Raw genomic sequence first — 496,674 nt, 5'->3', positions numbered from 1 at the left:
ACAGATATCCAACAGGCATGTGAAGAGATGCTCAACATTGCAAATCAAAATCACAATGAGATGTCACCTCACATCTGTCAGAATGGCTATCATCAGAAAGTCTACAAATAACAAATGTTGGAGAGGATGTGGAGAAAAGGGAACCCTTATACACTGTTGGTGGGAATGTAAATTTGTTGCAGCCACTGTGGAAAAATAGTAGGGGGGGTTCCTCAAAAAACTTAGAACTACCATATGATCCAGCAATTTCACTCCTGGGTATATATCTGAAGAAAATGAAAACACTAATTTGAAAAGATATATGCACCCCAATGTTCATAGAAGCATTATTTACAACAGCCAAGAAATGGATGCAACCTAAGTATCCATCAACAGGTGAATGGGTAAAGAAGATGTGAGATAGATAGATAGATAGATAGATGATAGATAGATAGATAGATGATAGATAGATAGATAGATATAGATAGATAGAGAGAGATAGATAGATAGATAGAGATGTACACCCCAATACAATGGAATACTACTCAGCCATAAGAAAGAATGAAAATTTGCCATTTGCAACAACATGGATGGAACTGGAGGGTATTATGCTTAGTGAAATAAGTCAGATAGAAAAAGACAAATACTGTATATATTTTATATGTGGAATCTAAAAAATAAAACTAATGAATATAACAAAAAAGAAACAGACTCTCAGATATAGAGAACAAACTAGTGGCTGCTAGTAGGGAGAGGGAAGGGCAAGACGGGACAGGGGATTAAGAGGTATAAACTACCACGTAGTTTAATAAATAAACTACAAGGATACATTGTATAGTACAGGGAATGTAGCCAATTTTTTTTTTTTTTTTGCAGTACACGGGCCTCTCCCGTTGCGGAGCACAGGCAACAGACGCGCAGGATCAGCGGCCATGGCTTACGGACCTAGCCGCTCCGCGGCATGTGGGATCTTCCCGGCTTCCCGGACCGGAGCACGAACCTATGTCCCCTGCATCGGCAGGTAGACTCTCAACCACTGTGCCACCAGGGAAGCCCTGTAGCCAATATTTTATAATATATAAACTATGAATGGAGTGTAATCTATAAAAATTTTGAATCACTATGTTATACTCTTGAAACTAACAAAATATTATAAATCACCTCTACCTCAATAAAAAAAATAAAATTTAAACTGTTATTTTCCTAACAGTTATTTGAAAAAAATAATTTAAAAATGGGCAAAGCACCTGAAGACATTTTTTTCAAGGGAAACATACAGATGGCCAACAAACACATTAAAAGATCCTTGACATCCAGAATGGCTGTCATCAAAAAATCTGCAAACAATAAATGCTGGAGAGGGTGTGGAGAAAAGGGAACCCTCCTACACAGATGCTGGGAGTGTAAATTGGTGTAGCCACTATGGAAAACAGTATGGAGGTTCCTCAAAAAACTAAAAATATAGTTGCCATATGATCCAGCAATCCCACTCCTCAGCATATATCCCAAGAAAACTATAAAACTATAATTCAAAAATATACATGCCTCCCAATGTTCATTGCAACACTATTTACAATAGCCAAGACATGGAAACAACCTAAATATCCATAGACAGATGAATGGATAAAGATGTGATACATATATACAATGGAATACTACTCAGTCATAAAAAAGAATGAAATAATGCCATTTGCAGCAACATAAATGGACCTAGAGATTATCATACTAAATGAAGTAAGTCAAGAGAAAGACAAATGCCATATGATATCACTTATATGTAGCACCTAAAATATGACACAAATAAACTTATCTATGAAAAGGAAACAGACTCACAGACATAGAGAACAGATTTCTGGTTGCCAGAGGGGTGGGAGGGTGAAGAAGGGGTGGATTGGGAGTTTGGGATTCACAGATGCAAGCTACTATATAAAGAATGGATGAACAACAAGGTGCTACTGTATAGCACAGGGAATTCAGTATCCTGTGATAAATTATAATGGAAAAGAATATGAAAAAGAATATATATATACATATATATATACATATATGTATGTATAACTGAATCACTTTGATGCACAGTAGAAATTAACACATTGTAAATCAACTATACTTTAATAAAATAAATTTTTTAAAAAGATGATTGACATCACTAATCATCCTGGAAATGCAAATCAAAACCACATGTTATCTCCTCAAACATGCCATAATGGCTATTATAAAGTAGATAACAAACAGCAAGCATTGGAAAAATGTGGGGAAAAAATGGAACACTTGTGCACTATTAATGGGACTGTACATTGTGCAGCCACTCTGGAAAATAGTATTGAGATTCCTCAAAAAAATTAAAAATAGAGCTACCATACAATCTAGCCATTTCACTCCTGGGTATTTAGCTGAAGAAAATGAGAACACTAATTAGAAAAGATGTATGTACACCTATGTTCTTTGCAGCATTACTTACAATAGCCAAGATATGAAAACAAACTTAGCGCCCATCAATAGATGGATCTATATAGAAGACGTGATATATACATACAATGGAATATTACCAGCCATAAAAAAGAATGAAATCTCACCATTTGTGACAGCATAGATGGACCTGGAGCATATTATGCTAAGTGAAATAAGTCAGACAGAGAAAGACAAATAATGTATGATTTCATTTGTATGTGGAATCTAAAAAACAAATGTAACAAAACAACAGAGAAGAAACACATGATTGCCAGAAGGGAAGTGGGTGCAGGGAGGAGAGAAACAAGTGATGGAGATTAACAGGTAGAAAATTCCAGGTGCAAAATATGAGTCACATGTATGAAATATACAGATGGGGAAGATTCAATAAGTATGTAATATCTTTGTATGGTGACCTATTGTAATTTGAATTATCATGATGATCATCTTGAAATATATAGAAATATTAAATCATTATGTTATGTAACAGGAAACAAACTCATAGAAAAGAGATCAGCTTTATGGCTACCAGAGACTGAGGTTGCGGGGAGACGGACTTGGATGAAGGCAGTTAAAAGGTACAAACCTCCAACTGTAAGATAAAAAAAGTACCAGGGATGTAACATACAGCATGATAAATATAATTAACACTGTTTTATGTTACATATGGAAGTTAAGAGAGTAAATCCAAAGAGCTTTCATCACACAGAAATTTTTTTCTATTTCTTTAATTTTGTATCTGCATGAGATGATGGATGTTCACTAAACTTATTGTGTTAATCATTTCATGAGGTCTATAAATCATATCATATGCTGTACTCCTTAAACTTATGTAGTGCTGTATGCCAGTTATATCTCCATAAAACTGGAAGAAAAGAAAAAGAAATTCATGTCATTCTCAAATTGTCCCCTAATATATCATATGGGAACAAATTTGCCTTCTCAAAACAATTGTTGTAGTAAAACCGACTCTATTTTCCTCCAGACAGAAGGGTCTTTTTATTTTCATAATGGTGTCTTTTGAAAAACAAACGTTTTAAGTTTTAATAAAATCTAATTTATCTTTTTCGAAAAATCATGGTCACAAATTCTCTTCTGTGTTTATTTCTAGAAGTTTTATATTTTAATTTCTTACATTTACGTTTATAATTCATTGCCAGCTAAATTTTTTGGTATAAGGTAATGTTGTAAGAGTTTTGTTGTTGTTGTTGTTTGTATATAGATAGACATTCAATTGGTCCAGTAGCATTTTTTCAAAAGACAATTTTCCCCTGTTGAATTGACTTTACAACCTTGTCAAAAATTACTTGACCAAGAGGCTTCCCTGGTGGCGCAGTGTGTAAGAATCTGCCTACAAATGCAGCGGACATGGGTCGAGCCCTGGCCTGGAAAGATCCCACATGACACGGAGCAACAGAGCATGTGCGCCACAACTATTGAGCCTGCGCTCTAGAGCACGTGTGCCACAACTAGTGAGCCTGTGTGCCTAGAGCCTGTGCTCCACAACAAGAGAAGCCACTGCAATGAGAAGCCCGTGCACTGCAACAAAGAGTAGGCACAGCTTGCCGCAACCAGAGAAAGCCCACATACAGCAACAAAGACACAATGCAGCCAAAAATTAAAATAAAATTAAAATAAATGAAACAAAAATTAATTGACCGAAATCACCTTGAGGGGGCACCTTCAATATGGTGGAGGAGTAAGACGTGGAGATCACGTTCCTCCCCACAAATACATCAGAAATACATCTACATGTGGAACAACTCTACAAAACACCTACTGAATGCTGGCAGAAGACCTCAGACTTCTCAAAAGGCAAGAAACTCCCCACATACCTGGGTAGGGCAAAAGAAAAAAGGAAAAACAGGGACAAAAGAATAGGGATGGGACTGCACATCGGGGAGGGAGCTGTGAAGGAGGAAAACTTTCCACACACTAGGAAGCCCCTTCACTGGTGGAAATGGGGGGTGGGCGGGGGGAAAGCTTTGGAGCCACCTTGGAGAGCATATCAACAGGGGTGCAGAGGGCAAAGTGGAGAGATTCCTGCACAGAGGATCAGTGCCAACCAGCACTCACCAGCCTGAGACGCTTATCTGCTCACCTGCCAGTGTGGGTTGGGGCTGGGAACTGAGGCTCAGGCTTCGGAGGTCAGATCTCAGGGAGAGGACTGGGGTTGGCTGCATGAACACAGCCTGAAGGGGGCTAGTGCACCACAGCTAGCTGGGAGGGAGTCCAGGAAAAAGTCTGGACCTGCCTAAGAAGCAACAGACCATAATTCAGGGTGTGCGACGAGAGGGGATTCAGAGCACTGCCTAAACGAGCTCCAGAGACAGGCGCGAGCCGCGGCTATCAGCGCAGACACCAGAGACGGGCATGAAACACTAAGGCTGCTGTTGCAGCCACGAAGAAGCCTGTGTACAAGCACAGGTCATTATCCACACCGCCCCTACCAGGAGTCTGTGCAGCCCGCCACTGCCAGGATCCCGTGATCCAGGGACAACTTCCCCAGGAGAACACACAGCGCACCTAAGGCTGTTTCAACATCACACCAGCCTCTGCTGCCTGTAGCCTCACCCTGCATTCCGTACCCCTCCCTCCCCCCAGCTTGAGTGACCCAGAGACCCTTAATAAGCTGTTACATTAACCCCAACCTGTCTGGATGGGAACAGACGACCTCAGGAGACCTACACACAGAGGCAGGGCCAAATACAAAGCTGAACCCCAGGAGCTGTGTGAACAAAGAAGAGAAAGGGAAATTTCTCCCAGCAGCCTCAGTAGCAGTGGATTGAATCTCCACAATCAACTTGATGTATGCTGCATCTCTGAAATACCTGAATAGACAATGAATCCTCCCAAAATTGAGGCGGTGGACTTTGCGAGCAACTGTAGACTTGGGGTTTGCTTTCTGCATCTAATTTGTTTCTGGTTTTATGTTTATCATACTTTAGTATTTAGAGCTTATTATCATTGGTAGATTTGTTTATTGATCTGGTTGCTCTCTTCCTTTTTTTATTTTATATATATATATATTTTCTATTTTCTCCTTTTTCTCTTTTTGTGAGTGTGTATGTGCATGCTTCTTTGTGTGATTTTGTCTATATAGCTTTTCCTTTCCCATTTGTCCTATGATTCTGACTGTCTGGTTTTTGTTTTTGTTTTTATTATAGTTTTTAGTGCTTGTTATCATTGGAGGATTTGTTTCTTTGTTTGGTTGCTCTCTTCTTTCGTTCATCTGTTTTTTTATTACTTTTTTATTTTTAGTAATTTTTTTTCAATTTTAATAACTTTATTTTATATATTTTTTTCTTTCTTTTTCTCTCTTTTCTTCTGAGCTGCTTGGCTGACAGGGTCTTGGTGCTCTGGCCAGGTGTCAGGCCTGAGCAGCTGAGGTAGGAGAGCAGAGTTCAGCACATTGGTCCACTGGAGACCTCCCGGCCCCATGTAATATCAAACAGCAAAAGCTATCCCAGCGATCTCCATCTCAACATTAAGACCCAGCTCCAATCAATGACCACAAGCTACAGTGCTGGATACCCTATGGCAAACAACTAGCAAGACAGGAACACAAACCCACCCATTAGCAGAGAGGCTGCCTAAAATCATAGTAAGTTCACAGACACCCCAAAACTCACCACTGGATGTGGTCAGGCCCACCAGAAAGACAAGATCCAGCCTCATCTACCAGAACACAGGCACTAGTCCCTTCCACCAGGAAGCCTACACAAGCCACGCAACCAACCTTACCCACTGGAGCAGACACGAAAAACAATGGGAATTACAAACCTGCAGCCAGGAAAATGGAGACCCCAAACACAGTAAGTTAAGCAACACAAGAAGACAGAGAAATATGCAGCAGATGAAGGAGCAAGTAAAAACCCACCAGACCAAACAAATGAAGAGGAAATAGGCAGTCTACCTGAAAAAGAATTTAGAGTAATGATAGAAAAGATGCTACAAATTTTGGAAATACAATGAAAAAAATACAAGAAACATTTAACAAGCACCTAGAAGAACTAAAGAGCAAGCAAACAATGACGAACAACACAATAAATGAAATAAAAAATCTCTAGAAGGAATCAATAGCAGAATAACTGAGACAGAAGAACAGATAAGTGACCTGGAAGATAAAATAGTGGAAATAACTACCGCAGAGCAGAATAAAGAAAAAAGAATGAAAAGAATTGAGGACAATTTCAGAGACCTCTGGGACCACATTAAACACACCAACATTCAAATTATAGGGGTCCCAGAGAAGAAGAGGAAAAAAAACAGAACTGAGAAAATATTTGAAGAGATTATACTTGAAAACTTCCCTAATATGGGTAAGGAAATAATCAAGTCCAGGAAAGCAATGAGTCCCATACAGGATAAATCCAAGGAGAAACACTCCAAGAAACATATTAATCAAACTATCAAAAATTAAATACAAAGAAAAAAAATTAAGAAGCAGCAAGGAAAAAGCAACAAATAACATACAAAAGAGTCCCCATAAGGTTAACAGGTGATCTTTCAGCAGAAATTCTGCAAGCAAGAAAGGAGTGGCAGGACATATGTAAAGTAATGAAAGGGAAAAACCTACAACCAAGATTACTGTAACCAGCAAGGATCTCATTCAGATTCGATGGAGAAATTAAAACATTTACAGATAAGCAAAAGCTAAGAGAATTCCGCACCACCACCAGCTCTACAACAACTCCTAAAGGAACTTCTCTAGGCAGGAAACACAAGAGAAGGAAAAGACTTACAATAACAAACTCAAAACAATTCAGAAAATGGTAATAGGAACATACATATCAGTAACTACCTTAAATGTAAATGGATTAAATGCTCCAAGAAAAGACATAAATTGCCTGAATGGATACAAAAACAAGACCTGTATATATGCTGTCTACAAGAGACCCACTTCAGACCTAGGGACGTGTACAGATTGAAAGTGAGGGGATGGAAAAAGATATTCCATGCAAGTGGAAATCAAAAGAAAGCTGGAGTAGCAATTCTCATAACAGACAAAATAGACTTTAAAATAAAGACTATTAGAAGAGACAAAGAAGGACATTACATAATGATCAAGGGATCAAGCCCAGAAGAAGTTATAACAATTGTAAATATTTATGCACCCAACATAGGAGCACCTCAATACATAAGGCAAATGCTAACAGCCATAAAAGGGGAGATCAACAGTAACACAATCATAGTAGGGGACTTTAACACCGCACTTTCACCAATGGACAGATCACCCAAAATAAAAATAAATAAGGAAACACAACCTTTACATGATACATTAAACAAGATGGACTTAATTGATATTTATAGGACATTCCATCCAAAACCAGCAGATTACCCTTTCTTCTCAAGTGCTCGTGGAACACTCTCCAGGATAGAACATATCTTGGTCACAAACCAAGCTTTGGTAAATTTAAGAATACTGAAATCATAGCAAGTATCTTTTCCGACCACAACTCTATGAAGCTAGATAACAACTACAGGAAAATATTTGTAAAAAATATAAACACATGGAGGCTACACAATACAATACTTAATAACCAAGAGATCACTGAAGAAATCAAAAAGGAAATAAAAAAAATACCTAGAAACAAATGACAATGAAAACACAGTGACCCAAAACCTGTGGGATGCAACAAAAGCAGTTCTAAGACAGAACTTTATGGCAATACAATCCTATCTCAAGACACAAGAAACATCTCAACTAAACAACCTAACATTATACCTAAAACAATTACAGAAAGAACAAACAAAAACCCGAAGTTAGCAGAAAGAAAGAAATCATAAAAATCAGATCAGAAGTAAATGAAGAGGAAATGAAGGAAATGATAGCAAGGATCAATAAAACTAAAAGCTGGTTCTTTGAGAAGATAAACAAAATTGATAAACCATTAACCAGACTCATCAAGAAAAAGAGGGATAAGACTCAAATCAACAGAATTGAAAATGAAACAGAGAAGTAACAACTGACCATGAAGATATAAAAAGGATAATGAGAGATTACTGCAAGCAACTACATGCCAATAAAATGGACAACCTGGAAGAAATGGAAAAATTCTTAGAAAAGCATAACCTTCCAAGACTGAACCATGAAGAAACAGAAAATATGAACAGACCAATCACAAGCACTGAAATTGAAACTGTGATTAAAAATCTTCCAACAAACAAAAGCCCAGGACCAGATGGCTTCAGAGGTGAATTCTATCAAACATTTAGAGAAGAGCTAACACTTATCCTTCTCAAACTCTTCCAAAATATAGCAGAGGGAGGAACACTCCCAAACTCATTCTACGAGACCACCATCACCCTGATACCAAAACCAGGCAAAGATGAAAGAAAGAAAACTACAGGACAATATCACTGATGAACATACATGCAAAAATCCACAACAAAATACTAGCAAACAGAATCCAACAGCATATTAAAAGGATCATACAACATAATCAAGTGGGGTTTATCCCAGGAATACAAGGATTCTTCAGTATACGCAAATCAATCAATGTGATACACCATATTAACAAACTGAAGAATAAAACCAGTATGATCATCTCAATAGATGCAGAAAAAGCTTTTGACGAAATTCAACACCCATTTATGATAACAACCTCCAGAAAGTGCATAGAGGGACTTACCTCAACATAATAAAGAACATATATGACAAAGCCACAGCCCACATCATCTTCAATGGTGAAAAACTGAAACCATTTCCACTAACATCAGGAACAAGACAAGTTTGCCCACTCTCACCACTATTATTCAGCATTGTTTTGGAAGTTTTAGCCACAGAAATCAAAGATGAAAAAGAAATAAAAGTTATCCAGGGCTTCCCTGGTGGGGCAGTGGTTGAGAGTCTGCCTGCCGATGCAGGGGACACAGGTTTGTGCCCTGGTCCGGGAAGATCCCACATGCTGCGGAGCGGCTGGGCCTGTGATCCATGCCTGCTGAGCCTGCGCATCTGGAGCCTATGCTCCAAAACTGGAGAGGCCACAACAGTGAGAGGCCTGCATACTGCAAAAAAAAAAAAAAAAAGAAAGGAATCCAAATAGGAAATGAAGAAGAGTAAAGTTGTCACTGTTTGCAGATGACATGATACTATACATAGAGAATCCTATAGATGATACCAGAAAAATACTAGAGCTAATCAATGAATTTGGTAAAGTAGCAAGATACAAAATTAATGCACAGTAATCTCTTGCATTCCTATACACTAATGATGAAAAATCTGAAAGAGAAATTAAGGAAACACTCCAATTTACCACTGCAACAAAAAGAATAACATACCAAGGAATAAACTTACCTAAGGAGACAAAGACCTGTATACAGAAAACTATAAGACACTGAAGAAAGAAACTAAAGATGATACAAACAGATGGAGAGATATACCATGTTCTTGGATTGGAATAAGCAACATTGTGAAAATGACTCTACTACTCAAAGCAAACTACAGATTCAATACAATCCCTATGAAACTACTAATGGCATTTTTCACAGAACTAGAACAAAAAAATTCACAACTTGTATGGAAACCCAAAAAACCCCGAATAGCCAAAGCAATCTTGACAAAGAAAAATGGAGCCAGAGGAATCAGGCTCCCTGACTTCAGATTATACTATAAAACTACAGTAATCAAGACAGTATGCTGCTGGCAGAAAAACAGAAATATAGATCAATGGAACAGGATAGAAAGCCCAGAGATAAACCCACGCACATATGGTCACATTATCTTTGATAAAGGAGGCAAGAATAGAGAAAAGACAGCCTCTTCAATAAGTGGTGCTGGGAAAACTGGACAGCTACATGTAAAAGAATGAAATTAGAACACTCCCTAACACCATACACAAAAATAAACTCAAAATAGACTAAAGATCTAAATGTAAGACCAGACACTATAAAACTCATAGAGGAAAACATAGGCGGAACACTCCATGACAGAAATTACAGCAAGACCCTTTTTGATCCACCTCCTAAAGAAATGGAAATAAAAACAAAAATAAGCAAATGGGACCTAACGAAACTTATAAGCTTTTGCATAGCAAAGGAAACCATATACAAGGTGAAAAGACAACCCTCAGAATGGGAGAAAATATTTGCAAATGAAGCAACTGACAAAGGATTAATCTCCAAAATATACAAGCAGCTTATGCAGCTCAATATCAAAAAAACAAACAACCCATTCCAAAATTGGGCAGAGCCCTAAATAGACATTTCTCCAAAGAAGATATACAGATTGCCAACAAACACGTGAAAGAATGCTCAACATCACTAATCATTAGAGAATTGCAAATCAAAACTACAATGAGATATCACCTCACACCAGTCAGAATGGCCATCATCAAAAAAATCTACAAACAATAAATGCTGGAGAGGGTGTGGAGAAAAGGGAACACTCTTGCACTGTTGGTGGGAATGTAATTTGATACAGTCACTCTGGAGAACAGTACGGAATTTCCTTAAAAAACTAAAAATAGAACTACCATATGACCCAGCAATCCCACTACTGGGCATATACCCTTAGAAAACCATCATTCAAAAAGAGTCATGTACCACAATGTTCATTGCAGCTCTATTTACAATAGCCAGGACATGGAAGCAACCTAAGTGTCCATCGATGGATAAATGGATAAGAAGATGTGGCACATATATACAATGGAATATTACTCAGCCATAAAAAGAAACGAAATTGAGTTTTTTGTAGCGAGGTGGATGGACCTAGAGACTGTCATACAGAGTGAAGTAAGTCAGAATGAGAAAGACAAATACCATATTCTAACACATATATATAGAATCTAAAAAAGAAAAAAAGGTTCTGAAAAACCTAGGGGCAGGACAGGAATAAAGATGCAGACATTGAGAATGGACTTGAGGACATGGGGAGGGGAAGGGTCAGCTTGGACGAAGTGAGAGAGTGGCATGGACATATATACACTACCAAATGTAAAATAGATAGCTCGTGGGAAGCAGCTGCATAGCACAGGGAGATCAGCTTGGTGCTTTGTTTCCACCTAGAGGGGTGAGATACGGAGGGTTGGAGGGAGACACAAGAGGGAGGAGATATAGGGATGTAAGTATATGTATAGCTGATTCACTTTGTTATACAGCAGAAACTAACACACAATTGTTAAACAATTATACTCCTATAACGATGTTAAAAAAAATTGACCATGAAGTGTGGGTTTGAACTCTTTATTTAATTCCATTGATCTATGTATCTTTTCTTATATAAATAATACATTGTCTTGATTAATGTAGTGTTCTAGCAAGTTTTGAAAAATTCAGATAGTGTTACTACTTGTTTTTTAAACAATGAATTTGGCTTTATATGTATTTCCGTATAAATTTTGGCCTGAGCTTGTCAATTTTCATGAAAGAAATTGTAGGTGGATTTTGATACAGATAGTGTTGAATCAATATGGTAATTTGGGGGAATTGACATCTTCATAATATTGAGTTTTACAATCAGTGAATATATTATAGCTCTCCATTTAGTTAGGTTTTCTTTAATTTCTTATACCAAGCTTTTGCATAGACCACAGGTTCATGAACAAAATAAATGTTTTTAGCCACTATTTTTGAGGTGTTTGTTTTTGAATAATTGATCAATGAAACACATTTTAGTACCTGGAAGTGAGGTACTGCCATAATAGAAACTGAAAATGTGGCTTTGGTAGTGAGTGGCAGTCTGAAGATGGAAGGACCTTGAGAATATTCTTAAAGTCTAATGGCCCTTGAAGAAACTTCTGGTGGCTTGTCAGTGAGAGCTGAAAGGAAATTGAGGATAATGTTACTGAAAATTGGAAGAATGGGTACATTATGTGGCCCTATGACCTGAAGTAATGTGGGAAATAGAATGAAGTAGAAGTGGAAAATTGAGATTTCAAAGGAGAGTGTTGAAGATGCCACCCAGCTTCTTCTAGCTGCCTATAAGTAAAATGCAAGATGAGAGTGTTAAGAAAGATCCTTATATATAATGGATCCAGGACTTCCTGGAATTAAAAATAAAGCTGTTTTTCGTTTCAGTTTCTTCAGATGGCAAATGATGCTGAAATTATGAAAAGACTTTTGGACAAAAATCATTCCAAGACACAGTCAGGAAAATAAGGAACAAATATGATATCAAGGGTGTTGTTACAATACAACTCTTTGCAAAGACCTCAGAAAAATTCGAGATGGTATCTAAAACAGATGAATATCTCTAAGGAGTTTAAAAGGCATGTATTGCAAATTGTTTCTGTTCAACAATAGGGCTTTTAAGAATACCAAGATCTTTTCGTGAAAGCAGCCAAGGATATAGAAATTCTTATCATGGTGAATTTTGTGCGTTTGACTCTTGTCTGATGGGATGAACCGCACTGCTATTTAAAAGAAATCCACGAAGTTTTAAGAGAAGTGTACTTGCAAAAACACTACCAGGTTTGACTAAAAGGGACAGAGATAGTACAAAGTGAAAAGAAGCCTTTGGACTTTTGAAGTTTCCACTGGCAGGAAGCAAGCTGATAAAACTATGTAATCTGCAAACATCAGAATTTTTTTTTATTTATGGAAAAGGATGACTAAGAGGGTGGAACCATAAACTCAGAGAGTAGAACTTAGACGAATAGAGATGTTATGCTGCATTCCCAGGCCTGTTGCATGGAATCAGTATGTCCCTGGCTGGTATTCAGAATTGTGTATGAACTAGTGACTGCTTCTTGCCGTTTTTTACCTCCCTTTCAATGGAATAGTCTACAATGATTATCTCATGCCTCTTTCACTGTGGTATGTTGGTGTGCAGAACACCTATAACTCGTCCTTTTAGTTCACCAGGTCTACAGATTGAGAATAGCTATAGCTGAGGAGCTGCACTTGATAAATAACATCTGAACAGTTTGATACACACTTGGATGAGATTCTGGACTTTGAACCTATGCATGATGCCATAATAGATGAGACTTTTGCACAGGTGGTGCTGTCTTGGGAAGTAGAGAGTGTATTTTGCATGCAGAAGGAATATAATTTGAGGCAAAGGTATGCTTGCAATTTCTTTGACTCTCCTTTCACAAAAAGTGGAGTCTAATTGTCCTTCCCTTGATATGTGTGAGCCTTAGTGACTTGCATCCAGCAAATAGAATGAGGCATAAGTGATGTTGCAGGACTCCCAAGACTATGTCATAAAAAGTGATATTTCCAGCTAGTGCTCTCTCTTTCCATCTTTCAGGACACATGCCTTAGTTGCCCTGAGCTGCCATTTAAGAAGTCTGGCTACCATGAAACCTCCATGCTGGAGAGACCACATGGAATGACCATATGGAGATACAGTAAAATGCACGAGGAGCCCAGTTTTCCCAGCCCCAGCCTTTCCAGTCTTCTCAGCCCAGGCACCAGATTGTGTGAGTAAATGAGCTAGACCCCTGCTTTCAAGAAGCCACAGACAAAGATGTGTAGAAATAAGCTGTCCTTGCTAGCCCTGCTCAGATTGAATATTTATGATATTTATGATCCAAATGTGTTGTTTTAAGCCAGTAAATGTTTTGAGGTGATTTGTTACACAACATTAGATTACTGGAGCAGTTCGTGTTTACATCATATTATTCTCACTCATTACATTTACTGTTGAGAGGGAGAACACTGTTTTGCACTTTTTTTTTTTTTTTTTTTTTTTTTTTTTTGCAGTACGCGGGCCTCTCACTGTCATGGCCTCTCCTGTTGCGGAGCACAGGCTCCGGACGCACAGGCTCAGCGGCCATGGCTCACAGGCCCAGCCGCTCTGCGGCATGTGGGCTCTTCCCGGGCTGGGGCACGAACCTGTGTCCCCTGCATCGGCAGGGTTAGTGTATATAACCCAAAATAGTTCTCTTCATACAGTGGCCACTCAGTAAATCCAGTTGGTGTTCTTAAATGGATTGGAGCACAACACAGACATCATGCACTTGGCTCCTTTAAAGCAGCTTCATTCTAACAGTATAGTTGTATCACTTCATGTTTCCCTTTTGAGTCTTTGTTCTTGTTTATTTGTTTACCTTAGTTACTTTCTGATTTTGGCTCTAGTTCATAACTCTAATATCTATTTTACTTCATCCTTACTTTGACTCCTTAACCTAACTTTTGCCTCATGGCCTGATGTTGACAATAACTCTTAAAATATATTGAGCTATATGTAAGTTTTACAGGTGAAGAGCCACTGTATCCCTTAGAAAAGTGCCTAGCACATAGTAGCAAGCAGTAATCATGTGTTGATTGACCTTAACTGTGTGAAAGATACTGAAAAATAATATATACACTACCTTTTTTAATCCTTGCAACAGCATTATGAGGATTATTGTCTTCATTCTATAAATAAGGAAGTTTAAGTTAAAATTGGTGATTTTTCCAAGGTACTATAGTCGAGTGGAGACAGAATTCAAATCAAAGATCTATCTGACTTGAAAGCCTTTGTTCTTTATGACTGTGCTTTACCTTGTTTTGTTGTTTACATAGGTTTCTTGTAGTTGACCTTGGCATTATTTATTAACTTCACCCATGACATTTGTTTGATTTGCTATTTAGCCACCACTTTCCAGAACTGATGTCTTATTTGCCCTTGATTTTTATGTTGCTACATTATATCCTGTGACTTGTTTTGGGGTCCATGGAAAGACTCTACTATTAAAATGTAACTATACACATACAATTCAGAATTTAAAAGATTTACTTCAGTAATACAGAGAATAACGGTGTGTTGTCTTCAAGTAAAATGTATCTAACATACACTGGAGCTATTGAACATTTTCCATGCTTGAAAAAATTAAGACCTACAAGGATGGATGGACTTTAAGCAATTTTGAGTTTATTTTTTTGTATGGTGTTACACAATATTCTAATTTTATTCTTTTTTTAAAAACAACTTTGAGGGCTTCCCTGGTGGCGCAGTGGTTGAGAGTCTGTCTGTCGATGCAGGGGACACGGGTTCGTGCCCCGGTCCGGGAAGATCCCACATGCCGCGGAGCTGCTGGGCCCGTGGGTCATGGCCGCGGAGCCTGCGCATCCGGAGCCTGTGCTCCGCAACGGGAGTGGCCACAACAGTGAGAGGCCCGAGTACCGCAAAAAAACAAAAAACAAAAATAAACATCTTTGAGTATAGTTGATTTACAATATTGTATTAGTTTCTCCTTTATAACAAAGTGAGTCAGTTATATGTATACATATATCCCCATATCCCCTACCTCTTGCATCTTCCTCCCACCCTCCCTATCCCAACCCTCTAGGTGGTCACAAAGCACCGAGCTGATCTCCCTGTGCCGTGCAGCTTCTTCCCACTAGCTATCTATTTTACATTTGGTAGTGTATGTATGTCAATGCTACTCTCTCACTTCACTCCAGCTTCCCCTTCCCCTTACCCGTATCCTCAAGTCCATTCTCTACATCTGCATCTTTATTCCTGTCCTGCCCCTAGGTTCATCAGAACTATATATTTTTTTAGATTCCATATATATTTGTTAGCATTCAGTATTTGTTTTTCTCCTTCTGACTTACTTCGCTCTATGACAGACTCTAGGTCCACCCACCTCACTACAAATAACTCAATGTCATTTCTTTTTATAGCAGAGTAATATTCCATTGTATATATTTGCCACATCTGCTTTATCCATTCATCTGTTGATGGACACTTAGGTTGCTTCCACGTCCTGGCTATTGCAAATAGTGCTGCAATGAACATTGTGGTATATGACTCTTTTTGAATTATGGTTTTCTCAGGGTATATGACCAGTAGTGGGATTGCTGGGTCATATGGTAATTCTATTTTTAGTTTTTTAAGGAAATTCCATACTATTCTCCATAGTGGCTGTATCAATTTACATTCCCACCAACAGTGCAAGAGGGTTCCCTCTAATTTGATTCTTTTACATGTAGCTATCCAATTTTCTCAGCAGCACTTTTTGCAGAGACTGTCTTTTCTCCATTGTGTATTCTTTCCTCATTTGTCATAGATTAGGTGAACATTGGTGGGTGGGTTTATCTCTGGACATTCTATCCTTTTCCTTTGATCTATATATCTGTTTTTGTGCCAGTACCATAATGTTCTGATGACTGTAGCTTTGTAGTATAGTCTGAAGTCAGGGAGTCTGATTCCTCCAGCTCCATTTTTTCTTTCTCAAGATTGCTTTTGCTATTTGGGATCTTTTGTGCTTCCATGCAAATTGTAAAACTGTTTGCTCTAATTCTGTGAAAAAGGCCATTGGTAATTTGATAAGAACTGCATTGAATCTGTAGATTACTTTGGGCAGTATAGTCATTTTGACAATATTTATTCATCCAATCCAAACACATGGTATATCTCTCCATCTGTTTGTGACATCTTTGATTTCTTTCATCAGTATCTTATAGTTTTCTGAGTACAGGTCTTTGACCTCCTTAGGTAGGTTTATTCCTAGGTATTTTATTCTTTCTGATGTGATGGTAAATGGGATTGTTTCCTTAATTTCTCTTTCTGATCTTTCATTGTTACTGTATAGGAATGCAAAAGACTTCAAGACCTAATTGTAAGACTGGATACTATAAAACCCTTAGAGGAAAACATAAGAAGAACATTCTCTGACATAAATCTCAGCAAGATCTTTTTTGATCCACCTCTGAGAGTAATGAAAATAAAAAAAAAATAAAATAATGGGATTAAACTTAAAGTTTAAATTAAATTAATTAATTAGTTTAAATTAATTAAACTAATTAAACTTAAAATCTTTTGCACAGCAAAGGAAACCATAAACAAAATGAAAAGACAACCCACAGAATGAGAGAAATTATTCGCAAATGAAGCAACTGACAAAGGATTTATCTCCAAAGTATACAAACAACCCATGCAGCTCAATACTAAAAAAAAAAAAACAACCCTATCAAAAAGTGGGCAGAAGAACTAAATAGACATTTCTCCAAAGAAGACATACAGATGGGCAAGAGGTACATGAAAAGATGCTCAACATCACTAATTATTAGAGAAATGCAAATCAAAACTCCAGTGAGGTATCACCTCACACTGGTCAGAATGGCCATCATCAAAAAATCTGCAAACAATAAATGCTGGAGATGGTGTGGAGAAAAGGGAACCCTCCTATACTGTTGATGGGAATGGAAATTTGTACAGCTACTATGGAGAACAGTATGGAGGTTCCCCAAAAAAACTAAAAATAGAGCTACAATATGATCCAGCAATCCCACCCCTGGGCATATATCTGGTGAAAATCATAATTCAAAAAGATACATGCACCCCAATATTTATTGCCACACTATTTACAATAGCCAATAGCAACCTAATGTCCATAGATAGAGGAATAGATAAAGAAGATATGGTACATATATTCAACGGAATATTACTCAGTCATGTTCAATGGACTATTACTCAATCATTAAAAAAGAATGAAATAATGCCATTTGCAGTGACATGGATAGATCTAGAGATTGTCATACTGAGTGAAGTAAGTCAGACAGAGAAAGACAAATATCATATGATATTGCTTAAATGTGGAATGTAAAAAAAGGGTACAAATGAATTTATTTACAAAACAGAAATACAGTCAGAGATGTAGAAAACAAACTTATGGTTACCAAGGGGGAAATGGGGAAGGGATAAATTGGGAGATTGTAATTGACATATACACACTACTATGTATTAAATTGATAACTAATAAGAACCTACTGTATAACACAGGGAACTCTACAATGACTTATATGGGAAAAGAATCTAAAAAAGAGTGGATATATGTATATGTGTAACTGATTCACTTTGATGTACAGCAGAAACTAATACAACATTTTACTCAACTATACTCCAATAAAATTAATTTTTAAAAAAAGAATGAATAGAGAAGAGTTATAGCAATTCTTTCTGATGTTAAATTTTACAGTTTTAGAGTTAAGATACTTTAAGTCTTGTTGATATGCCAGTAAATGATTTTTATTTAAAATTTCTTTTATTAAGGTGAAATCACTTGCTCACATTAAAACTCTATTCTTTTCTCTTGCATGTTGCCATAATAGTTAATTCTTTGACCTGCTATTGGCCATTTGGTTCTCAGACAAATTATTTGGTTCTCAATAATACTTCTGGTGTCACTGAACATGTATGTGAACAGTATTTTCCACTCATCAGTTGTTTTAAGGACTTTTATTGATATGTTAGTTATGAGTTAGAGAGAAGGTAAATGTATAAAATTTGAGAGTATTTAAGAAGGTAGATCAAAAAAGAAGTGACGGGCTTCCCCGGTGGCGCAGTGGTTGAGAGTCCGCCTGCCAATGCAGGGGACATGTGTTCGTGCCCCGGTCCGGGAAGATCCCACATGCCGCGGAGTGGCTGGGCCCGTGAGCCATGGCCGCTGAGCCTGCACATCTGGAGCCTGTGCTCCGCAACCGTAGAGGCCACAACAGTGAGAGGTCCGTGTACCGCAAAAAAAAAAAAAAAAAAAAAAAGAAGTGCCGTTTGAAAAAACAAAGTACAATGAATCCAAAAATATTCTTTTCCTATCATAACATAATTATACTGAAACTTCATTACATTTCTTATTAGTCAATTCTAATCTATCTTTAATAATTGATAATAGGGAAATACTTCATTTTACATAAGATGAGATCCAAGTGTTATTATTTTCCTGAGCTGCTTTTACTTGAAAATAAGTTCATCTGACTTTACAGAAAGTGACCCCCACAAAAAAAATAAGTGACATATCCTAAATTATTTCATAAGATCTCTGAGTAATGATTTATTTGTTCAATACCCATGAAGGTGATATATTTTAATATATGTCTTTTTTTGATGTTTTAATTATTTATTGCCAGTTAGGTGCCCATGTTATTTATATTAGTGTTGACCAGATTCCACTGAGCCTTAAAAGTAACTAAATATTAATTATTAATAATGAGTTATGGCAATTATATTTCTATAGACCATACACTGAAGATGATGTATCACTGTAAATAAGAAAACTTTTCAAAGACAGAAGATGATAGCCAGACCTGGAATTTCAATAAATGTTCTTAGTTTTTATTTTTTTCCTATTTATTTATTTATTTATTCTGTTTTGTAAACATATGTTCATTTGTATCATTTCTTTTTAGATTCTGCATATATGTGATATCATACATTTCTCTTTATCTGTCTGACTTACTTCATTCAGTGACAATCTCTAAGTCTGTCCATGTTGCTGCAAGTAGCAGGATTTCATTCTTTTTATGGCTGAGTAATATTCCATTGTATATATGTACCACATCTTTATCCATTTCTCTGTTGATGGACATTTAGGTTGTTTCCATGTCTTGGCTATTGTAAACAATGAATACAATGAAAAATATGGTGCATTTACCCTTTGGACCATGTTTTTCTCCAGATATATGCCCAGGAGTGGGATTGCAGGGTCATATGTTAGCTCTATTTTTAGTTTTTTAAGGAACCTCTGTTCTCCATAGTGGCTGTACCAATTTTCATTCCCACCAACAGTGTAGGAGGGTTCCCTTCTCTCCACACCCTCTCCAGCATTTATTCTTTGTGGATTTTTTGCTGTTAGCCATTTTGACTGGTGTGAGGTGATATCTCATTGCAGTTTTGATCTGCATTTCTCTAATCATTAGTGATATTGAACACATTTTCATTGGCCATCCATATGTCTTCCTTGGAAAAATGTCTGTTTAGGTCTTCTGCCCATATTTTGATTGGGTTGTTTATTTTGATGATATTAAGCCACATGAGCTGTTTGTAAATTTTGGAGTCTAATCCCTTGTCGGTCACATCATTTGCAGATATTTTCTCCCAGTCTGTAGGTGGTCTTGTCATCCTATTTATGGTTTTCTTTGCTGTGAGAAAGCTTTTGAGTTTAATTAGGTCCCATTTGTTTATTTTTGTTTTTATTTCCATTATTCTGGGAGACAGATCAGAAAAGATATTGCTGCAATTTATGTCAGAGAGTGTTCTGCCTATGTTTTCCTCTAGGAGTTTTATAGTGTCTGATCTCACATTTAGGTCTTTAACCCATTTTTAGCTTGCTTTTTTGTATGGTGTTAGAGAATGATCTAATTTCATTTTTTGCATGTAGCTGTCCAGTTTCCCCAGCATCATTTTTTGAAGAGACTGTGTTTTCACCGTTGTATAGTCTTGTCTCCTTTGTCGTAGATTAACTGACCATAGGTGTGTGGGTTTATTTCTGGGCTTTCTATCCTGTTCCATTGATCTATAGTTCTATTTTTGTGCCAGTACCATACTGTTTTGATGAATATAGCTTTGTAGTATAGTCTACAGCCAGGGAGCCTGATTCCTCCAGCTCCATTTCTCTTTCTCAAGATTGCTTTGGCTACTCAGGGTCTTTGGTGTTCCCATACAAATTTTAAGATTTTTTCATCTAGTTCTATGAAAAATGCCATTGGTAATTTGATATGGATTGGATTGAATCTATAGATTGCCTTGGGTAGCATAGTCATTTTGACAATATTTATTCTTCCAATCCAAGAGCATGTATATATTTCCATCTGTTTGTGTCTTCAATTTCTTTAATCAGTGCCTTATATTTTTTGGAGTACAGGTTTTTTGTCTCCTTAGGCAGGTTTATTCGTAGGTATTTTGTTCTTTTTGATGCCATGGTAAATGGGGTTGTTTCTTGAACTTCTCTTTCTGATCTTTCATTGTCAGTGTATAGCAATGCAACAGATTTCTGTGTATTAATTTTGTATCCTTCAATTTTACCAAATTCATTGATGAGCTCTAGTAGTTTTCTGGTAGCGTCTTTAGGATCTTCTATGTATAGTATCATGTCATCTGCAAAAGTGACAGTTTTACTTCTTGTTTTCCAATTTGGGTTCCTTTTATTTCTTTTTCTTCTCTGATTGCCATGGCTAGGACTTCCAAAACTTTGTTGAATAAAAGTGGTGAGCATGGGCATCCTTGTCTTGTTCCTGATCTTAGAGGAAATGCTTTCATCTTTTCACTGTTGAGTATAATGCTAGCTGTTGGTTTGTTGAACATGGCCTTTATTATGTTGTGGTAGGTTCACTCTATGCCCACTTTCTGGAAAGTTTTTATCATAAATGGGTGTCAAATTTGTCAAAAGATTTTTCTGCATCTATTGAGATGTTCATATGGTTTTTATTCTTCAATTTGTTGATGTGGTGTATCACTCTGATTGATTTACCGATATTGAAAAATCCTTGCATCCCTGGGATAAATCCCACTTGATCATGTTGTATGATCCTTTTAATGTATTGTTGGATTTGAATTGCTACTATTTTGTTGAGGATTTTTGTATCTATGTTCATCAGTGATATTGACCTGTAATTTTCTCTTTTAGTGGTATCTTTTTCTGGTTCTTTATCAGGATGACAGTGACCCCATAGAATGAGTTTGGAAGTTTTCCTTCCTTTGAAATTTTTTGGAACACTTTCAGCAGGTTAAGTGTTACCTCTTCTCTAAATGTTTGATAGAATTCACCTGTGAAGCCATCAGGTCCTTGACTTTTGTTTGCTGGGATTTTTTTTTTTTTTTTTTTTTTTGCAGTATGCGGGCCTGTCACTGTTGTGGCCTCTCCCGTTGCAGAGCACAGGCTTCGGAAGCACAGGCTCAGCAGCCATGGCTCATGGGCCTAGCCACTCCATGGCATGTGGGATCTTCCTGGACCAGGGCACGAACCCATGTTCCCTGCATTGGCAGGTGGGCTCTCAACCACTGTGCCACCAGAGAAGCTCTATTTTTAATTTTTTGGAGGAATCTTTATACTGTTTTCCTTAGTGGCTGCATGAACTTACATTCCCACCAACAGTTTGCAAGTGTTTCCTTTTCTCCACATCCTTGCCAACACTTACTATCTTTTTGATAATAGCCATTTTGACAGGTGTGAGGAGATATTTCATCACAGTTTTGGTTTCATTTCCCTGATGACTAGTGAAGCTGAGCATCTTTTCATGTGCCTGTTGACCATTTATATGTCTTCTTTTGACAAAGTTCTATTCAGGTGCTCTGCCCATTTTTAATTGGATTTTTTTTTTTATGTGGAGTTGCATAAGTTCCTTATATACTTTGAATGTTTACCCCTTATCAGATATATGATTTGCAAATATCTTCTCCCATTCAGTAGGCAGCCTTTTCATTTTGTTGATGCTTATTCTTCACTGTGTAAAAGCTTGTTAGTTTGATACAATCCCATTTTTAGTTTTCACTTTTGCCTTTGCCTGTGGAATCAGATTCAAAAAAATATCACTCAAATCAATGTCAAGGAGGTTACTGCCTATGTTTTCAAGGAAATTTATGGTCCCAGGTCTTACATTCAAGTCTTTAATCCATTTTGAGTTAATTTTTTATATGGTGTAAAATAATTGTCCAGCTTTATTCTTTTGCATGTAGCTGTCCACTTTTCTCAACATCATTGTTGAAGAGACAACAAATCTCTTTTCCCTGTTGCATATTCTTGCTTCCTTTGTCATAGATTAGTTGACCATGTAAGAATAGGTTTATTTCTGAGCTCTCTATTCTGCTCTATTGATCTCTATTTTTGTGCCAGTACCATACTGTTTTGATCACTATATTTGTGGTATATTTTGAAATCAGGGAACATTATTCCTCTGGATTTGTTCTTATTTCTCAATTTGCTTTGGCTACTTGGGGTCTTTGGTGTTTCTATATATATTTTAGGATTTTCTTTAGTTCTGTGAAAAATATCATTGGTATTTTGATAAGGGTTATATTGAATCCATAGATTTCTTTGGGTAGTAGAGGCATTTGAAAATATTAATTTTTCCAATCCAAGAACATGGTTTATGTTTTTATTTATTTGTGTCTTCTTCAATTTTCTTCATCAATGTCTTATAGTTTTCATAGTACAAATTTTTCACCTCCTTAGTTAAATTTATTCCTAGGTATTTTATTCTTTTTGATGTGATTGCAAATGGAATTGTTTTCTTAGATTTTCTTTCTGAAAGTGTATTATTAGTGTATAGAAAAGTAATAACATGTTAATTTTGTGTCTTTTATCTTTACTGAATTTATTTATTTTTTCTAATAGCTTTTTGATGGAGTCTTTAGAGTTTCTTATGTATAGTATCATGTCATCTGCAAATAGTGACAATTTTACTTCTTCCTTTCCAATTGGTGCCATTTATTATTTTTTTCTTGCCTAATTGCTGTGGCTAGAATCTTTTTTTTCTTTCTTTCTTCTTTTTTGTTTTTGCTGCAAGCATATGTCTTTTTTGTTTGTTTATTTGTTTGTTTGGGGTGCTGTTTGTCCTTATTTTTAACCTTGCCAGGGAATCCAGCAATACAGATTTTAATTGTCTGGCACAGTCACTGACCAGAGCAATTTTCTCTGGGCTCAAAAAATCTGGGTGACATTTTGAGCAAATTTACTATCACTTTTCTTTTAGGGTAAAAAATATTCTTTCTACCCATCATTACATGGTGTTGTCCTGGGAACTCCATCAAAGCACAGACTCACTAATCAAGTTTCTTTGCATAGGATTAAGATGGAAATGTTAATTTTTAAAAACTACAATCCATGTTTTCTTAAAATCTGTTGTCATTATTCCATAGGAGGAGTGGGGAATCCAATGTTACATGGAGATCATTGATCCCAGGGTGTGCAGACAGGGAGATAGCACGCAGGCTTGTTATAGTTGTTTGGTTTGGAGTTTTCTTGTTCTTGCAGATCTGATCCTTCTTTATCCTCTTGGTGCCTAGGGTTGGGGCTGGGGTAGGAGGGGGAAGTGAGCAGTCCTCTGACTGAGGGAGGAGATGGAGTGGAGGCCTTTGTTTTAAGACCATGGTTCTGATTATGTGGTTAGAATTTCAAATCCTGTGTTGAATGAAAGTGGTGAGAGTGGGCATCTTGTCTTTTTCCTGATTTTAGAGGAAAAGCTTTCAGCTTTTCACCATTGAGTGTGATAGCTGTGTGTTTGTCATAAATGGCATTTATTATGTTGATAATATGTTGATAATACTTTGATACAACCACTATGTTGAGAATTTTTATCATAAATGGATATGAAACTTTTTCAAACGATTTTTATGCACCTATTGAAAGGATTATATGATTTTTGTCCTTTATTTTGTTAATGTGGTGTATACATTGGTTGATGTGCAGATGTTGAACCATCCTTGCAGCTCTGGAATAAATCCTACTTGTTCATGGTATATGATCCTTTTAATGCATTGTTGAATTCAGTTTGCTAATATTTTGTTGAGGAGTTTTGCATCTGTACTTATCAGGCATATTGGCCTGTAATTTTTTTTAATGTGTGTGGTGTCTTCGGTTTTGGTATCAGGGTGATGCTGGCTTTGTAAAATGAATTTGAAAGCATTCTCTCTTACTGTTTTTTTGAATAGTTTGAGAAGGATAGGAATTAAATCTCCTTTGAATATTTGGTAGAATTCACCAGTGAAGCTGTCTAATCCTAGATATTTGTTTGTTGAGAATTTTTTGATTACTGATTCAATCTCATTACTAGTAATTTGTCTATTCAGATTTTCTATTTCATCATGATTCATGGAATTGGAAGATTGTATATTTCTAGGAACTTAAATATTTCTTCCTGGTTGTCCAATTTGTTGGTGTATAATTGTTCATAGGAGTCTCTTATAATCATTTATATTTCTGTGGTATGTTATAATGTCTCCTCTTTTATTTCCAATTTTATTTATTTGGCCCATCTCCCTTTTTTCTTGCTGAGTCTGGCTAAATGTTTGTCAGTTTTGTTTATTGTTTTAAAAAACAGCTCTTAGTTTCATTGATATTTTCTAAGTTTTTAGTCTCTATTTCATTTATTTCCACTCATCTTTATTATTTCCTTCCTTCTACTAATTTTGGGTTTTGTTTCTTCTTCTTTTTCTAGTTCCTTTAAGTATAAGATTAGATTGTTTGAATTTTTTATTGTCTTTTGAGGTGGGCTTGTAATGCTATAATCTCCCTTCTTAGAACTGATTTTGGTGCATTCCATAGACTTTGGAATGTTGTGTTTCCATTTTCATTTGTCTCCAGGTAATTTTTGATTCTCAATTTGATTTCTTCAGTTACCAATTTGTTGTTCAGTAGCATGTTGTTTAGTCTCTTTGTGTTTGTGTTTTTCCTTGTGTTTTACAAGTTTTCTTCTTGTAATTGATTTGTACTTTCATATCACTAAGGTTGGAAAAGATGCTTGCTATGATTTCAATGTTCTTAAATTTATTGAGACTTGTTTTATGACCTAACATGTGATCTATCCTGGATAATGTTCCATGTGCACATGGAAAAAAAATGTGTATTTTTATGCTTTCAGATGGAATGTTCTCTATATAGCTATTAAATTCATCTGCTCTTAATGTGTTGTTTAAGACTAGTGTTTTCTTATTGACTTTTTGTCTGGAAGACCTATCCATTGATGTAAATGGAGTATTAAAGTCCCCTATTATTGCTGTGAATTTCTCCCTTTATGTGTGTTAATATCTGCTTTATATATATTTAGGCGCTCTTATGTTGGGTGCATAAATATGTACAAATGTTATTTCTTCTTGTTGGACTGATTCTTTATCATTATGTTATGCTGTTCTCTGTCATTGTTAGAGTCTTTATTTTAAGGCCTATTTTGCCCAATAAGCCTAGTATTTTGCCTAGTACTGTTACCCCAGCTTTTTTTTGGTTTCCATTTTCATGGAATATCTTTTTCCATCCTTTCCGTTTCAGTCTTTGTGTGTCTTTATCTGTAGTGAGTCTCTTATAGGCAGCATATATATGGGTCTTATTTTTTTTATCCATTTAGCTACGCTTTGTCTTTTGATTGGAGCATTTAGTCAATTTACATTGAAAATAACTGTTGTTAGGTATGTACTTATTGCCATTTTATTCCTTGTTTTCTGATTATTTTTGTAGCTCTTCTGTGTTTCTTTCTTCTCTTGTTCTCTTCCCTTGTGGTTTGATGACTTACTTTAGTGCTTTGTTTAGATTTCTTACCTATTATTTTTTTGTGTGTATCTGTTACAGGTTTTTGGTTTATAGTTACCATGAGATGTGTGTGTGTGTATATATATATATATATATATATATATATATATATATATATGTTTGTAGTTACCATGAGATGTGTATATATATATGTGTATATATATATGAGAGAGAGAGAGAGAGCAGTCTATTTTGACAGTTGTTAGAACACATTTCAAAAGCGCTATATTTTTACTCTTCTCTTCCACATTTTGTTTCCATTGTCTTATTTTACAACTTTAATTTTGTGCATTTCTTAACTAATTATTGTAGTTAAAGTTGATTTAACTAATTTTGGTTTTTGACCTTCATACTAGTTTTATAACTTGTTGATCCACTACCTTTAGTTTGTTTGCCTTTACTATTGAGGATTTTTTCTTGCATATATTTTTTAATTTCTAGTTATAACCTTCTGTTTCAGCTTAGAGAAGTCCCTTTAACATTTCTGGTAAGGCTGGTTTAGTGGTGATGAACTCTTTTAGGTTTTGCTTGTCTGGGAAATTCTAATCTCTTCTTCAACTCTGTATGACAACCTAGATGTGTAGAGTATTCTTGATTGGAGTTCTTTTCCTTTCTGTCTTTTGTCCTGCAAAGTTTCTGCTGACAAATCAGCTAATAGTCTTATGGTGGTTCCCTTGTACATAACTGGTTGTTTTTCTCTTGCTGCTTTTAGATTTTTCCTTTATCTTTAATTTTCAATATTTTAATTATGTTTCTTGGTGTGGATCTCATTGGGTTCATTTTGTTTAAAGCTCTCTTTGCTTCCTGGACCTGGATCTCTTTTTTCTTTCCCAGGTTAGGGAAGTTTTCAGCCAGAATTTCTTCAAATGTTTTCTGCCAATTTTATTTCCTATGGTGAATTCCTATGGCAGATTTCCTATGGTGAAAGTGGAATTAGGAATTAGAATATGTGTGAATTATATTGCTTTCCAAAATGTTTGTATCAAATTAATAGGAGATAGGTATTCATTTTCACTAAAACAATGTAATTTTTAATGTCCTTTTTTGTTTGCATGTTAGTTTTGTTTTGATTTGTGGGGGGCACTTCACCAAGCAAAAGTGAAAATATTAAGGTTTTATTTAGTTTGTATCTTGGGTTCACTTGCAAGGATAACTTGTGGTTAGAAATATGAATTGCCAGATGGAATCAGTGAGACCCTTATTTTGCTGTAGAAGTAATATAGTGAAAAAGAAAGAAAGTGAGATTTGGAGTTGAAACAACTATATCTGCTAACAAAATACAATTTTCTTGTTTTTTTAAGAAGGTTATTTTTTCTCTTTTCAAAATTTTGTTTTTTTGCTTCCCCCAAACTAAGGGATAATATTTAAAATCCAGCTATTCAATGATATTTTTATAATAAAATTAAAGCCATGTAAAAAGAAATCTGATTTGTGTTGTCTGAATGAACTAAAAAATTTAATGTAACATGAGTAGTTGTTTCATGAAAAAAAGTGCTCCTTTACATTCTTAAACATTTTAATTTATAGAAAGCATTTCAAGTTCTTTCAAAATTCATTTCTATAGTTCTCCCTGGAAAGTTATTTGTCTCATGCATTTAGAATTTTCATTAGATTTACATCTCTCTTATTCTATCATTCCAACTGGACTTTGAGCTTCTCATGGGTCACATCCTTCCCTTTATAAGAATACCTTACATAGGACCTACTATAATCCTGGGGACATACAGGCATTTCAATAGAATTCAATCGGCCTGATCATCACCTTATTGGGGAATATGATTAGAATGTTATATCTCCATTTTGCTGAGGAGAATCAGTATTACTGGGGACAGAAGAATTTTATCACATGATTCATTTCATAGTGCTTGGGGTATGGAGTGATGGTAGAGTGACAGTGTTTTCTGATCTGTGCTTAGCTGGATGCTCTTTTATAAAAGGCCACTCTCTCAGGTTCCTTTCCACAGTTAGACATCTTTTTTTTTTGAGAGAGAGGAAGAGGTCATGTAACTGCCAGTTATACCTATGCTATGTTTATTAAGTGTGTTGATATATGAGCTCCAACATCTAGCAATTTGAGGCCTTCCCTGTTGACACCTTCAGGTTATCTGAGATTCCTGATTAAACCTCAAAAATAAGGTAATATATTATTTTTGTTTTCTGAGGTTACAGCTGTCTTGGAGCTCAGGGACTTCCCTGCTTGTGACAACCTCTGAAAAGGCTTCAGTGTCTTCTGGTCACTTGCCCAGTAGTTCCTCCTGGTATGAAAAAGGTCCCTTAAAGTGTATAAAAAGGTATTGTGTCTACCTCAGCTGGAGTAATCCTAATTGTATATTATAGAGCCGAGGAAGCTTATTAGTTTCTGGTCTGGCATGTAAGGAGCTTGTGAGTTATACCACCCTAAAAACAAATAAAAAACTGAACAAACTGAAAATCAACAACTCTTCCATATGAGAAGTGAGGTCACAGGGCAAATTGCTGCCCCCTAAACTGGAGACAGGAGGACACAGAGAATCACAACTTACTTAAGCAAAAAGTCAAGAGCAGAAACCTCTATGGGAAGCAGTGTCAAGGTGAGAAAACTAAATTGTAATTGATGGAAGATCAGTGTGGAAGTGTGAGAGTTAAAAATTCCAGGATGTCACAGTCATACTGAGGCTTCCATACACTTTTTTGAGCTTTACTTCTAAGAGCTCTACCAGGTTCTGACAGTGGAGATTGGGGAAAAATCTCTCAGGCTTCTGGCAGGAGGAAGAAAAAGGAAGCATTTTGAAATAGGCCAGAGCATTCTGTTCTTAACAAGGTCAAGAGAAACTCAGTTACTACAGCCTAACCTACTGGAGCTTTATCAGAATCTAATTGACCTGGAGGAAGAGAAATACCCATCTTTAGTTCCCTATAGTCATCTTGTTCCACCTTAGGGAAAAAAAACAAAAAACAAATGAGAACTTGTGAAGTTCATAGGTCAGGGGCACAGGCTCACTAAAATACTGAGACTTAATCACAGGACTATAGAACACTTCTCCTCCACCCACACCCTATATCTGTATCACTAAAGGCCTATTTATTGGAGTTCCTTTTATCCAGTATGTCAAGTCCAGCTTTCAAGAAAAAATTACAAGGCATACTAAAAGGCAAAAAACACAGTTTGAAGAGACAGAACAGCATCAGAATCAGATTCAGATATGCCAATGATGTTGAAATTATAAAACTGAGAATTTGTTGTAACTATGATTAATTTGCTAAAGACTCTAATGGAAAAAGTAGACAATATGCAAGAGCAGAGGGGTAATGTAAGCATAGAGGTGAGAGTTCTAAGAAAGAATCTATTCTTTCAATAAAAGAAACACTAAAGATCAAAAACATTTTGACAGAAATGAAGACTGACTTTGATGGGTTCATTAATAGACTGGAAACAGCTCAGAAAAGAATCCCTGAACTTGAGAATATGTCAACAGGAACTTTCAAAACTAAAATCAAAGAGAAAAAATGACTTAAAAAATTGAACAGAATATCCAAGAATTGTGGGACAATTCCAAAAGGTGTAACATACATGTAATGGAAATATCAGAAGGAGAAGAAAGAAATAGAAGAAATATTTGAAGCAATAATGACTGAGAATTTCCTCAAATTTATGTCGGATACAGATCAATGATCTAGGAAGCTCAGATAAATGTCAAAAAACCTACACTTAGGCATGTCATATTCAAACTGCAGAAAATCAAAAATAAAGAAAAAAATCTTGAAGGAAGCCAGAGAAAAAAAACACCTTACTTATGGAGGAGAAATATTAAAATTACATTTGATTTCTCAGAAACCAGGTAAGTAAGAAGAGAGTGGAGTGAAATATTTAAAATGTTGAGAGAAAAAAAAAAAAAAAAAAAAACACCAACCTTGAATTCTGGATCCTGTAAAATTATCCTTCAAAAGTGAAGAAGAAATAGATCTTCTCAGATGAAAATTGAGAGAATTTGTTGCCATAAAACCTGACTTGCAAGAAATGTTAAAAGAAGTTCTTCAGAGAGAAAGAAAATGGGCTTCCCTGGTGGCACAGTGGTTGAGAATCCGCCTGCCGATGCAGGGGATGCGGGTTTGTGCCCTGGGCCGGGAGGATCCCATGTGCTGTGGAGTGGCTGGGCCTGTGAGCTGTGGCCGCTGGGCCTGCGCATCCGGAGCCTGTGCTCCACAACAGGAGAGGCCACAGCAGTGAGAGGCCTGCATACCACAAAAAAAAAAAAAGAAAAAAAAAAGAAAATGATGTAGGTCAGAAACCTGGCAACAACAAAAAGAATGAGTGAAGGTAAATTAAAAACTTTTATTTCTTATTCATAATTGATTGAACAAATAGTTTATTCAAAATAATAACAACACAGCATTCAATGTATAACTTATGTACAAGTGAAATGAATGAGAGCAGAAATAAAAGGAAAAGAAATGAGAAATTAGGAATATTTTGTTATTATATGGTACTTATTCCACCCGTGAAGGAGTACAGTGTTATTTGAAATGGACTTATATTAGTTGCACATGCATATTACAAACTCTAGGGCAACCACTTTAAAAAAGTGAGGAAAAAATTATAATTGATACGCTAAGAACAAAGAGGAATGGGATCATATAATATGTTCAATTAAAACCACAAAGGGCAGAAAAAGTAGAAAAAATAGGAACACAGAACAAAGGCAACAAATAGAAAAGAGTTACAAATATGATAGATATTACATCACTTTAAATGTCAATGGTCTAAATACTCCAATTAAAAAGTGGATTGTTGGGCTTCCCTGGTGGGTCAGTGGTTGAGGGTCCGCCTGCCGATGCAGGGGACACAGGTTCATGCCCCGGTCTGGGAAGATCCCACATGCTGCAGAGTGGCTAGGCCCGTGAGCCATGGCCACTGAGCCTGCGCGTCCGGAGCCTGTGCTCCACAATGGGAGAGGCCACAACAGTGAGAGGCCCGCGTACCGCAAAAAAAAAAAAAAAAAGTAAAGGGATGGAGAAAGAAATACCAAGCTAACACTAATTAAAAGAAGCTGGAGTAGCTATATTCATTTCAGACAGAGAACAGTTTAGAGCAATGAAACTTATTAGGATTCTGAGGGTTAATTCATAAATGTAAATTTGGGCATGTTTTCAGAAACTACTGATCATTTTTGACTTCAACTAAATCCTAATCCTTTCACATTTGACTCTAAATTATACTGTCAGTTTTATCCAGTAGTTATGTTTTAGTTCCTAAATCCATAACCAGAGACCCTGCAGGAAGAAAATAGTACAAAAATTTTCAGGTAGAGGCAGGTATCAATTTTTCCATGATAAAACTCATTGTAAAAAACAACAACAACAATAAAGGGAAGTGGTTAAAAGTGACAGAAACTGACCTGGGTCTAAATTCAAACTCTGCAAGTTATGCTACTGAACATATTACGTTACTTCCTGTGACTCAATTATTTCCTCATTCATAAAATTGTGGTAATAACAGTCTTTTTTGTATAGGGTTTTTGTGAGGATAGAATAAAATGATGTATACAAAGTATCTGTCATATGAGTTGTTGTCTATAAAGAAAACATAGAAACAGATTAATTTATTATAAAACATGCAAATTCCACCCCAAGCTTGCTATCCTAATACTTAATAATTTTGTTATTATAAACAGATTTCCCCTTCTTTTAACAAGAATCATAAAAAACAAAATTTATCATCCAAATGTGTTTATGTGAAAACACATGCATTCATATACCACATGGAATTTGCTGTTTGATTAAAACAGCTTTCCTATACAGAGATTCATTTTCAAACCATGCTTGTTGATATTGGCCTGGTGCCATGGTGTCATTTTCATCATTTTTTACCCAGAAAAAGCTTCCACTGTTCCTTTGTGGACCACAGGAGCACCTGTGATGCATGCATCCATTTATTCTTCAAATATTTATTGAGCACATATTATATGCTAGGCATTGTATGAGGTGCTGGAGAGTCAGTGGTTAAATAATACAAGTTCCCTGCTCTCATGCAGTTATATTCTAGTGGGAGAAACAGACAAGAAATAAGAAAAATAATTCTCAAATAGTGATAAACACTCGGAAGAAAATAAAACAAGGTTGCCTGATAATGTCATGGCGAGGAAGGGAGTAATTAAGTTGTATAATCAAGGTAGGCCTCAGAGATGATTTTGAGCTGATATTTGAATAACAAAAAAGAATTAGACGCACAAATAGGGTGATGAGCATACCAGGCAAAGGTAAAACCATGTGCAACACCCCTGAAGTGTTAGTGACTTAGCTTTATGAATTCCTAAGTAACTTGAAGATAAATCCGCTCAATTAGTTCAATATTCAGTAGATGAGCTTATTACCATTTGAAAGAAAGTGATGATTTCAAAATTCTAATGCAATGGTTCTCACACAATCATGTGCTTAAGAATCACCTGGAGAGTTTGTTAAATTAGTTTCCTGATCTAAAATAGCTGAACTCGTAAAAACAGAGAGTAGAATAGTGGTTACTAGAGGCTGGGGGTTAGAGGAATTGGGGAGATGATTAAGGGTACAAACTTGGAATTAGTGGACAAATAAGGCCTGATGAGCTTTATAGACAATATTGTATTATAAACTTCAAAGCTGCTAAGAGACTAGATCTTAATTGTTCTCACCACAAAAATGTTATATGATATGATAGAAGTATTAGCTAACTCTATGGTGGTGCTTCTACTGCAATATATAAATGTATCAAATCAATACATTGTATGCCTTAAACTTACACAGTGTTATATATGTCAATTATATTTAAAAAAAAGTTTCCTGGGCTACAATTCCAGAGATTCTGATTCAGTAGGTCGGGTAAAGTCCACAGATTTGCATTTGTAATAAACTCACAGGTGATGCTAGCGCTACTAGTATGGGGACAACACTTTGAGAAACACTGCTCTATCAGATCTGTCTTGTGAGTTTAATATCTATTTGATAAAAGTAAAGCATGCCAACATTTTCTTTCATGTAAAAAATTTACTTACCATGCATGGTGATCATCTGAAATTAAGTTTTGTAAGTGTAGTGGAAAAGTGCATGAAATACTGGAGGTAAAAAATACCTGGTAAAAAATACCTGGTAAAAAATTCAAAATGTTTCATGTTGAATTCATAGCATCTATAATAATATGAGCTTAATTTCAATATAGTCTATTGGTAAAAGGGTTAATGTCAGTTGTCATTCAGAGAGGATTTCAAAATTATTTTTTAAATGCTGAAAAGAATTTAAATGATAATTAACTGAGGGTTTTTTTTAAATTATTTTTTTCATGGCTGGGAGATCACATAAATAGAAATTATATATTACATCCTGTTAATCAGGAGAAAATGAGAAGGTTGTGTTCTTATCTGCTGTGCCATTCAGGAGAATACTAATGGAAAAGAGGTGGAGAAAGGAAGAAGGGTATCAGGATAGTCAGCAAGATCAGCTCAAACCGTTCTGGTCAGCAGAGAGTCTGGCTGTTGTACTCACACAGCCCGCATGACGTGTCAAAGAAACCCATGTGCTCCTGTCCCTATGCACATCATGACCTTAGCATCAGGGATAGCATATGGACGATGATACTAAGAACAGCAAACAGTTATCCAGCACTTACTATTTGCCATTCCTCTAAGTGCTTTACACGACTAACCAATGTTACCCCTCCCTGCCGCAACACTTACATGAGGTAGATAGTAACATCTCCATTTTATATATAAGAAGGTGAGGCAAAGAGTAACTCAGTGATTTAGGTTACCAAGCAGTAAGTGGAAACGCTGGGATCCAAACCTAGATAATTTGTATCAGTCTGACCTCTTAAATAATGTACTATACAGATCTTCCTCATTCTGATGGGGTTACATCCTGACAAACCAATCCTAAATTGAAAATACACTTAATACTAACCTACTGAAATCATAGCTTAGCCCAGCCTACCTCAAATGTGCTCAGAATACTTACATTAACCTGCAGTTGGGCAAAATCATTTAATGCAAAGCCTGTATTACAATAAAATGTTGAGTATCTCATGTAATTTATTGAATACTGTTTTGAAAGTGAAAACAGAATGGTTGTGTGGGTATAGGATGGTTATAAGCATATCAGTTGTTTACCCTGGTGACAGCGTGCCTGACTGGGAGCTGTGGCTGCTGCCCTGCCCAGCATCACAAGAGAGACTATCATACCACATGTGGCTAGCCTAGGAAAAGATAAAAATTAAAAATTCGAAGTACAGCTTCTATTAAATATGAATCACTTTCACATTATCTTATAGTTGAAAAATTAAGTTGTACCACTTTAAGTTGGAAACCATTTGTATACTGCTTCATATTTGGAAAAGAATCCCCAAATTAAAGGTTTTCAAGATTTGTGTCTATAGTCCAGGTTAAAATGAGGTATCTGATTCTTTTTCTTCACACCCTTTAAGTTATAATACAGCAATAACATGATGTCTATTTTTTAATATTTCTGCCTGGATCTGACAAGAAGACATTCCAAATGAGGACCAAGAGAGAAAGAGTGTGGTGTAGTCACTGCAGAGAAAAATTTTGTACACACTTCCTAGTGTGTGATCTTGGGCAAATCACCAAAATGTTCTGAATTTAAGTTTTAGTATCCACAAAAGGATGACAACATTTACCCCACAAGATTAGACAATTAAATGAAGACTTTTCTGACCACTGATACAGATATGAACTGCACTATTCAGGTATTCAGATGAGTGGACACTCTATACATAACTTATGGGATTTTCAAGGGTCATTTTGACTGTAGGATTTTTGCCTTACCTGCTGACATCAGAATCCTTGCTTAAGATGCAACTCCATTGTAAGCCTTTGAGTGAAAGTGGATCTAGTGTCTTCAGAAGATCTCCTCAGACTAGTTCTATAGTTGGGCTCAGGATAGTACACCCTAACTATGGAGATAAGTCTGATTGGCTGCCCAGATCAAACAATAATATAATGCTTACTAATAAAAGCTACAGTTGGGGCAGAATGGCAATGAAGAGCAGCAGAATTCCAAAAGAACTGTCAACTGGTCATCCAGCAGATATTTTGTTTTCATTTACAAAGCAACAACCATAAACAATTTTTGTCAATCTGACACAATGGTTCATGTCAACATCTGGTTCTGACAACAATAAGAAACAATATTTCAAGGATTTCTGAGTACTTCATTTCAAAGTTTTATATTTACTATTTAGAATAACTCCTTGCAATAATTTTTAGGTATTATAAAATAGTTTAAAGGTAGTTAAGTTTAACCATGGTCAAAAAGAGGTAAAATATCATTAAAATGAGTAGCATTGCATAAATATATAGAGGTAGGTAAACTTTGTAGATGCTTTTACTTTGTAACCTAGATCCTAAAATCCAGGGAAAAGAATTGGATAAAATACAAAACTACAAGGGAGACAAATGAGTAGTGAATTGTCTTAACTTTTATTTGACTATTTTCATTTACAGTTCTGGCACTGACACTTTTTTTAAAAAAAGATTTAAATTTTATGTAAAGATTGAACTTCAATAAAATAACTTAAAAAACATTTACATATACATCACTAAATCTCCATAAAATATACAATACTTTTGATACAACTATAGGCTACAATGACTTTGAAGGAAATGATACATATTCATAATTTTTAAGAGATATCCCATGTGTCATATGTAGGAATAAATATATGGGATTTGCTAAGACATGTGGAGTATTAAACACTATATAACATGCATTCTCAGAAATTAAAATATACTTTTGAAAACATATTTTAAAAGCATAAACCTGTGTTTTCATTTAATCTAGATGTACATTAGAGCTTTTAAATAGAAATTTGAACATTTATTACAAATAAAAGATACTATAACATCAAGTGAGATATAGTCCAAAAGCTGCTAGGAACCAGTTTGGACATGTAGAATATAAATTTCAACTTTGGCTAGAGATAAGTATCATTTTTTTAACCTTCAAATGAGACGAAATAATGTTAAATTTGCTAAAATTTTAAAACTTGACAAAATATTGGTGGATTTAATTTTTAGTACTTGTAAGCTATATTTCTTTTTCCCATTTATATAGATATGATAAAATTAAGTGCATGGACTTAACTGTCTAAAATCAAAACATGAATATTACTGCTAAATGAAGGTAGATATTTAACATTCCATAGACCAAATCACTCAAGTGCAACAGACTGTGTTTTATACATACAAAGTAAAGATTTATAAGAATTACATTGTTTTACACTCACAAGCAAATTATGAGATAAAATTCTTTCATGTACTTCTGAACATCATTAACACTTACAAAATACCTCTCTGATGATTATTGGCACATGAAAATCTCCTTCTCTAAGAGATGATGTTTAAGAAAGTTGGTAGCAGTAAGCTGTTTGGCATTTTAAAATGATTGCTATTTCTAGAAAATAGCAGCAATATTGCTCACCCAGAAGAACTGAAAACTGATACATTGCTACAACCTGAATCACTTCATCAAATTAGCTTAACATTACTGTACATGAGGCTAAGAAAACAGATAGAAAGTGACAGAAAACAGGATGTTAAAACTAATGCAGAGAACAGTTCTGAGTCTCTTAACAGGCAGAAGCTACATATGAGCTGTAAATTTTACCCACAATTCAATACATTTTGGTATAAAGCACATATTATGAATTCTCTGCTTCCAGCATGGTATGTCATTCTTTTATTCGTAGTTACTGAAAATGTCTGAATTTGGCAACTTAAAACATGATACAACAACTGTATAAATGTCAGTTGTTAGGTACTTAGTATAATTTGAGATATTATAACTAAGAGAATAGTAAAAGAATCTGATTATAACAAAACATCTTATTTATTGTTCTTAATTACTGTGCTGATGAAATAAAGTCAAAACAATTTTCCCACTCCCCTTACTGTATTACAGTATTTATAAAATATATTAGTGTCATTAAACTAATGAGACTAGTGAGACTTTCTTAGATAACATGTGAAGAGTATTTTCTAGAATATTCTCCCCCCAAGATCTATGGATTATTATAGTACATTTCAGTTTTACTTTCTGATATAAAAGGAAAAGGATAAGTTGTCAACTTATATTTTTCCTATTAATTCTTCCTCTATATAACTGATTTTGAAATTATAGTAAACAATTTCTAAATTCTCTGCTTTAACAGATTTCCTATTTTAGAGTAAATAACTTAAGAAATAATATTTAGACTCTTTTATATTAAAATGGTTCAGTGGTAAAATAAAAATATGAAAAGCACTTGATAGCATTACTCTCATAGCATTTTCCATCTGGGAACTAACTACTGCATATGACTGGGAACAAAATTTCAAATGGAAATATTACCCTTTAAACCTAGTCTTAATTTAGATCTTTTACATATACATTAAACATCATGTTTTGGGCAATTATTGACTAAGGTGAAACAATCAAAATTATAAGAAATTTTATATTTAAGAAAAATATTAATACCAAATCTTTAAAATCTGACATCACATTTAGCCCTATGTGTTCAGACGCAGATGAAACGTTACATTCTCTTAAGTCTAGTGCAGATCTCACCAGCCATCCAGCTAAGCCTCAGTAGGGGTTATGACTGTCTTCCGTATATTCTCCTAAATCACAATATACCTCTATTAAATTTGCAGCATGTTTAGAAGGAAACATATAATTTCAGCTAAAAGCATGATGCTTAATGTGTTTTAATATGGTAGGTCAAATCATACCATATATAAATTGTCCTACAAAATATATATTTGATGATATTTCAAATGGAATGTTTTCAAGTTGATAGCGGTAGCCAAAGATGCTTGATAACTTAAAAGGTGCATAATACTAAAAAACCTGCAAAATTCAAACATTAAATTTTTAATATACTATAAATGTTCACTGAATCTAAAAATAATACCCTAATTGTATAAGGTTCCTTTTCAAGTAGTTATTAAAAAATTATAAATAATTCTTATACTGTGCCTCTCTTATACTTCAAAGATATGGAATATTATCTTTATCACTATATAAATAACAAGTAGTCCCTTATAGAAGGAATTGAGGAGAATAGAGGAAAAGAACTGTGGCTATTTTTCCCTGTTATTATGTGCATTTATGGATATAAAGTTGAAAACACCATTTGCTTATGTCAAGGAGAACAGGCTATGTTCTGCTTTAGGAAATAATGAGCCCAGGTGCTCCTTTAATAAAGTTACTGTGCATTCAGCTCAGCTGAGTATAAGCATATAGTTAAGGCTATGTATACAATAAAGAGAAGAATTGAGGCAATTATTTGGATAAATCAGGAAAACAAACTTCTAAAGAGATCATTTTATGGGTCTAAATACTTTTTCTCCACATTATATTCTGATATATTTTACCACACAATAGTTCATTTTCCGCTTCACTCTACCTGTGTGAAATATACAGATAATAAATTTCTTATGGGATAAGAAATATTGATAGAATAATAACTTTCTCTATCAAAGCACATCTGCTTTTCTGGGGAAAATCAAAATCAATATCCCCTTAGAAATCAATTGCCAAAGTGCCTAATTCAAGGAAAGAAGCTCTCTAATTTTTTTTAGTTACATGAAATTATCAAAGGGAGAAAACTCTTTTTCGGCTGAAGGATTTTTAGGTTTAAAGAATGAACCTCCTTGGCTACATTCTCAGCTGTGATCACTGTGATAAGAACAAGCAAGAGAGACCAAACCATCTTGGAGACTGGCAGAAACATACTGAATTTACAGAGAGCCACTTTTTCACTCCAAAGAGTACCTTATTAGATATTTAGGGCTATTTTAAAATGCATCAAATGTATGCACTCTTAACTGACCACAGAAGAGTCATTCGTATTTCCACTGGAACTAGCAAGTAATTTTGTGAGTGAGTTTGTACATACTATATAGTTCTTAACATACGAGTGAAAATTGGAGTTCACTGATGAATGAGCATAAAAACCAATGAACACTTTGAAAAGATATTGTAGAAATGTAGTAAGTCAACATCTCTTAAAGGCATATTACATGAGAACCATTAATCTGTTCCAGTAGAAAATCCCAATTTTTAGACAAGGAGGAAAAAAATCCAAGCCAAGCATGAGACAAAGGAAAAACCCACAGACAAATCTATGTATCTTTTAATATAGAATGTCAGGTAAAATGAGAAAGGGTGTGCAAAATAAAAATCAGTTTATGCTCTCAGAATTTAAAGGAAAAAAAAAGACGAGTACCGTAAGTAACAAAATGTGACAATTCCCTTAGGAAGAGTTAATAAAAAGTTAAGAAAAATAAAAGTCCCACTACTTAATTAAACAAACATCAGTAACAGCAGGATTATTTCTGCCACTGATTTTCTTCCTTCCTTTCTTGTTTCAGAAATTATTTGATTAAAAGAAGGGGAAAATTAGTCTGCTAGAAGTTATTTATATCACACAAATGAAGGCACAAATACTAGGACTCCAGAGTGGATGAGTGAAGGCATGGTGAATATCTGGTGATTTTGGCATGAACAAAAACTGACCCTGAAACACAGTTGAAGATCTAGTGCTATTTTGTGTTTACAGTTGCACACCTAAGTGACTAACTCAGGGTTAAAAATCTTTAAGGTCCATAAAAATCTTTTCTTTCTTACTTTCTAGCAATAAAATATACTTATCAAAACTTGCTAGCTAATCTGTGCAAATGTATACTTCTCACTGATGCAAAAAATATGTAGGAAAATAAACCCTAAAAGCCCTGCTTTTCATAATGTTCAAATGATCCTATACAGAGTCAGCTTCTGAAGAACTTTCCAGATATGAATTGGAGAGACAAACCAAAATGTGGGATCCAAAGGATATAAGGACAGCTGTGCCCCTGTAGGACGCACTTTTGAATTTGTTGATGAAAGCTTAAATGGAGTTTACTTTCTAATAGCTGATCACAGGTAAGCTCCGTGTCCTTAGGAGAATTTAGGGCCAACAGGCCATACTTTGACAGAAAATACCCTTGGACCATAATTTAGAATCCTCTGCTGTAAGTATATCACACATATATGATTTGGCTAGATTAGCACTGACTCAATTGCCACTAATAATTATATATAGTCTTAGGAAAAAAGGATTATCACGGAAATCACTGGGTATAATATTCATTTTAAACTATCTCAGGAAGGAATTATACACATTTGCTCAAAAACTATTAGTTTAAAATCTCTGTAGATTTTTTTTTACATCTCTGCTTGTGAAAAAAAATGTCATTGTGATTGTATCTTCCTTGGAATCAAATATTCTAGAATATAAAGTCATTCAAAACTAGACTGTGGAAAGAACCAGATTAAAAGCAGGGCAGTGAGGTCACCAATTGCTGTTCTTCTCTCCCAAGTTTGTTTAAATTACTAAATATATCAGCAGCTGACAATTATTCCACATCAGAAGCGTCATTGTCAGAAAGATGATAGTTACTTCCCTTCACCCGAATATATTCAATATATCTCCCTTCATCAGAATCTGAAGCACCACATGTACATAGCCTGTTGTCAAAGAGTGATTCAATTTCCTCTAATTTTTTCCCTTTGGTCTCAGGAAGACAGCCGTAGATGAAAAGGAGACCCACAGCAGCGAATCCAGCATAGAGGAAGAAGGCTCCTGCAATGGGAAATAATATATATGTATAGGTTTACATTGGAAACGTACTTGATTTTAATGGGTCAATCATGCATGACTGTGGTCTGAGCTGGAACCAAAAAATTGCTTCCAGCCTCGTTTATTCTAATTGTTCTAATGCTGTGAATATAATGCAATTTGTCTTTCTAAACTCAAGTCGTGTAATCACACTCAAGAAGAATGACAGACCAGGCTCAGATATAACTTCTGCTTTGAAGTCTTTCCTCACTTCCCTGGTTAGAGTTAATTGTGTTTTCACAAAACTCTGCTGAGGCAAAGTGGTATATAACAACCAAGAAGTATTATAATTAGGTAAATATATTTGTCTGTCTTGTCTACTAGACTTGAGGCACTTTGAGGGAGAAATTTCCTTCTCATTTGTCTTGTATTTCCAGAACCACATTCAATGACGATATTGCTGAATTCATGGGTCAATGCCCAAAGTCTGGAAGTCAACTTTGAGTTTTCTCTTACTCTCCCACCCAATACCCACTCTGTTAGAAAATCCTGTTGGATCTACCTTCAATCACAATCCAAAGATGACCACCTCTCACCATTCCTGGATATCTCTGGTCTTAAAAGACAAATGGCTGGAGAAAGGATATCAGATTGGGAGTTGGAAGATCTGGCTTAAGTCTTGCTATGTGGCTTCTAGACAGTCATTTAACCTCCTCCCTGGACCTCAGTTTCCTCATTAAGTAAAATCATTTCTCAGCTCCTATTTAAATTTATGGTTTAAATTATAATTCTGTTAAGTTTTACAACCCAAATCAGGACTGGTATAGGAAAGATGGTTATGAGACGCTTGAGGAGGAGACCAGAAAAAGTGGTCTCCTCAATGACAGAGTCTATGGCTTGTCTTTGGGTTCCTAGTACAGTGCAGACACATTGGAGTGTTTAGAGAATGAATGTTCTCTTGTTGACTGCCAGATGGAACTCACTGGGTAGCAGATCTGAAATAAAGGGCTATACTAGACGTCATGAAGACATATTTGAAAGTCAAGCTATAAGCTAAATAGTACAGCAATTAAAGAACTGAATAGTATTTCTCAGTTCTGCTGAATCATTACAGAATGTAGAAAAACATTACTAAAACTACTTTCTTAAAGTAGTTTTTATGCCTATAAAGTAGTTTAGTAGGCCTATAAGTAACCATTTCAGAAATGGTTCAGAAACAGAAACATTTCTTGGGAAGACTCAAGGAAAACTAGAGAGGAAAAATGCTGCTGAATTGGCCACTCCAAAGAATCTGCTCTTTGGAATGAGGAGCCATGAGAAAATAAAAGGGAAACAGAGGTAAACTATGAGACATTAGGAAAAATATGAAAGGGTTGACTAAACCAAGACATAATTTGTTAGATTAAATCATCAGAAGCTACATAATTCTTAAGGAGTGGGACCTGCATAAATCAAATACTTTCTTTAATAAAAGTACAATTCCATTTACAAATATAAATAAATAAAATTACTTCATTTCAGTTTGGTTTACATTAAACACTTACTACAAGTTTATATATTTTTATGTCTTATACTTGATAATCAGAAAATAATAATAGGTCATCTGGAATGAATAGCTGAGTGTTATAGTGAGAGAAAGGCACCATGTCTCTGTAGACAGTGTAGGTCTGAAAGTCACAAAGTGATGCAGGCTGAATCCTTGAGCAGTTTCTTGAATTGTCTTGACCTTGTTTCCTGATCTGACAGGGAAAATAAATTCTGCCTGGCTAAACTGCAAAGAATAGAAAAAATGTATGCTACATTCCTATTAGAATTTTGGATGTTAGTTGCTCAAAAGAGTGATAGACAGCATTATTAAGTTTTACTAAATGACTAGGGAAGAATAGTTGCTAGTAAGATCAGCATGCCTAATAAATTGGTAATGTTTTCATCTAAAGGGTGATACTGACAAGCTAGCTCTTGGAGAATGTGGAATTTTGAGAAAAAAATGATAGGAGATGAAATCCTGTGTTCTGAATACAGATAAGCAAAATTGTGAACATAAGAAGAGAAACGGAATCTTCTGTGGGGAGGGGCAAAGAAAGGATGGCAATCATGTTGATAATACAGAAAAAAAATAAGTGCAGAGGGTAAAACATTTTAGACCAAATCAGGACGCTAAACTCTAAAATGTCTAACAGAGTAAATATAGTCTATAGTCTGGCTTTATAAAATATAATGTTGAGAAATAGCCATCATCTTTCACAATTTAGGTACAGTGGCATGATTAGAAGTAACAAATCAAACCTGTTAGCACTAAATTCATACAGTCAAAAACAATTAGATGGATTACAAATATTCTTAAAGGCCATGAAGTTTCTTGTGTGTGAACCAGATTCCCAAAGCCAAATTAAGGAAATTCTATTCCTTTTATAAAAATCTGAGTAACCTAAAGAAGGCAAATGCCAAAATTGCGTATATGGGCTTCACTGGTGAGACCTGTGGTTAAGCCACAGAGGCAAGGTGTAGGCAGGCCTGGGAGGCTGTGACCTGCTCCATGTAATGGGCAAGACAATTATGTAACTCACTTTCTTAATTATGCCCCCTTGGAATGAAAATGAAAAAAATGTAACAAGTCTGTCAGGATTGTTAAAGAGTGCAGATATTCCTCAGCTTTATTCTAAAGGAAATAAATCTTATTAGAATCCTATATTAAGTTTCAGATTAAAACAAATATTTAATTGAATCATATAAAATGAGGAATTAAAGACCATGTTTGATTGAATTTCAGTACTTCAACACAGGAACTTTAATAATAATGCTCATCAAGGGATCTATTTAGTCACATGTGTTATAAATAAAGTGATATACTGGTGACATTTTAATGATAACTTTTAGTAATAAACATTACTGAATGGGGTCCAAGGCAGACCTTTCTAGGCAGTATAGTTTAGGAAGGAATCAAAACCTGAGGTCTTCAGAATGGCCGTCATCAAAAAGTCTACAAAGAATAAATGCTGGAGAGGGTGTGGAGAAAAGGGAACCCTCCTGTACTGTTGGTGGGAATGTAAATTGATACAGCCACTATGGAGAACAGTATGGAGGTTCCTTAAAAAACTAAAAATAGAATGACCACACGACCCAGCAATCCCACTACTGGGCATATACCCTGAGAAAACCATAATTCAAAAAACATCATGTACCACAATGTGCATTGCAGCACTATTTACAATAGCCAGGACATGGAAGCAACCTAAGTGTCCATCGACAGATGAATGGATAAAGAAGATGTGGCACATATATACAGTGGAATATTACTCAGCCATAAAAGGAAACGAAACTGAGTTATTTGTAGTGAGGTGGATGGACCTACAGTCTGTCAAACAGTTTAGTAAGTCAGAAAGAAAAAAACAAATACTGCATGCTAATACATATATATGGAATCTAAAAAAAAAAAAGGTTCTGAAGAACCTAGGGGCAGGACAGGAATAAAGACGCAGACATAGAGAATGGACTTGAGGACATGGGGAGGGGGAAGGGTAAGCTGGGACGAAGTGAGAGAGTGGCATGGACATATATACACTACCAAATGTAGAATGGATGGCTGGTGGGAAGCAGCTGCATAGCACAGGGAGATCAGCTCGGTGCTTTGTGATCACCTACAGGGTTGGGATAGGGAGAATGGGAGGGAGACGTGAGAGGGAGGGGATATGGGGATATGTGTATACATACGGCTGATTCACTTTGTTATACAGCAGAAGCTAACACACCATTGTAGAGCAATTATACTCCAATAAAGATGTTGGAAAACAAAAATAACTTGAGGTCTTATGAAACAATAAGAAAGGAAGTAAAAGAAGACATGAATATTTCCAGAGAAATACATCATTATGGTGCATATTTGTTAAATCAGGAATATAAACATATACCTTACATAAATCAGTAACCTATAGATTAAAATATAGAGCAATAAATAGGGAAAATCTAACCTGAGCTGAGATACTGTTCCACTAGTGAGGACCTAATGGACAGTGTGCTGACCTGATAGAAGCTTGGCTTAATGCAAAGCAAAAAGCTTCTTCCAAGGAGATATTTCTGAAAGAAGCCTGGCTATGCCATATTTAAATTTTGCTTCTGTTGCCTCATGTTTTTCTGACAGAATTTATTCAAGGAAGAGGTGCTTTGCTATCAAAAGTCTTACCACATAGACTTTTATTATCTGGTCTATGACTTTCTATTAAAAAATGCTTTCTGAAGATATTAGTCTATATTTAGGTCTTCATATATTTAAGTGTTCTCAAGAATCAGAAAATATGGATAAATATTGTGTTCATATTTATGCTGTTAGGAAGATAAGCTTACAAATTTATGTAAAACATTTTAATTGCCAAATGGGATAAGGTTGAATATACTAAATATATATCCAGTTTAAAATGCCAGCGCATTCCCTTTCCAAGAAAATAAATATTTCTAAATGTCCCTAATGGTGATCAGCAGAGAGAGGAGTTTTATAAAGATAAAAAAAGCATTAGATAAATAGTTTTAAATAAAAGCAAATATCAATTCAGCATGTTCAGAAGACAGGAGGAATAGACTTTTATAATGTTTCCTCATATTCACCATTCATCTAAAAGTTCATCCGTGTAATTATTCATTTGACAAATACTTCTGAGCGCTTATTAAGTGAATAGGATGCCCTGGAGGGCACTGGGAATATAATGGTGAACAAAGCGTAATCCTGGCCTAAGCTCAAGGGATTTATGGTCCAGTAGTGAGGGGTGGGGTAGGGGAGCTGACAAATAAACCTGTTCTTACAAAAAGGAATTATAATTAGCCAGAACATCGGATGGGGTGAGATGAGGTGATAGGGGAGGGGATCAGAGAATGGACTAAGCAATAGGCATTCAATATACAATCACAGAGGCTCATGAGAAGATTAGAATGAAAACCTCCTATTTCATCATTTAGAATCCAATCACAGCTATAAACTCATACAGTGAAGAAATCCTCTTGCTAAAAAGCCAAAATCATTTCATTTTAGCAAAGATAAACTTGAAGTAGCTTCCCAAAGTTTTTTCCTAACTCAGTCACTTCTCAAGATTGTTTTCTTCGAGGTACGGTCTCCACACATTTTCACTTGAACACTTCTGCCACATTTATAGTTTTGGCAGTGGTAAGCGCTGGCCTCAGTGGATCCTGAAATGCTTTGGCCTGAACAGCACAGATGACAGAGCGGAAGGCATAACTCATAGCACAGCATTTGGGGGAGCTACTTTAACCCTAATTCCACTCTTGGATACCACTCCATCCCTGTTATGAGACATCTTCAAGCATTAGCCCTAGACTCCTGCAGTTTTCTACCATTCTCTGTTTATGTTTTTTCATTAAACTAAAGGCCTTGCTGTGAAGATTTCCAACTGGGGAGATAGCTGGGAGATGTCTGGGTCTGAAGTGTAGGCGGGTGGGTGAAGGCTATAAGCAATACTGCTTAGGAAAGGAGAGTTCCTCTTATCTTTTCCCAGAAACATTGCCAAGGACTGTGGGGAATAAGAAAGCCATATAGAGAATTTATAATAGCAAAAATATAACCATCTAATCTTTCAATCACAAATGATAGCATATCTAAAAATAGAGTAGGAAAATAAAAATGAAACTATAGCTGGAAAAAATATTCTCTTACCATAGTATGTAAGATACTCTGCTGTGTGTAAAAATGTCAATGAAACCAGAACATTGAAAATCCAATTTATTCCAGATGAACATGCATTTCCTGTACTTCTTGCCCAAAGGGGATATATTTCAGAATTCACAGTCCAAGGCATTGGTCCCATTCCTGAGAAATACAAAATGAATTTCAGTAAATGTAGTAAGTAATTTAAAAGCGTTTTTCTCCTCTAAATAGAGACAGTTTAATTAACATAACAATAATAACAACAAAGCCTTTGTTTACCAGGTGCGAAGAAAACAAGATATAAAATAAGGCCCAGAAGTGCAGTCCAGGAGTATGGAGTAGGGCAGAAATTGTAAGCCCAAAATACTTCTTCTGTTTTGAATTTGGTTTCATTTTCACACCTGAAAAATAATGCAATATAAATATAAACTTAGGGTTTTAGGGTATAGTTGCAGAAATTCAGTGTGATCATCTAGAAGGTATTTGGAAGTTCCTTAATCTCATTAAGGAAAAGAATCCAACATGTTTCTCTTGAAAAAAAATTTAAGATTTAAATAGGAGGATTAGATATGTAAGCTGACATAAAACTTTTTAGAGCTGAATATAATTCAAGAACAACACATTGTGCATTCAACTCAACAGCAAAAAAACAATCTGAGTGAAAAATGGGCAGAGGATCTGAATAGACACTTTTTGAAATAAGACATACAGATGGCCAACAAGTACATGAAAAGGTGCACAACATCACTATTCATCAGGTAAATGCAAATCAAAACCACAATGAGATATCGTCTAACATCTGTTAGAATGACTATCATCAAAAAGACAAGAAATAGGGCTTCCCTGGTGGCGCAGTGGTTGAGAGTCCGCCTGCCAATGCAGGGGACATGGGTTCGTGCACCGGTCCGGGAAGATCCCACATGCCGTGGAGCAGCTAGGCCCGTGAGCCATGGCCGCTGAGCCTGCGCGTCCGGAGCCTGTGCTCCGCAACGGGAGAGGCCACAACAGTGAGAGGCCCGCGTACTGCAAAAAAAAAAAAAAAAAAAAAAAAAAAAAGACAAGAAATAAAAAGTGTTGGTGAGGATAAGGAGAGAAGGGAACCCTCGTGCATTGTTGGTGTGAATGTAAATTGGTGCAGCCACTATGGAAAACAGTGTGGAGATTCTTCAAAAACTTAAAAATAGAACTACCATACGATCCAGCAATTCTACTTCTGGGTATTTATCAGAAGTAAACAAAAACACTAACTTGAAAAAATATCTGCACTCCCATGTTCACTGCAGCATTATTTTCAATAGCTGAGACATGGAAACAACCTAAGTATCCATCAATGAATGAATGGATAAAGCAAAATGTGGTGTATATATATAGTATATACATATATATAGTATTCAGCCATTAAAAGATGGAAATCTTGCCATTTGAGACAACATGGATGGACCTTGAGGGCATTATGCTTAGTGAAATAAATCAGAAGAAAGACAAATACCATATGATCTCACTTATATGTGTAATCTTAAAAAAAACAAAAATAAAAAAGAGCTCATAGATACAGAGAACAGATTGGTGGTTGCCAGGGGTGAGGGGTAATGTGAGGTGAAAATGGGTCAAAAGGTACAAATTTCCAGTTATATAATAAATGAGTCATGAGGATGTAATATATGGCATGGTAGCTATAGTTAATAATACTGTATTGCATAAGAGAGTAGATCTTAAAAGTTATCATAAGAAAAAAACGTAAATATGTGTGGTGACGGATGTTAACTAGACTTATTGTGTTGATTTCCCAATATATTCAAATATTGAATTATTGTGTTGTACACCTGAAACGAATATAATGTCGTATATGTAAAATATACCTAAAAAAAATGCGTTTCATACCCATTTCGTATGTCAGACATGATTTCCAGTTAGTCCTTGAAGGCTGCAGCAACAGTTTAAAACCACTGAGAGTAAGTAGGTTGTGGTAGAAAGCTTTAGATTTTGCAGTTAGGACAAAATTCAAATTCCAGAACCAGACTTTTTTCATTTGTTAAATGGGGTATAATGCCTAACAGGTAATTTTAGGGATTAGAAGGGTCACCTGGAAAGGGGTGATAGGGGAATCTGGGCAGGGAGCAATGCTTATTTCTTATTCAAACTAACCCTTTACTTTCCTGCTGTGTGTACTTGCTTCTCTATCAGTCACTCCCTGCTGACTTTGCTTCCTAGTTCTACTAGGAAGCAAAGTCTATTGTTCTAGACTGATTCTCAAGTTGAACTTCCAATTCTTTACCTTAATTGAAATTTGAATTGCACCTGAAGACACGATCAGCCTGAAAAAGTTTCTTATCCTTTACTGTCATTTTTTACGCTATTGTTTTCTCTCTACCAACCTCTATTTTTGAACCTTGACATCTAAGCCCTGTCCTTATTGCTGTGTTTATGACCTCCATCATAACACCCCATCTGACTTGATGCCTGGTCAGTCATCTTCTCCATCCCTCTCATCCTCTGCCACATTCATTTATGTCTACTTCTGGCCTGTCTGATACCTTGGCTTCATAGTTCCTTATTTAACCTCTGAAACTGAGGAAAGGGCATTATAATTAGCTTGATTTGGGACTATTTTACTTCAAAATTTTACTGTTTTACTTCTCAAACTTAGAGCATTCCGTTTCTGATTACAAGCACTTTATTTCTTCATTTCTGGTAGCTTGTTCCACACCCAAATTACAATCTTTAGATTCTACACTTCTCTCAGTATTCATTCACATCACTGCTTAGACCATGATGCCAATACTGTCTTCGCTGACCTCTAGAATCCATCTTTCATTCCTCCATGCTTGCCTGTCATTCTCACAGTTTCAGTTCCCAACCCTCTGCGGGACCATTAACTTCCTTTAATAACAGCTTTTCAGAAGCTGGGCAAAATTATGAAACCATGCTGCTGAATTCTATTAAAAGTTCATGCTATTTCTTCTCAGTTGGGTTCCTAATTATGCTTATTTTTATCCTTTATTGTCTTCTCTACTGAATTTTCTGCTTATTTCAGAGTAGACATTGAATAAACTTTTTGTCAACTGCTGCCTCAATTAATTAAAATATTTCTTACTATCCTCTAGTTATGAACTCTTTCCCTCTCTTTCTGGGTGTGAAGAACTTGCCTCCATCTTTAAGACAATTGAGGACTTTCAATTTGAATACGCTCAATTTTTCTCTACTGGACCTCTACTTTTCTATATTTTATTTCAGATTCTTCTCCTACCTAGAATGGTAACATGTCCCTTTCTAAGGTCTGCCCTTCCTATTAATGGGCCTACATCTCATTCTCCTGCTGTCTCCTCTGGGGTCATGTTCCATCAGTAGTCAATTCTCTTTATGCTATCTTTAGTTTGTTCCTACTTGAGCCTACTCTTCTGTTTACAACACAAAAAATTACTCCTATTAAAATCTTTCATCCCTCTCATATTACTACTACTAGCTCATCTGAAATTACAAAGAGTTTATACTAGTGAGCTCTATATCCTTACTATGCACTCTTTCCTACACAAGCCCATTTCCCCACCTACTCAGACACTTTCTTGATTCTTATTCAGTCCCTGTTTTTTTCCGAATCTGCTCACCCCAGAATCGATGACCTCCTAATCCCCAAATGCACTTATCTTGCCTTAATTCTGAGGCTCTTTGATTACCCTGTGGTGGTTGATACTGCTGAAATCCTTCCTTCTCTTTCTCCTTTGCTTTCATATCTATATATCCATCTCAACTCTCTGATACATATGTCTTCATTGCTTTTTAAAATGCCTCTTCCTCCCCTCAGCCTCTAAACATAGGTGTTCTCTAAGGTTCTGGTTTGGAGCTTATACCCTCTCCCTTAATCATCTCATCTAATTTTAGGGACTTTTGATCTCCACATGGATGCTCCCTGCCTTGACCTTTTCCTCAAGCTCCATTTAATAGAATTTATATATCTGCTGAATATCCATATCTAGATTTCCTGCTATGGCTACAATGGAACGCATTGTCTACTCCAGGAGGCAGAGTGAGGCTGTTCTGAGTTCAACTCATGACTCTACCACTTATAAGCTCACTCATTCAAAAATTTATATAATGAACACTTTTTTATGGTCAGACATGAGAGATAGAGCTATGAACAAAATAACCCTTTGCACTTATGGAAATGATGGTTTAGTGGGCACAGGCACAGTTCTGTTTTCTGATCTGTAAAATAGGGGAAAGGACTATTTTCATAGGCTGTTGGCAACATTAAATGTGATTATGCGTACTGAGTGCTTAGCACACTGCCTGGCATGTAGTGTATGCACAATAAATAGTTACTTTAATCGTGCTTCTCACGACGTTTCTCTTAGTTGAAATGGAGTTGAAATCTTGGAGTTATCTTCAATATCTTCTTATCCATCTCTCTTTAAATTCTCTATACTTTTAGGTCCAAGTAAAGAAGGGTGGCCACGACTATGAGCTCTGGGACTGCCATCCTACTTTCAAATCTAGGTTAGGACACCCAGATTTGAAGCTCATATGTATGTGATCTAGGCACTTAACTTTTAAAAGCCTGTATCTCACCTGTGAAATAAGGATTTTCCTGGCACCTACGTCAAAGAGATATTTTGAGGCATATATGAGTTAATGTATGCAAAGAATTTCAAAAGAAATCATAGTTATATTTCCTAGACGTAATTTCTTGAATCTAACTCTTCCTCTCTATGTGCATTCATACCACCCTAATTCAGACTCTTGAGGGTTTGTTTCACCAACTGTATCTGTCTGTGGCAGACTCTAGAGTAGACACTCTATGACCCATTTTTCCTGATGTTCACACTCTTGGATTATCCTCTCCCCTTAAGTGTGGGGGTGACCTTTGACTTGTTGGTTACAAACCAACAGAATGTGGCAAAAGTGACAGGACACATGTGATTAAAATTACAGTGCTATTTAGCTGAAGTCTCTCACTCCCTTGCTGGCTTTCAAAAAGCAAGCTGCCACGTTACGGAATGCCAGTGTTGGAATGCTCATGGCAAGAACTGAGAGAAGTCTTTAGGAGCTGAGGGTAGCCTTTGTGACAGCTAGCAAGAAACTGAGTCCTTGATACAAAAGTTACTGAATTCTGCTAACAAAAGCTAATCCTTTCCTAGTTGAGCCTCAGATGAAATCACAGCCCCAGTCAACACTTTGATTGTAGCCTTGTGAGACCCTAAGCAGAGGACATACCTAAGCTGTGCCTAGACTCCTGACCCACAGAAACTGATATCATAAATGTTGGCTGTTTTAAGCTGCTAAGTTTGTGGTAACATTGTTATGCAGCAATAGAAAACAAATACAGTTTCTGAATTATTTTTCCTGCTTCTAGCATTGCTTTCTTCAAACTACTACCCCATCAAGTTGAGCTCTTTAGAGCATTGTTCTTGCCACCTCATTGCTCAAAAGCCCTCATCCTCCTTATTCCAAATGTCTATGAAACGGGGCCTGCAAAATTTGGCTGTAGCCTACCTTATCCGGTACTGTTGTATACAATCTCTTTCTCCAACTAAACTAGACTACTTATTTTCTGAACCTACCTTCCAGACCCAGCATCTTCTACTCATGCCATTTCCTCTAACTGAAAGCAAATTCTCACTCCTGATCTCCACTATCAAAATCTACCTCAGCCCTCAAGGCTAGTACAGATGCCACCCATTCACTTGTCTGAAATATTCTCTCCCTCCTCTCAAGCCTTTTCATTTTCCTCATCTGTATTGTTATCACATAGTGCTCTGTATTATGCTCTCTGAATATACTCCCTCTTCTACTGTCCTGAGCTCTCATCCCAGACAGCATAGCACAAAGGTTAAGGACACAGGGTCTAGAGTCAGGCTGCATGGTTTTGAATCTCAGTTCTGCCACTTATCCACTGTTTAACTTCGGGCAAGGTACTTAACCTCTTTGTACCTTGGTTTTCTAATCCGTAAAATGAGAGTCTCTAATAATAGACTTGTTACAAAGATTAATTGCTCAGCACAAAGAAAGCAAGTTATCTAGGTGTTTGCCAAAGAATAGTCATTTTTGTGTCTCCCTTCTAAAAATCTCAACCTCTAGTCCATAATAGTACTCTGTATAGAGAAATATGCTCATTGAATGATGAATGAAGCATACATTTGTTTAATGCTGCATTAAACAGCATTAGAAATCCCCTGATCAATAATCCTCCACCTTCACTTCCCACTAGTCAAATAGTCTTTTGGGTTGTGGACATCTTAAAATGAGAAAATATGATAGAAAGTGGGAGAGGGGAGGGGAATGATGGGAGAAAGGGATGGAGGGGGAAGAAAGGGAAGAGACAGGCTGCTGTGGAGGGAAATGCTTGCAAATAATCAAATCACTAAAATTCACTGAAAAATTCTATTTACTATTTACACTGATTATTATCAAAGTTCCTTGCATGATCGCTTGCTGGAACAATGGAAAGCAGGATATTTTCTGGTAGACTCTGTGCTTGCTGTGATGTAGCTTTTAACCATCTGGACACACATATTTATATGCATAAAAGGCTAACTCCTCTTCATCCTCATGCTGATTTTAGGAAAGCACTGCAGGCATGGACCTGGCAGAGTTACATACCCAGCAATACGTAGATAGCTATTGACTAAGAATGTGACATCATACATGACCTTCAAAATATAAATGCTAGGAATTCCAACTAAAAAATAAAAAATGTATATTCCAAGTGCTATTGCAAAATACCCTAATGTCTTCCTGGCTCAGTGACTGCTGGTGGAAGAACACAATGCTCTGGGGAAAGAACAAAAATACTCTGACATCAGTGTGTGGGTTGGGATAAGAAAAAGTCATACTAGAGCACATCCTAGAGCAAAACCAGAAAATAATTACAATAATGGCAGCGGTGCAGATAGTGCTGCAGTGGACAAAGCAGAAGAATCATATGCAAGCAGGCAAAATAGGTCTCATTTTGGCAGAGTGAGAGAACTACTTTTTACTAGCAGACTAGACTAACACCTGATATGTAGACCAAAAAAATGATTAGTTCCCTGTTCCAGCCATGGAGCCCACAGTGCTTCCCTTAATAATGCATCTAGAAATTAACAGCCTTCTTTGAAGGTAGAACAATCCTCCCTTGCCTACTCAACACCCACCCCAAAATCAGTTCATACGTAGAGCTATTTCTGCCTATTTTTTGGTGTTACTTTTCCATCAGATCTCTAAAGAGTTTTGAACCAAATAAATAACCAAAGGAACTAAGTGGTGCAATTGCTCTTGCCACAATTAACCATAAGGAACTTATTATTTGCTTCCTACAGAGGATATGCTTTTTGTTTTGTTCCTTTATTTACTATGATGAAATTATTTAAGTGCTTCAGGTTCATGTATGGGGGATGGGTGAAAATACAACTTGTATTTATAGCACAAAACTTCTAATTTTATCTATCCAATCCTAATCATTGAGAAACCTACAGAACTTTGCCACCTTCCCAAAAGAGTTTACAAAAGACCTGGGGTTTTGGAGAAGGGAAGGGACAGCTTACTACGATTTGTGTGACACATCTACCATTCTTCTACTGGGTTTACTGCACATGCTTTACTCATCAACTCATTACGTAGAAGTGTGAGTGAAGCATGATTTCATCTCCAATTCCTGATGCTGGACTGTGGTTTCTTTGAACAAGATCATTAAGCTATCACCTCAAAACACAATGGATACTGCTAAGGGTTAAATTTAATAGTTCTTTATCCATAGGAATTTATGATCTGATTACACATTTATAGTCTGATGCTGGTGGTAGAGAGGTACCTAGAAAAAGGATAGAGTATCTCCCCAGGAAAGGACAGCTTCACTTTTGTCTGAGGAGAAATAAAGAAACACAACACCAATCAATCAGAGGACTAGGATGATATAAATTTAGAAATAACCCTAGCCATGAGAAATTTCAAATCAGCAAAGCGACCAGAAAAAGTTACTCTTACAAACCTGAATCATTACTACTCAGAGAGTGTAATTTCTGTTCACTAGTATAATTCCTGTATAATAAACTAACATGTTTATGTCATAATTATGACATAATTACGTCATAATTATGTCAATTATGACAATAAACTTATGTCAAGCATAAGTTGAACTGCAACATAGCATTTAAACTCTAACGTATCTGTAGTTGAATAATTTTAGGAAAGTATGGCTCCCGAGCTTGCAGTATGCAGACCATGATGAACATCTTGGCCTTGGATAATTTTCTATTGTCAAACCTTTTCCCCTGTTTTCATGTTTTACGTTTTTCCTGCAGAGGACTGTCACATAAAGGCAAGTTGAGAAAAAAATCACCTCTTATCTTTTGTTAATTACTATTATTTTCTGGTAAAAATAAAACCTTTAGAATTATTGAGATGATTAAACATGGACATCGGTAAATTTCAAAAGCACTAGAAGTTTGGAACTAAAAGCCATTTTTATTGAATAATAAAGAATTAATAAAGTTTTATTTATATATAAATCACTGTATATAAACCATTTACCAGTATGTTGGCTAGCTTATACGTCCTAAATATGTGAAAAAGATGGACAGAATATGAGTGGGCAAGCAAATGAAAATAATGATAATACTTAAAGCTGATGAAGATACAGTGGTATTGGTATATCTCTAATTCTGGTAAGAATTTAAGTTAGTATAACTTCCTCTTGGGATGAAATCTGGCAGTTTTATGTAAGAATATTCACACCCAAATATTCCTGGCCCAAAGTTTCGTTCCTAAAATTTATCCTTAGAAAATGATCTATATGGAAAAATATTATATGCTGATATACTTTCACTGTACTTTTATTTATCACAAGCATAACACAGTTAAATAATTAGAAAAATTGCAGATATACTACAATGGAGGGTAGTTAAGTCAATTAAGGTACCATAACTGAATAGAATAAAGAAGCTATTAAAATAATAATTATAAAGTAAGCTGGGCCAAGCCACAAAGGATGGTCTGGGTTTGAAGATTGGTCAAAATGTCTTAGATTTAACTTCAGTTACTTTCATTTTGGTATCAAACTGGCAAACAAACAGTACAATGGATGCACAATTAAGGACCCAAGTAAGAGGACATGGTCCCCTGTTGCCTTTCTGGCCCCTCCCAGACTTGTCTCTGAAGTTCTGTGCTCAGTGTAGAGTAAAGAATCTGCCAAGTCAGAGAAGCCCTGAACTCTGCCTTGGAGAGAGCTCATATTAGCATTCAGGGTTCAACCCCATTTCTGTGTAAGAAAATTTTTCCACTGTATTGCTTAATAAGAAAATACTTCGTTCTTTTTCTTACTGCATCATCACACCTACAGCCAGCCTGGTCGTGGTCTACTTTGTAAAGATTACCTGGGAACATGGAAAATGCCATGAAGTTGGCAGTATAGGGGATATCAAACTCAAAGTATTATCTAGGATATAGGTTATATGGGTAAGAGTAAATGGAAACATGGAAAATTGGGGGGAAAGTAAATCTATTAAGATGATGATTGTTTTCACTTTTGAATTTATAGTTCTGACAGTGTCGCTCTGACAAGGTGGGAAAACCTTTAGTGACTCATAGACAACTAATCCTGGGATTCTTCTTCCATTTTTTTCACTCTAAAATTTTTCCCATAGTAAAGGCAGACATTAAAGTTATTAGCTATTCTTCTGCTTTGACTGGCACTGAAAGGAAGGGAAATCTTGCCTTTGAATTACATACCTTCTCCATCACGCTGTTACCCAAAAGGGTTCAAAAGCTTTGGTTTGCATATTTATATGCCATAGTCATCACTATACTGCTTCCCTTCTCAGGAGTCTCACAGGGCCTGCCTCTATCCACATCTTGGGGGTCTGCCATGTGCAAATGGTAATGTTCTGTCCCACAAACTGCCTGCCTAGCTCTAACTATGTTTGACACCAAGGCTGTCAATAGCCTTGGCATAGGGTGGATGCTTTATACCAGAGAATGTTGAGAAACGATTTATATTCTCTCTCAGTAAGTCAGAATACGAAATGTCTGAAGAGGATAGAGCAATACAGAAGTGGAAAGACTCAGAGAGAGAATAGGCAGAGGTCATAAGAAGGGTCATGTAGCTGATAGCCATGGGGGACGTGCAGAAGAGACAGGCCAAGAGCAGACAGCTACCAGTCTGATGATTAGTATTCTAGATATCCATGAAGCAGGGCTGGGTAGAAGTTGAGACTTTTTTCTTTCTCATTACCCCCCTTACTTTTCTATGCAATTTTACCATAAAACTTCCATTAACTGAGGAAATCAAGTGTGTCTCTGTTCCTCTCAACATGAGAAGTTCTAACAAGATAAAGGCTAAGTTCTATAATAGAGTACTGATCCTGATTCTAAATCTATAAAATTCCACAGGTCCTCAAAAGAGTGTACAGAGTGTATCACAATGGCCATACAGATCCATTCCTGCAACAAGGTTTTTTCAAACATCACAACATGGGCTTCCCTGGTGGCACAGTGGTTGAGAGTCTGCCTGCCGATGCAGGGGACAGGGGTTCGTGCCTGCGCGTCCGGAGCCTGTGCTCCGCAACGGGAGAGGCCACAACAGTGAGAGGCCCACGTACCGCAAAAAAAAAAAAAAAAAAAAAAAAAAAAAATCACAACATTTCCCCACGTAGTCACTGTGAGAGGTGCTACACTTATTCCAATTATGCTGTATTATATTGCTCACATTTTTCTAGAATTCCTTTGGGAATCATATTCAGAATCTGCTTCTTTATCAGTCAAGAAAATCAACCTTTTTTTTTTTTTTCTTTTAGTTTCTACTTCAGGCTCTCTTCCTTTCCTTTCCTTCCCTCTTTCTTTTATTTCTTGCCATCGTGAGGCAATCATGAAGAATTCTGAAGTACTGGGTGGAAAGAAGAGACTGAACCAATGGAGTGGAGGTAGGGAAACAGTGTAATGGAAGTAACAGCAACAAACACAGAGAAAAAGTGCATTTGTGTGTTATGGGCTCTAGAACAGTGAGAAATGGGAGGGATGATACTAAATGGGGTTTGCTGAAGGCACACTTCTCCAGTCATCAGTATATAAGCTGACAGCCACTTGCTGTGATATCTTAAATGATGTTCATTACGTGGCACAATGTATACATTCATCAAATAAATGAATGAAGAAAAGGCTTAATGTGTTCAATAGAGTTATTCTACTGGTTACTACTGATTTAATAATTTAATAACAATTTAATAATCTTTTAATAATTAAAAACAAATTTTCAAATAAAAAATACTAAAGCAAGTAAAATTAGTAATACAATTTATATATTATATATATATATATAAAGGGTTAGGATTGGTCCTCGTGATTGTGCTGTGACAAGGATCTCAGAATGGGGAGTTATACCACCCCTCTCAAGTTTCAATCAGAGACTTGAGGTTTTTCCACACTGAAGGGTTCTCCCTCCTACCTGACTTCTTTTACTGCCCTTGTTTTACTTGGGGACCTTTCTCCAGTGAGGACACAGCACCTCTATCTTCCTTCTTCCTTCCCCGGGCTTCATAGGCCAGTACTTAGTACAACACTTTACACATAAGCAACGCTCAATTAATGTTTGTTAAATAAAACAATAAAAATAATTTAATCAGTTCCCATTAAGCTGGTCTTTGATCATCTGACACTAATTTCTTATATTGTAATTTAATTTCACCAATTAAATTACAATACTATTTTACAATTATATTGTAAGCATTAGAGAAGACAGATATATTTGTCATTAAAATTTTTTAAATTCTAAGAAGGTTATTGCTACTTACTTAAAAGAGTTATTGCCTGTGGTAGTACATGCTTCCATACCATAGGCATTGCAAAATCCATCTGTATCATTTCAAACCATACCAAGACTTTGATCTAATTTTCTTTCCACTGCAAGAATGCTTGCACAGGATCCCTCACTTGTTTTTATTTGCAGGTGCATGGGAATGAATGTAGCTGATATTGCTGTAGGCTATCTTGATACAAACAATGGTGTAATTTGTTCTTGGATTCTTTTCAATCCATGCTACAGCTGCCTTCCATCAAGTGTGAGTTCTATGGCTTCTTTATTAAAATTGTGCTCCCAACAAAAATGTCCTTGAATAACTGTAAATCTTCACTTGATGAAACTGACTAATATTTGTATAAAGTATTACACTATACAATACACCTTAATATACATTAACTCATTTAATTCTCATAATAATCCAAAGCAATAGCACCATTCTTCCCATTTTGCATATGCTACAAGCCTTTTTAAAATACAGTGATTCTTCCCAAGATTACACAACAGAGGTAACAAACATTTGAAATTCAGTGTTCTCTGTTTCCTTCACCTTCAACATAATCATGCCACCAGTTAACGTATATACGAAAACCTCTCTCTCGGGGTACTTTACTTTTTGTGGAGTTTAAATGGAAAAAGAATTGAGATGAAAACTCTACTTGAAATCTCCCCTAAGTCAGTGTTCTTCCTTATCGGGAGTAAAGGCAGTCATTTAAACCTCTATCTAAAATGAGTAGAATAAAATGCGTCCTAAAGAGCATTAGGAATTAAAATAAGCAGCATCATGACAAACCTGGGCCTCTGTGTCTTGTACATTCTCTTTTGACTCAGCATCCATTTTTTCTTCAAAGCACAAAACAATAATTAGAACAAAAAGAATGCTTATATAAGCTGGACACTAAAATATATAACAATCTCAATAACTGGCTAACTCATTTGAGGACAACACTACAAATGTATGACAAGGAAAACAGTCATTCTAATACTATAAGATGGCAGTATAGCAGTCTTTAAATAATACATATTCTAAAACACAAAGCTACCTAATGACTTTATCTGATACAGTTATAAGGAATTTAAAAAGTTTTCCCAGAAGTTTCTTGGAGGATGATGAAAATACATATGGAATGTCTCAGCAATTACTTTAAAAGAAATAGTGCCATTAGTTGACATAAAAATTTTGTAAATAATGAGATGGAAAGTCAATATAATAAAACCATAAGACAGTTTCACATTATTTTATCTCAAATTACTGCTAAAGTGAAAATGTAATAGCTTAACAAATTAAGCATTATAACTGCAATTGCCTGTTTTCTCACTTCCTGATTTGTAATAGAAACTTCTGAAATACCTTTTATCAGCAATGAAACAGAACTATAAAACAGAAAAGATGCATCTCAATTGTTCTAAGCAAAGGATGGTTTTTCTACCATTTCGGTGAATACAGCTAAACAGGTCCATTGAAATCCACATCCTTCCTTCTGATCTGTTCCTGGCACTGGAGCAAAGCAAACTGTGTCATACTCACCATCACACTCATCCTCCTAAAAACAGCTGTGGCTTCACGCTGGGGGAGGCCCCTGCACCAGCCTTAACTGGCACCTCCTCCACTTCACTACCATCAATCACCCCTGTGCCTCCAACCCCAGCCCAGAGGCAGGTTCACAGTTGGGGCTCATTAAATATTTGTTAAATGAATTACTTTATTTCCAAAGCAATTTTATGTTAAGGATAGAATAGATTAGCAATGTAATGTATCTTTTATTCTTTGTGTGAATTTTCATATATTTTGATAATCTATAGCAGGTATTTAAAGCTACATAAATTTTAACTCCAAGTAATTACTCATTTGATTAATTTATCATTTCAACAAATAAATGTCTGTGTGTTCTAGGCATGAGAATAAGCATTAGAATAGATGAAATTAAATATTAAATCATTCTATCATTCAACAATCATTTACTACAAGCTAAGTGCCAACTGAAATTATTAGATACACAGCCAAAAAGAAATTGTCAGGTGAAGTGAGATGGGAGTTTTTATATTTCCCAATACACACACACATACCATAAAAGAAATATTTGTGGAAATCTGTGGTATTTTTCCTTACAGAGAGAGAAAAGGGTATGGTAGCAATGGACAAAAGTGGAGGGTGGGCTTGGGTAGGACTCTGACGTATCTTGAAGGAGGGGACTTAGGCACATTTGCCTGTATTTGTAGGGTTGTTTAGGCGATCATCTCTAATGTCTGGTAATGAGGACTATTCTGGGCAAGTGAATAAGCAATGGACAATCTGAGATTATGGGTGTTGCATGAACATGTGAACTGGGAATTACTCAATGTTTGGGTTCTATCTTGGATCCTAGATAAACTTGTACTCTGTGGGGTTAGGGTAACCATGGTCATGGAATTATGCCTAGAAATAAGGCCAAGGTCTTAGCAGATACAGACAAATTTTAGGGTGAAAAGCATATACTCAAACTTAAGGAAGGCTTGCTATGCTTTTATTACAAAGTAAAAGGTAGTCTTCTGTTGAGAAAACCTTGAATTTACCTTGGGAGAAGTTTTCCCAGAAGGACCCTTGGAGCTAGTAATATGTCTCAAAGTTCCTTCACTTAAGGGAAAGGAGGTCCCAAAGCATCTGAAGTACATTCTCAGCAGATACTGGTATATACAGAAAGAACACAAAATTCAGAGGTGGGTCCTCAGGGATGGTTAGATCAGTCTGGCTGCCCTAAACATAGAAAACCCAGTGTCACAAAATTTAGGAGTTGGGTAAACTTCAGACAAAGAATGTTAAATATGGGCTCAACCCTGGTGAGTGGATCATTTTTGCACTATCTTTACCCTATGTGGAGTGTGGAGTGTGGGAGATAGCTCAAGGGCCTCTCTCTCCTATAACAGGTAAAAGTCTATTCTCCCTGGAAAGTGAGTGTGACTTAAATTTAAGATTGCAGTAAATGGGCTACTTTGAGCTCCTTTTTGTCCCACTTGTCTTTGTTCTTGGTTGGCTTAGTACCTATAACAGCAGGAACATTTTTATGAGTCAAATCATAGCTACAATTAAATTTTCTGTAAATGTGTTTTCTTTTAAAAAAGTTAAAATTAGGGCCCTGTAATGTAGTAAAATAATGTAATCAACCTAGATGTTAAGATAAACCTCTGATCCATAGACCAGGAATGACTCAATCTGGTTAAAAGCTACAGAGGAAATGAAGATGGATTTGGGTATGTGGCCAGTTTTATACAGAGGTTAACAGAACAAACTTTGCAATAGAGCAGACCAGGGTTTGAATTCTAGCTCTACTACTCACTAGCTAGCTTCCACCAATGACATTAAGCAAGTTATTTAACCTACCTGAGGCTTGCTACCTTTCTTTAAAAATGCTTAGCATGTAATGAAATTATTATTATGAAAATAACAGTAATTATTCTTGCTATTAATAAAATGCATGTATTCAGCAGGCCTGGGGTCCAAAGACAAAAAAGAATATTTTTTCCTTCTATAAAGTTCTATACATTACAATACTCCCTTGTGGATATGATGTGCTTCCTAAAGGAGAAGGAAGTAACATCATCTGGATTCCTAGGACATTATTTTTTCCTTCAGCTCATTTTATTTGTTTATGCCAGTCACAAGCTTTGTGTTAATCTTTTAATAAATTGTTATACTTCCTTAGCTTTCTCTTTTGTTCTTATTGAAACAAGTTTTCCCTTCATTCAATCATGAATGAACTTATTGGTATTTCTATACAGTAATGTAAGCATTGTCTTTCAGACCATTATGATAAATTTTAGGATGAAAATGAATAAATAGCAAGGGTAAGAGACAAGAGAAGGTGGCCTCTGAATAAATAGATGAATCATGATGCAAAGTGAATGGAAAGAGTTGAGAGACTTAGCTCATATTTCTTCTTTGTCTAAAAATATAAAAGGGAGAATTCACCAAGTTTATTGATGATAAACTGATATTTGCTAGCCATGAATCGACCAAGAGAGGAGAGGTATTGTTACTCACTAAATGTACAATACAAGTTTACTGGTACCAAGATAATATGTGCTACTGTTATATGTGATAGGGTTCATTCATCATAGAAATTTGACTGAAGTATGAGAATATATCCTAAGAACAATTACATAGTAATCAAAATAATATTCTATTACGTACTTGCTGAAGTATATAAAAAAAGTATTCCACTTCTAGGAGACTTATGTATATTCAAATGAACTAATCATAACTTTCTATATGTGCAAAAGAATTAGAAAGCATCTAGAATGTTCCTAAAAATACTCAAGCTTGCCTGTTAGGTCTGTAGTGATATAATGCTGCTTACGTTTTTGATAAGCACAATTAGCAGAATGCTGACCTCTATGAGAAAGTAGCTCAACAATCAAAGCTGCCCTGCAACCTGAATGTCCAAACTTCTATTTGAATTACTCATCTACATGTATCCTTTCATCATTAAATAAATATTTTGGTGTGCTTCCTTAGAGTTCTTTTCCCACACATATTTAAAAATCTAGTTTTTGTGTGTGTGTGTGTGCAAATAAAATTAGGTTCGTGATATAGTTGTTTTATAGCCTGTCTTAATTTATTAAAATTTATCATACATACAAGGAACTTCTTATAAGATATTTATGTATACTCTAAAGAACATTAAAAAGATAATCACTGATATACTCAACAACCAGGTTAAGAACTACATCATTATCACACTTCAGAAGCTGTCTGTGGGCCACTTTCTGATTGTATCCTCTCCCTTGACCCACAGATAATCACTATCATTAATTCTGTGATAATTATGCTGTCTCTCTATTATGATCCTATTTATACACTCATTCCTAAAACATAAGTTGCTTGGTTGTGCCTGATTTTGATTTAATATAATGGGATTATATGCTTTCTCTTATGACTTGCTTCATTCTTTAATATTATGCTTTTGAGATTTGTCCATGGTGATTCCTTTAGCTTATAGCTGATTTTCAGTGCTCTATAGTATATAGTTGTATGAATATACCAGTTTATCCATTCAATTGTTTTTTTTTCCTGTTTTAAAAAGTGGCATATAATGCTGCTATGAACATATTTTTAAACTGTGTCCTGGTGCATGTGTCTAAGGGTTTCTCTATTAAACACAGGGAAGTAGAATTGTGGGATGATAGGTATATACCAAGTCAACTTCATAGATAACACATATTGTGTCCTAAGGAGTTGTACCAGTTTAGATTCTCCCCAGCAGTAGACAAGGGATAGCTCTGCATGGAACCTAAACATTTTTTTTTTTTTTAAAACATCCGCTAATCTGATAGATGAAATGGTAATCCATTATAGTTTTAATTTGCATTTCCTTAATTAAGAGCTTAGAAGTGTTATAATTATGTGAATATATTTGTCTGTCTTGTCTACTGGACTGGAGGCACTTTGAGGGAGAAATTTCCTTTTCGTTTATCTTGTATTTTCAGAACCACATTCAATGTGATATATATATATATAAAAAACAAATCTAATACCTGAAACCTCTGCAGGCAATTACTGCTGTCATGTGTTTCTTTGATTCCCATTCATGGTGCCTAGTACCCTTGGATGTTTTGTGATTTGCTCTGTGAACTGCTTGCTTTCCTTGGAATTTTATCTATGGGAATGATTTGAGGATTTTATTGAGGTTGATATTTCCAGATAGGATTTACATTTGCTTCTGCTAGACCTGCAGGAGCTGCTGTAAAACCAGGACCACTTTAGGTTAAGTCCTCAGCTAGAGGTTTTACAGACACAGGGAGCATGAAGCCACACATAAGGACTGACTTCTGGTTTTAAATTCTTGGGGTGGAGTGGTTTCCCCTTCTATCCACCTGAGGGCTGAGAAAGGAAAGTTTCCTTGTTGTACTTTCTGCAAGAGAACATTTTTTTTTTCTTTTATAAGTTTTATCGAAGTATAATTCATATGCCATAAAATTAATCATTTTCCAGTATATACTTCAATGATTTTTAAGTATATTCACAGAGTTGTGCCACCATCATCACTATCTAATTTTGGAACATTTTCATCACCCCCAAAAAACCCCCATCCTCGTTAGCAGTCTCCCCAGTCCTTCTTCCTTCAAGCCACTGACAACCATAATTCTACTTTCTGTCTCTAGATTTGCCCATTATGGACATTTCATGGAATCGTATAGTATGTGGCCTTTTATCTTTTATACCTGTCTTCTTTCACTTAATGTTTTCAAGGTTATACATGGAAACTCATATTTCATTTCCTCTCAAATGCAGGGTATAGCCCTTGACATCCTAACTTTACCTCAGTGTGACCAAGTTACTAAGTTTTTTTTTTTTTTTTTTTTTTGCGGTACGCGGACTCTCACTGTTGTGGCCTCTCCCGTTGCTCCGGAAGCGCAGGCTCAGCAGCCATGGCTCACGGGCCCAGCCGCTCCGCGGAATGTGGGATCTTCCCGGAGCGGGGCACGAACCCGTGTCCCCTGCATCGGCAGGCGTACTCTCAACCACTGGCGCCACCAGGGAGGCCCCAAGTTACTAAGTTTTAGCCATTGGAATGTGAGCAGAAATAATGTATGTGAATTCTAGGTCATTTTCTTAAAAGAAAGCTGCTTGCTCTCCCTTTCTTTTTCCCCATTCCCATGGGCTGGCGCAAAGTGATGGTGATGGTGAGTTGGCTGAAACTATGTAGAAGGTATTATTCCTCAGAGAGAAAGAGCGTGGAGACCTAGGTCCCTGATCATGTTTTGGTGCACAGTCACAAGGTTTAGTGTCTCTGGAATATTGAAATTGACTGAAATAAACCTTATTTAGATAGATCTTTTGGTTACAACAGTTTAACCTGTATACTAAATAACATAATTAGAATGTAGCATCGTTTATTTTATCATTTGCTAACTGGATATTATTCCAGTATTTTTAACAATAATAATTCTGCCATGAACATATATGTCCTTAACTTCCTCTCCAATTATTTCCTTATAACACATTTCTAGAAGTAGGGTTGCTAATCATAGGTTGAGGACATAATTAAGTCGATAGGTATTCACAAATTTCCATTTAGAAAGATGATTTGTTTTATCCTTGACAGTGCAGTAGAGTGCTTTTTGATCATTTTTTAAAACTTAAAAAAAAAAACAACCTAAAAAGTGCTATTTGATAACGTGCTTAGGGTAAATAATAGTAACTAATGAACAGTGAAAACTATTCATTTTATTATTTGTATAAGTTCTGATGCTAAGAAAATAACACACATCTCTTCAAGGGATGTAAAGTAAGCATGTGATCATCCCTAAGCCCTTCAACTGGGAAACAATGGTAAAAATTGTATTATGTTTGCAATATAATTATCTTTAAGTACATTAAAAAATGCTAACATTTTCAGCGTACACTGAACTTATTTTGGATTTCTGACTTGCATCTCCTGACCTGTAATTATAATGTTATTTTCCCATTTCAGCTCAATATTTTCTCATTTATGTTGTGGTTCTGTAGCAGAAAATGTTTTTCTGTTTTCATAAACAATAGTAATATGGAAAAAATATGTAAGTGGTGATTTGACACAAAATGAGGAACTAATCCAATAACCCATCTCCTCTTAGCTAAATATTTCAATCCGTTTCACATACATGAGGACAGTTGCCTAATTTTTGTTGTCTTGTACTGGCAGCTTTTATGCTGTGAGAATGATAAACATAAATCAGATAATTTAATCATAGTCCCAGATACAAGTGTGCTCTAAAATAAAAAAGTTAATGGATACATGTTACATGCCAGTTATGGTAAACACAGACATACATAGATATAGACTGAAAAGCATACATTCTGCCCATATGAATATAAAAGCTATTGTTTTGATTAAAATCTACTTCACACATGATTTTATTTGGAGTTACGGGAAACAGCCTGCAAGACGTCCCCCAGTGATCCCACTTCCTGGTACTCATGCCCTTGTGTAGTTCCCACTGAATACGGTTATCTGTGTAAGTAATATTGTGGAATGATAGAGTATGATTCCTGAAGCTAGTTCATGAAAGATATTGTGACTCCTGCCTGACTGTCTCTTGGATCATTTGTTCTGGGAAAGCCAGATGCCATGTCACGGGAACACTCAATCAGCTGGACGGGGAGCTACACATGAAAAGAAACTAAGGCATGACTAACAACAACCAGCATTAACTTGCCAGGCACATAAGTGAATCGCTTTGGAAGTGTATCCTTTAGCTTTAGTTAAGACTTCAGATGAGAGCAGTCTATGAGCAACACTGAGCTAGAATTTCTCAGCTAGGCTATTTCTGGACTGCTGGCCCATAGAAACTATATGGCAATAAATGTTTATTGTTTGATGCCACTAAATTTGGGGTTTATATTACATAGAAATATTACTAATATAGGGGCTTTTGAATATAAAATGATCAATTAACCTGAATAAGAAATTGAAAGGCAAAAGGAGAAATCTTAATAGTAAATTAAAATCTATATTCCCAAGTAACTTTTATTTTTCAACATCTTTATTGGAGTATAATTGGAGTATAATTACAATGGTGTGTTAGTTTCTGCTTTATAACAAAGTGAATCAGCTATACATATACATACATCCCCATATCTCTTCCCTCTTGCGTCTCCCTCCCTCCCACCCTCCCTATCCCACCCCTCTAGGTGGTCACAAAGCACAGAGCTGAACTCCCTGGGCTATACAGCTGCTTCCCACTAGCTATCGATTTTAGATTTGGTAGTGTATATATGTCCATGCCACTCCCTCAGTTTGTCCCAGCTTTCCCTTCCCCCTCCCCATGTCCTCAAGTCCATTCTCTAGTAGGTCTGCGTCTTTATTCCCGTCTTGCCCCTAGGTTCTTCATAACCATTTTTTTTTGATTCTATATATATGTGTTAGCATATGGTATTGGTTTTTCTCTTTCTGACTTACTTCACTCTGTATGACAGACTCTAGGTCCATCCACCTCACTACAAATAACTCAATTTCGTTTCTTTTTATGGCTGAGTAATACTCCATTGTATATATGTGCCACATCTTTTTTTTTTTTTGCAGTACGCGGGCCTCTCACTGCTGTGGCCTCTCCCGTTGCGGAGCACAGGCTCCAGACGTGCAGGCCCAGCGGCCATGGCCCATGGGCCCAGCCGCTCCATGGCACGCGGGATCCTCCCGGACCGGGGCACGAACCCGCGTCCCCTGCATCGGCAGGCGGACTCCCAACCACTGTGCCACCAGGGAAGCCCGTGTAACACATCTTCTTTATCCCTTCATCTGTTGATGGACACTTAGGTTGTTTCATGTCCTGGCTATTGTAAATAGAGCTGCAATGAACATTGTGGTACATGACTCTTTTTGAATTATGGTTTTCTCAGGGTGTATGCCCAGTAGTGGGATTGCTGGGTCATATGGTAGTTCTATTTGTAGTTTTTTAAGGAACTTCCATACTGTTCTCCATAGTGGCTGTATCAATTTACATTCCCACCAACAGTGCAAGAGGGTTCCCTTTTCTCCACACCCTGTCTAGCATTTATTGTTTGTAGATTTTTTGATGATGGCCATTCTGACTGGTATGAGGTGATATCTCATTGTAGTTTTGATTTGCAATTCTCTAATGATTAGTGATGTTGAGCATTCTTTCATGTGTTTGTTGGCAATCTGTATATCTTCTTCGGAGAAATGTCTATTTAGGTTTTCTGCCCATTTTTGGATTGGGTTGTTTGTTTCTTTGATATTGAGCTGCATGAGCTGCTTGTAAATTTTGGAGATTAATCCTTAGTCAGTTGCTTCATTTGCAAATAGTTTCTCCCATTCTGAGGGTTGTCTTTTGGTCTTCTTTATGGTTTCCTTTGCTGTGCAAAAGCTTTTCATTTTCATTAGGTTCCATTTGTTCATTTCTGTTTTTATTTCCATTTCCCTAGGAGGTGGGTCAAAAAGGATCTTGCTGTGATTTATGTCATAGAGTGTTCTGCCTATGTTTTCCTCTAAGAGTTTTTATAGTGTCTGGCCTTACATTTAGGTCTTTAATCCATTTTGAGTTTATTCCATTGTATGTTCTTGCCTCCTTTATCAACAATTAGGTGACCATATGTGCGTGGGTTTATTTCTGGGCTTTCCATCCTGTTCCATTGATCCATATTTCTATTTTTGTGCCAGTACCATACTGTCTTGATTACTGTATCTTTGTAGTATAGTCTGAAGTCATGGAGCCTGATTCCTCCAGCTCTGTTTTTCTTTCTCAATATTGCTTTGGCTATTGGGGAATATTGTGTTTCCATACAGATTGTGAAACTTTTTGTACTGGTTCTGTGAAAAATGCCAGTGGTAGTTTGATAGGGATTGCATTGAATCTGTAGATTGCCTTGGGTAGTAGAGTCATTTTCACAATGTTGATTCTTCCAATCAAGAACATGGTATATCTCTCCATCTATTTGTATCATCTTTAATTTCTTTCATGAGTGTCTTATAGTTTTCTGCATACAGGTCTTTTATCTCCTAACATAGGTTTATTCCTAGGTATTTTATTCTTTTTGTTGCAATGGTAAATGGGAGTGTTTCCTTAATTTCATTTGCAGATTTTTCATCATTAGTCTATAGGAATGCAGGAGATTTCTGTGCATTAATTTTGTATCCTGCTACTTTACCAAATCCACTGATTAGTCCTAGTAGTTTTCTGGTAGCATCTGTAGGATTCTCTATGTATAGTATCATGTCATCTGCAAACAGTGACAGCTTTACTTCTTCTTTTCCAATTTGGATTCCTTTTATTTCTTTTTCTTCTCTGATTGAGGTGGCTAAAACTTCCAAAACAATGTTGAATAACAGTGGTGAGAGTGGGTAACCTTGTCTTGTTCCTGATGTTAGTGGAAATGGTTTCAGTTTTTCAACATTGAGGACGATGTTGGCTGTGGGTTTGTCATATATGGCCTTTACTATGTTGCGGAAAGTTCCCTCTATGCCCTTTCTCGAGGGTTTTTATCATAAATGAGTGCTGAATTTTGTCGAAAGCTTTTTCTGCATCTATTGAGATGATCATATGGTTTTTCTACTTCAATTTGTTAATATGGTGTATCACACTGATTGATTTGTGTATACTGAAGAATCTTTGCATTCCTGGGATAAATCCCAATTGATCCTGGTGTATGATCCTTTTAATGTGCTGTTGGATTCTGTTTGCTAGTATTTTATTGAGGATTTTTGCATCTATGTTTATCAGTGATATTGGCCTGTAGTTTTCTGTTTTGGTGACATCTCTGTCTGGTTTTGGTATCAGGGTGATGGTGGCCTCGTAGAATGAGTTTGGGAGTGTTCCTCCCTCTGCTATACTTTGGAAGAGTTTGAGAAGGATAGGTGTTAGCTCTTCTCTAAATGTTTGATAGAATTCGCCTGTGAAGTTATCTAGTCCTGGGCTTTTGTTTGTTGGAAGAATTTAAATCACAGATTCAAGTTCAGTGCTTGTGATTGGTCTGTTTATATTTTCTATTTCTTCCTGGTTCAGTCTCAGAAAGTTGTGCTTTTCTAAGAATTTGTCCGTTTCTTCAAAGTTGTCCAATTTATTGGCATATAGTTGCTTGTAGCAATCTCTCATGATCCTTTGTATTTCTGCAGTGTCAGTTGTTACTTCTCCTTTTTCATTTCTAATTCTATTGATTTGAGTCTTCTCCCTTTTTTTCTTGATGGGTCTGGCTAATGGTTTATCAATTTTGTTTATCTTCTCAAAGAACCAGCTTTTAGTTTTATTGATCTTTGCTATTGTTTCCTTCATTTCTTTTTCATTTATTTGTGATCTGATCTTTATGATTTCTTTCCTTCTGCTAACTTTGGTGGTTTTTTTGTTCTTCTTTCTCTAATTGCTTTAGGTGTAAGGTTAGGTTGTTTATTTGAGATGTTTCTTGTTTCTTGAGGTCTGATTGTATTGCTATAAACTTCCCTCTTAGACCTGCTTTTGCTGCATCCCATAGGTTTTGGGTGGTCGTGTTTTCATTGTCATTTGTTTCTAGGTATTTTTTGATTTCCTCATTGATTTCTTCAGTGTTCTCTTGGTTATTTAGTAGCATATGGTTTAGCCCCCATGTGTTTGTATTTTTTTTTTTTTTTTTTTTGCGGTACGCAGGCCCCTCACTGCTGTGGCCTCTCCTGTTGCGGAGACGCGCAGGCTCAGTGGCCATGGCCCACAGGTCCAGACGCTCCATGGGACATGGGATCCTACCGGACTGGGGCACGAACCCGTGTCCCCTGCATCAGCAGGCGGACTCCCAACCACTGCGCCACCAGGGAAGCCCGTGTTTTAATTTTTTACAGAGTTTTTACTGTAATTGATATCTGGTCTCATGGCGTTGTGGTCGGAAAAGATACTTTATACGATTTCAATTTTCTTAAATTTACCAAGCCTTGATTTGTGACCCAAGATATGATCTATCCTGGAGAATGCTCCATGTACAGTTGAGAAGAAAGTGTATTCTGTTGTTTTTGGATGGAATGTCCAATAAATATCAATTAATTTCATCTTATTTAATGTATCATTTAAAGCTTTTGTTTCGTTTTTGATTTTAATTTTGGATGATCTGTCCATTGGTGAAAGTGAAGTGTTAAAGTCCTCTACTATGATTGTGGTACTGTCGATTTCCCCTTTTATGGCTGTTAGCATTTGCCTTATGTATTGCGGTGCTCCTATGCTGGGTGCAGAAATATTTACAATTGTCATATCTTCTTCTTGGATTGATCCCTTGATCATTATGTAGTGTCCTTCTTTGCCTCTTGTGATAGTCTTTATTTTAAAGTCTATTTTACCTGATATGAGAATTGCTACTTCAGTTTTCTTTTGATTTCCATTTGCATGGAATATCTTTTTCCATCCCCTCACTTTCAGTCTGTATGTGTCCCTAGGTCTGAAGTGGGTCTGCTGTAGACAAAAACAGTCTTGTTTTTGTATCTATTCAGCCAGTCTATGTCTTTTGGTTGGAGCATGTAATCCATTTACAATTAAGGTAATTATCAATATGTATGTTCCTATTACGATTTTCTTAATTGTTTTGGGTTTGTTATTTTAAGTCTTTTCTTCTCTTGTGTTTCCTGGCTAGAGAAGTTCCTTTAGCATTTGTTGTAAAGGTGGTTTGGTGGTGCTGAATTCTCTTAGCTTTTGCTTGTCTGTAAAGGTTTTAATTCCTCTGTCGAATCTAAATGAGATCCTTGCTGGGTAGAGTAATGTTGGTTGTAGGTTTTTCCCTTTCATCACTTTAAATATGTCCTGTCACTCCCTTCTTGCTTGCAGATTTTCTGCTGAAAGATCAGCTGTTAATCTTATGGGGATTCCCTTGTATGTTATTTGTTGTTTTTCCCTTGCTGCATTTAATATTTTTTCTTTGTATTTAACTTTTCATAGTTTGATTATTAGGTGTCTTGGTGTGTTTCTCCTTGGATTTATCCTGTATGGGACTCTCTGTGCTTCCTGGACTTGTTAACTATTTCCTTTCTCATATTAGTGAAGTTTTCAACTATAATCTCTTCAAATATTTTCTCAGTCCATTTTTTTTTCTTCTTCTTCTTCTGGGACCCTTATAATTAGAATGTTGTTGTGTTTAATGTTGTCCCAGAGGTCTCTGAGAGTGTCCTCAATTCTTTTCATTCTTTTTTGTTTATTCTGCTATGCAGTAGTTATTTCCACTATTTTATTTTCCAGGTCACTTATCCGTTCTTCTGCCTCAGTTATTCTGCTATTGATTCCTTCTAGAGAATTTTTAACTTCATTTATTGTGTTGTTCATCATTGTTTGCTTGCTCTTTAGTTCTTCTAGGTCCTTGTTAAACATTTCTTGTATATTCTCCATTCTATTTCCAAGATTTTGGATCATCTTTACTATCATTACTCTGAATTCTTTTTCAGGTAGACTGCCTATTTCCTCTTCATTTGTTAGGTCTGGTGGGTTTTTACCTTGCTCCTTCATCTGCTGTGTGTTTCTCTGTCTTATCATTTTGCTTAACTTACTGTGTTTGGGGTCTCCTTTTTGCAGGCTGCATGTTCATAGTTTCCATTGTTTCTCGTGTCTGCCCCCAGTGGGTAAGGTTGGTTCAGTGGGTTGTGTAGGCTTCCTGGTGGATTGGACTAGTGCCTGTGTTCTGGTGGATGAGGCTGGATCTTGTCTTTCTGGTGGGCAGGTCCGCATCTGGTGGTGTGTTTTGGGGTCTCTATGACCTTATTATGATTTTAGGCAGCCTGCTAATAGGTGGGATTGTATTCCTGTCTTGCTAGTTGTTTGGTATAGGGTGTCCAGCACTGTATATCTTGCTGGTCATTGAGTGGAGCTGGGTCTTGGTGTTGAGATGGAGATCTCTGGGAGATTTTCACTGTTTGATATTACGTGGAGCTGGGAGGTCTCTGGTGGACCAATGTCCTGAACTTGGCTCTCCCACCTCAGAGGCACAGGCCTGACACCCAGCCAAAGCACCAAGACCCTGTCATCCACACGGCTCAGAACAAAAGGGAGAAAAAAAGAAAGAAAGAAAGGAAGAAAAAAAAAACAGTTATTAAAATAAAAAATAATTACTAAAAATAAAAAAAAATTAAAACGTAATTAAAAAAAAGAAAAAAAGGAAGAAGAGAGCAACCAAACCAAGAAATAAATCCACCAATGATAACAAGTGCTAAAAACTACACTAAAAAAAAAAAACCCCAAAAAACCACCAAAAAATGGACAGACAGAACCCTAGGACAAATGGTAAAAGTAAAGTTATACAGACAAAATCACACACAGGAGCATACACATACACACTCAGAAAGAGAGAAAAAGGAAAAAAAAAAATATTCTTTATCCCAAAGTCCACCGCCTCAATTTGGGATGATTTGTTGTGTATTCAGGTATTCCACAGATGTAGGTTACATCAAGTTGATTGTGGAGATTTAATCTGCTGCTCCTGGGGCTGCTGGGAGAGATTTCCCTTTCTCTTCTTTGTTCTCACAGCTCCTGGGGTTCAGCTTTGGATTTGGTCCAGCCTTTGAGTGTAGGTCACCTGAGGGCGTCTGTTCTTTGCTCAGACAGGACGGGGTTAAAGGAGCAGCTGATTAGGCTCACTGAGGCCGGGGGGAGGGAGGGGTACGGAATGTGGGGCGAGCCTCCAGTGGCAGAGGCTGGCGTGATGTTGCACCAGCCTGAGGCACGCTGTGTGTTCTCCCGGGGAAGTTGTCCCTGGATCACGGGACCCTGGCAGTGGCAGGCTGCACAGGCTCCCTGGAAAGGAGGTGTGGAGAGTGACTGTGTTTGCACACAGGCTTCTTGGTGGATGCAGCAGCAGCCTTAGCGTTTCATGCCTATCTCTGGTGTCCACACTGATAGCTGCAGCTCACACCCGTCTCTGCAGCTCGTTTAGGTGGTGCTCTGAATCCCCTCTCCTCGTGCACCCCGAAACAATGGTCTTTTGCCTCTTAGGCAGGTCCAGACTTTTCCCGGATTCCCTTGCAGCTAGCTGTGGTGCACTAGCCCCCTTCAGGCTGTGTTCACGCAGCCAACCTCAGTCATCTCCCTGGGATCTGACCTCCAAAGCCGGAGCCTCAGCTCCCAGCCCCGCCCATCCCGGCGGGTGAGCAGACGAGCCTCTCGGGCTGGTGAGTGCTGGTCAGCGCTGATCCTCTGTGCGGGCATCTCTCCGCTTTGCCCTCCGTACCCCTGTTTCTGTGCTCTCCTCCGTAGCTCCAAAGCTTCCCCCTCGCCACCCGCTGTCTCCGCCAGTGAAGGGGCTTCCTAGTGTGTGGAAACTTTTCCTCCTTCACAGCTCCCTCCCACTGGTGCAGGTCCCATCCCTATTCTTTGGTCTCTGTTTTTTCTTTCTTCTTTTGCCCTACCCAGGTATGTGGGGAGTTTCTTGCCTTTTGGGAGGTCTGAGGTCTTCTGCCAGCGTTCAGTAGGTGTTCTGTAGGAGTTGTTCCACATGTAGATGTATTTCTGATGTATTTGTGGGGAGGAAGGTGATCTCCACTTCTTACTCTTCCACCATCTTGAAGTTCTCCCCAAGTAACTTTTAATTCATCAAAAATTTACAAGATACTATTATGAATAAGAGCCCTTTAACTTTGTCTAACTGTAGAGCCAGTGCTTCACTCCGAAATAGGCCAGCTAGCCTGTGTTCAGCCTCTTTGCAAGGTACATGAATATGCCTCCCAGGAATATCCCAGGCTAGTGCTAAGGCAGAGGAGAGACTTACGGGACACATCAGCTCCATTCAAGGTTTTCCTAAGTTTTTAGAACATTTCCCATGACACCTTTGTATAAACATAAAAATCTCTCACACCACTTTATACTAAATGAAGTTCAAAATACTTTATAAATGGTCCCCAAAATAAATCGAGGTAATGAAACAAAGGTACTGCCTCTCTTCAAACTATATGCAATCTCATCACACTTATCCCCCATTCCCACCTCAGGAAAGGTACAACCATCTGGAAAATCAGTGTTGTACTTTAATTTTGAACATTAGCACCCCAAGGTACACTTTTACAGGGACATACACAGAGTAATCTCAAGATTACAGTAAAAATAAGTTTCATTTCCATGGCCACTGGCTGAGTAAAGCAAATAAAGGAAACAAATATGACAGCTCAAAACAAAAATCTGAAATATAGCTAGTAGGTGGGTCAAAAAAGACTGGAAAAATCAAGGCTACAGATTGGTCTGTACAACTAATAGCAATTCAAAAGGTGGAGACTGGATATCAGTGAAATGCAGCAACTGAATGAATTTTGAAGGCCAATTATAAAAAAACATGCACAGAGACAAAGAGGAATAATGCCTTCCCATTACTAAAGTCTGACAATTGAGGAGGATTTGCTGAATCATGAGTTCACATTACCCAGAAAGAAACTTGGTAGACCTTTCAGTTCACTGGTCCAGAGAGAATCAAATTTATAACAGTATAATTTGTAACCTGTCAGAATCCTTAGAGTAAGAATTTGTTCCCGATCTGCATTGAAGCAGCTGTTACATACAAAATATGTAATGAAGATAGATCAGCTTTTTCTTCAATTCCATGAAAAACAGATACTTGTTGAGAAAACTTATACACAATACTTATCGTGTATTTAGCTGGAACTATTCCAACCTTCTTAGTACATGGAGAAATCAGGGCAACTCTAAAACTGCCGCTGAGCTTCCCACACCAGTCATACATCTTCAAACCCTTGGCATTTTTGCAGAGAGGTAATAGATACTGACATGTTCTGAATAAGAACTGTAAACAAAAGAAAAATTTGTGGCTAAATTCCCTTCTGAAAATATTGATATTATAAATGGGAATGCAAGTTATGCCAAGTAAGATTTTGCAGACTTATTTCCCAGAGGGGGCTCTGTGGGTAGCAGAGTCATAAACAGAGAAGTTCCCTCAGAGATGATGACAATCTACCTGAGAGGGCTGAACTTCTGGCTAGCCTGATTCCCACTGGCACAAAGGTAGGATTCAAAATTGGTAGTATTCCATTACAAGATTATTTAAAAAGTCAGGTAGTTGATTCCATAACTGACTCCCATCCCTCCCCAATATCTTCTTTTGTCTTTAGTTGGAGATGTTATTTAAGTGAGGGGCTGGACCATTTTAGGGAGTTACTCAGTTTTCCTGGGTATCTTCCATGTTACAAGGAGGTATACATGTTATTAAATTTTTTTTTTTTTTAAAGTCAGGTAGTTGAATAAAAAGACGACTAGAATAGGAAAATTCACTGAAGGTACTAGTGCTGAGAGAAAAAAGATTTAATTGGGAGTCAGCTGACTTATTCTCTTGTCCCAGCTTGGCCATTAATTAGTTGGCTTTGTGAGTCTTAGCAAATCATTTAAAATGTCTGAGATTCAGTTTCCTAATCTATATAATGAAAGAACTAGACTAGGATCTAGGACTTACTAGTTTGTGGAAAATCAATATTGTGCTGAGGAAAATTCTCAGGCTGCTTGGACCCCATTAGGAAAGGAGACTGTAACTAGATAGTAATGTCTGCCAGGGCAAGACATGGTGAAGGAATGGCTGGAGAAGGGCACAGTTGCTACCCTTGGACTCAATCATCTTTAAGGGCACTTGCAACTATAACTTTCTATCATTTATTCATTGAACATAACTAACCAGAAAACCCATGATAGGTTATTTCAAGAGCTTAGTAATAACAGAAGGAAAATCCTTTATTGTTAAATGTTGTTAATTTGCAGAGGTGATAATGACTATATTAAAGAAATTCATGTTCAGTTAAAAAAGAAAAGTAAACTTAATGGTAGGTACTAGGTGGCATAGATAAAAATCCAAGATCATGACCAGAACATGCTTATGCATTTCATAGGCATGAAGCAATATTATACCTATCACAGGTATAATATCCAGCACTTCATTAAAATGCCTTGTACTTTGCCTGTTACCTCACTGTAAAACTCTAAATACCTAGAGCAGCACTTTAAAAAAACACTGTAGGCTTTACCACCTAAATTTGAAAAGAAAATTGATTAAAACAAGAGCTGTCAATTTACTGTCACATTTTTTTTTTCGGTATGCGGGCCTCTCACTGTTGTGGCTTCTCCCGTTGCGGAGCACAGACTCTGGACACGCAGGCTCAGCGGCCACGGCTCACGGGGCCAGCCACTCCGTGGCACATGGGATCTTCCCGGACCGGGGCACGAACCCGCGTCCCCTGCCTTGGCAGGCGGACTCTCAAACACTGTGCCACCAGGGAAGCCCTACTGTCACATTTTTAATCCATGGTTTTTCTGCTGTTATTGGAGAGATCATTAATCTATTTCTCAATTATGAATTAACAAAAGCTTAATTAAAATGTGCATTTATCCAACAACAAACTAGAAAATATTTTAAGTGATTTTAGTCTAGTAATTTACACATTCATAAAAATATTTTAAAGTACATTCTGATAAAGTTGTAAAATCCTAAGTATAGGAAACCACAGAAGTTAATGAATTCAAATTCATTTCCTCTTGTAAGGCTTGGTACTAAGTTATCTGACCATAGTGAATTGACTGTCCTTGGATCAAAAAAAAACATGATGAAATCTAGCAGTAAGAGAATATGCTAATGATAAATTTCAATATCACTGACATTTTCAAGACAATAAAACCTGCTTAAGTCTATATGATAGTTTTGAGCTTTACTTGAACTCTGAAAAGAATAAAATAAAATTGCTATTCAAAAAACATAAGTAAAATTTGCTTTCACAAGTTCTTGGGAACCTTGGTAACATTAACCTCTCTTTTTTTTTTGTAATAAACAACACACCATAAATCATTTCGTATTAGATGAACAAAAACATAAATCATTTAAGGTCTCTCTTTTTCTTGGGTCCTAGAATCCATCTTCAAGCATCTGAATGGGAAGAATATTTTTCTTGCTTCTAAGCTAATCTTTTAAAATTCTGATCGTGGGTTTACTTTTATATCTATCAAATACATATGTTGTTTGAGATTTTCTGGCTTTAGGGATAGCGTAAGTCATTCTGGAATATCTCTGCCCTTAAAGTAGATTGCTTTTGTAACACTGAAAATAATGGACTAAGTTATTCACTCATAAAAGAAAATATTTATGGAACCAGGCACCATTCTAGGTGCTACAGCAGTGAACAATATGGAAGTCCCTGTTTGCATAGATTTTATATTCTAGCAGTTGGAGATAGGCAATATATAAGTAAGCAAATAATTTCATATAATGGTAATTGTCATGAAGAAAGAAATACCAGAGTGAAAAACATAGAGAAAAACTAAGTGGAAATGGGCATTCGATTGGCTAGTCAGGGAAAGTGGGGCCAGCTTCTTCAGTGTGTGACATGTGTGATTGCACAGGCCCATGCTTAGGAGAGCTGGTTTAATGCTCTGCTGTCACTGTCTTGAAGTTTTTAATAAAGGATCTTAAATTTTCATTTTACACTGAGCCTCACATGTCCCTGGTCTTGCAGAGAAGTGAGACCTGAAGAGCAAGAAAGAGTTAGATCTCTGTGATAATGTTGGAGGGACATTCTATGAGAGGGAACAGCAACAAAACCTTGACGTGTTTGAGAAACAGAAGACTAAGAAGACTGATGCATGGAACTGAGAGAAATGCAGTGGCAGCAGGTAGGCCAGAGAAGTAGGTAAGGGCCAGTTCATATAGGGTCTTGTAGGAGATTGGATTTTATCTAGTACAAGGATCGTGTACTTGATAAAATTGTGTAAGAAGGAAATTTCACTCAGTGGCAGAGGGACACAAGAAAGCTTGTCCATATACACATATTTATATATGTTTATATCTACAAGCCAAATTTCACATCAGATTGAAATTTCTTGGTATAAACTGAATGACTTAGGAATGCCCAATTAGATAAATTTACATAAAAATATGTACTAGGACAGTAAAGCCCACTAAAAGGGCAACTCAACCAGTATGGGGTAATCTAAGATAATTACATTTGAAAAGAAGTCTCAATGTAGGTATCTTCCATGGGCCCTCTGGGATACTAAAATGACAGAAATGTCTAAATTTGTTTGTAATAGTGTTCAGAAAAGAGGAGTAACATACAGCTACCCCCAACTGAAATATAGGGCACAGGGCAGCCACTCTAGGGGTCCTTTTAAGGGACCAACCTGCAGGTTGGTAACAGTCCTGCACAGTACCTAACAAAAGCAAATGGAAAAAATTTCTGGAAGAACAATCTCAATACAAAGGATTGTCAAGATAAAACCATGTTGAAAATAAACTTATGCTACAATTATACAGAACACGTAAGGAAAAAAATCTACTGTGATCAATTGCTAGTAGATAACAATAAATCACAGATTCACAGCTGCAAAAAACTTTAAACTGTAAAACTCATCTACAAGCAAAAGTAAATAATTAAATGATTAAAAGAAGATATCTAAGATATAAATAAAACACCATAAAATATTCAGATTTGAAAAAGAATCAAATATAATTTAAAATATATAGTCATTGGAAAGAAATCCTTCAATAGATGTGCTAATCATCAGATTAGACACCAGTGAGGAAAATTAGAGAACTGGATGGTCTGAGAAAATGTCCCAGAACATGGAACTAAAAATGACATGAAATAAGAGACAGAGAAGGCAGAACGTGAAGGCCAACATGCATCTCACTGGAATTCCAGAAGGACAGAAGAGAGAGAATTTGGGGAGAGGGACAATATTTTGAGATATAATGCTGGGAATTTTTCGTAAGTGATGAGAAACAAGACTCTTCATATTCAGAAAGAACAATGATCATTTAGCAGGATAAGTAAAATTAAATTCACATCAAGGTACATTATTTGAACTACAGAATACTAAAGACAAGCAACAGGGCTTAAAGCATCCAAAGAAAGCAAAGAATACTTAAAAATGAATTATAACTACCCTGGCAGCTGGCTATTCAGAAGACTAAGAAATGACATTTTCAAAGTATTGTGAGGAAAAAACCCCTAAATCTAGATTTCTATGTCCAGGTTATTATCAATAAAGAGTGATGCAAAAATAAGTAAAATTTCAGACAACTATTGGTAGAGTTGTCTCTCAATACTCTTGCAGAAAAGGCTTCTAAAGGATATAGTAGAAAGAAGAAATATATATATATATATTTCTTCTTACATATATTCATATATTTATGAATATAAGTTTAGCAAAAACAGAAGGAAAAAAATATAGAACAAGAAATTATGAGGGGGTGGCCAATATGGTAGAGAAGGAAAACCCTGAAATAATCTCCTCTCATGGACACACCAAAATTACAGCTACTTACAGAGCAATCATCTATGAGAATGACCTAGAGACTACCAGGAAAGATTTTCCACAACTAAAAACATAAAGAAGGAACCACAATGAGATGGGTAGTAGGGGCAAAGATGGGGTATAATCAGGACTCCCAGGTGGGTGACCCACAAATGGGAGGAATATCACAATCATAGAGATGCTCCTCAGAGAGTCATGGGTCTGAGCCCCACATTGGGTTCCTTAGCCTGGGGGTCCTGCACCAGGAAGTCAAACTCCCAGAAGGTCTGGCTCTAAAAGCCAGTGGGGCTTATGTTCAGAAAAGCTTCAGGAGTACAAGACAGAGACTCCATTATTAAAGGCGTGTGCAAAAATCTCACATGCTCTGACTCCCAGCACAGAGGGGTCTGCGTCAGGTCCACCTGATGATCTTGGAGAACCACACAGAGAGGCAGGAGGCAACTGGGACTTCCCTTGGGGAAGGAGATGCTGGAGTCAGCCATTTTGGAGAGCTTATTCTACTGAGATACCACTGGCACTGGCAAGTGCTATTTTTGAATCTTCCCTCTAGCCTATTAGTGCTGGGGACCTGGCCCAATGTCAGCACCAGCACTGAGGTGCTGATGCAGAAAGCCTGGCAGGGACCTGGCCCAATATAAGAGCAGAACTGTAGTCACCACATGAGCCAACCAGGCAGGGCTGGTTCCCAGCCTCCTACATGCCCACAGTAGTCATGCCCCTCACCCCACAACAGGAGAGCACATACAACCCCCTTATAAGGTACCCTAGGAGCATATAGTTGCATAGAGGGGACTGTGCTGCTGGGCCACATAGGAGGTGTCCTATATAAGATCACTTCTCCAAGATTGGGAAATGTAATGACCTGCCTAACACATAGAAATAAACAGAGAACTGACCAAAATGAGGAGACAGAGAAATACATTCCAAATGAAGGAACAAGAAATAACCTCAGAAAATGAACTACACAAAACGGAGATAGGCAATCTACCCAATAAAGAGTTCAAGGTAATGATCATAAAGAAGCTCAATGAACCTGGGAGAAGAATGGATGAACACAGTGAGAATTTCAACAGAGTTATGAAATATGAAGAAGAACCAATCAGCTGAAGAATGCAATAACAAATTAAAAGTACACTAGAAGGAATCATCAGTAGATTAGATATTAGAGAAACAGATAAGTGATCTAGAAGACAGAGTAATGGAAATCATCCAAACTGAACAGAAAAAAAAAAGAATTAAAAAAAATGAAGATAAGTTTAAGAGACCTTGGAGACAATAACTGCTATACCTGAATTTATATTTTAGGGATCCCATAGGAGAGATAGGAGAAGAGAGGGAGAAAGAAGCAGAGAAACTATCTGAAGAAAGAACAGCTGAAAATTTCCCTAACCTGGCAAGGAAACAGACATCCAGGTCCTGGAAGTAAAGACAGTCCCAAACAAGATCAACCCAAAGAGGTCAATACCAAGACATGTTGAATAAAATGGCAAAAATTAAAGATAGAGAGAGAACCTTAGGAAAGCAGCAAGAGAAAAGTAACTAGTTAAGTTGAAGGAAACTCCCAAAAGACTACCAGCTGACTTTATAGCAGAAACTTTGAAGCCAGAAGAGTGGCAAGATATACTCAAAGTAATGAAAGGAAAAAAACCTCTGAAAAGAATACTCTATCTGGCTAAGTTATCATTCAGACTTGAAGAAGAGATAAAGAGTTTTACAGACAGGAAAAAGTTAAAACAATTCAGTACCACTGAACCAGCTTTACAAGAAATGTTAAGGAGACTTCTCTAAGTGGAAAAGAAAAGGCCACAACTAGAAATATAAAAATTATAAAAGGAAAAATCTCATTGCCAAAAGAAAACATACAGTAAAGGTAGCAAATCAAAAACTCATAAAGCTAGAAGGGGCTTCCCTGCTGGTGCAGTGGTTAAGAATCTGCTGCCAATGCAGGGGACATGGGTTCAAGCCCTGGTCCAGGAAGATCCTACATGCCATGGAGTAACTAAGCCCACGAGCCACAACTACTGAGCCCGTGTGCCACAACTATTGAAGCTTGTGTACTTAGAGCCCGTGCTCTACAACAAGAGAAGCCACCGCAATGAGAAGCCCGTGCACCACAGCAAAGAGTAGCCCCTGCTTGCCGCAACTAGAGAAAGACCACGCACAGCAATGAAGACCCAATGCAGCCAAAAATAAATAAATAAAATAAATTTATTAAAAAAACTCATAAAGCTAGAAGAAATGTTAAAATCATCTATATCCACAATGAAAGGTTGAGATACACAAGATAAAAAGATGTAAAATATGATGTCAAAAATACATTGGGGGGTAGTAAAAATGTAAGGTGGTTAGAATGTGTTTGAATTTAAGAGCTTATCAACTTAAAATAATAATATATTTATGTGTATACGTGTATATTTGTGTATTACATACATACAGTTATATATAGTTATATATGAACTTCATGGTAATAACAAACCAAAAACCTATAATAGGTACACACACAAAAAAGAGAAAGGAATTCAAGCACAACACTCAAGACAGTCATCAAATTACAAAGGAAGAGAGCAGAAGCAAAAGGAGCCCCCAAAAATAAATAAATAAAACTACAAAACAACCAGAAAAAATTAACAAAAGAGCAATAAGTACATACCAAACAATAACTACTTTAAATTTAAATGCACAATATGCTCCAATCCAAAGATATAGACTGGCTGAATGGATACAAAAACAAGACTCGCATATTTGCTGATTACAAGAGACTGACTTCAGATCTAAAGGTACACAGAAAGTGAAATTGAAAGGATGGAAAAAGATATTCCATGAAAATGGAAATCAAAAGAAAGCTGGGGTATCAATACTTGTATCAGACAAAACAGACTTTAAAACAAAGACTCTAACAAGAGACAAAGAAGGGTGTTACATAATGATAAAGGGATCAATCCAATAAGAAAATATGACAATTACAAATATATATTCACCCAATGTAGGAGCACCTAAATACATAAAGCAAACAGAAACAAACATAAAGGGGGAAATTGACAGTAAGACAATAATAGTTGGGGGGACTAACATGCCACATATATCAATGGAAAGATGATCCAGACAGAAAATCAATAAAGAAATACTGGCAGTAAACAGCACATTAGACCAGATGAATTTAATAGATATATAGAAAACATTCCATGTAAAACAGGCAGAATACACATTTTTAAAAAAGTGCACAAGGAACATTCTTCAGGATAGATGACATGCTAGGCCACAAAACAAGTCTCAAAATTTAAGAATATTAAAAAAAAGAATATTAAAATTACATTAAATATATTTTCTGACCACAAATGTATTGACTATAAATCAACTAAAAGAAAATAAACTACAAAAACCAAACATATGGAGTCTAAATAATACGCTACTAAACAACGAATGGATCACTGACAAAATCAAATAGTAAATTAAAAAATATCTAGAGACAAATAAAAATGGATAACAATCCAAACTATATCATATGCAGCAAAAGCAGTTCTAAGCTTATAGTGATAAAAGTCTACCTCAGAAAATAAGAAAAATCACAACTAAACAATCTAATCTTACACCTAAAGGGACTAGAAGAAGAAAAATGAAAAATCCAACGTTAGTAGAAAGAAAGAAATAATAAAGATCAGAGCAGAAATAAAATAGAGACTAGAAAAACAATAGAAAAGATCAATGAAACCAAGAGACAGTCTCTAGGAAAGATAAACAAAACTGGGAAAAATTTAGCCAGACACATCAATAAAAAAAGAGAGAGGGCTCAGATCAATAAAATCATAAATGAAATAGGAGGAATTACAATCAACATTCACAGAAATACAAAGGATCATAAAAGGTTACTATGAACAATTATATGCCAATGAAATGGACAACCTAGAGGAAATGGATAAATTCCTAGAAGTCTACAATCCCCCAAGATTGACTCAGGAAGAAATAGAAAATATGAACAGACTAATTACCAGCAAAGAAATTGCATCAGTAATCAAAAAACGCCCAAAAAACAAAAGTCCAGGCCTTATGACTTCAGAGGTGAATTCTACAAAACACTCAAAGAAGAGTTAACACCTATCCTTCTTAAACTATTCCAAAAAAGTGAAGAGGAAGGAACAGTTCTGAACTCATTGTAGAAGGCCAGCATCATCTTGATAGCAAAAGCAGACAAAGAGACTACCAAAAAAAAAAAAAAAACACTGATGAAAATAGTTGTCAAAATCTTCAACAAAATATTAGCAAACCTAATTCAACAATACATTAAAAGGATCATACACCATGATTAAGCGGGATTAATCCTAGGGATGCAAGGATGGTTCAATATTTACAAATCCATCAATGTGAAATCCCACATTAGCAAAAAGAAGAATAAAAATCATATGATTGGGCTTCCCTGGTGGCGCAGTGGTTGAGAGTCTGCCTGCCCATGCAGAGGAGACGGGTTCGTGCCCCGGTCCGGGAAGATCCCACATGCCGCAGAGCAGCTGGGCCCGTGAGCCATGGCCGCTGAGCCTGCGCATCTGGAGCCTGTGCTCCACAACGGGAGGGGCCACAACAGTGAGAGGCCCACGTACCACACACACACACACAAAATCATATGATCATCTCAATAGATGCAAAAAAAGCTTTTGGCAAAATTCAAAATCTATTTATGATACAAACTGTCAACAAAGTGGGTATAGAGGGATCTTACCTCAATATAATAAAGGCCATATATGACAAACTGACAGGCAACTTCATATTCAACAGTGAAAAGCTGAAAGCATTTCCTCTAAGATCAAAGAGATGATAAGCATGCCCATTCTGGCCACTTTTATTCAACATAGTATTGGAAATCCTAGCCACAGCAATCAGACAAGAATACAAAATAAAAGGAATCCAAATGAGAAGGGGAGAAGTAAAACTGTCATTGTTCACAGATGACATGATACACTACATGGAAAATCCAAAAGATGCTACCAAAAACTATTAGAACAAATAAGTGAATTCAGTAATGTTGTAGGATACAAAGTTAATACTTGTACTCTGAAAACGATATGACATTAATGAAAGAAACTGCAGATGAAACAAACAAATGGAAAGACATATCATGCTCATGGATTGGAAGAATAATATTGTTAAAATGTTGCTACTACCCCAGGCAACCTACAGATTCAATGCAATGCCTATGAAAATACCAAATGCATTTTTTTTTAACAAAACTGAACAAATAATTCTAAAGTTTTTATGGAAACACAAAGACTCAATAGCCAAAGAATAAAGCTGGAGGTATCATGCTCCCTGATTTCAAACTATACTAAAAAGCTGTAGTCATCAAAACAGTGTGGTACTAGCACAGAAACAGACACATAGATCAAAGGAACAGAAATGACAGCATAGAAATAAACCCACACATATATGGTCAATTAATCTACAACAAAGAATGTAAGATTATACAATGGGGAAAAGTCACTCTTCAATAAATGGTGTTGAGAAAACTGGACATCTACATGCAAAAGAATCAAACTGAATTACTTTCTCACACAATGTACAAAAATAAACTCAAATGGATAAAAGACTTGAAATTAGGAACTGAAACCATTAAACTCCTAGATGAACACATAGGCAGTGGGCTCTCTGACATCAGACTTAGGAATATTTTATTTTGGATCTGTCTCCTCAGGCAAGAGAAACAAAAGCAAAAATACATAAATGGGACTATATCCAAATAAAAAGCTTTTGCACAGTGAAGGAAACTATCAACTAAATAAAAAAGCCATCTACAGAATGGGAGGAGATATATGCAAATGATACACTTGATAAGAGGTTAATAACCAAAATATCTAAAGAATTCATACAACTCAACATCAAAAAAACAAACCATGCAATTAAAATATGGACAAATGACCTGCATAGACATTTTTCCAAAGAAGACATACAGATGGGCAGCAGGCATACAAAAAGATACTCAACATCACTAATCATCAGGGAAATGCAAATGAAAACCACAATGAGATATCATTTCACACCTGTCAGAAAGACTATTATTAAAAAGGCCATAAATAACAAGTATTGGCAAGGATTTAGAGAAAAGGGAACCCTCATGCACTGTTGGTGGGAATGTAAATTAGTGCAGCCACTGTGGAAAACACTATGGAGGTTCCTCAAAAGATTCAAAATAGAACTACCATATGATCCATGAATTTCATTTCTGGGTGTTCACCCAAAGAAAACAAAAATAGTAATTCAAAAAGATAAATGTACCCCAATGTTCACTGTAGCATTATTTACAACAGCTTAGATATGGAAGCAACCTAAGTGCCCACAGATAGATGAATGGACAAAACAGATGTTATACACACACACACACACACACGCACATGTGTGTGCACACACATACAATGAAATATTACTCAGCCATAAAAAATTGAAATCTTGCCTTTTGTGACAACATGGATGGACCTGGAAGGTATTATGCTAAGTGAAATAAGTCAGACAGAGAAAGACAAATACCATGTGATCTCACTTATATGTGTGATCTAAAAACAAAAACAGACAAAGAAAACAAAATGAAAACAGACTCATAGGTACAGAAAACAAACAGGTAGTTGTCAGAAGGGAAGCAGATAGGGGGTGTTGGGAAAAATAGGTGAAGGGAATTAAGAGGTACAAACCGCCAGTTAGAAAATAAATAAGCCATGGGGATGTAATATAAAGCATAAGGAATATGGTCAATACTATTGTAATAACTTTGTATGGGGACAGATGACTACTAGACTTATGGTGATCATTTCATAATGCATGCAAATGTCAAATCATTACATTAGGTACACCTGAAACTAATATAAAATTGTACATCAACTATATTTCAATAAAAAAGAAAGAAATTATAACAGAAAACTGGTTTTCATGTGGATAAATGTAAACAAGCAGTGATTTGATAAAAAGGCATTGGTTAGAATGGTGGGAAAAAAATACTATGTTTGCTATTCAGAAGACATACTTAAATATATGGATGCAGATAGTTGAAATAATAATGAAGAAAAAGATATAACAAACAAAATTAACAAAAAGAAAACTGGTGAAACTATACAATAATAGACATAATGGATTTTGAGGCAAAAATAGTTATCAGGCATAAATGATTAATAATAATAAAAGGTTCATTTCATCAGAAAAACATAATAGTTCTCATCTTGTAAACACCTGATTAAAGATACTTCAAGCTATGTAGAGCAACACTAGGATTTCAAATAAAACTGACAACTTCACAATCATGAGGATAGAATTGAATATTCATTCTCGAAAACTCCTAGGTTAATAATAATTATTATCTGTCAAAACCAATTTACTTATCATTCTCATGTTATAAACATATACTTGCTTTAGTATTCCCTGTTTCCTCTGCTCTTAGGTTGTTCTGCCACTTTTGCTAATGCAGTGTAACATAAAGGGGACACAGACTGGTTAATTAATTAATTTACTCAACAAATATTTACTGCTTGACTCCTAGGCTCCAGGCATTTTTCTAGTCTGTGGTGTCAGAAAAGGTCTCTACTCTCATGGAGCTTACATTCTAGGTGGGCACACAGAAAACAAACAGATAAACATAAAAATATTTTTGTATTTACATGTTAAGTATAAACATAGTATTATAAATACTAAAAAGGGAAACAAAACAGAGTGAGAAGTACAAGGAGTAGGGCAGGGGTAGTTTGCTATTTTTATAGGGCTCTCAGTTAAGGGCTCTAATGTAAGGTAATGATTGAGCTGAGATGGAAGAGAGCACTCCCTGTAGGTATCTGAAGACAGGCAAGTGTGAAACCCGAAGATGGAAGCCTGCTCAGTATCTGCAAGAACAGAGGCTGCAGCAAAGTGAGCAAGGAAGACTGCATTGGGAGGCCAGGTCAGAGAAGCATGTGTTCATGTGCTCAGAGTGTGTAGGACTTTGTAGGGGTGGTTTTTATTCCAAGTGACACGGGAAGCCATGAGAGAGTTCTGAACAGAACAGTAGTGTGAACTGGCTTCCAGTTTAAAGGGTCACTGTGGCAGTTTTGTGGAGAACATAGTACAGGGGAGGCCATGCGGGAGCCAGGGCTATCGCAGGCAGATGAGTTAGGAGGCTCCTGAAGTAATCCAGGGGAGAGAGGACAGTAGCTGGAAACAAGGGTACAAGAAGTGGAAGGGATGGGAAGAAGTAGGATTCTGGGTCTATTGTGAAGAGGGCCCACAGGATAAATGATGAGTCTTTTCTAGGCAGCAGCAGCCACCCACATTATACTCTTTCTTTCAGGTTCTTAATGCCTCTGATTTGTTTTTCTTTTCACAGTCCTAACCCCCACAGGCTATTGGCCTGAAAAATCTGTATTGAAAAACTGATCTATTGCAACATGTGTAAAAGAAAAAAAAAAAAGCTTTGAAGAAGTTGTAAATACTGGTAAGAGCTCTCATTAAAAAATCTGTTCTTTGAAAAACGCTATTGGTATTTTGATAGGGATTGCAATGAATCTGAGATTGCCTTGGGTAGGTAGTATGGTCATTTTAACAATATTAATTCTTCTAATTCATGAATCCAGTATACCTTTCCATCTGTTTGTGTCATCTTCAATTTCTTTCATCAGTGTCCTAGTAGGTTTTGAGTACAATAGGTCTTTTACCTCCTTAGGTAAGTCTATTCTTAGATTAAGTTTATTCTTTTTGATGCAATGGTAAATGATATTGTTTCCTTAAATTCTCTTTCTGATAGCTCATTGTTATTGTATAGCAATGCAACAGATTTCTGTATACTGATCTTGTATCCTGCAACTTTACCAAATTCACTGATGAGCTCTAGTAGTTTTTTGGTATCATCGTTAGGATTTTCTGTGTATAGTATCATGTCACCTGCAAAAAGTGACAGTTTTACTTCTCCCTTTGTAACCTGGATTCCTTTTATTTTTCTTGTCTGACCACTGTTGGCTAAAACTTCTAATACTATGTTGAATAAAAGCAGCAAAAGTGGGCATCCTTGTCTTGCTTCTGATCTTAGAGGAAATGCTTTCAGCTTTTCAACACTGAGTGTCATGTTTGCCATTGGCTTATCATATATGGCCTTTATTATGTTGAATTATGTTCCCTCTATACCCACTTTCTGGAGACTTCTTATCATAAATGGATGTTGAATTTTGTCAAAAGCTTTATCTGCATCTATTGAGATGATCATATGGTTTTTATTCTCCAAATTGTTAATGTGATGTATCACACTGACTGATTTGTGGATACTGAACCATCCTTGCATCCATGAGATAAATCTTACTTGATCACGGTGTATATTTTTAATGTATTGTTGGATTCAGTTTGCTAATATTTTGTTGAGGATTTTTATATCTACGTTCATCAGTGATATTGGCCTGTAATCTTTTTGTATGTGTTTGATATCTTTCTCTGGTTTTGGTATCGGGGTGATTCTTGCCTCTTAGAATGCATTTAGAAGCATTCCTTCCTCTGCCATATTTTGGTATAGTCTGAGAAGGACAGATGTTAATTCTCCTCTAAATGTTTGGTAGAATTCACCAGTGAAGCCATTTGGTCCTGGACTTTCATTTGTTGGGAGTTTTTATTACTGGTCAATTTCAGTACTGGTAATGAGTCTGTTCATATTTTCTATTTCTTCTTGGTTCAGTCTCAGGAGACTGTACATTTCTAGGAATTTGTCCATTTCTTATAGGTTATCCATTTTATTGGCATATAGTTGTTTGTAGTAATGAATTTGTATGGAAACACAAAACACCTTAAATAGTGAAAACCATCTTGAGAAAAAAGAACAGAGCTAGAGGTGTCACCCTCCCTGACTTCAGACTATACTACAGAACTATAGTAATCTAAATAGTATGGTACCAGCAGAAAAACAGACACATAGATCCTTAGAACATAACAGAGAGCTCAGAAATAAACCCACACACTTATGGCCAGTTAATCTATGACAAAGGAGGCAAGAATATACAATGGAGAAAGGACAGTCTCTTCAGTAAGTGGTGCTGGGAAAACTGGAAAGCTACACGTAAAAGAATGAGATTAGAACACTTCCTCACACCATATACAAAAGTAAATTAAAAATGGATTAAAAACCTAAATGTAAGACCAGAAACCATAAAAATTGTAGAAGAAAACATAGGTAAAACACTTTGACATAAATCACAGTAGTATTCTTTTGGATTTGTCCCCTAAGGCAAAGGAAACAAAAGCAAAAATAAACAAATGGGACCTAATTAAACTTAAAAGCTTTTGCATAGCACTAGAAACCACTGACAAAATGTAAAGACAACGTACTGAATGCGAGCATATATTTGCAAATGATATGAGTGATAAGGGGTTAACATCCAAAAATACAAATAGTTCAAATAACTCAATATCAAAAAACCAAACAATCTGATTAAAAAATTGGCTAGAAGACCTGAACAGACCTTTTTCCAAAGAAGACATACAGATGGCCTACAGGCCCATGAAAAGGTGCTTAACATCACTAATCATCAGGGAAATACAAATAAAAAACACGAGATATCACCTCACACCTGTCAGAATGGCTATCATCAAAAAGACCAAAAATAACAAATGTTGGGAAGGATGTGGAGAAAAGGGAACCCTTGTATACTGTTGGTATGAATGTAATTTGGTGCAGCCACTGTGGAAAACAGTATGGAGGTTCTTCAAAACCTAAAAATAGAACTACCATATGATCCAGCAATTCTACTCCTGGGTACTTATCTGAAGAAAATGAAAACTAACTAACTTGAGAAGATACATGCATCTCAATGTTATTCGCAGCATTATTTACAATAGCCAGCATATGGAAGCAATCTAAGTGTCCATCAATAGATGAATGGATAAAGAAGATGTGGTATATATATGTACAACTGGATACTACTCAACCATAAAAAAGAATGGAATTTTGCTGTTTGCAACAACATGGATGAACTTGGATGGGATTATGCTTAGTGAAATAAGTCAGGTAGAGAAAGTCAAATACTGTATGATATGACTTATGTGTGAAATCTAAAAATAACACAAACTAGTAAATACAACAAAAAAGAAACAGACTGACAGATATAGAGACCAAACTAGTGGTTACCAGTGCAAAGACAGAAGAGGGGAGAGGCAAGATAGGGGTAGGGAATTAAGAGGTGCAAACAGCTATGTGTAAAATAAATGAAATACAATGATATACTGTACAGCATAGGGAATATAGCCAATATTTTATAATAACTATAAATGGAGTATAATCTTCAAAAATTGTGAATCACTAAGTTGTACACCTAAAACTTATATAATATTTTAAATCAACTATACCTCAATAAAAATCTATTCTGCATAAACAATCTGTTCATTAAAAGGCAAAGGGAAGGGAAGGGAGTTTGAGGGGTTGGCACCTCCTCAGTAACTCAGGTACCCAGGAAACTGGATCTGAGTGGGCAATTCAGTCAAGGTCTTAGACAAATGACAGAGAAAGGGGAGTTACCTGGCCTTTTCTTCACTTTTGTTTGCTGAATGGAAAAAGGAAAGATAGCTGAATGGACATTTTAGAAACATAGGCAGAGAGCAGAAAGCTGTGGGGAGAATTCACCTAGTTTCATGGGTAAATGGATAAATCAGCAAGAGACAATTAATAGCTGGTGTATTCATTAAACACTCTTCTTAGCTATAGCAGCTTGCCTGAAAATTTTACAACCTTCTTTCTGATATTGGCTGCTGCCTGAGAAAGCTTAGAGTGACAAAATCTTAGCTATAGCAGAACAGATTATTTAAAATCACAAGATCATTTGTATATGAATGCATGAAACAGGCCCCTGAGAATATAATTTCAAAATCAAAAAATTAATAAAAATTTGTTGAGAAGTTTATATTTTAGAGTTGATTTCCCTGATCTTGCCTGAAACCTCTGAAGCTGAACTATCAGACCAAAAGCTCTCAATCCTTTTGAAAATGAAATGAAGGATATGTCGGAACCATAACTTTGTCCAACAAAGTGTAAGGTATTCTTAAGGGAAATATCTAACTGACCCTAGGTGCCTGATGAATTACCCTTTTCCAGGACAAAAGGGTATTCTGTCCTTTTCCCCTAAATGCTACTGGATACATTTTCCCTAGGCTCCAATTAGAAGCGACACAGGATGTTGACTACATTTATCATTATCCGCATATTATAAAATGTCCATAAAAAGGCATGTTTTCAGTTGAGACAAAATCTAATCTGAGGGCTTCTCTGGTGGCACAGTGGTTGAGAGTCCGCCTGCCAATGCAGGGGACACGGGTTCGTGCCCTGGTCCGGGAAGATCCCACATGCCGTGGAGCGGCTGGGCCCGTGAGCCATGGCCTCTGAGCCTGAGCGTCCGGAGCCTGAGCTCCGTCCGGAGCCTGTGCTCCGCAACGGGAGAGGCCACAGCAGTGAGAGGTCCGCGTACCGCAAAAAAAAAAAAAAAAAAAAAAAAAAAATCTAATCTGAGATAGATCTAGGTGCTAGATACATGAAATTCTACTGTGCTTGAAAAGCTATAAATTCTTCAAGAAAACTTCCTTATAGTTCAACTCAGGAAAAAAATCTCGAGGGTACTTTAGACAGTATACAAACGGTCAACAACATAATATTTGAAAATTCTCCTAAGTGCTTAAATTACATATGGGAAACAATTTAGTTGTTATAAGTTTTGTCATGTAATAATGAAATCAAGATATTTGAAAATAACTTTTTAGCATTTAAAATGGGAAACAACCCAGATGTCCCTCAATTGGTGAATGGTTAAAAAATGATACATCTGGTACTATGCAATACTAGTTAGCAATAAAAAGGAACAAACTGTAACAGGGTGGCCTGAGTTACATCGCTGTGGCTAGAGGGCCCAAGCTTACAGGACCTGCCACCTCTGCCCAGTTCCCTGCCTGTGGGTGCTGCTGTGACTGGGAGGCTGGAGTCATGCGCACTACCTCCACTGCTGTTACTGGGTTGTCTGGGGATGTGGCCTCAGCCACTGTGGCCAGGGACCAGGATTGTGGGCACCATCTCTGCTGTTTCCCTGGTTCCGCCTCCTCTATGTGTTCCGATCTACCCATGTTCAGATGCACAGATGTATGGATCTCTCCAGCATCTTGCTGTGTTGGGCGGAGGAACCCTTGTTGAGTTATGGATGTTTAACTAGATGTAGATTGAAGGGCATAGACAAAGGAACCATCCCACAATGCTATGATGCTGCTATCACTCACCCTTAATTTCTTAAAGCTGTCTGTAAATCTAAAATTATTTAAAATTAAAAGGTTAAAAATTTTTAAATAAAGCATGGCTAGAAGACATGATGAATGTACGAGCTTGGCTAATCATTCACTTTCAAAGGTAAACTGTTAAAGTTATTCAGAATTTGGCTTTTAATAACTACCAGGAGAATCTTGCAGTAGCTCATGGTGCCACCAAATGCTGCTTGCTAAAAGAAGAATCAGTCTGCCCTTTGAAAACAACTAGAAAAATGTAATTTTGTATCTTAGGATCTGCTTTTGGTCACTGGAGATTAGTTTTGCTTTTCCAGAATTTCAAATAAAGACAACTATACATTATATATTGCTTTGTGTCTAGATTCTTCTGCCCAATATAGTGTTTTGAAATTCTACCAAGGTATTGGATATACCAGTCATTCATTTTGTTTATTTCTGAGTGGTATTCAACTGTTAGGGTAGTTTGTTTATCATAGTTTGTTTATCCATTCACTTATTGATGTAACCTTTGGAGTAGTTTCCAGTTTTGTCTATTATGAATGAGGCTGCTATGAACAATAACATATAAATCTTTCTTGGATACATGTTTTTATCACACTTGAGTAAATACGTAGTAGTTGATTACTGGGTTGTACAGAAAATGTATGATAAGCTTTATATGAAACTTCCCAGCTGATTTCCAAAGTGTTTGTACCAGTTTACATTCCCACAGACATGCTTTGCAACCTCACTAACACTTGGTAGTGGTCAGTCTTTTTCATTTCATTCTAGTGGTTAGCTGTGGCGTGGCATGTCACAGTGATTTTTACTTGCATTTCTCTGATGACTAACAATGTTAAACATCTCATTATGTGCTTATTTGCCATCTCTATATTGTGTTTTGTAAAGTGTCTGTTCAAATCTTTTGGCCTTTATTTGGGTTATTGTTTCCTTGTTTATCTTATTATTAAGTTGTAAAAATTATTTATCCATAAAGTTCTTTGTCAGATGCATGTATTGTAAATAGTTACTTCTGGTCTGTAAATATTACTTCTAGTTTGTATGCTTTTTACTCTTTTAACGGTGTCTTTCAGAGTAGATAATTTCAATTTTGATGAACTCTAATATATCAAAAAATTTTCTCTTTTATTGTCTGTGCTTTTTGAGTCCTACCTTCCTAAAAATTATTTGCCTATCTTGAAGTCACAAAGACTTCCTCCTACGTTTTCCTATAGAAGTTTTATGATTCTAAGTTTTACATTTAGGTCTATGATCCATTTTGAGTTATTTATTGTTTATGGTGTGAGGTAAGAATTGAGGTCCATTTCTCCCTGATTTAGATAGCCAATTTTTCTAGTGCCATTTGTTGAAAAGAATATCCTTTCCTCGTTAAATTAACTTTGTATCTCTGTTAAAAATCAACTGGTCATACATGTATGGATTTATTTCTAGACTCTATTCTGTTTCATTCATGTGTATGTCTGTCCTACCAATACCACATTATCTTGATTTCTGTAACTTTATAGTAAGTCTTGAAATCCTTCAAGCCAAATCTTCATTGTTCTTATTTTTCAAAACTGTTTTGGCCACTCCACTTCTTTTGCATTTCTGTATAAACCTTAGAACCGACTGGCCATTTTTACAGAATAATCTGTTAGGAGTTCGATTGGTATTATTTGAATGTATAGATCAGTTTGGAGAAAACTGACATCTTAACAATATTGAATCTTCCAATTCATGAGCCTGGTATATCTCTCTACTTAGTTAGATCATCAGTTCATTCAGCAACATTCTGTAGTTTTCAGTGTAGTTGTCTTGACATTTCTTGTTATATTTATCTTTAAGAATTTATACGTTTTGGTGTTATTATAATTAGCTTTGTTTTTAAAACACATTTCATTTGCCAGTTGTTAAGTATTAGAAATAAAATTCATTGTTGTATATTGACCATTTTAAGAACTTGCTAACCTCACTTATTTGTTCTAATAGCTTTTGTGAAAAAATAGTTTCATCTGAAAATAGAATACATGTTCTTTTCCAACCTGTATGCTTTTTCTTGCCTTATTATACCAGATAAAACTTCCAATAAAATGTTGCATGGAAGTAGTAGGAGTAAACATTCTAACCTTGTTCCCAATGTTAGAAGGAAAATATTCAGTTTTCACCATTAAGTATGATGTTAGCTGTAGGGTTTTCCCACAAATGTCCTTTATCAGTTTGAGGAAATTTCCTTCTAATACTATCCTTCTGAGAGTTTTTAATCACAAATGGGTGTTAAATTTTGTCAAAACCTTTTTCTGTATATATTGAGATGATCATATGTACTTTTACCTTTATTCTATTAGTATGATGAATTACACCAACCGATTTCAGAGGATAAATCAATCTAGCATTCCTTTATATTGCTGGATTCAATTTGAGAATTTCTGTGTCTATATATATGAGGGATATTAGGATGTTGTTCTAAAATTCTCCTTTTTTGGTAGTTTTTGTATGGCTTTGGTACCAAGATGATACCAATCTTAAGTTCCCCCGCCCTCCACTTCCCCTGCTACTCTCTGAAAGAGTTTATGTAAGATTGGCATTATTTCTTCCTTAAATATCTGGTATCATTCACCAAGGAAGCCATCTGGGTTTGGGTTTTCTTTGTGGGGAGGTTTTTAATTACAAATTTGATTTTTAAAATAGATATGATTTAAGTTTTTTATTTTTGTGTGTATTTTGGTAATTTGTATCTTCAAAGATTTTGTCCACTTCATCTAAGTCTTCTCTTTTAATTCTAATAGTAATGAGTTATGTATTCTCTTTTTTTTCCCCTTGATGAATCTAGGTATAGTTAATCAACTTTATTGCTCTCTTTAAAAATAGCTTTTGATTACATTCACTTTACTGCTTCATCTACTGTCCTGTATTCTATTTTATTGATTTCTGTGTATCCTTTCTTTTCTTCTACTTACTATGCATTTTATTTGCTCTTCATTTCCTAGCTTCATAATTGGAAGTTGTTAGATTATTGATTTGAGACCGTTCTTATTTTCTAATATAATTATTTTAAACTAAAATTTGCCCCAAGCATTGCTTTAAGCTGCATCCCAAGATTTTTGATGTATTTTCACTTTCACTGGGTTGAAAATATTTTCTAATTTACTTTGTGAGTTCTTTTTTACACTATGGGCTACCTGGCAGTGTGCTGTTTAATTTCTAAATATGTGGAAATTTTTGTGAAGACTTTTTTTTTTTAACTGATTTCTAAGTTAATTTTACTGTGGTCAGAAAATGTACTTTATATGAATTCACTTACTTAACATGTCGAGACTTGTTTTATAACCCAGAATATTGTAGATCTTAGTAATGTTCCATGTTCATTTGAGAAGAGTATGTATTCTGCTGCTGTCACTACCAACTTTGAATCCCATCATGACTTCCGTTTGATTTAAAATTTAAAATAATTAAAAAATTTAATTTGTAATATTAATTAAACAAAATTCCTACACTACATACATTTTTTGAACTAGGGTTTCCATTTTATATTGAAAAATGTAAATCTTGGAAATTCTCTAATGCCTACCCTCACAAGTCTTAGGTAACTCCATATTTTAAAAGTTTCAGTTTTGGACAATATCCAGTATGAGTGATTTCCTATTGCTTCATTAATATTATATTGCCAAATTCTGTAAGGCCATAATCACACCTTTCAGGAGGAGGAAAACTGCTCATGAATATTCTCTTAAATTTTGCCTGCACAATGTTGTTTATTTCTTTATGACAATTAGGGGTTAAATTAAAATGTGAAGACTAGGGACAAGACTCCAAAAAATTAACCAACCATTCTGATGTAGATTGTACTTCTGGAGTTTTAATGTCATCACTTTACCGCTCAAGGCAATGGGCTACAGATATAGACAGCAGTTGATAGTTTATGAGGAATAAGCTCACTGATGACATTTAATGAATTATTTATAATTTCCTCAGTGTACATTTTTTTTACCAGCCTAAACATTTTACAAGTAGCGGGTAAAGTGGAAACATCTATTACTTTAAGAAAAATACAACAAGGCTTGAGCTGACTTTATTATGTCATCAAGTAACATACTGTCTTACTAAAGAAATTTAATAAAAATTCTGATAATACTAAGCATTGGGATAGTTGTATAAGGTTTAATGAAAATGAATTGATGAAAGTTCTTATAAACTTAAGAATGCATTTATAGAAAAATGAACTCTTTTTTATCTCAAAATACTTGCATGCTTAATAAAGAAATTTTTAATTTTACACTTGCCAATTAGGTATGCAATTCCAATTTACAAAGTTAGTTAAATCAGGAAGTTATCTTAGATTGTGGAAGTTATCCATAGATTGTGGAAATGAGATTTACAATCAGGTCTTTTTAATCAAGTGTACATATTCTTTTCACATATATTTTCATTTGACTTTTTCAATGATCTTGCATGGCAAGTAAAATCCTTCTTTCCATTTTAAAGATAAGCAAACTGATAACAAGACAGGTAAAATAAATGACCCAATGGCACACTGTGGTCAGCTACTGAGTCCAGATAAAAATCAAAGTCTTCTGACCCCATGTAGTGCTTTCTTTCTGCTATACCAGAGGTCAATTCATTTTAGACTTTTGAAAAAAACTTCTGGAATCCCATATACTCAACTATGAGTCAGAAATAGAAAAGGAGGAAATAGAATAAGGCTTAGAATCCTGTGAGCTGTGGTGGATATGATAATGGTCTGGCCTTTATTTGTTAACTACTGTCATTTCTACTACAAGTTTCTCAAAAAAGTCTGGCCTCATCTATATTATACAAAATCATTCACAAGAATAAAATTGACAGATTCTTTGTCAAAATACCTAGAGGACTGGTGGCTGGAGCACTCTCATTTTCTTTTTACTATTCTTTCAACAATTTTCACACATACTGAGAGATTTCTATGTGCCAGGCATAATGCCTGGCAGATAGAACAACACTGTCTAACTTTGCCCTTGAGAAGTTTCCAGTTTGAGGACAGAGGAAAACAGGTATATAAATTGCCATAATGCAACATAAGGAAATAATTATAGATTATTGATAAAGTACTAGAGAGCAGCTGTACTTAAGGGGCTGAGAATAGGGTGTTTTGGAGTAATAGCTGAAAAGTATCTTAATATATGCTAGCTGTAATGAAATAACTTCTTATATTTCCAGTCTGAGAAAAATAATTAACTACTATTTTACAATAGTTGATAAATTATATCACAGGCCACCACTCTCTAAGAGATTTTTGAGAGTTTTCTGTAAGGCCAAACTTTTTATATATTTTATGTATAAAATAAATGTAGCCAAAAAACCAGAGAAGTAAAATAATCTTTTAATGTTTACACTTCAGAATCAGTGGGTGATATTATAAATCCAGAGGTTTCTGAAATATTTTCCCTTTTGTTCAGAGCAATATTTTTTGTTCAAGAAATTCAATTAGATGTTCAAGAATTAATCAGTTAGCTATACTGTAGATCCTACAGTGTTCACAAAATTCTAACTATAACATTTAAATCCATGAGGCATATAGTGTGTCCTAGAGTGATACTGAAGTTTAAAATAGTTTCACTTGAATTTGTCTCTTCCTCTTAAAATTTTAGTGAACTGATTGTTTGTTTCCGGGTTGGGTCTATGCTTTATTGTCATGCTTCTCAAATTAGCACATGTGCTACAGAATAAAAGCACATTCCCAAAGAACAAAAATCTTCCTTTTGTTACTGATGGGATGAAGGATGAGATGAGAGGTGGTAGGTTGGGGTTGTCTAGAAAAATTAATGGATAAGTATATAACAATTATAATACTAAACTGAACGTGGCTATACTTTAGAATATAAAGGAGAATTCATATAAATTAAAAAAAACACTAGTTTAAAAACCAAGCAAATACAAACAAACCTGCCCTCTCATGTGTCTCCTTGGACTATGCTGCCAGAACTTCTATCCATTGGCTTTTATTCTGCTTAGCCCTTAGGGATATGTTTGTGATAAGCAATGCTTTATTGAATTCAGAATAATTCTGAATATTATTATTTTTAAGAGTTTGAAAGACTTTAATAAAAAGAGGCATAGAGGATCAGATGCTCTGAACTTGTTTTATATCCAATACACTAGGTGTGCCCGATCATTTCTCTTATCTTGGGCAAGTATATTATTATTCCAGTGTGGTTTGGGTCATTTCCAATTTTAGAATGACAACAGACACAAACGCCTTGAAAGGGGGAAGAGAATATGTAGGTAGTAAGCGACTTTCTTCTTCTCTTTTCAAAACAGCACACACAGAATATCTCATTCAATTTTTTGGGTTGGAAGATAAAAGAAGAATGAATGGTATTGGGAAAACACTAACTTCTTTGAACATCTCACTCAGGAGTACTGAAAACAAATTCATAAGGGCTAGAAAGTGTCTTCCAAAGACTCAGATTAATTCACAACCAGTTTTATGTCACTCATTTCAGGAGTGGTGTGTGCATGTGGGGTGGGATGGAGGAGGTCATCGGTCAAGGTTACACTGCTGCTACAAATCACAAGTAAATTCACGGGGTGATCAGTTCCATTCTTATTTCAATTTAGGATGGGCTCTGCCAGCTTCCAATTGTGGATTACATGCTCCACAAATTTAGGCTCACAATAATTTATATTCTATCACCTCCTTATCTAAAGCAGAAAACAATACCTTCCCTGAAATGAAATGGTTGTACTACAGGACATGAAAAATTTATAGAAACCAGTTGAGAAAAGAAACTGATGATTGCTGAGGGGTTTAATGAAACAAAGATATAGTACCCTTCATCTACATTCAAAAAAACGTTATTTGTACACAGTAGATATAATAAAATTAACGCTATACATACTATTTCATCTTTAGCTTTTTGTATATGTTAAATATATACTTAAGAAATATCTATGCCCAATGTATTCAATATACAGCTATTAAATACTAAATCTGTAAGAAAAATTCAAAGCTGTCAATCTTATGAGGACTTTGTCAACATCTAGAGCAATTCTGCTTACTTCAAAGGTAGTTCCTTGCCCAGGCAAGAGAGATCTGCAAATAAGAAAAAAATCACTACAGAGAAGACTGACTATGTCCACAGGTTGTTTCCTGAGCTGCCCTCCTGGAACTTGTCTACGTTTGCCCTTTTCATCTCCAGATTCTTCTCTACTTTACCATTCCAATTTGAATATCTTTATGATAACAACTTCCAGCTCTTTATCCTCTCCCCATACTCTTAATTTACTTCCTGCATTATACTCTGCTGCTGAGCTTTCTTGAGCCACTCCTATGACCCAACTGACATACCTAGGAGTGTGACCCCCCTTCATAGTTATGCCAAATAAACGAAACCAGAATATGTCATGCCAAAATAGCCTTTTCCATATAAGAATTATTTTGATCTAAAGGCAATTAAAAAGCAGCAAAAGCAGGAAAGCTCTCTGCCCTTCTATGTGCCTAAAAGCAGGACATAAATTTAGAAAGATGTCCCTCCTTCCCTCTCTAAACATCACAGGAACAACTTTAGACTATTATCAGCCGGGAGATGGCACCAGAGGAATCTATGTAACAGACTTTACCAACTAGTCTTGATCTCCCATTCCTTTCCCATATATTTGCCTTCCTACAATTTGCCACCTCTAGGGACTCAAGGTCCTTTGCTTTTGCCTTGTCACTTCTCTAAAATTTATTGCTCTTTGTTGAAAATGCTACATAAGCCTGAATTCTGAGCCACCTCTTTGAGTTACTCATTCCTGAGCTTCTCATATTAACATGTATATATGAGATATAGACGTTAATAAACTTCTGTTTGTTTTCTCTGGTTAGTCTGTCTTGTTACAGAGCCTAGCTGAGAACCTAGGATGGGTAGAGGAAGAATTTTCTCCCCTAGGTGAATTCTCAGAGCTTGCCTCCTTCCTGGTTCAGGGCAGACAGAAATAATCACATAGAAATTCTCAGGCTTAAATAAGCAGCAGTACTAAATATGTTTCCTAGTTTAATTGTAAAAGATATAGACTATTTCCTTCTTAATTTCTATTTAAAGGAGCAAAGTTGTAACACTGTATCAAGAATTATTTGCTAAATGTTCACTGCTCCCAAGATATCACATATCTTACAAATCAATGAAGAACTTAGAATAATAGCTTTGTTAACAAGGAAGAGGATGTTCTGGGCAATAATACATCTTTGTTGAACTCTGATGTTACTAAAAGTGGCTTCTGTGACATTGCTGAAGGCAAGGACATTTCTATGCTTCGTAATCACCTTTGAAATTATTTTTCAAGACTGTCTAACTGTCCTACTTGATCTCTCCCAATTTTTAAGAATACTAAACTTTGCAATCCTATTTTAGGTTATAGGCAAAGTTATTAGTTAATGTTTGTTGAATAAATAGGCAGAATATATGTAGATAATAAGTTTCATACATGTTTTCCCCCACATGACAACTACAGTCTGAATGCACAGATGTAGAAAAGAGTTTCAGATGTTATTGAAATATAAAATGTTAACTTAACTATGTTCTGCCCTTTCCTTTATCCCTAGATTCTCTTGAGCAGAATTCTGATCTCCTGTTTCCTAAGCCAAATAATTAAAAGTAACAATAGGTCTGCATAATCAACTACTTCCTAAAAGCTCAATACTAAAACAAGTAAGATGATTTTCCACTACTAATCAGTTTTCAGTCAACCAGCATGCACCCACAAGAAACAAAATCAGTACAGTTATCTGAACAATAGTTTCCCATCCCTGATGCTTCAAAAGTTTGGACAGCTCTAATATTTTAATAAATGGGTTTCCATGCATCACACATCAGTCTCATTTTTAAGCTTTCAATGAAATTTTCATAAAGAATAATTAAGAACGTTCACTGCAGCATTATTCACAAGAGCCAAGATATTGAAACGACCCAAGTGTCTGTCCATGGATGTATGGACAAGGAAAACATGATTTTATGTATGTGTGTATACACACACACACACACACACACACACACACACACACACACAAAATGGAATATTATTCAACCATAAAAAGAGGAATATCCTGCTATTTGTGACAAAATGGATGAGCCAGGAGAGCATTATGCTAAGTGAAATAAATCAGACACAGAAAGACAAATACTCTATGATCTCACTTATATGTGGAATCTAAAAAGTCAAGCTCATAGAACCAGAGAGTAGAATGGTGGTTGTCAGGGTCTGGGGGATGCAAGAAATAGGGAGACGTTGGTCAAAGGGCACAAACTTTCAGTTTTAAGATGAGTAAGTTCTGGGGACCTAATGTACACCATGGTGATTACAGTTAACAATACAGAATTTTATATTTGAAATTTGCTGAGAGAGTAAATCTTAAATGTTCTCACCACACACAAACACACAAAAGGTCACTATGTGAAGTGCTGGGTGTGATAACTAACTTGATGATGGTAGGCATTTCACAATGTATATGTATGTTAAATCACCATGTTATACACCTTAAGAAAATCATATTGTACAACTTAAATATAAACAACTTTTATTTGTCAATCATATCTCAATAAAGCTGGAAAAAATAATAATAAAGAATAATATATGCTATATCTTCATGAGGCTTAAAAGCTCATAAAATTAATTAATGATTTATTAATGGGTTTACAGTTTAGAGACATTTTCCTCAGTTATGTCATAGAAAGTTCAAGTAAGTTACCATGATAGGGGGTATTCAACATTATTTTAAAATATACTTAAGGTGGGAACACATAATTTTATAAATATTTACAGTCCATACTTTTTTTTTATTTTTATTTTTTTTGCAGTACGCTGGCCTCTCACTGCTGTGGCCCCTCCCGTTGCGGAGCACAGGCTCCGGCCGCGCAGGCTCAGCGGCCATGGCTCACAGGCTCAGCAGCTCCGCGGCATGTGGGATCCTCCCGGACCGGGGCACGAACCCGTGTCCCCTGCATCGGCAGGCAGACTCCCAACCACTGCACCACCAGGGAAGCCCTACAGTCCATACTTTTTATCTGAAATACTCTGCCTCATAGCTTGCCATAAACATTTATTCCTCAAGCCTTCCATTATTTGAAATTCCTAAAAGCCAGGTTTGGTTTTTAAAACTCATTCCATATTTGCACATTCTACAACACATTTTCACACACCTTCTCTCCCAAATGGCCTTGACCTTAAGTAGTATACATGGTAAATACTTTTCTTTTTTTACATATTTGTAAAAAGAAACATTCATTTATTTACAATTACTTTAAAACTTGCTTGCATAAATGTTTCTATCTGTCCTAAATTATAAGTCTTGAGGTAATGTTTGTGTCTTTTTATCAATAAATACATATTTTTGTTTTCACAGAAGAAAAATATTTATAAGCCTTATAAATCATCACATACATCACATACAAAGGACAAAGCAGAAAAGAGGGAAGATAAGATCCAATATGCAGAACACTGTAGAAAGATCACAGAGCTCTTTAGAGGCAGAGCTGAGTCTGAATTTCTGCTCTGCTGCTTATTTTGTGACTTCAGTCAAGTTTCCTAACATCTCTGGCCTTATTTTTTTCCCTACCTCAGAGGATAGTAATGAGGACTAAGTTAATGTATATAAAATACTTGGTAGAGTTGCTGGAACGTAAAAAGTTTCCAGTAATGGTAGTAACTGCAGTTTATCATCGTTATTGTTGTAGACATTATTTTTGTCTTCCTCTCATTATTGGAGCTGGTTATTCAGTGTCCTAAGGCCTTTTTCATCTCCTCACCCTTTACCTTCCTTTTGACCCCTGTTCTTTACTGCAGAACTCTTTCCTGCTCTTCTCATGAGTGCCCTAAGCTTCAGATACCACCCTTTCATTGCTAACTCCCAAACTGATATCTCCAGTCTGGTTTCCTATTCTACATCCCCAGTTAAATGCTGAAATGTTGTTTCAAATTTAACATGTCTAAAACTAATTTATTTCTCTCATAATCTTTCCCACATCAGTAGGAGTGGTGGACAAGAAGTCACAAGTGCACAGAGAACTAGGCCAGGCTTAGGTACACGAAGATCCCCTAAATCTCTCAGCCTTCATCTCCTGACCCTGTAAAGTTCCTCTGGGATGGGGAGAGCCTTGCTCCCACGGACTTTATATCTCATGTATACTGCTGGTGTCCAAATCCTGGCCATTGCAGTCATTGCCATTGCCTTGTTACCGGTGAGTCCTGGCACTGAACAGGAAGATTCCTAGATACTTCTGGGTTTTAATTCTGGTCCCTTCCTAAGTCCATAACTTTGTCTAAGTCACAGCCCTGCTCTGTGGCTTGATTTCCTCACTTGTAACACAAGGGTGAAGACACTAACACTAAGGTAACCATATAATTTTAGTCCAAACCAGGACACGTTTTTTTTTTTTTGCGGTACGCAGGCCTCTCACTGCTGTGGCCTCTCCTGTTGCAGAGCACAGGCTCCAGACGCGCAGGCTCAGCGGCCATGGCTCACGGGCCCAGCAGCTCCGCGGCATGTGGTATCCTCCCGGACTGGGGCACAAACCCATGTCCCCTGCATCGGCAGGCGGACTCTCAACCACTGCACCACCAGGGAAGCCCAAACCAGGACACTTTTGAGAATGAAAGGGAGCTGTTAATAATTATGATTAGAGTCACAAGCATACCATGACTATTCTGGGCAAACCAGGAAGTAGAGTGGCCCTAGCTATCACTCATATCCCTTCCTGCATTTCTAATAGTTGAAATAAATACATTTTTAATACCACAGAGCACAATATCAAATTTCAATGTTATCAAATGACTTCAGAAAAAAAAAAACCTCTTTGTATTTCCAGTTACAAATGGATAGAATTTAAACATGAATAGAACTTAAATTCTGTTATAAAAAGCCAACCTACCAATAATTAAACGTAAAAATATTAACATATATGAGTCTGTACCTGCATAACAGGTCTATTTCCAACCTTTTCCTCATACTCATATATCAAATAAATAAATAACAACATAAAGGAAAAAAAATTTGTTTTAGAGGGTTCCAGGGCACATGTGCCTCTGAAATGAAAATAAAGTTGGTTAATACTTTGGAACTATTTACCTTAAAACTAAATTCTTAAATGACATGGGGAGCACTTATCATAATAGATGGCAAGTGACGATACAATGAACAGTGTTATAATGAATTCTTCCCAGAAATCACAGGGATAGAGTATTATGTTCTCAGTTTCCAGGTTGCCATTTGGGTATTATTTTGAAACACTAAGAATTCTGATTGGTTCTGGTACAAACTGTAGAAGTTGTAAACCCAGATAATAACTAATGGAAAACCAATTTTGCTTACTTTTTTCTGAAGCTAGCACTGAAACCATGAGTAGGAAGGATTTGAGTGCTAAATTATGTGTATTGAGGCAGCAGCTCTTTAATTTGAATAACTGGATTTTAGTTCACACCTGCTATCTAGCAAGAAACTTCCTGAGAGTATTTGTATTTCTAATGCTATCCTTCTTTCTGTATCTTAGCAATGTGTATAGTCTTCCCTTTAAATGTCTTTATTAAAATATATAACAACATTTTAAACTGCAGATACCATCACTCTATATATCCCTTATATTAATAAATTTCCAAATGCCTTGCCTTACCTTCTACCCGTGCTTTTAAAAATTCTTCCCTCTTTTTCTATCAGAATTTTACCTTCTAAACCCAAAGTCATTCACGTTAGCCCCTACTTAAATATCTAACAGCTCCTACCACATATAGCAAGATTCTTCAAAGTTAAGGCATTTGGTAACCACCATATCTTTCTTTTTCCTGTATTATTATTTGTTTAATAGTTTTTTTAGATGAGCTTCCTTTTATAGTGTAAGTAAATTTCGTGCCACTTGCACAGTGGAATGCAGTTCATCTTGCTTTATCAGTCAGAAGAGAATAGGTTATGCAGAGGTAACAAAAGAGCCCCAAATCCCAGTGCCATAAACTGGGTTAATTTATTGCTCATGCTACTAGTCCATTGAGGTTAGTCATGATTCTGGTCCACATTTTCTTTACTCTGTGACCAAAGCTAATGGAACACCTTCTATACCGGGACATTGACAACTTTACTGCAGAGGGAAAAGAGGATATGGTCAATCCTTGCTCTTAAAGCTTCAGCTTAGAAATGACACAGATTGGTTCCACTTTCATTTCCTTGGCCAGAGCAAGGCATGTGGATAAGACTGAATGGGCTAGGGAAATCTAATCCTTTCCTAGCGAGTGCAGCAGATAGTTTGAACAATAATACAATCAAACACACTTATCAAGAATAGAAGATAATTAAAATAAAATGGAATGAAAACAAAATGTTATTAATTTCTAGTTAGATAATATTTCCTACCAAGTGTTAAAATTTTGCCAACTGATTTTCTTCTTAATATATTTAGAATATTTGAAAGAGAACTGTATCTCTCTATATGATATAATTCATATCCACATCCAGGTATAACATAAAGTCATTCACCTAAAATCATTACCAGTGTGATTTCCACACCTATGAAAATACAACTACAAAAGTAAAAATAGAACTCCTAAATAAGGTTCTCTGAAACTCTGATCCAAACTCACATTTCCAGTGTCAGCTCCAGCCATGCATTTTCCTTCCTCTTGTTCCCACTGCTCCCTATGCTCCCTTTTTGACAAATCCAACCTCCTCAACCTCATCTCTGCGGTACCACACCTTCTGTTGCTTAATTGCACCATTATTTGATGAACCAAGACTCATTTCTGTTATATTTACCAAGCACATGCAATTCACGCCTTGGCCCTTATTCTCATACAAACAGTCCTACAGTCTTCTTTAGTGAGAAATAACTCACAGACTACTTTTCAGATGAAGTATAAACTGAAGAATAATTTTAAAAATGGAAAAGGAAGTGACTACAAATGTAAGGTTTTGGCCTAAGATGAAGGGTAGTCAAAACATTATGAACATTACTAATTAGATAAAACTGTTAAATGTGTTTATTTACTATAATTAAATGTCAATGAAGAAATTGGACAAACTAACATGAGGGAGATAGACAAATTATTCAGAAATGTTTTGCTCTTTTCTGATTTGTACACTTTGCAACATAAATAGCATCAGAACCTGCAATATAGATAATCACTAAATCCAAGAGAGTCGTAGTTTCTGGACTTGAAAACAGAGGCTTGTGATCTCTGAAATTATTTATGGATAGATAAAACTTACAAATATATACTATACAGCTACAGATCTTAAAGGGATTAATCTAACATAATGACTTCTATTCAAGCAAAAGCATGAAGAAAAGTGTAATTTAAAAAGCAAAATGGAGGGTAGGAGGAAGATGGTGGAAGAGTAAGACGTGGAGATCACCTTCCTCCCCACAGATACACTGGAAATACATCTACACGTGGAACTGCTCCTATAGAACACCCACTGAACGATGGCAGAAGACCTCAGACCTCCCAAAAGGCAAGAAACTCCACACGTACCTGGGTAGGGCAAAAGAAAAAAGAAAAAACAGAGGCAAAAGAATAGGGACGGGACCTGCACCAGTGGGAGGGAGCTGTGAAGGAAGAAAGGTTTCCACACACTAGAAAGCCCCTTCACGGGCGGAGACTGCGGGTGGTGGAGGGGGTAAGCTTCCGAGTCGCGGAGGAGAGTGCAGCCACAGGGGTGTGGAGGGCAAAGCGGAGAGATTCCCACACAGAGGATCGGCACTGACCAGCACTCACCAGCATGAGAGGCTCGTCTGCTCACCTGCCGGGGTGGGCGGAGCTGGGAGGTGAGGCTCGGGCTTCCGTCGGATCGCAAGGAGAGGACTGGGGTTGGCGGCGTGAACACAGCCTGAAGGGGGCTAGTGCGCCACAGCTAGCTGGGAGGGAGTCCGGGAAAAAGTCTGGAGCTGCCGAAGAGGCAAGAGACTTTTTCTTACCTCTTTGTTTCCTGGTGCGCCAGGAGAGGGGATTAAGAGCACTGCTTAAAGGAGCTCCAGAGACGGGCGCGAGCCGCAGCTAATAGCGTGGACTCCAGAGACGGGCATGAGACGCTCAGGCTGCTGCAGCCACCAAGAAGCCTGTGTGCCAGCACAGGTCACTATCCACACCTCCCTTCCGGGAGCTGTGCAGCCCGCCACTGCCAGGGTCCCGTGATACAGGGACAACTTCCCCGGGAGAACGCACGCCACGCCTCAGGCTTGTGCAACGTCACATCGGCCTCTGCCACCACAGGCTTGCCCTGCATCCATACCCCTCCCTCGCCTGGGCCTGAGTGAGCCAGAGCCCCCGAATCAGCTGCTCTTTAACCCCGTCCTGTCTGAGCGAAGAACAGACGCCCTCAGGCGACCTACATGCAGAAGCGGGGCCAAATACAAAGCTGAAACCCGGCAGCTGTGCGAACAAAGAAGAGAAAGGGAAATTTCTCCCAGCAGCCTCAGGAGCACAAGATTAAATCTCCACAATCAACTTGATGTACCCTGCATCTGCGGAATACCTGAATAGACAACGAATCATCCCAAATTGAGGAGGTGGACTTTGGGAGCAAGACAGATTATTTCTTCCCCTTTTCCTCTTTTTGTGAGTGTGTATGTGTATGCTTCTGTGTGAGATTTTGTCTGTAAAGCTTTGCTTTCACCATTTGTCCTAAGGTTCTGTCCGTCCGTCTTTTTCTTTTACTTAAAAAATTGTTTTTCTTAATAATTATTTTTTATTTTAACAACTTTATTTTATCTTTATTTTTTCCTCTTTCTTTCTTTCTACTTTTTCTCCCTTTTCTTCTGAGCCGTGTGGATGAAAGGCTCTTGGTGCTCCAGCCAGGAGTCAGTGCTGTGCCTCTGAGGTGGGAGAGCAAACTTCAGGACACTGGTCCACAATAGACCTCCCAGCTCCACGTAATATCAAACAGCAAAAATCTCCCAGAGATCTCCATCTCAACACCAACACCCAGCTTCACTCAACGACCAACAAGCTACAGTGCTGGACATCCTATGCCAAACTAGCAAGACAGGAACACAACCCCACCCATTAGCAGAGAGGCTGCCTAAAATCAGAATGAGGCCACAGACACCCCAAAACACACCACCAGATGTGGACCTGCCCACCAGAAAGACAAGATCCAGCCTCATCCAACAAAACACAGGCACTAGTCCCCTCCACCAGGAAGCCTACACAACCCACTGAATGAACCTCAGCCACTGGGGGCAGACACCAAAAACAACGGGAACTACGAACCTGCAGCATGCAAAAAGGAGACCCCAAACACAGTAAGATAAGCAAAATGAAAAGACAGAAAAACACACAGCAGATGAAGGAGCAAGGCAAAACCCCACCAGACCTAACAAATGAAGAGGAAATAGGCAGTCTACCTGAAAAAGAATTCAGAATAATGATAGTAATGATGATCCAAAATCTTGGAAATAGAGAAGGGAAAATGCAAGAAACATTTAACAAGGACACAGAAGAAATAAAGAGGAAACAAGCAACGATGAACAACACAATAAATGAAATAAAAAACACTCTAGAAGGGATCAATAGCAGAATAACTGAGGCAGAAAAATGCAGAAGTGACCTGGAAGATAAAATAGGGGAAATAACTACTGCAGAGCAGAATAAAGAAAAAAGAATGAAAAGAACTGAGGACAGTCTCAGAGACCTCTGGGACAACATTAAACACACCAATATTAGAATTATAGGGGTCCCAGAAGAAGAAGAGAAAAAGAAAGGGACTGACAAAATATGTGAAGAGATTATACTTGAAAACTTCCCTAATATGGGAAAGGAAATAGTTAATCAAGTCCAGGAAGCACAGAGAGTCCCATACAGGATAAATCCAAGGAGAAACATGCCAAGACACATATTAATCAAACTATCAAAAATTAAATACAAAGAAAACATATTAAAAGCAGCAAGGGAAAAACAACAAATAACATACAAGGGAATCCCCATAAGGTTAACAGCTGACCTTTCAGCAGAAAATCTGCAAGACAGAAGGGAGTGGCAGGACATATTTAGAGTGATGAAGGAGAAAAACCTACAACCAAGATTACGCAGCAAGGATCTCATTCAAATTTGATGGAGAAATTAAAACCTTTACAGACAAGCAAAAGCTGAGAGAGTTCAGCACCACCAAACCAGCTTTACAACAAATGCTAAAGGACCTTCTCTAGGCAAGAAACACAAGAGAAGGAAAAGACCTACAATAACAAACCCAAAACAATTAAGAAAATGGGAATAGGAACATACATATCGATAATTACCTTAAATGTAAATGGATTAAATGCTCCCACCAAAAGACACAGACCGGCTGAATGGATACAAAAATAAGACCCATATATATGCTGTCTACAAGAGACCCACTTCAGACCTAGGGGCACATACAGACTGAAAGTGAGGGGATGGAAAAAGATATTCCATGCAAATGGAAATCAAAAGAAAGCTGGAGTAGTAATTCTCATATCAGACAAAACAGACTTTAAAATAAAGAGTAGGGCTTCCCTAGTGGTGCAGTGGTTGAGAGTCCACCTGCCAATGCAGGGGGACACGGGTTCATGCCCCGGTTGGGGAAGAACCCATATGCCGTGGAGCGGCTGGGCCCATGAGCCATGGCTGCTGAGCTTGCACGTCCGGAGCCTGTGTTCCGCAACAGGAGAGGCCACAACAGTGAGAGGTCCGCATACCGCAAAAAAAAAAAAAAAAAAAAAAAGATAAAGACTATTACAAGAGACAAAGAAGGACACTACATAATGATCAAGGGATTGATCCAAGAAGAAGATATAACAATTGTAAATACTGATGCACCCAACATAGGAGCACCTGAATACATAAGGCAAATACTAACAGCCATAAAAGGGGAAATGGACAGTAACACAATCATAGTAGGGGACTTTAACGCCCCACTTTCACCAATGGACAGATCGCCCAAAATGAAAATAAATAAGGAAACACAAGCTTTAAATGATACATTAAACAAATGGACTTAATTGATATTTATAGGACATTCCATCAAAAAACAACAGAATACACTTTTTTCTCAAGTGCTCATGGAACATTCTCCAGGATAGGTCATATCTTGGGTCACATCTCAAGCCTTGGTAAATTTAAGAAAATTGAAATTGTATCAAGTATCTTTTCTGGCCACAATGCTATGAGACTAGATATCAATTACAGGAAAAGATCTGTAAAAAATACAAACACATGGAGGCTAAACAATACACTACTTAATAACGAAGTGATCACTAAAGAAATCAAAGAGGAAATCAAAAAATACCTAGAAATGACAATGGAGACATGACGACCCAAAACCTATGGGATGCAGCAAAAGCAGTTCTAAGAGGGAAGTTTATAGCAATACAATCCTACCTTAAGAAACAGGAAACATCTCGAATAAACAAACTAACCTTGCACCTAAAGCAATTAGAGAAAGAAGAACAAAAAAATCCCAAAGTTAGCAGAAGGAAAGAAATCATAAAGATCAGATCAGAAATAAAGGAAAAGAAATGAAGGAAATGATAGCAAAGATCAGTAAAACTAAAAGCTGACTCTTTGAGAAGATAAACAAAGTTGATAAACCATTAGCCAGACTCATCAAGAAAAAAAGGGAGAAGACTCAAATCAATAGAACTAGAAATAAAAAAGGAGAAGAACTGACACTGCAGAAATACAAAAGATCATGAAGGTTACTACAAGCAACTCTATGCCAATAAAATGGACAACCTGGAAGAAATGGACAAATTCTTAGAAAGGCACAACCTGCCAAGACTGAATCAGGAAGAAATAGAAAATATGAACAGACCAATCACAAGCACTGAAATTGAAACTGTGATTAATAATCTTCCAACAAGCAAAAGCCCAGGACCAGATGGCTTCACAGGCGAATTCTATCAAACATTTAGAGAAGAGCTATCACCTATCCTTCTCAAACTCTTCCAAAATATAGCAGAGGGAGGAACACTCCCCAACTCATTCTACGAGGCCACCATCACCCTGATACCAAAACCAGACAAGGATGTCACAAAGAAAGAAAACTACAGGCCAATATCACTGATGAACATAGATGCAAAAATCCTCAACAAAATACTAGCAAACAGAATCCAACAGCACATTAAAGGGATCATACACCACGATCAAGTGGGGTTTATTCCAGGAATGCAAGGATTCTTCAATATACGCAAATCAATCAACGTGATACACCATATTAACAAATTGAAGGAGAAAAACCATATGATCATCTCAATAGATGCAGAGAAAGCTTTAGACAAAATTCAACATCCATTTATGATAAAAGCCCTCCGGAAGGTAGCCATAGAGGGAACTTTCCTCAACGTAATAAAGGCCATATATGACAAACCCACAGTCAACATTGTCCTCAATGGTGAAAAACTGAAAGCATTCACACTAATATCAGGAACAAGACAAGGTTGCCCACTCTCACCACTCTTATTCAACACAGTTTTGGATGTTTTAGCCAAAGCAATCAGAGAAGAAAAGGAAATAAAAAGAATCCAAATCGGAAAAGAAAAAGTAAAGCTGTCACTGTTGGCAGATGACATGATACTATACATACAGAATCCTAAAGATGCTACCAGAAAACTACTAGAGCTAATCAATGAATTTGGTAAAGTAGCAGGATAAAAAATTAATGCACAGAAATCTCTGGCATTCCTATACACTAATGATGAAAAATCTGAAAGTGAAATCAAGAAATCACTCCCATTTACCATTGCAACAAAAAGAATAAAATACCTAGGAATAAACCTACCTAAGGAGACAAAAAACCTGTATGCAGAAAATTATAAGACACTGATGAAAGAAATTAGTGATGATATAAATAGATGGAGAGATATACCATGTTCCTGGATTGGAAGAATCAACACTGTGAAAATGACTCTACTACCCAAAGCAATCTACAGATTCAATGCAATCCCTATCAAACTACCATTGGCATTTTTCACAGAACTAGAACAAAAAATTACACAGTTTGAATGGAAACACAAAAGACCCTGAATAGCCAAAGCAATCTTGAGAATGAAAAACGGAGGTGGAGGAATCAGGTTCCCTGACTTCAGAGTATACTACAAAGCTACAATAATCAAGACAGTATGGTACTGGCACAAAAACAGAAAGATAGATCAATGGAACAGGATAGAAAGCCCAGAAGTAAACCCAAGGACATATGGTCACCTTATCTTTGATAAAGGAGGCAAGAATATACAGTGGAGAAAAGACAGCCTCTTCAATAAGTGGTGCTGGGAAAACTGGACAGGTACATGTAAAAGTATGAGATTAGGACACTCCCTAACACCATACGCAAAAATAAACTCAAAATGGATTAAAGACCTAAATGTAAGGCCAGACACTATCAAAATCTTAGAGGAAAACATAGGCAAGACACTCTATGACATAAATCACAGCAAGATCCTTTTTGACCCACCTTCTAGAGAAATGGAATAAAAACAAAAATAAACAAATGGGACCTAATGAAACTTCAAAGCTTTTGCACAGCAAGGGAAACCATAAACAAGACCAAAGGCAATGCTCAGGATGGGAGAAAATATTTGCAAATGAAGCAACTGACAAAGGATTAATCTTCAAAATTTACAAAACAGCTCAGGCAGCTCAATAACAGAAAAACAAAGAACCGAATCCAAAAATGGGCAGAAGACCTAAACAGACGTTTCTCCAAAGAGGATATATAGATTGCCAACAAACACATGAAAGAATGCTTAATGTCATCAATCATTAGAGAAATGCAAATCAAAACTACAATGAGATATCATCTCACACCAGTCAGAATGGCCAGCATCAAAAAATCTAGAAACAATAAATGCTGGAGAGGGTGTGGAGAAAAGGGAACACTCTTGCACTGTTGGTGGGAATGTAAATTGATACAGCCACTATGGAGAACAGTATGGAAGTTCCTTAAAAAACTACAAATAGAACTACCATAAGACTCAGCAATACCACTATTGGGCATATACCCTGAGAAAACCATAATTCAAAAAGAGTCATGTACCAAAATATTCATTGAAGCTCTATTTAAAATAGCCAGGACATGGAAGCAACCTTAGTGTCCTTGAACAGATGAATGAATAAAGAAGATGTGGCACATATATACAATAGAATACTACTCAGTCATAAAAAGAAACGAAATTGAGTTATTTGTAGTGAGGTGGATGGACCCAGAGTCTGTCATACAGAGTGAAGTAAGTCAGAAAGCAAAAAAGAAGTACCATATGCTAACACATATATACGGAATCTAAGAAAAAAAAAAGTTATTAAGTACCTAGGGGTAAGACGGGAATAAAGACAGAGACGTACTACAGCATGGACTTGAGGATATGGGGAGGGGTAGGGTAAACTGTGATAAAGTGAGAGAGTAGCATGGACATATATACACTACCAAACGTAAAATAGATAGCTAGTGTGAAGCAGCCACACAGCACAGGGAGATCAGCTCGGTGTTTTGTGACCACCTAGAGGGGTGGGATAGGGAGGTGGGAGGGAGGGAGACGCATGAGGGAAGAGATATGGGAACATATGTATATGTATAACTGATTCACTTTGTTATAACGCAGAAAGTAACACACCATTGTAAAGCAATTATAATCCAATAAAGATGTTAAAAAATTGTAGAAAGAATAAAAAAAAAGTTACAAAAAATAAAAAGCAAAATTGTGAGGCTACCATCACCTTGATATGAAAACCAGACAAAGGTATCACATAAAAAAGAAAATTACAGGCCAATATCACTGATGAACATAGATGCAAAAATTCTCAACAAAATACTAACAAACCAAATGCAACAATACATTAAAAGGATCATACACCATGATCAAGTGGGATTTATCCCAGGGATGCAAGGATTTTTCAATATTCACAAGTCAATCAATGTGATACACCACATTAACAAAACGATGAATAAAAACCATACAATCATCTCAAATAGATGCAGAAAAAGCTTTTGATAAAATTCAACATCCATTTATGGTAAAAACTCGCCAGAAAGTGGGCATAGAGGGAACATACATCAACATAATAAAAGCGATATATGACAAACCCACAGATAACATCATAGTCAATGTTGAAGAGCTGAAAGCATCTCCTGTAAGATCCGGAACAAGACAAGGATGTCCACTCTCATCACTTTTATTCAACATAGTTTTGGAACTCTCAGCCATAGCAATCAGAGAAGAAAAGGACTCCAAATTGAAAAGGAAGATGTAAAACTGTCACTATTTGCAGATGACATGATACCATACATAGAAAATTCTAAAGGCACCAGCAGAAAACTACCAGAGCTCATCAATGAATTAGGATACAAAAGATTCAGGATACAAAATTAATATACAGAAATCTGCTTCATTTCTATACACTAACAATGAAATATCAGAAAGAGAAACTATGGAAACAATCCCATTTACCATCACATCAGAAAGACAAAAAGCTAGGAATAAACCTCCCTAAGGAGGCAAAAGACCTGTACCCTTAAAACTATAAAATGCTGATGAAAGATACTGAAGACCACATAAACAGGTGGAAAGATACACCGTGTTCTTGGATTGGACAAATCAACATTGTTAAAATGACCATACTACCCAAGGCAATCTACAGGTTCAGCGTAATCCCTATTAAATTACCAATGGCATTTTTCAGAGAACAGGAACAAAAAATTTAAAAAATTTTATGGAAACACAAAAGACACCGAATAGCCAAAACAATCTTGAGAAAGAAGAATGGAGTTAGAGGAATCACACCCCCCGACTTCAGACTATACTACAAAGCTACAGTCATCAAAACAGTATGGTACTGGCACAAAAACAGACACATAGATCAATGAATGGAACAGGATAGAAAGCCCAGAAATACACCCACATGCTTATGATCAATTAATCTACAACAAAGGAGGCAAAAATACGCATTAAAGAAAAGGCAGTCTCTTCAATAAGTGGTGCTGGGAAAACTAGACAGCTATATGTATAAGAATGAAATTAAAACATTCTCTAATACCATATACAAAAATAAACTCAAAATAGATTAAGGACCTAAATGTAAGACAGGATACTATAAAACTCCTAGAGGAAAACATAGGCAGGACACTCTTTGACATAAATTGCAGCAATATTTTTTTGGCTCTGTCTCCTAGAGTAATGGAAACAAAACCAAAAATAAACAAATGGGACGTAATTAAATTTAAAAGCTTTTGCACAGTAAAGGGAACTATAAATAAAACGAAAAGATAATCTATGGAATGGGAGAAAATATTTGCAAACCATGTGACTGACATGGGATTAATTTCCAAAATATACAAACAGCTCATGCAGCTCAATATCAAAAAACAAACAACCCAATCAAAAAATAGGAAGTAGACCTAAACAGACATTTCTACATAGAAGACATACAGATGGACAACAGGCACATGAAAAGATGCTCAACATTGCTAATTATTAGAGAAATGCAAATCAAACCAGAATGAGGTACGACCTCACACCAGTCAGAATGGCCATCATTAAAAAGTCTACAAACAATAAATGCTCTGAGAGGGTGTGGAGAAAAGGAAACCCTCCTACATTGTTAGTGGGAATGTAAACTGGTGCAACCATTATGGAGAACAGTACGGAGGTTCCTTAAAAAACTAAAAATAGAGTTGCCATATGATCCAGCAATCCCACTCCTGGGAGTATATCCAAAGATAACTCTAAATTGAAAAGATAAATGCACCCCAGTGTTCACAGCAGCACTATTTACAATAGCCAAGACAAGGAAGCAAACTAAATATCCATTGACAGATGAATGGATAAAGAAGATGTGGTATATATACGCAATAGAATACTACTCAGCCATAAAAAAGAGTGAAATAATGCCATTTGCAGCTTCATGGATGGACCTAGAGATTATCAGAGTAAGTGAAGTATGTCAGACACAGAAAGACAAAAATCATATCACTTTTATGTGGAATCTAAAGAAGTGATACAAATGAACATATTTACGAAACAGAAAGAGACTCACAGATGTAGAAAACAAATTTATGGCTACCAAAGGGGAACTTGGGATTAACAGATACAGACTACTATATATAAAATAGATAAACAATAAGGACCTACTATATAGCACAGGGAACTATATTCAGTATCTTGTAATAACCTATAACAGAAAAGAATCTGAAAAAGAATATATATATGTACAATTGAATCACTTTTCTCTATACCTGAAAGATTACAAATCAACTCTACCTCAAAAAAATAAAAATTATAAAAATTTAAAAAAGCAAAATTGATTAAAAGTATCCTGTTATATTCTCTGTTACTTCTCTCTATAGATAAAATATATGCTAGCAAAAATTAATTTTGAACTATACTGTTATTAGTTTAGTAGCAGAGCTTGAGGATTTTAAATCCCTAATATGAATAACTAACAAAAATATCAATCTTGTACATGAATAATTAAGATACTGATATAGTTTGTTAATGATAAAATAAATTCCTTTTTCTAAATGCAAAACCGATATATGTCTTTAAAAATTAAAAAAGAAGAGGTGATAAAGGGAAAATCCCCTTTTTGCTATTTGGCCTACTTCTGTAATACACCTGATCTTATACTGTCACCATAGATATATTGCTTCCCTAGCATACCAATGAATGTTTGGAGGAAATTTGCTGAATACTTCTTCCAATAATTATTAAAAAGTATTTTTCATGTAGTATGACTACAAGCAATATGCAGTATGCATATTTGGAGTACATGGTTAATTTTTATTTTTTAAACTTTCTTAGTGTTTTAATGAGTACCAGGTAAACATTTAACATTGTTTATTAAAAATCACATCATTCTCATTTTTCCTTTAGAATGAATGTAGAAGATATCACTAAAATGAAATAATGGGAACATCATATCCTCTCATTTGTAACTTTGTTACTTTCAAACCCTTATATATTTTCTGGTGATGGCAGACTTTTCCATTTTTGTTATTTAATGATTATTGACTGAATGGTAAGGCACTGAGGAATTTAAAATACTGCAGGATACAGACATTGGAATTTATAATCTAAAAGAGAAGATACATCCAAACTCAAATCACTATCACATAAGACAGTATAATTATAAGTAATACAGGTAAGTGCTAGAGGGGACAACAGGGGATATAATAAGCATTGTTCTCTGGGGCTAATCAGAGAGATTGCAAGGAAAAAGTGATACCTGATCTGGGCAAAAAATAATGCTTAGAAGTCAGAGTCAGAGATTCAAAAGAGGGAGAAGGAGGGTAAATCCTAGGCAGAAAACACAGCATGAGGAAAGGCAAAGCGATCAGAAATCATAATGGATATTAGGGTGATAGCAGGGGGTTTCGATTGACTAGACTTCTGTGTGGGTAGCTGGGAAGACAGGCTGGGTGTTGTATCAGAGTGCAGATTTGAGAAAAATATCTGCTGAATGAATACAATAAACCAGACATTCAGTGCAAGTTAGAACAATGAATTGCCAAATAAGGATCTATCTGGCTATTTTGGTGTGCCTAATTACAGAGCGAAAATGTTGTATTATAGGAAGCAAATACTGAATCAGCACATTAAGAAAGTATCCCTAATTAACAATACTTTTAAAGAGTCAGAATATTTGAAGTACCAGAATAGATTATTTTTGTTTTTGTGTGTATAGAAAGCCAGGAGAGATGGAGGTGCATGAATAGACACAGATAAATAAATAGAAAGTATTCTAATGCACTTATCTGTTAGGAAGTGCTTATTCTAGTCTAGAAAATGTGTTATTGACAAATGTAAGAAAAATAAAAATTGTTACAGGATATTTACTACTTATATGTGTGCAGAACATTACATTTTTATGAGTTTCTTCAGAAATACTCATTTTAAGTTCATAAAAACCATACTGCTGTGGATAAAAGGGAACCCTCAAATGTTGGTGGGAATGTAAATTGGTGCAGCCACTTTGGAAAACAGTATGGAGGTTCCTTAAAAAACTAAAAATAGAGCTACCACGTGATCAAGCAATCCCACTCCTGGGTACATATCCAGAAAAAATGAAAACTCTAATTTGAAAAGATATATGTACTCCAGTGTTCATAGCAGCACTATTCATAATAGCTAAGACACAGATGCAACCTAAATGTCCATTGACAGATGAATGGATAGAGAAGATGTGGGGGTGTGTGTGTGTGTGTGTGTGTGTGTGTGTGTGTGTATAGACATATATATATATACACATACACACGCATATATATATATACATACACACAATGGAATATTGTATGTTATATTGTATATTAGGAGTATGGGATTAACAGACACAAACTGCTATACATAAAATAGACAAGCAACAAGGATTTACTGTATAGCACAGGGAATTATATTCAATATCTTGAATAACCTATAATGGAATATTACCTGAAAAAAATAACTGAATCACTGTGCTATACATCTTAAACTAACACAATATTGTAAATCAACTATACTTCAATAAAAACAAATAAAAAACAATATTGTTCAACACAGCAATTATATTATTCCCGTTTTACAGATGAAGACTGGGGCTCAGAGAGGCCCAAACTGTCCCAGTGCCAATGATGAGGGAAATGATAAAAGCTCAAATTTGAAGCCAACTCAAAAATGTGCATCTTTCTTCTACCCAATTGTTGCTTCCCTAAAAGCAATGGACTTACTGGCTTTTTGACTTTGAGAAAGTAATTCAGACCCTCTAAGCCTCACTGTCTTCATCTGTACAATGGGAATAAAAATCACACTTCACAGAGGTATCAAGCTGGTTCTGGAAAGTTATGTTTTTTCTAGGAAACTATTTTATCTGTTTCCAAATGCACTGGACAGCATTATTCATAATATTCTCTTATGAATTTAAAAATCTTTACTATCTTTATATGCCCTTTTTTCTCATTCTAAATACTGTCTGTGCCTTCTCTCTCTTCTTAACCAGTATTGCCAGAGTTTTCTCCATTAAATTTGTCTTCTCTAAGAACCAACTTTTGTTTTTGGATCTTCTCTAGTATTTCTTTGCTTTGCATTATTTTTTCCTCTTGTCTTTTAATTTCCATCCTCTGCTTACTCTACAGACTAACTCTGTATTCTAGCTCTCACTTCTTGTGGATCTTGTCCGTTACTAATTTCAGTGTCCTGGTTTCCATTATGATTCCTTCTTAATTCATTAATTAATTTGAAGTTTTTTTTTTTAAGTTTACAGACTAAAGTAAAAGACGTGATAAATATCTTTCTATTGCTTTGCAGTGTTATCACTGAAAAGACATTTTGCACAATACTGATTATCTGGATTTACTTAGAACTTATTGGAATTTACATTTATATAAATTTATTCTTTGTGCTTGAATATGGTAAATCTTCATAAGTGTTTTATGTTTGCTTGAAAAGAATGAAGTTCTCTATGTGTTAGGTTCATTATTTAACTCTTACATCAAGCTTGTTATTAAGTTTTCCAAATTCTCTAACCTCTGCTATTTTTTGTCTTCTTGATTGAGCACTTATCTAATTTTTTCCACTCCTTTATTTCCAGTCTTTCAATGACTGTCTCTTGTAAACTGCAAATAACTGCATTAAAAAAATCTAGTGCGAGGAACTTTGTCTTTAATAGGTATGTTTAATTGAGTTATTTTCACTTTAATAACAGGTACATTTACATGTAACTAATTTTGCTGTTTTTTTTTTCTTTTGGTGGTTTCTCTTAACCATGTTTTTTTCCTGTAATCTTCCCCTTTTCCTGTCTTTATTAGTTTGATTCATTCTCTTTTTTCTCTCTGTACTAGTATATATTTTTAAGAGATTATACTTATATTTTTAACACCTATATTTAACAAGTTGCAAACTAATTATAATCTCCATTTCCTTCTGAAAACAAACCAAAGAATATAGAGGGCTTTTTTTTTCCCCCCAAAGTTCCCATACCACATTCTATGTTATTTATCTAGAAGTTCAGCTTTCCAAGTTTTTTTTTTTTTTTTTTTTTTACAAAATTTACCTAAGTATAACATTTGTTATATATGTATATATATGTGTATATATATACACACACACATACATACCCATATACCGCACAAATCATAAGTGTGCAGCTTTCAGTATAATCGAAAAAATTATACTATTTCCTTTTTTTCTTTTAAACATATTAACGTCTCTTAATTTTTTTTTTTTTTTGGTAATACAAGTTTCTTTCGGTATTCATTCTTCCATCTGTCACACTTGGTGGCTTTCTTTTCTTCATAAATTGATGTAGTTTAAAATTTTTGACTATCTCATATTTGCTTTCCATGGAAGTCTCATGTGTCCTGGATTCTGACAATTGCATGTTTCTTTCTGAGTTAGCTCTATAGATGTCTCCAGTTTGGGACCCACTTTTTCACTCTTCATGTTTCTCCTATGGTTCCCCCTTCACAAAGGCAGTGTGAAATTATAAGCCATATTTCCCCACAGTAAATGCTCCTGGTTTTGCTTTCTCATGTGTGACGCTATTTCTATTCAAGGTCCCAAGTGGGCCACAGAGAATTTAGCAGCTTGCCTAGCCTAGGCCAACATTTTCTTGTCTCTGTTTCAGAGCCTAGGTAGCCCATCATAGCTCCAGAGTCAAGACATGCACCTTTGTCTTCTCAGCACCTAAAACACTAGCCTCTCACCCTTTAGGCTGGCTTCTGTTCTGATATTCCCATGGGCTGCTGGGTTTCCACATGGGCTCACTGCTCTCATTCTCATTGGTGGCACGTGGGCATTTCTCTCAAGTTCAGCTGTGCATTAAACCTGTATTTGCCTGTGTGTGGGATGCATGTAGGAGGTACCGAGGATGATGGACAGGAGGAGGTTTTCTATCAGCTAAGTATACTATATTTTCTAGAAGTATGTTAAATGATTTTAACATGGATTTTCCTTTTTAAAAGTTTTAATTGTAAAGTACGCATTACATAAAATTTACCATTTTAAGTAACCATTTTAAATTTTAATCATTTTTTATTGCACAGTTCAGTAGTGTTAAAGCATATTCACCTTAGTGTGCAAGCAACCTCCAAAACTCATTGCATTTCCAAAACTGAAACTCTATACCCATTAAACAAACTCCCTATTTCCTTCTTGCCCCTGCCTATGGCAACCACCATTCTTCTTCCTGTCTCTATAAACCTGACTACTCTAGGTACCTCATATTAGTGGAGTCATATGGTATTTGTTCATTTCACTTATCATCATGTCTTCAAGGTTCATTCATGTTGTAGTAGCCAGAATTTCTTTCCTTTAAATATGAATAATATATCATTGTTTGTATATAGAGTTTGTTTATCCATTCATCCGTCAAATGACACTCGAGTTGCTTCCATCTTTTAGCTATTGTGAATAATGCTGCTATGAACATGGGTACTCAAATATAACTTTAAGACCTTGCTTTCAATTCTTTTGGACATATACCCAGAAATGGAATTGTTAAATGATATATAATTCTGTCTTAAAATACTGTTTTCCAGACTGGTTGCACCATTTTACATTCCTATCCACAGTGCATACAGTTTCTAATTTTTCCACATGCTTCACAACAATTGTTGTTTTGTTTTTGTTGTTGTTTTTTATCCTAAGGGGTCTGAGGTAATATCTCATTATAGTTTTGACTTGCATTTCCCTAATGATTAGTGATGCTGAACAGTTTTTCATGTGCTTGGTCATTTGTATATCTCTTTTGAGAACTAAATGATTAAAAAAAACTTTTGATTGAAATATAACTACATAGATATAGAAAAGCATGCTGATTGACTTAAAGTTTTGTTTCCAACTAATTATAGTTGATTATATGGACAAATGGTTTTCATTATGTTGAGATAATTCAGAGTACATCAAAATCAGCATACTATCCCCATCATGAATGGTATTATCATTTTACCTGGTGTCTTCTCAGGAAACAGCTACGATTAGAGATCTTAGCTTCTGTCTATGAATTGCCTCAATACTTGACTCTAGAACATCTAGAAATAGTATATCTCAAATATGAATCCAAGGTAATGGTAGATTTTACCCTGAAAATTCCATCCTAGGTAACTGCATAAAATCTGTCAACCAACTAATAAACAAAAATATAGTGAATGCTATTTTACCTACAAATGGAAAATCTGTTGTAGGAATTTTTCATGGTTAACATATCCTGCATTTTTTGCTTTCTTTCTAGAACAGATTGAGGCAAGCCACCACAGTGGGCAAGCTAGGAGGAGGGTTGTTGCTCAGCACAGAGAAGAGTGAGAAAACCAGTTTTTTTTTTCGGGGGGGACGGGCAGTAAAGAATTTGAGGTTATTCTAATAATAGTCCACAAACATGAAAGTTCTTTGTATATTTTGTTTAGTTCTTTGTATTTTTCCTACTTGGGTATTATCTGTTTTCACTTTTCTCTAGTAGTGTGTGTAACCAAGGAATAATGGTACAAAAATATAAATAAAATCTAAGAATAAGTTGAAATAAAAGAAGTAATACACATTTCTATTAAAAAGTTGTACAATTTGTTATTTGCAAAAAGAACAAGACTCTTATTTTGAGACCTCTGACCTCTAGACCTTCTACTGAGGAAGAGAGAAACATCTAATTTTAGCGTCCCCTTACCATCAGTAGACATTTCTCTTAAGTTTGTAAGTTAATTCCATGAAATACAGGAAACTACATACACAGATTTCATAATGTTCATAATTCTTGACTGGTAACTTTCAGGTTTTTTCTATTGAAAAAAATCATAAGGATTAAAGCTGTAAACTATTACATCTAAAAATATTTAATCAATTAACTTTCTAATAAAGCTTGACTGATGAAAAGTATGTGCTGGGTGTTTTAAAAGAAGCTCTTTCATATTTTCATTTTAAGTAATAATTGCATTTCTTTTACATATTTCTTTTTAATCAGTGTATTTAAAATGTGGTCTGGATTTTCACTCAACTACCATATAATTTATTTCTACTTCTTTGGAGTAATTCCCTAATAAAATGATTAATGACAACAGCATAATGATTAATAATGATATATTATACTTCGTGGCTCCTAGGAGATACAAGCACTTTATTACAGATTTCATTGCCTTCATCAGTATTAGGAGACAGAATGAGAGGATACTATTCTTTTTATGAGAATTTAAAACATAAAAGAGGTTAAAGCCATGTCAAATAATACTTACATGTTTTTGTGTCCATGAATATGAATATTAGTTCATATTTGTTCTATACTAATATTTCTTTTATGTGCCTACTATAAACCAATGTGATTTGTCAAAAAGAGAAAGGTTTATACTTTCTCATACTTGCCTATAATTACCAACTTTATCCTTATTTTGTTTAATTTCTCTGACTTCCAGGAAAGTACTAAAAGAATAAAAGAATTTAAAGTGATAATAATTCATTTTGACTTGACAATTTTCTGTCTTTCACTTAAGTTTGGGAGTTTGGAAATTATTAGTATAATTTAAAAATACCCAGCAGGAGAAACTGCCTTGGCAATATTTAGAAATACCTGCCTCAAGATCCAAAGTCATGTAGCTTATTAGGACAACGCTGGGTCTGAAATTTGGATTTCCTGAAGTCTAGGCTAGAGTTTATATTCTAAGTTTGTGAAACATACAGTTGCAATGTTGTCTACCCACACTCATCAGAATATGCTGCAAAGTAATGTACTTATAAAGACCAGTTTCAAAGATTCTTTAAAAGAAGACCAATTTAAAAGAAGTAGAGTCATTGACTGTAACTGCAGTCATTCTGTAAGTTTAAAAATAAGACTCATTCTGAAATTTTATTGTATATTCTTATGGTATATACTGAGCTACATACCTGCCCCAGGCTGCCTCGTTTGTAGATGCTTTATTAACTGGAACACAGGAGGAGTCACTGACGGCTGATTTATTCATCTTATAGCAGAAACCGCAGTCTGGATCCAACATACATTCATTACAGTAACTGTAAAATGAAACAAGTTGTAGTCATGTTCAGAGACAACTGCTGCTCAGTCAGTACACCATATGTGCTCCCCTGCATTTTCCACTTTACTTTGTAGTAAGCTTGGGGCCATGGCACTTGTTTTGGTCATGGCAAATGACATGTGCTGAGGCAGGTGAGAGCTGGCTGGTCTCTTCCATCTCTCCCTCCTCTGGTTGCAGCAACTTTGGAAACTACTTTGAGATGGAGGATTGGATGTGCAATATTGGATGTAGAAGAACCCCTGTCTATCTACAGCAAATATACTTTTGTTTTCCTAAGCCACTGAGATTTGTTACTGGAGCATGGACTGGTCCATTTTGAACCAGCTGCCTGGTTCCAAACTGTACCAAAGCATTTATTTCTCTTAAATGTCTCCATCATGTACCATATCTTCTAAAAAACGGAATTTTCCCCTAATATATATCATGAAATAGAAAATTCAAAGAATGAAAAAAATTATATCTAGAGAAAAAAGTTAAAAAATAAAAATGCCACCACCCAAATAATGGTCACTGTTAACATCTTGGTGGACATCTGTATTTTTAATAAATATATATTGAAAATCAACTATGTTGTATGCTTAATTAAAAGAAGCTGTAACCTTTCAAAATTGTATAATTTTTTTTTTATTTTTTAGGCTGCACCATGTGGCATGTGGGATCTCAGTTCCCCGACCAGGGATCAAACCCAGGACCCTGCACTGGGAGCACAGAGTCTTAACCACTGGACCACCAGGGAAGTCCCTAAAATTTTTTTTTAAAGAGAAAAGAAAAAAAAAGTTGGTGTAGGGAAAAAGGCTAACATGTCTCTAAGTTAATTACATCCACTGATTGGATTACAGAGCCATAATCAATTAATCATTGCTCACCTAACAGCAGTATCCTAAATGCAGGAAAATTTTAAAGAGGCAAAATCCTTTAGAGGGCAGGGTTTTCCAACATAAGCCTACAGCGTTCTTGTAGAATGAGTTTTCTCACTGTCATACTATTTGCCAGACAAACCTGGAGCACTTTATACATAGCAGGCACACACAGGTATGGAGATCCTAAGATGAATAAGCTAAATTCCCTGCTCCTTGATAGATAAAAGGCAACGATGAGAAATAGCTACACCAGTAAATAATGGTAATATGATAGAAAACAGTAAAGAACTACTCTAAGGACAGAGGCCTGATTATTTGCCTGTAAGAGTGGGGGATAATTTCAGAGACGATATTTGAACTGGATCATAAGAGAAATTTACCCAGCAAAGAGGTACAGAGAAGGGCATTTCAGAGAACTGCTTGTTCTTGGGTTGGCCAAAAAGTTCATTCGGGTTTTCCCATAACATCTCACAGAAAAAACCTGAACGAACTCCATACATAATTAAAGAACAGTCAATACAGACTTATTAATATCTACTGTGTACAAGTAATTACACAGTGGGGTGTGGGAGAGAAGCAGGGTAAGAATTACCACAAGTTAGCCAAAGAAGACGTGAATCCTCAAAACCAAAGTACTTCTTTGATACATTTAGCTAAATGGAAAAAAACTGGCGTTGTTTAAACATTAGATTATTGCCATTTCAGTCTCTGTCTGTAAACCTTTCCTTTGCAAATAGTCTATTTTTAATGAGACTTCAACCTTATTCTAAAAGCAAAAAAAGAGGTCTTTCAAAGACTACCGAAAGATCAATACACTTTAGAAAGGTGATACAGTATTGTGAATCTAAAATTTCCCACACTTGTGATAAGCAAAATAAAACAATAGAAAGCATAAGAAGTACTCCGAGCTTCTGGCTTTGAGAACTAGACTAGGCTAATTTGGAAAGGAAGATCATTCCTACTAGTATTTTGTTTGTTTATTTATTTATTTTTTTTTTATTCTGCCCATATGAGGTAGAATTAACAACTTTGATTGTTTCAATGGCTTTAAATGATACTTATTTGGGAAATGTCAATTCATCCATTTGTAGAGAAATTACTTTCTACTTAATTTCTCAAAAAATACTTATTTCCTATAAAAGGCCAAAAAACTTAATGATTAAGGCTAATAGTTACCAAGAACCTACTGTATGTGCATGTCAGACATACAAGGTGTTACCCATAATGCTCCGCCTCTCTATCACCATTCAAGCATCCAACTCTGACCACAACCTTCCATTCTTCCAGCTTTCTTCCTAAATGATCCCTGCTCTGTCATGATCATTCATTCAACAAATACAAATATTTTACACTTACTCTGTGCCAGGCACTATTCCAGGGGCTGGGACTCATTAGCAAACAAAACAGTTTCTCTGCCCTCATGAAGCCGATTTGTATATTAGACCTCCTGGTGACCTCCAGTTAAGTGATCTATTTGCTCCCTATTCCTTAGCTTTTTCCTTTCTTTAGTTCTGTCCTTAACTAGCTTATTGACCATGACCCATCATTTCAACATCTTAAATTTCCCTGCCTATTTATCTTCTCATTTCACCCATCTAGCTATATATGAACACAAACATTAGCCTTTTCTGTGCCTTCACCCACCTAACCAAATGCAGCTGAAGGAATTACACAACACGGCAGATCAGTAGTTCCTCTGTAACACACTACTACCAGCCTCAAAAAGATCCTCAACAGCCTGAAAGTCTCAATAGTTTTCTCTAGTCAACTCTATAGGAGGACTATTTTAACCATTCTACACAAAAACTATTGCTCAAATCTCCAGTGCTCCATTTCCCTTTACTCTCTGCAAATGACCTCAACTTCAGCTTTACAGAGAAAACAGATGAAAGCAGTAAAGATGGGAAATTTATAATCTTATAGCAAACATATAAACCATTCTACTTTTCTATGCTCCAGTTACGAAGAGAAGCCACTCTTCTCAGCTAAGGTCAACTTCTCTATCTGGGCTTTCATCCCATTCCATCTCCTCAGGCCATCTCAGACCTGATTATTGCTCCTTCTTTCTCTTAAGATAAAAGATTAGATTTTTGATTGTGATATTTTTCTCCTTTTAATGTAGGCATTTATAGCTATAAATTTCCCCCTAAGCACTGCTTTAATTGCATCCATATTTGGTGTGTTATGTCTTCATTTTCATTCATCTCAAAGTATTTTGTCATTTCCCTTGTGATTTCTTCTTTGATCCATTAGCAATTGAGGAGTGCATTATTTAATTTTCATATACTTGTGAATTTCCCAGATTTCTTTGTTAGTGATTTGTGATTTCTAATTTCACTCCACTGTGATCAGAGAACATATACTGTATTATTTCAATCCTTTTAAAATTTACCAAGGCTCATTTTGTGGCCGAGCATATGATCTGTCCTGGAGAATGTTCCTTGTACATTTATGAAGAATGTGTTATTCTGTTGTTGTTGGGTGAAGTGTTCTCTAGATGTCTGTTAGATCTAGATGGTTTATATTCAATATACTAATCTTAAAGCATCTTGGCCCCTTGGTTTCTAACAGCCTTCACCTCCACTTAACTTCCTCCACATCCTGGTAATTGTCATTATCTTGAAGAGGGGTCAACAAACTATAGCCCTTGAGACAAATACAGACCACACCCCGTTTTTGTAAATAAAGTTTTACTGAAACATAGCCATGCCCATTTGTTTACTTATCTATGAATACCTTCAACTTCAAGGGCAGAGTTGAGAAGTCTAACAGAATCCATATGGCCTGCAAAGCCACAGACATTTACTATCTTACCCTTTACAGGAAGTCAGCTGATCCCTGATCTTAATCACATACACAGATTTCTTATTCCTTTCCTTCAAGATCTCTTACTTCCTTACTACTAGGATAACTGTTCTGTCTTAGAGATCTTCCACACTCCTTTTTTCCTGATGCTTCACTAACTGCATGGCTTTGCATCCTTCTCTGTCAGACTTTAATTGTAAACGACTTTAACCACTTTCACCAGACGCTCAGTGTTTTTGTATTTAGGTTCTCCTATAAAGTCAACCTATAAACTTTTATGTTTGTTTCTTTCTATGGTTTTACTTTCTACATCTAAGTTGCTCTTTACTGGTGGAGAATTAACATAACCAGGCATATTGGTGAAACGCCACAATCACAGTATTCAACTGCAGCTGGATCCTCACTGCTGGGAGGAAACTTTTACCTGTCCCTAATCAGTGATTTTCCCCATTCCCACAACTGATATCCCAAATGCCCACAACTCTCCTACAATCCCAATCCTTATTCCCTCCTACAAATCTTTTTGAAAATGGCCTTGCCTTGCTTCCCAGTGAAAACTGAAGAGATTAGGAATGAGCTTTTTCAACTTTAAACTCAGACATGAACAAAGATATCTATAGCCACATCTATCCTCGCCTGTTTTCCTCCAGGATCTGAAAAAGAATTGTTCAAAGGTCATCCTTCTATCAGAGCTTTCAATTTTATTCCGCTTGGTCTTCACTAGGACCAACACTTTGTCCCATTGGTTATTTTCTTCTCTTTATACTTTCAGACCTCTCCTAGAACATACCCCATAGTTTATGTGTAGGCTCTGGCCTTCCTCATATTAAAAAAGCATGAAAAACTGTCTTTTGTACTACTTCACACCAGTTCATAGGGGTCGGTCAGTGAAAAGAGGCCAAATATTAAAAAGAGTTCAATTCCCTTGCAATCTCAGGGAGTGGGCCACTGTTGGGAACTGATTGGCGAACTGATCTGGCCTTGGAGCCTCTCAGGCTTCTGGAGGCAAAGTATGATTCCCTACCACTCCCTTATCCTTGACCTGGAATATTTGCTTTTCATCATTTGGACTATTTTATGGCAAAATTCTCCCAAATGTAACATTTCTAACTTCAACTTGACATTTAGAAGATAACACAAAACTTTAAATATCCTGGGGAATCTGCTAATTGACCTTTTAGAGAGCATATATCATAACTGTGGCTTTAACAAACAGTGTTGAAAAAAGGAACAACTTCTAGAAGTGGCTATTTTTTATTCATGATTTGTTCTTTAAGGCTTTCTTGAACATGACCTAATAAATTTACATGAGATTTTCTAAATATAAAATTTGAGAATTTAAATATATTTTTGCCAAATCAATGCTCATAAGAACATTCTAAGCATAGATTAAAATATTTTTTTGTGAAAAGCAGACTGGTATATTAGGCCCTATTTGTCCCCTCTCACAGTATGACCTGGTGAGTTCTAAATTTTGGACTTCAAGTTTTCCATCCCAGGAGCACATGATCTCTAAGAACCCACCCAGTTGCAAGATTCTACATGAAAGAAAAAGAAATACATATACTCTCACTCTAAATTCACACAAACTTTAATAGTGTAAAACATATTAGGATGCTGTAACATCTCACAAATATTTACTCTTACATACTTATTTCAAGGGCAGAAATTATAAGTGTGACTTACTTTAAGAAATTCTAAAGTTACAAAGAAACTAATTAAGAAAGCATTTACAAAAGGGCTATGTTTTATCAAAGGAATTGCTGAATTAATTACATAAAATGGGGATCCCTCTCTTCTGATACAAAATATTTTAAACTTCAGACAAATCAGTATATAGTACAGTTGATGGTGATGGCCCTCCTCTCTGTGCACACCTCTACTGTAGAACTTACAATGTTCTTTACTGACTGGTTTGCAAGGACCTGAGGGAAAAGGCCATGCTTACGAACTCTGCAAATGCAGCACCCCACTGTAGGCTAGATACCCAATGCATGTTTATTGAATGAATCAAAGCATGGTGGCTCTATAAATCAAGGCACACTGTAGGTTCTTTAATCTGTTTCTGCCCATTAATAGAAAATAATTTTAAGGGGTGGGTAGCTTGGAGTGAATATCTGAGTCATTTTTTGGAATGAAATTAAAAGAAGGTAAAACCTAGTGTCAGATGGTACTTTAAGCTAAGCCCAGTTTTTAAATTGCCAGAGGCTAAAGCTGCCATTTGCAAACATTTAATCCACAACCTAAATGGAAATGGTTAGTAATTTTGATAACTCACTTTCAGAAACACCAGCTGCAAGGGGCCAATTTCCTTGAAGCCCCAAGAAAAGAGCCACACAGAGAGAGGGCTCTCTTTTACATCATAGCCTGCAAAATTTCACAGTAAAAGGACATTATGATATTTACAGAGAAATTGTGGTAAATAAGTATGCCCAGAATGCATGCTGTTGTTCTTGACTGTGGATACTTTCAATTGGGGAGATTATACAATAGCCAGTGTTCTACTAGGGGTTGAAACTGCTGGGGAAACTAGCAGAGCATACTAGAAACTCTACTAGGAAACTGGAAAATATATAATCCAGACAATACCTACAATTAGAACCAAACAGTTCTTTTCTTGCTAGTTTCAAGGAAGGAAGATTTAACTTTTTAATCTCTGACATTTCTTTTTAGAAAGGGAGAAAAATAAGTATTCAGATATTTAGAAAAAACTGGTTCTAAAATTTTAAAATATTTCCAATTAAAGTAAAAAAGAGTAGAATAAAAGGTGGCTTAGTGTCTAAGGGAGACAAAGGATGGCCTATTTTCATTCAGTCAATCTTTTACATGTTTCACATGGCACTCAGGGTCTTAACCAAATGTGTCCTCTTCTCTCTGCTGAGAAAATCTTTTAAAAATTGATTTGGGTTAATTTCAAACATTTTAAGTTTCTACTCTGTGAAGTTGAGGGTGAATCTGGCCCTATAGAAAACAGTCCATTTGTTTTTAAGTATGACTCATTAAATCCAATGAGATAGAACATTAAGAACAGTGGTCTTAAAATGCCTGTCTTGGCATGGCCTAAATTAAAAAAAAAATCAGTTGTGGTAAATGCAGGTGTTAGGACAATCCATTGCCACAGGTCCACTTTCATTCTCTGTGGGTAACTGTTCACTCACTCATTTCTTATGCATGAATTTAACATTCTACTTTGTGTAATTATGTCACTGTTTCCCAGACAGCTATTCTAAATTTTCTCTACTCTTTACTATGCCCTCCTTACTCCTAACTGTCCCCACTGCCTTCAAGCAGGCAACCTGGAATCCAGTTTACTCTTACTGGGGGGACAGCTTGCCTTGCTTGTAGCTCTCTGCAGGGCCAGATTTCTACACGAGTTCTGCAAAGAGAACTCCAGGACACCTGCCTTCTTTCTCAGCCAGACTGTACATGTCAGGGGACTCCCTCTCCCTGTTTGGACTGTGAAAGTAGGGAACTTGTGAGAATTTTTTAAAAAATAAGAAATTCTGGGGGACTTAAGGAAATTGTTGGAAATTAATTTAAAAAGCTAGGGACTACTGGTGCTGATTTTACGAAGTAAGTCATGCCTCACCACTTCATGAAAACTGCCCGAACAGAGATTGCTGGTGATCTTCTCATTGTTAACCCTGGGTGCTTTTCTTTACTAAACTTATCATTCTATGATAAAATTTCCTAAACATTTTCCCTCTTTCCTAAAATTTTCTCATTCTTTGACACCATGCCCTTTATGTTTCTTCCACCTCTCAGACTGATGCATCTTTTCTTTCTCCTTGGTTCTGTTCTTGGCAATCTTCTTTCATTACTCTGTATAACTTTTGCTGGGAAACATCAGCCATATACAACCATTATTATTAGTGATACACAGAGACTCCATGACCTGTTTCTCTAGTTTGGTTCTCCTCCCTAAGTGCCAGACCCATATTTCCACCGCTCAATTTTCTGAATGTTCACAAGTACCTTAAAGCTCCATCTTTGACTTTCCCCTCAAAGCTTTCCTACTGCTCTTCTGTGTCTCACAATTTAATAACCTGAGCATGATCTGAGACCACTCACATTTACATAGTTACAACTCCATCAGGTCTATCTCCAAAGCATGTGTAGTTTCTCTACTCTCCATTCTTACCACTTCTCACCTGGACTTTGACTTGAACTTGCCACCTCTCACCTGAACTCTTCCAATAGTCTACTGAGTATTCCTGCTTCTAGACTCCTTCCACTTCATCTTCTACATTGTCCTAAATCTAACCTGATCCAAACTCTCTCTTGTTTAGATCCTGCAATAGCTTTCCATTGCCTATAGGATGAAGACCAATCTTATTATGGCATGATCTAGTCCCTCCTTGTCAATCTTTTGTGCTATTTCTTCACAGATGTCACAGGTTGTAGTCATTCCATATAAACTGCAGGATTCAGAATATGACATGTTCTTATGTTTTTCCTCATAATGTTTTCTCTGTCTGGACTATTATTTTCCACCTTTGTTTTCCTACACATTTGCCTCGAGACTCATATTTGGCATCACCTCCTCCGTGAAGCTCAGACCCCAGCAGAATTAGATGTATCACTATGTTATCAGAGGAGCACAAAAGTCTATTATTATTACTGTCCATCCCACCATTTCTCTAAGGGTTTGTGATATGTTTGCCTTTCCTTAATGCACTGTGACATTTTCAAGGTAGAGATTTTTGTCTTGTACATCTTTTATTCCTAGTGATTTCCATGTTGCCTGATAGATAAGTGTTCAATAAATACCTGTTTGTATAAATAAAGGGATGAATGAATGTCACTTATATTGACAACAGATTTGGTAGTTCTCCCTGCAGTTCCATTAGAGAAGTTACATATCATTCACCATATCTTGGTCCATGAGATCATAGGATTGAAGCTTAAAATCAAGCTGTGAATTGTTCCTTACAATTCATGGCTCTCAGATCAAATCCACATATAATTTGCTGCAACCTTTTGGAACACAGTCATATTTCTCATCACTTCCCCTTAGAAACTAAGTCTGAAAATGCAGTGGATTCCTGAGTTAGAGGCAAAAAGTAATTCAGAGCAGGGAGGCTTGCTGATTAAAAGCAAGCACAGGCTCTTGCTCTTTGGTGCTGTTAAATAAGGAAAGTTTAGCTGATTTGTCAGAGTGGGTTCCTTTTTTTTAAAAGAAAATTTTTACTAGTACTTTAGGCTCTAATTTCTAGCCACTGATTGTCTAACCTTCTTTTATGAATTCTTGGATTTGTTCTCCCATTTTATCTCAGAAAAGTATACCAATAAACTCTCTAAAGGGGAGGGAGGTAGAAGAAGAGAGTTCTATCTGCCAAGCCCGTCACCTTCAATAGGGCTAAGTGCTTTCCTATTATACTACATGAACCTTTGGTCAACATACTTAAAAACAAAACCCTCAATTGCAACTTTGCAAATATAAGATGACGTGTATATGCATGTGTTTATATACGTACATATGTGTATTTATGTAAGTGAATCTGCATGTGTGTGTGTGTGTCTTCTGTTTCTGGCTTCTTTCATTTAATATGATGTTTTCAAGGTTCATCCAAATTTTAGTACGTCATTCTTTTCTATAGCTGTGTAATATTTCATTGTGTGGATATATCATATTTTGTTTATCCATTCATCAGTTGATGGAACAATTGGGTTATTTCTACTTTTTGGCTATTATGAATAATGCTGCTAGAAACATTTGTGTACAAGGTTTTATGTGAACGTTTTAAAAAATTCTTTTGAGTATATGCCTAGGAGTGGAATTGCTGGGTCCCATGGTAGGTAACTGTATGTTTAATGCTTTGAAAAACTGACAAACTGTTTCATGCATGTCAAACATGTTTCACGTTCTGATATTTAATCTTCAACCAATTGTACTGGTACAGGCATAGTCTTGAATGTCATCAATTTTTCCAGAGCAGTAGTCAACTGAAGAATTTTGTCATTTTTAATGGGTACCACCAAAAAAGAAGATGTTTTCAAGATAACAGTGCTATCAATCAGCAGAAAGAAAATTCTTTACGCCTTTCCGCAGAAAGAATGATAGGGAATCTTGGCCAATAAAAGCAGCAAATAAATTGTGGGAAGATACGAGTAATGTTCACCAATGGCTAGTTGCCTTCCATTTCAAGGTTTATGGAGGATTATAATTCCCTACCCTCTTGAAGTTAGGAGCAGCCAAGTGACTAGCTGTGGTCATATATTGTGAGTAAGTGCTAGTGGTAGGTCACTATTTATCTCTGTGATGAATCCTAAAGCCTTGAGGTAAGAGGTGGCATCATAAAATGTTGGAACTTCCATTAGCCTAGGTTCCTGAGACATGAGCAGAGCCTTTGTTGCTTTAAACCACTAATATTTTGGTGTTTTTCTTTTTCGTGTGTGTGTTATAAGGTAATGCCTTTCCTAGCCTGACTGCTATAACAGCTGAAATTATTTATGTATCATCCTGGTTATCAGCTACAGTAATATGATTATTGACACATGATTTTACTGAAGAGTTACAAACTGACCACTATTTTGTTGATAGATACTTTATATGTAAGTCACGTAGTTTTACCAAAATAATAATAAATAAGATAAATAAAAATAAAGTAAGAACACAGTTTTGTTTGGGGCTCATCATTACCATTTGAAGACTTTTATATAAGGCTTATTTTATGTATATGTGATTGTATTTGTATAAACACTGTCCCTAAAAAGCTGTATAACACACTCCCGCGATATGCGGTTAACTAATCTAATCACACCACCAGATATGAGTTGCTGATTTCTGCATCATGCTCCTAACACTAGCTCTTCTACTTATTGAGAACTTTCCAATATTTCAAGGTCTAGGTCTCTTGTTAACTTTTACTGTTTGGAGTATAAAAACTGAAATGTGAATATATAGTATAGTATCTGCATTCTTTGTGAATACATGGTTATGTTGACTTTCATATATTTTCTTTAGGTCAACACAAAAAAATAGGTTGTTTTAAAATGACAATATATATTTTTTATCCATCTGTGCAAACACTTCTTAAAACTGCCTCTCTTTGGGGGACCCATTTTTGTTTGTTCATTTGCTTTGATAATTCACAATTCTATTTTAAGTATTACCCAAGTACCTCCTTATGCAGCAAGAAAGAAACTTGGTGATCAAGCCTGTTTTATATTTTTCATCAAACCCTACAACACCTGGCACTATGTTTAACATACTGGCAAGTGCTTCACACAGAGAAAACAAAATCAAGAGGTAAAATACATTTTGGTTTATTTGGCTTTGCTTATCAGCTCTTCCATGGTTGCTTGGAGGACTTTTTGATTTTCACAGGAAATGATTTGTTTGAAAGTGAAGGACAAAGTGAGTTTTACTTGGAGAGTGAGAGAAACAATCAGCCCTGAAGCCCCAGAATGATGCTTGATTTGGAAGCTGTGCTGCTTGACGGAGATGAAATGAGGTGGCCTGGACGTCATCTCTCTGGACATGATTATGTCCTTTGATGCCTGCAACTCTAGTGTGATCATGTGCTCTTTCAAACTAGAACCTGCCTCACTGACAGCATTTTACAAAATAAAAAGAATTCAAAGTGGATGAAACCAATAGGAACCAGTAAAGTGATGTCAGGGGTTGGGTCAAAATACTAATACCAGCATACAATGATTCTTCTTCTCTAAGGAAAATATTCAGATTCACACATATCATACATCTCTCCTCATAATGTTTTCTCCTTCACTAAAGAAGGAAGATAAGAAAAGAACAGCTTTCATGGTCTTTTTTTAAAATTTCTCATCTGAGTGTACAGGTACAGGCTAATTTGCCCAAAGGGTATTTCTTTGTGAGTGTATCTCATCTCTTTGCTTCTTTTCTTTTTTCTTTTTTTTTTTTGGCGGTATGTGGGCCTCTCACTGTTTATCTATCTGTGTAACAGAGGCCTAAAAAACAACACTTACCGCAAACCAACTAAACAAAATAAAAACTACAATTAAACTTGTATCAGATACTCAAATTCAAAACTATGTGGTTAAGGCCACTCTGCTCTAAGGAAACCAAAGGTAGTGAATCATTTAAAACACTTTAGAACGATTTCACTTTATGTTAAGCACTTGCTTTTTTTTTTTTTTTTTTTGCGGTAAGCGAGCCTCTCACTGTTGTGGCCTCTCCCGCCGCGGAGCACAGGCTCCGGACGCGCAGGCTCAGTGGCCATGGCTCACGGGCCCAGCCGCTCCGCTGCACGTGGGATCCTCCCGGACCGGGGCACGAACCTGCGTCCCCTGCATCGGCAGGCGGACTCCCAACCACTGCGCCACCAGGGAAGCCCTAAGCACTTGCTTTTACAGCAAAGATGTTCTATGATGATACTGCTAACAGCAGGAAAAGAATTTTCTGAGCAGAGTAAATATGTGTAAATGAAAATAAATGAACAAAATAAAAATCTTCTTTAAGTCCCAAATAGACTACCACTCACAAAAATGGTTTCTTAAGAGAAAGAATCTCAATTACACTGAGTGAGTGAAAATACACCAACATAGGTATTTTTAGACCTACTGGCTTTTGATTATCAGGAATTACTGTCCACTTCCCAAAGAGTGTGTAACACCTGTCAGTAGAAGCATCCTGCTGCTTAACTGGTAAATTTCAGAATGATGAGTGTAGTGCTAGCTGGACTCTTACTTAAAGCTAGTTTTACTGTCTGCTAAGCCATATGATCTAAACTTCTTCACTCAACTTATTTAAGCCTCAGTGTCATTGGTAACATGGGGGAAATAATACCATCTACCTCAGTTTTGCTGAAGGATAAAAGAGAGAATCCCTGTAAGCCTTAGCACAGCAGTTGGCACATTGTGACTATATAAAAAATGGTAGCTGACATGACTACTCCTTTTGAATAGATGAGCAAACTGCACAACAAAGAGCAGCTATTTCACTGGTTTACAAGGCCAAAAGAAATGCAATAAATGAAGAGACTGTAATGATTCTTTCTCCCTTGCAAAGCTGGAGGTAGATTATCTAATGTGGCCGTATTTCTTGCCACCTGAAAAGCTGACCTTAGACTTCTAGTCACTATAAAGAGAACGAAACCAAAAAAAGTAAGTAGCTAGAGCCCTATTTAATCAGTTAATTCATCCTTCCTGCTGTCAAGCAGAACCACCTATACATGTCTCATAAAGTTAACTCTAGTACTGTTGTATCAAGGATTGTTAGTGTTCTATCCCTAGATTCCTTCTTTGCTTCCTCCTTTGTAAGAGAATTCTGATTTTTAACTGGGAACACTGTGCCCCCTGCCCCTTCCTCTCCCAACCACTGAATAAAAGAATACATTTCCCAGTTTCCATTAAAACTAGATATGACCAAGGGACTAATTCTGACTTGTGAGAAGTACTGTGTGGGATTTCAGGAAGGCTTCAATTCAAAGGGAGCTGATTCAGCCAGGAAGCATTGCTCCTTCTATATTTTCTCCTTCTGGCCTGCGTCACAGACGTGACTGTGGTGCTCTTGCAGCCATCCTGGACCTTCCTCATGAACTTGTGAAAAATACTTATATGGGTACAGCAAAAAGACAGGTGCCTGGATCCCTGATGACACTAGCTATAGTATGATGATTCCAAAATCCCTGCCTTTGAATTTATCTTACATGAGCAAGAAAGAAACTCCTTTCTTGTTTAAGAGTTATTTTGGGTTCTTCTGTTATCCACAGCCATCACAATTCCTCACTGATAGAAAAATATTTATTCAAATGCTTAAAACATATTTTTGCTAATTTCTATATATATATTCTGAAATATCAGCTTCTACCCAAGTCGCAACATCTCTGAAGATATGAGACTTGAGTATTGGTTCAAAATGTAAATAAAAGCCATTCTAAGATATTGCCAACTCCTAACAAGGGGCTATATCTCATGTTTTGTTTTCTTAACAGCTGGCACAACACTTGGTAAATGGTCAGTAATGGAGGCCAAATGAAAGAATAAAAAGTGGGAAAAAAATCCCTAATAGTGTCTCTCTGTACCTATAATTGCATATTTGTAATTCTGGATCTTCTCAGTGACGCAGTCAATGTCTAGTGGTGAATGGGGCATTTACCAAGCATGCTGGTTCCTTCAAGTTACTTGGACACCAAGAAAGGTGACCTAAAAGTCTCTAAGAGTTAATGCTTCACCCAGTTAATTGCACTCAACCCAGAATGGCTGAGCCTTCATGGCTGGCCTCTTATCTGTGAGACTCCAGCTTGGTGACGATGAGGGCAGTGAGTGCTCTAGCTTGTCACGGTTATTTTGCTTTGTGATTCTGTACTTTGAGGTGCTTATGACTGCATCTATCTTACTTCAGCACCTCTCTGAGATGGTAAATTGTTCCTCTGTGACTCTTCCTTATAGGGTAATGGAGCAATTAAGCTTCTTTTTTAGTGCTACAATTTCTGTTCTGTTGCTCCGATTTCTCTCTGACAGAATAATTACCATGTGTGTCCCTCTTGGAGTCTCAAAGATTCATTTTTATTTGAGTTTCATTTATGTGTAAATTTCTTAGCTTTTTCTACTGTATGTTCAATTTGTTGCCTTTATCTTTTAATACTTTAATCCTCAAAGATCTTGTAGACCCTAACTTTCAGAATTATATGGCCATTCCCCTCTTTTCTTCCCTGGTTATATTTCAAAGCTCTGTTTACTTTTTTTTTTTTTTTTTAAATTCTCTCAGAGGGGTATTTTTCTTCTGTTTTGTTATTAATATATCAATATATAATTAATATAATAGTAATATATATAAATTTATTTTAGACCTGCAGTTTAAAATCTATAGATTCTTGTGTCTTTCCACATCTTCCTTGATAACTCAATTCACGTTAAGTTTATCAGGACAAAATAGAAAGTGCTGAAAGCTCAGTGCAAGAATCCAATCAAACAGAAATGAAGCATTATCAGTGTTATCACCAGGCCTGAGGAGCGGTTTAGAGTACTGCAATGGACTCGTTTGAAAACCTTGAATTAGCTGAGGTAGGCATAAGACCGATGGAAAAATTTCTTATTGAATTTCAAATCAGTTTATGTAATTATTACAGTTACAGAGGAAAAATACATGTCAACATCATGCACACATCAGTCTCAATACTTGGCTAAATCAGTAAATAAATACATTATATAAGACATGATGTTAGCTGCTAGGTATATAAAGAAGAAAGCAGGGAGGAAAAAAAAACAAGAAAAAATGAAAAAAACCCAGGAAACATAATTCCTCCTTTCAAGTTACAAATTTCCATTTGGGAAGACAAGCCACAAAAGCTGGGCAGTTAAGTAACATTAACATTAACTTGTAAATAATAAGTCATTCTAGTCACCAAGACCTGACAAGAGCCCATCCCTTCACTTCAGGTCTCAATTTAGACCCAAAGGTTTGCTCTTCTGCCATCTCCACTTTGCTGCCAGAGTGGCCTCTGTAAAACACATATCTGATAATAATATTCTTAATAGCTTCACATAATTTTTTTTAAAATGAGAGAGTCCAAAATCCTTATTACCTTTATACATGACTTTTTTCTTTTTCCACAGAAAACGTCTTAAATGAATTTTTTTTCTTTTTAAATCTTTATTGGAGTATAATTGCTTTTCAATGGTGTGTTAGTTTCTGCTTTATAACAAAGTGAATCAGCTATACATATACATATACATATGTTCCCATAACTCTTCCCTCTTGCATCTCCCTCCCTCCCACCCTCCCTATCCCACCCCTCTAGGTGGTCACAAAGCACCAAGCTGATCTCCCTGTGCTATGTGGCTGCTTCCCACTAGCTATTGGTTTTACATTTGGTAGTGTATATATATCCATGCCACTCTCTCACTTTCTCCCAGCTTACCCTTCCCCCTCCCTGTGTCCTCAAGTCCATTCTCTAGTAGGTCTGCTTCTTTATTCCCGTCCTGCCCTTAGATTCTTCATGAGCATTTTTTTTTTTTTAGATTCCATATATATGTGTTACCATACGATATTTGTTTTTCTCTTTCTGACTTACTTCACTCTGTATGACAGACTCTAGGTCCATCCACCTCACTACAAATAACTCAATTTCGTTTCTTTTTATGGCTGAGTAATATTCCATTATATATATGTGCCACATCTTCTTTATCCATTTATCTGTCGATGGACACTTAAGTCGCTTCCATGTCCTGGCTATCGTAAATAGAGCTGCAGTGAACATTTTGGTACATGACTCTTTTTGAATTATGGTTTTCTTAAGGTATATGCCCAGTAGTGGGATTGCTGGGTCATATGGTAGTTCTACTTTTAGTTTTTTAAGGAACCTCCATACTGTTCTCCATAGTGGCTGTATCAGTTTACATTCCCACCAACAGTGCAAGAGCGTTCCCTTTTCTCCACACCCTCTCCAGCATTTATTGTTTGTAGATTTTTTTACACGAATTCTTATAATTTAAATTCCCAACAGTCTCTTCAGGTTTTATTTCCTGCCATTTCCTACTTCTGTTTAGAGATCACCACATGTTTCCTGAATGGAATTATAGGCAGCATCACATTTCTGAAAATTTGTCTGAAATTCAGCATCTGAAAGTATGAGAGGTATCTGCTACAGAAGAACTACCATACAGCCTTCCCTGGGAAGTGTCTCCTTTCCAGGCCTCTGCCTCTCTGCCACAGGGCTGGGAAAGACGGTTGGAAAGCCCCTGCTCTTTGAACTTCTGAACTAGCCTGTGACAGACACCTGGAGCAGGTGTTGTCAAGGCTGCTGGGGGTTGGGGAGTGGGGAGTCTCTATCCTCACTATCCCCCCCAGCATCAGCAGCAGAGACCACCATGGGGGCAAGGCCTTGGCTGCTCTCCTCTACAAACTCAGGTGACCTCGGTAAAGCTTGCTACATGCCTAACTGTCTAATAGAGGCAGGGGATAGGAGGGTGACTGGGCCAGGCCCTGGGAACTGATGCTCACTGGTGATGCTGACCCTGACTGGCAAGTGAGCCCCTCTGCTTGCAAAAGAAAGGGAAAGGGACAGGAGACAGTTGTAGATCCTCTGAGTTGGGCTGATGCAGGTCTGCTAAGCTCAGCATAAGCACTTTTAAGAACCTTCAGGACCCCCTTCCATGGCTTAACCTTTTCTCTTACTGGCAGTGCTCCCATACCAGAAATTAAAATTACTGTTCCACAGAACATCTCCAAAAAATTAGGCATGATATGGCACACAGTTCAATGAAATGGAAAATATGAATTTTGTGAAATCGAGTATCTGAAACTAGAGAATACCCTGTACTTATAGTTTCTAGAAAATATTAAGCTTTCTCCTGTTTCTGTACACACGCTATTTCCTCTGTCTGGGACGCTGTCTTCCTCTGCTTATTCCATCTAACTCCAACCAGTTCCTCACTGCCCAGCTTTGGGAAGCCTTCTATAATAAGGAGTTATTACTTTAAAACACAGTTAGATGAATGGCTCTTTAAAATACTGAGCTCCTCTACTGCAGTGATATATTTTTCAACAATCTAGGGATTAAGTAAAATAAGGTGGCCTATAGACATTAGTAGAATAGATATTAAAAAAGTGCAACACTCTAACCCCTCTTGTAATTCTTCTGCAGTTGAACTGAAAATGTCACTCTCAGTTTGCATAAGAATGTAAGACCACTTTGGTACACACATTTGCAAGATGAAAAGCAGTAATATTAAATTTAGCCTGTTTAGATTTCTGAAGTTTATTTTTATAATTTATAGCAAGCCATCACACACATACATTATACACTTATATAATATGAAAGATGAAAATAAAGTTAACAAAGAGTCATAACTGTGTAAATATTAGTACGTGTTAACTGCCAAGAATTTATACGTTCATTTACTTGTGGTTTTTCTATAATACAACGCACAATTGTATAGCATATATGAGTAAGGATAATATACTTTCTTGCTGAATTTGATTACACGGGCCAAGATTTGAGGGATTTATTGTCTTGAGGGATAAATTACTATCTTAAATTTCAAACGTTTATTATTTTATACTAAAATTCTGTGAAGGTACGTGACATAGTCACAAATCAATTTCACAATGATAAAAATTAAAAATCAGGAAGAACTAAATATTTAGGTCCCACAAAGTTAAACATTCATATAAATACTAATCAATTTAAATAAAATAAGGATTTCCTTTGCTTTCAAAATGAATGAACTAGAAAATGCTAAAAGTTCTCTCAATGAAATAATTTTTATTCCTGATTTGATAAGACTAATCAGCATGCATTTATCATATAAAAATCAAAATCAAACAAAAGAAAAGGGAATAAGAAGCTTAAAAAATTAAATTCTGACCCTCATCTGGGCTACTGGCAAAGACTTTATGATTCACTGATAATTATAAAAATGAGCAGTACATTTTTAACCTCTGTGAAGGGTGGAAACTTTATTATCTACCGGCAAGTTGGTTGTAATTACAATATAATTTTTAACCTCTGTGAAGGGTGGAAACTTTATTATCTACCGGCAAGTTGGTTGTAATTACAACATCATTTCAAAAAATTTTGTTCTATGATGAAATTACCATAGAATTCACATAATGATCAATGTTAATTGCCAAGGAGTAACAGGTTTCCAAAAAAACTGGTAACTATGCAATTTAGATGCACATGGAGAAAAATGCCAGTTACTCTAGATGTATCAAGTGAAAAGCAGGGGAATAAAGGACTGATTTGTATTATCAGCTACTTAATAATATGGCATGCTCAAGATACGCTGAGCTTTGAGTATCAATCACTAAAAATTAAGTACCCCTACACAGTTTAAAATAAATTTTCAAAGTTTACCTTCCAAAAATGATAGAATCATCCATTTCACTGTCAAGAACACTGTCACAGGACTGGATAACGTATTCCTTTTTAAAATATAGGACAAAATAGGGATGATATTCTAGAGTGGATTGACTTGAAATGTGAACAAAATTCCAGGTTGATTTTATTTACTCATTGTAATGATCAGAGCTCTAGAAAGAGAATAAAAGTCCTTGAGTTTCAGAGATATACGTTTTCCCCTTTACCTCTTTGTGTTACTTCAGACCTAAATGGATAAGTTCAAAAGAGCTTTTCTCAAAAGTCTTTTGAGTTCAAGAGGGAGTAAAAATGATATTTGAAATAAAAGTATAAGTGACAGCAAATACTGTTATTATGGGACTGCTGTACTTAACTGGAAAGCAAGGGAAAGGCTCTCCTGATTTATATCTTTGAAATTGTGTTCTAAGAAGTGAGCTACAGTGAGATTTCAGAGCCCCAGACTCCTGTTACATAAGTACTATCCTAACCACACGTAAAGCATCTGTTCTTGTATGTCATTCATCCAATCACCCAGCCCTGTTAGCCCCCTCCAAAATATCTCTTGAGTCTCCACTGCCACTGTCAAGGCTGCATTATTTTCCTTTTTTTTCTTTTGCGGTACGCGGGCCTCTCACTGTTGTGGCCTCTCCCGTTGCGGAGCACAGGCTCCGGACGCGCAGGCCCAGCGGCCATGGCTCACCGGCCCAGCCGCTCCGCGACACGTGGGACCTGGGCACGAACCCCTGTCCCCAGCATCGGCAGGCGGACTCTCAACCACTGCGCCACCAGGGAAGCCCGAGGCTGCATTATTTTCTTACCTAGGCTACTGATTTCTTTTATCTGATCTCCCTTCACTGCCCTTTGTCCTGCTCTAATCAATTCTCCTAAGCAGCCAGAGTGATCTTTTAGGAACACAAATCTGATTAAATCATTCTTATCATTCTTTAAAGGCTTCTCAGTATTCTGATGCTGTCTAAAATTCTCATGGTTTATGAGGGTCCCAGTGTGGTCTGTCACTGGCCTGCCATCTAGTCTATCTTTGTGCTGTTCTCTTGCTCATGCTTAGGGCTTGTATACATGATGTCCCCTCTTCCTGGAATGTTCTTCCCCCACTCTTTGCAAACCTAAAATAAAAAGCCTTGTTTTTTGTCTTTAAGGCTTCCCGAAAAGCACTTCTTGACTGTGGAAAATAAGGTTTGAGTAGGGGATCTTGCCACTGTGGGGGCTTGGCAGGTCCTCGGCCAAAAGCCCAGGCATCAAGATAAAAAGGTCATGAGGAACTCAATGAATATGTCCCATAAGTGGTCAACTTCCACCATCCTCCTATCCAGATGTCAAATTCGGTACTGGGTATTTAAGTGCTAGCAAAAGACATGTACAATTATTTGGAGATAAAGGTACATGATAAGGTTATGTGGGCTTTTTGTTTCAAATCTCATTTTCCCTTTCAACTAATTTAATTACGTTTATCTTTACCTTAAGTCTGTGGATATTATTCAACAGATATAGCATATTTTCTTCCGTAGTTTTATTAATATTAACCTCAGGCCTATTAGCCTGTACCATCAGGCCAAAAAAAAATTAAAATATGTTATTTTTAAAAGAAATCAATAAGTTTTAGAAAACAAAATTCAACAAAAGTAAAAGTCTCATTCACAGTATAACACTATATTCATTGTCAAGTTGCTAAGAATTATTAGAAACAAACACACTATCAGTCAGCAGGATGCCAAATACTGAAAGAAAAGGGGGGGTAATAGGGTTTCTGCACATTTCTAAGGTCAGATAAGAGTTTTATGATTGACTCTAACAGTCTCATAGTGCTAATGCCAATGACATGTGCTCAATCACACAAGGTTGGCAAAAGGAGAAGAAAAGTGTATGAATGCAAAATTGTTTTTTATTGTAAATGAACTTTGAAGAGACTAATTATAATTAGTTAGGCATATACAGTTTCTCAAAACTAGTGTCACCACCATAGGGAGGTCTATAGACGAAGGAACGGTTTGTCAACTTGGATATTTGGAAACTTCATTTAGAGAGGGAAATATGAAAATATTACTCTATAGAAAAAGAGCCACATTGATTATTTTTATACTCTTGGTTTAATAATGTTCAAGAAGAAAAAAAAAAGGAAAGAAAGAAGCTGGCAGTTACGCAGTTAAAAAATACTGAAGCGGGCTTCCCTGGTGGTGCAGTGGTTAAGAATCCACCTGCCAATGCAGGGGCCACGGGTTTGAGCCCTGGTCCAGGAAGAACCCACATGCCGTGGAGCAACTAAGCCCGTGCACCACGACTACTGAGCCTGTGCTCTAGAGCCCGCAAGCCACAACTACTGAAGCCCGTGCGCCTAGAGCCCGTGTTCTGCAACGAGAAGCCACCGCAATGAGAAAGAAGCCCGCGCATTGCAACAAAAAGTAGCCCGCGCTCGCTGCAAGTAGAGAATGCCCGTGCACAGCAACGAAGACCCAACATAGCCAAAAGTAAATAAAATAAATACATAAATAAATAAATAAATAAATAAATAATACTGAAGCGTATGGCAGTGGTTCTTAATGAAAGATGTACTGGAATCACCTACTCTCCACTGTCCTGGTGAGGCAGATCTGTGGGAGTGAGGGACGGGTAGCTTTAAGTACCTCCTCAGATGGTTCAGGTAAGACTCAAATGAAAAACATTAATAGCAAAAAGAGCAGTGAATCAGAGGCACAGTCCCTTTAGTCAATTTCTCCTTCAATTACCCCAACTCATTTCCATGATCTACTCTACCTGGTTGCTCATAGTTAATCAATTACTTATTTTTAATTCTTGTTGATTTTTCTCTCTTAGATATATCTAGAATATGTCTACCTATTTCTCTTGAGTATCACCTTCATAGTCCAGGCAATTATCAATCTCTCTCATAGACAATTCTAATAATCAGTCTGCCTATATCAACATGTGCTCACTGTGCCCCAGAGAGAAAGTTTAGAATAGGAAATCTGGTCAAGTCATGACTTAAAACTGCTTAAAATTAAAACACTACTTAATACTGCTTAAAACTCCTCTTCTTCAAAAGATGGGAAAGATTTCTACCCATCATCACAATCTCATCTCCTATTATAGGTTTTATGGATGATAACAATGTCTATAATATTTATTGAGTGCTTATTATGTGCTGAGCTCTGTTTTAGGTGCTTTCCATATATTAATTCATCCTTACTATAATCCTATGAATAGGTGCTCCAAAATATTTTTTAAATGAATGTATGCATGAATGAATGAATTAGTGGCAATGTGATGAAAGCCCTAGGACAAGAGTATCTTGCAATTCTACAGCTGTATACTTTAAGATACATGTTTACTTTGAAGGGTTTGAATATAATGAGATCATACTTACAAATAATAAAAAGTCAAAGATTCGAGGGAAGTGTCACATAGGAAACGTTTGAATCCTCAAAGCTTGGATAGCTCTCATAAGAAAATATGTTTATTAGTAATTTGAAAGCATGGAGCTTAAGGCCATATTAGGAGTATGCATGTGTGTTCTTATATGGATATATGATTCAGAGGATACCCTCACTAGAGTTATTTCTCCTAGCCTTAGTTGGCACCCTGTGACTGTACACAGTTTTAGCTGCAGGAAAGTGGATCTGAAAGGTGTTCTTTAATACATTTGGTTCACAAAATCTAACCAGGACTTGGAACAAAGTATCATCAATTTAAAAATTAAAAATTCTAAAAAGGGTAAGTTCTTATTAGAAATTATTTAGGGTAGTCAATGTCTTGGGTCCAAAGTCATTAGTGAGCCCCAACCTACAATATTTTTGGTTCTAACCTACCTGGTGATGTCACACAATCAATATTTATTGAATTAAAATAAAGAACAACCATTGTTCCTGAACCATCCACTTTCTTAAATCTTCTACTCTACTCTAGTCAGAATGCATTACATACTAGTCATTGTAGAATACAGATTTCTACAAGTGGAGGTGCTGAATAGAGGAGCCTATATATTTAAGTTTTATTAGGTAAAAGTATATTAATTTCCAAAATGGAGAAAAGTTTACACTCCCACCAATAGTATACAATGTTCTTAAGATACGGGGAGGGGGAAGGGTAAGCTGGGACAAAGTGAGAGAGTGGCATGGATATATATACACTACCAAATGTAAAACCGATAGCTAGTGGGAAGCAGCCACACAGCACAGGGAGATCAGCTTGGTGTTTTGTGACCACCTAGAGGCGTGGGATAGGGAGGCTGGGAGGGAGGGAGACGCAAGAGGGAAGAGATATGGGGTATATGTGTATGTATAGCTGATTCACTTTGTTATAAAGCAGAAACTAACACACCATTGAAAAGCAATTATACTCCAATAAAGATGTTAAACAAAAAAAAAAGATCGGGCTTCCCTGGTGGCGCAGCGGTTAAGAATCCGCCTGCCAATGCAGGGGACACGGGTTCAAGTCCTGGTCCGGGAAGATCCCACATGCTGCAGAGCAACTAAGCCCGGGCGCTACAACTACTGAGCCTGTGCTCTAGGGCCTGCAAGCCACAGCTACTGAGCCCATGCACCACAACTACTGAAGCCTGCGCGCCTAGAGCCCGTGCTCCACAAGAGAAGCCACTGCAACGAGAAACCCATCGACACAACTAGGGAAAGCCCGCGCACTGCAACGAAGACCCAATGCAGCCAAAAATTAAAATAAATAAAATTAAAAAAAAAAAGATACTAAACCATCTCTCCTTTGTTATAAGGCAGAAACTAACACACCATTGTAAAGCAATTATACTCCAATAAAGATGTTAAAAAAAAAAGATAGATACTAAACCATCTCTCCCTCTAAATCTGTTTTCTTTGTTCAATTTTCCTATAGGATCATTCCAAGAGGAAAACATACCACCTATACTTACAGCATGAACATTACTCATCCTAAGGTCAGGCAAACATGACTCTTTCATGTTTATCTCCTTTTTAATCTTTATTTTTCTTCCAGTCTTACTGAGATATAACTGACATAAAGCATTGTATAGTTTAAGGTTTACAGTATAATGATTTGACTTATATACATCATGAAATGAGTATCACAGTAAGTTTAGTGAACATCCATCATCTCATATAGATACAAAATTAAAGAAATAAAATAAATCTTTTTCTTGTGATGAGAACTCAGGATTTACTCTCTTAACAACTTTCATATATGTTGTATATTGTATGTTTCATGTTTATTGTAAAGAAATGGGAAATGTGTATAGACAGTTTTAACAACAACAAAATCAGTAAGGGGACTGCAGATATATTTTATAAAATCACTCAGACTATAAATACATGTTATCAAATTCTCACAAAGCCTAATATGTTACTCTGAAAGAAAGCACACAAGACATAAGTGTTTTGCATACTCAGTGACTCCCAGAGGACATCTAAAATTTGGTTCTGTTTTCAAAAATTGCTGCCCATTTATGTGATAAGAATAAAATTAGGTTGTACCACTTCTCTCACTCCACTACAACTTTATATTATATTGGTAGGTGATAGTATCTTATTGTCACTTACCTATATTGGTAGGTAGATGATAATAACTTAGATGGATCAGGAGGATTAATAGACTGATGATCATAAATTGCTGTGCAATGAACTATACTATGGTAATAAATATTTTTATTTAAATTTTAAAAGTCGATGTCAGGAAAACTATTTCATTATGTAAATCATTAAAAAGTTAGTTATTCCTTTCCTATATCAGAACTTCATAAAAATTTCTTTTCATATTCTCTGGCTGACTTTCTGCCTTTAGTTGACCTGATAGTGTATCAGTCAATCTTATTCTGAATCTAAATTGCTGCATCTAAATCAGACATCAGATCTAGAGGGTATTCTAAGTTGCTCAAACAATAGTATTTTTTAATAATTTGTTAGAGGTAACTGTGTTAAAAAACATTTAACTTAAAATATCTGTCAAGAAAAACAAAATTAGAGCATGCAGAATTCTAGCAATGGTCTATCATCTTTCTAGCAGTTGAGGTGATATGTCCAAAGAAAGTAAAGATCACTACATCCAGAAATAGTCTATGCTAAGGGTAACTTCTTTTAAGACACCTTTCAATCTCCTTTAGAACATAAAGCCTGTTAACAAAAAAAACCAGTAAAGCGATAAACATATAAACTATTCATTTCCAAAGGCAAGTGGATATCACAATTAGCAACCAGAAAGACATAATAATATATGTCTTGCTCATTGTTGTAATGAGAAGGCACCATAAATTCTGTTCAATGAGAAGCTCCTAGTGATTCCAAGTGGAATTAAGTATATCAATGTAATGTTTTAATTTCACCTAGGAGTATCTGACTTAATAAATCATTTACCCATTAATTTGAGACTTATGTCTGGTTAGTTGTAGCTGAAGGAATGTCATTTTTTGTTTTTAAAGCTATTCTATCCATATATTTTAAAGGGGTCGCTAGCCTTTCCAGCCACTAAAATGAAGTAAAAAACTTTGAAACTCTCCTGACAAATTTATTAATTGATCTGTTCAATCATTCAATCTTTAATTAATTCACTTGCTCATTCTTCAGTCCATCTGTCAGCCCATGTATGCATCCATCCATTTCTCCATCTATCAATCTATCACATAGGGTGTAAACTGTTAAACTTAATGAGCTCTTAAACCTGCAGCTGACCATTAAAACACTCTCTTCTACAAGCTCTTTCCACTTTCTATTGCTCTGCAAGAAACCTAGTAGTGAGAGGAAACATTATTTTCTGCTTAAGTGAATGAGGCGATACCTGTGGAACACAGTGAAGATTAATTGCTAGCATATCCAGATGATAAACAACTGTATCAGACATGTACATCATGGAAAAGTTTAATTACTGATGAAAGTTCTTTATTTCATCTAGAATGTAGATGTCACCGAATCATATACGATATAAAATAGTTTCACAGTATTCCTGCTTAGATTCTGTATCAATATATACACTTTCAACTTCCAGAGAAACATCACCAAAATTGTGTCTAATAACTCACTTTTCCTTAAGCATGCATTTGCACACGTTGCTCTTTGTATATTCTCTTTCTCTTCCTGGTGGTCCCTCCCTAACACCTTTCCCATTTTCTTCCTTTCCACCATTAAGTCTGGATACCTAGCAAGCTCCTACTCACCTTTCCTATTTTAGGAAAGTTATAAGCAAAACAAAAAAGTTACCAGAGTTAGGTTAAGGAAGGGGACCATTATAAAATCTCACCTGTATCTTGTGCAAGAAGTGTTCTGATCTAAAGGAGCTATTGGATTAAAAGTGATGGGTGGAGAAACCTGGGCTGATAGCAGAAATCCCAAAGCAAGAATAATGAGTGCTACGGTGGTACCTAAAAAAAAAAAAAGGAAAGAAGAAAAAAAGTTTTATATCAGAGAAGAATTGACAACATTCTTCCAAAGTGGACTGGGTTTGGCAAGATATATCTCTAAAAAAATACCTTGATCTATCTTCATTGGATTAAAAAAAAATGATCCTTACACATATATATTGTCATAAAAACTCACTAGAATATTCACTGTGAGAAATGACAAGAGTAAAATTCAAATCAAATACATTTGCTAGCCAAGCAGTAGGTTCGTTAATAACTTTCTAAACAAACACCATCTTGGATTGCTGTCTCAAAATCAATTAATGTAACCAACATTATTGAGTGCCTAATATGTTAGAAGTATGAAAGGTAACAGATTTACACCAAGTGTTCCTTTCATTACCAAGAAAATTGTTCTAATGTCATTCAATCGGCTAAGACCCAAATAAGTAAACTAAAAAGTAACAAACTAAATATATCAAAAGTAGTTGAAAGAGTACTTCTCATTAAAAAGGAGTGGCATTTTGTAAAGACTTAAAACGTCAGAACTGACATAACACATATATTCAGTTGTCTTCCCTGTTGGCACTTGGAAGTGGAATATTTGTCTTTGATTTTAAGGTACAGAATGTGATTATATGTACCACTTAAAAAGCTCAGTTTTGAGTCCCTGATAGAAATACTGATAGTAAATAAGAAAGTTTTCAAATTTCTGACTATTGTTCCAGCCATTGTAAGGATTAAAAAAAGGGTCATGGGAAGAAAGGAGAAAGAAAATATGGTGCCTTTGTACAATTTATTTGAATGAGGCAACATGTTTATAATATGGAATTCAGGGAGGTCATTTATGTAGCAGTAAAGTTTCTATTAGATAAATGGGAAAGTAATTTAAGAATGACCAAAAATATTTTTTAAATGGACAAAAGAACAACTTTGGGATGCACTGTGAAAGTGCAATTGGATTACATAATAGGTTTGTGTTTAAGGTAGAGGGGATGTGTCAAGTTAAGCACTGTGGTTAAGTCCTAGCTCTGCTGTTTCTTGACTCAGTGATCTTGGACAAAACACACGACCTTTCCAAAATTCAATTCTGTCTGCTGAAACTGGGGCTTAGTGAGAATACTCACCTTGCAGAATTACAGTGAATTTTAAATATCACAGTACATTTGAAAGATTTTTATAATGCTAAAAAATGTTAATTATTGTACTATAATTATCATTAGAAACAGCAGCAGCAGCATATTTTTAAAACTCTAGAAAAAAGTTGAAAAAGGGGGAGGAGGCTTGAAGAAAAGATCAGAAGCCATTTTACCACACCAGGCTTGAAGAGGCATGAATCTGAAATCACAGTTCATTTTCCCCCGGTTGGCTTAAAATTCAAACCAGAAGTAGGAATAGTTTGAGGTATTACTTTCTCAAAAAACTACCAAGCCCTGAATTGGGAAACAAAACAGAAGTCTGTCTCTTAGAAAGAGAAAAGATATATTAGGCCTGTAAATAAAAATTATCCCTCTCTCCTCAAACAAAGCAAAATAAACCATGAGTTTTACTGTTACTGTGTCTATGAAAGAAGCTGGGTCCCTAAGTATTTTCCCAAATTACCTCCACAGAATATTGTCATGCGACAGGTAAAATTTGTTTCAACCTGGAAAAGTTGATACTTTTGGATGTGAAGGAAAGATGATACTCTTCTTTCATAACACTACTTAAATAACTTGTCTGTGATAAGCTGTAAACTCTTAGATGGTGTACCTAACACATACTAATATATGTTCAATTCTAGTGCCTGGCATAGAGCAGATCCCATAGTACCACAGATTTTTGCAATACTGGCTGTTTTTGAAGAAAACAACAAAACATGTTAAGACTATTCAGTTGAGGTCATGGGGTTAGTATGGGACAAATATACTAGATGAGAGTTCTGCAGTATGGATATTATATCTCTTGGATCCATCTCTAAAAAAGTCCAACCAACTTGCAAAATTTGGGGAAAAAAACCATTTTGGATATAAAAAATCCCTAAATAGTTGAAGGTTTATCCTTCTTAAACACTAATTTATTTTTATTTTGACCCATTGGGGATGGAAATCTTTTAAAAGTCAGTACATTCCTTTACTTTATTACATATAGTAGTGTTTCTCAATCCTGGCTTCCTATTGGAAAGCAAATCTTTAGAATGTACCTCAACCTCTGAATCAGTCTCCAGAAAATGGGGATCCGATAACATGACTCCACAGGTGATTGTGATACCCAGACAGGGTAAAAATCCTTATGAGATGATAAACTCCTTAAGGGAAGGGAATGGTGTCTTATATGACTTTATTTATGGAATAAATTTTTAAAACGATCACCTCGCCCTTCATATACTCATATATCTTTAAGGCTTAAGACTACTTGAATTATCTATTTCCTTCAATTTAACAAAATTACAGATGTTTTATCAGTCACTTGTTAGTATTTAAAGTTGTTATAGTTGTTGCCAATGATCCATTATTGCAACCTAGATTTGAGTCCAATATAGGAAGGCCTTGTATGAAAGGATCTTCTCCACTGTACTGGGTAGGTTGGGGACATTCTTTATATTTTAAGAGAAGAGTCCCTCTTAACCAAGTATACTGTCATATTTTGGAATTCTGATATCATTTTCCTAATAAAAATGTTCTCCAGGGCTTCCCTGGTGGCGCAGTGGTTGAGAGTCCGCCTGCTGATGCAGGGGACGCGGGTTCGTGCCCTGGTCCAGGACGATCCCACATGCCGCGGAGCGGCTGGGCCCGTGAGCCATGGCCGCTGAGCCTGCGCGTCCGGAGCCTGTGCTCTGCAACGGGAGAGGCCACAACAGTGAGAGGCCCGCGTACCGCAAAAAAAAAAAAAAAAAAAAAAAATTAAAAAAAAAAAAAAAGTTCTCCATAGGAGGTGAAGTGTGTTGGATAAATAGCATTCTCAAAAACATCTGATGAAATAAGTTACCTTAATTACCTGGTACAGGGTTTGGATTATTAGTAAATACTCAGAAAAAAATAATTTCCCTCCCTTAGACTCTAACAGAGCACACTTTTTGTGCGTAAGTATCACGTGCACATATTCCAGACCTCATCTTCAGAGATTCTAATTTAGTTGATCTGGGGTTGGGTCCCAAGAATTCACAATTTAAAATAAGTATCCCTGGCAACTCTGATGAAGACAGCCTGTGAGTAATGTTTTAGGAAATATTCCACTACCAAAATATCTGGCAGAAAATAACACAGTGTTTCTGGCTTTCTGATTTATAAGCAATAAAGCTACATAGATATAAGCCTTCCTCTATTAAAAGGATCAAGAGGTTGTCATTAAATTCGCAATATTTACCAGAAAGACCAGTTCTCTTACGGAGCTTTGAAAATATTAAAAGTCAGAACACCACAAAATGTCCTACATTTAAAACTATTCATGGACTATATATTTTACATTTCTTTGTATAAAGAGTTTCTTTGTCCCGGTTTAACTAAATACAGTTTATTTTTAGTAATTTTTAAAGAACAAGTTCCTATTGAAAAAGTTATTTTGACTTTTTTTATTATTTTTCACCCAATATAATAAAATAAACCATAATAAAAACACAAAATAGGGAATAAAACTTTTGAAGTTAAAAAATTCTAGGCTAATCTAAGAAATTTTAAATAGAACAGTATTCTAATACTTAGCAATGGTAGAATATCAAATATATTATGATTTATTTTATTAGGTGAAAAATAGTGAAAAACATATCAAGTTAATTTCTTTAAAATTTAAAAAATAAATTCTTAAAAAAATATTTTTTGGTGCTAATTCTTTAAAAAGTACTACAAATAAACTGTATTTAGCTAGACCCAGACAAAGAAATTCTTTATACAAAGAAATACAAAATATATAGTCCATGAATAATTTCAAGGTAGGACATTTTGTGGCTTTTAATATTTTCAAAGCTTGCTAACAGAACTGGTCTTTCTTGTAAATATTACAAATTTAATGACAACCTCTTAATTCTGCAGGAAAGAAAAGTGCCTCCAGGTTGCTCATAAAGGCAGTCCCTGGAATCTCTTGGTCTTTCCCCCAAGTCTTAATACTTTCTTTTAATAGTCAGGGATGGGCTCTGGAAATCCTTGGGGCAGAGGACCTACGTGGAAGGGTGAAACATGACATCAGCAAGAGGAGTTCAGGAAAGTTCCTGGATTCTGATGCAAGTTGATTTTACATTATGGTTAAAACAAAGAATCACTCTTTGGCAGTAACACTACTGTGATAGCTAAATGCTTTGGGCATTTTACTGTCTGTGTCAGGCACTGCTTGAAATGTTATACATGTATAAATGTGTTTAGTCTTCATTACAACCCTATGAAGTGGGGACTATAATTAACCGCGATTTAAAAATGAGAAAATAGAACCTTGCTCAATATCACACAATTCAAACCCAAACAGTCTGGCTTTATATCTATAATGCCTCAAAATCCTGGAATACAACAAACGAAGGGACAGAGGCTGCTAGTAAGAAGCATTTTCCCCCATCTCAAAAATCAGCATTTTTCTCCAAATCTCAAAACCCAAATCCCAAATTCAAGACCTGAAATTCTATTTAAAAAATAGGCCTCTTGAGGTAGCAGTATACTAATGCCCTGTCAAAGAAAGTGTGTCCATTTAAAAAACTTTAAAGCAACTATTACCTCTTCTTAGAGTTGACCTGAACCTCAGGCATCAGCAAATCCAACTTTCAACCCACTGTAGGAATTTGTTTCTAGCACATCACTGCCTGATGGCCATCTACCCTTTTGTGGAGAGTTTACCATCTTAATGAGGCAGCCCAATTCATTGTTGGATAGCTCTGATTATTAGGAATATTTTTCTTATATTAAGTAAAAAATCTGTCCTCATAACAGCTACCATCTGTGAGAATATCTATTAGGTATCTGTTTAGTCTTTTTTCTGGGCCTAAACACTTCTGGTTCCTTGAACAGGTTTAGAAATATGTGGTTTTTAACCCTCACTTGTCCCTCACCTTTCCTCACTTACCCTCCCGCTTCCCTATATACATTGGCTGTTGCGATTACCTTTGCCTTTTAATCAGGCAGTCTTCCCCCTGCCTTCTCCTCAGTGCTGATACTGCAGTTCAACTTACATTATTGAACTCAAGGCTTCCACTCAAGGAAAGAACAGAGGGCGGAAGCATTCCACTCTTCCTTCTGGAGTTAAGGGTCAGAGGGAGTATGTGCTCTTAATAACAGTATGAAACTCCAAATGTATTTTCTCATCAAAATCTGGGACAACTGCCTTCAGCAGTTCTATTAGATCAGTGGGTTTTTTTTTGGTTTGTTTGTTTTTTTGCGGTACGCGGGCCTCTCACTGTCGTGGCCTCTACCGTTGCGGAGCACAGGCTCCGGACGCGCAGGCTCAGCGGCCATGGCTCACGGACCTAGCTGCTCCGCGGCATGTGGGATCTTCCTGGACCGGGGCACGAACCCATGTCCCCTGCATTGGCAGGCGTACTCTCAACCACTGCGCCACCAGGGAAGCCCTAGATCAGTGTTTTAGGTATAATTTAGTTAAAATAGAATTTAGTTAATGCAGGCCTGGAATCTTTACATTTTAATAGAAAAATATATTCTTACTCTAAATAAACTTATAAAGGAGCTATTAGAGGACAGCTAATTGATAAGTAGGAATCTGCTTGTATATTTGAAAAAGATTAGAAAATTATATGATGCAAACATGTGAAGACAATGACAGAGATGGGTCTCATTTTGGCAAGTGAAACAGCCCTTGCATTACAGAGAAATAATAAATGGAATGGGTGGGACTTAAAGACAAACAATACTTGAATGTGAGAAGGGTTTTTCTTATTTAGTTATCATAGGAAACATACTTAACCAACCAGAATTTACACTAGGATTTAGGCCTTGTTCAAACACAAAAAGTGTCTGTCCCTGCTTTGTGAAGAAATTATATGGTTCTAATGTTCCACTGTTGAAAGAACTTTGAAAAAAAATGCTCCAAATTTACTTCCACATTATCCCAAATTTAAAAAACTATGTTAAAAACTGAGTTTATGAATACCAAGTTTTCTTTTCCATTTTGTACCTTTGAGCAAAACTCAAAATAATAACAGCAAAATGCTACCCTCAGTAGGTTCAAATTGTTATTACAATTCTAATTTCTAGTTATATATCATAATAACTTCTTATTAAAAAATTTTCAGAGGAACTCTATTATTTAGTTATGAAAACTATATCAGAAGTGGTACTGTATTTTAAAAGGTTAACTTGTCATCATTAGAGAAAAGTTTATAACTGAATTCTTCGGCACCTACCTGCTAAACTACCAAACGTAAGCTTTCTGCGACCCACTTTCTCAACAAGCCAGACACCCACAAGTGTGAAAATGAAATTTGTGAAGGCTGTAACTGAAGCCAGCCATATTGCAAGTCTGTCATCTTCAACACCAGACATCTGCAGAATGGTTGCACTGTAGTACCTGGGAGGCAAGAATAAAACAATTGTTGTTAGTTATTCAAAGAAACACAGTTATTCATATAGAAAAGTATCTACCCGACTAAAACAGACCAGGAATAACTATTAATAACACCAAGTTAAGATGGGAATCAATGCAAACTATTTAAAGGATCACAATATACAGACTGTGTTCAGATGAATCCATTTTTAACTTTGTATCAGTAAGAAGAAATACTCAAGCAAGTGAATAGAGGGCTGAAGCCTTTAAAAGTTGAATGTACCCCACACCTAGGGACAGTTGACAGCTGGTAGTTTCACTAAAACTACCAAGGATAAAGCTCCAAATCCATGGAATGAATCAGAAGTTACCATACGTTGTAAATTTATGTACTTAAAAGAATAAAGAGAACTGCTACATATACTAAAGAAAATGTGATATAATGGCAAAAATCTGGTACAAGTAAAGAACTTCTTCAAAGACACAAGGAGTAAGAATATATCAGTTTATCTGGCATCTGGTAAGGAGATAAGAAACTTACATGATGTACACAAAGAATGCCTTTGTGGTTCCTAGAAAGGTATACTCTTTGGTAAGCCTCCAGCACAATGTGCCTAGTTAGGTTCTATAGACTCATTTTGTTCCAAATGAATACTCTGGAAACTGGCTCTAAAAAATCATAATGCCAACTTGTTGACACACAATGGGAGATATGTCTGGTATGTTTAAAGTGACAGGTTTCTCATAGGACATTTCTTTTCCGGGGGAAACATCAGTAGCTGTATCAGAAGATTGCTTTAAAGCGGCCCTTAAAACAAAGGAAGCAAAATACTCCTGGCAAATCATCTATGAAATGTGACAAAATTAAAATCCTGAAGATACATTCTGAAACACGGCTTTGCCTAGCTTTTAAGCCATTCCAAAACAAGTTAGCTTTACCCAAATCCAACAGTTGGCATCTGAGCAATGTATTCAATCAAGCTGGATATTTCCATAGTTACAATCTACAGTTTCTGGATATTAGTCAACTTTTTCATAGTATTTCAAAAATAAAATTTGTTTGAATACATTTAAGTCTCATTGATTCATCAATGGCTACTGTCTACTATTTTTTAAATTCTTATTTTATTTTTTAAAATTTTTACTGGAGTGTAGTTGATTTACAATGTTGTGTTAGTTTAACAAGATGAATCAGTTATACATCCATTCTTTTTTAGGTTCTTCTCCCATATAGGTCATTACAGAGTATTGAGTAGAGTTCCCTGTGCTATACAGTAGGTCCTTATTAGTTATCTATTTTACATACAGTAGTGTGTATATGTCAATCCCAATCTCCCAATTTATTCCTTCCCCCTCTTTCTCCAGTGGTAACCATAGTTTGTTTTCTACATTTGTGACTCTATTTCTGTTTTGTAAATAAGTTCATTTGTACCATTTTTTTTAGATTCTACATATAAGCGATATCATATGATATTTGTGTTTGTCTGACTCAGTATAACAATTCTAGGTCCATCCATGTTGCTGCAAATGGCATTACTTCATTCTTTTTTTATGGCTGAGTAATATTACATTGTATATACGTACCACATCTTCTTTATCCATTCCTCTGTTGACGGACATTTAGGTTGTTTCCGTATCTTGGCTATTGTAAATAGTGCTGCACTGAATATAGGGCTGCATGTATCTTTTTGAATTATAATTTCTTCTGGATATATGCTCAAGAATGGGATTGCTGGATAATGCTGGGCAGGGCTGTGTCAAGGGGTGCGTTTTGAGGTAGCTATGAGCTCAGTATGACTTTAGGCAGCCTGTCTGCTAATGGGTGGAGCTATGTTCCTGTCTTGCTGATTTGTCTGGCCTGAGGCGTTCCAGCTCTGGAGCCTGTAGGCTGTTGGATGGGGCTGCATCTTGGTGCTGAAATGGGGACCTCCAGGAGAGCTCGTGCAGATCAGTGTTTCCTGCGGCCTCTGCCACCAGTGTCCTTGCCCCCACAGTGAGCTACAGCTGACCCCTGCCTCCTCGGGATACCCTTCAAGACTCCTAGTTAGGTGTAGCCCCGGTTCCTATGGAGGTATTGCTTTGTGCTGGGTTCCAGTGCACCTGAGACCTTTGTGCACCCTCTGAGAGTGGAGTCTCTGTTTCTCCCTGAGTGTGGAGCTCCTGCACTCAGGCCCTGCTGGCCTTTAAAGCCAAATGCTCTGTGGGTTCTTCCTCCTGATGCCTGACCCTCAGACTGTCTTGGAGGGCTATTTTTATGTGGGAACATCCCTGTGTAGGCTGTGGGTTTAATATTTTTTGGTGCGAGTGCTGTTTTTAGTATGGATGTCTGCTACCTCTCGCCTCAGTGCATGCTGGCTGTTACCCCTTGATAGGAGGTGTGACTGTTGTTGTGGTGACCAGAGCTTGCACTGGATATTGAGCGGGGCCTCCCCTTTGCTCTGTGGTTGTCACTGTCCTGTCAGGGGCAGAGCCTGCTCCCTAGATGTTGCAGTAGAGGGCCCCAGATCTGTTTCTGAGCTGTGGTATGAGGTAGGCAGGACTGGAGCACTTCCACTGGGAGAGAAGCCTCTTGAGTTTTCCTCTTCTGGAGCTGTTCACCTGTAAGTGTACTCTGCTGTATCACTTTTCACCCGTTGTGCGGGCTCACAAATTACACTGTTGTTGGAAATGGTCTCAGCCCCATCTTTATGCTGGCAATTGGCCCTGGTGTCTCTAAGGTATTGTTTTCACTAGGCCTCCAGCGCAGATCCACCGAAGTCAGGTCCCAGGACTGCAGTAATCGTGTACCTGGACCCGCTATAGGAGCTATGGAGGCACCTCAGACTCTGGCCTGGCCCAATCCCCACCTGTACGTGCCCACAAAGCCCACAGCTGCCAAAGCTAGACCTGTCTCAGCTGCAGTAGCGCTCTTCCATTCGGATGTTCTACAGGTGCTGAGTTTACAAAGCCGGCAGCGGGGCTGTAAATCCGTGGTTCCCGCAGCCACAAGAAGAGATTTCAGCTCTTCATTAGATGCATGGCCCCTGGGACTTAGCTGTGGTTTCAGCCCCACCCCTGTGTGTGGGCCTCTCACCAGACTCTGCTCCCAAGGCTACCCAGGAGAACTGGCGCCCACCCAGGCAGGCGGGGGCGGAGGCGGAGACAGGCGGGTCCTGGCAGCCTGTTCAGGTGGGAGCCCCTCCTAGCGCCTGCGGGGGCTGGGGCCTGCACGTAGGGAAAGCGGCTGCAATGGCGGCCCTGCCCCTTGCGTGCCACTCAACAACGGCGCCCTGCCTCTATGGCAGCCCAGGCTTCTTCCGTGAACGTTCCCAGTTGTGGAGCTCCTCACTCCCGTCCCCTCAGGCTGTCTCTTCTCAGCTAACAGCTGTCCACTCCCAGGGTCTACTCTCCGAACCCCACGTTCCAGCACCCAGGCCCCGTGCACGACGGCGGACACCTGTCAGGCTGAGGCACGCAGGGCTGTGGCAGGGACCATCTGTGTACCTCTCACTCTGTCCTACCTGCCACAGACCAGTTGCTGCGCTCTCCTCTGAGCCCCTGAAGCTCCCCTTCTGTCCCAGCTGATCTCCCCGCTGGTGAGGGGGCTTCCTCGGTGCGGCAACTTCTCTTCTTCAGCTCCCCACCAGGGGTGCAGGTTCCGTCCCGTTTCTTCTTTTCTTTTTAAATTTCTTTTCATCCTACCCGGTTGCACGGAGATTTTACTGGTCCTTTTAGGTGTCCAAGGTCCTCTGCTAGTGTTCAGCAGGTGCTCTGTGAGAGCTGTTCCATTTGTAGATGGATTCTTGATGTACTTGTGCGGAGAGGTGAACTCCACGTCCTCCTATTCCGCCACCTTCAGTAGTGATTTTTAAAAAGTCTGTTTTTTAAATTAATGATGATCTTCTTATGTAAAATATTAACACCAACATGGACTCATTCATCTTAATAAAAAGTGTTTTCCTTTTTTAAAGTGGTAAACTAATAACTTACTATGCAGTGTGAAGGATGTATTTTACTGATCACACTAAAAGTTATGCTAACCATTTTAAGATTTTGAATTCTGACAGCTGTTATAAAAGGGAAACTCCCAGTGAAACCTCTCCTGTCATTGTGACAATTGTGAACATTTTGCAGTCAGACTGTAAAGTGATAATAAATAATTATGAAAACAATTCAGTCCATATGAATGGTACTATACAGTTTCCAAGTGCTACTCCATACATTATCTCATTTTCATAAAGACCTGGGCAGCAAGGTCATACCTGTATGTAACCACTGAGAAACTGACATAAATCTAGAAAGGCAGAAAACAGAAATGCTGAGAGAAAATTTAAATACTTAAAGCCAAAAGAATTTGATACTTGTCATGCTATTCTATTGCATTTTAGAATCTTTTCAATGTTTTAAGAATAACAACAGATACACTGCACAAAGTAATCCTTACAAATAGAGCGAGAATAAACTAAACAAAACAGAGAGGCCCTCTTACAAAAGGCCCTCCCTCTCTATTTGGGGATGCAGAACCTACAGACACTGAGGGCTGACTGTACTTCGTCATTTTATATGAGGGACTTCAGCATCCACTGATTTGAGTATCCATGGAGGTCCTTGAACCAATCTCCTGTGGGTACCGCGGGACAACTGTATTTCGATGTTTTCATTTTTGACACAATAAAATCATGAAATTACAGGTGTTAAATTAATGGCTAGAAATGGGAGTGGTAACAAACAAAATAAGTTGGTCAGTTTATTTATTTAGTGATTTTTAACAAAATATTTTTTTATTTAGGCTGTGCCAGGTCTTAGTTGCAGCATGCATGCGGGATCTAGTTTTCCCACCAGGGATAGAACCCGGGCCCCCTGCATTGGGAGTGCAGAGTCTTACCCACTAGACCACCAGGGAAATCCCCAGAATTTTATTTAAAATGAAAAATGTGTCCTAGGTATGTAAAATAATTTCTTTTATGGTACTTAATTTATAGAGGCAGACTATAAGTAAAGAGTGGCCTGGGAATCAGAAACTGTCATTCTAAAGGCATCTCTGTGGTGTGCTGGCCAGATCAGGTAACATAAACATTTGTTCACTTAATATTTATGTATTGAGGACATACTATTAAGCTATGTGAGTTACTGAGAGCCCACAGATATGTTATTAGATCCAGTTGTTGCCCTAAAGAAACTCACAGTTTAGTATAAGACAATGAAACGGAAAGAAATAATTTTAATATTGAAAGGTACACAAAACACAATGTGGCATAAAGGACAGACCAAATAATTTTCTTTGATGTATAAAGTTCCTTGATTTTCCGGTAAATTTAATGTTTGAGTTGAGTTTTGAAGAATTCATCGGGGTTTGCCAGCAGGTCTGATGATCTGGGAGGACATTGGTCGTAAAGGAAATGACACGTATGAATGAAAAAGTACAAAATACTATGCTGGGCTCTCAGACCAAGAGTATTTTACTGTGACTGAACATAAGAAGGTCCATAGGAAAGAGAAGTATGACATAAGGCTGAAGCAGGAAGTTTTGTTATAGAGGGGTCTTGATTGCCATGCTACATGTTTCGTTTTTATTCTGTAGGCAATGGAGAACCATGAAATGGACTTTAAAGAGAAGTAACACAATTAAGTCTGTTCTGTGAAAAGATCACTCTAACTACAGCAAACTGGGCAGACAGGATGCAGACGGAAACAAGGGTATATTTCTTTAAAGCATTTTTCAGGTCATTATACTGGAAATAGGACCCTGTAGATTTTCTGTATTAATGTGAAACAGTGAGAGCAAAGGCTGGAATTCAATGATGGCCTTATATCCTCCTGTCAGCAAGAGTTGCAACTTCAACCCACACTAAATCTTTTTCTGGATGGAGTGTCTTGAGTTTTCATCCTCATTTTTCTTTCTAAAACACTGGTAAATGTTTTAGGTTTTACTGCTGCCATAACAAATTACCACAAACTTAATGGCTTAAATCAACATAAATCTATTTTCTAACAGGTCTATAAGTCAGAAATCTGACACAGGTTTCATTGGGTGTCAAAAATCAAAGATGTCAGCTGGAGAGGCTCCAGGGGAAATAGATTTCTTGCTTTTTTTGGCTTTTACAAGTCTCCCACATGCGCTGGCTTGAGGGCCCCCCCTTCCTCAATATTCAAAGCCAACAAAGGTAGGTCTAGTCCTTCTCAGGTCCTTTCACTCTGATATTCCCTTCTGCTCCCTCTACATTTAAAGACCTTTGTGATCACACTACCCCAGATAACCAGGATAATCTCCTTATTTTAAGGTAAATTGATTAGCAGATTTAATTCGATCTGCAACCTTAATTTCCCTTTGCCATGTAACGTAAAATATTCACAGGTTGTTTACAACATGCACATCTTTGGAGGGGATTGTTCTAGTACATAAAGGTGCTAATAAACAGTAAAATAAGGAAAAGGCCAACAGAACAAGAAGGGGAGGAATGAAGATAAGGATATTCATCTAAAGGGTAATCAGTTCCAGAAGAATTTAGACAATAACTATATTCCCCTTCATAGGACTCTTTCAAGGGCAGGGGATGACATAACTAGGTCAGAATAATTCATGAACCTAGTTTTTAAAAGTCACGTCATGGAGTGGTAAAAAGACACATTTAATTTACATTTAAAAATGTGTGAATTCCAACGTTTTTGTAAATGATGCTACCAGCCAACCATTTATGTAATAGGCTACCTACTACTGTACTTAGTCTGAGCCTTTATGTAGTAGTTTAAATTTGCACAAAGCAAACAGAGTTTTCGTCATAAGAGAACAATATGAACAACTAAAAAAGGCTTTCTGGGCTTCCCTGGTGGCGCAGTGGTTGAGAGTCCGCCTGCCGATGCAGGGGACGCAGGTTCGTGCCCCGGTCCGGGAAGATCCCACATGCCGCGGAGCGGCTGGGCCCATGAGCCATGGCCGCAGAGCCTGCGCGTCCGGAGCCTGTGCTCCGCAACGGGAGAGGCCACAGCAGTGAGAGGCCCGCGTACCGCAAAAAAAAGAAGGCTTTCTTTCCTTTTTAGACTCAAAGGAGGGATGCCTTCTCTTTTCAAAATCATTTTATACTATCTATCTGACAAACTATCATCATCTTCAAAGATTCCCTGGGTAACCTTTAGTTATCTCACACATACTATCTGTTCCCCAGAGTGAATACGAAAGGCCTGAAGGCAGTGTGTTCTCACAGAAGACCAGCTTCACAAATCTCTATAGATGTCTAAGAACAGAAACAGCCAGACTGTATGTATATCGCTATCTTAGAGATTATGTGAGAGGCAGCTTCCAGTCCTGAATTTTAAATTTGAATAAAACAAAATAGCTCTGGAAAACATGTAGGCTTTGCTAATAGCAATCTATCCTAATGATGACTTTTAACTAGCAATAAAAGCATAAACATGAGCACTTTATATGCTGAGCAAAATACATATATTATGTTCCTATTTGAATAAAGCATTTCATAGGAATTTCTGAGAAAGTTATTTTTTTCAGCTTCTTGAAGCCACAGCCTGTCTTTTTCACTATTGCTAATATAACAGAGTTAATTTAACAGCAAGAAGTAGGTACCCAATAATTGCTTGTTAAATTTATTGAACTTATCTACCACCAACTTTTAAAAAGGAATTAAGAATATTTATAATGAAAAACATGACAAAATTGCTAAAATAAAAATAATAGACTGAGAAGAGAGAGTAGGAGGGATAAAAGATAAAGATAACTGTATGAAAACTTTGGATGCATAATCACTATAAGCTATCTCTAAAATTTCTGGCAGCCAAGGCAAAATAGTAAATGATTGTTTTAACTGTCTGACAAAAAAAACCCACAACAATTCATGATGAAGATAAACTTTTTCGGGCATGAAATTATAAAGAATTTAATTTCATGAGTAAAAGAGATATGGAATATACTCTTCCTGACACTGTCAGCCAGTCTAAATACAACAAATTAACAGATGAAATTTAGTCATAATTATTTTAATTCATGTGGCACAAAGGTGATATGTACTAGCAGTGTTGCGGATAGTTTCCAAATACAAACCTTGTCTTACTCAATAGCCTTAAAGGTCATGTTCACACTTGGGAGAACGACCAAGTTAAATGAGAAGATTGGAACTTATGGAGCATAGCTGAAGGACTATAAACCCTGAAAGATTCCTATTATCTAAGTTATGTTGTTTGATTCTTTTGGCCCCTATTTGTATCATATGCCAGAATACACTGACAACAGATTTAAGATGCTATTCTAATAGAAGATGCTCTTTTAATGGAAAATATTATATTTTCCTACTGGGATGGTATTTATACAGTCAAAAACATGGGTAACTATGGTAACTACATCAATAGCTTTAAGAGAAGAATATTTCACCCAAATAAAAAATCTTAAAAACAGTTTACAAAATAATTAAACTTTTTGAATCTATTTTATGTATTTTGTATATTGAGAAATCTTCTTTGTGTATTATTAGATGCAAGCCATAAAGCCAAAAATAAAAGTTAGAAAAGTAGAAATTAGGATTTCATTTATATCATACATGTGTTTAAGCTAATATACTAGTTTATTGTGTCATACTATTCTTAAATCAGGCAATGATCCAAAAATTATAGTAATCCTCAGAAAGCATAATTACTTATCACATTTAATATATTACAAGACAGTTTTCATAATTTAAATGATTTTATTAATCTTTTGGGAAGAACAAAGTAAAAATGTGCCAAAGGAAATTAGGGATTTCTACAGACCCTCAGCGTAGCCAGTGTGACTGGTACTCCATCTCAGAGACCAGTCCCTCACCCTGGCTTCACAGGACTGGAAACCTCAGGAGAAATAACTGATCTCACCCAGCTTAACCACATCATTAACCTTCCCCTGTGCATCATTAAGAACAATGATAGAAGCTCTCTAATCTGACCTCCAATTAATCAATATGCCAGATTAACCTTTCTATAAAATATATGGTCGCAGGACATTGAACATTTGGGACTTCATGCAGGCTCACATTCCCCATTTGTTGAATGTATGTGTATCAAATCAGGTGTGTTTGTTTCCAAACCTGTTTATGCCTGTCATTATGTAATTTAATCAAATAATACCTAAATCAATAAAAGATGCTAAAAGAGAGTTACATTAAAAACAAAACTGTATGCTTTTAAAAAGTCAATAAAGGTAAAATTATTTTAAAAAAAGTTGTGGGCAACACAACCACAAAAAAATTGGGGATAAGATGTAAAAGTCTATAAGAAGATTCTGCCCTTCGGATTCTTCTCATATGTCTTTCAGTTCTTGTTCTATTTGAAAGAAACTAAACCTGGAATTCATAGATGGCAATACTGAGTGTGGTTTATGAAAGAAAAACAATTTGGAAGTTCAAGCAGTGGATGTGATGAATTATTGTACAACTAAAAATAAAATGTTGAAGGTATATATGTATCATTTCCTCATAACTGTCTTTTTCAGTTAACTGAACAAGAGCCGATCTTCATCATGTCAGTTAAGAGGGTTTCCACCTTTCCTCACCATATCTCACAACCCTACTTATTTCAGCAACAAGCAGCAATCCAAGGCTTTCAGGTCACCTATTTCCAGCTGGTCACTTACTTCCATGTTAACCTGTGGATGCAGTAATTTGCCTCAATCTTCCTCTTGTCCCAGTCCTCCCACACTCTTTCCCTGGGCCCTGTTAACTAAGTTTGGATGTGAGGGTACCACCTTCTTACAGCTTAGATCTAGAGTCCAGGCTGTTTTTCTCTCACATCCTATAAACTCAAGGAGACCTGAAGAAGAGTAGAGGGTGGCAAGGGGAATAAATGAACTACAGCATCCTCTAACCCTCCCTTTTCAGTTGTTGGCCTACTTCTGGTCACTCCTCATTCAGTGGCAATTTCAGTACCTGCCTCACAATTTCTTCACCACTTCTACCTCTGTGTCATGATTCTTTGTAAGAGTAGCGTCAACATGGTCCACCCATAAAACACCTAGTCTCTTAACTGCTTCACTTCTAAAATCCTTCAATTATCCTAGTCTCTGACCAGCACCACCTGGTCACGGCTCGCTTACTTGAATTCCTCTACCCACACAATTCTTTACTCTTGTGGAGACTTTTACACCATACACTCTACCTCTTTTCAGTTACCCATCATCACCCATTTCTGCTTCTTTCCTATAACTGTACTTAGAGTGTTAAGTAGTTTAGATTTCCCAAACCGGTGGTTCTCAGGTATTGGTGTGCTACAGAATGACCTGGAGGACCTGTTAAAACACAAATTGCTAGGCCCCACTCTGAATATTTGATTCAGTAGGTCTAAGACCAAGAATTTGCTCTTCCAATAAGTTTCCAGGTGATGCTGACACTGCTTTGAAAACTTACTCCCCAGACCATTATTATCATCATTTTCTTTTTACCATTCTCAAATTCCCTGGTCTATTCCCCCTTTGTAATATTCATGCCATAAAATCTGACTCTGTCTACTTACATTCAATTATTCTTCTACTCTGCAATTACACCTAGCAGCTGAAAGGTTCTAGAGAGAAACACACAAATTGACCTCACATGAAATTCCCTAAGATGCAAACTCTACAGCTCTCAAAAGGATGACTTCATAGTATCTCCCTTCTCTCCACTGTTCCAGTCTAAATAGCCTCAGGTGAAATCTCGCCTAATATTCACTGAGAAAGTGTGAACTATCAGAGAGGTACACCCTCATCTCACCACCACCAAATCTATCAACCTACCTGATCAATTCTACATTAATTCATGGAAAATCAACTAGCACTCAAATATTTCTCTTCTAGATTCCTTCTTCAATATTTGCTGCTTGAATTATTAATCTTTTCGTCTGCTATTCCTCAGTAATTTATGTGTACCTCTGTTACAATACATACCACTTGCCTTCTGGTATTGGAGTTACTTACCTTTTTAAAGTGTATAATTCAGTGGTTTTTAGTATACCTATGACTAAATTTAAATCCCTTAATTAAAATAATGTTCACAATAAAGTATTAAAACAACCCAGAGGGTTTAAAGAAATAAAAATGTTTCTGAAGTAGGGTGAGAGGGAAGGGTAGAGTTTCAACACACTCCTCACCACCATGCATTCCTTATTCAGCTGCACTCCTTTCCACTCCACTGGCCAGCCTGGTACCCGGGTACCCTCAAGGCTAGGGAAGAGAACCTTAAAAGTGACTGTCTGACTTGTGAGCCTTTTTACTCAAACAATGACATATTTTCTTTTTAGCTCCAAGTTGTACAAATATAACACCTCATTAAATCAAACAAGAGGGAAAAAGGTGATGGTCTATTTAAAATTTTTCTCAGGGGGTCTAAGAGCCTGAGTGAGAAAAAAGGGCAGGTCATGTCATTTACTCTATGAAAAAACTGCTTTTGGCACTATCAAAAGGGTATAAAATGGTATTTTATTTTAAGCTACAAGGCACTCAAAGGTTTGTTTGTAAGCAAAAGTTTCCAAGAACTTTCTATATAAAAGCAACATTTTACAGCATGGTCAACAAAACTGTGATTATGCAAAGTTATGTAGTTTTATGCACATTATTTATAATTGTAAATCTCTGCAGAATCACAGACTGGGAAAACAGACCAAGAGTATGGAGGATGAAGTAAAAAAAAAAGAAAAAAGAATGCAAAATTATTTAGAGAGCAGAATCTCAACTATTAAAATTAATCACAGAAAAATAAGACAAATAAATACACCAAAATGTTAAGATACACTAAATCAAAGATTTTAGGTGCCTTTTCTTTATAGGTTTCCAATTTTCCATAATAAACATGTTATTTAAAAGTATTAAAATTTTGTAGATTAGAATATGTCATACATTGTATTCAGGCACCATAAACCTCCAACTCTGTGAACTAAATCCAATATTATTTTAAGTAAAACAAACATGAAATAATAATTGTGAGGAACTAATATATGTCTGTTTGTCTTCAGATAAAGTCACTTACAACTTATTTTTTCTTTGCCAAATTTAGTATTTTCTTAGATGAAATGATACACTTTTTATGTCTTAGTGCCCAAAACACCACAAATAAGACACTGTAATAAATTTGTAACTTATCTATTTAATTCAACAAATATTTACATGATAATAGTAATAGATGTTTTAGTGGAAAATAAGTATATAATGGCTGAATGTCTCAATTATATGCAATTAAAATATATTTATTTGAGGCATACTATGTGCTAGAGACAGTGGGAAATAAAAAGACAAGTAAAATCTGGGACTGTTTGGGGAGGGCAGGGTCTCTCATTCCACTGAGGGAAACTGCCATACACATAAAAATTACATCCCAATGGGCCAAGTTTTACTGGAGCTGTAAGATTAAAGTGCTATTCGAACATAGGCAGTGATCAACTCCACCCAACAGTCCAAATTGTTAATCAGTGATTCCAATTAGCCATATTACCACATCTCATATTCCAACATTGAAAAAAATACAAAAGGTCAAGGAATTTAGGATGCTAGTTACCACAAGACTTAGTCTGGGACAGCCTTTGAAACCAGCTCAAGGATCATGAACAGAGAGAAGTAGAAAGGACTTATGAGACTATAAATCATAATCAGAATGACAAATACCTATTTGGTTCACTGAGTAGAAAAACTGTAGTGGCAGAGATGGATGTTATAGCCAGGAAGGAAATTCTTGGTTTTGATTTCATAGGAGACGGCAATGATCTGAATATGACTACATTTAAGGTGAGCCTTTGATGCAGGGGATCCATGATAAATGGAAAAGGAGCTCCATCCACTGGTGCTCATGAAGCCAAAGAGTTGAGAGAGGAAGAAGGCATACTGGAAGGAAAGGATGCTATAAAGGTCAACAGGATTGCTCACTTCTCAAAGAGTGAGAACAACACACTGACTGGCTGTACTTGAAATTCCCTAATATGCTCACTCTTCAACTCTCCAAAATGATGAGTCCATCTCCTGAGGAAGAGTGGGCTTGTGGAATAAGAGAAGGCAGCAGAAGTAGAATGCAATTCTGTGAACAAGGTACCAGAGAATTCCGTCACCTAACATGTAAAATGTATGCAGATAATTTTCTTTGTTTCCCTATTTCCTGCTATACTGTGGATAAAGGAATTGCATGGTGTGACTTAACCACTCTAGATATGAAAACCAATGCCTATAAGTTTAGATGATTACAATAAACTTTCTATGAAAAGATAAATATTAATGGATATTATAGTCACCACGAGGACTCAGAGAGAACTTCTCTCTGACCTTAGTAAGGAGTTCTTGTGCTTCTCCGGGATAATTGATTTATTTCTATCTTAGGGACACTGTGAAACATGTATTGTCTACATTGTATTGGCTGCTAAAACATTTAGAGTAACACGATTCTCAAACTGTAGTGTGAATAAAAATCAATCTGGAGATTGTAACAAACACAAGATTCCAAGCTGTCCATCCTCTTTGCTCATCCCCACCCACTCACCACTGCCCAGAATTGATTCATTTTAAGAGATTCTAACTTAGGGGGTTCCAAAAACACTTTGAAAATGATAGACTTTGTGACCTAGTTCGTACAGACACTACTCTACAGCAAGTTTCTTTTACAGAAATCATCTTATCTTGTCCTACTTTGTCCTCTTTCCTAAATCACTATCTTTAAAGATTGTATCTACTGCCTCTCTATATGTTTAATTAAGTCCTCAAACTTTTTCTGGAATAAGGAAGGGTTGAAGTGAATAAAGACTTTTGAATTAGTATGAATAAATCTTATTTTTCCCTTTCCAAATATTGGGGAAAGAAAGCTGATCAATTTTTTAACACCAGAGGAACAAGTTGAGCTGTAACAGCCCTGGGCAAAAAACACTGCAAAGAGAGGGCTCCCACACCAATGTATTATTAAACAGTAAATTAGGCTGACTTGATCCAGGCACGCTGACAGCACTGTGCCCTTTGATGTTCAAAGAAAGACCTAAAATTGCACTTGGTTCATTTCAAGTGCATGCAGGCAGCACCAGGACATGCTTGTTCAATTATTAGTGGAAGTGCAGGACCTTTCACCAATGACAGAAAAAATTCTGCCTATGTGTACACATGAAGTTTGACCTAAAGAAGAAAAAGCAATTATCAGTGAGTCAGCATACATTTATTGAGGTGATACATCATGAAAGACATTCATTTTAATTTTTAAATACTATAGAAAAGCATCGAATCATCTTGTTAATTCTGAAAAGCCAGAATTAGGAAAATACTTTTGAGTTAAATATTTCTGTGTGTCTGAATTGACTGGATTCCCTTAATTCTCCACTTTCCTTTAAACATGTAGAATTGGTTCTATAAATGCCCTTTTCATTTTTTGTTTTTTATGATGAAAACCTAAAGCTGCTTCATAAGAAACACGGAAGAGAAAAACAACAAGAATAATGGCTAACATTTATTAGCATTTTCTGAGTCTACGAAACTCAATTTTAGAGTTGGAGCTGATGGCAGAACTTCTCTCCTGATAAAAGTGGAAAAGGAGAAATAACATCTATTGAGCACTTACCATATGCCAAGTAGTAGCCAGATGTGATTTACCCATATTATATCATTCAATCATCACACTTTATGAAAATGCAAACTCAATAAGAGTCGATAATAAGCATTTTTAGGGTATAATTAACTCAACATAAAGCTTTCCGTTCTCATACATACTCAGGATCCCAAAGAGACTGTTATGGAAATTCTTACTCAGTTTATTCACTCTATGCACAGCGCAAAACATAAACCCTTATGCGCACATTTACAACTTTACAATTTTTTTCTGCATGAAAACTATCTTCATTTTCTGCAGCTAGAGTCTTTTGTATTGTTTAGCACTTTTGCTGCCAAATAAGTTGTCATTAATTGTGAAATTCATAAAATATAAAAATCATAAAATTACACTTAGTTAGAAAGAGACCTTCAGAGATGGGCCAATGGATGGGCAGCCAGCCTGTTACAAGAGATATGCCAGAAGCATGCTGCCCCTTAAGGGGGATAGAGAGCACTAGCTTGTCCCAGAAGCCCAAAGCCAACTAAACTCTCCTCTCCACTGGGAACTCTAGAATCAATTAAAATAAACTTAAAGAACGGACTTAAAGAGGAATATAAATAACAAAAAGAGCATCTTTACAAACGTAGGAGATAAAGGAGAAGTAGAGTTACTCACACATTCTGTCTATTATGGTGATGGTGGGGCAAGGAACTATTGGATACTGAACAGGAGTTTTTGTTTGTTTGTTTGTTTGTTTGTTTTAAACACCGGAGAGTAGACTTCCTTCTCCTTCCAGCTGCTTCTATTTTAATGACCTGACTGTGGCTGAGGATTACTTACTTATTCCAGTTCTATGAGGAAGCAACCTGTTATTCTGTTGTGAAGACTACTGTTATATTTTAACTAAATCTGTGTGTGTGTGTGTGTGTGTGTGTGTGTGTGTGTGTGTGTGTTTTGATTTCTAGAAGTTCTTTCTTCTTGGCAAGGAAGGCACAGAAGTGACAGTATTACTACAGGGAGGAAAGAGCATGGACCTGGAGCCAAGAAGTATGTGCTTATTCTTGTCACCGTATGAGCCCCCTCTTCTGTTTTGCCTTCTCTTTATGGATTAAATAAGGCAGAAGCCAGAGGGGTATGGTGTGAACAGACCAGTGATCAACAACTCTTTTCCTTCTAATTTCAGGAAGCTTCAAAAAATGAGTTTGCCCCTGCTCTGTACCCTACATCCCAGACCCACTCGCAGCCTTGTGAAACTTGGAAACTATGGAACTGATCTGGCAGATATCAACTAATGAATCGATTGGGCTGACTTAGTAAAAACCCCTGGAGAATACATGTCCCTCTGGAGAAGTAGCAGAGCCATGTAAGTAGGCTGCCTCAAATGCCCAAGTTCTGCTGCTTGTCTAGTTCATGGGAGAAAATGCTTATATACTTAACCGTTCTAGGTTCTTTACTTAAAACATACAATTTAGCGACATACTTACAATTAGTGACAGTATGCAAAACTTATCCTGTTTTTGAATATTTACCCTTTATCAGACAGGACAGAATTGCAAGAGGGCACTGACTAACTTTTCATGATCACTTTTTAAATATGATGTTAACAGTGGCATAACAGGCAAAGAAGTTCAACACAGAGATCCCTTCGAATATAGACAGTATTTTCTTCCATATGGAATTCTTAAAATCAAAATTTTATAATACTACTTGATGAGACTTAGTTTTATATCCTGACTCATATAGCTATAATCTCATACAGTTATGATTTGCTTATATCTGAATAAAAACAACTAAAATTATTCCAGGGTTTCAAATAACCATAAACACTGAACTATTTTTATTCTGAACAGTTCAAAGTGTTTACTTTTCAAAAATACAAATGAAAACTCTCCCTATATTGAACAATATAACTTAAAATGTTAGCTGTGATACTGTGGTTTTAGAAATATTTACAAACTAGATGAAGGGATTGCTCTTATTTTTACTAAAAGCAAACCAGATGTTGGCTTACGTTATCATGTCACACTATTCATTTTAAAGTTTATTAGGCCTATCTTTTTGCAGATCACACATATCTGACTTCTTACTTATTTATCATTTATAATTCCAATTCAAATCCCAAAATTTGTTATCAATCTCATATTTGTTGCTAAATTTTTCATTATTTCTAAATTATTACCTTATTTTCTCAGGATGCTATATATTTCTCTTAAAATTTAAAGTACTGGCAGATTCTTGTGCTTTTTTATATTAAATGAGAAATTTTAACATACATTAATACAAGTATATGCTTCCTCTCAAATAAGTTATTCTATATTTTATAATTATTAGAGTGTGAATGTACTCTACACCCTCACACACTATTATACACTTCAAGTGAGTACAGGCAGAGTTTATGCTTTAGTGGTGAAAAATATTTTACTTTAAGTTCTAAACCCTCATTTGTTCTTATTATCCCATATGATTATTTCAACTAAAAAATAAATAAAATTATTCATATTTTTATCTGCTTTCGCTTCCAACTTGTCTCTGGCTAATAATATTTTTTTATTTCTATAATAAGTTAAAATTGCTACATGTGAGCAGAAACTCTACAATCTGTAAAATAATCCCAGTCACCAGTATTAAGTAATATATGTCTGTATCACTTTTTTAGTACGAAATCATGAATTATTAGTATATAAAATCTTGAGTCATATGTAATGAATAAATAAGGAGAATATTATTCAATTTACAGGAAAACGTTGGCCATGTGTTTACCTTAAAAAAAGAGATGTAATTGAAAACTCATGTAGTTCATTAGAGCATCATTATTATTATACAACATCGTTTATAAAACTGAAAAAAATTAAAACCACATTGTGCCTGGCAGAGTAATGTCCTGCCAAAGGTGTCCATGTTCTAACGCCCCAAATCTGTGAAAATGTTATTTACTTTACACAGTAAAGGAAACTTAAGGTTGCAGATGGAATTAAGGTTGACCTTGAGATAGGGAAATGATAGTGGATTATTCAGGTGGGTCCAACATAATCACAAGAGACTTAAAAGTCAAAGATGGAGGCAGAGAAGAGTCAGAGAGGCATGTGACTAAGAAGGAGGTCAAAGTGATGTGATGTGAGGATTCAACTCACCATTGCTGGCTTTGAAGATGGATTTTTGGGTGGAGGATGGGAGGGGGCATGAACTGAGGGTTGCCTTTAGAAGTTGGACAGGCAAGGAAATGGATTCTTCCCTACACATTCCAGAATGGAATGCAGTCTTGCTGACATCTTGATCTCAGCCCATTGAGACCCCTGTCACATTTCTGACATAGAGGATTTAAGATAATAAATTTGTAGGATTTTTGAAGTCACTAAATTTGTGGGGTTTTGCAGCAGCAACAGAAAACTAATACATTGATACCCTACCATTATGAGAATGGTTAAACAAACTATGGCCTAGCTATACAAAATAATTCTACAAAACTATTAAAAACATTTAAAAATGATAAGTAATAACATGGAAAATAGTAACATCCTACTATTAAGTAAAAAAACTAATAAATGGGTATATATGACATGATTTTAATTCTGTAAATCAAAGTATATACATATAACATAAAAAGGGAAATGTCATCTCTGAGAGATGGGATTATGAATAATTTAAATATATTTCTTCTTACTTTTTCATGTTAATGATGAATTTTATTACATACATATTCTTAAAAAACAAATGGTAGCAGAAAAATGTTGGGCACCTAAATTACTAAGGTCCTCAAAGTTTCAAAAGTACTTTTTCAGATCTAATTTGAAGATGCATATAAGAAGCTTCTTCTCTTGGAAAACTTTACCAACCATTCCCCAATCCCCTTCACCCTTTCCATTAAGCACTAAGCTCCCATCCATGCACTGTGATTACCATTAACATGGCATCTTCTCATTGTAGGATAACTGCTTCTTTATTTTTGTGACTCCGCCATTGAACTCTCAATAACCTTAAGGAAGGCACCCTATTTTGCTCATGATTGCATATTCCTATCCATTCACAGAGCTTGGCTCATAAGTAAAATCATTAATAGTTTAGGCGAGAGAAGATGGGGGGTTTATAACTTACTTTAAGAAAGCATATGAACACCTCTGATATACTTACTCAACCCTACTGCTTCTTCAGTTAATGAATTAGAGGAGCAATGGAAGTATGTTACTTCATGAGTTCTATAGTGAAGATTAAGACAGGAATTTGAAAATAATGGATATTTTCTTCAGGTCTATGTTACTGCCAACAATCCTCAAGGTTTGCAATTCTGCATCTTAGAAACCTGGAGGCTTAGAGAGGTTAAGAACTTGCCTGAGGTTAGTGGTACGGATGGGTTCAGATAAGGACTCATTCCCCTAAATCACACTGCTGCTTAAATCTATATGGGTTCAACATTTATCTATAGCCTTTCCTAGCCACTCAGCTGAGACAATCTGTCTCCTTTACTGTGAAATTACCATTGTTATAAGTGGTCTCATCATCATCATTATTGCCTATGGTTCTGCTTTTTTTTTTTTTTTTTCGTACGTGGGCCTCTCACTGTTGTGGCCTCTCCCGTTGCGGAGCACAGGCTCCGGACGCGCAGGCTCAGCGGCCATGGCTCACGGGCCCACCCGCTCTGTGATATGTGGGATCTTCCCGAACCGGGGCACGAACCCGTGTCCCCTGCATCGGCAGGCGGACTCTCAACCACTGCGCCACCAGGGAAGCCCTAGATTCTAATTGTGATATTACAATCTGAATTCAAATTACTCTAAATTCAATTAATTGAATTCAATTTCCATATTATTGGAATGAAAACCATGATAATGTATTCTTTGCATATTCTCTACTGAGGAAGACAGTACAAAATATTAAATAAGAGAAACCAATGAGAGTTACAGAGAATAAGAAAGTGAAACCATATAAGTCATTTAAGTTAGGTTGGCCAATTCTCTACGAAAATACCTGATGGCATTTTAAACAGATGGTTGTTTTCTTCCAATAATTTATTTTATCTCTATCTATCTTATAGAAAATAAAATTTTTATTTGAAAATTTACAGCTCTTTTCTAATAAAAATAAAATTTAGGGTTAATTTAAAAGTAAGAAGTCAGATTCCAACTAGAAAAACTAATCTTTTGTACAATAAATAATATGTGCTTTCTTGGGGGGGACAGGGTTTGTTTATGGGAGGAGTCCTGGACCTGGTTTTAAAGTCTTCATTTTCAAGTAATTTATTTAACTAAACTTAAAAGAAACATATTTTCTGCAATTTATTTGAAGCCTAAAAAATAATGTCTTCAGATTCTGTTAATAACTGAAAACATAAAAAGTCAATCCATTCTTTCTGTTAAACAATAAATTAATTTTTACAACTGATAAATGTGTTAGTAGGGAGTAACATAAATATTGAAAAAATTGACATGTACAATATTTCAAAAGGCAAAGCAATTTACTTTTAAATGTTTTAGTACACTTGGTAGGCAGTTGGTACATTATGGTAAATGTTTAGTACATTTTAATAAATGTTTTTGCAAGCATTTAGTAAGCATGGTCATACCAGCATTCTACTAGCTACAGTACCATGTCACTAGGTCTTTGCACACAGCAGCAGCTCTATTAATTAAATTGAAAATGAAGGACTATGAAAGTCTTGATTTGTCTTCAATTGTTATCAGTAAAAAATACGGCCATCACAGCTTTTGAGTTAAAATTTTATTTTGCTTTACTTTGTTGAATTCTAATTCACCGAATACTAGTTATCCACATTTTCAATCTGATTAACAGAACATTCATGAACATGATGAATAAAAGTAGATTACAACAATATGTTTGTAGAATGTTTCCTCTGAGCCATAATCAACATTCAGACACGCAAGTCACTAAACCTTTAGGGAAAACATTTGCTTGATGTAAGAAAAGAATGTCAAGAAGAGGTAAAATTAGCCTTCAAGTCTACAAAAATAATTTGTCCTGCTGAACTGATTTAGCTTGGATATTGGCGTGGTTAAACCCAGACCATATTTGAAATGGATTAAAAATTCTAACACTGAACTGATTAAAGGGCAAAATAAAATTAAACCGATCTTTTTGTGTTACTTTAAAGGTATATATTTTAGAATCAGGGTAAACAACTACAGCAGACATCAGCAATCATTAAGTTCAAGGTCAATCCAGAGGACTAGCTAGGCTCATGGGCGAATACTGGCCTTCGGTGGCAATAAAAAATACAAGTAAGGGCTTCCCTGGTGGCGCAGTGGTTGAGAGTCCGCCTGCCGATGCAGGGGACACGGGTTCGTGCCCCGGTCCGGGAGGATCCCACATGCTGCGGAGCGGCTGGGCCCGTGAGCCATGGCCGCTGAGCCTGCGTGTCCGGAGCCTGTGCTCCGCAGCGGGAGAGGCCACAACAGTGAGAGGCCCGCGTACCAAAAAAAAAAAAAAAAACAAGTAAAACAAATGTAAAGATTAGGGAAGAAAGCAGGGAGATGCAACAAAGATAAAGAGAGAAAAAGCAAGCAAAAAGGGAAAGAAAGGAAAAGAAAGGTAAGACAAAAAAGAAATGGAGATGAAACCACAGAGTACTAACAATAACTGTCCAAACTACTGCTACACAGAAAGCTGGTGAGCAAACCCTACTATACCTATGCTTAAAATGCACTCCAGGACCATGACCTAAATCCTGAGGAAAGAGAAGGAACCACAACCAGCAGCAGCAGAACACTAAGTAATAGGTGGTGAGTGGGTCTGCCACTCTTGGATGCACCTTAGGATGCACTAAACTGCAGAAGTTATGGGTATTTTTCAAAGAAAAATACGATTACCAGAAGAAAATAATAGTGCTCAACAGCATTTAAATATGTCCAAAGTTTTCTCAGAAACTGAAGACTTCAGATATTATTCAGTATAACCCAGTAAAACACTTTGTACTTCATATTTATTAGTTTTTCATATAATCAAAAGCTTGTAAAGTTGTATACGCTTTTATTGAAAAACAAATTATTTTGCCAATAGTGAGTTAAAATATTTACAACTTTTATAATCGTTACAATCAAGTTACATGCATGAAAAATCCCATGTCCTTTTTTTTTTTTTAACTGGAATTTCAACTTGCTACATGGTGGAGTGTATATGTAATATATGTCTTCACTTATTTTAACCAAAAAGATGGGATAGTAAAAGAAAAAAGAAAAACTGAAGAAGAGACAATTTCTAACCCTTAGTTCAGTGCTTACTTTCATGAGGGCAAGCAATTGATATTTTTATTTCTGTATCAGTATTCCTGTGAATAAAGAGACCTCTGGAGTAAGAGACATATTATGCCTTTTGGCCAATCTTTCTGTGACCCAATCCTTCCATCCATTAAAAAAAAGGATGGTGACAACTGATATCTATATAATACACACATTTAAAACAAAGAGATTAGCTCAAACCCTTTATTATTTTTTATTGTTAATTTTTAAAAATTGAAGTAGAGCTGATATTTAATATAGTGTTAGTTTTAGGTATATAGCATAGTGACTCAGTATTCTTGCAGATTAAATTCCATTACAGGTTATTACAATGTATTGAATATAATTCCCTGTGCTATATAGTCTATCATTGGTCCTTATCTATTTTAAATATAGTAGTTTGTATCTGTTAATCCCATATCCTTAATTTGTCCCTCCCCTGCCTTTTACTCTTCCTTTGCTAACCACAATTTTGTTGTCTATCTGTCTCTCTCTGTTTTGCATATACATTCATTTATATTAATTTTTAGATTCCACTATTCCATTATGTATATAAGTGATATTACATAGCATTTGTCTTTCTCTGTCTAACTTACTTCACTAAAGCATAATATCTTCTAGGTCCATCCAGTTGCTGCAAATGGCAGTATTTCATTCTTGTTTAATGGCTGAGTAATATTTCACTGTATATATACCACATCTTCTTAATCCAATTGTCTGTTGATGGACATTTAGGTTGTTCCCGTATGTTGGTTATTGTAAATAATGCTGCTGTGAACACTGGGGTGCATGTATCTTTTCAAATTAGTGTGTTTTTTTTTCTTCAGGATATATACCCAGGAGCAGCACTGCTGGGTCATATGGTAGTTCTATTTTTAGTTTTTTGAGGAACCTCCACACTGTTTTCCAGAGTGTCTACACCAATTTACATCCCTACCAACAGTGTACAAGGGTCCGCTTTTCTCTGCATCCCTGTCAGCATTTGCTATTTGTGGTCTTTTTGATAACAGCCATTCTGACAGGTGTGAGGTAATCAAGCACTCTGAAAGAACACAGTTATACTTCTGCCAGTCTTCAAAGACAGACTTTAAGCTATGCCCAAATTGGGCTCCTAATTTCAGAATCTCATACCTCTGCTTAACAGACAGCTGTTATAACAATCAATTGCCTACCACAAGTACGCAGGAAAAGATATAACAATTACACTGCTATAACTCGTAGGATGGAGATGTTTTACTGTTTCTACAAGGAACTGCTGCTGGACTACAGCCTTTAATTCAAGAGTTAGTCAGCACTGGCCCAACAGAGCATGTGTGATGATGGAAATGTTTTATATTTGCTTGTCTAATATGAAAGAGACACCAACCACCTGTGGTTATTGAATACTGGAAATGTGGCAAGTACTACTGAGGAAGTGAATTTTAGATTTTACTTAATTTCAAATTAATTTTCATTAAAATGCATGTGGACATTCTATTCCACAGAGCTATTCTATTGACAGCACAGAGTTAGAGAATCTGTAACTAAAGGCCCAAATTAAGTAATATCTTCAGTTTATAAAAATTATAAAACACAATATTAAAAAAATAAATCACTCCACAGAGGGCAATCAAGATGGCGAGTAAGAGGACGTGGAGATCACATCCCCCCACAAACACATCAAAAATACATCTACATATGGAACAATCCTCACTGAAAACTAATTGGAAACTGGCAGGACTCCTATACAACCAAGGCTGTAAGAAAGATACATATGTTCTTGGATAGGAGGGGAAGAACAGTGATTAGGTTGGGACCTGTGCCCCTGGGAGGGGACTGAAAGGAGAAGGGAGATTACATGAGTGGACACCCACCATGGGGAGTGAGCAGGTTGAGCCATAGACTGTGCATTCCAGTCCTGGGGTCCTACAAGGAGGAGACAAGCCCCCCCGGGTGGTTGGAGGACCTCTGGGTCAGACAGAAAGGCTGGAGAAACCTGGATGGTGCTACAAGGGGCACACAAACTAGCCCGAGGCAGGGTGCAGAGAGGTCTGCCCTATCAGCAGTCAGCTTTCCTGTGACAGACTCACTGTGGGCTCCAGTCTGAGCTGAGCAAGTGCTCCAGCCCTGCTCACTCCACACCACAGTGCAGCACTGGATCTGGGGCTGCCAGGACCAGGGGAAAGACTCAACCTGGTCCCAGGGTGGAGCCTGGGTGGGATAGTGGTGGCCATTGTTGGTGCTTACTCAGGCAGAGCCTCATAAGCAGCCCAGATCCCTGATGGTGGCTGCTGTACCACAGCTAATCCCCAGACATGAGCTGAGAGTCCACGTGGGCCCCCACCCGGCCTGCAGAGTGGTTCCACAACAGTGGGGGAGCAGTGAAGGCTGGAAGCAGTGATGAGCTGTGAGAAACAAAGGGGTCTTACAGGTACAGCTGCATTTGAGCAGAGCCACAGATGCCTACACTGGCAGCTATGGGATCGCTGTTGGTGAACAGGCCTCACCTGTTTCAGCATTCCCCTTCTCGGGCAAAGGTCCCAGTGCAGGGAGAGGGAAAAACACACACTTAAAGGGAACAGAGTCAGCTCAAGCCTGAACCTCAGGGCTTCTGCTCCAGCAACTTAGAATCTAGTGGTGAGCAACTTAGACTGGGTGGTGAGCAGAGAAGTCTAGCCTCATATCTGCAGCCTGTTCTAGCCCATCCATCTCCAGCCCCATCCACTACCAAGGTGACTGCTGCCAGCACACCCAGAGGAAAGACGACTGCATCCATGTTAAACCCAGCTCTCCCATCAAAGGCATTGGGCACATGCAGTCTGTATAGATACACTACCACACAACAATACCCCTTTAAGGCTGTAATAAGTAACTGTTTCACCTAAATTCATAGAGGCAGTGAAAGTTAAAGCAAAATGAAAAGGCAGAGGAACTACTCTTAATTGAGAGCAAAAGAAAAATCCCTGAAAAAATAAATAATGGAACAGAAATAAACAGTTTACCAGATAAAGAATTCAAAACATTGGTGTAAAAATGTTAACTGAATTAGGGAAAAGAATTGATCTAAACACTGAATATTTAAATAAGGAACCAGAAAATATAAAAAAAATCAGAAATGGATAATTCAACAGCTGAAATAAAAAAAAACCACACAGTAAAAGGAATGAATAGCAGACTCAATGATACAGAAGAATGCATAAGTGATCTAGATGGAATGATGGAAATCTCTCAATCAGAACAGAAGAAAGAAAAAGAAACTTTTAAAAATGAAAGCAATTTAAGAGATCACTGAAATAACATTAAGCATTCTGACATTCACATTATAGGGGTTCCAGAAGAAGAGAAAAGGAAGGGGATAGAAAAGGTATTTGAGGAAATTATGGCTGATAACTTCCTAAACCTGAAGAAAGAAACAGATATCCAGGTACAGGAAGCTCAGAGGGTCCCAAACTAGATGAACTCAAACAGACCCACACTAAGACATATCAGAGTTAAAATAGCAAAAGTTAAATATAAAGAGAGAATTCTAAAGGCAGCAATAGAAAAAAAAAAAGAAGACAAGAGGGTTCCCTTTTCTCCACACCCTCTCCAGCATTTATTGTTTGTAGATTTTTTGATGATGGCCATTCTGACTGGTGTGAGGTTATACCTCACTGTAGTTTTGATTTGCATTTCTCTAATGATTAGTGATGTTGAGCATCCTTTCATATGTTTGTTGGCAATCTGTATATCTTCTTTGGAGAAATGTCTATTTAGGTCTTCTGCCCATTTTTGGATTGGGTTGTTTGTTTTTTTGATATTGAGCTGCATGAGCTGCTTGTAAATTCTGTAGATTAATCCTTTGTCAGTTGCTTCATTTGCAAATATTTTCTCCCATTCTAAGGGTTGTCTGTTTGTCCAACAGTTACTTTAAATGTCAATGGACTAAATGCTCTGATCAAAAGCCACTGGGTGGCTGTTTGGATAAAATAACAAGACTTCAATATGCTTCCTACAAGAGACTCACTTCAGGACTAAAAATACATACAGACTGAAAGTGAGAGGATGGAACAAGATAATTCCTGAAAATAGAAATGAATAGAGAGCGGGGGTAGCAAAACTCATATACAAAAAAAATAGACTTATACAAAGGCTATAACAAAAGACAAAGAAGGGCTTTATATAATGACAAAGGGATCAAAACAAGAAGAGGATATTACATTTGTTAACATATTTGCACCCCCTACAAAAGCCTCTAAATATTATAAACAAATACTAACAGACCTAAGGGGAGAAATTAACAATAGTTCAATAATATTAGGGAACTTTAACACCACATAGACATCAATGAACAGATCATCCATACAGAAAATGAATAATGCCAACAGTGATTATAAATGACCCAAGAGACCAGCTGGACTTAAAAGATTAATGTCCATGGGATATTATATCCATAAACAGCAGAATACACATTCTTTTCAAGTGAACATGGATCATTCTCCAGGGTAGATCACATGCTAGGCCACAAAAAAGTCTCAACAAATTTAAGAGGATAGAAATTATATCATACATTTTTTCTAACCACAGTGGTATGAAACTAAAAATCAATTAGAAAAAGAAAAATGGGAGAAGAAAAAACGTGTGGAAACTGAACAATATGCTACTAAAATCCAACAGGTCAATGACGAAATCAAAGAGGAAATCAGAAAATACCTCGAGAAAATGAAAATGCAAACACAGCACTTCAAAATCTATGGGATACAGCAAAAGCAGTTCCAGGAAGGAAGTTTATAGCAATACAGTCCTTTGTCAAGAAACAAGAAAAACCTCAAACAAACAACCTAACTTAGCACCTAAAGGAATTAGAAAAAGAAGAACAAACAAAGCCCAAAGTCTGCAGAAGGAAGGAAATAATAAAGATCAGAGAGGAAATAAACAGAATAGAGATTAAAAAAAAAATAGGAAAGATCAAGAGCTGGTTTTTGATAAACGTTTAGACAGGCTCACCAAGAAGAAAACAGAGAGAATGCAAATAAACAAAATAAGTAATGAAAGAGGAGCAATAACAACCAATACCACAGAGATAAAAAAATCATGAGAGTACTATGAACAGATATATGCTAACAAATTGGACAACCTAGAAGAAAAGGATAAATTTCTAGAAACATACAACCTGCCAAGACTGAATCAAGAAGAAACAGATAATCTGAATGAAACCATCAGTAGTAGTAAAATTAAATTTGTAATAAGAAAACCTCCCAGCATATATATATAATGGAATATTACTCAGTGATAAAAAAGAATGAAATAATGCTATCATCAGCAACATAGATGGACATAAAGATTATCATACTAAGTGAGGTAAGTCAGATAGAGAAAGACAAAAATTATATAATGTCACTTATGTGTGTAATCCAAAAAAATGAGATAAATACACTTGTTTTTTTGAAGAGAAATAGACTCATAGACATAGAAAACAAACATGGTTACCAAAGAGGAGAGCAAGGGGTGGGGGAAGGATAAATTAGGAGTTTGGAATTAACAGACATACACTACTATATAAAAAATAGATAAAAAACAAGGATATAGCATAGGGAACTGTATTCAGTATCTTGTAATAACCTAAATGGAAAAGAATCTGAAAGCCGAAACACTCTGCTGTACACCTGAAACTAATGCAACACTGTAAAAAAACAAAGCAATACTTAATTAAAAAAAAAAAAAAGAAAAAGGAAAGAAAAACAAAACAAAACAGAAAACCTCCCAGCAAACAAAAGTCCAGGACCGGTTGGCTTCACAGGGGAATTCTACCAAACACATAAAGAAGAACTAATACCAATCCTTCTCAATCTGTTCCAAAAAACTGAAGAGGAGGGAACACACTTAAACTTATTCCACGAGGCAACCGTTACCCTGATAATACAACCAGACAAAGACACTACAAAAAAAAAAAAAAAAAAGAAGAAGAAAAAAAAGAAAATTATGGGCCAATATCTTTTATGAATATAGATGTAAAAATACTCAACAAAATATTAGCTAACTGAATCAACAACACATAAAAAGGATCATATACCATGTTCAAGTTAAATTTATTCCAGGGTCACAAGGATGGCTCAATATTTGCAAATAAATCAATGTGACACACCACATTAACAAAAGGAAGAATAAAATTCACATGATCATGTCAAAAGATGGAGAAAAAGTATTTGACAAAATGCAACATCCATTCATGACAAAAATGAGAACATACTGCAACAAAATAATGGTCATTTATGCCAAACCCACAGCTAACATCATACTCAACTGTGAAAAGCTGAAAGTCCTCTAAATTACGAATAAAATAAGGATACCCACTCTCATCACTTTTATTTAAGATAGTGTTGGAAGTCCTAGCCATGGAAATCAGACAAGAAAAAGAAATAAAATACATCAAATTGGAAGGGAAGAAGTAAAACTATCACTATTTGCTAACAGCAAGATATTTTATAAAGAAAACCCTAAAGTCTTGACCCTAAAATTATTAGAATTAATAAATGAACTCAGCAAAGTTGCAGGATACTAAAGGTATATACAGAAATCTGTTGCTTTATTAGACTCTAGTAATGAAATATCAGAAAGAGAGGGTGAAGAAAAAAAAAAGCAATCCAGCTTAAAATCATATCAATACCTAGGAATAAATTTAGGCTAGGAGTTGAAAGACCTATATACTGAAAAGTATAAAACATTGATAAAAAAATTTGAAGATGATACAAAGAAATGGAAAGATATCCTGTGCTATCAGATTGAAAGTATTAACGTTGTTAAAATGACCACACTGGGCTTCCCTGGTGGTGCAGTGGTTGAGAGTCCACCTGCTGATGCAGGGGACACGGGTTCGTGCCCCGGTCCGGGAAGATCCCACATGCCGTGGAGCGGCTAGGCCTGTGAGCCATGGCCACTGAGCCTGTGCGTCCGGAGCCTGTGCTCCACAACGGGAGAGGCCACAACAGTGAGAGGTCCGCGTACCGCACAAAAAAAAAAAAATAATAATAATGACCACAGTAACTAAAAACAATCGGCAGATTTAGTGGAATCCGAATCAAAATACCCATGAAATCTTTCACAGAACTAAAATAAGTAATCCTAAAATGCATATGAAACCACAAAAGATCTCGAATTGTCAAAGCATTCTTGAGAAAAAAGAACAAAGCTGGAGGTATCATGCTCCCAGACTTCAGAATACAGTACAAAGCTTAGGTAATCAAAATAGCATTGTAATGGCACAAAAACAGATACATGGACCAATGGAACAGAATAGCGAGCCCAGACATAAACCCACAAACTTATGGCCAATTAATCTATGACAAAGTAGGCAAGAATATACAACAAAGAATAGACCGTCTCTTCAATAAGTGGTATATATATATTATATCATTTATATGTATGTGGAATCTTAGACATACATAATGGAATATTATTCAGTCATAAAAAAGAATGAAATTTTGCCATTTGCAACAACATGGATGGACTTGGAGGGTATTATGTTTAAGGAAATAAGTCAGATGGAGACAGACAAATATTATATGTTAGTCACTTACATGTGGAATCTAAAAAAAAAAAAACGAGTGAATATAACAATAAAGAAACAGACTCACAGGTACAGAGAACAAACCAGTGGTTACCTGGGGGGGAGAGGGAAGTGGGGAGGGACAGTATGGGGGTAGGGGATTAAGAGGTAAAAACTACAATTAGTAGTAGTTTGTACCACTATGTATAAAATAAATAAGCTACAAGGATATATTTTATAACAGGGTATATAGCCAATAGTTTATAATAACTATAAATGAAGTATAACCTTTAAAAATTGTGAATCACTATGTTGTACACCTGAAACTTATATAATGTTGTACATCAACTGTGCCTCGATGAAAAAAAAAATCAAAAATAGCAAGGAACTGGTACAAAACCAGACCCATAGATGAATGGAATGAAATAGAAATCCCAGAAATAAATCCACACACCTATGGTCAATTAATATCTGATGAAGTAGGCAAGAATATACAATGGAGGAAACACAGTCTCTTCAACAAGTGGTGCTGGGAAAACTGGACAGCTACATGAAAAAGAATGAGATTAGAATGCTTCCTCACATCATATACAAAAGTAAACTCAGAATGGACTAAAAACTTAAATTTAAGATCTGACACCATAAAATTCTTAGAGAACACAGGCAGAACCCTCTTTGATATAAATTGTAGCAATTTTGGGGGGATTTGTCTCCTAAGGCAAAGGAAATAAAAGCAAAACTAAATAAGTAGGCCTGAATTAAAAGCTTTTGCACAGCACTGGAAACCACAGACAAAATGAAAAGACAGCCTATGGAATGAGAGAAAATATTTGTAAATGACATGACTGATAAGGGGTTAATATCCAAAATATATAAACTGCTCATACAACTACACATCAAAAAACCAAACAACCCAATCAAAAAATGGGCACAAGACCTGAATAGATATTTTTTCAAAGATATACAGATGGCTAACAAACACATGAAAAGATGCTCAACACTGCTAATTATTAGAGAAATGCAAATCAAAACAATAATGAAGTATCACCTCACACCTGTCAGAATGGCTATCAAAAAGTCTACAGATAACAAATGTTGGAGAGGATGTGGAGAAAAGTGAACTCTTGTACACTGCTGGTGGGAATGTAAATTGGTGAAGCCGCTGTGAAAAACAGTATGGAGGTTCCTCAGAAAACTAAAAGAAAACTGCCATACGACACAAGCAATTCCACTTGTGGGTATAAAACGAGTAAAAACAAAAACAGTAAGTTGAAAACATACATGCACTCCAATGTTCACAGTAGCACTATTTACACTAGCCAAAACATGGAAACAACCCAAATGCCCATGAACAGATGAATGGATAAAGAAGATGTGGCATATATACATACAATAGATATTCGTCATGAAAAAGAGTGAAATTCTGGCATTTGCAGCAATGTGGATGGATATAGAAAATATTATACTTAGTGAAATAAGTCAGAGAGCGAAAGACAAATACAGTGTGTTATCATTTATGTGGAATCTTAAAAAGTAATACAAGTGAATGTATTTGTAAAACAAAAACTGACTCGCAGATATAGAAAACAAACTTGGCTACCAAATGGGAGAGCAAAAGGGGAGGACAAATTAGGGGTATGGGATTAAAAGATACAGAGTATTATGTACGAAACAGATAAGCACAAGGATATATTGTATAATACAGGGAATTACATCCATTATCTTGTAACAACTTTTAATGGAGTATAATCTGTAAAAATACTGAATCACTATGCTGTATACCTGAAATATAATTTTGTATATTAAAAATATTTCAATAAAAGAAATCATTCTAACCTATTTCACCTATATTGTTATTTACATTTTTGTTATAGTCTTCTAAAATTTTTCTTGTACAAATATATTCATAAATCACAAAATATATCCAGGCATATATAAACTAAATACATACAAATATAATATTTTAGACAAAACCTAATGGCTGTTAAGAATTATACTACATTAATACATGTAATTTTATTATGTGCCTGGCACATGGTAAACACTTTATAGACATCATCTGTTATTAATAATGACTTAACAGTACACTGTTATATTGAGGTGGAATTATTAAACAGTTTGTCATTGTTGAAAGTTTAGGTTTTTGTTCCTATTTTTGTTCTTGAAAAAGCCCTGCGGTGAATATATTTGTACATATGTTTTTCTATATGCAGGAATATTCCCTTAGGAAAAAATTCTAGAATTGAATTTGATGGGTCAAATGTCTCCTTTTCAGACTGTGATAACTATTATCAAATTATTTCACGGAAAAGAACCAATGAAAGACAAAGCTCTTTTGAAAATATTACATGAGGCTTACAAACACTATGCCTGTATAATTAGGGTGAAGACATGATGGTGATGGTGATGATACAGTGGAGATGATTAGGCTCTAAAGGTCTCATAATTTTCTCTCAAAATCCTTTGTTTTACCCTTAAAATACAGTAAATAGTATTTTTATGTCCCTTTGAAGATTGACATACCACATTCTGCCCCTCAAGAGCTCAATGTTGCATCCTATGGATTTAGCAACCCTTCAGAGTTAGCAAGGTGGATTATTTTGTGCATTTAGCGTCTTACCTGGACTCTCTGACTTGACAAACTGATAACAGGGAAAGCACAGCTAATTGGCCGGCCATGAAGAACTGAGGAGGCAGACCTACACCTCAAGTCTCTATGATGCTTTTTCAAGACATTTAAGAGGCATCAGCTAGTTTTCAAACAATGGAGATACACAGATGAGCAACTGCTGGCCCTCAAGAAGAAAATAATATCAGGAAAGAGCCACGTGGCTGACAGTCTTGATGCTCAAGCCGGATGTCAGGACTGAGTCTCTGAGGAAGGAGAGCTGAGTTCAGGACATTGATCCACCAGAGACCTCCCGGCCCCACGTATTATCAAATGGCAAAAGCTCTTTCAGAGATCTCCATCTTAATGCTAAGATCCAGCACCACTCAATGACCAGCAAACTACAGTGCTGAACACCCTATGGCAAAAAACTAGCAAGACAGGAACACAACCCCACCCATTAGCAGAGAGGCTGCCTAAAATCATAATAAGTTCACAGACACCCCAAAACAAAGTGGTCCTGCCCACCAGAAAGACAAGATCCAGCCACATCCACCAGAACACAGGCACTAGTCCCTCCACCAGGAAGCCTACACAACCCAATGAACCAAACTTACCCGCTGGGGGCAGACACCAAAAACAACGGGAACTATGAACCTGCAGCCTGTAGAAAGGAGATCCCAAACACAGTAAGTTAAGAAATATGAGAAAGCAGAGAAACACACAGCAGATGCAGGAGCAAGGTAAAAACCCACCAGACCAAACAAATGAAGAGGAAATAGGCAGTCTACCTGAAAAAGAATTCAGGGTAATGATAGTAAAGATGATCCAAAATCTTGGAAATAGAATGGAGAAAATACAAGAAAAGTTTCACAAGGACCTAGAAGAACTAAACAGCAAACAAACAATGATAAACACAATATATGAAATTAAAAATTATTTAGAAGGAATCAATAGCAGAATAACTGAGGCAGAAGAAGGGGTAAGTGACCTGGAAGATAAAATAGTGGAAATAACTACTTCCGAGCAGAATAAAGAAAAAACACTGGAAAGAATTGAGGACAGTCTCAGAGACCTCTGGGACAACATTAGACGCACGAACATTTGAATTATAGGGGTCACAGAAGAAGAAGAGAAAAAGAAAGGGACTGAGAAAATATTTGAAGAGATTATAGTTGAAAACTTCCCCAATATGGGAAAGGAAATAGTCAATCAAGTGCAGGAAGCGCAGAGACTCCCATACAGGATAAATCCAAGGAGAAACACGCCAAGACACATATTAATCAAACTACCAAAAATTAAACACAAAGAAAAAAATATTAAAAGCAGCAAGGGGAAAACAACAAATAACATACAAGGGAATCCCCATAAGGTTAACAGCTGGTCTTTCAGCAGAAACTCTGCAAGCCAGAAGAGAGTGGCAGGACATATTTAAAGTGATGAAAGGGGAAAACCTACAACCAAGATTGCTCTACCCAGCAAGGATCTCATTCAGATTGAAAGGAGAAATTAATACCTTTACAGAAAAGAAAAGCTAAGAGAATTCAGCACCACCAAACCAGCTTTACAACAAATGCTAAAGGAACTCCTATAGGCAGGAAACACAAGAGAAGGAAAAGGCTTACAATAACAAACCCAAAACAATGAAGAAAATGGTAATAGGAACATACATATCAATAACTGTCTTAAATGTAAATGGATTAAATGCTCCAACCAAAAGACAGAGACAGGCTGAATGGATACAAAAAATAAGACCCATATATATGCGGTCTACAAGAGACTCACTTCAGACCTAGGGACACATACAGACTGAAAGTGAGGGGATGGAAAAAGATATTCCATGCAAATGGAAATCAAAAGAAAGCTGGAGTAGCAATTCTCATATCAGACAAAATAGACTTTAAAATAAAGACTATTACAAGAGACAAAGAAGGACATTACATAATGATCAAGGGATCAAGCCAAGAAGATGTAACAATTGTAAATATATATGCACCCAACATAGGAGCACCTCAATATTTAAGGCAAATGCTAACAGCCATAAAAGAGGAAATCGACGGTAACACAATCATAGTAGGGGACTTTAACACCTCACTTTCACGAATGGACAGACCATCCAAAATGAAAAGGAATAAGGAAACCTGGGCTTTAAATGATACATTAAACAAGATGGCCATAATTGATATTTACAGGACATTCCCTCCAAAAACAACAGAATACACTTTCTTCTCAAGTGCTCATGGAACATTCTCCAGGATAGATCATATCTTGGGTCACATATCAAGCCTTGGTAAAACTAAGAAAACAAATCATATCAACTATCTTTTCCATCCACAAAGCTATGAGACTAGATATCAGTTACAGTAAAAAATCTGTAAAAAATATAACACATGGAAGCTAAACAATACATTACCAAATAACTAAGAAATCACTGAACAAATCAAAGAGGAAATCAAAAAATACCTAGAAACAAATGACAATGAAAACACGATGACCTCAAACCTATGGGATGCAGCAAAAGCAGTTCTAAGAGGGATGTTTATAGCAATACAATCCTACCCCAAGAAACAAGAAACATCTCAACTAAACAACTTACCCTTACACCTAAAGCAATTAGAGAAAGAAGAACAAAAAAACTCCAAAGTTAGCAGAAGGAAAGAAATCATAAAGATCAGATCAGAAATAAAGGAAAAAGAAATGAAGGAAACAATAGCTAAGACCAATAAAACTAAAAGCTGGTTCTTTGAGAAGATAAAGAAAATTGATAACCCATTAGCCAGACTCATCAGGAAAAAAAGGGAGAAGGCTCAAATCAATAGAATTAGAAATGAAAAAGGAGAAGTAACAACTGACACTGCAGAAATACAAAGAATCATGAGAGATTACTACAAGAAACAATATGCCAATAAAATGGACAACCTGGAAGAAATGGACAAATTCTTAGAAAAGCACAACCTTCTGAAACGGAACCAGGAAGAAATAGAAAATATAAACAGACCAATCACAAGCACTGAAATTGAAACGGTGATTAAAAATCTTCCAACAAAAAAAAAGCCCAGGACTAGATGGCTTCACAGGCAAATTCTATCAAACATTTAGAGAAGAGCTAACACCTATCCTTCTCAAACTCTTCCAAAATATAGCAGAGGGAAGAACACTCCCAAACTCATTCTACGAGGTCACCATCAACCTGATACGAAAACCAGAAAAAGATGCCACAAAAGAAGAAAACTAGAGGCCAATATCACTGATGAACATAGAAGCAAAACTCCTCAACAAAATACTAACAAACAGAATCTAACAGCACATTAAAAGGATCATACACCATTATCAAGTGGGGTTTATCCCAGAAATGCAAGGATTCTTCAACATACGCAAATCAATTAATGTGATAAACCATATTAACAAAGTGTAGGACAAAAACTATATGATCATGTTAACAGATGCAGAAAAGTCTTTTGACAAAATTCAACACTGATTTATGATAAAAACCCTCCAGAAAGTAGGCATAGAGGGAACTTACCTCAACATAATGAAGCCCATATATGACAAACCCACAGCCAACATCATTCTCAATGGTGAAAAACTGAAACCATTTCCACTAAGATCAGGAAGAAGACAAGGTTGCCCACTCTCACCACTATTACTCAACATAGATTTGGAAGTTTTAGCCACAGCAATCAGAGAAGAAGAAGAAATGAAAGGAATACAAATCGGAAAAGAAGAAGTAAAACTGTCACTGTTTGCAGATGCCATGATATTACACATAGAGAATCCCAGAGATGCTACCAGGAAACTACTAGATGTAATCAATGAATTTGATAAAGTAGCAGGATGTAAAGTTAATGCACTGAAATCTCTTGCATTCCTATACACTAATGATGAAAAATCTGAAAGAGAAATTAAGGAAACACTCCCCTTTACTATTGCAACGAAAAGGATAAAGTATCTAGGAATAAACCTACCTAAGGAGACAAAAGACCTGTAGGCAGAAAACTATAAGACACGGATGAAAGAAATTAAAGATGATACAAACAGATGGAGAGATATACCATGTTCTTGGATTGCAAGAGTTAACATTATGAAAATGATCGTACTACCCAAAGCAATCTACAGATTCATTGCAATCCCTATCAAACTACCACTGGCATTTTTCACAGAACTAGAACAAAAAATTTCATAATTTGTATGGAAACACAGAAGACCTTGAATAGCCAAGGCAATTTTGAGAAAGAAAAACGGAGCTGGAGGAATCAAGCTCCCTCACTTCAGACTATACTACAAATCTACAGTAATCAAGACAATATGGTACTGGCAGAAAAACAGGAATATAGATCAATGGAACAAGATAGAAAGCCCAGAGATAAATGCATACACATATGGTCACCTTATCTTTGATAAAGGAGGCAAGAATATACAGTGGAGAAAAGACATCCTCTTCAATAAGTGGTGCTGGGAAAACTGGACAGCTACATGGAAAAGAATGAAATTACAACACTCCCTAACACCATACACAAAAATAAACTCAAAGTGGATTAACGACCTAAATGTAAGGCCAGACATTATAAAACTCTTAGAGGAAAACATAGACAGAACACTCTATGACATACATCACAGCAAGATCCTTTTTGACCCACTTCCTAGAAAAATGAAATTAAAAACAAAAATAAACAAATGGGACCTAATGAAACTTAAAAGCTTTTGCACAGCTAAGGAAACCATAAACAAGATGAAAAGACAACCCTCAGAATGGGAGCAAATATTTGCAAACGAAGGAACTGACAAAGGATTAATCTCCAATATATACAGGCAGCTCATACAGCTCGTATCAAAAAAACAAACAACCCAATACAAAAATGGGCAAAAGATCTAAATAGACATTTCTCCAAAGGAAGATACACAGACTGCCAAAAAACACATGAAAGGATGCTCAACATCACTAATCATTAGAGAAATGCAAATCAAAACTACAGTGAGGTATCACCTCACACCAGTCAGAATGGCCATCATCAAAAAATCTACAAGCAGTAAATGCTGGAGAGGGTGTGGAGAAAAGGGAACCCTCTTGCATTGTTGGTGGGAATATAAATTGATACAGCCACTATGGAGAACAGTACGGAGGTTCCTTACAAAACTACAAACAGAACTACCATAAGACCCAGCAATCGCACTGCTGGGCATATACCCTGAGAAAACCATAATTCAAAAAGAGTCATGTACCACAATGTGCATTGCAGCACTATTTACAATAGCCAGGACATGGAAGCAACCTAAGTGTCCATCTACAGATGAATGGATAAAGAAGATGTGGCACATATATACAATGGAAACGAAATTGAGTTATTTGTAGTGAGGTGGATGGTCCTAGAGACTGTCATACAAGTAAGTCAGAAAGAGAAAAACGAATACTGTATGAACACATATATATGGAATCTAAAAAAAAAAAAAATTGTTCTGAAGAAGCTAGGGGCAGGACAGGAATAAAGACGCAGACGTAGAGAATGGACTTGAGGACACGGGGATGGGGGAAGGGTAAGCTGGGACAAAGTGAGGGAGTGGCATGGACATATATACACTACCAAATGTAAAACAGATAGCTAGTGGGAAGCAGCCAGACAGTACAGGGAGATCAGCTCGGGGCTTTGTGTCTACCTAGAGGGGTGGGATAGAGAGGGTAGAAGGGAGATGTAAGACGGAGGAGATATGGGGATATATGTTCATGTATAGCTGATTCACTTTGTTATAAAGCAGAAAGTAACACAACATTGTAAAGCAATTATACTCCAGTAAAGCTGTTAAAAAAAATAAAATAAAGAGCTCCATGTTGTATTCAGGTTTTTTTCCTCTATCACTAAACAGATTACTATTTCCTTAGCTAGACTCCAGGCAAAGTATAATGGCTGACTTGTCCTTAGGTCTATTTTATATGAAACATATGTATCTTTAAATTAAGGATTCACACACAAGTCAGCATTATATTCACATTATTAGATATACAGGTAACTGAGACATCATAAGAAAACAGCAAATTGTAATTTCCCATTTTACTGCTCAATCTGGGACATATGTTCATGGACTGGAACTATAGTCACCCACACAATTTATATCTCCTGGATTATTCTCTTTCAGCATGAACAAGTTAAATGTATAAATGGTGTGACTTTGCTGTATAGGATATTTAACACATTCTTCATTTTTGTGTATAAAATGAAAGACGGAAGAAAAAGGAGGGTGAGAAGGAAAACAAATGAGTGAAAAAAATGTGTGTATGCACATGAGAGAGAACTATTTTTAAACTGAAATGTGTCCTTTTCTCCCCCTACCAGTGTGCAGTATTATTTCAATGCTCTGTTCATCCTGCTTGTAATGAATTAAACAGTGGTATATCCTTGGTACACACCACAGAAGATCTATGTTGTTTTTAAGCTCTGCCAGGTATACTTAAATTAAAATCATAAGAGGGAAGAAATATTTTTTGTACCAAAGTGAACCCTAGAAAAAGATGTGTCTAAAGTAGGCTTAGCATGTCAGAGGCAGAGGTTACCATTTTCTTGCACTGCCTTGTAACTCATGTATCCCATAGAGTCATCTTCATTTACCTTATAGGCTAATAGAAAGAATAAAATATAATGGGATTTATGTAATTTTACATTTACATAATTTAAATAATTTTAGTTATCTACTGTGAATGAGATGACTGGCACAGCAGTTTCATGTTCCAACTCAAAAGAAATAAGCAACTGGGAAATGAATTCCCTTAAGAATTCAATGTCTTACTCTGCATCTTATTCCCTGTTGAGTTGCATACAAAAGGTTGACCACATTCCAGGAAACATTTGTTCATAAAAAACTAATTTCCTTTCTTCAAGGTGATGGAAAGTTAAATTACTGTGCTTAGTAGACAAGCAATAAGGTGAAGAGACAGAATTAAAAGGCCATAGGAATCCAGTAATTAACTTAATTCGAATCCAGTTAGCCAATCTAGGTGGAAAAATAGGCTAAAAAATCTAAATTGATATGATAGGCACAGGATCAATTACTTAGAGAAAGTCTGAATAATATTCTGAACCTGAAATAAGGCATTCATCTCATTAATCTAGGTATAGGACTTAATTGGAATACAAGAAAGGATTTCAAACTGATCTATGTGATCAGCCCTTTAATCAAAAAAGGGTATTGGATAGATTAGCTACTTTGGGCAGAAATTTTTCAGAAGGCACAAAAATATTGAAGACACAGTTATAAAATTTATCATGTGTACCAGGGATTTTAAAAATTTGATATATGAATATATTGGTTAGTTAACACATCCTTCACCTTACATAGTTACAATTGTGTGTGTGTGTGGTGAGAAATTTCAAGACCTATTCTCTTAGCAACTTTCAAATATACAGTACAGTATTGTTAACTATGGTCACCTTGTTGTACATTACATCCCTGAACATACTTATCTTATAACTGGAAGTTTGGTTTTTTAGATTCCACATGTATGTGAGATCATGTAGTATTTGTCTTTCTCTGTCTGACTTATTGCACTTAACATAATGTCCTCAAGGTTCAGTCACACTGTTGCAAATGACAGGATTTCTTTCTAATTTAAGGCTGAATAATATCGTACTGTATATGTGTGCATAAGAGTGTGTGTGTGTGTGTGTGTATATATATATATATATATATATGTAATTTTCTTTAACCATTTATCTGTTGACCAACACTTAGGCTATTTCCATGTCTTGGCTATTGCAGATAATGCTGCAATGAACATGAGAGTGTACACATCTCTTAGAGATATTTCATCTCCTTTGGAAATATACCCAGAAGTGAAATTGCTAGATCATATGCTGGTTCTATTTTTAATTTCTTGAGGAAATGCCATACTGTTTTCTTCAGTGGCTGTACCAACCTACATTCCCATCAACAGTGTAAAAGGGTTCCCTTTTCTCCACATCCTTGCCAACACTTGTTATCTCTTGTGTTTTTAATAACAGCCTTCATAACAGTGTAATGCAATATCTCATGGTGGTTTTGATTTGGATTTCTTTGATGATAAGTGATGTTGAATGTCTTTTCATGTGACTGTAGGCCATTTGTATATCTTCTTTGGAAAATGTCTATTCAACTCCTTTGCGTATTTTTAAATCAGATTATTTTATTTTTTTTGCTATTGAGCTGTATGAGTTCCTTATAAATTTTGGATATTAAGGCCTTATCAGATGTATAGTTTGAAAATATTTTCTTCTCCTGTTCCATAGGTTGCCTTTTCATTTTGTTGATCATTTCTCTTGCTTTGCAGAAGACTTTCAGTTTGATATAACCACTCTTGTTTATTTTTGCTTTTGTTGCTTGTGCTTTTGGTATCATATCCACAAAATCATTGCCAACACCAGTGTCAAGGAGCTTTTTCCTCATGTTTTCTTCTAGGATTTTTATGGCTTCAGGTCTTACATTTAAGTTTTTAACCAAGTTTGAGCTAATTTCTGTGAGTGGTGTTAAGTCAGGCATCCTTTCATTATTTTGCATGTAAATACCCAGTTTTTCCAGCAGTATTTATTGAAGAGACTACCTTTTCTTCAATAAGTATTCTTGGCTCCCTTGTCAAGTATAAGTTGCCTATATATGTATGGGTTTTTCCTGGAATCTCTATTCTGCTCCATTGTTCTGTGTCTGTTTTTATGCCCATACCATATTGTTTTGATTACTATAGCTTTGTAATATAGTTTGAAATAAAGACGTGTGATGCCTTCAGCTTTGTTCTTCTTTCTCAAGATTGCTTTGGCTATTCAGGGTCTTTTGTTGTTCCATACAAATTTTATGGCTGTTTTTTATAATTTTGTAAAAAAATGCCATTGGAATCTTGATAGGGAATGAATTGAATCCATAGATGACTTTGGATAGTATGAATATCGTAACAACATTAATTCTTCCAATTCATAAACACAAGCTATCTCTCCATTTATTTGTGTCTTCTTCAAATAAGCAACTGGGAAATCTTTCAGTTGCTTTCACCAACGTCTTAGAGTTTTCAGTATACTCAGAGATTTCAGTATATCTTTCACCTCCTTGGTTAAATTTATTCCTAAGTTTTTTATTCTTTTTGATGCTACTGTAAACAGAATTATTTTATTTATTTTTCAGATAATTCATTGTTAGTGTATAGAAATGCAACTTATTTTTGTATGTTCACTTTGTGTTCTGCAATTTTACTGAATTTGTCTAGTAGTTCTAGCAGTTTTTGTTGGACTTTTTGGGATTTTTTTTAATATATGTAATACTATGTCATCTGCAAACAGAAACCATTTTACTTCTTCTTTTCCAATTTGGATAGCTTTTATCTCTTTTTCTTGCCAGACTGTGCTGGCTAAAACTTCCAGTAGTATGTTAAATAGGAGTGGTGATAGTGGGCATATTTGTCTTGTCCCTGATCATAGAGGAAAGTGTAATTTGAGCTAAGCATCAAACCGAAACAAGTTCTATCCCAGAATTGTTCAGTTATGAGAATCAATAAATTCCAATTTAGCTTAAGTTTCCCATCACTCAAAACTAATGGCCATGGAGGTGGAAAAAACAGGGTAGGCTGAATGCCTCTTATATTGTCAGAGGAAGTGAAGAAAAGGTACTTCAAACTGGACCAATATCTCTTGGAGCCTCATATTTGGACTTATGGACAATAAATAAGATACTGCTATCCATCAGATCTCCTGCTATTACGTATTAGTTTGAAATTCAGATTCTGCCTTTGTTGGGGGTGTCCCTACAACCATCCTCAGTCTCAGTGATTCAGTGGACAGTCTCACAGAACCAAGAAGTTGTTATATGTATGATTACAATGTACTACAGCAAAAGGATTCAAAGTAAAAATCAGCAAGGGAAAGGCCTATTAGAGTGAAGTCTTTAGGAAACCAGGTGCAAACTTCCAAGCGTCTACCAGTTTAGTTACACAGGACATACTTAATTTCTTCAGTAATGAGTTGTCACAGAACCTGTGAAATGTCTACCAGGGAAGTTCATTAAAGAATGAGTGCCCAGGGTATTTTATTGGGGGACAGTCACATAGGCTGGAGGATCTTGCCCTTGTAACAGAGCCCCCTCACTGATGATACAGTGCAGGTGGCTTTGGAGGCTGTTAAATTTAAGGCCTGTGTCATTCCTTTATTTACTCCCTGAATTGCAGCTGTTTGTGTTTTTATATTTTCTATATTTCCTTGGTTCTTTAAAAACGAATGACAGAAATAGTTATTTGCTTTAAATTTTTTTTTTGTAGCATGTACAAAATTTCCAGCCTCTCTGAAGGAAAATGGATATTCAGTATAAACACATTGTGAAAATAGTTTAGACATAGTACACAGTGAGCCACTCCTGCCATTTAGAGAAAGTTTTAAATCAGTCTAGGAAACTTGATCATTCAAGTTCCCAAACACCAGCCAAAGGCCAACCTTAAAAGCCAGTGTTCCTAAGGATAGCAGTCTTAGACCTGCTATGTTGACTCTTCCCTGCACAGTATCTTTCTTTTAGGATATTTCAAGACTTCGAGTTGGATACTCCTCCAACTGCTGCCCACCACATGCTGTGGAGACTTGTTTGCTACACTGGGCATCATAGATATTGCAGATGAATTCAATGTCCTACCATTTGCCCTCTTCTCTTAGAAGGATGGACCTCATTTCAAGCTCCAGCCTTTCTTTATATGCCCTGCTCTGCTGCAGCCAAGTAAACTAGACTACAAACCACTGGAGATCAGGGCAATGCTCTATTTATTTTTGTATCCAGAGTTCTTAGCCCCTCATAGTTCTTTAATATTTTTTGGATGAATACCTACATCCCAAGATGTAAACCTGCCATGCCCCTGAATAATGGATCTTCCACACTGTCTTTTTGTTGTGTTGCTATCCTTTGAATGTATGTGCACATGTTCACAGATACATAAAAGGCATGACACTTTCTGACACAGACATACAGTATAGGCAGACTAACCAAGTGTCAGCAGTAGAATGGCTGCTTCAGTTGCCGGAGCTAAAACTAGTTTACCACTTCAGCTACAAAGTCACTAAATTAACTTGAAGAACACAAATATGCCCATAGCAAAGGACTCATGATCATATGAACAACTTTAAAACCAAAATTTTAAAATCAGAGTAACCTGCTGATCTTACCAGGAACAACAGTTAAAATGGAAATACATTTTTTTACTGCATTCTGAACACTGTATTGAAGAAAAGTGGTGAGCATTTAGGTGGCTAGGAAATCTACCTAGAAAATACCCTGCATTCAGCATCGCTGTCTTGCTGCTCTGGCTGCTCTCCACAGATCCCAGATGTAATATGCTCATAAGCAGCCTGTAATACTGTTCATCCAAGCTGCACAGTGTGTTGTGAGACTGGCAATCTCCCTCTGTGGGAAGCAAGGCTGCAGATGACTAGCTGAAAATAAAACTAAACTCAAGGCTGAATGTATCATCATGATTTTAATTAAGTTTACAGAAGAGTTGCTTCATTTTGTGGCATCTTGCCCCGTTTCTTATTTACAATACTATCTCTAAGTAAATAAGGCATTTTGAATCAAAGTACAGTAAAAATATATGAGTGAATTTTCCTCATTTTAAATCTTACAAATGTTGCTGATTTTAATTTAGAATGCTACCTTTAAGACACCTAATACCTATAAATATTAATATTCTAAAGTATACTGCAGAATCACAGAGCTCGAGAAACCTCAGGAAGCAGTTGTGTATATCCTTTTAACCTAAAGAGAAAAGGTCTGCTCCAAATTCAAACAGACGCTCATAGGCACTAGTCTTTTATTATATGAAAATACTCTCAAAAAATTTCCTTACCCCCGTGGGAAACTCATTCCATTACCTCTCATAGATAAGATATTCTTTGAAATTTTTTTATCAATATGTCTTTGGCAGTGATGAATAATGATTTCTGTTAGATTAAATTATATCTGGCTTTAACATATTTATAATTTTACTTCTCAAGTGAAATTAAACAGCTGATTAAAAAGATTCTTATAATCTGAAAAGCATCCAAAAATCCTAAAAACACTTCAACTTTACTGCTACAGACAAACCTGTTTGTGATCAAATTCATATGTTAGTTAGATAAGCTCTAATTCTTGCACATAAAGAACTGTGGTTTGTTTTAAATTGAGACCCTGTTTTACAAGGCACACCTTTCTATTGGCTTTTATACCCCCAGTCCTCAATCCCTGAGGGCAATAACTCTAATTCTCATATTCTTTCTTAAGGAAAGAAATTGAGGCTATGGGAAAATTACTACCTGAAACTCTATTTAAATAACTAAAGCAAGCTTGTTAACTAAATTTCATCAGAGGTAACTGTCACAACTCCTACTGTTTATGAGGATTAAATTTATATGTACATTCTCGCACATATTAGATATGGAAATCATGAGATACATAAAATCATGAGATTTTATCTAATTGGGAAGAAATAGTTTCTTATAATCAGTTTCTGTGATCCTTAAGCCTGTTTTTGTTCTGCTGGGTCTCTGCTCTGTTCTATGTTGCTGGGCAACCAAGTGGATGAGGATGGAGTGGTGGCAGAGAATTTCACTTTCATTATTCAGGCCAAATAAATATTAAATCAATTACTGAAATTCTTATTAAAGTGAGAGCTACTTAAACGTAGGGGGCTCATATGTCTTCTGTGATTATTTTAAATTACAAGTTGATAAAGTGGAGATGATTGCATTAACGTTTTTTCCCCTCTTTTCCTTGAAGTATGAAAGTAGGCAAAACCATTATGGGGGAAGACAAAGTAGGTAAGATAATTTGTTTTGCAGTATCCATTAGGAAGGAAAAATGTATATTTACTTGATTCTTTTTATAAATAGAAAAGTCAATTTTTTTTGTCTCTTAGATTTCTCCATTGTATATACTGAGCTATTTCTAAGCAGAAACTAAGCAAATTAACACATAAATCAAGGTAAATGAATAGAAGTCTTATTATATTTATATGCTATCATATTAATGCTTAATTTATTGTTGTTATTGCATTTTAGTAACCCTTTGCAATTTTCTTGGTAATTAAAATAATATATGAATCTTATAAACAGGAAAGCTATTCTATTTTATTGGCTCTAACAAGTATGGTATGTATTTAGTCATTAAAATATCTACATATTCATGAAAATCCATCAAGATATAAAATATTGAAAGAGAACATAGTTGTATTATTTATAAACATAGTGAGCAAATTTAAGTTGATTATGCTGATTTCCTTATTTAATTTTCTCAGTTGAGAAACAGAAAATATTTGTTCACTGAGTTTACAAGCTGATCTTTAGTTTACAAGATACCAAAACTCTATTTGTGTGGTCCTCAGGATGAGTTTTCTCATAAAACAAAAGGAAGTTAGAGGCCCTGGCCTCTTACAAAACCCTATTAAATCCATAATGTACCTGATATATAATACTAATAGAATATAGGACCCATCCATAACGTAGAGTGATATTTTAGTGGGATAGTGTGTTAAATGATCCAGTTTTGAGGCTAAAATTACCTATCCCCTACACGTTGTCTTGGAAATAGAATCAGGCATATCTCACTCACCAATCTTCTGTAGAAAACTCTGCCTGTGAAATAGAAAGCTCTAAAGGTCTGGAGAGTATCTGGGCTAGATGCTCATCCTGGGAGTAATTTCTTTTTAACGTGTATTTGCCTACCTGATTGTTTACCCACTGATTCTAACTCTACTTCAGCTCAAGTGCTCTCTCTCCTTCCCTAGGTACTAGAAGGAGAATGGAACCTTGGAGTCTATACTCCCAATCCACCCATTCTCTTTCCCTGATCATTCCACCTTTATAACCACAGCTTCAAAAGTTTCAGTGTGTTGGAGCCATGGTGGGAGCCACGTGGGAACCACAAAGGAAGCAAGGGGGAGCTGCAAAATTTATGAATCACAAGAACTGTACAGACCATCTATCACAGGGATTGGAGGTTGAGGGGCATCATTCTTCTTAAATTTCTCTTTTCAATTTATTCCAACAACAGTGAGAAAAACAGATAAAGTTGCATGAAGGTGATATAGATTCTAATGGTGAAGCTTGAAATGTGAACATTCTCCTGTTACTTCTACCCACTGTTGGATACCCTAATGTTTCTAATAGTAAATTCCCCTCAGACCACCACAAAGACTTATCTGCTTGCTTTGGGATTATAGCTAAAGGGAAAACTGTACATGGCTGCATTCCTTTCCTCAAAACACAAGGAGGAAGAGAAACCTGGAGTTGACACAACAGATTGTGTTAATGGAGGAAAAGAGAGAAGAGGAGACAGAAGGAAAGAGGGAGGGAAGGGAAAGAAAACCAGGGTATGGCTGAGGAGAATGAGATGAAGGTCAAGGGGTGGATGCTGGGGATGCAAAAATACCAGGATGGTGGTTTTAGAGGTGAGTTTTATGGGAGTGAGGAGGTGTTTCCTTGACTTCACTTTCATCCTAATATCCAGATCAGTACTTCTCTTTGCACCACAACTGCTGTGAGGCCTTGACTGCAGGGGTAAAGCAAAAAGCAAAATGGGTTTGCTATCTGGAAGGACCAGAAAAACAGATTTTGTATGTATGAAGAAGATGGACGGAAATTCTATGGGGCAATTCAGAACAGGTGTGTAGCTGATAACAGGGCCTGAACAGTTATTTATAAATGAAGGATACAGACAAGACAGAGTTGGACTGTATCAAGATAAGATTTGAAAACTCTTAATACTTAAAGAGAGTTTTTTTTTTTAAATGACTATATTAAAAAGGGAGTAATTCATGGGGGTAGAGACAAGTAGTACTCACAAGACATCTAGTGACACACATATATTTTCCATGTTTGGAAACCTCTAGGATAGAGATTAACAGAGGAAGAAAATTAATATTTTGTACTAATCGATTTTCAAATAAAGATAAAAGGATTATAATAAGATCTTTCTATCATACACTGCTGAGGTCTAAATGTATAATATTTCTCAATCATATAATTCCTTTTAAGTCATTTCTTATTTCTAAATTCTATTTTAAATATGCTTTGCTTTTCTGAAATTAGCTTTACAGAATGAGAGGAATGGCATTTACAACAGGACTAACAAATTTACCCAATAACAAAATATGAATAGCTTGTATCTGTCAATAATGTGGCAAAAAAATTTGCTAACGAATTTTTAAAATTTGATGCTCTTTGTTTTGCCTACCATGAGTATTTCAGAAGAATGTGTTAACCTTCAACATATTGCTATAATATTGCTGAATACTCATTACATTCATACAGTTCTGATATATGTCCAAAGCTACAAAAAATATCAAAAATCAATGTTGACTCTATGAATAAATTTATTTTATCTTTTTAAAGAGATATTCAAAGTCAATTTATTTAATCTTTCTGAGTGCAAATTGTTCAAATGGTGCTAATAAAAAATACTTAGGGAATTTCATTGAAAATTAAATGAGAAAATGTAGGCAATTTGTACAACGTGGGTACTCAACGAATACCAGTTCTCTTCTCACTTCTTTCCTTTCAGGGTTTTTTTATTTTTTGAGGAGGTTAAGTAACATAGAGAATGTCTCCCTAATACATAGGGAATCCATAAATGTTTGGCTCTGTCCACCCTCCCTTGCCACAACTCCAGGTTACAGTAAAATAAGTAAATAAATAAATCATAGATGTTTGAAATAAAAGGCAAGTTAAAAGGAGCTCTGGTATTTTACCACAAACACACACACACACACACACACACACACACACACACAAATGCGAGAGGAGGGAAGGAGTTCTGGCCTACTATTCTATCTGGGGGTAGTTAAGGTACTACAATTTCCCCCCTTTTAGGGAGGGCCTTTAGATCCACTAGGGTTATGTGGCTTTCTCAAGAGCTCCTGGAAGAGGAAGGACTAGACCCTCATTACCTGTCTCCCTGTGCAGTAATGTCCACTGTGTCACATATATTGTATATACATTTCCTTCCTGAATAATTAATGACATTAGCAATCCTGGAAATTGATATTTATTATTACATGGGTATTTCAATTTTTAATAATTGCTATATTTAAATAGATGTATATTTTTATAATTTAACCATTTCTTTGAGGCAAATGGTCTTTTAGTCTATACTTACGGAAAGTATGTATTTATGCTCTAACCACCCATATGGTATAGTTAATACTTGGATAAATATCAAGTGATTTTTTTTTCTTTTAGGATACAACCATTATCAAGCCACCAATGTTTTATAGGTGATATTTTTGTAAGTCTGAGGTAATTTTTTCAGATATAATCACTGACTGGTTTCAATACATAAATACATTTGGAATACTAATATGCCTGCCTCCTGTTAGGTAGATTTTCTCTTCTGTTCTCTTGCACTCCATCTGTTATGGCAGAGGAAAATTAACAACGTCGGGAACCCACAGAACACGTCTGATAGCTGCAGGACTCAGATCCTTAGTTTAACAAATTGTCATTCACTAAGACTTCCTGACAGGAAAAACTACTACAAACTGGTGGGGCTGTGTGTGTGAGCATGATTGTGTGTGAGTGGTTTAATTAATAAGTTTGGCTTATTAAAGGAAGAACAAAATGCCCAACCTTTTTCATTTTAATAGGAATTGGTATTTCATTGATATTTCATGAGCTTCTGTTTAGAGCACATGGCAAGGGTGAATATGTTCATATTTTGGCCTTGGCAAGAACATGACTAAATTTAGCTTCAAACAACAATAGAATTTTGGTTTTTATTAATGTCTGCTTTTAATTTACTGAGCTGCCTTTAGAACATCACTGTTGTTCTGATACTTTCTTTCACTTACTGACATTATTTTAAAGTCAAATCTTTTGCTGTTTGGTGACTTAATATAAGTATTATTGTAGGTATATAACCTGTTTTGCTGTTGTTTTAGGATACTCTTACCTCATCCTGTTGTCTCCCTTTGTGATAATTAGGTTTAATAGAAATTAGGGAATAAAAGGAAAAAAGCACAAGAGGATTTATTAAATAGGGGCTTTAATATAGCCCTTACCCTTTCTTGGCATTTGTTCCAGCCTCCAATTTATATTATGTTTCAATGTAAGAACAGTACCCAAAATTCACAGGTTTCCCTGACCCCGCCCCTTTTTTTTCAGTTACTACTAGACAAATCCATTTCCACTGCCTTCTGCAGTGTTGGCACCCTTCCCTGAAATAGGGTCTGAGAAGTTTCTGAGTACCAAGGAAATTACTGAGCTGTAAACTCAGTAAGATAAAATCCAATATTAAAGTCCTTTACCTGGTAATTTAAAAAAGAGTCAAGGGCAGTGGGTAGTTTGTCCAAAACTTAGGACTACATAGACAGGAACAGGGAATGGTCTCAATCAGAGGTGTGCAAGACACACTGCCAGGCAGGACAATACACTGTCAGATGGACAATATGGCTTGGTCACTTGCAGCTGCTCTTTAAGAGAGATTCCTGTCTCCACTTCTTTGAAATTCAGGACTGGTTCTGAGTCTCTGACTAGAGAACACTCATTCCTGACTCCTGTGATGAGCTGGAAGTGGGAGGTGGTCCAGCCTCCTGAAACCATGTGGAAAAGGGTCACTCAGTGATCCTCAGCCTCTCCCAAGTCCTCTTTTCCCACAACGGTCAACTCTACTCGGAGTTTAGCAGATAAAACTCTCCTAAGATTCTGATAATTTCTAGGCTAATAGGCCACATATATAATTAAATTTCATAGCTTTTCTCTTTTAACTTAAGAATGTGTTTGATAATCATCTGTGAACACTCTCTCGGCATTAATTCCCATTTGCATCCCAAAACAATAGTAAATAATAATAATAAATGATAATAAATTCTACCAGGACTACTAATTCTGGACAAGATGAAGAACTACCATGGGCTGATGGATTCCTTTCCCAGCCAAATCTCAGAGCTATTACAGGTAATATTGAGTTTTGAGGTTTTCAGAACCTTACTTAGAAAATAAAACAACAGCTATAACAATAAAAACAACCACAAACAAGAAACCCTGGGGAATAGGAAGAAATTGTCCTAAGAATGGTAGGGAAAGTTATAATTTAAAGAGAAAGAGCCAAAAGCCACAGACTTGGGATGGATTGGGAATGGCTCTCTAACTGGCCTTTTTTCTCTACTGGAATCCCCTGATTAAAATATCGCTTGCCCAGTCATACTGATGTGTCAAGAAAGGAATACCTCCTGCTCAGTATCATCCAGAAACAGCAGGGTAACATCAAGGCAGCTCTGGAGCTCTGCTGGAGTGTGGAGCTTTTACCAGAGACTGACTGCTGACCAGGCCCCTAGTGTTCTCTACCCCTCTCTTCTGTACCTTGTGTAAACTCCAGAGGGCAGATATTTTCATTGGCTTTGTTTCCTTCCTCAGACCTAGGATAATACCTGTTATAGAACAAGTACCACTAAATAGCTGCTGAATGAACAGGGGAAGAAACAAAAAGAATGGCTTGAGATGTGACCACAGATGCATAGCCTAGGAAGAGGTACTAGTCTCAGACAATGAATCACATAATTACAGATACTCTGAAAATACCTTGCAGGATGTTCTGTAACAAGAAGAAAAATGAATTTTAGACAAAGCAAAGAGATAAGGGAATCAATGGCAAGTAATAACTTAACTTAGTAAATTTATTGCTAACAGAATAAGCATAAAAAATATAGAACAAAAACTCTGAAACATTCCAACATGAAAGGAAGGGAGGTCATAGTAGAGAAGTGAGTTGAGAGACTGCTAAGATTTTTGTTGAGGGAGAAGACAGAGATACAAATTTTACACATTAGAAGGGAAAAACAAGTATAATGAATCTTAATAAGTTAGAGATAACAAAAGAAAAAATAGAATTTGTAACTTGCAAACAAAAAAATGAAGTCTGAGTTGTCAACATAAGAGAATGTAGGAAAGCAGGAAAAATTAAGAAAACATGACGGATAAAAACATGAAATAAGATGGCAGAAATAAAGTCTCCATACAATAACGAAGACAATAAGAATACATTGCTCAAACTCAATGAGCAAAAGACTCAGATCAGATTTACGAAAAATCTAGCATTAAACTGTCCACAAAAGACAAAGAATGGCTGATGGAGAAGATGGAAAAAAATACATGAAGTAAATGTTAACCAAATGAAAGATTAAATAGCAGTTTAAATACTAGAGCAAGCAACTTAAGAAGAAAAGAAACATACTTTGCTCCTAAATATAGTGTATTAATAAGACATAATAATCATAAATATATATCCATCTGAAATGAAACCACTAACAGAACAGGTACAATTTTTCACTGGAAATTTTAATACAGATTTCTTAGAAATGGATCAATCATGTAGAAAAAAAGAAGCAAATGCACAGTAAATGTGAATTACACCATTAACAAGCTCAATCTAAAAATATAAATATAGTAAAACTTTACCCAACAAACTAAATGCTCATTTTTTTCCAAGAACATATGAATGTTTTATGCATTAGACCAAAAGGACCTCTCAACAAATTCCAAAAAATTAATGTATGCATCATGATTTCTATATAAATTTCAAAACTTTAATAATAAAAGAAAAGCTAAAAAAAGGTCAAGAAACTAAATAGTTAAATGAATGAACTCATAGTTAAATGAAGTGGAAGTAACAAGACAAACTATACAATGCTTAAGAGCTGAATGACAGTGAAAGTTCCACATGTCAAAGGCTGTGTGAAATGTATCTAAAGCACTAGGAAGAAATGCAGAGATTTAAATAGTTTTTCACATAAACAAAAGAGTGATAATATACGAGTTAAGCATTCTACTTGAGAAATTAAGAAATGGAATGCCTGCTTACAACAACGGTGGAATAACAGGTACTGAATTTGCCCTACTACTCTAAACAGTCAGAAAATCAAGTGACATATAAGAAACTAGGGTTTTGAGACTTTGGACAACAGTCAGCACAGGACAGAGAACACTGAGAGAAGGGGGGGACAATGAGGTGACCTCTACAGATGTCACAGCTAGCTTCCAGACTGTAGCACAAGGCAACTCAGAGTAGTGGAGAGGAGGGTTGCACAGAGGAAAGAGTACTCCAGAGGTCTGCCATCAGTTCTGAAGCCTTTGGTAAGTAATGCTCAGTGCATGTGTGTGGAGAAACTACTGAGGCTGGACAAAGAACCACCAAATGAGCAAGTGGAAGAAAATTCCCCAGAGCTCACATGGGGTCAAGAATATTTTGTATACACACCAGCCAGAATGGACACACAGGGCACTGAATAAAGTCCTTAGCATGGCATTACCTCAATAGTGTGTACACTGAAACTAGTTCTGGAACTTTCCCAACAAAGTTTAAAAGCAAGCCTTGAAAAGGACCACGTTATTTACAAGTAACTGAACTATGTCCTGTCAGAATCTGTGAAGGGTCTATTTTACCGTCTTTGTAAGCTAAAAGTTAACTTGTTATTGTTCCATGGATGCTGGCAGAAGACACAGACTACTATGTCAGAGACAAAGGATTTTGTTACACAAGGAAGAGTAAGCAGCATGAATATCATATTACTTGGCAATGGTTCTCCCTTGACCACGAAGTCCCTTGGTGGCAAACACAAGTGGACCTATACAGTTGTCAACACATGCAGAGGGTTAAATTATAGGAGATAAACACTGACTTTGGTAGAATGTGCCACTTTTAAACCAAGTGGGAGTAAGTTTGTTGTTTGTCTGAGGAAAGATGTTATCTATTTCTCAAGGCTGTTCACTGCAAATACCACCCTGAGAAATGGCCCTATAGGTGGTAAAGAATATATAAAAACTCTTAGGACTCAATAACAATATGACAAACAACTGAAAAAAAATAAGGGCATAAGAAACCAAATGTTTCATCTAAAAAGACTTATAGATGGCAGAACCAACATCCTGCGGAAAGAATGTCATAGTCCAGGAATCCAGACCAAGATGGTAACACAGGAGGCTTCTGAATTTCCCTCCTCCCATGGGCACATCAAATATACAGCTAAGAAGTGGAGCAATTCCCTGAGAGAATTCCAGAAACTAGCTGAGTGACTCCTATACATCAGGTGACTGAGAAAATACACACATCAAAACTGATAGGAAAGGCTAAAATACACCCCACCCTTGGCACAGCACCATAATCAAGAGGGAACCCTCAACTTTCAGCATCTCTCTGAGAAGTGATGGGTTTGGACTACACATCAAGTACCCCAACTTTTAAGGCTACCATCCAAGGGATGGACCCCCAAATGAACTAGCTCTGAAAGCCAGTGGGGCTTGCATTCACAAGTCCCACAGGACTATAGCAAACAAAGAATCAGTTGTTAATGGGTGCATGAACACTTGCTGTGGCTATCCCCCCAGGGCTCAGCAAAGAAGGAGCAGGCAAAAATGCTCAACTCCCAGTCTTTCCCTGGAAGAGGTCTGACTACATACTTTACCAGCTGCTCCCTGAGGGCTTGACTTTTAATCAACCTGCATACAGATGCTGACTGTCTTTCTCCTCTTTGGGCTACTGATGGGTCTTGGCACACCCTCTACTACTGGGAGACACTAAGAACAAAGATGGTGGCTCAGACATCACAAAGGTTTAGAGGGAACCAGAAGCTCAGGCCAGGCTGATCTGCAAGTTTCATCTCCTACACAAGACCAGTCTGTCAAAACTGGGAAAGGTGACTTCCATCTAACATGTAAAAACCAACATGGAGAGTAAAGGACAATGAAGAAACAGGAATATATCCCAAATAAAACAACATGATAAAGCTCCAAAAACTGATCGTAATGAAAAGGAGATAAGTGATTTATTGGATAGAGAATTCAAAATAATGGTAATAAAGATGCTCACTGAGGTCAGGAGAGCAATGCATGAACAAAGTCAGAATTTAAACTAAGTGAAAGAAAACACAAATGCCAAAAAGAAATCAAAGAGCTGAAGAACACAACACCGAAAGTGAAAAATTCATACAAGGATTCAACAACAAACTAGGTCTAGTGAAAAAAGGATAAGAGAACATGAAGGCTGAGCAGTGGAATTCACCCAATCAAAGGAAAAAAAAAAAAAAAAAGAATAAAAAAGAGTGAAGATAGGTTAAGAGACTTATGGGCATGATCAAATATACCAATACCTACATGATAGGGATCCCAGAAGAGAAAAAAAAAGCAGAAAGATTTTATAAATAAGTAATTGCTGAAAACTTCCCTGAAATTAGAAAAGAAACAGACATAAAGCTCCAGGAAGCCCAGAGAATTCTAAATAAGATGATCTAAAGACATCCACAAAGACACACCATAACTAAGTTGTCAAAAGTTAAAGACAAGGAGAGAATCTTAAAAGTAGCAAGAGAAAAGCAATTTGTTACATACAAGGGAAGCCCCATAAGACTATCAGTGGATTTTTCAGCAGATACTTTGCAGGCCAGAAAGGAATAGAATGATATATCAAAGTACCAAAAGAAAAAAAAAAACCTGCCAACCAAGAACTCCCTACCCAGCAAAGTTGCCCTTCAGAAACAAAAGAGAAATAAAGAGTTTCCAAACAAACGAAAGATAAAACAGTTCATTGCCACTAGACCAGCCTTACAGGAAATGTTAAAGGAAGTTCTTTAAGAAGAAATGAAAGGATGCTAAAGTATAAAGCTCAATGGTAAAACTAAACATACAGTTAAATCCTATATAATGAGATTTATAATGGTGGTGGGGAAATCACTTATAACTCTAGTGTAAAGGATAAAAGACAAAAGAATTAAATATAACTATAACTGTAATAATGTGTTGATAGATACACAATCTAAAAAGATATAAAGTATGACACCAAAAGCATAAAATTTGGGAGGAGCAAAGGTAAAAATGTAGAGCTTTATTAGTCATTTGAAGTTAAGTTGTTACCAACTTTAAATAGACTTCTATAGGATGTTTTATGTAAGTCTCTCAGTAACCACAAAGCAAAAACCCACAGTAGATACAGTAAGATACAGAGAAAGGAATCAAAGTATACCACTGAAGAAAATCATCAAAACAAAGGAAGAGAGTAAGAACAAAGAAAGGAACTAAAAAACAGCCATTAAAAATGAACAAAATGGCAATAGTAACTCATTACCTACCAATAATTACTTTAAATGTAAAGGAACTAAATTCTCAAGTCAAAAGACATAGAGTGGCTGAATGGATTAAAAAAACAAAACATAACTATATGTTACCTATAAGACACTCACCTCAGCTTAAGGACACACACAGATTAAAGGTGAAGGGATGAAAAAAGATGTTCTATGAAAATGGGAACCAAAAGAAAATAGGGTAGTGGACAAGAGAGACTGTAAGCCAGAACTGTCACAAGAGACAAAGGTTATTATATAATGATAAAGGGGTCAATTCATCAAGAGGATATAACTTTTGTAAGTATTTATATATCTAACATGGGAGCACCGGAACACATAAAGCAAATATTAACAGATCTGAAGAAAGAAATAGACAGAAATACAATAATAGTAGGAGACTTCATTACCCCATTCTCAAAAATGCATAGATTATCCAGAAAGAAAATCAATAAAGAAATATTGGATACACACTACATATTATACCACACTGACTTAACAGATATATACGGAATGTTCCATCCAACAGCAGCATACACATTCTTATCAAGTGCACATTCTGCAGGACTGATCATATGTTAGGCCAGAAACAAGTATCAATAAATTTAGGAAGACTGAAAGCACATCAAGCATATTTTCTTTTCTGACCACAACTGTATAAACTTGAAATCAAGTATAAGAGGAAAACTAGAAAATTCACAAATATACAGAGATTAAACAACACTTTTCTGAACAACTAATTTCAAAGAAGAAATCAAAAATATCTTAAGACAAAGGATTAAAGATGATACAAACAGATGGAGAGAGAAACCATGTTCTTGGATTGGGAGAATCAATAATGTGAAAATGACTATACCACCCAAAGCAATCTACAGATTCAATGCAATCCCTATCAAATTACCAATGGCATTTTTTACAGAACTAGAACAAAAAATCTTAAAATTTCTATGGAAACACAAAAGACCCAGAACAGCCAAAGCAGTCTTGAGGGAAAAAAACAGAGATGGAGGAATCAGACTCTCTGACTTCAGATTATACTACAAAGCTACAGTAATCAAGACAATATGGCACTGGCACAAAAACAGAAATACAGATCAATGGAACAGGATAGAAAGCCCAGAGCTAAACCCACACACCTATGGTCAACTAATCTATGACAAAAGGAGGCAAGGATATACAATGGAGAAAAGACAGTCTCTTCAATAAGTGGTGCTGGGAAAACTGGACAACTACATGTAAAAGAATGAAATTAGAGCACTCCCTAACACCATACACAAAAATAAACTCAAAATGGATTAGAGACCTAAATGTAAGATGGGACACTATAAAACTCTTAGAGGAAAAAATAGGAAGAACCTTCTATGACATAAATCACAGCAAGATCTTTTTTGATCCACCTCCTAGAGTAAAGGAGATAAAAACAAAAATAAACAAATGGGACCTAATGAAACTTCAAAGCTTTTGCAAACCAAAGGAAACTACAAACAAGACGAAAAGACAACCCTCAGAACTGGAGAAAATATTTGCAAATGAATCAATGGACAAAGGATTAATCTCCAAAACAGATAAACAGGTAATGAAGCTCAATATTAAAAAAACAAACAACCCAATCAAAATGTCTATATAGACATTTTTCCAAAGACATACAAATGGCCAATAGGCACATGAAAACCTGCTCAACTTCACTAATTATTACAGAAATGCAAATCAAAACTACAATGAGGAATCACATCACACCAGTTAGAATAGGCATCATCAGAAAATGTACAAACAACAAATGCTGAAGAGGGTGTGGAGAAAAGGGAACTCTCTTGCACTGTTGGTGGGAATGTAATTTGATACAGCCACTATGGAGAATAGTATGGAGGTTCCTCAAAAAACTAAAAATAGAATTACCATATGACCCAGCAATCCCACTACTGGGCATACACCAAGAGAAAAAAACCATAATTTAAAAAGACACATGCACCTCAGTGTTCACTGCAGCACTATTTACAATAGCCAGGTCATGGAAGCAACCTAAATGCCCATCGACAGATGAATGGATAAAGATGTGGTACATATACACAATGGAATATTACTCAGACATAAAAAGGAACGAAATTGGCTTATTTGTAGAGACGTGGATGAATCTAGAGACTGTCATACAGAGTGAAGTCAGAAAGAGAAAAACAAATATCGTATATTAATGCATATATGTGGAACCTAGAAAAATGGTACATTATGAACTGGTTTGCAGGGCAGAAATTGAAACACAGATGTAGAGAACAAACGTATAGACACCAAAGGGGGAAAGTGGGGGTGGGGGGCGTGGTGAATTGGGAGATTGGGATTGACATAGATACACTAATACATATAAAATGGATAACTAATAAGAACCTGCTGTATAAAAAAATAAATAAAATTCAAAAATTCAAAAAAAAATTAAAAAGAAACATCTAATGCATGACCTGAACATCCTAGACAAGAAGTAGATTGTTGCTGCATTTTATTTTACCCAATAGATATATTCTATCAGAATGTGATTTATGTATATAACATGTTTACAAATTGAATTAAAATTTTTTCCTGGGCTTCCCTGGTGGCGCAGTGGTTGGGAGTCTGCCTGCCGATGCAGGGGACGCGGGTTCGTGCCCCAGTCCGGGAAGATCCCACATGCCCCGGAGCAGCTGGGCCCATGAGCCATGGCCGCTGGGCCTGCGCGTCCAGAGCCTGTGCTCCACAACGGGAGAGTACACGGCAGTGAGAGGCCCGTGTACCGCAAAAAAAAAAAAAATTTTCTTAAAAAAAAAAAAAAAAGAGAAAGGAAAATGGAAGCACAGCATACCAAAACTTATGGGGTGTATCAAAAGCAGTTCTAAAAAGGAAGTTTATAGCAATAAGTGCTTACATTAAGGAAAAAAAATTTTCAAACAACCTAACTTTACACCTCAAGGAACTATAATTGCAAATGAAGATTAATATGAGTAGAAGGCAGAAAATAAAGATCAGAGTAGAAACAAATGAAATAGAAACTAAAAAGACAATAGAAAAGATCAATAAAACTAAGAGATGGTCCTTTGAAAAGATAAGCTGCTTGACAAATATTTACCTAGACCCACTAAGAAAATAAGGAGACAGATAAAATCAGAAACAAAACGGGAGACATTATAACTGATAACACAAACATACTAAGGATCATAATAGACTACTATAAACAGATTTACACCAACAAATTAGATAACTTCGGAGACATGGACAAATTGCTAGAAACATATAACCTACTAAGACTGGATCATGAAGTAATAGGAAATTTGAGCAGACCACTTACTAGTAAGGAGATTGAATCAGTAATCAAAAATCTCTCAACAAAGAAAAGTCCAGGACCAGATGGCTTGAATGGCAGATTCTACCAACATTTAAAGAAGAATCAATGCCTCTTTCCATCACTCTTCCAAAAAACAAAAAAAGGAAGAAACACTTCCAAACTCATTTTATGAGGCCAGCATTACTCTGACACCAAAGACAAACAAAGGCATTATAAGAAAAGAAAGTTACAGGTCAATATCCCAGATGAGCACAGATGCAAAACTGCTCAACAAAATATTAGCAAACCTAGTTCAAGAGCACATTATAAGAATCATACAAAATTAATCAAGCGTGATTTATTTCAGGAAGGCACAAATCAATCTGAAACACCACATTAATAAAATGAAGTTTAAAAATCACATGAAAATCTCAATAGACATAGAAAAGCATTTGACAAAATTCAGTATCTTATCACAATAAAAAAATCTCGACAAATTGTGTATAGAAGGAATGTACCTCAATAAATGCCATATATGACCAACCTACAGCTAATATCACACAAACAGTGAAAAACTTAAAGTTTTTCCTCTAAGATAAGGAACAATACAAGAATGTCCACTCTAGCCACTCTAGCCTTTATTCAATAGCACTGGAAATCCTAGCCCAAGTATTAAGCAAGAAAAAAATTTTTTTAAAGGCATCCAAATTGGAAAGAAAGAAATAAAACTGTTTCCATTTTCAGATGACATATTATATTTAAAAAAACCTTTAAGGCTCCAATAAAACAATGCTAGAACTAATAAAGGAATTCAGTAAAGTTGCAGGATACAAAATCAATGTGTATAAAAATCAGTTGAGTTTCCACATACTAACTCTGAACTACTGGAAAGAGAAATTAAGAAAATAATTACATTTAAAATAGTAGCTTGCACTTGTCTTCGCCTGAGATGAGAGCAGTGGGTGTGCATACACACACCCACGGGAAGAGCTCCTTGTTCACCAGGAATGCGCTGCTCCGGCAGAACAGATGAACACAAAAAGTAAAGATCAGATGGGGAATTTCTGTGTATCACAGAAGGATTCACTAGAGAAACTGAGTATCTTAAATCTCAGAAGACTGTCAATTTTATGTATTCATTTAAGAACTAATGTTTCACAGTAAGTTAAGCAAAATGGGAAGACAGAGAAATATGCAGCAGATGAAGGAGCAAGGTAAAAACCCACCAGACGAAACAAATGAAGAGGAAACAGGCAGTCTACTTGAAAAAGAATTCAGAATAATGAAGGTAAAGATGAGCTGAAACCTTGGAAATAGAATGGAGAAAATATAAGAAACATTTAACAAGAACTAGAAGAACTAAAGAGAAAATAATGATGAACAACACAATGAATGAAATTAAAAATTCCCTAGAAGGAATCAATAGCAGAATAACTAAGGCCGAAGAACGGATAAGTGACCTGGAAGATAAAATAGTGGAAATAACTACCGCAGAGAAGATTAAAGAAAAAAGAATGAAAAGAATTGAGGACAGTCTACGAAACCTCTGGGACAACATGAAATGCACCAACATTCAAATTATAGGGGTCTCAGAAGAAAAGAAAAAGAAAGGGTCTGAGAAAATATGTGAAGAGATTATAATTAAAATCTTCACTAACATAGGAAAGGAAATAGTCAATCAAGGCCAGGAAGTGCAGAGAGTCCCATACAGGAAAACTCCATGGAGAAACACGCCAAGATATATTTTATCAAAGTATCAAAAATTAAATACAATGAACAAATATTAAAAGCAGCAAATGAAAAGCAACAAATAACATACAAGGGAATCCCCATAAGGTTAACAGCTGATCCTTCAGCAGAAACTCTGCAAGCCAGAAGGGAGTGGCAGGACATAATTAAAGTGATGAAAGGGAAAGAACTACAGTCAAAATTACTCTACCCAGCAAGGATCTCATTCAGATTCGATGGAGAAATTAAAAACTTTACAGAGAAGCAAAAGCTAAGAGAATTCAGCAACACCGAACCAGCTTTACAACAAATCCTAAAGGAATTTCTCTAAGTGGGAAATATTTCTCTAAGTGAGAAACACAATGCTAAAGGAAAAGACCTACGAAAACAAACTCAAAACAATTAAGAAAATGGTAACAGGAACATACATATCGATAATTACCTTAAATGTAAATGGATTACATGCTTCAACCAAGACACAGACTGGTTGAAGGGATACAAAAACAAGATCCGTAAATATGCTGTCGAAAAAGACCTGCTTCAGACCTAGGGACACATACAGACTGAAAGTGAGAGGATGGAAAAAGATAGTCTATGCAAATGGAAATCAAAAGAAAGTTGGAGTAGCAATTCTCATATCAGACAAAATAGACTTTAAAATAAAGACTATTACAAGAGACAAAGAAGAACACTACATAATGATCAAGGGATCAATCCAAGAAGAAGATATAACAATTGTAAATATTTCTACACCCAACATAGGAGCACCTCAATACATAAGGCAAATGCTAAGAGCCATAAAAGGGGAAATCGACAGTAACACAATCATAGTAGGGGACTTTAACACCCCACTTTCACCAAAGGACAGATCATCCAAAATGAAAATAAATAAGGAAACACAAGCTTTAAATGCCACATTAAAAGAGATGGACTTAATTGATATTTATAGTATATTCCATCCAAAAACAACAGAATACACTTTCTTCTCAAGTGCTCATGGAACATTCTCCAGGACACATCATATCTTGGGTCACAAATCAAGCCTTGGTATATTTAAGAAAACTGAAATCATAGCAAGTATCTTTTCTGACCACAACGCTATGAGACTAGATATCAGTTACAGTAAAAACTCTGTAAAAAATACAAACCCATGGAGGCTAAACAATACATTACTAAATAACCAAGAGATGACTGAAGAAATCAATGAAGAAATCAAAAATACCTAGAAAGAAATGACAATGAAAACATGACAACCCAAAACCTATGGGATGCAGAAAAAACAGTTCTAAGAGGGATGTTTATAGCAATACAATCCTACCAAAGGAACAAGAAACATCTCAAATAAACAAGCTAACCATATACCTAAAGCAATCAGAGAAAGAAGAACAAAAAAACCCCAAAGGTAGCAGAAGGAAAGAAATCATAAAGATCAGATAAGAAATAAATGAAAAAGAAATGAATGAAACAATAGCAAAGATCAATAAAACTAAGTGTTGGTTCTTTGAGAAGATAAACAAAATTGATAAAACACTAGCCAGACTCAACAAGAAAAAAAGGGAGGACTCAAATCAACAGAATTAGAAAGGAAAAAGGAGAAGGAACAACTGACCCTGCAGGAATACAAAGAATCATGAGGGAGTACTACAAGCAACTATATGCCCGTAAAATGGACAAACTGGAAGAAATGGACAAATTCTTAGCACAACCTCCCAAGACTGAATCAGGGAGAAATAGAAAATATAAACAGACCAATCACAAGCACTGAAATTGAAACTGTGATTAAAAATCTTCCAACAAACAGAAGCCCAGGACCAGATGGCTTCACAGGCGAATTCTATCAAACATTTAGAGAAGAGCTAACACCTATCCTTCTCAAACTCTTCCAAAATATACCAGGGGAGGAACACTTCCAATGTCATTCTATGAGGCCATCATCACCCTGATACCAAAACCAGATAAAGATGTCACAAAGAAAGAAAACCACAGACCAATATCACTGATGAACACAGATGCAAAATTCCTCAACAAAATACTAGCAAACAGAGTCCAACAGCAAATTAAAAGGATCATAAACGATGATCAAGTGGGGTTTATCCAAGGAATGCAAGGATTCTTCAATATGCAAATCAAGCAAAGTGATATACCATATTAAAAAATTGAAGGATAAAAACCATGATAATTTCAACAGATGCAGGAAAAACTTTTGAGAAAATTCAACGCCTATTTATGATAAAAAACTCTCCAGAAACTAGGCATAGAGGGAACTTACTTCAACATAATATAGGCCATATATGACAAACCCACAGCCAACATCGTTCTCAATGGTGAAAAACTGAAACCATTTCCTCTAAGATCAAGAACAAGACAAGGTTGTCCACTCTCACCACTATTACTCAACATCGGTTTGGAAGTTTTAGCCACAGCAATCACAGAAGAAAAAGAAATAAAAGGAATCCAAATTGGAAAAGAAGAAGTAAAGCTGTCAATGTTTGAAGATGACATGACACTATACATAGAGAATCCTAACGATGCTACCAGAAAACTACTAGAGCTAATCAATGAATTTGGTAAACTAGCAGAATACAAAATTAATGTACAGAAATCTCCTGCATTCCTATACACTAATGATGAAAAATCTGAAAGAGAAACTAAGGAAACACTCCCATTTACCACTGCAACAAAAGGAATAAAATACCTAGGAATACACCTACCTAAGGAGAGAAAAGACCTGTGTGCAGAAAACTATAAGACACTGATGAAAGAAATTAAAGATGATACAAACAGATGGAGAGATATACCATGTTCTCGGATTGGAACAATCAACACTGTGAAAACGACTATACTACCCAAAGCAATATACAGATTCAATGCAATCCCTCTTAAACTACCAATGGCATTTTTCCCAGAAGTAGAACAAAAAATTTGTATGGAAACACAAAAGACCCCAAATAGCCAAAGCAATCTTGAGAAAGAAATGCAGAGCTGGAGGAATCAGACTCCCTGACTTCAGACTATACTATACAGCTACAGTAATCAAGACATTATGGTACAGGCATAAAAACAGACATAAAGATCAATGGAACTGGATGCTAAGCCGAGAGATAAACCCATGCACACATGGTCACTTTATCTTTGATAAAGGAGGCAAGAATATACAATGGAAAAAAGACAGCCTCTTCAGTAAGTGGTGCTGGGAAAACTGGACAGCTACACAGAAAAGAATGAAATTAGAACACTTCCTAACACCACACACAAAAATAAACTCAAAATGGATTAAAGACCTAAATGTAAGGCCAGACGTTATAAACTCGTAGAGGAAAACATAGGAAGAACAGTGTTTGATGTAAATCACAGCAAGATCCTTTTTGATGCACCTCCTAGAGAAATGGAAATAAAAACAAAAATAAACAAATGGGACCTAATGAAACTTAAAAGCTCTTTTTGCATAGCAAAGGAAACCATAAACAAGACGAAAAGACAACCCTCAGAATGGGAAAAAATATTTGCAAACAAAGCAACTGACCAAGGATTCATCTCCAGAATACACAAGCAGCTCATGCAGCTCAATATTAAAAAGCAAACAACCTGATCCCGAAATGGACAGAAGACCTAATAGACATTTCTCCAAAGAGGATATAGATTGCCAACAAACACATGAAACGATGCTCAACATCACTAATCATTAGAGAAATGAGAATCAAGACTACAATGAGGTATCACCTCACACCAGTCAGAATGGTCATCATCAAAAAATCTACAAACAATAAATGCTGGAGAGGGTGTGGAGAAAAGGGAACCCTCTTGCACTGTTGGTGGGAATGTAAATTGATACAGCCACTATGGAGAACAGTATGGAGGTTCTTTCAAAAACTAAAAATAGAATTACCATACAACCCAGCAATCCCACTACTGGGCATATACCCTAAGAAAATCATAATTAAAAAGAGACATGCAGCACAATGTTCATTGCAGCACTATTTACAATAGCCAGAACATGGAAGCAACCTAGTTGTCCATTGACGGATGAATAGATAAAGAAGATGTGGCACATATATACAACGGAATATTACTCAGCCATAAAAATAAATGAAATTGAGTTATTTGTAGTGAGGTGGAAGGACCTAGAGTCTGTCATACAGAGTGAAGTTCTTCATAAAGACAAAAACAAATACTGTATGCTAACCCATATGTATGGAATCTAAAAAAAAGAAAAAAAAATGGTTCTGATGAACCTAGGGGCAGGACAGGAATAAAGTCGCAGATGTAGAGAATGGAGTTGAGGACACGGGGGTGGGGGAAGGGTAAGCTGGGCCGAAGTGAGAGAGTAGCATTAACATACACTACCAAATATAAAATAGTGGGAATCAACTATATAGCACAGGGAGATCAGCTTGGTGCTTGTGACCACCTATTGGCGTTGGACAGGGAGGGTGGGCGGGACGCACAAGAGCAAGGGGATATGGGAATACATGTATACATACAGCTGATTCACTTTGTTATACAGCAGAAACTAACACAACATTGTAAAGCAATTATACTCCTATAAAGGTGTTAAAATAAATAAGTAAATAAAATAAAATAGTAGCAAAAGAATAAAATACTTAGCAATAAATTTAACCGAGGAGGTGAAAGATCTGTACGCTTAAAACTCTAATAAATTAGGGGCTTCCCTGGTGGTGCAGTGGTTGAGAGTCTGCCTGCCGATGCAGGGGACGTGGATTCATGCCCCGGTCTGGGAAGATCCTACATGCCACGGAGCGGCTGGGCCCGTGAGCCATGACCACTGAGCCTGCGCGTTCGAAGCCTGTGCTCCACAATGGGAGAGGCCACAACAGTGAGAGGCCCACACACCGCAAACAAAAAAACAAAAAAAACAAAAAAAACCTCTAATAAATTAGTTAAAAAATTAAAGACACATATAAATGGAAAGATATTCCACGCTCACAGACTGGAAGAATTAATATTGTTAAAATGTCCATAATACCAAAAACAATCTACAGATTAAATGCAATACCTATCAAAATTCCAATGACATTTTTCACAGAAGTAGAACATAAAACATTCTAAAATTTGTATGGAACCACAAAAGACTCCAAATAGCCAAAGCAATCTTGAAAACGAAAAACAAAGCTGGAGGCATCATGCTCTGTGATTTCAAACTATATTACAAAGCTGCAGTAATCAAAATAATATGCTATTGGCATTAAAATCAAACACATAAGTCAATGGAACAGAACAGAGTCCAGAAATAAATCCATGCACATATGGTCAATTATTTTTCAACAAAGGAACCAAAATTATACAATGGGGAAAGGATAAATAGCACTGGGGAAATTAGATAACCACAAAATAGACTAGGCTGCTATCTTATACATAAATATCAACTCAAAATGGATTAAAGATTTGATCATAATATTGTTAAAACACTAAACTCCCAGAAGAAAACATAGGGAAGAATGTTCTTGACATTGATCTTAGCAGTGCTTTTTTGGATTTGAAACCAAAACCAAGGCAGCAAAAGCAAAAATCAACAAGTGGGACTACAACAAACTAAAAAGTTTCTGCAAGGCAAAAGAAAGAATCAACAAAATGAAAAGGCAACCTGTGGAATGGGAAGAAATCTTTCCAAACCACATAAACTATTTGTAATTTCCAAAAGATAAAATGCAATAGCAAAAAACAACCCAATTAAAAGCGGACATAGGTACTGAATAGACAGTTTTGCAAAGAAGATTTACATGGCCAACAGGGACATGAAAGTTGCTCAACATCAATAATCCTCAGGGAAATGCAAATTGAAATCACAATGAGTTGTCACTTCACACCTGTTAGGATGGCTATTATCAATAAGATAAGAGATAACAAATGGTGGGAAGATGTGGAGAAAATAGAGTTGCCATACACTGTTTTAGGAAATGTAAACTGGTACAGACATTATGGAAAATAGTATACCTGTCTGAGTATTGAGGGCATTTCTGAAGAATAAAAAATAGAACTATCATGCGATACAGCAATTCTAATTCTGGATATATAACTGAAGGAAACAAAATCACTATCTCGAATAGATATCTGTACTCCCATGTTCACTGAAGCTTTATTCAGAATAGCCAGGACATTCACTAGATACTCAGGTTGTTTCCATGTCTTAGAAAATAATAAATAAATATGTGAGGTGATGGATGTGTTAATTGATGGGGGTAAAAACTCTTTCACAATGTATATGTTTATCAAATCCTTATGTCATGTACTTTAAGTATATTACAATTTTATTTCTCAATTATACTTATATGAAGTTGAAAAAAGATATATGGATGGCAAATAAACATATAAAGGAATATCAAACATCATTTAGTCATTAGGGAAATGCAAATGAAAACCACAGTGAGATTCCAGTTCACCTCTACTAGAATGGCTAAAATTACCAAGATTGACTATATCAAATATTGGGAGGATACGGAAGAACTAGAACTCTCATGGAGATGCAAAATGTTACAGCCACTTTGGAAAACAATTTCTCAAAATGTTAAAATTACACCATATGACAGTTCCATGTCTTGCTATTTACCCAAGAAAAGTGAAAATATATGTCTACACAATGATTTGTATATATACAATAATAGCAGCTTTATTTGTAATGGCAAAAACTGGAATAGATTAAAATCTTCATCAACAAACGAATAATCTTAAAAAGTACATCTATGATGGAATATTACCTAGCAATAAAAGGATAAAAATGACTGATATATACAACATAAGTGAGATTCAAAAGTCTTATACTAACTGAAAGAACCAGACACAAAAGACTCCATACTGTATGATTATTCCATTTATATGAAATTCTAGAAAAGGCAAGCCTATAGTTACAAAATCAACCGAGTAGCTGTCAGGGGTGATAGCTGGGTGATAAATTGACTCCAAAGTGTCATGAGAAAGCTTTTGGGGGTAACATAACTATTTTTTATTATGACTGTATACATTTGTCAAAACTCAAAATTTGTTTACTTAAAATGATAAATTTTATTTTATATAAACCATACCTCACTAGAGTTGAATAGCCTCCCTCTAAGTGGAATGATTAACAAAACCAAAAACTGACTCTTTGAAAAGATTTATAAGATAGACAAACCTCTGGCAAGACGGATCAAAAGGAATAGACAGAAAATATAAATTAACCATAGAGTGAATCTATGGGTAACTACTATCATGAAGTATTACACAGATTAAGCACAAAATAGATGAATGAATATTATGAACAAGTATAAGTCAATGACTTGAATATCTGAATGGAATAGATCTATTCTGAAAAACAAAAACCAAAAAAAAAAAAAAAGTGAAATGGAAAATATGATGAGTTCAATAATTTTTTAAGAAGTTGAAACAGTATCTAAAACCTTATACCACCATGCTCCCCCACCTCCCAATAAAAAACTGTTTCATGTCCCAATCATTTTCAGGACTATCTTATAAATGTTTATTATCAAAAAATTATAATAAAAACTCAGAAAACAAGATATCAAGGAGAACTTCGATAACTCAATAAAGAATAGCTATCATATTCTATAGGAAACACTGTACTTAGTGAAGCAACTTTAGACATTTCCTTTAAGTCTGGGGCAAGGATGCCTGTTTTTCCATTTATGTTCAGCAGTATCATAGTCCTGGCTCATAAAATCAACCTATAAGTTTTCTTAACTTTTCTCTACACCAAAAATAAACAAGTTGAACATGTGATAAAAAATGACATAACATTTGCAATAAGAAGAAAAACATCTGGGAATTAACCTAACAAAGAATGCACTGGATCTTCATAGGAATATTTAAAAAATCCTATTAAGGGTGCAGAAGAATAAAGTTCCATGTTATAATCATGCCTATGTATATATACATACTTATGACATAGACAGCATAACAAACCAGTGGGAAATGACAGACCATATGTTAAGTGGAGAATGAAAAATTGACTCAGTATATAGAATTGAATTCCCAACCTTACATTACCAAAAAAAATCCAAAAGAATATAAGAACTAAATGTATAAGACAAAACTATAAACTAATAGAAGGAAATGTAAGAAAATATCTTTGTGACTTTATTAAAAAGCAGAATATCTTACATATCTAAAGTGCACAAATTATGAAGGAAAAAATTATTGACTACATCAAAAAGGACAACACAGAAAGAACAGGTAGGTGATAGACTTGGAACAAAAGACTTCAAGGGATTGATATATGCAATACATAAGATACACCTTCAAGTCAGACAGAAAAAGCCAGGAAGACCAATAGAGAAATGGGTAAAGGATATGGACGGTCTTGCATGGAAAAGGAATTTTCAATAAATAATAATTTTAATAATCAAAGTTAAATCTGAAATATTAGGTAAAAATATATACCTGCCAGATTGACAAAATTTATAAAGTTGCATAATATAAAGTGTTAGGAGGGGTGGGAGTTGGGAATGGTGACACTTACACAAATGCTTATAATGAATATGGATGAAGTCACATGTGAGAATAATATGAAAAGACTTGGTAAAAATAAGAATAATATCCTAGGGCTTCCCTAGTGGCACAGTGGTTAAGAATCTGCCTGCCAAAGCAAGGGACACGGGTTCGAGCCCCAGTCTGGGAAGATCCCACATGCTGCAGAGCAACTAAGCCCATGTGCCACAACTACTGAGCCTGTGCTTTAAAGCCTGCGAGCCACAACTACTGAAGCCTGTGAGCCTAGAGCCTGTACTCCACAAGAGAAGCCACTGCAATGAGAAGCCAGCGCACCGCAACAAAGAGTAGCCTCTGCTCGCTGCAACTAGAGAAAGCCCGTGCTCAGCAACCCAATGCAGCCAAAAATAAATAAATAAATAAAGTAGATAAGGTCCTTTCAATTAAAGAATATAACATCTGGGCTCCCCTGGTGGCGCAGTGCTTGAGAGTCTGCCTGCCGATGCAGGGGACACGGGTTCGTGCCGCGGTCCGGGAAGATCCCACATGCTGCGGAGTGGCTGGGCCCATGAGCCATGGCCGCTGAGCCTGCGCGTCCGGAGCCTGTGCTCCACAACGGCAGAGGCCACAACAGTGAGAGGCCCGCGTACCGAAAAAAAAAAAAAAAAATGATTGACCTGAAGTTGAGGTAAAAATTATTAAAAAAAAAAAAAAGAATATCCTAGAACTCATATAAACTCCATTCCAGGATATATATTAATACCTCAGAAATATGCTCATAGAAATTAATATGGAGATATGTAACAGGAAGTTCATTCACGATTGTCTATAAAAGCTAAGAGTTGGAGGCACCAAGATTCTCTATCAGTAGGAAAATGGATACATTAAATGTGCTACATAAATATGCTAGGATAAAATACAGCAGTCAAAGTATTAAAAATGCATATAACAACGTAACATTATGGGGGAAAGTTAGAGAACAAGATTTCTAGGACAATATCACAAAACAAAATTAATCAAAATAAGAATTTAGTAGATTGAAAGAATATATATTAAATACATTGAGTATTAAATACATAGGTACATTGAGTTCCTACAGAGAAGGAAAGGTTGGGGGGGGATAATAAAAAAAAGAAGAATGGCAATGATAACGTGCAAAAACCTAAGAAACTAGGACAGGACCTTGGTTATGTTTTATATTGGCATAAAAACCAGTAAGAGCTAATATAAAATTTTCAGTAAAGGTAATCACATCGACAAATGAATTAACAGTGACATGAAAAGAATGACTGAAGCAAAGTCAAGAGCAATGCTGTCACTGGGCAGACAATAATAGTGATGCATAAGACAGTCATACAAACACCCTCATGAGGAAGTAAAATACTCATAAGGGGAAGGTCAGATACCTGATTCAGTCACAAAGACAAATCATGGCTGAAGAGTTAAAAGTATATGGATCCCTTCTGAAAGGAAAGTTGAACATAGAAATTTTGAAAAAAACTAGCCCATCAATTTTCAGTGAGTAAAAGATGTAACATTTATTGTCATCTTTCACAGGGAACTTAAAAATAGCCAGCGATGAAAGGGAAATTTTGAGTATTACATATAAAGAAAGCACAAAATTCTAGGGTTAAAAATATCAAGACCAAGTTGGTTCATCAAAATGACAACCTGACAACCAAGCACGCTGCTGACTTAAAAATAGCTGCAGAATCCAAAATGTCCAAACATTAATCACAGTCATCATGAAGAAATTTTGAAGCTTAAGAATATATGTAATATGAAGAGCTCAATGATTGACTCCATCATGACAAATATGATTCACAGCACATTTTCTAAGAAAATGTTAAAAAAAATAATCAAGAAGGCTTGATCACATACCTTAATTCAAAAGACATAGAATGTCTTCTAAATGCCTTTTATTCCTGCCTATTTCCAACAATCTAACCATCCTCAAAGGACAAAGATCTACCACCGCTGAGAATATTTAAAAGAACTTGCCTTAGGAACTGATAAGCAAATTAAAAAGGAAAAATTTTGTTAAAAACAGCAATCTTCTTCGATTCCTAAGGTGACTACTATGAAGGGACAACATTAATTTAAGAAGTATAAATTATGTATGATTTTTAAGTTCCATTATGGCACAGATACATCTCAAGTACGGCAGTACATAATAAAGAACATAACATGATCGGCTGCCAAAATGTACTGAATTTTTCTTTTGCTCTCAGTTGTCTGGAGGAAATTTTCTGAGAAATTAAGGCCAGCAGTGCTTCCCCTTACAAAAATAAAAAACATAGATCTCCCTGTTTACTGCTAAGGAAAGTGAAAGTGAAAGTCAAAACTAATTTCTTCCTACTACTGCTAAAATCTTAATTCTGAAAATGGAAATCTCAGCTGCTAGCTTAATTATACATACTATTTGTATCCCAATATCACACACAACGATATTCTAAAACTAAATGGTATTAACAATGAAGGTTAATTATTATTTTTTCATGTGAGGAGAAAAACACTTTTAAAATTAATCATGTTTTCCAGAAATGTTCCCTTGGAACACAGACCTCACCAGGCAGCTAGGTCAGCTTTGGCTCACACCATCATTATATATTAAAAACATCAAGAGCACAGCAATAACCTGACTTCTACAAGAATTTGAAGTTCATGTGTTTATGTAATTAATGAACTTAGTATCTCTTTCCTCCTAATTCTGTAGTCATGGTCCTGGGGAAGGAGTATAATTTAAATAATCAAAGTGGAAACACAGACAGTTCTTCTCCTGGGGTATGCACAGGTACTAGCAATTTCATCTTCTTCCCTAACATATAGGACAGGGAAAACACAGCTTTATTTATTCTCCACCTTGGATGACCTCATGAGATTTCAAGAATACTCTTTCTTAATTACACCAGTAAAATATGTCACATTTCACATACTCATCAACAAATAGTTATTGAATACCTGCTATGGGTCATCCACTATGCTGGTAGCAAAACCAAACATGGTCCCTCTGTTCCCGGAGGTTCTGGTTTAGGGTAGGATACACACATCAATCAAATACATACAAATAAGTTAGAATGTGATGATGACTCCAGAGAAGCATATGGAGCTTTGAGAATACGACCTAATCAGAGCGGTCAGAAGAGTCTTTCCTGAGGAAGGGATGATTAAAGAGAGTTCTTAAGAGTTAGCTCAGAAAAAAGGGAAAGGAAGGCTATTGATTCAGAAGACACAGCATGTACAAAGGTCTCTGGTAACACAAATGCCCATGTGGCTGAAAAGCAGACCAGTCTTTTCTTCTTCCTTTCCCTTCTCCTCTATTATTCACTTTATCTTAATTTTATTTCTTCCCTAATCTCAGTTTCCAAAGATGAAAAAAATAGCTTAAGTGCAAAAAACAAACAAAAAAAACCTTAATTGAAAAAAAACCTTAATTGTCAATGAGGAAATGTACATAAAAATATCAATTAAACACTCAGTTAGTATCTACCATGCAATGCCCTTAGGATTAAGAAACACAGTCACTACAACATTCATATATCCAGAGTACAAGAATGTTCACACTGTCTGTAACTTTTAGTGTTCACACCCCCAGGATCACAACCTTGTCCTAGGCAGTATAAAATACCAGGAGTTAATATGGTACATCTTCTTTGAGCTTTAACTTAACTCAAGTTTTTAAGGAAGTGGAGCAAATTAAAATAAACATGAACATGTAGCAGAATAGAATATAGGATTCCAATTTTTGTGTGTGGTGGGGGAAATATACACAAGAGTCTTCATGGAGAACTACTTCAGGCAAGATCCTCAGGGATATTCAGGAGTCTACACTGACATTATTTTCTGTGAAAAGCATGAAAAGATCTGCTTGACATGCTGAGAGAACAAAACATGCCACATATTGAAAAAAGAATAAATAGCATACCTGTGCTACCCAATTCACTCTATATGAGTAAAGAATCTTGGCTCCTACTTAACGGAGGCCTGCACTCTCTCCATTTTCCTGTTGTGATAAACATTCACACACTAATTCCTCCCTCCCTTTTTTCTGCATAGAAAAGCCAGACAATGAAGGGGTTGAAGGGAGAAGAAGACACAGGCAGCTTAAAAGACAGGGGAAGTATCTAGGTTCTAATTTCAAGTTCTAGGAAATCTCCTTGACAAGACACATCATTTCCAGTGCTTGGATGCTATGGAAGTTTCTGCTGTATCCTTTCAATGATGTTACTCTTTTTCTTGACTTAGTTAAAGTGGCTTTTACTTCAACACAAATCAGAGACATGTCTGGAAAACAAAATCTTTATGTTCTTTATTATATTAGCTACTTTGCCTCATTCCTTAAGCATACCAAAGTCTCTCCTGTTTTACAACAAACCCAGACAAAACAACCAATCAAATAAAACTGTGTACTAGGTTGAACAGTGTTTCCACACAACTTCAGAATGTGACCTTACTTGGAAATACGGTCTCTGCAGATGTAGTTAGTTAAGGTTAGGCCATACTGGCATAGGGTAGGCTCTAAATCCAATGACTGGTGTCTTTATAAGAAAAATGAAAGGGGGATTTAGATACAGACAGAGAAACACACAGGAAAGAAAAGCATGTGACAATGGAGGCAGAGATTGGAGTGATGTGTCTAGAAGGCCAAGGATGGCCAGCAACCACTGGAAGTTGGAAGAGGCAAGGAAGGATTCTTCTCTAGAGCCTCCAGTGGGAACATGACCCAGCAGACATCTTGATTTCAGGCTTCTGGCCTTCAGACCTGCGAGAGAATGTTTCATTTGTTTTAAGCCACCCCATTTTTGGTACTTTGTTATGGCAGCCTTAGAAACTGAATACAACCTTCTTAATCCAACATCTAGGGTGACCACACATATTGATTTGTACCTGTTGTCCAGGGCAAATTATCATTGACATCCCTTTCCATTCTCAAAAGCATCCCTCTTTGGATGACAAATTATGGACACTCCTATCATCCTGTATGTAACTACTGCTCTCTCTCCACTGAAGCCAGGTTTCTTCAAAGAGATGCATTCTCCTCAGAAGTTTATTATTCTTTCATTCTAGCAGTGAAGATTAATTAACAAATTTGAAACTGTTCTTTGGTTTTACTTTTATTCTCAAGATTAATCACTTTCTTCCACCTTTTTATTGTGAGAATTTTCAGAATTCTACAGAAAAATTTAAAATGTAGGACAATAAACATCTATTTGTTCTTTACCTAGATCGAGATGACAAGTGGCCCAGGGGCCAAATTTGGCCTGCCGCTTGTTTTTGTATAGCCCACCAAATAAGAATAAAAACAATTTAAGAATTAAGAGTCAATTGTTATTCTTTATTGTAAACATTCTTTATCTATGACTAATTAATCATTTATTAATTACCAGGATGGAAAACTCGGCCCCTCAGTATTTTCACCATTTTCTCATTGTTCAGACTTGCAATGCCTTTCTACTTTGTCTCCTTATATATAGTCTCTCCACTACCTATTTATCCTGTCCACTTATGCCAGGTCAGTTGTCTCAAATGAGGATTTTGTCAGTCTCTTAGAACCCTGTAACAGCATCCCACTACCTACAAAATAAAGTTCACTTCTCCTTTGTCTCATATTCAAAGCACTCTATAGCCTATTTCCACTACTAGATTCTCACATGAACTTTGAAGTCTTCACACTCTTGGACAAAATGTGTTTACCTCTAAAACTTGAACTCTTTTGCTCAAATGAAAACACTTTACCTACTCAAGAGCATCACTCAGCAATCTTCCTTCTTTCTCCTGCATCATTTGTTTTCTCTCTACTGGAACATTCCCATCAACCAAAAAACATGCAACTTGCTTGACTCCACTTCCCCCTTTAAAAAAAAAAAGGCAACTCAAAAGACTTGGCTGTACTCATTGTTATTCTTTTGCACTTATTCTTCTAATTAGGTCTTTGATTGCCCCACCCTATCTCAAGGTCACCAATGTCCTCCATGTTTTAAGTGTAATAGCCAATTCTTAGTCCTTCCATTAATTGGCTTATCAGCAACATCTGACACAGCTGATTACTCCCTCCTCCCTTAAATCAGCTTTTTCCCCTACTAAGTTTGCATGAGACAGCACTTTCTAAGCTGCTCCTTCTCCTTGGTTGGATCCATCTCATGCAAAGTGCCACAGGAACATCCTTGGATCTATTCTTGTCTTTTAGCTTCTTTGTTGATTCCACCCAGTTTCAGGACTTAAAATACCATCTACCCACTGCTGACTTCTAGGTTCATATCCCCAGCCTGGACAGCTTCCCTGAACTCCTTTCCCCATTTATACATGAATATATAGGCTACTGAAACTTCATGTGAGCTCCTCATCCTTCCCCAGATTGACTGAATGCAGAGTCCTCTGCATTTCAGCTAATCCCTTTTACTTCTAATCCCTTTTACTTCTCTGACCTCATTTCCCTCATCCACTCACTGCCAGCCTTACTGGCCTCCTTGGTCCTCTTCTAACATGCCAGGTACTTCTTAGAGTCTTGGCATGTTTTCTCTCCGCCATTTGGAATGCCCTTCCCCCAGACATACTCATGGCCTATTCCTTCAATTCTTTTATGACTTATTTTCAATTGTTACCTTCACAGTGAGGCCTCCCCTTAAAAGAATTTAAAATTCAACCTCCTCTCCACCCCAGCCCCCATATAATCCCTTCCATTTTATTTTTCTCTACAGTATTTGCTTTCTAAAATATTACATAATTGCTTTATGTTGCTTATTATCTATCTTCCATTCGAATTTAAACTCCATGAAGGCAGCCAAGTTTGTGTGTTTTGCTCCCAAGGAATCCCCAGTGCCTAGAATACTACCTGATGTATAGTAGGTGCTCAAAAAGATGTTACATTCTTCTTTTTTTTTTTTGGTGGGGGGGGGGTACGTGGGCCTCTCACTGTTGCGGCCTCTCCCATTGCGGAGCACAGGCTCCGGACAAGCAGGCTCAGCAGCCATGGCTCACGGGCCCGGCCGCTCCGCAGCATGTGAGATCTTCCGGGACCGGGACACGAACCCGAGTCCCCTGCATCGGCAGGCGGACTCTCGACCGCTGCGCCACCAGGGGAGCCCAGATGTTATATTCTTTAATTGAAAGGACCTTATCTACTTTATTTTGCTGTACTCCAGTGTTACTATATGTGTATATATATATATATATATATATATATATATATATACACCATGAGCACTAATTATATTTGAGTAGAATTAAATTATTCACTAAAGTGAAAGATGAGAATTATTATTTTAATATTTAAGTCACATAGCTTACATCATCAGATGCTATGCTCTGAGACACTTCACTATACTGGCTTTTTATTCTTTCTTTTTAAAACAAAAACAAAAAACAGCTTTATTGAGGTAAAATAACAAAAAAATTTTGTATATATTTAAGGAGTATAACTTGATATCTTGATATACATATACATTGTGAAATGATCACCACAGTCAAGCTAACTAATATATCTGTCACTTTACATAGTTACCATTGTCTTTCCTCTGGCTTTTCTACATAAAAATTACTTGACTAATTAGAACCCTTTCCTGATTAACAAGAACTTTTTTCACATCTTAACCTCTAAAATAAAGAATTTAATTCAAATAAAATAATTTTATATCAGACATTAATCCCCCCATGCAAACTTTACAGTTAGTCCTTAATAAGGTCAAGGAAGCTTCTATTCAACTTTGACATGGAAGAGCTAAATCTTGACTGCATGTTGGATCTGTTTCTTTTACTTTAACATTTGCTTTCTGATGCTTTTGTTCACTAAAAGGATACTGTCTATACGTAATATCTGCCTCGGGGAACCCTGCCCCTCTGCCTGAATGTTAAACCATAGTGCCTTTGTTCCGGCAAACATCCAGACCCAGTCCACCTGTGGATGGCTACAAGAAAGAAAAAATTAACACATCCCCTCCCAGAGGCTGGCCACTCCAGGTGATGTCTGCAAAACTTATGGCCTTTTTACTTTACTTCCTTATCTCCTCTCCCTCTCTATGCTATAAAAGAAACTGGCATCCAAACCCTGATAAGATGGTTATTTTGAGACTTTAGTCTGCCATCTTCTCAGTCTGCCGGCTTTCCGAATAAAGCTGTATTCTTTGCCTCAACACCTTGTCTCCGATTCGTTGGCCTGTAGTGCAGCGAGCAGAGTGAACTTGGACTCGGTAACATGTATACTGAGCAATGACTATGAATATCAGAAAGCTGACTTCATGGTACAGTAAATCATCATTCATGAGAAACAAATATACAGTTATTTTTACCATATTTTATATGTATCTACAAAATAGGATGGATGGTGAGTGCACATGTGCATAGGATTTTAGAAAGAGTTAAAGAAAAACTTTTTAGTTATAACCAGACCTGAAGTTTCTAGATGCTTGCAGATTATGAATATTTTAATGTGGAAGAATATAAACTGTATATGTGATAAATATTCTTCTTGGCTAATACTGAAGTAAAATGCTACAATGAAAAAAATCCCTTAGTATTTCAATATTAAAAAAGATATAATTGTGATTATGGATAACTACATTACAGATGACTTTATTGATATCTTTGTATCTTGTTTCATGCTAAGGTAAATAAAGGTACCTTATGAAAGAAAAATAATTAAGATGAACTGATACTTTTAACAATATATTACATTACTCCTTTGTTTTTCAAGAATGTTTACTCATATGTCTAAAATTTCTCTATGATACTGTCAACAAGAAATTGGCACTTGCCAGCTACCTCTACAAGGATTAAATCATGAGCTGCTGCAGCTGCTGATTTTCAACACCACCTGAAAGGAGCTCATGGTGGAGAGCAGAAATGAGGCCCTCTGTGCTCTGGGAAAACTGGCAGAACAGGTCTTCAGATAGATATTTTCAGGAGCTGCTTTTATGAGCCCAATTCTTGTATCTCCTCATATCTAGAAAAGCACTAAAATCCTTCCTGGTGATGACTGCTCCTCGTGACTAGCAGAAACCTTCCGCAAAGAAGTATGTGCTTGATTGTATGTACTCCCCCTTCACCAAAATAACATATATGCTGACTTTCCCCTTTATCTCTTTGGAGCAGTTTCTCAGAACTACCTGAAATGCTGTCTCCCGGCTATAGTCCTCACTTTGCCCCAGATAAAACTTGACTCAACTCTCACGTGGTGCATTTTTTTTAAGTCAACAGTACATAATTAATACAGTAATTTAAAAAAAAATCTATCAACCCATAGGTTTCAAAGTATAGTTATCCTAACATGTTCCAAGAAAACTGTATAAATAAGATAATGTTTTAGACCATAATATAAAAACTTAAAAGTATAAACATACACAAACATAACAAAGAAAATCTACAAGTGCCTAATATTTTACAAACTTCATTAAAAAACAGCAATTTTTACCTTACCTGGTGGTCATATATTAATGTAAATCACCATTGCTTTAATTAGATTTTACTTATCTAAAGAGAATTCTTCCCACGTGTTTCCATATTTTGTGATGATGATTAGATGTGAAAAGCTCTACAGTGCATTCTTTCTCGTTCCCCAAAACTACTATATTAAATTTCAAATGATTTTACCTAAACCAGACTTGGCACCTTGATACACTTATTATCTCTGAATAACATTATTTTAAGTAGTTTTGTTAGTTAAGAGTTCAGCTGTGAAACATTAGCAAACTGATCCCTGGTAAAAGGAGTCCCAGCTGGCCTGTGCTCATCAAGGAAAATGCACCTTCTTATATTCCTCATCAACCAAGACACATTCGAAGATGCTCGCACTACACCATATTTAAAAGTGAACACTTCCAATACTCATAGAGTGTATGGATATATATATATATTATATATATATATAGATTTTTTAACCTTTTTTTCTGTATGTAACTAGAATCAGCCATATTCTACATGTATGTATGGATAATATATAACAAGAGGCTATGAATTTCTACATATTAATTACCTCCCAGGAAACCTAGCACATTAGTTAAGCGCATGCTTAACCAATTCCTCTGACTGGTTAATGGCTTATACTATGGAAAGCGGCAAGTGGTAGAGAGAACTGTACCAGAGTTCTTCTTAACCTCTGTACTTCTTCATAACCTCTATACTGCTGAGAACTGGGGTATAAAGCTAAAAACTGAACAGAACCCAACAGCAGAATATATCCTGGCTTCTTCCTTCATTTAACAAAGCACTCTGGTCAACAATCATTTATAAACACAGTATAGTTGAGTAGTTAAGAGCTCTGGGGTGAAGTTCAGGCTCTGAATCCCAGCTATACTGATCACTGCTCTAAGACCTCAGGCAAAACAGGTCACTGAGCTCCAGCTTCCTTACTTGTAAAATCAGCATAGTAATCAAACCAACCATACAAAGGTATTGTGAGGAATAAAGAAAGTCATCTGTGCAAAGCATTCTGGCACACAAACACAACTGAACGGACCTTAGCTATCATTAGAATGCCTACTAAATGCCAGGTACTATCCAAAAGCTAGGGACAGATAATTAAAAGAAAGCCAGTTCCTGCCCTCATTAGCTGGTGTAAATAATAAGCAGGGTTAAACAACATTGGAACTAAGCATTTCAGTACTTTGTATAAAATTTTTTGCAAAGAGTATTTCAAATACAGAAAACCACAAGCCTGATATGATTAAGGGTGATACTGAAATGTAAAAATAAAAATAAAAAATTGAAACATAACTGACTGATTTTGGCTTTATGTATAGGATTTCTAACTGGGATATTTAGCACTGGGATTGAAATGGAGCAGGACCCTCTTGGGGCCCTCTCCAGTACAAATCCTTTCCTTGTCCCCTGCTTCTTGTTTGTAGGAAATAGGCTTCATTCAGCCTTCCTGACCTCTCCTGAGTTCCAAAGGGCAGATTCAAACAGTTGCTAGTCAGGGAAGGGAGGGAATGCAGAAAATAAGGAGGGGTGGTCAAGAAACAATACTACAGCCTTGGGGCAGCGTCCTGGTTCTTCCTGAAGGAAGAATATACTTAACAGTACCTTTGAGTTCTTCTGCAGGAACTAAGGCCCCCACCCAGGAGGAGGATGGTAACTACAGGCTGAGCACAAGAGTCCTGGAACACTGCCCTGTTACCTCACAACAATCAATCAGAAGAAAGTCACAGACCCTGTAGCTCTCATCCCAAATTTTGCCTATAAAAACTTCTCCCTGAAAACCATTGGGGAGTTCAGGGTTTTTGGGGGCACAAGCCACTAGACTCCTTGCATGGCTCTACAACCTTTCTCTGCTCCGAACTCCGAAGTTTCAGTTTGTTTGGCCTCACTGTGCATCAGGCACATGATCTTGAGTTTGGTAACAGGATTGCCTATATAAGAGCTGCAAAAGGGGTAACTGTCAAGTGTTAGAATTGAGTTTTGTGCACAATCTCTGGTGTTCGCCTTGGAAGATTAGCTTGTTTTCAGTGCATGAATTTCCCTCTTTCTGTTCCTGGAAAATGATAATCTTCAGTTATTAATAACATCTTGGAGAGTCTTTCTGAAGCAGGAGGTTCCTCTTAGTTCAAAGAAGCCACTGACAAAGAAAGGGAGCTCTCTCCTGCCCTGCTGTCTCATTTCCCCCATTTCAAGAGCCTTCAGTGTGTTTAAGTATGCAGGAATTTATCCCAGCCATCCTTGCAAAGGAAAGTCACTGGGAGCTTCTAGCACCTCTAGTTGCTTATACTGAGTACACTGTTCTCAAGTGATACACATTACTGCTTATGAGTCCATGATTGATGACCAACAAAATATTCTACAAAGGATATCAGTGCAGGGCATAAGTATTACCATATTTTTGTATTCTATTTTAGTTTGGCAATTCACAATTCTGATTTGGCCATGAGGCACCATCTAAGAGTAACATACCTGCATTGAAGTAACCCCAACTGATTATACTGGATATGATAGTAATCCTTGTATGTGTGTCTTAAACATTCTAGCTAAGGGAAAAGGAAAGTTAATTTAAAGTTAAATTACTACATCATAATTAAATGCATTACATGTGCCAATAGACTAATTCAAATAACAGGTAAAGTAATATTGAAATCAACCTTTCAATAAGGTAAAGCCACTTAACCTAAATATAACAATAAATATTATTTATAACATCACATTATTTATAAATATATTTTGTTTATATTTTATTGAAAACAAATGAATAAATAGACATTATCAGAGGCTGAGGGAAAGCAGAAATGGGGAATTATTGCTTAATGGGTATACATTTTCTGTTTGGGGTGATGAAAAGTTCTAGCAGTAGATAGTGGTGATGGCTGTACAACATGTGAATGTAATTAACGCCACTGAACTGTACATTTAAAAATGGTAAAAATGGCAACTTTTGTTAGAAGTATTTTACCACAATAAAAATACACTAAAAAAGAAGCAAAAATGGAAAAACTACAAAAAACAAAAATACTTTACAAATCTCTTAGCACCTCAGTATCTGTTCTGTCTCCCTCAAAGCACATTTTACCTGTTCATGAGGTAAAATTAGCATAAGCACATCCTTTTTTATAAACACATAAGACATGTAAATAATACAAATGTGGGAAAAGAATTAAAACCAAAAACATGCTATTATTTTCATTTCTCCACTAAAGCTATAATAATTCTATTTTTTTGTGAAGGCTTTTATACTTAAAGCTGCAAAATTACTTGTATTGAATATAGCTCATCAAGGTAAATAACAAAAACAAAATAGAATGAAGAAGTGTTATTTTAAAATGACTTTCTTTCATTTCTCTTCTGAATACATTAATAATGTAAACTCTTAAACAAATATAATTAATGTTTGCACAAAATATCCTACAGTCTTTAACTGTCAGAAAACTCAAAACATTCTTGAAAACAAAATGTTTAAACTTGTTAAAATGAAGACTTTTATCAAATATTCAAGAGATATCCAGATTTTTATTTTGATGTAAGTTATGTGGGAAGCTGAATTAGTCATTTAGAAAGTTGAAAGGCCTTCACCTTTTTCTGACTCCACAGAGATACTAATTACGAAGAACAAGTTTCTTTGTCTATGTTAATACACTGCAGAAAATCTGCCAAGGACTGTTCCTTTAAAAACATGCTTCAACATTTATTAATATCACCATACATATTACGGAATATGATATGTAATATACCACATGAATGAAAAGGTCAGCTTTCATATATAAGAGTGATTTTTTTTTTTTTTTTTTTGTGGTACGTGGGCCTCTCACTGTTGTGGCCTCTCCCGTTGCGGAGCACAGGCTCCGGACGCGCAGGCTTAGCGGCCATGGCTCACAGGCCTAGCCGCTCCGCGGCATGTGGGATCTTCCCGACCGGGGCACGAACCCGTGTCCCCTGCATCGGCAGGCGGACTCTCAACCACTGCGCCACCAGGGAAGCCCCAGCTTTCATATATAGATATAGATATAGATAGATATATTATTTGCATTTGTAATATCGACCTAAAACAAGTCAGAAAGTAATAAGATGAGCTGAATGAGTGTATTTTACTTCAATCTTTCAACTTCTGTCATTTATCTTTTACCACTGAATGTCAATCTTTAAAAAAAGAAAGTAGCCATAGTAATACATGTCAATGACCAAATTTACTTATACCAGCTGAGCATGTACAATGACAGCACATTAGTACTTTTCGTTCATATATTTAAAAAAATTAAACAAGAGAAGTATTTTTGAGATAAGGGTAAAGAAATATTCAAAAGTCTACAAGCTATGGTTTGGAAATTTTATAATTTTTCGTGGCTTAATTTCTTTTAGATAAATTATTTTGGTTTTTATTATTAAAAAACTTACACAAGTTATCTAATAATACTAGTTCCCTATATCACTTCTAACTCATTTCTGAGGTCATTGCCACTTTACTTTCAGTTGTTATTTACTTCTCTATCTGTCTGTATGTTGATGTTTTTTGATAAAAAGTTTTTAGCAATTCCTATCCATTATTCCCTTAATCATAGGGATTTAGCACCCTGTTACTATTCCTACTACCATCCACACAAACACCTTGCTCATATTCCTATCCTCCCAATACTGTTACAATAGTCCCCCCTTATCCATGGGGGATACGTTCCAAGACTCCCATTGGATGCCTGAAACCACAGATAGTGCCAAACCCTACATATATTACATTTTTTTCCAAACATAACTATGATAAAGTTTAATTTATAAATCAGTCACAGTAAGAGATTAATAACAATAAAATAGAACAATTATAACAATATACTATAATAAAAGTTATGTGAATGTGGTCTCCCCTCCTTCTCTCAAAATATCTCATTGTATAAATTCAATGCCTTTTCATCTTAACTAAGCACTCATCACACATTGAGGCCATAACTTCTGCAGTTTAAGGTGTGAAAGCAAAACTAGCATAAATTTCTTTCTCTCTTCACAATTTCATGGATAGAAGATTCATTCTTACCATAGATCTTAGCAACCTTGGCAAAGGACATTTTTCTTTCCTTATTAAGTCAAGAACTTTCACCTTTCCACTTAAAGGAAGCAGTTTATGACCATTCTTTGGTATATCCAAATTGCCACAATTATTACTCCTGTGCTTTGGAGCTTTTATCAAGTAAAATAAGTGTTGCTTGAATACAAGTACTGTGATACTTCAGCAATCGCTATGATTACTGATTTTCATCTTTCTCAAGAAGAACCTTCAGAAACCTTGTTACACTCTGATCAGGAGACTTCAATAGCTTCCTCTTAATAATGGAACAGCCAGACAGAAGATAAGTAAGGAAACAGAACTTAACACAACTAGACCTAACAGACATACACAAAATAGTCTCCTTAAGTGCACACAGAACGTTTTCCAAAACAGACCATGTGTTTTTAGGCCATTAATTAAATTCTCAATAGATTTAAAAATACATATCATATAAAGTATCTTCTCTGACCACAACGGGATGAAGTTAGAAATCAATAACAGAAGTAAAACTGAAAAATTCACAAATTTGTGGAAATTAAACAATATAATCTTAAACAATCAATAGATCAAAAAAGAAAAATCACAATGGAAATTGGAAAATATGTAAAGACTAATAAAAACAAAAACACAATATAACAACTTATGGGATGCAGCAAAAGCAGTGTTAAGGGGAAAATTTATAGCTGTAAGCCCTTATATTAAAAAATAAGAGAGATCTCAAATCAACAACCTAACTTTACAATTTAAGGAACTAGAAAAAGAGGAATAAACTAAACCCAAAGCTAGCAGTAGGAAGGAAATAACTGAGATTAGAGGTAAACAAAGTAAAGAAAAGAAAAATAATGCAGTCAAAAGTTGGTTTTGGACTTCCCCGGTGCTGCAGAGGTTAAGAATCTGCCTGCCAATGCAGGGAATATGGGTTCAAGCCCTGGTCCAGGAAGATCCCACATGCCATGGAGCAACTAAGCCTGTGTGCCACAACTACTGAGCCTGCACTCTAGAGCCTGCGAGCCACAACTACTGAGCCCACATGCCACAACTGCTGAAGCCTGTGTGCCTAGAGCCCGTGCTCTGCAACAAGAGAAGTCACCGTAATGAGAAGCCCGTGCACTGCAACGAAGAGTAGCCTCCACTCGCCACAACTAGAGAAAAGCCTGCACACAGCAACAAGACCCAATGCAGCCAAAAGTAAATTAAAAAACAAAAAAGCACTAGAAGAATTAAGAAAAAGAAGTTGGTTCTTTGAAAGGATCAATAAATTTGACAAGTCTTTAGCTAGATGGACTAAATAAAAAAGAGAAGACTCAAGTACTAACATCAGAAATGAAAGTGGGGACATTACTACAGATACTACAGAAATAAAAAGGATTATAAGAGAGTAGAGTACTATGAATAATTATATCCAATAAATTGGATAACCTACACGTAATGGACTACACGTAATTCCAAGAAACACAAAACTTACTAAGACTAAATTATGAAGAAACAGAATATCTGAATAATCCTACAACTATTAAGGTGTTTGAATCAGTAGTCAAAAATCTTCCAGCAAAGAAAAGCCCTGGATTAGATGGCTTCACTGGTGAATTCTCAAACATTTAAACAACTATTATCAACCCTTTCCAAACTTTTCCAAAAAACTGAAGAGGAAGGGACAGTTTCTAACTCATTCAATGAGGCCAGCATTACCCAGACACCAAAGCCAGACAGATATTATAAAATTAAAGACCAACATTCTTTATGAACAAACTAGCAAACTGAATTTAGCAGTATATTAAAAGGATTATACATCATGAACAAGTGGGATTTATTATGGGAATGTAAGGATGGTTCAACATATGAAAATCAATCAATGCAATATGTCATATCAACAAAAGGAAAAAATCACATGATCACATCTTAATTGATGCAGAAAAAGCATTTGATAAAATTCAACACCCTTCTGTGATAAAGACAGTCAACAAACCAGGAATAGAAGAAACCTATCTCAACATAGTAAAAGCAATATAAGAAAAACCCATATGGGCTTCCCTGGTGGCGCAGTGGTTGAGGGTCCGCCTGCCAATGCAGGGGACATGGGTTCGTGCCCCGGTCCGGGAAGATCCCACATGCCGTGCAGCGGCTGGGCCCGTGAGCCATGGCTGCTGAGCCTGCGCATCCGGAGCCTGTGCTCCGCAATGGGAGAGGCCACAACAGTGAGAGGCCTGCATACCGCAAGAAAAAAAAAAAAAGAAAAACCCATAGTAAACATTATACTCAATGGTGAAAGACTAAAAGCTTTTCCTCCAAGATCAGGAACAAGACAAGGATGGCCATTTTGCACTTCGATTCAGCATAGTATTAGAAGTTCTAGCCAGAGCAATTAGGCAAGACAAATAAAGGAGAACTAAAATGATCTCTGTTAGCAGGTAAGATGGTCTTCTACACCAAAACCCCTAAAGTTTCTATAAAAATTCTGCCAGAAGTAATAAAGAAATTCAGCAAAGTAGCAGGATATAAAGCCAACAGACAAAAATCAGTTGCATTTCTATACAATGACAATGAACAATCTCAAAGGAAATAAAGAAAATAATTCCATGTACAACAGCATCAAAAAGAATAAAATACTTAGAAATTAACTTAAGCAAGGAGGTGAAAGACTCATACAATGAAAACTACAATTTTTTCTAAAAGAAATTAAGGAAGACATAAATACATGGAAACACATCCCATGTTCATGGATTGGAGGACTTAATATTGCTAAGATGTCAATACTATCCGAAGTGTTCCCCAGATTCAGTGCAATTCCTACAAAAGTCTCAGGGATGTTTTTTACAGAAATAGAGATAGAAAATTCATATGGAATTTTAACAGTCTTTTCAACAAATGGTTCTGGGAAAACTGGATATCTAAATGCAAAAGAAAGGAATTGGATCCTTACCTAACACCACATTCAAAAATTAACTCAATATGGATCAAAAATCTAAATGTAAGACCTAAAATTATAAAACTCTTAGAAGAAAACACAGGACAAAAACTTCATGAAATGATTTCTTATATATAACACCAGAGACACAGGCAAAAAAAGAAAAAAATACACAAATTAGACTTCTTAAAAATTTAAAAAAAAATTGTACATCAAAAGACAATATCAGGGCTTCCCTGGTGGCACAGTGGTTGAGAGTCCACCTGCCGATGCAGGGTACACGGGTTCGTGCCCCAGTCCGGGAGGATCCCACATACCGCGGAGCGGCTGGGCCCGTGGGCCATGGCTGCTGGGCCTGTGCGTCCGGAGCCTGTGCTCCTCAATGGGAGAGGCCACAGCGGTGAGAGGCCCGCGTACCGCAAAAAAAAAAAAAGAAAAAAAATACAATATCAACAGAGTAACAAAGTAGCCCACAGAATGGGAGAAAATTTTGCAAATCATATATCCTATAAGAAATTAATAGCCACAATACATAGAATACTCTTAAAACTAAATAACAAAAAACAGATTGTTGAGTCCATAAATCTGTAAATTGGTATCTCCTAACAAATTTCAGAGGCTTTTCTGCCAGTACTTTTTCTATTTCTTTTTCCTGCTCCATTATCTCACTCTCTCCATCTGGGACTCCATTTTTCTTCTGAAATTGCCTCACATAATCTGAGGTTATCTTTACTCAAAAAAAAACTTTTTCTTTCTCTTCTTCAGGTTTTTATTGTCTTCATTCTGATATTAAAGCCATCTAGTAAACACTTTACTTCTGGTACTTTATTTTTCAACTATAAAATTTGCATTTGGTTATTCTTCATAGTTTCTTGAGATTCCCTATCTTTTCATTCATTACAAACATATCATCTTACATCTCTTGAAGCATAGTTATAACCGATGCTTTAAAATTTTTATCTAATGACTCCCAACATCTGGGTCATTCTGGGGTTGCCTATGAAATAATTAATGAAAACAAAACCAAAACAACCATTACTTTAGAAAAGCTGCATTTTAATTAGATTCTTAACATGGAGGATTCAATGATTTAATAAAATAAAATAAAATGCATATTTCTTTCCCTCTAAGATGCTTCAGTTTTATTACATGGAAAGATGAATGATAAATTAATTGAATATGAAAAAAACTGTCTAAAGCATTTAAAACCAAATCAACTAATAGCACATTTAAGTTACATCAATATTTACCAATCTTTCATAGCAGTACAGAGTTTAATAAAAAATAAATAATTTTCCTATTTTATTTAAGTTAACCACATTAATTTCTTTAGTGACTCTCACCTAATTGTTACGATATCCTATGCAGTCCTTTATGAAAGGGATAAATTCCAAAATACAAAAGGAGCCTATTGCTTCAACTGGGCATGGATTTGATGCACTTCTTTATTTGGTTGGTTAAATATTTATAAATGTAAATATTTATAATACTGAAAAAAGGTTGTTTGGAATTTATTGGAAAAATTCAAATAATGTGTAGAACATTAAAGCAGTGAGAAATAAAATGTCCCTCAAAACACAATAAATTCATCCTCAGTCATTAAAATATGTGAATAACAGTAATCCTTTTTATTTAAGTAATTCTTTCCACTCAAAGACAAGGGAGATTGTGACTGATAACTATTTTGAGGAAGTGAATAATACCCCTTTAGTCAGTTTTTAAGAATATCCTACATGTACATTTCAGGTTTAGAGGCTTGGGAAGTTTCAAAGACATATGTCATAACGAGTGCTCTCAGGAAACATTATAGATATTTTTCTGATGAGGAATTTCAAAAATTCAAACATATTTATATGGTTCTGACATTTATAAAAGTGGGAGCCGAGAGATGAATTGCATGCTCAACATTCTATAATAAATGAGTGAGACATGTAATATTGTTTTGTAAACTGCTCTTAAGTATTTTGACATATCTTTCCCTGGTATTTTAACAGCCATATCATCATTTCAATAGATAACAAATCTTTACAATTTTATAAACTGTATACAGCTCTAACTTTAAATGTGAAGAATTTTTATAGGTTTCATTTATAGAGAAAATTCTCTTCCTGATGCTATTTGATTGAGAAAGGCTGCTCAGCTGATGGAGCAATCCATCAAGGTGTCGGTACATAATTAATAGTATCTTTAGAACCAACGCATTTAGTTTGTTCACATACAAATTAAACAGTAATAGATTGTGCACTAAGCATTTTAAAGAGATAACATTCCTGTCAGCCAAATATCTATAGTTCTTGCATTAAAATCAAATGGTGTGGTGCTTCTGAGTCGAGAAATAATGTTTCTCTCATTCTCTTTATGAAATGCTCCATTACATTTTGTGCATTTTATAGAATTTTTTAAAATCTTGAATTTCACAAGTTTACTTCTACCTTTGATCCATGATACCAAAATACTTATAGAGTTTAATATTTTCTTCTAGGTATATACAGAATAATGATCAATGTACAGAGTAAACTAATTGAAAACTGGTGAGGCATATGAATTAAAAAGTTTCGTGGAAAAAGTATAAACATATTAATCAAAGCATATCCTTGCCTTTTTCTCCCCCAAATGTCATTTAAAATATAAAATCTTTAATATACTATAAGTTAGTTCAGGATGTCATGGGCTATTAAAGTTAATAAATGTTTTATATTTCAAAGAAGCATATTCATTATATCTGGCCTACATCTAATTAGAATGTATCTTTTCTAAAAAACTAATACCTAACAAGAAAAGAATATTGCATTTGCTATTGTTACCCTCAAAGCTGTTTTTCAAAATCAATATGCAATGCTATAGAAACTTGGCTAAATTTTGTTTCATATTCAAAATTTTTATTTTAAGGGACATTCAGAAAAGCTAAAGGATATGCTTTAATTTGATGAATTTATTAAGCTTCAGTATGTTCAAAGCACTGTGCTGGTATACAAAACATGACTGTCTTATTTCAACATTTATTAAGCTCCTATGGAAGTGTGGAATACAAAAATAAACAGTACATACTCTTGAAGTCCCTGAAATAAGTAATTAAATAAATTAAACTTCAAGTTAATTGGACACAAACATTAAAGTATAAATTAAAACATATGTGTAATTGTAAGCTTAGTATCAAATGCATATATTGTTGAAAAATGAATTAAATTTCCAGTAACAAGAGCCTGGTATATGTTTAAGAATTTATTACTTACATTACTTCATTTTGATTCTCTCCTATAGCAACATTATTTCTAAAAGGGAAACAATGTTTTAACACAACATCTATTTCAAAGATCAAAGAATGATATTTCACACGTCAGAAAAAAAACTTAGGGCTTCCCTGGTGGCACAGTGGTTGAGAGTCCGCCTGCCGATGCAGGGGACACGGGTTCGTGTCCCGGTTGGGGAAGATTCCACATGCCGCGGAGCGGCTAGGCCCGTGAGCCACGGCTGCTGAGCCTGCACATCCGGAGCCTGTGCTCCGCAACGGGAGAGGCCACAACAGTGAGAGGCCCACGTACCGCAAAAAGAAAAAAAAATTTCATGTCACAGAGCACTAAGTGTCACTAAGCACTAAGTTTTGATATGCTTTTGCCCAGTTTCCGCTTACTAATTCGAGTAAAAAATCTTAGACTAAAAAAGCCTATAAAGTAAATCCATGCTATTTCTTTCTCTTTTTTTAATTGAAGTATAGTTGATTTACAATGCTATTTCTAATATGTAAATTTACTGATTTAATTTGAGAGCCTGCCAATCCTTCATTCAGGCTCTGACTACACTTTCTGTGTGAGTGGTGGTACCAAGAGTGCTTCCTCTAATAAATGAGCAATACATAAAATAGAACTAAAATCCTAGATTCTCTACTATACAGATGATGAGAGTTAAGATTTTTAAATCTTAAAATTTTTGAAGATATACTAAGTACAGAACTAATTTTTATAGTGAAATAGTTGTTTATTTTTGTTAATCAACTACTAACTACTGTTAGTCAACTACTGCACTGTAAGGCTAAAGAGAGGAAATGGGATCCAGGAAACAGGGAAGCTAATGAGAAGAGAAGTAAAGAGAATTCCTACAGCTGTGCCTGGACAGCATCCTGATAGGGGGATGGGGCAGGCAGGATAATGGAGGCTCCAGGAGGAGGGTCAGCAAGGAAGGCAAGGCATGGGGAAGCAGAAGTACAAGGACGGATTTCTTAATGTTTCTTATTAGGTTTAACCAACGAGAGAGGGGTTTCGCAGTTCCACTGAGGAGTGTGCAGAAAGGATTAATGAGGGGTACACAGAACACTGAGCAAATTAAAGGAGGAGGCAATTATTTACAATAGGGGAGGAAAAAATGTTGGTACGCATGTATCAATCAGTTCACCAGGCCAGGCTCAGGCAGAGTAAGGTAGAGAAAGATGGAGGTGTCACCTGAGTAGCAAACAGAAGATGTGCAGCACAATGGAAGTACACATACTCACAGCGCACTGAGTTGCTCAGTTGGAAACAACATTTCTGTAGTCACAATGTTGAAAACAGTGAACATTAGTTAATCCCAAAACTTGAGATATAATTATAAAGGTGGGCGGAATTGTGTGAATGTGAATGTGAATGGAGGTGGTTGGAAGAAGTATCTTCTGTAATGGAAGGTCAATACAGAATTGCAAACATTGAAATCATTAAAAATTATATAAATATTATTTACTTAGAAATACAGATAGTGTTAATATGGAGAGAAGTACCTAAAAGAAGTGAAAGTAACTGTCCTTGGAGAGTAGAACTTGAAGTAGAGGATGAGGGACAGGGACAACTGCTTTTCATGGTAAACCTTATACTACCTTGACTCTTGTATATGTAATACCACAATAAAAATTAAACTCAAAATATAAAATACGAATAACGTTAAAATGAGCCTGTGACTTTTTTAACCCACCACATAAATGACCCAGATTCAAGAGCATGGTTTATTGTTTATTGAAAAAACTTTAAAATCAGGAAAATAGGAAAACTTGTTTTACTGTGCTTTAATAGATCAATCTTCAAATTAGTCAAGCCATTTGATTCATATTCTACTATCAAAATAACCAGCTAACCAATATTTTTCACCTGGTTGTTGAAACATTGTGTACATGGAACCTAAGTTACCAGTATAATTTTAATAACCAAATTAATTCATAAATTGGCTTTCTAATGAACATGTGGGAACAAACGATTACTATATGATCCATGTTGAGAAGCCCTAATCGTTTCAGATTTTTTGGTTTTAGAAATCATTTGAATTATCAACTAATATATCCATATTAGAGATAACCATTTATATACAAACATACTAACAATTGATACATGGGAATGATCTTGTGCCCCTTTCACCTCATCTACTTCCTTCCTCCCCTACCAGGGGCAAGACAAACACCCTACAATAACCAGAGTTCTCATCACTACAACCAGCTGCCCTTGCCAATGCCTTTGCTGTTGCCACTCCCTCTCCTGTGCACCCATTCTCCTGCTGACAGGGTCTGGTACCTACCTACACCCACACCTGTACCTGGGCCTCCTGACCATCTGTGTTCTTTCATTCTACTCCCATCTGGAACTGGTGCTACAGGAATTCTGGGGCTAGGGAAAATACACTTGGAATCTTGAGTTGCAACTTGGAAGTTTTCCTACAACAGCAATGATATGATTGTTTCAGCACTTCAGATATGGTAAGGCATAAGGGAATTTTGTATAACAGTTTAACATAGCCACATAGTTAACCACTGGGAAATTTCCAACTGAATTTTAAATCCTTAGAAGATAACCAATTAGTAAGTTTGAGGTACACTCTGTAAAGATTAGTGAAAGAAAGAAATACTCTCCCACAAAACAAACAGCCAGAACATAAATACCTACAATTTTAAATACTTATCTGAATTTACTTGTTTGTATTTTACCCTAATTATAAAAATGTTATTATAGATTTAATTTATTGTATATTATTCTGTATTATTATAGTATAGTTTTATTGAGGTCCAATAATGGAGTCCTCATTTTGTTACTCATGAAGCTATTCTTCTCTTTACTGATTGTTGCAAAGATTCATCTCACTGAACTGACCCTGTGCAATACAATTTGGCAATCCAGTTCGTTCATTTGGGATAAACCCAAATGCTATATAAATACCTTTCTTCCATGCTGTTTTCAGTTCTGTGTTTTAATGGAATGAGGGATATACAGGAATGATTTTGATTTTACTATATATTACTCCAATACTTCTCCAACTACGAGGTTTGCCAATTCAGAGATTTGGGTAAAGAGGAAAATAGAAAAGGTATTTTTTCTCAGTTGTTTAATAAATTTACTAAGGATTTAGAAAAGTCAGGCACTTCAAATAAAGGTAGAGTGCAGTATGACTACATTTTTTGACCATTAAAGCAAAATAAATAAATGCTCCAACATGTGACCCCCCAAGACACTTAGGTTCCCCATCTTTCAAAACTTCACCAAGACTTTACTATAAAGAAACAGCAAAGGGCACATGATCATCAGTGACATCATTTGGTTCTAAAGAAGGGAAACAGAAGAAGCATTTGTCCACATTTCCAATGCTACCAATATTTTCTGAGTGTCTACTGTATGCTGAGCAAAATTTAAAGGTGAATAAGACAGATGAGGGCTCTACTCTCATGAGCTTATTAACAAACAAGTAAACAAAGAGCATAATTTTAGGCAGTGATAAATACTATGAAGAAAATAAATGGAGAGAGATATCAGTGAAGGGAGGAGGTCAAATAGGGTCAAGGCCTATCTGAGGAGTTGACATTTAAATTCAGACACAAGTGACAAGGAACCAGCCACTCGGAAGATCTAGAGAAAGATCTTTCCAGGCAGAAGGAAAAGCAACTACAAAGTATCTAAGGTGGGAACAAACATAGAGAGTTTGAGAAACAAATGAAAGGAAAAAAGCCATTGTGCTTGAAACCTGGTGAGTGCTGGGGTGAGTAGCAGGAGATGAGGATGGTAAACAAGATGTGGGCCCAAAGAGCAGAGTCACAGGAACATGGTGAAAAGCTGGGCTGATTTTAAGTGTGATGGAAAGCTACCAGAAGTTTCTGAGTAATGGAGAGTTAAGATCTTAATTCTGGCTGCTCTGTGGAGAATGAATGGTTTATGGAGGGTAAACATGGAAACAGAAAGACCAGTTAGGAGACTGACAATTGCAATAAATGAGACAATAGTGGCTAGTGTGGCTGGTAGTAGTGGAGATGCAGATAAGGGGAAGGATATACACTACACCATAGAGCTGAAGTTCCCAAGCTTGTTTGCTTCATGGAGCCCTTCGTGTCTGAGTAATTTTTTTCAGCACCGCTAAGCCAAAAGAAATACCTAATGGTTCTGTTTATTAAAGTAAAACTACTTAATACTGGTAGTCTGAGCATGTAGTGTTTCCCTCACACATTTAATTTAAAATATCCCTCGGCTCCCCTGTAAGGAGTGTCTCATGCCTCTGCACAGTTCGAAAATCATGGTTTTGGGGCTAAGACTTACTGGAGAACTAGACTGGGAAGTAAACAGAGAAGAAAATCAACAATGATTCCTGGGTTTTGGACCTGAGCAACTGGATAGATGGGAGCACTACTCACTGAGATGGGTAAGAATGAAGGAAAACACAACCACCCTGGAAGATAGATTATATCCCATTTGTAAATAAGAAAGCTGAGACTTCGAGTGGCTGTGTAAGTCATTCAAGGTAGCACAACTGGTCAGGAAACATGGTAAAATTTGACTCCAGATCTGTCTGATGCCAAATAAAACAATAATGTAATAAATAATGAGCTGCTATAAGTTAGTCACCTTAGAGTACATTAAATATGGTATCTCATTTAATTCTAACAACACTGTTAGATAGATCTGATTCCGACGTCACCTACAGCAATTCCCTCTTAGTTGATAAAAATGATTGTAAAGTGTTGGCAAATGGTAGTCTCATCCACTTAGTCTCAAAAAAATTTTTTTAATGTGGAATGAAGGTCTTGAGGGTAGAAGATGAAACTGAATATTTTACAAATATCCACAGCTTTGCTGTAATGATTAGACTATATTGCTATTCCTAAAATCAGAGCAATCTAAATCATCTGCCCTCATTTTTATCCAACCTTGAACAGGACATACATGCGAAAGTTCTAAGTAGACTATTAATTGAATGTTGATTTCTTAGGGCAGGTGGCACAACCTTAACCATCTTGATGGTGCCCAGCCATGGAGAGTAGCAGGGAATGTGGGGAACTGGAGAGGACACATAGGCTCCAAGAGGCAATGCAGTCCCCTTGAAATCTGGACTTTAGAGTGAAATTTAACAAGTGCAAAAATTCTGTCCTTTCCAAAGAAAACATGTCTCGGGGCTAAATTTAGTCCTTGCAAATAGTCTTAGATACAGAATTAAACTTCTCCAACAAAGTTATGACAAGTGACTGAGGGGAGAACCTTAAGGAAGTTGAAGAAGATCATCAAAAGAATCCAGGAGGAGACTGTTAATTCTATGCAGGAAACTGTAGTTAAAATCACATAGTTAGGGCTTCCCTGGTGGTGCAGTGGTTGAGAGTCTGCCTGCCGATGCAGGGGACACGGGTTCGTGCCCCGGTCCGGGAAGATCCCACATGCCGCAGAGCGGCTGGGCCCGTGAGCCATGGCCGCGGAGCCTGTGCGTCCGGAGGCTGTGCTCCGCAACGGGAGAGGACACAACAGTGAGAGGTCTGTGTACCACAAAAAAAAAAAAAAAAAAAAGAAGAAGAAAAGAAAAAAAAATCACATAGTTAAATATACTCTATACGTTTTCTATTTTCTGGTACTGTGTGTTTTTACCGAAATGGAAACAGGAGCACCTTATATTTCGTTCTGTATATTTTAATCTGCCCAGTAAAAAATAATCTTATCAAAATAAATGAAGATGTTCCAGCAGGGAACACTGTTCATTTTTCTCCCTGCCATGAATGACATGTCATTAGACTATTTGTCTCTGCATCTAGCAGCTTAATAGCATTTGAAATCCTGCAATTCTATCAGCCACAGGAAGTACTATCACAAATGTGGATAGAAGTCACTACCTTAGCTCTTCAGTTGCCCTAAGAAGGAACCAAGAGCTCTGTCTTCAGAATTTTTGTCATGGGACCTTCAGTGTTGAAACCCAAACTAAAGAGTATCTAACCAATATTATAAATTAGTAGAAATGTCATTATAACTTGTCACTAATTCTAAAGATAAGAACTCATTTGGCAGTGGTTTTGAAAAATCCTGTTCTCAAATCTTGAATGTCATTGCTTTTGTTTTCCCGAGGTCATAACCGCAAACTAGTTAAGGAAGACACTCACATAGTCAGACAGAGACAGATCCAGCATAACACCATACTATGACCATGGTGATGAACAGAATAAAAACAAAAGAGTCAGTAGGAACAAAAATCTAGCTGGCTCTCCCTGGGGAGTACTTTGAGAGGGGGCAATTTTATTATTTGTTTAGTCTTTCTGGGGAAATAAAAAAATAAATCTGCAGTTTTATAAAGCATAAATGTTAAATAAAGCACAAACAAATAAAGCACAATAACTGTTATGACAGATATCTACTCAGAGTGCTACAGGAGGTTAAAGGAGGATCATCTGAATCAGCTCCTGAGTGTAGGGAAATGGCATGTGACCTGAGTTGGGAGAACGGGATGTATGAAGGCCCTGAGGCTTCAATTAATCATCACCTAAAGCAGAGGATGTTCCATATAGCAGGAGGCAAAAGCATGTGAGAAGTGGTCGGACACAGGATGGTGCAGAGATGGACAAAAGTCAGACCATGAAGGGCTCTAGACTTTGAGCTCTGCTGAATGCTATGGCTACCATTAAATGATTTTAAGTCAAGATAGGATAAGATTTGACTTTGTTTTGGAAAGTTCACATGCAGAGATAAGAAGGATAAAATGAGGGACATGAGATTTATTGCAGAAAAATTCTCTGTGCACCTCCTCCTATGGTATTGCCCAGCTGTCTGGCCTCACATCCTCCCTCACAAAGGGAGGTTCACTTTGATTTTTCTCTCTTAGGAATTAGCAACTGAGACAATTCCAGTCAATCTTTTGTGATGCTTGAACTTAGAAGTATATCCAAGGTTATGGTGGCAGAGTGTGATCACATATGAGCAAAACCAGAGAAAGATTTCAAAGAAAAAGAAGGAAGAGAATGCATATAGCCAGAGAGAAACAAGAAAACAATATCACATGGACACAGAGGCTGTGTTTCTGGTTTCAGCCCTGATGAAATAAAAATTCGTATTTTAAGGCAAGACAAGAAAAAATTTAAATGTAAAAATTTTCTCTGCCCATTTTGGCCTCTACCCTTCCTTCTAGTGTACATCTACATTATGCCTTAACCAGACTTCCCCAATAGGAGAAATACCGGCTGAACCACATAGATCAATTTTCCCCCTTCTGGCACCAGTGATGTAGCTCCTTAGAAGGTAACACTGCTTTCTCAATCCTGTAAGGGGTCACAATGACCCACTATTTTCCTTGTAGGTGCAGACATCTTTGGTGAACTTTATGCATGTCCAATGCCAATTTATCATTTCCCTTAAAGATAACAATTGGTGCAGAACAGACTAGTCAAACAACCTGAGGAGATACTGCGCCAAACCTACTGGAAGTTCTTAGCTTAAATACTTACTTATGACCTACTAGCTATGTTACTTCTATTCTGCCTATTTTATAAGATTATTGTTTCTTGCATTACCAAATGTATGACTGAGTGTCAGATAAAATTAATGATGATTAGGTAACTTGAAACGATTGAGCAAATATATAGTTCTATAAGATCAATGATTGTAATAATACTGTAACTCTAGATATGGGAAGAAGCAATGAGAGGGAACCATTTCCTGGATCATAACAGACTAGTAAAGCAGTGGTCCAGAGGCTTTGGCTACTGGTAACAGGGCCTAGTCCAGTAGTAGCACATTGAGTGGCCTATCAATGAAGTCCTTGCCTGATCTGGGAATGAGCATTCCTAGCACTGTGGGACAAACTGGTCACGAATGCCTCCCAAACCTTGGTCAAAATTAAGACTGAAAGGGAAGGGATTATAAAATAAAGAATGTTGCCCACCACTTCTACAAGAATCAAGTCATTAATCACTGCGGTCGCTGACCTACAATATACCCAGAAAGGAATTCCAGGCAAAGATCAGGATGAGGTAAAAGTGACAGAACTACCCCTCATAGTTAGATATTTTCAGGAGAAATTTTTATGAACCTGATTCTTGTGTCTTCCCATACCTATAAAAGCACTAAAACCATTAACTAAGATGTCTATTCCTAGTGACTAGCAGTGACCTTCTACCGAGATGTGTGCCTGGTTGCATGTACTCCCTTCACCAAAATCACACATATACTGGCCTCTCCCTTTACCTCTTCAGAAGATTCTCAGAGCTCTCTGAGAGACTGTCTCCCAGGTTATAATCCTCAGATTGGCCCAAGTAAAGAAATTTTCCATTTCTTTCTTAGATTGACTACTGATTAATGTTTTTGTTGACAGCCTCTTGGTAGGTGCAGCTGTATTTCTTGACTTCAGTCCCTGTGCCCCTACTGTAAACTGCCCTGATTTTTCTTAAAGTTAGGTTGGAGTAAGATTCAAATACTTGCAAATACAATGAACCCTAACTAAAGCAGGGCCTAAACTCGGACAGATAATGAAAATGAAGAGAATAGGAAGGATATAAAAGGTGTTAAGGGAGTAAAATTAAGGAAATTGCGACTGGCTGGATTTGGATGTCTTGGCTCCCCAGCCATAGTCTTGGGCACCCACTAGTCATACCCTTCACTGAGATGGCGATAATAGGAGGAGGGGCAGAATTGGTGAGAAACAATAGGGATTCAGTCTTGAGATTGATGAGAGTAGGATATCCAAATAAAAATCCCAGCAGTTGAATATGACTGTGCATCTCAGAGGAGTTCTGATCTGGAAATGGAGGCTAAGCCATCTCTTCCATGTAGCTGGTCATTGAAACGATGGAAGTGAACAAAATCTCCCAGCAGAGTTGTAAGCCAAGGCCTGCGGAGCACCAGCCTTAAAGTATAAATTGAGAAGAAAAAGTCATGAAGGAGACTCAAGATGAAATGCTATGACGTGCCAATAAGGGAAAATTTTTAAAGAGAACGCTGGCCAAGTGAGGACATCCCAGATACCTGACTAACTGAGAGGATAACAAATGTGAGTGTGAGAAGAGTAGAACCAAACTCCCCAACAACCTCTAAGTACCTCCTGTGTGGCAGACATTTCATGCCTCACTTCATCTTCAAAGCAACCTTTCAAGACAGGTGACAGTATATCCTTTTAAAGGTAAGGGAAAAGACCAAAGTTCCCTGGGGATGGGCTATGTCATATTGTGTTTATCTAGTCCCTGGAGGACTGCCTTCCACCGATTTGTTTAAAGAATGAACATTTTTACAATTTTGTAATAGTGTACCTGGAACTAACTGGACTGGTTACTCTCAAACTCACATATGATTTGGGGGGCAAGGTTCTGCTTCAGGGACACAGCAGGCCTATTTCCTGGGGCACATCCCTGGATTTCATGCTGTTATTTCAACTCATTAACAGCATCTTCTCACCTCATCTAACAGCATTTCTTCTGCTTACCTTTCAGCAAAACATATCAGTCAGAGAAAGGGCAGTCAAGGAAACCATATTTTCATATCACCAAAGATGTCCTGAAGAACCCAAATCTTAGTTGCTGATACTTTACAAACCAGTGGAGATAAATTTCGATTAATTATCACAGAACCTTAAATTCACATCTGACTTGGAAAACATGCCAAAAGAATTTGACTATCTTTTGATGTAAACCACAAGTCATGCCACCCAGGGTATACTTAGTCACAGATCCCCCACTTCCTAAGGAGGCATTATTAGCTCCTATTGTTCAAAAGTCATTGAGGTCTTTTCTGGTTCGCTTATATGTGGAATCTAGAAAAATGGTACAGATGAACTTATTTGCAAAGCAGAAATAGAGTCACAGATGTAGAGAACTAACTTATGGTTACCAAGGAGGGAAGAGGGGATGTGATGCGTTGGGAGATTGGGACTGACATACATACACTACTATGTATAAAATAGAAAACTAATGAGAACCTACTGTATAGCACAGGGAACTCTACTCAGTGTTCTGTGGTGACCTAAATGGGAAGGAAATCTAATAAAGAGTGGATATATGTACACGTATGACTGACTCACTTTGCTGTACAGCAAGAACCTAACACAACACTGTAAAACAACTATACTCCAATAAAAATTAAAAATAAAAGTCATTGAAGTCTTTTCTCTCTGACTTAAGAGGTAACGAATGTATCTAATACTGAAGCAGACAACACTCCTACCATATTTATAAGTTAGAAGAAAAACACTATTTTGACTTCTTTCTATATATTGAAAATTAGAGACAAGTATGAAAAAAAGGGTATTACAACAATTTATCTTCTACAAAGGATGCTTCAAATGCTGGACTGATGGATAGGTTTGGGCCAAAGAGAATGAATCAACTATGGAATGGCCCTGCTTTCCACAAATGCTCTGGAATTTCTAAGCTGCAACACACAGTGAGCAGAAGGGAAGTTATTTACATAGTCTCAGTTCCCCTCTTGGGCCTGAACCATACAGGATATTTCATTTAATCACAAGAACCACAGGAGATATTCTTCCTGATTTTCAGGTCACTGAGGCTCTGAGAAGTTAAGAAGCTTGTGGAGTTTACACAGCTAGCAAGCATGATGGGTTTCGATTTAAATTCAGATCTAACACCATAGGTTGTGTTAATATCTGATGTACCATGTTTCTACCCCCAAAATGACTCCATATAAAGAAAAATTTTAAAATAACAAAAAATCGTTTATATGTGCCCTCTTTATTTTCGAGGTAGAATCAGTCACTCATTTTTTCTGTGTTCATATAGCATATTAATTTGTTTTTTTATAATACTGCATTATAATTATTTGGTCTGTCTGCTTAGGTAGAATACAGACTTCTCAAAGACAAGAATTTTAGTTTCCAAATATCTGAAGCTCTATCAACAATATAGTAAATGCTGGTTGAAGAATAAATAAATGAATACTTTAGCAGATGTAGTTTTAAGATTCCTATTACAGGACACAATTATTTGTGAATTATAAAAAGAAAACAAAAGATTATAATATTCAAGAAAATATACTCTCACCATCTCTTATGAAACTCCCATTTTATTGCTTACATTTTTCTTTTTAGATTAAAATCAATCTCCTGATAACTTTTCACTCAAGAAAGGTTTAAAGTAGTTCAAACGCAAATGTTTGAGCTTCCACTTTCACTTGAAACTCCATTTTTCCTCGTTCAAATGTACATTAAAGTCCATCTATTTCACTTTATAGGTAATTAGAATGAAGGCAGTTATCTGGCATGCCCAAAGTTCCATGGTGGAGACAGATCTTGAAAGTAATTATCCTGATTCCTGGGTCAATATTCTTCCCAGCACTCTAATCTCATCTTTCAAAAGAGTGAATCATGAAACTGAACATTTCCTCATTCATTCAATGACTTTCACCCAATTAACACAAATGACTAAAATACACTCATCTTGAAACATTCCAATGAGATAAGCATATTATCTTTCAATAGTTTTTTGGATTATGTTCTGAGCCCTACTGAGGATGCAGAGAGAGGAGAAGGCTCACATTAGTGAGTTAGTATTTTGGTCCACTCATGCTGCCTGCTGAGGACCTCAGAGAGAGTAAAGCATCACCTCTGGTTCAGACTTACAACATAAGAGAGCATAAATCCTTATCCTTTTCTTCTTATTTCCTGTCACCTTTATTATTCTCTGCATTTACCACCATCTGGCCTGATTGTTGTGCCATGTTTCCTGATTGCATGGTAATTTTTTACACTAGGAGAGCTTGTTGGGATAAAATATGAGAATGGAACAGATTCAGAAATATTGCACTTATGAAATTAAATTAATTAAATATGATTAACAAATATCATACCATCAGCCTGGCCTGCCCAAGAACTCTAGATCAGAGTATAAAGCAAAGGCCTCAACTGGGTACCAGTAGATTAAATAGTCTGATGAGTTTTATGATTCTTGAGATGGATGCAATTACTTTAGCACAGAGTTGCTTTGGACTTTTATCCTTGAGTGGTAGTGAATTTCACTAACTTTGATTTGTTGACTTATATTACCCCCAAACAAGCTTTAAAGAGTCAGCCCCGGGCATTTCAGGTGTTTTACAACTGAAGGGTAGCCCAGGTGACCTAGAGTCAGAAAATGAGGGTTCTACCCTCAGCTCTAAAACTTATTGTGTGAGTGGACAAGTCACTTTAACTCATTAAGCCTTTGCTGCCTTGGCTTGAGAATAAACAGAACTGCCCTGCCTACTTGACAGGATTTTTATAAAGAACAAGGGAGATCATGTCTATGAAAATATTTTATAGTGTTAGATATATATATATAAAACAGTAAACATTTTTGTTTTTATCATGACAATAATAAATAATTACACCATTAGACAGGCTAAGAGTTTTGTCCTATTTTTCCTTTTCTGTTAATATTTACTGAGCTAATACATGCTAGAGTAGTACTGGTATTAATGCTCAATAATGATACCTATTAAGATTATTATTGCAAGGGCATATTTTCCAAAATATTTTCTATTATCTCTTATAAATACAATAGAAGAAGTGACCCACTGGGGATTAAGGTAAAGCAGTTATAGAGGTAAGAATGATCTGCCCAGCCAATATAATTGCCTATTTCCCACCCCTACTTTAAGTTAGTAGAAAAGGGAAGAGTAAGAAGAGATGAAGCTGGGAGCATTAACCTAAAAGAAGAGTAGCTTAAAAATAAAGGACTGGTATGGAGTCTCCAAAAGAAGTTCACACACCCACAGTTCCTTTTACCTGAAGATGACATAAAAAGCTTAAAATTCTGGATTTCCTTCTCTTCACTGAGGATTTTCTGTGTAACCTTAAAATAAGCCATTGAACCTCTTGGTCTTCCCAGGTAAAAATCTGATACCTTCCACCTGTCCAAGATGGACTGATTTTACGTTTATCAAGACATATCAAAATATAGCTTATTTTAAGTTCTTCAAAAGAAGCAAGATGCTATCAAACCCAGACAAACCAGCTGTCTTCTTTCTTTCTCTTTTTTTTCTCTCTCTCTCCCTCCCTACCTACCTGCCTACCTACCTAATTACTCACCCATACACATTTTGGTTGTGGTAATAATGATGTGGGAAGGATCCATTTATTAATAAAATTAAAATTCTTAGTCAGAAAATGGAAAATTATTGACATTATAACTAGGGTTTAGAATAGATCACATGAGAATTTCTTAAGAGAGCTGTCTTCACATTAATCATCATCATCTTCATCTATCATTACTCTCCCTTTTATTTTGACAGATGTGGAAATATTTTATTGGTCTGTGAGGCAGTGCAATAATATTCCAGGAATTTATCAGGAAAACAGAACTCCATTTGCTCTGTTCTTTCTCTCTTGTGAATAGAGAACAATCTATTCAGCTGCATGCTTGAAATTAAGTGATCAGAGTCATAACAGAAAATTGCCTCTTCTAAAAGTTAAATGTAGTGTCTGAAGTATGTAATGGTTTTAAGGTCTTAGAAGTCCTATGCATGATAGGATAGAAGAGGATGATAAGGTATGGGTTAGGATATAAACATAAGTTATACAAATAAAAGATACTTAAATACACTCACACCACATATATTTTTTTTTTCACAGTAGAGAATGAAAAAACTAAATATTCCAAGAAGTAAATCTATTTCCTTAACTGAGACAGAACATTAAATAATTCATGGAGATAGAAATAAAGATCCCATGAGGGAGAAAAAAGAAAACTAAACATGGTAAGATTACATAATACAATTGTAAGGATGATTTCTCTTTCAGTATTTTCCCATATGATCTTTCTATGAACTTTTCTTGGCAAAAAATAGAATTCAAAATACCTCATATTTCAGGTTCACACAAACCTAGGGTGAAAGATGGATTTCATAAAAACATTTCAACTTCTACAGTTTATTAAGTAGAACAAACAAAAAATATTTTCAGAAATAGGGCATATTTTAATTTAGGTTGATAAATTAGATTTTCACATAGGGTTATTACTGCATTGCATTATTTGAAAGCTTGGTGCTAGCCTTGTTACAATTCCATATCATCACCACACTGAGGACAGTGGACGTGCCTCAGAAAAGTCACGGTGTGCAACATCCAGAAACAAAAATGCTGGGCACCATATCAACAGATGGGCCTAAATAGAGCTGATAAAGGTGAGGAAAAAGTGAAAATAAATGTTAGAGGGAAGGAGGAGAGAACCAATATTAAAAATGTAGTCCAGGAAGCTGAAGTCCAACAAGAATTACCATCAAAGTCAAATTCACAAACAGCGTGGATGTATTCAAGATGGAGTTTCTTAGCAAATTACAATTTAATCTAATTGGTCACTGGGCCCTAGCCATTATTTTAACTAATTCACTCTTCTCAAATTACCATGGAATAATTCATTATAACCCAAGTAATTATAAAGGAAAATATCAAGAGTCCCAAATACAAATGGTTTACTAGGTAAGTTTTAATTTTACATAATTTGTATTTTTCTAATGAATAGCTTTAACCAACAGGTAGTGGGGGAAAAGCTTCTAAGATTTAGGAGCTTTTCACCCAACAAACAGATTCTCAGCAAAAATCTTGGCTTTTCTCTAACCCACATTCTATCACCTAGGATCTTAAAAGTCCTCCATTGATATAGTCCTACACAGACCTTATGAAAATTTGAAATTCTGTATTAAACTGTGAGTTTATTTAATGTGTTGTTTCCTCCACCAGCCAGTATGCTCTGTAGGGCCAAGGACCATGTCTACTTTATTCACTGCTATGTATCTAGTACAAAATAGACCATCAAAAATGGGTTTAATATTGAATGAATGAAATGTGGTAGAACCCCCCACTATTCACCCTGCTCCACCCACAACACACATATAACTTTGGGAATTAGTCTGAAAACTAGAAAACAGGGAACTTGTGTGTCTTCCCTACTTCTCTGCTCCCACTCGATCCCTGGCCCACTGTACCCTGGTTGTAAAAAACATACTTCTATTAATGTTATTATCACATTGCATTGTAACTGACTGCCCTAAAAGGAAATGAACTAGTTATCTGTGTGTCCATTAATTTCTAATAATGCCAGGTGATTTCCTTTTGTTTTACCTTTTAATGTGAATCAGGGAATAGCTTATGAAAATGATATATTCAGTAGCTCAGAATATAAGGACATATTGGATGGCATAAAAGAGAAATTTTGTGAAATCAAATAAAGTCAATAATTACAACAAACAAAATGTCACTTCCTTCTAGTTACAATTTTACAGGATTTAAAAAATTGTAAGGTTAAGTATCTTCCAAAAGGAGAATTCTACACATTTAATAAAAACAAATCACCAAGAGTCCTACTCTTTTTTTTCCATATAAAATAATTCCTTCACAATCTTTTCAGTAAAAAGCCAGAAAGAAATACATACATGATGGTGTTAATGCCTGAGAGCTGTTGGAACATTTGTAGGCCACAACCCACAATTAAAGCTCGGCGAGTTGGGGGATAACTCAGCATTCTGCAGATCACAGGTCCAGCTTTTATAAAAAAGAAAGAAAAAGAAGGACATGTCTATTATTTTTAGCTCCCAGAGTAATTATTCCCATTAGGATAAATTTCCCCAAATCTCTGTGAAATCAACATGACTGGACATTTAAAAATAGAACATATGTATTTTTATAGAAACCTGGGCACAATATATTTTTGAAAACAGTACATATTTGAGTTAAAACTATAAAGTCAACATGAGAGAATTCAAGTTAAAGCGATTTATGGATACTAGAAAGATCTACATAACTGTTAACTGTCACAAATTATTCTTCCTTAAATCCCTATGAGCTGTATTAACCACTCTTTGTTCTTCTGCTTCCTGGGCAATTAATTACTATTTAAAATCCATTCAATGTGGGATTATTTACAAAGTCACTGGAAAAATTGCTTTAATCAACTGAAAGAATGGCATTCATTAAAAACAATGAAACAAGTAACAGGATTCATTACAATTTATTTGGCTAAAGTAACAATATTCATTCCAATATATTTAATTCAAGTTAAGGAATTTGGGGGTGATATCAGACTTGGTTATGACTGCAATGGATATTATTAATAAAAATTACCCAAAAGGTAAAAAGAAGATGAAATTTAATGTCTATTTTATATAGGCATATATGTATGATATTTCTAGATATTTTTAATAGTTCCCTAAGAGGTATTCAATGATCATTTCAAAATATAAATGGGCTTTCAAAATGGTGCAGATCCCTTGGTCCCTATATCAGAACTCTAGACCACTTCTGAAAAGCTGTAGATCTGAACCACTGAGGCCTTAAGATGACTAACCAATTGATGCCTGTTGTCTGAGCATAATTACCTAAAGTGCCCCTTCTATTCTCAGAAGCGCTTGTTACGCCTTCACCTTAGCCTTAAGAGGCATTCTATATAGTGTCCTTATGAGACCAGAGTTGACTCCTAGGACCTATGGTATAGCCTGGGATCACTGGGATGTTAACTGCTTCATTAGCAGCATTTTTCCTGGAGGCAATTTTCATTAGTGAACCCTAAACCAAGTCCAGTAAATTGAATTCTGAGGAAATTTCACCATTTCAGAATCTTTTGGAAATCTAATATTCCAGTTCACAGAAATGGGATATGGACTAGAACGTGCTATTGTCTCAGCAATAAAAGTTAATACAGGATGTTAAGCCAGGGGATTAATGAGAACTGAACATTACTGGGGTGAGGATATTCATCTCTACACAGGTATGATTACAATCACATGAAGACTTGATTTACTGCAAACAATTTTGTCTCTAAATGCTAAGACTGGACACACCCATTTAGAAAGCAGGCTGAGAGTATTATAAATGTCAAAATGTTTTAGATTCAAGTAAAGCGGTATTAAAACCTAGTATATCAGTAAGATTATATGAAATAGGTAGACTTTGTGACAATATTGAAATATATCTGGGTCAGTTCTCTGAAAGATAAGCAGACTCATCTGCAAATTTAGATATCTATGAATGAGCCACAAAATAAGAAATGTGCACAGCATCATATAAACATCTACCTATTTCCAAAATCAAAAAAATTCAAATAAAAGATGATAATTTACCTTATATACCATGGAAAAATTTTAAAATGACATCTATGATGTTGTAACAAAACAAAACAAAACAAAAAACACCCAAACCCTTTTTTAGCTTTTAAGAAACTCCACAGATGACAAACTGGCCTTCTGCAAGAAATCTAACATAATCTTTGGATAGCTGTATCTACTTTCACTATTAAACTGTTCCATGGTTTGACAGACAGATTAGGTAATACTGATTTTGGAGGGCAGAAAAACAAAGAGAAAATTATGACAAATTTGGATTAAAGTTTGACATGCCAAAATATCAAGAGATATATTATCACATAAACATGACATATTTATCCGATTATCACATAAACATCACATATTTATTTCCTAGTTTTAAAAAATCTGGGCTTTGAAAAAAGGAGCTGGAGGAATCAGGCTCCCTGACTTCAGACTACACTACAAAGCTACAGTAGGCAAAACAGTATGGAACTGGCACAAAAACTGAAATACATATCAGTGGAACAGGACAGAAAGTCCACAGAAAAATCCAAGCACCTATGGTCACCTAGTCTATGATAAAGGAGGCAAGAATATACAATGGAGAAAAGACAAGTCTTTTCAATCAGTGGTGCTGGGAAAACTGGATAGCTACCTGTAAAAGAGTGAAATTAGAACACTCCCTAACACTGTACACAAAATAAAGTCAAAATGGATTAAAGACCTAAATGTAAGGCCAGATATTATAAAACTCTTAGAGGAAAACATAGGCAGGACACTCTTTGACATAAATTGCAGCAAGTTCTTTTTTAATCCACCTTCTAGAGTAATAAAAATAAAAATAACAAATGGGACCTGATTAAACTTAAAAGCTTTAGCACAGCAAAGGAAACCATAAACAAAATGAAAAGGCAACCCACATAATGAGAGAAGATATTTGCAAAAGAAGCAGCTTACAAGGGTTTAATCTCCAAAATATACAAATAGCTCATGCAGCTCAATATCAAAAAAAACCCAAACAACTCATCAAAAAGTGGGCGGAAGATCTAAATAGACATTTCTCCAAAGACATACAGATGGCCAAAAAGCACATGAAAAGATGCTCAACATCACTAATTATTAGAGAAATGCAAAATCAAAACTACAGTGAAGTATCACCTCACACCGGTCAGAATGGCCAACATCAAAAAATCTACAAACAATAAATGCTGGAGAGGGTATGGAGAAAAGGGAGCCCTCCTATGCTGTTGGTGGCAATGTAAATTGGTACAACCATTATGGAGAATAGTATGGAGCTTCCTTAAAAAACTAAAAATAGAGCTACCATATGATCCTGCAATCCCACTCCTGGGCATATATCTGGAGAAAACCATAATTTGAAAACACACATGCACCCCAATGTTAACTGCAGCACTATTTACAATAGCCAGGACATGGAAGCAACCTAAATGTTCACTGACAGAGGAATGGATAAAGAAGATGTGGTACATATATACAATGGAATATTACTCAGCCATAAAACAGAATGAAATAATGACATTTGCAGCAACATGGATGGACCTAGAGATTGTCATACTGAGTGAAGTGAGACAGAGAAACACAAATATCTTATGATATCACTTATATGTGCAATCTAAAAGAAAATGGTACAAATGAACTAATTAACAAAACAGAAATACAGTCTCAGATGTAGAAAACAAACTTATGGTTACCGGGGGGAAAGCAGTGGGGGAGGGGAGGGATATACTGGGAGATTGGGATTGACATATACACACTACTATATATAAAATAGGTAACTAAGAAGGACCTACTGAATAGTAGAGGGAACTCTTCTCAATACTCTGTAATGACCCATATGGGAAAAGAATCTAAAAAAGAGTGGATATATGTATATGTGTAACTGATTCATTTTGCTGTACAGCAGAAACTAATCTAGGATTTGGACTTTCTTTTGGATTTCCTGTAAAAAATAAACAACGGTAGTTCCTTTATAAGACTGGATTGTTTTTTTAAAGGTAAATTTTGGTCACAGCAGCTGCATATCTGATTATACATGAACAAAAGTAAAAAATTTCCTTTTATTAAAATCATAAACCTAGCTTTATTAGGCAGTAAAACTAACTTAACAAATGCAAACTATTAATCTTAATATCACAGAAGCTATGAGGCAAAGACAAATTCAAATACATGAATTGGTTGAATGTTCATAAGTGAAAATTTAAAATGTCATGCTCTAATTACATTTCTTTTGATTTTTGTAATTAAAAATATTTTTATGTATACAACCATTTCACACCTTATTTTTAACAAAACATGTGTCTTTGAAATACAGAAATTCCCACACAATAAAAACTAAAACCTCTAGATAACAAAAGTAGAATGGAAATGCAGAGCTCAAAATATAACACATGATAAAACAATAGAGGCAAAAACTGCAAATGGGTTCATCTTTTCTGTCATTCTGGACACCTCATACTAAGTAACTTTCACAACGGTTGTCCAGGTGTGGCAGGTGCTCTGGTGGCTCTGGTGGCAGGGCTGAAAAGGACAGTGCAACAAGTGCAACCACTCCTGTGGACAGGATGTCTGTGAGGAAGCTGAGTCTACAAAAGTTTCTCCAGGTATGATTAAAAATGTACTAGAACACACTTTGTATAAAAGTCCAGCTCTTGACTTCCACTTCCAGCCAAGATGGAGTAACAGTTATCAGATTTACCGCCAACATGAAACAACTAAAAAGTCAGGCAAAAATGCATGAAACAGTAGTTCTCATGACAATGGGACAAAGAATAGTGACCCCTGATATTCAGGAAGCAAATGAGATGAATCCTCCAAATGCCCCAGCCTAAGCCTGGAAAAAAGCATCCAGGCTATGGCACAGGGAGGGGAAAGCAGGTAGATACTGGTGGTCTCCTTGAGTTGAAAAGATGCAGCTCAGGATCCAGGTGGCTAGAGTTCACAGGGCAGTGTGCTGGAGAGGAGAGAGACTCATGGAGAGGACACTGGAGATCTGCAGGGCTCCTTGACTTTTCAGTTGAATACTGATCAGTGGTTGTGTGTGAGGAAACTACCCAGTCAGGGGAAGGAGCCACAGGAAAGGATGAAAGAAATGAACCCCAGGAATTTACACAGGACTGAGAATGAAAAACCTAGAGCATAAGGAAGAATATTCAGAAGGGTTTTTACCTCAGTAATGGTATAAATTTAGTCCTGGATTAAACATTGCTTGGGCACCATCTAATCAGTTTAAATGAAAGACCCAAATGCTTCCAAGTAACTGAATAGCATCCCACAACTAAGTTCAACAGTAAGATAAAATTTTTAATGTCTGGCATACCATATAAAATATGAGGCATGCAAAAAGGCAAGAAAGTACAACTTGTAATGATGAAGGGATTAATTCAGCAAGAGGATATAACAATCCTAAATGTCTCTGCACCTAATAAAAGCTTCAAAATATGTGAAACAAAAAACACAACTGCAAGGGAAAACAGAAAAACCCACAATTATACTTGGATATTTCATCACCTCTTTCCGAGTAATAGTAAAAGTAGGCTGATAATCAGCTAAGATACAGAAGACATCAACAGCACGATCAACAAACTTGACCTGACACTTAGACAATACCCTACAGACCAAACGTTCCTTCCATGAGTAAAGGCATGGCAAATGTCTTGGAACATTTACTGAGATAGATGATATTATATTCTGAGCGCTAAATCTAGCCTCAATTAATTTAAAAGGATTCAAGTCATATAAAGAATGTTCTTTGATCGTAATAAAATTAATATACAAATCAATAAACTGAAAGATAACTGGAAAATTCCCTCCAGATCAGAAATGGAATAACATATTTCCATGGATCAAAGAAAGAATGGGAAATGAGAAAGTATTCTGAACTGAAAGAATATGAAAATGCATCATATGAAAATTTGTGGAATGGAGCTAAAGTATAACAGGAAAATTTATAGCAATGACCTTGGCTTCCACCTTACAAAACCAGAAGAAGAGTGACAAAGGAAACCTCAAAAAAGCACAAGATAAAATAATAAAGATCAGAATGGAAATCCACTAAATAGATAAGGAGACAATTGAGGAAAAAAATTAATGAAACCAAAATCTGGCTCTTTGAAGATATCAATAAAATTGATAAACTTTGAGCAAGACTATGGAAGGCTGAATAATGGCCCCTCAAAAGATACATACCTGCTAATCCCTGGAACTTATTAATGTTACCTTAGATGTCAAAAAAAAAGACTGTGCAGATGTGATTAAGTTAAGGATTTTTGATGTGGGAAGATTATCCTGGATTATCTGGGTTGGCCCTAAATGCAATCACATGTATCCCTATAAGAGGGAGGCAGAGGGAGATTCAGGACAGAATGGGAGAAGGCAATGTGACCATGAATGCAGATACTGAATTGATGTAGCCATAAGCCAAGGAATAATGGAGGGAGGGAGGCAGGGAGAAAGGGAGAGAGGGAGGGAGGGAGGGAAGGAGGGAGGGAGGGAGGGAGGGAAAAAGGGAGGAAGGGAGAAAGGGAGAGAGGGAAGGAGGGAGGGAGGGAGAAAGGGAGAGAGGGAAGAAGGGAGGGAGGAGGGGGGAGGGGGGGAGGGAGAGGTCTGTTTTCTTCTTCATGAGAGGGTTTCACTCTCATGACCTCATCTAAACCAATTATCTCCCAAAAGCTCCATCTCCAAACACCATCACTTTGGGCATTAAGGCTTCAACATATGAATTTTGGGGAGACACAAACATTCAGTCCATAACACCAAGAGTATTAGGTATCTGTTCAAATCTCAATGAATTTTCTAATATTTTGATACCTCTTCATGCCTTATGAACCATTTTTCATCATCATAAGAGTGCTACCAAGTAAGAAAGAACAGGTAATATTATTGAGGAAAGAAGTAGATAGAGATCAGGTAACTCTCCAAAGGTCACAAGTATGTAGAGCTAGGACTTGAGCTAACTTCTGTTCATGCCATAAATGACAAGAAATTTTATATGTATACTTAAATGAGCTGATTTTCCTTAGCATAAAAAGAAAATCAGGGCTTCCCTGGTGGCTCAGTGGTTGAGAGTCCGCTTGCCGATGCAGGGGACACGGGTTTGCGCCCCAGTCCAGGAAGTTCCCACATGCTGCAGAGTGGCTAGGCCCATGAGCGATGGCCGCTGAGCCTGCGCGTTCGGAGCCTGTGCTCCACAATGGGAAAGGCCACATCAGTGAGAGGCCCGCGTACCGCAAAAAAAAAAAAAAAAAAAAAAAAAACCAACAATTATGAATAGTATGAGTGACAAAACTAAAGCACTTTCAAGCTACAGGAATACACATTCTCTGTGTTCATCATGACTCAATCCCTCAATCTTTTTTTTTCTCTTATCTTTCTTATGGCCTCACTTGCCACTACTGCCATTCTTTACTCTCGAGTTATCTATCTCAAATCATTCATTTCAATCTGTTCTCTTCTCCAATCCTATATCCAGGGAGTTGAACATTGTTTACAAATAATTAGGAAAATAGACCTGATTTCATGGCAAATTAAGGGTTTCTGTGAGTCAGGCCCTCCATGCTACCTGAGGAGCACTATTCATCTCGAGTTGGCTCTCAATTACATTCTCAACAACATCCATTTCAAACACTCCCTCCTTCTTCCTCCTCCTTGGACTTCCATTGTTCTCTGCAGCCTCTCAGACCAAGTATTCCCTAGCTCACTTAGCATACTTGAAGCACCGACCATCAGCCTACTCTTTGCTAGGTACAGAAACATGAAGAGGCCCTGCCCTGCAAGAACTCATAATATGAGTGGGGAGGGAATCACACACAGAAACAAAACGAGTTGCACCACAAAAGTCTAAGGGCTCTGACAGAGGTACATGTAAAGTATTATCAGACTGAGGAATAGGGAAGAACCCAGAAAGGGTATGCCAGCTTAAGGTCATATAAAAGAGAAGTCGTCATTTCTCACCCCAAACCCTATGGTACCTAATTTCACATTAAGTCAGGATAAAAAAAATGTGGCATTTGGCTATTCATTCCCTCTTCCTAATTTCCATATCCAATGAGTTGCCAAATTCTAATGAAAATTAATGTATATATACCTGACTTCTTTCCACAAAATGTCAGAAAAACTTCTCTCGCTTTTGCATACGTGCCCTCCCCAGCTCTCTACCGCCCTGCTGGGCTCTCATCTGGGGGCTCTCATCTGTGTCCTTGGTGAGACTACATGGCAGTGGACAGTAGTTGTGCAGGCCGCCGTTGAAATTCCAGCTCCCCCGCTCAGCTGCCATGAGGTCTTGTGCATGTTATTCAATCTTGCTAATATGAAGATTAGAGATAGTAAACTTCCAGGCATACACTATGCGTAATGGTTAATTTGTGTGTCAGCTTTACTGGGTTACAGAGTGCCCAGATATTTGATTAAACATTACTTCTGGATATGTCTATGAGGGTATCTGGATAAGACTAACATTTGAATAGGTAGACTGAGTAAAGCAGATTGCCCTCCCCAATGTGGATGGGCCTCATCCAATCCATGAGGACCTAAAATACAACAAAAAGAGGAAGACGGGAAGGTCTGTTCTCTCAGCCTGCCTATTATAGAGCTGGGACATTGGTTTTCTCCTGCCCTCTCACTGGGACTTTCACCATCAGCTCTCCTGGGTCTCCAGCTTGCCAAGGGCAGAGTAGACTGTCTTCTCAGCCTCCATTATCATGTGAGCCCATTCCCCACAATAAATAAATCTCATAGGATATATATATATATATTATATACATATACATATTAGATATAAATATAGATATAGATACAGATATAGATATAGACATAGATGTCCTATTGGTTCTATTTCTTTGGAAAACCCTGACTAATACTAACTCACACGTTATGTATTCAATAACAATGCCTTGTTTGTGTATGGTCTCCACATCTCCTGTCTCTACTGAATCAATCCAGCCTCTCCACATTGCTTCCATCCTGTCTACTAAAGCATAACACTGATCACTTTCTTCACTGACCTGCTCAAAACTTTTGATAACAGACCCATCAGGGTCTACTTCATGAAAGGCACACTCCTGCCTTTCAAGACTTATCTCACACTACTTCTTCTCTAACACACGTGGCTTCAACAATCTTTGGGTCGCCTGTTTTACACAAAGAAGCCTCATATTTTTACATTTCTGTCTCGTATAATGTTCCTGTCCTATGAGGTCGCCCCTGTTCCCAAAAGAAGATATTCTCTCATCGGAATGATGGTGTCAGTTTCATACTTCTCTTATGTTCTCACTGATGGCTAATCTGTTTTACAGGTTACGTAGCTGATGTCTCTTCCATACTGGATTACGATCTTTATACTGGATTATGTGGGGTGAATGGCCCAGGTTTTATCTCTGTTTTATCATTTTGCTTCCCATTGTACTTAGCTTAGGGGCATGCAAATAGAAGAGATTCAATAAATATCTGTTTAATGAACATGAAGAAGAAAAGGAGGAGGAAAGGGAAGAAGGGAGAAAGAAACACTGGAGCAAATAAGAGCTATTGAGATCAAGAATGAAGCAATCTGAATACACTGCAAGTTGCTAAACAATGTTGTGATTAATTATAAACTACCATAAGATCTTGAGTACAGCCATGCTGTTTTCCTCTTCAATATGCAGCAGATGATGTTTGTGATTACAAGCTGGTGCTTGGCACATGTTCTGTTCAGAAGAACGGACTGCTGCTATTGATAAATTCAACCCCATGTGGTTCAATCATTCCTTCACAGTCTGGCATTTATGCCAACACATTCTGAAATCCTTCTAAAGAATCAATTTGCCAAGATGTTGTGTTGGGCTGATTATCTACAGCTGCCTGTTTGTGAGCTGATCATGGTACAGTATGCACTGACTCAGTAATCTAGTCATTATTATTCCAGGTTGCTAAAGTAAAGACTGTTTTCTGTGATAGGGCTTAATGCTACTAAAATACTGTTTTTCAAAAACCTACTCCTGTTACTACCAAGAATTCTTTTTAAATTCTAAAAAGATTTCCTTCATCAAATGTATCTATATAACAAAAGCCATCATAAAATATATCCCCTAGCCAAGCAATCCTCAAATGAGAGATCTCTGAACTTCATAACAGCCATGGGAGTGTGGTGTGCTGCTGAGGGGAAGAATGTTAAGAATTACTACTTTAGAAAACCTTTCTTGAGCAAAGTGAAGTATCTTTTTTTTAAATAAATGAGTAATTCTTAGTAAATAAATGAGTAGTCCTTAAACAATTATATTCTTAACATTAATACTGTCTTTAGCAAAGCAATTTTTAAATGAAAGGACACATACTTTTAACCTGATGGTATACTGACAGTATTTTCATAACAAGTTGTCATTCTTAGTGACATAAAGTTTCTCACTTACCTAACTTTTCAATAGATATTAAACACTAAGATATAAGACAGTGTATGACTTGCATCTGCTAAAGGCTATACAACCATAGGCAGTGTTGAACAGTATAAAGAGTAAGAATCTCCAAAACAGGGAAACCCAGATTCAAATCCAGCTCAGCTATGTAGAAGCTGTGTGACCTTGGGTGGGTTCCTTACCCTTTCTGAGCCTGGCATGACTCTCATGAGATAACATCTACTTCACAATTGTATTTTGATAATTAAAGGTGGTAATACATGTGAAGTATATTGCACCAAAACTCAAAAAGTGATGCTATGATTTCATCCATTAGCTCTGTAGAATTTCTCCGTAGTTGAATACAATTTGAAAGTTTTGAATAAAAACAACTGTCAATAAATTACATAGGGTTTCCCTCTATGTAAACAAAGAGATTTCATTCTTAAGGTCCCATAAAATAATTCAAAAAGCTTCATTAACATAAAAATAGATTAACTCTATACTTATAATTTCTATATCTTTTATAATTAACAGAACACTCCTACACAGATGACTGATAAACACAAGGTGATAAATCAATAGGAATTATACTTCAGGCTCCTGTAATGAATGGCAGTTCTATCAAATTCATTTATATATACTGCCAAACTATTCATACAAATACAGATAAATCAGAATGATCTTATGCCCCTGACTTCATTTTAGGTCACATGTAGCCTTCCTAGAATCTAAGTATTTCTACATTACTATCAGTTAAACATTTTAAGATATATGAACTATGTTTCTAAACATTAATCATTTGCTTGGTTAAAAAAGTATGTATTTATATGGATATTTGAATTCTATATGTATATTTGAACATATTCTATTAACATGACTTTTTTTTAGATTCAAGCATTCAACAAATAAGGACTATTGAGAATAAAGATGAAAATCTAACCATGATTCATGTATTTCATACTGTTCTTTCTTGCTATATTTAGCTTTACATGTGATAGTTACCATGAATAAAGATACCAAAAAGATAAAAACCAGGACGAATTAAAGGGCCCATGATCTTACAGTGGGGCAGAATATCTAAAATCACGTTTGTTCCACCAGATTCTGGAAGCATGACTGCTGCAAACATATGTGGTACCTTGAAATATAACATCTTAAAGGAAAGAGACTGTGTTTTCTGTCAGCGTGATTCTTGGAACACCATATTTATTTCACAAATATACATGAATGAGAAACAAAAGAGAACCAAAACAAACTTATAAGGCTATATGAAAAAAGACAAAGAAAAATAAAAATAATTGTCTCCTACCTGTGAAAAAAATATGTGATAGTTATTAAATATAGAGTAAGAAATAAAGATGTTCTGAGGTGTGGCCAAGATGGCAGAGTAGGAAGACCCTGAGCTTACCTCCTCCCATGGGAACACCAAAATCACAACTATTTACAGAGCAACTATTAAAGAGAAAGACTGGAAGACTAGAAAAAAAGATGCTCTACAACTGAAGAAATGAAGAAGAAACCACAACAAGATGGGTAAGAGGGGCAGAGGCGTATAGTCAAGACCCATACCCCAGGGTGAACATCCCACAAATGGGAGGATAATTACAATTGCAGAGGTTCTCCCCAAGAAGTGAGGGGTCTGAGGTCCACATTGGGCTCCCCAGTCAGGGAGTCCTACACTCAGAAGATGAGGCCCCAGAGTGTTTCACTTTGAAGGCCAGCAGACTTTAATTTTTGGAGAGCCAGAGGCTTGTGGGAAATAAAAGACTCCACTCTTACAGGGTGCACACAAAATCTCACACACTCTGGGACCCAGGGGAGAAACAGTAATTTGACAGGTGCCTGGGTCAGACCTACCTGCTGATCTTGGAGAGCATTCCAGAGAGGCAGGAGGCAACTGGAGCTCACACTGGGGACAAAGACCCTGGCAGCAGCCATTTCTGGGAGCTTCTTCTACCACAAGGACACTACTGCAGGCAAGCACCATTTTGGAATCCTCCCTCAGCTTATTAGATCCAGGACACGGCACCACCTACCAGCCTGTTACCACCTGTACTGGGATGCCTCAGGCCAAGCATCTACCCAGGCAAGGACACAGCATCTACCCACCCACCAGCAGACCTGTTGCCTTAAGATCCCCTGAGCCCTCAGCTGTCCTGGGACATGGCCTTGTCCACCAGAGGGTCCAGGACACAGCCCTGCACACCAGGCAATACACTAGGCCCGGGACCCATAGAGCCCTGCAGCTAGAGACCCCAGGATGCAGTTCAGCCCACCAGTGGGCCTATACTAGACATAGGACCAGCTTTACCCACCAGTGAGCAGGCACCAGCCCCAGGATACCAGAGACCCAGGCCCAACCCACCAGCAGGCCACACATCAATTCTGGGACCCCCAGGGCCCTACAGCCAGAGACCCCAGAATTGCCTTGCCCAACAATGGGCAGGCATTAGTCCCAGGTCAAGGTCTCACCTACCAATGGGTGGGCACCAGCTGTGGAATCCCCTGGGCTCTGACCCCACCCACCAGTGGTGAACATGAGCCCTAGGACAACCATGGACCCGCAGACTATCAGTACCCAGGTCACAAAACAGCAGGCGGGCACCAGAGCAGGGAACTCTTGAACCCTGGCCGCACCCACCAGCATGCCAACACCAACTCTGGGACACTTTGGGTCCCTCAGTAAGCCACCCTAAGATTCCTCCCCTCCCCACCAGTGGGCCAACACAAGCTTCAGGACACCCTGGCCTCTGCAGACAGCTATGTAAGGAGCTAGCATAACCCATTAGCAGGCTGACACTAGATCTGGGACCCCGGCACAACAATTACCCATCCCAGATACCAGCACTGCTTAACAGTGGGCCAGCACTAGACCTGGCCCCACTCACCAGCAGCCAACAGCCTCCACACAAGGAAGGGCCTGGCAACCAACCAGGTCAGAAGTGAGACACACTTACCAGAACACCCACACTTCTAAGCTCGCCATGACAGGATGACCCACACAGCCCACATGGGGGCCACCCATAGAGCATATAGTTCTAATGACCAGAGCAGAGTAGGCTTCTGGGACACATAGGATGTCTCCTACAAAAGGTCACTTCTTCAAGGCTGGGAAACATAATCAACTTATTAAATACACAGAAATAAAAACAGGAGCTTAGGCAAAATGAGGTAACAGACAAATATGTTCCAAACGAAGGAACAAAATAAAGCCCCAGAAGAAATACTAAGTGAAGTGAAGATAAGAAATCTACCCAGTAAAGAGTTTAAGGTCATGATGATAAAGACATTCCAAGAACTCAAGAGAAGATTGGATGAACAGATTAAGAGGTTAGAAGCTTTTAAAAGAGTTAGAAAATACAAAGAAGAACCAAAAACTGACGATGACTACAATAACTGAAATAAAAAATACACCAGAAGGAATCAACAGTAGATTAGATGATATCAGCAACTGGAAGACAGAGTACTGGAAAGCACTGAAGCTGAACAGAAGAAACATAAAAGAAGAAAAGAAAATGAGGACAGTTTAAGAGACCTCAGCGACAGCATCAAGTGTACTAATATTCACATTACAGGGAGAAGGAGAAAACGAGAGAAAGGGGCAGAGAATATATTTGAAGATATAATAGCTGAAACTTCACTAACCTGAGAAAGGAAATGGATGTTCAGGTCCGGGAAGCACATACAGTCCCAAACAGATTCAGTATAAGGAAGAACACACCAAGACACATTGTAATTAAATGGCAAAAATCCAAGATAATGAGAGAATATTAAAAGCAGCAAGGGACTATCTCTATTGCTGCTGCTACTGCTGCTGCTGCCGCCACTGCCACCACTGCTACTGCTGTCGGCAGAGCTGCTGGGAGTGGGCATCTCCCGTCTGGGATACCCACCGTTGCAGCATCTCCTGCACACCCTGGCCCCAAACGGACCTGCTAGCCCCAGGGAACAAAAGTGGAGCCCCCCCTGTCCTCTCCTGCTTCAGCCAGAGGATGACTCGAGAGAGCTGAGTGGAGAGTGTGGTCCTCGGTGGCGGGTGGGGAAGGAGACCAAGATGGTGGAGGAGTAAGACGTGGAGATCACCTTCCTCCCCACAAATATATCAAAATACATCTATATGTGGAACAACTCCTACAGAACACCTACTGAACACGGCAGAAGACCTCAGACTTCCCAAAAGGCAAGAAAATCCCCACGTACCTGGGTAGGGCAAAAGAAAAAAGAAAAAACGGAGACAAAAGAACAGGGACAGGACCTGCACCAGTGGGAGGGAGCTGTGAAGGAGGAAAGGTTTCCACACACTATGAAGCCCCTTCGCGTGCGGAGACTGCGGGTGGCGGAGCGGGGGAGCTTTGGAGCCACAGAGGAGAGCACAGCAACGGGTGCAGAGTGCAAAGCGGAGAGATTCCCACACAGACGATCGGTACCGACCGGCACTCACCAGCCTGAGAGGATTATCTGCTCCCCACTGGGGAGAGTGGGGGTTGGGAGCTGAGTCTCGGGCTTTGGAGGTCCGACCCCAGGGAGAGGACTGGGGTTGGCTGCGTGAACACAGCCTGAAGGGGGCTAGTGAACCACAGCTAACCGGGACAGAGTCCGGGAAAAAGTCTGCACTTGCCTCAGAGGTAAGAGACCGTTGTTTTGGGGAGTGCAAGAGGAGGGGATTCCTTCCCTGTCTGCCCACAGAAGGCAGAGCACGGCCTAAAGAAGGTCCAGAGATGGGTGCGAGCCACAGCTATCAGCTCAGACCCCAGAGACAGGCATGAAACAATAACGCTGTCGCCGCTGCCACCAGGCATCCTGTGTGCAAACACTGTTCACTACCCACACCACCCACCTTGGTGAACCTGTGCAGCCCGCCACTGCCAGGGTCCCAATATCCAGGGACAACCAACTTCCCCAGGAGAACACACAGCATGCATCAGGCTGTTGCAATGTCACGCTGGCTTCTGCCACTGCAGACTCGCCTGCATTCCAATTATGACTACCGTACCCCTCCCTCTCTCTGGCCTGAGTGAGCAAGAGAGCCCTAATCAGCCACTGCTTTAACCCCCTCCTGTCTGGGCGGGGAACAGATGCCTGAGGGTGGCCTACACGCAGAGGCAAGGTCAAAACCAAAGCTGAAACCCAGGAGCTGTGTGAACAAAGAAGAGAAAGGGAAATTTCTCCGTGCAGCCTCAGGAGCAGCGGATTAAATCCCTACAATCAACTTGATGAACCCTGCATCTGTGGGATACCTGAATAGACAACGAATGTTCCCAAAATTGAGGCGGTGGGCTTTGGGAGCAACTGTAGACTCGGGGTTTGCTTTCTGCATCTGACTTGTTTCTGGTTTTTAGGTTTATCTTAGATTAGTTTTTAGTGCTTGTTCTCATTGGTGGATTTGTTTATTGGTTTTCTTCTTTTTTTTATTTTATTATTTTTTTATATATATTAAAAATATTTTTTTCCTTTTTCTCTTTTTGTGAGGGTGTATGGTATGTCTCTTTGTGTGATATTCTCTGTTTAGCTTTGCTTTTACCATTTGTCCTAGGGTTCTGACTGTTCATTTTGTTGTTGTGGTGGTTTGTTTTCTTTTTGAGTGCGTGTGTGTATGTTTCTCTGTGTGATTCTGTCTGTTTAGCTTTACTTTTACCATTTGGTTTGGAGTTCTATCTGTTCATTTTGTTTGTTTGCTTTCCTTTTTTTCTTTCTTTTCTGCTGAGGTGTGTGGCTGGCAGCGTCTTGGTGCTCTGGTTGGGTGTCTGGCCTGAGCCTCCAAGGTGGGAGAGCCGGGTCCAGGACATTGGACCACCAGAGGCCTCCCAGCCCCACGTAATATCAATCAGCAAGAGCTCTCCCAGAGATCTCCATCTCAACACTAAGACCCAGCTCCACCTAACGGCCAGCAAGCTCCAGCGCTGGACGCCCCACGCCAAACAACTAGCAAGACAGGAACACAACCCCACCCATTAGCAGAGAGGCTGCCTAAAGTCATACTAAGTTAATAGATACCCCAAAACACACTACCAGATGCGGCCCTCCCTACCAGAAGGACAAGATTCAGCCCCACCCATTAGAACACAGGCAGCAGTCACTTCCACTAGGAAGCCGACACAGGCCACTGAACCAACCTCAACCACTGGGGGCAGACAACAAAAACGACGGAAATTACGAACCTGCAGCCAGAGAAAATGAGACCCCAAACACAGTAAGTTAAACAGACTGAGAAGACACAGAAATATGCAGCACGTGAAGGAGCAAGGTAAAAACCTACCAGAGCAAACAAATGAAGAGGAAATAGGCAGTCTACCTGAGAAAGAATTCAGAGTAATGATAGTAAAGATGATCCAAAATCTTGGTAATAGGATGAAGAAAATACAAGAAACGTTTAACAAGGACCTAGAAGTAAAAAACAGCAAACAAACAACGATGAGCAGCACAATAAATGAAATTTAAAATTCTCTAGAAGGAACCAAGATCAAAATAACTGAGGGAGAAGAGCGGGTAAGTGACCTGGAATATAAAATAGTGGAAATAACTGCCACAGAACAGAATAAAGAAAAAAGAATGGAAAGAATTGAGGACAGTCTCAGGGACCTCTGGGACAACATTAAATGCACCAACATTCGAATAAGAGGGGATGCAGAATAAGAAGAGAAAAAGAAAACGTCTGAGAAAATATATGAAGAGATTACAGTTGAAAACTTCCCTAACATGGAAAGGAAAATAGTCAATCAAGTCCAGGAAGTGCAGAGTCCAATACAGAATAAATCCAAGGAGAAACACGCCAAGACACATATTAAGCAAACTATCAAAAATTAAATACAAAGAAAAAATATTAAAAGCAGAAAGGGAAAAGCAACAAATAACATACAACAGAATTCCCGAAAGGTTAACAGCTGATCTTTCAGCAGAAAAACTGCAAACTAGAAGGGAGTGGCAGGACATATTTAAAATGATGAAAGGGAAAAACTTACAACCAAGTTTACTCTACCCAGCAAGGAACTAATTCAGATTCAATGGAGAAATTAAAACCTTTACAGACAAGCAAAAGTTAAGAGAATTCAGCACCACCAAACCAGCATTACAACAAATGCGAAAGGAACTTCTCTAGCCAGAAAACACAAGAGAAGGAAAACACCTACAATAAGAAACTCAAAACAATTAAGAAAATGGTAATAGGAACAAACATATGGATAATTACCTTAAATGTAAATGGATTACATGCTCCAACCAAAAGATATACACTGGCGGAAAGGATACAAACATAAGACTCCTAAATATGCTGTCTACAAGAGTCCCACTTCAGACCTAGGGACACATACAGACTGAAAGTGAGGGGATGGAAAAAGATATTCCATGCACATGGAAATCAAAAGAAAGCTGGAGTAGCAATTCTCATATCAGACAAAATATTACAAGACACAAAGAAAGACATTACAAAATGATCAAGGGATCAATCCAAGAAGAAGTTATAACAATTGTAAATATTTATGCACCCAACATAGGAGCACCTCAATACATAAAGCAAATGCTAACAGCCATGAAAGAGGAAATTGACAGTAAGACAATAATAGTAGGGAACTTTAACACCCTACTTTCACCGATGGACAGATCATCCAAAATGAAAATAGAGAAACACAAGCTTTAAATGACACATTAAACCAGATGGACTTAACTGATATGTATTGGACATTCCATCCTAAAACAACAGAATACACTTTCTTCTCAAGAGCTCATGGAACATTCTCCAGGATAGATCATATCTTGGGTCACAAATCAAGCCATGATAAATTTATAATAAAATTGAAATGGTACCAAGTATCTTTTCCGACCACAATGCTATGAGACGAGATATCAATTAAAGGAAAAAAGCTGTAAAAAATACAAACACATGGGGGCTAAACAATAAACTACTAAATGACCAAGAGATCACTGAAGAAATCAAAGAGGAAATCAACAAATACCTAGAAAAAAATGAAAATGAAAACATGACAACACAAAACCTATGGGATGCAGCAAATGGAGTTCTAACAGGGAAGTTTATAGCAATACAATCCTACCTCAATAAACAAGAAACAACTCAAATAAACAACCTTACCTTGCACCTAAAGCAATTAAGGGAAAATAACAAAGAAAACCGAAAGTTAGCAGAAGGAAAGAAATCATAAAGATCAGGTCAGAAATAAATGAAAAAGAAACCAAAGAAACAACAGCAAAGATCAATAAAACTAAAAGCTGGTTCTTTGACAAAATAAACAAAATTGATAAACCACTAGCCAGACTAAGAAAAAAAGGGAGAAGACTCAAATGAGCAGAATTATAAAGGAAAAAGAAGGACCAGCTGACCCTGAAGAAATATAAAGAATCATGAAGGATTACTACAAGCAACTATATGCCAATAAAATGGACAACCTGGAAGAATGGAGAAATTGTTAGGAAAGCACAAACTTCAGAGACTAAACCAGGAAGAAACAGAAAATATGAACAGCCCAATCACAAGCACTGAAATTGAAACTGTGATTAAAAATCTTCCAACAAACCAAAGCCCAGAACAAGATGCCTTCAAAGGTGAATTCTATCAAATATTTAGAGAAGAGCTAACACCTATCCTTCTCAAACTCTTCCAAAATATAGCGGAGGGAGGAACACTCCCAAACTCATTCTACGAGGCCACCATCACCCTGATACCAAAACCAGAGAATGATGTCACAAAAAAAGAAAACTACAGACCAATATCACTGATGAACATAGATGCAAAAATCCTCAACAAAATACTAGCAAACAGAATTCAACAGCACATTAAAAGGATCATACACCATGATCAAGTGGGGCTTATCGTTGGAAAGCAAGGATTCTTCAGTATACACAAATCAATCAATGTGATTCACCATCTTAACATATTGAAGGAGAAAAACCATATGATAATCTCAAAAGATGCAGAAAAATTTTTTGACAAAATTCAACACCCATTTATGATAAAAACTCTCCAGAAATGGACATAGAGGGAACCTACCTCAACATAATAAAGGCCATATATGATACACGCACAGCCAAAATCATTTTCAATGGTGAAAAACTGAAACCATTTCTTCTAAGATCAGGAACAAGACAAGGTTGTCCACTCTCACCACTATTACTCAACATAGTTTTGGATGTTTCAGCTACGGTAATCAGAGAAGAAAATGAAATAAAATGAATCTAAATTGGAATAGAAGCAAAACTGTCAATGTTTGCAGATGACATGACACGATACATAGAGAATCTTAAAGATGCTACCAGAAAATTCCTGGAGCTAATCAATGTATTTGGTAAAGTAGCGGGATACAAAATTAATGCACAGAAATCTCTTGCTATCCTATATACTGACAAAAAATCTGAAAGAGCGATTAAGGAAACACTCCCATTTATCACTGCAACTAAAAGAATAAAATACCTAGGAATAAACCTACCTAAAGAGACCAAAGACCTGTATGCAGAAAACTGTAAGACAATGATGAAAGAAATTAAAGATGATACAAACAGACGGAGAGATATAGCATGTTCTTGGTTGGAAGAATCAACACTGTGAAAATGACTATACTATGCAAAGCAATGTACCGATTCAAAGCAATCCCTATCAACCATCAATGGCATTTTTCACAGAACCAGAACAAAAAATTTTACAATTTGTATGGAAACACAAAAGACCGCGAATAGCCAAAGCAGTCTTGAGAAAGAAAAATGGAGCTGGAGGAATGAGGCTCCCTGACTTCAGACTATACTACAAAGCTACAGTAATCAAGACAGTATGGTACTAGCACAAAAACAGAAATAAAGATCAATGGAAAAGGATAGAAAGCCCCGAGATAAACCCACACACATAGGGTCATCCTACCTTTGATAAAGGAGGCAAGAATATACAATGGAGAAAAGACAGCCTCTTCAATAAGTGGTGCTATGAAAACTGGACAGCTACATGTAAAAGAATTAAATTAGAACACTCCCTAACACCATACACAAAAATAAACTCAAAATGGATTAAAGACCTAAATGTAAGGCCAGACACTATAAAACTCTTAGAGGAAAACACAAGCAGAACACTCTACGACATACACCACAGCAAGATCCTTTTTGACCCACCTCCTAGAGAAATGGAAATAAAAACAAAAATATACAAGTGGGACCTAATGAAACTTAAAAGCTTTTGCACAGTAAAAGAAAACATAAACAAGACGAAAAGACAACCCTCAGAATGGGAGAAAATATTTGCAAACGACGCAACTGACAAAGGATTAATCTCCAAAATATACAGGCATCTTATGAAGCTCAATATCAAAAAAAAAAAGCAACCCAATCCAAAAATGGGTAGAAGACCTAAATAGACATTTCTCCATGGAAGACATACAGATTGCCAACAAACACATGAAAGGATGCTCAACGTTACTAATCATTAGAGAAATGCAAATCAGAACCACAATGAGGTATCACCTCACAACGGTCAGAATGGCCATCATCAAAAAAATCTACAAACAATAAATGCTGGAGAAGGTGTGGAGAAAAGGGAACCCTCCTGCACTGTTGGTGGGAATGTAACTTGATACAGCCACTATGGAGAACAGTATGGAGGTTCCTTCAAAAACTAAAAGTAGAACTAGCACATGACCCAGTAATCCCACTACTGGGCATATACCTTGAGAAAACCATAATTCAAAAAGAGTCATGTACCACAGTGTTCATTGCAGGACTATTTACAATAGCCAGGACATGGAAGCAACCTAAGTGTCCATCGACAGATGAATGGATAAAGAAGATGTGGCACATATATACAACGGAATATTACTCAGCCATAAAATGAAACGAAATTGAGTTATTTGTCGTGAGGTGGATGGACCTAGAGTCTGTCATACAGAGTGAAGTAAGTCAGAAATAGAAAAACAAATACCATATACTAACACATATATATGGAATCTAAAAAAAAAAAAATTGGTTCTGATGAACCTAGGGGCAGGGCAGTAATAAAGATGCAGACGTAGAGAATGGACTTGAGGACATGGGAGGGGGAAGGGTCAGCTGGGACAAAGTGAGTTAGTAAAGTGAGTTAGTAGCATTGACATACATATACAACCAAGTATAAAATATATAGCTAGTGGATGGCAGCTGCATAGCACAGGGAGATCAGCTCAGTGCTTTGTGACCACCTAGAGGGGTGGGATAGGGAGGATGGGAAGGAGTCACAAGAGTGAGGGGATATGGGGATATATGTATACATATAGCTGATTCACTTTGTTATAGAGCAGAAACTAACAGAACATTGCAAAGCAATTATACTCTAATAAAGATGTTAAAAAAATTTATTACATGCCAAAAAATAAAATAAAATAAAATAAAAAATAAAAGCAGCATGGGAAGAGCCACAAGTTATATATAACAGAACCCCCTTAAGGCTATCAGATGGCTTTTCAGGAGAAACACTGCAGGCCAGAAGGGAGTGGCATGATACATTTAAAGTGATGAAATGGAAAACTTAAAACCAAGAATACTTCACCTGGCAAGGTTTTCATTCAGATTTTATGGAGAGATAAAAGTTTTACAGAGAAGCAACAGCTAAAAGAGTTCAGCACCACAAAACCAGTTTTACAACCGATATTAAAGGCAGTACTCTAAGTGAAAAAGGCCACAACTAGAAACTGCAATATTACAAAAAGAAAAATCCCTCTGGTAAAGGCAATACACAGTTAAGTTGGTAAATCAACCACATATAAGCTAGTAGGAAGGTTAAAAGACAAAAGTAGTAAAATCATCTGTATCTGCAATAAGTGGTTATATATATATTATATAATATATATTTATATAAATTATGTAAATGTATGTAATTTATATATTTATAAATATTACTTATATTATATATATACATATATAAAATGTTGCTGATCTATTAGGTTCAAATGCATTTTAAGAACCCTGCATTTTTATCCCTCCACTACATTTACTGCTTTTGACATCATATTTTATATCTTTTTGTTTTGTCTATACCTTAACTACTTATTAAAAGAAATTACTGTCTCCTTTTCACAGAGAGAAGTCCCTTTAACATTTGTTGTAACACTGGTTTTGTGGTGCTGAACTCTTTTAGCTGTTGCTTCTCTGTAAAACTTTTTCTCCTTCCATAAAATCTTAATGAAAACCTTATCAGGTAAAGTATTCTTGGTTTTAGGTTTTCCCTTTCATCACTTTAAATATATCATCCCACTCCCTTCTGGCCTGCAGTGTTTCTCCTGAAGAGTCATCTGATACCCTTAAGGGGGTTCTGTTGTATATAACTTGTGGCTCTTCCCTTGCTGCTTTTAATATTCTCTCGTTATCTTGGGTTTATAATATATATAAATTAAGTATGTAAATATGTTTTGTATTTATATCATATTTATATATTGTATTTATCATATTTATATATATTCTTAAATATTTATACCATACTTATATAATATATATTTATAGCATGTTTATAAATATATTTATTATATATAATATGAATATATTTTGTATATATTTACATTTATATATTATATACTTTAAAAATATATATTTATATATATTATATATATGCATTTGAACTTAACAGATCAGCAACTTTATATGTATATATTATATATATAATATATATGTGTATATATGTATATATATATTATATATAATATATATATATATATAGAGAGAGAGAGAGAGAGAGAGATTGCTATACACAGAGACTGATTTCAGATCTAAAGATCAACACAGACTGAAAGTTAGGAGATAGAAAAAGTATTCCATGCAAATGCATATGAAAAGAAAGCCAGGTTATCAATACTTGTATCAGACAAAATAGACTTTAAAACAAAGACCGTAACAAGAGGCAAAGAAGGACATTACAATATGATCAAGGGATCAATCCAAGAATAAGACATAACAACTACAAACACATATTCATCCAACATAGAAGCGCCTAAATACAGAAAGCAAATATTGACAGACATAATGGAAGAAACTGACAGTAACACAATAATAGTAGGGAACATTAACACCTCACTTACATCAATGAACAGATCGTCCATACAGAAAATCAGTAATGAATAACTGGCCTTACATGACACATTACACCTTATGGATTTATGCGTGTGTGTGTGTGTAATGTGTGTAACATTCCATCCAAAACAGCAGGTTACACATTCTTTTCAAAGGCAAATGAAACATTTTCCAGCAGGATATAACACATGAAAGGTAATAAAACAAGTCTCAGTAAATTAAAGTAACTGAAATCGTATCAAGCATCTTTTCTTAACACAGTGATATTAGACTACAAGAAAAAATCAACTACAAGAAAAAAATGCAAAGAAACACAAACACGTGGAGGCTAAACAATATGCTATTAAAGAAACAATGGATTACTGAAGAAATCAAAAAGTAATTTAAGGCAAATGAAAACGAAAACACAAAGATCCAAAATTTATCGGATGCAGCAAAAGCAGTTCTAAGAGAAGATTAGAGCTATACAAGCTTACCTCAGGAAAAAAGAAAAATCTTAAATAAATAATATAACCTTAACACCTAAAGGTTACATAATAATATAACCTTAACACCTAAAGGAACTACATAAAGAACAAACAAAATCCAAAGGTAGTAGAAGGAAAAAAATGATAAAGTTCAGAGCAGAAATAAATGAAATAGAGACCATGAAAAACAACAGAAAAGATCAATGAAACAGAGCTGGTTCTATGAAAAGATAAACAAAATTGATAAACCTTTAGACAGACTCAGCAAGAAAAAAAAGTGAAAGGCCCAAATCAGGAAAATCAGAAATGAAAAAGGAAAAGTTACAATTGACACCACAGAAATGCAAAGGATCATAAGAGATTTCTATGAACATTTATATGCCAATAAAATGGACAAATTCCTAGAAATGTATAATCTCCCAAGACTGAACCAAGGAAGAAAAAGAAAATATGAACAGACCAATTGTCAGTAATAAAACTGAATCAGTAATAAATTCCCAACAAACAAAAATCAGATGGCTTCACAGGTGAATTCTATCAAATATTTAGAGAAGAGTTAACACCTATCCTTCTCAAACTATTCCAAAAAACTGCAGAGGAAGGAACCACTTCTGAACTCATTCTAAGAAGCCAGTGTCACCCTGAAACCAAAACCAGACAAAGGTATTACAACAAAAAGAAAATTACATACAAATATCACTGATGAAAACAGATGCAAAAATCCTCAACAAAGTATTAGCAAACCAAATTCAACAATATATTAAGAGGATCCTACAGCATGATCAAGTGTTATTTATCCCAGGCATGCAAGGAGGGTTCAATATTCATAAATCAATCAATGTGATACACCACAATAACAAACTGAAGAATATAAACCTTATGATCATCTCAATAGATGCAGAAAAAGGTTTTGACAAAATCCAACAACGATTTATGATAAAAACCCTCAACAAAGTGGATTTAGAGGGAATATATCTCAACATAATAAAGGCCATATATGACAAGCCCACAGCTAACATCATACTCAATGGTGAAAAACTGAAACCATTTCCTCTAATATCAGGAACAAGACAAGGATGCCTACTTTCACTACTTTTATTCAACATATTATTGGAAGTCCTAGCCACAGCATTAAGACAAGAAAAAGAAATAAAAGGAATCCAAATTGGAGAGAAAAGTAAAACTGTCACTGTTTGTAGATGACCTGATAGTATACATAGAAAATCCTGAACACCACCAAAAAAGTACTAGAGCTCATCAATAAATTCGGTAAAGGTGCAGGATACAAAATTAATATACAGAAATCTGTTGCATTTCTATACACTAAGAGCAAACTATCAGAAAGAGAAATTAAGAAAACAACCCCATTCACAATCACATCAAAAAGAATAAAATACCTGGCATAAATCTAACTAAGGAGGTAACAGAACTGTACTCAGAAAACTATAAGACATTAATGAAATAAACTGAATACTACACAAACAGATGGAATGAGATACTGTGTCCAGTTTGGAAGAATTAATATTGTTAAAATGACCACACTACCCAAGGTAATCTATAGATTCAATGCAATCCATATCAAAACACCAATAGCATTCTTTATAGAACTAGAACAAATAATTCTAAAATTATATGGAAACACAAAAGACCCCAAATAGCCCAAAGAGTCTTGATAAAGAACAAAGCTGGAGATATCATGCTCCCTGATTTCAAACTCTATTACAAAGCTACAGTAATCAGAAAAGTCTGGTACTGGCACAAATACAGACCCATAGATCAACTGAGTAGAACAGAGAGACTAGAAATGAATCCACACCTATATGGGCAATTAATGTATGACAAAGGAGGCAAGAATATGCAGTGGGGAAAAGACACCCTCTTCAGTAAATGGTGTTGGGAAAACTAGACAGCTACATGTAAAAGAATCAAACTGGACTACTCTTCCACACCACGCACAAAAATAAATTAAAAGTGCCTTAAAGACTTAACTGTAAGACCTGAAACCATAAAACTACTACTAGAAAAAAACATAGGAAAGTAAGCTTTTTGCCATAGGTCTTATTAATATATTTTTTGGATATGTCTCCTCAGCTAAGGAAAACAAATGGGACTACATCAAACTAAAAAGCTTTTTCACAGCTAAGGAAACTATCAACAAAATGTAAAGGCCACCTGTTGACTGGGAGAAGATATATGCAAATGATATATCTGATAAGGGGTTAATATCCAAATATACAAAGAACTCATGCAACTCAACATCAAAAAAACAAACAACCCAATTAAAATATGGGCAGAGGATGTGAACAGACATTTTTCCAAAAGGATATACAGATGGGCAAAAGACACATGAAAGGATGATCAACATCACTAACCAGTAGGGAAATGCAAATCAAAACCACAATGAGCTATCACCTCATACATGTCAGAATGGCTATTATCAAAAAGACAAAAAATAACGAGTGTTGGTAAGGATGTGGATAAAAGGAACCCTTGTGCACTGCTGGTGGAAATGTAAACTGGTGCAGCCACTATGGAATACAGTATGGAGATTCCTAGGAAATTAAAAATAGAACTACCATGTGATCCAGCAATTCCACTCTGGGGATTTATCCAAATAAAACAAATAATAATTAGAGAAGATATATGCAGCCCTTGTTCATTCCAGTATTATTTCCAATAGCCAAAGTGTGGAAGCAACCTACATGCCCAATGACAGATGAATGAATAAAGAAGATGTGGTATATATATGTATATATGGAATATTACTCGGCCTACTCAGCCATCAAAAAAAAAGAAAGAAATCTTGCCATTTGTGACAATATGGATGGACCTAGAGGGTATTATGCTAAGTGAAATACGACAGAGAGAGACAAAACTGTGTGATTTTGCTTATATGTTATACCTACAAAAACAAAAGAAATGAACAAACATAACAAAACAGAAACAGAGTTATAGATATAAGGAATAAACAGGTGTTTGCCAGGGGGAGGGAGTTGGGAGTAAGAAAGGAATAGGTAAGGAAGATCTGGAGGTATAAACTTCCAGTTACAAAACACATCAGTCAAGAGGATGAAATGTACAGGATAAGGAATATAGTCAGTAATTATGTAATATTTTTGTACGATGACATCTGTAACTAGAGTTACACTGGTGATCATTTTGAAATGTACAGAAATAGCGAATCACTATGCTGTATAATAGGAATTAACATAGTGTTGTAGGTCAATTAAACTTTCAAAAACAAACAACAAACTCATAGAAAGAGATTAGATTTGTGGTTACCAGAGGCACGGGATTGGGGGGGAGGATTAGATGAAGGCAGTCAAAAGGTATAAAGTTCTAGTTATAAGATACATAAGTACTAGGGATGCACTATACAACGTGATAAATATAATTAACTCTGCTGTGTGTTATATATGAAAGTTGTTAAGAGAGTAAATCCTAAGAGTTCTCATCACAGGGAAATTTTTTTCTATTTAACTCTGTATCTATATGAGATGATGGATGTTCACTAGACCCACTGTGGTAGTTATTTCATGATGTGTGTAAATCAAATCATTGTGCTGTATACCTTAAACTTACACAGTGCTATATGTCAATTATATCTCAATAAAACTGGAAGAAAATATCAAAAAAGGAAATAAAGATATTCTGTAAAAAGAACTTAGTGCTAAGTTCTCCAAAATAGAATGATCTTTAAATAGAGCTTTGGGTTCATGGAAAAGAAGAGTTGATTAAAAATATGGATTTTCCAGTACTCTCATCTTTCACTTATAGGTTTAACTCCTAAAATAAATAAAACCTATGTCAGAATGTAAATGCTACTGAAAAAGGAACAAAGCAATAACCTTATCTTCCATTTGTTCAGGTATGCTAGGACACATGAGATTTAAAATGTCTTTACCACACCATGAACACAACAGACAGATCCTACAAGGGAGCTCCATAAATGTGTTTGGTCCCTAAATGCAAGAGAGTTGGTACACAGGATCCTGAAGGCCACAAGGTCGATGATGGATTCTAGAATGTATTTTGCTCACAGTGTCATTCAAGAAACATCCTATATCATAGCATATAAATAAAACAAATCTGTCTTCTTAGGGATGCTTTTATTCATGGCATCTCAGCAATTAAAGGTCTTTCCGCCAAAGCTCTGCATGGCTGCTGAGCTTGCTTTGAGTTAGTAAAGGATACCAGTCACTTCTGCAGGCCTAGAGAAAAGGTTGATCTATAGAGCAAGTATGAATCAAACCCTGGATTTCCATAGAAAAATTCACTATATATGCCATTTAGTCTTCTCGTCTTTATTTACAAAATTTCAGAAGAAAACAATCACCAGTAAAATGTTCCATACAAATGAGAAATATAATCATTGTATTTCCCAAATCTAATAACTTAAATAACAGTAAGACCAGTTAACTGGCATAAACACAGCTTCATTTATTCCAGAAGGATATGCTAAGAACAATACAGTACCACAATAATCACTTTAACTTTCTTTTCCACAAAACATTTTATGGCCTAAAGTGATCAACTAAACACCCCCTCCTCATGTGATCAATACCTAAGGCAAATCAATATTGAAAAGGAAGTTTATGCACATTAACAGGCTGGTATATTAGTTTTAGTTTTAAAAAGCTATTGGATTTCCATAATGAATCAATCTTTTTATTGTTTCTCTGCTAACAACTCATCCTGTTACTTTTAACAAAGCTGAAAGAACAAAATGAGATAACTAGAAAAGGTGGAGAGATTGACAAATGTGCATGAGTTCAAAATACTTTTAAAAACCACTTATAAATCTGGGTTAGAATGAAGTAATCTTCTAAATTAACAAGAAACAAAAAAGAATTTCAAAAATAAATTTTCACAAATTTCTACTTATAAATACAGTGATATATAACTCTGTCCATCCATCCATCCATCCATCCATCCATCCATCCATCCATCCATCTATATGAGGGGGCTCAGCTTTGTAAATCTATGGTTTAGGTTTATTATAAAGATTGGTTCAGAAATTTCAGTGACCTTTTACGCAGAGTGTAATTTTCAGAGTTCTTGGTCTATGAGGGCGGTTTCCTGCAAGGTTACAGCCTTATTTTAAGATAAATCTATGACATATCACTACTGAAACATAACTCATCACTCAGTGAAACCCAATAAAATAGTATTACATCCAAAGGAAGGCAAAGGGAAACTAAAGCTCTCAAATAACATTTAGGAGTGATTAATATTATTTTCTTAACTTTAGGCACACAGCATATCTCTGAGTACCCAGGGCTACTTAGGCATCTGGAGAAATGTCTTTTGAATTCTCCTTGCCTAGTCTTTATACACAGCAGGATAACACATAAAAGCAACATTAAAAGCTATCCTGTGCTATGGTGGTCAAAATGGATTTAGTGAAAATGCTGAAGGGATGATCAGCAGGAGTTTTGTTTAAATCAAATCTTGGACATGAGAGGTATGCTAGCGTAATACAGCACCTACGAGAAACAGGGCTTTCCTGTACACTACAAGGGTGTTAAAACTGTTAAAATCTTCCTTTTTCCCTCATACATATATACATGTACACACAGACATATGTATGTTTATGGATATATAAATATATATGTGTATGTGTATATATTATTTACACACACACACACAGATTTTGCAATCCAATGATCACCATTACAGAATCTCTTATTACTTAACAGAAATTTAGTTCCTCATCCCCCTTTTTGACCTCTTCTCCACTCCTACTTAGATGAGGAAAATGAGGTATCATTAAAGATATAAATACATTTTTTCAAATGGCTACAACAGTTCTGTTCCTTCTTCCTTGCTTTTGTTTAATTCATAGGCACATGCCCACAAGACTAAAACTTCTGAAAAACCGTGGCAGAATTTCAGCAGAGAACAATTGGCAGCAGGAAATGGGAGAAGTGAGTTCCACATGTCCTGCTCTAGAAACTGTATGGTAGGAATGAGAAAAAAAAAAAATATTGGTGTTCAATTAGCACGGCCAGCAGAGCCTGCTAGCCTGAAAACAGATACACACAGTGAGCATCCCTGCTGATCACACCTTCAGTATTTTCACTAAATCCACTCTGATGACCATAGCACAAGATAGCTTTTAATGCTGCTTTTATGTATTAAGCTACTGTGTATAACGCCTGGGCTAAGAGAATACGGAAGACATTTCTCCAGATGCCCTTGCTTTTAGATGTCTGTGGGTATCTAACATTATTTCCTTGATATTTTTAACTTGTGATTGTTTTTCATTAGGCAGATTCTTCCAATCTTTTAACGTGACACAACCTTAATTTTACTTGATGTGGTTTAAGATGCTCTTCTAGATAAATATGGCTCTCTAGGGATGAGGTCAGTATTGCAAATCTACATATGGCCGTTTTATTTTGAGGCATGTCTGTAGTTACCATATGGTCAATAGCAGTCTGTGAAGGGAGTCAGGATGTGTCTATTTAAAATACTGACTGAAATTTGAGTTTCTACTTAGAAATGCTTTGATCCTTCTACTTTTTCTGAATGCTGAAACTTAGTCTTTTAAAAATGCAACCTGCTCACTGTACCATAAAATTCAATTACAAAATAAAACTCATTTCTATATATTTTTCAGTTATACATATATAAAAAGCATAGCATTATATTCATTATCAGAGATGTGGAAATGATTCTAATCTCGATACTCAACTTGTTTATGGCTTACTTAGACCATGTCCTTGTAAGGCTTGTGACCATTTGAATACAAAATTTAGATAGGGGTGAAGCAATGTGTGGCTGAATGCTTTTCAGGGATGTTCTAGAATATCCTGTCCTCTGAGGTCCCTTAAAACAAAAAGATTCTAAGACTCTGTTAAATGAAACTATTTTAGCAACATTTATGTTAAAAAATATATGGCTCTTCATGTGAAATATAGCCATGATGTAGCTGTTATGCAGGAGTATAAACAAAAGTTGTATTTGAGTGAGGTCTGTAGCTATTATGAATTATTCCCATTCATTATTCATCAAGTTACTATAAATGTTTTAGGAAAATAGTGAAAAGTCATTCTTTCAGCACTCTCCTAAAAACTACTCTTCATAAATATTCTATTTAGCCTATTAGTATAAAGCTTTCACTTTACTGCTATATATCCATTTGGTATTTTAAGGAAAAAGCAACACATCTGTGGGGGAATTGAGTGCTTCTAAAGGGACAAAGCAAACTAAATTATTCCTGATAAAACAAAAAACTGACATTTAAAACCAGGAAATGGCATTTTCATAACCTCAAAAATATCTGTTCTAAAATGATGTTTTGACTTAAGAGAGTCATGACTTAAATAGAATCCCCATCCACACATACTTTCAACTCACTTTGCAAATTACCTCAAATCTTCAAGCAATTGTGAAGCCATGTGATGTAAATTCCTGTAACTTACTTAGCTCCTTTCCAATACAAAGTTCCTCAATACCATTACCTGTTTCTCTTCCCCTTCCAGCTCACTGAAAGTAATCCTTTCCTCCCTGAGCCTCCATTTATATGGTCCTGTCTCCTTCCTCCTCTGAGATCTTGGACATCATTATTCCCCTTTCTTCCCTTTCAAACAATTCCTCTATCCCAATTATGCCAAATACAATTTTATCATTTGTGAAAGAATATCTACACATGCTTTCTCGATTTCTGCCACTGTAAGCTCCCCCACCCCCATCCCTCACCATTCTACTGAAACAACTCTCTCAAAAGGTCATTAATGATATTCTAATTGCTAATTCTAATAAGAAAGTAGTCATTCTCTTTGATCTCCTTACATTTCATGTTATGTCCAGTTCTTCTGCAAAACTCTCTTATCCTTTGCTTTCTCTGATACTACAGAATTTTGTTTCTCCTCTAACATTTCTTTGTTTTATTTCATTGACCCCTGCTGGATCCTTTTCTTCTCTTATCCTTCATGTAGGCATTCTCCAAGGTTCTTCCCCAAGTCCTTTAAATTCTATTGTAGCCAGTCTTTTTTACTTCTAAAACTCCATCTTTTAATTTAAAAAAATTTAAAAATGCACACCCAAAAATTTTTACTGATAATTCCATACTTTTTGATCACTAAAGTACTATATCAATATAATAAGTACCCTGATGTTTCAAGAACTAACTTTATAAACCACATTACTGCATTTGCTGTCCTGGAGGACATTTTTTCCTATCCACACTGGGTATCCCCTATATGAAGCCTCATGTAAGAAAATATGTAAATGCCAGTGAAAGTATGCGGGAGACACGGGTTTGAGCCCTGGTCCGGGAAGATCCCACATGCCGTAGAGCAACTAAGCCCATGTGCCACAACCACTGAGCCTGTGCTCTAGAGCCTGTGAGTCACAACTACTGAAGCCCGCACACCTAGAGCCTGTGCTCCGCAACAAGAGAAGCCACCATGATGAGAAGCTTGCACACCGCAACGAAGAGTAGCCCTCGCCTGCCACAACTAGAGAAGGCCTGCATGCAGCAACAAAGACCCAACGCGGCCCAAAATAAGTTAATTAAAAAAAAAAAAATTTGCATTTGCTGTCCTGGAGGACGTTTTCTCTTATCCACACTGGGTATCCCCTATATGAAGCCTCATGTAAGAAAATATGTAAATGCCAGTGAAAGTATCATTCCATTTTTCTTCCTCATGGACAGTGAGAATCATGTACCTGATTGCATTATTCTTCCTGTTATGGCTGATAGGAGGCTCAGAATCAAGTACGCAACCAATCGTTACTGTTTATGCTTCTATGGTCAATATATATCTACACATTAGTTGTCCCCCTGGTATTGACTTTCTCTTCTAATTTTCAATTTCCCATATCATTATGTTTTTATTTTTATTTTAGCTCAATTTATTTAATATATTTACCATAAGTTTCCCCAAATCATTTAGGGAATAAGACATAACAAAACAAGCAAACAAAATAGAACAACTGTAGGTACTCAGCAAATTCAAAATCAAATTCATTAAATCACTCACAGTTATACACACAAAAACAAATAAATATGATATCCCTGCTCTGTGTCCCTTTTTGGGGGTAAAAGGTATTAAAAAAAAGAAGTCTTTCTAGAAATATCAGCTCATTTTAGTTTCTCTGCTCCTTATACACTACTTTGGGTTGATCAACAAATATGCTTGTCAAATGGCCTCAAACTATCCCCTACTTCCATTTCATACTTTGTGACCAATTATCAAATAATGAGCAGCCATAAGCATTTCACTCCCTTCTTCAAGATATAATTTCATTGTTTCCCCCAATGCTTAGAGACTCCTTATTATGGTGCTCAAAATAGTTTCAAATCAAACTCCCATAATATAACCACACTGAACCTGTCACCACTCAGTAACACATACACTGCCACCCCTCTATGCCTTATTCCAAGTTCTTCATGTTCCTGGAGTGCTTATACCAGTCCCAAATCTGCTCCTCCCAAATCCTACCCATCCCTTGAGGTCCAGCTCAAATAATATCTTATCCATGGAGTCCTTCTCTAATGTGACACAAATGTCAGAATTATTTGCTTGCTCCTATTTTTCACACTCCTCTCATATCACTTATATTTTGACTTGTACAATGACCATTTTTGTACATATCTTTATCTATCAGGTGTTTAAGCTCCTTAACAGCTTAGTTCGTGTGTTATAGATATATCTGTCTCCTCGGTGTGGCTTACAGCACGTGCTCACTAAGAGATTATTGAACTGAATTATTAAAAAGAATTTGGTTTATATGAAACATTTCCTTTAAATGGTTTTCATCTAATAAACATTTATTTCTTTTAAGGTCTAACATTAACAAATAATTTTAAATGTGGTAACCTTTGTCAAAAGGCACAAGAAGCTTATTAATCATAAGCTTTTCCATCATTTCAGAATTGGCTTGCATCATGTCAGCATCTCTGGGTGGATGAAAATCTCTAAGCTATAGATTCTTATGGCAGTGAGTAAATAAATAGGTGGTTCCTCTCATTACCTTATGACTTACTACATATGCTATATATAGCTATAAATTATAATTTATATTAGGGGTTTGGAACAATATACATGTCTACAATGAAAAATAAAGATATTGTGTATGTATAAAGATTGACTGTGATGCCCTACTTCTTAGGAAATCATCTGATAAAAACACAGTGAAAAACTGAAGGAATAAAATATGTTGTTCATTGGGACCTTTCATTCACACCTCACTGGTCAACTGAAATCTGTAAGAATCATATGGTAGAAACAGAGCAACAGCATTTATGGCTAAAGTAGGGCAGAGAACATAGTCCATAAAGTCTAAAGTCCTTCTGTTGGGAAACATATCTCCCAGGATCCTGCTGCCCAAGAATGCAGTTTATGCAGATATTGGTTAATTAACATGACTCATCCATTATAATTACTGCACTTACTAATGACCTTGGTTCTTATTTTACTGAGAAAAGAGAAACAATTAGAGGAGAACTAATTCATCTTCTCACCACCAGAAAAGCAATCTCCCTGTATCTTGACCCATATGTATACTCTGCATCTCCTCAGTACAAGGCTAACCTCTCTACTTAAGATCTGAATCCTAGCCCTTCGAGCCCACAGAGAATATTGCTCCTGTAATAATTATATTCCCTCTATCCCAACATCAGTTTTCCCTGTCAACTGGATCCTTCCCATTAGCATATAATCTTGATGTAGTAATATCCACAGTAAAATAAAACTGAAATATCTTTCAGAAAATCCATATCATCCTCCAGTTCATGCCTAGTTTTTCTGACCTAGTTTACCGAAAATCTCGAGTCATCTTATATCTCCGCTTCCTTACCTCCTGCTCTCTTCTCAACCCCATTCTCAGCAGGCTTTCATGCCCACCAATCCACTGAAATTTTTCTTGTCAAGGTCTCCAGCTACCTCCACTTTGCATATTTAATGATCAAACCTAAGCTATGAGCAACACAGAAAACAGCTGTTTTTCCTTCCTTCCTGAAACACTTCCATCACTAACTTCTAGAAGCCGCTTTCTCCTAGATTTACTCCTCCATCACTGGATGCCTCTGCTCAGTCTCCTCTGCTGGATCCACATTTTGGGATGCCCTAAGGCCCAGATCCTTCCTTTTCTCTCCATGTATGCATTCTCCATGGATCTCCTCCAATCCCACGACTCCCAAATTAACATTGCCATGCCAACCTCACCTCTGAGCTCCAAATTTACACATTCAACTTTTTATCCCACATCTGCATTTGAATATACAATCATCACCTCACATGATACTAGCCAAAACAGTACTCTTGATTCCCTAGCAATTTACTTCTTTAGCATTCCCCTTTCCACAAAATAAAACCTCCATTCACCCAGCTGCTTAAGCAACTAGAGGCATCTCTCCCTCACACCTGTCAATAAAATGTATACACTTAGGCTGCTTTTTTCTCCATAGCACATTTGTTTTCTAGTATACTGTTTATCTCCCTCACCAGACAAGTTTCTATGTGGGTGGGGTCCTCGACTCTAATGCCTATCCCCCAAACAGTCCATGCCTTGCATATTTGTTGAGAGAATTCTTTTGCTTCAAAAACTACAACTGCTTTTGATTCAAGGCATATTTCCATACCATTCTGTCCGATCTTTCCAGTATCAGAGTCAGTGGAAAAAGCACGTATTCTGGAATTGTAGATATGACTAAGTGTCTGTGTGAGCTCTGCTCTACTACCCCACCCCCACCAGCATCATTATCCTTGTCAGTGACATCATTTATTCAGCCCTTACTATATTCCGCAAACTATGTTAACTTCCTCATACACATCACTTAATTATAACAACAAATATATGAGGCAAGTGTTATCATTCCTGTTTCATGAATCACAGAAATGCTAACTGGTATACCCAGAATTTAGTTGAGGATCTGATTCCAAAGCTCCTCCTCTTAATCAATATGTTCTCCTACAACCCCAGTTCAACAAATTGCCCAAGGCCTCCTGCATAGTTATGAATGGCACAGAGAGGACTCAGGCCATATCTGACCCCAACTCATGTTCTTACTGTGCTGATATAATCAGTGTCCTCATCTATAGAGCATGGTGATGACGACACAAATCAAGATGATGTATGCACACTGCCTGGACAAGGTATGCAGTCAGCAGCTACTAGCCCCCTGTCCTGAGTTCTGACACTTGTATGCACTAGACTGCATTTTCAAAAGCTTCACATTATTTCCAAAAGTTTTTAGTACCTGCATTATCTTCCAGTACTTTTGAAGCACTTCTTCATTGAGAATCTAAGTGTAAATGCTACAAAATTATTTTACAAGATACGTTCAAACTTATTAAAGTACCATATTATATAGCAATTTGTACAATTTTAGAAAAATGGCATGGAACAACGATGAACATCACTGAAAACCACTGCCTTTAAACTATCTGAGAAGTTTCACATTATGAATTCTGATAAATTACACTATAAATTTTCTCTGTAAACTTTTACATAATTTTTCACAGAAAACTTAGAGGCAAAGTTCATTTCTGTTGTCAACATTTCCTAAATGTCAAATTAATCAAATGTTTTGTGTTCAAGCACTTTTACGTGTTATAAACAAATTATAGCTCAATTTTACTTTGCTATTCAGAAACTGTAAATTTCACAGTAGCATCAAAAAGCATGCATTCTTTCTCTCCAAGATTTTTCTTTTATATCACATAACCAAATACTTTTGCTATGCCTGGAAAGGGCTGAACTGCTGCTCACCATGGAGATCCTTTTTACCCATGCCTCCAGTCTAGACAGACATTTAACAGACAGATTTGGAGAGAACATTTCATGTAGGCAAACTATATACTTTCTGTTAAACAGTAAGTGTTAAAAATTAAGGTAGAGGAAAAAAATTATCCCCTCCACCTGGCTTACACTTTGTTAATTTGCTATGGAATAGGAGGAGGTAATGCCCCAAGGAGGGGACCGAGAAAGGTTTGTACTTCCTAATATTAAACCAATACAGCAATTTTCACTACACACATCCTATCTGCATTTTGAATTTCCATACAAAAATAAGTCCATGTAATAAGCTTTATTCAAGTGACTACTTGGACAATGCCTATATTTTTACTGTATTTGTGCCACTGAAAGGTAGTGAATTTTTTCTAAATTTCTCCATGATAGATTCCATTAATTTTAATTGAAGCTTCCCATTGCCTGCTTATCCTTGGAAGATAAAACAGTTTAGAAATTGCAGCCAAATATAAGATTTCCCAAGAGGAATCTGAAAATAACTTATAAGTATTCAAGTAAGCCACCTGTCTGAAGATTTACTTATTTGATCAGAATAGCTTTCCAAACTTCAAACAACCCATGCACAGAACAGATGTAGCTCTTTAAACACAACTGTTTTTATTTCATTTTCTATTAACATGCATCACAAATGCATACAGCAACTCTAAAGAGTCAAAGTATATAAATATTCAACAAAGCATATTTCTTATAAATCCTGAGTCATAAATAAAGTTCAACCATGTTCTTAAATTTGAACATTCTAAATAATTATGTACTAACAGCAGACTAGGAGCACTCCCTTCTAAGTTAAGTATCCAAATATAACAACTCATGCACCATCAGAACAATGACACCATTCAGAAATGTGAAATCACACAATTGTCATAGGTGTCAGCCTTGCTCAGGAGTGCATCTTCTTGTTTCTAATAGGGCTGAAAACAGACCTTGAAATAGCTGCTCCCTTAAAAAATAGTCTCAGGGCTTCCCTGGTTGCGCAGTGGTTGAGAGTCTGCCTGCCGATGCAGGGGACACGGGTTCGTGCCCCGGTCTGGGAAGATCCCACATGCCGCGGAGCGGCTGGGCCCGTGAGCCACGGCCGCTGAGCCTGTGCGTCCGGAGCCTGTGCTCCACAATGGGAGAGGCCACAACAGTGGGAGGCCCACGTACCGCAAAAAGAAAAAAAAAAAAAAAAGTCTCAGGTATCCATTATGACCACACCAAAGTAAGTTCTTTCTAGTTACCATCAAATGCAATTTATCATCATCATCAGGACTGTAATAACTGCTAGGCTCAAAGATAAATTGGACATGTTCCTTATCCTCAAGAAACTTACACTGCAGATGGCACTGATCACAGTAGGCTAAGGTAAGAGCTATCAAAGGTGAATAAATGACCTGAGAGTTGAGAACAGAAGAGAGCTATTCTAGCTGAAGTAGACTATATATGAACACGTATATAATAGGTAATCCCATTTATTTTTAAAGTGATTATTAGTTCCATGATTCATTTCCAAGTTATAATCATTAACTTTCATAAATGTAATTTATGGTGTTTCCTATGTATAACAGTGTTTTAACTTTAAATCAGAAATATATCATTTGAGCGTGGAGGACCAAACTGACTTACCTTATCAAATATTTTATATAAGAACTTTTCATTGTATATTTTCCATCTACCAAAGCCCAAACTTCCATCTTTCTAGACAGTTACATCTCTTGAAGCTTTCTAGCCTTATTAGATGAAGAATAAAATCTACTTCTAGAAAAACTTTAGTCTGTGGTCTTTCTCTACCCCAATCCTACTATTGCTATCTCAGGTAATATACTAACATGTTTTACTAAAAATTAAATTTTAAAAAATCAGAAAGGAAAGCATGCAAACAACATATATATTTTAAGGTAATGACTGGAGTTCATTAGGTTCGATGCCTATGGTAAAACTGGGGGCTGAAGGGATTAGAGAGAGAAAGGTTGGCATGGACTAATATTTATTTAATTCCTACTAGATTCAAGCTCTAGGCAAATTAATCTGCACTGCTACCTAAGAAATTTGTAATATTAATCTCATTTGGCAGATGAGAAAACAAAGCCTCAGAGAGGCAAAGTAACTTTTTAAAGATCAAAGAACTAGTAAATGCTAAGGTCAATGCCTATCTGACTTCAAAGTTCCAAAAAGTCCCTAATCTTTCCACATATCAAACTGTTTCTCTAATTTCAGATATTGAACAAGCAACTGAGGCAAACCGAACTTCATTCATGATTACAGAGATTGTTTTGTCTCAATGTTCACTTTCCCTAGAAGAAAAAGCGGCCGTCTCTAAAAAGAAGTACAGCCTTTTACTATTCTTATTACATTAAAAATGGTTATGGAAGAAGCATTTCGTATGTCATTAGTAGAAATGGGGCTTGCAGACCGAGATGAATGATGTATACAGTACAGAGCATCTAGAGCAGCCCAGAAGAAAGTTTTCTGTTATATGTAGACCATTTCAGGCTTACTTTTCTTGACTTGTTCTGCAATAGTGCTGGCCTTTTTTTTTTTTTCTTACATGTTGAACCATTAGGAATTTTTCAAAAAAAGTTAATAAATATTTGCTTTCAAGTAAAAAAAAAAATGGTTATGAAGTAATGTAGCTCATTTTTGAAGAAACACATCAGAACTTCAAAATTTGTTTCCTTCAAAATCACCTTGGGAAGGAAATTATACAATCATTTCAGTGATGATGTTACAGATCAACGTATTTCTGAAAATCTTTTAGAATCATCTTCAGCACTGGTGGCACACTATGAATATCCTCAGTGGTCACAGAGTTTCATCCTTTGCAAAAGAATTTGGCTTTTGAGAGTGGAGTCATCCAAAGGCAAGCCTTATTGATAAGATGGCTTGTTTAGTTGAGTAAAAGCATTTGAGATGAAAAAGAGGTGCCAATAAATTAACAAGCTATGCCAAGCTATTGTGTATTCTTCACCTGTTTTAAATACCCACCCCTCTTCTATCTAAACTATCTTTCATAAGCACATGTTTGTTTTCTTTATAGTTCTTATTATTACTTTTAAAAGTATTTACTGTGTGTTTTTATTAATGTTGTCTCCCCTACTACATTATAAGCTTTTGAGCTCAGTAACCATGTGATTTTGTCACCACAGTATATCTGGCATCTAGAGAGAACTGATACAAGAGTAAGAATACAGTAAATTTTTGTTGAGTGAGTGAATGAAACATTGGTTTGTGACTCAAGAACTGGCTCTCAAGGTAATTCTAATAAAAGTAGAAGTCTTCTGAGCAACAAATGGCAGTATCACTAAAATATAGTCCTCCCTCAAAATGAGAGAATAGGTAAATTCTTCTTGGTTGATTAAGAAATTTTTACTTTTAGAGTCACACTCTCTCTTTAATAAACTGTTCACAAAATAGTATAATAAAGCAATAATAAATGTAATATTTTATAAATAAGGGATTTAATGAAAAAAGGATATAGGAATAATTTTTTGATCTAATTTTTGTTTCTACCCAATTTAAATGTAAATTTCTGGTACAGAAACTATGAATCAATATGCTATACTATATATATAAAGAAAGTAAATGATTAGAAAACCATTACTATCACTGATTATAAAGATTTAATGCAGAAATTTCTGGATTATTAACAACCAGTAAATAATCCCATTTATTATTTTTAAAGTGATTATTTAAAAATCAAACCATTTACTTCTTTATAATGTTTCATAAAAAGTAGCCAGTAGTTTCTTTCAGTTAATTTTTCAAGTGGCTGATGTCCTTGTTGACTAAAAATTGAGAGTATTCTATAGGGATTGAAAGATGTTTGTTAACATCTTTATGGCTTTGAAAGTAGCAAAGCAAACAGCTCTTAGACAAATAGCTTTTCACGTGCTCATTAACTGCCAGAGATTTGCTGTCACATATCTTTGCAAAGATGGAAGAAGCATTCTATAGGACGTCACTGGGGAAATCACAAAGAAGTTTGACAATAATTTTTAAGCTTTTCAAAAGCAAGAACATCAAAACTAGAATACCAAATCCACCAACTTGCTTCTTCAACATGTAGTTAGTTTACTTATATGTTTGGGGGAGGACTATATGGAAACAATATTTATAATAATAATAATATACAGTTAATGTTGATAATCTGGAAAGTTCCAAAAAATGAAAAACAGGGGAGACAATCTCCAGAGTCATTGTCCAGAAGGAACTACTCTTATGGTCTTGTTTCTCTTCCTGGTGCTTTATTGTGTATACCGCTCATCCTGCTGTTTGTTGCTTATTATCAGATGGCTTGATAAAATTCCCATAGCTTCCCTTTACTTTTATTCCTCACAGCTGCTTATTTCCTTTTTCTGAAATTACCAGGTTAGCTATTAATTGCATTCTCTGAGGCATATTACCATTGCTTGTTAATAAAAATGAAATAAAATTATTCATGGGAGGTAAAAATGGTTAAGGAAAGTATTAAAGAACTGACCAAAATGATTATTAATTCACAGTGTGTCTTTTGATAATTTCCTTTTGAAGTGTCAAAAAGATAAAGGAAAGGTGTAAAAATGCTCCAGAAGCTAAGAAACAAGGTTAAGTATTTGATGCACAGATGAGTTGTAGACCAGAAGATTACTTTTAGGAAACCATAAAACAACACACTGACATGTGAAGAAACATCTAAAGTTTGGGTGCTAAAAGGAAATGTTTACAAAACCCAGCAGTGGTTCTATACCTTATAATCCACCCACCAAAATGTCAGACTTTAGGATCATAGGCAGCTCGACCAACCAAAAATTAAACAAATCCCTCAGTCTTTTAGTTTCCTGGTAGTAGCGTGGTTCTTTTACCATTTTTCATGCTACCGTATCATAGCTCCCCCCATCAATGTCATCTCATGAATATAAAGAATTTTTTCAATGTACACTTATCCTCTAGAGATACTAATAACCATGCTTGTTGGCTACATTTTCAACCAATTCCAGTGAGAATTACTGATTTGGCTGAGTCTTCAATTAATGAAGTGCCTTCTGATATAATGAACCAGTATATCGCTTCTAAAACTATCTGCGATGGACCAAATTTAAAAATTTTTTCAATTTGCTGCAGACTGACATTTTGTTAAATACAAAAAAATGAATTACTAGGAAAATGAAAATTTAAAAAGACACACAAAATACAAGCAATTTTCATTAGATTCAACAGACATAAAATTACTCTGTCCAATGCTATAAAAGCTTCTAAATGCTTATTCTTGATTTCTGTATTTAACCCATAGTAGATTAAAAAAGAGGGTGGTGAATTAAAGACAGGCACCAGTTTATGGGCCTCACTTTAGGTCACACTGATCAAGCTGACCAATTTCAAAGAGCATAAATCTTAGGCATATATATGGTGCTTGCCAACAGGTTGCAGGTCTGGGTTTACATGAAGTTTATTTCCTTCAGGGCTTCTAAGGAACTGGTCTTGATTAAAGTTGCCACGTCAGACTTCCATAAACAAAATATTAAATGTCAAAAAGATGCAGTCTCTGCCCTCAAGGATCTTAACCTAAACAGACAGATATGCAACAAACAATGACAAAATAATTAAGTAAGTGCTATAACTGAGACATGTGTAAAGATCATGGTGTCAGATACCATCTATACACCAATGATTCCCAAATTCACATCACCAAATTTACCCTGTCTCCTTAATCGAAAATTTACTCATCTAGCTGTCTGCTGAATTTCTTCTTTGGATGACTAAAGGCATCTCAAACTAAGGGTGCTGAATGCAAACTCTTAATTCCCCTCCCCCAAATAATAATAATAACAACCTGCTGCTTTCACTGTCTCTCTCAATTAATGGCTGCCCTAACTTTTAAAATGGTCGAGCCAAAAAACGTCAGGTCATCTTAATTCCTCTATTTCTCTTATAACCCATTTCCAGTGCATCAGCAAATACTGTCAATTCTACACTCCACCACTTCTCACCACTCACCCCACCCCAAGCAATCACCTAGGCCTAGACCTCTTGTTTCTGGGTTATTCCAGTGGCCTTCAATTCCAGGGACCTGATTCAACCATTGTCTCACCATTGTCTCTCCACTGTCTATTCTGAGCACAGGAGCCAGATGAACCTTTCTAAACCCAAGTCAGTTGCGTTAGTTCTCTGCTCATAACCCTCCAGTGGCTTCCCTTCTCATTCAGAAAAACAGCCTAAATCCTTTTAGTCTCTACATAATCTGCTCTTCTTTCTGACCTTACCTCCTAAAACTTTCCAGGTCATTGTGCTTTAGCCATGCTGGCTCAGATATCTGCATGGCTCACTCTCCTAACTTATTTTAGCCTTTTGAACACATGCCACCTTTCTGACCTTCCTGAAACAGCCTATTAAAAAAGTGCAACCACTTTGCCCCACTGTCATCTACCATCCTTCATCTGCTCATTAATTTTTATCACCATCGCTCTTTATTAACACTTGTTATTCATATGTTTACGTGTTCATTGGTCACCTCTCTCCACTAGAAAGAAAACTTTAAGAAGGTTTCCTTTTGTTCACTGCTAAATCGTCAGTGTCCAGAATTGTACCTGGTACGTAATAGGCATTCAAAAAATATTTTCTGAACGAATGAATAACCAAAGTTGGATACTTTGCTCCAGTTGTTTATGGGGAGTATCAGGGACAGATTTACACAAAACAGATGACACTGAAACTAAGTCTTGAAAGATTCAAGCTTGTCTAATACAGAAAGGGCTAAAATATCATTGTCATATGTGCAACATTTTCCACAAAATCTTGAAGCAGAAGAATATATTGTAGGAAAGACTATTAACTTTCCAACTGCGAAAAAACCCAGGAAAGAAATTAATCCCCACGATCCAGAAAAGAATCAGGGTACAGATTAGCAATAAGAAAATTACCACAGTTCTCATGAAATTTTACAGATAAGAAATTACTATAAAATATGTTAAGCTCCTGAATAATATAAACGTACTCCCAGTAGTCTGTTTATTATTGCCTCGACTTTTCTTTTTTTTCGCTGTAAGATTTCAATTTTATTCTCCTAGAATTTTCCTTACATGATAGGACTATAGCTCTGATTTTAAAAAAGGAAACCAGGACTTCCCTGGTGGCGCAGCGGTTAAGAATCTGCCTGCCAATGCACGGGACATGGGTTTTAGTCCTGGTCCAGGAAGATCCCACATGCCGCAGAGCAACTAAGCCCATGCACCACAACTGCTGAGCCTGCGTTCTAGAGCCCGCAAGCCACAACTACTGAACCCACATGCCACAATTACTGAAGCCTATGTGCCTAAACCCCATGCTCCGCAACAAGAGAAGCCACTGCAATGAGAAGCCTGCATACCGCAACTAAGAATAGCCCTCGCTCACCACAACTAGAGAAAGCCTGCACACAGCAACAAAGACCCAATGCAGCCAAAAGTAAATAAATAAAATTTATTTATTTTATTTACTTAAAATAAAAGTAAATATTTTAATTTTTAAAATAAAAGGAGAAGAAAAAAGTACTCAATATGTAGCACTTCAGAGTTCTGTGGAAAATCTATTCTACTGATACCTATGGCCATGAACTCTGAAATCATATTTCTCAAATATTACCTCATTTTACTATCTGAAATTGCCTTACACATATTTATGCATCTTCTTGCTTATTTCTTACCTTCTCATTAGAAAGTAAAATCCTTCAAACAGAGTAGGGACTTGTCTATCTTTCCCACAGTATCCCTAGGGTCTGATAGGTGCCAACCACACAGAGCAATCAATAAATGCTCAATGAATAAATAAATAAAATTCAAGTAATAAATAAATGAATGTTTCACACAGGGAGTTAAGACTAACTTCCAGCACGTATTTTAGCAGTACATTTTCTCCTAAGAGGTCTTCTCCTTAACGACATCATCAAAAGTACAAGTAGAATTGTGTCCTCACTTGCACTTCTGGCTTTACCACCTCTGGGAATAGTATCTCAGCACATATTAGATGAAGCATAAAGTCTGGGAAAAGGTTGCTCTGATGATATAGTGCTTGGAGAAACAGGGCCAAAGAAGGCAAAGGGATTCTTGCAACCCTGGTTTCAGGGTGGCAACTAGGTGTCTCTGCCTCACAGAGGTGACACTTGGGGCCTTCTGTCGTCCTCTTGTGGCAGCTGTGCTTGGGACACTTCAATGTATTACTACCCATACTTAATGTATGCATTATATAACATGATCACAGTTTAAAAACTTTAAGCAATGCCAATTGTTTCTATAATAAAACCTTTAGTAAAAGCCAAAATATTATTGCTTCTTAAATCTCTACACTCCCCCCCACACACACAAATTAGTCTCAATTGTATTAAATTTACAAACCTAAGCATCAAGGCCTAAATCTTCTCTATTTTCTCCATCACTGCAGCATCCATTTCTCCCTCCGTCCACCTCATCTTCTGCTGCCCACCGTCAAAATTCTCTCATTCATTCATTTATGCATTCATTTAGTTATACATTTCATTAACGGCTATTAGCATCATCCGAAAGACGTTTTTTGGGCTTTCCTGGTGGCGCAGTGGCCAATGCAGGGGACGTGAGTTCGAGCCCTGGTCTGGGAGGATCCCACGTACCGCGGAACTAGGCCCGTGAGCCACAACAACTGAGCCTGCGCTTCTGGAGCTTGTGCTCCGCAACAAGAGAGGCCGCGATAGTGAGAGGCCCGCGCACCGCAATGAAGAGTGGCCCCCGCTCGCCGCAACTAGAGAAAGCCCTCACACAGAAACGAAGACCCAACACAGCCAAAAATAAATTAATTAATTAATTTTTTAAAAAAGAAGACGTTTTTGTGTTTATTATTCATGTGAAATAATGTTTCACTGGTTGATGAAGGAACCCCAAGGCCTGCTAATTCCCTGTCAATCATTGCAAGTAGTGATCAACAGTGCCTTCTGTATTGGTTCAGACAGCTGCCCGGGAACTGTCTTTCTTTCCTGGTTCAGGTCTCCTCAGGCTGTGGGCAGCTCCCTAATTGGCTTGGTGAACAAAAAGCACTTCACCACTTCCTTCCCCACCCACTTTAAGGACCTTCTCTCAGCCTCTCCTCCCCCCACACCAGCCAGGCAAGCCAGATACCTGGAAAGCTCACTGACGGTCAGTGATCTGGAGAAAGCTGTAAAACCTGCCATAACTTTGTTTCTCTCTTTTTAAATTGCCTTCAGGGTAATAGTGGGTGCACCTTATTCAGACCTCAAGTGTAATCAAAGTGAAAAAAGGGGAAAAACAATGCCTAGAGAATATTTGGGCTTACCAACCAGGATGTGTGAGGTAGAAGGGGCTGGCAGCTTTTAATTTTTCCATCAAAAACAAACAAAAAAAAAAACAATTACAATCTTCTATCACCATTTCATACAGAAAAGAATTTTAAAAGTAGAAAGAATATGATCTTAGCATAAGGTGAAGTACTTCCAAAGAAAGACCCTTAGGCAACCTTACACCAAGACACATGAAAAAAATAATAGCATGGTGAGCGGTGACATTTTTTAATTGCCCTGAATTGATACGTGAATAGTGTGGAAAGCTGTGGTAGATCAACGGCAATTAAGTAACCTATATTCTGAAAAGGGCTCCCATGTGAGAAGAGATGGGTTGTTCCTTGTCTCCTAAGCCAACAGATAAGGGATCAAGAAAAGCATCCATAAAGCTAGGAGGTGCCTGCATGAATGGGGGAGTCCAGCATCTCACTGCCTAGCTGGACATGTGTTTATGAGGTATGCTTGCTGATCTGCCTCCTGTGTGTATTTGAGGAGGGAGATTTGGAGAGTAATGGCAGCAGGAGTAAGTAGGTGGGAAGTAGGAGAGGGGAGAGCAGGAGAGTCAAATGGAGTAGCCTGAACAACTGTCATGTGGCAGAACAAAAGTGACACTCTGAGCTCATCTTAGATGAAGGGCAAGGCTTTAATTCAGATATGAAATTGAAGTTTTAAATCAAATGGACTTATAAAAAAATGGGGAACAGAATTTCAGAATTCTGCTTACCTATGAGAAAAGGCAGTTCTAAAAAAACACAGCTGGGCTCAATGAGTAAAGAAAAATAAAATATTTTTATGTTGGAAATCTTTGAAGTTAAGACTACATAATGAACCTGATGTAAAATACTTAGTTTTCTAAGTTGGCTGAAAATCAAGGAAAACCTCTCTATGGATCAACACAGGTCCACCGCGTAGCTTTTGGGAAAGCCTTGATCTAATCCAAGCTTTCATTTCACACATGAGGAAAATGGCGTTCAGCTCACATTTAAGGACCCAGGTGATTATGCTTTCTACCCTTAACATTTTTTCAACCTGAATATGTCATGGATAACACCAGTTGCCCCTAGTAGGGGCTAGCTGGTTAGCAAACTCAATACTGGGCAGGAGAATAATAGAATAATATTTTATAGAGCCAATAGGGAGAAAGATGTAAATTCCACCGCCCCTCCACTCATTGGTTGTAGCCTTTTTTTTTTTTCCTCATGCTTCAGCTTTCCTTCCATTTTCCTCTCGCTCTCTTTTCCCATCTTCACCCATCACTCTTCCTTTTATCTCCTTTCCTAGCTAGGGTCAATTACAGCACATGGCAGAGTGACAGTTTAAAAAGGAAGAGACATCATTTCTGATTCTTGTCATCTGAAAGCCAATATTTTCTAATAGATATGTCTTATTATTAACAGGTTAATATCATTATATTTTACATTTTAGACCACCAAAATTAAGTGATAAGATTAAATGACCATAAAAATATATAAAAGTACAAAATCATAGTTTCCATTTTAAACATGTGCTAAAGCTAACAATATCAAATTACTATCAATTTCTCATAAATAGAAATTGGGGCTCAGTTGGTGTTATTTTTCTTAGCTTAAACATAATGAAATTTATCATTTAGTTCACAAAGCATTTTTCAAATTGCCAACCTAAAGGTTTAAAATTCACAGATGTGTGTACAACAGTTACATATACATGCATATATGTATAATATATTTACAGTACATTGTCCTCCTTTCTTTTAAGGAAAAAACTGAAGATACATCTTATTTTATAAATATGAACAAGTAATTAGGCATCTAAGAGGAATAGCCTTATAATAATATTTTAATTTTCAAGTATAAAACAATTGATTTCATCTCCTTATCCCAGTAACCATCAATTCAGGATTACATAAATAGCAATGACTATTTAAAACATATTACTACTAATGAAACTTTCCAATAATTTGAAAGTTTTTTATCATCACTACTCAATTTTTCATGCTCATCTTCTATGACTATCCTTTTTAGAAGCTAATAAATGTAAGAGGCATACTTTTAGTAGGAACCACGAAGAGAAACAATGTAATCTGGGTACCATTTCTCAGATGCTGTTTGAGAAATGCAGAGCAAGTCCCTGATGGCTTTCCTTCTGCATCCTCCACGTGAGTCAGTTGCTAGGAAACGTCAAAGAGGGATTCAGTATTAGGTCTGGGGAACAAAGAGCTAGCTTAATCGTTTTCTGAACACTAACATATAACCTTCTTTAACTGTTGCCTACCTTAGGAAGCTAAAGATTACAGGTGATGTTTTTGCAGAGAAACAGACTTTGAGTCGTACCCTTTAACTATTTTAAACAGATTCTATTACCTACTGAAATAAGAAGTAACAGCTGTAGATACCTTTAAATATTTTTTTCAGCCGCGAGTTGCAACCATCCTGCTATCCAAACTTACAGATGATAAGAACTAATCTCTTCACTGCTTCAAGCTGTATTTTGATACTGCTACACATATATACGTGTATGCACATTCACCTTTGTGTACACACACACACGATACACAAGAAATGAAAAAGAATAAGAAAGAAAGCACACACATCACCACTACCACAATAAAATACCTGGCTCAAAATAACCGAGGAGAAAAAGGAGAAACAACTAGAAACAACTTAAGGGAAAACACGCACATACACACACACACACACACACACACACACACTGCACACACAGGCACATGTGCACACATATGCTCACATACACATCAAATGCATTTCTCAGTCCTTGGGGCTTGGTTTACTTGGGCCTAAGGAAAAATAAAAGAGCTCTGAATGGGGAGTTGGGAAACATGAGATCCATTAATTCACTGTGTGACTCTGAAATAGTGTCTTAACTTCTCTGGGAATCATTTCCCAGAAAATTAAGAGAATAATGCTAGCATAAGTAGGTTTTGGGTAGGATGGGATGAGATGATGCATGTGCAAGCATTTTAAAATTGTATAGCACCGTGAAAAGGGTGTATTGTTATCTTATTTATAAAATGGCCAATTCAGTGAATAGACATGTGAATAGGACTCAGTAATTGAAAATCAAAATTAAGCCAACTAAAAATCATTAGGGGATGAGGTAGGGTTTTTTTCCAAAATTTCATACATAAATTAGACTGTTTCATTGATATTAACATCAAAACACTTGGTGTGATTTACTACTATGGGAAAGCAATGATTCAAAACAAACAAACAAAAAAAAACACAAGAATTTACCTTGTGCATGTCTCTAAAAAGGTTTTAAGTCATTTGCATTAATTCCTCCATAATTTCAAAGTAGAACAGTATATCAAACTATGAAAGATGTAAAAGTAAGCTTTTAAATAAACTATCTAAAATAATGACCTCTTTGTCTTTTCCATGCTAAAAGTAGCTTTGCCATCACTTCTAGAGAATGAACTTACAAGCTGTAGGATCTGTGACCCTCTACCAAATTCAAACTGAAACTGAATTTACATGTGGGTTATGCACCCTTTTTAGGGTGTTTCTTATAATCCCAGTGGCCAACATATTGGCAAGGAATTCCAGCACCTGGGATCTGGGAGACTCCATGTATTAGTTTGCCAAGCCTGCCACAACAAAATACCAGAGATTGAGTAGCTTAAACAACAGATATGTATTTTCTCACAGTTCTGGAAGCTGGAAGCCCAAGATCAAGGTGTGAGCATTTTTGGCTTCTCCAGAGGCCTCTCCTCTTGGCTTGTAGATGCTGCTTTTCACTGCGTCCTCACATGGTCTTTCCTCCCTGCACACGCAACCCTGGTGTCTCTTCCTCTTCTTATAAGGACATCATAGTGAATTAGGACCCACCAATGTGACCTCATTTAATCTTAATTACCTCTGTAAAGGCCCTATTGCCCAAATACAGTCACTTCTGTAGGTAGTAGGGGTTAGGATGTCATAAATTTTGGAGAGGCACATTTTAGTCCATGACATTCCACTTCTAATTGATCTCAGTGGAACCCTAAGCACTAAGAAAGGTAACCAGATGACCAGCTCCAGACACAGGCTGCAAAGCATTCCCTATTGTCCAAAAACTCCAGGTCCTTATCAAGAAAGAAAAAAACAAGGGAGGGCATGGCCATTCAGGAGAAATTATGTTAATATATATAAATATCAACATGGCTGAGGAAATAAAAGTCTCTTGGACTCACAAACTGAAAGGATAAACACTGGTATGTTCAACTGTTTTCAGAAAGTTTCCTCAACCCTAACTGCAAACTCTGGCATTTACTTAAGCTGGGCCTTCTACTAAAAGAACCGCAATGCTAAAATGCAAACTGGCAGTCAACAGTGGGGAGGGGATACAAATGACAATCCATTATGTGATGACTGCAAATTTTCTTTCAAAGGGAACTATAAAAATCATTAAAAACAGTTCCTGAATATTTCTAAAATTTATTTGGAGTAAAAACTCAGATAGTAAACACGTTTTCACTGTTTCAGCCTGAGCTCTAATCTCATCTAAAAAATTAACATCACAGAACACTGCCTTACACAAAAAATAATATCTTATATTTTTACAGTTTTTACCATCCCCTAACATTTTCTCACTTCACCCTCATAATGACTCTGTGAGGTAGAGAAGGCGGGAAAAGATGAGGATAGTGAAACTGATTGACATTAAATGACTTGCCCAAGGTCACAAACCAATAACCAAGGGAATCATCAGAACAAGAATGCAGGTCTTCTGACTTCTAAGCCAGAAGTTCTTGGGACTTAATGACATTCAGGACATCGAAACTACAATCTCACAAATTGCTCTTTATTCAGCACCACTGGGCTGTAAAAGTCTATAAATAAAATTAGATTTGCTGAAATTCTGCACATAATCACAAAATGAATTTAGTCTGAAATAAAAATAATTCTGACCACTTCTTCAACAAATATAACATTTTAAAGGTATCAATCATCTTAGATTTTAGAAGTAGCATTTTTGTTGAGAATTTATTTCACTATGCCAAATAACTAGGTAAACATAATAAAAGTTCAAAGCAACAAAAGGAATTTCCATAATTAATAATACAAGGCAGAATTTAACCTAGTAAATCTTATTTATCTACCATACAAATTTTCACTAGTCTATAAACATTCCCCCTACTAACTGAAATTAACGACAGCAATTGAACTACTGAAAAATTAGACTTTGATTAGGTCAAAGAAAATGTCCTTACTTAGGATGAAGGGAAAACCAACTATCAAATATCAACTACAGGGCTTCCCTGGTGGCGCAGTGGTTGAGAGTCCGCCTGCCAATGCAGGGGACACGGGTTCGTGCCCTGGTCCGGGAAGAACCCACATGCCGCCGAGCGGCTGGGCCCGTGAGCCATGGCCGCTGAGTCTGCACGTCTGGAGCCTGTGCTCTGCAAAAGGAGAAGCCACAACAGTGAGAGGCCCGCGTACCACAAAAAAAAAAAAAGAAAAATCAACTATAATAAAATTTGTTTTATTGAGCACTTATTATGGGCTTATTATTAGCCTGCTAAGTGCTTTGTATGCATTATATCGCTCAATCCTCACAACCATTCTATGAAGCGGGTACTACTTCATACCCATCTTTCAAACCCATTTCACTCTACTGCCTTGATTCTGAACACAAAGAATAATGCAATATCGCCTATCACAAGTGAAAGCAGGAGAAAAAATGGGCATATAGAGCCACAAAAATAAACTAAATTTCTAAACAGTATGCACTATTAATAAAATTAATGAATGAGATAATGGAATTTCCTCCGAAAGTCTAAAAAAAAAAGAAATATTAATTCTTTCATGCAACAAAACTGTTGAGTCATAAACCATAAATCAGGCACTCTCCTAGCTCCTTAAGACTCTAAGAATAATATGACAAAATCCCCTCACTTGAAAAGTTCAAAGTCTACAAAGGAAGGTAAACATACAGAAGAGATTTTAAAAGGTATTAATATGAGTAATGGCATAGACTAGAGTTACAAAAATGCCATATGAAGGGGTTTCATAATGCTGGTTTTCACTCTCCTTGCAAGCCAGTGACATAGTAATATTCTGTTATTTGGGGAAAAGTAAATCTCTGATGGGCCAAAATTATGTGGACCAAATATAAAACTTTTTGATAGTTATACTATCTAAATAATAAATGAAGGTGAATTTTATGGTATATGAACTTCATCTTGGTAAAAAAATTTTAGATAAGAACGAATGAACTGTATATCCTTCAGAATTTTACTCAACATGTTATTTTTAAATGAACTTTTAAGCATAACATGAAACAGAGAATTCCAGTTAAAATCTTTTAAAGGCTCTGTTGATGAGACCTTCAAGATGGCAGAGGAGTAAGATGTGGAGATCACCTTCCTCCCCACAAATACATCAGAAATACATCTACATGTGGAACAACTCCTACAGAACACCTACTGAACGCTGGCAGAAGACCTCAGACTTCCCAAAAGGCAAGAAACTCCCCACGTACCTGGGTAGGGCAGAAGAAAAAAGGAAAAACAGAGACAAAAGAATAGGGACGGGACCTGCACCTCAGGGAGGGAGCTGTGAAGGAGGAAAGGTTTCCACATACTAGGAAGCCCCTTCACTGGCGGAGACTGCGGGTGGCAGAGGGGGGAAGCTTCAGAGCCGCAGAGGAGAGCACAGCAACAGGGTGTGGAGGGCAAAGCGGAGAGATTCCTGCACAGAGGATCAGTGCCGACCAGCACTCACCAGCCTGAAAGGTTTGTCTGCTCACCCGCCGGGATGGGTAGGGGCTGGGAAGTGAGGCTCAGGCTTCTGAGGTCAGATCCCAGGGAGAGGACTGGGGTTGGCTGTGTGAACACAGCCTGAAGGGGGCTAGTGCACCACAGCTAGCAGGGAGGGCATCTGGGAAAAAGTCTGGACCTGCCTAAGAGGCAAGAGACCACTGTTAGGGGCTACGCGAGGAGAGGGGATTCAGAGCACCGCCTAAACGAGCTCCAGAGATGGGCGCGAGCCGCGGCTATCAGCGCGGACCCCAGAGACAGGCATGAAATGCTAAGGCTGCTCCTGCAGCCACCAAGAAGCCTGTGTGCAAACACAGGTCACTATCCACACCTTCCCTCCCGGGAGCCTGTGCAGCCCGCCACTGCCAGGGTCCTACGATCCAGGGACAACTTCCCTGGGAAAACACACGGCATACCTTGGGCTGTTACAACATCACTCTGGCCTCTGCTGCCGCAGGCTCATCCCGTATTCTGTACCCCTCCCTCCCACCAGCCTGAGTGAGCCAGAGCCCCCTAATCAGCTGCTGCTTTAACCCCAACCTGGCTGGATGGGAAAAGACGCCCTCAGGAGACCTACACGCAGAGGTAGGGCCAATCCAAAGCTGAACCCCAGGAGCTGTGAGAACAAAGAAGAGAAAGGGAACTTTCTCCCAGCAGCCTCAGGAGCAGTCAATTAAATCTCCACAGTCAACTTGATGTACCCTGCATCTGTGGAATACCTGAATAGACAACAAATCATCCCAAAATTCAGGCGGTGGACTTTGGGAGCAACTGTAGACTTGGGGTTTGCTGTATGTGACCGACTGGTTCCTGGTTTTATGTTTATCTTAGTTTAGTATTTAGAGTTTATTATCATTGGTAGATTTGTTTATTGATGGTTGCTCTCTTCCTTTTTATCTTTATATACGCATATATATTTTTTCCTTTTTCTCTTTTTGTGAGTGGGTGTGCTTATGCTTCTTTGTGTGATTTTGTCTGTATAGCTTTGCTTTTACCATTTGTCCCAGGATTCTGTCTGTAGGTTTTGGTTTTGTTTTTTTTTTAGTATAGTTCTTAGCGCTTGTTACCATTGTTGGATTTGATTTTTGGTTTGGTTGCTCTCTCTTTTTTCTTTATTTTCTAATTTTTTTAATTTTTAATAATATTTTAAATTATTTTTATAACTTTTTATTTATTTATTTATTTTCTTCCTTTCTTTTTTCCTCCCTTTTCTTCTGAGCCGTGTGACTGACAGGGTCTTTGTGCTCCAGCCAAGTATCAGGCCTGTGCCTCTGAGGTGGGAAAACTGAGTTCAGACCATTGGTCCACCAGAGACCTCCTGTCTCCACATAATATCAAACCGTGAGAGCTCTCCCACAGATCTCCATCTCAATGCTAAGACCCAGCTCCACTCAATGACCAGCAAGCTACAGTAGCGTTGGACACCCTATGCCAAACTACTAGCAAGACAGGAACACAAACCCACCCATTGGCACAGAGGGTGCCTAAAATCATAATCAGGTCACAGACACCCCAAAACACACCACCAGACGTGGACCTGCCCACCAGAAAGACAAGATCCAGCCTCATCCAACAGAACACAGGCACTACTCCCCTCCACCAGGAAGCCTACACAACCCACTGAATGAACCTCAGCCACTGGGGGCAGGACCAAAAACAACAGGAACTACGAACCTGCAGCCTGAGAAAAGGAGACCCCAAACACAGTAAGTTAAGCAAAATGAGAAGACAGAGAGACAGCAGATGAAGGAGCAAGGTAAAAACCTACGAGACCAAACAAATGAAGAGGAAATAGGTAGTCTACCTGAAAAAGAATTTAGAATAATGATAGTAAAGATGATCCAAAATCTTGGAAATAAAATGGAGAAAATACAAGAAATGTTTAACAAGGACCTAGAAGAACCAAAGATGAAACAAGCAACGATGATTAACACAATAAATGAAATCAAAAATACTCTAGAAGGAATCAAGAGCAGATTAACTGAGGCAGAAGAACGGATAAATGACCTGGAAGATAAAAGAGTGGAAATAACTACTGTAGAGCAGAAAAAAGAAAAAAGAATGAGAAGAATTCAGGACAGTCTCAGGGAACTCTCGGACAATATAAAACGCACCAACATTCGAATTATAGGGGTCCCAGAAGAAGAAGAGAAAAAGAAAGGGACTGAGAAAATATGTGAAGAGATTAGAGTTGAAAACTTCCCTAATATGGGAAATAGTCAATCAAGTCCAGGAAGCACAGAGAGTCCCATACAGGATAAATCCAAGGAGAAACATGCCAAGTCACATATTAATCAAACTATCAAAAATTAAATACAGGGCTTCAGTGGTGGCGCAGTGATTGAGAGCCCGCCTGCCAATGCAGGGGACGCGGGTTCGTGCCCCAGTCTGGGAGGATCCCACATGCCACAGAGCAACTAGGCCCGTGAGCCATGGCCACTGAGCCTGCGCATCTGGAGCCTGTGCTCTGCAACGGGAGAGGCCACAACAGTGAGAGGCCCGCGTACCGCAAAAAAAAAAACACATACATCTACATGTGGAATAATTCTCATGGAAAACTAACTGGAGACTGTCAGAAGGACTCCTGTACAACCAAGGCTATAAGAAAGATACACATGTAATCGGGTATGACGGGAAGAAAAGCATCAGATCGAGACCTGTGCCCCTGGGAGGGGACTCAAAAGAAAAGGGAGATAATATGGGCAGACACTCACGCTAAGGAGTGAGTGGATGGAACCACAGACCGGGCTTCCCAGTCCTGGGGTCCTATGCAGAGGAGACAAACCCCCTTGACAGCTTGGAGAACCGCTGGGACAGATAGAAAGGCTGGAGAAGCCTAGATTTCACTTGTGAGGAGTGCTGGCTTGCCCCCAGTTAGGGAAGAGAGAGGTCTGTCCTAACTGTTGCCTCCTCACCATGCTTCCCATTCTGAGCCCCACCCACTCCAGGCCACAGCCTAGCACTAGATCTAGGGCAGCCACAACAGGGGAAAAGACACCATCGTGGGCTGCATCTGAGTGGAACCACAGACATCTGCACAGGCAGGGCATCGGACCTCTGTAAGCACACAAGCCCCACTTGCTTCAGCACTCCCCTCCTTTGAGGCAAAAGTCCCAGTGTAGGGAGAAGGAAAAACACACTTAAAGGGAACACAGTCAGCTTGAACCAGACCCTCAGGGCTTCCGCTCCAGCAAACTGGAAACAAGCACCACTCCTGACGGGGTAGTGATGGCCACTGAGCAGATAGGAAGTCCTGCCTCACACCGTGAGCAGGCTCTAGCTAGCTCCCTTATCTCCAGCCTCACCACCTACCAAGGTGACAGGTGCCAGCACACGCTGAGGAAAGACAGGATTGTGTCCACGTCAATTGCAGACCTCCCACCAAAGTCACTGGGTACATACAGTCTGCATAGGGATGCTCCCACGAATGAACACCCCTTCAAAATCACAATACGTAATTGTTTCAACTAAGATCATAGAGACAGAGAAACTTAAGTTAAAAAAAAAAAGTCAAATAAAAGAGTAAGAGAAACATAAGTTATGAAACAGAAATAAACAATGTACCAGATAAAGAATTCAAAACATTGGTAATAAAAAATGTTAACTGAATTAGGGAAGAGAACTGTTTTAAACACAGATCATTTTAACAAAGGACTATAAGATATAAAAAGACCCAACCAAAAATAAGTAATTTAATATCTGAAATAGGAAAACTCTAAAAGCAATCAACAGCAGACTAAATGACACAGGGGAACACACAAGTGATCTGGAAGATAGAATAACGGAAATCACCCAATCAGAACAGCAGACAGAAAGGCAAAGGAAAAAAAACAAGTGCAACATATGAGATCTCAGGGATAACAGCAAATGTGCAAACAGTCACATGATAGGAGGTCCAAAAGGAGAAAAGAGAGAAGGGTACCAAAAATGTATTTGAAGAAATTACGGCTGAAAACTTCCCAAACCTAAAGAAGGAAACAATTAGCCATGTACAGGAAACACAGAGGGTTCCAAACAAGCTGAAGGTCCCAAACACACACACCAAGACATATCATAATTAAAATGTCAAAAGTTAAAGATAGAGACAATTCTAAAGGCAGCAAGAGAAAAACAGAGTCATATACAAAGGAATCCCCATAAGGCTATACACTGATTTCTCTGCAAATACTTTTCAGGTTGGAAGGGCATGGCATCATATATTCAAAGTGCTGAAAGGGAAAAAAAATGCAACCTAGGATACTCTACACAGCAAGACTATCATTTAGAATAGAAGGAGATAAAGAATTTCTCCAACAAAGAAAAACTAAAAGAATTCAGCAATACTAAACCTACCATAAAAGAAATGTTGAAGGGTCTTCTCTAAATGGAAAAGTAGTAAGAATCTACAGGAAAGGGACAATTCCAATAAGAAAGGCAAATATATAGTAAGGATTGAGGATCACTTAAATAAGCCAGTACATATATTAAAAGACAAAAAATTGTAAAAGCAACTATAACTACAATAAACAGTAAAATGATAAGAATGAAGATGTAAAATATGACACCAAAACACAAAATGTGGAAGAGGGGAGTAAAAAATATAGATCTTTTATAATGTGTTTGAATTTATGACAATCAGTTTAGATCAAGTAGATATAATTAAGGGTCAAGATATACGAGCCCCATGGTAACCACAAAAAAACAAAAAGAAAGGAACCCAAGCTTACTACTAAAGAAAATCACCAAACCACAAGAGGAGAAATAAAAAGAAGAAATGAACAGAGAAGAACTATAAAAACTGGAAAACAAGGAATAAAATGGCCATAAGTACATACCTATCAATAATTACTTTAAATGTCAATGGACTAAATGCTCCAATCAGGACATAGGGCAGCTGATTTGATTTAAAAAAAAAAAAAGACCCTTCAAAATGCTGCCCACAAGAGACTCACTTCAGGGCTAAAGACACACACAGACTGAAAGTGAAGGGGATAGAAAGATATTTCATGCAAATGGAAACAACAAGAAAGTAGGGGTAGCCATACTTGTATCAGACAAAAAAGACTTTAAAACAAGGCTATAACAAAGAAGGGCATTAAAATATATGTACCCAATACAGGAGCACCTAAATGTGTAAAACAAATACTAACAGACATAAAGAGAGAAATTGACAATACAATAACAGTAGGGGACTTTAACACCCCACTGACATCACTGGACAGATCATCCAGATAGAAAATCAATAAGGCAACAGTAATCTTAAATGACACAAAAGACCAGCTGGACTTAAATATCGAATGAACATTACCCCCCAAAACAGTAAAATATACATTCTTTTCAAGTGCACATGGAACTTTCTCCAGGAAAGCTCACATACTAGGCCATAAAACAAGCCTCAACAAATTTACAAGGAGAAATATTATACCAAGCATTTTTTTCCTACCACAGTGATATGAAACTAGAGATCAACTACAGAAAGAACTATGGGAAAAGAACAAACATGTACACTAAACAGTATGCTACTGATGATAAAATCAAAGAGAAAATCAGAAAATACTTTGAGACAAATGAAAATGGAAACATAACTTTCTAAAATCTATGGATTCAATAAAGACAGTTTTAATAGGGAAGTTCATAGTGATACAGGCCTTCCTCAAGAAACAAGAAAAATCTCAAATAAAGAATCTAACCTACCACCTAAAACAATCAGAAAGAAGAAAAACAAAGTAAAAGTCAGCAGAAAGAAGAAAATAATAAAGATCAGAGAGGAAATAAAATAGAGATTAAAAAAACAATTTAAAAAAATCCATGAAACCAAGATCTGTTTTTTTTTGAAAAGATAAACAAAATTGATAAATCTGTAGCCAAACATAGAAAGAAGAAAAAAAGCAAGGTATCCAAATTTGAAGGAAACAGGTAAAACTGTCACTATTTGCAGATGACATGATACTTTATATAGAGAACCCTAAAGTCTTCACTCAAAAATTATTAGAACTAATAAATGAATTCAGCAAGGCAGCAGGATACAAGATTAATATACAGAAATCTGTTGTCATTCTATACACTAATAATGAACTAGCAGAAAGAGAAAGTTAAAAATATCCCGTTTAAAATAGCACCAAAAAGAATAATATACCTAGAAATCAACTTAACCAAGGAGGTGAAAGACCTATACTCTGAAAACTCTAAAACACTGATGAAGAAAACTGAAAATGATACAAAAAGATATCCTGTGCTCTTGGACTGGAAGAATTAATATTGTCCAAGTGGCCACTTTACCCAAAAGGATGACTCAAGAAATAAAAGTTGATATAAACATATTTCTTTACATTTGAAGGTGAACATATTCTAAGAGAGTAAAGTGTTTACTCTGTAGAAGGATGATGAGAGGTAACAAAGTTTGGGCACTGTCATTTTTTTGCATTATAAATCTTTAGGATTATTTGATTTTTAAAAAGCTTTGGGTATCTATTGCCTTAATATTTTTTAAGGTAAAGATAAAACTTTTAAAAGTAATATGTGTTAAGAAAATTGACATAACCTTACAGAGAGATCAAATAATTTGTTTTTAAGCAGCAGAATCAGAATTAAAAACCAGGCCGCATGAGTTCAGTCCATGTGCTTGGCTTTATGCTTTACCTTTTTATGTGGTTGAATGAAAAAATAAAATAGAATTACTGTGATATAGAAAATAATGAATGGCAGGTACTGTTATAACTATATACCAATGTAAATTTTTTAAATCAAAGAATTTCTTGCTGAAAAGCAACCTGTTACTCTGAACAAAACTCTACCTTCCCCCTATTCTTTCCCTTCTTCAACAGAAAGAATGTGCTAACTGACAAAGTAACTGATAACTAGGACCATCCACAAAGGCATGAATGTGAGATTTTTGACATCCTTTATAGATCATGTATCAATCCCTCCAGAAATATGTGTAATTGATATAGTGTGCTTCTAAATTATCTTCTCTCAAAGAAAAATTTAACTAGCTAATTTTATTAAACAACAGACTGTGTATTGCATTGGTAATTTCAATTTTAAATGGAAATTCTCTCCACCCAAATTTATTACTGGCAACTTTATAGCTGAATAACAAGGTTTTATCTGTCCTTTTCTCCTTCATTTTTTTTCAAAATGCCAACTTTCTCTACCTCACACCCATTAGGATGACTATTATCATAAAAACAGAAAATACCCAGTGTTAGTGAGAACATGGAGAATTTGGAACCCTTGTGCACTGTCGGTGGCAATGTAAAACGGTACAGTCACTATGGAAAACAGTCTGGCAGTTCATCAAAAAATTAAGTATAGACTTACCACATGACCCAGAAATTCCACTTCTCGGTATACACTCAAAAGAACTGAAAGTAGGGACTCCAACAGATATTTGTACATCCATGTTCAAAGCAGCACTATTCACAATAGCCAAAAGGTAGAAGCAATCAACAGATGAATGGATAAGCAAAATGTGGTGTGTGTGTTTGTGTGTGTCTATGTGTACATGTATATATAATGGTATATTATTAGTTATATTATACATAAGTTAGCAAATATATATAATAGAATAATATTCAACCTTAAAAAGGAAGTAAATTGTGACACATGCCACTCATGGATGAACCTCAAGAACATTATGCTAAGTGAATTAAGCCAGACCAAAAAAGATAAATACCGTATGATTCCACTTAAATGAGGTACCTAGGGTAGTCAAATTCATAGAGACAAGGGCTGGGGAGGAAGGAATGGGAAGTTAATGGGTACAGGGTTTCAGACATATGAGATGAAAAGTTACAGAGATGAATGGTGGTGATGGTAGCACAATGTTATGAATGTACTTAATACTACTGAAATGTAACTTTAAAATGATATAAGATGGTAAGTATTATGTTGTGTGTATTTAACCACAAAAAAATTTTTTATTCCAATTTTCTAAGTTAAATAATCCTTTGGTAAATATTGGCTAACCCTAATTTATCTATAATCATTTACCATTGTTTCTAGCAAAAGTGTGTGTTTTCCAACAAATTCACAAAAGGAAATTAGGGTGGAAAATATTCATCTTTGGGGATTTTAAAAATCACTGAAAAAGTAAAGAGAAAAAAAGAAAGCCTATAGCTATGGTATGAAGAGATCTCTAAACTGAAGTGATCTGACTATAGTTCACAGAACAGGTGAAGGAAGAGTGAAATTCACTTGAGGTCTTGCCATGTGGACAAAAACAAATCCCTCATGTAGAGATATGAATACACTTTAATGGTGGTAGTGGGCATATGGGGGCTCCTAGTAATTCTGAATGCTAGCTTGCAAAGACAATGTGGGTATGTAGCCAGAAGGGTGGGTGGGTATGGTATGATCACTTAAACTAAAAGGACAACTCAGAAAGTGAAACCTTCACTGCCTCAAAGAGCAATACCTAGACCTGCAGTGGTTCTCAAAGGACAGCACAAAAGAGCAGTATCAGTATCACCTGAAAACCTGTTAGAAAAGCAAATTCTTGGGCTCTGCCTCAGGCCAGACTTAATGACTCAGATTGCTGGGCAAGCCCTCTCTGCAGGTGATTCAGATGTACAATAGTTAAGAGCCATTGTTCTAAACTACACTGAGTGCCATGTAACCACCAAAGACTATTTTAAGTCCCTGGCTCTCTACATTGACTGCACATTAGCATTACCTGGAAGCTTCTGAGGTTGGGCCCCACCTCAGAAAGTCTGATTTAATAGTTGCTTATTTATTCGTTTAGATTCCTAGTATTCCTATGTTCGGCCACGGTGGAGAATCATGTCTTTAAATGTCTCAATCAAACTGGTTTAAAAATTTAAGAAAGAAAAACAGTGTATTAATGTTTTAAGTCCCAAAATACTCATCTTTTTTTGCCAAGTAAATATAAATTAATAACTAAAGCAACTACAGAGAGTCAGCTAATACTTAGGCAAAATACAAAGTTGAAATCAACAATACAGGTTTAACAGTTAAAAATAAAAAACGAAAAGGGTTTTATTAAACAAGTCAATTGTGAAAAACAAGACTGGAAAAACTATTTTTCTAAAAAGAAATTTTGAAATACATAAGCTCTAACAGAGTGGTAAGAAAAATTGACTTTGCAACTCAGGTACAGGTGGGCAAAAGTTTTTGGCTCTGTCATCCATCAGCTGTAACATTTTGGTTAATTTGATTTTTCTTTCCTAAGCTTCCACTTGTCTTCCACTGTAAAACAGTCAATATTATGAGCCTATATCAAAGCGAGGTTGCGAGGATTAAATAAATAAAACATGTAAAGTACTTAGTACAATAACTGGCACATATTTATGCTAAGTGTGGGCTTATCACTAAGAAGAAAATCATACTAAAATGAAAATACAGCAACAAAACAATGTGTAAGTTCTAAGAGTTTGGCAAAACATCTCTGTGATATTCTAAGCTAAGAAAAAAGTATAAAAACAACAGCAATACTAAAACTTTAGGGGAGCTCTCCCTATCTTATGTGGAGGCAGCGAGTATAGCTGTGGGCATTGCATTCAACTTCCTTATCTCCTGTCGATGGAAGCACCCCGTTGTTCACTCAGGCCTCTCTAGGGATAAAGTGCTTCACAAGAGTTTTAAAATGCATGCCGGCAGTTGTGCTAGACAGTGCTCAAATATGGACAACGAATTCTTACTCTCTTTGATGCCAAGATAATATTCTTAATTTCTTCATTAAGTTAACCATTAATAATGAAAAGGAGGGACTTCCCTGGTGGTCCAGTAGTAGAGAATCTGCCTTACAATGCAGAGGACGTGGGTTTGATCCTTGGTCAGGGAACTACGATCCCACGTGCCGTGGGGCAACTAAGTCCATGTGCCACAACTCTGAGCTCACGAGGTGTCTCAACTAGAGCCCGCGTGCCGCAAACTACAGAGCTCTCGTGCTCTGGAACCCACACGCCACAACTACAGAGCCCATGCGCCCTGGAGCCTGCACACCACAACTAGAGAAGAGAAAATCCACACGCCACAACTAGAGATAAGCCCGAGCACCACAATGCAACAAAAGATCCCGCATGCCTCAACAAGATCCCGTGTGCCACAACTAAGACCCCACGCTGCCAAAAACAAATAAATAATAAATCTTTTTAAAAAATAGTGAAAAGGAAATCCCATTTGTGTATCTATAATGCTAGTAGATGCATATTTACTGCTGATTTTTCCAGTTTGCAGCAGTGAGCCATTAATTAGTTCTTATAACAAAAATGAGTCAGATATTCTAATTAGTAAACAAACGTGTCGAATTATTCATTTACTTTCTTTCTTTTCACTAAACTTGACCCAGTATAAGAATTTCTTGAAACTACTAAACCATGCCCACACCCCACTCCGTGTGTGAGAAGCAGTCAGTGTGCAGGCACACAGGCACGTGCTGGGGCGGGAACAGTCATTTGTTCATTTTGCTGTTAGAAATAGAGCTGATGGAATTACCAATAATTTTCATTTTTTCTCAATAGTTTAGGATATTTTTCAGATTTCCATAATAAGCCTGTATTATTTTCAACACATGAAAAATTTAAGCATAGGGCCTAATCAGTAACAGAAAGTCAATAAATAGTTCATGAATAAATGAAAGTAACAGTATAAATGTTCTACACCTTGGTAAGTTTTTTTGACAACTTGAAAAAAAATAAAAGCAGACAAAATTAACTGTGATTGTCCACCAAAAACTATTTTACCTACAATTACACTTGAAAGCAACTGAAAGATTTTTTAAAATCATTAGTATTTAAAAATTAAGCATAACTCTAAAACTAGACTCTCATGATTTTTAAACGATGGTGGGCAAGGGGTAGCCCTATATAGACGCTGAAGAGTGGATATGGCTCTAATGAGATAAGCTTTGTTTTGAATTCTTAGCTCCACTACTTCCTAATAGTGTGACCCTTGGGAATGTTACTTTCTCAATTTTTACAACTATAAAATGAGAATAATATTTTCACGTTCCTAGGCTTGCTGTAAGAATTAAAGGGGAAAAGCACAGGCACAACACCTCACGCACAGAAACCATTAAATATGAGTGGTGGTAATTATTCAGGTTAAGAAACACTATCCAAATAAGATAGGAGGCAATCAGCCCCTAGTTTTCATACCATACATGTGTGCCTTATTTATGGTACATTTATAGCACACAATGGGTTTTAAAGGAAAACCTAGATTTTAAATCTAAGCATTTTCCACTTCTGAGGTAATTCAACAATATCTGACCATCCCAAGTGTTAAACCAATGTAGGTGCAATTCTGAAAGAATCAGTCACTCAAAACATTTCAAGAAAGTATTTTAATAATTTTCTTTAAATTTTAGACTGAACACAGTAACATGCCTGCTAAAATGATTCCTTACTATAATGTATTTTGTTGACTGAAACTTTGTTACTAAAAGCAGAAGTGATAGAAGAGCCAAAAGGATTTTACTAAGGTATCAAAAGCAGGGGGAGTAGAAGGAAGCTCCAGCGTAAAAATATTAAATATTAAGAGTATGGAGAAATAAATTAATCCTTTATATCATGTGGTGATACCTAAGATATGTTAGATTTCTAAAAGGCTACGATTCTATGACTTTTGTCCTATATACTATGTAGCTAAGAAAGAATCTACCACTAAAACAAATGAATCAAGACAACACTGTAATGCTATGATATAGATGGTCCACAGATCTACTTTCTAGGAACTTACCCTAGGGAAACATATGTACATGTGCAAAAGAAAACATATAAAGGATGTTCATTACAACGTTGATACCAAAAATGTAATGTCCGTTAACAAAGAAACAGAAAAATAAAATGAAGTATAATCATACCTGGGATATCATATAGCAGCTAAAAGAAATTAACTAGATTTATATAAGATCTGACTCAAATTGACTGAACTTGTCTAAAGAAAGCAATCAAGTAACTAAATAATACATAAAGTATGATACCAGAACTCTAAAAAAAAATCTGTCGAGGTGTGTGGGTGTGTTTCTGTGTGTAGGAGGGTGTCCTTGTCTGGAAGGATACATTTCAAATTATATGGGCAAAGAGGAATTTAGCTTTATCTCTAAAGTTCTAACCTTTTAAAAGGAGGGTATATTTATATATTACTTGTTAAATTAAACTACTTTTTAAAAAAGTTCCTGATGTCTTTGATCATAAATGTTAAATCCTTTGTTTTACTAGCCAAATAAGATGTTTTTACGCCTAAATTGTTCAACAATGTCTGCAAAATTGTGATGACTGATGGAAGATAAAATATTACATGGTGTAACAAAGATGTGTTACATTGGGTATAACAAAAAGTACCAAGGGTTGATTTATATTAAAGAGGTTGTCCACTGTTTTCTTTCAATAAGCTCAGGATTAAGAGACCCAGAACTCTGCTCCAAGTCAGGGACACGAGTCCTAACAAGACAATACCAAGTTAAAAGCCACCCTGAAAATCACACAGACTAACAAATAAATGTCTCTCACCTCAGCTCAAACAGTATTTTGAAATTAACTGATTTGACGACACTTCCAATCGTATTACTTATACTTGCTCAACTCTTAAAGAATTCGACACATTACCTCTAATCTATCCAGGCACATGAAAAGTTCAAGAAATAAAATATATGAACTAGAAAGGAAGCAAGCAGCTCTTGAATCTGGCCAGAGACAGACCTTATGTTGGTGTTTATGGAATCAAAAACTAAAGGAGTATCTTCTTAAGATATAACGTGGTGGTAAGTAAGGAAAATTATTCATAGACATCACTGAGCTGAGAGTTGTTTGGCTCTCCAAGTGACCAAGTAGAATATCTAAATATATTCTTTATTTCCATCAGAAAATACAGTAGAATGCCTGTTGTCTGATACACTGATTATTAGGAAAATCATCTTAAGTTACATTCCTAAATAAAACAATTCATACCATTCCAAAATACATAAATGTCATTCTGCAGTCTTGTGATGTGGGTCAGGCCTTTTTCTGAGCAAGGATCGGTTAGGTGAAGTAGTCTTTCTTGCAAAAACCACAGATGTAGTTGTCTCTAGTCTCCATAAATAATGGTTATGCAAATTCAACACAATCTAATTTTAATGATTCTCTCCCAAATCTTTTAGGGTCATCTTGCCTACAGTTAATTCAAGGGCAATTTTCTTTAGTGACACCTTTATTGAATCTCTCCAAAGCATTCACCTTAGATTTTCACTGAAATCTCTCTCTGTTTTAGTATTTTTCTTTCCCTCAATTTCTGTAATAGTTGATTACATTGCATAATGACAGCAACCAGCACAATGGCGTAAACAGATTTGGGAACAAACTCAAGGACTTGGTAAACTGACAGCCCAACAGGTGGCAGCAGAAATACAAAGGCGTCCTGGAAAGTCATCCACCAACTGTCAGTGTGGCGTGTTTTAGAGAAGGTCTAAAGAGGGTAAGGAGCCTACCAGTTAACTGGGCTAAGTGTGAGAAGTGGAGAGAGTAACTCTGTACTGCACCTTGTGGAAATGTTAGATTACATTCAATAATCACCAGATTCATTCTTCAGTCTGTATATGGGAAGGAACACAACAACCTCAGATCCTGGCTATACCCACTGGTTCAACAACGACTGAGTAACCTCCCTGGTGCAGTACCAAGTGCTAGAGATACAAATAATGAGTTACGCAGGGTTTTTCAACCTCAGAAGTGTATAAATGTGGGGCTCCTTTGCTGTGGGGGCTGTCCTGTGCATTTGGAGGACATCCTTCTAGGACCAGATGCAGTAGCAGCTTCCCCTGAGCAGGGACAACTGAAAATGTCTCCAGACATTGATTAACGTCCACTAGAGGGCAAAATTGCTCCTGGCTGAGAGCCATTGCGGTCAGGGTGAACACGGAGCTTTCGGTTTCTAGTAAATTTTGTTGGGACTCTGAACTCCACATTGAGGATCTTTGTTGCCTTTTCTGAAATTCAGAGAAGTAACCTGTCAATGGCCAGGACTGGCCATTCGTAGGGCCGAGGGAAAAATGAAAATGTGAGCCCCTCATTCAAAAATTAAGAATTTCAAGGCAGCAACAAGTAGAGTATTAAACCAAGCACAGGGCCCTTTTGAGTGCAGGGCCCCAGGCAACTACAGAAGGTGCACATCCACGAAGCTAGCCCTGCTGATGGCACCTAGTCATGGGCAGGGCAGGACTTATGATTTGGGATTCCTGATGCTGTGTTTCCTAAAGTTAGAGTCATGTTAAGATCTATTATATCCCAACGAGGAAGGTCTCGAATTTTCCTTTATCACATTTTTTCATTAATATTCCCTATATTTCACAAAAATATATCACATATAATAGTAAATTCACATCTTGTCTCGATTTTTTTAGAACTCAGACTTTTCAACACAAACCTACTAAATGACATTGACAGTTCAAATTATAGGACCAGGAAATCATTTGTGTTTTATTGGAAACAACCATGAGGAGCTCATAATATTTTACTGGTAGCATCTGTCTCCTTTCTTTGAATGCTAGAGAAGATATTATTGATGTTCTTCTGCCATTTGGGAACATATACTCTTTCTTCAAAATTTATCTTTGGCAATGGATTCATTCTTTAAATGAAGTGATTAGTGTTTTGACTCCAGGTGTGGAAATTAGCATTGTTTCAGTATAATCAAGGGAATATAACCACTTACTATAAAATGTCAGAACATGCATTAATGAACGATGTGATGTTTATGTTCTTCTGTTGCACGTGTGTGACCACAATGAACCTAAAAATCTAGCTTTAGTATCATCAGTTTGGTCTTACCTGTTAAAGATCACTAGGACGTACTTGACTCCACCTTTTCCTTTCCTTTGTTTTTTTTAAAACATTCTTCCAAATGTAACTAAACAAGGCAGAAGTATTTCTGCTACGGATAAGGTGGCTTCCAAAACACAGGTCAGTACATTGGTTCAGTAATGTTCAAAACAACAAATCACAATCTTCCGAACAAGTGACTGAAATCCAGTTTCACCATTCCAGAATAGAAAGTGTCATAGGAAGTCACACTTCAGCAGCCAGAGACAGCACACCTCTGAAACCAGGACCAAGTGACAATGCTGTAAAAGCAATTCCTAGGGAACGTTTGACAGAAGATGTGACTTCTAAATCCGTGCTTTCCAGTTTCTAAGTTCAAGGGTGTTGGAAGAAAAACTCCTCTAAAGATATTTCTATCATCCTTCAGACATAAGGAGGCACTGACAAAATATATATAGTGGCAGCTACAGAAAAAAACAGTTTCAAAACTTTCTATAATCAAAAGATATATACAAAGGACAGTTTCTAAGAAACTATTTGCAAAAATGTGTCAATGAAAAAATTAATAGTCAATATAAGGAAGAAATGGAAAATTTTACTCAAGCCAACCTGAGGGTTACAACCTGGGAGACAGTCTCTCAGAGAGCTCTGAGAATTGTTCCAAAGAGGTAAAAGGGGAGGCCAGTATATGTGTGATTTTGGTGAAGGGAGTACATGCAACCAAGCACACATCTCGGTAGAAGGTCACTGCTAGTCACTAGGAATAGACACCTTAGTTAATGGTTTTAGTGCTTTTATAGGTATGGGAAGACAGAAGAATCAGGTTCGTAAAAATTTCTCCTGAAAATAACTATCTGAGGGGCAGTTCTGTCAGTATTCCCAGAGTAGAGTGCCTCATCCTAATCTTCACCCTGAATTCCTTTTAGGATGCACTGTAGGTCAGTGACTGCAGTAGCTAATGACAATTCTTACAAAACTGGATGGTGGGCAACATTCTTTATTTTACAATCCCTTCCCTTTCAGTCTTAATTTTTTTTTCAGTCTTAATTTTTTTTTTCAGTCTTAATTTTGACCTAGGTTTGGGTGGCATTTCATGACCAATTTGTCCACAGCACTAGGAATGCTCATTCCCAGATCAGGCAAGGATTTCATTGATAGGTCACTCAATGTGCTATTACTGGACTAGGCCCTGTTACCAGTAGCCAAAAGCCTCTGGACTGCCCATCTTACTAGTCTGTTACAGTCCAGGAAATGGTTCCCTCTCATTGCTTCTTCCCATATCTAGAGTTACACTATTACAGTCATTGACCTTACAGAACTATTTATTTGATCAATAGTTTCAAATCACCTAATCATCATTCATTTTATGTGAGGCTCAGTCATACATTTGGTAATGCAAGAAACTAATCTTATAAAATAGGCAGAATAGAAGTAATACAGCTAGTAACATTAGTAAGTCATAAGTAAGTATTTAAGCTAAGAACTTCCAGTAGGTGCAGCCCAGTATCTCCCCCAGGCCATCTGACCAGTCTATTCTGCATCAACCACTATCTTCAAGAGAAATGACATATTGGCATTGGACATAAAGTTCACCAAAGCTGTCTACACGTACAAGGTGAGTGGTGTGTCATCATGACCTTTTATATGATTGAGAAAGGAGGAGAAATATTGATCTTTATGGTTAAGCAGGCATTTCTGCTATTGGGGAGGTCTGCTTAAGGCATAATGAAGATGCACAATGCACTCTAGAGGGCAGGAGGGAGGCAAAAATGGGCAGAGAAAAAATGTATGTTTAAATTTTTCTTGTCTTCTCTTAAAATACAAATTTTTATTTAACGAGAGAGTAGCACAAATCACCAAGTTTTATTAAGTGATGAAAGAAAAAAAAATGAGTAAAAATGAACTATTTTATACAAAGGCTGAAGGAGATCTAAAACTTACAATAGAGTAGAAAAGGGAAGGATTAATGTTAAGGGCAGAGAATCTTGTTTATCACCCTCTTCCCCATGCCTAGAATGTTGCAGGCACTCAAAAAAATATGCATTAAATGAATGAAATCAGTTGTCACCTCCAATGATAAGTGAAAAAAGACAGGTGTTTTCAAAAAGATAGTAGAATAAATTGGCACATAGTGGATTAGATTCTGACTTCTCATTCCTTATATGAAACCTTTTAGAAATGCAAGAGGTGTGCAAACTTACTTTTAGCACACCCTTGGTTACTTTGTTATGCTAACCTCAATAATAATAATTAACACTTTTACAGAGCTTATAATGTATTAAGCAGTATTCATATAGATTTATACATTAAATCAATCGATATTCAAAATAATCATTTGAGACAGACATGATAACTATCTCCAGGATACCAAAGAGGAAACTGAAGCACAAAGAGGTCAACTAAATTGTCTAATGTTGCATAGCTGCAATTAAGACCCAGGTGTTCTATTTCTAGAGTTCACGTTCTTAACCTCTTTACCACAGAAGTATAAAGAAATCTACAGGACAAAACACTATGATGAAAAGCACTGCTTTCCTATCTAACTCATAGTAAATATATCATTATTTCACAAATCTAGGGAAAAATTAAACTTTATGTTGCCAATCAAATATAAGGTTATCCTTTGCCAAATTTTATGGTTTGTTTTTTCAGTGTAGGGGTGGAGCTGAAGATCTTTTTGTTTGTTTTTACTATGGTTTATGACTCCCTTTGCTTCTTTTAACCTATCTTTTAAACAGTCTTTCTCGCAAAATGAATTATAGCAAGAATTTGTACATTTTATCCTCAGTTGTAATTCAGAGACCATTGTGAATTGCAGTTTATTCTCCAAAAGGAACCACTGTAAACAAATACTGAGGCAATTCCAGAGGCCTCTGGTACTTTCCAAGAAGCACATCAGATAAGATCAGCAGGGCTTCCTAGTTGGTCTCTGCTCCCTCTCAGCCCACCTAGTCTGGTGGATTGCTTAGGCTTAAAAGATCAGGATGCATAATAAAAGAGAATATTATATGGAAATATGATGTTTAAAGGAAATGTCTTCATGTTTTATGCTTAACCCTTATAAAATTAAGAAAACCAGTGTCTTCCTAAAATAGCTACAATGGTAGCTGTGTCTTCCACAAATTTATCTCTTAATAACTGCTACCGAAGCCCTTAGAGCCACCATCAGTTCCCAGAGATTTCAAGGCAGGCAGCTCTCTAGACATCAAACACTGAATGTATAACCAATACCAATGTCAGAAAACTTGTAGATTCATGAAACCACTGAAAAGTATGGGTCTTAAGAGACTGACCAGGAGGTCATAATAGATAAAGCTGCTCATTCCACAATGAATAATTTCAAAAAGTTGCCTGGAACCTTTAAATCTTACTACTCCTTCTGTATTGAATTCAGAGATGTTAAGTAACTTACCCAAGTCCCAATCATCACAGCTAGGCCTTGAATCCACTCAAGTCTGCCATTTTGCAAAGCTGATCCCACTATATAATGAACTCATATTATCCTAAACCTATAATGGTAAGTCACTCAGACATTTTACATTTATATTTCATATAATGAAAATAACTTCATTATAATTTGGCTGTGGGCATGCTCTTTTGGGGCTTACTTCATCAATGTACAAAACAAAGGATGAGGAATCCACTCTAATGAGCTCTGTCTGCAGCCCTGCAGCAGAAGACACTGTACATACCCTGTTCTAGTCACACAGAGATCTAGCCTCACAACAACTGTGTAGTGCAGACTTCACCTGATTCTAAAGCCAAAGAGATTTAATACTTAAAAAGTAAATTAAGTATTTTCCTCATGTTTACACAGATAGCAAATGGTCAGGCTTATATTTAAGCAAAACCATATAATTTCAACAGAAATGAGAAAATACAGTCTACTGAGACATAAATGTTCATATATATCTAGAACATATCTATACTCAAATATTATATAACACCAATTTCCTGCTTCCTTGTTTAGATGTTTAATCTTATCTAGTAAAGTATAAAAGCTCCTGGAAACAGGAAGCTTTGTTTTTAAAAACTTTGCATACCACACTGCGTTTAATACTATAACTTGCAAGTAGTGAACTGATAAACATGTGTCAAATAATGAATGAATATGTATGTCTGGCCCAGAGGTAAGAAAAATTCACCAAAGAACTAATGTGTGTCTGATATGCCAATTAAGTGCAAGATACAAAATTCTAACAACTGTGGAGATCTCTAGCTCCCACTAATTTACCTAAGTAGGGAAACTGTCTATCCCTCTATAAAAGAGGAAGATTTTACAACTTAGCAAACTGGTACACCAAAACATCAAGTTGAGAGACAATTCCCCTAAGAATTCCATACAAATATTCCATTTCACTAATTTAAAATCAAGTGTTAGACTCATCCAGTTTACAAAAGACATTCCTAAATTACCACCTTCCTATACAAAATATAAGCTATATTAGATCCAGCCAAATTTTATCCATTATCCACACCAGCAGCACTGGCTTCCTTGAACTTACCAAGTACCATCCCACCCCAGGGATTTTCTTAACAAGGACCAGTAGGTCCCTCTCCCAGACCACTCTTCCTGGAGACCTGTGTGTGGCTGGCTCCCTCACCTCCCCAGGACTCCGCTCAGAGGGCACCCCTCACCTTTCTAACCCACAGGCTCCTAACACTCTCTCTCCCCTACACACTGTACGTTTCCACATCACACTTACCACTCCTCGGTATGTTATATATTCCTTTACTATCTGCATTCCTTCACCAGAATGTCGATCCATGGAGGCAGAATCTGTGCTGTGGTCACTGCTGTAATCTTAGCAGTAAGAACAGAGTCTGGTGTTTGTAGGTGCCCAATTTTTAAGTGAATAAATTAATGAATGTAATGAAAGTTCTGCTGCCAATGGATATGCAAGTTTGCCACTTACTATAGGTTCTGTTCTAATTTTACCAATTCTTCAAACTTTAAAGTACCCAGGAAATAGCAAACCAAATATAAAAGAGTCATCACTTCTTTATAGAAATTCATGAGAATTTTGACATCATATATATTTTGGTAAACTGCATTTTGTGAGATAATCTTTGTATCTATTTGTGGACCTGTACTTCCTTTTGAAAAATGATTGTATGTCCTAAACTCCCGTCTCAAGTTTTCAAGGGACACACCAGGTTTTGAATAATGAAATGTAGCAAATAAAACCTTCTTTCTTACTTACTTAAAGCCTTTTGATTTGTTGACTAAATAGTCTTCATTGTTTAAAGGATCATTAAAAGAAACAAAAATGTATCACATGATAGACTACCCTCACTGATTATTACTGGAAACCATGCAAACCGCATTCTGAATCAATGCACTTACTTTGTGTACTTCCAAGGGCTACATAAGTATAATATTAACAGATAAGATTACTGAAAGTTTTATATGATTTAATAAGAATCTTATCTGATTCCCCTGTGTATTACTGTGTCTACACAACCCCACTCTCATCTGCCCCTATCTCTGTGAGTATTTTTGTGACCACCCATTGGAATAGTCCCCCATTCCTCCCCAGAACATTTCAATTTTATTGACAGTAGTTGGCAGTCTCTTCTTTACTTATTTTGTTAGTTAGTGATTGTTTCTTTTAGTTAGAAATAAGGTCCATCAGAATAGGGACCTTGTCTATTTTATTCAGTATGACAGGCTATAAAGTATGATGGTTAAGAAATGATTACTTAGAACGAATCTTGGCTCTGCCACTTACCAGCTGAATTAAGTAATTCAGCAAATTACTTAATCCCTCTGAGTCTGTTTCATCATCTGTGAAATGGGGATCCTAACAGTATTTACCTCTGTTGCCGTGATAATTATACTGGTTAGACACATAATGGACTTAGAATAATATTTGGCACATAGAAAGTGCTCAACAAATATTAGCCATCATTATTGTAAAACCCCGTATCCTGGCACCTAGCATAGTACCTGACACATGGTAAGTAGCCAAACAATGCTTGTGGATAAATGAATTACTCTAACCTTACAAAACTCTGAGTTCTTAACTGCCTCTCTTCTATTATAGTTGAGAGTCAATAAATAAAGTATGATCAACCTTTACCTAAAAAACAAAACTGATTTGAATCAGAAAAAGTATGAACAATTGTCTTTGGGAACTCATTTTAACATGGCAGGAACCATAAATAAATGAACTGATACTAGGCAGAAAAAGAGTTTCATTTTGTTCAATTCCAACTACTAAAATGATGTGATAATATGTTACATACAGTTCAAGAAAGATTGTCAAAGAAACTGAATAGCCTGTGTTACTGTATAAACAAATATACTACGTATATGAAACTGTAATACAGCAAATACTTTTAAAAGCAAATCTTAAAGCATGGAAATAATACTTTTTCTTACCATACAAAAATCTTAAAATTCATTGAATTACAGGTTAATGATTAAGAATATGTATCTGCAGTAAGGTTTGAATTCTGACTTTTGCCACTTATTAGATAAGGAGAGCTATGTTTTCTAAGCCTAATTTTCTCATCTCTAAAATAATGTAACAATAACAACTTCTACTATTTCACAGGACTGTAGAATTAAAGGATGCAATAATACCATGTAAAGTGCTATACACAGTGCACAGCACATAGTAAATGCTCAAAAATGATCATTATTTTTTATTAATTTCAAACAAATTGCTAACAGATAAATTAAAATCAGAATATTCATGATTGCTTTTCAAACTTCCTCTTTAAAAACAATAAGACTTTAAGTGATACTATTCTCTTTGCTGCCAAAAAAGTCACCTGTATAGGTAAGCAGCAATTACCATTATTCCATATGAGGATACAGAACTCAGATTCTAAAACACACTATTTAAAAAAAACACTACTCCAGAAAGCTGAATAAATGTTCAACAGGATTATTACGCATAAGATAGAAAAATCTACAGAATTATTACATTAATGATGCCAACTGTATTTCATTAATTCTTGTGAAATGAATAGACACCCTGATGACAAGCTGTTTCAAATAGTAAAATTAAAACATTTTTCACAGAACATTTTTGAGGAATATGAGTTTCCTGAATTACTTCCTGAAGTGGGTACATCTAAATATAAACTAGTTAATGAGAGTAGCAGAAACAAATCAAACACCAAATTTCACACCTAAAGTTCTGACTACAATTCTACTGTCAAAACTGTCATTTGTTTTAAGAGTGCCAAAACCACTGTAGCCAGGGTTAGTGAAAAAATATCTGGATTTCAGAAGGCTCACCTTTCACAGTAGAAGATTCTACACTTAAAGTCTGCATACCTATAAGCACCTACTCTGAATTATAATCTGTTCTCCATAATTATTAACAAAAGCCTAATTCATTCATTTGTAAGTGGTATTTCCAGATTTGGACATGAACAAGCGTCTTTTTAAAAATTAATTCTAAAATAATAATAAATCACATAAGATTTTGTAACTTTTATATTTGAAATTCCATTTTACCCATACATGTTTGACCTCAAAAGTTTAAGTTTTTTAATTGGTCCCAACATGTTAGAGACCAGAAGAAAATACTAACTCCTCACACACAAATAAATTCCAAGTGGTTTAGTAAAATCCACAATGAGATTTTAAATATATACATCTGCCCCTGCAAACATCATTCAACAAATAATCATGTTTGCTGAATTACATCTCCTCTTCACCAACCACTGGGGCTCCCTGGAGCTTCATGATGACTGAGTCACACACAAGGAAGCCTTCTCATGCTGTAAGAACTCCATTTCCTCCTCCAAATCCCAGGGTCAAAGATAAGACTTCACCATCCACTCCTCCCATGTGAGTGGAAAATCAATCAGAGAAACATTAAGTACCTTGTTGATGTAGGGCAGGGACTGTATCTGGTGGCAGGGATGCAAAGATAAATAAGGATGAGTCACTAGTGGGACAGGGACAGAAAGATCAAACGTCAGCTGCCACAGAGATGCACTACTGAGGTTCTGGAGGGGTACAGAGAGGTAGGCACTGCCCTCCCCCATTCTGAGGTAAGACCTGCCTCCACCCTTCCTCAGAACTCTTATTTACCTGCGCTGTAAAACCCCACGTTTTTTCCCCTCCTTTGAGAAGTTCATTGTCAATGAACCTCCCTATTTCAACAGCCTGAATAAAATCATCTCAACTGTCCAATGCACTTTGTCTTCCACAAAGGGTATCATCTTGCTTTGACTGTAGTAATCCAAGGAAAGGGAGTGACAGTTTCTGTTCATGTGTGAACAAGGGGGTCAAGCTGTTTCGAAAGGGCAGCTAGGCAAAGCCTCTCTGAGCAGTGGTCTCATAAAGGTTTAGTGCTTCTATTACCCAGAAGCTTCCCTAAAACACTACCTTTTTGGTTCTGTGACTATGTACCACATGCACACTTACACACAGACACACTCTCACACAACTTCACCACCTGCATAGAAAGCAAAGGAGACACACCCACTAGTGAATATTATGTTGAAGAGGCTTCAATGCACATTTTTAAAGTAGAATCCCTAATTTAAAATAGTCGTTAAGAGTAAAAACTGAGGCAACTGATAAAATAAGACATTTTTAATGACTGATTAAGAAGGGGTCAGCAGACCATAACCTATTGGCCAAATCTGGTCAGCTTCTTAGTTTTGTAAATAATAAAATATAACAGGTACAAAATAATAAGCTTTTGTGTTTTATTGGCACAAGCCACACTCATTTCTTCACAGACTGTCTCTGGCTGCATTCATGTTGCAACAGCAGGCTGAGTAGTTCCAACAGAGACCATGTGGCCACAAAGCCAAGTATTAACTATCTGGCCCTTACAGAAGAAGTTTGGGACTCCTGGAGTAAGGCATCAAAATAAAAATCATTCTACCAACAATGAGAACAGCCCCAAGCCTATTACATTAAAAGCACAATTAAAATATCCCTATTAGTACCTTTTTAAAATTTCTTTCAGATGAAACATGATTTTACCTAATTTGTAGACTTTCTACTCTTGTACAATCCAATAAAAACAATACTAGCATCTAGTGGACTAAGCAGAAACACCTAAGTACTTCTATATCAGTCTTTTTCAAAAAAGTTCACAAAAGTAAACTGAATGATGAATCACGTTAAATTTGCTAATGGAGAGTAGTATCAAAAGGTCTTCTTAGCATAGAAAATCCCTACTATGTTACTAGTCCTCAAATTTAATATATTCTTTTTGTGAGGCAATATTTACATTTTCTTTGCATAATGCACTGGCTGGATTAAATAGGGAAGCTCAGGAACTCCACCCAGACCATCTCAGGGTGTGGACACTCTGAGGCAACCCCTCTACCACACCTCCAACCTAGTCATCAACTCCCTGCCCTGAGAATCAGGAGGCTCTCAAGTCAATGGGGGCAGCTTCTTCCTTTTGACGATGATGGAGTCTTGGCTCTAGTGAAATAAACTGGAAAGGAAAACTGAAAGTATATTTTAAAGAAAGTTTAATAACAAGTTAAGAAATGTTTTTCTGAGAAGGAAAGGGACATGATGTTGTCTGTGTGTTGGGATAACCCTTGGAGGCCTTTGGGAAAGTGAATGAAGAGGGGGAGATGCCAGAAGCAAGAAGACCAGTGGAAGCCATTGTTACCTATTACCCAAGCAGAGAAGATGAACAGAAGAAACCCAACACAGGCAATGACATCAAGAGTGGAGAAGAGAGAATTGATGGGAAATATGCTCTCAAGGTGAAAGCAAGTGAATTAAATTAATTTGCCAACTGACTCTGAGGGTTGTCTTGTTTATATATTCTCAGCTTGTTTTGTGTTCTTTCCTTTAGAAAAGGAAGACATTCTTAAGGAAATTTTAAAAGTTCTAAGCTTCTTAAGAGCAAGGACCAAGTCTAATTTATTTTTTCAGCATCTCCATCCAAACTGCATAGCACAGAAGTGGCATGACATGCACAGTTGGCCAAGTGGAATAAGGAAAGGCTTGAGAGGTGGTGGCGTGGGGCTCAGATCCTGCCTCTTTCATTTCCTAGATGTTTGACTTTGACAGCTGTCCATTTATTCAGTACAATATGGATGATAATGTCTAATTTTTAGGGTTGTTTTAAGAATCAGAGAGAATTTGTGTGTGTGCACACATGAAACATTTACAGAACTAGGCATTCAGTAAATAGTTATTGCTACTGTCATTTTCACACTATTATTATTTAAATATGAATAAGACAGCAGTATAAAAGGTCTTTGCTTTTATGCAAAGCTGGTTTTAAAAGTCTCTGGGTCTCAGACTTCCCCGGTGGCGCAGTAGTTAAGAATCTGCCTACCAATGCAGAGGACATGGGTTCGAGCCCTGGTCTGGGATGATCCCACATGCCGCAGAGCAAATAAGCCTGTGTGCCACAACTACTGAGCCTGTGCTCTAGAGGCCATGAGCCACAACTACTGAGCCCACCTGCCAAAACTACTAAAGCCCGCGTGTCTAGAGCCTGTGCTCCATAACAAGAGAAGCCACTGCAATGAGAAGCCTGCACACTGCAACGAAGAGCAGCCCCCACTCACCGCAACTAGAGAAAGCCCACGCACAGCAGTGAAGACCCCACGTAGCCAAAAAAAAAAAAAAAAAAAAAGTCTCTGGGTCTCCTCCAACCCCTAGAAAAGAACATTTATTGGGCTCTATCTTTTAAAAAAAAGTATTTTGAAGGTTTATTCTAAGACGTTTATTCTAAGACGTGCAGTGGGAATCATTTTCAAAGAAATATCTTGAAATATTCAGGGAGGGAAAAACTATACGAAAAATGTGAGACAATTCTACAGCAATTTATCATTGATGTAGCTTCATAAACCTAGTATCTTTCTCCTCAGTCTATCCAGCCAAGCACACATCTCCTTATCAAAGACTACTACATTTCAAGCAATATAGACGCTTGATAAGTAAGTTAACTGAAATGTAAACACCTGTGGTAAGTGTTCACTAAGATTAAAAATTAAATAATTTGTTAAATTAAATACTTTAATAAGTTAAATTCGTTAAAGTTAACTGATTAAAAATCACTCTCACTGGGTAAACCAAAGGGTTTACAGGGCTTGAGGTACAGTGGTATAGGAGGAGAAAATTAATGTTATTTGCTTACTCTATCTACCAATATAAAGTGAATTTAAAACGTTAGAAAAGGGGGACCTTCAAGATAGCGGAGGAGTAAGATGTGGAGATCACCTTCCTCCCCACAAATACATCAGAAATACATCTACATGTGGAACAACTTCTACAAAACACCTACTGAACGCTGGCAGAAGACCTCAGCCTTCCCAACAGGCAAGAAACTCCCCACGTACCTGGGTAGGGCAACAGAAAAGAGAGAGGACAGAGCCAAAAGAATACGGACAGGACCTGCACCTTGGGAGGGAGCTGTGAAGAAGGAAAAGTTTCCAAACACTAGGAAGCCCCTTCACTGGCGGACACAGGGGCTGGCGGGAGGGAAGCTTTGGAGCCACGGAGGAGAGCACAGCAACAGGGGTGCAGAGGGCAAAGCTGAGAGATTCCCGCACAGAGAATTGGTGCTGGCCAGCACTCACCAGCCTCAGAGGCTTGTCTGCTCACCCGCTGGGGCAGGCGGGGACTGGGAGCTGAGGCTCGGGCTTCTGAGGCCGGATCGCAGGGAGAGGACTGGGGTTGACTGCGTGAACACCGCCAGAAGTGGGCTACTGCGCCACAGCTAGCTGGGAGGGATTCCATGAAAATGTCTGGAACTGCCTAAGAGGCAAGAGACCATTGTTTCGGGTTGCACAAGGAAAGGGGATTCAGAGCACTGCCTAAACAAGCTCCAGAGACGGGCGCAAGCCACGGCTATCAGCACGGACCCCAGAGACAGGCATGAAATGCTAAGGCTGCTGCTGCAGCCACCAAGAAGCCTGTGTGCAAGCATGGGTCACCATCCACACCTCCCCTCCTGGGAGCCTGTGCAGCCCACCACTGACAGGGTCCCGTGATCCAGGGACAACTTCCCCAGGAGAACACACAGCGTACCTCAGGCTGTTGCAACGTCACGCCGGCCTCTTCCACCGCAGGCTCGCCCCGCATTCCGTACCCCTCCCTCCCACCAGCCTGAGGGAGCCAGAGCCCCCTAATCAGCTGCTCCTTTAACCCCATCCAGACAGGATGGGAACAGACGCCCTCAGGCGACCTACACGCAGAGGCAGGGCCAAATCCAAAGCTGAACCCCAGGAGCTGTGAGAACAAAGAAGAGAAAGGGAAATTTCTCCCAGCAGCCTCAGGAGCAGTGATTAAATCTCCACAATCAACTTGATGTACCCTGCATCTCTGGAATACCTGAATAGACAACAAATCATTCCAAAACTGAAGCGGTGGACTTTGGGAGCAACTGTAGACTTGAGGCTTGCTTTCTGCATCTAATTTGTTTCTGAATTTATGTTTATCATAGTTTAGTATTTAAATTTAATTATCATTGGTAGATCTGTTTATTGATTTGGTTGCTCTCTTCCTTTTTTTTATATATACATAGACATATATATATATTTTTCCTTTGTCTCTTTTTGTGAATGTGTATGCTTCTTTGTGTGATTTTGTCTGTATAGCTTTGCTTTTACCATTTGGCCTCGGGTCCTGTCTGGGATTTTTTTTTTTTAGTACAGTTTTTAGCACTTGTTATCATAGGTGGATTGGTTTTTTGGTTTGGTTGCTCTCTTCTTTCTTTCTTTTCTTCTTTTTTAATTACTTTTTAATTTTTTTATTTAAAAAATTATTTTTATTTCTTATTTTAATAACTTTATTTCATTTATTTATTTATTTTTATTTCTTTCTTTCTCTCTCTCTCTCTCTCTCCCTCCCTCCCTCCCTCCCTCCCTCTCTCTCTTTCTTTTTCTCACCCTTTTCTTCTAACCATGTGCCTGACATGGTCTTGCTGCTCCGGCCGGATGTCAGGCCTGTGCCTCTGAGGTGGGAGAGCCGAGTTCAAGACACTGGTTCACCAGAGACCTCCCGGCTCCACATAACATCAAATGGTAAAAGCTCTCCCAGAGATCTCCATCTCAAAGCTAAGACCGAGTACCACTCAACAAACAGCAAGCTACAGTGCTGGACAACCTGTGCCAAACAACTAGCAAGACAGGAACACAACCCCACCGATTAGCAGAGAGGCTGCCTAAAATCATAATAAGGTCACAGACACCCCAAAACACACCACCAGATGCGGTCCTGCCCAACAGAAAGATAAGATCCAGCCTTATCTAACAGAACGCAGGCACCAGTCCCCTCCACCAAGACGCCTACACAACCCACTGAACCAACCTTAGCCACAGGGGGCGGACACCAAAAACAATGGGAAGTACGAACCTGCAACCAGCGAAAAGTAGACCCAAACACAGTAAGTTAAGCAAAATGAGAAGACGAACACACAGCAGATGAAGGAGCAAGGCAAAACCCCACCAGACTAAACAAATGAAGAGGAAATAGACAGGCTACCTGAAAAAGAATTCAGACTAATGATAGTAAAGATGATACAAAATCTTGGAAATAGAATGTAGAAAACACAAGAAACGTTTAACAAGGATCTAGAAGAACTAAAGAGCAAACAAACAATAAAAATGAACAACACAATAAATGAAATAAAAAACTCTCTAGAAGGAATCGATAGCAGAATAGCTAAGGGAGAAGAACGGATAAGTGACCTGGAAGATAAAATAGTGGAAATAACTATTGCAGAGCAGAATAACGAAAAAAGAATGAAAAGAATTGAGGACAGTCTCAGAGACCTCGGGGACAACATTAAATGCACCAACACTCAAATTATAGGGGTCTCAGAAGAGGAAGAGAAAGAGAAAGGGAGTGAGAAAATATCTGAAGAGATTATAGTTGAAAACTTCCCTAATATGGGAAAGGAAAGAGTCAATCAAGTCCAGGAAGCACAGAGACTCCCATACAGGATAAATCCATGGAGAAACACGCCAAGAGAGATATTAATCAAACTATCAAAAATTAAATACAAAGAAAACATATTAAAAGCAGCAAGGGAAAACCAACAAATAACATAGAAGGGAATCCCCATTAGGTTAACAGCTGGTCTTTCAGCAGAAACTCTGCAAGCCAGAAAGGAGGGGTAGGACATATTTAAAGTGATGAAAGGGAAAAACCTACAACCAAGATTACTCTAACCAGCAAGGATCTCATTAAGATTCAAAGGAGAAATTAAAACCTTTAGAGACAAGCAAAACCTAAGAGAATTCAGCACCACCAAACCAGCTTTACAATAAATGCTAAAGGAACTTCTCTAGGCAGGAAATACAAGAGAAGGAAAAGACTTACAATAAAAACCCAAAACAATTAAGAAAATGGTAATAGGAACATACATATCTATAACTACCTTAAATGTAAATGGATTAAATGCTCCAACAAAAATACACAGACTGGCTGAATAGATACAAAAACAAGACTCATGTATATATATTTTATACGAGAGACCCACTTCAGACCTAGGGACACATACAGACTGAAAGTGAGGGGATGGAAAAGGATATTCCATGCAAATGGAAATCACAAGAAAGCTGGAGTAGCAATTCGCATATCAGACAAAATAGACTAAAATAAAGACTATCACAAGAGACAAAGAAGGACACTACATAATGATCAAGGGATCAATCCAAGAAAAAGACATAACAATTGTAAATATTTATGCACCCAACATAGGAGCACCTCAATACATAAGGCAAATGCTAACAGCCATAAAATGGGAAATTGACAGTAACACAATAATAGTAGGGGACTTAAAACCCTATTTTCACCAAAGGGCATGTCATCCAAAATGAAAATAAATAAGGAAACACAAGCTTTAAATAATACATTAAACAAGATGGACTTAATTGATATTTATAGGACATTCCATCCAAAAACAACAGAATGCACTTTCTTCTCAAGTGCTCATGGAACATTCTCCACGATGGATCATATCTTGGGTCACAAATCAAGCCTTGGTAAATTTGAGAAAATTGAAATCGTATCAGGTATTTTTTCCAACCACAATGCTATGAGACTAGATATCAATTATGGGAAAAAATCTGTAAAAACACATGGAAGCTAAACAATACGCTACTAAATAACCAAGAGATCACTGAAGAAATCAATGAGGAAATCAAAAAATACCTAGAAACAAATGCCAATGAAAACACGACGACCCAAAACCTATGGGATGCAGCAAAAGCAGTGCTAAGAGGGAAGTTTATAGCAATACAATCCTACCTTAAGAAACAAGAAGCATCTCAAGTAAACAACCTAACCTCACACCTAAAGCAATTAGAGAAAGAAGAACAAAAAAACCCAAGGTTAGCAGAAGCAAAGAAATCATAAAGGTCAGGTCAGAAATAAATGAAAAAGAAATGAAGGAAACAGTAGCAAAGATCAATAAAACTAAAAGCTGGTTCTTTGAGAAGATAAACAAAATAGATAAACCATCAGCCAAGCTCATCAAGAAAAAAAGGGAGAAGACTCAAATCAACAGAATTAGAAATGAAAAAGGAGAAGTAACAACTCACAATGCAGAAATGCAAAGGATCATGAGAAATTACTACAAGTAACTATATTCCAATAAAATGGACAACCTGGAAGAAATGGACAAATTCTTAGAAAAGCACAACCTTCCGAGACTGAACCAGGAAGAAACAGAAAATATGAACAGATCAGTCACAAGCACTGAAATTCAAACTGTGATTAAAAATCTTCCAACATGGGCTTCCCTGGTGGCGCAGTGGTTGAGAGTCCGCCTGCCGATGCAGGGGACACGGGTTCGTGCCCCACTCCGGGAAGATCCCACATGCCGCGGAGCACCTGGGCCCATGACCCATAGCCTCTGAGCCTGTGCGTCCGGAGCCTGTGCTCCGCAACGGGAGAGGCCGCAATGGTGAGAGGCCTGCATAATGAAAAAAAAAACCAAACAAACAAAAAAAATCTTCCAACAAACAAAAGCCCAGGACCAGATGACTTCACGGGCGAATTCTATCAAACATTTAGAGAAGAGCTAACACCCATCCTTCTCAAACTCTTCCAAAATATAGCAGAGGGAGGAATACTCCCAAACTCATTCTACAAGGCCACCATCACCCAGATGCCAAAACCAGACAAAGAAGCCAAAAAAAAAAAAGAAAACTAGAGGCCAATATCACTGATGAACATAAATGCAAAAATCCTCAACAAAGTACTAGCAAACAGAAACCAACAGCACATTAAAAGGATCATACACCATGAGCAAGTGGGGTTTATCCCAGGAGTGCAAGGATTCTTCAATATACACAAATCAAACAATGTGATAAACCGTATTAACAGATTGAAGGAGAAAAACCATATGATCATCTCAATAGATGCAGAAAAAGCTTGACAATATTCAACACCCATTTATGATAAAAACCCTGCAGAAAGTATGCATAGAGGAAACTTACCTCAACATAATAAAGGCCATATATGACAAACGCACATCCAACATCGTTCTCAATGGTGACAAACTGAAACCATTACAACTAAAATCAGGAACAAGACAAGGATGCCCACTGTCACCACTACTATACAACATAGTTTTGGAAGTTTTAGCCACAGCAATCAGAGAAGAAAAAGAAATAAAAGGAATCCAAATCGGAAAAGAAGTAGAGCTGTCACTGTTTGCAGATGACATGATACTATACATAGAAAATCCTAAAGATGCTACCAGAAAACTACTAGAGCTAATCAATGAATTGGGTAAAGTAGTAGGATACGAAACTAATGCACAGAAATCTCTTGCCTTCCTATATACTAATGATGAAAAATCTGAAAGAGGAATTAAGGAAACACTCTCATTTACCATTCCAACAAAAAGAATAAAATACCTAGGAATAAACCTACCTAAGGGGACAAAAGACCTGTATGCAGAAAACTATAAGACACTGGTGAAAGAAATAAAAGATGATACAAATAGATGGAGAGATATATCATGTTCTTGGATTGGAAAAATCAACATTGTGAAAATGACTATACTACCCAAAGCAATCTACAGATTCAATGAAATCCCTATTAAACTACCAATGGCATTTTTACAGAACTATAACAAAAAATTTCACAGTTTGTATGGAAACACAAAAGACCCTGAAGAGCCAAAGCAATCTTGAGTAAGAAAAATGGAGCTGGAGAAATCAGGCTCCCTGATTTCAGACTATACTACAAAGCTACAGTAATCAAGACAGTCTGGTACTGGCACAAAAACAGAAATATAGATCAACGGAATGACAGAAAGACCTGAGAGAAACCTACGCACATATGGTCACCTTATTTTTGATAAAGGAGGCAAGAATATACAGTGGAGAAAAGACAGCCTCTTCAATAAGTGGTGCTGGGTAAACTGGACAGCTACATGTAAAAGAATGAAATTAGAACACTCCCTAACACCATACACAAAAATAAACTCAAAATGGATTAAAGACCTAAATGTAAGGCCACTATAAAATTCTTAGAGGAAAACATAGGCAGAACACTGTACGACATAAATCACAGCAAGATCCTTTTGACCCACCTCCTAGAGAAATGGAAATAAAAACGAAAATAAACAAATGGGAACTAATGAAACTTAAAAGCTTTTGCACAGCAAAAGAAACCATAAACAAGATGAAAAGACAACCCTCAAAATGGGAGAAAATATTTGCAAATGAATCAACTGACAAAGGATTAATCTCCAAAATTTACAAGCAGCTCATGCAGCTCAATATCAAAAAAACAAACAACCCAATCCAAAAATGGGCAGAAGACCTAAACAGACATTTCTCCAAAGAAGATATACAGATTGCCAACAAACACATGAAAGGATGCTCAACATCACTAATCATTAGAGAAATGCAAATCAAAACTACAATGAGGTATCCCCTCACACCAGTTAGAATGGCTATCATCAAAAAATCTACAAACAATAAATGCTGGAGAGGGTGTGGAGAAACGGGCACCCTCTTACACTGTTGGTGGGAATGTAAACTGATATACGCACTATGGAGAACAGCATGGAGGTTCCTTAAAAAACTAAAAATAGAACTACCATGTGACCCAGCAATCCCTCTACTGGGCATATGCCCTGAGAAAACCATAATTCAAAAAGAGTCATGTACCACAGTGTTCACTGCAGCTCTATTTACGATAGCCAGGACATGGAAGCAACCTAAGTGTCCATCGACAGATGAATGGATAAAGATGATATGGCACATATATACAATGGAATATTACTCAGGCATAAAAAGAAATGAAATTGAGTTATTTGTAGTGAGGTGGATGGGACCCAGAGTCTGTCCTACAGAGTGAAGTCAGAAAAAGAAAAACCAATATTGTATGCTAACACACATATATGGAATCTAAAAAAAAAGGCAAAAAAATGGTTCTGAAGAACCTAGTGGCAGGCCAGGAATAAAGATGCAGATGTAGAGAATGGACTTGAGGACGCAGGGTGGGGGAAGGGTAAGCTGGGACGAAGTGAGAGAGTGGCATGGACATATATACACTACCAAATGTTAAATAGATAGCTAGTGAGAAGCAGCCACGCAGTACAGGCAGATCAGCTCGGTGCTTGTGACCACCTAGAGGGGTGGGATAGGGAGGGTGGGAGGTAGACGCAAGAGGGAGGAGATATGGGGATATATGTATATGTATAGGTGATTCACTTTGTTATAAAGCAGAAACTAACACACCATTGTAAAGCAATTATACTCCAATAAAGATGTTTAAAAAAATAAAACAATAGAAAAAATTAAGAGTAATTCTTCGATCTTTGAGAAACATTCGAGAAGATCTCTTCTGATATTTGTTAATAGGTAAGGTTCTTCAGATACCACACGACATGGTTATTAATATTGTGATTCTACAGCCCATCAATGGAACTTCCCTGTTATCACTAAAAAGTCCCAACATTCAAGAGTGGTTCATGTGCCTTCCCCTCTGAGATGGAGATAATTGGGTTTTCTTCAGAATATTCCTCTAACCTTCTCCACACACTAGGTAACCTTTAAAGGGCACAACAACTTGTCTTTTCTCAAGGAAAAAAACTTCAGACCAGAGTTTTATTTACAAACCAGACTATCACTTGTGCTGAATGATGGGTTTAGTGTTAAGTTGGAAATGAACTACCTTAAAGCAGCAACTCAAGAACTATATTCCTTTTGCAATGTACTTTGTTGGGTTTTCTCCTCCTATTTGTATTAAATACAGAAAAACTTCACGATGTGTAGGAGTAAAAAGGAAAAATTTGACATAGTCAAAACTAGCATGGATTTTTTTTATGAAATATGGATTTAAGTACATCGTAGCAAGAAAGCAGAAGGATGAACCATCAAGTACTACCTATCAACTTCCCAAGACAATCTGCATTTTCAATACAAATCAGTGAAAATGGCTTGAAAGGCTACAGGTAATGTGAAAAGTACTTCCTTCTCCTGTGATTTGCCGAGTGGAAAATCTTCTCTATGCCATTCCTTATCTCTTTGTCTAAGAACTATTCTAATTCTGCTTATGATTTTAAAAATTCTCTGGAGTTTAAAAAATCCAAAGCAACCTTTATTTAAAGCCATGTTGAATTAAATAGAGGTTCTTTTAAATAAGTCATGATGCCTAAAAAAGTAAGTTTAACTAAAATCTGAGGAACTTCCCTGGTGGTCCAGTGATAAAGAATTCACCTTCCAATGTAGGGGATACAGATTCAATCCCTGGCTGGGGAACTAAGGTCCCACATGCCACGGGGCAACTAAGCCTGTGCACCACACCTACTGAGCTCGGGCACCTCAATGAGAGAGGCTGCATGCCACAAACTACAGAGTCCATGTGCTCTGGAGCCCACATGCCACAACTAGAGAAGAGAAAACCCGCACGCCACAACTAGAGAGAAGCCCACACGCTGCAACAAAGATCCCGTGTGCGACAACTAATATCTGACACAGCCATCAAAATTTTTTTAAAAAGACAATAGAATTATATATTGTTTTAACAATCCTTCAGCTTACAGCTTTTTAATACAAGGATAGAAAATTAAAGCAGCTTTTTACTTGACCTTTTATTTTAATCTACCCTTTACCATAGGAGATACGTATAACAACCTCACACATTGACAATTTGGGCAATTTTGTGACAACGTCAAGAATATAGAATATAGATATAGATATGTTTTCTTGGCCTACATGTGGAAAATTGGTTGTCATCTTGCTGAGAAACAATTTGTTAATATCTATTTCAAGTTCACCCAGTAAATAGCATACATGCAATTACTTTGGGTCAGAAAGCACTGTACTATCACACGAAGAAAATATAAGCAAAACTACCAGAAATATTAGGAAAAATGACACTTTGCTCTAAGTGCAGCAGATGTCACCTGCAATGAGCATTCCACTGCAATGTCATTAGGCTGGAATTAGATTTCTAAAGAAACTTTTGTAAGGATTTCTATCAAAATCGATGATATATATCTACACTTTCTGACCTCTCTGCAGAACATGATTTGTTGAAATGACCACAGACAATATCAGTTCACAGGAAAAGAAACTGACTTATGAGGATATGAGTCTTGATGACCTAATTTTAAAATTACTGGAGGGAAAAAAGAGAGAGATGCAGCTGTTCTTTCCTGTACACCATAGATGTGACCCCCAAAGAGCTAGAGGTAAATCAAACCAGGTTTTAAAAAATGAACTCACAGGAGGGTCTTGAATAAATTTTCTACCCTACAGCATTCTTCCTTTCCAGGCTAGAGATTAAACTACCCAACAAAGGGAAAACACAGAACCAACATTCTCCCAGATTACTGAGTTGATTTGTTGATACAATTAAACAATGTAAATCTTCTTGATGTAAGTGTTTCTGCAAAGATTATATACTGTATAGGTAACCCTGAATGCACTACAATAGTGACTAGCAACCAGTAGGCCTGGATCTAATTTCAGTTTAAAGCATTAGTTAGTGCCTCTAGGCTGCTACTTCTCATATATACCTAAATATTAAGATTTTAGTGCCCAAAGGGTAGGGCCAGCTTTCTCAGTGACACTTTTTCATGAAATAAATCAATTTTGGAAGTATCCGTGATTTAGGTGACCTAGGTAATATTAACTGTAAAATATATATATATATATATATATATATATATCTGTTTGTGTGTGTGTGTATAGATAGATAGATAGGACACACAAAAAAGCTTTTTCCTTAAAAGAAAGTCCATATACAGTTTTAAATTCCTGAGAATGACCATGTGCTGTAAACAGATGAACAGATTTGCAGGAGGCTGCCCCTGCCACCGGAGGTCTGGACTCAGTCTCCCCCTTGCCTGGCTCCCTTTATCAATCTGTTGTTGCACTGAAGCTGCCCTGACAACTCCACGCTCCCAAAACACTTTCCCTGGTCTTTCTGTAATGGTTCTAACATCAACATCTGCATATTTCTCTAGGGAGAAAAAGCTTTCTTTGTTTACATTTTCCCTCCAATGATCCTGCCTTAATCCCCCACTGCAGAGCCCAGAAGAGAGTGACAGAGATGGTGCCTTATTTCATACTTTCCCTGAGCCCTGCCTAAGGGGTTCTGCTAAGCATGTCAGCAACGGCCTTCACTCTCCTTTGACACCACCCTAGAAAAATACGTGTTCTCTGGTGCTGGATAAGAAATTGAAAAAGTTAAGAAAAAAATGTTTTTTATTATGTGTGGTGATGGATGTTAAGTAAACTTATTGTGGTGATCATTTCACAGTATGTACATATATCAAATCATTATGTTGTACACCTGAAACTAATATCAAGTTATATGTCAATTATACCTCCATTTAAAAAAACAAAAAAAAATAAAGTAATCTTGTCCATAATGGTGGAGTAGGAAGACCCTAAGCTCACCTCATCTCACGGGCACACCAAAATTACAACCATTTACAGAGCAACTATTGATGAGAAAGGCCAGAACCTACCAGAAAAAAATATTATACAACTAAAGATATAAAGAAGAAACCACAATAAGATGGATAGGGGAGGCAGAGGTATAGTCAAGACCCACACCTCCGGGTGGGCGACCCACAAATGGGAGGATAATTACAATTGCAGAGGGTCCCTCACTGGGAAAACAAGCCCCCAGAAAATTTGGCTTGGAAGGCCAGTAGGGCTTACATTCAGGAGAGCCAGAGGGCTGTGGAATGTAGACTCAACTATTAAAGGGCACACACACCATATGCTCAGAGACCTATGGCAGAAACAGTAATTTTAAAGGACCCTGGGTCAGATGCAGGCTGATCTTGGAGAATCTCCAGAAGCAGGAGGCAACTGGAGCTCACCCTGGGGACACAGACACTGGCAGTATCCATTTTGGGGAGCTTGTTCTACCACATGGACAGTGGTGTTAGCAAGCCCTCCCTCTAGCTTATCAGCCTAGGGACCCGGCCCTGCCCACTAGGCTATAAGCACCTATACTGGGACGCCTCAGGCCAAGCAACTAGCCTGAAGGGGAAACAGCCCCCCAAAAGCAGGAAGGCTGCCTTAAGACCCCTTGAGCCCACAGCCACCCCTGGACATGGCCATGTCCACCAGAGGGCCTAGGACCGAGGACCACACATCAGTGCACAGACACTAGACTTGGGATCCTCAGGGCTATCAGCTGACTTTTCATTGCAAACCCTGCAGGCCAGAAGGGAGTGTCACAATATATTTAAAGTGATGAGAGGGAAAAACCTATATCAAAGAATACCTACCGGGGAAGGGTTTCATTCAGATTTGATGGAGAGATCAAAAGGTTTACAGATAAGCAAAAGCTAAGAGTTCAGCACCATAACTCCTTTACGAGAAACGTTCAAGGAACGTTCAAGGAACTTCTCTAAGCATAAAAGAAAAGGCCACAACTAGAAACATGAAAATTACTAAAAGAAAAAGCTCATTGGTAAAGACAAAAATACAGTAAAGGTAGTAAATCAACCACGTACAAAGTCAGTAAAAAGGTTAAAAGGCAAAACTAGTCAAATCATCTGTATCTGCAATAAGTAGTTAAGGAATACACAAAACAAAAATATGTAAAATATGACATCAAAAAACGTAACCCTGGGAAAGGGGAATAAAATGCAGGATTATTAAATAGCATTTGAAATTAAGAAATCAGCAGCTTAAAATAATCATATATATATATATATGAATACATATATTGCTATAAATATATCTCGTGGTAACCACAAACCAGAAACCTGTAATAGATACAAACAAAAAAGAGAAAGGAATCAAAGCATAACACTAAAGACAGTCATCAAATCACAAGGGCACAGAACGAAAGGAAATAAACAAAAAATAACTACAAAACTACATCAAAACAATTTTTTTAAAAGGCAGTAAGTACATATCTAACAATAATTACTTTAAATTTAAATAGACTACATGCTCCCATGAAAGGACATAGAGTGGCTGAATGGATACAAAAACTAACTCATATATATGCTATCTACAATGGACTCACTTCAGATCTAAGACACACACAGACTTAAGTGAGGGGATGGAAAAAGAAATCAAAGGAGAAAAAAAAAAAAAAACCTGGAGACAAATGAAAACAAAGCACAATGACCCAAAATCTATGGGATGTAGGAGAAGCAGTTCTAAGAAGGAAGTTTATAGTGATACAAGCCAACCTCAGGAAATGAGAAAAATCTCAAATGAACAACCTAACCTTACCCCTAAGGAACTAGAAAAAGAACAAACAAAACCCAAAGTTAGTAGAAGGAAAGAAATCAAAGACCAGAGTAGAAATAAATAAAATAGAAACTAAAGAAACAACAGAAGTGATCAATGAGATGAAGAGCCGGTTCTTTTAAAAGATAAACAAAATTGATAAACCTTAAGCCAACTGACCAACAAAAAAAGAGAGAGGACCCAAATTGATTAAATCAGAAATGTAAAAAGGAATACTTATAACCGACACCACAGAAATACAAAGGATCATATGAACAATTATCTGCCAATAAAATGAATAATCTAGAAGAAATGGACAAACACCTAGAAATGTACAATCTCCCAAAACTGAACCAGAAAGAAATAGAAAATATGAACAGACTGATTACCAGTAATGAAATTGAATCAATAATCAAAACTCTCAACAAACAAAAGTCCAGAAACAGATGGCTTCACAGGTGAATTCTACCAAACATTTAGAGAAGAGTTAACATGTATCCTTCTTGAACTATTCCCAAAAATTGCAGAGGGAGGAATGCTTCCAAACTCATTCTACGAGGCCAGCACACCCTGATACCAAAAACAGACAGAAATATCAAAAACAAGAAAAACAATTACAGGCCATTATCACTGATTAACATAGATGCAAAAATCCTCAACAAAATAATAGCAAATCAAATCCAGCAATACATTAAAAGAATCATACACCATGATCAAGTGGGATTCATCCCAGAGATGGCTCACTACCCACAAATCAATTAATGTGATAAACCACATTGACAAAATGAAGAATAAAAATCATATGATTATCTGAATAGATGCAGAAAAATCTTGTGATAAAATTCAACATCCGTTTATGATAAAAACTCTCCACAAAGTGGGTATAGAGAGAACATACCTCAACATAATAAAACCAAATATGAAAAACCCACAGCTAACATCATACTCAGCAGTGAAATTTGAAAGGATTCCTATAAGATCAGGAAGAAGACAAGAATACCCTCTCTCACCACTTTTATTCAGCATAGAATTGGAAGTCCCAGTCACAGCAGACAAGAAAAAAGAAATAAAAGGAATCCAAATTTGAAAGGAACAAGTAAAACTGTCACTGTTTGCAGATGACATGGTACTATACATAGAAAATCCTAAAGCCGCCACTGAAAAAGCACTAGAGCTCATCAATTAATACAGTGAAGTTTAAATACAGCAGGATACAAATTTAATATATAGAAATATGTTGCATTTCTATACACTAAAAATAAAATATCAGAAAGAGAAATGTTTTAAAAATCCCATTTACCATCACATCAAAAACTATAAAATACCTAGGGAATAAATTTAACTACAGAAATAAAATGCCTGTACTCAGAAAACTATAAAATGCTGTGAAAGAAATGGAAGAGGACACAAACTGATGCAAAGATATACCATGTTGATGGATAGGAAGAATTAATATTGTTAAAATGACCATACTACCCAAGGCAATATACAGAGTCAATGCAATCCCTATCAAACTACTAGTGGCATACTTCACAGAAATAAAAGAAGTAATTCTAAAATTTGTATGGAAACACGAAGACCCTGAGAAGCCACAACAATCTTGAGAGAAATAACAGAGCTGGAGGTATCATGTTTCCTGACTTCAGACTATATTACAAAGTCATCAAAACAGTATGGTATTGGCCCCCAAACCAACACATAGATCAATGGAACAGAATAGAGAGAAATAAACTCACACATTTATGGTCAGTCAATCTATGACACAGGAGGCAAGAATACACAATGAGAAAAAGACAGTCTCTTCAATAAGTGCTGCTGGGAAAACTGGACAGCTACATGTAAAAGAATAAAATTAGAACATTTTCTCAAACCATATACAAAAATAAACTCAAAGTGGATTAAAGACTTAAATGTAAGACTGAAAATCATAAGACTTCTACAAGAAAGCATAGAACACTCTTTGACATAAATCAAAGCAATGTTTTTTGGATCTGTCACCTTAGGCAAATGGGACCTACCTAAAAGCTTTTGCACAGCAAAGGAAACCATCGAAAAAATGAAAAGACAACATACAGAATGAGAGAAAATATTTGCAAATGATATGACCAATAAGGGATTAATATCCAAAATATAAACAGCTCATACAACTCAATAGCAAAAAACAAACAACCCAATTAAAACATGGGTCAAAGACATGAATAGATGCTTTTCCAAAGAAGACACAGAGATGACCAACAGTCACATGAAAAGATGCTCAACATCACTAATCATCAGAAAAATGGAAAGCAAAACCACAATGAGGTATCACCTCACACCTATCAGAATGGCTAGCATCAAAAAGACCACAAATAACAAATGTTGGCGAAGATGTGGAAAAAAAAGGGAACACTTCTACACTGTTGGTGGGCATGTAAATTGGTGCAGCCACTGTGGAAAGGTTCCTTAAAAACCTAAAAAATAGAACTACCATATGACCCAGCAATTTCACTTCCGGATATTTACCCGAAGAAAACCAAAACACTAATTCAAAAAGATAAATGCACCCCTGTGTTCACTGTAGCATTATTAATAATAGCCTACACTTGGAAGCAGCCTAAGTGCGCATGTACATACAAGTCATGACTCTATTCCACACCTATGCAACATGAAATAAACTAGTAAGATAAACCGTAAGAGATAAGCAACAAAATGTTAGAAATGGTATATTATTTTGTACTCAAATGTGCCTTTAATTCTTAAAGTAGTAATTGTGTCTCTACTAATTCCAAGCTTTGGCTTGGCAACCTGGGATAAATAAAGATGTATAGTTAGTTATTACTGAAATGTCTTTAAACTCTGGTACATGTACATGTATATATATAATCAAAATTATATATATATATATATATATATATATATATATATATATATAATTAATCTGGTAACTTAACAATACGTATAATTTTGCATTTGCTGTTCCCTCTGCCTAGAACCATCTTCCCTTTAGTTCTCTACATTGCTGATGCTTTATCACCATTCAAACTCACCTCTTCAGAGAAGCGTTTCCTAATCATCCCACCTAAAGTAGCCCCTTTTCAGTCCCTCTATAAATATGTTATTATCCTGTTTGTTTCCTTCAAAGCAATTACCACAATTTGTAGTTATCTGGTAATTATTTACTCTTTTATTTATCAGTTGTGTACCTCTTCCCAGTGGGCCAGAACCTTGTCTATCTACTTACTGCCACATCCCCACATTTATTGAGTGTCACTCAATAAGTATTTCAGAATGAAAGACTTGTATAGTATTTAGAATTTTTGTTTTATTATTTTTAATTTTTTCTATTTTTGGCTGCGTCGGGTCTTAGTTGCACGCAGGATCTTCATTGCGGCATGTGGGATTCTCTCTAGTTGTGGCATGCAGCCTCCAGAGCACATGGGCTCTGTAGTTTGCAGCACACGGGGGGCTCTCTAGGTGAGGTACATGGGCTCAGTAGTTGTGTCATGCGGGCTTAGCTGCGCTGCGGCATGTGAGATCTTAGTTCCCCGACCAGGGATCAAACCTGCGTCCCCTGCATTGGAAAGCGTATTCTTTACCACCGGACCACCTGGGAAGTTCCAGTATTTAGAAATTTTAAAACAGGCATTTCTCACAGACTTTTAAAACTAAAAAATCAGACTGTGGAGCTGTTATAATCCGGTTCTCTTTTCTTAAAAACCTAATAGAAAACTGAGGTTCAGTGCTCCCCCCAAAATCCTTTTAGGATTACAAGTTTGGAATGGAGCCAGGACAAGTCTTTCATTTCCCTGTCTCCCAATTCCGAGAGCTTTCCCAACCAAGCTGTCGTTTCTTCTAGTCTCACTTTATTAGTCCTACAGGATGTATAAACAGTGTTGAACACAAATGAAAATTGTTTGCTTCTTTTCCCATAAACTGCCTTTTTCCCCCTATAGTGGAGAAATCACATGCTAAAGAGGTCGACTTTATGTCATGTGCAGAAGAAGAGATGAAATCCCATTATAACCCAATCCTGTTCCACAGCATGGCCTATGAGCCTCACTTCTCCTGCAGACCTGGTCAGAGAAGCCACCATATTCACTACATAAAGTCATAAAGTATGTTTTGAAACAGGAAGTAAATAAGTCCCATATACACTGACATTCCACACATCAAAAAAATTAATACATAGTTCAGCAGCTATGCCTATTTTCCTCAAAGAGGTCAAATTTAAACTCAAGTGACCAAGGGAAAAAATCCTACAAATAGAGGAGGGTCACATAACCAAGTACCATTATAGTCACAAGTCACAAATCTACTGGAAACTCTGAGAGAAGGACATCATTTACTGATCTGGAATCAGACGTATTTGGCTCACAGGTAGCAGGTAACTAAGCCACCACGTCTGATGATAAAACATTTCTGCCAAAAGGAAAGGTGGTCGTATTAAACAACCATTTTCTACCTTCCTGGAATAGCTGAGTATTTTATGGTGCCTAGGACAAGGTTCGTCCCTCCAAGCAACTACCCTCCACTACTCAGAGTTCCTGGGCTTGAAGTCATGGCTCAAAATTCATCAGAATCCATGGACAGATTAACACAAGTCACTCTCTAACCCTCCAACACAATGGCTGACTGTTCTCTGAGCCAGAACATTTTTGTTATTTCAAAGTTAGCTGTTTCTTCATGCGTAGTTGTCCAACTAGCCTATCTTTTCAAATGTAAAGTGACTGAGGGCAGGACCTTCTGGTTTGTAACACGAGTCCTAGCACTACTCTCTATTTTCCAACTAAACTGAGATGAAAATGATGCAATAAAATTCATACTGTGCAGAATACGTTTTACTGTGGTCAAATTTATCAGTCACAAAAATGAAGCCCCAAATTACTGGCGCTTGTATAACCCCGGCAAAACTGTCTGTGTGCATTCATGCCATAATGCTCTTAATTCTTTACCTTTATAAAAGAACATGAGATTAGTTTTAAAATTAAGCAAGATGACAGTACTCAAATAATACAAATCCAGAAATGGAAAAATTATTAATCCTATTAGTTACAAAGTTTACAATATTTACGCAAGCATAAGACAAATTAGGATTCAGTGGATAATATTATGGTATTAAGATTTGTGCCACTTTGTCTTTGAAGTGATATCTGCCTTTAAGTTTTCTATCAATATGTAATGCATAACAAATAAATTTTATGTGTATAATTTTTTTAAAAAGATTTGTGCCAAATGTGCATATAAAGCAATATGAGGAAATAGGTAAATAGCTAACTATTTTATCTATATCCAATAGGTATACATAAAATAGTGTCCTACTTAGTTCCCAAAGACGTCTAATAAAAACTAAAGCAGACACAGATAACTGCAATCCTATCTACCTCAAGTTTCTAAAAACCCATTTGGTTACACATTCCAAATAGTCATGAGACTCAAACAGCGTGCATCGTCAACAAGTGCATGGCTAGACCAGTCACACAACTTTTTAAGTAGTCAAAGTGAAGCTACATGTTCAATGCTTTGTAGTAAAGTCAGTGGTATCCCTACTCCTAAACAAGAAGTGTTTTTTTATTAAGTTGTTGTTTCTATCCTTAACATAAATTAATAAAAACTTATGTTCTAAGTAGTATTTAATATAACCTAATACTCTGAAAAGATTTCCACTCACACATTATTAGCACATGGTTTCAAGTATAGTGATTACATGTAATTACATTACGTTATTGATTACAATATGAAACAACCTCGTATTTCATTCAAGCAGCTGCTGAGAGGAATTTAGACAGAAGCATGAAAGAAGTTATTTGTAATTTAAATAGACACTTAAAATTGTATTTTAAAAATTAACACAATCTTGAACTCACTAAGTGAATTAATTTTGTTAAAACAAAATTCTCTTTAATACTTGCACTAATGTGCAGAGTACAGGAAATGCTGACAATGCCAGGCACATGGTATATACTCAGAAACTTTTTGCTAAAAATGACCTTCACCTAGAGTGGGCTCACAATTATCTAGGGGCTTTTGTCTGAGGGGCTTTCGTCTGAGCAAGGAGGTAATAAGATCACACTGTGTATGTAACTATCATGTACTGTGTATATGTAAGTCAAACCATGTGTGGCTACCACAGTGACCAGTTTCTGCAGTGTTCTTTCTATTGCTTCTTCAGCTCTACCAAAAGATAGTAGGAGTGAGTGAACAGACCTTCCAAGACTTGTGTATGACATATATCAATAAAGGGTTGTGTGTGTGTTTGGCATTTTCTCAGGTATGAAAAATAATTTGACTAATATAAGTAAGCATCTCCATTGAACAACCAATTAATGTAGAGGCAGAAGGAAGGTTGAGAGAAAATGAAACAATTTTGGGGAATGTGAATCCAGCAGGGAATTGTAAAATGTCTACCTTTTCCCATCATTCACATCTGGCAAATCGCTTACCCAAATCAGACTGTCAAGATTACAGATCTTGCCTGAGAATTTTTAAATCCCTACGTGATTTCTTCTCTGAAAATAAATTCATCAACATAAATTAACCAGAACCATGCTTTTTTTGGTTTCTGACATGGTTAAATTGTGATTAGACAATTAAACATTTTAATGAAAACAGGGAAATGCAAAATTATTCCATAACTAGTATATGAAGGTATTCCTAGTCTTTAAAAATTAGTATGGAAATCAATGTAACACATGTAAACAAGGTACTTAATTTTACTAAAGTGATTTATTTTGACAACAGTTCAAACTGAACTTTTATTTAATATAGAAGGTCAATAATACATACTTATATTTATATATTAAATATTTATATGTAAAATATATACTCAAAAAATGTCCCCACACTCAAAATGACAACTATGTCAAGTATATCTGACTTAAAATAAAAGAAATTACAAAAATAAAAATAGTAATTATTTGAGGACAGTGGCATTATGGCAGAGTTTTCTTCATTCTTTTATAACATTATTATATTGCTTTTAAAATTAAAATGTTTATTTTGGTTTAGTTATACATATTAACCCACTTCATCATTTAGAGACATTAAATAATACTAAAAGAATATAATTTATAAGTAAAACTATTATGTAGTTTTAAAATTCATATATGTATAAAATCCACATACCTGAGCCAACCTCTTTTTCCTCTTCTTCAATGTTGTTTTTGATGCTATCATACTCCTCATCAATGGTCTGGTTACCACGCATCTGAGATAAAATTCTACGGGCCTTCTGAGTCTGTCCTTTCTGAATAAGCCATCGAGGGCTTTCAGGTAAAAACAGAAAGCCAAAAAACTGTATAACTGCTGGAATTGCTGCAAGTCCCAGCATGTACCTGTAATAAGAAATCAATACATGGTTGTAAAATGTGGTCTTAATAGCATTGAGTATGAATAAAAGGTTTGTGTTCACCACACTAGGAATAACATATAATGGTAAAAATTAGAATGATTTTCTTTTCATCATATGTGCATGTCACCAGAAAAGATATTTTTATATTGTAGTGAAAAATTGAAAAATGAGAAAAATCTGATTCTTCTTTATCTCTTGCACAAATTACAATGAAAAAGAATGGACAAAAGTCACGATAATTTTGGATAGGCATTCTGAACCAAACACAACATGCAAAACACCAAAATCACCATCCTATCTAATACTAATATAATATAATTCTGTAATTTACAATATAAAAATGGGGCTAAGGCAAAACTCTCTGATATCTGTTTAAAAGATATACTTTTCATTAAAATAAATGCCCAGATGTATTGCTTTACAGTTATTTCTTCTCTGTAAATGATTAGTTATGATTTCATTTTGCCATCAAGCATCATTTTTTTTAGACAAAAAAGCACTTTACTTAAAAAATGGGGGGGTGGAGGGAGAGTTAGGAAAGCACATAGCAGCCGATCGCAGAAAAAAGATGGAAGTCAGATGCTAATAATCATTATTAAAATGACTAGAAATATGAAAAAGCTGCTAATGTTTTAAGTTGTCATCTTCTTCAAATGTCTATTCTTAATAACTGACAAAATTCTAAATAACAAATAAGCATAGCACTTTAAATCTACCAGAGAAATAACAAAAATAGCAATATGAATATATCAATATCAAAGATCTTTCCAAATTATTCTGACCACTGGACTAATCTCCTAATACCTCTAGGCCTCAATCTTTTTAAACTGAGTTAGATTACATAAACTTCAAGGTCTCTTTAAATTGGTGGCTTCTATGAATCTAGGACACCTGAATGTTTTCTATTGATCCAAGTTCCCAGAGTATTTTCCATGGTAGATTTATGGTGGTAGAGCTCAGAAGGCCAGTCCTGATTACATAACAACCCATACTCACTGGCATTCGTAAATCAAGACTCAATACACTTTTCAAAGCTGTTCTAACTTTTAAGCCATGCTAAACCAAAAGTATAGCAGTCCTGAAGACACATATCTTGTGAGTAAGTCTATTATTTTCCAGGCAATTTCATTTTACTTCCAAAAAAAGTAGAAAAACAAAAACACAATTGCTACATGGATGTTAAGAGTACCTCCTACTCAAACAGTAGCTACAAATACACTCAGAAAAATTAACTAAGATTTAGAAAGTGAATAAAGTGTTTATGAATGACTAAATGAATCACTTGGCCTACAATATTAAAGGAAATCTTATTAGACATGTTTTATACTTTAATCCATAAGTATTGATAATTACACCAATACTTAATCACTCCTTCCTCTGCTCACCTAGAAAACATTTTTGACCTCTATTTATGTCATTATACCTTATATTATAATAAATTATTTACCTATTTCACTTGACTGCATATTTAACTTTATATTCAGCATAGCACCTTATAAAGTATCTTGCACAGTAGGCATTTAGTAAATGTTTTATGAAATGATACAAAAACAGCTATATATATCGAAACTGTCTATATAAACTAAACAGAAAAATGTTTCACACTCATAGTAAAATTTTATGCAGCAACTCTACTGGATCATTAGCTCTGCAAAGTTACTTACACAGAAATTCTTTCCAATGAAACTACTTGTTACTCTAGATATAACCAGACCTTTCCTTCTGTTTGTTACTCTAGATATGACCAGACCTTTTCTTCTGAAGACTCATCTGATGAGAACTAGAGAGATCAGCTCACACAAATGCATATTTCTGGCCTCTTTCCCTTAAGATGATAACTTGTATAACCAAATCTTAATGTGTGTTTTAATGCTGTAAATGAATGAAATTTCTATTCAGTGTGTTCTCTCTTTAAAAATTTAAGAAAAAAGGTTATCCTACATTGCCAATTATTTAAAAGAAAAGCAATAAAAAGGTAGAAACCAAATATATTGGATTAGGAAATAAATAAGAAAAGTACTAAAGATGAAAGCCTTTACTTTTCATTTCTCTATACCTTTCTTGATCTTTCCTTCCGTTTTCCAAACCCCCTTAGTGATGAATTAAGATTAAAGGGGTGCACTGAATACTTCAAAGAAGCACTGAAATGAATACAGAAACTGAATCATTTTTAGACCCGAAGATGCTCACATAATACTTTGCACTTTACTACTCACTATTTAATCCCAGAACATAATATTTTTTAAAAATTAAAAGAAAAAAGAAAAGGGAAGAAAAGGGAAAATACAAAAAGAAAAATATAAAGATACATATTAGCCTGTTTTTTTAAGCGAGCTGTAGAAGACAGACTACTTTAGCCCTCCAGCCTTCTGAAATCTCTAAGTCCCAAGAGTCTAGGTCTAACATTTACAATTCAATGCCTTAATACTAGGGTAGGAAAAAGGAACTCACACTCTATTGCCAAACTTTAAGGATATATTAAAGCCTGTTTTCAGAGACTAGTCAAGATAAAACATGTTTTATACATTTACATCCTAAGATTTCTAAAAGTAAAACAAAGGAGCTTATTTTACTATATTTTAATTATCTTTCATGATAAAAATATTTTGATAGAAATAAATTACCATGGCTTTGTAGAGACCAAATACACAAGAGATCAGGTAACTGGTTTATGATGGAGAGAGGGTAGGAGCAGACCTGGGTCATACTTCACCTCTGGACACATTAACCACAAAACCCTGATCAAGTTACATAACATTTTAATGCACAGATGACAGTGTCCATTTCATTGAGCTGTTGGGAGAATTAAGTGAAATCATTCTTTTGGTACCTAAGCACAAAGAGAAAGCTCAGCAAAAAATGTTTTTACCTCCCTGACCTTCTCCCCTCTCAACTAATTCAATGCAACTTTTCTATTCCAGCTATATCATCCACCCAAACTTTTAGTAGGCAGCAGTAACCAGTTTCTTGAGGAAAAACTGTTCCTCCAATGATATGCATACTGGAGAATAAGAAGAATAAGTAAGAGTTTGCTTTGCTGTGATACTGATGAAAATTTTAACATGAGACTAAGAGAGGAGGAACTCTATACTAGTTAAGGCACTATTAGACTTACCAAGAGTCCTCTAAATCCAAGGAAACCAGGAACCAGATGAATGACAAGAGTACATTGACAAACCAGGCAGGCAATCCCCAGACAGACAAGCAGCCCCCTATTGACATGGGGGATCTCATAATTATAAACCAAATCAAGGGTTCTAAACCCTGGCTGCACATTAGAATCACCCAGGAGGCTTTTAAAACACACCAGTGTCCAGGGCCCACCTACCCCAGGGATTTTGACTAATTGCTCTGGGCTTCAAGCTCAGGGAATTCTATTTTCTTAAAAGCTCCCCAGGTGCTATCAAGGCTGAGAACCACTGATCTAAGTGTTCTAAAACTCCAGGGGGTGAAAGTGAACAATAAGCACCCAAGGTTCACCTTAGAGCAAACATCATTTACCTTCTGGAGGCCAGAGAGCACATCAGCTGACAGAAGGGGAAATGAGGTTGACTCAATCAAAAATGCCAAGCCTTCATGAGTTCTAAAAATTTTTAGAATATTCTTTAGCATCATGATCACTCACAGAAAGATACCTTTTAAAACTTTCTAAACTGAAGTTAACAAATGAGCTATTTTCTGGTACAACTAGCAGTACCAGCACCTGCCTACCAGAAAACTAAGGAGGGGACCTCAAATAGTAAGCAATACTTTCAAATTGTGTGTTTGGGCCACCTATCAACAAAGGAGACAAGCCGGGCTTCTTCACCTCAGATTAGGCCTTCCCAGTGTCAGGAACTGAAACTCTGTAAACCAAACATCCCTCATTCCTGGGTGCCTGCCCTCCCTGCTGTGGCTGAGCAGACCTGCTGAGCTGCTGCCATCAGATGGCCTGTGCCTCACACAAAACCAAACAAGTCCTTCATTGAACTGAACAATTTACAATCATTCTTGTTTTAAAGGAATCATATTGCTCTAACCTATGAAACAAAAGACAAGTATCTTTGAATAGATGGCCATTTAAGACACAGAATTTTGCAGTTCATAATTGCCCCTCTCTGAACTGATGATAACATGGTTATCTGAAAACATAGTCAACAGATAAACATGTTTCTTATCTCTAGTAGTTCCACAGCAGTGATGATTATGTTCCAAATACATGAAAATCTACTTGAAGGTCAAACTCAGCTTGAACAGCAAAAGTAGTAGCTAACACATAGCACTAGTTACTATGTGCCAAGCACTGTTCAAAAGAATTAAAATACTTTAACTCATTAATCTTCGCAACATCCCTATGAGGTAGGTACCATTATTATTACCACTTTAAAGACAAAGAAATGAGGCACAAAGAAGATACAGAACTAACATGCGGTGGAACTAGGATTAAAACCCAGGCTCCCTATGATAAATGTTTATTGTAAGTCAAGCTATAATAAATGTTTCATGATTACTTGATAATTATTCTGCAGAACTCATAAAAGGGGGCATAAATTTACCTCAGCCTCATGTTTAAGGACCGCTTTAGAAGTCTGTTGTTCACACATCTCTGTGAAATGCAGTAAAGCCCTGTGGCAATAACAGGGGAAAGGGCTGCTGGGTGCAGTCCCTCCCAATCTTGCCAAACCCTGCATAGCACCTGACACTTAGCACCCACTGGGCTAGGGAACTGCAAACTGGATTTAACAACACGGACCCACTCGTGGCAAATGGGACATTCTCTTACCCTCAACACCAGAGTGCTTTTATGAAAACAGCTGACTATTAGTTAAAAGAAAATATATCATTTGTAAGGGTAAACTTGTGGTGCTCACTTTGAACACTATGCCAAAATGAATTTTGATTTCATTTTTCTTTAACATACACTGGTAAACTTTTCATATAGGAAAAATTTAGATAATAACACAATAGATAGTTTAAAAGATGTTTGAGGGCAAAAAATTTTGACTTGGGATTTGATCCTTTTAAAATGTTTTATATGACAGATGTGATAGATCTAAAGTCGCTTTTGTCTACACTTTGTTTTCCAATGTCTGCCCTCCAGGGCTTCCCTGGTGGCGCAGTGGTTGAGAGTCCGCCTGCCGATGCAGGGGACACAGGTTCGTGCCCCGGTCTGGGAAGATCCCACATGCTGCGGAGCGGCTGGGCCCGTGAGCCATGGCCGCTGAGCCTGCGCATCCGGAGCCTGTGCTCCGCAACAGGAGAGGCCACAGCAGTGAGAGGCCCGCGTACCGCAAAAACAAAAACAAAAACAATGTCTGCCTTCCAGAGGCCGCCACAAAAGGAATTGTGCTGGATTGAGGAATTGTATCCTGCGTCACGTTCTGTTTACTTCTCTTCTCCCCTCTATTCTTTTTCCTCCTTAAATTCTCAGATGATGGGAAAAGGTTGCCAATGCCTTATAATGCAAGAGCTATACGATTTACGGTTTTACTTGAAAGTCAAGCTGTAACAGAAAGACTATCATAGCTAAGGGAACTGTATTACAAAATATTATATTTAAAACAAATTGTATAAAATTATTTTTATGGCTCTTGAGGTGCTGAATTCTACTAAGGGAAGACATTTTCACTCTGAGGAGCACAGTAAAGATTTTTTGGACACTGCAGTCATTTAGCCAAATATCCTCCTAATTGGCCATGATAGCATTAATGTGCAATTCAATAATCACTTCCTTACCTGTCTCTAGACCTCGTGTTGTTAAAAGTATACATTTTTAAACCAAATCCTCATGTTACATTTTTCTAGTCCTAGAGGATCTTGATATTTTTCAAAACAGTAAGATGAGCTCAGTCACCATCTCTGAAACTGTCCTGGGTACAGGGAGGATTTTTACCAATATTCTCTAATAATATCTCATACTATCTTATAATAAACCGAAAAAAATCAAATGACAAATCTGTATTTGTTATTCCAATAGTTTTACCTCCATCCTCTATCTTCTAGCTTGCATTCTGTTTATATCTATTTGCTATTAATTTGGAAATCAAGAATGGTTAGCCCATTCTAAGAGCACAAATCAATTAGAGGAATACTGTATCATAAATACTAAGCATAATGCTATGCTTTATTCTTTAAAACTCTACAGTTTCAAATTGGCATTCTTTCACATATAACTACGAAATAAACTTTAAACCTTGTTTTCCTGAAACATTTCATTGAAAATAGAAAGGGTTAACAGAGTAAGTAAATTCTTTGAAAATGTTACTTTTTGAAGATTTACTGTGTTTGCTTTGAAAGCTAAGGCTGAACTTGCCATCTGAGATGTTATTCAGCTGTTTACCCAGCAAACATCTGAATGTGAGTTAAGTACCAAACTCTAAGCCAATCATTAATTAAGCAATTAAGCATCATGAATGAACTTAACCAGAGAGAGTGCATTACTGTGTAAATCCAAAAACATCTCCCCAAGCTCAACTTTCCAATGATCTCTATCATTATACACTTTTTAAGTTTCCCCTTAAAAAGGCATAACCCCATCCCTTCAAACCACATCCAAGAACACTGTCCTACAGCCCTATATCTAGAGCTACCCAACTTCGTTGTTCAAGAGTCCTACAGATTTTGAGTTTTTTCATAAACTTTAAGTAACAATCACATGAGTAATGCATTTACTCCGAGATCCCTATTCTTGGATTTACAAAAGAAACAGCCACCTTTAAATATCAATGATAAAATAATTACTCGATAGTCATCAAATATGAATTGTGATTTATATATGTTCTTCCTTAATGCAAGTTTTAAATGTAAGAAGATAACACTGAATTTAACTACCTGCTATAGTTACAACAACTTACTTGATAATATATTTAAAAATTTTTCTTCATCACTCACAAATCCATTTCAATAGATAGGAAATTAAAATAAGAAAATACTGCCTAAGAAAGGCTACAAATGAACTTACCTACAAAACCGAAATAGAGTTACAGATGTAGAAAATAAACTTATGCTTACCGAGGGTTAAGGGGTGGGGGAGGGATGAATTGGAAGACTGGGATTGACACATACACACTATGATATATAAAATAGATAACTAATAAGGACCTACTGTATAGCACTGGGAACTCTACTCAATACTCTGTAATGGCTTATATGGGAAAAGAATATAAAAAAGAGCAGATATATGTATTTGTACAACAGATTCCCTTTGCTGTACATCTGAAACTAACACACATTGTAAATGAATTATACTCCAATAAAAATTAAAAAAAAAAAAGAAAATACTGCCTAATTGAGACCTCAGGCTAATAAGTTAATTTTCCTCTGCCATTAAGGGCTATGTAGAATATTAACATCAATGACTGATACACTTGAAAATCTGATGGCAGTTAGAGAGCAAACAGGAGACACAAAGCTGTGGGTACATAATAAAAAAAAAAAAATCAATGTGTCAAGTTGGATTCTTTCAAGTAAAAAGGTGATGTGATACATCACCAGCAAATGAGAAATTTTTATGTTACCTAGTAAACGAGTCTATGTAAACTGTTAAAAAATTCATAGCCATAAATGTAAACATATATATAAGCCAAAGAAAATGTTAACTATCTACATAATAAGGGGAAAATCTCTCAAAGTAATTTGATATCAGTACATAAGGCAAATGGCTTGGCCGAGGTTATTTAGTGCTGTGGTCATAGCAGAAGCAGCAGGATATACTTGCTTTAATAAAATAAGATTAGATGCTATTTAAATAAATAATGTGGTATTTTGCAGAGATATTAGATAGTTTTAAACAACATGGCAAAATGCATTAAGATGTACAAAACTGACAGTACGAGTGCTGAAAATAATGCGCGCACAACCATACCTATATACATACCCTTTTCTTTCCAACTCTGAATATCTTCCATATGCAAAGCTCTATGTTTGGGATTTTGGAGATACAGAAATGACTAAGAGATATGCCCTTGCTTCAAGGAGCTCATACCTAGTAATCATGGAACAAAATTGGATTATGTAATTGCTATGACTGAGATTTAGGCACAGTGTAAGAGTAAGGAGAAAAGTTATTTCAACAGAGGATATTAGAAAAAGTGTCATGGCAGAAAAAAACATTTAAACTATCACTGACCATTGCAGAAAAGGAATATAATGGAGAGAGCCAGCATAAGGTTGAAATTAACTTTTTTTAGGCAAAATTTGCATATAATAAAATGAGATCCAAGGTGTACCATTCTGTGAGTGTGTGTGTGTGTGTGTGTGTGTGTGTGTGTGTGTGTGTGTATCCTTGTAACTACCATCCCAATCAAGAAACAGAACATTTCCATAATCCCAGAAAGTTCCCTCATACCTTACCCCCTTCCAGTCAATCCCCACTGCCTTAGACAATCACTGATCGAATTTCTGTCCCCATAGTTAATTTTGCATATTGATGAACTTCATACGGAATGTTAGAGACCATACTTCTTTGTATCTAGCTTCTTTCAATCTTGTTTTTGAGATACATCCATTCTTTCTGATCTACCGATTTATCAATCCTTACCAGTCTCATTGTTTTAGCTTTATAGTAAGTCTTGAAATCAGATAGTGAATCATCCAACTTGTTCTTCAGGATGGTTTTGGCAATTCTAGGTCCTTTACTTTTCTGTAAAAATTTTAGAATCTACTTGTCCTTTTCAGTGAATCTGAATGAATGTAAGTGGTGATAGCGGACATCTCTGTCTTGAATTCCATCAGAAGGGAAAGCATTCAGGCTTTCCCCATTGAGTATAAAGCTGGCTGCAGGTTTTTTTGTAGATGCCCTTTATTAAATTCAAGAAGTGCTCTTCCATTCTAGTTTGCAGAAAGGTTTTATCATATATAAAGGTTATTCTGTCAAATGTTTTCCTGCATATATTGAGATAGATCCTTTAGTAGGTTTTCCTCCAATTTCAACATGGTGACTTGCGCAAATTAATTTTCATATGGTAAACAAACTGACTTTTCTGAGAAAACTGCCTTGGTCAGTTTATATAAAAGGATTTATTATTCTTTTATATATTATTGGGTTTGATTTTACAATATTTTAAGGATACTTTCAATCTGTGTCTAGAATTTTCTTTGCTTGTAACAACTTAAGCCACTTCTAGAACTAACAAGCCATGAATCCGAACCACTGCCTTTCCCAGTGTACTGGAATCTCCATTACTACCAAAAGTGCAGCCCATCCAGGTCACTGCTGGTCTTTAACAGTCTCAGAAGGACAGAAACAAAATTAAGTAACGTGTATTCAGCAGCAATTTCAAGAAGAAGAGCCTCATTCAATTTGTTATAGGAATGGGTAGCCCTTAGGTATAATATCTAACATAAAATGTATTGGAGTCTGTTATGATATACTTTAGTATTTAACATGTACTTATGAATTACTGAGAATCTATGTCACTATTGAATGTACTAAAAAAAAACTGGACAATTAAATGAAGCATGACTAATTTCACAAAAAAAAAAAAAGCCACAGTATTAGTTATGCTGGCCTCAAAACTCAGCTGGGAAGTACTCCTTCTATCTCTATTTTCTTAAAGCTTTTGTTTAAGCTTGGAGCTATTTATTCTCTAATGTTTTACTTAATTCACCAGTGAAACCATCTGGGCCTGAAGTTAGCTTTTCAGGTAGGTTACTAGCAATGATTCGACTTAATAAATATAGGAATATTCAGATTTTCCATTTTACCTTGTGCTGGTTTTTAGTAGAGTTGCGATTTTCAAGCAATGTGTCCATTCCATCTAAGTTGTTGACTTTATTGGCACAAAGTCGTTCAAAGTACTCCCTCACTATCCTTATTATGTCCATAGAAATGATGTGCTTTTACTCCTGATATTGATAATTTGTGCTTTATCGTTTTAAATCAGTCATAATCAGTTTACCAATTTTATTAGTAATTCCAAAGAACCAACATTATTTTTCTATTGTTTGTCTGCTTTGTATTACATTGACTTCTCTTCCTTATTAACACCTTTTGTTTCATTTGGTTTTAATATGCTCATATTTTTCTAGCTTAACATGAAACTTAGATCATTTGACTTCTCTAATAAAATCACTTTAGCTATATATTATGCTCTAAGCACAGTTGAAACTGCATTCTACAAATTTTGATATATTTTATTTTCTTTGAACTCAAAACTGTTTTCTAATTTTCCTTCTGACATCTCCTTAAATCCATGAGTTATTTAGAACATGCTGGTTTTTTTTTTTTTTTTGCACTACGCGGGCCTCTCACTGATGTGGCCTCTCCAGTTGCGGAGCACAGACTCCGGACACGCAGGCCCAGCGGCCATGACTCACAGGCCTATCCGCTCCACGGCATGTGGGATCTTCCCGGACCGGGGCACGAACCCGTGGTCCCCCGAATCGGCAGGCAGATTCTCAACCACTGCGCCACCAGGGAAGCCCCTAGAACATGCTGCTTTAATTTCCAAATATTTGAAGCTTTTCTGGCTGTTTTATTGATGTCTAATTTAATTCTGCTATGGTCAGAGGACATATTCTATAAGAGTCATTTTTTAAATTTATTAACATTTATTTTATGATTCAGGATATGACCAATTTTACAGAATGTCTGATGTGAATTTGAAAAAGAATGTGTACGATGCAGCTGTTGGGTGTAGCTATCCACAAATGTCAGTTATGCCTAGGCAATTAAGAGTGTTTTCCAGTTTTTCTAAAAACATTTTTTGTCTAGTTGTCCTATCAGTTGCTAAGAAAAGAGTTAAAAATTTTCCCAATATGAGCCGGAATTTGTCTATTTCTTCCTTTAGTTCTGTAATTTTCAAATTGTGATAAAGTATACAAAATAAAATTTCCCATTTTAATCATATTTAAGTGTATAGATCTGCAGCATTAAGCATATTCACAATGTTGTACAACCACCATCTATTAATTTTTGTTTATGCATTTTGAAGTAAACTATACATTCTTTATCATTTTTAATTCTGATGAATCGACTCTTTTATCATTATGAAATGTCCTCTTCATCTCTGGTAATACCACTTGTCTTAAGGTCTACTTTGTGTGATTATTAATATAGCACACAAACTTTCTTATACTTACTGTTTGCATAGTCTATCTTTTGCCATCCTTTCACTTTTAACCTATCTATTGCATTTTACTTGAAGTGTATCTCTTTTACACAATATAAATCTGTGCCATGCTTTTTGTACACAATGATAATTTTTTATATTTCATGTTACTGTTGCTGTAACTGGATTTTAAGTCTACCATTTTGCTATCTGCTTTCTATTTGTCCCATCTGCTATTTATTTTTTCTTTCTTCTTTTTTTTAATATTTATTATTTATTTTTGGCTGTGTTGGGTCTTTATTGCTGCATGCGGGCTTTCTCTAACTGCGGCAAGCAGGGGCTAATATTCGTTGCAGTGTGCAGGCTTCTCATTGCCGTGGCTTCTCTTGTTGTGGAGCATGGGCTCTAGGCCTGCGTGCTTCAGTAGTTGTAGCACGTATGGCGCAGAGCACAGGCTCAGTAGTTGTGGCACACGGGCTTAGTTGCTCTGCGGCATGTGGGATCTTCCTGGACCAGGGTTTGAACCTGTGTCCCCTGCATTGGCAGGCGGATTCTTAACCACTGCACCATCAGGGAAGTCCCTATTTATTTTTTTCTTGCCTTTGTTCAGATTATCCAAATATCTTAAGTATTTCATTTTAATTCTTAAAATGGCTTCTTAGCTGTATCCTTTTGTAATCTATTCTAGTGATTGTTCTCAGGATAAGACATGCATCTTAACTTATCAGTCTACCTAGAGATAACACTGCAAGTCTTCACGAACATGTATAATTCTATTTACTGACCCCAATTTTTCTGCTATTGTCATCATATATTTTATAACTTATATACATTATAAATTGCACAATAAATTTAAATGTAAACAGTCATATGTCTTTCAAAAAATGGAGAGAAGAAAAAAACAAATTCCTTTATATTTGGTCTCTTATTGATAGCCACTACTTTTCCTCCCTACTGCAGCTGGATGAGCTTTCATCTAGTGTCATTTCCCTTCAGTCTGAAAATTTTCCTTAGCATTTCTTATAATGCAGGAGGTCTAGTGGTGACAATTTGTCCTAACTTTATTTGAAAATGTCTTTATAAGCGTAATCTTGAGGTTTGCCTATATTGACCAATTTTTCTTTCAATTATGGGTCACATTTTCTGTTTATTTGCATATCTAATAATTTTTAATGTGTTTTGAGTATTATGGATAAACTCTGGAGACTCTAGATTTTGTTCTCTTCTGAAGAACACTCACTTTTTTATTAGGCACCTTACATCTGTGGAAGCTTGGTTTTACACTTGGCTAGTGTAAATCTGTTTTCAGTTTTGGCTTGGTCTTAGGGGAAATTCCTTAATCACGCAACAAGTCTTTACTCCTAAGGCTGGTGCTTCTTTGATTTCCGTGGAAGCTCAAGCTGTTGGCCCCTCTAACCTGGCAGGTTTCAAATTCCAAGTATGTCCTTCCTCCTATGGGCAGGAAATAAAATCTGTCTCATCTTTCACCGTCTTCTAACTGTTGCTTTCTGCAGGCTCCACGGAATCTCCCCTGTAATATTCACAGTTCAGGGATCTGTAAAACATTTGTAGCAAATTAATATTCAGATTTGGTGGCTTCCTCCTCTCTGGGTCATTCTTTTCCTGGATTTTACCCCTTAAATTTCAGTTGCTCTGGCCATCCCAAACTCTAGCCACTTATACCACAAGCCAATAAAACTGTAATTTTCTTCTTAAGTTCTCGCTGCCCAGCATCATGGATTGAGGGCTGCCCTCAGAGAAAAAGTCATAGGTGTATATCTCACCGTGAACTGTTCCCTTCAAGGATCAAATCCCCCTTCAGTTTCTTGGTACTGGAGCTCTCCAATGTTTTGAACATTTTTTTTTATTCTGTCTATGACTTATAATGGTTACCTTCAGGGGACGTTAGTCTTAACGCCAATCAGTCTCATTAGCAAACTATATTAACTTTTCACCTGGAAAATTCAGGCAGTTGAACGTGGGGGCGATTTTTATTGCCAGCTTTATGCAGGATAGAGACCCAACCTAAGATTTTTCTGGAGATAACAGCAAACAATACCTAGGAACACTTAAGAGTCTATAAGTATGTTCACAGCTACTAAAACTCATTTGATCCTCACAATAACACTGTACAATTGCTGAAGCATTAGCTAATGAGGATGTCAGTGCTTAGATAAAGCAACGTATGTGTTGTTAAAGCAAGTCTCAACTCTCTTCTGTCCACTATACCTTTACGATAAACAGTCATATATATATCTTGTATCTTAATTCTGTCAATAATAAAATTACAAATATCTTCAGTAGTAAGATATTTACTTGTTAACCAAATCCATCTATCTTAAAATGGCCAATGTCATAAATAATAAGAGTACTTTCCCTGGCATAAATTTGTTTAGAAATATCACCCTCTTTTGAATATGATTCTGAAAATCATCTTATTGGCATGGTTTTTAAATTATAAAATATTATGGGGGAGAGAAGCTCATAAATTTTCTAATCTAAAGTAATGTTGATTTTTTAAAATTATTTTCTAAGACTGTCAATAAACAAACCTGAACTCAATGTACTGTTACAGAGTGCAATGGATTTAAAGTTCTATTCATACCTGTTAAGACTAGCCTTCCCACTTCACTCTCAAACTCCCAAATAGTAATCATGGCCCTCCCAGTAGCCACTCTAAACTTCTCGCCATTGCCCAAACGTGACTGGCTCTTTTACACTATAGGGCCTTTGAAAATTATATTTCACCTAGAGTTTCCCTCTCCCTCACTCTGCCTCGAACTCTTTTATTCATAAAAGACTCAGCTCAAATATCATTCCATTTTTGAAGCTAAGTTATTTATTCCCCGAGAGCTCCCATAACACTATCATTTACTTAACATGCTGACGAAAAGCCTCTCCTTCATTAGTCTGTGAGGTGCTTGATTGCTTAAGGACAGGAACATTCCTTATTGATCTTTCTATCTCTAGTTTCAAGTACAACAGGAGTATGTAGTAGGTGCCAAAAATTTTTTTTGAATGACTGAATGATTTCCATACTAACTGATGTCTCCAAGAGTACCATGTCAGTACCTCACACCAATACTCTGGCAGTACTCTCACAATAGGTTCCCTGAACCCACCCAAGAGCCAAGAGTTCCAATAAATTCTGGACCTCACTGCCATGTTAATCACTGGCTAACATTATGGCATGAACTGCTTAAAAAGTAATAGCTTCCGTTTGTCTGTAGATAAAATTTCAAAACCTCCAGCCTAGAATTCATAGACCTCTACAATCTGCCTCCAATCTACCATGTACATCTTAACTTCAGTTTCAAGCCTGCCCTCATCCATCCTACTCTCTGTCCTCATTTTCACCTCAGTCCACATGAATCCTGCCAATTCTTCAAAGCTCAGCACAAGTCTCACATTGTCCGTGAATTAGCCTGGTGATACTCCAGAAAAATATCTAATATAGATGTAACTAGCACTAATACCTTGTGCTTTTCATTCAACACCTGTATTACCTCAAATTTTCCTTCTTCAGCTGAAAAAAGAAAAACAAAAGAACATCATGTGAATGATGAAACATGCAAAAATACCCAGTATACTTTGCAATCAGCTGTATACAGTCTAGTGAGGTGGAATAAGATAACTGTAATTTAAAAAAATTAAACCTGAGAATCAGTAAAAGTAAATATAAAGGAGAATTCAGCCCTTCTATAGATATACCATTCTTTTTAATATAAATCGCATGATGATTTATGTAATTATAAATAGAGGAACACTCATTTGAAAATCAGCTCTATCCGAGAGAGAAGAGCAAAGAATGTCCTGGGGCCCAGAGAGGTACATTATTTTGAGGGATGTAAATTTTCATAGGCTCAGAAACTAGTTTTCTTTCTCTGATTTTTATGCTCAGTAAGAAATATTTAGGATTAATAATTTAGTTTTTCAGCTACCTGCAAAGATATCTATTCCCCAGCATAAATTAAAGAATTGGTATTTTGGTTTATAATCAATATCTTTTTACTTTGGTTAAGAGTCTCTTCCCTGGAGCCCAGTCAATTTCAGCTAAGTTCAATAAACATTTAGTAAGCCTTTACTATGTTCCAGACCCTTTCCTAGACCTAAAAATGAGTACAAGGTCAAAACTGGTTCAAAAAAATGGTGAGTATAAAAGTGAAGCCACGTACAAAGTATTATGAAAAGGCAAAGGAACAAAGACAGTTTCACATGATATACAAGCAAAAGATTTAAAAGAGGAACAAGAACTGAAACAGTAAAGCAGGACAGAGTAGAAAGACATTATAGGCAAAGTGAGCAGAAGGAAAAAAACAAATATGAAAAAGCAAGATGTGAGTAGTGTATACAGTTTATAGGCATAAACCTATGTTGTATAAAGAAGGAAGGAAGGAAGTAATAATGAATTTAAAAATCTAGGAAAGCAGGCATGGATTGGATAATGAAAGGCACTACAAGCCGTGATGAAGAGACTGATTTTTTTCCTGTAGGAAATGGGGAGTCTTGGAAGCATTTTAGCAGTGGCATGTCCAGATAAGTGTTTTAGACCGATAATGGTGGTGGTGAAGTTCGCTTTACTACATGTTTATAGAGTGCCAAGCTTTAACTCGGCAATTAAAAAAAGAAAACCATGTGCCATATTGTGAAGCAATTATACTCCAATAAAAATGTTAAAAAAAAAAAAAAGAAAACCTTTCTTTGCCTGAGGTGTAGTGAGTAAATCTCACTATGTTCAATAAGCACAATTCAAAAATATAGCACAGAAAAGGGCAAACAGTGATAAAACGTCGTCATTTAGTGTTAACTACCAAAGTAACTGTCATCTTTATAAGCACTATAATATATTAGACAAAAATAAAATCTTTCTCAATATTACTAGTCATCAGGGAAATGGAAATCAAAATCACAACAAGATGCCACTTCATACCCACTGAGATGACTATAATTGAAAAAGAGAGATAATAATTGTTTACTAGGATGTGGAAAAACTGGAACTCATACATTGCTAAATGGGAATGTGAAATAGTGCAGCCACTTTGGAGAACAATCTTGCAGTTCCTCCAAAGGTAAACATAGTTACCATATGACCTAGCAATTCTACTCCTAGGTATACATCCAAGAGAACTGAAAATATATGCCCACCCTAAAACTTGTACACAAATGTTCAGAGCAGCATTATTTTTAATAGCCAAAAAAGTGCAAACCACTCAAATGTCCATCAACAGACGAATGGCTAAACAAAATGTGGTATATCCACATTACTTGCCAATAAAAAGAAATGAAGTACTGACACATGCTACAACATGGATGAACCTTAAAAACATGCTAAGTGAAAGAAGCCAGTCACAATGGACCACATATTGATACTTGAAATACCAAGAATAGGCAACTCTATAAGGAAAAAAAGTAGATTAATAGTTGCCTAGAGCTGGGAGGAGCTGGGAAGTTGGATGATGACAGCTATGGGGTACAAGTTTTCTTTTCAGGGTAATAAAAATGTTCAAAATTTGATTGTAGTGATAACTGCACAACTCTGTAAACATACTGAAAGCCACTGAATTGTACATTTTAAATGGGTGAATTGGTATATTAATTATATTTCAATAAAGTTATTTTTAAAAAATTAATCTTTACTGATATTTTCAAAATCCTTATTTCCTCTTTCTTATGGAGCCCAATAATATTCTTCTCAGTATAGTAGTAATATGACACTACAGTGCTACAAAAGTATCAGTAGGCAATCTTCTACTGGCAATTTTTTCTAGAAAAGCTTATCTTTCAACAGTTCAGCAAAAAACAATTTATTTCTATGACATCCAAACAATAAGAGAACAGAAGCTTTGACCCATCTGACACAAAGGGTGATTTAGTCTTTCAACAACCTGAACATCTAAGAAGTTTTTCGGTCAGTTTCATCTTCTGTATATATTAATCTTATCACTATCATAAAAATTACCAGTAATCATATTTTAGACTTTAAACACTTAGAAGCAGAATGAGGAAAAAGGTGGCTACATTTCAACTAAAAAGAACTGGCTCTAATCTACGCCATGTAATAACCATATGGTCTCAGGCAAATATTTAACTTCTCTGAGCATCTTTTAAATCTACAAATAGGGAATAATACTAGTTCCACCAGCCTCTCAAGGTTTTGGTGAAGATCAAATGATATTCACTAACAGACTCTAAAACTGTTCATCAGTGTAAAGTGAACTAGTTAATCTGGGACACTAGGTATATAGTATGACATCAAATGTTAGTAACTTAAAGTAGAGTTTCAGACAAATCAAAGTCAAAAAGGCAAATGAAAAAGAAACAGGGTTTCCCTGGTGGTGCAGTGAAAAAAAGAAAGAAAAAGAAACAAAAGAAAGAAAAGAAAAAGAAACAAACAAAAGAAAAAAAGAAAGAAAAAGAAACAAAAGAAAAAAAGAAAGAAAAAGAAACAAAATGTTAACATATTCAAACTCTTGGAATGTAGGGAACATTTTACTTTATGATACATGAAAATATGAGTATGAGAAATAAATTTTTTTTTTTTTTTTTGCGGTACGCGGGCCTCTCACTGCTGTGGCCTCTCCCGTTGCGGAGCAGCAGGCTCCGGACGCGCAGGCTCAGTGGCCATGGCTCACGGGCCCAGCCGCTCCGCGGCATGTGGGACCCTCCCGGACTGGGGCACGAACCCGCGTCCCCTGCATCGGCAGGCGGACTCTCAACCACTAGGCCACCAGGGAAGCCCGAGAAAGAAATTTTATATGAAATATTTAAAACCACATTTCCTTAGAACTTTTGGAATACATGGCCACAAAGTGATGAATTATCTATTGTTATAATCATGAGTAAGTTATAATTGCTGACAATTCTAATGTCGATGCTTAGGTAAAACTCCAATTTTCACTTGCTTGTAACCACATTCCTATGAGTCCAGGAGTCAGATGAGGTAAACACAAAGCTAAGGATGCTGAAAAATAGAAGAAAATAGTACACAGAAAATTCACTTGTAAGAAGAAAAGTAGACATATTTGCATGTATACACAAATAAACATGTATTTGTACAAAAACTAAGTGGATTCAAAGTGATCTGCTATGTTAATGCACTGGTCTGAATACTAGCCCAAGTTTGTTTTCCATCCTCTTATTTTATTTTTTCACCCCTGGGTTCTCCAATATTATGGGAAAAATTCACACAGGTGTGCTACTTCACTTTACTGCAAATATCTGCCTCCAACATCAGCTGGGATCTCATGGTTATTTGGAAACTCATTTTTGTCTTTAGTCTTTTCCTTCTTGTACCTTCTATGGTAGATATAAGCATTTAACATTTTTTTTCTCTAGGCCTCTGCCCTAGCACCTCCAAGCCACAACTTTACTGGTTAAGAAACCAGAGGTCTTAGAATGTGTTTCCTTCAACCTCCCTTACAATTTACCTCTAGTAGCACCCATCTTCTATGCATTCATCAGAATAGTAAATAACAACATGATTCATCATTTATTGAGTATTTGCCATGTGCCAAACACTGTGCTGAGTACTTTATATACAATAATTAATTTAGATCCCACAATAACCTTACAAGATAAGCATCTTTGGTCACATTTTTTACAATGACAAAAGTGAATTTCAGGGGAACTAAGTAACTTGTCCAAGGTTTGTAGCTAATTACTCACTGAAAACAGATTTAAATCCAGCTCTGCCTATCACTATGTCACCCTGCCTCTCAAAAGTATTCTAATGCCTATCCTAAGACCTCCACTTCTGCACAGGGATACTAAATTCATAACTTATTTTCACTACTGTATCTTTCTTTCTTTCCTAACCCAGTACTGAGAAAAGGTACCTATATTGCTATATTTAAGTGGTGTTGGGAAAACTGGACAGCCACAAGCAAAAGAATAAATCTTATACCATACACAAAATTAACTCAAAATGAATTAAAAACTTGAACAGAAGACCTGAAATCATAACACTCCTAGAAGAAAACATAGGCAGTAAACTCCTTGAGATAGGTCTTGGAGATAAATTTTGAATCTGAGAGCAAAAGTAAAATCAACAAAAGCAAAAATAAATAAGTGGGACTATATCATACTAAAAAGCTTTTGCACAACAAAGGAAACCATCAACAAAATGAAAAGGCAACCTACTGAATGGGAGAAAAAATTTGCAAATCACATATTTGATAAGGGGTTAATATCCAAAATATATAAAGATTTCATATAAACTCAATAGCAAAAATGCAAACAATCTGATTAAAAAATGAGCAGAGCATCTGAATAGACATTTTTTCCAAAGAAGACATTCAGATGGCCAACAGGTACATGAAAAGATGCTCAAAATCACTAATCATCAAGAAAATGCAAATCAAAACCACAATGAGATATCACCTCACACCTGTTAGGATGGCTATCATCAAAAAGACAAGAGATAACAAATGTTGGTGAGGATGTAGAGAAAAGGGAACCCTTGTGCATTGTTGGTGGGATTGTAAAATGGTGCAGCCACTGTGGAAAACAGTATGGAGGTTGCTCAAAAAATTAAAAATAGAACTACCGTAAGGTCCAGCAATTTTACTTCTACATATTTATCTGAAGAAAATGAAAACACTAATTCAAAAAGATACGTATATCTGTATTCCCATGTTCACTGCAGCATTATTTACAATAGCCAAGATTTGGAAACAACCTAATTGTCCAACATTGATGGATGAATTGATACAGAAAATGTGGCATATATACACACAATGGAATATTATTCAGTCATAAAAAAGAGTGAAATCTTGCCATGTGCAACATGGATGGACCTCGAGGGCACTATGCTACATGAAATAAGACAGACAGATAAAAACAAATACTGTATGAGCTTTCTTATATGTGGAATCTAAGAAAAAAAAGCAAAATAAGAAAGCAAATAAATAAAAACCCAAGCTCATATATACAGAGAACAGACTAGGGGTTTCCAGACGTGGTGGGTGGGGGATGGGGGAAATGGGTAAACTCTTTTTTTAGTTTAAATAAATTGCTTAATTTTTACAATTAATAAAATAAATACATAAAAATAAATTGTGATACTTGGATTAAAAACATGACTCATGTAATTTATATGTTTTCATTTAAAAATGGATTTTTAATAAAAGCAGATATATATTTCTATATTGGTTACATTAATAAAATTCCTTAACAAAATGTAAATAGATAATTTAGATCTTAAAGCTATGTGGGGCTGAAAGATTAACTGACTTCCATTGAGCTTCCAGTAAAAACACAAAATATCAGATTACGCTGGTAACAAGCTATCATCTCCCACTTTCTGTTCTTCTACAGAGTGGAAAAGAAAGATGAAGTTCTTGCCTCTTCAATTTTTCAGTAATTTCTCACTTTTTCGGAGATTCATTCCTTCAGAGGTAGAAAGTGGTTTAGCAACATATGCAGACACAGCTAATATTTTAAAGAAATGTGTCCTCCCTTTAATGGTCCTGACAAACATACACCCTAACTGCCTTCAGTGAGTTTTCTCACATGACTTTTAACAAAACTTCATCAGCCTAAGTCTTCAATAGCTTCGATTTATTGTGCTGCTTACATATGTAAGTTTACTTCCCTACATCCACATAGCAGCAAACCCTTTTTCTTCAGCTGTTAAGAACTAACTTCAATAGTTTAAGCACCATGCTAACACACCAGAGTCTGTCTTGTGGAATATTTTCTCTCCAGCACCTATACAGAGAGTATAGGGAAATTTTATTAAAATTTAAAACCCTGGAAGGGTTACATGAATCTGTTGTTTTGAATACCATGAAGTATATCAAAATCCAGAGCCCATAGTATCTTTAAGCTTTAATATAAGATCAGTTTGTTTTACAATATTAGGTTTGAAAATATTTTAAAGCAGTTTTCAAAACATTTTTCTCATCTCTTTTGATTCAAAGTAAGCCAAATAATGATCATAAATAATTTGTGTATTTTAAGTTTTACATATATAACATCTTTTTATATAACTAAACCTGTACCTTTAAAGACTGAGTTTTCTTTCATTCAGATTAGAACGTAGCTACCTAAATTCCAAAAGGATGTTAGTTATATCTACAGCTCATAAACAGCTTGTCAATCACTGATACAATGCAAAAACTCCATGCATATTTATTGCTGCATTCATTTTTAAACAAATATTGCAAAATATTACACACAGTGTGAGCAACGTCACCTAAATGCTAAAACACCCTGTAAATATCAATTCTTAATGGTAGGTTCCTTGTCTATCATTAAAATAAATATCAGCTTCTTGTCCACTTTCAATTTTGCTGAACGCCATCATATAAATTAGCTATAATGATACAAAATACCCTATATTTTTTCTATCATTTCTCAAGTTTTTTCCATCCCCTAAATACTCATAATTTATTTGAAAATTAAATATAAGAACTATTTACAGACCTCCATCCATCTTTCTGGAGATAGCTGAAGGCTCCATCGACAACACTTGCAAAGAACTGCCCTCCCGTGATGAAGAGGGTATTAATGGTGACTAATCGACCTCTTAAATTGGGGGGTGAGACCTCAGCGATGTACACTGGCACTGTCATAGAAGCAATGCCTATAAAGGAACAATAAAAAGTAAACATTAGACATTTATCCAAGATTTCTGTTGTCATAGATATTAAGACAGATTAAGACATACACACACATATACGGGCTTAGTTTTCTACTTCAAACAAAGGTTTACCACATATTTAAAGATTCTGTTTATAAGTAGTGACTACTGCAGATAAGATGTGCGATACCAATCTCTGAGTATCATTTTTCATATTATCACTTGAAAGCCTACAAACGAAAGTACCCCTAGAGATCTCAGATAACTTTAGAATGCATGTCAGTATGCTTTATAACTTTTTGAAAACTAAAAATAGGAAAATGCTCTCTAGATAGAATATAATTATTGAAATATTGTTGGTCCATATGGAAATGTAATCAGACAATGGTGAGAATAAAAAATTATCCCAAAATACATATTAACTATTCAAAGTCATCATTTCCAGTAGACACACCAAAACTCGTAATTGGTTTACTAATTAGATGTCTATACATTAAATCACCTTACTCAACTGGCTAGATGTACATTTCAGAAACAGCTTACAATGGATAGTAACTTGGGAATTTACAGTCTTCAAAAACAGATGATCTTAACCATAAAATAGATGGTTTTGTGGATAACGTGTATTTGGTTATATATGCTTTAAACTTTTTTCTATATAAAATTAATACAGCATAATCTATGGTGGCAATTCTCAAACTTCACGGATCACTAGAATCACGTGTGTGTCTTTTTTAAAAAATGAAGATGCTACAGATTCAATGCAATTCCTATCAAACTACCAATGGCATTTTTCTCAGAACTAGAACAAAGAAAATTCACAATTTGTATGGAAACACAAAAGACCCCAAATGGCCAAAGTAATCTTGAGAAAGAAAAACGGAGCTGGTGGATTCAGGCTCCCTGACTTCAGACTATACTACAAAGCTACAGTAATCAAGGCAGTATGGTACTGGCACAAAAACAGAAATATAGATCAATGGAACAAGATAGAAAGTCCAGAGATAAACCCACGCACATATGGTCATCTTATCTTTGATAAAGGAGGCAAGAGTATAAAATGGAGAAAAGACAGCCTCTTCAATAAGTGGTGCTGGGAAAACTGGACAGCTACATGTAAAAGAATGAAATTAGAACACTCCTTAACACCATACACAAAAGTAAACTCGAAATGGATTAAAGACCTAAATGTAAGGCCAGACACTATAAAACTCTTAGAGGAAAACATAGACAGAACACTCTATGACATAAATCATAGCAAGATCCTTTTTGACCCACCTCCTAGAGAAATGGAAATAAAAACGAAAATAAACAAATGGGACCTAATGAAACTTAAAAGCTTTTGCACAGCAAAGGAAACTGTAAACAAGATGAAATGACAACCCTCAGAATGGGAGAAAATATTTGCAAATGAAGCAAGTAACAAAGGGTTAATCTCCAAAATATACAAGCAGCTCATGCAGCTCAATATCAAAAAAACAAACACCCCAATCCAAAAATGGGCAGAAGACCTAAATAGGCATTTCTCCAAAGAAGACATAGAGATTGCCAACAAACACATAAAAGGATGCTCAACATCACTAATCATTAGAGAAATGCCAATCAAAACTACAATGAGGTATCACCTCACACCAGTCAGAATGGCCATCATCAAAAACTCTACAAACAATAAATGCTGGAGAGGGTGTGGCGAAAAGGGAACCCTTTTGCACTGTTGGTGGGAATGTAAATTGATACAGCCACTATGGAGAACAGTATGCAGGTTCCTTAAAAAACTAAAAATAGAACTAGCATACGACCCAGCAATCGCACTACCGGGCATATGCCCTGAGAAAATCATAACTGAAAAAGAGTCATTTAGCATAATGTTCATTGCAGCACTATTTACAATAGTGGAAGCAACCTAAGTGTCCATCGACAGATGAATGGATAAAGAAGATGTGGCACATATATAAAATGGAATATTACTCAGCAATAAAAAGAAATGAAATTGAGTTATTTGTAGTGAGGTGGATGGACCTAGAGACTGTTATACAGAATGAAGTAAGTCAGAAAGAGAAAACAAATACCATATGCTAACACATATATATGGAATCTAAAAAAAAAATCGTTCTGAAGAAGCTAGGGGCAGAACAGGAATAAAGACATAGACGTAGAGAATGGACTTGAGGACATGGGGAGAGGGAAGGGTAAGCTGGGAGGAAGAGAGAGAGTAGCATGGACATATATGCACTACAAATTATATAGAAATGTAAAATAGATCGCTAGTGGGAAGCAGCTGAATAGCACAGGGAGATCAACTCGGTGCTTTGCGTCCACCTAGATGGGTGGGATAGGGAGGGTTGGAGGGAGGGAGACGCAAGAGGGAGGAGATATGGGGATATATGTATACGGATAGCTGATTCACTTTGTTATGCAGCAGAAAGTAACACACCATTGTAAAGCAATTATACTCCAATAAAGATGTTTTAAAAATAAATAAGTAAATAAATAAATAAAAATAAAATGCAGATGCATTCACCTCACCCACCCAAATCTATTAAGTAGAAAACTACAGAGGTGGGAGATGAGCCTGTCTTTTAAAAATCCTACAAGTGATCCTGATGCTCACCACATATTTAAAAAACTACAGTTCTATGGTATACAACTTTGAGCCAATCCTAAATTATTTCTTAAGAGAAAATCTTTGCCCTGCTGGCCATATCTAGCTCACTTCCCAGTGGCACTTCCAATTTCCAGATATGTCTGGTTATTTAACATAAATCTAACATCTAATCAACAGTCAGCAAAAGCATAGTGAAAAAAAGGATTATCTAAAGTAATTAAATCTTTTTATATTTGTAGATACTATAAACAGATACCCAGTTTAAGCAAGAACATCAATGGGTTGCATAATAGACCCATGTAAAATTGTTTTTAATGAATTGATCTTTACGATGTCAAAAAATAGCCTGTTGCTGGGCTTCCCTGGTGGCGCAGTGGTTGAGAGTCCGCCTGCTGATGCAGGGGACGCGGGTTCGTGCCCCGGTCCGGGAAGATCCCACATGCCATGGAGCGGCTGGGTCCGTGAGCCACGGCCGCTGAGCCTGCGCGTCCGGAGCCTGTGCTCCACAATGCGAGAGGCCACAACAGTGAGAGGCCTGCGTACCGCAAAAAATAATAATAATAAAATAAAATTTAAAAATAGCCTGCTGCTATTGAAGGTATCAGCACTAAGAAATCCTGTGGCTGTGTTTTCTGTACAAGGGCTGAAAAGTTGCCATTTACCATTTACCACATTCCGACAAAGGAGAAACTCCTCTCTAGTCTCAGCAGCTGCAATAGTTGTGTTTCTCAATAACTGACTTCTGTTTGTTTATGGGCACTATAAATCACATAGCCATCTTTTATCTCCCTTTTTATGTAGAAGTTAGAGAGGCACACCTCTACCAAGTGTTTTGGACTCCATGGTATTTATTCTGTGAACTAAATTCCTTCCTGATGCCACAATCATCTCCAATTTCATCTATTTTAAATATTTTTTTGCTATATATTTGTTTGCTTTGTTCAAAGGTAGAACAAATAAACAGATCAAGAAGATTTATTTAAATAGTACATATATCTACTACTGGAATATTCACTGTATTGTTGTAAAACTACTGGTAAGCATTTATTGAGTTTGCACACAAGTCAGACCATTAAGTCTCAGAACTATATACTCTGTATTTTCTACCAATGTTATTTGCTACTGTAGTGCTTGTCGGTATATGGTGATGGTGAAAAAAATCATATGATTTTATGTTTCATAAAATAATAAGCAAATATTAGTAGACAAACTATGAATAGTCGTTATAAATGAATCATCACCTAAACTGCTGAAAGTTTCCATCTGACTGCTAATCAATTTAATAGCACAGACTACTCTAAATCGACTTTTATTTAACTTGGAAAGAGGAAACATTAGCTGCGAATGTTGACCTGTTAACTGTATATTCTTTTTAGTTCTTTTATGATTAGAACATCTCAATGAACTTTCAAAATCAGGTAACAGTAACTGATTAGATTTCTTTTTCTGCTTTGGTCTGGCTGTAATTCAGCTGCTCTCTTTAGCCAGAGATTTTTACTCAGCCACCTAGCAGGGGACTTGAGCATGGGAAATCAGCACGGTAGTTTTAGGCAGCACAAGCTTTTCACAAAGCCCTTAGATTTCACTTGATAGCAAACGCAGAGATGTCCTCAGGCCCTTATAAATGTTGATTATTAAAAATAAATACCAGAACATTGAAAAGTAAATGGCAAATGGAAAAGACTAAAAAACTATAAAAACTCACTGGATTTAGAGTTGGAAAGAATCCCAAAAGATCTGTCCAAGTGCTCACACTGACTTAATGCTGTTACAACTGCCTACATCCCATTAGATATTACAGATGGACTGATTATTTTATTTAATCGTCAGAACATCCCTATAAAGGACATATAATTATCCCCACTTTACAGAGAAGGACCTTACCCCAGGTCATACAGGTAAGTAGAAACAGAATTTGAATCAAAGATTCCAGAACTGAATTTTGAAAGCACTATGAGTACAGTGACTGTCCCACAGAGGTGGGTAGGCTCCGGAAACAGTGGGTTTAAATTCCAGCCTTGCCACTTACCATCTGGCTAAGTCTGGACAACTTATTTAACCTTTCTGGGTCTCTAGTTCATTTATAAATTGGAAGAATAAAAGTAACTCCTTCATAGGAGTTGAGATGATTCAATAAGTTAGTAGAGTGAAAGAACTTAAAATTGTGCCTAGCACACAGAAAATAATCAATAATGTCAGCAGTTATTTTTATTATTACAATACCTCTACTTATGAGTATGCCAACTTTTTTGATTCAGTGTGACCTTGTTAGGTGCTGGGATTATCAAGATGAGAAGTAAACAAAAACACTGCCCCTGCTATAAAGGAAGCCACATACAGCCCTACTCACAAAACCATGAAATCAAATAATTTCAAAATACCATGGTAAGGGACACAGTGCAGCTACACATTGGTTTCTATTTTGAGGTGCTGACAATGATTAAGTGGTAGCTAGGAAGGACTGGGAAGACAATTCTGCAAAGAAGAGCACGGGCTTAAAAAATATGAAATCAATTTTCTCAGGGGTAAATAGAGTGTGAAGCAGAATATGTATGGAGATGAGAGACAGACAAAGCCCAAATCATGGAAGAAGTATCCTTTAATGAGCAAGTGCTCAACTAATACTTGATCTGAGCCGGGCACTGTGCTAACCACGAGGGATGAAGTGCTACAGGAGAGAGCACTTCATCCCTCGTGGAGCTTAGGATCTATTGTGCAAAATATGTGGGAACAAGTAATTCGATTTCAAGAGCAATGGGTCTCACCAAAGGGACTGGGCCCAGCCTGAGGAGTCAGAGAAACCTTGGATGAGGAGGTTGGGGGGCAGGGTGGAGGGTGAGGAGGGTGAAAGATACTTTAGACAACCAGACCAGCTTAGACAAAGGCCTTGAGGCAGGAAGAAATGCATCCTGTTGAGGAAGGGACTATTTTTAGAGACATAAGCAGAGACCAACCAGAGTATACAGGATCTTAGAGGCCATTATTAAGGGCTTGGTACTCAGAAACCTTTGAACAGTGTAAAGGAGGAAAAGGCATGATCAGATTCATGTTTTTAAAGGATCCTTCTGGTTGGAGTATGGAAAACGGATTGCTGGGGAACAAGGAGTTCAGTGGCAGCAGTAGATATGGAGTAAAATGGAGAGACTCTAGAAGTATGTATTCAGTATCGAGGCTGAAGAGAACGTGAATGGAACTGTGAAGGAGAGGAAAAATTTGAGGATGACGTTCAGATGTCCGGAATAAGCAACTAGAAGCACGATAGATACTTTGCATGAAGATATTAGAGGAGAAGCAAATTTGTGTGGAAGATAGTAAGGTCAAGTTTTAGACAGGCTGAGTCAGAGGTGCTCTGTGAAATATACAAGTAGAGAATAAGTAGAACACTCCACAAGTACGCTGGGAATATAGATTATTTACATGTAAATGTTCCCAGCCTCCTCTTTTCTCCTACCCAAATAGGAGCCTTTGCCAAACTAACTAACCTTTCCTTCCTCTCTCATCCTCAAGCGAGAATCTGGTGTTTGTCGCCTAGTTCTGGGGCTGTTATAATGCTAGGCAAAAAAGGATGAAGAAAACATGGGCCAAAGATCTGGTTTGTGAGAAGTTCAAATGAAAACAGACTGCAGGGAGTTGTGAGTGAGAGTTTCAGGCTCAGTATGGAAAAATGGGAGCCCATAACACAGGGACTGACTGAGGTTGGAGTGGGGGCGGGAGTGGATAAAAGATTTTTTGAAATATTGCTGAATTATAACCTCCATGCTATTATATTCTTCGAGACTCAAGTAAGGAGTAGTATTACTATTTAATTACTTTTAGTTGCTGGACTGTATTTCTTTAAATGCAATTCCAAACTGAGACTGGACTGGGCCCAGTGGAGTCTGGGAGTTATACAAATACCTGGAGCTCAAAAGATGGTTCTGTGTGGATGGTACATATAGCGGAAACCATGGGAAGGATGAGATTTCCCAGAAATGGAACCCGAGAAGAATGCCTAGAACTGAGTCCTGAAAAATTCCAATATTTAAGAAGGAAGAAAGAAAAGAAGTGACCAGCAAGCATCTACCTTACCCTTGAATACTACATTATTTTCTACAATCTTTTTATGTTACCATTTTGTATTTCATGTAAGGTCATCCTTTCAGTAGGTAGGTGGGACAGGTATCATTCACTATCCCCTTAGGAAAGGTAAAGAACCCCAGCCTCAGAGGCAGACAATAAGAAGGTTTCATAAAGTCCCATAGCAAGTTAACATCAAAGTGGATCTCATAGACTCACATCCCCTAATCTTTGTAATGTGTCACTGGAAGATGGACTGCCATGCCTCTGTTTCAAATGTGACCCTTTGGAAATTTCTCAGGAACATTTTATTTTTGGCCCTATTACCTTAGTAAGCACGTATGAACTTCGAAGGGCAGAAGAGTCTGATCTCTTCCCTGCTCCTACTACCTGCTATGTGACTTACTGCCAGCAGGTGTCATGTTAAAGAGCTCAGATGAATTAGTAAGAAAAATGAGAACTGAATGTGATTTACTGTATAATTTCAAGCTAGACAAGTTTAAAGTCTCCTTTCATAAAACTGCCTTATGAAAACGGAGAACTATAAAAGAATGCCAATGATCAGGAAGAGTAGTAGAAGGCTTCATGTTCACTACTCACATTTGTCCAATATGCAAATGTTAAGCACAGGCCCTGTTAACTCACTTTGCTGTCAATAAAACCACCTGGCAAGTCATCATTTGTGGATTTCTAAACATGATGTCTACTCTGGAAAAACCTTCAACATTAAGGCTATGTCACCCCAAAATCTCCTTTCCACTTTGGGGAAACAACAAAGCTCACTATTCTTATGAAGGACAGTTAAGTAATATTGTATGAGATCCTGCAAATTAAGCATAAGTGCTTCACAAATGGATGTAATTAATGCTATTTAAAGTTTAGGAGTATTCTATAAAGCGTTTTTGATTTCTGCCCTATTCAAATCACTAATTAAATAAAATAAATATCTCATAAAGAAAGAACAAATTCTTAATTATCCATACGAAACTCATGAATTGAAATTAACATAAAGAATGTAGTGGTACAAGTTCTTGTTAATAGCTTATTAGAGTAAATACAACCACAAAAACCTGTGTTGGTATTGTTTCTGAATATTTTTTAAAAGTTTGATTTCTAAGAAAATAAAGAGGTCTACATCAATGAAAACTCATTATCATGTTTAGCTTGAGGCGCCTCACCAGAACACTGGTGAGGTACTACAGCGCAACCCAATTCAACCATTCTCATACTGCCAAGCTGATTCACCATAAATGGCGCCATACTGATTCACCATAAATGGCACAAAATGCTCTTGAGCTCAAAAGTTGGCTTTCAGAATCTGCTGGAAGCCCTTTTAAAGCCCTGAGTCAGAAGTATAAATAATTTCATAACCAAATAGCATTAGAAAATCCTGTTGCGATGGGTAAATTCCCATGAATCACAGCAGCCTCTCAGCATGATAAGCCAGGCAGCAACAAATTAGCTTCTTAGAAGCACATGAAGCTACCTTTTAATAATAATGCTTCTTGAACAAGAATGATTATGAGGTCCTAAATTCATTTTGTAAATTATTGCTCTATGATCTCTAAAGAAAAAATTTAAATAAAAATAATCTGTCCAAACAAACAGTATCCCTCACTGTAGTTGTTTCAGTTCGGCTGTCCTGCCCAGGACTGGTATGTCTGCATTCTTCTAAATAATCAAGTATCTACATTTACCAGATTATTAACACCTTAGAATCCAGTTTTTGTTTTTGTTTCTTTTCTGAAAAATAAGGCTTAAGGCACAAAAAAACTGCTGGGCAACTTCAAAGAGCAGTAAGCCGCAAAGTGATGAAAATATATACAACACCAAGTGCCTGTAACAGAAGAGCCAGGTTATGAGAAAGATTCTATCTATGGGGATAACTACCAAAGTTCATGTTCTACAGCATTAAAAACCTCCTAACGAGGCATTACAAACATATCACGATCATTTCAACTCAGTAAAGTCTCTCACAACCTAAATGCCCCCTTCCTTTTTTATTACTTGAGAATATTCTATTGATCTGCCAATGCCCTTTTTTACTGGTAACATCTCAGTAGAGCCTGTATCACATTGTTTCTCAAAGCAGGACTACAAGCCCTTTAATGGAATGTTCGTATCTCATGTACCTTCTGAACTATAATTGGTCTACGTGTCAAGCACAGACCTGGGCTTAACGGTTGTCGCTTAATACTATGGGATACATACACAAAACCATATCCTTTTAAGTTAGTCTTAATAGATTGGTTTTATACTAAATATATTATTTATTAGGGAAAATTTGGAACTACAAGTAAGAAGTAAGGTAATTAAAAATCCCCTTTAAGCACACCATCCGTAGATAACCACTATTAAAATTTGGTTATAACTTGCAGTGTTTTTTCCATAAGTCTTTAAAGGTAACTTTAACCCATTATACTGCAAATATTTTCATTCTAACTATTCTTTTCCATTAAGGAGTTTCAAACTTCTTACATAAGCTAGGCAGGTACCATAAATATAGAAGCTGACTGAGCATAAGATATAAGGTAGAAAGCTGCTTACATAACAACTAAGGTACAATACACTATAGGCCAATGAAAACAGCCAAACAAAACACATCCCTGTGTAGCCATATACAACACTCTTGATACTGGTTTAGCACCCTTATAGTACAAAATCATTTTAAGTAACAGTATAACATTCCAGCATTCAGGTAAGGTGAAAAAAGAAGTGTTCCTGGAACACATAGATGTAACCAAGGAAGGAAAATAACAGAGAAGGAAAACATTTCTTTATGGAGAGAGAGAGCAAATATAGAAATTACTAGATATGTAAGAAATTTCTTACAATAGAGTTTCGAGGTTATAAGAGAAAGACAGCTGTACGAAATGCTGCAAAAGCAGAAGCAGTATGCTTTTACACCTGACAAATGGAATGCACAAAGGTTAATAAGAAATCAATACCTTTTCATCAAGGCAGTGAATTTAGCAGACAGCAACGTAAGTGGTGCTTTGTCATATTTAGCTCTAAGTGACATCTAAGGACAACAACAATGTGGACCTAAACGGGAGCTAAAAGTCTGTGAATCGCTGTAGGAACAGATAAAATACTTAAGAAATATATACAGAGTAAGATAAGCTCAGGGCTAGAAGTTACCTATAGAAATATTCATCCAATAGATATAAAGGGTTGAGGAGTAAAATAGAAGGAACTATTAAAGAAAATATTAAAGTAGCAAAATAATAAATGAACACACCCTTCAAAAACTGTTTAAGCTGTTCTTCAATATGGGGTTGGGCCTTGGGCCTTACCTAAAATGCAGGAAGAGAGCCAGGTGGAGGGAATTGGTTTAAGTAAAAAGACAACAGAATAGAATTAAACAGGGAAATGGGTAGGGTACAGAAGGGTTCCAAGAATGCTAAAAATTTAATAGCAGAATATATAAATAATTACATAAGTAAACACCATATTGGAGGCAGTAAATAATAGAGATAAATACGTGTGAAATTTGAACCAGTGTGGAACATCAATTTGAGATGTTCTCCAAGAACGGAAAGCAGAAGTTCCAGTTCAAGATGGCAACCTAAGAAGACTCTGAACTCACCTCTTCTCACAGACACACCAAATCTACAGCTATTTATGGAACAATTTCCTCTGAAAAAAAACCTAAACACTGGCAGAGCAACTGCTTCACATCAGGCAAATGAGAGGCAAACTACATCCAGCACTCCAACTTTTAAGATGGGCACCTGAGAGATGAGCCCCCAAAACATCTAGCTTTGAAGACCAGCAGGACTCATACCCATGAGACCAACGAGGCTGGGATGAACTGAGGAATGGCTCCTAAAGGGCCAGTGCACAGACGCATCCACCCAGGTCCCAGTGGAGAAGCGGCCCTTTGAAAAGTGACCAGACTTTTTACGAAAGAGACTCATTTTCGACTTTTAAATAAAGTGTTGGTCTGAGGGGCAGGGGCCTCCTGGGATACTCTATGGATATGCGGGCTGGTGGGCGCCATTGTCCTGCTCTCTCTCTGCCTTGCTAAACCTGGCAGGCACCATCTCCCCACCACAACACTTCATCTTCCCTTTCCCCCGGGTGCCATCTTTATGCTCCAGCCAGTGGGTGCCATCTTGCACACTGTCATCTGCCTTGCTAAACCCAGTGGTACCATCTTTTTCTTTATTCTTTTTCTTTTGTTTCTTTTATTTTCCATTGTTTTCCTTTCCTCAGCAGGTGCCATCTTTGTACTCCCCCTCTGCCATGCTCCAGAGCTCCAGTATTTCCCAGAGGGAAACTTCTACACGTATCTGGAGCCTGTTTTCACCCATGACCTGTTTTTTGCAGCTGCCACCCAGGGGATGCCCCTTGATTTCCTGAAGCTCCTGGCTCTGGAGGACAGTGGGGTTTTGTCCCTTGGTCCCCTGGGATTGTAACAATTGGAGAGACAGTTCTTGGCAGGCGGCCACTCTCAGTGCCCTGCACAGATAGCAGGCTAAAACACACCCTAATCTTTCTCAGAAATAAGCCTATCTGCCTGTCCAGGAGCTTTGGCCTGAGGGGCTGGTTTCTGGTTTGGCACACTTATAGGGCCTACAGAGGGGCTGTTAGTGAACAAAGGCTGGTGAATGCAATCTTTGCACTCTCCTTCTCTCTCACTCCAGCTCATCAGCATCTTACAGAAAGGAGCTTATGCACTAGTCCGACACCCTGATTTTTGTGGCTGCAGCCAGGGAACAAACACATCTATGACACCTGGCTCTGGTGGCCAGTGGGGCTTAGCTCACAGGTCCCACAGGACTGTAACCAACATAGAAAGAGTTCTTAAACAGCTACCACCCCCAGGGCACAGGAAGAGGCAACAGACTCAAGAGCTCATCTTTCTGTTAAAGAGGACTATTACCGTGCCACCACAGCAGCAACATGAGGGGTAGGCTTCTAATTAAACACACATCTAAGGTCTGACTGTAAACCTTTCCTGAGACCTTGGAGGGAGGTACTAACTTCACATTCTCCCTCTGCAGCACACCAGAGTACCAGAATCTCTCCAAGGGGAGCTCTTATACATATCTGGTTCCCCTGTTTTTATGACTGGTGCCTTGGTTTTTATGGCTGCTGCCTACGAGATACCCCTTGATCACCTGGTTCTGGTGGCCAGGAGGGCTTATGTTCCTAGGTCCCACAGGACTGAAACAATCAGAAAGACAGGACTTGGCAGGCTACCACCCCAGAGCACAACACAGATAGCAGACTAAAACACACCGCTAGTCTTTCTGTGAAAGAAGCCTCCTTGCTAGTCATGGAGGTTCAGCCATAGGGGCAGGCTTCAGCCTTGGCACACAACTAGAAGCTATGGAGGTATGCTCAGGGATAGCAGAATGGGGAACAACATTTTTGTACTCTATCTCTGCCTCACTAAGCTCATCAATATCTCCCAGAAAGGAGTTAGTACACTTGTCTGAAGCCCTGATTTTTGTGACTGCTACCCAGGTGACACTGCCAGATCACCCTCAGAGAGCCCTCAGAGCTTAAACTTGCAGACCCACATTACTATATATTTGCACTCTTTAAAAGCCATGGCCTGAGCATCTGCCTCCCAATCAACCTGAATCTAGATGCTGATTGAGATCTTCCCCTTTGGGACACTGACTGGTCTTGGCACACCCTCAATTACCAGGAGCTACTAAAAATAAAATAGGCTGCTTGGACAATCACAAAGGTTTGAAAAACAACCAAGAGCTACAGCAGGGGTGAATGATAAATAAGGTTCATCTCCTATACAAGGACAAATACTGTATTCAAGACTGAGAGAGGTAGTTGCTTCATTTATTTATTTATTTATTTTGTGGTACACGGGCCTCTCACTGTTGTGGCCTCTCCCGTTGCGGAGCACAGGCTCCAGACGTGCAGGCTCAGCAGCCATGGCTCATGGGCCCAGCCACTCAGCGGCATGTGGGATCTTCCCGGACTGGGGCACGAACCCATGTCCCCTGCATCGGCAGGTGGACTCTCAACCACTGCGCCACCAGGGAAGCTGTAGTTGCTTCATTTGATACACAGAAACCAACACAGAGAGTGAAGCAAAAAAAAAAAAAAGAAAAGAAATAAGAAAAGAAAGAAACTGAGTAATATGTTTCCAGAGAGAGAATAACATAAAACCTCATAAAAAAAAGAAAAAAAAAACCTTAATGAAATGGACATAAGTAATTGACCTGATAAAGAGTTAAAAAGTAATGATCACAAAATTGCTCACCTAACTTGGGAAAACAATGGATGAACACAGTGAGAATTTCAACAAAGACAGAAAACATCAGAAAGTACCAAACAGAACTAACAGATGAGGAAAACAATAGCTGAACTGAAAAATACACTAGAGGGGTTCAACAGCAGACTGGATGAAGTAGAATGAATCAGCGAGTTGGAAGATAGAGCAATGGAACTCACCCAGACAGAGCAGAAAAATGAGGGAAGAATTTTTTTAAATGAAATTAAAGGACTTACAAGACAACATCACGTGAACTAACATTCACATTATAGGAGTCCCAGAAGGAGAGGAGAGAAAGGAGCAGAAAACTTCATTGAACAAATAATGCCTGAAAACCTTCCTAACTTCACGAAAAAAAGACAACCAGATTCAGAAAGCTCAGAGACTACCAAATAAGATGAACCAAAAGAGACACAAAACACAGCATGTTATAATTAAAAATGTTAAAAGTTAAAGACAAGAAGAGAATCTTAAAAGCAGCAAGAGAAAAACAATTTGTTACATGTAAGAGAAACTCCATAAGACTATCAGCAGATTTTTCAGCAGAAACTTTGCAGGCCAGAAGGGAGTGGCATGATATATCCAAAGTGATGAAAGAGAAAAACTTCCAACGAAGAATTCTCAAACTGCCAAAGTTATCATTCATAATTGAAGGAGAGATAGTTTTCCAGATAAGCAAAAGCTAAAAGAAGTTCATCACCAATAAATTGGCCTTACAAGAAATGTTAAAAAGGCCTTTTTAAGCTGAAAAGAAAGGGTGCTAATTAGTTAACAAGAAACATATGAAAGTATGAGTCTCACTAGTAAAGGTAACTATACAGTAAAGGTAGCATATTTATCACCTATGAAACGAATATAAAGGTTAAAAAACAAAAGTAGTAAAATAACTGTAACTACAATAATTAGTAAGGGATACAAAATATAGAGATGTAAAATGTGACATCAAAAATAAAATGTGTGAGGGAGAGTAAAAATGCAGAGCTTTAGAATGCATTAAAAGTTCAGTTGTCATCCACATAAAATAGACTGTTCTAAATATAAATAGTTATATGTAAGGCTCATGGTAACCACCAAGCAAAAACCTGTAGCTGATACACAAAAGATAATGAGAAAGGAATCTAAGCATCCCCCTAAGGAAAGTCATCAAACCACAAAGAAAGAGAACAAAAGAAGAAAAAAGAAACAGGAAGTACAAAACAGCCAAAACAATTTAGAAAATGGAAATAAGTACACCTATCAATAATTACTTTAAATGGAAATGGACTACAGTTTCCAATGAAAAGACACAGAGTGACTGAATGGATTAAAAAAAAAAAGCAAGATTCATACCTATACTGCCTATAAGAGACTCACTTCAGATGTAAGGACAGACATAGATTAGAATTGAAAGGATGGTAAAAGACATTCCATGAAAATGGAAACCAAAAGAAATCTGGGGTAACTATACTTGTATCACACAAAAAATATTTTAAAACAAAGACTGTAATAAAAGATAAAGAAGGACATTAAATATTGATAAAGTGGTCATTTCAACAAGAGAATATCATATTTGTAAATATTTATGCACCCAAAAAAGGAGCAACTAAACATATAAAGCGATATTCACACACCTAAAGGAAGTAATAGACAGTAGCACAATACTGGAGGAATTTAATAACCCACTTACATCCAGAAAGAAAATCATTAAGACTATATTGGCCTTAAAGGATACCTTGGACTACATGGCCTAGTCCAAGGTATACAGATACATACAGAACATTCCAGAAAAAGGAAACAAAATTCACATTTTTCTCAAGTGCAAATGAAACATTCTCCATGACATATCATATGTAAGGCCACAAACAAATCTAAACAAATTTAAGGAGACTGAAATCATATCAAGTACTTTTACAACCAAAGTGGTATGAAACTACTAATCAAATACGAAAGGAAAATGAAAGAGTCACAAATATGTAGAGACTGAACAACATACTAATAAACAACCAACGGGTTAACAAAGAAATCGAAAGTGAACTAAAAAAATACCTGTAACAAAGAAAAATAAAAATATAACATACCAAAACTTATGGGATTCAGCAAAAGCATTTCTAAGAGGGAATTTCAGAGTAATAAATGCCTACTTCAAAAAACAAGAAAAATTTTAAATAAACAATCTAGCCTTACACCTAATGGAACTAGGAAAAGAATAAACACAGCCCAAAGAGAGTAGATGGAAGGAAATAACAAAGATCAGAGATCAGAAATAGAAGACAACAGAAAAAAATCAATGAAACCAACAGCTGAGTCTTTAAAAAGATAAACAAAATTGACAAACCTTTAGCTAGACTAAGCAAGAAAAATATATTTTTTTTAGTTTTTATTCAAATAAATAAAATCAGAAATAAAAGAAAAAACCTTTCACCTGATACCACAGAAATGAAACAGATCATAAGAAACCACACAAAATTATATGCCAATAAACTGTACAACACAGAAGAATTTGGTAAATTCCTAGAAACATACAATCTTCTAAGACTGGATCATGCAGAAATAGAAAATGTGAAGAGACAGATTACTGGTAATGAGATTGAATCAGTAATTTAAAAACTCCCTACAAAGACCATAGCCAGATGGCTTCACTGGTGAATTCTACCAAACATGAAAGAATTAATACCTGTCCTTCTCAAACTCTTACAAAAACAGAAGAGAAAGGAACACTTCAAATTCATTTTACAAGCCCAGTATTACCCTGACACCAAAACAATGTAAAAATACTACAAAAAGTATATACATAAGTATATATATGTAATAAGTACATACAATAAACATGTATTAGTAAAATACATATGTACACTGAAATCAGAGGCTAATATCCCTGAAAAACATAGAGGCAAAAAACCTCCACAAAACATTAGCAAGCCAAATTCAACAATACATTAAAAGGATCAGGGACTTCCCTGGTGGCGCAGTGGTTAAGAATCCACCTGCCAATGCAGGGGACATGGGTTTGAGCCCTGGTTTAGGAAAATCCCACATGCCGTGGAGCAACTAAGCCCACGTGCCACAACTGCTGAGCCTGTGCTCTGGAGCCCATGAGCCACAACTACTGAAGCCCGCGTGTCACAGTACTGAAGCCTATGTGCCTAGAGCCTGTGCTCTGCACAAGAGAAGCCACTGCAATGAGAAGCCTGTGCACTGCAACGAAGAGTAGCCCCTGCTCGTCACAACTAGAGAAAGCCTGCACACAGCAACGAAGACCCAATGCAGCCAAAAATAAATGAATAAAAATAAATAAATTTATATATTTAAAAAAAAGGAACATACATCATGATCAAGTGGGATTTATCCCAGGGATGCAAAGATGGTTCAATATCCACAAATCAACATGATATACCATATTAACAAAATGAAGGATACAAATCATATAATCATCTCAAAACGTGCAGAAAGCTTTTGATAAAATTCAAGAGCCATTAATGATAAAAATTCCCTCCAAACTGAACATAGAGGAAACGTACCTCAACATAATAAAGACCATATATGACAAGCCCACAAAATACATACTTAATAATAAAAGGCTGACAGCTTTTAATCTAAGATCGGGGGCGTTCCCTGGTGGCCTATTGGTTAGGATTCCAGGCTTTCACTGCCGTGGCCTGGGTTCAATCCCTGGTTGAGGAACTGAGATCCCATAAGCTGCACAGCACAGCGAAAAAAAAAAAAAATCTAAGATCAGGAACAAGACAAGGATGCTCCCTCTCTCCACTTTCATTCAAAATAGTATTGGAATTCCTAGCCACAGCAATTAGGCAAAAGAAGTAAAAAATTAAAAATAAAATAAAAAATAAAAGGCATCCAAATTGGAAAGCAACAAGTAAAGCAGTCACTATTTGTAAATGACACAGTACGATATATAAAAAATCCTTAAAAGACTCCACCAAGAAAACTGTGAACTAATAAATGAATTCAGTAAAACTGCAGTATACAAAATCAATATACAGAAATCTGTTGCATTTCTATAGATTAATAATGAATTATCAGAAAGACAATTAAGAAAACAATCTCATTTAAAATTGCATCAAAAAGAATAAAATACCTAAGAATAAATTTAACCTGGGAGGTGAAAGAGCTCTACACTGATAAATATAAAGTACTGATGAAATAAAATGAAGATGATGCAAATAAATGGAAAGATATTCTGTGCTCATGGACTGGAAGGATGAATATGTTTTTAGAGAATTATAGTTGATTTACAATATTGTGTAAGTTTCAGGTGTACAGCAAAGTGATTCAGTTATATATATATATTTTCAGATTATTTTCCATTATACATTATCACAAGAAATTCAATATAGTTCCCTATGCTACACAATAAATCATTGCTGCTTATCTATTTTAAGTATACTAGTTTAATATCTGTTAACCCCATACTGCTAATTTACCTGCCTCCCTCCCTTACCTCTTTGATAACCATAAGTTTGTTTTCTATGTTTGTGAGTCAGTTTTTGTTTTCTACATAGATTCATTTGTATTATTCTTTATATCCCACATATAAGTGATAATCATATATTATTTGTTTTCTCTAACAACTACACTTAGTATGATATTTGTTAAGTCTATCCACGTTGCTGCAGATGGCAATATTCCAGTCTTTTTATGGCTGCGTAATATTCCACTACATATATGTGTGTGTATACATATATATCCATTTATCACTCCTTCTTAAACCAATTGTCTGTTGATGGGCACTTGGGTTGTTTCCATGTACTGGCTATTGTAAATAGTGCTGCTATGAACATTGGAGTGCATCTACCTTTTAGAGTTATAGATTTCTCCAATATATGCCCAGGACCATGTGGTAATACTGTTTTTAGGTTTTTAAGGAATCTCCATACTGTTCTCCATAGTGGCTGTACCAATTTACATCCCCACTAACAGTGCACGAGGGGTTCCATTTTTTCAGCATCATCTCCACCATTTATTATTTGTAGACATTTTGATGATAGCCTTCTGGTTCTACAGTGATACCTCACTGTGGTTTTGACTTGAATTTCTCTAATAATTAGTAATGTTGACATCTTTTCATGTGCCTGTTGGCCATCTGTATGTCTTCTTTGGAAAAAATTACTACTGAGATCCTCTGCCTGTATTTTAATAGGATTGATTCTTTTTTTGATATTGAGTTGTATGAGTTTATTTTGAATATTAACCCTTTGTCAGTTGCATCATTTGCAAATATTTTCTCCCATTTCATACTTTGTCTTTTTTTGTTTTGTTGATTGTATCCTTCACTGTGAAAAAGCTTTTCATTTAATTAGTTCCCATTTGTTTATTTTTGCCTTTATTTATTTTGCCTTGGGAGAGTTATCCAAGAAAATACTGCTATGATTTATGTGCCAGGAGTTTCTGTCTCTGTTCTCTTCTAGGTGTTTTATGGTGTCATGTCTTATATTTAGGTCTTTGAAACTTTTTGAGTTTATTTTTGTATATGGTGTGAGTGTTCTAATTTCATTAAAGCACTCATAGCTGTCCAGGTTTCCCAACACCACTTGCTGAAGATACTGTCTTTTCTCCATTGTATATTCTTGCCTTCTTTGCCGTAGATTAACTGACTGTAGGTGTGTGGGTTTATTTCTGGGATCTATATTCTGTTTCACCGATCTGTATGTCTGTTTTTGTGCCAATACCATGCTGTTTTGATTATTGTAGCCTTGTAGTATTGTCTGAAGTCTGGAAGAGTTATACCTCCTGCTTTGTGCTTTTTCCTAAGGATTGCTTTGGCAATTCTGGATCTTTTGTGGTTCCACATAAATTTTAAGAATACTTGTTTAGTTCTGTGAAAAATGTAATGTGTATTTTCACAGGGATCACATAAAACTGTAGATTGCTTTGGGTAGTATGTCCATTTTAACAATGTTAATTCTTCCAATCAAAAATATCTTTCCATTTCTTTGAATCATCTTCAATTTCCTTTAACAATGTTTTAGGGACTTCCCTGTTAGTGCAGTCAGGAGTCCACCCGCCAATGCAGGGGACATGGGTTCAATCCCTGCTTTGGGAAGATCCCACATGCCACAGAGCAACTAAGCCTGTGCACCACAACTACTGAGCCTGCGCTCTAGAGCCCTTGAGCCACAACTACTGAGCCCAAGCACCACAACTACTGAGTCCACGTGCTGCAACTACTGAAGCCCACACATCTATAACCCATGCTCCACAACAAGAGAAGCCACCACAATGAGAAGCCTGTGCACCACAACGAAGAGTAGCCCCCACGCGCTGCAACTACAGAAAGCCTGTGTGCAGCAATGAAGACCCAAGGCAGCCAAATAAATAAATAAAAGTTTTTAAAAAAGAACAATGTTTTATAGTTTTCAGCATACAGGTCTTTTACCTCCTTGATTAAGTATATTCCTAGATTTTTTTTTTTTGGTTTGCTAATATTTTGTTGAGGATTTTTGCATCTATATTCATCAAAGATATTGGTCTATAGTTTTCTTTTTTTGTAGTGTTATTTGTCTGGTTTTGGTATCAGGATGATGGTGACTTCATAGAATGAATTTGGGACTGTTCTCTCTTCCATTTTTTTGAATAGCTTGATAGGATAGTTATAAGTTTTTCTTTATATGTTTTGTAGAATTCCCCAGTGAAGCTGTCTGGTCCTGGACTTTTGTTTGCAGGGAGTGTTTGTTACAGATTCTATTCCACTTCTAGTGATTGGTCTATTCCAATTATCTGTTTCTTCTTTTCTTCAGTTTTGGCAGGCTGTATGTTTCTAGAAACTTGTCCGTTTCTTCTAGGTTTTCCATATTGTTGGCATATAACTGTTCATAATATTTTCTTCTGATATTTTGTATTTCACAGCATTGGTTGTAATTCTCCTCTTTCATTACTTATTTTGTTTATTTGGGTGCTCTCTCTTTTCTTCTTGGTGAGCCAAGCCAGAGGTTTGTCAATTTTGTTTATCCTTTCAAAAAAACGGCTTTTAGTCTTATTGATTTTTTTCTATTTATTTTAATCTCTATTTTACTTATTTCCTCTCTGATCTTTATTATTTCCTTCCTTCTGCTGATTTTGGGTTTTTTGTTCTCATTCTAAATCTTTTAGGTGGTAGGTTAGGTTTTTTTATTTGAGATTTTTCTTGTTTCTTAAGGAAGGCCTGTATTGCTATAAACATCCCTCTTAGAAGAACTTTTGCTACAACCCATAGATTTTGAGATTGTATTTTTATTGTTGTTTGTCTCAAGGTATTTTCTGATTTCCACTTTGATTTCATCATTGACCCACTGTTTTTTTTAGGAGCATGTTGTTTAGTCTCCATGTGATAGCTTTTGTTTCCCATTTTTCTTTCTGTGGTTGATTTCTAGTTTCATACCATTGTGGTCAGAAAAGATGATTGAAGTAATTTCTATCCTCTTAAATATTAATACGTTGAGTTTGTTTAGTGGCCTAGTATACAGTCTAACCTAGAGAATTTTCCATGCGAGCTTGAAAAAAATGTGTATTCTGTTTTTCTTGGATGTAGTGTCCTGTAGATGTCAAGCAAGTCCAAATGGTCTATTGTGTCACTTAGGATCTCTGTTGCCTTATTGATTTTCTGTCTGGAAGATCTTTCCATTGATGAGAGTGGGGTGCAAAAAGTTTCCTACTATTAATGTATTCCTGTCAATTTCTCCTTTAATGTCTGTTCGTATTTCTTATATTTAGGTGCTCTTTCATTGGATGCATATGTGTTAACAAGTGTAATAGCCTCTTCTTGTATTGATCCCTTTATCATTGTATAATGCCATTGTCTTTTGTTACAGACTTTATTTGAAAGTCTATTTTCTCTGATATGACTATTGCTACCCTCACTTTCTTGTCATTTCCATTTACATAAAAATGTTTTTCCATCCCCTCACTTTCAATCACTTTGTGTCTTTAGCCCTGAAGTGAGTCTCTTTTAGGCTCTTGTATTCTATCTTGTATTGTAGGTTCTTTTTTTCTTATCCAGTCTGCAACTCTATGTCTTTTGATAGGAGCATTTACTACATTAACATTTAAAGTAATTATTGATAGGTATGTACTTACTGCCACTTTAAACCTTGTTTTCCAGTTGATTTTGTAGTTCTTTGTTCATTTCTTCTTTTTGCTTTTCCTTTTGTGGTTTGAAGGTTTTCTTTTGTATTATGGTGGAGTTCCTTTCTTTTCGGTTTTTGTGTATCTATTGTATGTTTTTGATTTGTGGTTACCCTGGTCTTCAATTATGTTAACCCAAACTATATCTACTTGCTTTAGACTTACAGTCATATAAGTTCAAACACATTCTAAAAGATCTATACTTTTTACTCCCCTCCCCTACATTTTGTGATTTTGATGTCCTACTTAAATCTTCATGTTTACCCTTTTGCTGTTAATTTTAGTCATAATCACTTTCACAAAATTTTTGGATTGTTTTTTGTAATGTACAGATTATGTACTGGCTTATTTAAGTGATCTTCAATCCTTTTACGTATTTTCCTTTCCTATTGTGATTTTCCCTTTCCTATAGATTCTTGCTTCTTTTCTACTTAGAGAAGACCTTTCAATAATTCTTTAGGTTAGGTTAAGTATTTCTGTATTCTTGCAGTTTTTCTTCTCTGTGAAATTCTTTCTCTCTCCTATTCTAAATGATAATCTTGCTGGGTAGAGAATCCTAGGTTGCAGGTTTTTCCCTTTCGGGACTTTGAATGTATCATGACATTCCCTTCTGGCCTGCAAATTTTCTGTAGAGAAATCAGCTGATAGTCTTATGGGGGTTCCCTTGTAACTGGCTCTTTGTTTCTCTGTTGCTGCTTTTAGAATCCTCTCTTAACCTTTAACTTTTTCCATTTTATTGATGATATTTCTTAGTGTGGGTCTGTTTGGGTTCATCTTGTTTGGGACCCTCTGCGCTTCTTGTACCTGGATATCTGTTTCTGTCTTTAGGTTTGGGAAATTTTTGTCCATAATTTCCTCAAATACATTTTCAATCCCTTTCTCTCTCTTCTCTCTCTGGAACCCCTATTATGTGTAAGTTGGCACACTTTATATTATCGCATAGATCTCGTATGTTGCTTTCGTTTTTTTTTTCATTTGTCTTTCTGTCTGTTCTGATTGGGCGATTTCCATTATTCTATCTTACAGATCACTTAGTCATTCTTCTGCATTACTTAGTCCACTATTCATTGCTTCTAGATTGGTTTTTGTTTGACAATTTAGTTGTCTATTTTTGATTGGTTCATCTTTATAGTTTCTACTTCCTTGTACAGTGATCCCCATTTCTGTCAATAAACTTTCTTAATTCCTTTAGCACTTTTATTACCTCCTTTGTGAACTTGGGGTCTAGTAGACTAGTGAGATCTGTTTCACTATTCTTTCACGGAATTTCTCTTGTTCTCTTAATTAGGAGTAGTTCCTCTGCTTTTTCACTTTACTTAATTTTCATAGTTATCCACTATGGTCTTAAAGTGTTTTTATGTGGGAGCATCCCTGTGTAGACTGTGTGAGTCCAATATTTTTGGTGCAAGGGCTTTTTTTGGCATGGATGCCAGGCATACCTTTCCTCAGAATGTGTTGGCCATTATCCCCTTGAGCGTGGGTGTGATTGATGTTGTGGTGTCCATAGTCTGCACTGGATTTTAGGTGCAGCCTCCTTTTTGTTCCTTGGCTGTCCCAGCCCTGTCAGGGGTGAGATCTGCTCTCGAGTTGTTGGAGTAGAAGCCCTGAGGGTTGGGGTTGATATGGCTCCCTTGCCCTTAAGTGCATGCTGTCTCCCAAAGGAGGTGAGCACTGAAGCAAGTGAGGCCGCCTGTGTGGTCACAGCAAACCTATGCGCTACCCTTGCAGGCATCCATGGTTCTGCCCAGAAGCAGCCCAAGTTCCTGTTCCTTTCTCAGCTGTGTTCATCTCAGACCTAGTGCTAGGCTGGTGCTGGGGCCTGAGGTGCCATGACTGCAGGAATTGAGATGGTTGTGCTACAACATGGGACCTGGGCTGTCTCTGTGGGAGGACTCTTCCAGGATCTGTCCACCCCCGATGTGGCTTCAAGCTTCAGTGTTAGGTGAGTGGAACCACAGCATTCCCACAGGGAAAGAAACCGCTGCATACTTTTCCCCAGGGGCTGTCCACCAGAAATATGTGATTCTGTGACACCACCTAGTGGGCATGCAAACAAAGTTCACCATTGCCAGACCAACCTCCAACCCTCCCACCATGCACAGGCTTACAATGGGCTCCAATGGCAGACCCAGACCCCACTAAGCACATGCTGAGCATGGGCTCTGAGGTTAGGCACAGACTCCACCTTAGGTCCCTCAGGGTTGTCTCTGGGCAGCTAGACTGATTCCTCTCCCAGGGCCTGTCCACTTGAGACTCAGCACTTAGCCACTGTGCATACTAGCAGCCCCACCTGGTGACCATTTTGGGCTTGTAAGTGCTATGAGGTGGCAGCCATCAGGGCTGGTCGCTCTCCACCCTGACTGCTAGCAAGCCAGCATGCATGCACTCCTCATAAGCAGAGTCCAGGCCCCTCTAGCTCCTATATCTGTCTTGGTAGACCTCCTAGGAGGAAGGCGGGGGGGTTCCAAGGGTGAGGCCTTGCATGGGTGGACCCTGCCTCCTTCACAGATTCCTCCCAGAGATGCAGGTCTTGTCCTCTTCATTTTCTTTCTATCCTACCAATTCTTGCAGCTCTGACTATATGGGATCTTCTGCCAGTTTCCAATTGGTTTTCTGTGAGAGTTTTTCCACATGTAAGTGTATTTTTTATCTGTTTGCGGGGTGTTGGGGAGGGGGGTAAACTCCATATCCTCCTACTCTGCCATCTTGATCCACCTTTTAAAGAATTAATATTTTTAAAATGCCCATAAATACTCAAAGCAGTCTACAGATTCACTGCAATTCCCATTAAAATTCAATTGGCATTTTTCACAGAACTAAAACAAATAACTTTTTAGTTTGTATGGAAACACTAAAGACCTCAAATACCAAAAGCAATCTTGAGAAAGAAGAACAAAGCTGGAGGCATCAGGTTCCCTGATTTCAAACTCTATTACAAAGCTACAGTAACCAAAACAGTAGGGTACTGGTATAAAAAGAGACACGTGGAAACCAAATGAATAGAACAGAGAATCCAAAAATAAAGCCACTCATATATGGTCAATTAATTTATGAGAATGGAGTCAAGAATATACAATGGGGAAAGGCTAAATTCATTCAGTAAATGGTGTTGGGAAAACCGGAAAGGAAGATGCAAAAAAATAGAACTACCATAGAATCTTACCATACACAAAACTTAACTCAAAATAGATTAAAGACTTGAATGTAAGACCTGAAACCATAAAACTCCTAAAAGAAAACATAGGTGGTATGAACCTTCACATTGGCCTTAGCAATAATTTTTTGGATTTGACACCAAAAGCAAAGGCAATAAGAGCAAAAATTAACAAATGGAAGTTCATTAAACTAAAAAGCTTCTGCATAGCAAAGGAAACCATCAACAAAAATGAAAAGGCAACCTACTGAATGGGAGAAGGGACTTGCAAATCATATATCTGATGAGGGGTTAATATCCAAAATATATAAAGAACTCATACAGCTCACTAGCAAAAACAGTAAACAATCCAATTAAAAAATGGGCAGAGGACCTGAATAGTAATATTTTCCAAAGACATACAGATGGCCAACAGGAACATGAAAAGAAATCAGGGAAATACAAATCAAAACCACAATGAGATATCACCTCACACCAGTTAGAATGGCAATTATGAAAAAGACAAGAGACAACAACTGCTGGTGAGGATGTGGATAAAAGGGAACCCTTGTGCACTGTTGGTAGGAATGTAAATTGGTGCAGCTACTATGGAATACAGTTTATATGTTCTTCAAAAAATTAAAATAGAACCAGAACATAATCTGGTAATTCCACTTCTGGGTATTTATCCAAAAACACTAACTGGAAAAGATATATGCATCCCTATGTTCACTGCAGGATTATTTACAATAGCCAAGAAATGGAAACAACCTAAATGTTCATGGATGAATGAATAAAGAAAATGTGGTATGTTTATATAATGAAATATTATTCAGCCATAAAAAGAATGAAATCTTGCCATTTGTGACAAGATGGATGGACTTGAGGGTATTATATTAAGTAAAATAACTCAGACAGATTAAGACAAATACTATATAATCTCACCTATATGTAGAATCTTAAAAAAAAAAAAAATCCGCCAAGTTCATAGATGCAGAGAATAGATTAGTGGTTGCCAGGGTCAATGGTTGGGAGTGGGAGAAATGGGTGAAAGCAATCAAAAGGTACAAACTTCCAGTTATAAAAATAAATAAGTCATGGGGGACGTAATGTACATGTAATGTGCATGCTATAGTTACATGTAATGTTAACTATAGCATAGCATGTTGACTATAGTTAATACTTTATCACATACTTGAAAGTTGCTTAAACACTAAATCTTAAAAGTTATCATCAGAAGGGAAAAAAATTTTGTGTGTATGTATGGTCATGGATTTCAACTAGAGTTACTGTGGTGGTCATTTTGCAGTATGTATAAATATCAAATAATTACATTGTACTCTTGATACTAATTATACCTCAGTTACAATGTCAATTATACTTCAATTTAAAAATGGAGGGACTTCCCTGGTGGCGCAGTGGTTAGGAATCTGCCTGCCAATGCAGAGGACATGGGTTTGATCTCCGGTCCAGCAAGATCCCACATGCCACAGAGCAATGGAGCCCGTGTGCCACAACTACTGAGCCTGCACTCTAGGGCCCGTGAGCCACAACTACTGAGCCTGCATGCCACAACTACTGAAGCCCACACGCCTAGAGTCAGTGCTCCACAACAAGAGAAGCCTCCGCAATGAGAAGCCTGCACACTGCAATGAAGAGTAGCCCCAGCTTACCGCAACTAGAGAAAAGCCCATGTGCAGCAACGAAGACCCAACGCAGCCAAAAATAAATAATTAATAAATAAATTTTAATTGAAAAAAATAAAAATCAAAGGAAATTAAAATGATAGAAGATATTTTTGAAAAAGAAACCATTATAAAAAAAGTAAATGGGCCCAGGGATAGGTAGTAACAGCTAGAGACATCCTGGGCAATGTTCTGATTTGCAAGGTTAACAAAAATTGATCAATTTTCTTATGGATAGGGCAGAAAGAAAAAAAAAAAAACTTACACACAAAGTAATAAAAACCAGGCAATACGAAACGCCATATAGCAATGTTGCAACAACTGCAACATTTAAAGAGAAAAATGTTGTGATCCAAGCATTTTATGCCTTGCCAAGTTGTCTTTCAGGAGTGAGCGTGTGAAAGTCAGTCTCAAGTAGGAAAAATCTCAGAAAATAAATCACCACTTTACTACTTTTGAAACAACATCTAAACTAACCCGAAGATTAACAACAACAAAAACTTTACAAATAGGAAAGTTTTAGTATAAGCAGCTCAGAGGATCTGCCCTTCACTTAGTTTGGACTACAGAAATCGAGCTGAATAAGTATACCACTGAGTGCTCACTCAACTATTCTTCCTATGGCTCATCTCTTTCCCCAGTTCTAGTAACACACTTCTTCAACTACATAGAAAGAATTTTTGGCTTGTCTGATAACTATTGATACTTCAAAGCATTAACTGCCCTTTTCCTGTTCCAACACTTGGTAACAATCGCCAAACATTTTAACTGGTGAGAATGCTAAGCGTGAGTAATTATTAAACTAAAATTTCTGCTTTTTTTTTTTTAATGTTCATGAGACATAGATTCATAGAGCAACATAATGTCCATCTTCATTACCAAAGATCTCTATTAATGATTTCCTGTGTCTCTAAAAAGCAGACTGAATGACCCTGGCTTTTGAAGTTTTTTTCAAGTGGTAAAAATCATATAAGCCACCCACCAAAAGATATTATCTTTCCTAATCTCTTCTAATATTATCTTTCTACCTGGGCCATATGAATATCGCTATGCTGCTTATACTAAAAAATCAATATAAATAGTAAATTCTTAACCAAGTAAAAATGCATAGGAAAAAGGTACATTTTTTTAAGATCTACAATGATACACACTTACTTCTCCAGACTCCTCAATGATAATCCATGGTAATCATGGGAGTCTATTATAAATTTTTAATTTTTTGATGAGGAACATAGCCAACTCTGCTTTCACTTCCTCTTACTGCAGTACTATAAAATAGGGAATTATTTTCTACATGTACACTTTTTATTGTCCAAGACACTTTTGAAACCGAAAATGGAAGTTTGTTAAAGAGCAATGGTAAGAATTAGAGCCACGCTAAAATTAAAGAGTCTGCTTCTAGGAGCTCTAGTTCTGTATCATTTAGCTTTAAGGAAGCTAAATCTCACTAATGATATAAGGGAATGGAGTGAAGGATAGGGAAGATCTTTATGTTCTCTTTAACACAGAGTCAAGATTATTTTAATAGATATAACCAACTTCATAATTTGTTCTTTAGTATATCAGGAATGTACACATAATGCTAATATCATTTGGTTGATTCTTTGAAATTGTAGGAACCAATCACAGTGAAACATGTATCAATGCTTTACAATACTTTTCTCTTGGAGGGTCTAAAGAGAGTATACGGATCCTTAACATTTATGAAAGGCAATAAGCAAGATACCACAACTAACACTGTTAGAAATAGACTCCAAGTGATATGACAAATAATGAACAAGCCAGATGACTATGAAAAGAGCTGGCTTTAAAAAGAGGTGATTAAAATGAACCTCTTATTACTCTCCATGGCTTATAAACATCTTTTCACTCTACTTGTACATCTAATGGCAGCTCTAAGTCAACAGAGCCTAGCTCTGGCACAAATTATGTGGCACTAACTCTGAAATTGTCTCTTATTTCTGTTCCAGCAGCTTTGTGACACTGACAAGCCAGAACAGAAGCAGTGATTTCCAATTCTTTGACAAATGATGAGGTAAGATGACTTTTACCACTGCTGCTACCCACATTTTACTTTAACGATTTAATAGTAAAAATACCCAGCTCATTGTCTTATTCTTTTTAAATTATATTTTGCAAAATCTCTTATCTATAAGTATGTCAATGGCATATTTCAATGCGTTCTTATTTATGTAAAGTCAATCCCCTATTCAAGAGAAGGCAGAGTAGGTACAAAGACCTATGATAGATAGATAGAGAGGACAGACAGATGTGGAAAGATGATGAGTAGGTGACCAAAAAAAAGATATATAACTAAATATCATTTAAATCCATTTTCAAAGGACTAATTTCAACTTGATGAAAACTTTTAAACGGGTAACTTTAAATGCAAAAAATTAAAAACTCCTTTTATTAACATTTGCCTTGGAAAAGTTGGAAAAGATCCCCCAACTGCTGAGGTTTCTTTTCTTCAGGTATGTCCCAACTTTAAGCCTGTTTTTCTTCATATTTATGGGAGCGGATCAGAAACATAAGAAGGGAAATTCCCATGTATAACTAGTTTCTTCGGAAATACAAAGTGGAAAGCAAGAAATACCACAGTATTTGGCCATCTCCAATGTTCTAATTAACATCAGAAATTCTCTGTTAAATGACAGCTAACATCTTGCAGCAACAATGGAACCCAAAAGACAGTAAAATGGTATTTTCATTGTGCTGAGAAAATATAACTATCAATCTAGGTTTCTACTCCAACAGAAAAAAATCCCTTTTCAGAACAAAGGCGGGGCTTGGATGAAGGTAGTCAAAAGGTACAAACTTCCAGTTATAAGATAATTAAGCATAATATATATAACCTAAATATAAATATAATGAACACTGCTGTGTGTTATATATAAAAGTTGTTAAGAGAGTAAACCCTAAGATTTCTCATCACAAGGAAAACATTTTTTCTATTTCTTTAATTTTTTATCTATACGAGATGATGGATGTTCACTAAACTTACTCTGATAATCATTTCATGATATACATCAAATCATTATGCTGTACATCTTAAACATATACAGAAATGTATGAAGAAAAAAAAAAGAAGAAAACAGAAAAATGATAACTTAAAAAAATAAACTACCTGAGGAGAGCCTCAGAGTGATTATTCACATCCACTTCTCCTCTCCAACCTAGCACGAGGGAGGATTTCCCTGCTTTGTGCATGACAGACTGTCAAGCAGTGAGGTGAAGTGATATGCATTTATTTAACTCCTGGTACAAACCCTCCAGCATCTTCTTCCAATACAACAGTACCAGGAAGCTTATGTGTCTCAGATGGTACAGCTCTATGACAGTAGAGCCTCCACCAGCCCGAATCCATGACAGACTGTGAGAAACAGTTTGACACATTACACATGTAGAGTGAGAGATAAATAAAAGTTTATTATGTTAATTAAAAAAAAGAATAAAAGCAAAATTCCTAAATAAGGAAATTCCAAAAGTGTATTTCTTTGGGGACCCAATCGCAGTGGGGGGGGCGGGTTTCTCCACACTAAAAAACAATTCTTGGACACCAACAGGATGTCTCAGAATTCAACTTAGTTCAACTCAATTCTAACACCATCTGCCCACAGACAGCACCAGATTCCACAGGTTGAGGGCTCAGTCCTACAAGACCGCCCCCTGCACACACCCCCAATTTCAAATGCCAGTTGCAAGTCCAGGCTGTGCTTCTGATCAACTGGATACAAACTGGAGGTTCCAGGGACACCCCCCCCTCCAACTCAGGATGCCAATTGCAAGTCCAGGTTGTTACCTGTACCTCTGACTGACTGGCTATAAATCAGCGATTCCCACAACTTCCTCCTAGGGTTCGATTCATTTGCTACAGCAGCACACAGAGCTCAAAGAAAATTTTTTACTTATTAGATCACCAGTTTATTATAAAAGGTTATAACACAGGAACAGCCAGATGGAGGAGAGGCACAGGTCAAGGAATGGGGAAAGGATACAGAGCTTCCAAGCCCTCTTCAGGAGCCACTCTAGCAGCACCTCCACATGTTACCTAACCTGGAAGCTCTCTGAACCCTGTCCTTTTGGGTTTTTAATGGAAGCTTCATTCCATAGGCATGATTGATTAAATCATTGGCCATTGGTGACTTTATCACCCTCCTCCCCAGAGGTCAGGGAGTGGAAATGAAAGTTCCAACCCTCTAATCACAAGGTTGGCTCCACTGGCAACCAGACCCATCCTTATGTGCTTTCCAAACATCACCTCCTTAACATAACAAATGACACATTTATTACTCTCAACATTTAGGAAATTCCAACGGTTTTCAAGCTGTGTGATCCAAGAACTGTGGATGAAGACCAAATATACAAGAGAAATATACCCTGGTCACCTGAATGACCAAATATATATTTCCTATAAATCATAATATCACAGTATTTCAGACAGAAAGTGATCTCAAATAGATGATGCAAGAAAAATGCAAGAAGGAATGAAGAGCATAGAAAGTGGTAAATACATATGAAAATCTAAAGAAGAAAACAAAACAAAAAAACATTAGCAATATCTTATATAAATATATATGTGTATATATATATTTGTATATATATACATATATATTGTATATAAATGCAACCTCAGGAAGGAAATCAAAATACATGAAAAAATGGAATTAAAGTTGGGAGGAGGTTAAAAGGAGTAAATGTGCGGTTAAGTTGTTTATGATATTCAGGAGGAAGATAAAGATACTGTGTAACTTCAGACTTTGTTACGTTAAATATGCATAAGTAAAATTTCAATGGCAACTACTAAAAAATACATGCAAACAAAATATAACTTCCAAACTAGTTGAGAGAAAGTTACATGAGAAAAAAATATACATACGGGGCAATTCAAAGAGGAGAGAAAAAGAAGCACAAGTAAGTTGAGGGTGCAAACACAGATATAAATACAATTACATCAATAATCATAATATGGGGGCTTCCCTGGTGGCACAGTGGTTGAGAGTCCGCCTGCTGATGCAGGGGACACGGGTTCGTGCCCCAGTCCAGGAAGATCCCACATGCCGTGGAGCGGCTGGGCCCGTGAGCCATGGCCGCTGAGCCTGCGCATCCGGAGCCTGTGCTCCGCAATGGGAGAGGCCACAACAGTGAGAGGCTTGCGTACCACAAAAAAAATAAATAAATAAAGGCATTTAATATGCCTAACCTACCAAAGGTCGTATTTTAAACGTGCTCAGAACACTTATATTAGCCTATGTTGGGCAAAATCATCTAACACAAAGCCTATTTTATAATAAAGTATTGAATATCTCATGTAATTTTTTTAATACTGTACTGAAAATAAAAACAGAATGGTTGTATAGGTACAGAATGGTTGTAAGTATATCAGTTGTTTCCCCTCATGATTGCATGGTTGACTGGGAGCTGTAGCTTGCCACCCTGCCCACCATCACAAGACTATCATACCACATACTGCTAGCCTGGGAAAAGATCAAAATTCAAAGCAGTTTTCTACTGAATGCCATTGCTTTCACACTATTGTAAATTCAAAAAAAAGACTTTTAAGGAGGAAATTATATGACTTTATTTTTACAACATTAAAGAATATCTCAATATTGATGCATAAACCATGTTCATGGATTAGAAAACTCAGTATTATAAAGATGCTGATTCTTTCCAAATTGATATATAGATTCAGAACATTCTAAATCAAAATTCCAACAAGCTTGCGGGCCTTTTTTTAACTTGATAAGCTGAAAATAAAAATGGAAATTTGCAAGTTGACACTTTGATGGAAATCAAGAAACCAAGAATAGTCACTATACTCTTGAGAACAAATAAAGAACCTGTCCCCCCATGTGTCAAGATTTACTATAATGCTATTATAACCACATAGTACATACAGACCAACAAAACAGAAGAGAACACTCAGAATAAGACACAATCATACATCAACACTTGATATATAGCAGAGGACATATTGCAGGTCAAGAGGAAAAGATGGGCCTTTTAACAAATCATGGTGAGATAACTGGCCATCAACATGTTAAAAAATGAAATTGAACCCCTACCTCTATTATCAATGCAAGCTGAGTTAAAGAAATGCATTCCAAAATCAAACCTATAAAGTTTGTAACGAGGCTACTATTTTGTAATGAGAAGATATGCAAATCTTCAGGATAACCTATGCTAGCTGATGATAGAAGGTAGCACCCTGACCAGAAATTGAGATTACTATAGTATAGATTCACAAAAAAACACTAAATTTCTTGTTTTCTTACTTTTGTAGTATCAGAAAGAGAAAGCAAAAGATCCACAGCTTGTAAATATGGAGATGGTATAAAGAAGAAAATATTGCATATTGATAACACAAGACAGAAAGAAAAAAGCATATCTGATTTTATGTATTTGAGGATTTTCAGAAAAAATGAGAAAAAGATGTTTGTAATTAAAAACAAAATTAAGAAGTCAACTCTAAACTATTTTAGGAGTAAGTTCAGAATAAAAACTAATGGCTAAACTAAACTTTACTTCAATCTTTTATATTCCTAGAAAAAAATTACACTGAGTTGGCATGTTTTTAAAAAGTACTAAGCTGTTAGAAAAAAAAAAAGAGTTTAAGATAAACATTCAAATTCATCTTGAGTAGGAAAAAATTTTCCTAAAATCTTTTGAGTATTACACTAACATTAATTAGACACTAAATTTAGAGAAAGGTCTCCCTTTTGAAAACTTGAATTATATATCCTGCTTTATCTATCTTTATGGAAACTTAGTGATTGGTGAAAGAGTAAGAAGTCACTGTATCTCTTTTTTTAAAATGACATTTACTGTAAAAGTTAATAGCTAGCTAGTGAAATGCGGATAAAATTACCATTTTCCAGTATCTATTTTATAATTTTTATATAGATATTCTTTCATCAATCTCTCTAAACAACTTTTTATTTTATCCCAAGGAATGGGATAAATCTATACATTTCAATTACTAAAAAATCTCTTAGTAAAGTTTTGTAGATTATTGATTGTTCCATCATTTGTAACATCTCAATTTTAAAGCCAAAAGAGAGAGAGAAAATTCAGTTCCAGGACTACTCTGGAATTTTCACAAACTGTCCCAATATTTACTTGAAATCTAAATTTGCTTTCCCTTTGATAAACAGTAGAAAAAGGAAATATTCCTGCCAACAATTCATTTGAAGCATGATGTCTATATACCTAAATTAGAATAAAACTGAAAAAAAAAAAAAAAACAGCTTCTGCTTCTCTGTTCAGAATCACACAGCAGCTGTGAAAAGGGTTTTATTCTTCCAGTTCTAAGTCAGTACATCAAAACTGTTGCCCAAGAGCCTGCCAGAAAGTCCCACACTAACTGCAGAATTGCCATAGCGATGAAATGACAATAGCCACACGCATTAATCTGGATTACCAAGCATGGGCTATTTATAACTGGAGGAATGATTCCAACCAGAAAGTCAAAGAGGAGAGAGTAATTAATTAAGATGTGCAACTCCAAAAAACGTTATCGACAACTTCACTTGTTTATTCAGCTTACCTCATAAAAATAATGACTGTAATTTCATAAACTAGTTTGTTTCATTTTGATAAAACCAAACATCATTACTTATGCAGCACATATCAAACATTGGGTTACTTTTCTCTAGTGGTTTTTGTGTGAAAAAAATCTTCAGTATCAATTATAAATATACGTTAAAGTATCAGGTCCATTTCTCACAACTGAGTGGTCTTAAATTTTTAACATGTAAGTTTCAAATAAATAAATAAATGTTATTTTGTTGCATTTCAACTTAAATAAAAATACCTAGGGTTAAGCAATTATCTATTGATGAAAGAAGGAAGGAAAGGATAAATATGACAATAATTCTAAAAAAGCTAATGGACTCCCACAGGGCTAGGAATTTCTTTTCATGATCAAGAGAATCTCACTCCAAGTTAAGTGTCCCACAGCTTTCTGCCTTATATCTCATAATAATATCTCAGTATATTAAGTTTCCATTACAACAAACATAGCAAAATATTTAATCAAGGCTATTAACAGTCCATCAAGGATGCTATTTGAGGCTATTGTAAAATATTAAAGTGTTAGTAGTGAAAAGCAACAGGAGAAATCATGGTGAATCATTAGTCATATTATTAGAAACCCTTCAAATATCTGTTTTTTGTTTTTTGTTTTTTGTTTGCGGTACGCGGGCCTCTCAGGGTTGTGGAGCACAGGCTCTGGACGCGCAGGCTTAGCAGCCATGGCTCACAGGCCCAGCCGCTCCGTGGCATGTGGGATCTTCCTGGACCGGGGCATGAACCCGTGTCCCCTGCATCGGCAGGCAGACTCTCAACCACTGCACCACCAGGGAAGCCCAAATATCTGTTTTTTGATGGTTAATTTAGTAAATCAAAACTCATTAAATTTCAATATAAAATTATTTCAAAGAAAAATTTAAACTTTTTTCTTAAAACCAAATAATATAGATTAAAATAAAGACTTTAAAAATGTAAACACTGATATCATCATAATTAAATGACACAACAAAACAATGCCCTATTTTTAATTTATAATTCATTCAGCAAATATTGTGGATGGTCTATATTGATGATACCATGATGTCCTAACACTCAATCTTGAAAAGTATAAAGTCTAGCTACTAAAAAATAAGTGGAGCACTAATATTTAAGTAAGATCAGAAAAAAAAATGAAGGAAACTCTAGTCCATGGTAGGCTACATGAACAGGATTATCAACATGAAAATAAATCACTGAGATAATACAATAATTATAGATCCTTCTGGCTATTTTATTAACATACTCAGATCTCTCTGCCACCCCTCAAAACCTGAATGTTTTAAAAATGTTGTTAGCTGTCTACTAGGATTCTATAAAAATTCTATATGGCACAGATACCTTATAACTTCTCTATTGCAACCTGAAGTGACCTGAAGAGCCAAATTATCTTAAAAGGATAGGAATATTTGATTGTGATACTATATTACAAAATTTGATCACAGTGGAGGCAAGGTAAATCAGGAGATAAACAATAATAATTTCTTGAACACCTACTATGAGCCTGGTTTTTCATACATGCTTTCATTTTAATTCTCACAACTGCACTTTGGAATAGGTATAGTTAACCAAATTATACAACAAACTAAAGAATCAGAAGCCTGAATGAAGTAAACAAAATACCCAAGGTCACACAGCTAGTTAAGTGGCAAGACTGTCTGATCTGAATATTCATGCTTATGTAGCCCAAGAGTCTCTCTAAAAATATTATATGTGGCCCACTTTTCAAAAATAGTTTTAAGAAACTTACACATGAAAAACAATTTAAGAAAGCGCATGCATGTACACACACACACAATTAAAAGAAGCCATCTAATGGATGTAACTAAATGCAGACATTTGAGATTAATTATTTATTAAAGTAACTTTGAGTCCATAAAACCAGTCTCCAGGTAAAGAGGTCTGGCCAGAAAGTTCTAGGCCTGTACCTAACAGTATTTAAAGCAGTGACTAGAAAGACAAGCTGTACTGAATATAATATTCAGGTAATGGCCCTAAAGTCAGCCATAAAACAAATCCATAGGCATTTCTTCCAATCTTGCTTGCCTAAAATATAACTACTCTAAAGGAAGAGTGAAAATTATGAGTGTCTAGTCAAAGATATAACATGCACTCTTTTAAGAAATGACAGTAGCAAAGGCTTTCAGCTCCTTCAAACTCTACCTAATGAACATTCACTGTGAGAAGATGATCCAACATGTTTCAGAAGTAGAACTAAGATACAAAGGAGCAATAATAATCACTCATTCAGAAAATATCGAACATATACTATAATAAGATGCTATGCCTACACATAAAGATAAATAAAATACAAGGAACCTGTAATATAGCTGGAGACACAAAACAATTAATAATAATGCATAATAGTATGTGTGAAATGAATGCTAATGATAAGAAGCGCTCCTAAATTCATAGGAGGGGAAGATCACTTTGGATTTATCAGGCAGTTTCAAAGAACAAGGCTTGAAGTAAAAAGGAGGTAACTTAACGAAAGGAAAATTATTACATCTTAATGAATAATTATATCACAGTCACATAACTGTCAAAAGCTAAACCCCAAAGTTAAATTTAAAAAAGCTTTTCTCTAGAATCATGAGATTTAACAATCCTAAAGACTTAGTTTTAATATTCCTAAGGAAATTAATTTAAACTAGCTACTAAAGCAAATCACACAGTGGTATATGGAGAGAGCCAAGTATCTGGATTTCACTAACAGACAATATTCAATTTACAGCTCTGCCACTTACACTTCCTATGTATGTGACCACTGGCAAAATATTTAACCATCTATAAAATGTGGGTGATAATCCTAACTTAAGAGGTTTAGGATTCAATTAGATAATATACAAGAGAAAGCAGAAGTGCTAATTTTATTATCTAAATTCTTTACAATCAAATTCTTAGTCTAAATTAAATAAGTTGTTCTGGTTTTTGTATCTAAGAACTTTCTTTGAAAGAACTTTAATATTTAATAATGAGCAGGGACTGTTATTTAAATATAGTAAACATGGTAATAAAAATAATCCTTTTTTAACTAGCTTCTTTTATTTACACAGAAGTATTAATTCTTTGGAATCATTGGTAATTTATAGTATCAGACTACTGTCTCTCTAAACATACAACTTTCTATTCTTTTTTCTTCTTTATTCTACTAATACTATTTAGTATTACTAATTTATTACATGTCTATTCAGGTCACCAGTAGGTTGCTGGTAATATGTAGGACTGAAGAAACTGCTTATTAAAGCAAATATGTTTCTGCATATATTCTTTTCTCTCTACAACCTTTATTTTACTTACTCAAAGAATATTTGTCATTATATCAATTTTTTCATTGATTTTCTCTCTTCTTTCCCCTTCTCACTGTTTAGCCTCAAAAACACAGGTTGATTCTAGTAAAAGTTGTTTGTTCTTACCATGTTGAACAAATATTCTGTTGCACAAAAAGTTTAACCTTCTGAATTGTAGGCACTTTTCATAAATTTAAAAATAATTATGAAACTACTCCACAAATAGGTATATATAATGAATAACTATCAAATTAATTCACTTAATTTAAGTACTCTGTTTTTTCTTTTCCAAAAGTGAAATGGCCCAAAGACAGGACTAGGAAGAAAGGGCTAGGAAGTACCTGAGTAACTAAAAGTTGACCACAGGGCACGCCTGCAAGAAACTGAGGGACTGGTGAACAAATGACTTATGACCAGCCATGTTTAGTAATGTCTAAACATAAATGGGCAGAGGAAGACAGTCTTTTTACACATTTATGTTTCTTAATGGATAAGATGATTACATACTTCATAATTATAGTAAGAGTCATAAAGACAAAGTATAAGGAAAGTCTGGTATAAGTTGGCAAATATTAGGTACGTAATATCTGTTGAAGGGAAGAGAGAGGGAGGCAAGGGAAAAATGTCTTTATGGTATCCATTAGCAGAAATATTATATTCAGAAAAGTGCGTACAGTATAATGAAAGAAACTGAATACTACACTTATTCATTTAATGTTTCTGAACAATCCTTTTGATGACATTCAGTAATAAAGTTAATTCCCTTTTGTATCCCTTCAATAAGATGAAATATTAATTTTGTAAATGATGTGGATTTTGCATGTCAAGAAATATGAAGATATAAGTCAGAGAAAAAAGAAAAGTCTCCCGAATCATGGTGTCCAACACAATAGCTAACATTTCTGTAATAGTACGTTTTATTTTAATCCATTAGCATCTACTAAATTACAAGTGTGTACATCACACACAATGGTGAAAAACTGAAAGCATTTCCTCTAAGATCAGGAGCAAGACAAGAATACCCACTCTGGCCACTTTTATTCAACATAGTTTTGGAAGTCCTAGCCACAGCAATCAGATAAGAAAGAAATAAAAGAAATCCAAATTGGAAAAGAGAAGTAAAACTCTCACAGTTTGCAGATGACATGATACTATACATAGAAAATTCTAAAGAGGCTACCAGAAAGTGAGCTCATCAATGAATTTGGTAAAGTCGCAGGATACAAAATTAATATGCAGAAATCTTTCTATATGCTAATAAGATCAGAAAGAGAAATTAAGGAAACACTGCCATTTACCATTGCATCAAAAAGGATAAAATACCTAGGAATAAACCTACCTAAGGAGGCAAGAGACCTATATTCTGAAAACTATAAGACACTGATGAAAAATTGAAGATGACACAAACAGATGTAAAGATATACCACGTCCTTGGACTGGAAGAATCAATATTGTTAAAATGACTATACTACCCAAGGCAATCTACGGAGTCAGTGCTATCCCTATCAAATTAAGAATGGCATTTTTTACGGAACTAGAACAAAAATTTTTTAATTTGTATGGAAACACAAAAGGCCCGAATAGCCAAAGCAATCTTGAGAAAGAAAAACGGAGCTGGAGGAATCATGCTCCCTGACTTCAGAAAATACTACAAGGCTACAGTAATCAAAACAGTGTAGTACTGGCACAAAAACATACATATAGACTGATGGAACAGGATAGAAAGCCCAGATATAAACCCACAAACCTTTGATCAATTAATCTACGACAAAGGAAGCAAGAATATACAATGGAAAAAAAGACAGTCTCTTCAATAAGTGGTGCAGGAAAAACTAGACAGCTACATGTAAAAGAATGAAATTAGAACATTCTCTAACACCACATACAAAAATAAACTCAATATGAATTAAAGACCTAAATGTAAGACCAGGTACTATAAAACTAGAGGAAAAGATAGGCAGAACACTCTTTGACATAAGTAGCAGCAATATCTTTTTGGCTCTGTCTCCTAGAGTAGTGGAAATAAAAACAAAAATAAACAAGTAGGACTTAATTAAACTCAAGAGCATTTGCACAGCAAAGGAAACCATAAACAAAATGAAAAAACAACAGGGAGAAAATATTTGCAATACTACCAACAAGGGATTAACTTCCAAAATATATAAACAGCTCACAGAGCTCAATATATTTTTTTAAAAAATCAAAAAATAGGAAGATCTAAATAGACATTTGTCCAAAGAAGACATACAGATGGTCAACAGGCACATGAAAAAATGCTCAACATTGCTAATTATTAGAGAAATGCCAATCAACTCACAAATGTCAGAATGGCCATCATCAAAAAGTCTACAAATAATAAATGCTGGAGAGGGTATGGAGAAAAAGGAACCCTGCTACACTGTTGGTGGAAATGTAAATTGGTACAGCCACTATGGAGAACAGCAGGGAGTTTCCTTAAAAAAATAAATATGATCCATAGATCAGACTCCTGGGCATATATCCCAAGAAAGCCATAATTCAAAAAGATACATTCACCCCAATGTTCACTGCAGCACTATTTACAATAGCCAAGACATGGAAGCAACCTAAATGTCCATCGACAGATGAATGTATGAAGAAGATATGGTATATATATACAACAGGATATTACTCAGCCATAAAAAAAGAATGAAATAATGCCATTTGCAGTAACACAGATTGATGTAGAGATTATCATACTAAGTGAAGCCAGACAGGGAAAGACAAATATCATACGATATCACTTATATGTGAAATCTAAAACAGGAAAAAAAATACAATTGAGCTTATTTACAAAACAGAAATAGAGCCACAGACACAGAAAACAAACTTATGGTTACCAACAGGAAAAGGTGGGGTGTGGGGAGGGGTAAATTAGGAGTTTGGGATTAACATATACACACTACTATATATGAAATAGATAACCAACAAGGACCTACTGTATAGCAGAGAGAACTATATTCAATACTTTGCAATAACCTATAAGGGAAAAGGATTTGAAAAAGAATATGTATTTATACATATATATATACACCTACACACACAAACACACATATATATAACCGGAATCACTTTGCTGCACACCTGAAACTAACACAACATTGTAAATCAACTACACTTCAATTTAAAAGAAAAAAAAAAGTGCCTAGAGGTGCTATCTTGCTACCATGGAAATGCAGAATATATTAATTAATTAGTACTGTGATGAGAAGAGGAGAGAATGGTGCCTACCTTCCACAGAAAGAAGTTTCTTTCAATAGTTTCTTTTCCATTTAACAAACACCCCATGTTTTAAAACCTCCTAATCATTTGCCATTTAAACTTTTTTTCAGATAAGGCATCAGTCACACATTATTTACTTGCCATGACTTTTTAAATTTTGCATTTCATCAATAGGTTTCACATTAAATCATTATTGTGCACCACTAATTTTATACTGCTCATTATTTCTTAAGTGTAATCAGTTTAAGAGAGCTATTTGTAATTATAAGAGAACTACTATTAATATTGTTCCCTTCCGTAAGAGAAGGTTTATAAACAAATTCTTGATTGAAGGGTTCCAAACACCAAAGCTATTAAAAATCAAGGTGAAAAGAACATACCCTCAGGAAGGCATGAATGGAATCTGATGTAAACTAATCAGTCGTATTAGTATTAGTTTGAACAACAAGCATTTTAATAGAATGCCAACTGGTCTGCATGAAACCTAGGATGAGAAAAAAACGCCGAAGTGGAAGACTTGTCCATGTGTCTCTGGCATTGAAAGGGTAAAGAACTCCCTGAAAAAACTTTTTCAGAACTCCCTGAAAAAACTTGACTTGGTAGATTTCTCTCCGGATTCGAAGTAAACAGAAAATGAATATTTAAATATCACGAACTATATTTTAGGTATGCTACTAACTCCCTTTGTGCTTACTGCAAGTTCACCAAGCATCTTTCCATAAAGGTAAGTAGGTTGGAAGACAGACAAAACAAAAACAACAAAATGCTGACCAGCTAAAATGAGCACTTCAATCCACCTGGCACTTATTCTGCTCTAATTTCACAAAAGGCATCTGGTTCTTCCTCCATCTGTGCTGGGTTGAATTGGTGGGAAACATCACTGTTAAACCTAATCAACTCAATAAAAACTGGGAAAAATCTCAACTTTATAGACTTGAAAATTGAGGGCCAGCACCTGGACATTAGTGACCCCAGTAAAGTTACACCATCCAACAAGGTCCTGTTTGAACAGCCACTATATATCTTGCCTTAATTGTCAATCTTCTTAATCCCTATTCAAAATATTTTTCTTTAGTTGTGATCATAATAGGTACTCCCTTTCTTTTCTGTGCATCCTTCCTTTCTCCAGAATTTTATTGTTTATTCCTAACAATCTAATATCATAAAATCTATCTGGAGTTTTACATTTGGCAAAACACTTCCACATTATCATCTAATTGGTACTTAGGACCACCTTCTGAAACAGGCAGGACCAGTTATGAGCCAATTTTCTTATGTGGAAACTGGTGACAGAACAGGATACATACAGTGATTCAAATGTATAGGTGAAAGCAACTGGGGACAATTCTGCCCACATCCAACAACTGGGGGAACATCTGGCAATATCTGGAGAAATTTTGATTGTTGCAACTGGGTGCAGGAGGTTGCTACTGATATCAAGTTTGTATAGGTCACAGATGGTGCTAAATATCAAACAATGCACAAGATAGCTCCCTACAACAAAAAATTATCCAGCCAAATATATCATACTGCCAAGACTGAAAAATCCAGTTAGGAAGAAAGAAATGAGGCCTATCTCTGCCATTTATTAGCTTAAAACTTTAACATCTCCAAGTTTCAGTTCCCTCATTTGTATAAAAGGAAATAAACTTAATTATTTTTAAATTTATATTCTATAAAATTTGCCCCTTTTGGTGTACAGTTCCATGAATTTTGATAAATGTACACCATTTTGATAAATGTAACCACCACCACAATCAAGATGCAAAAGACTTCCATCACCATAAAGCTTTCCCTCATGCTATCTGCAGTCAAATAGCAGCCCCACACCTAGTGACTTAGGTTTTGACATCCCTATAGTTTTACCTTCTCTACAGTGTCATATAACTATTATACAACATGTAGTCTTTGAGTCTGATTTATTCACTTAATTCATTTGAGATTCAAATATGTTATGGTGGTGAATATATCAGTACTTCATTCCTTCTTATTGCAGAGTAATAGTCCACTGTATGGAAATACCACTGGTTCATTCATCATTTGAAGGCATTTCAGTTATTATCAGTTTTTGGTGATTATGAATAAAACTGCTATAAACATTTGTATAAAGATTTTTGTGTGAATAAGTTTTCATTTTCCTTGTGTAAGTATCTACTAGTGGAATGGAAAATATGAACAGACCAATCGCAAGCACTGGAATTGAAACTGTGATTAAAAATCTTCCAACAAACCAAAGCCCAGGACCAGATGGCATCACAGGCGAATTCTATCAAACATTTAGAGAAGCTAACACCTATCCTTCTCAAACTCTTCCAAAATATAGCAGAGGGAGAAACACTCCCAAACTCATTCTACGAGGTCACCATCACCCTGATACCAAAACCAGACAAAGATGTCACAAAGAAAGAAAACTACAGGCCAATATCACTGATGAAAATAGATGCAAAAATCCTCAACAAAATACTAGCAAACAGAATCCAACAGCACATTAAAAGGATCATACACCATGATCAAGTGGGGTTTATTCCAGGAATGCAAGGATTCTTCAATATATGCAAATCAATCAACGTGATACACCATATTAACAAACTGAAGGAGAAAAACCATATGATCATCTCAATCGATGCAGAGGAAGCTTTCAAAAAACTTCAACACCCATTTATGATAAAAACCCTGCAGAAAGTAGGCATAGAGGGAACATTCCTCAACATAATAAAGGCCATATATGACAAACCCACAGCCAACATCATCCTCAATGGTGAAAAACTGAAACCAATTACACTAAGATCAGGAACAAGACAAGGTTGCCCACTCTCACCACTACTATTCAACATAGTTTTGGAAGTTTTAGCCACAGCAATCAGAGAAGAAAAAGAAATAAAAGGAATCCAAATTGGAAAAGAATAAGTAAAGCTGTCACTGTTTGCAGATGACATGACATGATACTATACATAGAGAATCCTAAAGATGCTACGAGAAAACTACTAGAGCTAATCAATGAATTTGGTAAAGTAGCAGGATACAAAATTAATGCACAGAAATCTCTGGCATTCCTATACACAAATGATGAAAAATCTGAAAGTGAAATTAATAAAACACTCCCATTTACCACTGCAACAAAAAGAATAAAATATCTAGGAATAAACCTACCTAAGGAGACAAAAGACCTGTATGCAGAAAATTATAAGACACTGATGAAAGAAATTAAAGATGATACAAATAGATGGAGAGACATACCATGTTCTTGGATTGGATGAATCAACATTGTGAAAATGACTCTACTACCCAAAGCAATCTACAGATTTAATGCAATCCCTATCAAACTACCACTGGCATTTTTCACGCAACTAGAACAAAAAATTGCACAATTTGTATGCAAACACAAAAGACTCCAAACAGGCAATCTTGAGAAAGAAAAACGGAGGTGGAGGAATCAGGCTCACTGACTTCAGATTATACTACAAAGCTACAGTAATCAAGACAGTATGGGGCTTCCCTGGTGGCGCAGTGGTTGAGAGTCTGCCTGCCAATGCAGGGGACATGGGTTCATGCCCCGGTCCGGGAAGATCCCACATGCCACAGGGCAGCCAGGCCCGTGAGCCATGGCCGCTGAGCCTGTGTGTCCGGAGCCTGTGCTCCGCAATGGGAGAGGCCACAACAGTGAGAGGTCTGCGTACCGCAAAAAAAAAAAACACAGTATGGTACTGGCACAAAAACAGAAATATAGATCAATGGAACAGGATAGAAAGCCTAGATATAAACCCACGCACGTATGGTCACCTTATCTTTGATAAAGGAGGCAAGAATATACAATGGAGAAAAGACAGCCTCTTCTATAAGCGGTGCTGGGAAAACGGGACAGCTACATGTAAAAGTATGAGATTAGAACACTCTGTAACACCATACACAAAAATAAGCTCAAAATGGATTAAAGATCTAAATGTAAGGCCAGAAACTATCAAACTCTTAGCGGAAAACATAGGCAGAACACTCTATGACATAAATCACAGCAAGATCCTTTTGGACCCACCACCTAGAGATATGGAAAAAATAATAATAATAAACAAATGGGACCTAATGGAACTTAAAAGCTTTCGCACAGCAAAGGAAACCATAAACAAGACCAAAAGACAACCCTCAGAATGGGAGAAAATATTTGCAAATGAAGCAACTGACAAAGGATTAATCTGCAAAATTTACAAGCAGCTCATGCAGCTCAATATCAAGAAAACAAACAACCCAATCCAAAAATGGGCAGAAGACCTAAACTGACATTTCTCCAAAGAAGGTGTTCAGATTGCCAACAAACACATGAAAGAATGCTCAACATCATTAATCATTAGAGAAATGAAAATCAAAACTACAATGACATATCATCTCACACTGGTCAGAACGGCCATCATCAAAAAATCTAGAAACAATATGGGCTTCCCTGGTGGCACAGTGGTTGAAAGTCCGCCTGCCGATGCAGGGGACACAGGTTCGTGCCCCAGTCCGGGAAGATCCCACATGCCGTGGAGCGGCTGCGCCCGTGAGCCATCGCCACTGAGCCTGTGCGTCCGGGGCCTGTGCTCTGCAACAGGAGAGGCCACAACAGTGAGAGGCCCACGTACCGCAAAAAAGAAAAAAAAAATCTAGAAACAATAAATGCTGGAGACGGTGTGGAGAAAAGAGAACACTCTTGCACTATTGGTGGGAATGTAAACTGATACAGCCACTATGGAGAACAGTATGGAGGTTCCTTAAAAAACTAAAAATAGAACTATCATACGACCCAGCAATCCCACTACTGGGCATATACCCTGAGAAAACCATAATTCAAAAAGAGACATGTACCAAAATGTTCATTGCAGCTCTATTTACAATAGCCCGGACATGGAAGCAACCTAACTGTCCATCAGCAGATGAATGGATAAAGAAGATGTGGCACATATATACAATGGAATATTACTCAGCCATAAGAAGAAATGAAATTGAGTTATTTGTAGTGAGGTGGATAGACCTAGAGTCTGTCATACAGAGTGAAGTAAGTCAGAAAGAGAAAAAAAAATACCATATTCTAACACATATATATGGAATCTAAGAAAAAAAAAAAAAGGTCATTAAGAACCTAGTGGCAAGATGGGAATAAAGACACAGATCTACTAGAGAATGGACCTGAGGATATGGGGAGGGGGAAGGGTAAGTTGTGACAAAGTGAGAGAGAGGCATGGACATATATACACTACCAAACATAAAATAGATAGCTAGTGGGAAGAAGCCGCATAGCACAGGGAGATCAGCTCGGTGCTTTGTGACTACCTAGAGGGGTTGGATAGGGAGGGTGGGAGGGAGGGAGATGCAAGAGGGAAGAGATATGGGAACATATGTATATGTATAACTGAATCACTTTGTTATAAAGCAGAAACTAACACACCATGTTAAAGCAATTATACTCCAATAAAGATGTTAATAAATTAAATAAAAATATCTACTAGTGGGATGACTGTATGGTACGTGTATATTTAAATTAGATGGGTTATAGGGTAAGTGAATATGTAAATTAAAATGAACTGCCAAGCTGCTTTACAAAGTGGCTCTACTATGTTGCATTCAAAACAGCAATATATGAGAGTTCCAGTTGCACCCTATACTCACTTGAACTTGGTATTGTCAGACTTCTCATTTTAGCCATTCTAATAGGTGTATAGTGGTATCCAGTGTGGTTTTAATTTGCATTGCTCTAATAACTAATGATATAGAGCATCGGTTTAAAAATTATTATTCTTTAGAGCAGTTTTAAGCTTACTGAAAAACTGGGCAGAAAGTACCGAAGTTAGCATATACCCCCTTTCATTTCCTGATCCCCTATCTCCCTAACCAGTTTCCCCATTATTAACAACCTAGATTAATGTGGTGCATTTGTTACAATTGATGGGCCAATATTCACATATTATTATTGATTAAAGTCTGTAATTTACATGTGGGTTCATTTTTGTGTTGTACATTCTATGAGTTTTGGCAAATGTAAAATGGTAAGTATCTACCATCACAGAATCACACAGAACAGTCTCACTGCCCTAACAATCTCCTGTGCCCTGTCTATTCATTCCTCTCTCCCACCTTCCCTCCAAACTCCTGGCAATCTTTTTACTGTCTCCATAGTTTTACCTTTTCCAGACTGTCACATAGTTGGAATAATACAGTATGCAGCCTTTTCAGATTGGCTTCTTTCATTTAGTAATATGTTTAAATGCATATTCCTTCATTTTTTGTGTGTGTGTCTTGATAGCTCATTTCTTTTTAGCAGTGAGCAATATGTATAGATTGTATAAATGTATCATTATTTATCCATTCACTTATCGAAGGACATCTCAAAAAAATGTCCTTGTTTTGAAGTTACTTCATCTGATATTAACATAGACACTCAATTTTCTTTTACTTAGTGTTAGCATGATATATCTTTTCCATTCTTTTAGCTTTTAACCTACATTTACCATTATACTTAATGTGATCTTTTTTTTGTAGAAAGTACACAGATTTCCTTTTAAGTCACTCTGACAACCTGTGTCTTTTAATTGCTGTATTTAGACCATTTACATTTAATATAATTTTGTAATTAATTTATTATTTGTTTTCTGCTTATATACTCTGCTTCTTGTTCTTGTGTTCCTCTTTATTGCCTTGTTTTGGATTCTTTGACTGTTTTTCAATATTCCATTTTAATTTATATATTGGGTCATATGGCAGTATCACTTGGTATTATCTTTTTAGTATGCGCTCTACGGGTTACAGTATACATCCTTAACTTTTCAGTCTACTTAAAATTCATATTTTACCACTTCCAGTGAAATGCAGAAGACTCACAACAATAGAGACCCCTTCATCTCCCCCTCAGTAATAGGAGTCACATATATTAAACTACATACACTGAAAAAGCATCAGACAATGCCATGAATTTTGTTTTGAACACCACACATAATTTAAAGAACATAAAAGGAGAAAAATAGAATACTATATTTTCCCAGTTATTTACTATTTCTGTTGCTCTTCCTTCATTCCTGATGTTTTAAGTTTCCTTGTGGTATCATTTCCCTTCAGTCTGAAAATTTTCTTAATATTTTAGGTTAGAGCTGCTAGCAATAAATATTCTTAATTTTCCTTTATTGAGAATGCTTTTCTTTTGCTTTCATTCCTGAAAGATATATTTTCACTAGGTATCAAATTCTGGGTTGACAGTTTTCTCTTTCAGCACTTCACAGCTTTTCTTCCACTGTCTTCTGACTTCCATGATTTCTGATGAGAAAACCACAATCATTAGACTCCCTAGTGTGTACTGGAGGTGCACGGCTGCAGGGGCGAGGTGGGGGGGTGGTTCTCACTGCCTTCAAGGTTTTTTATCTTTGATTTTCAACAGTTTGATTTTAATATATCTAAGTATGGCTTTCTTTGAATTGACACTGCTTGAAGTTCACTGAGTTTCTTGAATCTGTAAGATTATACCTTTCACGAAATTTGAGACGTTTTCAGCTGTTACTTCTTCAATTTTTTTTTTCTCCTGAATCCAACTTTTTCTTCTCTCCTTTTGGGACTCTGATGTCATAAATTTTAGACCCTCTAATATTGTCCCACAGGTCCCTTAGGCTTTAGTTAATTAAAACCTTGCTCCTCTTTTCTTTTGGATAATTTCTATTGTTTGAATAATTTCTACTGATCTATCTTAAGTTCACTGACTCTTGTTTTCTCCCTTCTGCTAAAACGCCTGTGCAAAGTTTTTGTTTTTGTTTTAACTTCAGATATTGTATTTTTCAGTTCTAAAATACCCATTTGGTTCTTTTTTACAGTTTCTTTTCTTTTTTTTTTTTTGGCTAAGAACCTCTATATTTCCATTCATTTCAAGAGTATTCACTTTTATCTCTTAGATCATAGTTATAAAAGCTGTTTTAAATTCTTTGTCTAAACCCATCATCTGGGTCATCTTGCAATTAGCATTTGTTAATTTTTCCTTTGAGAATTGGTCAGAGCTCTCTGGTTCTTTGTATGTCAAGTAATTTGGGGTTATATTCTAGATATATTGAATATTATATGTTGTGAGTCTCTGGGTACTCTTAAAATCCTTTAGCAAATGTAGATTACTTTTTTTGTGTGTTTGTTTGAGTAGTCAGTCAATCCAGTTCGGTTCAGAATACAAATTCTGCCCTGCCTTCTGTAGGAAATAACTCCATATCAAATCAGTTTTCAATAGCCTATGCTATTTGGGTTATTTAGGGAATAGTCTGGGACTTGAACGGTAGTTTATACCATAAACTTTGTTATGCCCCTTTGGGCATAACTAATCTGTGCATATGCAGCTTAGGGGTGAACCTGGGACTTGTGTTGATTTACACACAAATTACAAGCTCCCCCTTTTCATCTCTCTCTTCTCCAAAATTTCCCTGACACTCTCTTGCTCCCAGGGTCCCCTTTTCACAATCTATTGTCTAGAAGTTCAGGATTTCCCTCAGAACTTTAATCTTTTACACTGGCATGCAGTTCTGGATATTTGGGACTGCCCTTGGGCAAAGTAGCAAGAGAAACTAGAGAGAAAAGTAACAGTATTTCCCCACACACTCTCTAGAGCCCAAAGACCCCTTTCCTGGTTCCTCTAGGCAGAAAGTGGGCTCTATCCAGCATCTTGGTGCCTGCACCATTGCCACGACCACTGCAGCAGCACAGCTTTGTGACTGGAGCTGGCCTGAAAGCAGGGCCAGGAGAGGAAAGAAAGAAAAAAGCCCACCCACAGGAGATTAAGGAGGAAAAAAACAAATAGTAAATTCACTGCCATACCAGTTAGGCTTCAAATTTTGACCTCCCTCCCCAATTTGCCTGCTATCATTTACTTTTCAGAGTCCTCAACTGTGTTCTGCATCATTTCCAGACTTTTTTTTTTTAATTTATTTATTTTTGGCTGTGTTGGGTCTTCGTTTCCATGCGAGGGCTTTCTCTAGTTGGGGCAAGCGGGGGCCACTCTTCATCACGGTGCACGGGCCTCTCACTACCGCGGCCTCTCTTGTTGTGGAGCACAGGCTCCAGACGCGCAGGCTCAGTAGTTGTGGCTCATGGGCCGAGTTGCTCCGCGGCATGTGGGATCTTCCCAGACCAGGGCTCGAACCCGTGTCCCCTGTATTGGTAGGCAGATTCTCAACCACTGCGCCACCAGGGAAGCCCCATTTCCAGACTTTTTAACTGTAATCAGTGGAGAGATAGGATGTAGAGGACTTACTACTCCATTTTGACCAGCCTTAGATATCACTCACCATATTTTAAAATGCAGTTGTTTTCCTTTAAGGCATATAGTATAGATAAAAATATGGATTGGGGAGTTAGTAAAAGGTATTCCAACAATATTAGTAACAATTAAGTATTCAGAATATTGGACATTAGACCAAATGCTTTTAACTGATACATTTATTGAAGAAGAAGAGCACATCTCGCAAGGTAACAGTAAAACGTCAATGTATTCTAAGACACTGTAAAAATAATCAAATAGGAAACTCCAGACCTGGGTCATGCTTTCTTCTCCATCTTTAATACTTACAAATACTTCAAACTACAAGCACTGGGCTCTCAAGTATTTACCTGTGTGTTCTATCCGCCAAAAACTGCTTTGAAACCATGTCAGTTGGCTTAGAATTGTGTGGTCTAAGAAAACACAAAGCCACTTTTCAATGCAACAGTTTTCCATTAAAAAACACTTTCAAAGAGTGTACTCTGGGCTTCCCTGGTGGCACAGTGGTTGAGAATCTGCCTGCTAATGCAGGGGACACGGGTTCGAGCCCTCATCTGGGAAGATCCCACATGCCATGGAGCAACTGGGCCAGTGAGCCACAACTACTGAGCCTGTGCATGTGTAGCCTGTGCTCCGCAACACCAGAGGCCACGATAGTGAGAGGCCCGTGCACCGCGATTAAGAGTGGCCCCCGCTTGCCACAACTAGAGAAAGCCCTCGCACAGAAACGAAGACCCAACACAGTCAAAAATAAAAATAAATTAATTAATTTTAAAACAAACAGTGTACTCTTCAGCTTCAACAAGATGCCTTAAATAACAAGAAATACACAAATAGCCAGCAAAGCAAGCTTCTCAAAGCACTGGCTCAAATAACAAAATTTAACGTTAATGAGGTCATTCAATTGAAGAGCTGTCCAGAACTGAGTACCAATTCCTAGTGGAGGGAAACAGCAGTCTGTTAAAAGCTAAAATGGGGCTTCCCTGGTGGCGCAGTGGTTGAGAGTCTGCCTGCCGATGCAGGGGACACGGGTTCGTGCCCCGGTCTGGGAAGATCCCACATGCCGCAGAGCGGCTGGGCCCGTGAGCCATGGCCGCTGAGCCTGCGCGTCCGGAGCCTGTGCTCCGCAACGGGAGAGGCCACAACAGTGAAAGGCCCGCGCGTACCGCAAAAAAAAAAAAAAAAAGCTAAAATGATTTAGGATGAATGCAAAAAAATATACCATAGGGCAGGCTTGGACTCAAAGCCTCATTTTCATAATGAACCTAAGTTATCTATGTAGCATCTTGTAATTTTATGAGACTAGGATTGAGCTCTCTCTCCCATTAAGGCCTGACAGGCTCTATTTTTGTGTCCATTTCGCATTGAGAAAGGGGCCTGGAAGGTGGCAGATCATTTCAGTACTCATTTTTCTTTCCTCTCATCTGGTCAATGAAGTGCCTATGTTAAAAGAAACTCTGCCTAGAATCTGATGAAACTCTCTTACTTTATAGAAGAGAAAGCAAGCTCAGAGGGGTTAATTGACTTGTCAAAACTCACATATTTAAGTAAAAGACAAAAACAAGACCATAACACAGGATTTCCAATTTCACATGCCAAGTTCCCTCCACTCCACTACTCCATGCTGCCTTCCAAGCGAGGGCGAAACCTGGGAAACTTCTGAAGCAATGCCACCTGGGAGATGCTAATCCAGGCACCAATAGCAGATACATTGGCAGTTGAAATGCAGGTGGCCTGGGTAATTTTTTTCTTAATCTCCCTGTTCCTACCTGATATCATCTTTCCGAAAAACAATTTAATTTGAAGACTTCTGATTTTATCTATTCATAAAAATAAATAAAAGTAAACACGTTGCCATGAGAAAAGGAAGTGTGGTTTTCTTAACCTGTGGTCACCAATAACATGGCAAAACCAAACCTGAACTGAGAAACAAGAGAGGCTCACAAACAAGAAGTTACCTGTCTAGTAACTTACATGTTTTATTCCTATGGGTAAGAAATGTTTCGTTTTTCCCACTGGTGAAAAATACTCTTTTCCTTACTACCTCAACAGCAGAAGGTATTCCAAACAATTCAGTCTTAAAAGCCAAACAGTTAGAAACTAAGAGGAAAGAACAATGGAGGGAGGCACTGTTGCCTCTTGCCCACAAGCATAAAGACCTGTAACAAGATCGTGGCACACATAACTGCCAGGACACAATTGATGGGCAGTGTAATTAGGTGTGCCTGTAAAGCTACGGACAGATCCTAGTTGTTCCCTTGACCTAACACTGCAACATGTTTCTGGAGAAATCACCAAGTTGAGGGACTGACCTATCAAGCTAGACTTCTCTCATGTTGTTATCAAAGGTCAGTCTCAGGACAGAAGTTTCACTACCTCATCCCAAGACACATAATGAGGCCTTGAGACAGAACATCACAACCAACCCTTGAAAACACATCTTCCCTCCCAACTGCTGCCTTAGCTCTGACAGTAAAGATAGAGAATATGCCCTCAGTTTGATTTCATCAGATACCAGGTTGTTTGCTCGTTACTGGTGATGCAACCACACACACACACACACACACACACACACACACACACACACACACACACACACACACACACACACACACCCTCATCAAACTTCCATGCCCCTCACTACCACCTTTGGCTGCAGTTCCACTCAGAAAGGATTCATCAAAGACCTACAGGCAAAGAGTAAACAATTTGTTGAAAATAAAAGCTAATCATCTAATTCGATTTCCAAAGGCCCCTGATCACTGGCACTAAGACTGTGAAGCTACTGCTAAAGAGTATTATCTAGAGTTTTAGAATGTAACATGTCTATAGTACTTACTAAATCTCTTACCTTTCTTTGTCTCTCCACTCTCTTCCACTCTTCAGTCCTTAAGTGGCCATATTAGTTGTATAATACTTTAGAATTAAATATCAGAACAGTTTGGCCTTTTTAAATTTAAAAAAAAAAATTAAGCTTTTAGATCCATGTGGCCTTCAAATGACCTTCTTTCCCTAGAAGAAAATTACCTTCAGGAGAAAATTTTCTACTCATGTTCTTCCTTCTGTTCTTTCTCCTTCCAATGCTCTCATTCACTTATTCTACAAGTGTTTACAAAATGCCTACTATGTGCCAGCAGCTGTGGTACACCCTTGGTTGGATGCAAAAATAATAAAACATTGACCCTGTCTTTAAAGAACACACATCTCATAAGGGAGCAGAGTAAGCCAACACTACTAGACATTTATATGTACCAGTTACTCTTATATAATGCTACCTAATTTAATACTCATAAAACCACTATGAAGTGGGTACTATTTTCCCTATAACTAATGCTAACAACTCAGAAGGGGCTGGTAAAATATATAAGTTCATGGAACAAGTCACATTACAATCAGTATCAATATCATTTATACTATCCCACTGAGGAAGATACATGGTAGACTTATCAAAACCAAAATGAAATGCTAATAGCTAACACTTAGTATATATTTACTATATGCTAGGCATTATCTTAAGACCTTTGTACAGTTTGTCTCATTTACTTTCACGCCAACTCTGTGAGACAGGTATTCTTATCACCAGCTTGAAGCAGTATGGTGCAGTGGTTAAGAGACCAGACTCTGTGGTTAAACCACTGGCTTCAAATCTCACCTCCACAACTTACTAAATGCATGTCCTTCAGAAAGTTATTCAATCTCCTGTGTCTGAGATCCTATTTTATAAAATGAGAAATAACATCATTGTATGCTATGAAGATTAAATGAGTTGATACATTAGAATACTTTGAACAATGCCTAGGGGAAGAAATATATTTCAGGAAGAGGAAACAGCTCAAGTCAGATGAATTGGAAAACTACATGACTCCACTTAAAATGAGGTAGCTAAAATAGTCAAACCCATAGAGGTAGAGAGCAAACTGGTGGTTTCCGGGGGCTGTGCAGAGGGAGGAATGGGGAGCTGCTAACCATTGGGCATAAAGTTTCACTTAAGCACAATGAATAAGTTCTAGGATCTGCTGTACAACATTGTACCTATAGTTATCAACACATTACCATACACTGAAAAATTTAAGAGTAGATATCTTAAGTGCTTTCATCAGAATAAAATTTTTTAAAATAAAAACTAAAAGACTACAGACAGAAAGAGTATTACAATTTCTTCCTAACCTTCCAGGTTTTTTCTTCCACTGTACTTTACTAAATTTTTGTATGAAGGAAGGAAGGGAGGGAGGAAGAGAGATACTCATTTTTTTTGTGGCCTGAAAACGTGTTTAAAGTAAAAGGAATTAAGTATTAGGAATCAAGTAAAAGGAATCAGTGGTATAACATTTCTTTTAGGACACGAAGCTCAAAAGAGGAAGAGTTAAAGATAATAAGTACCACAGTGTGGCCAGTTCCTACTCAAAAAAAACAAGAACAACGACAAAAAAAACCTGCTTGATAGAACGTGGATATCTTACTAATATCTAAACTGAAGAAGATGACATTTAAACACTGATTTTGCAAGACCACTTTATTTTAAAACTGCTATCTTTCTGACTGACCTCAAATCACATATAAAAGGAATTACAAGTTAGAAGAAACTGCATCTGACTAGCCAGTCAACTGTTCGGGGGTAAGAATCATAGATTCTTCAGACCCAATAATCAACAATGGCTGCCTTTTAAGGACAGGTAATTACCTAAACAGCTATCACAACTCCATAAGTTCTATATGGATGGGATTTCGGGGGTGTTAATCAGGGTAAAGAGCTAGGGGCCTTGTCTTGAAATATTGTTGACACAGCAAGTATACTATGGGACTTCCCTGGTGGCACAGTGGTTAAGAATCCACCTGCCAACGCAGGGGACACGGGTTGGATCCCTGGTCCAGGAAGATCCCACATGCTGTGGAGCAACTAAACCCGTGCACCACAACTACTGAGCCTGTGCTCTAGAGCGCGTAAGCCACAACTACTGAGCTCACGCACCACGTCTACTGAAGCCCACCCACTCTAGGGCCCGCGTGCCGCAACTACTGATCCCGTGTGCTGCAACTACCGAAGCCTGTGTGCCTAGATCCCATGCTCTGCAACAAGAGAAGCCACCACAATGAGAAGCCCACACACAGCAACGAAGAGTAGCCCCCACTCGCCACAACTAGAGAAAGCCTGCGTGCAGCAACGAAGACCCAATGCAGCCAAAAACGTATACTATGTATGTGGTATATTACAGATCAATAAACAAAGCAAAGAAATTCTAAAGATGGTTTTATTCACACTTTACTTAAGATTGAGAAACACCAACCTTTTTATCAGAGTAAACACCAACGTATAATGAGCATGGACGAGGGAACAAAATGAGGGGATAGGGAGGGGTGGGGACCTAAGCTCCAGGAAAGGCATGTGACAAAACAGTTGGCTTTCATTTTTACAAGGTAAGAATTTCTTTGGCGAAATATTTTTTAACAAAAACAAAACTGAAGATGAACGTGTAGTACTGAGCCCACACCTACTAGTTTTGAGAGCCTATTAATCTTTGAATATCTGTTCTAAATAACTCAATTACAACTCAAGTAAGTGTGAAAATAATTTCTAGTTTTCAGAAATTGGTAAATTTACCAAAAAGTGCTTAAGATCACAAGACTATTTGCAAGTCAATCACCTCAAGAACACTAAATAATTGATTTTCTTGAGAGGAATCAAGCAAGTGGCAGAATGAATCATTTAGAGTCAAGAGAGAATTAAGGAATTCCACAGAGGATGCCAGAGACATATGGCTTGCAGAGTTGCCTTCTTCATATTCTACCAATTCTCTTTATAAAAAGAACAACAGGAAATAATGTTCTTGATTTCATAAAAACAGGCTCAAACTATATTCAAGAAGAATAAATTTGATAATTCAAAACACAGGAGACAAAAGTAATAAAATAAAATGACTCAGGTGTTGTCAGTGAGTCAAACAACATTTACTAAACACTAATAAGAAGTTACAAAAAGGGGACAGTGTCTCCCCACTTAAGTAGTATGGAATATTAGCTGATTTATTCCATTTCAGAGGACAAGTTCCCTTGCAGATTTGACAAAACCATTTCTCCACTGTAATCATCAAAGAAGCCCTTTGGGGCTTCCCTGGTGGCGCCAGTGGTTGAGAGTCCGCCTGCCGATGCAAGGGACACGGGTTTGTGCCCCAGTCCGGGAAGATCCCACGTGCCGCGGGGCTGGGCCCGTGAGCCATGGCCGCTGAGCCTGCGCGTCCAGAGGCTGTGCTCCGCAACGGGAGAGGCCACAACAGTGAGAGGCCCATGTACAGCAAAAAAAAAAAAAAAAGCCCTTTGAATTTTAGAATCAGGTGGGACTACAGAGGTCCTCCAGTCAGGCTGTGAATACAATGCAGACTTCTCCTTCAGGTTTTAAAGAGGCCTCTCTGTCCCGTAAGCAGACTGCCTACTTGGACAGACTCTTATAGTCTCCCTACTGGACATACACTGGAGGAGTCTGTTTCACTGCTGGCCAGGTCTAAGTGTGGGTCAAAAGGAATACTACAAACATATTTGAAATGTAAAAGATAGTATAAAGATATTATAAGCATATTACCTGTGACTTTTAATTTTTCTCAATTTTTCAGAGCATTCCAGTATCTTGAAAATATTTTGAATATTAAACTCAACTATTGAGCATAACAGTGATTTGGCTTGCTCTGGGCTCCCCAGATTTGATAAGCATGGAGCATGAAGGACTGAGCTTTGGGTTGTACCCTGTTAGTGACCTCCTTCTGGGCCTACTCTTTAACCCTGATAGAGCATCCAACGAAGCCTCATCTTTTTTATCTGCCAAATTTCAGAGATTACTTGTTATCATTATCCCCCACAGGTTTAATAAAGTTTATTTTGTTCACCACCAAGTACAAAGTAAATGTTCTACAAATATGTTAAATGAAAGGAGTATGTCAAATTCTTTACCTGCAGAATTTCCCTAATCTACCAACCCAACAATGCTTTCAAAGAAAAAAAAAACTGAGGTTAGTTTAATAATACATATTCCTACTGAACCCACAAAAGGTCTTAGTAATCATCAGACTGTTTTCTAAATGCTTCCAAATCTTCTCTTTAATATTTTATAATTTTGCTAGAAATTAATGTCATGTCTGTTGATCTATAATTCCGAGAACTCATTCCCTCTTGAACTATTAAGGCACTGTGTGCCTCTATGTCTTATCTCTGGATACCTCATCTTCATGACTGCTTAGAAAAAGAAAAATTTACTGACAGTGGCTTTGCATTCACATCTACGAATTCTTTTAATCCAAGTTGGGTTAAGTCCACCAGTTGTTCACTTAGAACAAATAAAAGATAACTATAAACTACAGCAGTGGCTATCTATATGCAAATCTTTAATGCTTATCAACAAGTAGAATTCTGAATGCTTAGTACATATAAATGTATATTTGAAAATGGTGTTAAATTTAGAAAAATATTAATTTTGAAAATGCTCCAGAACAAAATCTCTTACACAGATGAAGGTTAAATAAATGACTGTGTAATTGCCAAATGAATATCACAAAATTATGTGTTTCTTTTCCAACATTCATGTTTTTCTTAATCAGGTTAAGAAACTCAATTTTTCAAAATGAGTTCTTACTTCCTGTATCTCAATATCTGCTTATTCACAATAAATAATGTCCTTTCTATTTGTAGCTATTTTATATTGCCTTATGAAAAAGAAAATGAAGTTACTGCCATAGAATCTTTAGTAAGAGATTCTTGGTAAAGATGTACAGATGTAGATATTTTGTTATATAAAATAAGATCCCTGAATTCCACTTTATGTATCATTCTTTGTGCATTAAGTTAAATATTGACAATAAATTCATCCATCTAAATGTCATTATATTCTATAAATTCTACTTATGTTGACACTGTTATAATATTAAAGTGTCATTTATTTATTCCTGTTTATTTCACAGGGTAAGAAGAAAATCTGATCTAAAAATAAAAGCATATTATTAGAATCTTTTGCTGTATTTTTGTATACCATAACAATAGCCTACACTTCAATTAAAGTTGAAACTGGCCAACTAGTGACAACAAAGAGTAATGACATTTCATGTATTAATGTAGTAAATCAATTTCTTTCTATCCAGCCCTAAAGTTTAAGGTTCAAATCACACTATGGAAATTTCAAAATTTCTCTCTCCATTTTGCTATGAATTACAGATGTGAAACTAGGTAAGTGGCCTATTTGTACTCATACTAATATGCAAATTATAGGCCTACAAAAGATTTTCATTACTAACATGCCAGTAAAACTTAATGAGCATAATCTAGTTCTATTCACCAGTCCAATAGGTATTGATGTCTAGCTACAACAGAAAGAAAAATGGGAGGAAAAATTCTGATCAGTCAATCAAAACACAGGTTCCAGGACTCAGCTAGACCACAGAGATTTAAATAGGGGTTAGGGGTGGGCAAAAGCCATGGTCTCTGTACTTCTAAAATTTACAGTATGGTAGAAAAAACAGCTATGTAAAAACACAATTACAACAACAACAATATTATTAGTTAATTTTTATTGAGCATTTACTAAGTACTAGGAACTATGCTAAGCTTTTAATAGAAAACACCTTATCAATTTGCCAACACAAAGAACTCTATGAAGTAAATTCTTTGTGAATCTGATTGCTAGCTCCAGGTAGATTTTATCTGTGCTACTGTGCCTCACATATTTTTCTATTACTATCTGGATCAATGAGTATGAATATCACATATGTAAATAGAAGAGGTATAGAGAAAGGCATAAGAAAGTGTGTCTGGGATGCAGGAACTTTTCCATAGTTATTAAGGGTTAAAGCGGTTTCCAAGATTAAAAACTAGAATGGTAAACTGGAAAATCTGGCTTGAGCCAGGTCTTCATAACATAATTTATTTTGTTTGACAGTTTAAGTTTCTACATTTATCTGAAGTACTTATATTCAAACAAAAGTTTAAAATGTAATCTAAGACTAGTATTTTAATTATCACAACTTGGAGTAATGATCATGCCACTTCATTGCTATGATGAGTTACAAACTGGCTTCACTTGAAACACAGCCCCACTTTTCATACCCAGATTTAAAATCTAAATCATTTAAGAATCAGAGCAACCTCAAGGTCATGATACTTATTTTTTAAATTCCATACATTTAATACCCTCTTTTAACATTTATCACATCATAATACACTTACATATATGTTTTGTCCCCTAAATTTATAAGCAAACCCATAAGTGGAAAATAGTGTCTTTTATGAAATTCAGATTGAGCACTAAGAAGAGAACAAGAGAAGATTTCAAATTCCATATCCAGTATGGATCTTTCTCCAGGAGAAAGATTCAATGAACTTTGAAAACTGGAGTCATCACAGAGATGACTGAACGTCAGGGAAAAGAGACCAGGTCTCTTTTATAGTCTGAGTGAAATATGACTCTCCAACACCCCTTCCCATCTTATTTTAATTCTGGGTCCAACTTTAAAGATGCAACTATTTGAATCATAATCTTTCTTCCCACCAATCTCCCTGTGAGGAAAGATAAGAGACATTAGAGCATTAGTACCATCTGAAAAGGACATGCATCACGTAATAAGTTTGCATGCCAGTTGATTTCACCATTGTACGTCAATGTAGTTACTGTAAATTCATCCCTGAGACTCTGTCATTTTTCATACATGAATCAACTTCTATTTTTTTGGACTCGCAAGACTGATGAAGAGATCTGCTTTTGACCCAGGTACTGAGAACAATATAAGACTTGTAAATGTCTTAATTGAACCTAAAATTAATGTTTTTTCCCAACTACTTTAAAAAGTTTGAAACCGCAGACTTGAGTCAGAAGCAACCCTAGAGAACATTACCTCTACCCACCGCACACACTTCCTACAATATCCCTGATACACAGATAATCCAATCTCAGCTCAAAAATTACTCACCAGGGTTACACAGTTTTAGTTTTCATCTACTCATTAAGCACTTATTGAATGTCTGCTGTGTGACACATACTATACTATGTACTCATGGAACAGGAGTAAACAAAACAGAAAAATAAAAACCTGCCTTCATGAGGATTACATTCTAGTGGAGGGAAAGAATATGTAACATAAATATCACTTAGTGAAAAGTATCATAGAGAAAAATAAAACAGGGTGAAAAAACAGAGCAAGAAAATAAGAAATTTTTAAAAAGAGAATAGGGAATGCCAGTGGGAGGGGCTGAAACTTTAAGCAGAGAGATTAAGGAAGAACTCACTAAGAGACATTTTAGGAAATGCAAAGATGAGGGACTGAAGTGGATATCTGGAGAGTGCTTTCTTAGCAGAGGAAACAGCCCTTGCAAAGGCCTGGGAGGTTGACTTGTTTGTTCCTAGAGGCCAGGGTGGCTGCAGCAGGAGTAGGGAGAAGGATAAGTAAGATCACAGGAGGAGAGGGGAAAGGCAAGAATACTACAGCACTGCAGACCACTGGCTTTTACTCTGAGTGAGATGGGGAGCTACTAAGGGCAGCACTATGAGTAGTAGTGAACTGGAATAATCCTATTTATGTAAGAATCATTCTGGCTGTCATGTGGAGAAAAGGTAGCAAAAGGGTCAAGAAAAAGACAAAGTGAAGTATTAGGAGAGTTTGCAATGCTCCAAGTGAGAGATGGCATTTTGGATCAGGGTGAATAGCAGTGGAAGTGATGAGAAACAGAGTCTAGATATAATTAGAAGCTAATTACAGTTATATACTCATAAGAATATAGATTCAGAGGAGTTCCTGGCAGATTGAATGTGGGGCATGAGAGTTAAGGACAACTCCAAGGCTTTTGACCCAAACACCAGGAAGGATGCCCTTACCTGGTATGTGGAAGATGGTGGGCAAAGCAGGAACCTGGGTGAGAAGCTGTGGACAGGAGTCTAGAGATCTGGAGAGAGGTCTGGGCTGAGATCTAGATTTGGGAGTTGTCAGCACACAGAAGGCATCCCAATGAGATGATCTGATCACCCACAGTGTGAATGCAAACGCAGAGGAGGAGAGCTCCAAGGAGTGATCCCTGGGGCTTGCCAAAGTTAAAGAGGTGTGGGAGATGAGGAAAAATCTGCAAAGCCCATTGAGAATGAACAGCCTAAGGAAAATCCAGGACAGTGTGGTGTCCAAGAAGCCAACGAAAGTACTTCACAAAGTCATGATTTCCTGTGTCAAATGCCTTTGACTGGTCAAACAGGATGAGGACTGAAAACTGCCCTTGGACTGAGCAACACAGAGGGCATGGAATCTTGACAAGAGCAACGTTGGTAGAATTGTAAGGGCAAAATCCTGCCTGGGAAGGGGGTAACAAAAAAATGGAAAGAGAGGAACTGAAGAGAAGGAATTGCCATAGGCAACTGTTTTGTGTAAGAAAAGGAGATAAAGGAGATAAATGTGATAGTAACTGAAAGATGAAGTGAGGTAGAAAGGTTTATTTTTTTTTTCAGATGGCAAAAATAACAGCATGCTTATGGGAATGATCCAGAAGAAAGAGAAATTTATAAAAGAAAGGGGGAAATAGCTGGAATGATAGCTTTGAATAGGAGAGAAGGGATGAGCTCTCAGACACAAGTAGAGGGGCTGGCTTTGGCCAGGAGCAAGAACAGTGGAAGACAGAACCTCTGGACAGTGTAGGCAGTGACATCTGAAGAAACATGAAGGAGATGAGGGAGTTTGGGGATGGACACCATCATTCTTATTGTTTCTATTTTTCATAGTGATAAAGTAAGCAAGATTCTTTCCTGGGATTCATTAAAAAAAAAAAAGATTAAAAAAAATGTGCATGATACATCATGAGGTCTTGCTAATTTATGCAATGAGTTAAAAATTGGGAGAAGAAAATACAACCATGCAACTTTCATATGATTAGTCTTTATATTTTTGTCATCATTTCTTAAAAAGGTCATTCCACAAAATAAAGGTAAAATTTCATTTGTAAAAATATTCTATTGCTGGAGTCTTGTTATATATGCGTCTGTGTATTTTAAAACAAAAATCTGAAATCCACGTACAGTTATCATGACAAATATAAAGGAAATAGTAAAAAAATGAAATATAAAGTCCATTTTGTCATAGGTAAATTATATATACAATTTTATGCCTTCTTCCGAACTCTATGTCCAGCCATAACTTTTTAGATAACTGTAACCAGTGTATCCACACAACTAGGTTCTATTCTTTGGATTTATTTGTGGATTTATATGTATCTCAGGTCCGCGTTTTAACAGTAATGCAATGTTCCTCTTTATACCATGGTCTACATAATCATTTCCCAGTCACTAGGCACTTGGAGATTTCCCCACAAGTTTTTAAAAAATTGCATTGTATACATCTATAAATATCTTTATGCAAAATGAGTTATTTTATTTCTTTATATTGTAATCCCTAAAGCGAAATTTCCAGATCAAAGAATATCTGATCAAAGTGAACCCCAAGAGCATACACCTCACTGGATTAACTTCCACATTCCAAGTATTTACATTGGTATCTAAAATATATGAGTAATTCAAAATAGGTTTGTTCAATTCATGAACAAAAGAATTAATGCATGAAACATGACAAATATGCCTGGCTATTATCTAGAATATTCTCTAAAGAAAATTATCCCAATATATTTTAAAGCAGAAAAATCTCTTCCTAGGGTACAACACTGAGTGTTTTCTAATTTGCTAATTTACTAAGTACAATGTTATCTTAATTTTCACTTCTAATTTTTAACAAGGTTTAACACTTTCCCAAGAGTTTATTCACTAATTACATTTTCTCTTGCTGTGAATAGTCTACTTAATACGCTTTGAGCATAAATATATTTAGTTTTAGGTAAATAAATGTACCACAATATTTTTCCAATCTGTCATTTGCTTTTAAAACCTGATTGGAGGTTTTAAAAATTATAATATAAAGAACCATGTCACTGACACAGATAAAAGAAAATCACTCCATTCCTATTTTTTTTAATTTTGATGACATTTAACACTTCTTTTTATTGAGGTATAGTTGATTTACAATTATTATTTCAGGTGTACAACACAGTGATTCAAAATTTTTTTAGATTATACTCCATTTGGAGTTATTATGAAATATTGGCTATATTCCCTGTAATGTACAATATATCCTTGTAGCTTATTTATTTTATAGACAGTGGTTTGAACCTCTTAATCCCCTCTTAATTAAGAATCCTCTTAATCCGATCTTGCCCCTCCCAGCTTCTCTCTCCCTATAGGTAACCACTAGTTTGATCTCTATATCTGTGAGTCTGTTTCTATTTTGTTATATTCACTTATTTTTTAGATTCTACCAATAAGTGATGACATACAGTATTTATCTTTGCCTGATTTATTTCACTAAGCATAATACCCTTCAGGTCCATACATGTTGTTGCAAATGGCAAAATTTCATTCTGTCTTATGGCTGAGTAGTATCCCATTGTACATATATACCACATCTTCTTTATCCACTCAGCTGTCAATGAACACTTAGAATATTTCCATATACTGGCTATTATAAATAATGCTGCTATGAACATTGAGGTACATGTATCTTTTCGAACTAGTGTTTTCATTTTCTTCAGATATACACCCAGGAGTGAAACTGCTGAATCATATGAAAGTTCTATTTTTAGTTTTTAAATGACTCTCCATACTGTTTTCCATAGTGACTGCGCCAATTTACATTGGCACCAACAGTATACAAGGGTTCCCTTTTCTCCACATCCTCGCCAACTTTTGTAATTTGTGGTCTTTTTGATGATAGCCATCCTGACAGGTGTGGGTGATATCTCATTGTGGTTTTGATTTGCATTTCTCTGATGATTAGTGACGTTGAGCATCTTTCCGTGTGCCTGTTTGCCATCTGTATGTCGTCTTTGGAAAAAGGTCTATTCAGGTCTTCTGCCCATTTTTAATTGGGTTGTTTTTTTTTTTGATATTGAGTTGTAGGAGCTGTTTATGTATTTTGGAATACTAACCCCTTATCGGTCATATCATTTGCAAATAATTTCTCCCATTCAGTACATTGTCTTTTTGTTTTGTTGATGGTTTCCTTTGCTGTTCAAAAGATTTTAAGTTTAATTAGGTTTCATTACTTTACTTTTGCTTTTATTTCCTTTGCGTTAGGAGACAGATACAAAAAAACACTGGTATGATTCATGTCAAAGAGTGTTCTGCCTATATTTTCTTCTAGTTTTATGGTTTCTGGTCTTACATTTAGGCCTTTAATCCATTTCAAGTTTATTTTTGTACATGGTGTGCGAAAATGTTCTAATTTCATTCTTTTACATGTAGCTATCCAGTTTTCCCAACACCACTTATTGAAGAGATGGTCTTTTCTCAAGAGACTGTTTTCTTGCCTCCTTTGTCATAGATTAACTGAACACAAGTGTGTAGGTTTATTTCTTGGTTCTTTATTCTGTTCCATTGATCTACGTGCCTGTTTCTGTGCCAGTTCTGGACAGTTTTGATGACTGTAGCTTCGTAGTATAGTCTGAGCTCAGGCAGCACAATACCTCCAGCTCTGTTTTTTTTCCTCAAGATTGCTTTGGGTATTCAGGGTCTTTTGTGTTTCCATACAAATTTTAAAATTATTTGTTCTAGTTCTGTGAAAAATGCCATTGGTATTTTGATAGGGATTGCAATGTATCTGTAGATATCCTTGGGTAGCACGGTCATTTTAACAATATTAATTCTTTTAAATACATTATATCTTTCCATCTGTTTGTGTCACCTTCAATTTCTTTCATCAGTGTCTTATAGTTTTCTGAGTATGCGTCTTTCACCTCCTTAGACTTCCTAGGTATTTTCTTTTTGATGTGATGCTAAATGGAATTGCTTTCTTAATTTCTCTTTCTGTTAGTTCATTATTAGTGTATAGAAAAGCAACAGATTTCTGTATAATCTTGTAGCCTTCAACTTTACTGAATTCGTTGATGAGCCATTACTAGTTTTTTGGTGGCATCTTTAGGACTTTCTTTGTATAGTAACATACCGTCTGCAAACAGTAATAGTTTTACTTCTTTTCCAATTTGGATTTCTTTTATTTCTTTCTTGTCCGACTGCTGTGGCTAGGACTTCCAATACTATATTGAATAAAAGTGGTGAGAGTAGGCATCCTTGTCTCATTCCTGATCTTAGAGGAAATGCTTTCAGCTTTTCACTGTTGAGTATGATGTTAGCTGTGGGTTTGTCATATATGGCCTTTATTATGTTGAAGTATGTTCCCTCTATACCCACTTTGTGGAGAGTTTTTATCATAAATGAATGTTGAATTTTGTCAAAAGCTTTTTCTGCATCTATTGAGATGATCAAATGATTTTTATTCTCCAATTTGTTAATGTTCCTATTTTTTTAAACTTATATTCTTAAACCAATATGGTATTAATGAGAATATGAGATCAAATTGCATTTACATTATTTTTCTTCACACTTTTTTTTTCTCAGTTGTTTTTAATATTTGTCTTTTCCCTATTATCTTATCTGACTCGTTCAATATGAAACTTTTACAAATAGTTGGATCTACTGCTGAAGTTTTTATTCTGTTCTGTTCACCTCTTTTCTGCTCTTAATAATATATTATTATACCACATAAAACATATATATTATATATTTTATACACACATATATGTATACATACATGTACTAACCTAGGAAATATCATTATAACTATACTTAGCTTTCACAATCAAAAACTGCATTTATCACATAGTGGAGAGGTAAGGCACACATTGGTTCTTGATCAGAAACCTGGATTTGAATCTCAGCACTGTCACTAACAGTACTAATCTACCTAACCTCTTTGCACTCCTTTAATTCACTCTTAAACTAAGGAAAGTACTAACCTTCTTGGTTAATGAGTAAATGCACATAAAAAACGTACACACATAGGCATAAAGAATGGGCTCTGTTTTAGGACCTACCATATTTTGACTTTTTACAATACCTCTATTAAGCTACCTTTAAGTAAGCATCATATCCCAAGCAACGAAGATTACGAATTTTCACAGATAAAGGGTATTCAAGGAAAAATGACAAACTGTTAGAATTCTATGTTCTTTGCAGTACTGGATGAATTTTAACTTAAAAAATCATTTAAAAAGGACAAACAAGTAGAGGAAGGAATAGTAAACTCTTAAAAATTCTAAATATTTTCCTAACATAGGAATGAATATAATGAAAGATTTTATAAGAATTTTTATAATGAAAGAATTTATAAGAATTATAAGATTTTATAAGAATACAATGAAAGATTTTGTAAGATTTTATAAGAATTTTATAAGAAACAAGCTTGCTTTCAAGAGACATGACCAAGAACTTGAATAGTTTTTGGCTTTGTGTGTTTTTTGTACGTTTTCCGGCCTCACCAACTTAACTGCCAGGTGGGCAGGAGGGGCCCTGCATGGCTTCCGAGATAGTCCAGATACACATACTATCCTATCTACAAAATCACGGAGGGCCACATTACACTGACTATACTTATGCTCCCAAAAATAGTAGAGAGAGGAGTTCTAGAAGTCATTTTCTTTACGATTTTATAGTAAACATTAGAATTAGGTAGACACAGCAGTACTGCTTCAAATTTTATGTTGATGTTAATTTCTAATAATGACTATATTTCAAGAATCTTTGAAATCTACTGTTAGACATAGTTGCAACTTATTTTCAGTCACTGTATTTTTCTTTCAAAACTACAAGCAGTTGCTAAGCAAACATTAAATGGTTAATGTTTAGTCCTTATAAAAACTATGCACAGGATTTTCGTTTCCAATTTTCTTGCTATATTGTACACAATGAGTTCCTGACATGGAGTTATAAACTAGGCCCAAAAACATGATAATGAAGTTTTATATGAAAGTTTCTATTATTAAAATTTTTTATTCCAAAACTATTATTTTTCAAGTTTTACTAACACTATTCATTCTTTGCCTCTAAAAAGGCAGATATATCTTTTCCACTGAGAACTGAACTATTTTGCCTGTAAGCAGGCATACAAAATACTACATTACAAGATAGAGCTAATATCACAGCTCCAACTGGTTCCTTACTACTAGCTCTAACAAACAGGTTCACGTTTTTACTTTCTTATTCAACCCCTCCACCTAGCCAAGAAAAGCTGCCTACTTTCCTCAATGCTTTACATTTATCACTGCCCCCTTCCCCCACCAGAAATGTACCCTTCTCTCAAATAACTAATTTTTGTAACTTTCTTCAAGATCCAGTTCAAAACTTCATCTGTCTTGCTGGAAAATAAATTTTACATAATATAACTGAACACTTGAAAGAAAGAATACTGCCCCGCTTTTAAACTACTCATTCTTTCAAGTTTGACTGTTCGATTTATATTATGGAATTTTTACTCATCTGTTACTAGTTATGATAAACATAAAAATCTAAGGATAATTTAATTCCATTGATTGCAAAAGGTGTTAAAGCAATGATCAAGAACTACCATTTATTGATAGCCAGATAGTTTTACATGAATTAGCTTATTTAATTTCTACAACAATGCTATTTTCTAAGCGCTATCATAACACTCATTTTACAGACATGGAAATTGAGGCACACAGTGGTAAATGCCCAAGGTTACACATCTTATGTGTGAATGTTTAACAAACACTGATGCTTTACTTTGCCAGGCACTTTAAAAGCACTTTTATAAATATGAACTCATTTAATCCTCTTAACTACCCTAGGAGGAAGGTCTTATCGCCATTCTACAGATGAGGAAACTGAAGCACAAGACTTGACATAATCACCCAGGTAGTAAGTGGCCAGCCAGGGTGTGAGCCCAGGCAGTGTGAATCCAGAGGGCTCAAGCTTCACCACCAGTTAGTCCCATTTCTGAATTAACAGTGCAGCAATTAAGTATGTACCTGAGCCTTCTAGTGTTCAACTACAGCAATGTTCTTTTGGGTATTACTTTTATGTACTCATTAGTTTGCTACATATTTAAGAGCTTAATATATAAACAGTGTGTAACTCAGCGCAGTAAAAGACACAAATACTATTAATACCTAATTACCTAACCCCATGAGTTTCTGTTCTACCAGGGGAGATGAGTCACAGCCAAAAAGATATATATATTATAAGGAATAACGCAGTTAAAGGCCATGAGTTGCTTCAGAGAAAGTGCCAATGTTTAGCAGAAGCCAACTGAGAAAGCTTTCACGATAAAGCTGAACCTGGAAGGATGAGTAAACAACCTATAGATACTTCTATTGTAGGATTAAGAACCTGTTACTGTGCTCTCATGTTTGTCTCTCCCCAACTAGACAGGTCTCTGAAGAACAGGGACTAGTTTTATCTTTCTCTCTCCAACACCCAACAAAGTCATCACTCAGTAAATAGCTTTGGGACAAGGGGTAGAGAGAATGTTATGGAAAAGCTCATTCTAAACAGAGAGAACAGGAACTTAAAGGGAAAAGCAGCAGTTTTTAATTTTAGTTGCTGTATCATAGGCAATACCTCTGTGCTGTCCAACTCCAGGAGGCCCCACTTTCACCATATCCCATGTGAATATACCCCCTCAAGGGTGAATACAGTGTGCATGAGCCTCCTGGAGTTGTGTAACACAGCAGCTCTGATTATAGGCATCCCTGTTCACAAGCTCTGAGCAAAGGAAAGAGATGTTCTAACCTCTAAGCTTTGCTTTTCTCATTGTCATTCCTTGACATGCCGTGGCCATGTTCTTGAAAAACTCATTTAAAAATTTTATATTTTAAAATTAACTCTCACAATAATATATCATGGTAAAAAAACAGTTATGCTATTTTCAGGGAGAAGCGACAGAGTTACAAAACAGTTGAGCACGGACAGACTCTGAAGCCAGACCTCTTGGGAGCGATCTCTGGCTCCACCACTCAGGAGCTTTGTGACCATGAGAAAGTTACGTCATCTCTTTTCACCTAAATATCCTCTTCTTTAAAAGAAGATACAGGCATACCTCCAAGACGTTGCAGGTTCAGTTCCAGACCACCACAATGAAGCAAATATTGCAAAACAGCAAAGCAGTAGTAAGTCTAAAAACTCAATGTACTACTTTAAGTAAAAAACACTTTATTGCTAAAAATACTGACCATCATCTGAGCCTCCAACAAGTCGTAATCTTTTGCAATGGTAACAGAGATCACTGATCACAAATCATCATAACAAATATAATAAAAATTTTAAAGTTTGAAATATTGCAACAATTACCAAAATGTGACACAGGGACATGAAGTGAGCAAATGCTCTTGGAGAAATGGTGCTGACAGACTTGCTCAATGCAGGATTGCCACAAAATTTCAATTTGTAAAAAGCACGATTATCTGTGAGGCACAAAAAAATGAGGTATGCCTGTAATAGCATTACCTCACTGGGTTATTATGAAAATTATGGGAATATAAGCAAAATGTTTAGAAGACTGTCTGGCACAGAGTAAGCATTGAATAAATGTTAGGTATCACTTCCAGGGCGCTGGTCACTAAATCGATTGCCAATTCACATTCTGCCTTGAAGCGACTAGGGAGACTCCCCCTGGCACAGAGCAGGGAGATGCTGAAATCAGTACAGAAGGATGCTGGTGCCACCATGATGCCACTGTGCACTGTGGCACTGGGTACCCCATCACACCGCTCAGCCTTGTTGTGAAATGAGGCTTCTGCTGTGTGGCTTTTAAAACATATGCCAGACCACATCATTCCAAACAATGGTGCTAATATTTAATAAAAGGCCTAAATATGAAGCATGCAGTACTCTCTCCCAACTTGAGTCTAGAAGTATCTGTAAAACTTGGCTATTTTCTTCTCTATACATCCAAGGAAGTTAAAGTTTAAATACAGAAAATGTTTTGGGGTTTTCTTCTGAGTACATATTTTCTCCAGACAATGAAAGTTTTCTCTACAGAAGTGTTGCTTACTCTTTACTCTGAAGGTCAAAGGAAAGAGAAAGGTAAGAAAATGAAAAGAGTTATAGACAGGAAGGATGGGAAGGATGTATAAAGGAACGAAGTTCAATCAGGAAGAAAAAAGAAAAATAGCTTTATGTGCTTTTGAGTAAAAATGGCAAAGACTGCTTGCTATTTGAGATCTACCAGCAGGTTCTACATCATTAGAGGTGTTAAAGCCAAAGACATTAGTGTGAATCAGTCAACTCAGACTGTGTTCTTACTCTGAGCTTAAGACACAGAAGAGAGAAGTATGGATGGATGAAAAAGAGAAATGTTTTATAGAGAAGTCACATGAACAACTTCATAGAACTCTCGTTAACACTTACGTCATCTCACTGACAACTCACTCGAGGAGCACAATGCAATACTACTAGGCAAACATAATTAGGTCATAACTCTCACTGTAAGTCTACAATGTCAATGCCACCAGATATAAAAGTGTGGAGGTAGCGGGGTGGGGCAGTGCACACAAACTGTTAACATGTATGAAACAAGGAAACAAAGTCAAAGAAGTCAAACAAGTTTTACTTTACATGTCAAATATTACCAGTAAAGAACAGAAATCCAATACAGAAATCCAGCTTTAAAAGAAGATAAAACTGTGCCACATCTTCTTTATCCATTCATCTGTCGATGGACACTTAGGTGGCACATAAATACAATGGAATATTACTCAGCCATAAAAAAGAAATGAAATTGAGTTATTTGTAGTGAGGTGGATGGACCTAGAGACTGTCATACAGAGTGAAGTCAGAAAGAAAAACAAATACCATATGCTAACATATATATATGGAATCTAAAAAAAAAAAATTGGTTCTGAAGAACTTAGGGGCAGGACAGGAATAAAGACGCAGACATAGAGAATGGACTTGAGGACACAGGGAGGGGTAAGGGTAAGCTGAGACGAAGTGAGAGAGTAGCATTGACATATACACTACCAAATGTAAAATAGGTAGCTAGTGGGAAGCAGCTGCATCACACAGGGAGATCAACTCAGTGCTCTGTGACCACCTAGAGGGGTGGGATAGGAGGGTGGGAGGGAGATGCATGACGGAGGGCATATGGGGATATATGTGTACATATAGCTGATTGTTATACAGCAGAAACTAACAGCATTGTAAAGCAACTATACTCCAATAAAGATGTTAAGAAAATAATTATTCAGATAACAAACAAAAAAAGATAAAACTGAAAGAAATTATGGGGGGTGGGGAAGGGAACAAACTTGGTCACAAAAAGAAAAAAATCAGCACTAGCTGATTAACTATTTAAAAATCTGTCTGATTCTATGAGTACCTTAAATGAAATTCTTTATTGATATTAATCTCAGTATTGAGATTGTATTGAGAAAGTATGACTTTCTCATCAGACAAGATTTTACATTTGCTTTGCATTAAAGGATAAAAATTCAAAGTGCTGTTTGAATAAAACTGATATATTTTTGAAAAATATTACTCAACAGGCCATAACATACCAATTAAAAGCTGCAATAAGCAGCTACAAACTGTGTTCCAATAGAGGAAGTACCGGAACAGAGGCCGACAGAGGAGAAACTGGTGTAAATCTAAGATTAATTCAGCAAACCCAGTGCTGTATAAATTAACAAGTCAATTCTCAGTAAACGTTTTGGATACTGGTAAATATCTGAATTTAGACCCTTTTTACTATGCCCCACACAGGTGCTAAATCACCACTTACAATGAGCAGTAAATGCCAACACTACGGAAAAAGGTCGACATTACATTGCGTGCTTTTTGGCTATGGACATGCTAACAATGATAACAGTATAGCATTCTTATACTCTGCCCTGTCACAACAACCTTGTGTGTGTGTTATGCATGAGAGACACAAGGTCCCAGACAAAAATCAAATGAAGCAAAACATGCAAATTCACACTCCTTCAATCCTTTTCTACCTAACCGCACCTAAAAACTTTGATTGTAGGTACAATATTGCTAAACACTTACAAAATGTAACTGTGTAAAGACATGAAAATAAGATTCTCTATAGAATATAATAAATTCTGAGTTTGCAAATTTGTGTCCTATTTGAAATTAGAGTCTTCAGGTTTAAAAAGCTTGGTGTCTGTCTACAAGAGACCCACTTCAGACCTAGAGACACATACAGACTGAAAGTAGGGGATGAAAAAGATATTCCATGCAAATGGAAACCAAAAGAAAGCTGGAGTAGCAATTCTCATATCAGACAAAATAGACTTTAAAATAAAGACTATTAGAAGAGACAAAGAAGGACACTACATAATGATCAAGGGATCGATCCAAGAAGAAGATATAACAATTGTAAATATTTATGCACCCGGCATAGGAGCACCTCAATACATAAGGCAAATACTAACAGCCATAAAAGGGGAAATCGACAGTAACACATTCATAGTACGGGACTTTTACACCCCACTTTCACCAATGGACAGATCATCCAAAATGAAAATAAATAAGGAAACACAAGCTTTAAATGATACATTAAACAAGATGGACTTAATTGATATTTATAGGACATTCCATCAAAAAACACCACAATACACATTTTTCTCAAGTGCTCATGGAACATTCTCCAGGACAGATCATACCTTGGGTCACAAATCAAGCCTTGGTAAATTTAAGAAAACTGAAATTGTATCAAGTATCTTTTCCGATCACAACGCCATGAGACTAGATATCAATTACAGGAAAAGATCTGTAAAAAATACCAACACATGGAGGCTAAACAATACACTACTTAATAATGAAGTGATCACTGAAGAAATCAAAGAGGAAATAAAAAAATACCTAGAAACAAAGGACAATGGAGACACAACGACCCAAAATCTATGGGATGCAGCAAAAGCAGTTCTAAGGGAGAAGTTTATAGCAATACAAGCCCACCTTAAGAAGCAGGAAACATCTCGAATAAACAACCTAACCTTGCCCTCAAGCAATTAGAGAAAGAAGAACAAAAAAACCCCAAAGTTAGCAGAAGGAAAGAAATCATAAAAATCAGATCAGAAATAAATGAAAAAGAAATGAAGGAAACGATAGCAAAGATCAATAGAACTAAAAGCTGGATCTTTGAGAAGATAAACAAAATAGATAAACCATTAGCCAGACTCATCAAGAAAAAAAGGGAGAAGACTCAAATCAATAGAATTAGAAATGAAAAAGAAGTAACAACTGACACTGCAGAAATAAAAAAGATCATGAGAGATTACTACAAGCAACTCTATACCAATAAAATGGACAATCTGGAAGAAACGGACAAATTCTTAGAAATGCACAACCTGTCAAGACTGAATCAGGAAAAAATAGAAAATATGAACAGACCAATCACAAGCACTGAAATTGAAACTGTGATTAAAAATCTTCCAACAAACAAAAACCCAGGACCAGATGGCTTCACAGGTGAATTCTATTAAACATTTAGAGAGGAGCTAACACCTATCCTTCTCAAACTCTTCCAAAATATAGCAGAGGGAGGAACATTCCCAAATTCCTTCTACGAGGCCACCATCACCTTGATACCAAAACCAGACAAGGATGTCACAAAGAAAGAAAACTACAGGCCAATATTACTGATGAACATAGATGCAAAAATCCTCAACAAAATACTAGCAAACAGAATCCAACAGCACATTAAAAGGATCATACACCATGATCAAGTGGGGTTTATTCCAGGAAAGCAAGGATTCTTCAATATACGCAAATCTATCAATGTGATACACCATATTAACATATTGAAGGAGAAAAACCATATGATCATCTCAATAGATGCAGAGAAAGCTTTTGACAAAATTCAACACCCATTTATGATAAAAACCCTGCAGAAAGTAGGCATAGAGGGCACTTTTCTCAACATAATAAAGGCCATATATGACAAGCCCACAGCCAACATCATCCTCAATGGTGAAAAACTGAAAGCATTTCCACTAAGATCAGGAAGAAGACAAGGTTGCCCACTCTCACCACTCTTATTCAACATAGTTTTGGAAGTTTTAGTCGCAGCAATCAGAGAAGAAAAGCAAATAAAAGGAATCCAAATTGGAAAAGAAGAAGTAAAGCTGTCACTGTTTGCAGATGACATGATACTATACATAGAGAATCCTAAAGATGCTACCAGAAAACTACTAGAGCTAATCAATGAATTTGGTAAAGTAGCAGGATACAAAATTAATGCACAGAAATCTCTTGCATTCCTATATACTAATGATGTAAAATCTGAAAGAGAAATCAAGAAACCACTCCCATTTACCACTGCAACAAAAAGAATAAAATATCTAGGAATAAACCTACCTAAGGAGACAAAAGACCTGTATGCAGAAAATTATAAGACACTGATGAAAGAAATTAAAGATGATACAAATAGATGGAGAGACATACCATGTTCTTGGATTGGATGAATCAACATTGTGAAAATGACTCTACTACCCAACGCAATCGATAGATTCAATGCAATCCCTATCAAACTACCACTGGCATTTTTCACAGAACTAGAACAAAAAATTTCACAATCTGTATGGAAACACAAAAGACCCCGAATAGCCAAAGCAATCTTGAGAACGAAAAACGGAGCTGGAGGAATCAGGCTCCCTGACTTCAGACTATACTACAAAGCTACAGTAATCAAGACAGTATGGTACTGGCACAAAAACAGAAAGATAGATCAATGGAACAGGATAGAAAGCCCAGAGATAAACCCACGCACATTTGGATACCTTATCTTTGATAAAGGTGGCAGGAATGTACAGTGTAGAAAGGACAGCCTCTTCAATAAGTGTTGCTGGGAAAACTGGACAGGTAAAGTATGAGATTAGATCACTCCCTAACACCATACACAAAAATAAGCTCAAAATGGATTAAAGACCTAAATGTAAGGCCAGAAACTATCAAACTCTTAGAGGAAAACATAGGCAGAACACTCTATGACATAAATCACAGCAAGGTCCTTTTTGACCCACCTCCTAGAGAAATGGAAATAAAAACAAAAATAAAGAAATGGGACCTAATGAAACTTCAAAGCTTTTGCACAGCAAAGGAAACCATAAAAAAGACCAAAAGACAACCCTCAGAATGGGAGAAAATATTTGCAAATGAAGCAACTGACAAAGAATTAATTTCCAAAATTTACAAGCAGCTCATGCAGCTCAATAACAAAAAAACAAACAACCCAATCCAAAAATGGGCAGAACACCTAAATAGACTTTTCTCCAAAGAAGATATACAGACTGCCAACAAACACATGAAAGAATGCTCAACATCATTAATCATTAGAGAAATGCAAATCAAAACTACAATGAGATATCATCTCACACCAGTCAGAATGGCCATCATCAAAAAATCTAGAAACAATAAATACTGGAGAGGGTGTGGAGAAAAGGGAACACTCTTGCACTGCTGGTGGGAATGTGAATTGATTCAGCCACTATGGAGAACAGTATGGAGGTTCCTTAAAAAACTATAAATAGGGCTTCCCTGGTGGCGCAGTTGTTGAGAGTCCGCCTGCCAATGCAGGGGACGTGGGTTCGTGCCCCGGTCCGGGAAGATCCCACATGCCGCGGAGCGGCTGGGCCCGCGAGCCGTGGCCGCTGAGGTTGCGCGTCCGGAGCCTGTGCTCCGCAACGGGAGAGACCACAACAGTGAGAGGCCCGCGTACCGTAAAAAAAAAAAAAAAAAAAAAACTACAAATAGAACTACCATATGACCCAGCAATCCCACTACTGGGCATACACCCTGAGAAAACCATAATTCAAAAAGAGTCATGTACCAAAATGTTCATTGCAGCTCTATTTACAATAGCCCAGAGATGGAAACAACCTAAGTGTCCATCATCGGATGAATGGATAAAGAAGATGTGGCACATATACACAATGGAATATTACTCAGCCATAAAAAGAGACGAAATTGAGCTATTTGTAATGAGGTGGATAGACCTAGAGTCTGTCATACTGAATCACAATTCTTAAGACCCCAAATAAACTATTTTCTTATTTGCAGCCTCCTGAATTTTTTTTTTTTTTTGCAGGGGGGGTTGACAAAAGGTTGAAGAAAGTAAGAGTTTAAAAGCAAAATGGTTTAAAGAAGAAGGAAAAAAAAAATTCAAGGGATGTTTAATCTGATCATATCATTTACAACTGAAATCTCCAAAGACTGTCCCCGCATAGGCAAGACCAAATAAACCCTATTCAGCCTAATCCACACCTCTCCCCGCAAAATATCATTCCAGTTTCATGGTTGACCCATCACCACCCTTCAGTCACTTTTTGCTTCATATACTGCTTTTACTTTTTGCTGCCTTTACTCTTGCTGTTAACTTAAATGCCCAATAATTCAAAGAGCAAAAGACTCCGAGGTTTTGTTTTTTTAATTCTGATTTCACACCAGTGACCTTGTCATTTAACTGCTGCACCTTGTTTTATTGCATACCTTGTTTCATTGAACTTTGAAGATACTGCATTTTTTACAGATTGAATGTCTGTGGCAACCCCGCAGAGAGCAGGTCTATTGGCACCATTTTTCCAGCAGCACTTGCTCACTTGCTCATGTCTCTGGGTCACATTTTAGTAATTTTCACAATATTTCAAGCTCTTTCATTATTCCTATAATTGTTATGGTGATCTGTGATCAGTGATCTTTGATGTTACTAATGTAATTATTTTGGGGCACCACAAACCGCAGTCATGTAAGATGGGAACTTAATCAAAAAATGTTGTTTGTTCTGACTGCTCCAGGAACCAACAGCTTCCCAGCCCCTCTCCCCCTGTCCTCAGGCCTCCCTATTTCCCTGAGAGGCAACAATATTTAAATTAAGCCAATTAATATCCCTACTTTTAACAGTCTCTAAGTGTTAAAGCGAAAAAAGTCACAGGTCTCTCACTTTAAATGAAAAGCTAGAAATGATTAAGCTCAATGAGGAAGGCATGTCTCAAGCCAAGACAGGCCACTAGCTAGGCCTCTTGCACCAGTAAGCCAAGTTGTGATGATGGCAAAGTTGAAGGAAATTACAAGTACTACTCCAGCGAATACACAAATGATAAGAAAGCAAAATAGCCCTGTTGCTAATACAGAGAAAGTTATAGTGGTCTGACAGAAGATCAAACCAGCTACGACATTTCCTTAAGCCAAAGCCTAGTCCAGAGCAAGGGCCTAATTCTCTTCAATTCTACGAAGGCTAAGAGAGGTGAGGAAGCTGCAAAAGAAAAGTCTAAAGCTAGCAGAGGTTGGTTCATGAGGTTTAAGGAAAGAACTCCATGCACAAAAGTACTGGGGAAGCAGCAAGAGCTGATGCTGAAGCTGCAGCAAGTTACCAAGAAGATCTAGTAAAGATAATTAATGAAGGTGGCTACAACTAAACAATAGATTTTCAACACAGACAAAACAGCCTTATATTGGAAGAAGATCCCTTCTAGGACTTCCATAGATAGAGAGAGGTCAATGCCTGGCTCCAATGCTCATTTACCATTATAAAAATCCCTGGGCCCTTAAGAATTAGGCTAAATCTACCCTGTCTGTGCTCTATGCATGGAACAAAGCCTGGATGGCAGCAAGTCTGTTTACAACACGGTTTACTGAATATTTGAAGCCCTCTATTGAGACCTACTGCTCAGAAGATTCCTTTCAAAATATTACTGCTCACTGACAATGCACCTGGTTACCCAAGAGTTCTGATGGAGATGTATGAGATTGATGTTGTTTTGATGCCTGCTAACACAATATCCACTCTGCAGCTCATGGATCAAGGAGTAATTTCGACTTTCAAGTCTTATTATTTAAGAAATACCTATGTAAGGCTATAGCTGCTATATATAGTGATTTTTCTGATGGATACGCGCAAAGTCAATTGAAAACCTTCTGAAGGATTCACCATTCCAGATGCCATTAAGAACATCAGTGATTCATAGTTAGAGGTCTATTTTGCAACATTAACAAGAGTTTGGAAGAAGTTGATTCTAATGATGACTCTGACTGAGGAGTTCAAAACTTCAGTGGAGGAAGTAACTGCAGATGTGGTAGAAACAGCAAGAGAACCAGAATTAGAAGTGGAGCCTGCAGATGTGACTGAATTGCTGCAATCTCATGATAAAACTTTCACGGATAAGGAGATGCTTCTTACGGATAAGCAAAGAAAGTGGTTTCTCAAAAAGAAATCTACTCCTGGTGAAGATGCTGTGAAGACTGTTGAAGTGGCAGCAACGGATTTAGAATACTATCAATACATAAAGTTAGTTGATAAATCAGTGGCAGTGTTTGAGAGGATTGATTCCAATTTTGAAAGAAGTTCTAACTATAGGTAAAATGCTATCCAAACAGCATCGCATGCTACAGAGAAATCATTTGTGAAAGAAAGTCAACTGATGCAACTGATGCAGCAAACTTCAGTGTTGTCTTATTTTAAGAGATTGCCACAGTCACCCAGGCTTCAGCAACCACCACCGTGATCAGTCAGTAGCCATCAATATGGAGGCAAGACCCTCCACCCGCAAAGATTACTAGCTGAAGACTCACACGATGATTAACAATTTTTAGCAGTGAAGTATTTTTAAATTAAGGTACGTACAATTTTTTTAGACATAATACTATTTGTACACAATAGACTACAGTATAGTGTAAATATAACTTTTTATGCACTGGGTGTTTGTGTAACTCACTTTATTGCAATAGTCACTTTATTTCGGTGGTGTAGAACCAAACCCACAGTATCTATGAGGTATGCATCCAGCAATAGGAGACCTGTTTCTAGAGCTAAAAGGATTAAATAAGATAACCTATATAAAGTAACAGCAGGGCTCCTAGTCTATACTAAAGCACTAACTAAATAATATTTCCTTTCATGGCTCTCTGTAAATCTGCTGAACTCCTACTCATCCTTCAAGCCCCATTTTAAATATCTGTTTCTACAAAACCTGCTTAATTATGTGTTCTATTTTCCTCCCCCCCAAAAATGCAATTGCCTATTATCCTGTGTTACCCACGGCACTTAGAGAAACCTCTATTGTATTTTAATTGCTTTTTTAAAATATTTATTTATTTATTTATTTTGGCTACATTGGGTCTTCGTGCTACACACGGGCTTTCTCTAGTTGCGGCGAGCGGGGGGCTACTCTTTGTTGCAGTGCACGGGCTTCTCATTGCGGTGGCTTCTCTTGTTGCGGAGCACGGGCTCTAGGCGCGTGGGTTTCAGTAGTTGCAGCACGCGGGCTCAGTAACTGTGGCTCGCAGGCTCTAGAGTGTAGGCTCAGTAGTTGTTGCGCACGGGCTTAGTTGCTCCGCGGCATGTGGGATCTTCCCGGACCAGGGCTAGAACCCATGCCCCCTGCATTGACAGGCAGATTCTTAACCACTGCGCCACCAGGGAAGTCCCTAATTGCTTGTTGCTGGCCTTTCTGTTCCATTAGAGTATGAACACCTACAGGGTGGGATTTTTATCTAATTACTGCCTACTCCGAAACTGACAGAATCAATAATGGAAGCTTAATTTGCATTTGTTAAACAAATAAATGATTTAATTAAACCATTACAAACTAAAACCCTTAGATGGCCTTTCAAATATTTCATAATACCCTTAAAAAAATAATGACAATCCTAACTTAGAGCGATACCCTATCAGCAATAGAATTTTTTAATGTTTCTGCTTACCATTCACTCATTTTATTCAACAAGTACAACCACTGCCTCCTACGGGCTGGGAGTATTGTACATTAGTGAACAAAACGAATAAAAAACCCTGTCCTCCCGGCCCTTATATTTACCACAGGTAAATCTGTGGAAGTAAGAAATTACCATTGCAAACTTGTCTGAAAAATATACCAGAAGACACATTTTGTTATTCTTCAACATTTACTAAATATCAAAAGAACAACAACAAAACTCCTGACCACACATAAAATTAAACTACTTAAAACAGCATGAAATAAACTCAGATTTAGTGTACTAAACAAGCAAAACTGATTTGTATCCTTAAAAACATGCTCATGTTAGGACCCATTTCCTTGTAGCTAAAAATATTTGTGACTCCTTTTTTGAATGGTTAGTAATCTTTGTGAGTTTTAAGGGTTTTATGTGTACAATTACATGCATCACATAGATCCTAATTTGAAAGGTGGTGATGTTTAATATGGCTTATTTGAAAACCTGTTTATGACCTTAAAACATTCTTCACTTTATAAGTGAGGAGGGCTTTTTACGAAACTTTGTATCAGGGCTTCCAGTCTAAGGGGTGCTCCCCCTGGAATGAGACAGGCCGTTAGTTAAAAAAATTTAACTAATTTTTTATCAGGATCATGTCTCAACTGGCTGCACTATCAGGCAAGCAGCCCACGTGCCACAGACACAGATGCAGTTCTTGCACACCAACCTTTCCAATCTAACCTCCGGCTTCATCCATTTGGCTGCATCCACCTGGTTCCCCAAGTATGGCCTATGGTTTCCTTTCTTTACTCATTCCCTGGCTTAGAAGGTCCTTTCCTTACTTCTACTGTCAAAATACTACTCATCAACATACCATTTCCATCTGGAAGAGCTTAGGCTTTCCTCTGTTGGGGGTAATGGTACCCTCTTTTAATTCATCAGCCCTCCCTGTGATCCTTTCTTATGGAGATTAGCAAGTTCTACCTTGCTTTAGTCCTGCCCTGCCACTCTTACTGAAATATAAATGCTCCTCACTGTTCTGCTCACAACATCTGGAAAGGGCCCTTACACACAACAGCAGGTTAATTTTCCTATCAGATAAAAAAGTAAACATAATACCCAAATATCCAATATGTGCCATAGCTAAACACTAGGAAACTTCATTTAGAGATCTCTGCAAAACAGTATTGAATTCCAAAATCACAAATAAGATTCAGTCTTACTGAACAAATCTTGCTACCTAAAATTACATTATTTCAGTGTCCGAAGAAACAAAAAAGGTAGTCTGATATCCCAGGCAGAGAATTCTGAGAAAATAATCCTGAAAGCACAGGTAGTTCCTGTACAGGGAGGTTTCATTTCAGCAGTACTTTTTGGTTATTTTGGACTTTAATGCACCAACTCAACATTTTACTGAGAGGCTTGTCCTGCTTCCCAATTAACAGTGAGATACACAAACAAAAAGGAAGTCAGTAATAACCGATTTTGGATATAAAAGTGCAGTGAGTTAGGTTTTAGGCCCATGGTTGCTACATGTGGAGTTGCATAAATGGGGCTCTCTCCCCCATAGAGCCTACAGAGAAGAGGCAAAAACCATAAAGGTCAAACAAGTGGTGAATGGACAGATCATCAAGAGCCCAAGATCTAAAGGGCTCTTTCATCAATCCCTAGCCATAGGGAAGAAATACTTTAACAGCACCCTAAAGGAAACAAAATAACTGAATTATGAAAGGCAACATTAAAAAAGCATCAGTGGCGCGTCTTAGAAAAACTACTAGCGAGATTTAAGTCTCAACCTACTTTGTCTCAAAAGTGTTTTCTAATAACACTAAGCACATTCCAAATAGCTTCCATCTGCCAAGAACTTACCAACTGCACCTCCCCTGCTCAGCAACCAGGGTGAAAAATCAATGCCAAGGAAATCTACATCCATTCATTTTGGAAGTAAATTGCGAACATCTACCTTGCTAGGCATTTAATCCACAGGGCGAGTAGTTCCTAAATGAATTTAGGAAGTGAACATGACCCAAGGGAAAGCAGGAGAGGCAAAACAAAGAGGAGAATGGGTGAATATAGATTTAAAGGGAAAAGTCAGAGAAACAGAAAAGGCAAGAATTCATTTGGGAAGAAAATGAAAAGCAAAGGGCAATACAAAAAGTAACAGCAAAAGAGGAGAAAAAATAATACTCCACCCTAAAGATAAATGACTAGAGAAGGAAAGTGAGGAGTAGCAAAAAATAGAGTCCAGATGACTTGATTAACTTTAAAAATTCTCTTACTGTGACTTTTAAGACTGATTGGGTTCGGAGTTTGGAATCCTAGGAAAGGAAACGGTCTAGCAATGGAGAAACAAGGTGAGACAATGCTGAAAAGTAAAGAGACCCTCCTTCCTAAGCTCTAGATAGGCATCAGGTAGGACTGGATCAAGGACAACGCTGGTGATACGCGGGGCTCCCGGAAGGGCTCAGAGAGACAACAATCACGCTGATTCACTTGTCTGTGGGAAATCGAAGATTCCTCGTGGGCTCCGGAGAGACTAGAGCGAACCCCCACCCCCACCCTAGGGGGAGCCTGCGAGGCCGGACTAACAAACAGATGGGCTCTCGGAGCAGAGCAAGAGACGCGCAGTATTCTCGGGAGCCGGCCAGATCCGACGGGGACCCCGAAGGGGCAAAAGGAACGCAGCGACCAGGGTCAAGGGCGGTGTCGCCAGGGGCCCCCGCGCGCCCTTCGCCAAGCCGGAACTCACCGATGCCGAGCCCTACAACCAGGCGGCCGGCGAGCAGCGTCTCCTTGTTGTTCGCCGCAGCCAGCACCGTGGAGCCGGCGGTGAAGAGGGCACTGGCCAGCAGGATGGCGGCGCGGCGGCCGAAGACGCCGTTGAGGGCCCCGCCAGCCAGCGCCGAGACTGCGGCCGCCCCCACCGTGCTGGACACGAGCAGCTCCTGCCACAGCGCGTCCAGGCTGAGCTGCCGCTTGAGCAGCAGCATGGCCCCCGACACCACCCCGGTGTCATAGCCGAACAGGAAGCCGCCCAGCGCGGAGAAGACTGCCACCACGTACACGAAGGCGGGGGTCTCGTCCTGCTGGAACTGCCTCCGCGCCGCGCGCTCCAGGTCCCCGACGCCGCCGCCGCCCGAGCCCTGCAGGCTGGCGCTGGACTCGGCGGCCGCCAGGAGGCTGCGCTCCCCAGCCGTGCTCGCCGCGTCCGGCTCCTGCTGCTTCCTGCGCCGCTCGCCCATGAGGCTGCTCAGGCTCCGCAGCGTGTACTCCACATTCTCGCTTGCCTTGCGGGACATAGGGCAGGGGCCCGGGGCTGCCCGGGGGGACGAGGCTCCGCGGGCCGGCGGTCTCGGAGGGCTAGACAGCCCGAGCGGGCACAAGGAACCGCTGCCGCCGCCTTCCTCCTCCCGGCTCCCGCTCCGACTGCCACGGCAGCAGCCGCCGCCGCCGCGGCCGCTCCGGGGAGAAAGTTGCTGCCCGCCGAGCCCCGGCGCTGCGGAGTTGGAGCCTGGCGGGTCTCACTCGAGACTCACGCCCCGCGCCTGCCGAGCTGGCGCTGCAGAGCGAGCGGGAGGTGGGGCCGCGGGTCACGTGCAGCCCTAGCCGGCAGGGCCTAGCCGGAGACGCTCCGCCCCCTCCCCGGGCGGGGCCAACCTGAGCCCGCCCCGATCCCTAAAACCCACCCCCAGGTCGATCGCGACCTCTGACCTAGGCTCCTTCTTACGTGGCTCTCGCATCCTTACAGCTTTAAGGCCCCTAGTTTGGGGGCCGCAACTGGGTAACAAGCCAATGTTTGAATGCCGGGTACTAGGCTTTCAGACCCCGGAGAAACCGCCTACGATGATTGCACGGTTTGGAAAGGCAAGGAGAGAACCCCTTATAAAAGCCTGAAGATGGCCAAGGCTGGAAAGGGCCTAGGAAAAAATATACTGTTATGGCATATAGCAAGTACCCTTACTTACTTTTATAATATTGTGACAAAAATGGGTCTGTTCTGGAGCAATTAAGTTTCTTATCGCCAGTCCCTCCTCAACTTATGCTTATTTTAAAGGCACGGTACATCTTATTTCTTTGAGGACAGAGATAATGAATCTCCCCAGGTGAATCCCAAACTTCCTTCCATGGATCCCTGATATGTAAAAGAAAATTTACATTTATACATTACACATTACAAAGTAAACCCAATATTTGATGTGATTTAAGGTTTAAGAGGAAATCTCCACCTAACTCCCCCAACATACTCACTAAAAGGAAGGATGTCTTCTCCCCTGAGAAGTCTGCACTGTTGCCTTCCATTTGCAGGGGCAATTTTAACTGCTTCATTTGCTTGAAACAAAGCAAAGATGACATTACTTGCCACCATTTTTTTAAACTGTTGAGTTAATTGCCGGTTGTTAGTTTTTTTCCTCACTTTGAAGTCAGTAGTAAATCATTTTATACAGCTCCACTTTAGAAAAGAAACTTTGTCCCTCTGATTTGCTTTCATTCTTCAGGCTCAGGGCAGGAGGTAAAGCATCATATAATTTTGTTCCTTATCATTTCAGTGCTCTTTTATTTTCCTTACTTGAGCAAAAGTCTTAGTCTGAGGCCTATTTTTTCATGCAGCCTAAAACTTGTTCTTATTAAAGAAAAGGATTTTGTCGTTTCGTTTTCAATAAAAATTTATATTATAATTTGTCAAAATTGCTTTCCTTTGGATTATCAGTCAAGATTATCTCCAAAATATAACACTTTCCTTAACAGCAACAAGGAAAAATGAACTAATGGGCTTAGAGGGCTTAACTATTTAAACTTATTGTGTGGCTTTAAAGTAAGGTTCTCTCATAATTCCCAGGGATCAATTAAACAGAGAGAGCTTTTAGCTCTGGAGCAATGAACTCTAATATTCAGGCTACAGAAAAAGATTCAGGTAAGAGAGCACCCTTTTCCATGCCTGCTGTAATAAAACCGCGCCACCTGGTGGTGAGCCGGTTCATCGCTTTTAAAGAGCAGGGCTCTTCTACCAGATGAGAATCAGCTGGTACTGCTGACAGTTCCCTCTTGCTGAGATGAAACAAACTTCCTTTTACTCCTGGCAGGAACACCTTGGCTCCTGAGCATCCCTTGCTGGAAATTCAGCTTTTATGTCACAGAACGCTAAACTACTTAAAATGGTTCCACTCCAAATCATCAGGGCACCTAAATACCTACAATCAGGTTACATCTGAAAAGAAATGTGACATGAAAAAAAGGGATCAGAGAATTCAACAGAGTTCTTTCCAGCCCTTGGAGGGAGCCAAGTTCATTTTAACACTACAGCGTGAGTCCAAAGTATAGTTCCCTGAAGCCTGCCCCAACCGCAGATTATGATGAAATGGAAAGCTAAGGATCAAAAGACATGAGTCCTGTCAGTATCACTGTTTTACTGTACAACTTTTGACAACCACTAAATTAGTCTGTTCATTGTTTTCTTATTTGCAGAGCAGATATTGGTACAGCAATGACTCATTTACTAGAAATGAAAAATAATTTTAAAATATACCTGGTTGCTATTGCACAGTAAATAATAATTCTAAGCATCATTATTGGCTTGCAAGGTGAACTTGAAAACCCAGGTTTTAAGTACATTTGCTTTACAACCTCCAGGAAGAGGGAAAGAAGTGAGAGAGTTGTTTTAGCTGTACTGCTACAGATGCCTTTCCATTCATCTCTCCCACCATAACAGTTCCCTTTCCCCGGAGATAACCACACCTATCACTTTGAAATGTATCTTTCCAGAACTTTCTGTATGCATTTATATGTACACAGTAAAACACAAAGTTTGTTTTACTATTGTTTAGATCACAAAGAAAGAAAACCCAAATCAGACTGGTTTAAGCCGAAATTATGGTGGAGAGGGAGGACTTATTGACTCTTGTCTCTGAAAAGTTTTCAACAGGCTGATTTCAAGTACAGCTGAATATGGGCCTCAAAAACCAGGATGTCATCAAGGGCTTCATCTCTCCATCTGCTTCTTGCTACTTGCACTCCACTCTCAAATTCCATGTGGTAGCCAAGTGACTACAACAGGTTCCAAGGTCTATTTCCTATTCTACTCATATCTGAGGGCCAATTAGTGCCCACATCTTGAACTATTAATAGAAGTAAATCATGTAGGCTTCAAGTGTGTTTGGGGGGACTTTCCCATAAGAAATCTGGGGTACTTTTTTGCCGGAAGACAGGCAAATAAATCCTGGGCAATAAAACCAACAGATTTGAGTTACCAAAGTAACTAGTAAGGTAACATGGCATAAAAGGCAAGTAAAGCGTTTCAGGAAGGAGGGGCTGGCTAAGAGAACCAAATATATTGGATAGAGATCAAAGAGAATAAAAACTCATATGAAATCATTGAACTTGACTATTAGAAAGTCAATGGTGAAGACCTAATGTATACCATGATGACTAGAGTTAATAGTTAATATATTGTATACTTGAAATTTGCTAATAGAATATATCTTAAATGTTCTCACCACAAAAAAGGTAATCTGTGAGGTGATTAATATGCTAATTAGCTTGATTGTGGTAATCATTTCACAGTGTATGCGTATATCAAAACATCACATTGGGGCTTCCCTGGTGGCGCAGTGGTTGAGAGTCCACCTGCCGATGCAGGGGACGCGGGTTCGTGCCCCGGTCCAGGAAGATCCCACATGCCGCGGAGCGGCTGGGCCCGTGAGCCATGGCCGCTGAGCCTGCGCGTCCGGAGCCTGTGCTCCGCAACGGGAGAGGCCACAGCAGTGAGAGGCCCGCGTACCGCAAAACAAAAAAAAAACAAAAAAACACATCACATTGTATACCTTAACAATATACATTTTTAATTTGTCAATCATACAACAATAAAGCTGGGGGGGGAAGAGAGAAAAAAAAGTCAATGGTGACTGCTGAGAATCAGAATATTGTTTTGATGGTATTTTGCTGGTATTACATTCAGAAACCAAGTAGTAATGCCAGAATCCTGCCCTATTGATCGTTCTTTCTTTCTGTACATATAACAGACAATAGCAGCATCAAACTAAATATATTATTAATAGGTACAAAGGTAGCAGGTCCCATGGCTTAGTTATGAGTTTTAATATGTGCTTAGTACTTCCCCCCGAATCTTGCCTTTGACTTGTTCTAAGGAAGAAGAGATGGAATGAGGGAGGCAAGAATGGAAGGTAAGAAAACAGGATGGTCAGCATGCCCAATGGACAATGCCCGATCTGGATCTGCTTACTACATGGAGACATAAACAGGAAATACAAGGAAGCATGAGGCATGGGTGATATTTTAACACACATTGACCCTGCCCACTAATAACCATGCCCAACTGGGAAGAGAACTTGCGACACAACATAATATCACCTCCTCCTCTTTTGGGTGGGGAGGGTTGCAGCTCCTCTTCCTCCTCAGAGACTTCTACGAGAGCAATGTTAATTAACAGAAAATAGTGGAAATAGCAACTGTAGGTTGCATTTTCTAGAAGTCTCTTGGTAAATGCAATGAAGGAGAGAATAGTTTAAAGAGATATCAGGATCAAGAGAAGGGGTAGAGGGGTTAGACATGACAAATGTATTCATATACTGAAGTGAAAAGAATATATTGACAAGTCAGGATCCTGCATGATTGATAGAGCAAAGTCTCAAAGAAGGCAGGGAGGAAAAGAGCAAGATCATTAAGAGAGAAGCTAACCTAGCCATAGGGAAGAGGAGGAACACATCTTCCTCTAAAAGAGAAGGCAAGGGCTTCCCTGGTGACGCAGTGGTTGAGAGTCCGCCTGCCGATGCAGGGGACGCGGGTTCGTGCCCCGGTCCGGGAAGATCCCACATGCCGGGGAGTGGCTGGGCCCGTGAGCCATGGCCGCTGAGCCTGCGCATCCGGAGCCTGTGCTCCGCAACGGGAGAGGCCACAACAGTGAGAGGCCCGTGTACCGCAAAAAATAAAATAAAAGAGAAGGCAAGCAAAAAGAAAAAAGCAGGAAAGAAGAGCATGGCATTAATAACAAAAATACAGTGTTGACCTTAGTAGCTTTAACCGAGGGACTGGCAAGTATCTACACTGTTAGCACTCAATTCTGGGTGCTGTTGTTGGCCTAAGGACTTTTACTAGGATAACTCTTATAGTTAATTAATAGCATAAGTAATAGTATAATCACTAACAAAAATTATAAAAATAAAAAAGAAAGCTTTCATGAAATGGATAATAGGGGGATGGGGGATGGAGTGAACCTAGATGTTATAAGCAGGAACACCCAAGTTCATATCTTCAATCTGCTACTTCCTTGACTGTATGACCACTTACTTATTTTCTCTAAACTTCAGGTTTCTCTTCTGTTAAAGGAGGATAATAATACTGTATCAGTAGTTAGATGGTTTCAATCTGAGTAACAGGAAGTCCATACTGAAACTGCCTTATACACTACAGAAGTGTGTTATTCATAAATCTGAATGTCCAGAGGTGGCGGCACGAGGAATGGTATGATCAGTCTTTGAAAAATGGTGTCAAAGATCCAGATTCTGTCCTTTCCTCCACTCTATTATTCTTAGTGTATTAGTTTTGCCCTCTGCTGGCTCCTGTAAGACAGCGCTAACATTTCCAGGTACCATTTTTCTAATGTATACAGAAAAGTACAGTACTTAGTCCCTATTCTCAAATGCAATATATTCCAAGTAGTAAAAGACCAACATGACTATGTTTAGATATACCTAGTAATACAAAGCATAGTGTACCAAATTGGAGCTAGAAACAAAAATTCCAGTGGAACTCAACTTTGATTGCAGAGTGTCAAAATATTCTTTATTGACCCAAATGAGTAGCTGCAAATGATAACAGTTAAAAAAATAACAGAAAGGAAAAAAAAAAACAACCCTTGACTTGCAACTTCAAGAAATCTCTTAATTAAACAGGATGCAAAAATCTGAAATGAGAGTAGTGGGAACTATTTGTTTCAAAGTAGAATCACTAATAAAATTAATAACAACTCACCGTCTTTAATTGAGAAATTATTAACTTGGCCTGACACTGGTTCTTCAGCCAGTTTCAGTCGTTTGACTAGTAATGGAAAATACTTTCAAATGTATCTTGTAACATGAAGAGCTCCTCACTAATCATTTTGTTTTAAAAAAATCTACTTTAAAAAGCAGGTTTTCTTTTGCATTTTGAATCCAAATTGTAAACTCACTTGTAATAGTGACTCTGTCTGAAGCAGAGTCACTATGTTGTAAACATGGTAATAGAGTGACTCTGCTTTGCCAAACTGAGTGAACTTACCATGTTAAAACTAAGTAAATATCCAGCTGAAACAATTAATTTATATTTTATAGTTGGAATTATTTAGATAAAATAAATTCCTATTTCCTTATACATTCCTCTTAACTCAGGAGAACCAAAAACTTTTAATTTAATAATACAAATTATGTAATTCACTGACCATATAAGTTGCACAGCATTAACAAGCACTGCTTTGAAGGACGCTTTTGTTTTCCCAGCCAGTAGTACTTGCACATGCAAAATATGACTGTATAAACAAACTTATGCAAAAAATATTTCAGGAAGAGTGGTCAATCTCAATGTTTCCAAAAAAACACTATTGTGGGCATCCCTGGTGGTGCAGTGGTTGAGATCCGCCTGCCGATGCAGGGGACACGGTTTCGTGCTCCGATCCGGGAAGATCCCACATGCCGCGGAGCGGCTGGGCCCGTGAACGATGGCCGCTGAGCCTGCGCGTCCGGAGCCTGTGCTCCGCAACGGGAGAGGCCACAACAATGAGAGGCCCGCTTACCGCAAAAAAAACCCAAAAAACAAAAAACACTATTGTAATTTCCTCTCAGATTCTCTCTCACAATTTTTACAGTGTACAGCATTGAACATTTTTATATCTCAAATACACTAAATGACACTTCAGTAATACTGAACTTGCTTTTATATCTGATTTCCATGCTGTGTCAGTAAGTATGGGACAGAGAGTCTTTATGGTGGAAATAGGAGCATTCATTACAGTAAGTCCCCTACATATGAACCTTCAAGTTGCGAACATCCAAAGATGCAAACGTGCATTCCATCAACGTCAGGCATGAGTGAAATTGCAGCTTGCCCTCTGTCTCCTATTGCTGACGTTCCTTCATCTCTACCATCTCCTACCTCCTCTCCCTCCTCCAGTCAGTAACTTTTCTTGCCTGTTTACTCGATGCCAGCCCCTGTATGCCAGCTGTTGTACTGTACTACTGTACTTTTCAAGGTACTGTACTATAAGATTAAAAATATTTTCTTTATTTTTTGTGTGTTTTTTAAAAATTTTTTTACTTTTGGCTGCGTTGGGTCTTTGTTGCTGTGCGTGGCCTTTCTCTAGTTGCCGTGCACGGGCTTCTCATTGTGGTGGCTTCTCTTGTTGCAGAGCATGGGCTCTAGGCGCACGGGCTTCAGTAGTTGTGGCATGTGGGCTCCAGAGCGCAGGCTCAGTAGTTGTGGCGCACGGGCTTTGTTGCTCCACAGCATGTGGGATCCACCCGGACCAGGACTTGAACCTGTGTCCCCTGCATTGTCAGGCAGATTCCTAACAACTACACCACCAGAGAAACCCTTGTGTTTGTTTTTTATGTATTATTTGTGTGAAAAGTATTATAAACCTATTACAGTACAGTACTATATAGCCAGTTATGTTGGGTACCTAGGCTAACTTTGTTGGACTTACAAACAAATTGGACTTATGAACATGCTCTCAGAAAGAACTCGTTCGTATGTAGGGAACTTATTGTATTCGCTTCCTGTGATTTTTCTAAACTGAGACTCCTAGAAAACATGTCTTCATAAGTGCAATTAGAGAAGTTTTATCTACAGGTCAGCCCATAGTTAAAGAAAAGTGTCCTTAGTAAATGAGAGCAGGGCCTGTGTTTTCTCTGTTCACTATTATATCCCCTGAGTCTAACACATTGCTGGCATAAAAGTATTTATTGAATGAATGAAGGAAGGAAGGAGTGAGGGATATCAGTCTGCATGGAATCTGTTTGGCTCAGGTCTGTAAGTCATCACTTTCCATACCTATACATAATATGATGAAATAACAAGTTGAGATAATACAAAGTATGTGTATAACATGCCACCTGACCCCAACCCTAAATATAGCTCAAGCAGTGTCAGATTTTAACTGATCAAACATGCATGCTTTTTCTTAAGAAATACACAGCATAGCCTATAGATGTTAACAGAAATAAATGCAATATTTCTTGGGCATTGAACTTTATGAAAAGCACTTTACTTTGCACTGTCCTCAATTGTCCTCATTCCCAGTAGGAAAACACTGCAGACCCATATATAAAAATAGCTGATCGTATAAATCATTATGTACCAAATTATTGAAAGAGACAAAATTCTGGTTAAGAAGAGAAGAGAGATCAATGGACTGAAATTTAAATTGTAAAAAAATGGTATTTATTTTCTCCAGTTCAAAGCTATAACATAAAAAAACAAAGTTGTTGCAATAGAATTATTCTTATTCCTACTTGCTACCAAAATTGTGGATGAAATGTCAACTGATCAAACTAAAGAGTAAATAATTTCAGTTTGCTTTTGGGTTTTACAATCTACTCAGTTTTTTTCATTTTTCTGGTCTATTAGTGATTACAGTCTATTTCATCATTAATTTGGGGAGCCCTAGGTTACAAGTGGTAAAGCACAATTTCTGTGTGCTACCTCTTAATTAATAGACATCTTATCCAGCTACTAACCAGACATAATCACCCTGCTTATCACTATGTGGTTTTGCATACTATTCTAATGAAAAATTGTCAAATAGAAGAAAAATTGCATAAATTCCAAAACATAGAATAGGAATACATATTTTGAAAATTTTTTAAAAGAAAATTTTGACAATTTTCAAGCTGAAAGCTAAGTCAATATACATAACAATCAATGGTCTGTCATCTTAGAAAATTACTCTGAATTCTATGGAGAACAAGAAAGAGATGGAACTACTTTAGCAGCTCTTCCCAATACCAAAAGGAAAAAGAAAGCTTCCAATTGCAAAAAAACATTCCTTAGATTGCACCATTTGAAGATCTAAGATAATTTCATTATTTTCTCTAAATCATCGAATTATTATAAGAGATGCTTGAATGAGTACAGAAAAATTCAATACGTTATTGTCACTGGCTAATGATGACAGATATTCATCAGGGAGTGATCTGGTAAGAAAATAAGAATGTAATAGTGCACTAACAAGAAAAGCAAAGTCTATTTCTTCTGTATGATCTTTGTTTTGTGAAATTGCCATGAAATTTTCATGCATGAACCCTGAGGTAATCATATATATTAAAAATACCCTGAGGCTATTTTTCATAGACCTGCAGGCTAAGTGAAGACTCAGCTTTCAATTATCATCCTAATGGATGAGAAACTCACAGTGTGAATAATAAGGGGAAAAAGCAGTCAACTATATATACTCATAGTTTTAAACATTAAAAAAATAATGCTTCAGATTTCTGTTACAGTTTAGGTATGAATAAAAACTGCTTTGTGTCTTTTGTTTTTAAAAAGTTATGGTCTTTTAAATTTTGTCTTTTAAAAATTATCTTCTAAAACAACCCACTTTTTTTTAACCTCCCTAAATTGTAGTAGACATCTATTATACTTTGTGATCTTGTACTTTTGGACACGCTTTCTCCGGGGAATTGCCTGTATTATGAGTCTCACTTTGCCAAAATAGAAGCCAGAAGTTCACTTTCCCAGCATTCCTTGGAGTTAGGGACAGGTATATCACCCAAGTTCAGCCAATCAAAGACATCTGCACAAGACTTTGATTGGAAGAGAATAACATGAAGAGGGAGGCTCTCTGTGAAGTCTATCCTACTGAGGGTGGCAAAGACTGGCATTGGGAAGCCATACAGCCTTGAAAAATTGGCAGCAGGAGTACTGCTGGGGGCATACTATGTCCAAAGTTGGCAGCGGGAGATGTGGTGTCTTCACCTAGCCACAGCAGAAGAGTCTCCACTGAGCAACCAGTGGGGTAATTAAGATGTGGTTGGACGCATCACCTCCAGGTGTGATTACCTGGCTCTTGCAAAATTCTTTGACTTCATTTATATCAATATATAATATATAATAGCCATCGTACAAAAAAATTTCAATCCATAAAAAGGCAAAAAAAGAGGAAGAACAGGGAAAGATAGAAAAATAGCAAAATGGTCGATTTAATCCCAAACATATCAGTAATCACATAGAAGATAAATAGTCTAAGCATACCAATTAAAAGACAAAGATTATCAGATTAGATATAAAATACAGAACTCAACTATATGCTGCCTATGAGAAACCAACTTTAAATATAAAGGATATATTAAATATTATTATATTTATTTATTATATATTAAGTATAAAAGAACAGACAAAGATACATCTTGCTAACACTAGCCCAAAGAAAGCTGGATATATTAATACACACAAATAAGATAATGATAGAGGTGTCTATTCATAAGATTACATAATCTTAAAAGTTTAAGCATCTGAAAACAGAGCTTCAAGGGACTTCCCTGGCGGTCCAATTGTTGAGACCCCGTGCTTCTACTGCAGGGGGCACGAGTTCAATTCCTGGTTGGGGAACTAAGATCCCACATGCCGCACGACCAAAAAAACAAATAAACAAAAACCAGAACTTCAAAATAAATGATAGAGATACAAGAAAAGTAGGTAAAACCACAATTACAGTCAGAGATTCAATACTCATCTTTCCATGATTGATAGAAGTCATACACAGAAAAAAGGATATAACAAAGATGTAAAAGATTTGAATAACACTATCAACCATATTAACATAATTGACACTTAGAGAACACTTCATCAAACAATAGAATACACATCCCTTTCAAGTACACGTGAAACAATTACCGGAGTTACACCATAACTTAGGCTTTGAAACTAGTGTTAATAAATTTAGAGTGATTCAAGACGTTAGTATATTTTCTGTTCACATGGAATTAAATTGAAATCAATACCAGAGAGCCTCCAAACATATAGAAACTAAATAGTACACTTATAAATAATCCATGTATCAAAGAAGGAATCAAAAGGGAGATTAGAAAGTATTTTGAACTGAAAGAAAACATACACACAACAGACCAAAATTTGTGGGATCCCACTGAAGCAACTTCTTAGGAGGTATGCATAGCCTATAATAGAAACAAAAAAAGATTGCAGGGCTTCCCTGGTGGCACAGTGGTTGAGAGTCCGTCTGCCGATGCAGGGGACACAGGGTCATGCCCCGGTTCGGGAAGATCCCACGTGCCGTGGAGCGGCTGGGCGCGTGAGCCATGGCCGCTGAGCCTGCGCGTCTGGAGCCTGTGCTCCGCAACGGGAGAGGCCACAACAGTGAGAGTCCCGCGTACAGCAAAAAAAAAAAAAAAAAAGAAAAAAAAAAAGAAAAGAAATAGATAATCTGAATAGCCTTATATTTATTAAGAAACATAGTTTAAAACCTTCCCATGAGGAAAATTCCAGGTCCTGTTGGCTTCACAGGTAAAGTCTACCAAACATTTAAGGAAGAAATAATATGATCCATACTAACTCTTAGAAAATCAAAGAGGAGGAGAAAGTCAGAATTATCCTGATTCCAAAACCAAAGACATTTTAAGAAAACTGCAAAACTCTCATATAGATAGATGCAAAATTTCTAAAAAAAATTTTAACAAATTAAATCAAACAATATTTTAAAAGGATAATACATCATGACTAAGTGGAGTTAATCCTAAGAATGCAAGGTTGGTTTCACATTTTAAAAATCAGTCAATATAATTCATTATATTAAAAACTTATTTTAAGAAATTCGTACGATCATCTCAAGAGATGCAGAAAAAATTTTGAAACATACAACATTCATTTGTGATTTAAATAAAAACCCTCAACAAGCTAAGAATAGAAGACGACTTTCTCAACTTGATAAAAGGCATCTACAACTAACATCATATTTACTGATGAAAGGCTGGAACACTTTATTCTTGGTGTCAGGGGCAAAGTAAGGATTTTCACTCTCAGCAATTCTATTCAACACAGTACTGGAGGTTCTAGCCAAACAATAAGGCAAGACAAAGAAATAAAATAATAATAGTAAAACAAAGTTCACCCAGAGTGTAAAAAAAGTAATCAAACTGTCTTTATTCACAGATGACATATTAGTCTCTAGAAAATCCAAAGGACTCTACAAAAGGTCTACTAGAACCAATAAGTGAGTTTAACAAGGTTATAAGATATACTGTCATAAACAAAAATCAGCTGTATTTCTAAATACGAAGAACAATCAAAAATTGAAATAAAAATACTATTTACAATTGTATCAAAAATATTAATACTTCAGGATGAATCTTAAAAAGATGTGAAAAAACTATAGACTGAAAAAAACTATAAAACGTTGCTAGGAAAAATTAAAGACCTAAATAAATGGAGATATATGCTACTTTCATGGATTGAAAAATTCAGTATTACTAAGGTGTTAATTCTCCCCAAATTGATCCATAGATTAAACACAATCCCATTCAAAATTCCAACAGGTTTTTCTTGAAGAAATTGACAAAATGATTTAAAATTTTATATGGAAATGCAAGGAGATGAAATATCCAAAACAACTTTAAAATGAAAAAGAAAGTTGGAGGACTAACAAACATGCTTTAGTCGGTCAGTTAAAATCAAGGACTACTTGATTTCAAACTGTATTATAAAGCTATAGTAATCAAGGCAGTGTGGCATTGATGTAAAGACAGACAAATATAACAGTGTAATAGCATAGAGTCCAGAAATAGACCCACATATGTATGCACAACTGGTTTTCAACACAGTGAAAGGCAATTGAGTGGAGAAAGGACAGCTGGAACATTTGGTTACCCATATGCAAAAAAGAGTGAACTTGAATTCATACATTTCAGCAGACACAAAAATTAATTCAAAATGGAACGTTTACCTAAATGTGAGAACCTAAAACTAAAAATCTTCCAGAAGAAAACCGAGGAGAAACTTTTTGTTGCCTTAAGTTAGGCAAAGAGTTCTTAAATATGCTATCAAAAGCACAATGTGTAGAAGAACAAATTGATAAATTAGTTTTCATCAAAATTGGAAATTTCTCATGTCAAAAGTTACTTTTTTTTTAAATAAACTTGTTATTTTGAGATAATGGTAGACTCATATGCATTGTAGGAAATAACACAAAGAGGTCTTAGGTATCCTCCACCCAGTTTCCCCCAACGGTAACATTTTGCAAAACTTCGGTACAATATCACAACCAGGATACTGCTGCTGATAATAGTCAAGATATGGAATGTTTCCCACACAAGGATCTCTTACATTGTCTTTTTTGAGCCATACTGACTTCCCTCCTGTCCTCACCTCCTCCTTAACCTTGAAGACCCCTAATCTGTTCTCCATTTCTGTAATCTTGTCATGTTATTTAAATGAAATCACACAGTATGTAACCGCTTGATATTGGCTTTTTTCACTCAGCATAATTCTCTGGATATTCATCCAAGTTGTTGCATGTATCAAACTTTCCTCCCTTTTTCTTACTGTGTTATATTACATGGTATGATATACCATGGTATATTTAATCATTCACTCATTGAAGAACATCTGGGTTGTTTCCAGTTTTGTCCTATTATAAATAAAGCTATTATAAACATTTGTGTACAAGTTGTTGTGTGAGCAGAAATTTTCATCTCTCTAAGATAATTGACCAAGAGTATAATCGCTGGTTTATATGGTAGTTGCGTGTTTAGTTTTTCAAGAAACTACCAAAATGATTTCTAGAGTGGTTGTACCATTTTACATTCCCACCAGCGATATATTAATCCTCCAGATCCAGAATCTCCAGATCCTCATCAACATTTGCTGTTGTTACTTTGTTTCCTTTTAGCCATTCTTATAGGTGTGTACTGATATCTCATTGTGGTTTCAATGTGCATTTTCTTTTTTCTTTCTTTTCTTCCTCTCCTCCTCTTCCTCCTCTGCCTCCTTCTTCTTCTTTCTTTTTTCTTTAACTACGACATGTTTTATTTCACTGCAAAAATCTGTGTAAAGAGCCAAATCTGGTTCCTATGAAGAAAACATCCCCCACAGCTTAAGTAAAGGTGAAGGGGGGGCGGTAAGAGTGTAGTGCGTTGGGCTAGCTCTATCACTACCTTATCTCTTGTTCTGTGGCCCTGTGTAACGGCAATCACACATGCCCAAGAGAATTCTCTGCTGGGCTCTCTCTCTTTTCTTTTTTTTAATAATTTTTTTTTTTCGGCTATGCCAGGAGGCTTATGGGGATAGACCAGGGATTGAACCCACACCCTTGGCAGTGAAAGTTCAGAGTCCTAACCACTGGACTTCCAGGGAATTCACTCTGTTGGGCTCTCTGATAAGGCCTGGAGGGCAGCTGTGACATCTGCTTTCTGGCCCATAGACACTGAAATCCTGAGAGCTGCCATGGTAGTTATCAAAAATGTGTGAATAAACACAATTCAGAAGGGACTGCATTGGTGTTTTCAGGTAGCCACATACAGGCAAGAGCACTTCAGCTAGGAAGGAAAATATATAATTTATCAAAAAATAGTTGTAGTAAGTTGAGAAATATCTAAATCCTCTGGAGCCAAGACCTGCCCCTTATTTCCATTCACAGTGCCACTGAATAAACCCAGGGCTGACAGGGGAGCAGTGAGGTGGTGCCTCCTTGATGGGCCATTTGAGTCATGTACTGCATAAACAGAAAAGGAGACATCCAAGGAGCAGAAGAGGAGATTTTTCATTTGTTCATTTTGTGATCGGATGGAGGGAATTGCATGGAGGTGAAAGAAGCAAAACTTTTAGTCCTGAGTTTGTTCCGACTCCTCACAAAAGCTAAGACAGATTTTTGAAAACTTGGACCAGTGTCCCACATCCTTGAGGACCAGTGTTAACAAGTGGTTGATCCGAAAGCTTTGTTGCCATAAAATTAGTGTGGCTTATATTCTTTTTTTTCATTTTCCCCTCTCAATACTAGTAGACAAGTTGTTGAGTTGGGGGAATACCAAGTAATTGAGGTGAGAAACAAGGGTCAACAGAGAGGACACTACACCAGCTTCTTGGCTCTAAAGAAGCTCTTGAGGTGATGATGTATGTGCCAGATGCCAGTGAAGCTGAGGCTGGCGGTCTGACTGATGGATCACCACAGGACCTGCTGCTTGGTGCTCTCCCTGCTCAGACCAAACCTCTCACTGCCAGCAGTCACCGCGCCCCAACAACTGCCATCACCAGCCCTCTGCTCACAATTAGCATTTTCTTAAAGGCTATTGACGTTCAACTCCTTTTGTGTCCTAATTTGCCATCTCTATATCATCTTCAGTGAAATATCTCTTCATGTTCTTTGCCCGTTTTCTAATGGATTGCTGTTTTTACTCTTGAGAATTCTTTATATCTTCTAGATAATAGTCTGTTTTGTTGTTGTTGAATATGTGGAGAGCAAATATTTTCTCCAAGTCTGTAGCTTGATTTTTTTATCCTTTTAACAGAGAGTTTGGCAAAGCAAAGTTTTCAGTTTTGGTCAAATCGGATTTATTTATTTTGTCTTCTAAGGATTATGTGTTTGGTTTTGAGTCTAAGAATTTTTTCCTGGTCCTAGACCCCAAAGATTTTCTCTTAGTTTTTTTTCTAAAAGTGTTATGGAATAAAACATAAAGTGTTACACTTAATACAGTGACCCATTTTAAGTCAATGTGTGTATAAGATGTGTGACTTACCTCAATATTGATTTTTTTGCTCATGGATGTCCACTTACTCCAGCATCATTTTGTTGACAAGACATCTTTCTTCCACTGAATTACTTTTGCTCTTTTGTCAAAAATTAATTGGGCTATTTGTGGTGTCTGGGTGTCTATCCATCCCCCAATACCACACAGTCTTAACTATTGCCACTATCTAACGTGTCAAAATTGGGTAAACAGATTCTTCCCAATTTATGTTTCTTTTTTGAATTGTTTTAGCTATTCTAGTTCCTTTCCATTTCCTTTTAAAATTTAGGACACTCTTGTATATATCTACAAAAATGCTGAGATTTTGATAAGAATTGTGTTAAACTTGTATATCAGTTTAGAGAGAATTGATGTCTTTACAGTGTTTAGTATGTTGAGTGTTCATATCCAGGAACAGTCTGTCTTTCCATTTGTTTAACTTCTTTGATTTCTTTCATTAGCATTCTGGAGATTGTAAATGGTATATATTTACAATTTTGGCATTAACATTTTTATCACTAGTATATAGAAATATAATTGATTCTTCGTATTTTTATTTTTTATCATGTAACATTGCTGAAGTTAATGTTCTTTTATCAAAAGGCAACTTTAAGAGCATAAGAAGATTAAGTTACAGACTAGAGAATATTTGAAAATTTTATGTCTGATAGAAGACTCATACCCAGAATAAATAAAACACTCTTGAAATTAAATAATAACTCAACTAAAAGGTGAACAAAATAACCTGAAAAACATTCACCAAAGACTATATGTGCAGATAGCAAATATGCATATGAAGTGATGCTTGATACCCACTGGTCATTAGGGAAATGTACATTAAAACCCTGATGAGGTATTACTACATACCTAATAGAATGGCTAAAAGTAAACCTACTGATCATATCAAGAGTTGACAAGGATGTGGAAGGACTGGAACATTCATCTGCAGGTGGGAATGTATAATGATACAACCACTTTTGAAAATAGTGTGACATTTTCTTTAAAAAGTTAAAAATACACTTAGTATACAATCCAGTCATTCCACTCCTAGGTATTTCTTTGAAGATGAAAGCATATGTACATACAACATTTTGTTAATGTTCATAGAAGCTTTACTAGTAGTAGACAAAAAAATGAAAACAATCCAAACCTCCATCACAGATGATTAGACAAACTGTGGTATATCTATACATGGAAAACTAATCAGAAATAAAAAGTAATGAACTATTGGTACATGTAGCAACGTAGATGATCTCAAAATAATTTTGCTGAGTGAAACAAGCCAGACAAAACAGTATACCCTGTAAATTTTCATTTATATAATGTTATATTAAATGCAAACTAATCTATAGTAAATGAAAGCAGATACTGGTTGTCTTAGAATGGCATTGGGGGTAGAGGAAGAGTAGGAAGAGATTTCACAGGTGCTGTAGGAAGCAGTTGAAATGGATGGTTATGTTCATTACCTTGACTGTGGTGATAGTTTTTCAGGTGTATACATATGTCAAAACTTACCAAATTATACAGCTTAAATATATATAGTTTATTGAGTGTCAATTACACCTTAATAAATATGTTTTTAAGAGCTTATATTTTAAGAGCTTACATTTACATGTCTTGGTAAAAAAAGAAAATATTTTTTCTATTTTATATGCTGAGTTTATTATTATTTTTTAAGCATGTAAAATATTTTGTACATGAGAATGGGAAGGATAGGGAAAAGATGGAAAGGGCTTGGGTGTCTGATGTCATCACAAAGATGCCATATCAGCCATTTTCTGCCCAGCTATGTGTTCCTCATAAACGAAAATATTAAAAGCACCAATGTTTCAAAAACTACTCATCTTAAAAATTTTGTTGTTGTTGTTGTTACAAGCAGTTTAACTCAAATCCTAAGAAGTTGTACCTGAATAGTCATACTAAGCCATTAAAACATTAAAAATTGAATTGTATATAACACCTATAAGAGTTGTGTGTCCTGTAAATTAGGAAATCTATATTTTAAATGTAGGACTCTTTCCAGATCAAAGGTAGCCAGGAAATACAAGTACATATTTTAAGTGTTTACAAATTATGAAACCCAATCATGTGATATAAACAACCCAGGTAGGGCTATGACACTTCTATCAGTAGGCAGCAGAATCAGATATCTGTAAATGGAACCCAGTGATGTGATTTATTGTAAATCACATTGATATAGGAGTACAAGTAATGCTAAACCTGTCCCATTAGTCTCTGATAACAATCCAGTCAGCATCAGAGCCAAAAGCTCTGATTGCGAAACCAAACAGAAGTCGGGCTGAAATTCAAGTGGGATGACATAATTATTTCCTTATCAAGTTAGCATCTCTCAATTCTTAAAAGATTTAGAACTAAATACAGAAAAGTTAAAAAAATCAGAAGCATCATATTAACATTTCTATGTTACAGAATCTGAGGATATTAGGATTGTCGTTCTAATGAAAAAAAGGAATTAGCCTTTTAGAGCAACATATGTCAAGCATTTCATTCAATTTAAAATGAGTAATTTAGTGATTCATTTAGAATTTTGATTTTAAACTAAGCCTTTATTAAATGCATACATTGAAACACTTAAGAGAACTTAAGAACCAAATTATTCAGACGTTTAATATCTTTATAAGAATTAATTTTATACTTCAGAGGATTTTAAGTCATAAATCAAAGGACTCAAGAAGGAAATTGAATATTGTGTATTTATAGGTATAGCTTAAAATACTTTAAAATATTAAATGGGACCAATCAAACATTATTCAGGAACTGCTAAACTAAACTATAAGTAGGTTTGTATGTTCAACTTAAAATTTTAAAGAAGAACCTTGCTAAATTGAATATCAAATTTTAATATAAAAAGAAATCCTTGGATGATCTCTTGCACTGAAAAACTGTTTTTAAGGGTATACAAATCTCACATTTAATAAGACCTTCCTGGTGTGTTTTTTTTTTTTGGAACTTTGTCCCACATCCCTACTGCCTCTTAAATTCTTACATTTTTAGCTTGCAAATTATCCAGTCACAGAGTTTTCAAGGACATAATTCTCAAAATTGTAGAAAACTGTCCTATATATATACCTGTGTGTTTCTTCTATTAGACTCTGAATTTCATCAAAGCAAGGATTGCTTCTTATTCTTTATCTTCTGTGGACTTGGTAGTAAGCTTGGCACTCAATTGTTTCTCAATAGGTACTCAACAGGAGTTCAGAGTAATAGCTGTTGAACAAACTCACTTGTTTTTCTTAAATAGAGCTCTTCCTCAACGCTCGTACACAATTAATCCCAATATGAGGACCCTTGGCTCTTGTTATGAACATTTCTTGGGAGTCTTTTGGCTGCTTAGCACCTGACTCTTCCTGTTTTTTTTTTTTTCTAGGACAAAACTATAGTTCAGTTTTTATTTCCTACATAATCTCAGCCTAGAATATAAACTCCATGAGACCAGAGACCTTAGTCATAAGTATTTCCTAGGTTTCAGTTTCACCTATATGTGTCCCTGGCCTGGTCTGGGAGAGCAGCAAATTCACTGCACAAGGGCTCTGCTCTTATGGATCTAATGATCTAGTGAGGACTTCACCAAGCAAAAAGCAATCATACCCAGCTTCAAAGCCTAAGTCTCTGCAGAAGGGCAGATAGGGAGGAGTCTCCTAAAGCCACTGGCTTCCAGGGTGCAGGAAGTCCTGAAGTTCAGAGGCTCGATCCCAGAGGCCACAGGGTGCTGACTCTTCCTTTGGTGTTTGGAAAATCTGCTACTCTGCTAGTCTTGGTGGAGGCCTCTAACTACAGAAACCAAAAAGGCCAGATTGCTGACAGCTTTACCATTGGGCTTGTGGTCTAAGCTAAGCCAGGATTTCCAAAACATTGGGGAAAACATAACATGTTTGCAAAAGACAATCTTAGAACAGATGTTTGTCTACCTATCCCACTGTATTTTACATCATATTATTTATATGTATTGCTTATTAATTCATTAATCAATTAAGTCATTCATTCAACCCTACTTTATTGTGTGCTTACTGCATGCTAAGTACCATAGTAGGTCTTGGGCTCACAACAGTAAAAAGGAAAGACACAGTCCTTTCCCTCATTGTGCTTAATTTCTAGTTTTGAAATGAATTTCTAGTCTTAAAAGTAAAATAATGGCCAGTTTCGAAATGCACTCTGCAGAAAACAAATATAAGGATAGCTGACCTAGAAAATAGTGGCAGTCAGTAGCCATAAGTCTAAACAGTGGGGTGCTTAGACTTTAATTTCTTTTTTAAGGATCTTTACTAGGGATCATAAAGGGCCAAGATAATTTTTTTTTTTTTTTTTGCGGTACGCGGGCCTCTCATTGTTGTGGCCTCTCCCGCTGCGGAGCACAGGCTCCAGATGCACAGCCTCAGCGGCCATGGCTTACAGGCCCAGCCGCTCCACGGCATGTGGGATCCTCCCGGACCGGGGCATGAACCCGTGTCCCCTGCATTGGCAGGCAGACTCTCAACCACTGTGCCACCAGGGAAGCCCCGCAAGATAATATTTTAAGCTAAGACTAAAGGATGAGAAAGAACTGGTCATGCAGAGTAAAAGGAAGATTCGTAGCAGAAGAAACAGGATGATCAGAGGATCTGAAGTTAAGCAGAGTTTGTCATGTTCAAATAAATGAAAGATCATATGACCAGAACACATGGTATGGTAGGGGGAAGGTGATGGGGAATAAGATGATTTGGGAGAAGTAACAGGGACAAGATCCATAGGGTTTTGCAGAATGAGTGTTCTCCACTGATAAACTTTCAATAAATTTTTTGTTGCTCCTCTGTGATGTTTTTGTCTCTTCCCCCGATTTTTTGAAATCTAGAATATGATGCCAGATCATTCATTTAGTCTTTAATATTCTTGCATGTTATTCTGCTCTTGCTAGCACTTTAATTGTTATTGTATAGTAATTACAATTATTCATTTCTTTCTACTTCAAAATAACCCATGCAACTTAAATTTTTATTGTTAATTCTGCTGTCACCAGCTTCTCTGGGGCTTTTAAATGCCTGCTTCTAAAATAATTCCTCTAATGACGGGTCACACATAGGTATTTTTGCCTACATAGTCTTACATTTTCTCCTCTGTTGCACAACTTCCCTTAAGGCATATATTTTTTGCTCATTCTTGCAAACAGACCATTACTTTCACCAATTTCCTCTCATGCCAACAGTAGCCTACCATGGCATTACAGTTAAGTTTTTTTCAAGAGTACTTAAGAATTTTTAAAAATTCAATGCTCTATTTTTGCCTTTGAATTTCTTCATGTAGTCCTTTCTTGATACTCAAAGAAATACAGACTTGAGTAAACCTTGGAGATTCTTTAGTCTCTCACCTTCATTTTACCAACAAGCTCTTTTAAATTTATCATTCATTATTCAATGTTTAACAATCTCATATGTACAGCTTTAATTTCTTAATATCTCTTTGTTTAAAATGGCCTAACTTCTCACAATACCTTACAGGGGTCAGTTGGTATTAAAAATGTCCATGTAGTCTTTCTTAGCAAAAGTTAAAATAAAATATTAAACACACACACAGGATTAATTATCCCTAAACTCCTAAGTAAACAGATTTACAGGTCATTTGCAGGTCTTTGATACCAATTTTACTTTCATATTCATAAAATAATAGAAATGTTATTGATAATATAGCCATTCAACTGGAAGAAAGCAATATGAAAAATTAAATCAAAAGGCAATTATTTACATTGCTTAATTAAATTAGATTCTCTTTTTATACTCTGCCATTCTTCGTAAAGCTGTCCAGGAGATAAGCAAAAGGAAAGCAGTGAGGCTTTCCTGGTCACCAGCTGGGATCCTCCAGCCAAACTTCTCTTACCTCAAGGCTGGGAGGAAATCTACACATATCTTTTTCTCTTGTTCCCCTTCATTTAAGTAATTGAATGATCCAATAATGCTTTCAGGTTTAAACATGTTTAAACATTTTCGTTGTTGCTAGTTGTCTAATCTGTTACCGAGAAAAAAAAGCCCGAGCAGATGTTCCCAGAAATGAAGTTTCCCAGGTGTTGAAAAGGAAAATGCTGATCTGCATGTTACCATGGAGTTAGTGTCTGCTCACTGTTGCCTTCCTTCATGGCAGGTAAAGAACAGTCTAATTACCTGAAAACAGCAACGCTTCATCTGTTGTTGTAATGCTACAGAGATTCTATGATGAAAATCATGAATTTCTTTTTTTAAGTATCTTAGGAAAGAACAAAATTCATTCATGAGAAAACTCTTTATAAGAAGAAAATACTATATTTTAAGCGTTCTATCAATAACACTATGTATTTGGTGAGAAAAGACAATCACTGATGTTTTCTGCAGTTGTTCTTCCTAAGAATAAGAATTTAATGCCAGATGTTTTTATTTCCTACTATCTTAGGCACTGCTATTTTCACATGTGGAATTCCTATTATCTTGAAAGGTAGCACCGAACCCAGGATAAATCACCGAACTCAGCTTTTGTACATGTGAAAGAGGAAAGTGCATGTTGACTAATAAATTGCTATTAAAAAATACATCTACAGGTAAATAAATAAAACCATACCAGTGGCTATAAAATGAAAAGTATAAATGTCCCTCTGCCTTCTCCCCCACCCCTCCTCCCCTCCTAGTTCTACCAGGACCATCCTCTAGAAGCAGAGGTTTCTACTTTTAGTTATTTTGGTTGCTACCATCAAGGTTGAATTTACTTTGCAGCTAAAGAAATTTTAACTTCAGTGTCCTCCTGGTGCATAAGTCTCTCCCAACACCCTGGGAGTGGCCCAGAAGTGGATCCAGATTATGTGGGGCCTAAAATGTATACATTTGGGAAGACACATCTGTAAGAAAATAAATGCAAAATTACATATACAAAATTGCTAGCTCTCCCCCAATGCCTTTCAAGGAGCCCTTGCAGGTGAGGATTCCAGAAGGACTAAGGATTAAGCTTCATTAGTTTCAAGGTCAGTAGGTCCCTGGTTGTCATTTTTAGATTTACCAACAACATTAGACAGTATCTGTTGATTACCTACTCAGAAGCATGAGGACATTTAGTGTACCTACCTTACCTCCCAATTTCTCTTTCCCCCACTTACCTTCTGGTTTTTATAGTTGTGTTATTGTGTTATTATATTGATAGCTAAGGTTTATGACAGTCACTAAAATTATGTTTGTAGATTCATTCCAAAAACCAATCAACAGTAATACAATATTACTATATAAATGATATTTTCTGTTGAACCAAGTAATATGGTTGAATGCCTAAACAAATATATGTAAACTTGTATCATTAAATTTTCTTACTCTAAGGGAAATCTTCCAAGCATCTTGCACTTATGATATTCTTATTGTTTTTCAAACTTTGTTCTTAACTTCTTCTGGGTAAGACTTAGCTGGCCTGTTTCTTATATCCTGTTTCCCCTTTTTGGTATTTCATTACACACTGCCTGGATTAACTCCTCATAATTTTTCATGCAGTTTTGTAGGAGGTAGAGTTTGTGAATGTCCTTCAAAATTGAATGACTTCACAGACTATTGTTAGTTGCAGAAAGTGTTCTTTAGGGAAAAATTTCAAGAACATGTTTAATTTAGTTATCAGGTATATACTTTATCATAACAACATGTCTTTAAGAAGAGTTTCAAAGAAAATTATAGGAAGGGAGGAAAGCATGGTAGGCATAAGGAGGTAATGTTTAATTTATCTCAAGGTAAATGAGACCAATCTGAGATGAAATCACCTTTTGTAATTGCTAAAAAGCATGCATTTATGTGGCTAAAAGCAAAGAGGAAACAGTAGATGTCATGCTATTCAACTGGAACTATTTTCTAAAAATCTAAACTTTTCCTAAAAGGTTTTTCTTCCTTTTTGTTTTCTCAGTATTCAGGCTGAGAACAACCATGCTTTGTGAACAACCAACAAATGCTCGTAATTCATATCTCAGAAGGACTTAAGAGGTATGATAAGCACTCCCTCAACGATTCAGTATACTAAAAGTAATCACCCTTTCCTATTGAGGCTTGTGTGTGTGTGTGTGTGTGTGTGTGTGTGTGTGTGAAATAAATTGTTTATACTCTGGAAGCCTAGGAAAATAGTTCATTCTACTACAACTTTAGAAACTCTACAAAGTAATACATTTATAGTGTCTAATAAGAGATTATATTTTCTTCCTGCCAATTTCCTTAATATTTTCAATAATCAGTAATGCTGGTAAGAGATGAGAATACCACTCTATATAACTTTTAAAATATTTGTGCAAAAAACGTGTTCATGACTCATTCATAATTCTATGGGAATCCAATAATCCCAACTCTTTTCCCCACATAGAAGAGGGTGGGTTTTAGTAAACACAAGCAGACATGACCAGCACGATTGTTTTTTATGTACTTATTGTTAGCCTGAATAGCTGTCCAGTAGAGAATGGTGTTTTTGCCATAGTCATGAGTGGGTTGAGGCAGGATAAAAGGAGATGGCTTTGGCTTTCTGTTTTGCCATTCCCTGATCTTTATGTTCATTTCCTACCCCTGGCTTACCTGATTTCCTATCCCTTACCATTGTATCCATTCTAGCATGTTTTTAAAGTCTATCCATCAATTTAGTACATAGCCCTGTGCTAGGTCATATGAGGGAAGCCAAAGAATAATGATAGTAATGCCCAAATAGTTTACACTCGAGCTAAGGAGGCAGGATTAATCCCGGTGGGATTAGAGAACATTGATGCTGAATTTTGTGGTGTGGACTGTTGATTCAATAGGTATTTAGAGGAAGAAATGATCACTTTTGGTTGCAATTGCATATAATTTAGGGTTCTTTGATGGCTAGCAATAGGATCTGACTGCCTAATGTAAGAAAAAATAATTTTAATTGGAAAGATATAATGATATCCTTACAAAAGCTACAAGAATACTAAAGAGCTGCCCATAAAATGACAGAATCCAAAGGCTAAGATGCCAGAATTGCTTAGCTGTGTTGTAAGAATGCTGCCCTGGAGTAAATATGCTTTGTCTATTCTTTCATGTCGTGTCACTTCACTCACATATCAAAATCTCAGGAGAGAAAATGTGACTGTTCTTACTTAAGTCAAATGACAACTCTTTGACTATGGTAGTAGATCAGGGCACCTTGATTTTCAACCCACAAATACTGTATGTGGACTTCTGCTTTTGCCTGTGATGGAATAGGCAATGATGGAATAATACAAAAGCCAGCTGTTTGAAAGCAACGGTCTGTGAATTACCCCTCAGCTCTTCATTACACCTCTGTTCTTAACTTGGAATAAAAAAATGACAATGCAATGAATGCAAATCTAAATAGATTTCCTACAATATTTACACCTATAAAATGAATGATTTCTTTTGTTATTCCAGATGATGGTTTGAAGGCAACAGGTTTGAACTGGAATTCTGGCTTAGGTGTTTAGAAACTGTTTGACTTTGGGTAAGTTGCTTCCTATAACTCCTCAGTTTCCTACTTTACAGGATTATTGTGGGGATTAAGGCCAATTCACAGAAGAGCTGATCACAATAGATGTACAAAATAAATGGAAGCATTTGTATTATTAATGAATAAGCAAATGCATCCAGAATAGACATAGCTGATGAGGTAGATAAGACTCCACTTTTCTGTTAAATAAGCTTTCTTACGCTTCTGTCCACACTAGGTAAAAATTATTAATCCAACAAATTTCCTTCAAATCTTTATTGAATGAGAAAAAGTATAAATTATTTTAAATAGAATAAAAAACAATCACAGGAATTAGAGTTTTCTAGAATGGTTCATGGGAAGAAATTATCATGTAAAATAACCTTGTATTTTGAGACACGTTCAACCACCTGTTTTTGTTTAGTTTTGTTTTTTGTATTTTAAGATAATGGTTTGAAGTCAAGTTTACAAAAGTATAACACATCACCAGCTGCTAATTAGACTGTTTTTGACCTTGATCACTGTTCTGTTACCACATTCAATGGTATATTCTGAGTATCTTATTGGTAACCTGTACATTGTTATGTTTGAACACTTATAGTCCTGAAATCTAACAAAAGGCAAAGAAAGCCATTTTGTATTGGTAGTGGTAATTATTTCTGATTTTTACCATGAGGAGCTAGTGTTCTGACTACAAAATGAAGGCAAGGAGATAAATAACTGGGACCTACAGAGTGCCTAGGGGATGCCCCCTGGATGTCTTTTGGTGCTACCATGCCCAGTGAAAATTGTGGACGGAAGATTGCAGCAACCACAGACTGCCAAGCACAAGGAAATCAAGGGCACAGACCCTTTGGGGGTCTGGGTCACCTCAGAAGGAAACAACATAAATCAGCCAGGCCTAAGCTGAGAGAATTCTAAATTTGTTAATGGAGGAGGGAGATAAATAATGTTTATTGTGGCCTTGGAATCAGGTGTAGCATTGGGGATGGCAGCTTGTTTCACTAACATTCCTACATTCAGTCTTTGCAGAGATTCCAGCTGGCCACCATATTGAAAGGAATTCTGTAACTGACTGGACTTTATGGGAGGAAAAAGGAAATGTTGAGTGGTAGGCACAGAGAATAGACTATTGGAACAACTCTTGTGCATCTCTTCTAATCCTTTTATTCTGACCTTAGCTGTGGATACTGGTTCCCCTGAAGACTTCAACCAGATGCATTCAGGTGAAACCTGACAGCACATTGCCTCAGGCCAATGCTGAGCACCTCTTACTTTCTGCTGGAGGGCTTCTATTAGCCAAGTCATTAGATACCACAGAATTCTCTCAGCATTCATGCTCGTGAACTAAGAAGTCCAGAGGTGTTAATGCCCTGTAGTCTAGCCTTGATCAGTGGAGAAGGGAGGTGATTGATAAATGCTTTTTCTTTTGCTCCCCCAGTAAATGGTTCTGAGATGCATTTTGCTTGTGCAGGACTGAACTCTTTGTCATCAAAAAGTGGGTAGCCAACTCAGTGTGCATTCCTCTGCTGGCTTTTTCTTCTCCATTCTTACTCTCTCTGACTCTCAATGCTGTTCTCTGGAATCGTGTTCCTAAAACATTGCAGTTATCCCTAGGTATCTGTTGTGGATTGGTTCTAGGACTCTTGTGGATAACAAGATCCACAAATGTTCAGGTCCTTTATATAAAATGGTGTACTATTTGAATTTAATCTACTTACATCCTCCCTATACTTTAAATCATCTCTAGATTACTTTTAATACTTAATACAATGTATTGGGTTGGCCAAAAAGTTCATTCGGGTTTTTCCATAAAATGTTACATAAAAATGCTACATAAATAGTTGCCAGTGCATAGCAAATTCAAGTTTTGCTCTTTTGGAACTTTCTGGAAGTTAAAAAAATATTTTTGATCCACAGTTGGTCAAATCTGCAGATGCAGAGGATGTGGATACAAAAGGCAGACTATACTCTCAAATATGCTTTTCTCTCAGTTGCTTTTTTTTTTTTAATTCTTTCTTTTTTTTAAACCCACATTTGTTTATTTATTTATTTTTTTGGCTGTCTTGGGTCTTCGTTTCTGTGCGAGGGCTTTCTCTAGTTGTGGCAAGCGGGGGCCACTCTTCATCGCAGTGCACGGGCCTCTCACTATCACGGCCTCTCTTGTTGCGGAGCACAGACTCCAGACGCGCAGGCTCAGTAGTTGTGGCTCACGGGCCTAGTTGCTCCGCGGCATGTGGGATCTTCCCAGACCAGGGCTCGAACCTGTGTCCCCGGCATTAGCAGGCAGATTCTCAACCACTGCGCCACAAGGGAAGCCCTCAGTTGCTACTTTTGAAAGAACCTGGACTGAGACAAGAATATAATTTGTATTTATTTAAATCCTATTAGAGACTTACTGTGATTCAAGGTATGCTTTATTCTTCTTGCTTACTTTTAAACTGATAAACTTGCTTATTCACATATAAAATGAATAAATCTGGACTATTTTAAAGAAAATATCTGACATATTACATCTATAAATATATTAATATGTATCTCATATATAAGGTCTTTAAAAAATGTAACTACAGTCCCATTATCACGTTCCTACAATTAACAATATTTTCTTAATATTATCTAATACCTAATACGTGTTTAGTTTTCCTTAATTGTGTAATAAATGTCTTTTTTATAGTTTACTGGAGTCAGGATTATAACAAGGTCGTACAACTCTCTTAATCTACAGCAGTTCTTTTCTTTCTTTCTTTCTTTCTTTCTTTCTTTCTTCCTTCCTTCCTTCCTTCTTTCCTTCTTTCTTTCTTTCTTTCTTTCTTTCTTTCTTTCTTTCTTTCTTTCTTTCTTTCTTTCTTTTCTTTTCTTTCTTCCTTCTTTTTTCTTTCTTCTTTCTTTTTTTCTTTTTATTCTTTCATTTATTTACTGAAAAATTGGATCATTTGTTCTGTAGAATTTCCCACGTACTGGGTTTGGCTGATTGTTTCCTCAAAGTTCACTTTAAATATCAACCCTTATTAAAAAATGTAAGCATCATTTCTAAAAAGTTTGCTCTGCAAAATGTGTGTTACTGATTATCTGGGAATGGTTTCTGTCTCTGCTTCCTTGTGCTGACTTTTCTGATTTCTGACTTGAGTGCTTTGCATTCTCCATCTGCTGAGGCAAAGGAAAACTCATTTCCTGTTCACTTGGAGGAAAGAGTGACTTCTTTATTGTGTCTATACTGAAAATGTATTTCTACATTGAGTTGCATTTGGTTATTTACATCATACCTCATTCCATAATGACTTGAGGGGTTATACAAACCTACATACAAATCAAGAATTTTAAAATAATGTATTAAAGAATTAAGGGCAAAAGGAATACTAAGGTAGGAAAAATAAATATAAAATTTAAGGTGTGACTCTGAATGATGGTAACCAAGACGCTTCATATAAAACACAATTGGTCATTCTGTATGATTGTAACTTATCAATGGTAGTACTATTTACCAGGGCTTATAACAGTACCTGACCCACAGGAGGAATCAAAAACTATTGCTGACTTTTTAACTATTTATGCTCAGTCACACAGTCTCCATATGTGACTGGCAGAAGCTATGTAAGCCATACAGACAATTTAAAACATAAATTCTATTATGTATGCATTCTTAGTATAGTCCTACTGTGAATTAAATATGAAGACATTGAGAGCAGATAGCATGTAAGAATAAGTTCAGTAGGTTTCAAAGATTTAGGTTCAAGGGTAAGATAGGACAGAAAGTTATTTCTAAAGCCTGGAAATAACAGTTACTGCTTTTCTACCATTAAAGAAAAGATATATTTATAAGAGCATTGCAATGCATTGCAAGAATAAGGAGTACCTTCAAAATAAAGTAGTGACTTGACATTTTACCTTAACAACTGGGAAAAATACTTCATAGAAGCAATTTGGAGCTAAAGGTCATCCATAGAAGTGATTGGAATACTTCAGATTAGAGCTACATATTTCCCTGAATGATACCTATGTATTTTAAAATAGAAAACAATAATTTAAAGCTCATTTGAAAGTATTATAAAACCCAAGACAGAACATTTTTAAAATTGAAAACAAAACTGAAACACAATGAAAATACTTTTTAAATATTCAGATAAAAATAGGATTTTGATTTTTGGACACAGTAAAATGCAGAAACACAGTTTTGTTTCTTGTTAGAACCATTGAGGATTCAGGAGGATTAAATAAAATAGACATACCAACAAATGTTTCGCAGGAGAAAATTAACTTGAAAGTACTTTTAAATTTAAATTGCTATGCGAATGTAAAATTATTACTCAGTCTTACTCTGTACTTAGCATTGTCAGGCACTGAAGGCAAGGAAAAAATAAGCAAACAGATAAACTAACCATAGCTTTTGGATCTTGCTGAGAGTGGCTGACAGGAACTCCCTGTCATTATAACAGTGTAATCAATGTTCCTGGAAGTATCTTGTCCTTTTGTTTCACAATTTGGATCAAGATATTCTGGTGGCCAGAGATTTTTATATTCATGTGCACACAAATGTCTACCAACTGAATGTTAAGTCAAGCTCAAATATTTTTTTAACTATAGTATACATAAATGACAGTTTGCAAAAATGAGGAAAAATAAAATTATAAAATTTAATTAAGTGACGTCTGTAGTATACTAAGCCTTCTTGTTTAAGAATCAACCAAACTGAAACCCAATTATTTAGTGGGTTCAATTCAAAGCATTTTGTGTAGCAGGGTAATAATTCTGGGTTCTTGTGTTACAAGAATAACCAATATATGGTCAGCCATACATTTAAGTCAAAACGAGTTTAGTTGATTAAATTTATTCCTGTATTCATTAATTCAACAAACTTTTATTACTCACTACTATAGCCAAACACTTTACTTCGTTCTAGGACTGTAGAGGCAAGAGAAGCACATTCCTTTCCCTCAAGAGCTGACAATTTAGGGACTTCCGTGGTGGTGCAGTGGTTAAGAATCCGCCTGCCATTGCAGGGGACACGGGTTCGATCCCTGGGCCGTGAAGATCCCATACGCTGTGGAGCAACTAAGCCTGTGCACCACAACTACTGAGCCTGTACTCTAGAGCCCGTGAGCCACAGCTACTGAGCCCGCGTGCCACAACTACTGAAGCCTGCGCGTCTAAAGCCCGTGCTCCGCAACAAGAGAAGCCACCGTAATGAGAAGCCTGCACACTGCAACGAAGAGTAGCCCCTGCTCGCCACAACTAGAGAAAGCCCATGCGCAGCAACAAAGACCCAATGCAGCCAAAAATAAATAGATAAATTTATTTTTTTAAACTACTAAAAATTAATAAGGAAAACATTAAAAAAAGAGTCGACAATTTAATAGAGGAAATAAAAGCAAATCTAGGATTACAATTTACTCTGATATGAGCCAAATTAGAAAGACGCATGTAGAGGCAGCTTTAGGTGAACAAATGGGGGGCATCAAAGTCGGCCTGAGGTTATGCCTGGGGAGGTGGGTAAGGACTTCATGGACATAGATTATTTTTAATGGATAAGGGAAAAGTGAGAAGAGTATTTTAAGAAAAGGAAAACCACATTACACACTGGAGGAAATCTAATAAATTCCCTTTGGCTAGAGTGAAGGTTGATTATTTGGAAGAATGGGAATGGAAGGATATAGTGAAAAGTGGGAATCAGGTAGTATTAGAAACTTTAGGCAAGTTTAAACCTGTTCTTTCATGTAGAAGTACTGATGGATAGTTAAGTAAAGGGGTGATATGACCAGATTTAAATATTAGAAAGATGAGTCTGAAACAGTGTGGAGAATCAAATTGAATGATAGGGCAACTGGTTAGAAGCTACTGCAGTAAGCCAATTCTGAGCATGAAGTGCAGCATGATGAGGGAGAACAGAGTAGTGGAAGAACGTGGCAGGACCTGGTAACTGGTGCCATGTGGGAGAGGAAGGAGAAGAAGCCAAGGGTAGTGCTCAGACTTGAACAACTGGGTGAATGGTGGCACCCTTCACTGAGAGAGAAAGCATCTAAGGAGGGGGAATATTGAGGAGAAAATAAGGAATTGAATTTTGTAATTGAGTTTGAGATATGCTGTCCAATTATAGATGTTTTGTAAGGAACTGGATACATGGAAAACATCAGTATTTAAGAGGACAGAGAAGGAAGAGTCCACAAGAGAAACTGCAAAGGAGTGAGAAATGTGGAGAACTGTGAGAGCTAGTGTTACACAGGCCAGTGCAGGGGGGTTTCCAGGGTAAAGATCCATGAAACCATCAAAGGCCAAGAGAGGTCAAGTAGGAAGACAAAAACATATCCATTGGCCTTAGTGGCCTCAGCATGGGCAATTTCAGTAGACGCAACCTTCCAGTAGATTAAGGAGGGAATCATGGTGAGAAAGTGGAGAGGGGATGTCAGTTTCTTTTTAAAGAAATTTGGTTAAAATGTGCAGTAGAGATCTTAAATACTAACCAGGTGGGAATATGAGGGATAAGAAAAAGGATTTTTTTTTTTCTTTACAAAGTGTGGAAATACTGAGGGGAAAGAATTTATAAACTTTGAAAATAAAGGCATAGATGAAAAAATCGTTGATAGTAAGCCCTTAAGGGCCAAAAGGGGGTGGATAAAAGACCCATGCATAAAGGAGGAAGAACATGAAAAGAGAGGAAAAACTGAGGAAATTCTGCCTTAATTGGATAATTCTCTTAGTCAAGTGGGTAGCTATGTTTTGACCTCTCTGATACCGTCAGGTAGACATGGCCTTGGAGTTTGATGTCTTGTCAAGAGAGAAGAAACAGTAGCAGCTGGTACCAAAATAAAAAACAGTGCACAGGTTAATGATTATTTTAAAATATCTTGTAACAACTTCTGTCTAATACTTCAAAGAATTATTAATAATCTTAACCATTAAAGAAAAACACTGTCATTTTTCCTTAATAAAAATCTATTCTCACCACAGCTGCTATTATCTTATCAACATCTGTCCATGCCTTATGGAAAACTTTGTTTTTCAAATGAAACTAGAAAAACAAGCCTGACATTTAATATACTTAATATGCAATCTGTCTCATGATGCGTCAATGAATTTATTTTCAATATGAAATCTAGATGAACATTTTTCCATAATTCAAAAAGAAGCATGTACCACAATGCTCATTACAGCTCTATTTACAACAGCCAGGACACAGAAGCAACCTAAGTGTCCATCGACAGATGAATGGATACAGAAGATGTGGCACATATATACAATGGAATATTATTCAACCATGAAAAGAAATGAAATTGAACTATTTGTAGTGAGGTGGATGGACCTAGAGTCTGTCATACAGAGTGAAGTAAGTCAGAAAGAGAGAAAAAAAATACTGTATGCTAACACATATGTATATGGAATCTAAAAAAAGAAAAAGAAAAGAAAATGGTTCTGAAGAACCTAGGGGTAGGACAGGAAAAAAGACGCAGACATAGAGAATGGACTTGAGGACACAGGGAGGGGGAAGGGTAAGCTGAGATGAAGTGAGAGAGTGGCATGGACATATATACACTATCAAATGTAAAATAGATAGCTAGTGGGAAGCAGCTGCATAGCACAGGGAGATCAGCTCGGTGCATTGTGACCACCTAGAGGGGTGGGATAGGGACGGTGGGAGGGAGAGGTAAGAGGGAGGGTATATGGCGATATACGTATACATATAGCTGATTCACTTTGTTATACAGCAGAAACTAACACAACATTGTAAAGCAATTATACTCCAATAAAGATATTTTAAAAAAAGGAGGGGACTTCCCTGGTGGCGCAGTGGTTAAGAATCCGCTTGTCAATGCAGGGGACACAGGTTTGAGCCTTGATCGGGGAAGATCCCACATGCCGCAGGAGCAACTAAACCCATGTGCTACAGCTAACTACTGAAGCCCATGCACCTAGAGCCCATGCTCCACAACAAGAGAGGCCACCACAATGAGAAGCCTGCACAACGAAGAGAAGAGTGGCCCCCACTCGCTGCAACTAGAGAAAGCCCGCACACAGTAATGAAGACCCAACGCAGCCATAAATAAATAAATTATTTTTTAAAAAAGGAAATTACAAGTGTAACTATATTTTAAATATGATTCCATATGTCATGAATTTATCCATAGGATTACTAGTTTAGCTGAAGACATGATAACATTCTTTATTAGAACTGTGATTTTACTTTAATAATGAAAAGTACTTTGTAGATTTGGTTATATGTTTGAATTTTCTATCAAATTATTTATATAAAAGTTACTTGCTATGATGTTTTCACAATGATGTGAATACACTTAATGCCATTGAACTGTACATTTAAAAATGGTTAAAATGGTAAATTTATGTTATGTATATTTTACCACAATAAAAAAGTCACTTACTATACAATTTAATACTCTTTAGGCTGAACAATTTTTTATTGTGAAAATAAAATATAAATAGTGAATTAGATATTTTGATGTTGCAGTGAAAGGGCATTTGAGTGTTAAATAGTATTTGAGTGCATTAGAGAAAGGAAAGGGCAG

The 496,674-nt window shown here is 36.7% G+C and overlaps 1 protein-coding gene across 1 annotated transcript; it reads right to left on the bottom strand.

The window, feature by feature from the left end:
• Nucleotides 1-36,109: 36,109 nt before the first annotated feature.
• Nucleotides 36,110-463,451, bottom strand: SLC2A13 (solute carrier family 2 member 13). Its single transcript, XM_079938390.1, has 10 exons — nt 462,757-463,451; nt 381,134-381,293; nt 359,453-359,661; nt 261,693-261,801; nt 157,279-157,442; nt 150,863-150,983; nt 125,033-125,158; nt 46,853-46,974; nt 46,583-46,735; nt 36,110-40,947 (listed from the first exon to the last, which is right to left on the bottom strand). Exons 1-10 carry the CDS (start codon nt 463,304-463,306, stop codon nt 40,721-40,723), a joined length of 1,941 nt encoding a protein of 646 aa, XP_079794516.1. The 5' UTR covers nt 463,307-463,451; the 3' UTR covers nt 36,110-40,720.
• Between the last annotated feature and the right edge of the window lie 33,223 nt (nt 463,452-496,674).

This window comes from Stenella coeruleoalba (genome assembly GCF_951394435.1).
Source record: "Stenella coeruleoalba genome assembly, chromosome: 11".
NCBI lineage: Eukaryota > Metazoa > Chordata > Mammalia > Artiodactyla > Delphinidae > Stenella > Stenella coeruleoalba.
The sequence above is the reverse complement of the archived record's forward strand: the minus strand, read 5'-3'. Positions and strand labels throughout refer to the sequence as shown.

What these genes read in the sequence shown, in the direction of transcription:
- SLC2A13 (XM_079938390.1), bottom strand. Translation starts at nt 463,306, where the DNA reads ATGTCCCGCAAGGCAAGCGAGAATGTGGAGTACACGCTGCGGAGCCTG. An exon ending in CTCCAGAAAGATGGATGGAG is followed by an intron (nt 359,662 to 381,133) that starts GTCTGTAAATAG and finishes TTCTTATTACAG; the next exon opens with GTACATGCTGGGACTTGCAG. An exon ending in GGAAAAAGAGGTTGGCTCAG is followed by an intron (nt 261,802 to 359,452) that starts GTATGTGGATTT and finishes TTTTTATAAAAG; the next exon opens with CTGGACCTGTGATCTGCAGA.